General features: G+C 45.5%; 2 protein-coding genes across 5 annotated transcripts; one reads left to right on the top strand and one right to left on the bottom strand.

The window, feature by feature from the left end:
• Positions 1-33769: 33769 nt before the first annotated feature.
• LOC144763312 (uncharacterized) lies at positions 33770-374101 on the bottom strand. 2 transcript variants are annotated; one of them, XM_078648791.1, is made up of 13 exons: positions 373896-374101; positions 303432-303558; positions 292445-292552; positions 289496-289609; positions 269715-269825; positions 244221-244310; positions 233147-233254; positions 231496-231603; positions 230139-230249; positions 203737-203826; positions 176748-176849; positions 73730-74127; positions 33770-35205 (listed from the first exon to the last, which is right to left on the bottom strand). In XM_078648791.1, exons 1-13 carry the CDS (start codon positions 373917-373919, stop codon positions 33787-33789), a joined length of 2910 nt encoding a protein of 969 aa, XP_078504917.1. In that variant the 5' UTR covers positions 373920-374101; the 3' UTR covers positions 33770-33786. The 2 variants fall into 2 exon arrangements, with proteins under 2 accessions (XP_078504917.1, XP_078504918.1); XM_078648792.1 differs by having other exon boundaries at positions 73730-74124.
• Positions 374102-374489: 388 nt separating this feature from the next.
• On the top strand, positions 374490-452266 carry LOC144763311 (uncharacterized). Of its 3 annotated transcripts, none has more exons than XM_078648789.1 (7): positions 374490-374530; positions 380908-381034; positions 382973-383086; positions 388542-388658; positions 405360-405473; positions 423792-423890; positions 450606-452266. In XM_078648789.1, the coding sequence occupies exons 1-7, from the start codon at positions 374522-374524 to the stop codon at positions 451307-451309; spliced, it is 1284 nt and encodes a 427-aa protein (XP_078504915.1). In that variant the 5' UTR covers positions 374490-374521; the 3' UTR covers positions 451310-452266. The 3 variants fall into 3 exon arrangements, with proteins under 3 accessions (XP_078504915.1, XP_078504916.1, XP_078504914.1); XM_078648790.1 differs by lacking the exon at positions 374490-374530 and adding an exon at positions 375038-375232 and having other exon boundaries at positions 423810-423890; XM_078648788.1 differs by lacking the exon at positions 374490-374530 and adding an exon at positions 375041-375232.
• The last annotated feature ends 39384 nt before the right edge of the window (positions 452267-491650 follow it).

Here is a 491650-nt window from a genome sequence, read left to right as displayed (position 1 = left end):
GGGAATAGTTTTGTCACACAAATTGTTGGTGTTAGTTCCCCATGCAGTAGATGCTTTGCTGAACCAAACGAAAATGCAACATCTAACCAGTGCCCGGTTAACGGGATACGAATTAACACTGTTGGCGCCACACATTACATTGAAGAGGTGCGCCACTTTGAATCCCGCTACTTTATTGCCATATCCGGTTACTGAGACCCAGGAGGAAGAACAACATGATTGTGTTTTTCTGACTGACGAACAAACAAAGGGTCGTGTCGATTTACAGGACACGCCACTTCCTGATGTAGATGGGGAACTGTGGGTTGATGGATCGTGTGTGAGATTGCCAGATGGTACGGCTTCCGCAGCCTATGCGATCACGACACTTAAGACAGTGGTAGAAACAGCACGAATACCACAAAAATCTGCTCAAGCAGCTGAATTGATAGCCTTAACGAAAGCATGTGAGTTAAGCGCTGGTCTATGTGTGAATATCTATACTGATAGTCGTTACGCCTTTGGAGTAGCGCACGATTTTGGCCTACTCTGGAGGGAACGAGGGTTTATGACCTCACACGGAACACACATCATGTACGGAGAGTTGGTATGCGACCTCCTGAATGCACTATTATGTCCAAAGAAGGTGGCGATAATAAAATGTAGTGCGCATAAGAAAGTGTCAGACAAAATAGGGCAAGGAAATGCTTTTGCAGACCGCATAGCGAGAGAGACTGCTATGTTGCAAAATGACTCCCCTATGTATGTGGTGAGATCACAAGCTGAGCGATGGCATGATGCTAGAGAAGAAATTCTAGACATACAAAAGTCAGCATCTAAAGTAGAACTTGCAACATGGGCAACAGAGGGAGTATTGGATGATGAGGGTTGTTGGAGAAGCAAAGACATGGAGAAATGGAAATTGCCTGCTGCTTACTTGCAAGCAATGGTTCAAATGACGCATGGGCTGGCACATATTGGAGCTCTTGCAATTACGAAATTGCTTACACGAGTTTGGGAGCATCCTGAGATTGCCAGCACGGCTAGGAGAGTAGTGCAGACCTGTCTGATATGCCTACAGTACAATCCTGCTAAAGGGACCTCTACTCCTAAAGGAGGGTTTGTTCCACCTACTGCACCATTCGAAGTACTGCAAATGGACTATATCCAACTGGAGCGCTGTAATAACCTCAAGTATGTCCTAGTGGTGGTGTGTGCTTTTAGTAAATGGGTTGAAGCCTACCCCACAAAGGACAATACAGCATTAACAACAGCTAAGGTATTACTAAAAGAGTACTTCCCACGTTATGGTGTTTGTAAATTTTTGTGGAATGATAATGGTCCTCATTTTGTTGGGAAGATAGTGGAGCATGTCCTGAAAGGATTGGGAATCAGACAAAAATTTCGCGCTGTATTCCACCCGCAGTCAGCAGGTCTAGTAGAAAGGTATAATGCGACTCTGAAGCTGAAGCTAGCAAAGATCGTGGCATCCACGTCTTTGAAATGGCCGGATGCTTTGCCATTGGCATTATTGTCTATTAGATCAGTGCCACACTCTCGAACTGGCCTCACACCCTATGAAGTGGTGTTTGGAAGGCCCATGAATATCTGGGGAGTTCCAAAGCCTCGTTTGATACATGATGTGCCTTGTATAATGATGAACGATTATTTGGCACGATTAACAAATGATTTACTTTCTATTCATCAACAGGTTCGAGAAGCGCTCCCCGACATTTCCATTGGAGAGGCTCACAATCTTCGTCCTGGCGACCATGTCATGATCCAGGTGTTTGAGAGATCCAGCAGTTTAGAGCCAAGGTGGCGTGGCCCTGAACAAGTGCTGCTGGCAACGCGAACGGCTGTGCGAGTCACGAATAAGAAGCGGTGGATACATTCAACGCACTGCCGACGTGTCTCTCCGGATCTGGTGAACCCTGAAGTGCTGTCCGATTACAGAGACATCTTGAATGCGGAGAAAAGCCCGGCTGTTATGCCCAACGAGTCGGAGGGAGCCTTCCCGGACCACGCTATTTCTGGCGGAGTGAAGTACAATCTACGGCCAAGGAAATAATAAATTTTTGTATTTTTGTGACTGGTTGGTAACCGTTCCGAGGTTTGTGAAAACGGAAGCCGGGAATATCAAGGGGGGGGATCAGTTCTGTCCAGTGTAGCGACACCCGTCTTGAATCTCGGAGAAGACACCAGCGGCAGCCTCGGTTCTCAGCACCACATTCTTATTTTTTGTTTGGTTTTTTAAACTTTCGTTCTTTGTACTATGGCGCCTATGACATTGAGAAATAGAAACATTTTGGGTGCAGTTCTTTTTGCTACAACTATGGTGGTAATAGCAGTAATAGCTTGGACTATAGAAAGACTGTTTCCTGCACGGGACTATTTACTGCCTACCACTCCAATTCCATCAGAACATTTCCATTTTACTTTGCCCTATCATGAGGAGAGACATAGACAGACTTACTTGAATAACAGTTTCATTCAAATTCTACATCACACACACAATATGACAAATACATCCAACTGTTGGGTTTGTGGGATGTTACCGGGACATCAAAAGAAAGGAAGAACACCTCTTATTCCTCTTCCATTTTCCCACAATGGTTCATGTAATGCTTGGTACACACTTCTTTTTACATTGAGATGGCCAACAAAGGGTGGACTACTTTTTCGATTGAACAAGGTTTGCTATAACGATCGAGATGGCTATCCACAAGCAGAAGGAACTAAATTCGAGTGGGAAGAATATCGACCGGACAATGTATCTACGCCTCGGATCTTCACCAATCAGAGACTTACAAATATGACCAGTTTACATGTAATTACAGTTATTGATACAAAAGCAGACCTCTGTATTAGGAATAAGGGAACAATTCCGGTGGGAAAAAGTGAATGCAATGTTACTCTTGCTTTTGATACACCCAATGGTGTTTCATTTGTGTCCTCACGAAACACTTACTTTATTTGCGGTAATAAAGGTTATCATCGTCTTCCTCTTGGATGGTTAGGTACATGTTATATATCTTTTGTATTACCCCCTGTGTTTATTGCCCCACCTATGTACCATAATGATTTTGTATTGTATCACGATTTTATATTGAATAGAGTTAAGAGAACATTGGGTATTGATGATGTCGATCAAACCGACACCTCACTACAACAATATGTGGATTTTAATTTAGGGTTATTCTCTTTTGTAGGTGCTGCCCTAAACAGCAGGAAAATTAGACGGTTAACACGTGTTGTGGAGGCAGTTGCTAATGAAACTGCTTCCGCTTTAGGGAATATAACTGAAGAGCTTCAGATTACAAGAATCGTTACGCTTCAGAACCGGATGGTTCTGGACGTAGTGTTAGCTGATCGTGGGGGTGCATGCCGCATCATCGGAAGTAGTTGTTGTGTTTATGTGCCAGATAATTCACCATCTGTGTATGATGCTATCTCTAGGTTGCACAAAATTGCCTCTGAAATTCACACTGACAATGGTACTTGGACTTTTTCTAGCTGGTTTTGGGCTCTGCTTAGTACCTGGGGTTGGAAACTGCTAACTGTTCTATGTGTGATTATTGGTATATTTTTCTTCTGTTGCCTATGTATTCAATGTGGTCCTACTTTATGTACTGTATGTATTACAGCCTGTATCCCATCCAAACGAGCTATTGCTAAAAATGTACAGATGAGTAATGCTGAAGTTAAGCAAATTATGCTGATCGATATTAATGATGAACATTCGGATTACTTCCATTATGAGGTAGCTTCAGCTAAACGCTAAAAGGGTCGTCTGTCGTAATTTGGCAGTACCTGAGTTAGCGTTAAGCTCAGCTACACTTAGGAATGTTCCTCCCAACTGACCAGTGGTATTAAACCCCTCCCACATGTTGGCTGTGTTCCAAAAATGCCCTTATATGTACCTAAAACTGTTCTAATGTATACCACCTACCTTTTTATTGCTGTTAAACTGTATAAAAGAGGTCGCGCACCGATGTTCGGGGTGATACTTCTTACATTGCCGAAGGGTGCTGTAGGAGTGTACCACCACCCCATGGGGTCCTAATAAACTTGTCTCTTTGCATTTTCAGTTTCCGTGCCAACTTCTGTTTTATGGTATCCGAGTGTTTCTGCAAGTATGTAGACCTGATAGAACCCGATACCACACCGGGGGCTTAAATTCGATCCCCGGCACCAGCAGCAGATCAGCTCAGCACCATGTGACTGGGCAATAGCTTGCTTAATCTTCCTGATGGCTCCCAGCGCCTTCACGCCCTCGGGTAATTGTTTGCGCTTTAAAAATACTGGACATTTACATTTACTTTCTAAGCATCCCAAGGCAATCGCGGCCACTTCTTTGCAATGAAATAGGTCTCGCATTTATAAGTGTTTAAGCTATTGGCTTTATAAATTACAACAGCTTAAACTCTTGCAAATGTGAGACCTATTACATTGCAAATATTTTTTACGTTTATTGGCATTCCTGCTGTTGTTTTAGTGAGCATCGATCCTTATATTTTACATTCTATTTTTTATTGCCGAAGTTTTACTGATACAGAGACTCGAACCCTGTTCCCGAAGTTGCAGCTGTGGAGATTCCTCTCCTGCTGGTTTCCCTTCCCAGCCACCCCTTCTCCCTTTTGCTGTCCCCCAGCCCTCCCACCCATCCCCACAGCTTTGTCATTGGTGTGCATATTATCTTGTGCCCTCTCTTTCTCGCATGCCTGTTGTCTTTCAGGCACGCATAGAAATTCACACCTTTGAATAAATGGCGGCCATACTATTGGAGCATAGGCATAAACTTACAAATTAGCAAGTTGACTGAAAGAAGCGCCAGACACCTTTCAAACGCTCTGTCAGATAGCCTTAGAAGACTTAGTAGAGGGCATGTCTTCTGTCACTGAATGCTCTTTAAAGTTGTAGCTGCTTCTCCTTTTCGCTCTGCACCAGCAAGCCTGACTTTATAATCCTCCATTTGTCTTACCAGCCCCCTCATCTGTCCACACAAAACAACGCCCAGCAAAACCTTATCAGGATCTGGAGCCAGCAAAGCAAAAGCCTACTCAAAATCCACGCACAAATATATGGACACATTGTTTCACGGATACAATGAATCACCTTTGAGTGACGCTGCACAAGCTGAAAGTGGCTATCCAATAAAAGTTAAAAAGGTTGCCATCTTAAATCATCAACAATTTCCAGCACTGTAGGTTCGGATTATGTATTAAATGACATGTTGCTGTGTTGTAAAATATATGGTGATGACATTCCCTAGATATTCTCCATTAAACAAGAGTCACCTCTCACTTCTGTCTCTACCTCTCTATGCCCCACTCTGTTTCTTTCCACTGTGTCTGTCTCTGCCTTTTTCAAATGTCGGTCTGCCTCTCCACAAACCACAGTCTCTGGCTCTCTGTTTTCCAGGGCTTCTTTCTGTGCCTGTTTGTTTCTTCTGCTGTCTGTCTATCTTCTCCCCTGAGACTGCGTCTCTTATCTTTTCACAACTTGCCTCTGCCGCTCTCTGTGCCCCCGTTTCTCTGACTTTAACGCTTCACCTGTCTGTCTGACTCTTGTCTGCTTTTTCACTCTCTCTCTTCCACTGACCTTTTCTGCCTCTCTCTCATGCCCTAGTCTCTGCCTCTCCTTTTATCTTTCATTTATGGCAGTGGCGTAGCCCGCCAGAGACCTATTTCCGAGCAGCTGGCCTGGACTCCCAAGCAACAACTTTACTTCTCACAAACACGAACCTGTGCTGGGGTTAGCACCCCCAAACAGGAAGAATACCCTCTTCTCAAAATCAGGGGCTATTTATATTTCTTGATTTGTCGAATTGGCACTTTAGTTTGAAAACAATTAGGAAAGCAGCGATTCAATACAAATGCAATAAAAGCAAGGGCTGCAAAGTCAGATTTGCTTGTTATTAGGGTTGACACAGGAAGAACACGTTGGCATTTGAACACGGTTCCTTAGTGCATAATTTGCCTGCTCAAGGGCAGGAGCGCCTCCTCCACTAGGGCGGACAAGCGTTGCCCCACTGCTTTCTCGCAGTGCGAGAAAGCCAAAACATAAACTGGTAATAACTAACAGTTATAACATTTTATTTTCATTTGCACATGGCGGGCGGGTGGGCGGGGCGGCTCTGCTCTTTGAGCAGGGCAGGGGAGTAGTGGTTTGCCCACTCCTGACTGCGCAAAGACTGTTTGGTTGTCCCACTCAGGCCGCCCAAACCAGTCATGCACACTCCGCCCATCTCCATGCAGGCTGCATAGCAGCCTGCATGGTGAACATGGCCACCCCATTAGCCCCTGGCAGGGCGGCGTCCCGACCAATCCCAACGCTGCTTGCAGCATTGTGATTGGCTTAAGCGAGGGAGCCTTGTTGCCTCCTTACTGATCCTGTTGGAGGCAGGAGAGCAGGAACCGAGAAGACGCGGGACATGGTGGAAAGGAAGGTACGTTTAATTTATTTATTTTTATTTCCCCGCAATCCCCCGTGACCATTTGGACCCACCCGACCCCACCCTCCCCCCCTCCCCCCCCCACACCCACGAGTAATGTTGGCTGCTACTGCTCAGGGGGTTAAGTTACATCCTTTCCCCAAACAAAAGAACATTTTGACATTTAAACACGGATACCTCAGAAACATTAGCATATGTAACAAATGACTGCTTCCTTCCCACCCCTCCCAGCTTTTCGAAAGCATATTTAATGTTTAGTTTGAATTTAGCGGTACAAAAGGGGGTGGTGATGGACGGAGCATCTGAACCAATCAAACACTCACACCCAGTCAAAAGATCTGGGTTTAATCCATCACCGTTCTTTAGCCCACTCTGCCACCCCAGTTCAGACATGGCTATATGCAAATCAGTCTGACCCTGTGCCTCATGGGAACAGTCCAGCCCGAACTGCCAAGCCATGTCTTCCCTGGACCGGAATCAAGCTTCCGAGGACCGGTTTCTGGCATTGCAGCCTTCTTCAGCCCGGCTTGCTTGAATCCAGTGGCAAAGTGAGCAAGGGACTCACGTCTGAGCATACCCTGCCACACTTATGGCGGCCAAAAGCGGTACAAGAGGGGGTGGTGATGGACGGAGCATCTGAACCAATCAAACACTCACACCCAGTCAAAAGATCTGGGTTTAATCCATCACCGTTCTTTAGCCCACTCTGCCACCCCAGTTCAGACATGGTGGTGTGGAGTGCAAAAAAAACCCGATGGATTTAGGCCCAGATCCTTGTACTGGGGTGAATGTATGACATTGTTCTACATTCTGTCCATCAACTGTGTTTTTTGCAATTTTCACCCCGAGTGGGCTGGGTATGCTCAGACGTGAGTCCCAGGCTCTCCACACCACTGGAGTCAAGCTATCCAGGCTGAATGAAGGCTGATAGCCAGAAACCGGTCCTTGGATGCTTGATTCCGGTCTGGGAAAGACATGGCTTGGTAGTTCGGACTGGACTGTTCCCATGAGGCACAGGGTCAGAGCTGATTTGCATATAGCCAGTGTCTAACCCAGGGTGGTGTGGAGTGGAGTGCAAAAAAAACGATGGATTTAGGCCCAGATCCTTGTACTGGGGTGAATGTATGACATTGTTCTACATTCTGTCCATCAACTGTGTTTTTTGTAGTTTCAATTTAGGCATCTCTCTGCACCAGCACAACACCACCTCTGCACCAGTGCAACACCACCTCACTAACAGTGCAGCACTACCTCACTATCAGTGCAGCACCATCACTTCCGCATCAGCACAGCACCAGCACATCATCACTCAACACCACCTCCGTACCAGCGCAGTATCTCCTCGGCACCAATCAGCACCAGCACAGCACCATCTCATCATCAGCACCGCACTGCCTCCAAGTCAGCACCAGCGCAGCCCCACCACAGCAGCAACTCCAAATCAATGCAGCACTACTACAGCAGTAGCACAGCATCACCTCTGCACCAGTGCAGCATCACCTCTGCATCAGTACAACACTACCTCAGCATCAGGACAAGACTGTCACAGCACCACCACCTCATCAGTGGACTACCACCAGTGCAGCGCCACCTCAACAAAAACACAGCAACACCTCAAAAACAGCAGCACCCCACCATCTTAGCATCAGCACAGGAACTCCAGCCCACCACCAACTAAGCACCCGTGCAGCATCAGCATTAGTGCAACACCAATGCAGCACCACTTCAGGATTAGCACAGCACCAGTACAGCATCACTTCAGCACCAGTGCAGCATCACTCTGCACCACCTGAGCACCACCAAAGCATTATTCAGCACCACCTCAATATCACTCAGCACCACCTCTGCACAAGCACACCACCACCTAAGCACAACCTCAGCTCCAGAACAGTATCAGCACAGCACCACCTTAGCATCAGTGCAGCATCACTTCAGCATCAGCACAGCACCATCTGAGCACCACCTCGGCATCATCTCAGCATCAACACGTCACCACCTACCTCCTCATCATCAGTGCACCACTAGCAGTGCAGCATCGACTCAGCATCAGCGCAGCACCACCTCAAAAATAGCACAGCACCACCTCAACTACAGCAGCACAGCACCACCAACCCATCAGTGCACCGCCATCAGCGCACCAGCAACTCAGCACCAGCGCAGCCTAACCACAGCATCAGCACAGCACCACCTCAGCAGCAACTCAGCACCAACACAGTACCGCTCGAGCATTAGCTCAGCACCAGCCCAGTACCAACTCAGCTCCACTTAAGCACCAGCACAGCATCATCTGAGCACTACCAACGCATCATTCAGCACCACCTCAGTATCATTCAGCACCACCTAAGCCCCACCTCAGGTCCAGCATAGCAACAGCACAGCACCACCTCAGCATCAGTGCAGCACCACCTAAAAAAAGAAACCAGCACCTCCTCAACAACAGCAGCACAGCACCACCTTGGTATCAGTGCACTAACGCACCACCAACACAGCACCAGAGCAGCTCAACCACAGCATCAGCGCAGCATCACCTCAGCACCAGCATATCACCACCTCTGCAGCAACTCAGCACCACCTCATCATTAGCACAGCAACACCTCAGCACAAGTGCAGCATCACCTCAGCACCAGCTCAGCATCACTCAGCACTACTTAAGCACCAACACAGCACAATTCCACCACACACTTCCACAACAAACAATTTCAATCCAATTAAAACATTTCCAGTCCACACCACATACATCCACTCGACTCCAAAATAAAACACATAAGTAAAAAACATTGTCATGTACAACGCCAGTAGCTCTAACTCTTGCAAATGTGAGACCTATTGCATTTCTAATGCTTGTATTTACTCACACTGGCCAGTATAGAACACCACTCCCCTTGGTAGGTGCTTGTGCATTATACACCCAGCACATGCGCACTATTGCTGGTTGCAGTCCTATAACAAAATAAAAGTTTGGCTATGCATGAAGCAGGGGCAATACAGTAAACGGATTGCAGATCAGCTCCTATTTTAGCAGACCATGCACAAGCAACACTTCAGAAAGTACGGCTTAGACCTATTGCATTGCAAAGGCTTGTTAATTGGATGTAACTGAAGGCATCTGTTACACCAAGGGGTGCATCTAGACCCGACTTCAGGGGGGGGGGGGCAAGCATTGAAAGCAATGTAGGTCGATATATCTTTATAAGCAATATGAGGGAAAGAAGTGCCAAACTGCAGTTTAAACATATTAGACAAACACAATCTTATTATGAGTGACAGACTGGAGTCCATATTTATCCCTAGATTCCTCACTTAGGCTTAGTTGGTGGTGGGCTTACTTGCTGAGGCCACATTGTTGATGGAAAGTGTTTGATCCATTTATTGCATATGGATATTTCTATGTGTGATGTGTTTATTTTGCTGTGGTTAGATATCATCCATCATTTGACTTTGAGATATTGTCTGAGTCAGTCAGATGAGTTTTCATACTTAAGTATGACTTATTTATTATCGACTTAACAGTAACACTTTAAATTGAAGGGGCAGATTGGGTGCATTATAAACCTACGGTAAATGTGAAAGGGGACAAAGATGTTTGGTACATTAGTTGTGAATTAAGGGAACTGACATGAAGGGAGGAGTGAGGTGATGATCTGTCTGGTAGAATAGAAGCAATCTGCTTCAGTTATGCGCCCTTCACTCTGATGTCAAGTCTCTGTAGAAGCTGGTGATGGTGAACAGTTTAAAAAGCAAGGGAGAGTTCAAGTAAAAGGCGTGCCAGTATTCCAGTTTTAAACCACTGGTGTTTTAAAATCATCCCATGTGAAATAACAGCTGCTTCTGTGCCTCAGCCGTACTAGAATCTGTTTTGGTAATCTTAAAGCAGGTTATTTTCTTTGAACGTAGGTATGTGTTTTGAGGCAGACCTTTCTATCTTTTTTACTACAAACAGTCTTGTACTGGCCAGCGGTTAGAATGATCTCTTGGCTAAAAGCCTGTTTGGTTTGGGAAAGGTTTTATGTGAGGCATTTAGAGTTTCTTTGGGAAAATACCTATGTTCAATGAGTTGTTGACTGTTCTGACTGGATTGGCGGCAGAGCTTGTCAATGATATGGGTCAGGCATTTGCAACATTGATGAAGGAATGATGAAGCCTTGATGAGATGAAAGGTGAGTGACTGTAGCTGTTTTTTCCTGTTTTGTTATCTGGTAAACTGTATTGAGCTTCTGGAATTGTGGTTAAGCAGGGGGAAGGGGTGCAGGAAGAGTGAAATTAGTGGGAGAGACGTCATTCAGGTTTTCCCTCCAAACAGCAAAGGCCAGTGGCGAGGCGGCCTTCAGCATTACGGGCAATGAATCAGGGTGTTCTACGGTATTACCACTTCAGGTTTTATGGCTGGCGGACCCGTATTCCTCTGAAATCTTCTAGCTGAGCTGTCATTTATCTCTCATCGGGTCTGAAGGCCCATCACCAGCTTTCCTTAATCATATCTACTGCCCTGTGTTAAGGGTGTGTGGCTACTTTCAGCTCTACTGCCTTTAGGTAAGCTCTCCAGGACATAGGGCAGATCTCCCTTGAGCAATGCAGCTGCCAGGTCACAAGGAGTGTTAACTTTACTGGCTCCAGTGAGCTTTCCTTGCTACCAACTCATCGTTCTTGTGAAGAAAAGAAAACAAAACATTCAAGCTACTCACCATTTAGAGGGTGAGGAGCAGCTATTCCTGCATGCATGCAATGTGTAGAGGTGGACAATGGAAATAATGTATATTTACATCAATGGTTATACATTGAGACATAAATCTGTACTTATTTAGTATCCACAAAAAGCATATTTATAGGAGTCAAGTAAACATATATGTAGTGAAAATACCATAAGATAAGCCATATTAATTTAAGAAAAACATAATATTTCCTGAACATGCTGTTGGACTGAGAATGTCCCTGCAGGGTGTGCAGTCATGTTGCCATGTTCTAATTGCTTGACTGTGACTCACTTATATCCCAGTTTTTAGGTCAAGCCTAGTGCAGCGAGCATGCGCTGCTTTATGGGAGGCTTCATGTGAGCACTTCAAACTTCTCTGTGTGGGTCGGACTCCTCCCACACACTCGATTGGCCTTTGCGTGTGTCTTTCAATAATGAAAGTACGCAAATGGCCAAAGGCGGGTGCATGTCCCACCATTCCTCCCAAGGTTCACTCCCACAGCGTTTTGCTCTCAGGAGCCAGCAGCGGCGCGCAGGCTGCCAGCTGCATTCATCCCTTGTTGTGGATCTGGTTACTAAGCACAGCGCGTCTTTCACTTTAGCGGCCGTGCTTAAGTTTAAGTTTGCCTTGTTTAAGTTTGCCTTGCCTCAGGATTGTGGATTTTTGGGCTTCAGAAGTGGTGAAACAACTGCGCTTAAGCCAACACAATTGCATGCTTATCAGAAAACATTTTGGCTTCAGAAGTGGTGAAACGACTGCGCTTAAGCCGATGCAATTGTATGCTTATCAGACAACATTTTTATTTTGAAATCGCTTGCAATGCGTCCGCACAATGGGAGATACCGCGCCCCTCGTGTTTTTGTACATAAAAAAATTACAATATTGCAAACTCACCCCAAGGTATCAGAGCTCCTTATACATAGCCTCCCGCCGATACTCGACTCCCTCTAGTGCTAGTTTCAATTCCGCCCTCAGAACGCAAGTGAAAAACAAGAGCTAGAAGTGGGCAGTATTAAAATGGTAAGTGCAGGGTTGGAAGATGGCGACTGCGATCCCATTGCCCTGTTGTGGCTGAGGGGGTGGGGGTCCTCGTTGTTCATGAAGCAGTGCTAGGCAGCACTTTCCCAGGACGAAAGCAGCTTTCTTGTTTCTCTTGTTGCCTGCAGTAAGTCTGCTGCTGTCTGAAGCCGGGGTAAAGTGCCTGCCTGCAGGGCCTCTAAAGTACATAGTGCAGGTGAGATGGTGACTCGTGCCTGTTGTCTGCCTTATTTCTGCAGGTGTGTCACTGTATGCAAAGCGCACATACATGAAAAGAAACGCTTCTAGGTGCTCTGGTTGAGCAGTATGTCAATGTTAATCTCGCAGAGGATACCAAATTTATTTTCCTGAATGCCCAACTCCAGAAATGCGGACTGCACTTTTTCGTAACAGCATTCTATGTGAAAGGAAGTGGTAGCAATTTCCGACAGGCAGCTTCTCTTGGCTTTCAGCCATCCACGTGGGAGATAGTTTTAACTGCTGGCCTCAAACGTTTCAGAGTTAAGCTCTGTTTTTTGTTAACTTTTTATTGTCTAGCACGCCTCTGATTTATTGAATAGAGCAAATGGGACCGCTGCTTTATATACTTTACTCGCCGTCTGCTGGGGGAAGTGATATTGTAGTTCAGCCAGGATAGGGATGAGGCGTAATAATAACAGAGGTGTGTGGTGTTTTATGATTATTATTAAATATCAGCAGTGCCCTCTATCAGGCCTTTCCACGTGGACAATTGCACACATCTTGTATCCCACTACTGCAGGCCCTCTTTCTTGCGGTACTTTATAAATTAAGGTTTATTTTCCCTATTTTTTAAATGCTAAGTCAGTTTATTTATTTTTTCTCTTGTAGCACAAACATTAACCCATGGGATGTTAGTGCTTTACTGTAAAAAAGGTTGGCAGATTGGATCAAATGTTTTGTTAAATTTGCAAAGAAAAACCAAAGGTGGTGATGGACGGAGCGTTGACAATACAAACACTCACCCCCAGTCAACTGATCTAGGTTTAAACCATCACCGTTCTTTAGCTCACTCCACCACCCCAGTTCAGTCATGGCCATATGCAAATCAGTCTGACTCTGTGCCTCATGGGAACAGTCCAGCCCGAACTGCCAAGCCCTTCCCTGGACCGGAATCAAGCTTCCCAGGACCGGTTTCTGGCATTACAGCCGTCTTCAGCCGGGCTTGCTTGACTCCAGTGGCAAAGTGAGCAAGGGACTTACGTCTGAGCATACCCTGCCAACTTAGGGCGAACAAAGAAAAACCAAAGGTGGTGATGGACGGAGCGTTGACAATACAAACACTCACCCCCAGTCAACTGATCTGGGTTTAATCCATCACCGTTCTTTAGCTCACTCCGCCACCCCAGTTCAGACATGGCCATATGTAAATCAGTCTGACCCTGTGCCTCATGGGAACAGTTCAGCCCGAACTGCCAAGCCATGTCTTCCCTGGACCGGAATCAAGCTTCCCAGGACCGGTTTCTGGCATTACAGCCGTCTTCAGCCGGGCTTGCTTGACTCCAGTGGCAAAGTGAGCAAGGGACTCACGTCTGAGCATACCCTGCCAACTTAGGGCGAACAAAGAAAAACCAAAGGTGGTGATGGACGGAGCGTTGACAATACAAACACTCACCCCCAGTCAACTGATCTGGGTTTAATCCATCACCGTTCTTTAGCTCACTCCGCCACCCCAGTTTAGAGAAGGCCATATGCAAATCAGTCTGACGCTGCTCCTCATGCGAACAGTCCAGCCCGAACTGCCAAGACATGTCTTCCCTGGACCGGAATCAAGCTTCCCAGGACCGGTTTCAGGCATTACAGCCGTCTTCATCCGGGCATGCTTGACATGATTCTTGATGACTGCAAAAGACTGGCTGATGTGGTGGGTCTGTGTCACACCAGGTTGGACAGGCTACAGCCCTTACTCAACGGGAGCAATGCCATGACCTTGGTCTCAGCATCTGGGTAGTTGTAAAGGAGCATCTGCATAAGTTGTGCTTGGAGCATCGGTGGCGTGGGCCATACCAAGTGATTGTGGTTACCACAATTGCTGTGAAGTGCAGAGATCTCCCTAATTGGGTACACGCTGCCCAAACTCTCAGAGTCCCTGTCCCATTGATGATATAACAGCACCTGTTCTGGGTGTGTCGGTGGTTACAGTGAGACAGAAGGAGCATGTTAGTCCGCGCGGTCGACACTCCTGTACCTGAAAGCGTTCATTTAGTTCTGTTAGTATGGTCGCCGGGTCGCACTCTTGCTCCTGCGCCGCCGGTTCTCCACCTCGATCTTGCGTCCCAAAGCCTCCGGAGAGACAGCTATCCAGCCAGTCTGACGCCACTTCGGGATTGTCAAAAAACCACGCCCTTCCTTCAACCTCTACCCGCAAAAGTACCAGGAACATCATGGCGTACTTAATTCCTTTGTCCCTGAGTTTTTTCTTGACTGCGAGGAAGTTCCTGTGTTGTCTCTGCACCAGCTGCGTGAAGTCAGGAAAGAAAGAAAGAGAGGGTGGCATTCTCATAGCCCAAGGGGGGTCCTGTTCGGGCCGCCTGCAGGATAGCATCTCTGTCTCTAAAGTTTAGGACCCATGCAATCATCGGGCGCGGGGGGGGGCTTTGGGATCCTGTGTGCACGTTCGATAGTGAAGAATTTACCAAGACCCTACGGCTTAAGGTGTGCCAGAATGAGTACTTCTGCAAATAGGTCAGGGGAAGGACCCTCCGATGTTTCCGGCACTCCCAGAATGCGGATATTGTTGCGCCTGGACCTCCCTTCATAGTCGTTCATCTTATGTTCGGCCGTTTCATAGAAAGACTTGAGATTGCGTACTTCCTGTTGGAGCTGTGACACATCGTCCGTCAAACTGGCCGTTTTAATGTCTAGGGATTTGACTTGTTCATTGACCTTGGTAAGATCTGCTCTAATGAGGTTCACTTCTATGGAGACCGTGTCCAGTTTGTGTTCTAGTGACTCCATTTTTTGCCCTAGGGATGACTTAACCACATCTATGGCCGCCATAACATCATGTAAGGTCAAATCAGAGGATGGGCTCATGGAATCTCCTCCCACCATCGGGGTGTGCCGCGGCTCTGTTGGTGAGCCCTTGGGGAGGGTGTAGCGATCTAGTTTGTTAGTCTGGACTTGCCTCATCCCCTTGGTCGTCCGGTTTAGTCGCCATTTAGTCGCCGATTCACAAGTCACTCCAGTGGCGCCTTCCCCTGGATCCCTGGTGCAGAGGGCAGACTCCGGCGTGCGCCCCGAGGGCCGTCCACACGAGCGCAGTCCGGTGGGAGCAGTCTGTTCGATACCCCCAGGGCGTCTACAGTCGGCTGCAATCTCAGTTCGGGCGGGGGCCACTCCCAACCTTTCCGGCCTGCCCCTCAGCGCCCGGGGCTGAGGCGGTCGTTGCTTCAACCCCTTTCCTCAGACACTAACCCCGACGTCAATGGTGAACAATCAGTCGGGGGAGGGGGGCAGCTCTTCCCGGGTCTTGACCAGCTCCCGCCCGTGTGGACAATCTCCAAGTACCTTTCTTTGCCCCCTTCCTGGAGCTGCTGCCCTCCGGTTTATATGCTCTCCCTCCGCGGCCTTAAATCGGTCTTAAAGGGGGTCCACTCCTCCACTGGATCCCAATATCTGCCTTTGGCTGCTAGAGAGTCAGTCCATTGATTGCCAGTCTGCCTGTCCAATTCTGCAATGAGTGCGAGCCACTGATTCCTGTCTATTCTGCACCCCGCTTCGCAGTCAAAGGAGGGGGGGCTCAGTTTCACTCAACCCCGCTCTCTCCCCGAGGTCGCCGAGTTCCGGCCCCTGTCAGTCAGGCTCCATTGTCGCTGCGTCACTAGGGCCTTTCACACTCCAGGTCTCGGAATGGAGCGGGCACAAGGGGGGGGGGGGAGTTTATCAAGGACTCTCCCCACTCCGATCTCCGTTTTGAGCCGCACCGGGGATTGGGGGCAAGACAGCGCAGCACTTTCAGCCGACCGGCGCTTCTGGTTTCGGACGCCGGCCTCACTTCACTCAGCGACGGCCACTAATCCACCACAGTCCCCGGCTTCACCTCCGTGAGTAGGCCTCAACTTGCGGCACTTACAACTCCGGCCTCCGATGTCATTGGGAGACTGGAGTGCCCGCTAGCGACACCGCTAGTTCCCCTCTCTTCGTTGCCGTGCTTCAAAGGCAGGATAATATGCAGGATGTCGGGTTCAGGGCTTGAGGTCGGCGGAGCTGAGGTCTCACGTGGCCATCTTGGACCAGTGTGTGGCTCCTTCCTCCCAGTATCTAATTTTGAGGGACATTTCTTGGTCTCCTTTTGACCACTTTTTATATAAGACCTAGTTATCGAGTCATTCTGCTTGGGTGCATCTGCCCCCGATTGCACAGTTGGGGGAATGGAGATGGCGGCATTTCTTAGTCTGATGCTTTGTTTTAGGTCTGTTATAAGGCCGCCCAGCATATTTGGAAGTGTAACTATTCTGTCCAATATTGGAGCACAAATACAGTCTATTTGTGCAAGTGGAGCTGCTTAGGCGGCTGCCTGCTTCCGTTTTATCAGCCCGTTTAGGTCTGCCAGCTTGTCATCGATCCTGGATACAAAGTCTGCTAGGGAGTGGAAGTTTATTAGTTGTAAATCCATCTTATCTGACTGGTATTGTAGGGCAGTCACTGAGTGCTGCATGGTGCTTAGGAGGGTTGCCAGAATGGTGTCAGATTCTGGATTTTCATCGGTAATGCCCCGGTCTTTGGATGCTTGGTAAATTGTGAGAGCAGTGAGGTTCATGTCTGAATTGTTTTTTGTATGTAAGAGGCTACCAATTCCTCCCACTCCTTCGATGCAAGGTATGATATATCCCATTCCGAACCAAGGGATTCTTCATTTATCTGGTGGGTTGGGGGGGTTGTCCACAGTCCTATGAGCTGAGGAAAGTTGTATCGATGACGTAATGCGTGCTGATATTGATGCACTTGCAGCTGGGTGAATTAGTTGTTGTGAGGGGCTAATTTCGATGCAGGACTTACAAAGTTCATGCTGCCCGAACAGCAGTGCGTGTTTCGGGGTGCTGCCTGCACTCGGGTTGGTTTGTCCATGTCTTCTCCTATAGCCTACCATGAGGTGATGCTGAATGTGGGGGCCAGAGGCTCCTTAATGTTTTCCTCCCTGTACTGTTCTTGCCCTAGGTTTTCCCCACTGATCGGAGATAAGCTCAATAAACTTTTTCCATCCCCTTCAGTTTTGCCAACCACACAAGCAAATTTGATGTTTCCGACTAGTACTACTTTCTCCTCCCGCGGGGATTTAGTTGTCATGCTTTGATCGTTGGTATAGATGTTTAGTTGGTAGGTGCAGGAAACCAACCTTCTGTATCACTCTATCTATACTAAGGAGTTCTCCTATGCCTTTCCTTCCCTGCTCCTTATGATCCATGCTCTGATTTGCAACCCGCTTGGTGTTGCTGTTGCTGTTACTATTGCTGTTACAGGTACTGCTATGACTACTTTTTTACCTTTTTCGCTTTTATTGCAGGCATTGTCCTTGCCTTTTTGGCCTCCTCTGTCCTATTTTTGACCTTGGGATAGGCCCCCTCACTTTGTCTGACCTCATATTCGAGTTCAGCTGTTATTAGAGTTGGTTGGATGATGTTGTGGTAGCAATCAAGTGGATGAAGACCTAAAGCAGGCTGGGGGCAGTGGCATTGTGATTCCGCATACCATTACTCGGCAAGTCAGAACAACGACTTGGGGAGGGGGGGAGGTGTTGGATTTAAATTCCAACACCTTCCCTAGTGTCCGCACACACTGGAGTTGGAATAGTAAATTATACTATTCCAACATCCAGCGCCCCCCCTCCACAAGTTGTTGTTCCGGCTTGCGGAGTAATGGTATGCGGAATCACAACACGGTCGTTGTAACGACCGCATTGTGATTCCCTGCGGGGAAAAAGACTGCGGGATAACGACATACATTCCTCATAAGATGTCCATGACCCACGCAACGAGAAAGGAGGAAACAGCTGATAGCCTTGAGATAAGGGCCCCTTTGCATCCACGTTCTTCAGGCCACTGAGCAAAAATCTTTCACTGCTCCCATATAACTGGGTTATTGATTTGACCAAGTATTTTTCTTACCAAACTAACTAGAAATTACCGATCATGCAATGACTACTGAGAGCTGAATACTGTCACCATCCGAAACCAGTACCTTCTCCTCCATATACCCTTGCTGTAGATCAAAGTGGCTCATATCTTTTCAAAACTAGATCTCCAAGGAGCTTACAACTTGGTGCATATTCATGAGCATGATGAATGCAAGACAGCATATAATATTGCATTATAAATACTTAAGTTACATCCTTTGGTTTGTACAATGTCCCTGCAGCATTCCATAATCTCATTAACAATATATTTAGGGGGGGTGTGGCTTGCAGCCTTGGAAGATGGCCACAGGTTGCTAGGGCTCCGTTTGCGGTCAGTGCACTGACCCGCCATTCGGCATCATCCGTAGTCACACAAGCAAATTCACCTGGTACTTTGTAACTGCTGAGCCGGGAGACCCGGTGGGGACGTTGAGAGCAGCAGTTTCTGACCCCTGGAGGCGATATGCCCGAGCTCCGAAGTCCTGCCTTTCCTGTGCTGCTTGCGGTCCGGGGCTGACAGGCGGAGTGGAGCTCTGCGGGAGGCGGACCGTTGACACCCCCCGCCCCCCCCCCCCCGGTTAGTGAGGAGGACTGGAGCAGGGGGACGGCGGAGAAGGCCGCGAGCTGCAGGTGGCCAGAGATATCGTGCCCGGCAGAGGGGACTGTCTTTGTTTAATAGACGGCCCGGGTCGGGCCCTGTGGGGGACTATTTATCAGGCGGCTCTCCCGGCCGGGACTTGAGCTCCGGCGCCGGCAGGGGCTGCCTGGAGGCCTGCACCAGGCAGAAGAGGAGGGCCACAAGTGCAGAGGGTGCGGCCTGGAAATCCCTTGGAGGTGGGAGGAGAGAGGAGACCCACGCCTGTATTGGAGCTGAGCCTGGGTTTAGGCCTGGCACTCCGCCGCAACCGCCGCCTTTGCCAACAGTATCCAGGAGTGGCTGCTGATCAGCGGGGAGAGGTGAAGGCCCTCCCTACATCTTCTATAGACTTGCAGTTTCATGAGGCCCGGAGGTGGGGCAAGTGCGCACAGGGCCCATTCTTGTTTCACTGGGGGCTCGGGGCACCCGAGGCAGCGCCTATCTAGCCGGGGACGTGCAACAGTTGCCCTGTGGATTGGACTGGAGGAGTGGTGGGCGACCTGGTTCTGCCTCCCGTCGCTGCTTGCTGGGGAGTTTGCCCAGGCCCAGCCAGAGACATGGGCCTCAACAGACCACCGGGCAAAGGGCAGATCAATCAGATAGACCGGTATATGGTGGCTCTAGGAGGGAGCCAAACGGAGGATTCTGACACCACTGGCCCTGACCCATCTCTGAGGGACATTATGGCGTCCCTCCGCGATTTTAGGGGCACGATGGAGCCCAAACTAGGTTTGGTCACTGAGCAAGTCAACCTCCTTAGAGCGGACTCCAGGAAAATGGCCCACAAGGTAGCGGTGGCGGAGACGGGAATTGGGAGCCTCCAGTCTAAAACCCAGAAGCTTGAGGATAAGGTGGCGGCGCTTACCAGAAACCAGGCTGACATCTTCGCCAGGCTCGAGGAACAAGAAGGGCGGGCCCGGCGCAACAACATCCGTGTGGTGGAGGTGCCGGAGGGCCTGGAGGGGCCCGCCGTGGACTGGTTCATAGAAGATCTGATACTGAACCAGCTGAAACCTAAACGCCTGTCAAATTTCTTCTCCGTTGAGCGTGCTCACCGCACGCCGGGAGGTAGGCCCAAGCCGGGGGCCCCAACATGAACCATCATTGCCCGCATCCTGATTTTTCGGGACCGGGACGCCATTCTGCAGGCTGCGAGGTCGACAGGTGACCTTAGGCTGGAGAATGCCACGGTCAGATTCTTCCCCGATTTCACCTTGCATGTCCAGCGCCAGCGGCGATCCTTCGAGGGGGTGAAGAGAGCCCTCAGGGAGCAGGGGGCGAAATACATGGTGCTCTTCCCTGTGCGACTGAAGATCATGAACGGTCGATAGGCCTATATCTTCGACTCACTGGAGCAGGCGAGTGACTGGCTGGAGGGCTTGCGAACCGTCGGAAAGAAAGGGATTCCGCCGAGGTTAAATCAGCAAGCGAGGGAGCAGGCATCACCGAATCCTGCGGGACCCCGGGATGGCGCCCAGGGTCCTGGGAGGAGAGGCACGCACTTATCTAATCTGCTGAAGTGGCGTCACTGCGACTTACTGACTTTCCCCCCTCAAGCTAAGGGTTTCTGACTGTGAGTGTTGGGGCAGACGGGAGGGGGTGGCGGGCCACATGTGTTACCATTGTGGGTTTGACCTATGGGACCCTCAAAGCCCCTCCTCGGGGCCTGGAAGCCAGGGGAGGACCCGGCCCTGGCATGGTCCGTCCTCCACTGGGGACTTTTTACTCCACGGACTCACTGAACTGCCCGAACATTATACCGTTCATAGTGATGGGACTTTCGTCAGTTTTGTATTCTTCTTCAGGCTGACTGCAAGTTCATGTTTCTTCTTGCATGTTGTGTGGGACAGGTTTGGGGCGACAGGCACTCTGCATGTTCACAAGGTGGGAGGTTGGGGACCCATCTGGCAGGGAGGCAGCGTGGGGGTGTTGTTGGTGGGGGGGGTTTGTTTGGGGGGTTGATACGTTATGCTCTAGTCCAATATAGTTACGCACTCCATAGTTCTGACTCCAAAGGCACGAGAGGTCCCCTTGAATGTCCGCAGCTGTTAATCTTTCCTGATCTGATATGGGTTCCCAAACTAAGTGCACCACATAGATGTGGAATATAAATGGGTTGGGCAACAAAATTAAAAGGACCCTCTTCCTGCAGCACCTTAAACGACATGCTCTGGATGTGGTCCTAGTGCAAGAGACACAGTTGGCGGGCAACAGATGCAAAGCCCTTGACCGCTTTGGCTATAAATTGGTTGTCCATTCGGGCTTTACGTCAGGGTCCAGGGGGGTGGGCATTCTGGTACGGAACGCCATGCCGGCAGTATCACTGGGTTATTGGTCTGATGATGCGAGCTGCTTTGCTGCAGTTGCGGTGAGGTGGGAAGGCCACACAGTGGTCTTCTGCTCTTGCTATATTCGGCCGGGCCTGCATTTCTCTATGCTGGGTTCTTTCTTGGCGGAGCTTCCTCAGGGGCTTCTCCTGGTAGGGGGTGACATGAACGCGGTGATGACGGCTGACCTGGACAGATCGGGGGTAGGGACTGGTTGTAGGGGTGAGAGCGGCCTGGGAGACTTTGCCATGGCAATGGGGCTTAGCGACCTGTGGCGCGCACATAACCCGAATAGGAGACCGTATACCTTTTACTCCGCACGGCACACATCATCATCTCGGCTGGACTATTTCTTTGCCCATTCCAATCAACTGGGAGCCTTTACTGATCGCCATATCTTGGCACGTGGCATCTCGGGCCACGCGCCTGTTGGGGTCACGATCCTGGGCCCGCTTGTTAACATGGAGGGTTTGGAGCTCTAATTCGAAGAAAATCGGGGTTCGGTGGACTCCCATGTCATAATGTGGGAGACCTACAAAGCTTTATTAAGGGGGCAGGCGCAGGCACTTATTGGGGCCCAAAGGAAGGAGGAACGCTTGCGGATTAGCCAAATCAATCAAGACATTGAAAAATTGGAGGGGGAGGCAGGTACTGCCCCCTCGGATGACCTACGGCATAGGCTGCTGCTCAAATAACGGGAGCTTTGCTCCCTGGCAGAAGAGGAGGCACAGCCGTATGCACTGGCCACGCAACGTCGGCTGTACGATGTGGGTGACAAATCCCTGAAGCTACTAGCCTGGCTAGAGCGGCGGGACAGGGATCGATCCTGGGTAGCACAGGTAAAAGATGAATCGGGGTCTTTAGTGTCCAACAACATGGAAATCGCAGTAGCGTTCGCGTCCTATTTTGAGAAGGTGTACTCCCCGGTGTGCACTCGTACTGAGGGAGATTGCGCTGAGTTCCTGCAGGTCCTTCAGTTACCGCAACTGTCTAGAGAACAGAGTGTCCGCCTCGACGCGCACCTCACAGCAGAAGAAATTGGTAACGCCCTTAACTCCCTACAGTCGGGAAAGGTGCCTGGGCCCAATGGGCTACCAATAGAAATCTATAAGTGACAGGCGAGCGTCGTCATCCAACCCCTAGTTCGGATGTTTGAGGAGGCCAGGGAATGGGGCACGCTCCTGCCGGATCAACACGAGGCCACTATGGTTATTCACAAGGCTGGGAAGCCACTGGACCTTTGCTCATCGTACCACCCATCTCACTGATCAACGCGGAGTCCAAGGTTCTGGCCAAGGCCCTAGCGGACTGAAAGCTGTCGGTTCTGCCTGACCTGGTGCACGTGGATCAGTCAGGATTCATGCCCCTTCGTAATACTCGCCATAACTTGCGACGTCTCTATGGCATGCTATACATGACGGAGGACGTAGGGGACAACCAGACAGCATTGATGTCTCTGGATGAGTCGATGGCCTGCGACAGAATCGATTGGCCCTACCTCTTCATGGTGCTCCAGAAATTCGGCTTCGGCCCCAACTTTTGTGAATTGGTGCTACTTTTGTATGAGCAGCCAATGGCTAGGGTTAGGGTGAATGGGGCGGTGTCCAGATGGTTCTCCCTCATGTCCAGATGGTTCTCCCTCAGGAGGGGCACCAGGCAGGGCTGACCCTGTCTCCCCTCCTGTTTGCCCTGGCATTGGAGCCGTTGGCACACTGGATCAGGAGAGACAGGTCCTTTTGGCGCCTGGCCCAGATGACTGGGAGGAGCGTATTTCGTTATATGCCGATGACGTCCTTCTCTACATATCTCGACCCTATCACTCGATGGCGCAGGCTCTCCACCTCTTCGAACTGTTCGGCAACTACTCCGGGTACAAAATTAACTGGGGGAAGTCCGTGATCTTTCCCCTGTCGGGGCCCCCTCCGTGGGTCCCCTCTTGTTGCCCTGCCACCATTGGATGGCTTTAAATACCTAGGGGTCCACATCACCAGGGATGTGAGGGACTTCTTCACTAAAAACCTTGAACCCCAATTGGCGTGCCTAGGGACCGATGTCAATCATTGGAGGTTCCTCTCGCTTTCTTTTATGGGTCGGGCAGCACTCTTCAAAATGCTCGCCTTGCCGAGACTGCTGTACATACTGCAAAACACACCATACCCAGTCTCCCAGGGCGTGTTCACAAGGATTTCTCAGGCAGTGCGGGCGCTGCTCTGGAATGGGGGGACTCCCCGAATAGCGCTTAACAAACTTACCAGGGTGTGTACAATGGGGGGGTGGCTCTTCTGGATGTGCGCATGTACTACTGGGCCTCACAGCTGCAGGTAGTAAACGAGAGGGTGTATACAGACAACTCAGAACCGGCTTACAGGGTGGATAGACTGGCCATGCCCAAGAGAAATTGTGAGCACTTGCTCTACGCTCGGAGAGTGGGGAAAGACTGGCCTGCGCATACTAGGGCAGTGGTACAGTGTTGGAAGGAAGCAAACAGATTCCTGGGTTGGACGGATAAATTAACTGGTCGCACTCCCCTGTGGCTGGGTTCCCAATTGTGGGAAGTGAAGCAACTGGCGGGCTTTGGAGGGTGGAAATTGATAGGTATTGATTATCTGGGGGACGTCTGGAAGGGTTCGGCTCCCCGTTCTGTGGCCTACGTACAGAAGGAATACGACCTTCACAAGTCACAACACTACCACTACCTACGTCTTATACATGCTATTCGTTCCCACCTGGTCAGAGACACTTCCATCCCGGAGTACTCCCCTATGGAGGACAGGCTGCTACTGGACCCCATTTTGGAGAAACCCTCATCCACCATTTATCGGAAACTTATCAATAACATGCCCGACCCGCTGGAAAAACTTAGAGAGACGTGGACTCGAGACTTAGGTGATATTGACGATACCGACTGGCAAGACGCCATACACAGCCTACGGGAGGTAGCAATCCACCCAAGGTTCCGGCTGATCCAGCTGAAAATACTCCATCGCACATACTACCCTTGCACACACCTGTACAAGTAGGGCAGGAGCACCTCGGCTCAATGCGTGAGGGGCCGCGAGGGGGAGGGTACCTTTTACCACATTGTGGGAGTGCCCCACCATAGTCCCCTTCTGGACTAGGGTGGTTGCCACAATGTCAGAGGTGGTGGGCACACCGGTCCCACGGGAGCCACAATGGCGGCTATTGATGATACGGTGGACAAGGACTGGACAAGGCATATGGAGGTATGGCTTGCACTAGCGGCGGCCGTGGCCAAGAGAAACATTGCCAGGGGGTGGTGATCTCAGACACCCCCCGTCATGGGAACATTGGAGAAGGGACCTAGACTGGTGCCAGTGGGCGGAGGAGACCATCTATAAGAGCAGGGGATGCCCAAAGAAGTGGAAAAGATCTGGGGACCATGGAGAAAGTACAGGGAGGAGGGTGGAGGCTGGAGGAGTAACCTGGCCATTGGTCATCCTGAGAGTGCCGTATGGTAGTGATGGGATTGAAAACCACGGTGCTAGCTACTGCTCTGATCAGTGTTCATTGATTGCCGTGACTATATACTATGAGCATTGTTCAAAAAGTTAAAAAAACAAACAATATATTTAGAGGTCTTTTGGATACATTCTTGATTAAATGTCTAGATGACATCTTTATATATTCTATGTTCTATATATTCAAAAGCTGAGCATATTGGAAGCAGGTCAAGTTACTTGTCTGGGATTCCAAATCTCGGGGAAAAGTATAAGCATGAATTGAATTGAATTGAATTGAATTGAATGAATTGATGATTTGTAAAGCGCGTTGGCTACCCAGGGGCGTCCCAGCGCTATAGAAAAGAGTGAGTTGGGCTGGAGAGGCTGGAGTAAGAGAAGCTGAGTGAAAAGTTAGATTGGAATTTTGCTGAAGAGCCAAGTTTTTAATAGTTTACGGAAGGTGAGAAGGTTAGGTTCTGATCTGATAGGGAGGGGAAGGGAGTTCCAGATCCTAGCCAGGTTGTAAGAAAGCGAGCGGCCTCCACATCTGGCCTTCCTAATGCGTGGTACTGAGGCGAGGTGGGAGGTTGTAGACCTGAGTGGGCGGGAGGGTAGATAGGCTTTCATCAGGGGGGAGTTAATAGAGGGGCCTGTACCCCAGTATCCCATGGACATGGAAAGTGAAAGCCATATTATACTGCTCAGTACCTACACCATTCAAGAAATACAGAGGTCGGCAATTTTTATAGACTTTTTATCACGGATTCTTCGGCAACTGTTACCTATAACTGGGCTCACTCAGAAAGGACAATCCATCATCTGGGGAAAAGAATGAGAGGAAGCTTTTCAGACACTTAATACAGCATTTACAATTGTCCCAATTCTTAGGCATGCAAATATGGATCTTCCTTCATTGTAGAGACTGAAGCTTCAGCTTTTTCTATTGGGACCATTTTATCACAGGAAGCAATACAACAAGTAGCTTACTACTCTAGAACACTAACATGTTCTGAGCACAACTACTCTATTTATGTTCACAAACTAATTCTGATTAAAGAAGCTGTTGCACACTGGATACATTATATCGAAGGGACAATGCATGAAATCACAGTCTAGACCAACCATAAAAATATCCTTTACCTATGTTTGATGAAATGTCTAATCACAAAACATGCACGATCATCCTTACTCTTCTTCAGGTTCCAGTATCATGTCTAGACAACAATAAGACAAACAAGAAACATTACTAGCTCCCAACATCTTGTCCTGTGCCACTCACATATCCAAAAATATAGGCAGTTTTTTTGGAACAAGTGACATTCAGAAAAGTCAGTTGAATGAAGAACCGTGGGTCCAGTAAGAACCTATAAACAAGAACAAAATAGGTAACTTGCTATACGTGAAAGTAGCCCTGTGTTGTTCACATAAAGATTTACTACTAAAGGCTATATGGTGGTGTCACCATTTGAACATAGGACACCTAGGACAAAGGAATATACAGGATGTGTTAAAGAGACATTTCTGATTGCCCTACATGTTGGCCAAAGTAAAGAAATGTGAAAAACAATGCTCTATTTGTGTCCAAGACAAATACTGCCCAAACTCTCAGGTCTACTACAACTGCTTCCAGTACCCACTCATCTTTAGTCAGTGGTTTGTTGCAGATCTGTCACTATCCTTGGGACATTTCTCGTGGTTGTGGATTATTTTACAAAGTTGGGATCTTTTGTTCAGTTGAAAGAATCACCTGCAGCACTACAACTGGCTCATGGATTTACAGTCATGTGTTCAAGACTTCCTGGGGTGCCTGAAGTGGTGTCAAACACTTTCCTTCTGCTAGTTTTTTTCAAAAGGACAGGGTAAATCAAGTTATTGAACAATGTCTCTGAAACTTCCTAATGATTCATCAGATAGACTAGAGCAAATGGATTTCCATATCGAACTCTGCGTATAGCAATTCACTATATACATCCTTAGGAACCTCCACTTATACTGCTCTTATGGCATACATGCACACATACCGTTCCTGTGTGTTTCTCTACTACCTCAGTTCCCTTAGTTTCTCATCTCTTGAGAGACATAAGGAAAATGAGAAAGATAGTATACTAACAGCAAGGCAGACCATAAAAGACAGGAAGATTCTCCAACATACACAGTGAGTGAAAAGTCTGGCTAGCCACAAAGTACTTCCGTCTGCTAGAGGTCAGTCTGCAGTCCAGCTCCTATTACCTAGGAGACGTAAATACATGCAGTTTTCCATGTGTCTCGTTGTAACCCAACAGTATATAAGGGAGAACCACCAATTCCTCTTGTATTGGTTGATGGCTCCCAAAAATATGAGGTAGGGGCTATTCTTGATTCACATATATGATACAGACAACTACAGTATGTAATATCCTGTATAGCATACAATGCTGCTGAGAGATCATGGGAACGTACACTGGTAAGCCGGGGGCTAGTGATGGAACCTCTCAGCAGGGCAGGAGGTAAGGTGATACCACAATGTATCTTGTGCTAGGTGTTAATACTTGTTGGCTCACAAAAATCTAATAGTTCTTTTCTTTTTTCCCCTTCTTTTTATTGGAAGAGTTCACACAGATTCACATATGGCAACAGAAAGAGAAAGAAAATTATGAAGGAGAGCCACCACACACTGGCACCCCTATATGTCCTTACCTACATAGTCCTTTATAAAACATAAGGTGCAGTATTCATTCCACCCAAGAAAACACATTTCACTTATAAACAAAATCTCTGTGCTCATAAACCTTTCCACAGACTGAGAAATTAAGTGTATGAGCCTGACTGCAACGCATAGCAGTGTTCCAAGCCCTTTATCTTTGACATTTTATTCAGCCAGTTTTCGAAGGTGGGGAGTGCTTCGGACTTCCAATTTTGTTGGATTAAGGACCTAGCAATCAAAGTAACCAAAGAAAGCTCCTTCTTATCTTCCATCATGATAAATATCCCAAAAGGATTGCTTGAACATCCTACCAAAAATGTATGTTCAATGTTCCAAGATGATATGCTACCAGTTACCCTCACCCTACACATCTGAAGCATTTCGACTGTATCTGGGGGTTAATCTGATGCAAAAAATGTGGTGTTCTGTATAGCAGCCACTTGGTGTAAAATTGTATCCGGGGGAGGTTTTAGCACCCTTCAGTAAAGAGAAATTGAACAAATTAATCTTGTTCCAGACGGTATACAACAGTTACAACGCAACTATTACAACGGACTACTTTTACAACGCAATTTTCACAACGCAGGATACATTACAACGAAATACCATTACAACGCATTTTTTTACAACGCAATACCTTTACAACGCATACCATTACAACGTAAGTATTGGTAAGTATATAATTATAGTAAAAATGTTTTATTTATGGGTTTTTGGGTAAAGGGGTATTTTTAGGGTTCAGGGCAAGGTTTGGGTTTTTGGGTAAAGGGGTATTTTTAGGGTTCAGGGCTAGGTTTGGGTTTTTGGGTAAAGGGGTATTTTTAGGGTTCAGGGCCAGGTTTGGGTTTTTGGGTAAAGGGGTATTTTTAGGGTTCAGGGCTAGGTTTGGGTTTTTGGGTAAAGGGGTATTTTTAGGGTTCAAGGCCAGGTTTGGGTTTTTGGGTAAAGGGGTATTTTTAGGGTTCAGGGCTAGGTTTGTTTTTTTGGGTAAAGGGGTATTTTTAGGGTTCAGGGCCAGGTTTGGGTTTTTGGGTAAAGGGGTATTTTTAGGGTTCAGGGCCAGGTTTGGGTTTTTGGGTAAAGGGGTATTTTTAGGGTTCAGGGCTAGGTTTGGGTTTTTGGGTAAAGGGGTATTTTTAGGGTTCAGGGCCAGGTTTGGGTTTTTGGGTAAAGGGGTATTTTTAGGGTTCAGGGCCAGGTTTGGGTTTTTGGGTAAAGGGGTATTTTTAGGGTTCAGGGCCAGGTTTGGGTTTTTGGGTAAAGGGGTATTTTTAGGGTTCAGGGCCAGGTTTGGGTTTTTGGGTAAAGGGGTATTTTTAGGGTTCAGGGCTAGGTTTGGGTTTTGGGGTACAGGGGTACAGGGTAAAAATAAATTAAAAATAATATTAAAGTAAAATAAATTAAATTAATTTTAATTAATTAAATTAAAAAAATTATTATATACTTACCATTTTGGGGTACAGGGGTACAGGGTAAAAATAAATTAAAAATAATATTAAATTAAAATAAATTAAATTATTTTAATTAATTACATTTTAAAAAATACTATATACTTACCAATACTTACGTTGTAATGGTATGCGTTGTAAAAGTATTGCGTTGTAAAAAAATGCGTTGTAATGGTAGTTCGTTGTAATGGTTCCTGCGTTGTAATAATTGCGTTGTAAAGGTAGGCGTTGTAAATGTATGCGTTATAACGTCATACATCCGTTCCAGACCTATGCCGAAATTAGCACTTCCTCCCTTGAAAGCCATTTCTGTCTGGCTTTACTACACAGATAAGTCTCCTTATTTTTTCGAAATATGGCTATCCAATGCCTAACTGGTCTGCGAGTACTTGACTCAATCAGTTCTTCTGCTAATTCAAGACTGGCCTTTTTGTTTATAAGATCTAGTTCTTCAAAACAAATCTAATATGAATAAAGGACGATTGGATGGAAGGTTTCCAGTATCTAATGTCAGGCTTGATATCAAGCCACTCTTTCCAAGTATCAAGTGCAGTTATGAGTAACATTCCTGCCTAGAATGGAATGTGATCATTTAAAGATATCAGTAAATTGTGTTAAGCCTTTAATATCTGTGATATTAAAATATTTAAATAGTTGCTCTTTGCGTTATAAAGGTAATTGCAGAAGTTTGTAGCCAACTTTTTTCGGTGATTTAGTTAGGCGGAAAAAAACATTAATTATATATTCCTGCATGATTAAATAAAAAAAAATACATATATCAATTGGTTTACCAGAACCTTGAGGGGTTAAAGAAACTGTGTGAAAAATGTGCAGAACTCCCTCGAAGATCTTGCCTGTCACCTTTTTAACCAGGCACACCACTTTCTGAAGATTGTGATGCATGAATGGTACTTCTGTTCCACATTAGGGCCTTTAAGGCTTTGCTAGTTTCTATAATTGCCGCGAGAATTTTTGCTGCATTCGCATAATTTTCCACATCATTTCATTTGACCTGTGTTGCTTCTTTGTTAGACTTATGCATTGTGTTTCATTCAGACTCCTTTTTTTTAGCGATATCGCTTGTCACACACCATAATACTCAAATATTAGGGGCTCAATTATGAGTGCAGCAGTCTATGGACAGTCAGACTTATGGGGGTGTGGCGGTCTCCTGACTGCCCTATTACGATTAGGGTGTTCTGACCGCCAATGCCCCTCTGCAGCTGTCAGGCATCAATATATTAGAAGTTTCCTCTCCACCATGGTTTTCATGGTGTGCATGCACCCCAGTTCCTGCAAGGCATGGACTTTACAGTCCATGCCGTGCAGGAACTGTCTTTGGCATTCCATTGCGATGCCCATTTTTACAGGTCCTGCCGTGGAAACGCCGAAAAAAGCCTGCCATACAGGAGGAAACTCCTAATCTGGTGGGCGGCCCGACCATGGGTTTGGCGGTGAAGCAGGGCAGACCCGGCGCCGCACTGCCAAACTCGTTATCAGACGCAAAGTGTACACAATGCGTAATCATCTCTTAGTTTCCTTTGCCGTGCTCACCACGTCACTGGAGTCAAGCTATCCTGGCTGAAGATGGCTGATAGCCAGAAACCGGTCGTAGGATGCTTGATTCCGGTCCAGGGAACACATGACTTGGCAGTTCGGGCTGGACTGTTCCCATGAGGCACAGGGTCAAGACTGATTTGCATATGGCCATGTCTGAACTGGGGTGGCTTGGTGAGCAAAATAACGATGGATTAAACCCAGATCTGTGACTGGGGGATGAATGTTTTGCCATTGTGCAACATTCCGTCCATCATCTTGTGTGTTTTGCTGTTCACCCTATGTGGGAAGGGTATGCCCAGACGTGGGTCCCGTGCTCACCACATCACTGGAGTCAAGCTATCTTGGCTGAAGACGGCTGATAGCCAGAAACCGGTCCTAGGATGTTTGATTCCGGTCCAAGGAAGACATGGCTTGGCAGTTCGGGCTGGACTGTTCCCATGAGGCACAGGGTCAAGACTGATGTGCATATGGTCATGTCTGAACTGGGGTGGCTTGGTGAGCAAAATAACAATGGATTAAACCCAGATCTGTGACTGGGGGTGAATGTTTTGCCATTGTGCAACATTCCGTCTATCATCTTGTGTGTTTTGCTGTTCACCCTATGTGGGAAGGGTATACCCAGACGTGGGTCCCGTGCTCACCACGTCACTGGAGTCAAGCTATCCTGGCTGAAGACGGCTGATAGCCAGAAACCTGTCCTAGGATGCTTGATTCTGGTCCAGGGAAGACATGGCTTGTCGAGTTCGGGCTGGACTGTTCCCATGAGGCACAGGGTCAAAACTGATTTGCATATGGCCATGTCTGAACTGGGGTGGCTTGGTGAGCAAAATAACGATGGATTAAACCCAGATCAGTGACTGGGGTGAATGTTTTGCCATTGTGCAACATTCCATCCATCATCTTGTGTGTTTTTCAGTTTCCTTTGTGTCAATTATATTTAGTGCAGTTATGCTCCTTTTACAAGTTCCGCTGATCCACATGCCTAATATCAAGGACTGGATGCTAAAAAGGTGTGTTGAGTGCCCTTCAAGACTGCCCGAGGAAATGGCAACTCCTCCCAGTAGCCATGGCGCCACCCTTTATCGAATAATATACACTAGGGGAAACAAGCAGCTACTTTTAGAGGGTCACAGCTAGGAGGAAAAAAACACAAAAGGAAAAAATCTCCTTTGTTAGCCTAAGTAAATCTTTATTAAAGATAAAGAGAAAACTGGTGATAACAGCAAATTCCTCCTCAACATCACGAAAGAAAAAAGAGGGAAGAAGAGTCAAGGAATGATCCAAAAAGATGATCCAACTCAAGAAGAAAAAATCAGAGACAAGGATAAATAGCAAGGGGGCATTAGCATGAAGAAAGATCAGGGTAGTTAATGTGCTATCATTGATCATTCCCTTCCAAGTACTGCCTAATATATGCTTGAAACAGGTACTGATATCACAGGCAGAAACTGTGCAACATCTTGAACTGAGAAACTACAGTAACTTGCAAAGCATTTGCCACCTTCTTTAAAATAGCATTTTGTAATTCTAAGCTCTGCTCACCTTCAGAACATTCATGAAGTTAGTTGCATATTAGAGGTGAGGTGAGTTCTCCGTCACGAATGTGACACTTCCGGCAATGCTGACCCACTATATTACAAATACCTTGACCATACTGCTTGGTTTGATACAGGGAGGCTGTAATGTGTTATGACTGAAGGTCTCCTATATTACTATCGTATGAGACCGCTGTAGAGATTTGAGTCTGTATTTTTCCTATAGCCCACTGTGGATGTTTTAATTTATTTGTAACTGCTTTTCACTTGGGGTCTGCATCGTGGGTGCAAGTGCAGTGTATGTTTGTAGAATTTACTGGGATAAATTGCATATTTTCACTGTTGGCCCTGCGCCCAACTCACCTTGCGCCTGTCGATCAGCATCTTACTGTTTGTTAAAAAAAAAATCCAGCAATTCACTGAAAAAAAACAAATGTTAAAGTGAAGTTATACTTAGGAATTGTCATAAAATGTTACTTTACATTTAAAAAAAGACCTTCGACGTTTACTGAAAAAACAACAGAGCTTAAGGGGACGATATAGTTTGGTAAAAAATGTCAGTTAAAACATACCATTTTAAATAAACAAAACCAATTAAATCCACCATTATGGTTCTCAAGTAACTATAACTCGTGCCTTCGCCGTGCATGATTAATTACCTTACATATTGCATCACTCATGACATGTTCAATCACATCATAGATAACATCACTGCAACATCACTAATGACATCATTGATTACAAGACTGTGCTCTGTTCAAAATAGGAAGATGCTCAGACCCAACTGAACCCCACTGGAAATCTAAGATCTGTTCTTCTGATCTGCAGTAGCTCATGTTTTTGTGGTTGGCCAGTATAAGTGCCCTACATTATGGGAGGGCAACAAATCTGTGTTGTTGGAACAAATGGGAATACAAATTTCGAAGCCACTATAGAGAAAGGAATTCTTTTTTGCACTTGATGACATTCAGCAAGGCAACAAAAAAAGTCTTGAATCAAGCTGGTTAGTAAAGAAGGAGGACACAAGCTTTGTTGAGCTGGAAGAGAAAGATGGGTGCATCATGTCTGATCCTACTTAATTTACCAACCTATAAGTGAACGTTTATACCGCATAATATGAGAATCCAGTACCATGCTACTGCGCAATATCACTATTTTTCATTCACATTTGAAAAGATATGTATTGAGGATATGTTTACTCAGATTTAAAATAATTATAATAACTCATTTGAGCGCAAACATTAAACAAAATGTGTTTTTGAAAACTATGTGAAACACTGCCTGAATTACTAAAATTATCAAGAAAAATGAATTATTAGCATCATTATAAACCACTGTAGAATTTCTTCATAACATAAAAATGTAACACTAATACAATTTTCTTTAACCATGTACTGGCTTAACAGCAATGGAGTGGATGGTGGGACTTACAGTCGTGGAAAAAAACATTTATTTTTCATTCTTTTTCAATGGTCCTCAGGATATAATTTTCCGTTGGATTGCTTTCCTGATGCATATCCTTTCCAAGGTTATTCCGATATCTCCAGTAGTTTAAATATTGGTGAAGGAGGATTGAAACATATTTTTCTTCTTTCGTGGGAAGTGTATTGGACTCCTTCAGATTTCAGAGGGGAGTTGTCATAAGAAAAAGTAGAAGGCATTGGGGGGGGATCTGTTTTTTAGAGAGGTAGGCAAGAGGAAAGCGGTATTTGGTCACAGGAGAATAATTTTCTTTGTTCTCCTGAAAGGTTTTTAATGGACAAATTGGTCATTATTAGATTATCAGAGGAGTTCATATATTCCTACAAAAAAGGCAAGATTTTTTTTAATTTCTTTATTACATTTGGAAAGCAATTACAAGTGCAATGTTGTGTAAATATTCTATCTGACTAAGTTTTCCATAGTCTGCCACTGCTTGTTTTAGTCTACTTCTTAGATCTTTGATTCTTTTGCAACTTGTTGCTTGCATTTCACCTGACAGGCACTGTGCAATTTTGGATTCTTGAAAAGACTGTTCTTTTTGGATTGTAGATAAACATTTCCACAAAGAGCAATGTTTTATGCTAATTGTCTGGGAGAAGGCATTGTGCCATTCCTCTATTTTACTATTCATTTGTGGTGTGTCTTCTTGTACTGACTGCATGCAATTCCACAGTTCTATCGCAAACTCTGGTGTTCTTCTACCAGTTCTGGAAAACCGTCCAACCCAGTTGTCCTCAAAATAGTTTAACATTTGTGCAAGTATTTCTTGATTTTCACAATAAAAATGTGTGGTTTGTAATTCCTCATAGGTTGAGATAACATCCTGTGGCGGAACAAATGCAAGGCTGCATAGTAGCTTCAAATTGTGGGCCAAAAGGCTGTCTGTACTGTACTTCAGTTGTAGGTCATGTCTTTGAATGCTCCTCCAAATAGCTTGCATGAAATGGTAGTAGCAACCTTGAATCTGGATCTCTGGGAAAACACTTTTTACTGCATTCATTGCATTGACATCAAAATCCATAATACAAGTTTTTGGTGGATTTTCGGTCAGTTCTTTGATTCTTTGAAACATAACTTTGTAAGTGCTTAGTATTGTATCAGGTAGTAAGGCATAGACCAGTGGAAATGTTTCTGTTTTAATATAACCATGTACAGTATAGAGTTGTTTGAATGGCTCAGGGCATGTCTTGAATGTCCCGTCAACTTGCCAAATTTCACTTGCTCGTAAGTAAGCAAGGTTCCTTTCGGTTGCAAATAATAAAATATGTTCATTCTCACTGCTGCATTCCAACTGAAGGAATCTGTCACCATTAATAGTAACCCTGAATTTTTCAGGAATTACAAAATCAGACAGGTTGTGTGGTATTTTTGGCAAATAGCCTTCGATTACTTTCCTTTTCTTAATTCTGCGTTTTAGCAAGGAAGGCCGAGGTAATTCTCCAGCAATGTGAAAAGGGACATTTGAACAGGCGTCTGTTATAATTGAACTTGTAGCTTCTTCCTTTTCTTGGGCTTTTTGTTTAATTTCATTTATTTTCTGTTTCACTATAATTTTGCCTGGAGAGGGAACATGATTATGTTCGGTTTTGTGCACAACTGCATCATCTCTTGTGTTAACCCGTGCTCTGCATTTTGTTGTATGGTATTCACTGCACTTCCACAGTATTTTGCTGCCATATTCCTTCTCTCTATTGTATATATAACCTCCATAGATTAACTGTTTGTTTCCCCTTTGCGATGTAATATATTTTAGAGGCATATTTTTAGTTTTTTCCTGAAAAAACAAAAATCACAAATCTCTGTTTTAGTATTGCTTTTTTATTAATTAAAATTGTTTGAATAAAGAAGTTAGTAAACATATATGAACAGGGTATTAATTTCCATGACAAATTAAAAAGCTTAAACAAACTATGAAATCCACATTTGTGTGTGGCTTCTTCACAGTTATCCCGCACTATAATGTAAACAATTTGCACATCAGCATAAGCAGAGTTTCACAAAACTCCCTCCTATGCTACCACCATCAATCCTTGCAGCATCTTATTCAAATAAGAAAGGTGGGTGAATAAAATCAGTGGACCAATGAAAACAGTAAAAGGTGGAGACATCCATTACACTTTGTTATTCATGCTCAGCTGATAAAAAAGGACTTGTCATACCCTTTATTTTCAACTCCCCACTCTCTGATCTCATTTACCCTGCCTATATAGCAACTCTAATGCCTCCGGATGAATGGCCTAAACAATGTCAATATCTCCACCATGCTAAGAAGACATGCAAGTCACAAATAACTGGACAGTCCTTGGATAGATTGTTTAGCGACAGACCAACTTTTCCACAGCAACCAGATTGACAATTCATACACACCAAAGAGCAAGCAAAGGTGTCAGCTCTAGTGATAGAAAACAATAATAGTCAACTTTCCCACATTTGGGATATATTGTGAAATAAATCTCATTCGGATGTCCTCAATGATTCTACCTCAGGCTTCCTAGCTGGAGAGGCTATGTCTATATAGTTGCCCAGCTTTGGACAGCTCATTAATATGTGCAACTATGTAGCTGAATCTACACATCTGCTCATAGAATTCCCAGGTTATTTTTGTGATCATCTTTTCACTTTCTAGAGCACTAAATACCACACATACATTCTGAATTGTTAGGCATAGATGTTAATCGCAAAGAGAGTAATGTCAAACCTTTTCTAGTACACACAGATTCCAAACCTTCATTACACAGGACTATTATAAGTTAATGTGGGTGGTGCATTCCATTTAAGTCATAATACAAGCCTTTTTCAGCCACAAACAAAAAATGCAGAGCAGTGCTACATAACTCTGTCCACCTCCCCCCCCCAAAAAAGGTTCAGTTAAGAAGCTTACTAATGCCATTGGCTGTTTGCCTGTCTAGCCAAATTGCATTAACACTCATGAAAGTCTAGTCAAATGCCTGCTTCTGGGCCAGCACTGGAGGTATCTAGAGAAGATATAAATTCTTCAGGAGGCCAGTTACGGTCATATTAAGTGTGGAAATATTTCTCAGTCAATTCAGAAATGTATTACGCTTTACTGACAAGTCATTACTGGAGCTCTCAAACATGCAAGAGTAGCTAAAAAGTCAATCTAATTTTTCCTGTTAGTAATTCTGACATATCCCATCGGATCACTGACACATTACTGAACACGTTTCAACAGAACAAGGGAACCCTTAAGGTATATTTATAGGGACCTTGGGCATTACATATTTTGAAGAACAGTGGTCCCTATATGGAATTAATACACACAGAAAAATAATCATATACTTGATAAGTAATATGTCTTCTGCCCGTTTGGACAGGGTTTATTTATCAATAAGTGCAGAGATAAGGTTTTTTTGGAAGAATGTCAAGCGGGCACAGCCGTGACCCTCAACATACAAGACAAAAACAACAAGGAAGAAATGTGAACAAGGCAAGAAAATAAGTCTGCATACTTGTACATCAGTAAAGCAGGCACAAAATATAATGAAACCTCTCCATTGCAAATTTGTACAGAAATAGCTCGCATATGGGGTTTTTTAAAAAGGTCGACGACGTTTCGATGCCTATAGAAATGAGGGCATCATCATCAGGACAAGGGTTAACATTATTGTTGTCTTGGGCGAAAGCAATATATAATGCCTTTAAGTTACATTTACTTTTACAACCATATTTACAATTGGGAGAAAAGAGAGAGAGAAAAACACAACAAGAATTAAGATAAGTAAAGGCATGTATTAATGATCCTATTATTTACAATAAGTGAACTGCTTCTTGGTGAAGCCCAGTGGTGCGTGAGTTAAAAACAAGGTTTTCGACGCAGTGACTATTAACGGCGTAGTGACTCTAAAATTTGGGATTTGTGTGTGAAGCAAAAGTGATTTCGGCCACTTCAAGGAATTCCTACGGATCCAGAAACTGCGGCACCTTAGTCATAACATTAATCAGATACTAATAGTCTAGGGTGCAGTTGAGGCGGAAGTTCAATTTTACATGCATGGCAGTATTTAGGAAAGTGAGGCAGAAGTGCACATTGGCGCAAGAGTGGAGGGACGCATGTTGACGTGCTAGTGATAGAAGAATAGTGTACATACTTCGTCATACAATGACGCTGGCCGTTTAGGAATAAAACGCCGAAATCGGAGGATCGTTTGATCTGAAAATTGAAAACGGGACGTTAAAACATTCAAGGGTGCGCATGCTGGGCATCTAAATTACGAAGTGCGGGTGTTGTTTACCTAATCCTTCCGATGGTTTTTCTGCAAAAGTAGTAGTTTTAGCAGAATGGTAGCGAGCCGGGACTCAGTAGCTTCAATGGCACAGAAGCGCGATGGCTTCCTAACACGGGCAAAAAACGAGGGTCTCAGTAAAGTACCTCAATTCTGAGTCTAAGAAATAAGGGTTTATGTCGGCTATTTTACTTACTAGAAGAGTGCGGCGGCACTGCTGCGGGTGTAGCATCCAGTGAACAGTGAGCCTAGGTTCCCGGGCTTTCGATGAAACTGCGGTGAGGTAAACAGTGTTAAAGGACTGGCTGACGAATACTATTTGTTAAGGGGGTGTTTTTGGCGGCCATCTTAGAGTGGTGATATTAAGCTAGCGTGAGCATGCAAATTTATTAAAAAAGCAGACATGAAAATAACATCCGTACATTTCAGTATTATGGGCATATGACAGGAGTTTGCAACAAGGACTTCCCGTCCTTAATTCGATTTAAAAACATGACAGACAATAACGTATGTGCATTTCAGTATAAATGACATAAAGGAGGATTTTACAGCAGGGATGTCCAGTCCTCAATCCGATTTAACCCCTTCCGAATGCTGTTGGTCCGTAGGATCCACTGTAGTTCCTCTTTGTTTAGTAATTGGGCCATGTCTGCCCCTCTGGGGGGGGTTTGATAACCGTGATCACTGTCCATTGTAGGTCATTCTCGTTGTGTCCATTTGCAGAGTAATGTTCCACGAGGGGTGCATTTGCTGTCTTGCATTTGATCCTGCTTCGATGTTGGCCAATACGCAGTTTAATTTTCTGGCTGGTTTGTCCAATGTAGATTAGACCACAGGGGCAAAAGATGGCATAGACTAAATTTGCAGAATTACAATTGGAGAAGGACTTTCGCTCAAATTTGATATTGTCATATGTGAACATTTTCCCTTCAATAGTGGTATCGCAGTACATACACCCACCACATTTATTGTGACCAGTAACAGGTGGGAGCCCCCACACATCATTTATGGTTGTTTTCAGTGTTGGTGATGGGAGTGCTGCCCTTACTAGGTGATCTTTGATATTTTTTGCACGTTTAAAGGCAAACATTGGCTTATCTAAAGTTAGTTGTCCAGCATTGAGAACCGGCCAATGCTTTAGAACACTTTTTCTTATGGCGTTGGACACTGGAGAGAACGTAGTGACACATATGAGTTTGTCCTGTTCATTTTTTGGTTTAGGCTCAAGAAGGGTTTCCCTGGGGCAGTACCAGGCTCTTTTAAGGGACTTTCGCACCAGTTTTCGTGGGTAACCTCTGCTTCTTAATTTTTTGCTAAGGGTCTTTGCTTCAGAGAAGTAGTCTTCCCTAAAATAGCAGTTACGCCTAATCCGGAGAAACTGGGAAAAGGGTAAAGAGTCGCGTAAGGCCCTAGGATGATGGCTGGTATACTCGAGCAGTGTATTCCGCTCAGTGGGCTTGCGGTGTAGTGTGGTAGTTAAACGGCCTTCATTATGTTTTATTTGCAAGTCAAGAAATGGAATTGAATCTTTACTGGTGGTTATAGTAAAGCGGAGGCCTCCGCTATTATTGTCAAGCCAATGTTGAAATGCTAGGAGGTTCTCAGGGGACTCATTCCATAGCAGGAAGATATCGTCTATATATCTTTTCCACAGAGAAATTCCTCCGTGGAAAGGATTAGACGTATGCAGAATGGTACTGGTTTCCAGATGGTCCATGTACAGAATGGCTAGGTTTGGAGCAAAAATAGCTCCCATGGACGTACCCTTTACTTGACCATAGAATTGTCCCTCAAACAGGAAAAAGTTCCTGGTGAGGCAGATTTCAAGTAATTCAAGGATAAATAGTGAGGGTACATTGTGTGGACGTGCTCTTGATTCAAGAACCTTCTCAATCACCCTTAGGGATTCAAATTGTGGAATATTAGTATACAATGATTCCACATCCAGCGTGCACATAGTGCTGGATGTGGGGTCAAAGGGATACTCTTCAATGAAGGTTATCATGGCCATACTATCCCTGATGTAACAGATGGTTTCAGGGACGAAGGGCTTGATAAAATAATCTATGTAATGACCTAAAGGCTCAAGGATTGACCCACAGCCCGAAACAATCGGGCGGCCCGGTGGTGATTGAGGGTTTTTGTGAATCTTGGGCAGACAGTATATCACAGGGGTACGTGGGGATTTAGTATTCAGAAAGTCATGTTCTTTTTTAGAAAGGAATCCTGAGTCAAGTGCCCTTGTAGTGACAGTTAAGATAAGGTCTTGAATATCATTGGTGGGGTTCCGAGGGAGTTTACAGTAGTGCTCGGTGTTATTAAGTTGTCGTAGTACTTCAGATTTGTAGGCTTCAATGTCCTGAATAACTATTCCACCCCCTTTGTCTGCGGGTTTTATAATCAAAGACTGGTTATTTTTCAAGTTTGAGATCGCTTTTTTCTCATCTAGAGTAATGTTATATGGGATGTAGGACCTTTTATTTTCAAGGTGTGATAGGTCCTTGAGTACCAGTTTTTCAAACGTTGGAATCTCAGCTGGGATCATGTTGGCTGTGGGGGAGAATTTTGAGGGAGGTCTGAACGGAGTGTTAAAGTTCTTAGGTATAGATGGATTAAGACTGAAAAAGCTTTTTAGACGTACTTTTCTGAAGAACCTTAATAGTTCAGTTTGAGCTGGTCTCTTGCCGATCTTTAATCTTACAGATCATATGCTATCCAGCAATGAAATATCACTCCTCAGCAAAGGCTTGTCATTCGTACCCACAGTACGTCCTAACTTTCAGGAAGCTCAAACTGAACTATTAAGGTTCTTTAGAAAAGTACGTCTAAAAAGCTTTTTCAGTCTTAATCCATCTATACCTAAGAACTTTAACACTCCGTTCAGACCTCCCTCAAAATTCTCCCCCACAGCCAACATGATCCCAGCTGAGATTCCAACGTTTGAAAAACTGGTACTCAAGGACCTATCACACCTTGAAAATAAAAGGTCCTACATCCCATATAACATTACTCTAGATGAGAAAAAAGCGATCTCAAACTTGAAAAATAACCAGTCTTTGATTATAAAACCCGCAGACAAAGGGGGTGGAATAGTTATTCAGGACATTGAAGCCTACAAATCTGAAGTACTACGACAACTTAATAACACCGAGCACTACTGTAAACTCCCTCGGAACCCCACCAATGATATTCAAGACCTTATCTTAACTGTCACTACAAGGGCACTTGACTCAGGATTCCTTTCTAAAAAAGAACATGACTTTCTGAATACTAAATCCCCACGTACCCCTGTGATATACTGTCTGCCCAAGATTCACAAAAACCCTCAATCACCACCGGGCCGCCCGATTGTTTCGGGCTGTGGGTCAATCCTTGAGCCTTTAGGTCATTACATAGATTATTTTATCAAGCCCTTCGTCCCTGAAACCATCTGTTACATCAGGGATAGTATGGCCATGATAACCTTCATTGAAGAGTATCCCTTTGACCCCACATCCAGCACTATGTGCACGCTGGATGTGGAATCATTGTATACTAATATTCCACAATTTGAATCCCTAAGGGTGATTGAGAAGGTTCTTGAATCAAGAGCACGTCCACACAATGTACCCTCACTATTTATCCTTGAATTACTTGAAATCTGCCTCACCAGGAACTTTTTCCTGTTTGAGGGACAATTCTATGGTCAAGTAAAGGGTACGTCCATGGGAGCTATTTTTGCTCCAAACCTAGCCATTCTGTACATGGACCATCTGGAAACCAGTACCATTCTGCATACGTCTAATCCTTTCCACGGAGGAATTTCTCTGTGGAAAAGATATATAGACGATATCTTCCTGCTATGGAATGAGTCCCCTGAGAACCTCCTAGCATTTCAACATTGGCTTGACAATAATAGCGGAGGCCTCCGCTTTACTATAACCACCAGTAAAGATTCAATTCCATTTCTTGACTTGCAAATAAAACATAATGAAGGCCGTTTAACTACCACACTACACCGCAAGCCCACTGAGTGGAATACACTGCTCGAGTATACCAGCCATCATCCTAGGGCCTTACGCGACTCTTTACCCTTTTCCCAGTTTCTCCGGATTGGGCGTAACTGCTATTTTAGGGAAGACTACATCTCTGAAGCAAAGACCCTTAGCAAAAAATTAAGAAGCAGAGGTTACCCACGAAAACTGGTGCGAAAGTCCCTTAAAAGAGCCTGGTACTGCCCCAGGGAAACCCTTCTTGAGCCTAAACCAAAAAATGAACAGGACAAACTCATATGTGTCACTACGTTCTCGCCAGTGTCCAACGTCATAAGAAAAAGTGTTCTAAAGCATTGGCCGGTTCTCAATGCTGGACAACTAACTTTAGATAAGCCAATGTTTGCCTTTAAACGTGCAAAAAATATCAAAGATCACCTAGTAAGGGCAGCACTCCCATCACCAACACTGAAAACAACCATAAATGATGTGTGGGGGCTCCCACCTGTTACTGGTCACAATAAATGTGGTGGGTGTATGTACTGCGATACCACTATTGAAGGGAAAATGTTCACATATGACAATATCAAATTTGAGCGAAAGTCCTTCTCCAATTGTAATTCTGCAAATTTAGTCTATGCCATCTTTTGCCCCTGTGGTCTAATCTACATTGGACAAACCAGCCAGAAAATTAAACTGCGTATTGGCCAACATCGAAGCAGGATCAAATGCAAGACAGCAAATGCACCCCTCGTGGAACATTACTCTGCAAATGGACACAACGAGAATGACCTACAATGGACAGTGATCACGGTTATCAAACCCCCCCCCCAGAGGGGCAGACATGGCCCAATTACTAAACAAAGAGGAACTACAGTGGATCCTACGGACCAACAGCATTCGGAAGGGGTTAAATCGGATTGAGGACTGGACATCCCTGCTGTAAAATCCTCCTTTATGTCATTTATACTGAAATGCACATACGTTATTGTCTGTCATGTTTTTAAATCGAATTAAGGACGGGAAGTCCTTGTTGCAAACTCCTGTCATATGCCCATAATACTGAAATGTACGGATGTTATTTTCATGTCTGCTTTTTTAATAAATTTGCATGCTCACGCTAGCTTAATATCACCACTCTAAGATGGCCGCCAAAAACACCCCCTTCACAAATAGTATTCGTCAGCCAGTCCTTTAACACTGTTTACCTCACCGCAGTTTCATCGAAAGCCCAGGAACCTAGGCTCACTGTTCACTGGATGCTACACCCGCAGCAGTGCCGCCGCACTCTTCTAGTAAGTAAAATAGCCGACATAAACCCTTATTTCTTAGACTCAGAATTGAGGTACTTTACTGAGACCCTCGTTTTTTGCCCGTGTTAGGAAGCCATCGCGCTCCTTTGCCATTGAAGCTACTGAGTCCCGGCTCGCTACCATTCTGCTAAAACTACTACTTTTGCAGAAAAACCATCGGAAGAATTAGGTAAACAACACCCGCACTTCGTAATTTAGATGCCCAGCATGCGCACCCTTGAATGTTTTAACGTCCCGTTTTCAATTTTCAGATCAAACGATCCTCCGATTTCGGCGTTTTATTCCTAAACGGCCAGCGTCATTGTATGACGAAGTATGTACACTATTCTTCTATCACTAGCACGTCAACATGCGTCCCTCCACTCTTGCGCCAATGTGCACTTCTGCCTCACTTTCCTAAATACTGCCATGCATGTAAAATTGAACTTCCGCCTCAACTGCACCCTAGACTATTAGTATCTGATTAATGTTATGACTAAGGTGCCGCAGTTTCTGGATCCGTAGGAATTCCTTGAAGTGGCCGAAATCACTTTTGCTTCACACACAAATCCCAAATTTTAGAGTCACTACGCCGTTAATAGTCACTGCGTCGAAAACCTTGTTTTTAACTCACGCACCACTGGGCTTCACCAAGAAGCAGTTCACTTATTGTAAATAATAGGATCATTAATACATGCCTTTACTTATCTTAATTCTTGTTGTGTTTTTCTCTCTCTCTTTTCTCCCAATTGTAAATATGGTTGTAAAAGTAAATGTAACTTAAAGGCATTATATATTGCTTTCGCCCAAGACAACAATAATGTTAACCCTTGTCCTGATGATGATGCCCTCATTTCTATAGGCATCGAAACGTCGTCGACCTTTTTAAAAAACCCCATATGCGAGCTATTTCTGTACAAATTTGCAATGGAGAGGTTTCATTATATTTTGTGCCTGCTTTACTGATGTACAAGTATGCAGACTTATTTTCTTGCCTTGTTCACATTTCTTCCTTGTTGTTTTTGTCTTGTATGTTGAGGGTCACGGCTGTGCCCGCTTGACATTCTTCCAAAAAAACCTTATCTCTGCACTTATTGATAAATAAACCCTGTCCAAACGGGCAGAAGACATATTACTTATCAAGTATATGATTATTTTTCTGTGTGTATTAATTCCATATAGGGACCACTGTTCTTCGAAATACATTACTGAACACAGCAGTATCATGAAACGAAAATATTGTGCAAAAATATAATTTACTAAAATATTGTGTTCATATTCTTCTAATGGTAAATACAAATATACCTCCCCAAAAATCTCGTTCCACACTAACATTGTTAAAAAACAAACAAAATATTTGTTTTTCAATATACATAATTTAAAATAGTAAATCTAAAATATTTTAATATATAACAATAATATAATGTAAATTAAATAAATGTAAAAAATATTTAATTCTATATATAAAGACATACTTATATAAACACATACATATATATGTGTGTGTATGTTTATATATTATGCTCAAATCCCAATTGCACTTCACGTACACAAGGAAAACCGCACTCCGGGCAGCTTGAAATGCAAGTTCTATTTATTAGTTACAGCAACAGACGCGTTTCGGCGGAAGTGCCTTTCTCGATGTCGTATGTTTATATATATACACATATACATAATGTTAGACTATTATTAAACATATTGTACATTATATTAAAATGTTTTATTTACTACTACAAAAAGCATATATATATTCAATAAAAAACCATAGGTTTCAGGCATGTTATAGTTAGAAATTAGCATTTGAAAAACCTTAGAAATTCACTGAAAAAAACCATAGGTTTCAGGGGCGTTATAGTTAGTTGGACATTTCACTCGTACAAAACCATAGAAATTGCCCCGTTATAGTTAGTTCAGCTAACTATAACTCGCGCGACCGCAATGCACTGCTGATGACCTCACATATTACATTACTCATGAGATGGTCCGTGACATCACTCATGACAACACTGATGACATCATGCAGTGAAAGTGTGTTTTTCTGAAAATTAAATATGTTTTATATATGTATATCTCAAGGTCAATGGAAGACTAAATAGGTATATAAGTGTCTAAATGGATGATTTTTTTTGTAAAATTGATTGTATAACTGACTGATTAAGTGTATCTTAGTGAATACATGGGTTAGTGAGTAATGTTTAAATATGTAAATATCTGTATCAGTCTCTCACTTTGTGTATAAGTGGCTGCATGGGTTGGTGAGTAGCTACATGAGTGTCTATATGGGTTATTAGTTAGATTTTTGAGTATCAGTATGAGTGTCTGTGTGGTTCAGTGGGGGTTATTACTTAGTGCATAGATGCATGAATGAGTGACTCACTGTTTGTATGAATTGAAGAAAGCATGTGTGCAGGACTGTATAGGTGGATGAATGTGTTTTTAAGAGAGTAAGTATGTGTAAGTTTCTGTAGAAGTTAGTGTGGTGGTGTGTGTATAACGGTATATACAAGTAAATGGATGTTCGATACTTTGTTTGCATGTGTGACTATGTGTGTGAGTAACTATGGATGAGTGGTGGTGTGTAACAGGATGTATAGATGTATGAGTACATATGATGAGTGAGTACATGTATGAGTGACTGTATAGGACTGTTGGTGAATGAGTGGATGTGGGTGTAGATCTTGGAATTACTGAATAGGTGTGTTGTAACTGGTATTGGTATGTCCATTGTTTTGAAAATGTTAGTTTCTATGTTTGAGTGTGTGTATCAAAGGTTATATTAAGGTGAGAGGAGCTCTGCCATTCTATCACAAGGATGATGTAATCAGTGATGACATTTGAGATGTCATCAGTGATGTCATGAGTGATATCACTGACCATGTCATGAGTGATGTAATATGTGACATCATCAGCAGTTCATTGCGGGCGCGCGAGCTATAGTTAGCTGAACTAACTATAACGGGGGAATTTCTATGGTTTTGTACGAGTGAAATGTCCAACTAACTATAACATCCCTGAAACCTATGGTTTTTTTCAGTGAATTTCAAAGGTTTTTTAAATGCTAATTTCGAACTATAACATGCCTGAAACCTATGGCTTTTTAAGTGAACTTCTAAGGTTTTTTAAATGCTAGTTTCCAACTATGCCTACAGATGTAGGACATGTGAAGAAAGAAGAAACAATGCACAGAAAGAAGCAAAATAAATGCAGAAAGAAGCAACAGAAGTCCTCAAAGACGAAGAAAAGTGCAAGAAGAAGCAAAACGCGCAGAAAGAACAAAGAGAGGAGCAGAAAGAGGCCTTGTTGCAAAATCATCCTGTGCACTCAACTTTTTCGGATGGGTACTGGTGGGAGCTGACTCTGACTAACCCGGCATAGAGCCAGTGCTATGCTAAAAGACACTTAGAATACAGTGAAACACCTACATACAATGGGGAACACTATGTGTTGGGGTACCCCCGTGATTAAGGCCCTAGTACATAATAGGGCAGTGACATTAAAACTACCTCTAAGTCAGAGGTGCAGAAAAGCCCCGCCCCTCCCTTCACCACTGTGCAAACGCGCCCCGTGGTGCGTTTTAAGTTGAGGTATTAAGTCCCCTTGAATCCTGAGTGTCCCTGGGGTCCAACTAGCCCACAAGGTACCTCCAGTAAGCGCCACAGAGCGGCATTGCAGAGGGGTGTAGAAAGGTGTGGCCTGGACCTCCTCTCTGCAACGCAGGTCTCTGGCAGTTACTGGAGGTACCTGGTGGGCTAGTTGGCCCCCTGGGGCCCTCAGGATTGAAGGGGAACTTATTCCCCAACTTAAAATGTGTCACAGAGCGTGTTTGTACACATGTCAGCTCAGGCCCTGCCCCCTCCCTTTACCAGTGTGCACACGTGCCTCGTGGCGCATTTTAGGTTGGAAGATTAAGTCCCCCTTGAATCCTGAGGGTCCCTGGGGTCCAACTAGCCCACTAGGTACCTCCAGTAAGCGCCACAGAGCTGCATTGCAGAGAGGTGTAAAAAGGGGCGTGGTCTGGACCACCTCTCTGCAACGCAGGCCTCTGGCACTTTTTGGAGGTACCTGGTGGGCTAGTTGGCCCCCGGGCGCTCAGGATTGAAGGGGAATTAATTCCCCAACTTAAAACGTGCCACAGGGCATGTTTGCACACGTCACCTTAGAGCCCCGCCCCCTGCCTTTACCACTGTGGCGCATTTTAAGTTAGGGGATTAAGTCCCCTTGAAACCTGAGGGTCCCTGGGGTCCAACTAGCCCACCAAGTACCACCAGTAAGCACCACAGAGCTGCGTTGCAGAGAGGTGTAAAAACGGGCAAGGCCTCTGAACACCTCTCTGCAATGCAGCTCCCTGGCGCATACTAGAGGTACCTGGTGGGCTAGTTGGCCCCCAGGGACCCCCAGTATTCAAGGGGATACTTACGACACGCCAGGGGGCACGTTTGCAGAGTGCTGCCGGGAGGGGGTGGAGCCTCCGGCACGATCCAGAGATTTAAAATCCCCCAGGGCCTGAACCCCATTTAGAAAATATATATATATATATATATTAACAGGAAGGGGGCCGTGTGGGCTTCCCTCCCCAGGCCAATTCCGGGCCACGGGGACCCCATCCCCCAGGGCATGGCCACATTCTTTTTTTTATTATTATGGAGGGGAGCTGCGTGGCCCCCCTCCTCAGGCCATTTATGGCCCCGGGGACCCCACCACCCGGGGCTGGCCTTTGCGTGATTTAAAAAAAATATATTATTGGGGAGGAGGGCCACCTGGCCCGCCTCTCTGGCCATGTCTGGCCCTGGGGACCCCATCCCTCGGGCCTGGCCACCTCATTGGGGACCGTGGGGGCCGCCCCAATGCCCCCAGGGTCCTGCCGGCTCCCCGGGTCCTGCGGGAGCCGGCATTGCTTTTCCACATGGGGAGCTGCTGACATGCAGCTCCCCGTGTGGATAGCAATCTGGTTTGGATTTTGGAAGAGAGAGCAGGTTTCCTGCTCCCTCTTCCAAAATCCAAACCAAGTTTGCTATGACAGGGCGGGAGCCCTGAGGCTCCCACCCTGCTATTGCAAACAGCAGTGTCCCAGGGGTGGGCACCTCAGGGCACTGCAGGAGCCAGCCCTGGGGGGCGGCGGTCCCAGGACCATCACAGGCTCCAGGAGGGGGGCTGCGCGAATTTCAGTAAGTAGAGCCCCGGGGAGCTGGCGGCCCCCGGGGCGTGTGGGGGGGGCTCGAGCACCCCCCCCACAGGTTTGTTATTTTTAGGTCTCGTCCTACTCAACGCGCATGCGTTGCATAGGAGGAGACCTAATGCCATCGGCAATGCATTTGCAGCAAAGAAGTGCACGCGTTGTATTGCTTGCAATGCAACGCGTGCACATCTTGGCGATTTCCTTTCGGGAGCACACGCGCTATATGGTGGCGCCATATGGTCGCACGCTCCTGAAAGGAAATTGCCCATGCCCCCTCCCCCTGCTGCTAGCCTGCCACTTTCGCTGCTGCGCGGCCAATGTCTGCCGTGCAAGGTGCGCACCGGCCTCCTCCTGCTGCCGGCAGACCTGCCGTGCTTGTTTAAATTAGCATGCAAACTTTATTTTCCATCGTATTGTAGGTCTGCCATTTGCTAGTTCAGAGTAATGTTGAGAAAGGTTGTTCATTTACTTTAAAACAATCTTTTGGTTTACTTGCCACGTCAGACCATGGGAGAGAGTTGAGTGATGAATTGTTTATTTTGTGAGAGTGTTTTGGCCTAACTTCTTTCGTGTGTATGTGTCTTTGGCTTCATGGCAAAAGCACCTGCCTCGGAAAAGAAATTGTGTGCGAATGGGGATTAGTGCCGATAAAATCTGACCTGTAGGTCCGGGTGCTTTCTGAACAAGCCAGGGTCTCTGAAAGGCCAGGAGAGCTGGGGCTGGGTGGGCCAAAGGCCAAGGACAGAAAGTGATATATAACGAGGGCAATCAGCCCTCCTGCAGGCTTATAGGTACTTGACAAGGTTGGCAACAGACCTGTGTCAACGTCTTGTTTTCCCACCTGAGCATACTGGTCTAACTACAAGCACCACAGACTTGAGGGTAAAAATGAAGAATTCTGTGTAGATAGCAAACACAGCAATATGATGGACAGAGAGGTGAATCCACTCACCCCCAGTCAAGAGATCTATGTTTAATCCATGTGTTCTTTTGCTCATTATGACACCACAGTTTGGAACCAGCCATATGCACATCAGTCTAGACCCTGCTCCTCATGGGAACCTTCCAGCCAGAACTGCCAGGCCAGGTCCTCTGTGGACCGCAAACAAGCCTCCTGGGACCGGTTGCTGGATATCACTCCATGTGAGCCAGGCTAGCTTGAATCCAGTGGCACAGCAAGCAAGGGACCCACGTCTGGGATTACCCTTGGCCACTGAGGGCAAACATAGCTAATGCAACAAAATGATGGGGTAAGTGATTGAAAAGTTTCAGCACTTTGTCCAAGTCAAAAGATCTGGATTTAATCAATTTTTCTTTTGCTCACTATGGCACCCCAGTTTGGACCTAGCCATATGCAAATCAGTCTTTTTTGTTAAACCTCTTTTTATTGAAAAGGAAAAAAGGAACATAAGGACACATGACGGCTGTAGTTCTCAGCCACTGTCACATCACAATAGCATGTTTCTTAACAGGACATTAAACTCCAACGTCATATGCAAATCAGTCTTGCCCCTGCTCCTCATGTGAACAGTCCAGCCTGAACTGCAGGCTAGGTCCTCTCTGGACTGGAAACTAGCATCCTGGGACCAGTTTTAGGGTCTTTTTGTAATTCATTCTGTGTAGATGTCTAGTTCTTGTATGCTGAGTGCAAGACGTCATTCAGTATATTTTGAAGCATTCCCAATTGTTGGAGGTTAGATGTACAAATAAAAGTGGTTTGTCGAGGATCACGTATGGTCAACTTCGGAAGTCTGGAATTGAAACCTTACCGTCTTGTACCAGTGCCAACACTTTAGTCATTGCACCCTAGACCACAAATCTGCTTAGTAGAATAATTTATGATCAATGCCTATCCTTTGAACAACCCTTAACCTCTGGAGTCAATGGACGTTGCAAATGATGAAAGCAAACTTTTCATCACCTCCTACAAAACCAGATCTTTCACAATGATATGCCCTCCCCACAATTATGCTGGATGCTCAAAACCACCATGCTTACATCTAGGCCATCAAAGTGACCCCATACACATTGGGATTTCCGACAAACATCTGTTAGTGCAAACTCCCTCTGTAAAGTTATTGGTGTAACAGTGAGAGGACAGAGGCTCATTGGGCCCCTGGAAAAGGTACAGTAAAGAACAACCTGCCTAGCCCCATCAGGGAGTATACACATTTTATCAAACAAAAGTCAAACAAGCATTGGCATAGCCAATAGGTCTCGCCTTTGGGACCTTATAAGTGTTTAACCATGCAACAGTTAATGTTGTTGCACCAAAATGTGCTGCATAACTAAAAAATAAGGTTCTAAAAGCGAGACCTATTGGCTATGCAAATACTTGTTTAAAAATAGAAGCCCCTGGTGGGTGGCAGTCCCCGGGGCTGCAGAGGAGCCATGTGGCCCCCGCAAATATTTTTAAAAAGCCCCGGGGGTAGCGTTCCCCGGGGCTTGGGGGAGCCTTGGAGACCCCCCTAGATTAAAAAAGAAGCCCCAGGGGGTGGCGGTCCCCGGGCTGCGTTCCCCCTGCAACTCAATGATTTTGCCCCGGGGAGGTGGCAGTCCCCGGGGCAGTGTGGGGGGTATTGGGACCCCCTCCCTCTTTTTTCTTTTTTTATTCACTGCCCCCGGGACCTAGCTCATCCGGGGGCTAAATATTAACGAAGCGTGGGAGCCGGCGCTTTGTATTTTTTATTTTCTCGGCCGGATCTGCAGTTCCCCTGCAGATGTTGCTGATTTTTTTTATTAAAAAAAGAAGCTTTTTTTGGCCCTGGGGGTCCTTGTGGGATCCCCTGAGCAGGCCTAGGGGGTCAGGGTGTTTTTACCCTCCCCCTTTTCTTGTCTTACGTCTTTTTTTTAATGTTTACTTGTGCCTCGTTTACCGAGGCACAAGATGGCTGCCAACACTTCCTGGTTTGGAGTGTTGACAGCCAATTAGAATGCAGCTCGTGATAGGCAGGGTGCGCAGATCCACCGCGCCTCTATATATTGATATTTTAATGTTCTCAGCAAGTATTGAATGGATTTACAACATTTAAGAAAAAGAGTTCTTTCTGAGGCAAGGGCTACCTTTATACCAAATTTGGTGTAATTCTGTCCAGCAGTTCGAGCTGTAACCGTGTCTAAAGTTTGCTATGGGAAATACATTTTTTTACCTTTTTTTTTATTTCTCAGGAACTACTGAATGGATTAACACCATTTAACAAAAAGAGTACTTTCTGAACCAAGGGCTACCTTTTTGCCAAATTTGTTGTAATTCCGTTCAGCATTTCGGGCTGTAGCCGTGTTTAAAGTTTCCTATGGGAATTAACATTGAGAAAACCCGTTATGGGACACCCCTTTTTTCTCGGCCCCAGCTTGCCGAATCACCCCGAAATGTTCAAGGTAGGAGCAGACCGGAGCACCCCACTAGTTTTGAAAATTTCGCGAAGATTCGTCAACCGGCGCCAAAGTTATTGGGAAAAGAAAAAATGCTTTTTAAATAGAAACAAGGTCCTAACTATAACTACCTACTGGTGACCGCCAGTAGGATATATATATATATATATATATATATATATATATATATTCACTGGAAAAAACCATAGGTTTCACACACGTTATAATTAGGAATTAGCATTTAAAAAACCTTGCAAATTCATTGAAAAAACCATAGCTACTCACCAACCCATGCAGCCACTTATACACAAAGTGAGGAGTGAGACACTGATACATATATTTATATATTTAAACATTACTCGCTAATATATGTATTCACTAAGATACACTTAATAAGTCAGTTAATCAATCAATTTTACGGAAAAAAAATCCATTTAAACACTTATTTACCCATTTATTCTTTAGATATACATATATAAAAAATGTTTATTTTTCAGAAAGACACACATTCACTGGATGATGTCATCAGTGATGTCATCAGTGATGTCATTTGAGATGTCATCAGTGATGTCATGAGTGATGTCACTGACCATGTCATGAATGATGTAATATGTGACGTCATCAGCAGTGCATTGCGGGAGCGCGAGTTATAGTTAGCTGAACTAACTATAACGGGGGAATTTCAAAGGTTTTGTATGAGTGAAATGTCCAGCTAACTATAACATGTGTGAAACCTATGGTTTTTTTCAATGAATTTGCAAGGTTTTTTAAATGCTAATTCCTAACCATAACGTGTGTGAAACCTATGGTTTTTTCAGTGAATTTGCAAGGTTTTTTAAATGCTAATTCCTAACTATAACATGTGTGAAACCTATGGTTTTTTCAGTGAATTTGCAAGGTTTTTTAAATGCTAATTCCTAACTATAACGTGTGTGAAACCTATGTTTTTTTCAGTGAATTTCAATGGTTTTGTAAATGATAATTATTAAATGTATTAATTGTTATATTTTTTTAAGTCCCCTTACATACTGGGGGTCCCCTGGGGGCCAACTAGCCCAACGGGAAACCTCCAGTATACGTCAGTAGGCTACATTGCAGAGAGGTGTAATGAGGCCACGCCCCTTTTTAGACCTCTCTGCAACGCAGCCCCCGAGCGCGTTTGCAGAGGGGGAACTACTTCCCCTTGCATACTGGGGGTCCCTGGGGGCCAACTAGCCCACCAGGAATCTCCAGTATGCGCCAGGGGACTGCATTGCAGAGAGGTGTAATGAGGCCACGCCCCTTTTTACACCTCTCTGCAACGCAACCCCTTGGCGCGTTTGCAGAGGGGGAACCAATTCCCCTTGGAAGCTCCAGTATGCGCCAGGGGGCTGCGTTGCTTTGCCCCGGGGGGTGGCGGTCCCCGGGGCAGTGTGGTGGGGGTTGGGCCCCCCCCACACTTCTTTTTCACTATGCCCCCGGGATTTGGTCCCCCCGGGGGGTAATTTGAAAAAAAGCAGACCGGGGTTTTTGAAAAATTGTTTGGGGGACTTGGGTGTCCGTGTGGGACCACCTGAGCAGGCCTAAGGGGTCAGGGTGTTTCTACCCTGCCCTCTTTTTGCGTTCTACATGTTTGTTTTTCTGCTTTCTTGTGTCTTGGTCTACCGAGCACAAGATGGCTGCCAACACTTCCTGGTTTGGAGTGTTGAAAGCCAATGAGCATGCAGCTTGTGCTCAAAAAGGGGGCAGGGTAGAAGCACCCTGACCCCCTAGGCCTGCTCAGGGGGTCCCACAAGGACCCCTAAGGCCCCCCCCCCCAATTTTTTTTTAAAGGAAAACGCGGGGGTACGTACGTACGGTGCGCGCACCCCCCGTTTTTTGAGAAAAAAATGAAAATTGGGCCTTGGGGGTCCTTGTGGGACCCCCTGAGCAGGTCTAGGGGATCAGGGTGCTTCGACCCTGCCCCCTTTTTGAGTTCTAAATGTTTGTTTTTCTGCTTTCTTGTGCCTCAGTCTACCGAGGCACAAGATGGCTGCCAACAATTTCTGGTTAGGACTGTTGACAGACAGTTGACAGCCAATATGTATGCAGCTCGTGCACGGGAAGGTGCGCGCACCGTACGTGTACGGTGCGCGCTTATAGATATATATATATTTTTTCTTATGATTTTCTCAGGAACTACTGGAGGGATTTACACCATTTGAGCAAAAGCGTGATCTGCAAATCAGACTCTACCATTTTGCCAAATTTCTTGTAATTCCGTTCAGCCGCTCGGGCTGTATCCGTGTCTAAACGTCCTATGGAAAATAACATGGGGAAAACACGTTTTGGGACCCCCCTTTTTTCTCAGCCCCCACTTGACGAATCCCCCCAAAACTTTCAGGGAAGGAGCGGAGCGGGCCATCTTCTTTGAGAAATTCGCGAAGATTCATCAACCGGCGCCAAAGTTATTCCCAATAGAATGTTGCGGATTTCCTATGGAAACTAGGCGGATTTCCTATGGAAACTAGGTCCTAACTATAACTACCTACTGGCGACCGCCAGTAGGTAATATATATATATATTGGACATTGGTATTTGTTGAAGGGGGTACCAGGGGTTGGTCACCTACTCCAACAAAACCCAAGCATCGTCTACAGAAGATGCAGGACCATTATTGAGCTTGTGGGCCCCAGTTATACACGTCCAAACAAGAAGGCCCAGAATACTTGGCTGGCTCGCCTCTTGGATTTTTCCTGTGTGGGGGTTGTAACATTTGCCATTTGGGACAGAAAACTAATACTTTTGAGTACAATGTGAAAAGAACTTACAACATTAGACATTACATAAACTGCTTAACATGCTATGTAATTTAGATGATCATATGTGTGTGTGGTAAAATATATGTAGGCAGTACGTCCGTCTTCTCAAAACATGCATTCAGGAACATAGGAGTGTGTGCCTAAATGCGGATGTGTCATTTGCATTGGTTTCTCATATTGCAGTTCAACAAGCAATAGATTTAACATCAAATTCCATGCAATTGATCTACAAACCCATACAAAAAAAAGGGGGAAATAGAGAACTTCTTCTGCAACAAATAGGAGAGAAGTGGCTTTGTAGATTGAGATCAGTAAGCGAAGGGCTTAACCTTGACAGCGAGCTACATTACTTCCTATGAGCCCTTGCTATTTTCGCAGTTGTGTCTAAACCATTGGCATTTTTAATTAGCCACTCAATGGGGCGGCATTACTGACTATTGTGTAAATGTTGAATATATAGATATATTCTGTATAAGCTATTCCGTATTTTTGCGTGACTTTGCGAGTGTTACATTACACTGAAATAGAATATTTGCGCCTTGTCAATGGTCCTCATGAAATAGGACTTCTATATCACATCAATGTACATATCCTGTGAGCTGTTCATGTATGAAGTAAAATAAAATAAAAAATTGTGGGGTATCAGTCCAAGATTTTGGCATGTCTCTGCTGGCCTTTTAATAAGGTGAGATTATTGAATACTGGGTTGGTTTGGAAAACACAGGCATGATGACTGTTCTGAATTGATATATCTTGCATGAGCGACTCTGCGACTTCGCGTGACATTTTATGTGTTCTACATTACACAGTAACTGAATTGGTGCACTATATGAATAATTTGTTTCATATACGATCTTCATATGTTATCAAAGTACACATCTGTTCTTTCTTTTGTGCTGTATATTTGTTTTTCAGCAGGAGTGTACCTACTTTCTTTGGCCTAGTAAATGATGTACAGTGAAAATGAGTATTTCAGTGCGCTTTCATTTATTATAGATAGATGAGGCACTGGACGTATTTGCCTACACACATGTTGCTTTTTTATTGAGTCGTTTTAGCTGTTTACGAGGTACGCAATCCGTCATCGGGGCATGCTGGTCTCCGCAGTGAATATGGTGGTGTGACGTTACAAGGTATTACACGTACGTCTTGTTCACACACGGATGCTTTCTAGTTTTTCTTGAATTGCGTCAATTGTATTTGGTTACTTAAGGTCTCCGCAATGTACATGAAGGTTTGACGCAACAGGGCAATGGTAGAATCCTCGATGGCCGTACATGAGTGAGTAACAAAGCCTGCTCCATTAAATGGCTGAGCGTTGTAGGTAGAGGCTATCAAGTAAAAGGTATTACGAGTATCTCCGTGGAGTTTCTTTTGTTCTGTTGTTTGCGTGTAAGGGTTTTTTTTTTGGAGTTTGAATGCACACTGAACAGGGTGTAATTGTGTTGTTGACGATATAAAATAGCTATCTCGATTTAAGGCAGACAACATGTAACATACCGATGCACGTATTAAGTGTCTGATGATATGGGATTATACAATTACAAATATATGCGTGTTTGTTGGGAACTGTCTGTCTTTGCGATGTGCATTGTGCAGCCCATTCTGGAAACTCTTTGCTTGTTTCCATCTTTCAACTGTCCGGTGGAACACCAGTCTAATGGGGCATGCTCATGTTTCCCTTAAATCACACTGTCCGGTGAGATACCGGTTGAACTAGACACACTTTGTTCCCTAACACGTCTTATCTGAAACAGAATATCTACGTGTGTGGTATTCAGTATGTTTGTCGTTATGGATGCACAAGCCTATATGGCACGTTATTAAAGGTGCATCCTATACACGATCATATAAGTCAAAATGTACTGTGTGCTGCAAAATATTATCTTTAATGAAGGCATATGTGTCACTTCTATAATTGAACTAACTTTGAAGTGGAATTTTACACCAGCACTAGGATACCGCCAGAGTGGGGACTATCCAGCCATACCACAGTGGGTACTAATTACAGAATTACACCATGTGAGTTCAGATGTCATCTCTCTTTAGCCATACTCTCCTTCCCCAAGGGCTCTTGCATATTCATCTTGCATTCATTGTTGCAGAACAACGTCTCTATCTCATACCCTTTATGATAATAAGGGTCTCCTTTTTCCCTGGTTTTCTTGGCTCTAATTGTTACAAGCTGAGGGTGTAGGATGGCCTTGGTTACAGTCTGCCATCTGACCTGAATTCTAAACTAGTGACACAATGAAGTATTCATTAGAATTATATCTAGACTTTTGTGGCTTGAAACCATTGACATCTAAACATAAAGTTAATACTTGCACCGTATGTGATAACTTACGTGTGGAGAGTGTACGTAAATGTGTTTTATCATTCAATAGAAGGACAGACCAATAAGAATTGTAAGGATACATGTCTTTCTGTAAACTGGAAATGTTCTTCCTCTGTCATGTCAAGTATAAGCAGAGACCTATCTTTGTTGTGTCAAATTGTTGAAGGAAACAAATCTGTTTTAATACAATGATGAAACAGGATTTGAGACCACAATATGAATGTATACATGTTATTATGTGTTTCTTTTGTGTGTATCATATGTCTATGTGGACATGTTGTCCTTTTATCAGTGTACTATGTCAAATGTGTTGATAGTGTTGTTTTGTTACGTGTACAGCCCTGAGGAAGCCAGACGTGTTGGCGAAACGCATTGGCTGTACAGAAAAATGTGCACGTGTAGTGCCAAGAAATGAACAAAAGAAACTAAGAATACAAAAAGAACAAATGCCTCTGTCGACATGATTACGCTGTCTTGTGGGCTATCCCAAAGATACTGTTTGAATATCTCTATGTATGTGCTTCTCTTATCTGTGGTCACATGGGATTAAATTTACTATTACCACTCCAGCATGTGCAACAGTAGTGAAACGGTTTGTCTTTGAAGGGGTTAAATTTACCATTTCCACTCCAGTCTGTGTAACAGTAGGGAAAGTGTTGGACTTCAGAGGGGTAAAATGTACCATTCCTACTCCAGTGTTTGCAACAGTAGGGAAAGCGTTCGACTTTGGAGGGATTACATTTACTATTCCCACTCAAGTCTGTGGAACAGTAGGGAAAACACTGGACTTGGGGGGGAGGGGGGGTTGGTTAAATTTACAATTCCCACTCCTGTCTGTGCAACAGTAGGGAAAGTACTATGCTTCTAACACATTACATACTTGAATAACCCTATTAATTTAGATAAATATAAAACTCTTAATATGAACATTATTAATTAACCCATTTTTTTATATATCAAAAAAAAAATTAAACAATTAACATGAATATTAAACAATTTAATAATTGTTAATCTTAAAAATGTTTTATGTATTTAGTGTTAAATTAACGTCCCACACTAAACCCCTACAAACCTAGCAGCCCACCCTTAAAATATAACTAAATTAAATAAGTATAACACAACTTACATAACTGATAATTATTACTTAATTAACATCCCACCCTATACCCGTACAAACCTATCAACCCGCAACTATTATATAACTAAAATAAATTAATATTACATAATGTACATAATTCTCAATTAAATAACTAATAAATACATAATTAATTGTTAATTATTACTTAACTTCCCATCCTATATCCGTATAAACCCAACAGCCCACACCTAAACTATAACTAAAATATAACGTTATTACACAATTAAAATAATTAATAATCAATTAAATCATTAATACATTAATAAATAATTAGCACTTAATCAACTTCCCACTCTATACCCCTACAATCCCAGCAGACCGCACTGAAAATATAACTATAAATGTAATTATTACACAATTTACATAATTGATAATCAATTAAATAATGAATAATCAATAGTTAATTATTACTTAATTAACTTCCAACCCTATACCCCTATAAACCCAGCACCCCGCACATAAAATATAACAAAAAGTATTATTATTACACAATTTACATAATTCATAACCAATTAAATGAGTCAGAATAAACTGTGAATTGTAAAATATTGATTAATTATCTTGCCACCCTCTACCCGTACAAGCCTAGCAAACTGCTAAACTATAAATTAATATTAGTAATTACATATTTTGCCCAAATGCATCCCATCTTTAACCCTCTTAAATATGTTACCTCTTCAGAATACAGGTAATAACATATACTTTTATCTTAAATGCTGACTTTTTTTTATAATAAACTAGCTTCTGTACTAACAAAGGGACAAAGGAGATCAATCGCTTTACCAAAATGTAATTAATTTTATCCTGATTCCTTGATACTCCCGCTATGTGGATCGTACAGTCTGAGAGAAAAATTCACTAACAGGCAAATAGAAAGGGAGACACTGGGAATTGTTGTGGGTTTCGTCAATTTAACCACATTGGTCCTGTTGGATAATGTATGAACAGCTACTCTGGTACCCATGTCATGGCAGCTAGCAAACCCTAAATGTCAGAAAGCACGGGTAAAGGTAATCCTGGACCTAGATCGGAGGTAGTTCCATTCTACCTAGTGAAAGGCCTTCTTCCTTCTTAGCGTAGTGACCACATATGGTATCTTCCTTCAGCCAGAAACATTAACATCACGCACAATCTTCATGATACTGATTGAAGCTTACCTGATCAGAACAACCCCAGCTAGGGTTGCATTACTAAATGCAGCTAGCTACTTCTCCTTTCCATTGGTCAGTATCCAGGTGTACAAATCCTTTATGGGCTCTGGGCAACAGCATAAAGTCTGTTGCCTTGCTCACTGTGAGGAAAACTGCTTTCAGCCATGCACAATGCCCAATCAATGGATTTCCAGTGGCCAGCAGCAGGGAAAATGTTATGCTTAAAGCCATTCAGGTACAATGATTTCATTAATTTGAAAGGGCTATGTCATTTTTAACCGCTTCCTTTTGACAAGGGCTTTCTCGAGCACCTCAAAAATTCTGATAAAAGACATTTTTTCCAAATATTCCATAATCTGCCCTAAATTCAAAGGATAACGTTATATAGACATGAGTTTTCAATAGGGATAACATTTTACTATTTGGTGCTGCAGCCCTATTTTCTATCCCATTTACCTTGCCAGAGATGTTGGGTCTCGCGATACACATATTCCCACCAGTATAGAATCCAGATATTTATTGAAACTACATCCCTGCTATGAGGAAACCTACTTACAGTAATGGCCAAAAGTTTCAAAATCTTACTAAAACTGGTGAAGAACATCCTTCGCATCTGATTAAAACCACAACAGCAGTGATCAGGTCAAGATTAGAAGAAGTCAAATAGACTGGCTTGACATCAGAGCTCCAAGCTTGCTCTGTTCAAAAACTGTAAAGAAGCCATTTGCATGCAACAAGAGCCACTTTACACTCACTCCAGGTTTGATTACGCTGCACTGGCTGTCGGTAGTATACAGGATAGATAAGAGTTCCTGGCCAGACTCACTGGACTCTCGGGGACAAGAGTGAAGGAACCTAAATGCAAGAAAGCTATCTCTGTTGGTCAGACTATATTAGCATGCCAGAGAGCCAAGATGTGAAACTGGTTCTCAGAACACATTCAACTGACATATGGTCACTATAGGTACAGGAAGTTGCTTATGACAGAATTCTCCAAAGCTGTTTATGGTTAAGATGCATCTGGGTCAAGTATGTAATGTTTACCATTACTGTGGCCCAAGGGATAGGCCTCAAACTTGGAGGATTTAAGCAACGTCTGTGAAGCCGAAGTAAATAGTAAACAAGTCATTCTTCCATTACATAAGGAAAAGGGACAGATACAACCTATACAATGCAGTCTGTTTTTGCTCATCTCCTACTTGTTTATTATTCTGTGGAGAGTTTGTGGCACATGCATCAATCATTTTACCGTTTGCGACTGGAAAAATGCCTTTTGCGATGCATAGACCTTTTTGTATTAGAAAAATAGGTAATCACAATTTTTTGTGATCACCTAAATTGCGAATGTATTTAGGGAATCACAAATTGCGATTCCCTATTTGAGATACATGTAGCATTTCCTAAACTTCAAGTTGATGGTATTTGTGCATGCATTGAAAAATGCACAAAGAAAAATGCTTTTTTTCAATGCGCTATGTAGCACACACATGCCCTTAGGGCATGTGTGTGCTACACATGTGTATACTTACCTTTTTTGGGGGGGTACCTCAGGGGGGCCTTACGCCCCCAGGCACCCTTGAATTTGCATTTGCAAATTACGATTACCAATTTGGTAATTGCAAATTGCGAAGGCATTCCCATTCATGCATGTAGGCCCATCGGAATGAATGGGAATGCATTCCCTAATAGCAATTCACAATTTGCGAATCGCTATTAGGTAATGTTAAGGATTCACAAGATTAATTTCAAATTCTTCATGCATAGGCATTTGCGATTACCAAATTGCGAATCCTTAAAATGTGCTATTTGGTAATCGCAAATGATTACCTTGATGCATGTGCCCCTTTATCTCCTGCATTTAATTCCGTATAGTTTTGGCTTTATGCCTCTGTGGCAAATAACATACTCTTTTTATATGCATCACAAGACTGGAATACTCGTGCGTTCATCATTATTAATCTGGAAGAATTATTTTTCAAGACTTTTCCTTTCCAAAATAACAACTGTGTCTTTCAGGAGGTACGCACCTACAAAGTTTCTTAAATTGCTGTGCTATTAATGCTTCCAATGGTGCATATTTAGAGATGATTAGGCCGCCTGCTGTCATTATATAATAATTACATGGCACACAGATTCACGCATATCTACCAATTTCGAAACTGGTGCAGTGCCAAGAGGTAGGGCAGTCTCTGACCCCAAGATTCTTATTTATATAAGATTATTAGTTCGCAATGCCTCTATGTGTCTAATCGGACTTATTGTATTTTATAGGATATTAGATAGATAGGATCCATGTATAGTTAAATTCAAGGGAGACTGCAATCTATGTATAAAGGCATGACTCTAATTTCCTTATTGCTATCAAGTTGTTACACATCAAATCACCTTTGATAAATGACATGTGAATGTTCTTATGTCACATTAACAGACTTTTATTTTTAAGGGCAGATTTTTACATCCTTCTGTGCCACTGAAATCAGAGTTTGTCATTGGAGGTGATCCAATTGAACACAGACATCCCAGGAGGCTCTTTGAATACTGTTTTTGACATGAGTAGGTCTTGAGGGGTATCAGTATGCCCACGCTTTTGTTTAGAGCCAGAGGTAATATTGTTTAATTGCTGATATTTATTTATTTATTTATTTAAAAGGTTTTATATAGTGCTGGCTATCTGTTGCGGAGGGAAGAAGCGAACAGTAATGAAACTGAGCTTGCTCCAAAGTCTCTAAATGGTCTTGTTAATCTTTGTTTATCCTCATAGTGGTACTGGTAATCACATGAGGTAGTGATCATTTCACAAGATGAGATTTCCTATGATCATCATATATTTCTGTAGGGAGAAGACTGTGTCAGAGCAGAGGCAACTTGAAAAAGTTGAGAGCCTCTAGGTTTGACAAACAGGAGCTCGTTAAGGTAAGTTTTGGGTGGTCAAACTAGATATTCAAGTCTCACAGGATTAGGGGTTATTATGAATTATGTTGACATATTTTAATTTTTATTCATTTGAAAGGTTTTATATAGTGCTGGCTAGACCCGGAGGTATCAGAGCGCTTTACATATACAGAAGCAATCAAGAAAAGAAGTAGTTCAGGGTAAACAAAAACAGGCGATTACATCTCACCATAGGTTAAAAGGGGGGTACAAAAAAATAAGTAAATTTTTCCGGATAACAAAACACGCAGGAACATCTATAATGAAGAAAAAAGGGGGGCAACAATTCAGGGTGCTTAGCAGGAAAATAAACATATAAATAATATGGAGAGTTAAGAATTTGGGGCAGAGAAGAGAGGAAGATATGTAGGGGGGAGATTGAAGTGAGGGTTAGGAAGGAAAACCAATGCAGGGGAAACAGAAAGCAAAGTCGTAGGAGAAGATTAAGGAACCCAGTATATTTTGAGAAGGTGATATTTAAGGTCTTTTTTAAAGCTGAGGTAGGAGGGGTTACAATGCAGGCCCTTCAGGAGGGCATTCCAGATGTTCAGGTCATTACTGGAGAAGGAGCGAGATTGGATGCATTTCTTTTTTAAAAGCGGGGGGACGAGAAGTAGCACATTGGTACTTCTCATCATTCTGGTGCTGCACGCTATATTGAATTTGCTAGTTAGGTACAACGGGGTTTGTTAGTGAAGAGTTTTGTGTGTGATGCATGCATTATTATAAAAGCATCTACCTTCATCGGGTAGCCATTTGAGGGCTTTAAGGGACGGGGAGATGTGGTAAAATCGTTTACATTCAGTGATGAGCCTGGCCGCCAAGTTGAGCACAGCTTTAAGGGGGGCTAGGTGTACTTTGGGGGTTCCGGTGAGAATCGTGTTGCCATAGTCAAGTTTAGATAGGACTAGTGATTGGACAACCCATTTGAAGTCATCTGAGGGAATGAAAGGTTTAATTTTTAAGGCGTCGGAGAGTAAAAAAAAAGGGCTCCTTTGGCCGAGTTTTTTATGCAGTCCTTAAGAGTCAGGTTTTTGTCAAGAGTGAAACCTAGTGATTTCGCCGAGTCAGATAAGAAGAGCAAACAATTGAGGGCATTGAGTTCTGTGATCCAGCCTTGGATGGGTAGCCAATTATTTTTTGGAGAGAAGAGAATAATCTTAGTTTTTTTAGGGTTCAGTTTAAGGTGATTGGAGTAGAACCAGGATTTGATCTTACTCAGGGTATTGTTTAAATGAAGTATATCATAGTGGGATTTAATCTTATAGTAGAGTTGGGTGTCATCAGCATAGAGGTGATAGTTGATTCCAGCTTGTTTTAGAATGAGGGTGAGGGGTTCCATGAAGAGGATAAAGAGAGAGGGGGAGAGAATAGAGCCCTAGGGGACACGCAGAGAAACAGGTGTAGGATTAGAGAGGCAGGCGTTGATTTTGATGTGTTGTGTTCTGTGTTGGAGGTAAGAAGAGAACCATTTGAGGACCACACCATTAAGGCCGAAGCGAGCTTTAAGCAAATTAAGTAAGGAAGAATGGTTAACTGTATCAAACGCTGCAGAGAGGTCGAGGAGTATAAGAAGGCAAATCTCACCATTATCTAGGACACTGTGGATGTCATCCACAAAATTCAGCATGGCGGTTTCTGTACTGCAGCCTTTCCTGAAACTGGATTGGAGTCGAGTAAGTTAAAATTGCCTATGTGTTTGTCCAGTTGATGTAATACACATTTTTCAAGGGCTTTAGCAAGAAGTGGGAGGTTAGAGATAGGGCAGAGATTGTTAGGATTGTTGGGGTCAGCAGTGAGGTTTTTAAGAATGGGAGTGATTTGTCCGAGTTGGAGGGAGTCGGGGACACATCCAGTGGTAAGGGAGGTATTGATGATTTTAGTCCAGTAAGGGGAAACAATCTGGTTAAGATTGTGAACTAGGGTAGAAGGGAGGGGGTCTTTGGTATGCGAAGTTCGCTTAAGTTTAGCAGTAATATTAAAGACTTCGAGCTCAGTCATGAGACGGAAATTTTGCCAGGAGGCATTATTTTTCAGTTGTCAGTTGGGAAGGATGTCAAAGGGCGAAGTTGGGGTGGGTAGGCAGGTTGTAGTATTAGGTGATAGGAGTGTTGCTGACCAGGGAGGTATGTCTAAGGTAACATCAATGGTATAATGGGGGTTAGGAGGGTCATTGATTAGAGGGAAGGATTGGTCAATTTTGGCAATTTTATCCACAAAGAAGTTGGAGTTTTCCTCACATCTCACAATTGAAGCCATCAGCTCTAGGGGGGGGCAGTTGATGTTTGTTTTCTAACAATGTTAAACAGTTTTCTGGGCTGGTTTTTGGCACGATCAAGTTGAGCTCGGAAGGAGGATGCCTTTCCATTGAAAATGTGCTTCTTATAAGTTGATCTAGCAGATATGAGGAAGGCAAGATGTGAGGGTGAAGGGTGTTGTCTCCAATTTCTTTCTGCCAGTTTAAGTTGTCGTCTTTCGTTATTGAGTTCAGGATTGAACCAAGATTTGGATAGGTTTTTTACTTGTTGTTTTAGTTTAAGAGAGGCAACTTGGTCCAGGATGTCAATAATGGTCTTATTGAAATGTTCAGTGAGCTTGTTAGTGTTTTGGGAGCGAGGTGGGGATGAAGTTGAGCATGGAGTTTGGACTTCAGTTCACCAGGGGGGATTAGTTTGAGGTTTCTGGTCCACTCATGGGTTTATTATTTGTTGTAGGAGGGAGTAGGGCGCTGGTTGCGATCTCAAACAGAATGAGGTGATGGTCAGACCAATCAACGGGGGTGATGTTGGAAAGGGAGGCCAAGCTGGTGTTGGAGATGATAGCTTCAAGTGTGGCCCTTTGATATGGGTTGGATTGTTGCATAGTTGCTTAAGGTTGTTCATCTCTAGAAGGTTGATGAGGCGCATGACAATGGGATCCACTACATTGTTCCAGTGAATGTTAAAGTCTCCTAAAAAGAGATTATTCGAGTCAGAAAGGGAGCAGTGTGTGAGAAGATCGGATTGTTATTCGGCAAAGAGCAGAGGTTCGCCAGGCGGGTGGTAGATGTTATGTAATCTAATCGGAGAGGAGCCCTTAACAGTGAGTTCAACACCAAGGTATTCATAAGTTAAGTGACCCGTGTTCTTTAAAAGGGAGAGTTGAAGTTCCTTTTTATGGATTATAGCTAGTCCACCCCCTTTTTTGTCGTGTCTGTCCTGCCTAATGATGGCGTAGCCGGGGGGAGTGAGTAAGTAAAAAATAGGCATTGAATGGTCATTTAGCCATGTTTCAGTAAGGAAGGCGATGTCAATAGCATCACTCAGGATGGTTTCAGATATTTTGGTTGCATGTCGGACTGCCGATCTGCAGTTAACAAGCATGCAAGAAAGGGGGTTAGGGTTATCATTGACAGGCTTAACAGACTGAATGGTGGCAAGTGGAGTTTGAGGTCTAGGTGAGGAAGGGATTCTGGTAATGCCCATAATAACTGGGATGTTTGGAGTAAGGGAGGGGGGATCAGTATCAGAGGCTTAGGTAGGTAGGAGTTACATAGGTTTATTAAGTCAGAAGTGGAGAGGTAGCTAACAATACAGATTGGTCTATGTGTTCTATTGGAAGAGTAGTAGTCTGCCATAGGGTGTGTAGGGAGGAGTTATAGGGGGCAAGAGCAAAAGGTAAGTGTGATTGGGGAAGATTTTGGAGTTGAGGGAGTTAATATCCATTCTATGTTGTGTTAGTTCAATAGACATAGCTGATAGTTTGGATTCTATGTAGATAAGTGTCTGAGTTAAAAGATTATTAACACATACAGCAAAAGAAAAAGAAACATTGGGTGGCATCCAAGCATACAGTGACTGTTGTTACATCTTCCAATTTACAGAATACTATACAGAAAGTATTAAAGGGTTCAGGGCTCTTCCAACACAACATTGACCTCCCTTGTAACGGGGGAAACACAGATAACTCCTCTGTAGCAGTTCCGAGCCCCCCAGATTTCCCCCCGTTTCCCGGGCCTCCCCCTGGCAACATATACTGAGCGCTCTCTAAACATGCACCAGTCTAAGTCCTCCATCCATTTCCCGATTTGAGGTGACTGGCTGGCCCCCCACAGCTGGGCGATATTGCGCCTGGCTATAGCACACGCCAGCGTAACCCATATCTTCCCGTGTGACGTGAGATCGGTGGGTTCCCAAACAATCAGGAGACAACGGCGTGCCTCCAACCCCAGGTCTACACCCCACACCTCGTGCATCTTGTCATGGACTGTGAACCAGTAACTCCGGACAACAGTACAATCCCACAGCACATGCATGAACGTTCCAGCCTCACCACATCCCCTTCGACACTCTCCACTCACAGCCAAGCCCATTCGCACCAGGTGCGGACCCATAATATAACAGCGATGAAGGACCTTCAGCTGCACCAACCGGAGTCTCATTTGTATAGCAATCACCCTTGGGGAAGACACGGCCTCCCTCCGGACTTCATCATCCAAAACCAGGCCATCCGCACTCCACTGTTCCCTAAGAGTCAAAAGCGGATCCTCCGTGTGATTAATAAGCTTTTTATAAATCAGGGAGATTGTTTTAGCCGGAAAATGGCCGTCCAACAACCGATCCTCCAGTGGGGAGGCCTCTGGGGGCGTGACTCCCCACGGGATATTAGCCAACAACGCATGCCTGATCTGCATGTACCGAAACCGCTCTCTCTCCTGCAATTGATGCCGTTCCTGCAGAGCCTCGAATGTAAGGATCCTGTCCTTCCCCCACATATCCCCGACCTGCGATATCCCGATAAGGTCCCACTTGTCAAAACCTTTCGTCTTCCATAAGCCTCCCAAACATTCAGCGTTCCATAATGGCGTGGCCAGAGTTATTTTCCCATCCCATTTAAGAGAACGATTAGCCTCATGCCACACCTGAACAGCAACCGCCGTGGGCCCAACCAAGGGGAAGCGCCCTTTTCTGGCATACAAAGCCCTAGAGTATTCACCGCCTGGTATGTGACCGCGGTCCATTGCGTATCCGGGGTCAATCGGTGATCCGTAAATTGCTTGATTGATCGCCGCCAACTGGGACGCTCAATAATACTTCCGGATATTTGGCAGGCCGATCCCCCCGTCATACCACGGCAGCACAAGCTTGGAAAACGCAATCCGCGGCCTACCATCCCAGAGAAGCTGCCGCTGGAGAGACTCAATTTCCTTAAAATATGACAAGGGTACTGGGTCCAAGGAGTTTTGGAGTGCGTATAGGAAGCGGGGAAGGGCCATCATTTTGAACAGGGCAGCATGTCCCAGTAGGGAGGGGATGGGGATTGTTGGTGTTAAAAGGGGAAGGCAATCCAACCAGCGGAGTTCCAGGAGGAGGTGTGTGAGTATGGGTGAGATTTGTGGGAGATTATGGGAATATGGAAAGGTCAGGGAGTTGGACGAAGGTGAGAGGAGAGGTCGGAGTATAAGACTTATCGGAGAGTGCAGAGGATGTTCATAGAGGGGGCAAGACAGCAGGAAGAGTGTTGTGGGGAGAGTCACGGTAGGTGGTAGGGGTAGGAGGGGAAGGTTTGATGATAGGAGTAGGAGGGGGAGATGAAGGGTTAGATAAAGAGGAGAGTACCAGAAGGGTCCCAGGAAGGGGCAGGTGAGTCAGGGAAGGGTGAGGGGGAGAGTCGGGAAAGAAGGAAGGGGCAGGAGGGTAGCAATCAATGGTATGAGTGGGGGAAGAGATCCAGAGTTCTTGGAAGGGTAGAGGGGAGGTCTTACGCGAAGGATTGGGGCCTCGTCAGAGATGGTGAGAGAGGTTGCGATGGGTAGGGGTGGGAGGGCGGGATCCAGGGTGACGGGGTACGGCTTATGGGTGTCAGGAAGTTAGGTTGATGAAGGGTTAGGACTAGTTAGGAGGGTTGATAGGATAGGGAGCTGAAATGGTTATCGAAAATGTTGGTGGTATTCAGATGCTTGAATAAAATTTTTACCAGTGTTAAATATGGAAATGTCAACTTCACCGCGAAAGGCTGGGGATGGTGTTGCTGACAGTTTGAAACCATACGGAATTTTGCTTGATTTAGTGATTGGAAGGTGGAGAAGGAAAGTGTTTTTCCATTTTGAGGGGCGTTTGAAGAAGAAAATAAAGTTTTTCATAGGAGAGGACAAGCTGTGGTAGGTATCAACTATTAGTGTCTCAGGGTGACGTATCAATAATTTATGTTTGACATTTTTCTTGGTGTTTTAACATCAGTGGTGGTATTGAGGAAGGGGTCTGCGAATGCTGAGTTGTTGGCTGAGGGCTTTATATCCACACAAATGAGCACAAGAAGATGGAAGTCGGAGTGATTTGTAGTCTCAGTGAATATGGTTTTGAAATGTTTTAGTTGGTAAGGATTTCTCGAGATCAGCTCTTAGATGTTTGGATGATTCTAATTCATTGATCTTGCACTGATAAGGATGCAGCTTAGGCGCGGAGGCAGGAAGAGATCTCTGAGGGTCGGTGTGAAAGAGAAGCAGTTAGCAAAGCCAGATGTTAGTTGAGTAAAAGGAGGAAGAGAGAGGGAGCAAGTTTGTTTTTATAGTTCAATGAGCTAGGCAGGCAATCAAGGAGGGAGTTAAAAGTCCAGCCTAAAAGCAGGAGAGAAAGAGAAAGGGAGTAAGAATGAAAATAGGGATGAGACGAGGTGGGATTTTGAGGAGGAGGAGATGTAGCTTTCCAAAACTACCATTTATTTAAGTTGCAATGATTACCGCCTAGGAGTAGTGGCGATGCAAACACACTGGAAGATGCTGCTTCCTAAAAAGACTGTTAAGCAATTTATGGGTTCATCCTGTGGAGGCAGGACTTTTCAGTCTTGGGTGACAGGCAGGTACCAGACGTTACTGTTAATAAGAGTCAGTCTGAGCTACCAAGAGTTTGTAGTTGCAGAAGCCTTTTAGTGAACTCTTCAGTGACCTGCTGGAGTCCAGTAGCAAGAGAGAGGTTGAGTGGGAAAGTAAAGAGGGACTAGCCCAAGGTCCTGCTTGTCCAAAAAGGGAAGAAACGTGCCTTTTACCTCTTTGCCATTTAACTGGATGCCTGTGACGTACGACCGCCGAGAGTTAATCTATGTTTGAGGGCAGAGTAGGGACCAAGGGGTAGCATAACTGTGGGTGGGTTACGGGGTTGGGGCAATGATAGAAGCCTAGTAGTCGAGTGAGAGGAACTGGCCTAGGTAGGCCTGGGATATAAAGCTCTAGAAGGCAGGGGACAAGGAGTAAAGGTGAAAGGTCCTTCGCTGTAAATCACAGCATCAGGATCAAGGGGTCTCTGTGAAGAGAATGTTGCAGGGTGGGCGAATCAGCCCTACAGTAGTAAAAACGCAATACAAGGCAAAACAGAAGGCACATTCCAACCAAGCATAGCTTTCAAAGGTACTCTGGTTGGGGCACTGGCACTTACTGCTCAGTTATGGAAAAACTGAACAAGCTTCACCAGATTCCCATTGGTTCAGTAAGTCGGGACAACTTTGCAGGAGGAGGATCTTTTCCCAAGTGGAGAAGGACACAGCTCCAGCAGGGTACGGCTAAAGAGAAATCAAAAAAGTTTAATGGGGTTCTTGGCCCAGGGCAAACCATGCAACTGCATGAAAGGTCCCTTGTGCAGGCAACAAAAGGTGATAGGAGCTCTGTCGAAAGAAGTAGGGTACATACAGCTGTGGCACGCAGGTCAACCCGGAACACTAGGGGGACAAATATGCCTGGGTAGGGTATGGTTAGCCGCAGGAAACTTTAGATGAGTCAAGAGTCCTACATGCAGGCAGTGCTCCTCGATGGGTGTTATATCCACAGTAACTCCACAAAACAGGAGTGTTAATAAGAGGCAAAAGACAACAAAACACTGCTTTCAGATGAACAGTGGTGCACCACAACTACACTGAACACTTATCAGGATAAATCAACAAGGAGCTCCTCCACATATTCTCTCCAATTGATGCCCAAAGTATAGTTCTATTTGGGTAGTGTGTAACCTTAGGAAGCTCTGAAATTAGGTACAAAATAAATTACCAAATTCATATGGTCTCTAGTTGGGATGTGCAACATGGTATTTGTAAGTGGCTTACTTGTATCACCCTCTGATCAGGAGATATCAGCCATGATTGTGGACAAATTAGTCCTCAAACAACAGTGAAAATATTTTGCGGCAATATACGCTTGCTCTTTATAGATAGTCCTGTAGTATTGAGGAATAGGTTAAATATAGACCCACTCACATGTGTTGCCATTTCCCTGAACCTGTGTATTAAGAGGCATGTTTGACTAGGGCGAAGAAAAACTTAGCATTAAACTGATCTTGAACAGCACTTGCAAAGAGTCTTGGAATGCTTGAATTATAGTCTTCTATTATGAACAGTGTGATTTTAAGTGGATCTCCCTTGGTATGGAATCTCAATTTTTTATAGATGTATGCTCACTCTTCACTCTGTCTAGTATGATTAGCTATTCATATTTATCTTCTTGACAATGGCAAAAAAGATCTATTAGCTGTATCTGAACCGCAATTGCCCTAAGTATCTCTGAGGTTGTTCCTTTCTCTCAGGTTTTTGAAAACCCTCCTCTTCAAGGGGTATTCTTTGGAAGCAGTTCTGCTCCTTTAGAACTCGACATAACTTCAAGCCTTCTGAGAGACGATAAGTCAATTGTTCATAGGTATAAACTCTATCACCAAACTCTGCCAGATCAGATCCACTATCCAATCAGCAGCTTAGATGACCTTATCTCTGGTCTAATTTATTATTTTACCCTTTTGCCCAACATTGTTGGCTTGTTGTATCACTACTCTGTGTTTGTTTTGAGATATTAAGAATCACTTCACACTTCGCCGTCCTCTTTTCTGATTGTCTAGCATGTAAAGGCTGTGGGTCCAATTAAGGAGCTTGTCAGATTAACAAGATCCCAGTGCCAAACGTCACAAGGGATTGGTATATTGTTTTTGATAACACTTTTTATTATTTTGCAAATGAGAAAACCATAAGGCACCAACATACATTAGCACATCAGTCAGATTGATAAATACAATATTGGTAGTATACACAATTTAGTCATATATTCCCCAGTATTCAACCACCTGCCCACACCTTCATATGCTTTGTGTACAGCCTCTGTATTTATAAAGGTACTCTTCTGACTTAGAATACCATTCCATACCATGTTTACATTAGTTTTTCGAGGGGGCCTTGTCAGATTACCAGTGGCAGGCAATGTCCCATGTCATCATAAATAGTCCCTTTTCCACCAGAAGTCTGGTAGTCCTCGGGCCTCCCCACTCACCCATCAAACCTAAAAATGCCATTTTAGGATCGGGAATCACCTGTCTATCCACGACCTTGGTGACAATTTTATGTATTTACTCTCAGGAGGGCTGTATGACTGAACACGTTCACAACGTGTGGTAGAAGGTACCAGGCTCAGTTCTGCATCTGAGAGCTGGAATTAAGGCCCTTTTTCATGCTACTAAGTGTGGTAGGGCTATAGTGTACCCTGTGCAGGTATTTCAATTGGATAAGTCAGAGTCTCATTAATATCGCCAAGACCTGAGGGGCCATTTTTGCTGCAACACAGTCGGCCTCTTCCAGAGGGCTCACATCTTAAGGGCATCTGTTGCAGAGTGTCAAAAGTGGTCAGGAGTGTTAGTTACCAATGTACGATAGAGCCTAGATATGTCCACCACCCCCCAGAGCTGATAGGGTGATCTGAGCCTCCAGGTGATAATAGTCTGAGAGGTTGGTTATTTCCTCATGGTGCGCCTTCGGTGCATGGTGGAGTTGACAGTATCGATAAAATTGTGAGTTAGGCAACTGTAAGTCTCTACCAGGGGATATAATGGTCAGATATGATCTCCCTCCCAGATGTCTCTGAGTTAGTAAATTACTAAGAGACCCCACTGACAGAACCCCTTTAATGACACCATATGTTTGATCTAGTTCCCATACCATAGGGGGAGGACAGGGTGCCTGGGTAGGTCAGCACTTCAAACTTGATCCCATTTAATTTATCTGAGTGCATGGCGCCAACAGGTCTGTATTGTGTTAGTGGTAGGTCTAATTGAAAATGTGTAGCAATAAGTAGAATATGCCGTAACGCTCTATACATTCAAGTTCATAAGAGGCTGTGGTGTTGTCTTGGTCTGCAAACAGCCACTCATTAATTGGGGCACTGGGACTTGCCCAATAATATAACTTGACATTGGCCAGCCCCATGCCTCTAGCAACACAAAAAGATGATGGACGGAATGCTGAACATGGTCAAACATTCACCCCCAGTAACAGATCTGGGTTAAATCCAGCTCATTATGCCACCCCAGTTTGGACCATATGAAAATCAGTCTTGACCCTGCTCCTCATGGGAACAGTTCAGCCCGAACTACCAGGTAAGGTCCTCCCTGGACCGGAAAACTAGCATCCTGCTACAGATTTTGGGGTATTACCCCTTATCAGCCAGGCTAGCTTGAATCTAGTGTGTTTGCTATGTTCAGCCCCATGCCTCTGTCATACAGGGGTAACCCATTTCCGAAATGCAATCTGGACCTGTTTCCGCCCTCAAAGGTATCTCAGAATCACAGACTGCAGCGTCTAAAAAAAGAAGTGGTATTTCATATGGGAAAATTTGAAAAGTATAAGTCAAACTTGGGAGCGGAGATAATTTTGAATGACAATGCCCCATTGACTCTAACGCGCATCAACGGTTTAGTGTATAGTATTTTAATACTTGAGAAATACAGGGCCAAAGTTCAACCACTCGTGGCGGCGTAACATGAAAGGAAAGTGTACGGAATCAAAGGCCTTTTCTAAGTCTGGGATGCGTATATTGTTAAAAGAAACCTGCGAGTCAGAAACCAGGTTCACCCCTGTCCCTACTGGGTCACCAACTGTGAGCAATGCTAGAGGGTGTCACAAGATAATGAAGCTCAGGTTGAGTTATCTCCTAATTCCATTTTTCATACCATATCTCACTATGTTTGGGAGGCACTCACAAGAGAAAATCAAGCCTATTACAAGTTGGACCTAGAGGGTCTACTAGGAAATGAGGAATTACCAGGGGATCGGAAATTCTGGGTCACATTTCCTCATAGTCTTAATTTTCCCAAAATAAGATGGTAAATCCGCATCAAGGATCATCGTATCATGTCGCTCAAACACAGTACACCACCTACTAGTTCAAACGTGACCTGTAAGTGCCACATATTGGGTGTGAGAGCCCAGAGTTTCAGCCTGCCATTTTCAATGATGGTTGTCTATGGCACTATAAGATATAACCTAGAAGCTTAGCCATCTTCAGAAGCACCAGATGAGATTTGGAGAGGCTTGGAAGAAGCTGTAAGCTAGGTTGGTTGCTACACCATTCTCTTTACATCTAACTCTAAGAAGGTCACTGGGCATGGAGCTCACATTTGATCTATAAATACTACAATAATTGTTGAGGTTTCAAATCGATAGGCAGAGCAACATAACTATACACAGTTATTTACTATGCAAAGGAATTTTAAGGGAAAAAGAAAGGAGACTTGGAATTCTTGCCTTGCTGGTTCTTTTGTCTTAGGCACAATGTCTTTTGGTCGTACTATATTTTCTGTAAACACTCAGCATGTTTTCTTTGGTGTTGAATAAGATTACCTTTTCTACTGAAGCTTTTATGGCACTGAGCACATGTATAGTTTTCACCTGCATGTGTTCTTTGGTGCACAGTAAGATCGCCCTTCTGAGTAAAACTTTTCTCACATTCAGTGCATGCATATCGGACACCTGCATGTGCCTTCTGGTGCCTTAGAAGACTCCCCTTAAAGCTGAAAGTCTTTTCGCATTCAGTACAGACATATGGTCTGTCTGTACAGTGTTTCTCTTGGTCCCCTGAATATCTTCTCTGTGTTGTAGTTAGTAATTGTTTTAGGTTAGCACTTACGTGTGTTTGCTGGTGTCTTCTCAGATCTTCTTTCACATTGAATTGTTGCTCACATTCATTACATGGATACTCCTTCCAGTTTTGTAATGAGTCTAGTTCACATACAACACGATTTTCAAAGCTAAGATTACTCTCTTGCTCATTATGTTGCTCTGATCTCTCTACTCTCAGCTGCCCCTGATAAACATTTGGAAGTGGTAGACTACTGAAACTGCTTTTATGTTGCGCATCTTTTTCTTCTTGGAATTCCATATAATTTTCTGTCCATGGCTGGCTTCTACAGTGTTTACCCTTTTCAGTGTTTTGGAGCAAATTTGATTTGATTTTCTCTGTGCCACTTGCTTTTTGTTCTATTATTTCGTGGTTATTCTTTTTTCTGTTGATGGTCTGGTCACCTGCTGAAATCAACATATGAGGGACAGCCAATTAGCATTCTGAACTATTAGATTTCAAAAAGATAAACTGGTTATTTGCATGCATGTTTTATAGGATTACTGAATACAAGACATACATGAGCTTTGCACTTTTATTAAAAAAAGCATATGCTACTTTTGTTAATTGTCATACACTTGTCGTCATTCATCATTTGGAAATACAAGAATCTAGAAAAAAATAGATAACAGTTGGAATGCAAGCCAGCTCACATTAAATCACTATGAAGACATGGTTTTACGTATTTATTATGTTTAATACAATAACATTTTACAGACCCTCCTTTTAATAGCCAAATACAAAGACATGGAACTGTGTAACCAAATTGTTTCCGGTTTCAGTTGCACTCGATTTAATTTTGTGCTGTTTGTATAGTTTCAAAAAGACACAAGGTTGCCTGTTCTGGCAAGCACTGCAGCAGACACAGGGCCTGTTTTAAGAGTTTGGCAGGCCGGTTACGCTGTTACAAACGTAACAGATATCCTGTCTGCCTTTTTACAAGTGCCATAAGATATAATGTAATTTTAATGTGGTGGACAGGATATCCGTCATATTGTGATGGAATAACCCACCCACCAAACTATGAATTTAGCCAGTAGTTTCTTCCTGCTCCAGCTCTAGCCCACTAAGATCCTCCATATAATCCTTTGATGCAAAAAAACTGGCTATAAATCTGTGTGTGGTGGTACCATGATCCTTTGCAGGTGGACAAAATAATATGGCCTTCAATGCTTTCGAGAGATCTCACTTAACATTTGGCTGGTTTTCAAGAGATCTCACTTAACATTAGGCTGCCTCCCTACATCTCAGATCATTGTTGCAGCGCTATGAGGAACCTGTGTAGGTGGTGAAAGAATGTGGGAATCTCACCTTCCAATGATTTGATTGGGAGGGAGATGCTGTCTTTGTCACTGTGTTGATCTCTTCAGGCACATGAATTTGTGATGCTTTGATAAAATGGGGAGGAGCAGAGTGGGGTCTGCCGAGGACATTGAGACAAGAGGGGTGGTGAGACTCACAACAGGGGAGATGGTTTTGCAGTGCTGTTGGCAGCCTGAGAAAAGCTGCTGTCATAGTTGACAGGCCTCTTGGGGACAGAGGAAGCGTAGTACAGAGGCTACACTGAGATAAGTGTCCCATGGTACTGTCATGTATTCCTATAGGTTCTGAATCGATCCCCCTATTCCTGACCCTATTCTGGTTAAACTAACTATCAAGTTAACTAACAGTCAGCCCATGAGGCAAGAACAGCCCCCATGATGCAGATACCGTTATCTGACGCAGTCACACTACGGCACAGGAACGTGTTATCTGATTAGGTCATAACGCTTGAGATCTAATTAGACAAGCGACATTCCTCCAGCCCCTGATAAGGCATACGACGTTCTCATAACAAATCAAACCTATGACAACCTGGAAAATCCGTGCGGCCATTGTTTTGATTTCACAGAGAACTTTAGTAAAGAATGTGCTAACGAGCAAGTCGTATGACATCTTTATTGACGTATCTATGTCCATCCTTACGTCAATCTCGGCACCTTTAAGGTATAAATATTGCCTATCTTGCCCTATGCAAACACACGCGTGGTGACAAGACGGAGCAGCCATACTTGCCGAAGCCGAGAGCAGAAGCAGACCCCGCTGGCGCAGCCCCGCCTTCCTGACGCGCTGAGAGACGCGCTGCTATCTCAAGCCGAGAGACCCAGCACCAGCGTTTCTGGGCAGCCCTCGCAGGCAGCCTGGAATATCGAGAGCAGAGAAAGAGATACCATTCCTCATTCATCCTAACTTCCAGGTACAGAACTGAATAACCCCTCACAGAGAATTCTTTAGTTATTCACTTGGCAAAAACAAACTTAACTTAAACTGTAACTTTCTATTCCCGCCCACGCATTAGACTTAGGTCAGGTACACGGGGTAGGCGTATTTAGAAACACCAGTTGAGTACGTTTAGTCAAATGTATATGTGTATGTAAATATATTTTAATCATTTCAAACATCATATGGCTCAGAAACCATATCAATGTTTTTACAGTATTATTTTATACTATTGCTTTTAATGTATGCACTTTACTTAACTATAAGTATTGCAATAATATCGATCCATTTCTCTTGTACGAGAAAAGAGACTGATCAATAAATAACATCTTTTATTGAACACGCCCGTCTCTTCCTTTTCTCTACAATCTGATGAGACTAAGAATGCACGTACTGACTGAGTAAAATAATTGCCTTGTGCTCACACGACTCTCGAGATTGACTCTTGATTAGGGGAGAGCAAAGTTGTCATGTTCTATGGTTGTCAGAAACTAAATCCCTTCTTGTCTAATCAGGGAAGTTAATTCCTCCTTGAACATTCAAGAAAGTTTCAAGCGAACTCTGAGCTACGCTGGCAAACCCAAAAATTAAGTCTAGTATCGACAGTAGTAGACCTAGTTAACGTCTGGTCTAGGCCTTTACTGCTGTAGGTATTATTCCAATGCGCAGAGCCTATTGGGAAAATAGGAGCTACACTACATGGCGCCCAACGCGTTTGGAAAGGGCGATAAAACTAACGTAAGACATTTAGAGTAACTCAGTCGTGCTTTCTCACTCAGAACCCTTTTTCCATTATACTCCAAAGACGTCTGGAGTGGGTGAAAGGTAATATCCTCCAAAACCTCGCAGGAGGGAACTCCTATGTATGGTTCTTGGTATAGTCAACGTTGAAGGATAAAAACATTCCCAAAATATTGTGCATCTAATCTCTGTTTCCATAAAGAAACCTGATCTGCAAACAAACATAATACCATCCTGTCTGTAAAATGGCAGAGAGTGATGATGAAAGAGAGGCAGTTAGATTAGCAACTGAACTCGCAGATGCTGATGCTACCATGCAAGCAGCAGACCCGAATATAACACTCATTCCGGTCATTAAAAGGAGATCTATAACCTTAAAACTTATAGAAAATGGACTGACACCTAGAGGTGGCACAGTCATATTCGTAATCGAGGCACACGAATATCGGCAGACAGAGGTATACTATTCATGGATACATTTTCCAGCAGCAAATGCTGTAACAAAGTACTTCCACTATTACAAAATAGAGGAACCTCCTGAAACGTACACTCCTTTCGAGGAGGTGGAAGTACCACTCAAATTCCAAGAGCATTTGCTCTTATTTGATGGCGCCCTAATACATAACAATCACATTACAAGGCTCGGTCCTCTAGGTAGACCAGGAGCAACGTGGCCGGTCTTAGCCGGATACACACCACATCCAGACATCGATAGGATGCCTGCAGCTGAGCTGTTAATACAGCTAAAACAACTACTAAAAATTCATAGACAATTAGTTCAGTATGTAATGCGGACTTCAACAATTCAGCCAGCGATTAAACTTCCACAGCTGACCCCTCACCAGGGGAACACAAATAAAATTACACCACAGAACATCCAATCCTGCCTAGGTAAAGTTCCAGCTAAACGGGAACAGATACCATTCTGGTTGGCACAGAAAATTACCCAAATAGAGGCGGTGTTTCCTGACACCACCCCATTAGAAAAACACAGGATTCTGACTATATGTCTCCCAATGGGAATCGCACCACACATTGAGGACTGTGACACTTGGGGTACAGTCTTTGCTTCCATCTACACAAAAACGCACGGTGTTCCATCCATTTCGGTAATACCAGATGTGCTAAAACAAATTCAAGATGAATACGGTCCAGAACCTGCTTTAACTCTTGGTATGAAATTACTAAAAGACTTCAAGCAGGTCTCGGCTATATTATTAGCCAACATAAAAGGTGAGGCAGCAAACGTGGCGATCCGCCAGAGGTTAAAAGAGACAGATATAGCAGACCAACCAGCTGAAATTGCCAGAATCATAGAAAAATCCTATGAAGAACTAGGCAGAGATAGTCTAGGTGGAATACCAGTAAAATCGCAACTGACTACAAGTCCAGAAAAAATATTTTTTAATAATAATTCACCAAAAAAGAACTGGGATGGAAACAAACAATCCAATCCTAAAGAAAAGAAATTCCAGTCCCGAGGGAGGTCTCCCAGGCGAAGAGAGAAATCTCCAAACCAAAGACAGAGGTCACCGCAGAGTGACCCCTCTGGGAATAGATATAACCTTAGAAATAGGGATAATATTAAAAAAACCTGATAGATATCAAGACATTGATACACGTCCCTCTCAATCTTTTCAGACTTCCTCGCAGAAATCGGAAAGAAGAGGACGATCAGAAGAGCACGCCAAGTCCAAAGACAAGGAACCTGCTCAGCAAAAAAAGAAATTACAATTTCCAAAAAAGAAGGTAGCCAGTATCAAGGTAGTTAAAAATGCCGAGAATACTGAGGACACAACTGAAAAACGGAGAATGGGCTCAGACAATGCTAGACAGCGCAGCAGAGGTGAGCATAGCTCGCAAAGTCCTTATGAATCATCTGGAGACAGTGGACACGAATGAATACCTTCAAGTGGAAACTGCAGACACCAGAGTTAGCAAGCCCCACAAGATATACGAGATAACATTACGTATAGAGGGAGATAAGACTAGGAAAATAAGGGGACTATTTTGGGATAACCTCTCAAAGGGTTATGACATCCTTCTAGCTGAAAAAGACTGGCCACCAGAGTTTGTCAGGGAGTGCCCTCATGGCGAAGAAGTAATTATGCCTGGCTTCTCGAATCAAATCCCGATTCATAAAAAATACACACTTGCTAGAAAGTGGGCAGTGGCCTTAGCACCTGCTTTATATAAAAATCATGTAGGATGGGATGAGGACTCCCCTCCTCACAAAATCCAGTTAAAATCACAACCTACTGCACAAAGGCAGTACCCAATTAAGCAAGAAGCTAAAAAACAGGTAAATGAAATACTAGATCATCTAGAATACCAGGGGGTGATTGAAACTTGCACCTCACAAATGAACAATCCTTTGTTTCCGGTCTCCAAACCAGACAATTCATATCGTCTAGTTTTGGATTACCGACACCTTAACACATGTTGCAAAACCTTTGCAGTGCAAAACTCACACAGTGCTGCACTAATGAATAACATAGTGCGCAAAAAATACAAAACAACCTTGGACATCTCCAATGGATTCTTTTGTCAAAACATAGCACCAGAGAGCAGATATTTAACTGCATTCTCAGTAAATGGCACTCAAAAGCAATTCTGTCGGTTAGCCCAGGGGTACAAGAACAGCCCGGGGGTATTCTCAGCGAGAGTAACAGAATTACTACAACTATATGATGATGAAGCATTATCTTATGTCGATGACATTTACTTAACAGATGATGACTTGGAGACTCACTTGAAAAGGGTGAACACCATAATACTTGGGTTCGCAGCAGAGGGTTACAAATTCAACTTTAAAAAGTCCAGAATTGCCCATCTGACGGTCCTATTCTTAGGATATGAGTTATCAAGTGAAGGCAAAAGCTTGGCTGACAATTTCCTAGAGAAATGTGCCGTAATCCAAGCTCCTAAAACACTAAAAAACCTACAGTCAATTCTAGGTTTCCTAAATTTCGGAAGAACATACATTGCAAATTGCGCAGAAAGGGTCAAACCCCTTTATGATCTAATTAAACCAGACTTTAAAAGATCCAATTGGACTCAAACACACACAGAAATTTTGAGATCCTTACAAACAGACATGCTAATTAAAACAAAATTAGAAACACGTGATAAAACACGCAATCTTGTGATTCGAGTCATCCCAGGGAGATGCGGATTCACATACCTGACTTCTAATGAAGGAGAAAAGGTACCAATTGCATTCAAATCACACTTGTACACAGAAGCTGAACAGAAATTCAGTAATACAGAAAAAATCATTCGTGCAGTTCAAACCGCAATAGCTAGAGAAAAAGACATAGCTGACGGTAGACATATCACAGTCAGAACAGCAGAATCAGCCTTTGAGGCATTAACAACACCGTGTAATTTACCAACAACAACATTGAATCCGGAATGGATACAATGGGTGAATTCAATCACAACGGACAAAGTATACTACTACTTTGATCCAGAACTAGAAGAATTAAAAAATCTAAAATATGAAAAGACGTATCCTCTGCCAATCGACATTCTGCCTCTACGACATTACGCCTGTGTAATCTATACAGACGGACATGCTCAACCCTCCGTTTGGGGAGAACAAGCATACAACCCCACATGTGAGATTACAAAAGAAGTGTGGCGGGGAGGTAAACTAAGACCTCTATTAACAAAATCACACTCAGTAGAAACAAATTCAGAACTACAAACTGAAATAATAGCTTTGAAAATGGCGCTAGATAATGCGGATCGCGAATTCCCAACACTTATAGTGTCAGATTCATATTACTGCGTCAAAGCATATAACAAGGATTTGCAGACATGGATTCAGAACGGTTACAAAGATGACACAGATGCACCAATAAAGCAGAAACTGCTCTGGGAACAAGTAGCTCTTTTGAAAAAAGAACTACCAAAGACTCACGTGACACACTCACTGAGTCATCAGCGTGATGGCGTTCACGTTGTGGGGAATTCATTGGCTGAAGCAGCCGCAGCGGCAGCCACTAAACCGGCTCCCGTAGATCGAAAAAAGCGTACATTAAAATACATTGACGGTGAAACGATGCTGGCGGTGAAAACGTCATCAAAAGGCGACTGCTCAGCGTTACCGATCAACTATCCACTCAATTATACATACATAATCGATGCGAACTCCGTCCCTTTTGCTCGAATCCCTGGAGTGGGGGATAGAGTAATGCCAAACATGGACAGGAGAAACTTGTTAATCGCAGACGCACACATGGGCGAGGGTCTCAGACACCTTAAAATAAAAGATTCTCTGGAAGAATTACAATCACGGTACTGGTGGCCAGGCATGAGCCTGCACTACACCATGTTTGTAAAAAACTGCCCAAACTGCAACAGAGATCGCAGTGGGGAGAGAAACAGTTTAATACCTCGTCGTATCAAGGCAGATAATATTACCAGCAAAAAGAATGGCTTGCGATTAACATATACAGGCTAGTTTCCACTTATAATGTAGATCACCAGCACTCGGCTGACGTCCGGACTATTATGCAAGATTTGCGAGTCTAAATGGCATATACGCTAAGAGCATGTTACGTTCGACCATTGTTTTCACTCTGGCACACCAGCCTGGGGGGAAACATGGCCAAATGAGCACAGCCCAGCGGGAATCTTCTCACTTCCTTCCTGAGGGTACTGGATGGTGTAAAGAAAAAACCAAGGCAGAAAGCAATCTATAATGGAAAGGATATTAGGTTCGGGAGCTGGGTGGGTCAAACATCTAATAAGTGTCCAACGTAGTCTAAATAACTTGCCAAGAAATTCTCTGAAGGGATTCAGTCCGTACGAATTATTATTTGGAACTAGGATGTTGATCTCTGACCTTGATAGTCAGACTTCAGTGGTTAAAGAAAAAAGCTTTGATGTCAAAGACCGTTTGGCTATTTTGCAGGACTTAAACAAAACAAGAAAAGACCTGAGCAACATACAGTTGAAACAACAGCCAACGACCACTGAAGAATCACCACCTGTCCCAGCAAGACCTGTCTGGATTCCAAAAGTCGGGGATCTAGTCAGGGAAAAGATCGCAGTAAAGAAGGAATTTGGGCCTTCCTACAGAAAAGCAGTTCCTGTCTTGTCTGTCAACGGGACAAGATCAGTTCTACTACCGCCACTTGCTGGTAAAAAGGAGAACCGAGTTGTATCCATCAACCTGGTAAAACCACAACATGTGGCCGATAACAAACAGTAGGCCAAGTGGACTCCCAATAAGTAGCAGAACACCAAGGTTTGCTACCAGCACAGAGGTCCTAACAAAAGGCTCATCACATTCGAAACGCCTAAAGAAGAACAAGAAGGACTATGCAACAATGCAATAGAACTCAGACCTCTTAAAACCCAAATAAAGACATTTAGCAGAGACACACCAATCTATACTGAAGTACCAAGTGAAAATGCAAAAAACAGAAATCCTGAACCAATTGGAACAATTGACAGAACTGCATCCGGTTACTTCATCAACTTCGATGATTCCTCTGACGGCTTCAGTGAATCAAAGACACAGCCATCATCAAAATCCTTTAAAGACAAAGCTAAGGAACTTTTGAAACATCTGAAAGAAACATATCTGGTTTCTCCATGGATTGAATTTTGGGTGGGTTTTGGTGCATTTATCCTCATACTTTGGCTCATCATGGTATTTACTTTGGGACGCTTCATTGAGGGAAAATATGCTAAAATGGACACAGCAAGTCAGAACATCAACTTGGTCCTCAAACCACACACATCTTCACACGTCGAGAAAAGAGAACTTTCTTCAGCCAACTTCACAGCCAATCCTATACCTGGTGGGGTAGCCTGGGACAACACTGACTATGACATTTATGGTCCGGTCGAGATCCTGAAATATCCACACCAAATCAAGATCTCCTTGAGTGACTTTGGAAAACCAAACTCATTTGCTGATGATTGGGACTTCGAAAGTATTAACAACATGATGTCTGACTTAGTAATGTCTGCTAAATTTACAAAACATGATTATTTGCAAGGTTCTACAAATTATGATAGTATGTATTGCTATAACCATTATGGTAACCATTTTTTACATAAATCTGCACAACCTAGAAATGTTTTAAGTTATAATCAATGGGAACATTGTGCTACACCTCCAAAAGGAAGCTCTAGAACCGTATATGACAAATATTCATATTTTTCAGGTTTTAACATAAGTAATGCTGAAACATTTTATTTTAAATTGTCAAACAAGACAGGGATGAAAACCATGATAACCAACACAAAATTGATATATTCAGATTCATTCTTTGAAAAAATGAATACATTTGGATTTGATTATTGGGACAAAAATGTTGATTTGAAAAGTGTTTGGGGTACAAAAGAATGGCAAGTACAGGGTATAGAAGCTTTGTTTAGAGCCTGCATGATCCCAGAACAAATGATATTTTTAAATGACACTGTTCAACAAACCACCTGTCTTGGCTTAGCCAAAATCAAAGATTTAATTAAACCGTCTATTCCAAAGCCAACAATGTTTAGCAATAGCTCTGATACAGATGAAGAGATAGACGTAAACCATATACTAAACCAAAACAGAACACATCCTGATTGGAAACAATGGTTGATCTGGCCCACAGATACAAATAACTGTCAAGATAGATTCCTGAATAAAACACAGGGTTTCAAAATGACCAGGCCAGACCCTAGATATCCCCAAAGACATCACCCAGGGATAATAACAACCTACAGTGTGGGCAAATTATGCCTTCAATGGCTACAAACTTCCACACTGCCTGAAATTAAGCAACACCTAACTTTACTTACTGATGGTGCTGACTTGCGTGATTTCATAATGGGACCACGCAAACAGCGTCAAAAGCGTTTCATAGCAGCCTCTGTATATGCAGCATACAATGAGGCCTGGAAGGTTACTCAAATTGAGACAGCAGAGAGAATACGGGAAATTGACCGTATTAATTTGGAAAAATCACTTTCTGTAGTGGACAATGGGTTAATGACTCTGTCCTCCAGAATTTTTTCTTTGGACAGCATTGTGTCGTCAGCAATCGATATATTATCGCAAGACTTACTGTTATTACAACATGGTCAGTCACAATTGCGTTCTATTGTACAGCTTGGCTGGACGTTACAAAATCTGCGTTCAGGCTATGTGCCTTGGCGTTTAATCAACACAACGTCACTATTCCAAATCTTTAACCTTACTGATAGACAAATTGGTATGGCGCAAAAGGGTGCTGATTATACAATCTTGAGCATTGAAAAACTAGAAAGATTACCAATGACAATGTCAGAACGACCTGTCAGTGAATGGATAATCCACGGAATCATAAATATTCCAATCTCAACCTTCAGGTTTCAATACTGCCAAAAATATATACAGGCTGGCATGTACGAGAAATTGGGAAAGGGGTACCTTAAAACAACTTGGAACCTGCCCTATTCACATGCATGTGTCAGTAATAAAGGACAGAAAGTGTTTCTTAGTGGCAGCAATTGTGCTATGTCACTAAGCGGCACGCTTCTGTGTAACGGAATTAGTTTGCATGGAGCCTGTGAAGGGAATTCATAAACCTTTCATGTCACCAGCAAGGCGCACCTGCAACTGAAATAGAACCATTCTTTCAAAGACTCTATAATGGGAGTTACATTCTTATTGTAGACCGCAGATGTTGTAGTCTTATGCCCGGGACTCCTTATCTAGTCACTACGACGGCGAAGGTCAAGTGCTGTGGACGTTCTTTATTCCCCAGCTCCTTTCCAGACAGGGAGGCAAGGGCATGGCCCAGTTTGAAAATTACTTCTATTCGAATAGATACTTTAAGCAGAATGAAAACAGTGCTTCTTCAGACGCCTACAAGGCTCACGTCATCAAAAGAAACGTATGATCTACAAGTCGCAAGGACGACTGCAGAGATACATACATTATTATCAACTAATTCCCCCGTACATTTCGCGGAAATCCTGAGCGAAATCTTAAATATTTCTGATACCAATGGGATCTCAGGGGTATTTAAGACAGTATTTTCGATGGCATTAACACCATTCAAAGCCATACTGGGTATTTTTCCAGATTTCGTCCATTCGATTTTTGGCGGACTTCCCCTGATCCTGGGACTAATTGCAGGAATCCTATTCTTGTCCTTATTTTTCGTTATGGCAACCCATGTCACAGATCAAACTCTCGCGACAATGGAAGATACGATCCTAGCCATTGGATACCGGGACCGGATATCAAAAATCCTGGGACTATCCCGGCTTAGAGACCTAAACATGACTTGGTTTCTATCATTTCGACCAATGTGGCAAAGGTGTGTTTTACCTGTACTAAGGTGTCTGCTATGCGGAGAAGAATGCGTGTTAGACACCTGTCTGACGCTACAATCGGATGCGCCAGTGGATGCAGATACACTGTTGGTTCCTACCAAGGTTCACGCTTTGTGCTGCCCTCAAAGGCTGCCAATCCTGATGACGGCATTCCTGGAATCTTCACCACTGCGATTGAAGAGTAGTGAAGTTCAAGATGAAAGCAGCATCGAACAGGTACGACCTTCTGTCAGCAATGCGAATCAGAATGTCAATGCAGACAATCATGCGCACGAATGCATGGTTACCCCTATTTCCGACTTAGTGGAACTTTCCCATGAAGCTGTTGACAGTTTTTTCGAAAGCCTGAATGATATGATGTTCTCTCCAGAACAGAAATAGAGACTTTTGAGCAAGCTCGCACACGGCGTTCCCTGAATTCGGCCTTCAACTTTAAAAATAAAGTCACATGAACAATTCTTCCCACCAGTTCACGGACAACAATTTTTTAGCAGCCCCAAATTATTTTTCACAAATTTTTCGGGACACTTATCTTCTGCTTAAAGTAAGAAACTATTCCTAGAGAACTAAGATTTCTATTTTTAGATACTTTATAAACTTTAGTTGCCCGCTGGGATGTTCACAAATATTTTATTATGTGATGAGATGGTCTCGAACTTCCTTTCTGTATAGCTATATTAAGAGCCATTTCATGTGTATTTTTCAAATACCAAATTAGCAATAATGCATACAAATGCGTGTTTACTTTTGCATTTAATTCATAGCATAAGTGCATACAATATATATGACTGCAATTTTTCAGTATATTTGAAAATTTCAAAATGCATTTATGTATTTTGGGGTGGTAAGGTATACACTATACTCTATAGTATGTTGTACTATGTTATACTATGCATAGATTAGTAAATATGTCCATAGTTAGCGTGGAGTGGGTGTCATGTATTCCTATAGGTTCTGAATCGATCCCCCTATTCCTGACCCTATTCTGGTTAAACTAACTATCAAGTTAACTAACAGTCAGCCCATGAGGCAAGAACAGCCCCCATGATGCAGATACCGTTATCTGACGCAGTCACACTACGGCACAGGAACGTGTTATCTGATTAGGTCATAACGCTTGAGATCTAATTAGACAAGCGACATTCCTCCAGCCCCTGATAAGGCATACGACGTTCTCATAACAAATCAAACCTATGACAACCTGGAAAATCCGTGCGGCCATTGTTTTGATTTCACAGAGAACTTTAGTAAAGAATGTGCTAACGAGCAAGTCGTATGACATCTTTATTGACGTATCTATGTCCATCCTTACGTCAATCTCGGCACCTTTAAGGTATAAATATTGCCGATCTTGCCCTATGCAAACACACGCGTGGTGACAAGACGGAGCAGCCATACTTGCCGAAGCCGAGAGCAGAAGCAGACCCCGCTGGCGCAGCCCCGCCTTCCTGACGCGCTGAGAGACGCGCTGCTATCTCAAGCCGAGAGACCCAGCACCGGCGTTTCTGGGCAGCCCTCGCAGGCAGCCTGGAATATCGAGAGCAGAGAAAGAGATACCATTCCTCATTCATCCTAACTTCCAGGTACAGAACTGAATAACCCCTCACAGAGAATTCTTTAGTTATTCACTTGGCAAAAACAAACTTAACTTAAACTGTAACTTTCTATTCCCGCCCACGCATTAGACTTAGGTCAGGTACACGGGGTAGGCGTATTTAGAAACACCAGTTGAGTACGTTTAGTCAAATGTATATGTGTATGTAAATATATTTTAATCATTTCAAACATCATATGGCTCAGAAACCATATCAATGTTTTTACAGTATTATTTTATACTATTGCTTTTAATGTATGCACTTTACTTAACTATAAGTATTGCAATAATATCGATCCATTTCTCTTGTACGAGAAAAGAGACTGATCAATAAATAACATCTTTTATTGAACACGCCCGTCTCTTCCTTTTCTCTACAATCTGATGAGACTAAGAATGCACGTACTGACTGAGTAAAATAATTGCCTTGTGCTCACACGACTCTCGAGATTGACTCTTGATTAGGGGAGAGCAAAGTTGTCATGTTCTATGGTTGTCAGAAACTAAATCCCTTCTTGTCTAATCAGGGAAGTTAATTCCTCCTTGAACATTCGAGAAAGTTTCTAGCGAACTCTGAGCTACGCTGGCAAACCCAAAAATTAAGTCTAGTATCGACAGTAGTAGACCTAGTTAACGTCTGGTCTAGGCCTTTACTGCTGTAGGTATTATTCCAATGCGCAGAGCCTATTGGGAAAATAGGAGCTACACTACAGTACTGTAACTATCAGTGGTCTGGCGGCAAGGAAATGTGGATGTCCCTACTTCCTTCAAATGTAGATAGACATGAACAAGAAAAACCCTTTTCCAACCATGATTAATGAGGTGGGAAAGTATTAGAGGCTGGACCAAGGAGCGACAGAAATTCTGCTGTGGGCCTCATTCAGGGTTGCTGGCCACTGGTATGCCTCCACAGGTAGTCTAACACCTGAACACGAATATGAGCTGCTAAATCACAGGGCTGGTTGCTGAGAGCGTGACATGTGTGTGCTGATGGCCTAAGCTGATGGTTACAGCGACCCTAAAATGGATGTGATGACTCAAAAGAGGTAGCCCTTGGCATGGTGGTCCGCTTGTTAGACTGAGAAAAGAGCTAGCATGTTTGATGATCAGCAGGGATGCCCTATGGAGACCAGTACTTGGAGGAAGACGTGACAGGCAGTGGAGCTAGGTCAGTGAGATAATTCTCTTCTGTGACATTGGGATCTGTAGTGAGTGGGCACCCAACCTCTTTGAAACAAAACCAACACGAGGTCAGTTAAATATGTTATAAAGTACAGAACATCAGGAGGAGGCTGCCTTCCAGCTCCGCAACTGTCCCCCCAACTCCCTCCTGACCTCGCCCTGCACATTCTATTGGAATGCCACTACGATACGAGGAGGCACCGATGTAACACAGCTCCCTCCTTATTTAGAAAAAAAAAGCTGACGAAAATACACACAAAATGAAGCAACGGATTGCACTCTGCATGGAGTACACTTTTACAGAGTAATGACAGCATATCACATAGTTACACATAACATAATAATCTTAGTGCACATGGGAAAAAGATTAGCACTGCCAATGAAATGAGCACAAAACTCATAGCCATTACTCTTTAATGCTCCATGATGAAATCTTCAAAGTGCTTTGGCAAGCAATACATTCTTCTCTTTCTCACCTTTACCTGTTTAGGCACACCACGGGTCCCCATACTTGCAATATCACTCTCGAACCCCAAACTCCTCTTGGACGCCTTTCCATACATCTAACAATCAGGCCCTGATCACCTTCTTGTTGTTCCACACATTCCCATCACTCAACTGACAGTGTAACGGTTCACTTTCTTTATCTGAAGGGGTTTAGAAAACTTAGACAAACCCTTACATTCTTTCCCCCCTTTCTTTACGCACACCCAATCACCAACAACCAGCTGTCCCTTGACCTCACTCTTGGAATCCACAGGTAACTCTTCACACCTCATTTATCTCAGCACACCCTATGCCAGCAATGCTCTAAATTTCCTTCCCATCATGACCTCAAACGGTAGCTTGCCTGTGGCGCTGTTGGGAGAAGTCCAATAAGCCCACACCAGCTTATGCACAGCAACTCTCCACAGTTCAACCTGACCTATGGCCAACTGAATACCGTCCTTTAACATCCTATTCCACCTTTCCACCAGGCCATTGCTCTGTGGATAATATACTGATGACCTGATGAGCTCCACACCATCTAACAGCAACCATCCTCTCGTGACATGAGATACAATTTGCCTACCGTTGTCGTTTACAATAATTTCTGGAAGAAATTCTCTTTTCGACACCTTTTCCAAAAATGTAATCAGATCCTGAGTTGTTACATGATTCACAAATTCCACTTCAGACAACCTTGATTAATAATTGACAATGACCAAAGCATACACTGGACAAGAACCCAGGACATTGTACGGCCCAGAGTTGTCCAAACCAGTTTTTTCCATGGGCCATCCTTCTTCACCACTTCCACTAGAGGATAAGTCACAGTACTCCGAGACTTATTGCTCCATGCACACAATAAATGTTCTCTAACCACCCTTTTCACATCTTTGACCAATCCCAGGCATCAATATTCTGCTCTGATGCTATGCTAAGATGCACCATGACCTTCATGGGCCAGACTCATAATGCGTGATCTCAATACTACTGGCACCACCCTCTTAACATAATAGCACCCTCCATCGACAACTCCATGCTAACATTCCGGAATGATTCCACCTCTTCCGAAACGTTCTCTTTAGCAGGCCACCCAACAGACATGCAATTCACGGCTTCCTGCAAAATCTCATCATGCTTTAGAGCCTGCAACCACTCCTCATGCTCAATGAGACCCTATGTAACTGCAAAAACACTAGCCACCAATTTTCCACTATCATCAGTCTCTTCAGTACTCGTGCACTCCACCAGCAATGTTGATAAACTGTCGCCATAACGTTTTTCCACCCGGGCATATATTCCATGGTATACGAGAATTCCAATATTCTCAGGACCCACCACACAATTCTAGATGAAGGCAGACTCGTCCCTTTGTTGGTAAAACATCAACCAAGGGGCGGTGATCGGTACGAATCACAAGCTCCGTACCCCACAAAAATATATTTAATATTTGATGTTAATGCTTCTTTACTGTGCTTTGTTTTATAGGAGCGTTGTGAGTGTATTTTTGGGTGGACCTATATGTTTTTTCTTTATAGGTTTTTTATCGACCTTGGGCTTTATTTTTATACTGCATACTTTTTTTTCCAAGGAAAATTAGTTGATTATTTTTTAAACAAAATTATTTTTTCTTTTTCCATGATTTTGGGGTTTTTTCTGAAACATTTATTATTATTTTTTTCTCATTTATTTGCTTTGGCTGGATTCCCTTGTTTCTTGGATTTGTGCAGGATGTTCTATTTTTCTCTGGTTGCTTTTTGAAATTTTAGCCTTTTATATTTATGTTATTGGGTGTTAAGTGTTAATTTTTTTACGTTATGTCTTTATTAGGTATATAAAGGATTTTATATGGTGTTAGCATATTGTATATATATATAAATTATTGGTGATAGAAAGTAGTCTGGTGGTTAAATACATATTTAAAATTACGTTAGTTATTTTGCATTGTACATGTATTTATTTTAAATATTTATTATAGTAACATTTAACTAACAATATGAATTTTTCGTGTGCTACTGGTGCTTTGGTGGCAGTTTTAAGCGTTCTGGAAATTACTGTTTTGAGGGTTGGTATGTCAGGAGCTCGTCTGTTGCTTGTTCAGGAACATAATATTTTCAAGAATCGTTGGCTCTTATGAGCTCATTCAGGCCTCTTTCAGGTCGTGTAAAATCTTGCTGACGTTTATTTCAGCAATAGTAGAAGGATGGTTATGTACCCTAATGCTTGCAATATTTCATTTTCAGTGGTATAGTACGTATTTGAATAACATCTGGAGCATTTCCAGTGTGTTCTTGCTCTCCTTACTATAAGTATATCCTCTATAATTAAAAAAAAAAATTTAACTTGTTTTTGTTAAATATTTTGCAAACAGTGCCATCATCTCAACAGTGCATGGAATGGATTTGTGATAATGACAAAAAAAAATGACAATCACGAAGCAACAGTGCACAGTATGTACACCCTCTATAATTTAACAACAGCTTCCTTTTAGAGGTCTGATATATTTAGCTGTTTCTGACATTTTATCTGTGGGGGTTCAAGTGTAAAAATATATATTATTTTTTTAACATGTTTACGTTACAGCTTTACATAGTCATTTTCATTCTCGGTGTTGTCATTACTTCGTTTTAGATGAACTTTTAGCTTTCCAGGAATGTTTGCAGCTCTTTTGGCACAGTTTTCTATTGCTCAAGTGTGTTGAAAGGGAGAAATATGCTACTTGATGTTAACTTTTTTTTTCTTCAAAAAATAATTTTATTGTTGACACCCAGGACAATATAAGTGCCACAGCGAGCACCCAATAGAAATATACATGGAGACAAAAATATGGGTCAACATTTTCAGAAAAAATAAAGAATTGGTTCCACAAAAGATACATTGCAATATAAACTGAAAATACAAAAGGCCAAAAAAAAGAGGAAAAAATCAACTGTGCCACATTTCTTACCTTTGACAAATATATAAGTCCTGAATAGCGAGAAAGGTGCTGCCATCCGCAATCAAATAGATTACTAGTACGACATTCATGCCACATAGCCACGGTCATTAGATATGTTCACCATCATCGGGGGGAGGAGGCTCCAGATATATTCCCCTATAGTTAGCCCACCGCTTCCAGATTTTGTAATGTTTATGCGGGCATCCACTTGCCTCGAAGACCTGGAGCTCCAGGCCCATACAAAAATCTAGGTCCCTCTTCCACAACCTAAGTGACAGCAAGGATTCATCCTTCCTGGCCCGAGCGTTATCTCTCTTGGCCAGTGTTACACCCAGAAAGAGAAGATGTTGCTTGTACCTATTCCCACCTATGTCCTCCATAATGTGCAACATAGCCTGTCCTGATGAGGGAGCAACAACCCATCCCAGAACCTCCGAAAGGTACGTGAACACCCCCTTCCAGAATTTCAATAGTGCTGGGCAGGCCCACAGCATATGTAAAAAGGTTTCCCATCATAAATTTGCAGCGTAAGCAGTGCGGGGATGCGATGAGTCCAGCAGGCCATAGCCTGTGCCTGGTATAGTAGGCTCTGTGTAAATATTTTAACTGGATAAAGAGTAGGCGAGCCGCAATGCTGGGCCGCGAGGGGACTCCGAGGCCTCCGCCCAGTCATCCTCCTCCAAGGGACCCAGTTCTTGTTGCCACGCCTTGCTTGTTTTATGGAGTGTAGTGAGAGTGTTGGTAATAAGTGTTCAATAGATTTTGATGATTTTATGATCCCCCAAGTCTCCCATTTAGACCTTTGCCTCAATGGGATTAAATTCAGGAATAATGGATAAATGAGATATGTATGGGGTGAAGGCATGACGGAAATGGAGGTAGCAGTAAAATTGTGTGTGGGGCATATTGTATTAATCTTGGAGATCCATAAACAACTTGAGGGTACATCCACGTACAACTGCCCCCCCCCCTACCCCCCCATTTCTATTCCAATGGCATCCCAGTCTCGGAAGCCGGAGAGACATGTCAGCTGCGGCAAATGTCCATTATTCCACAATGAAGTCTCCATAGTGAGCCTCCCCCACCAGCCCATCTGATGGAGTGCCATCCTCCAGATTCCTGTCCCATGACATGGCTTGAGACGAAGAAAGATGTACACCTAGATACTTGAAGCCTTCTGGAGTCACAACCACCTCCCGCGACCAAGCACCCAGCCGAACGCCACCCCGCAATGAGAACAAGAAGGATTTTCCCCGATTCATGTAGAGGCCGGTGGTCTCGCCAAAGATCTGCATGATGCGTAAAAGGCGCGGGCATGTCCGGTCAAGATAAGTAAGAAACAACAATACATCGTCCTCATAAAGCGCTATGCGATCGGAGATACCTGGTGTCCACTCAAACCCACGGATTTGTGCATCTATCCATACCCAAGCCGCAAGCGATGCCATAGCTAATGCAAACAGATAAGGGGAGCGCGGGCAGCCCTGGCGTGTCCCCCGCCCAACAGCAAAGCGTTTAGAGACCGAGTCAGCCACACAAACTGAGGTGGTGATGTCAGTATATAGCAGGCTAATGAGGCGAAGCAACCGGGGGCTGATACTGAGGCTACTTAGCAAGGCAAAGCAATAGGTCCAGCTGAGGGAGTCAAAGGCTTTGTTCATATCCGCCAGAAGAAGCGCGGCAGGGGTGCCCAACTTATCAACCATAGCGATAGCATTATGGGCACATCTAATATTGTGTTGTATGGCGCGGTTCGGCATAAACACTGCCTGATCTGGGTGGATCAGCTCCGTGATATATAGGACCAGGTGTTTGGCAATTACCTTGGCCAAAAGCTTAGTCTCTACATTGAGTAGGAAGATCGGGCGCTAGGACGAGAAGTGCTCTGGTGGACGGCCTGGCTTCAAAAACACGACGATCTCGGCGTGACGCCAATCTGGCGGAAGGCTACCATGCTCCCAGGAGGCCCCCAGGGCCGCAAAGTAGGGTTTTAACAGTTGTGGGTGGTATTTTTGAAAGAACTCGCAAGGGTAACCATTCGGGCCTGGTGCTTTATCCACATGCACATCTAATAGTGCATTCAAAAGCTCATCTACCGACAGAGGAGCATCTAGCTCCTCACAAGCCGTGTCCGACAAAGCGCGGGGAGGAAAGTCATCAATAAAGTTCCGTATAAGGGCAGCAGGCAATACTTCCTGGGGGGGCATAGAGGTCTGCAAAAAATGAAGCAAAGCTATCCGCAAGGGGTCTGCAAGTGTGGTTCTGTGGGGCCACGTATACATGGAATTGCTTGAGGCTGCAGCGTCTGCTGATAGAGACGATGCAACAGAGCACTGGATTTGTCCATTGGTAGATACAGTTACGAGTAGCAAGCCAATAAAGACGGGCTTCATTGAGAAGCTCACTAGCGTACATCCAATGTGTCATCACTAGTTGTCTGCGCCCAGCCTGTCCCACTGTGTCCCTACCTGCGCGCTCTGAATTAAGGAGTTGAGCCCCAATTCTGAGTAGGTTGATGCGCGGCGTTTGCGCAAGGCAGTACGAGTGGCTATATCCGCTCCCCTACGAGTGGGTTTTATAGCCTCCCACAAGGTGACCGGTGACTCCACTGATCCCGTATTAGGCAGTAGATAGTCCGCTAAGGAGGTATGCATATGCGCCGGATATTTCTAGTCTTTTAACAACCATGCTGACAAACGCCACCGAAATTGAGAATTTCTGGGGTCTAGGGAGAAGAGGATGGACACCGGGGAGTGGTCAGACAGCGACCTGGGAAAGATTGCGGCATCGGCCGGTCTATGGGTGTGCAGTGCTGTGAGGAAAATATCATCTAAAAGGGAAAAGGAATCATGCGGCCTAGAGAAATAGGTATATGCATGTGTGTCAGGATGAAGAGTCCTCCATGTGACAACCACCCCAAGCCCTGAACCAGGATTTGGTCATGGGTCCCTGCAACTTGGGCCACGGCACACCGTCTATCCTGGGACGGGGGACATAACATCATTCCAGTCTCCCCCAACTATATTTAATACAGATGGAAGGTAGGTCCAAAATGTCGTCAGCCTTTCTACCAAGGACCACGAGAGAGGGGAAGGGGCGTAGACACTGCCAAAAACAATGGGCTCACCATAGATCGTCCCATACATCACTATAAACTTAGCCTGCGGGTCCAGCCATGTGCAATTGTGAACAAATGGGACACTGCGATGTATGAGTTTTGCAACTCCCCGGGAACCTCTGGTGAAGCCAGCATGGTAGGTGTGTACGAAGCCGAACCGTCCCAAACATGGTGCCTTGGTGCCCGCTAAGTGGGTATCCTGTAGGAAGAGAACACCTGCCCTATTTCGCTTTGCCTGACGCAATACAGCACCCTGTTTAATTTTATCCAATAGGCCATTAACGTTCCAACTGAGCATTCGGAGCTCTCTACTCCCGACCTTGGCAAAATCCTGTGACGTAGTCTGTGGTGACATATATTGCAGCTCTGAGCATTCGGAGCTCTCTACTCCCGACCTTGGCTAAATCCTGTGACGTAGTCTGTGGTGACATATATTGCAGCTTCTGATAATATGGACGACAGAAGCAATCTCAAACTATAAAGAATGAAAGACATGGTGGCAAAAATAATGAACATCAACCAGAAAAAAAACAAATACCCCAAAAACCCTCCCCCTCCCCACCCACCCACCCCACACAATACCTCATGAACAGCAAAAGTACCTGTCGCGGTGAGCATCATACCCACTACCCCAGCAGGGGCAAGGCACTGTCTCATACCAATGGTTCCCCATAATACAGTCCCCAAAGAAACGTGAAGTTCTCAAATGCTGAGAGGAAAAGTAAGGGGAGAAGGCCACTCGCAGGCCCATGTTACGTACCATCAGCATTTTAGACAAACCCATCTGATTACTAAAGTTCCAGCTCTAGGATAGTAGGACCAGATGAAAAATATAAACAAAGGAAATTAGTTAGAAATCACCAGCCTGTCCGGGCCGCACCAGGACCTGTCATGCCGACCTAAGTCTCCGCTGTGCACTGGCGATGAGTCACGTAAACCCCCATCATTTCGGGATCTGGAGGCACCTTGAGACTTCGAAAAACAAGGCCTCGAGCGTGATAGTCTATTTATTTTCCCTTTAGTCTGAGGGAGCAACAACGTGACCTTACTGGATGACGACTCTGAATCTAAGCGTGGCGGAGTATATGGCTTGAGCTTCTGTGGTTAATCTGTCCAGGGAAAGACGTCCTCTGGAGTGTCAAAGAAGAGTGTAAGGGACTCCTATATGACCTTCAGCCGAGCTGGGAAAAGCAAAGCGTATTGCAGCTAGAGGTCTCGCAGTCGAGCTTTGGCAGCCGTAAAAGACTGCCGATGCTGTTGCAACAGTCTTGTATAGTCCAGAAAGATGAGAGTAGTGTGAGAATCATGCTGAAGCCGGCCCGCCAATCTAGCCTGTGCGAGAACCGCGTCTCGTCATGGAAGTTAGTTAAGGAATGTCTATATAATGGGCAGAGGCCTGGCCCCTGGTGGGGGCTTTTGCATCAGGGCACGGTGGGCACGTTCGATAATGAAACATGGAGACAAAGACGTCCCACATTATTATCCTCACACCACTCCGGAAAACCTACAAAGAGGAGATTGTTCCACCGGGCCCTGCCCTCGCCATCCTCAGCCCTAAGAGCTAGCCCCTTAGTGATGGATTCCAAAGAGGACACCTTTTTTTGCAGGGAAGCGACTGTATCCTCTGTAGTGGAGATCCGAGTTTCGGCATCAGTTATTCTGTCGATCACTTTACGGAGGTACTGACGGATCAGCAGAACGTCTGAGCCCACCGCCCCAACCTTGGCCTCCAGCGCATCCCGGGACTGTGTGATTGCCGCCATCAAAGCGGCGTTATCGGGGCCAGCAGGGCCCTGACTCGGTGGATCTGGCGATTGCGGCATATCGATCAAGCGTGCTCTGTTTAGCGCCATGTGGCTTGTCATGAGTCATGTTGAGTGACAGCAGATAGGTCCCCTCAAGCCAGTGAAGTTCTGTATGATTGATGCGTGTGACACCCGCACCCCAGCACCACAGCCACGCCAGTGGAAGTACCCTGGGGGTGAGAGATTGGGTGTGCCCCTCCGCTACAAGCGGCAAGTCTGAAGCAGGCAGGAAGGCAGGTGGAGAGGCAACCCGCACACAAGCCGCACCAGGACTTAGCCCGGCCGTTTCCACACATAGGCGACTCCCCACCCCCCTATTGGGTGCCACTGGCAAGTGATGGTCACTTTGAATAGCGTAGTATGGTGGCGGGGAATATTCCGCAGATGTAGAGGCGACGGCACCAGCGTGCTCCAAAGGCGATGTACACAAAAGGCGTCACCCGATGTAGAAGGGGGAGGGGCCGGTCCCCCGCCGGATCCATGCAGACTGGCAGCCGTTAGGGGGGCCAAGTGCGAGCCAACAGTTAGGCCCCCGGCCCCCACCACGCCGCAACGTTGTGTGAGGGGGCTCTAAATCCAAGATGGAGTCCTTGGCACGCAGGGGGCCCTCAAGGGCAGACCAGGCTATATAACGGGCCACATGCCAGATCTTGTGCGCCAGGGCCACACCACTACCTCCACAGCCACCAGGAATACATATGGGAACCACCAAAGAATCAAGGGAATCCCACAGAGAGCAGAATAGGGAGGCCCGGCAGGATCACAGTGCTTCTATTTTACTCCTTCGGCGGGACGAGCATCGGCTGGATCCTGCACTCTCAGGCTCTGCATTTGTCACGGACGTACCCGCCCGTTTGACTATTTTTAAGCCAGACGGTCATTCCACGGCTGTCTTGATACCCGCACTCCGGGTTGGAAGTATCACCGGATTTTCGATACCGCTTCTACGCTTCTTAAGCCCTGAAGAGTCACAGGTATTGACCTGTTGACGAAACACGTGCCGGCTGGCGTTGTTTTTCTCATGAACATCTCCACATAAACAACCAATAAGAAGACCACCGGTGTCGTCTGTATCATATTTGCAATATTGTATCAACTGTTGAATGTAATACGTGTGCTGTGGTTCTGAAAATCCTGGACTCGTGTAATAATTCTGGACTCGAGAATAAAAATTCATCGCAACAGGACGAATTTAGTATCAAAAGACCGAGAATGACGAGTACACCATGTACTAGCATTTTCGTCCTACTCGAGTGACGATTTCACCTCGAAATCGTCATTTTCGTTCTGAACCCTTGGCTTCCATTTTGTATACGGCAGCCATTTTATAAGTTGCCCTTTACATAGGCTTATAATACAGCTAAATTCGATTCCAAAGGACACGTACACCTTGATTGACTTTTCTCTGACCTAGGCAGGCTGGGCAAGCTGAAACCATTGTCCCAGGCCGAACCGGTTTGGTCAGTTCCTCTCCCAGTGGCCGAATGAGATAGCATCAAGGCTCAACAGGCCATAAAACCTTTTCAGCACACACACACCCTGCCGAATCTTGCGCACACCTGTCCCTGCTCTTTTCTCTCACTTGCTTTATGATGGGGAGGTGCCCGTTTTTATTGGGGGTCCACCGATATCTGATGAAATGTTGGGCCTTGCCGGGTGATTTGTTGTGGGCTGGACGAACTGAAATATGGACATGTCAGCATGACTCTGCTTTTCCTTTGTAACAAAGAATGTGAATAGTGTACTGTAAATTCGAAGAATGTTTGCCTAAAGCACAATATTTCGTATAAAAAGAGAAGCCTGACTTTGTACGTTTGAGCAGTCTCCTGAGAATATACTTCCAGTGTGTTGTACTTCTAGGACGCTTGTTTCTTGGTTGCAGCCAATAAAATCGATCCTTGACTTCACCTAGAAGACTCTGAGTTTCTGTGGTCTGAATCAGGAAAGAACCCGAGGTCTTTGGGTGTACCCTGGCACCGCTGGGTTACCGGTTCAGTACCGGTTCTGAAAAACCCAGTACCTCAGTTGGCACCCAACGTTTGGGTCGATACCAACGGTACCAGTCCAGCCAGAGGTTCGTGAGGAGCTTCTTGTGAAAATTCTGGAGGAAGGCCATCCACTTCATCGACCCCTGCATGTCGACGTGGTCCGAAAGTCTTTGCTGCGAGGTTCCCCGCTTCCCGACGGCTACAAAGGACTGCTGCCCTGGCTATCGCCCTGATTTGGACCCTTGAAGTTTGGTAGAGCGAAACGATAAGACGAGTCTTCTGGTGACGTCATCGATATCTCAGTTAAGTATAAGTGGAGCGTCTCCCAGTCCTTAGTTGGTTTTGATTTGGAACTTGCAAGTGCCAAAGCCGAAGGACTCGTGTATTCACGAGAAATATCGTAATCGATAATCCTTTGAAGTTTGGAGCTAGACTAGAGAGCGAAGATGCCTGGTCTTAGACTTGGAAATTTGTTTTGTCTTGGTTGTAATAATAGGGAATCCCGATTGGAGGACTCGTGTCCGGTTCCTCCGGTTGCAACTCCAACTTATGAATTATATGTAAAACATGGCGTGGGTCCCATCACATATAATGAAGTGTGGATCAAATACACCAGAAAAGATGGTGTTTTAAAATGGCCCCAATATGGTAGCTTTGATACAGAAATCTTAGATAACCTCGAAGTTAAACTTTTCAAGAAGAAAGCCAGGCCGGCGATGTTTGACTCTTTCCGCCTATGGCGTAAAGAAGCCAAACAGAAGGAAATTAAATTAGCGAAGAAAAATAAGAGAGAAGGGGGAATTTCGATAATGCAAGCTGCTATGCAGTTTAAAGACAATGAAGAAGAACAGATGAGTGAGCAGTTGCACAGGCAATGTAAAATGGTAATAGATAAATGCTATCCAGTTTTACCGTCTCTTCAGCAAGATGCAGCAAAAGAGCGTGAAAAAGATCCCTTAATGTCGCATTTACTAAGTTCGCCACCCCCCCTATGCTCAAAATGCCACGGCACCTCCGCAACCTTTAGTTGTGCAACCTGTGCCTCCTGTTCCTCCAAAGCACCCACCAGCTGTTCTTCAGCTGGCTCCTGCTCCTTTGGTGCAGCCACCTCAAGGCCCACCGATCACATCTGTTTCACCTGTGCTTTCTACCACTTTGCCTAGTACACCTTCTGTTTCTCCTGATCCTCCCTCTGCTATTGTTTCTGCTCCTGCCTTATCTCACCTTGTTTTTCCACCCGTTCTTCCTTCAGTTTCTCCTTCCGTTCGGCAGAGAGTGGCCAACACTGTTACTAATCTTTTCTCACCTCTTTTCAGGTCGCCTACTACGACCCCTAACATGGAACGAAGACAGTTGCGAAGTCAACTGCCTGACTATCAAGAGAGAGATTCACTGAATTGTTTAGCACATAAATGGGTTATGGACACTGTAAGGTATGATGTAGAGTCTGTCATGGAAGTCTTCCGTCAATGGGAAGCACCGACGCAGAGACATGTTTTTGAACAAATGTGTGTTTTCCTCTGTGAGGATTTGGAAGACAATGATCTGGAATACAACCCGCCCAAGTTGTGTCGTGTACGGTTCGAGTTTGGAGAGGGCATGATCGTAGGTCCAGATGTCGAGAGAGCGGTTGAGACATTGTTGTCATTTCGGAGTAAGGGGGGCAGTTCTCAGTCGCTACTTGAGCATGGCACATCCGGTAGGAAAAAGGCGCAACAGTACCCCATGAGAGAGGTTCCCCCACAATGGAGAGAGGGTGACGCAAATGCTCACCCATCTATTCTGCCACACTTTCAGCGGGTGTGGGTACATGTCCCATGGAGGCGAGCTGAAGTTTTAGCCCTTAAACAGACATTACCTGATCCCCGTAAAAGTCCCGCAGGGTATTACAAAGAGTTGTCACAAACTGCAGGGTCATGTATCATGAATTTAGCCGATATTGATATGTTATTTGGGAATGCTGTTCCACAGCCTTTATGGGGTAAGATTCGTCATACAGATCATGATCAGGAGTTAGGTGACTCATGGGCTAATATTGCTGCTGCAGATGCGCGACAAGTTGGTGGTGCTAAGCCTGAGCCTTTAGTAGCTGAACTTCCTGGTAAAATAATTGATTACATGAAAACGATAATGCCTGCAATACGTGTAAATTGGGATAAGTTGTCTGCATGTAAGCAGAAGAAAGATGAAACAGTGTCAGATTTCTTCACCAGGTTTGAAGAGACTTTTGTCGACCACAGTGGTCAAGATATGAGCACAGAAGGTGGTCAGCGTTTGTTCGTCGATAAATTCATGCACAATCTGCTTCACGAGTTGTGTAAAAAGTTAAAAGATTCAGAGAGTTCATGGGCAGTTTCCTCCTCAGCACAGATATTGGCTACTGCACAGTATTACGAAAATCGAGACAAAGACGAGAAAGATAGAGCAGAAAAGAAAACTAAAGAGTTGAAAACTAAGGTTTTGTTACAGGAAGCATATCCGCCACGTGGTGGTGGTGGCCAGAATAGTGGTGGTCAAAATAATAGTGGTCAGAGTAACTATCAGAATAATTATCAGCAGCCTCAACAGTATCAGAGGAACTCGCAAAGAGTCGAGTATACTCAACCACGTGTCCCTGTAGGCCCCAATCAGTGTTCATATTGCAAGGAAGAGGGTCATTTCACGTATAGTTGTCCTATTTTATTACAGCGTGCAAATGGTGCTTCTGGTGTAAGAGGTTGAGGTGTTCAACAAGCGTCTAGAGGTAGAGGACGTGGAAATTTTCCCCAGAACACACAGTCTTTTCCACCTCAGAATTCGATGAATAGGTTTGATCAGCAGAATAACGCATCTGGTAGGAAAGCTCAGTACTATGCTGATGATTACTATACAGAAGATGAGCATTGGGAAGGTAATGATTGCTAGGACAGCCATAGACAAAGAGAGGGAGTTGTTTCAGTTCCAGTAGATCAGAGTGGACCTTACGTTGAGGTGATTACATCAGGTGTGTCAGAGCCTTTTCTGTTGGATACTGGTGCTACAAAGAGTTCTATTATGCACTCCAAACTCCCTGGCGCACCTTTGTCTGGCGAAATGAATGTATCTGTAGGTTTTTCTGGCGCCCCAGTTAGAAATCCGATTTCTGACCCTTTGTCCCTTTCTGTTGGACCATGCGAATTCGAAGCACCCCTTATTCTGACAACAGGTTGTGGTGAAAACTTGCTAGGATTAGATTTGCTAAAAAGATTGCATGCAACTTTGTACTGTTCTCCTTCTGGAGTACAACTTACACTGGGTAAGAAAGTGGTTTCTCCAATGTATTTGTCGAGAGACAAACTTCCAACAGAATTGTCATCTCTCCCTAATATTCTTTGGGCTACTGGTCCTAATGAGGTAGGTCTTTTGGAAATACCACCATATGTTGTAACATTGAAAGCCAATGTTAGAATGCCACGAATTCCCCAATATAGAATTTCTAGTGAAGGTGAAAAAGCTTTGCTAGCGATCGTTTACGAACTGATTGAAAAAGATGTGATTGAAGAGACAAGAGGCAACGTTTGCAATAGCCCTGTTCTGCCCGTTTTAAAACGAACTGATCCCTCTCAGCCACCTGTGTACAGATTTGTGATTGATCTTAGAGAGGTGAATAAAATAGTTGTGCCACAATTTCCAGTTGTCCCCGACATTACTGCCCTCTTGACCATTATTCCAGTTTCTGCCACCTGGTTTTCGGTGATTGACTTGAAGAATGCTTTCTTCAGCATCCCGATTGCTGAGGAGAGCAGGGATATTTTTTCCTTCAGTTTAGGAGGACGCAGTTTCCGCTTTAAACGCGCTCCTCAGGGCTACTGTGAAAGTCCATCAATATATAGTCAAGCTCTAAAGACACAGCTTGATACGATTGTTTTACCTGAAGGTGCTACTCTTGTACAGTACGTTGATGATTTGCTTGTTGCTGCAGATACTGAGGAAATATGTAAGAAAGCCACGTTGTCTTTGTTGCGTCATCTGTGTGATTTGCATCACAAGGTGTCACTTTCCAAATTGCAATATTGTCGACAAGAAGTGACCTACTTAGGTCACCTCTTATCGAAGGAGGGAAGGAAACTGACCCCAGAAAGAATTCAGGCAATAGCGAAATTGAGTGGACCAATACTTACCGGTGCTGGGGGGACGAGGGGAGTCCTCTTCCGCTGCCGCCACCGCCAGGAGTAACTTCACTGTAGAGACAGCGCCGCCGCTCCGGGACTGCAACTCCCGGCTGCCTCAGCGGCGGCGCTGCATTGCCACGCATCGCAAGCGCCAGGAGGCGCCTACAAACAGCGCTCTGCTTGACGGAGCAGCGGGGACCAATACTTACCGGTGCTGGGGGGGCGAGGGGAGTCCTCTTCCGCTGCCGCCACCGCCAGGAGTCACTTCACTGTTGAGACAGCGCCGCCGCCCCGGGACTGCAACTCCCGGCTGCCTCAGCGGCGGCGCTGCTTTGCCAAGCATCGCAAGCGCCAGGAGGCGCCTACAAACAGCGCTCTGCTTCACTTCGCGGTACGCGAGCGGGACGCCGAGCGAAGCCCGGGCAAAGGACGGGACGGGCCATGCCATTTGGTTGTTACATTGTTGGCCCTCCATCAAGAAGGTAATCCCCCCCTTCCCCCAATTGATTTGATCCCCTACCTGTGCACCTGTTTATATTTCGTTTCCCTATTCCCCCATTCACCATGTCCTCCTTCTTAGATGAGTTAAATCTTTTATGTAAAACCAACTATGCCCCTTTTGAAACTCCCCCTCCGCTCATTAACGCTAGTAGATTTTCTGACATTCTTACACCTCTAGATGCTCACAAAACTTGCTGCACGAACACCGCAAGTGCTGAACCATCCCAGGTTCTATCGGCGAAACGGAACCAAGGCGGAAGCCACCCCATAACACCAAAATTGTACTTAAACACACCCTCCACCAATATTTTAATTATCCCCCCAAATGCTGAGAATTCAGAGGCTTTAACACCCCCTCCCCACTCCTCCCTATTGCCACTAATCGAAGGAATGGTAACCGCTATGCTAGCACCACTGCTTGAAAAAATTAATATGCTAGGGGATAGACTCTCTAGAATAGAGGAATCCATTAAATCAAACGCGCAGGCTGATATGCGTAGCGACACACCTAACCTCCTTAGGTCACCTCCCACTCACCCAGCCCCCAAACCCCTTGCCCAGGAAAAAAGGCGGCTAAAACAACCTGCTGGCCCTAGTGTTTCAGGGCAAAAAATAGCTAAATGCCCTGCAAAAGTTTCCCTCCTCCAGACGACCGCACCAGGAACAGGCAACAACAAAGCCAATTCTATACAGTTACCTCCGGAAGCGGCCCCATTTGTGTGCATCCTTGCGGGTGTACCAGTTCTTCAACCTGGAAAAACTGAGAGACAATCTGACTTACTTAACAAAACTACATTCTGGCTGTCTAAAAATAGGCCACTGCCTCGTGACTTATTCGGAGCAATAAGGAGTGTCAGAAGGGTGGGATGGTTGGGCTCCCTTCACAAAGATGTTGCTGGGGATTTGATACTCGTGAGATTCAGAGACAGAAACATTGTCCCTTACTTGAAAACTTGGCCGCCTCAAGTAAGAGACGGCCCAATATCCTTATGGGACTTACACGACTTCTACCCCAAATTCCCCAGTTTTCCTCCTTTTCCGAAATCTTTTTCCATGTGGTAGGATTCATATAACTGCTTATGATCGCTGTTTAATCTCGGAGTGGGATATTCATTTATGATTGAGTCCCTGTTTTATTGCCTTTCGGTCACTTAAAATGTTTTATATCCACGGATTGTTAATCATATGATTTGTTAAATTTTTACTTTTCATTTTCTAGCGACCAACTGAATTGAAAATGATACGATTATGCCCTGTTACTAAGCTGCTAGGGTTTGTTTTTGACTAGTATAATGAACTGTTGATAACTTTGTTAGCTTTGTATATATAGTGTCCTTGAAATGAATATGATTGATGTCTGTTTTTATTGTGTCTTTTTATCTTGTACGCTTTTATGAATTTTTTACTGAATTCGAATAAAGCCTTTTGACTTTGACTTTGAGTGTGCCAAAAACACAGAGAGAAGTGCGTGCTTTCTTGGGCATTACATCATACTGTAGACAGCGGATTCCAAATTTTTCGTTATTGGCCAAACCTTTGGTGGCATTAATGTGTAAAGATACACCCAATCCCGTTCCTTGGTCTGAAGAGTGTCAGAAAAGTTTTTCTGAATTGCGCAAGCATTATGTTCGGCTCCTGTGTTAGGTACCCCCAACTACAGTAAGCCCTTTACATTATATGTCCATGAGAAGGAAGGTTGTGCATTGTCAGTTTTGACTCAGTTGTTGGGGGACAAACAGCGTCCATGTGCATATTTTTTGTCGACTTTGGATCCAGTAGCTAGAGCGTTGCCAAGTTGTTTAAGAGCCACAGCGGCAGCAGCTGTTTCTATCCGACAGTCTGCTGGTCTAGTAATGAACAATACACTAGTCGTGATGGTCCCACATGCAGTAGACACGTTGTTAAATAGAACCAAGACACAGCACTTAACTAGTGCTCGATTGTCAGGTTACGAATTAACATTGTTAGCTAGTCATGTGCACATAAAAAGGTGCAACACTTTAAACCCAGCTACGTTGTTGCCAATTGTAGAGGAACTAGATGTTTCTGAACAGCATGACTGTTATCTTAGAACAGAAGAAGAAACGAGAGGGAGAATAGATCTCTTAGACACTCCTCTTGCTGAATGTGATGGTACATTGTGGGTGGATGGTTCATGCTTCAAGCTCCCGAATGGTGACACGACTGCAGCATATGCTGTCACGACTTTGCATACAATTGTTGAAGCTGCACGTATTCCACATAATTCAGCTCAAGCAGCAGAATTGATTGCACTTACCAGAGCATGTGTGTTGTCAAAAGGAATGAAAGTGACTGTCTATACCGACAGTCAGTATGCATTTGGTGTGGCTCACAGTTTTGGACGATTGTGGAAAGAACGTGGGTTCCTGACTTCGCATGGAGCTAAGATTCAGCATGGTCAGTTGGTGAATGAGCTTCTTGAATCACTGACCGTGCCTCTGCAAGTGGCGATTGTGAAATGTAGTGCTCACAAGAAGGTGACTGATGATGTTGGTCGTGGAAATGCATTTGCTGACGAAATCGCGAAAGAAACTGCAAGGAACGTGATGAGCCGAATGTATGTTGCAGGCCCTGCAAGATGGGTTGGTGATGTTGGAATGTGTGAAGACACGATAGAGAGTGTGAAATCCATTCAAGCTGAAGCCACAGAGAAAGAATTGAGCATGTGGAGAGAAAGTACGGGTAGAATGGATGCAAATGGTTGTTGGGTTGAATTGTTGGAGCATCAGAGATGGTTGTTACCCGATGCATATGTGCTTGCAGTGGTTACAATGGCTCATGGAATGGCTCACATCAGCGTGAAAGGGATTTGCAAGTTGTTGGCTCCAGTATGGCAAAATGCAGGAATTCCCAAGTGGGCAGAGAATGTCGTCAAGAATTGCATGGTGTGTCTGAATCACAATCCTGGTAGGGGAACCCCAACTCCAGCTGGTCATTTTGCACCTCTTACGTACCCGTTCGAGGTTTTGCAGCTAGATTTCATTCACATGGAGAGGTGCAACAATTTAAAATACGTACTCGTTATTGTTTGTGCCTTCTCAAGATGGGTAGAAGCATACCCCCTAAAAGACAATACTGCCTTATCCACAGCCAAAGCCCTTGTGAAAGAGTACTTCCCCAGATTTGGAATGCCTAGAATGGTCTGGAGTGATAATGGGAGTGAATTTGTGGGTCGAGTGATGAAGAGAGTGTGTGAAGGGCTAGGCATTCAACAAAGGTTCCACGCTGCAAATCACCCCCAATCAGCTGGATTAGTAGAATGTTATAATGGCACGCTTAAGTTAAAACTGGCCAAAATTCAAGCGAGCACGGGTCTTAAATGGCCTGACGCTCTACCCTTAGCACTCCTGTCCACCAGAATGACTGTGCATTCGCGAGTGAAACTTAGTCCCTATGAGATAGTTTTTGGCCGCCCGGCCAATATATGGGGAGTGCCATCCGCTGCTAGGGCCGCGATTGCCCAAAGTCTTTGGGGTGCAGCTGACGACGTTAGGTCGGCAGTTCTGGTTGGTCTAAGGGAGTTGCCCTGGACTGACAGAAGCATTCCTTAGCAGAATCAACCTCCCATCGCGGGCAGCACTTTAGAGAGGATGGAGTTTCTCGAGATGGAGAGACCTGCCAAGGAAATGAACTTTAAACACAGAATCTGTAGAATAATGACAAGGAAAAGCTTTTTGATATTGTGCATTGTCATGCTATTCAGTGTGATGATATTTTTAATAAGTTATGTGTTATTCTCTTTTCGAGTAACATTTGCACCCACTACATCGCCCATACCTCCTCCTTCTACTGTTTCCCCACACTCTTTTCAACCCCTTCCTGAACACGAATCAGCTAGGAGATTAGAGTTGATTAATAACTCCTTTGTTCAGCTCTTGCACCAACACCAACTTGTAATGAACACAACTAACTGTTGGGTGTGTGGTCTTATGCCTCACACAACGGATAAAAGGTATTCCTTATCTGGTCCTGCCTTTCAGCCACAATGGTTCTGTGTGGGCATACAGAACAATGTTCATATACGCACATGAAGTTTACCCCCTACGTTCTGTAACAGACAATCCTAAAAATAGTGCTCTAGTTAAGGGTATAGTAGACATGATTAAGGAAGGTATTTCTTATGAGACTATCCCGAGAGATGAGACACTAGTATACATAGGATGGAACGTAACCGGATATGGAGCTACTCTGAGTGAGAAACAGCAAGCTAAGAGATCTTCCCAGATTTGGATTGTACCCCATCAGGGTCATCTGTGTCTGCAAGGTAATGGCACGAATCCCAGAGCTCAGTTAGGGAAAAGTATCTGCACTAAAACGTACGTTTTTGCAGCCCAGACTTCCCCTTCGTTTTTAGCAGCTAAGGGTACCTATTTCATCTGCCATGATAGAGCCTATACATGGTTGCCCCCTGACTTTTCGGGCTCATGTTTTGTTTCATTCCTGTTGCCTCCCACCTACACAGCAGCGGCAGATTACCACAAGACAAGGGTAGTTAGAGGTGTCTTGAGTGAAGAAGACACTGCAGGTCAAGAATATGGGGACTTTGCAAAGGGTTTTCTGCCGTTCTGGGGATCCATGGCTAACAGCAGGAACATGAGGCAATTGACAAGGGTGGTTGAGTCCACCGTAATAGAAACTGCTGGTGCCCTTAGTAACTTGACTGCTGAGCTCCAGTCGGATCGACTTATGACCCTTCAGAACAGGGTCGCATTAGATGTCATACTTGCAGACCGAGGTGGGGTATGTAGATTGATCCAATCGAGTTGCTGTGTTTTCATCCCAGATAACGCTCCCACAGTGTACCAGGCCATCTCTAAACTGCATAAGATTTCCGAATCTATTCATGTGGATAAAGGAGATTGGTCTTTAATGGGATGGTTCTGGGAACTGATATCCGCCTGGGGATGGAAAATTCTGATGGTCATTGGGATGGTCTTAGCCATTCTTTTCCTGTTCTGTCTGTGCGTGCAGTGTGCTCCTGCAATATGTGGCCTCTGTGTCACATCATGTGTAAGGAAACCTGTATCAAGAGACGAACTAAGTACTAGAATGATGTTACAGCAACATCTCAATGACTTTAGGAATATAGATCTGGACTCAGATTAGCATGAGGATAGATTAATTGCCTATGTAAGGGCAAAAGGAGGGATTGTGGTTCTGAAAATCCTGGACTCGTGTAATAATTCTGGACTCGAGAATAAAAATTCATCGCAACAGGACGAATTTAGTATTAAAAGACCGAGAATGACGAGTACACCATGAACAAGCATTTTCGTCCTACTCGAGTGACGATTTCACCTCGAAATCGTCATTTTCGTTCTGAATCCTTGGCTTCCATTTTGTATACGGCAGCCATTTTATAAATTGCCCTTTACATAGGCTTATAATACAGCTAAATTCGATTCCAAAGGACACGTACACCTTGATTGACTTTTCTCTGACCTAGGCAGGCTGGGCAAGCTGAAACCATTGCCCCAGGCCGAACCTGTTTGGTCAGTTCCTCTCCCAGTGGCCGAATGAGATAGCATCAAGGCTCAACAGGCCATAAAACCTTTTCAGCACCCACACACCCTGCCGAATCTTGCTCACACCTGTCCCTGCTCTTTTCTCTCACTTGCTTTATGATGGGGAGGTGCCCGTTTTTATTGGGGGTCCACCGATATCTGATGAAATGTTGGGCCTTGCCGGGTGATTTGTTGTGGGCTGGACGAACTGAAATATGGACATGTCAGCATGACTCTGCTTTTCCTTTGTAACAAAGAATGTGAATAGTGTACTGTAAATTCGAAGAATGTTTGCCTAAAGCACAATATTTCGTATAAAAAGAGAAGCCTGACTTTGTAAGTTTGAGCAGTCTCCTGAGAATATACTTCCCGTGTGTTGTACTTCTAGGACGCTTGTTTCTTGGTTGCAGCCAATAAAATCGATCCTTGACTTCACCTAGAAGACTGAGTTTCTGTGGTCTGAATCAGGAAAGAACCCGAGGACTTTGGGTGTACCCTGGCACCGCTGGGTTACCGGTTCAGTACCCGTTCTGAAAAACCCAGTACCTCAGTGCCCAGGTTTTCTTCATATCTGCTAGGCGATGGGCTTTTAGCTCCTCGCTCATTCAGGGGTTTCGGGTCTTCCCCTGTCCTGGCGGCACCACAAGCTTTTGTTCTCCATTTTTAGTTAGTTCCTGTTAAGGTTACCTGCCTGAGCGCCACTTACCTGCTATCCCAAAACCCTGTGCAGAATCCATGCTTCTATGGGGCAACCAGGGGCCTCCAAGGCAAGACCAGGGCAAGGGTAGGGGATGCACACTGACCTTAAGATAGTCCCATGACCACTATAGAGAGCCGCGCCCCAGGGGTCCAGATCTCGGCGATCCCCAACAGCGAGGTCCAGCCCGGCAGGCGTCACACCTGTCAGTGATGGTGGCCCACAAAGGCAATGCAGTAGAGCCGTAATGCCGACCCAGCGCGGGTCACCACGAGCACAGCAGGAGACAAGTAGCTGCCTGGGGGAAGCAGGCAAAGACCGCCACCACTTCTCTGACCCCAGGAAGAGAAGACGTATCGGGTCTGCGGCAGGACGTACATGTCCATCAGCCCCCAGGCCGCCGCTCATGTGCCATTTCGCACGGCCCACTGGATGACGCAGCTACCGCAATGCGTCCACCCCGCAGTGAGGATATGGAGGTGCGCCCCCAGCGCTATGCAGGCTGGCCCCCCGGACTCTTCACTTGGATGACAGCAGGACGTGGATACACTCCGGCCACCAGGAGCAGCCTAAGACAGGGCATAGCAAGGCAAAGGCCCGAGCATCAGGGCCCTGCCCGGAGACGGTCCCGTAATCAGACTCCACTGCCGGCGATTGATACCCCTGGCACCACCATGGCATGCCGGACACAGGCAGGTACAGGGCGGTAAGGGCTGGAGCAGAAGAAAAGCTGATGGGGCAGGATATTAGGAGGATACGTTGGTGGGTCTTCAGAGCAAGTCCTCCCTGCTGGACCGCTCGGCCATGCCCCCGATGTTAACTTATTTTTTAATGTAAAATTTAGTTAGGAGTTTCTTTATTTTACTCTATTTTTCCAATGTGTTAATACTTACAGGCAGTCCTTTTTATTTTGAGTAATTTGGTGTCTGTGATTTAATTTTATTTTCCTTTTAGCATTTTTCCCTTCTTCTACAGGATGCACTGTATATTGGGAAAATAAATATGTAGTGTAGTATTCATTATTTTTATCTTATCATAGTTATTTGTATTACTTTTGTTAACTTCTAATTATAGTCAAACTTACTTTTTGTAGTATATTAGATGTTTGTTAAAATGCTGAAGTCCTTTTTTGAAGGTTTGCAAGCTTGCAGAGCACCACTATCCTGCTGCGACTGTTCTCTGGGAAGCCTTTCGTAGTGTGGTTTTGCAGCCGTTTTTAAGTTTAATTTGGTTGTTTGGATACTAGTTTGAAGTTTGTCCTTGCACCAATTATAGTAAAACATAATTGTGTTATATATTTAATGTATATTCATTTTTGTTGGCCTATTTGTATAAGTCTATATATATTTCATGTAGTATTGTTTGTTGTGCTTAGAATTATGCTGATTTCATTGCATTCTACATTTGGGGCTTTCTTGATTGTTATTATGTTTCCTTACTTTTAATGTGTAAGCAAGATTTGTTATTTCATTATTATTTTCTGCAGTAATTATGTCATCTATATTTATGTCTTTACCGTCAAAGTATAGGGTCATAATGTTTTAGTTTTTTATATTTCTTTGCTAATATTTCTGTATGTCAATATTGTTTTCCTCAATATAGTATCATACAATGCTTAGGCACACTTGTCATGAACCCCCCGAAACCAGTCATCACAAAGTTTCCCAACTACAACTATTATGATAATATCTTGCGGGCAGCTAAGGAAAAATGTCAGGTATGAGTTTGCTCTGGTCTTGATTTTCTCTAATTACCCCGGTTGAGTCCAGAAGCATTGAAAATCATTTGAGAAGAGCAAGAAATTTACAATTAGTGGAGCTAATCTTTGGCACGTAATTAGCCCAAGGAGATTTGGAAGTTGGCTTCGCAATATGATGCCCTTATTTGGACGTTATGCAGGGATCAGTAGAGCTGGGGTCCTTTCCTGATACTGTTCTTGGGCTGTATAGTCTTACTTAAGATGGTCCACATTTTAAAGATGCTTCAAACGTTAAGAAATTTCTGTTTATGAGATACTGGAGTACTTTTAGTGGAAAGGTGAAGGAACTGTGCATATGTTCCTCTGGGTGGGGATGGTGCTGCGGATCACCCTGGATCCATATGATGGCTAATATTCAGTTCTGCTAATGGTCTGCCCGCCTTCTAATTGTGAAAGATTGTCTTTTTGAACAAGATAGTAAACTTTCATGAGATGCGCTACTTTGGAGTGGGATATGGTTGCATCAGGAAGCAACACTGCAGATTTTAGGAGGTGGGATCTGATTTGTATTTTGAAAGTGAGGGGAGTGTTGGCAAGTGACAACGTTAAACCATTTTCAGAGGTTACTGCAGAGTTTGACCTCCACAAGTGTTAAGGAGTAGATGGCTTATAGGTCTCCTACAGGTTTCCTCCATAATTACTGGAAGAAAGGATGATTGCTAAATTTAAAATACATGTTTAGGCCCAAGAGAGCAAAAACACACTGCTGGTATGTTACCACCAGTCCTCTCAGTGCATTATGATATATGATGTTCATTATACTATTTATACTTACAGTTAAAGGTATTCAATATCCATTTAGGCAGAACCAGTGTCGTACATCTCTGGACATTTTTCAAACGATTTGGCTTTCATCCTCAGAAAGCAGTTCTTAATTTTGGGGATGCTTAACATGCTGCTTTCAGTCCTCAAGCCATGTACCTCTCTAAACTGGTGCATCTCAAAGAGTTTGAGAGCCACAATAGCTCCCACTGGGAGGAGCTACAATCTAAAGTTAGTAGAGCACACTGCTGGCATGTTAGTGTCAGTTCTTCCCAGTGCATTAGGGTATATAAAGTTCATTAAAGTATTTGTACGTACAGGTATTTTTAAAATATTTGTATTAGCATTTTCATATTATTCATCAAGTTTTCAAGAACATATACTACATCTCTTACCTACGTAACCAGTGTCAGCAACCTATTCTTCATTTAATTTCTATAACATATCCAGAGTGACAAACTATAAGTCATATAGTCATTAATATACACCAATACTAATCTTTCAAGACATTTAACCAAACAAATAACTCCTGGTGGGTCGAGACATCACACATATGTCATTCATGATTTCTTTACACACTGTGTAGGTAAGAGAGTTCATACTGCAAGGGATCCTATTATTATACGCTACTTCAGGGTGAAGGGGGGTTGCCAACTTGTGTATTCCCTCCACTATCCTTTCCTACGGCCCCCAACTGATGTCCACATTATTGCCAGTGCTAACCACTTCGTACTTCTGCCTGTTCCTTTTTATATCTTCTGAGTCGCACCATGATGTGAATGGAACGAATGTGAGATTGGGCACCTTTTCAGGCTTCTACTTTCCTCTCCTAGCCAGCAACAGTACCAGGTGCAGGAATCTTTTCACCATCTTTTGTTTCTGTGGTCGTGTGAACAGATCGAGCAAGCAACATTCGAGAGTGTCTAATCCAGTCCTATCCAGCGTGCTCAAAAGCTGTTCTGTCACCACCTTCCACAATCAAGCCACCATGGGGCACTCCCACTCTATTTGATAAAACCCTGCATCTTCTCTCCCACATCTAGAGATCTTGGCAGAGATGTCATTATAAATGTAATTGATCTTACTCAGAGTTGTAGGCCCATTGTAAATAATTAAATTGAGTTATTTAAATTGTGCATTCCTAACAACTTTATTGTCATAGTCAAGTATTGCCCTCGATGTACTGTATTCACAGTTTAAGGTATTCGTCTTAAAATAAAATAGGAACAACCAGAAATTGACCTCTCTGGACTTGTGTTTCAAGACATTTGGGTGTCTTCAGCAGTGGGCAGTCCTCAGTTTCAGGGGTGTTTATCATGTTGCTTACAATTCTTCGGGTCAAGTACCGCTCCAAGCTGAGGTGCATTCTAAATGGTACATCAGCAACAATTGCTACGCTAGGAGGAGCCACCATTTCAAGGGGGAGGGAGCACACAGCTGGCATGTTATTACCAGCCTTCTCCACTGTGTTATAGTATATCGAGGTCATTGTAGTATTTGTACTCACAGTTGAAGGTTTTCGCCACCAAAAATAGGTGGAGCCAGTGCAGAACATTTCTGGACACAAAATTCAAGATATATGTATTTTATCTGCAGAAAGAGTGCTCCTGACCTTTGGGGGAGCTCAACATGTGGCTTATAATTCCTCAGGTAAAGTACCTCGTCAAGCTGAAGTGCATTCCAAATTGCTCGTCTGTCACAACAGCGACCTTCGGGGGGAGTCACAGTTTCAAAGAGGGTATGAGGGCACACTACTGGTGTCTTAGCGGGCCTGGGCTTCTCCCACGTGCATTATGGTATATGCAATTCATTGCAGTTAGTGTACTCACAGTTTAAGGTATTTCCTATGTAAAATGGGTGATGTGTCCAAAAATGTCGGTCAGTGGCTGTGCCCATATTGGATGGCAAATACCTCAAACTGTGAGTACAAGTACTACAATGAACTGCATATACCATAAAGCACTTGGAGAGCTGATGCTAACATGCCAGCAAAATGACACCACCGCCATGATACATGTTGAAAGTGACAAGCATCTTACTTTAGTGAGTTCCAACAGAAGTCTCAACAGAAGAAAGAAGACACAAAGGCAGAAAAAAACCTTCTTGGCAATCTTGCTATTTCTTGATCGAAGATGATGAATAATGCAAGCGAAGATAAGCAAGTCACCTAACCCTCCCTGAATCGTGGTAGCGTAAAGACCCCAGCAAAGAGCTTCCAAAATTAAGAAATCTGAATGGAATCTAGCAGCAGAAAAAGTGGAGCAAAACTCCGGGATTAAAATGGCATTACGTGGACAATGAACCCGATGAAGAATACGTGAACAAATATGTTTTGAAGAACCCATCTTATATTATTGCCTCCTTTAATATCACCTAAACATGAAATAAAATCACAGGAAAAAGATGAACTCCACCTTGGTTTGTGAACATAGGTCAACAATCTGTGGAAAAGACATCATTTTGGAAAAGACCATATTTAAGGCTGGCCAGGCCTACATTTTCAGGAGAATGGCAGTGTTTAGCAATGAGAAGAAGAATCCCAAGTCTGACATCAAACTTTGTTTGTCATCTTTACAGCTCTGAATGCAGTACTTCAATGTTGCTGTGGGCGTCACAGTGGAGTTACTCACTAGATCCACTCAGTTGACTCACATTAAGAAGTGATTTTCTTCACACCATTTGGGGCTGAGAAGTGATTCAGACCTTTTCAAAATAAGTGGTCAGTATTCTGTCCAAGGTGGTGGGCAGGTGAATTAAACTTCTCTCAAAGGTGGCACTCCTTGTGAAGGATTTGAAGCAAGCTGGAAGTATGAAAATACTAATACACCTGGAAACACTGGTTTAAAGGTAGATATTATGAAGTATTTGTGAAATAAAGAAGCAAAGGACGGTTGGCTCCTGGCATGAACAGGCTACTACTGCTGGAGGCATCATTATATCTGGCTAGCCGGTGTCCTCTCCCACGCAAAGATTTGGGGGCCTGGGATAGACTTATTCAAGCATCTCTACTTAGGAAGCATACTGGCTCAGACTGAGTTCTGTTGCCAGACCTACATCCCAGTATCTGAATACTCAATAGACCAAATGAGTAAAGATTGTCACTTGAACTTGACAAATTTCCTTAGAAGAAAGTATGCAAAGAAGTGTTGAGTTTGCACTGTCGCTGTCTCCTCTTTTAGAAAATGCTGATAAAATGTTCAACAAAACATAAGATCATAAGGTATATCAACTACATATCCTCAAGCAATTCAGGGGATCCTCAACTAATCTTTCAAAGAAAGTGAGGACTTTTGCTGTGGCCAACATATCAATTTCAGAACGAATATTGAGTGATACCCACTGATTTTCTTTGAAACTCAGTATTCACCAAACACCAGAAACCAAATGAATGCTTATTTGCTTATATATACATAAATACATATTTTCCTATTGATAGGTCCTATCACATGTTCCCACTCGAACAAGTTAAGCAGGTATGCAGAGTCATCAAATTCCTTTTCAGACTTCTATTGTCCATGTCCCCTTTGGAACAGTCATGGAATTTTTGCACCCTTTCAGACGTGCAGAAAACAATAACTTCAGTCATTCTTATTACAAATGTGCTATCATGCTGAAATGCCTGTATACTACATTTAAGATTTGCTGTCAATTTTTACTTATGCGGGACACTGTAGAACACATTAAAACTATATATGGAACAGAAGTGTGCTTTGGTAAATGCTAGGCCCAGGTTGAAAATCAAAACCAGTCCTGGCAAAAATGTTGAAACCAGCCCCAGACTAGTAGGCCAAGATTAGAATGGGGCCGTAGGTGCTTGGTTGGGTCATAGCAGCTCATCCTGCTCTGAAAACAGCCCCCTCGGTGCACCTTAAGGGGGAAAATAGCATAGTAGCAGAATGCAAATAATTTTTCAATCAATAGTAAATAGTGTTATTTAAAACAAAGCTGGCACTGTCAGCTTACTGCTTGGAACCTAGCCTAGAGCCACTATCCACCAACAAAATCTTCCACTAATGAAGTCCAGGAGATGTTGCTGCCCCTCCCTGCTTACTTCAGTAGTCAGTTCACTTGCCAGTAAATTAGTTCACCAGCATTCTCTTCCCAAGAACAGTTGCAAAATAGTTGCATATCTTCTTTTCACATACTACTCAATTCACCAATTCTGCTCCTTGTTTTAGATTATGCATTGTGTTTGTGATGGCCTAGACAACAGCAATGTTTAATCAGCCTACAATTAATCAGCCTACAGATACAGTGGTAGATAGTAACTCGTTCAGAAAACGTTCACTTAGAAAATAACAACTCCAAGGTCATTGTAGAACAGATAACTAAGGATAGATCCAAAAAGAGTTTTCTCTGGTTAGATATGACCTATTCTAGGCTTACTCCTGAATTTCCAGTAGTAAGTAACACCTACTAAGAACGTTTTGTGAATTTGGCCCCAAGCCCACATCCTACACTTAAAAATTGTTTTACAAAGGCTTCTTTGTGTTTGAGGTGCGAAACAAAGGTGATACCCATTGGACAGCTGTCATGATCTGAGTGCATACAAATTGATCTTACCCCCACATGTTCTTTTACACCTCTTGGATTAAGTCCACTTAATATGATATCATCCATGAGTTTGAGCAGGTTAATGAATAAACCAAGATTGCAAGATTATACCGGCATTGACCAGGTTCTTTAGTAGAAATTTTCCTATTTCAGTCAGTGCTGTCATTGCCGTAGGTATTTCCTACATAGGAAGTTAGGATGCAGGTAAAGTCACAAATGCTTTTCAGCTTGCTGATTTTTTTGTCTCGTCATTACAGGGGCATTTTAAAAAGACAGTTACATATATAAAAGAACAATTAAAAAAACATCTGTACAAAAATACATTAATTTAGTTATTACGATTAGAAGGACAAGTAAACAAAGGTATACTTTTAAATACTAACACATGAAGGAAAATCAATCAAATAGTCACAGAGTGTAACAATGTCCAAAATCTTTCACAGCTCCGCTGCCTATATATATTCAGTTAAATGTTTATTCTGTGTCATTATTCACCTGTATTTGCTCTTTCTTTATAGGCTCAAATAACGTTTCAAAATGGCAGATAATGTTTCAAAAGCTCATCTCGATTAAACTGTATACAAAAGTACAACCAATACTTGTTTCGCTGTGATCCTGTTTCTTCAAGGCAAACAGATGCCTAAATGTACAATGACTTCAGAGAGTTTCTTCATTTTGTTTAAAGTTATAAGAATCTTTCTGTCTGGGTTTTATATTTGCATTGGAATTTTAGAGATTCAATGTTAAGGACCCCATTTTCCAAAGTGGCAGCACACTCGCATTACACAAACTTGATATTGTGCGGGATGTCAGCACTGGGCTTTGGTTCGCCAATACCCAGTTTACATGTTTTAAATTATATTTTTATTCCTGGGAATGGTCTCAATTTTCTTATTTGTATGTTAACCTTTAGACAACAGCAGCCTCACCTCTACATACAACTCTTTATAAATGTATGTAGGCAACCGGAAGCATATATATAAATCGTATAGAATAACAATGGTACCAGAAAGAACAAATAAAAATAATCATTTGAAGAACGAGTCGGAACAGCAATTTTAACCTAGTAACTAAGTTTTAAAGGGGAAATAACTATCGGAATTAAGTAAAGTAAGAGTGGACAAACTATCAGAAAAATTGTTTAAGAAACTGTTGATTGTGAATCTAAACATGACGGATCGACAAGCTAAGAGGGAATTAAAAGCTAAATAACTTTTTCACCAAGACCAAACAGCAAGTGGTGAGGATCGACCGAAAATGGATACATCTCCCTTAAAACTGGTTAGAGAATTGGAACTAAGCAGGATTACATGGTGGGCTAAATGGTGGGAAATTACCACATTAAAGAATTATTTATAGTGTGAAAGGATCCCAAGAGGCCTAAGAATCTTCGTACTACCTACCTTAAGTGGCCTAGACCCTGATTTATCAAAGCAATGGCAGGAAGATATTACAGAGTGCTCCAACAAATTAATGCTGACATTAATTACACAACAAGGGGTGGTGATGGACAGAGTCTCTGAATTAAGCAGAGTACTCTCACCCAGTCAAGAGATCAGGGCTAGATCCAACACCGTTTTTTAGCTCATTGCACCATCCCAGTTTCAGAACCTGGCTGTATGCAAATTAGTCTGTCCCTGGCCCAGTGCATCATGGGAACAGGGCAGACCAGACTACAAAAGCCAATTCTTACACTGGGAAGGAAACAAGCTTCCGGGGACCGGTTTCTGGCATTACAGCCGTCTTCGGCCCGGCTTGCTTGAATCCTGATGGTGCAATGAGCAAGGGACTCACATCTGAGTATACCCTTCCACGCTTAGGGTGGACAAAATTATTTACAACAAGGGGTGGTGATGGACAGAGTCTCTGAATTAAGCAGAGTACTCTCACCCAGTCAAGAGATCAGGGCTAGATCCAACACCGTTTTTTAGCTCATTGCACCATCCCAGTTTCAGAACCTGGCTGTATGCAAATTAGTCTGTCCCTGGCCCAGTGCATCATGGGAACAGGGCAGACCAGACTACAAAAGCCAATTCTTACACTGGGAAGGAAACAAGCTTCCGGGGACCGGTTTCTGGCATTACAGCCGTCTTCGGCCCGGCTTGCTTGAATCCTGATGGTGCAATGAGCAAGGGACTCACATCTGAGTATACCCTTCCACGCTTAGGGTGGACAAAATTATTTACAACAAGGGGTGGTGATGGACAGAGTCTCTGAATTAAGCAGAGTACTCTCACCCAGTCAAGAGATCAGGGCTAGATCCAACACCGTTTTTTAGCTCATTGCACCATCCCAGTTTCAGAACCTGGCTGTATGCAAATTAGTCTGTCCCTGGCCCAGTGCATCATGGGAACAGGGCAGACCAGACTACAAAAGCCAATTCTTACACTGGGAAGGAAACAAGCTTCCGGGGACCGGTTTCTGGCATTACAGCCGTCTTCGGCCCGGCTTGCTTGAATCCTGATGGTGCAATGAGCAAGGGACTCACATCTGAGTATACCCTTCCACGCTTAGGGTGGACAAAATTATTTACAACAAGGGGTGGTGATGGACAGAGTCTCTGAATTAAGCAGAGTACTCTCACCCAGTCAAGAGATCAGGGCTAGATCCAACACCGTTTTTTAGCTCATTGCACCATCCCAGTTTCAGAACCTGGCTGTATGCAAATTAGTCTGTCCCTGGCCCAGTGCATCATGGGAACAGGGCAGACCAGACTACAAAAGCCAATTCTTACACTGGGAAGGAAACAAGCTTCCGGGGACCGGTTTCTGGCATTACAGCCGTCTTCGGCCCGGCTTGCTTGAATCCTGATGGTGCAATGAGCAAGGGACTCACATCTGAGTATACCCTTCCACGCTTAGGGTGGACAAAATTATTTACAACAAGGGGTGGTGATGGACAGAGTCTCTGAATTAAGCAGAGTACTCTCACCCAGTCAAGAGATCAGGGCTAGATCCAACACCGTTTTTTAGCTCATTGCACCATCCCAGTTTCAGAACCTGGCTGTATGCAAATTAGTCTGTCCCTGGCCCAGTGCATCATGGGAACAGGGCAGACCAGACTACAAAAGCCAATTCTTACACTGGGAAGGAAACAAGCTTCCGGGGACCGGTTTCTGGCATTACAGCCGTCTTCGGCCCGGCTTGCTTGAATCCTGATGGTGCAATGAGCAAGGGACTCACATCTGAGTATACCCTTCCACGCTTAGGGTGGACAAAATTATTTACAACAAGGGGTGGTGATGGACAGAGTCTCTGAATTAAGCAGAGTACTCTCACCCAGTCAAGAGATCAGGGCTAGATCCAACACCGTTTTTTAGCTCATTGCACCATCCCAGTTTCAGAACCTGGCTGTATGCAAATTAGTCTGTCCCTGGCCCAGTGCATCATGGGAACAGGGCAGACCAGACTACAAAAGCCAATTCTTACACTGGGAAGGAAACAAGCTTCCGGGGACCGGTTTCTGGCATTACAGCCGTCTTCGGCCCGGCTTGCTTGAATCCTGATGGTGCAATGAGCAAGGGACTCATAAATAACGGTGATGGATCAAGCCCTGATCTTTGGACTGGGTAAGAGTGGTCTGCTTAATTCAGACACTCTGTTCATCACCACCCCCTTTTCTGTATCGTTTTTGGCCACTATAGGTGTGGCAGGGTATACTCAGACATGAGTCCCTTTCTCACTGCTCCATCAGGATTCAAGCAAGCCGGGCCGAAGAGGCTGAAATGCCAGAAACCGGTCCCCGGTAGCTTGTCTCCTTTCTGGTGAAGAATTGGCTTGGTAGTTTGGTCTGCCCTGTTCCCATGATGCACTGGGCCAGGGACAGACTAATTTGCATATAGCCAGGTTCTGAGCTGGGATGGGGCAGTGAGATAAATAACGGTGATGGATCAAGCCCTGATCTTTGGACTGGGTAAGAGTGGTCTGCTTAATTCAGACACTCTGTTCATCACCACCCCCTTTTCTGTATCGTTTTTGGCCACTATAGGTGTGGCAGGGTATACTCAGACATGAGTCCCTTTCTCACTGCTCCATCAGGATTCAAGCAAGCCGGGCCGAAGAGGCTGAAATGCCAGAAACCGGTCCCCGGTAGCTTGTCTCCTTTCTGGTGAAGAATTGGCTTGGTAGTTTGGTCTGCCCTGTTCCCATGATGCACTGGGCCAGGGACAGACTAATTTGCATATAGCCAGGTTCTGAGCTGGGATGGGGCAGTGAGATAAATAACGGTGATGGATCAAGCCCTGATCTTTGGACTGGGTAAGAGTGGTCTGCTTAATTCAGACACTCTGTTCATCACCACCCCCTTTTCTGTATCGTTTTTGGCCACTATAGGTGTGGCAGGGTATACTCAGACATGAGTCCCTTTCTCACTGCTCCATCAGGATTCAAGCAAGCCGGGCCGAAGAGGCTGAAATGCCAGAAACCGGTCCCCGGTAGCTTGTCTCCTTTCTGGTGAAGAATTGGCTTGGTAGTTTGGTCTGCCCTGTTCCCATGATGCACTGGGCCAGGGACAGACTAATTTGCATATAGCCAGGTTCTGAGCTGGGATGGGGCAGTGAGATAAATAACGGTGATGGATCAAGCCCTGATCTTTGGACTGGGTAAGAGTGGTCTGCTTAATTCAGACACTCTGTTCATCACCACCCCCTTTTCTGTATCGTTTTTGGCCACTATAGGTGTGGCAGGGTATACTCAGACATGAGTCCCTTTCTCACTGCTCCATCAGGATTCAAGCAAGCCGGGCCGAAGAGGCTGAAATGCCAGAAACCGGTCCCCGGTAGCTTGTCTCCTTTCTGGTGAAGAATTGGCTTGGTAGTTTGGTCTGCCCTGTTCCCATGATGCACTGGGCCAGGGACAGACTAATTTGCATATAGCCAGGTTCTGAGCTGGGATGGGGCAGTGAGATAAATAACGGTGATGGATCAAGCCCTGATCTTTGGACTGGGTAAGAGTGGTCTGCTTAATTCAGACACTCTGTTCATCACCACCCCCTTTTCTGTATCGTTTTTGGCCACTATAGGTGTGGCAGGGTATACTCAGACATGAGTCCCTTTCTCACTGCTCCATCAGGATTCAAGCAAGCCGGGCCGAAGAGGCTGAAATGCCAGAAACCGGTCCCCGGTAGCTTGTCTCCTTTCTGGTGAAGAATTGGCTTGGTAGTTTGGTCTGCCCTGTTCCCATGATGCACTGGGCCAGGGACAGACTAATTTGCATATAGCCAGGTTCTGAGCTGGGATGGGGCAGTGAGATAAATAACGGTGATGGATCAAGCCCTGATCTTTGGACTGGGTAAGAGTGGTCTGCTTAATTCAGACACTCTGTTCATCACCACCCCCTTTTCTGTATCGTTTTTGGCCACTATAGGTGTGGCAGGGTATACTCAGACATGAGTCCCTTTCTCACTGCTCCATCAGGATTCAAGCAAGCCGGGCCGAAGAGGCTGAAATGCCAGAAACCGGTCCCCGGTAGCTTGTCTCCTTTCTGGTGAAGAATTGGCTTGGTAGTTTGGTCTGCCCTGTTCCCATGATGCACTGGGCCAGGGACAGACTAATTTGCATATAGCCAGGTTCTGAGCTGGGATGGGGCAGTGAGATAAATAACGGTGATGGATCAAGCCCTGATCTTTGGACTGGGTAAGAGTGGTCTGCTTAATTCAGACACTCTGTTCATCACCACCCCCTTTTCTGTATCGTTTTTGGCCACTATAGGTGTGGCAGGGTATACTCAGACATGAGTCCCTTTCTCACTGCTCCATCAGGATTCAAGCAAGCCGGGCCGAAGAGGCTGAAATGCCAGAAACCGGTCCCCGGTAGCTTGTCTCCTTTCTGGTGAAGAATTGGCTTGGTAGTTTGGTCTGCCCTGTTCCCATGATGCACTGGGCCAGGGACAGACTAATTTGCATATAGCCAGGTTCTGAGCTGGGATGGGGCAGTGAGATAAATAACGGTGATGGATCAAGCCCTGATCTTTGGACTGGGTAAGAGTGGTCTGCTTAATTCAGACACTCTGTTCATCACCACCCCCTTTTCTGTATCGTTTTTGGCCACTATAGGTGTGGCAGGGTATACTCAGACATGAGTCCCTTTCTCACTGCTCCATCAGGATTCAAGCAAGCCGGGCCGAAGAGGCTGAAATGCCAGAAACCGGTCCCCGGTAGCTTGTCTCCTTTCTGGTGAAGAATTGGCTTGGTAGTTTGGTCTGCCCTGTTCCCATGATGCACTGGGCCAGGGACAGACTAATTTGCATATAGCCAGGTTCTGAGCTGGGATGGGGCAGTGAGATAAATAACGGTGATGGATCAAGCCCTGATCTTTGGACTGGGTAAGAGTGGTCTGCTTAATTCAGACACTCTGTTCATCACCACCCCCTTTTCTGTATCGTTTTTGGCCACTATAGGTGTGGCAGGGTATACTCAGACATGAGTCCCTTTCTCACTGCTCCATCAGGATTCAAGCAAGCCGGGCCGAAGAGGCTGAAATGCCAGAAACCGGTCCCCGGTAGCTTGTCTCCTTTCTGGTGAAGAATTGGCTTGGTAGTTTGGTCTGCCCTGTTCCCATGATGCACTGGGCCAGGGACAGACTAATTTGCATATAGCCAGGTTCTGAGCTGGGATGGGGCAGTGAGATAAATAACGGTGATGGATCAAGCCCTGATCTTTGGACTGGGTAAGAGTGGTCTGCTTAATTCAGACACTCTGTTCATCACCACCCCCTTTTCTGTATCGTTTTTGGCCACTATAGGTGTGGCAGGGTATACTCAGACATGAGTCCCTTTCTCACTGCTCCATCAGGATTCAAGCAAGCCGGGCCGAAGAGGCTGAAATGCCAGAAACCGGTCCCCGGTAGCTTGTCTCCTTTCTGGTGAAGAATTGGCTTGGTAGTTTGGTCTGCCCTGTTCCCATGATGCACTGGGCCAGGGACAGACTAATTTGCATATAGCCAGGTTCTGAGCTGGGATGGGGCAGTGAGATAAATAACGGTGATGGATCAAGCCCTGATCTTTGGACTGGGTAAGAGTGGTCTGCTTAATTCAGACACTCTGTTCATCACCACCCCCTTTTCTGTATCGTTTTTGGCCACTATAGGTGTGGCAGGGTATACTCAGACATGAGTCCCTTTCTCACTGCTCCATCAGGATTCAAGCAAGCCGGGCCGAAGAGGCTGAAATGCCAGAAACCGGTCCCCGGTAGCTTGTCTCCTTTCTGGTGAAGAATTGGCTTGGTAGTTTGGTCTGCCCTGTTCCCATGATGCACTGGGCCAGGGACAGACTAATTTGCATATAGCCAGGTTCTGAGCTGGGATGGGGCAGTGAGATAAATAACGGTGATGGATCAAGCCCTGATCTTTGGACTGGGTAAGAGTGGTCTGCTTAATTCAGACACTCTGTTCATCACCACCCCCTTTTCTGTATCGTTTTTGGCCACTATAGGTGTGGCAGGGTATACTCAGACATGAGTCCCTTTCTCACTGCTCCATCAGGATTCAAGCAAGCCGGGCCGAAGAGGCTGAAATGCCAGAAACCGGTCCCCGGTAGCTTGTCTCCTTTCTGGTGAAGAATTGGCTTGGTAGTTTGGTCTGCCCTGTTCCCATGATGCACTGGGCCAGGGACAGACTAATTTGCATATAGCCAGGTTCTGAGCTGGGATGGGGCAGTGAGATAAATAACGGTGATGGATCAAGCCCTGATCTTTGGACTGGGTAAGAGTGGTCTGCTTAATTCAGACACTCTGTTCATCACCACCCCCTTTTCTGTATCGTTTTTGGCCACTATAGGTGTGGCAGGGTATACTCAGACATGAGTCCCTTTCTCACTGCTCCATCAGGATTCAAGCAAGCCGGGCCGAAGAGGCTGAAATGCCAGAAACCGGTCCCCGGTAGCTTGTCTCCTTTCTGGTGAAGAATTGGCTTGGTAGTTTGGTCTGCCCTGTTCCCATGATGCACTGGGCCAGGGACAGACTAATTTGCATATAGCCAGGTTCTGAGCTGGGATGGGGCAGTGAGATAAATAACGGTGATGGATCAAGCCCTGATCTTTGGACTGGGTAAGAGTGGTCTGCTTAATTCAGACACTCTGTTCATCACCACCCCCTTTTCTGTATCGTTTTTGGCCACTATAGGTGTGGCAGGGTATACTCAGACATGAGTCCCTTTCTCACTGCTCCATCAGGATTCAAGCAAGCCGGGCCGAAGAGGCTGAAATGCCAGAAACCGGTCCCCGGTAGCTTGTCTCCTTTCTGGTGAAGAATTGGCTTGGTAGTTTGGTCTGCCCTGTTCCCATGATGCACTGGGCCAGGGACAGACTAATTTGCATATAGCCAGGTTCTGAGCTGGGATGGGGCAGTGAGATAAATAACGGTGATGGATCAAGCCCTGATCTTTGGACTGGGTAAGAGTGGTCTGCTTAATTCAGACACTCTGTTCATCACCACCCCCTTTTCTGTATCGTTTTTGGCCACTATAGGTGTGGCAGGGTATACTCAGACATGAGTCCCTTTCTCACTGCTCCATCAGGATTCAAGCAAGCCGGGCCGAAGAGGCTGAAATGCCAGAAACCGGTCCCCGGTAGCTTGTCTCCTTTCTGGTGAAGAATTGGCTTGGTAGTTTGGTCTGCCCTGTTCCCATGATGCACTGGGCCAGGGACAGACTAATTTGCATATAGCCAGGTTCTGAGCTGGGATGGGGCAGTGAGATAAATAACGGTGATGGATCAAGCCCTGATCTTTGGACTGGGTAAGAGTGGTCTGCTTAATTCAGACACTCTGTTCATCACCACCCCCTTTTCTGTATCGTTTTTGGCCACTATAGGTGTGGCAGGGTATACTCAGACATGAGTCCCTTTCTCACTGCTCCATCAGGATTCAAGCAAGCCGGGCCGAAGAGGCTGAAATGCCAGAAACCGGTCCCCGGTAGCTTGTCTCCTTTCTGGTGAAGAATTGGCTTGGTAGTTTGGTCTGCCCTGTTCCCATGATGCACTGGGCCAGGGACAGACTAATTTGCATATAGCCAGGTTCTGAGCTGGGATGGGGCAGTGAGATAAATAACGGTGATGGATCAAGCCCTGATCTTTGGACTGGGTAAGAGTGGTCTGCTTAATTCAGACACTCTGTTCATCACCACCCCCTTTTCTGTATCGTTTTTGGCCACTATAGGTGTGGCAGGGTATACTCAGACATGAGTCCCTTTCTCACTGCTCCATCAGGATTCAAGCAAGCCGGGCCGAAGAGGCTGAAATGCCAGAAACCGGTCCCCGGTAGCTTGTCTCCTTTCTGGTGAAGAATTGGCTTGGTAGTTTGGTCTGCCCTGTTCCCATGATGCACTGGGCCAGGGACAGACTAATTTGCATATAGCCAGGTTCTGAGCTGGGATGGGGCAGTGAGATAAATAACGGTGATGGATCAAGCCCTGATCTTTGGACTGGGTAAGAGTGGTCTGCTTAATTCAGACACTCTGTTCATCACCACCCCCTTTTCTGTATCGTTTTTGGCCACTATAGGTGTGGCAGGGTATACTCAGACATGAGTCCCTTTCTCACTGCTCCATCAGGATTCAAGCAAGCCGGGCCGAAGAGGCTGAAATGCCAGAAACCGGTCCCCGGTAGCTTGTCTCCTTTCTGGTGAAGAATTGGCTTGGTAGTTTGGTCTGCCCTGTTCCCATGATGCACTGGGCCAGGGACAGACTAATTTGCATATAGCCAGGTTCTGAGCTGGGATGGGGCAGTGAGATAAATAACGGTGATGGATCAAGCCCTGATCTTTGGACTGGGTAAGAGTGGTCTGCTTAATTCAGACACTCTGTTCATCACCACCCCCTTTTCTGTATCGTTTTTGGCCACTATAGGTGTGGCAGGGTATACTCAGACATGAGTCCCTTTCTCACTGCTCCATCAGGATTCAAGCAAGCCGGGCCGAAGAGGCTGAAATGCCAGAAACCGGTCCCCGGTAGCTTGTCTCCTTTCTGGTGAAGAATTGGCTTGGTAGTTTGGTCTGCCCTGTTCCCATGATGCACTGGGCCAGGGACAGACTAATTTGCATATAGCCAGGTTCTGAGCTGGGATGGGGCAGTGAGATAAATAACGGTGATGGATCAAGCCCTGATCTTTGGACTGGGTAAGAGTGGTCTGCTTAATTCAGACACTCTGTTCATCACCACCCCCTTTTCTGTATCGTTTTTGGCCACTATAGGTGTGGCAGGGTATACTCAGACATGAGTCCCTTTCTCACTGCTCCATCAGGATTCAAGCAAGCCGGGCCGAAGAGGCTGAAATGCCAGAAACCGGTCCCCGGTAGCTTGTCTCCTTTCTGGTGAAGAATTGGCTTGGTAGTTTGGTCTGCCCTGTTCCCATGATGCACTGGGCCAGGGACAGACTAATTTGCATATAGCCAGGTTCTGAGCTGGGATGGGGCAGTGAGATAAATAACGGTGATGGATCAAGCCCTGATCTTTGGACTGGGTAAGAGTGGTCTGCTTAATTCAGACACTCTGTTCATCACCACCCCCTTTTCTGTATCGTTTTTGGCCACTATAGGTGTGGCAGGGTATACTCAGACATGAGTCCCTTTCTCACTGCTCCATCAGGATTCAAGCAAGCCGGGCCGAAGAGGCTGAAATGCCAGAAACCGGTCCCCGGTAGCTTGTCTCCTTTCTGGTGAAGAATTGGCTTGGTAGTTTGGTCTGCCCTGTTCCCATGATGCACTGGGCCAGGGACAGACTAATTTGCATATAGCCAGGTTCTGAGCTGGGATGGGGCAGTGAGATAAATAACGGTGATGGATCAAGCCCTGATCTTTGGACTGGGTAAGAGTGGTCTGCTTAATTCAGACACTCTGTTCATCACCACCCCCTTTTCTGTATCGTTTTTGGCCACTATAGGTGTGGCAGGGTATACTCAGACATGAGTCCCTTTCTCACTGCTCCATCAGGATTCAAGCAAGCCGGGCCGAAGAGGCTGAAATGCCAGAAACCGGTCCCCGGTAGCTTGTCTCCTTTCTGGTGAAGAATTGGCTTGGTAGTTTGGTCTGCCCTGTTCCCATGATGCACTGGGCCAGGGACAGACTAATTTGCATATAGCCAGGTTCTGAGCTGGGATGGGGCAGTGAGATAAATAACGGTGATGGATCAAGCCCTGATCTTTGGACTGGGTAAGAGTGGTCTGCTTAATTCAGACACTCTGTTCATCACCACCCCCTTTTCTGTATCGTTTTTGGCCACTATAGGTGTGGCAGGGTATACTCAGACATGAGTCCCTTTCTCACTGCTCCATCAGGATTCAAGCAAGCCGGGCCGAAGAGGCTGAAATGCCAGAAACCGGTCCCCGGTAGCTTGTCTCCTTTCTGGTGAAGAATTGGCTTGGTAGTTTGGTCTGCCCTGTTCCCATGATGCACTGGGCCAGGGACAGACTAATTTGCATATAGCCAGGTTCTGAGCTGGGATGGGGCAGTGAGATAAATAACGGTGATGGATCAAGCCCTGATCTTTGGACTGGGTAAGAGTGGTCTGCTTAATTCAGACACTCTGTTCATCACCACCCCCTTTTCTGTATCGTTTTTGGCCACTATAGGTGTGGCAGGGTATACTCAGACATGAGTCCCTTTCTCACTGCTCCATCAGGATTCAAGCAAGCCGGGCCGAAGAGGCTGAAATGCCAGAAACCGGTCCCCGGTAGCTTGTCTCCTTTCTGGTGAAGAATTGGCTTGGTAGTTTGGTCTGCCCTGTTCCCATGATGCACTGGGCCAGGGACAGACTAATTTGCATATAGCCAGGTTCTGAGCTGGGATGGGGCAGTGAGATAAATAACGGTGATGGATCAAGCCCTGATCTTTGGACTGGGTAAGAGTGGTCTGCTTAATTCAGACACTCTGTTCATCACCACCCCCTTTTCTGTATCGTTTTTGGCCACTATAGGTGTGGCAGGGTATACTCAGACATGAGTCCCTTTCTCACTGCTCCATCAGGATTCAAGCAAGCCGGGCCGAAGAGGCTGAAATGCCAGAAACCGGTCCCCGGTAGCTTGTCTCCTTTCTGGTGAAGAATTGGCTTGGTAGTTTGGTCTGCCCTGTTCCCATGATGCACTGGGCCAGGGACAGACTAATTTGCATATAGCCAGGTTCTGAGCTGGGATGGGGCAGTGAGATAAATAACGGTGATGGATCAAGCCCTGATCTTTGGACTGGGTAAGAGTGGTCTGCTTAATTCAGACACTCTGTTCATCACCACCCCCTTTTCTGTATCGTTTTTGGCCACTATAGGTGTGGCAGGGTATACTCAGACATGAGTCCCTTTCTCACTGCTCCATCAGGATTCAAGCAAGCCGGGCCGAAGAGGCTGAAATGCCAGAAACCGGTCCCCGGTAGCTTGTCTCCTTTCTGGTGAAGAATTGGCTTGGTAGTTTGGTCTGCCCTGTTCCCATGATGCACTGGGCCAGGGACAGACTAATTTGCATATAGCCAGGTTCTGAGCTGGGATGGGGCAGTGAGATAAATAACGGTGATGGATCAAGCCCTGATCTTTGGACTGGGTAAGAGTGGTCTGCTTAATTCAGACACTCTGTTCATCACCACCCCCTTTTCTGTATCGTTTTTGGCCACTATAGGTGTGGCAGGGTATACTCAGACATGAGTCCCTTTCTCACTGCTCCATCAGGATTCAAGCAAGCCGGGCCGAAGAGGCTGAAATGCCAGAAACCGGTCCCCGGTAGCTTGTCTCCTTTCTGGTGAAGAATTGGCTTGGTAGTTTGGTCTGCCCTGTTCCCATGATGCACTGGGCCAGGGACAGACTAATTTGCATATAGCCAGGTTCTGAGCTGGGATGGGGCAGTGAGATAAATAACGGTGATGGATCAAGCCCTGATCTTTGGACTGGGTAAGAGTGGTCTGCTTAATTCAGACACTCTGTTCATCACCACCCCCTTTTCTGTATCGTTTTTGGCCACTATAGGTGTGGCAGGGTATACTCAGACATGAGTCCCTTTCTCACTGCTCCATCAGGATTCAAGCAAGCCGGGCCGAAGAGGCTGAAATGCCAGAAACCGGTCCCCGGTAGCTTGTCTCCTTTCTGGTGAAGAATTGGCTTGGTAGTTTGGTCTGCCCTGTTCCCATGATGCACTGGGCCAGGGACAGACTAATTTGCATATAGCCAGGTTCTGAGCTGGGATGGGGCAGTGAGATAAATAACGGTGATGGATCAAGCCCTGATCTTTGGACTGGGTAAGAGTGGTCTGCTTAATTCAGACACTCTGTTCATCACCACCCCCTTTTCTGTATCGTTTTTGGCCACTATAGGTGTGGCAGGGTATACTCAGACATGAGTCCCTTTCTCACTGCTCCATCAGGATTCAAGCAAGCCGGGCCGAAGAGGCTGAAATGCCAGAAACCGGTCCCCGGTAGCTTGTCTCCTTTCTGGTGAAGAATTGGCTTGGTAGTTTGGTCTGCCCTGTTCCCATGATGCACTGGGCCAGGGACAGACTAATTTGCATATAGCCAGGTTCTGAGCTGGGATGGGGCAGTGAGATAAATAACGGTGATGGATCAAGCCCTGATCTTTGGACTGGGTAAGAGTGGTCTGCTTAATTCAGACACTCTGTTCATCACCACCCCCTTTTCTGTATCGTTTTTGGCCACTATAGGTGTGGCAGGGTATACTCAGACATGAGTCCCTTTCTCACTGCTCCATCAGGATTCAAGCAAGCCGGGCCGAAGAGGCTGAAATGCCAGAAACCGGTCCCCGGTAGCTTGTCTCCTTTCTGGTGAAGAATTGGCTTGGTAGTTTGGTCTGCCCTGTTCCCATGATGCACTGGGCCAGGGACAGACTAATTTGCATATAGCCAGGTTCTGAGCTGGGATGGGGCAGTGAGATAAATAACGGTGATGGATCAAGCCCTGATCTTTGGACTGGGTAAGAGTGGTCTGCTTAATTCAGACACTCTGTTCATCACCACCCCCTTTTCTGTATCGTTTTTGGCCACTATAGGTGTGGCAGGGTATACTCAGACATGAGTCCCTTTCTCACTGCTCCATCAGGATTCAAGCAAGCCGGGCCGAAGAGGCTGAAATGCCAGAAACCGGTCCCCGGTAGCTTGTCTCCTTTCTGGTGAAGAATTGGCTTGGTAGTTTGGTCTGCCCTGTTCCCATGATGCACTGGGCCAGGGACAGACTAATTTGCATATAGCCAGGTTCTGAGCTGGGATGGGGCAGTGAGATAAATAACGGTGATGGATCAAGCCCTGATCTTTGGACTGGGTAAGAGTGGTCTGCTTAATTCAGACACTCTGTTCATCACCACCCCCTTTTCTGTATCGTTTTTGGCCACTATAGGTGTGGCAGGGTATACTCAGACATGAGTCCCTTTCTCACTGCTCCATCAGGATTCAAGCAAGCCGGGCCGAAGAGGCTGAAATGCCAGAAACCGGTCCCCGGTAGCTTGTCTCCTTTCTGGTGAAGAATTGGCTTGGTAGTTTGGTCTGCCCTGTTCCCATGATGCACTGGGCCAGGGACAGACTAATTTGCATATAGCCAGGTTCTGAGCTGGGATGGGGCAGTGAGATAAATAACGGTGATGGATCAAGCCCTGATCTTTGGACTGGGTAAGAGTGGTCTGCTTAATTCAGACACTCTGTTCATCACCACCCCCTTTTCTGTATCGTTTTTGGCCACTATAGGTGTGGCAGGGTATACTCAGACATGAGTCCCTTTCTCACTGCTCCATCAGGATTCAAGCAAGCCGGGCCGAAGAGGCTGAAATGCCAGAAACCGGTCCCCGGTAGCTTGTCTCCTTTCTGGTGAAGAATTGGCTTGGTAGTTTGGTCTGCCCTGTTCCCATGATGCACTGGGCCAGGGACAGACTAATTTGCATATAGCCAGGTTCTGAGCTGGGATGGGGCAGTGAGATAAATAACGGTGATGGATCAAGCCCTGATCTTTGGACTGGGTAAGAGTGGTCTGCTTAATTCAGACACTCTGTTCATCACCACCCCCTTTTCTGTATCGTTTTTGGCCACTATAGGTGTGGCAGGGTATACTCAGACATGAGTCCCTTTCTCACTGCTCCATCAGGATTCAAGCAAGCCGGGCCGAAGAGGCTGAAATGCCAGAAACCGGTCCCCGGTAGCTTGTCTCCTTTCTGGTGAAGAATTGGCTTGGTAGTTTGGTCTGCCCTGTTCCCATGATGCACTGGGCCAGGGACAGACTAATTTGCATATAGCCAGGTTCTGAGCTGGGATGGGGCAGTGAGATAAATAACGGTGATGGATCAAGCCCTGATCTTTGGACTGGGTAAGAGTGGTCTGCTTAATTCAGACACTCTGTTCATCACCACCCCCTTTTCTGTATCGTTTTTGGCCACTATAGGTGTGGCAGGGTATACTCAGACATGAGTCCCTTTCTCACTGCTCCATCAGGATTCAAGCAAGCCGGGCCGAAGAGGCTGAAATGCCAGAAACCGGTCCCCGGTAGCTTGTCTCCTTTCTGGTGAAGAATTGGCTTGGTAGTTTGGTCTGCCCTGTTCCCATGATGCACTGGGCCAGGGACAGACTAATTTGCATATAGCCAGGTTCTGAGCTGGGATGGGGCAGTGAGATAAATAACGGTGATGGATCAAGCCCTGATCTTTGGACTGGGTAAGAGTGGTCTGCTTAATTCAGACACTCTGTTCATCACCACCCCCTTTTCTGTATCGTTTTTGGCCACTATAGGTGTGGCAGGGTATACTCAGACATGAGTCCCTTTCTCACTGCTCCATCAGGATTCAAGCAAGCCGGGCCGAAGAGGCTGAAATGCCAGAAACCGGTCCCCGGTAGCTTGTCTCCTTTCTGGTGAAGAATTGGCTTGGTAGTTTGGTCTGCCCTGTTCCCATGATGCACTGGGCCAGGGACAGACTAATTTGCATATAGCCAGGTTCTGAGCTGGGATGGGGCAGTGAGATAAATAACGGTGATGGATCAAGCCCTGATCTTTGGACTGGGTAAGAGTGGTCTGCTTAATTCAGACACTCTGTTCATCACCACCCCCTTTTCTGTATCGTTTTTGGCCACTATAGGTGTGGCAGGGTATACTCAGACATGAGTCCCTTTCTCACTGCTCCATCAGGATTCAAGCAAGCCGGGCCGAAGAGGCTGAAATGCCAGAAACCGGTCCCCGGTAGCTTGTCTCCTTTCTGGTGAAGAATTGGCTTGGTAGTTTGGTCTGCCCTGTTCCCATGATGCACTGGGCCAGGGACAGACTAATTTGCATATAGCCAGGTTCTGAGCTGGGATGGGGCAGTGAGATAAATAACGGTGATGGATCAAGCCCTGATCTTTGGACTGGGTAAGAGTGGTCTGCTTAATTCAGACACTCTGTTCATCACCACCCCCTTTTCTGTATCGTTTTTGGCCACTATAGGTGTGGCAGGGTATACTCAGACATGAGTCCCTTTCTCACTGCTCCATCAGGATTCAAGCAAGCCGGGCCGAAGAGGCTGAAATGCCAGAAACCGGTCCCCGGTAGCTTGTCTCCTTTCTGGTGAAGAATTGGCTTGGTAGTTTGGTCTGCCCTGTTCCCATGATGCACTGGGCCAGGGACAGACTAATTTGCATATAGCCAGGTTCTGAGCTGGGATGGGGCAGTGAGATAAATAACGGTGATGGATCAAGCCCTGATCTTTGGACTGGGTAAGAGTGGTCTGCTTAATTCAGACACTCTGTTCATCACCACCCCCTTTTCTGTATCGTTTTTGGCCACTATAGGTGTGGCAGGGTATACTCAGACATGAGTCCCTTTCTCACTGCTCCATCAGGATTCAAGCAAGCCGGGCCGAAGAGGCTGAAATGCCAGAAACCGGTCCCCGGTAGCTTGTCTCCTTTCTGGTGAAGAATTGGCTTGGTAGTTTGGTCTGCCCTGTTCCCATGATGCACTGGGCCAGGGACAGACTAATTTGCATATAGCCAGGTTCTGAGCTGGGATGGGGCAGTGAGATAAATAACGGTGATGGATCAAGCCCTGATCTTTGGACTGGGTAAGAGTGGTCTGCTTAATTCAGACACTCTGTTCATCACCACCCCCTTTTCTGTATCGTTTTTGGCCACTATAGGTGTGGCAGGGTATACTCAGACATGAGTCCCTTTCTCACTGCTCCATCAGGATTCAAGCAAGCCGGGCCGAAGAGGCTGAAATGCCAGAAACCGGTCCCCGGTAGCTTGTCTCCTTTCTGGTGAAGAATTGGCTTGGTAGTTTGGTCTGCCCTGTTCCCATGATGCACTGGGCCAGGGACAGACTAATTTGCATATAGCCAGGTTCTGAGCTGGGATGGGGCAGTGAGATAAATAACGGTGATGGATCAAGCCCTGATCTTTGGACTGGGTAAGAGTGGTCTGCTTAATTCAGACACTCTGTTCATCACCACCCCCTTTTCTGTGACATTAATTACACATGCAGATAGGAAATTAACAACAGCAGTAGCGAAAATAAAGGAACTTGAGGATGTGCTGGAAACTATGCAGGACAGGGAAGTTGTAAAGAGCGCATTAGTAAAAATGGAAAAAAACCTGGAGAAACATGTAGAACCGGTAGAACAAAAAAAAGCAAAACAGTTCAATAGAGATAAAAGAGACTATGCTGCAGGACAAATATATACATTTGCAAGAAAATGTGATTATTTATATGCTTACCAAACTGCAGCAATAAACACTACCAGCATCATACCAGCTACCTCAAGTGTGGAGAGCTCCGAAGCAATTTTGGGGGACGGGGAGCCACAACCTCTTTCCCCAGGCTGGATTTTTTAGGGCAAATGAGGCTCTACCATATAACAACAAGACAAAGAGGAAGGGAAAAAATGAACGTGACCATGGAAAACCCCGCAAAACCAGAAGGTCCAAAGGGAGGTACAAAAAGAGGAAGAGGAATGCCAAACAAGAGACCCTAATGAAATCTAAAGCATAAGACAACAATCTGGTCACCAATCTCTCCAAGAAGATAATCAATGAAAACAATAGGACCATCTTAAATAAGTGATTGGGGTTTTGCCCCAATGCGGGATTTTGACTTTGTAGGTACAAGGATAGACTATTATAAATTCAGGAGGAAGGTGAAATTCCCAAAACATTTCCTACAGATAAATAACAAATGGAAAATCAAGAAAGGTCAATCTAGTTTGAAACCGTCGACTATCACAGTTAATGATCTCAGCGCACTACAATCTCTAACATGTTTGGAGAGCGAAGCGTTGGGACTACAAAGCACCTCCATTGAAGGGTTACCGGAGACTGATCTTTCTGAATACTTTGAAATTCCTACTGATATGGCATCCAAAAGTGGGTGCAAACCTAAATCTATATTATGCCCCCAACTACCTGTTGGCCATAAAATTGATCTGTTCTATGAAATCGTCTCAGGTGAATTAAAAAATATGGTATTCACAGAGGTCATAAAATCAGAAAAGAGGAAACAATGGGCCAAACAGAATGTAACGAAAAAGGAATGGGAAGCTTTAAAAGATCTACAGAATGATAACGATATCATTATAAAACCAAGTGACAAAGGGGGAAATATTGTAATTATGAGTCTACAACAATATCTAACCGAAGCATACAGACAACTTAAGAACAAAAAATATTACAGAATTCTCTCTGATAACCCCATCCTAATGTACATGGCCCAATTCTCCTCTAAATTAGAAGATTGGCAAGAAAGAGGGCTTTTGGATGAAGAAGAATACAACTATTTGAACACATCTCATCCAATAACTCCCACCATCTATTTTTTACCAAAAGGTGCACAAGGATCTAATTAACCCGCCAGGCAGACCGATAGTCAGCTCAATTGGAGCACTATTGGAGAACATGTCCATATTTATAGACATATTTCTTTTCCCTTATGTGAAAAACTCACCATCTTATCTACGCGAGTCGCAAGAATTCCGCAATAGGATTAAGTGTCTCTGTACACTTCAATCCAATTTCATGAAGGCATGGAGGCCTACAGATACTTTTTGAGAACACGTTCAGTCTCCTTACAAGAACACTCGGACATTTTGATGCAAAGGATAGAATTTTGTCTAAATCATAACGTTTTCATTTTTAACAACAAGTACTCTCTCCAAACCCAAGGGACAGCCATGGGGACATCATTTCCCCAAATCTATGCCAACCTATTCATGGGGCTTTGGGAAGCGGAGGAAGTATGGAGGAATCAAATAAGGAGAAGATGGAACAGATAATACTGTGGGTCCGATTCATTGATTACCTCTTCCTAATATGGGAAGGGGAAAGAGAAGATCTGGAACATTTTCTAAAATCATTGAACCAGAATACATTTAATCTTCAATTCACCTTTAATATACAAGGTCTGGAAATTAATTATCTGGACACCACAGTATACATCAATGGGAACAACAAAATCTGCAGTAAAATGTATAGAAAGCCTACCAGTACAAACAGTATCTTTCATGCAAACAGTGGGCACCCCTTACAGTTGAAATGGAGTGTCCCATATGGGGAGTTTTTAAGAGTCAGGCGGTGCTGTTCGGAGGAGGAGAATTTTAAACATCAAGCAAAGGAAATGAACAAAACATTCTTAAATAGAGGATACCCGGAGGAAATTCTGAAGGATGCTCTGAGGAGAGCTAGTGCAAAGGAAAGAAAAATGTTATTAACACCTAACACAGAGTTGAATCAGACCAAAAGAAAAAGTGAACAAGAAGTGAGATTTATAACCAATTTTAACACATCAAGCACAAAAGTCAGAGACATACTCAAGAACAACTGGAAAATCTTACTCTTGGATGAAGATCTAAAGGAGGTGGTATCCTTAAAACCAAATATTACGTACAGTAAATCACCCTCTTTTGCCAAGCTCCTACATGAAACCAATAGAGATCCAGATTAATATAGCAACATGGATACCGACCACTACACAAGGATTTTTCAAATGTACGACACACAAAGCCTGTAGAAATGGCAAGAACAAGCAAAATACATGAGAAAATCAACTGTGAGACAGTCTGCAGTGTATGTCTTGGAATGCCAATGTGGGATCCAATATGTAGGCAGTACTATCAATAAGCTCAAGTTACGTATATTGCAACATTTAAGAGCAATTTACAAATAAAGAATAACAATATGCCATGGCAAACCACATATGGGAGAAACATGATGGCAAACCTGAAAACATGACCTACTATGGCATCAAACTTGTGCAGAAAAAAACAAGAGGAGGAAACACGGAATTAGAGCTAATACGTGAGGCGTCAAAAAAAGATTCTCCTACTGGGCACGGAGAGCCCAAATGGGTGAAATGCTGATGCGGAATTATATATTCATATTTAACTGATGACTGAGAACTGTTGGAATGCTAACAAACAGCGAAGAAGGTTTTACTCCATGGACAACTCTACTTTGATATAATCTGAATTGTGCTAACATGATGAATTTTTACCATTGTTTATATCTTACAAATCTTTGATGAATTGGTTTTTAGAATGACATTAATGGACTTGGGGTAGTGGAATTATATTATAAAACATTAGGGAAACATGTACTCTTCTGTAGAGATTGCTAACTTGTGTATAGTATCTCATTAACTAGGCATGTCCTTATACATTTCTGTTGGTTCTTACAATATTTATAGCCTTTTGCACTTTATGAAGTTGCAGTGCACAACTTGTAACGTTTACAGCACTATGCACTTTAAGTAAATAGGCTGCTATGTTGTCAATTACAATATCTATAGCACTCTGCACTTTATAAAGTCGCAATCTATAACTTGTGAAAGTTTACAGCACTATGCACTTTAAAAGAAAAAAAAAAAAGCTGCTATGTTTCTAGGATTAAAACATCATCCAGGACTAAATATAACTCATCTCATTCTTTAAGTATAGTTTTTTTTTTTTTTTTTTAAACCTTTATTAAGTCAAACAGAGCAATACAGGCGCAGGCCTACAACCACAGGGGCCGGCCGCAAAATCAGGAGATAAAGACAGGAGCATTGTAAATGTGTACGATAAAAGGAGGAATCACGTTATATTCATAGTACGTGGTCGCAGCAAGCGAAACACAAGGATAAGAGAGTTTTTTTTTTTTTATAAGATTGAGAAGGAGGCAGCGGCTATAGCAACAGAGGCATCACACTACACAATAAACAAGAAGAGACGGGAGGGGTGTACGCCTCCAGGCAATCAGAAATCGATGATAAACAATAAGGCCGAAAACACCCTACGCCCGCCAAAGACAGGCCAGGAGTAAAGGTCAAACAATGGCTAGCAATTTAGCAAGAACATCGTGTGGAAAACCCACCCGTACAAGACAGAGAGAAGAGACAAGTGCAGATGCCTAACAGAACAAGCATTTACAATGCAATGGTTTTGCCTTTGTTAAAGTTAGAGCTATTGGCATTGCTCTTGACACTCTGAAGCTCCACTCTGCACTCTGAAGCTCCACTCTGCACTCTGAAGCTCCACTCTGCACTCTGAAGCTCCACTCTGCACTCTGAAGCTCCACTCTGCACTCTGAAGCTGCACTCTGAAGCTCCACTCTGCACTCTGAAGCTGCACTCTGAAGCTCCACTCTGCACTCTGAAGCTCCACTCTGAAGCTCCACTCTGAAGCTCCACTCTGAAGCTCCACTCTGAAGCTCCACTCTGAAGCTCCACTCTGAAGCTCCACTCTGAAGCTCCACTCTGAAGCTCCACTCTGCACTCTGAAGCTCCACTCTGAAGCTCCACTCTGCACTCTGAAGCTCCACTCTGAAGCTCCACTCTGCACTCTGAAGCTCCACTCTGAAGCTCCACTCTGCACTCTGAAGCTCCACTCTGAATCTGCACTCTGAAGCTCCACTCTGAATCTGCACTCTGAAGCTCCACTCTGAATCTGCACTCTGAAGCTCCACTCTGCACTCTGAAGCTCCACTCTGAAGCTCCACTCTGAAGCTCCACTCTGAAGCTCCACTCTGAAGCTCCACTCTGAAGCTCCACTCTGATGCTCCACTCTGATGCTCCACTCTGATGCTCCACTCTGATGCTCCACTCTGATGCTCCACTCTGATGCTCCACTCTGAAGCTCCACTCTGATGCTCCACTCTGAAGCTCCACTCTGATGCTCCACTCTGAAGCTCCACTCTGAAGCTCCACTCTGAAGCTCCACTCTGCACTCTGAAGCTCCACTCTGCACTCTGAAGCTCCACTCTGAAGCTCCACTCTGCACTCTGAAGCTCCACTCTGAATCTGCACTCTGAAGCTCCACTCTGCACTCTGAAGCTCCACTCTGAATCTGCACTCTGAAGCTCCACTCTGAATCTGCACTCTGAAGCTCCACTCTGCACTCTGAAGCTCCACTCTGAATCTGCACTCTGATGCTCCACTCTGAATCTGCACTCTGCAGCTCCACTCTGAATCTGCAGCTCCACTCTGCACTCTGAAGCTCCACTCTGAATCTCCACTCTGAATCTGCACTCTGAATCTCCACTCTGAATCTGCACTCTGAATCTCCACTCTGAATCTGCACTCTGAAGCTCCACTCTGAAGCTCCACTCTGAATCTGCACTCTGAAGCTCCACTCTGAATCTGCACTCTGAAGCTCCACTCTGAATCTGCACTCTGAAGCTCCACTCTGAATCTGCACTCTGAAGCTCCACTCTGAATCTGCACTCTGAAGCTCCACTCTGAATCTGCACTCTGAAGCTCCACTCTGCACTCTGAATCTGCACTCTGAAGCTCCACTCTGAAGCTCCACTCTGAAGCTCCACTCTGAAGCTCCACTCTGAAGCTCCACTCTGAAGCTCCACTCTGAAGCTCCACTCTGAAGCTCCACTCTGCACTCTGAAGCTCCACTCTGCACTCTGAAGCTCCACTCTGCACTCTGAAGCTCCACTCTGCACTCTGAAGCTGCACTCTGAAGCTCCACTCTGCACTCTGAAGCTCCACTCTGCACTCTGAAGCTCCACTCTGAAGCTCCACTCTGAAGCTCCACTCTGAAGCTCCACTCTGAAGCTCCACTCTGAAGCTCCACTCTGAAGCTCCACTCTGAAGCTCCACTCTGAAGCTCCACTCTGAAGCTCCACTCTGCACTCTGAATCTGCACTCTGAAGCTCCACTCTGCACTCTGAAGCTCCACTCTGCACTCTGAAGCTCCACTCTGAATCTGCACTCTGAAGCTCCACTCTGCACTCTGAAGCTCCACTCTGCACTCTGAATCTGCACTCTGAAGCTCCACTCTGAAGCTCCACTCTGAAGCTCCACTCTGAAGCTCCACTCTGAAGCTCCACTCTGAAGCTCCACTCTGAAGCTCCACTCTGAAGCTCCACTCTGAAGCTCCACTCTGAAGCTCCACTCTGAAGCTCCACTCTGCACTCTGAAGCTCCACTCTGCACTCTGAAGCTCCACTCTGAAGCTCCACTCTGCACTCTGAAGCTCCACTCTGAATCTGCACTCTGAAGCTCCACTCTGCACTCTGAAGCTCCACTCTGCACTCTGAAGCTCCACTCTGAATCTGCACTCTGAAGCTCCACTCTGAATCTGCACTCTGAAGCTCCACTCTGAATCTGCACTCTGAAGCTCCACTCTGAAGCTCCACTCTGAAGCTCCACTCTGAAGCTCCACTCTGAAGCTCCACTCTGAAGCTCCACTCTGAAGCTCCACTCTGATGCTCCACTCTGATGCTCCACTCTGATGCTCCACTCTGAAGCTCCACTCTGAAGCTCCACTCTGAAGCTCCACTCTGAAGCTCCACTCTGAAGCTCCACTCTGAAGCTCCACTCTGCACTCTGAAGCTCCACTCTGAAGCTCCACTCTGCACTCTGAAGCTCCACTCTGAAGCTCCACTCTGCACTCTGAAGCTCCACTCTGCACTCTGAAGCTCCACTCTGCACTCTGAAGCTCCACTCTGAATCTGCACTCTGAAGCTCCACTCTGCACTCTGAAGCTCCACTCTGAAGCTCCACTCTGAAGCTCCACTCTGAAGCTCCACTCTGAAGCTCCACTCTGAAGCTCCACTCTGAAGCTCCACTCTCCACTCTGAAGCTCCACTCTGAAGCTCCACTCTGAAGCTCCACTCTGCACTCTGAAGCTCCACTCTGAAGCTCCACTCTGAAGCTCCACTCTGAAGCTCCACTCTGAAGCTCCACTCTGAAGCTCCACTCTGAAGCTCCACTCTGAAGCTCCACTGAAGCTACACACCGCGCAGGGCAGCTCTGGATGCTGATGCGAGAGGCCAGCTGGGAGGCGCGCTGCTCGTCTTCCTGCTCGTGCTGACTCGGAGAGAAAACTTGTTTTCATTGGGAGAGCGGCCTTCAAAGACCCGGTCACTGCGCCTCTTCGAGTGTTTAGCTTGGGATAAAATGGGCGCAGTGTTGTGGTGATGACAGTAGAGCAAGGGAGGTGCCGGCAATGCCGGACCAGACTCGGGGGCGTTCCCGGCGTCGCGTGACGTCGGCAAAAGCCAAAGAATGTCGGGAACGCCCCCGTGTCTGGTCCGGCATTGACGGACAGGCCCCTCGTCCAATGGCAAGGCTCCATTTACGGAGCCAGCCAATGAATGAGGAGGGCCGACCCAAAGCACACTACAATTCTCATCAGGTTTTCGCCTGCGCGAAAAAGATGCGCAGAGCGCATCTTTTTGGCGAGGCAAAACCTAAAAAGGATGTAAGAAGAAGATATAGCCAACCCCCTTGGGAAGAAAGAGAGAAAAGGACCATAGAACAAAACAAACTAAAATAACAAAACCCCTCCAACACTCGCCACCCCACATCACCGTAATGGCTATGGCCTACCCCCACTAACAGCGTGCCTGTCGCCCCAGAGTCACCCTAAAGAAAGGAAATAAAGAGAGAAAGAAGTAAGACAATAAAGAAAAAGAACGAGGAGAGGAGCCGGCGATGCAAATACCCGGTCCCCCCCACCCCCGCAACTAAAATCGTAGAGACAGAGGCCATAGAAAGTACAAAGGTCAGCGAGCGCACAAAACACAATCAGTAACAGCCCCACAAGTCCTTGAATCACCATTAACCAGCAAGAAGTCCCTCCAAGACCCAAGCGAGGTCACCCCTGGCCACTTCTGTGAATAGTGGAACTGCTAAACAGCCTTGCAGTCAGGAGACAGGTCGATACAAAAAGTTCAATCCTTCCAGGTGGACCAGCAGTGCCGCCGCACAACAGCGTCCCAGCCACCAAGAAACAACCGACGATGCACGGCGGCGGCCAGAATGCAACAATACCCCGACCACCAACAAGTCCAAGTCCAAAAACAGGTCTGCCAAGCACGGAAAGGAGAGCACAGGATGCGGGAAGCACCGCAGCACAGGGGCCAGAGCCATTCGCACCCTCAAAACTGTAGATTCATCCGGGGAACCAGGCACAGCGACCGAAGGAGATTCAGCGGCACCAACTCGGGGGAAAGCCACTACACCACAAAATGGCGGATCAGCAATGGCAGCGATCCGTACCTCCAAGTCCCGGGAGTTCCAGAGCAGAGCAATCCGCAGGGCAACCAGTGCAACCAGCACGTGACTACGCGTATGCGTCTCACCATGTAGCCGAAGTCCGGGGGTCTCAAATTCAGCGGTGTCTCCGTCCCCAGGAGGGGTGCACTCCAAGGCGCCATCCGCCATCTTAGCCACTTCGTTCTCTGCCACTTCCCCTCCACCTCCGAGTCCAGTCCGACCACCAGAGGCAACAGGTCTCACGGCTGATCGTCGGCAGTCGACGCCTGGTGCGGAAAGGAGAGTCACCGAAAGGCCGGGTGCGCTCCCCGCAGCTCTCCGGGAGCCAACCGCCGGTTCCCAGACGGGACTATTAACATGGGCGGGCGTCACACCCAAGGGGAACCAGGCGACACGGCTTCTCTCCGGCTCGTCGACAGCTCGGGCATACGGGGCAACCCACTATTGGGAGTGGGTCAGCACCAACTCTCCCGGCTCGTGGCTCTCAGGCTCCCACTGACCGGTTGCTCATCCAAACCAGGGCCGCCAACACCACGAACACTGCCGGGCAACCTCTGCACTCGAGGCCCCGGCGTCAGCGCCACGAAGGCCGGCAAGCAGACGAGGGCAGCTCTTCGGATCTACTGCACGGTGGAGCCCCAAAAATAGATGGTAAGTGAGCGCTTCTCTCTAACAACGTAAATCAAAAAGCCTCGCTCAGGATTATCAACAGGATAGGCGTGCGGGGAGGAAGGGACCTCAGAGCGAAGCGTTCATGCGACTGTTCCGATCGCCATCTTGGCTCCGCCCCGCCTTTAAGTATAGTTGAGATCAGTTTTAAATATGAAAACATGATCCTGTGTACAGCACAATTACACTTTAAAAAATAAAAAATGAAGGTACTCTTTATTAGAACAAGAAGCACTTTAAGTATCAGAGTGCTGTTTACGATCATGACAGCACCTTATACATAATTAGACTACTAGACTACTGCTTGATACAATTGATTGAATCTTATTTATTTTATCTCTCTGATTATTTATTGGGAGGTATCCTCAACAAATAGATGGAAGGACAGTGCCCTTAGATTGAAGGACAGTGCCCATAGACATGTACTAACTTAATTGAATAGATAACATTTGACAATTGTTGGGAGAGTTTCTGATTTCTAGATTTTTAAATCATTAGATTTTTAAATTGTACATTTTTCTTTACATTTTTTAAATTCTAAGGTATTCCCAACTATTATTATTCTGAATACTCCCTCATATCTTTTTACATTCGCCTATACTATATGGTCTGAATGTGTACTTGAACTTTTGCACACCTCCTCATCCCCTGCCCTAATCTAAATTAAGTAAAAATAACATGTTTCAATTTCATTAAATATTAAAAATTAAACCTGGATTTTCCTCGCTTTTTGGAAACATCTTACCAAACTTATCTTGGAGGTAATTGTCAAACGGTATGCGACCCACATATTGGTGGTTAGTTAAGTTGTGGACAAATCAGTACTTTACCGTGACTGAACAACAATCTCAACTTAAACTAAGGAAATGACATGTAATGATTAAGGGGACTTAACCGTAATTGGGAAACGATCATAACATAAAAAATCAATGACATATCACAACCAAACACTAGAAGACAGAAGAAATGAAACTACGGTAAGGGGGTCTATCATACACATTTGTAGTACCTCCAATGTATAAAAAGTGCATAAAAGTGAAAAAACATAAAAAACAAAAAAAATTAAAAATACATGAGCAAAATTACCATGTATGTACACACTAACCCCCACCCCTGCTCAGGGGGTCCCACAAGGACCCCCAGGGCCAAAAAGCAATTTTTCTTTAAATTTCGGTGAAATTTGCGCAGGGTCTACGAATTCCGCTGAAATGTAAAAAACATAAATAAAAATGAAGCACATGCTTCATTTAATTGAGGCCCCCGTGTGGGCCAGGTCCCGGGGGCAGTGAACAAAATGTGTGTGGGGCCCCAATCCCCCCCACACTGTCCCAGGGACCGCCACCTCCCCAGGGCTTGAATAAATAGTTGCGGGGGCACGCAGCTCCCCCAGCCCCAGGGACCGCCACCCCGGGGCTAATTTTAAAATGTGGGGGGGGGCCCTGAAAGGCCCCTCCAAACCTCGGGGACCACCCCCCCGGGAATATCATTATTATTTGTGGGGGGCACACGGCACCCCGCAGCCTGCGCTTCTATTAATTGAGACCCGGGGTGGGCCAGGTCCCGGGGGCAGTGAACTAAATCCCCCCCACACTGCCCCGGGGACCGCCACCTCCCCGGGGCTTGAATAAATAGTTGCAGGGGCACGCAGCCCCCTCCAGCCACGGGGACCAACACCCCCGGGGCTATCATTAATTATTTGAGGGGGCACACGGCACCCCGCACTTCATTTAATTGAGGCCCGGGGTGGGCCAGGTCCTGGGGGCAGTGAACAAAATGTGTGGGGGGGCCCAATTCCACCCACATTGCCCTGGGGACCGCCACCTCCCCGAGGCTTGAATAAATAGCTGCAGGGACACCGAGCCCCCCCAGCCCTAGGGCTAATTTTAAAATGTGGGGGGGGGCCTCAAAGGCCCCTCCAAGCTCCGGGGACCGCCACCCCCGGGGCTATCATTAATTTGGGGGGAGCACACGGCCCCCCGCAGCCCGCTCTTCATTTAATTTAGGCCCCCGGGTGGGCCAGGTCCCGGGGGCAGTGAACACATTTTGTGGGGGGAGCCCAATCCCCCCCACACTGCCCCGGGTACCGCCACCTCCCCGGGGCTTGAATAAATAGTTGAGGGGGCACGCAGCCCTCCCCGGCAACCGCCACCACCCAGGGGCCAAATTTTAAAATGTGTGGGGGGTCTCAAAGGCCCCCCCAAACTCAAGGGACAACCACCTCCCGGGACTCGCATTAATTATTTGCGGGGGCACACGGCCGCAGCCCCGGAGACGCCACTGCCCGGGGCTTTAAAAAAAAAAACCTGTGTGGGGGGCTCGAGCCCCCCCCCCACGCCCTGGGGACAGCCACCTCCCCAGGGCACTAAAATGCTAATTTGGGGGTCCGTTACAGACCCCCGAGCCCCGGGGACCACCACCTCCCCGGGGCTTTGCCAATGTTGCATGTATAAGATATTCTGTGGGTGAATGGGTGGTTCTGTGTGTAGACTTCCGAATCAGTGAGTGGGCATGTAGTAACTGGTATTGGTGTGTCAATGGTTTCAAATATGGTACTCTGTGTTTTACAGTGAGTGATGAAAGGTTATACTAGTGTGTGATGAGATATATCAGATTGTCACATGGATAATGTCATCAGTGATGTCATTTGAGAAGTCATCAGTGATGTCACTGACCATGTCATGAATGATGTAATATGTGACATCATCAGCAGTGGATTGCAGGCGTGCGAGTTGTAATTAGCAGAACTAACTATAACTGAGGAATTTCTATGGTTTTGTACGAGTGAAATGTCCAGCTAACTATAACACCCCTGAAACCTATGGTTTTTTCAGTGAATCTATATATAAATGTTGAAAATATCTAGAAATATTAAAAACATTCATGTTGGATAATGAGACATGGCATTGATATGTCAGATTTTTACGTATGACATGGCTTAATGATATCTGTATAATACAGTGTGAATCCACTTCAACCAATTATCCTAGGCTACTTTATATGCACCTGGAATTGGGTCTTTTATACTAAATATTTGTGGATCCATTTACTGTTTATGACACAATACAATTTATGAATATATTACTGGCCCCTGTGGGCCTGCATTGCATCTTATCCTGTCCATTAAAGTGCTAAGTGATTCTAAAGTGCATATTATGTAAAGTTTTGAACATCTAGATCAAAAGAGTGCAACTTGTGCACTAGGATTAAAATCATTACAAATGTCTGTATATTACAGCATAGTGCTGAATAAAGCATGTATCAGATATTTATAGGGATAGTTTATACAAGAATTCATATATCCAGATTGGGATTTTTATCATGTTTCTATCTGGATGGACCAATTTATAGACGTGAAAAAATCCTCACTGGAATTTTGTCCATTGGGTGTCTTGGTGTCTAGTTCCAGAATATATTTTGTTTCTAGACGTCGGAGTTTTGCCTCATGGTTGCCCCCTCGACTTAATACTGGGCTAAAGTCAATCAAAAAGTATTTGAGGTGTTTGTTCTAGGTTGTTTTCATGTATCTGCTTAAAGTGTCTTGCAACCGGGTAGGTTTGGTCAGAATATATATATATATATATATATATATATATATATATATATATCAAGAAAGTATGCAGGAAGCCCTTTTGGAGAAAGACCATACACGAAATGGATTCAACTCCTTCTTTATTTTCGTCAGCTTGCCAGCAGGTTACCAGCATCAGTGTCCTCAGACCAATATTCGCCAGACGCGTTTCGAGAGCGAAGCTCTCTTTCTCAATGGCTAAGGTTCCAGTCACTAGAGAATGCTTTAAATTGCGCACAAATTAAACAGTCCCCGCCCACTGGGCGTGTCTCATCACAGCAGCGTTTATGGGATTTGTAGTGCCGGTATTTTCCAAGTGGGTGCATTCTCAGTTCAATTGAACCCCATAAAATCCAAGTGGATAGGACACACATATGCTGGACCCCTGCCCCGCTTTGCAGCTGACGAAGAAGTGACACGGAGGCCCCCCTGCAGGGCCCCCGGTTCGTTCGTGTCCTTGTTGACCCTAGGTAGGTGTCAGCTCTGGCTCTGCATACGCAGCAGGTCGCTTCTCCCCGACCGGGACGGCCGGATTAACATCAAGAAAGTATGCAGGAAGCCCTTTTGGAGAAAGACCATACACGAAATGGATTCAACTCCTTCTTTATTTTCGTCAGCTTGCCAGCAGGTTACCAGCATCAGTGTCCTCAGACCAATATTTGCCAGACGCGTTTCGAGAGCAAAGCTCTCTTTCTCAATGGCTAAGGTTCCAGTCACTAGAGAATGCTTTAAATTGCGCACAAATTAAACAGTCCCCGCCCACTGGGCGTGTCTCATCACAGCAGCGTTTATGGGATTTGTAGTGCCGGTATTTTCCAAGTGGGTGCATTCTCAGTTCAATTGAACCCCATAAAATCCAAGTGGATAGGACACACATATGCTGGACCCCTGCCCCGCTTTGCAGCTGACGAAGAAGTGACACGGAGGACCCCCTGCAGGGCCCCCGGTTCGTTCGTGTCCTTGTTGACCCTAGGTAGGTGTCAGCTCTGGCTCTGCATACGCAGCAGGTCGCTTCTCCCCGACCGGGGCGGCCGGATTAACATCAAGAAAGTATGCAGGAAGCCCTTTTGGAGAAAGACCATACACGAAATGGATTCAACTCCTTCTTTATTTTCGTCAGCTTGCCAGCAGGTTACCAGCATCAGTGTCCTCAGACCAATATTCGCCAGACGCGTTTCGAGAGCGAAGCTCTCTTTCTCAATGGCTAAGGTTCCAGTCACTAGAGAATGCTTTAAATTGCGCACAAATTAAACAGTCCCCGCCCACTGGGCATGTCTCATCACAGCAGCGTTTATGGGATTTGTAGTGCCGGTATTTTCCAAGTGGGTGCATTCTCAGTTCAATTGAACCCCATAAAATCCAAGTGGATAGGACACACATATGCTGGACCCCTGCCCCGCTTTGCAGCTGACGAAGAAGTGACACGGAGGCCCCCCTGCAGGGCACCCGGTTCGTTCGTGTTCTTGTTGACCCTAGGTAGGTGTCAGCTCTGGCTCTGCATACGCAGCAGGTCGCTTCTCCCCGACCGGGACGGCCGGATTAACATCAAGAAAGTATGCAGGAAGCCCTTTTGGAGAAAGACCATACACGAAATGGATTCAACTCCTTCTTTATTTTCGTCAGCTTGCCAGCAGGTTACCAGCATCAGTGTCCTCAGACCAATATTCGCCAGACGCGTTTCGAGAGCGAAGCTCTCTTTCTGAATGGCTAAGGTTCCAGTCACTAAAGAATGCTTTAAATTGCGCACAAATTAAACAGTCCCCGCCCACTGGGCGTGTCTCATCACAGCAGCGTTTATGGGATTTGTAGTGCCGGTACTTTCCAAGTGGGTGCATTCTCAGTTCAATTGAACCCCATAAAATCCAAGTGGATAGGACACACATATGCTGGACCCCTGCCCCGCTTTGCAGCTGACGAAGAAGTGACACGGAGGCCCCCCTGCAGGGCCCCCGGTTCGTTCGTGTCCTTGTTGACCCTAGGTAGGTGTCAGCTCTGGCTCTGCATACGCAGCAGGTCGCTTCTCCCCGACCGGGACGGCCGGATTAACATCAAGAAAGTATGCAGGAAGCCCTTTTGGAGAAAGACCATACACGAAATGGATTCAACTCCTTCTTTATTTTCGTCAGCTTGCCAGCAGGTTACCAGCATCAGTGTCCTCAGACCAATATTCGCCAGACGCGTTTCGAGAGCGAAGCTCTCTTTCTCAATGGCTAAGGTTCCAGTCACTAGAGAATGCTTTAAATTGCGCACAAATTAAACAGTCCCCGCCCACTGGGCGTGTCTCATCACAGCAGCGTTTATGGGATTTGTAGTGCCGGTATTTTCCAAGTGGGTGCATTCTCAGTTCAATTGAACCCCATAAAATCCAAGTGGATAGGACACACATATGCTCTCGAAACGCGTCTGGCGAATATTGGTCTGAGGACACTGATGCTGGTAACCTGCTGGCAAGCTGACGAAAATAAAGAAGGAGTTGAATCCATTTCGTGTATGGTCTTTCTCCAAAAGGGCTTCCTGCATACTTTCTTGATGTTAATCCGGCCGTCCCGGTCGGGGAGAAGCGACCTGCTGCGTATGCAGAGCCAGAGCTGACACCTACCTAGGGTCAACAAGGACACGAACGAACCGGGGGCCCTGCAGGGGGGCCTCCGTGTCACTTCTTCGTCAGCTGCAAAGCGGGGCAGGGGTCCAGCATATGTGTGTCCTATCCACTTGGATTTTATGGGGTTCAATTGAACTGAGAATGCACCCACTTGGAAAATACCGGCACTACAAATCCCATAAACGCTGCTGTGATGAGACACGCCCAGTGGGCGGGGACTGTTTAATTTGTGCGCAATTTAAAGCATTCTCTAGTGACTGGAACCTTAGCCATTGAGAAAGAGAGCTTCGCTCTCGAAACGCGTCTGGCGATTATTGGTCTGAGGACACTGATGCTGGTAACCTGCTGGCAAGCTGACGAAAATAAAGAAGGAGTTGAATCCATTTCGTGTATGGTCTTTCTCCAAAAGGGCTTCCTGCATACTTTCTTGATATATATATATATATATATATTACCTACTGGCGGTCGCCAGTAGGTATATATAGTTAGGATTTTTTCTCTATGGGATTTTTGAAAATTCTATGTCTAATAACTTTCGCGTTTGTGGACGGAATTGGCTGAAATTTTCAGGAAAATGGAACATTTTGTTTCTGAGCAGCCCCTGAAAATTTGGGGGGGTTTCGTCAAGGGGGGGCCGAGAAAAAAGGGGGGTCCCAAAACGTGTTTTTAACATTGAGTTTCCCATAGGGCGGTTGGCCTCACTTTTAGCCCGAACGGCTGAATGGATTTGCACGAAACTTGGCAAAATTGTAGGGACTGGTAGCCCGATGTGCCTTTGCTAGGTCTCAATATATGTGCTTCAGTGGATTTTGAGAAATTAACGTTCAAAAAAAGATATATATCTGTAACAGCGGACCGGGCAGCGCTCCGGTTCGCGGACTTTTCGCGGTACGGAGCTTTGTGAAGCGAAGCTGATTGGTTCTCCGGCGTCTGTGAACATTCCAAACAGTCCGTAGCGGCCGCCATCTTGTCTCTCGGTAGGATCGAGAGACAAGAGGAGGCCAAAGCGAAGGGGCAAATGACCATAAGGGGGCATAGTAGATCCTCGCTGACCCCCTAGGTTTGATGTGGAGGTTTTAAAAGGGCCCCGCGGGGCAAAAAAAAACAAAAATAATAATAATAATAATCGAACGGCTGAATGGATTTGCACGAAACTTGGCAAAATATTAGGGACTGGTAGCCCGATGTGCCTTTGCTAGGTCTCAATATATGTGCTCCAGTGGATTTTGAGAAATTAACGTTCAAAAAAAGATATATATCTGTAACAGCGCTCCGCGTACTTTTCGCGTTACGGAGCTTTGCGAAGCTGATTGGTTCTCCGGCGTCTGTAAACATTCCAAACAGTCCGTAGCGGCCGCCATCTTGTCTCTCGGTAGGATCGAGAGACAAGAGGAGGCCAAAGCGAAGGGGCAAATGACCAGAAGGGGGCATAGTAGATCCTTCCTGACCTCTTAGGTTTGATGTACCATTTTGCCAAGTTTGGTGTAATTCCGTTCAGCCATTCAGGCTGTAGACGTATGTAAATGTCCTATGGAAAATTGCATGGGGAAAACACATTTGAAAGTGTTGAAATTTAGAACCAATTAAAATGTTACTTTGGTTTTGTATTTGTGTGTGATGAAAGTTAATTGGTTATGTATATATCTCAAATGAGAGGAAACCACAGCCATTTTGTGATACTACTGTCTGAGGTACATTTGTGAGGAATTTTTGGTGGTGAATTTCTGGTGTTTGATTTACACAGTACTAACACTTCTCCTACTTTTAAAAAGGTGAGTTTTTAATTTGTAAGGGGAACTATGTTGTACACTTGAAGATAATTTGAAAAATGTTTTCTGTTATTTATTTGCAGTCCTTCTGTTATACTAAATACTTGATAAAGTTAGTTTTATATTATGTATTACTAAAAACGATAAATGAAAGTGATTATTTTTTTCTGCAATTTACAGCAAGCAATTTCAAAATAAAATGGCTCACAATGAAGAGACCGTGGCAATTTCTTTTGAATTGTCCACTACATTGATTGAAATTGACAGCAGCAATAATGAAATATTGTCACAAGGAGGAGATGACTTGAATGATTCCACTACATTGATTGAAATTGACAGCACCAATAATGAAATATTGTCACAAGGAGGAGATGACTTGAATGATTTTTTTGATCAATCTGTTGATGGCGAATTTATCGAATGTTTGGAGACCATAGAGTTACAAGAATCATCATTGCAGACTTTTAATGAGGAGATTCCAGATGAGATGATTGAAGAAGAAATTCCTGATGAGGACATGTTACTAGTTCTTTCAAATTTAGAAAATTCAGAAGAATAAATTTATATTTAGAAATCAAAAATTGTTTGAGACATTATTCATTTTTATTTTTAATTTATGAGGTTGTAGCGAAGTGATTGTAGTATAAAATGAGACTTATAGTATAGAGTGCAACATTTTTATGTTACATGGTAAGTTTACTCATATTTACTTCCCTTCTCCCACTATATTATCTCCAATGTGTATTTGACATCTCTTCTTCATCTCCGGCCTCCTTTCTCTCACTGTGTGTCTCTGATGCATCTTATCGCTGCTATTTTGTGTAATTACAGAAGAGAGTAAAATAAAATAGTTCGGAACGTGAAAAGGGGGCAAAGTAGAGTACCCCTCACCCCCTAGGCCTTCTCAGGCGGTCCCAAAAGGATCAGTTTCTGCTTTCCTGAGAGATTATGGTATGAGTTCCATATACCACAATAATTTGCATTACAACATGCAAGATATATATCTCCTATTACCAACTTTTGGAGATATTCGCGCTAAGCGCGAATATCTCCAAAAACTAACACCTGCCCTGAGCAGTTCTTAGCCATGTTATCCAATGGGAGGTGGATAACATGGCTAAGAGCATTAGCTCGGTAATGCATGAATATCGCGGAGTTTTCAGCGATATTAATGCATTGCGGTCGTTTTTTATCGCATTTGCGATAAACCTTGATAATAGCAAGGTTTATCTTCGATAATTTCTGACGATGCTTAGCGGTAAAAAATTCGTTGGTAAGCATCGTTAGCGATAAATATCGCTTAACTTTGGTAATATGCACCAACGTCTGTTAACGTTCGATTCGAAGGAAATGAGGAAGTGTTGAAAAACATTGTTTGCGCCATCTTGCCTTTTTTGAAATGCCACACTTTTGTCGTGCACGGCAGCCATTTTAGATGCCTTGACCAGACCCACTCTCTGCACGCTGTCGATTCGTAGCATGGCTCCCCCTCGCAAGCATCTTCCCCAGGCACTGCTCACCCCCGCTCTCTGTGTTATGCATGGGCAATAAACCTCTCCCCATCTGCGCTGCTCTTCCCTGAGAATCACACTCTGTGCCCGCCCGACACCTCCCTTTCGCCCTATTCACTACCGCACCCTCTGACACTCCTCTTCCTCTGTGTCCGATTGTCCAGGCTATCAGCTAGCCCTGCAGATGTAGTTTATGGCCCCAGCTGTAAAGAATCACCCCTCTTCAAAGGAGTTATAGTAGATCAAGGCCCACACCCGATGAGATCCGTCACACCACACGTGTTCCTACTATCTGAAAACCATCCTGTATTGTGATTGGGGAGGGGACCGAGCCTGAAGCGGAAGATTCCAGGGATGACTCTTTGTACATCAAAGTTTTTACATTTATGTGTCACATTAAAAATATATAGCACTCCAACAAAGTAGTAGGATTATAAAACTTTAATAACTTATAAATATATACAACAAAACAAAAACAGTAAAAACATTTAAACAACGAAGAGACCGTGGCAATTTCTTTTGAATTATCCAATACATTTATTGAAATTGACAGCACCAATAATGAAATATTCTCACAAGGAGGAGATGACTTGAATGATTTTTTTGATCAATCTCTTGATGGCGAATTTATCGAATGTTTGGAGACCATAGAGTTACAAGAATCATCATTGCAGACTTTTCATGAGGAAATTCCTGATGAGGACATGTTACTAGTTCTTTCAAATTATGAAAATTCAGAAGATGTTGCCTGGGGGTGGGTCGTCAGTAGCAGTCTGTTGTGCGAATAGTTCGAAGGCAGCAGAACGCGCTGAAATCTAGATGGCACGAAGGTGATGTCTAGTAAGTTGCCGCCCAGCAAATAACGGCGTGGGGCGCCGCGGGGGTGAGTGAGTCCAGTAGGCACCACAGCTATTCTTACCGGCATTGCAGAATTACTGCTGGGGACAATGCCTGTGCTGTAGCAGGGTCACAGCAGAAACAAAAAGGATTCTGTTGAAGATGTTGTTGGTTTTCAATTTGAAAACAGTTCTGGTGTCAACTGCTATGCTAATGTAGTGGTTAATGTTTTGTTTCCTCTAGAAAATGTAAAAGAGGGGGAGGCAGTCCAAAGTTCTGGTAAAAGGGCAAAGGAAAGGATCGGTGGTTTGAACTATCAGTCAAAAAGGGGAGGGGGTGCAACAATTTTTCCTACCGGGTCACAGTGTGCTTTCACCGGAACTGAGGTTTGCAGGATTCTAGTAATTCAAAGTGAGGCTGGCGCCAGCATGGGAGCGCCGACGTCCCGCGGATACAGTTTCGTCACTCCACGGGCGATCATGGCAGTCATTCCCCATCGGGGGTGTCTGCGGGGGTCGGAGACTCCCGCGACTCCTCTAGAATCTTCAAGGTCGTGGAGGACTACGGTGGTGGAGTCAACCAGTGACCGGGCCATTTCTTTATGCTGGGCCCGCTCTTGCCAGGTCGATCGCCATTTTGAGAGTTCGGTAGCTACTGGCGATCGCGGGGTCAAATGAGCGGACGGGCTCCACCCTACCGGGCGAGACGTTGCAGCATCGCCACAGTGGAAGAACCCTTTTCCGGGCGCCTGGAGCGCTGAGGGTGCAGGTGGGAAGCCTCCACTGGGGAGGCGGGAGAGGCCTGTTCGCACCGTCTCTCCCTCCCAGTGCACCCCACGGCGTCTCGCTTGAGATTTGTTATGGCCGGACCAGGCGATGTGGACGAGGGGGGGGGGGGGGTCGGAGGCATGTGCAAGACATCCCCCCCAGTGTTGTCAAAGCCATTATTGAAGAAAGAAGAAATGTCCCGTCCGTCTTCGGGCCGGGCTTCCGGTGGATGTCGGCCGGACGCCCCTTGCTCTGGCCCCATGAACGGGTTCCTTGGTTTATCGGCTGCAGCCGGATCCCATCGGCCCCGGCCGTTGGTGGCCGGACCGGTAGAGAATGTGGCGGGACTACCTGCAACTGTCAAGGGCCACCGCGGCCGGACTGGGAGAGAGAGGGGAGGGTCGAGGACACGGACATTCCCCCCCCTGCAACTCTCCAGCGTTGTCAATCCCCCTGGCCGGGTCCCGCTGGCCTCGGCCTCTCCTCCGGCTACACCCTACGTGATGATCTCCTGGCCGAGGCGTGGCAGCAGGACCCGCCTTATATGTGTTGCTTCCGGCTGGGCGTAGCCGCCTTTGGAAGTTTCTAGAATGGGGCGGATGTCTGCTGACTTCTATCTTTCCCAGTTTGCCGTTATTTGGCCGTGGCAGGCGGTGGGACAGACACGTTTTGGGGCAGTGAGGGGCGATGTTTTCAGGTTTCTTATTACGGGCTTACTTCTAACGTTTCTTGTTTCTAGGACAATAATAGGTTTTATCATTACGTATTGTTATCGTTTCTTTGTTTGTTATTTAATAAAAAGTTAATCAGTGGCCTACTGATTTTCGTTTTCCTATTCTTTTCTTTCCAGGTTGTTTCATGCTAAAGTTTCTGTTAACAGGATACAGTGATCACTTCGTTATTATTGCATATGTCCTTTTCACTAGGGGTGCTCTCTTGTTGGGCCAGATGACCTATCTCTAGTAAATGGTCCGGGTGAAACAGGTGCATCAATCAGTGGGGAGTAGATAGGCATGACAGATTACAACGGGGGAGAAAGGTCCGCATTACCTACACTTTCACTACTTGCAAAGATTTTCCTACGTTTATTTGCAAACAGGGAATACCTCCAAAAAGAACTAATTCCCAAACAGTCAATGTTCGGACAATCAATCAATCAATGAGGAATGAAATAGGTACGACGTGTTAAAGGCTTGCGTTACCTACCCTTCACTATCTGCAAAGGGAGAGAGAATATTCCTATTCTTCCTCGTTTGCAGGCAGAGAAGATCCTTAAGAGAACCAACTTCGAACAATTCAATGCTCGATTCAAACAATCAACAAGGGGTACTGTGAACACAAATGAACGCCGCTTATGTACATACACATTGCTATTTTCAACAGGTTGTTCCTAATGTTTCTATTTTAGCGAGGTCAAAAAGAGATCCCATTAGTGGCCTACTGATTTTGCTCGATTCCTTTTGTTTTTTTACACGATTTTTCGCTATCTGCAAAGACTAAACAGAGTATTGCGACTCTGTGCTTGTTTGTAAATAGAGAATGAACCAAAGAGAACAATCAATCAAATGGAGAGAGAAGCAGGCACGACGGATTACAACGGGGGCAAAGGCCTGCGTTAACTACCCTTCACTATCTGCAAAGAGAGAGTACTCCTAATAGAAATGAGGGGTGGGGGGCAGCATTCAAAGCAGATCAGTGTGCATAAACACGAAAATGTTTTTACTTACCACGTACTTGACATTCGACAGCTTATGATATTTGCTATTAAAAAACCATTGAAATTCACTGAAAAAACCATAGGTTATAGACCATATATAGTTAGGAATTAGCATTTACAAAACCTTGAAAATTCACTGAAAAAACCATAGGTTATAGACCATATATAGTTAGGAATTAGCATTTACAAAACCTTGAAAATTCACTGAAAAAACCATAGGTTAGAGACCATATATAGTTAGCTGGACATTTTATTGACATAAAACCAATGAAATTCCATATATAGTTAGTTGCACTAACTATATATCGCGCACCCGCAATCCACTGCTGATGATGTCACATATTACATCATTCATGACATGGTCAGTGACATCACTGATGACATCACTGATGACATCTCAAATGACATCACTGATGACATCACTGATGACATATCATTTGACATCAATGACCACATCACTGATGATATCATTCATGTGACAATACAATGCATCTCCTCACATTTTAATATAACCTCTGTTTCACCCAGTGTTAAATACAGAGTATAATTTTTGAAACCATTGACACACCAATACTAGTTACTACATACGCACTCACTGATTCCTACGTCTACACACACCTTCACTCATTCACCCATACAATCATTCATACATACAATCACTCATCTTTACAACACTATCATATGCACTCATACACCTATACAGACACTCACAGTCTGCCACTCATCCATGGAGTTACTCACACACCTAGTCAGTCCTGTAAAGAATCAATGACACTTCCATTTTCTTGTCTATACAGTTAAACATAGAGCACCTTACATTTTCAAACATATACTAACACATACTTACCTTCTTATACAATCATTGATACAAGTACATATTGATCTGCACAGAGTCACACACCTCCCAGCCAGCCACACACACACTCAGTCTCTCATACAAATACTTGGGCAATCAATCAATAACCCATATAGTTACTCATATAGCTACTGATCAACACATGCAGCAGTTTACAGAACAACAGACATAATGATGCACAAATTAAGACAGTTTAGTCACTAACCCATGCACTCAGTGAGACACATTTAATCACTCAGTCATACAGTCAGTCATGCACCTACTAAATCCTTCGTCCAGACACTTACACATCCACTCATTCTTCAATATGTAAGACATATTTAAACTTTACAGAAACAAAAAATCACTGGATGTTGTTATCAGTCATGTCATCAGTGATGTCATTTGAGATGTCATCAGTGATGTCATCAGTGATGTCACTGACCATGTCATGAATGATGTAATATGTGACATCATCAGCAGTGGATTGCGGGTGCGCGATATATAGTTAGTGCAACTAACTATATATGGAATTTCATTGGTTTTATGTCAATAAAATGTCCAGCTAACTATATATGGTCTCTAACCTATGGTTTTTTCAGTGAATTTTCAAGGTTTTGTAAATGCTAATTCCTAACTATATATGGTCTATAACCTATGGTTTTTTCAGTGAATATATATATATATATATATATATATATATATATATATATATATATATATATATATATATATATATATATATATATATATATATATATATATATATATATATATATATATATATTACCTACTGGCGGTCGCCAGTAGGTAGTTATAGTTAGGATCGTTTTCCATAGGAAATCCGCAACATTCTATTGGGAATAACTTTGGCGCCGAATGAGGGATCTGCCTGTAATTTACCCTAACTTTGCCTCGCTGCGCTCCGCTCCTTCCCTGAAAGTTTCGGGGGGATCCGTCAAGCGGGGGCCGAGATAAAAGGGGGGTCCCAAAACGTGTTTTCCCCATGTTAATTTCCATAGGGCGGTTGGACTCACTTTTAGCCCGAACGGCTGAATGGATTTCCACCAAACTTGGCAAAATTGTAGGGACTGGTACCCTGATGTGCCTTTGCTACGTCTCAAGATATATGCTCAAGTGGTTTTTACGAAAATTAACTTTGAAAAAATATATATTGGGCCACATTGGGCTATATATATGTTAGAGCCCAAATGTAGCCCACTGTAGCCCAATGTAGCCCAAAGATGGCCACCAGAGACAAAAAAAGACAAATGTAGCCCAAATATCAGCCAGATGTAGCCCAACTATAGCCCAATGACAGAATGTCCCAGAGTGTTCTAAAGAACTAGAGCGCTAACAGTCTTACTTATGACAAAAGTATGGCACACCTGAAGTCATCTTGATTGGAATAAAGTGTTAACACTTAAAACATTTAATTTGCAAAGGAACAAAATGAGGGGGTTCATTTTGCCATAGAAATTATGATTAGTGCTGAAGAAAGAAAAATGAGGGCACATTTTGAGTGACTTCTCAAATCCTCTTATATTTCATTAAAAAAATTCTGATATGCAGTCTCCCAAGATGGCCACCAGAGACAAAAGAGCCCAAATGTAGCCCCAATATCAGCCAGATGTAGGCCAACTATAGCCCAATGACAGAATGTCCCAGAATGTCTAAAGAACAACTAGAACGCTAACAGCCTTACTTATGACAAAAGTATGGCACACCTGAAGTCATCTTGATTGGAATAAAGTGGTAACACTTAATACATTTAATTTGAAAAGGAACAAAATGAGGGGTTTCATTTTGCCATAGAAATTTTATATATATATATATATATATATATATATATATTACCTACTGGCGATAGCCAGTAGGTATATATAGTTAGGATTTTTGAAAATTCTATGTCGAATAACTTTGGCGTTTGAGGACAGAATTGGCTGAAATTTTCAGGAAAATGGAACATTTTGTTTCTGAGCAGCCCCTGAAAATTTGGGGGGGTTTCGTCAAGGGGGGGCCGAGAAAAAAGGGGGGTCCCAAATATATATATATATATATATATATATATATATATATATATATATATATATATATATTCACTGAAAAAACATAGGTTTCACACCAGTTATAGTTAGGAATTAGCATTTAAAAAACCTATTAAATTCACTGAAAAAACCATAGGTTTCACACCAGTTATAGTTAGGTGGAAATTTTACTCGCATAAAACCATTGAAATTCCCACGTTATAGTTAGTTGGACTCACTATAACTTGCGCGTGCAATGCACTGCTGATGACGTCACATATTACATCACTCATGACATGGTCAGTGACATCACTCATGACATCACTGATGACATCTCAAATGACATCACTGATGACATCATCCAGTGAATGTGTATCTTTCTGAAAAATAAATATTTTTATATATGTATAGCTAAAGGTTGATGGAAGAATAAATGGGTAAATAAATGTCTAAATGGATGTTTTTTTGTGTAAAATTGATTGGTTAACTGACTTATTAAATGTATCTTAGTGAATACATATATTAGCGAGTAATGTTTAAATATTTAAATATCTGTATCTGTGTCTCACTTTGTGTATAAGTGGCTGCATGGGTTGGTGAGTAGCTACATGAGTGTGTATATGGGTTATTAGTTGTTTTTTTGAGTATCAGTATCAGTGTCTGTATGGTTCGGTAGTGGATATTACTTAGAGCACAGATGCATGAATGAGTGACTCACTATTTGTATGTATTTTGAAGACAGCATGTGTGCAAGACTGTATGGGTGGATGATTGTGTGTATGGGTGGGTTAGTGAGTATGTGTTTTTATAATTGATTGTTTAAGAGAGTAAATATGTTTCCGTTTCTGTCGAAGTATGTGTAGTGGTGTGTATATAGCAGTATATTCAAGTAAATGTTTTTTTGATAGTTTATTTGCATGTGTGAATTTGTGTGTGAGTAACTATATGGATGAGTATTAGTGTGTAACAGGATGTATAGGTGTATGAGTACATATGATGAGTAAGTACATGCATGAGTGACTATATAGAACTGTTGGTGAATGAGTGGATGTGTATGTAGATGTTGGAATTACCTAATAAGATGTTGTAATTGGTATTGTTTTCTCCTTTTTTAAGAAAATGTTAGTTTCTATTTTTGAATGTGTGTGTCAAAGGTTATTTTATGCTGATAGGAGGTCTGCCACTTTGTCACAAGGATGTTGTCATCAGTGATGTCATTTGAGATGTCATCAGTGATGTCATGAGTGATGTCACTGACCATGTCATGAGTGATGTAATATGTGACGTCATCAGCAGTGCATTGCACGCGCAAGTTATAGTGAGTCCAACTAACTATAACGTGGGAATTTCAATGGTTTTATGCGAGTAAAATTTCCACCTAATTATAACTGGTGTGAAACCTATGTTTTTTTCAGTGACTATATATATATATATATATATATATATATATATATATATATATATATATATATATATATTCCAAGCATACCCCTCTCAGTCGGAAAGGAGAAGAGGCCACTCAGGGGAACTTTCAGGAGCCGTTTATTAGAGGACAGCGAGGCAAGATGCATTTCGGCAAATAGCCTTCTTCAGTTGCCGTAGCTATCACGTTAGAGCTCCACCTGCACCTTGTAAGTGTCCTGTACCACCCTCATTGGAAGGTAAGTAAGCCCCGCCCCAAAGTCACATGTTGATTACTCCATAGTGGCTCAAAACGAGACTTCAACTCCCAGAAGCCATCACGTCTGGTGAGTCAACCTCGGGGAAGGAAACAAATAGTTCAGGGTAAAGGTGCAGAAGTAAAATGGAGTGTTCACGCTAAAAAATGAAATCCAACAAACTCCATCAGGTCCCCTATACGTTTCAAACCTCAAGTAGAATGCAGCTGGATGTAGAGCGTGGTGCAGAGCCGAACATGCAGTGACTTCGACTTCTCGTCACATAACGAGCTGCCGCTGGCAGTGGTCCGTGGCTGACATGAAACTTGAGGCGGGCAGAAGTCAATCCGAAAACACGGAGAAACAGTCGGAAGCCTGAACAGCTGGTGCCAGCGTCACTCCTGCCACTTGTAGACACGGGGCCTCCAGCGCACCTCTGGCTAGTGCGCAAATTGTATTCCAAGCATACCCCTCTCAGTCGGAAAGGAGAAGAGGCCACTCAGGGGAACTTTCAGGAGCCGTTTATTAGAGGACAGCGAGGCAAGATGCATTTCGGCAAATAGCCTTCTTCAGTTGCCGTAGCTATCACGTTAGAGCTCCACCTGCACCTTGTAAGTGTCCTGTACCACCCTCATTGGAAGGTAAGTAAGCCCCGCCCCAAAGTCACATGTTGATTACTCCATAGTGGCTCAAAATGAGACTTCAACTCCCAGAAGCCATCACGTCTGGTGAGTCAACCTCGGGGAAGGAAACAAATAGTTCAGGGTACCTAATAAGATGTTGTAATTGGTATTGTTTTCTCCTTTTTTAAGAAAATGTTAGTTTCTATTTTTGAATGTGTGTGTCAAAGGTTATTTTATGCTGATAGGAGGTCTGCCACTTTGTCACAAGGATGTTGTCATCAGTGATGTCATTTGAGATGTCATCAGTGATGTCATGAGTGATGTCACTGACCATGTCATGAGTGATGTAATATGTGACGTCATCAGCAGTGCATTGCACGCGCAAGTTATAGTGAGTCCAACTAACTATAACGTGGGAATTTCAATGGCTTTATGCGAGTAAAATTTCCACCTAACTATAACTGGTGTGAAACCTATGGTTTTTTCAGTGACTATATATATATATATATATAGTCATCCATTAACATGATTTGATCCAAAAGATTCCCCACCGTTTTACATTATAAATTGGGATTAATGAAGTACTTCGAAAAAAAGTTCCAAATATTTGAAAACTTGGGTAGTTTGGGTTTGCTCTGAGGCATATCTGCACATTTTTAGCTTTACTGTTCCTAGAGCAGTATTGCATTACATGTTATCTTATTTTATATTACCAGTTACCAATTTTGTACATAACCTCAGTGCATCAATAGGGTTATTCAAATATTTTATTAAAAACACACAACGTTTAGGAATATGGTCCAAAAACAACTTGCTATGTTGGGAAAAAATCCATATTGTTGAGCAGGTCATTCTTGCTCATTTTATTATATACATGAAAAATGTTGATAGGTAGCCCTGTACTATCTTAAAAATAATTGTATGTGAATTGTGTATTAAGAACTAAATAGCTTTAAAAAATATGGACAGTGGCAGTTTTTAATTTGATTCTGCCCTTAAAAGAGAGGGATTTGTATGTTTTGTGAATTTGTCAATATTATATTTTCCAATTTTTAAGATGTGTTCTGCTAACTGCACACTTGGATATCTGAACTTTCTTTAGTCAACTCGATTTTTATTTAGCTGAATGTTGCAATTCCAAGCTTATAATGAGCAAGCGGGATGCGCGCGGGCTCGCCCGGGCAAAGCCCGCGCCAAGGGCCGGCCCGTTTGGGCCCGTTCGAGGCTGGGCTGGGCTCCCCCTCTTATTCTGCAACTCTCTAAGGTCAGTTCTCTTTGCCTGTCGTGCCTATTGTTGGGTTTGAATCATTGGGACCCCTCAAGCTATCGTGCCTAACTTATGATGAACTCTCAGGAGGGAAGAAGGAGGAACGCTCCTACGGGCGGAAGTGTGGCCGGGACTCTGGATCAATTTTTAATTAGAGCCAGTTCTGTCTTAGCCCATGAAATTGCCCTGACTGAGCGTCGTCTATCTCTCGATCCCCTGTGAAGTAAACGCTCGTCATTGGGCGGCTTGATGTCCGCATGTTCGCCCGAACGTTGTCTGGCCACAGGCTCAGCTTCCCCCAATTCGGCAGGAGCCTCTAGCCATTTTCCATCTACTCCGTTGGATATTTCCACAATAAACGAGCTACCAACTAGCCCTGTCGGTCCTGATCCGGTACAAGAGGGCTCAGTGTGCACTATCCTTCAACGTATTAACACAAGGTCTGTGCTCAAACCCAAGTCACAAGTCCTGGAAATACATCCGGAGCCAGCAACTAAGAGGAAACGAGGAGGGGGCCCTCAAAGGCAAAAAAACGCAAAGATGCCCAAAACGAACAAGAAGGGAGTGCCGGCTAATGCTATACCACAAACGTCGACCAAGGCTCAGTCTACTCCTCCCTCTTCTGGTACCCAAAATATGGATCCAGCTGGTGCATTCGTGTTTGAATCCGTAGAAAGGTTATGGGCTAGAATGGGGGACCTTATTTCGGCATCCTTATCTCCAATACTTGAGAGATTGTCTTTAATTGAGGAGAAACTAACTAATTTTGAACTTCTTGCCATGGCTAATCATGGTTCCATCATGACATCAATGGGGAAAAACAACGGTCTTCTGAAACGGCACCCAAAGTGACAAGTAATCCCCAAAATTCTAATTTGCCATCAGCCACCCCTTTGACAACTAACCCATTGCCTTTGTTATCTAGTAGGAATGGAGGGGTGGTTGTTACTTCGGGTGTTGGTGGAATGGCCCAGGGAGGTGGCGTGAGCGAGGTGGGGAACACATCGAGTACATTTTCCCAGGGTATTTTGAGTACCCCCAGGGAGGAGGGAGATAGAGCTTGTGCAAGGTCAACTAGTGATACCTTACAAAATAATATTGTGACTGGCTTAGATAACCACCCATTTACTGCCCCGGGGGGTACTGGTTGTGACTTTTCAGCAATGAACTCCGGATTGGTCAACAATCTGACCAGAAATGATTCTAGTGTATTACATCTCCCTCCAGACGCCGCCCCATTGGTGGTGGTTTTGAGGAATGTACCTACCTTACATGCTGGCCAGATCGAATCTACAGACCAGTTAATGGCAAAAACTATGCACTGGCTTAGTTCTTAATTGAAGGAAGCGGGCGTATGGGGTTGAGATATCTGTAACCAATTGATAATGGCAAGACGTTCGTCATGGATTGGATATTCCACTAAGGACGGGGGGGTGACTGTGTAGTTGCCAACTTCAATATCGAGCATGTAGTCAGACTCCTATTGGAGTGTTTAGGGAGTAGGAATATAGGGCATTGTCCCCGGAAAATATCACTCCTTCCCTTAGGGTTTTTCTACAGACCCCACTACAATTCCCTGCCAGGAGGGAGGGTTCGCAATGACCATCTTATTGCCCATCTTAGGGTCATAGGCTATCCCTTTCATCTAAACCTAGCCAACCTTTTTACCCCATTGTCTGGTCTAGATGGCTGCGATTGACTGTCACCTGCAGATCCAACTAGGACAGAGAATATCCCAACTCATCCCGATACTTCCGATGCAATGGACCGGGATCACCTGTTAGCAATAGGTTGTGAGTTACAGGTTCCTGAGGACCTGGCACCGTCAGAACAAGGTAAAGGTCCATCTCCCAGGTCATTATGTATTCTATCTTGGAACATCGCTGGGTTGCTATCGAAGACTAGATCCTCTGACTGGTCCAATTTTAAAGAGTCATATGACATTGCTGCCTTTCAGGAGACTTGGTCCCTGGATATGATCTTCCGGCCAGGGGTTTTTGGCATTTGGTAAGCCTGCAATTGCTAGCACCAAAGGGCGCCCATCGGGCGGTTTAATTATTTGGGTCAAACAACAGGCGGGTTTTCTGGTAGAAAATCTAGTGATTGACAATCCAGATATTCAGGCCATTAAAAAAATCCCTGTGTGCGAACCTGAGTTTATATTGATAAATGTCTATGCCAGGGGGCTGGTGGGTGGAAAGGCATCACCGACCATCTCTAGCCTGGACGTATTTATTAAATCACTCGAAGGGTCTTGTAACTGGATTATTGTGGGGGACTTTAACTGCATGTTCGAGCCACTTGGCATAGCAGACGGGAACTTAACTAGCGATGAGGATGCTATTTGGGGTGTCCCGTTTTTAATGCTGGCACCAATTAAGAAATTAACTGAAGCTGCGCTTCAGTTAAAAAGCCTAACAATGGAGAGGGGGCTTCGTGCAGCTAATGGGAGAACTAAATCGGATAATAACGGCAACCCCACTTATACTAGCAGGATAAGAGGTAGTAGGATTGATTACTTTCTTAATAATTTAGAGTTTTGGCAAAAGGTGAGTGACATGGAGGTCGTGAAAAGACCAGAGAGTGACCATGATCCATTGTCATTGACATTAGATGTGAAATGTTGCACGATCATGAGTGGCAACATGGATATAGTAACAGCAGATGTGATTATGTCTCATGATTGCCGTAGGTTAAAGTGGGCACAGGTGTCTGAGGATGAGGGCCCCGTGAGTCAAATCAAGGTAACGCTTGCAGACTCCCTTACTGCGCTCTCTCTACTTGAGCCTTGCGAGGACACTTTTTTAGCCTTTACGGCAGTTCATGAAGCCCTGTTTGCCAAGCTGAGATCCTTCTTTATAAAAGTCAAAACAAGAATTAATAGGCCTCTTGTGCATAAATCAGCACAATGGTACGATGGGCTATGTAGGAATGCCTACAGGGCCTTATCTAAAGCAATAAGGGCAGGTTCAATGCAGGAGGCAAGGAAACTGAGACTGGAATAGAAGCCCACCCAACAACGGGCCAAGAAGGCCTACGATGAAAGTAGATGGAGGGACTTGTTTGATGCAAGTATTGGGAAAAACTGGTGTCGATTCTGGCAACTAATTAAGTGGGGTGGTGATAATGCTTGTCCGGCACCAGTTAATAATGTCTCCCCTGAAGCTTGGGTCGCACATTATCAGACCCAATTTTCCTCGCCTGCAAATAATCTTGGGCAGTACCAGTGTGTAGTCCCAGACTTATTTTTAACATTCACTTTAGTGGAAATAGAACAAGCTTTGGTTGAGGTAGCTGCAGGTAGAGCCCCGGGTCCGAATGGTATCCCGGCGGATTTATTTAAATCTGACCGGGAGAATTGGCTTAAATACATTCTTACTTTTGCCAATGGCTTGGCAAGAGTAGCCCCAATTCCGGAATCCTGGCACGGGGCTGAAATTATCCCCATATTAAAAAAAGGGGATTGTGCTAGTCCAACTAATTACCGGCCTATAAGCCTTATAAACTCTATGCAAAAGCTGGTGGCTAGATTAGTGCTAAACAGGGTAAATAGGTGGATTGATGATAACGAAATTCTATCCACCTATCAAGCAGGATTTCGTTCCCATGTTAGCACTATTGACCAAGTGTTTAGATTTATGATGATATACTGGAATACAGTGGTCTTAGCTGGGGGAACCCTTTATGCAGCGTTCATAGATCTTAAATCTGCATTTGATTTAGTGCCCCGTATTAGATTATGGGACACCCTTAAGGATGCAGGGTTGCCTGCTGAGATCTTATCATTCATCATAAAACTACATGAATCTACCTATGCCGATGTCCGGTGGGGTCAACAGGGCGAGGTAACAGAACGTTTTCCTGTGAACAAGGGAGTACAGCAGGGGTGTGTCCGAGCCCCTACCCTTTTCTCTCTGTTCATCAATAATGTTATCCCATATTATACTGAATACCCTACGAACACTCCTACTCTCGCTGGTTCGAGGGTCCCTCTTTTAATGTTTGCAGACAATACTTTAATTTTGTCTAAAACTCAAGTTGGTCTGCAAAGAGCCCTTGATAGATTTTGTCTTTTTTGTAATGACCATGATCTTGTAGTCAATGTTAACAAAACGAAGTTCATGGTATTGCATAAGTATAAATCTGTTAAAACCAGAGTAGAAATGAACACAGCGTCACTTGAGCAAACGGACTCATTTACATATTTAGGTGTCACAATGGGCAAAAGGCTGAACTGGAAGCCACAGATGGATCTGCTAGTCTTAAGGTACAATCAACTGGCAGGGGCCCTCCTAAAAGAACATCGTCTATCCCAAACCAAACCAGTTTTAACCATATACTAAGGGAAGGTTAGAGCCTCAATAATTTATGGAGCTGAACTTTGGGGCTTCGAAAATTTAGCTTCTTTAGTCCAAGCGCAGAATAAGTTTTTGAGGGCATTGACCGGCCTTCCCCAGTCAACCCCACTCAGACCTTTATATCTAGATCTGGGGTGTATTCCGTTTGAAGAAGCTGTGGGTTTTAGACCTCTTGCCTATTGGCGAAGGCTTTGGACTCCCCCAAGTTAGCCCCTTATGCGCAAGCAGTTAAGCACATAAGAGAAGCTGACAAAACTAACAGAATTTCATGGTTAAAAGTGATTAAGGCTACCTTATCGGACATGGGCCTTATCCATTTGTGGTTGGACCCAGAGGGAATTTGTTCTCCTCAAAAACAGATTTTAAAGCCTTGTATAGGGACATGGTCCACTTGAAGTCGCTCTCCCAGGTGAATGGCGCTTCCCTAACAGGTCTCTTTTTGGATCACATAATTGACTATAGGCTGGAAGCCTATTGGGATACCATTATGAGCCCTAGTGATAGGAAGCTCTACCACCAATTTAGAGTGGGTACCCTCCCCTTAAAATCTTTTACAAATAAGTGGGGGATGGTACAAGACTCAAAATGTCACTCTTGCCCAGGGGAGGAAGAGACTTTACCGCATGTTTTGTTTGTGTGCCCTGCATATAAGGGCCCTCGCCACAAATGGCTCAAGCCAGTTTGTGCCAAAATAGGACCAAGATCTTGCCAAAAGGCTATGCGTATCTTAAGAACTGATACTAGTGATGTCATAGGTATTGCTATGGCTAAATTCTGGAGCTGGGCGTGGGTCCTTAGAAGGAATAGGCTGCATGGTACTATGTAACCGATGCTTTTGAGATATGGCGCATTTTTGTCTTTTTTTAATCCAACTCGCTTTTAAAATTCCAACTCGCTTTTAAAATTGAGGTGTCTATCCAAAACCTTTGTAGTGATATTTTTTCCTTTTTTCTAGGAATTCTTACTTGGTCTCAAGAGAAAAATAATCCATGATATGTTTAACTTTTAGTCTGACATGTTTTTAAGGGATTTTATCATGAATTTTACCATGTGATTGTCTTAAAAAGTTATTTTTTTGCTTTTAATATTGTTTGTTTATATGTGTCTTTTATGATTGTCTATAATCGAATAAAGATTAATTGAACAAAGAGCAAGCTTAGTTTCAGATATCAATTTGCTCATATTTGGATAGCTATAACAAAATCTACAGCACTCTGGGGTCAAAGTAAAACCAGATTGCGGACGAACAAAAGGATTTTGGAACCTTGAACACAGGATGCTGAGCATATATGTTTTTTTTTTGCCGGTTTAGGAAAAGCTGGGGTGTGCATGGAGTGAGTCACCCAGCCACTGAGCCTGAACGAGGTTTGAAGAGACTGTGGTCTGACCAATTGAGATTTGACTTACTGTGAAGCTGGGGTCTTTTCCAAGTCCTTGTTGAAATACTTGGGACCATTCTATTTGTGTTATGCTGTCTTCACAAAATAACATATCAAATACTGAGCATTAGAAATGCAATTGGTCTCGCATGTGTTTGAGTTAGAGCTATTGGCATTGTATATGGCAATGTCTTTTACCTATGTGTCATGGGGTGTATGTGTGTGGTGTGTAGTGTAATTAAGAGGGTTGTATTGGATTAGTTAGTTGTGTAATTGTGTGGTGTGGTGGGTTTGTGTAGTGGAATTGTGTTGCGTGGTGTGGTGGGTTTGTGTAGTGGAATTGTGTTGCATGGTGTGCTGTGGAATTATGTGACTAGTAATTATGTGGTATTGAGTGTACTGGAATTATGTGGAGTGGGATTGTGTGTTATGGAGTGTAATTATGTGAAACTGTATTTTGTGTTGTTTAGTTAAAAATCTGAACTCTAATGGTCACACGTGCTATGAATACCTTTCAATGAGAAACTAAGAAAGTTCTTTGATTCAAGTGAAGACACCCTTTCTCTTTGCTTGACAAAGTGGAAGTCTATTTGGAAGCCATATAGGAAGGAGAAGGAGAATTTCCTGATTAGGAAGAATGACTGACGCTGAACAGCTCTGACACCCTCTTATGGAGTGTTACAGAAATGTTAAAAACATACTGTAGGGGGGCATGGTCTGGCCAGCGATGAGATATGACGTGTGCTCGGGGAGCTACGGCTGACCGCTGCTGTTTTAAGCAATTTTAGCGGAGCTGGGGGCCCTTAGCTGACACCCCAGGAGTGGAAGTTACCTGCGGTTGCTCTGGGGTGCTGTTTGACCCGTTCGGCGGAGCCTGGAGGTGGATCGTGGAGCTGAAGCGGTCTGGGTGCCGGGGGCCGAGCGGAGCCTCCCGCCATTTCCGGAGGGCCTGCGGCGGGGCTCTTGACACGTCCTGACGGCTTCCCACAGACCTGCTGGGCAGAGGATCGGAAGATACGGCGGCGGCGGCCGCGGATCCTGCTGATCGGTGCCGAGGTGACGGCTGCCATTGGCGAGGCAGCGGCGGCCGCGGATCCTGCTGATTGGTGGTGAGGTGACGGCTGTCATTGGCACGGCGGCGGTGTGCTGCGGGCCGCGCTAGGGGAGACTCTTTTGAAGGCAGGAGGCATCCATCGGCCCTGGCAGAGCCTGCTCTGAGAGACGCGGCCAGGGATGCTGAAGGTGAGAGCCCAGAAGCGGCCGTGACCTGGTTGGGCCAGGGACGCTAGCTGTTGCCTGACCCGGACTTGGTGGAGCGGAGGCTGGGGAGCGAGGGAGGGGTGCTCTACCCGGCGGAGAAGCCCCGCTATCTTGAGCCCCAAAGCGGGGCGGCCTGGAGGTCGGGGGCTGCCCGTGGCAGTGCACGGGAGGCCTGTAACAGAGGTGTGCGCCACATTCCGGCGGCCAGACGAGGTGGGAGAGGCAACGCAGCGGGGACGCCTGGACCGGAAAAGAAGTCCACCATTTTGTTTTCCCCACGAGGGGCGGCCTAGAGGAGCAGGGCCGCTCGCTGTCGCACCCGGTAGGTTGGTGGTGTTCTCCATGCTGGCGGGAAGAGTGTAAGCAGCCCAATACTCGACGGCTGTGTGCTGGCAGGTGGGAGAGGTGCGAGGAGAGCTATGGAGGGGGTACCTGGTCTTGTGTAGCTGCCCCGTCATCTTGAGCTCCTGGTGCGGGGCGGCCAAGAGACACGGGCCGCCCACCCGGGGGGCCCGCGACCTGCCCCGCGCTGGTGGGGAGCGCGCGAGGGCCTGATCATCGTACGGCGGCTGTGCATCACCGGGTGGGAGCACTGTTGGCCCCCTCCTGAGCAGACGGTGTTGGACCTCCCGCCCACAAACACTGCAGGTAGTGGAGATGGTGAACTAGTGGCTGGTGAGGGCTGCAGTTTCCCCCTGCCGGTAAGTGCACATGCCTGGATGCAAGGGACCTGGAGACTGCATGGCGCCGGCGGCCTGGGGGTTTGCATCTTGAGCTGACTTTCCTGACACCACAGGGGCTTACACAGTGGTTGCACGGACCCCACCCCGTCACGACTGGCTGCTGCGTTAACTTCTGTGTTGCAGGTGTGTGGCCCCTGGACCTGGCTGTGGGACGAGTGGAACGGCAGCGGCCGTTAGCAGGGCCCGAGGTTTCCCTTGACGAGCTGGGGCTGGTGTTGTGAGGCCAGCGCATTGGACTCCCCCGGTGGCGTCGCCGGGTCTCACGGGCCCCAGTTGATTGTTTACAAGATTGTTTGCCTCCCTGCAGGCTGAGGTGGGGTGGGGGGCCGGGTCTGACGCAAACAGCATTCTGAGCGCTGGAGACTGAACACTTGTCCTCTAGGGGTTGCTGAAGGCTTTGCGGGGCCCCGCAGACTCGGCCGGTGGTGCGGGGGTGCCCCATTGACTGTCAACGACTGCTGAAGCGGCTGGGCCTGCGATATTGGCTTTCTTTCCTCTACTGCGGAGCCTGCTAACTGGCTTACGCCTTGCGAAGTGGGTCGGGTCTTCGAGGCCAGCTGAAGCAGGGACTTGCTCTGTAACCACGCATAGTACCTCCGCCTAGGAGGTAGGCTCCTTTGAGTACCCCATTGCTGGCTTACCCGGACCGTGTCTCCTGACCCACTGTGGGACGCCAAAGACCTGGCGATGACGTGCTCCAAAGGGGGCAAGGACATCCCGGCGGGGGCCCCCAGAGACAATCCGGTAGCGGCAAAGTGGGGCAAGGCGGGAACATCTGCCCCTACTGAGGTGGTGCCACAGGCGGGCGGGGACACACCACCGGTTTCTCAGGCATTTATGCCTTCCTTCATGTCTGAGCTCAAGACGGAAATAGGCTCCCTGCGCGGAGGTACACTTCTGTGTTTGGGAACTCAGAAAAGAGGTTGTGGACCTGGGAGAGCGAGTGGATGGATTGGAGAAAACAGTCGATGCCCGCACTGAGGACCAGGAACAACTATGGCAACGCTTGGCAGCACTAGAAGAACAGCACATCGAGTTGCAGGTGAAGCAGGAAGACCTGGAGAATCAAAGCCGCCGGAACAACCTCCGTATCAGGGGGCTCCCGCTTGGTGCAGAGGGGAAGGACACCCTGACATATGTGGCGCAGCTCCTTCATGAGGTCTGGGGGGACGAGGATGCCTCTCAGTCGGCCTTGGACCGAGCACTTTGGGTGGCCGGGCTCACGGGGAGGCCGGGTCTCCTTCCAGACATTTTAACCAGGGTCCACTTCTTCACTGAGAAGGAGGCCATTCTCAGGGCGGCGCGAGCTAAACTGGACCTCAGCTACGATAGGAGCTAGGTCTTGAAAAATCTGTATCTTGTGCCCAACACCTTGCGTCGTCGTGGTGCTTTCAAGCCTATAACGGACAAGCTGCGCAGTATGGACATATCGTATCAGTGGGGGCACCCATTCGCCCTCATCTTCCAGTGGGATTCCAAGCGCAGGGTGGTGCGCTCTTACACGGAGGCATCGCAATTGCTCCGATTGACGTCCTCGCCGCCGGCCAGCCCTACTCGTCCGCAGCCTCTGACGCGGGAGCCGGCAAAGCCGTCCTGGTCCACTGCTCGTCGCCATCGCCGCTCGCCGCCCATGGACGAGCAATCGGCCTAGCAGGCCAAGCAGGACATCATAGCGCACATAAAGTCCCTCGAGGGGGATAAATCGGAAACAGCCTCACACCCGTCGACTCCATGATCCACAAAGTGCACGCCCACAATGACCTGCGTGTTCTGACCCTGCAAACGTACATTCTCCTCTATGAGATTGATGGATGCACCACTGACTGGTAGGACTCCCCAGTTCCCTGATGGCAGTGGAAGGGAATGGCAGCTTCCCCCTGGGTGAACCTGTGAGAGGCCTCACAACTTACCCCCACCTGCTCTTGAGGGAGTGACGTCCCTGGGATCATCCAAACCGGCAGGTGTAGGATGCCCCGCGACTGGAGCAGAATAATATGGCCCGGTTGGCCATTGTTGGTTTACCGCTCTTTGCTATTGTGCTTTTTTCCTCTGTCCTTTCTACTCTTCCTCTCTACTCTTCCTAGGTGTGGCGGGCGGGGAACATTGTGGCTGCGGCGCACTCTTACTGGTGGGTCAGCACAGACTTCGCGCGCTCACTCCCTCATTCTGCGCTACTTCCCGGGGTGGCTTAAGGGGCTAATTTTTGGTACAAAACACCTATGGCACTCCCTTGCCCATTGAAGGTCCTATCCCTTAATGTCAAGGGGCTTAATCCCCCCAACAAGAGGCGACAGACATGGCGATACCTCCTGCAACACAACCACAACATTATCTTCCTCCAAGAAACTCACCTTTTGCAAGTAGATGTCCAGCGTATGGCACATCCTAAATACCCCTTACAATTCTGGGCTGCAGCGGGCACTAAAACAGCTGGGGTGGCAATCTTGTGTCGGAGTGGCATCAGGCAGGGGGAACTTAAAACTTTCCGAAGCCCAGACGGGTGCTTCATTAAGGTGGCCATTGGAATTGGGAGGTGCTCTTTTACATTGTGCAATATCTATGCGCCTAACCAGATGCAGGACTCCTACCTCCGAACACTTTTGAGGGACCATGTCCCGCAGGACGACCCCTCGCTGATCCTTGGGGGGGATTTTAACCTGGTGTGGGACCCTGGGATGGATCGCAGAGAAGCAACTTTGAATGGGTCCGGGGCTATGTCCTCTACACTTCGTGCGCAGATCTCTGACCTTGGCTTGATCGACTTGTGGCGATACCACTCGCCTGAGATGCGGGATTTTACATATTACTCCCACGTCCATCGCTCGTATTCACGCATCGACTATCTGTTTATCTATCATGCCCTGATACAGGACATGTTAGAGGCCTCAATGTCTGCCATATCGCTCTCCGACCATGCCCATGACGAACTTCTCCTGTAGGATCTGGCCGCTTGTCCCTCTCGTACCCTGCAGTGGCACCTGCCGCCAAGCATTTTGCGGGACCTCGATGATGTGGAGAGCATTCGAACCGCCATTGACTCTTATTTCGCGAACAACGATATCCCTGAGACGCCATTCCTGTGATGTGGGACGCTTTGAAGGCCACGATCCGAGGTCACATCACACCGCTCTCGATCGCGCGGGCGGGCGAGTCCCGACTTTTAGAGGATACTCTCTCTGCTGACATTAAAACTGAAGAAACAAGACCAGTCCCGCTCTTCTCTAGCATCTCGACGCGGCTGGCGAATCTCTGGGGGCAACTCCGCACTTTGCGCACTAACAAGGCGGAAAGATCCCTGCTAGCCCTGAAACAGCGGTACTATGAAGGGGGGGACAAGGTGGGCAGGTTGCTGGCAAGGCGATTGAGGGCGTGAGCAGCAAAGGCCCAATTAGCCAATATTTGGCTGCCAGATGGCGCCCGGGTCACCTCAGAGCGAGCTAAGTGCGAGGCCTTTAGGGCTTACTATGCTGCCCTCTACACGGCAGAAGCACCCCCCCGGAACTTATCGAGGATGCTCTGAACCAGCGTGCTTGGACTCCGATTCATCCCCACCATGCCCAAGTGCTAGAGTGGCCTCTTACTGCTGAGGAAATGACGGCGGCACTAAAATACCTCCCCCGCTGGAAAGACCCCGGGCCCGGATGGTCTCCCGCTGACCTTCTACCGCATGTTTCAGGCACAGCTTACGCCCTACCTCCTGCGACTGTATAATTCCTTTTCAGACAAGGATGGGCCAACACCCTCTATGGGTATGGAAGAAATCGCGCTCATACCCAAGCCTGGGAAAGACCCAGTGCTATGCGCCTCCTACCGCCCCATAGCACTATTGAATGCAGACCTTGAAATTTACACCAAAATTCTTGCCAAGCGTCTGGATCCCTACATGCCGGGTTTGGTGGAGCCGGACCAAGTTGGCTTTATTCGCAACCGCCAAGGGGCGGACAATGTACGTAGAATCGCGCACTTGGTAGGGAAGGTGCATCATTGGAACATTCGGCTTTCCTTTGGGCGGTGCTGCAGAGAGCCGGACTTTGCCGGAACATGGTATCCAGAATTATGGCACCATACCTTGCCCCGCAGGCTAGGGTTCGGGTCAACGGGCAGCTCACAGAGCTCTTCCCCATTAGCAGAGGCACCCGACAGGACTTCCCCCTGTTGCCTCTGCGGTTCGCACTTGTGGTAGAACCTCTAGCGGAGATGATTAGACAGAGGGCGGACATACATGGCATCTCTATGGGGGGTAGACAGAAAAAGGTGGCGCTTTTCGCGGATGACCTTATCCTCACGCTTTTGCGCCCGCATATATCTCTTCCAGCACTACACTCCCTGTTACAATCCTTTGAACGGGCACCGGACCTCAAAATTAACCACGGCAAAACTTGGGCCCTGAGTCTCACAATTCCTAAGGAGGAGATACCGACTCTGGAGAGGCTTGTGCCGTACCAGTGGGCCACTGACCACATTCAGTACCTTGGCCTCAAGTTAACTCCCTCCCTGGACACCTGGACTCAAATCAACTGACGGGAGTGTAGAAGGGCTATACTGGAGGACCTGAGAAGGTGGAAGCCTTTGACTATGTCATGCCTGGGCAGACTCAACGCCATCAAAATGTCCATCTTACCCAAAATATTGTATTTATTTCAATGCCTCCCCACTCCAATCCCGCAACACCAGATTCAAGGCCTTCAGCGTGACCTGACTACATTTATATGGGGCGGCGTAGGCCGCGATTTTCTCAGAAGATCCTCATGTTGCCGCGAGATAGGGGAGGGCTAGCCTGTCCCAATCTTCTAGATTATTATTGGGCCTCTCATCTCTGTTTCACCTCAGAATGGATGACCACTGAGAGTGAATGAATTTCACCTCCCATTGGGAGCTGGACTACAGTATGCGCAATTGCGTCACTGGGTCACCTCCTTGGAGATGCAGCAGGCGGCCACCCGCCCATTCACCCCTTTCGAACGGCTGGTCTGCTCCTTTGACGAGTCAAAGGGTCTCATCTCTCACACATATCGGATCCTACAACACCCCCCGGTGATACCTACCCATCCATATCAGCAAAAATGGCAACGGATATCTGCCACGGAAATTACACCCTCGCAATGGAATCGTTTATGGGGCGACATACCCAAGGTCTACCGCAGTATCTCGCAAAGGGAGAATGCATATAAAATCATGACTCAATGGTATTATACGCCTGACCGGCTGCATAATATGTTCCCTGTCTCCTCTCCTTTGTGCTGGGTATCAAACCAGTTAATCTAAAGGGACTCACCCGTAGCGATTGGATTCTGGCACTGCATATGCTTGGAGCAGCCAAGCAACTTATTGCGCTGCACTGGAAGAAAGCAGAAGCCCCTCCAATTGCTGCTTGGTATGTGTGCCTCTGGCATGTCATAACCATGAAACTACTTTCAGCGTGTTTACAAGCCTGAGCTAATCGCTTCTCCACTGTCTGACAACCCCAAATTAAGTATCTTTGCAAACTAGAGCATACACGCTTTCTACCCGCCAAACTTAGAGCGCTGCGACACTTTGAAGACGCTATCCTCCCCTCGGACCCTGATAGGTTGCTCTCACACCCGGGTTAACACAGTGCGCAGCTTCTTCTACTAACTAATGGGGCTCCCATGGGCACGTACTATTGGCTCTGTCTCCTATCCGCCCGCCCACACACTCCTTTTTCCTATGACCACCTATTTTTTCTCTCCACCATTCGCTCTCTTACTGGCTCCTTCATGTTTCTTCTCCTCTGGGCCCTTTGCCCATGTTCTGATGTTAATGTTCTTAACGGGTTTTGTGAACCATTGCAACAAACCAACACGGTTTTACATGTTATACCACACGGCCGGCCAAATATGGGTTGTAGGTGACATGCTGTGTTTAAGATGCCCTGCTACCGCCTTTCCATACTTGTAGAGACTCGCCTATACGACGCGGCCGACCCTGCATAGGATTGTTGGCACAACGCTGTGTATACCTGGCCCGGTGTTCTCACTTTGTTTTGAAAATAAAACAGATTTCTAACAAAAACATACTGTAATAAACTTAGCAAAAGCCTGATATTAACACCATGCAAAATAAGTGCAGTAACTTTATAGTTTCCAGTTATTCCTTGTTTATGGACAACAAACTCTATATCCCAGGGTAATACTGAAAAAGCTAATTAACTGATTAAGAAATGTACTTGACATAATTTTCAATTACTAACAGTCAACCTTTAAAACGTCCTGACAAATCAATGTGCATGGGGTTCTCTCTCTGTATACCCAAAAAAAAAATGATGTGAATTAATTTTCTAATGATGGTCTGCTCGTCTTTGCATCTTTTTCTCAGCTAACAAGATGCAGTTTTTCAACGCTAAAACTCTGTGGCCGGGTAGACAGGAGTGAAAGTTTTCCATTCTCTATTATGAGGACCAAATCTCCATGTTATGTGCAGGACGAAATGATGTGCAAAGACATGAATTTATGCAGTGTCAACATTGTGATTCTAGAGAAAAGAATACATTAATAATGAATGTTTGTGGATTAACAAGAACATGTAACTGGTCAAAAAGCAAAAAAAAATGTTTAATTTGAAGTAACAATTCTAGTTTCATAAATCTATTGATAATGAATGTAAGTATTTTGAATTGTCACAATATTTTTCTGTATAACATGCATTGCTTGATTGTTTATAAAAAAAGAGCTTGATTTTTGGCAGTAGTTCTCTTTTTATCAATTTCATTTTGCACAGATCTCCGCTGGTCGGCACTGCAATTTTTTGCTAGACGTATTTCATTTGTGCATTTATTATATATTTGCACACTGGTACATTTTGCACTGCTGGTTTATTCAACATTGAAGCAAACTTCTTCGACAAGTGTCTGGTTGTTTCTATGAGCACACAGTTTATTTTTTCATGCAGTACATGTTACTTATTTAATTGGATCGTGATTTGTTTTCTTTTGAGGATTTATGTGCTGAGAGCATACTGTTGATTTTCTGCAATGCATTATTTTTTGGCAGGCTACATTTCTGAGTTAACTTTAATTAAATTATCTGAATATATAATGACAATAAGACAAGCAGAGCCTTTTTGGTAAATTTGGTAAATTATTTTTTACACTGTTTTTGTAGTCACTAGTTTTTCCCCGGGTCCTGCGGATCTACCTTTTCTCAATGGAAAGTGTCACCGATACTACCACATCCCAAGATTGGAGTTATTTGGTTACATATTTAGGGTATTATTCCTTGCTCTAGTACAACGTGTGACCACACAGAGTGACTTAAAACACGTTTTTTAAGCTGCAGGCAAGAAAAACAATGCTTTAAAAAAAAAAGGGGTGCACTTTTTTAGAACTAACTATAGTTGACAGGCTTGCATAACATTCTGTTTAAACTTTAGGTCCTGCTGCAAATACTTGGACATACCCAGAAGAAGACTACTGCAGATAACAAAATACAATTCATTTAGCTAGCAGGTGAACTCATAGCACGTTCCATATAATGGCAGTTCTGCAGGATTTAGGTAATATTTCTAGAGCTCTGAAGGTATTGCTTGGTGGTATGCAGCAATTTACAAAAAGCCCATATAAGGTAAAATAAATAAACAATGTACTCCACTGTAATCAGAGATCTATTCTACAAACACTCCATATTTTGTCCCAAATGCATTTAATTTTCACTCACCAGTGGTTCTCATCTCAGGTATGATTTCTCCTTGGAAATATGCTTCTTCTTCAGGATCAAGATTTAAGGAAAACACAGCTGTCACAACTGGCCCACCTGTTTCTAAAAATGAAATCCACATATGTCACAATGTGATAATAACCAAGAACTTCTCACCAATCATTTGCAAAACTATTTGCAATTTTGTAGAATGCTTGCACAAGTGATGGATAAAATACATCTAGATTATACAACTCTTCATGCAAACATGAATTACAGAAAGAGGGTGGATCAATGGCTTAGTTAGAAGTTATTGATACTTCAACTTTCAGTCTCTGGTCAATATCTGGGGTGCCCAGAATTAATAAAAAGGTAAATTCTCAAAAGAAAATCATATTCTCAATCTTTCTGCAGCCTTTGATAAGGATGACATTGGCACACTTTCCATTTTTTTTCACTCGCATGGCTTTTGACGGCAAGATTCTGCTGCAGTTTAAAAGCTACATCTTTGGGTGCATCCAGTTTTATACAGGTGGATGCCTCCGCGTTCACCCCTTTCCTGTATTGTGAACTGGACCAGATTTCGAAACAGTCCCAAAGAGGAATTTGGCTAGGTTCACACTACAGAAATACCACATACATACGTACATATTCTGCTATAGGACATAGTTCAACAGCATCACTGAGACACAAAACAACTATACATACATATGCACGTATGCATGTGTATATATGGGATACAGACAGAAATGTCCAGTTTTCAGTGAGCTTATGTGTGCCACTTAAAGTGGCACTTTATGGCAAGAAAAATAATGCATGATATCCATGTTATACGATACCTTTACAAATCACTCCCTTTTGTGCAATTTAATGATCTTGAATAGGCTTTTAACGACTGCACTGCTCCTGATGTTTATGCAGTGTCCCAAACATACACCCATCATATAACATGGACACATTACTACATGGGTAGATGAGGTTGTGGGCTCCCATCAGAAACTGATAGCTTGGCCTAGGCAAACGCGCCACCCTTTTACTGCAAGATGGAGTATCCCTGCTCACATCTCTTCTGTGCTCCTGCTGCTACAACTATCATAGGCAGTTGTTCTTCGGTGCTGGTAGGACAGGGCCCTGGTCTTTATCAGGTAAAGGCCTACTTGACTGAGGCCTTAGGTTGCTACCCAATGACCTTTGAAAGCTCTGCATATATAGGAGAGCTGCCTTCTTACCGTAGGAACCGAAAAGTCCACTCATCTTGAAAGACACAGAGAATCAATATCTCAAAATAATATACGCCGGACGTCAGAGAAAGGGGTGAGGTGCTCACACCCACCAGAGACAATAAGACACTCAAACAGCCCATGAAGGCAGCAGAGGTTCTCTCTGACCACCACAAGGCCAACTAGCAAATATAAAGTGTACTTCATTGCTGCCAAGTTAACATGTAAGACACTATAAGCCAGTCTAGAGGATTTTGCCAATTTTAATTTCCGTAATAGGACAACTCTTTAAAGGTCTCAGTATGCAGGATGCTCTTGACTTTAAAGGACTGGCCAAATGTGACATTCCAAAATTATGCTAGTTCACCTAGCAACTATGGTACCTAAAAGTTGTTTTATTGTGCACTCTCAGCCTCGGTTGTTAGAAACTTCAGACTTAGACAGATGGTGCGTGGCAATCACAACACCTGTCCAAAATAAATGTGCACAGTCAGCTGGCGGTCTAACTGTTGCAGGTGGCACAATGGTGTACAACAAACGTGCTACAGCCAACTCTACAGGAGAGCCCAGAGTGCAAGGAAATTTAACAAATAACATCTTGAGCAGCGTAATTTTGTCTTCATCCTCATTATTATTGATTAGACCACATATATGTTTACTAGGGACCTTATGTACTCATGTGGTATGGTGTAACTAATGGAGTGAAGTGCTCTTAAAGCAAGATAGAACGTGCTGTTACATCTCTTCTACTGCCTGGTGAAACTTATTATGTCATCATCACAGACTTGATCGTGCGCATGCTACGACTACCTCTCTCTTAATTAAAAGAGATTTGTTATGGTTACCCCTAACTGATTTTCTTTCCAGACGCCTACCCTGATCTGCCTCCTCTTTCCTCTTTCTCTTTCTTTCCTTTCTCCCTCCTTTCTGTCCCCCTCTCTTCTAGCCTTTCTTCCCCTCTTTTATGTTCCTTTTCCTTTTCCCTCTTTCTTTCCTTTCCTCACCCCCTAAAATCTTAAAAAAGCATTTTCCCTCAGTACATTTTTTATATTTCCCCCTCGGGGTTTCTGTTTTTTATATTCCACATTCAGATTGTATTATCTCACTTTTTCCTTTTCTATTTTTTACTGATTGTGTTTCTGTATTGATGTTTTATTTGGCTTATTTGATTCAATAAAGCTTTCTAAACTCAAGAAAGTGGTGTTACCATGTAATCTCAACATTTAATATACGCGTGTACAGTGATGTATCTTTTGCAATAACAACAAATTGTAGTTCTCATGCATATTTACACGGGTATTAATTTTAAAAGAATCTTGCATTTACCGTATAATGGAACACGTATCTATTAGAATTGCATTTTACACGTATAATGTGATTGTCTATGTATCTGTGTTCACGCGGTCACAATGTGTATTGAATTTTAGCTTTGCTAACTTGACAAAAGGCCTTAAGCATTTGGGGCTCACAATGTTTAACACCTTAACCGCGGTGGTAATTCCGCCGCAGTGCAGGCGTTCTGATGAGTGGATGGGGCCACGTCGGCCAACGAACGTGGGCAGCACTACGGAGGTAGTACTTACGGCGGTCGTTGGCCGACAGCCGCAATGAAAGGGTTAACCTTTAACGTGAATGTTTTCTTTCGGTGCAGTGTTTCTTTTTCCTCTGCAGGTGCCTGGTGTATGATCTAATGAATCGAATATGTGAATTAAGGAAGAAGAATTACAAGTGTTTCTCCCAAGAAACATCCTTTGAAGGTGGTCACTAATTGGACCCTCTCATAACGTTTCTAGGAGCTTTTTTCAGTGGGTTTAACTAGGTTATGCTATTTAGCGTTGGGCAGATTTTCTTTCAGAGTAGGAGAGGTACAGACCTTTGTGCATTATTCTCATTACGTGGCTTCATGCTGTGAAATACTCTTGCTTTAGAGGACTTCTACAGCAGTTCTCTTATGTTGACACCATTATATTTCATGGATCTACTCAGGGGTTCATTTAGCATTCTGTGATGTAAGTTAGTTGCAGGAAGTAGAATTCCTCATGCATTATAGGCACCAGGCCAAAACTTCTAATCTTAGCATCAGATTGTCTTTCTTACACTTTGTACTATTGATCCAGAGATCCTCATCTGTTTCCGACAATTTTATTTTTTTCAATGCATTTTATTTGGAGAAAGTTCATAATTCCTTAGTACATAAATATGAAAAGGAAGAAATTCATTAGTAACAAAAACAGCATACCTACATAATTGCAACCAATGTCTAAAAACCATACACAGTAAAAAACCTAGGAGGTTTATAAAGTGCAATAATTCACAACGTTGATTATACAATCTAATTTAACAATATTATGAAAGCATATCCAATCCGAGAGTATAACAAACCCACGTTAAATTTTAACCCGAATTTTCCCATAAGGCCTTAAACTTCTTATAGAAGCCTGCTCTTAAAGCGTACTTTCTTTCATGCTCCTTAATCCTGCTTAATTTACTAAATAGCTGTGTGGAAGTAGGAATGTCATTCGATCTCCACCTTTGTAGGATCAGCGACCGAGCACGAAGGACCAGAATAAATATCTGTTTTCACTTTAATTGTTAATTGTTTGTCAATTGTTGATAGATCTGTTTTTTTATCTCAGTCTTGTGAAAATTCTTTTAGGAAAATTATATAATTGTTCAATATTGCTGCACTTTAACTGCATTGTCACTTTATATCTAATATGTCTTAAATTACATCATTGTTCATAATCCAATGAAAAGATTTAGGAATAAGCAGGTGCAAATTTTGCAAGTGATTAGTAAAGGCTTTCACAACACACAAGGTCAAAGGCCTTTTCAGCTTCTAAAAACATGATCTGAGATGGGATTTTATTTTGTATAAAATAATCCAGTGCTTCAATGAAGATAGTGGTGTTAAAATAGTTGTCGTCCTGCAACAAAGTCACATTGGTCTTTATGAATTATTGACCCTATACAGTTCCTTATTCTATTGGCCATTATTTTGGCTATAATCTTACAATCTGAGTTCAGCAAACTGATGGGTCTATATGAGTTTATATACTCTTCATCTTTATCCTTTTTTTTAAAAACGGACGACCACAGCAGTTCGGAAAGAGGATGGTATTTCCCCACCATGTAAAATATGATTGACCAATATCAAAGGTTTGTTGGTCAGACTTGCACTAAATTGTTAAGAGAACTCAATCAGGATACCATTTTCCCTGCAGGTTTTGCCATTAGCCATTGATTGGACCACTTCTTCCATTTCTTCTGTTGAAGCATCTGCCATTAAATGTATACGTTGGTCTAAAGTTAGTTCTGGGATTTGTAATCCATTAAAAAAAGAATGTAATTTCCTACTATCCACCTCTTCTCTAATGGAGTAAATGGATTCGTAGATCCTAACAAACTCATTTTGTATTGTAATTTCATTTATGGTACGGCTCTTAGTGAGCTTGCTGGTCAGTGCATGCACCCTGTTCTGACCTTATTTGTCTTTTATTTGCCAGGCTACAAATCTACCTGTGAACTCCTTCTCTTCGTACACTTTCTAAAGATAAGCAGAATTAGCAGTACTTCCTAAAAATCTCACTAGATTGTTATAGATAAACAGTAGTCCAAATAAATTGGCCATAAAGTGCAAATTAGTGCCAAAAGGGCATCAAAAATTAAAGTACTACCTAAAACTCTCACTCAATTGTTATAGATATTATAGATTTCTTTCCATTCCATCTTATAAAGGTCTCTAGATTTTTCATCCTCTAAATTTAAAAGAGCTATCTCCTTTTTCACCATTTGCTTCCCCTTCACACCCTGTGCACCTCCCACGCCCTTCATACGTTCCCCTCCCTGTGCGCATGGAAGAGTAGCCCACTTCTCCTCCCGTCCCCTTCCCTCCTTGTGATTGCTGGGTGCCATGTAGCTGTACCCCTTCCCTTGTGCACTTATGCTACTTGAGGCTGGATAGCCTCGGCCACCCTGGTGACTACCGACCCTCTTTATACCTTATTTTGAAAGCATTATTATTACTAAAGTTCCTACTCTACCTGGTATTTCTAACTTCCCTTACTTATATCTTGCTCTTTTATAACAGCCCTGTCTTAATTAGAAATCTGCTGAAGTAATTCTTGCACATTCACAACATTATCAAATATGTGGAAATTTCCTTTTGCAAGAACCTTCATTTTTTATTGCTGGAAATTGGATTCCTGCGCACCCTTTGATTTGAACATGTCAATCATTCTTACGAATTCCCAACGCTTCTTTACTGACATGGCTGACATGTCCGAGAAGATAAAAAAATGTGGAACTTCTTGCGTAGACAATGTCCTTTTCGCGATAGCTTTAGTAAGAATCTTCTCCTTTATTCGAAAATCCGCAAAGTTCAATAGGATAGTATGGAGAAATCTCGCATTAGGGGATCTCTGGAAGGGAACTCTGTGGGCTCTAGTAATAGTCAAGTCTCCCTTGAGTTCAGGAATTGCCATCTTCAGAAGGGTATTGACCCACTGACGTACCTGGGGACCTTCAATGGCTCTGGAACACCTACAAATTAGATCTTCTATTGAAGTTTTCCATGTCCTGTAGTTTGGATTCAAGAATTAGGCTAATTCCTGATCGCAGGTTGAAACTTTATCTTCTAGATTCGAAACCCGCTCTACTACCTCATCCAGACGTTCCGGGATTTTGCCTATTGATTCTTCTATCTGGGAGAGCCTGGCATGCAATGAAGCAAATTCCACCGCCTGCGAGATCCGGACCTCCTTGATCTCTGAAAGGATTACTTCGAACATACTCTGAATAGCAGAGTTTGTTTCTTTCGAGTTCCGAGAGGCTTTGTTATCGCTCTGAGAGTTTGAATTTGCGAATTGGTGTTGAGCTGTAGGTCCCTCTGCGTCTTCCAATTGTAGAGTGCGGTGAAGTGTAGGGGCAGAAGCCTGTTGTGTCGAATTCTGCAATAGCGGTGTGGCTGAAGGCTGGCTGATGGGAGTTAAAGCTGTTGTCGAAAAGTGAGACTTAAAAAAAGCTTAAACTGCTTACCGCAAGCAGGTGTAGAGAAGGACTCTGTCAATGGCGTTTTCTGGGAGGGGGCAGTGTAGTAAATACTTCTGTCCTCAGCTCAGGGGAGCCCTGCCCCTGAAATTAGAAAGTTACTGGTGCTGCCTGATGAGCAATCTGCCTACTGTCTTTTCCGTGCTCGGTGTGGCACGCAGCTTTCTACGTGTTTCTTGCAGCTGATTCCTGGTCTTAGTGCCCGCTATAGGGTTTGTGGTTGCATTCCTTTGTTTTACTGGGTGCATACTTCTATGCCCCCCCACCTTCACAGCTTCCTTTAACCACTTTCTCCTATGCCTGTGTTCCTGACTTCAGCCCAGTTAGCTTCTGCCCACTTTAAAATGTGCCAATTGGTTGCTGCTGACTGTGTTTTTAAGTTAGTGGTGCGAGGCCTTCTGTTTCCTCAGCTCCTGCCCCTTCCTTCAATTAATCCTTATTTTGCTTTAATTCTAATGTCTCTGTATGCAAGGGGCTGTAATTCACGCCTGCTTCGCTTTTTCCCCCCACGAGGAAAGGTCCCTGTAAAACTGAGCCCTGGATCCCTTTCTCGTGGCTCAAAGCCCCAACCAGGCCTTCGATGATCATGAAAGTTGCAGTCCCCATTCGAGCCCATGACAACACTTCCAGCCCCAATTGGGTCTCTGTTGATTCAGCCAGTTGCCACCCCTCTACGGGCCTAATAGGATCAAGCAGTTACAGCCTATGCCGGTCCTTCAACGATCATGCAGGTATAGCCCCAACTGGGCTTATGATGATCATGGCAGTTGTGGTTCCCACCAGGATTCAGGATGAGAGACCAAGGGAGGTACACTTGACACATAGCTCCTCCCAAGCACACTTTCGTGAAGTCAGCTCTCTCCTGATGTCCCACAGTCACTGGGGACGCTGTGGGCTTCTTTGCTCTAGGACAGTCCCTCCTCCTACCAGGTCAGTTAGACTTCTCCCCTCTCTCAGTAGGAAGACCAGCTTCTAGGTGCTTCAGGCCAGATCCAGAGTTCCTCTGGCAGATAGCACAGGCTTCAGGTGAAGTCCCCTCATACTTAGGAGACACGGCCTCTCTGCACCTGAAGCAGTTAGACAGCAAATGAAGTGGAGGGGGCAGCTGTTCGCCACAACATATTCAGGGTTTGCTTGAGAGAAGGCCATTTAGATCCGAGCTTGGGTCCCGTTCCAAGTATAGACACTGGACCATTATGCCTTTGTACAGGATCTATTGGAAAGGGGTAGTGTGGTTTTGGAAAGTGTATACTCTCCCAATGCTGAACAAGATGTATTCCTACAGCGGCTAGCTATTGTATTGGCAGATTGAGCACATATCCCCTGGTTCATAGGTGGGGACTTTAATGCCATGTTGGATATTGCCTTGGACCGATCTAACCGCCCATTACCTAACACTAACTTAGCTAAGCAAGCGCAGGCTCTTACGAACTGGCTTTCCCATTGGGCCCTGGAAGATGTGTGGAGAGCTCACAATGCAGCTTTGCAGGAGTACCACCAGATCGCCTCCATGCACGACTGGACCCTATACTTTGTCCTGCCCATAAGGCTTTTAATCGATATGACCTAGAAGACTTTTTCCGACAATAAAATCCTTGAAACAGCCCTAACGGACGACCGAATCACTGTGCCGGCACCAACATGGTGAATGTAGCCATCCCTTTTGGAAGATGCAGCCTTTAGGGACACACTAGGCACTGCCATTGATGGTTACTTTACTACCAACGAAGGTACAGCCTTGATGCCGTTGATGGATTGGGAGGCATTCAAGATGGTCACCAGAGGAGGGTCCATAGCGGCAGCAACTAGACACACTAACCTAGCAAGCCTTCTCCGAATCAAGGCCTGCATGGGCATCCTGGAGCAGGAAGCAGTTTATGATCTTGCATGCCTGATAGACTTACAGGAAGCTAGAATACAACATGAAGAAGCATTAGAGCAATTGCAGCTGTTTGATTGCACCACTTACATGCAGAGTTCTATTCAATGTTTGCAGCACCTTTGAAACCAAGACTTGAGAAATTATACTGAGCTGCCCTTGACATCGGTGAGTTGCTGGCCACGCCCTAGTCACCTCCCTATTGAAGCCTGGCCAGGCTCCTCAATCTTTATTCTCTTATAGACCACTGTCTCTTCTGACCACGTATTACAAAATCCTCAGTAAATTCTAGCACAGAGGTTGTTTCCTCTCCTCCTGGATTTGATAAATACTGACCAATGTGGATTTATACCCAGTAGAAGCACCTCCTTGAATATTAGGCACCTCCATCTCCATCATGTAATGTAGATGGCGCGTGCTCCCTTTCCTGATGCAAGCTGTTTTTCATTCACTTGCAGCAATCCTTTGACTCACTAGAATGGGAATACCTATTCTCAGTATTATGGACATTTAATCTCCCAGCTGCCTTTATTAAGTGGGTCAGGGTCCTTTGTGCCCATCCTACAGCCAGAGCTAAGACAGGAGCACACTTCTCTCCACCTTATCCAGTATCCCGGGCATGCACCAGGGTTGCCCACTGTCACCCCTACTATTTGTCCAGGCTATGGAACAGCGATTGCACCAAGATGGGACAGAACGAGGCATAACATGTGGACGTCAATTACTTGCAGTCTCACTCTACCCGAATGACATATATATGCACTTAGTAATCAAAAGGGTAGGGAGGAGGAATGAATGTCCACTTATTTCCCCAGGGTAAGTATGAAAGTAATCAGGTGCAGAAAATGGACACTAGTTACAATTCTAAACCTTTGGATAGAAAAACTATAGTACCCTCAAAAACTCAATGTATTTCGGTCTTGCGGTATATGTCTTTCATCCGCCCCACATTGTAGTTGTGGCAATTATCATTGGGTACTATAGATCGTGTTTGGTGCCCGCCTCATCCAGAGGCTCCTCTGGTCTAGATTTGCAGTGTCCAGAGATTTGTAAGATGCCCCCACTGAGTAAGGGTAAGTGAATCAAAGTGAGTTAAAAAATAGATCAACAACTTAGGTATTTAATGAATGGTGTGAATCTATTATCAATAAAACATAAGCGGTACTTATAATAGATCGTGTAACTAGATCTATAAGTATATCATTAGAAGTTGTGTCGACATGTTTCAGCCCCCCTTGGCTTAAAGGAGTCTATGGGGCTTTCGTCAGGACTAACAGACAGACAAACATTTAAATCGTATCTTTTACTTACACAACTTGTGTAGTATATTAAGATAGCTTACTTATTAGGTATTCACTGGCCATTTGTGCTCTTTTAACCTGTAAAAAGAGAAAGACAAACATGCATACAATACTCATGAATATAGTATAAGGTATCGTGGGGGCACCAGAGTTAGCGTTAGTCTAATCTTCTGGGTCTCTTGTTTTAAGATTATGTCTGGTATCAGATGGTGGAAGGACTATTTTGGGTAGAGGACTAAGAGAGGTTAGAAAGCGACTTTCGGCAAAACTCTGATGGGGCCCGTAGATGTACTTGGACCCACAGTACAGAAAATATGGCTTATATATGGCTTTTACCAAGGATAAAGTATGCTTGGTCATTATGTATCTCGATATTTATACTAAGGCACCTAATGTTTTCACAGCTGGTGCTCGTCATTCTAGGTGCAAAAGTGGGCATGCTGTAATGGAGGTAACCCACTGGTTGATAGGAGTTGTATGGCTACTGTTGAGAGTGTGCATAGAAACACCTTAGTGCGGTCAAAATATCGTAAAGGCAGTTTTTCGGTATTTACACTGGGTAGTTGTAACACGGGCATGTACTTGTTGGTATTAGTAAATGTGCACACACACTGTCTTTTACAGACCTCGGGTTAAGGTCGTCTTTGATATAGTCCCAAACTCTATTGGATGTTAACTTTTAAAACCTGTTAAGGCACAGGGTGCTATTTCTTGTCAGGAAGAATTAACAAAGGAAATGGAAGAAACAAAAGAGTTCATAATGCAAAGTAAGCTACAGAAACTTGGAAAAGATCTGAAAAGTTTCAGCCAAGAAAAGATGCACCCCTATTCAAAAGAAGATTACAACACTACTGATCTGGGCTCAGATAATGAATCTTTGGGAAGAAATTCTTCCAACAACTCAGTAAGCAGTTCTGATGATTACACCCCTAACAGGGGCAGGAATACCAACCGATACCAACGACCAAGAAGGGGCAATAGATGGCAAAGACCATACTATCCAAACATGAATATGCCATACTACCAACCATACATGCCACAATATGGCGGCTGGATGGACCCCTACAACCATGGAATGCAACATATGCCTCAAATGGGAAACCCACAACTATCTGGACAACAAATCCAACAGCAACAACAACCGCCTTTTTTAGCCAGGGGCCAAAACCAACCCAGAGGAAGAAAAAAGTCTCTAGCATGGCAAGATCAACAGAGGAACATACTGACAAGGAGCATGTCATCAGCCCAACCGAACACGAGCAAGAACAGTCACTAGTAGTAAATCTAGCAAACATTGAACTCTCGGAAGACCAGATGAAAGTCCTTAATAGAGGACTAGGATTCGTACCAACACCCCCAATGGACAGCTTTAAACTCAAGAGTGAACTCGCAGAATTCTGCTGAGTACTTAAACTCAAAGCATTCTTTGCTGGCACCCCTACTCTCCCACAAGAAGGAGACACCAGATTAAAGAGAAAATCCACCTTTAATCCCCCAACAGGTAGTGTCCCACCTTAAATTCAAACTTTCGAACAAGCTTTACTAAAAGGTGTGGACGCCATGGAACAGAAGAAGAAGACTCCCTTCCAAAATCTAAGTAACAGGGAACGCCAAGCACTAAAGACCCTGGAGTCCAATGAGGACATTGTAATCAAACCTGCTGACAAGGGGGGAGGGATCGTCATCCTAAGCAAAGAAGGCTATAACCAACAATGCCTAACCCTCTTGTCAGACACCAAGTTCTACAAGAAAATTACCGAGGATCCAACCGAGATTCTTCTCAATACCATCTCAATGATGATTTATGAGGCGGAAACCAACATGTGGATAACGGGAAAAGAGGCGGACTACCTACTAGCAAAAGAACCTAAGACCCCCTACTTTTATTCACTACCAAAGATACACAAGAATAAATCTCCACCCCCTGGACGACCTATAGTCTCTGGCATAGGATCGCTGCTGGAACCCCTCTCAAAATTTGCTGATTAATATCTAAAACCCCTTGTCCAGAAGACGCCAACCTACCTAAAAGATACTAGAGACTTATTGATACAGATCTCTGAAAAATCATTTGACCAGAACACAATGCTCCTAGTGGGACTAGACGTAGAGTCACTGTACACTAGTCTCCCGCAAGACGATACTCTTCAGATGCTCGAAGATGTCCTCTTCAATGAGGATTGGAATTACCACACCCCAAGACATTTCGTCCTACAATGCTGCAAACTAGCTTTGAAAGAAAACTTTTTCGAATATGAAGGCGACCTATATCTACAAAACCATGGCACTTCCATGGGCAGTGCCTTTGCTCCTTCGGTGGCTGGACTATACGTGAGCCATTTTGAGGACCAACAAGTGCTCAACGAATCAAATCCGTACTCTTCCAGTATTTTATACTGGAAGAGATACATTGACGATATTCTCCTCATATGGGACATAAAACATGATCTGAAACTCTTCATCGACTGGCTAAATGGACGCGATCCATGGCTCAAATTTACCTACACGGCCAACAACTCAACAATTGACTTTTTAGATCTCACCATCTTTGTTGAAAATAACATCCTACAAACAAGAACTTACACAAAGCCCACTGCCAAAAACAGTTTACTGTCGTACAAGAGCTATCACCCAAAACCACTGAGAGACAATCTTCCTTATAGCCAGTTTTTAAGAATTAAAAGAAACTGTACAAAAAATGAGGATTATAAGATACAAGCACTGGAACTCAGCAAAAAACTGAAACTGAGAGACTATACACCTGCCACAATCCACAAATGTAGGAAACGTGCAAATAATCAACCCAGGGAATGTCTCTTGCAGATCCATCTAAAAGATCCTACACCTGATTTAGCCACGTGTGTTACTACCTTCTGTCCCTCCACATATGAGGTCCAAAAACTAGTGAATAAAAACTGGAATATCCTGAATACCGGAAAATTCGACTGGCCAAAACCCCGGTTCGCAAATAAAAGAACCAAAAATTTGCGAGATACTTTGGTACACACCCGTCCCAGAAACAAAAAACTGCCGGTTTTAACAAGAGACATAACGATGACACCCATAACAGGCCATTACCCCTGTGGTAACTGTATAGCCTGTAAATACACGACAACATCAAAACAGTTACAACTATCGGAAACTCTCCTATGGACCCAGAGGCAGCACACGAACTGCAATTCCACTCATGTTATATACATGGCGAGCTGTCCCTGCCAAAAGAAATATATAGGTATCCGAGAGGCCCGGAGCAACTGCCGCGATGGCCGAGGAACTAACGCCAGGGGTGGTGAGACCCAGACATTGGTTTGTCTCAGGTGGGGCGCTGTTGGTGAGGCCTGATTGCCTCGCCCTGACCGTGTTACAGGTCACTAGTGGTTCATTGGGGCTCGGGGTGTTGACATATGGGCAGCCTTGTCCTCTCACGTTGGGAGGCGGCCCCGAAGGGTAGTTCCCGTTAGTTTGGGGGGTGTAGTGGGATCCATTGGTATGGGTGGTTTTGGGCACTATGTTTTGGGCCCGAAGCTCCCCATGCCGCGACAGGTACTTCAAGGTTTCATGAGGTATAGGGGTGGGGGGAGGCGGAGTATTGGGTGTTGGGTGGTTTGTGGGGTTGTGTCAGTTGGGGGAGCTGGGAGGGCTGGGGGGGTGTTGGATGGGATGCACGTGATTTTGGCTACAGTGATTTGCATGCTACAGGGTGCCTGGGCCGGGTCCTGGGGCTTTCTGAGACTTTTTCGTCAGGACAATGGCTGATCCCGCACAATTGACACCTACTAGTGGATCTATGAGAATTTTAAGCTGGAATGTGAGGGGGATGTTGGACAAAATTAAGCGTGGGGCAGTGTTGCGCTGGGGCAAGAGAGACTCAGCTGATGTCATGCTATTGCAGGAGACACATATGTTGGGAACAAAGGTGCTAAGCTTACAGCGCTTTGGCTACACTCAAGTGTTTCATGCGGGATTTTCTAGAGGTTCGAGAGGGGTGGCCATCCTTATACACAGGAGACTGTCCTATACCCACGAGCGTCATTGGCTGGATCCCCAGGGTCGATATGTCTTTGTCAAAGGGGTGATAGGCGCGGAGCCGGTGGTGTTTGGCTGTGTGTATGCCCCTCCTCCTCTACAATGGTCCCTGGCTGAGCGCCTCTTTGCGTTGTGGGCTGAGATTCCGGACTCTTTGGCTGTGATAGGTGGTGACTGGAACGATGTGGTAGATGTGTGCCTGGATCGGCGAAGGCTGCAGGAAACTGCGGTGGCCACCTCCCCTACTCGCTTGAAGGCGATGGTTGATGGGCTGGGCTGGGTGGATGTCTGGAGGCATTTGCATGCCAGGTCGCGTGAGTACACATATGTCTCTGCTGTGCATGGCTCCTTCTCCCGACTAGACTGTGTGTTTGTGCCGGGGGCCTTTCTTGACAGAGTGAAGCAGGCCGTGATTCAGCCTCGTGGGCTGTCGGACCACTCCCCAGTCGTAGTACAGATCACGCTGCACAGGTCGCCCCAGCCGTTTCGGTGGCGGATGTCCTCGTGGCATCTCCAGCAACCAGACTATACTACTCACATGCGCGGAGCGATTGCCCACTACTGGCACGAGAACCTGACTGAGGAGATTGATGGGGTGATGGTCTGGGAGGCCATGAAGCCCACGTTGCGAGGCGTCGACATAGCTTGGTGTGCTGCAGCCCGTCGACGTCGTCGTGAGGCTATAGTGGCGGCGTCAGATAGAGTAGGGGTGTTGGAAGCTCGGTGTCGGACTGACGGTAATGGGGTAGCTCTCAGGCTGCTCCTGCAAGCGCAGCAATCTTACGCCTCAGTTTTACTTGACGAGGCGCGACTGGCCTGGCTGGCTACGAGGAGCAGGGTCTACCAATGGGGCGACAAATCTTGCACCATGCTCCATAGATTGTGCCAACAAACACTGCAGCCGGTTACTGTGCCGGGCCTCGTGGACGAAGACGGGTTGGCCATGACGGATCCGGCTGCCATTGCGGCGAGCTTCGCTCGCTATTATGCGATACAATATGCCCCTCGGGACAGTCTCCCGCCGGAGGCTATTGACAAGTTCATCGCTGACCTTCCCCCTCGCGCGATTACAGACGAAGCCAAGACCGCCCTTGATCTCCCCTTGACGGCGGAGGAACTAGGCGATGCATTGGGTCAACTCAACACTGGCAAGGCGCCCGGACCGAGCGGATTTCCCAGCGAATTTTATAAGAAATTCCACTTGCAGCTGGGGCCGCATTATAGGCGGGCACTAGAGGCAGCGCGGGAATGTGGTAGCCTGCCGATTGACTGGCGTCAGGCAGAAATTGTGGTTTTTCAGAAACCAGGCAGACCACCCGACAGACACGAGTCATATCGTCCCATATCCTTGATCAACTTTGAGGCCAAATTGTTGGCCAAGGCGTTGGCGAACCGCCTCCTCCCGTATATGGCGGATTTAGTCCACCCGGATCAAGCGGGCTTTATGCCCGGTAGGGCGACGCGTCACAATATCAGGCGCGCGCAGGTGGCCGTCGATGCGATGGGAGCGACGGGAGAACAAGCGGCGCTTCTACTAGCGGACATCGATAGGGCATTCGATTCAGTCAGTTGGACTTATCTCTTCGCTCTTTTGCCGCGACTCAACCTCGGTCCAATTTTTGTCTCGTATGTCCGGCTTCTATACACAGACATCACCGCCTCGGTGCGTGTTTCGGGGGCTGTGTCGGAGAAGTTCCCAGTTGCCAGGGGGACTCGCCAGGGGTGCCCCCTCTCCCCGTACCTTTTTGCCTTGGTCATGGAACCTTTGGCCGCGTGGGTGCGCATTGATGCACAACTTCGGGGCTTTGTGTGGGGAGCTGGACTCTCGGACAGGATTGCGTTATACGCAGACGATGTCCTCTTCTTTCTGACAGACCTTCACCGTTCTGGCCCGCGGATCCTAGACATAATGCGTATTTTTGGTGAAGTGTCGGGACTCTTCCTTAACCCGCGTAAATCGACTTTATGGGTGCTGGGCGGGAGATCGGAGGTGTTCCCCTGGGCCTCGGCCTTGCAAGTCGCGGTTGGTGGTCTAAAATACCTGGGAGTTTTCCTGTCTGAATCTGCCGCGGTTGCATGGGAGCGCAATGTGTTGCCGGTGTGGGACAGAGTTCAGTCGGACGTCAAGACCTGGTCTCGCATGCCCCTTAACATCTATGGCAGGTCGGCGATTTTTAAGATGGTCGCCCTCCCTAGACTCCTTTACCAGCTTCAGAACTTCCCATATAGGGTTGACCCACAATGGTTCCGTCGCGTGAATTCGGTACTGGGACGTTTCCTGTGGGCAGGGGGTGCCTCCAGAGTGGCACTGCGGACTTGTTTCCTGTCCACGTACTGTGGCGGTCTCGCTACATCAGACATACTATCCTACTACCAAGCCTCTCATCTGCTGGTTCTGAATGAGTGGTGGTACGGTGGGCGTGATGACCCGGCATACGCCCTGGAACGCTTTCTTATGGGGGATGCCACGCTCCACACGCTGTTATACTCGGCCAGCCGGCGGCGGAAGCTGCCGCAGGCTACTCAGGTGGTTTTCATGCTTTGGAGACAGGTGCTACGTCGTATGGGCTGGTGGGGTCGCCTAACAGCGGAAACGCCACTCTGGAACAATGGCCGGCTCCCTGCACTTGCCTCACTGTCGGGGTTTAGTGGATGGGACTCTATTGGGATCTCGACGCTAGGCCATGTCCTTACTGGGACTACTCTTAAAACCTTTCAAGCCCTTAGCGCCGAATTCGACATGCCCAAGACCCAATTTTTTAAATACTTACAACTGCGTCACGCTCTCGCGCCGAGTCTAGTGGGGTTAGACCAACTCCCAGAATTTAGCCCCGTTGAAGCCAAGCTCTTCATGGGGGATCTGGGGGATAAAAAAGTCTCCAAAATTTATCAAACCTTAATTACTCACTGCTCCTCTTCCCTCTTGTCGTTGAAGGCCTCCTGGGAAGTAGATGTTGGCCCCTTGGATGAGGATGATTGGAGGGAGGCACTGGAGTCCCCCCGTGGGGCAGCCATCGCTGTGAGACTCCGATTTATACAGTTCAAGTACCTGCATCGGGCCTATTACACCAGAGAGAGACTGTGGAAGGCTGGCCTCATTGCCACCCCTGTATGCCTGCGTTGTGGGACGGAGAGCGGTACGCTGCTGCATACTGTGTGGTCGTGTGTGGGTCTGACTCGATTCTGGAGTGGGGTTTGGTCTTGCTTGTCAGAGGTGCTGCACTGGGACCTTCCTCGCACGCCCAGACTAGGTCTTTTACATATCATGGATCAAGTAGGGGGTAACATCTATAAGCGTCACCTCCTTCTGTTGGGCCTGACGGTCGCCAAACGGGATTTGGCAAAGGCGTGGAAGAGTGACCGCGCCCCCCCACTCAGCGCATGGAGGGCGGGACTAGATTTTCTTATGGGACTGGAATTGCCTGTGTTTGAGGCCAGGGGCTGCCCCCGCAAACATTACAAGATCTGGAAGCAGTGGGCAGAATACAGAGACTTGCCATTGGATCCTCCCGTTGACCTGGATGATGGACTGCCTACCGGCAGTGACCTCGGGGCCTAGGTGGCTCCAGGACGCCTATTGTGCTTTACACTATATGCTGCAGCTGATGGTGATCACGTGCACTGGGTTAGGGTGGGATAAGGGGAGGGTAGTCGGGGTTTTTTTTTTTTTTTTTTTCTTTTCTTTTTGGGGTTGTTGGCTGGGGGCGGGACGGTGGGTGGGGGGTTAGTTGAATGTCTAGGCTGTTCATGCATTCTATTATGTGTTTTCCACTGGCAGTGTCCTCCTGGCTATGGAGTACTGTATGTATGATTTGCCTGAAACCCTTAATAAACACAGTTGTGAAAAAAGAAATATATAGGGATGACCTGCAGGAAAGTGAAGACACGAATAGGAGAACACAGAAGCAACATCAGGCTCAAAAAGACAACCACTAAATTATGTGCACACTTTGTCGAGGTAAGACATTCCTGTGAAGATATACGTTGGACAGTGCTAGAAATGCTTGTGGATAAAACTCGAAATGCAGAAAAAAGGCTCTATGAGAAGGAACAAAGATGGGTGAATCGCCTTAAAACCCATGTTTGGGGACTTAACGACAATGTGCCTTGGCACCAATTTGCTGTACATTGACTTTATTTGCTCAACAGTACGATGCTATAGACACTACTGTACACAAAGATGTCTCAGGTCACTAACTTTTTAACACTACTTCGTTTCAGTGAGTTAAGAAATGTAAACAGAATCTGTATTTAGCACAAGACCATATCAACAGGGTCACAATGTATTTGTATGAACAAAACAGTGCCATGCAACCGCAAAGAATAGAAGCTTGCACTGGCAACTCCACGAGTGCCTAAGACACGATTAACATTATACGACTCAATTAAGGAACACTCTACTCAAAAACAAGGGCGTATTTATATGGACAAGTTATTGGCAAATAAGCGCTATACATCGAACAAAGGGACTCCAATCTAATGCATGAGCACGAACAATGCTACGCACCATCACCTTTAAATCCCAACATTAATCAATAATTTTCTAGAACTAACTCATTCGTGTCGATACAAGAATAATATGATGAGCCTAAACCAGTAAACTTAGTGCTAGTCACAACCCCTACCCAGGGGTACGTCAACATGACAACTATTAAAGTTTTAGAAATCAGCAAAAAAATTGCACCCATGACCCCTTTAAATATGTGCCTCTGACGTCTGCTCCTAGTCCAGGGGCAGAGTCAGCACAAGTGGCAGGATCCTTGCACATGCGGGTAATGGCGGCGGACTGTTTGCTGTTCTCCTTTTCAAAATCTAGCGGTAAGGTTATTGGGTAAGCCTAACACCACACTGTGTCGCTTACCTCTAGCTCTGAGGCTACAAGGAAGCTTGAATCCCCTGACGAGGCCCGAAATGAACAGCTTTTAGGTAAGAGGGTGCCTGCGGTCTTTTAGCGAATACGCGCTTAATGATTAGAGTGACGAAAACTTTTTAAAATAACTTTTCAAGCCGCATTCATGTAATTGCAAACTTGACGCCACAGCTAATGGTGCAACGCGTAGCCCCTGTAAGCACGTCTTTCAACTTTCCAATAAGCGCAAGCATGACTTTCTATTAAGTGTTAGGACTACTCATTAAATAATTGCCGACTTTACCGAACTATGTAAGTTCGAACATTGAGTATGTTATACACATTTTTGCTGACAAGAAATAGCACCCTGTGCCTTAACAGGTTTTAAAAGTTAACATCCAATAGAGTTTGGGACTATATCAAAGACGACCTTAACCCGAGGTCTGTAAAAGACAGTGTACGTGCACATTTACTAATACCAACAAGTACATGCCCGTGTTACAACTACCCAGTGTAAATACCGAAAAACTGCCTTTACGATATTTTGACCGCACTAAGGTGTTTCTATGCGCACTCTCAACAGTAGCCATACAACTCCTATCAACCAGTGGGTTACCTCCATTACAGCATGCCCACTTTTGCACCTAGAATGACGAGCACCCGCTGTGAAAACATTAGGTGCCTTAGTATAAATATCGAGATACATAATGACCAAGCATACTTTATCCTTGGTAAAAGCCATATATAAGCCATATTTTCTGTACTGTGGATCCAAGTACATCTACGGGCCCCATCAGAGTTTTGCCGAAAGTCGCTTTCGAACCTCTCTCAGTCCTCTACTCAAAATAGTCCTTCCACCATCTGATACCAGACATAATCTTAAAACAAGAGACCCAGAAGATTAGACTAACGCTAACTCTGGTGCCCCCACGATACCTTATACTACATTTATGAGTATTGTATGCATGTTTGTCTTTCTCTTTTTACAGGTTAAAAGAGCACAAATGGCCAGTGAATACCTAATAAGTAAGCTATCTTAATATACTACACAAGTTGTGTAAGTAAAAGATACGATTTAAATGTTTGTCTGTCTGTTAGTCCTGACGAAAGCCCCATAGACTCCTTTGAGCCAAGGGGGGCTGAAACATGTCGACACAACTTCTAATGATATACTTATAGATCTAGTAACATTATCTATTATAAGTACCGCTTATGTTTTATTGATAATAGATTCACACCATTCATTAAATACCTAAGTTGTTGATCTATTTTTTAACTCACTTTCATTCACTTACCCTTACTCAGTGGGGGCATCTTACAAATCTCTGGACACTGCAAATCTAGACCAGAGGAGCCTCTGGATGAGGCGGGCACCAAGCACGATCTATAGTACCCAATGATAATTGCCACAACTACAATGTGGGGCACTGGGCCGTACGGATTTGCCACGGAATTCTATAAAAAGTACGCTGATACCCTAGCACCATATTTGGTGCGGTTATACGGGGCGGCTCATGAAGCTCAGAAGCTACCAGCCTCCATGAGAGAAGCACTGCTCGTGACGTTGCTGAAACCGGGTAAAGAAGCCGATAAATGCGACTCATATCGCCCTCTTTCTTTATTGAATGTGGACACTAAAATCATAGCCAGTCTATTGGCGGACCGGTTGAAGCCCCTTATGCCGTTGCTGGTCAGGCCAGACCAATCAGGTTTTATCCCCGACAGAGCGACTACACATAACACTCGTACATTGTTCGCACTGGCCCATTATTTAACACCGGAATCGAAGGCGGTTGCTGTGTTATTGGACGCAGCAAAAGCTTTCGACACAATTGGCTGGCCATTTATCCACGCAGTACTGGTGCGTATGGGATTCCCGCAGATCTTTCTGGGTTGGATAACTATGTTGTACTCCGACCTGACAGCACGCATCAGAGTAAACAAATATGTATCAGAGCCCATTCCAATATGCAGAGGCACTCGGCAGGGGTGCCCGCTCTCGCCGATGCTATTTGCGTTGGTGCTGGAGCCGCTGGCATGTAAGATCCGGCAGCATCACCACTATTCAGCGATACAAATGCCCTCAAGACCCATACATATCTCACTATACGCAGACGACATGGTGCTATATGTGAAGAATCCTGAGCAATACCTTAATCCACTCCTGAGAGAGTACATAAGATTTGGCCTACAATCCGGGTTGCAGATTAACTGGGATAAATCCCTAGTTCTGCCCTTAACGGACAGCACTCACCCGACAAATCTAGACTATCCTTTAAATTGGCAGGAAGAACCTACGAAATATCTGGGGGTATGGTTCCACAGAGACCCGGAATTGGTGGTAAGGACGAACTACGGGCGGACCATATCGTCACTGGAGGACAAGGTTAAGAGATGGAACAGACTTCCCCTTTCGTTGGCAGACAGGGCGGCCATTGTAAAAATGGTGCTCCTTCCGAAGTTCCTGTACTTGTTTAACAATATCCCAATCAAACCACCCGCTGCCGTATTCCGTAATATTAACGCACTGGTCCTTAACTTATTGTGGGCGGGGAAACAAGCGAGGATGCAATTGCGTACCATGACGCTGCCATATGCTAGGGGGGGCTTTAGGGTGCCAGACTTTTATTTATATTACTTATGCGCGCAAGCGCAATATGCGCACCACTGGTACCATGAGGTGCCCTTCTTGTCACATGTGGCCGTAGAGGCAGGTGACGCTGACCCTATCCCACTAGCCAGCATATTGACACATACCCGCGCTAAACGGCATGAACGAGACATAAATCCAGTTAATACCACGATTGAGGCGTGGCGACTGATAGGCAAGACGACACGCAATTTACCACTGTATGCCCCAGCACTTCCTCTGGCACATCACCCAGCTCTTTCGGTTACGCAGGAGAGGGTAGGCATGGACTTGTTCAAGCGAGCGGGCCTAGACACTCTTGGGGATCTCTACGATGGCGGGGTCTTTCTAGAGCTGGAAAAGCTACAATACATCACAAACCCGACGCCACTATTCACTTTCAATTACTATAGACTGCAAAGAGCACTCAGGGAACACTTTCCAACACACCCGGAGGAGCCTCCAACACTAGCACCTCTACAACTGCTACTCACTACACCGACTGCGTCACATCTGGTGTCCAAACTATATGCCGCTGTACAAGAGGCGGCGGGGGCGAATACTCACAAGGCTAGGGACAGATGGAGTGCAGGACTAGCAGAACCGCTCACTGATTTGGAATGGGATTCATCCTGTGCGCTCACTGGTATGTTAACCCCTAACGGGAACTTGAAAATAATACATTACAAGTATTTGCATCAGGTATACCACACACCTCAGAGATTACATGGATATGGTTTGCGAGATGATTCGCAATGTTGTAGATGTAAGCAAGAAGAAGCGGACTTCATGCATCTAGCGTGGCACTGCCGAAAAGTGGCGGGGTTTTGGGAAGGCGTAATGCAGATCCTGAACGAGATGCTGGGGACCACTATGTTGTGCGATGCGAAAATCTGCTTGTTGGGCATTATCCCGCATTTGAGAGCACTGAAACGTAAATTTTGTGCGATAGCACTTTTACTGGCTAAGAGAAGAGTGTCTATGTACTGGAATGGCAGAAGGGCACCTGAGGTGAAGCAATGGATAAATGATATGGTGTATTGTCGAGACACGCTTGCAACATACGAAGAAGAGCTGCCAGGTGGCTCTAGGCCCAAGGATTATTGGGGATACTTGCAAGTGTATTTACAGGCGCATGTTGGTTCTGGATCAGAGACGGAAGTGTAGAAGAATCTACGGATGGGACACTGACGACTCACTATGTAAAAGTTTAGTAGTGATGACACTGAGGAGGGAGAATGCTGTGACACAGAATGATGATTGCAGGATGTGAACTGAAGTTGGGGACTACGTTGCTAAGTTTAGTTTAAGTTAAGGTACAAGATGAGAAGCAAAAGCAATTTGAAAATGTAAGATTGTTGATTTATAAGTGTGCGAATTTAGCACTGCCAAACACAGGGAGACTATCGATCATTACGCCGCCGGTCCGCTGGATGTCGGCTGATGGGCTGTGTAACACTAATGCACTTAAGTTTGATTTTAAAGTACGGGTGGCCGGCCATTTATGGATGTAGGTGCCGGCACTGTGAATGTTTACCCTATAGTTTATGTTTGTATGCATCGTGCAGTGCATCGATCCTCTTACCTCAATAAACAAATAAAAAAAAAAAAGAAAAAACAAAAAAAAAAAAAAAAAAAAAAAAAACTACAATGTGGGGCAGATGAAAGACATATACCGCAAGACCGAAATACATTGAGTTTTTTAGGGTACTATATTTTTTTCATCCAAAGGTTTAGAATTGTAACTAGTGTCCATTTTCTGCACCTGATTACTTTCTGACATATATATGCAACATGACAAAGGACCTCGCACATATAGATGGAACCCTCCAACGTTCTGGAGATTTATCTGGCCTATGGATTAACCATGCTAAGTCACAGGCATTCTCCTTCCACAATGCCTTACTTAATGCTGATACAGTCCCCTTGGGGACAGAGGCAGTCCCAGTGGCCCAGCACACCTTCAAGTATCTTTGCATCCACATGTATTAGATACTACACTGATTTGCTAGATGGAAACCAACTGAGAGCCATAGCAGCACTGAGAGCCCAGGTGAAATTCTGGGTCATCCTCCCACTGTCAGTGTCTGGCTGCTTAGCCCTAGCTAAGATGGTGATGCTGTTGTGAATCACCCCATGATTATCCCACAGGTGATATTTAAAACACTAAATTCGTTGTTGATATACCTTATCTGGACCACGGGTCGACGCCGTATTATTCTCCAAAAACTACCTCCTGACGATAGGGGTATGGGAGAACCTGATGTTCGCGCATACTGTTTTGTGGCACAATTTCAGTGGCTTTCCCACTGGCTAGCGGGTTTACATCTCCTAGAAATTGGCTACACGTAGTGGGGAACTTCACACACTGCTGTTGCTGGGGAAGATTCGCCAGCTACACCCACTGAAGTTATTACTAAACAATGCCCTAATATACTGGTGCACTGTGCTTCGTCTGACCCACACTACAACTCCATATGCCCCTAACATCCCCTTGTGTGGTCTCCCCATACCCTCCGATATACTCTCCCTAGCAAAACAGATACACTGGGAGGAGCAGGGAATGTCTACAGGGGAAGATCTTTTTGAGGAGAGAACGCTGATTCCACACTGGGAATTCATACAGTCACATGCCCTGCCCAGGACCATTTTCCTTATGCACGCTTTTATACTGCAGTACCTGGATCAACACTAGACACGAACCAGAGAAGAACCACAGACACACACCCTAGTGAGAGCACTCTATGAAATGGACTTGATTAGGCATCTAGAGAGGTGGCTTTATAAAGCCCTACATTCCCACCAGCAGATATCATTGACCCCTCTAAGCAATAAATGGGAAACAGACTTGGATCGCCCACTCCTTGATAAGGAATGGCGATTCCTCTTGGAATACACAATCCATATCCCCTGCAACAAACAGTTCAAATGTATTACATTTTTGATTTTCCATAGGGCGGATTTAACCCCCTTGAAAGTTCACACACTGTTTCCATCTGCATCGTATTTGTGCTCCTAGTGTCACACAGAGTACGCAAACCTACTCAATATGATGTGGGAAGGTCACCCTCTGTCATCCTACTGGGGAAGCATATGTGATTTACTTAGGTTAGTGACAGAGCTTACATATTGGGATATGTTGGAGCACTGCATACTTGGGCTTTACCTGAGGTCAAAGGGTTTGCGTGCCATGGCACTTTTTGCAGACCTGGCATTACTTACTGTGTAGCGGAAAATAACACACCACTGGAAGAAGTCAGTTCCTTCATTGGTGTCCACATGGCGGGCTGAAGTGTGCAGATGGGGAGATGCAGAGAGTATAGGAGGTTACGTAAACAACCCATCTCTATGGTGTGGGATACACTGCTGGAACAGTTTTGGCTACAGGGAATGGGGGATGGATAACTGACTAACACGCTATCTGTAGCTTGGTGGATGAGCCTGGAGGCCTAGTTAGATCCCATTATCACTAATACTCCGCGGAAGACCCTACATATGTATTATATCCACTGCCAAGGGCATACCCCTCCCCCTTATGTCCCTTCAAGTTGTGTATTTTGGACATAGCAGTGCAGACTATTGCATGGTGCTACATTGGGGGCGGGGGGGGGGGGTGAATTTACATTGATATCGCATGTTGGAATAATGTGGAAAACGGATGTAAATTATCCAGTATATCGGTACCATAAATTGTAATAGCCTACTTGCAGACATTAATTGATCACTGTATTTTTGCATGTTTACAGTAAAACCACTAACAATTTGATACAACAAAATTTTAAAAAAAACATAGGAGGCTGCCAATCAGACAGACACCAGCCCTGGTTTCGCAGCAGTCCTTTCATTACTCTGCTGAGCAGTCCCTTCCCTGTTCATAAAGGTCTTGAAACTGGAACAAAATGCGGAAGTTTGAGTCCCATGTCAATACACAAATTCTAGTCAGGGCAATTGGATCACATGTTTTGGGTCAACTGTCTCAAACTGTAGAATCAGCCTGGGGTGGTTCTTCTTTCAAGTGTCCTCCTAAGGCTGCTCTACAGGCACTCCCTATGTACAGAGTGATACTTCTCACAACAGGTAGCTCTGGGGCTGATTTCAACCTAGAGCACTCCCAGGAGAGGCACAATTAGGTGTGAAGCTTCTGCTCCTGGCTATCAGTAGCCCGGATGAAGGAGAATCAGGGACAGACAAAAGGAGAGGCCTCGCCTAGAAATGTTTTTACTTCTCACAACAGAACCTGCTGTCCCACCCTTCACCCCACCATTCACCAAATGGTAGTTCCTAGGAAGAATCAGCAGCTCCTGCGAACCAGAGGCCTCATGGAAATGCTATAGGTAGACAAGTTTCAAACCCTCACAATTCAGTGTCTACATCTCCTCTCTTTAGATGCAGGAATACAGCCAATACACTTTCACTGTCTGGGAGCACAGTCCTTACCCCTCCATCGTGTGCTATACTAGGCATGGGATAGCCAAAACGGATTCCGCTGACCTGTGATACTCGGTTCACTCACACACAGAGTTCAGAAACACACACAAGGGATGCCAGCAGAAGGGTCTGGGCTTACACTGGACACACACATGATCGTGGAACTTTACACAAGTGGGCCAATAGGATTCAGCCTATTGATCTCTTCTTCAAACACAGTAAAGCTAGTACCATGATTTATACGCTGTAAACAGGACTGGGAAATTATCCCTCTGCTCATACTAAGGACACTTGGTGTACTTCTCTAGGTCACAGGACAGGTCCAGGACCTCACACATTCAGGGACAAGCCTAGGACTAGAGTTTCAAAAAGAAAGCGGTACTTACTCTGAAGGAGGTGTTGTTTGACTTTGTATGTGGTATCGGAGTGGTTCCTAAAAACACAGCTTTATGCAAGGTACTTTAAAAATACTCCTCATGCCTACTGAGAGCTAATGCAAAGGGGTTAGAATAGCTGAGAAGTAGCTGACACTTCAGTTGCCCCGAGCTCTGCCTATCATTGCATGTAGCGCTGCCTTGAGTTGAACTGGATGAAGTCTGGAAATATCTGCGAGAAGGGAGTTGCCATAGTCTAACCTCAAGAGAACAAGAGACTACATAACTGGCTTAAAAGTTTGAATCTAAAAGGTTTAATTCCACAAAGGAGTTAAAGTTGGAAATTGAGCTCACATTCGCCATTGCAACAATACATGCGTGTAGGTTAACATTTTTGTCTGGAGGAACCCAAGGGATTTCGAAGACACCACAACTAAAAGGCTACAGTTTAACACAAACTTTAGCCATACTTCATAGCAGTGCAATGGAACTTTAACTATCAGTGTGTCCCATTCCTAAATGATTATTTAAGTGATTTAATCATTCCGGACTTTGCTTTATATACCCACTTTAGTAATTGCCCTAATAATTATTGTTCCATTGCACTTGTCAACCTGTGACTAAAATAACTTGTATGTCCTTGGCATTTTAGATAGAAACATTACTTTTGTAATTTATAAGCAATGAAAAAACGTCTTTAAATTTGGTAAAGGATTCAATTGTATCTGCCCCAAAAAATACTATTGGGGATGCACCCAATACTATGAATGGGATTGGAACTCCTAAATATTTATAGTCATTTAAGTTAGAGTCAAGTATATATCACTTTGGTTCAATGTTACCACCTCATTTCAAGTTGGGTGCAAAGTCGTTTTTTTGGTATCTGGTTTTCAAAATTGTGCCCTTTTAAAAATGAGTATAAATCGTGGCCACTCCTAGTTTCTGTGCAGGCAATTTCAACTAGCTGCCATCTGGAGGAATTTAGTTATGGAAAACTATGTGGTAAGAGTAAATACATTGCAAAATCTGGAACTAAAACCATTTTGCAAGTTATTGGTATCCATTGTTTATCACAAAAGTTGTATTCGGGTTCAAAAGCATGCTCAATATCGTGTGTACTGTCGGTATCTATACCATTTTCTGCACTCGATCTAAATCAAAAACAAGAGTACAGCTAAAGATAAAAAGTACAGTAAGGATGAAATTTAAAAACATGATGCCTGTGGTTCAAAAGGACAACTCCTTATCCACTTACCAGTGGGCTTACTGATGCTTTCTTTCCTCTGAGGTTCAGGAGAGTCCACACAATATACCTCTTCGTCATCACTAACGTGGACTGATACACCTTTGTGGATAAAAGCACAAGCTGTCATTATATGAGTCATTTATAGTATACAACATGCAAGGTTTGAGGAAAGACTGTGAAAGAAAGATGTTATTCCCTGTACAAGAAGATGACAGATAATCAGAGAATAAATAATACTTTACTTGTCTAACAATAATTTGTGAAAAACAAAATACCTGAAAGGTATTTAATTAAACATTAGACCTCAATTAACGCTTGATTCACAGAGGTTTTTGTACATCTAACTTATACTTTTGTGTGAAGAGGTAAAAAGTAATTGTAAATTCCAATCTTGACCCACAGGATCGGAACTAGTGGGATACTCGTAACTCTGCTTTTCAAATTTGACAGCTAAGTGAAAATTCTACAGTCACACATTTAAAGTTAGGGAAAAGGTCTGTGAGTGTTCCTGGGTACTTTAACAGGATGTAAATCACACACACATAGTCATATTTAATATCTATTCACATTCTCTTTGCTTGTAGTTTACCACCCTAGAAATGCACACAAATGTACCCTAGGAAGGAGTAAAGTAAATTCCAGATACAGAAGGGAACACTCCTATATTTAAAGGAAATGTTGTAGAATGACTTTCTCCATATGGAAAAATATTACCTTCAAAGGGAATAGAAATTTAAATGTGCTCATGCAGACTGATGTCAGAGTTCGACATGCTAACATGTACACATTTGGGGAAATTCTGCATACTTAAATGTTACATGTAAATAATCTTGAAATGTACAACTTGGTTAGACTATCAGAAGTACTTTCTTCGCAATCCCATGAATGCTTGAAATTTGCTCCAAGCGCAAAGCAAAGCTACGTGAACACATCTACAACTTTTTCCGCCTGCCCCTGGTGATTTAGGCTTTGCCTGGCCTTATCAAAGCATGTAAAAAAAAATCTAATGACTACAGAAAAGTATATTGAAAGAGATTTGTACGGTGTCTATAATGCATCTATGGAAGATTCTGTGGATTTCAATGTATACAAATCTTAGGTTGTTTACTCATATTTTAATGCTGCAAAATGTGAAAAGAATATTTTCTTTTATTAAAAATATTTATTGTGGGGGAACGGGCAGATGGCACGCAAGATAACCACATTCACTAAAGCTTCCAGTCGGCTCCGGCAGTCAGATGGAGAAATTCCTCCTTTTGTCAATGTTTTTTTACTAACTCAAATTGGATTCTTCCGTTGGAAGGTGGGTGCAACATTTATAGAGTAGCTTCGAGCTTTCGCCGTCATTTCTGAGGCTTTTTTTTTTGCAAAGAGCCTCTAGCGTCGAAGCAATTTTTCAGTGACCACAATTTTGTCTAAATTCCATTTGCCTCTTATGAAGCAGTTTTCCAGGCTCCAGGAGTAATATCTTTGGCAGCGGTGAGAGAGACTTCTTCCATTATCATTTCCTTCAGAGATGAAGGAGTATATATTCATAGATGTCCAGGGAGTACTTTTGTTGTCTACAGCTTTAGCACCCCTCCTTGGAGGAGGGGATTGGGCTCTGTGGGGACACGTAGGCGCTGCTCAAGATCACTGGATGTCCGCTTACACTTCAGGCATGTGGGAGCCGGGATGGTTCACATGGAGGTTCGACATAGCAGCAGTTGATGTCCTGCATGATGCCCACTCACTCATAAAGAGGTAATTTTCACACTGTCTACAAACTTTACCAATGTTTTCTTTTTTCCTCTAAAACATAATTTGTTTTTTAAGTAGAGCTCTCATTTGTCCATGCTTTAATGGCTAGCTCAACTGGGTGTTTCATTCTAATGACAAGATCACTAGGATTTGTCTTATTTCCATTTCTGGATGGCGAAATACAATCAGATGGACTACATGTGGCTTCCTATTTTGGATTTAATTGAATAAACTTACCGTTCTCATCCTGTTCTTATTGGCTTTTGATGAGATTCCTGGTCCTACATATTTTTTCCTCATCTTTTTCATAACTGTCAATTTTTGCACTCATTCAACTACTGATGAAGTCATTCTATTGTTTGTAGTGATAATGTTTCACAACCTGTCCTCTACAGCCAAGCCTGTTTCAGGAAATCTCATCATCAAAAAGAACTTGTACTAGAATAATGTGTAGCCAACATGGAGGGGGAATGTGACTAGAATTGGTCTTCTCCTGCCTGTGCATCAGGAGCTATCTAAAAAAACTCTGGACCGGTCAAGCGGGTAAAAAAAAAGACTTAGAATCTCTCTCTAAGTCACCTTCCCCCTTCACTTTAGAGGATATTATGACGGACATTATGGCCTTAAAGCCCTAGTCATTAAGACTAGTGGTTCGCTGCAGCGTATTGAAGAAAAATGGTCTTATCATGTCATACACATTTCTACAATTGAACAGCAGGTCAGGGATGTTAAAGTTTCCAACCCAAATTTTCTCACTTGGTAAAAGAAATTCCACAACTTAAAAAAAACACAGAAGATTTGGGAAAAAGAAGACAGAGGAATAACCTCAGGCTCTATAGCATACCCGAAATCCCAGAAGTATCTAATATGATTGCTCTCCTGCAAATGGCCATTCCCTCAATTGTTCATCTGCATGAGGAAGGATGTATTAGCATTCAAAGGGCACATTGTATAGCCCCCATCCCAACACTTTCCTCACATTCATGACCTAGGGGGATCATCATTCTTTGTCTACAGTTTACAGACTTGATGCCAATTTTGACAGCAGCCAAACAACTTGGTACCTTACATTGGTCAGGAAGCAAAGCCTTCTTTACGCAAACTGTCTCCAATGCCACTGCAGCTAGAAGGAAACCTTTCCTTGCATTCTCAGATGAAGCTCATGAACATTAGATAGGGGTTCGTTCATCCCTATTTTTTCAAAATTACTTATAAAGACCAACCATATACTTTAAGGACCCAGATTGTTTGCAAGATTTACTTCATCAACAAAGTCAAGAAGATATGGAGACTATCACAAATGCTAAAAAACTATTATATTCTATCTTCCTCTGTCTCCATATTGTTTAATTAACCAACTGCCTTATTCCCTTAGGTTGCATTCTCTGGGCTTTCATTATTGACCCTTGTGTTCTTTTCCCATTCTGTTTTAGCATTGGACCGCATGGGGTATCCGCACACCTGTCTTTTTTATTCCTGCTTCAGTCTTGCCTATTATCGCCAATTTTCTTTGTCAATATTGAAAATTCATAGTTCAATTCTCTTTATTGTCATATTCCTGTCTAAGATGATCCAATGTTGCTTCTTTATTTCTGCTCTTCCCCCACGTTTTATTGCCTCTCTTTTATTACATTCTTATAATAGCTGTGTCTTTGTTCATATCTGTTCTGAGCTAGTTTTGGCATATCTTCATTAGGTGTCCTGTGCCCCCTTTATCCTACGGCATGCTCTTTGCTGTCAATTCTATTTCAGTCTTAATTAAGGATAATTTTCCTATATTGCCTCTTCTAGCACTTATTACCTTTTTGTGTCTTTTACCCCATCACTTCATCTCTCCTTTGCTCTTCTCTCTTATCTCTTTGTTATTTGTTTCTTTTTTTCTACTCCCCTGCTCTAATGTCTACTCTGTATACCTTCACGTACGTGGTTATGATTTTGTCACGTCTGTTCCAAGAGTGAATCTTACAATTATAAGGGCTTAAAAAACCTGATTAAATATCAACAGGTCTTGTCACATCTAACCTGAAATGGCAAGTGGCCCTGCATCAAATAACCCATCTTACTGCAAAATAAATGGGTATGTTAAAAAAATATTGGGTGTACGAACTGTTATTTTCTCAATCTATTCTTCACAACAATAAGGTGATTAGAATCTGTTATAAACACCTCAATATTTATATCTCAGGAATGTGACACTGATGGCCGTTGATAATTAGTACAGGTCAAGATTGACAACATCCCTTTTACGCTTCTAAATGTATATAGCCCCACAAACCCAGATCCTCAATTTTGGAAATTGATTCCCAAAAAGATCACACAACATTACTCTGAGAATTTATATTAGATGGAGATTGCAATCATGTTTTGGACACCTTTCTAGACCATTCCCCTTCTACTAAGTTTTTTTCCTCACTAGGATCATAAGGCCTTTGAACGCAATATATCTCAACACTACCTGTTGATTCCTGGAGCTTTTTCAATCTAGATCTTAAGGAATATTGCTTTGACTCTTATCATTCTAAATCTGTAATAACAGAGAGGGATCCCACTTTCCAGAGGGACAGGGCATCATAAATAGACCATCCAGTTAAGTAAAAAGCTCCCTTTAGGTATATTTCATTAAGGTTCACATCCAATTCATACTTTACTCATCATTTCATGAATTTCCTAGGGAACATCAAGATAGGACCCCACAATCATACTAAAACGAAATACTTGATTTATAGAAGAAAAAATGGCCGATCACGATGCCGTAGCAAACGGCTCCAAGTTTCGGTCTGAGCCTTTCCTACGGCATCGTAATCAGCAGTCGGATTAATTTCCGACTGACCCATTTGGATTTCAGAATGGTTTCCGATGGGCTCGGAGAGCTTGTCTGCCATTCGGAAAGCCTCCAGTAATCCCAAGGTCGGCTCTTTCCACTGGAGGGATTACAATGTTGTATTCAGACAGCCTTTCTGACACAGAAAGGCTGTCGTAAGTCGACTTTGGGGGCCCCAGCAGGGCCCCCATGGGTGCATGGCCTCCGGTCTAAGGCCCCAGTTGATCCCTGCACCCAGTGGCAGGCACCTTGGCAGGCATTCCAGTAGGAATGCATGCTCCCATTGTAAAGGATAGGAGTGCAACCGAACATTGTTCAGTCGCATCCTACTTTCTGGGTTTGATCCGCCGACAGGAGGTAGGTCCCATTACCGAATCTGTGTCGGACGGACTCTGGTTCGTCCGACATTGAAGTCGGGCCCAAAGTGGCGGTACTGGGCAAAAGAATGAGATTACAATCATATTAAAACATTAACCTCATCACTGTGGCGCGAATTCCGCGAATTACGCCGCAGTGCTGAACATTCCAATCGCGGGCGTGGTCACACCTCCACCGTGACTCATGACGGCCGGGAGCCGTCATGAGCATGGAAGAGGCTAAGAGGAACACTGATGTTCGAACAATACCGTCACATACTGCTTAGTTTATTGAAAATGTAGGAGAAAAGTATTTAATCCTAGAGAAGGTGGCTCTAAATATTGGGATTCCACCAAAACGCCTCGATGCACACTTTAACACTGAATCTAAAAGGTATTGACTGATACAGTTGATATCAATGAATTAAGGATACTCTTCACTATAGACAATGACCAAGTAGATCAGTGGCTTTAAGGCAAAAGTTATTGTCTATTGTATTCTTCTTTTTCCTTTTTGTGTCTGTGTAGCTATAGAACTACTCGTTTCCTTTTCCAGTTGTGAACTTGAATAGGAATGTGATGTCCTACTGTTTCTGTCTTTGTTTATAAATTTATAGAATTAATTGTTTTTTTAACTGTATGCAAATAGTATTTTTATATTATTACAACCTGTTTTTTAAAAATATTTTAATAGGATTGTAATCTCATTCTTTTGCCCAGTACAGACACTATGTCTTCTATAAATAAGGTATTTCGTTTTTATATAATTGCCGGGTCCTACCTTGATGTTCCCAAGGAAATACATGAACTGATGAGTGAGACTGCAAGTAAAGTATGAATTAGACCGTGAGTAAAGTATGAATTGGACGTGAAACTTAATGAAATATACCTAGAGGGAGCTTTTTACTTGACTGGATATCATTTATCATTCTAAAACCAGGATTGATTATGTTTTCTTAAGTAAGAATTTGCTTCAACACTTGACCAATTCAGAGATTGGGACAAATTTGACATCAGACCATGCTCCAGTTTTGACAGATCTTGAAATTCTCAGTGATCACAATGGTAAATCGCGGTGGAGGTTTAATAATTCATTACTCTCAGATAAATGTTTCTTACATCATAGGAATCTTTTGTATCTGAATTATTCTAACAGAATGATACGGGAGGCACTCACTTTAATTTTGTATGGGAGGTTTTAAAGCTGTCTCTAGGAGTTTTATAAAAAAAACTAGGGGCCCGATTCACAAAGGTAAACTGAGATGAAGTCTAACGTTACTACTTTCAGTTTTAACAAAGGGCGTTTACGAGTAGTTAAGTTAGACTTTTGTCTGTTAAACTTTAGTTTTGGTCTTAAGTTTAACTGAGACCAAAAGTCTAACTTTACTACTCGTAAATGCCCTTTGTGAATACGAAAAGTCATAAAGTTAGACTTTCATCTCAGTTTACCTTTGTGAATCGGGCCCACTGTCTCCTCCAGAAGGAAACTTAAGGAAAAAAATCCACAGCTATTTTATCTAATTTCAAGCACCTCAAGTATTCTGACTTTACATCTAAAAATAGTAATGCGAATCTCGAAGCGCTGATTGCGGGTAAGATACAATTTAATAAATTATCTATTGAAAACGTTTGTGGCACGCTCCTTAAAGTTTATGCTCAATTCTATGACAGAAGAAACAGAGCGGGTGCTCTGCTGACCAACTGCTTAAAATGTATAAAAGGAAAAAAACAACTATTAAACCAATTACCAATACCTCAGGAATCCAACTGCTCCGTAACTCTGATATAGCAGCTTGCTTTTCAGAATATTATCAACAATAATACACTCCTGAAACCAGACCTCTGATGACTTACTCGGAATCCCATTACTACGGATACTTCTTTGCTTGAATCTGCCTTCACAATAGATGTACCACAAGCGGCAGTCAAATGTTTGCCAAAAGGTAAGGCGCATGGTACCGATGGCTTCACTATCAAATTTTATCTCCAATTCTCCAATTCTTTCATTTACTCTTTCCTAAGCTAATAAAGCTTACCAATTATTTATGTTCTCTAAACTCCTCCCTTGGTTCTCTCTCAGGGGCGATATGCTTTATTCCGAAAAAAGACTGCGCACAAACCTATGTAAAAATGACTGTCCTTTCTCTTTATTTAACACCGATTGCAAGATTTTTGCTAAGGTCATTGCTCTCCGACTATTTGATCTTATTCCTGATCTCATTGCCCTCGAACAGACCCAGACTGTTAGTGGAGAAGCGTGGCTCAATGGTTAGAGCGGCAGACCCTGATGCAGAGGTCTGGCTCGGGACCAGGGTTTAATTCCAGCCTCGGCGGCTCTTGGACTCAATTTCCCCGGACCTGATAATTCTCGCCTCGGTGCCTAGTCTAATCATGGGTCCCACTCTGTGACTCTGGGCAATAGCTTGCTTAATCTCCACAACGGCCCCAGCGGCGCTTGGATGCCTGGCTTCACCTTGGGGGTGCCCAGGAGTGGACATTTCACAGGAAAGCCAGGATGGGTTCCACAGCGGTATGAATACAGCGCTACGAGGCCTCCCGGTAGAAGTGCGCTATATAAATACTATACATTTACATTTACTGTTAGACACAGGAACACTGCAGATAACTTGTGTACCTTTTATAATATTATCAGTAAAGTAAATAAGCTCACTTCCACTCTTGTCATGCTAACCCTTGATGTTGAGAAAGCTTTTGATACAGTCAACTGCCAGTTTCTCATGAAGGCTCTGGAATGGCATGGTTTCGGTCCCCAAATTGCATTAGAACCCTTTTTACAGCAACTGAAACCTCAGACACTCTTTCAGAATTTTTAGCTTATTAAAGACATACATATAATATACTGCATATGCCAACAACATTCTTCTGATGCGTTACAATTGTATTCTGAACTGTCAGAATATAAGCTCAATTTGGATAAATCTGAAGTTTTGCCCTTCAATGAATACGGTATAAAAGACCCCTGTTTCGGGCAGGCCTATCTTGGAATCCTATTAAGATTAAGGGGTCCATTAGGATGACGGGCAGACATCCCATCGGGGGAAGGGACCGCCCGCCGTAAGGGCGGGGGCCCGTGGGGGGTATTATGATGCGCACGCCACAGTGGCGGGCGCATCATGCATGTTTAACATTGTGGCGGGTGTTGCTCTCAGCACCGCCCGCCAAATTGCTAAAAATGCTTTTGATGCATTTGCATACACAAAGCGGCAGGCACCGCATGGTGCCTGCCACATTGTGCATGCAAATGCAGGGGGGTACCATAGTTACCGCCATGTGCACCCCTCAGCCCCCCTTCCGCCGGTTGCAAATGCGACCTGCGGAAAAGCGGCGGACGGTCTTTCCTTCCGCCGCGGACCCCCCAGCCATCCTAATGTGGCGGGGGGTCATTTCAGTGAGGATGGCAGGCGGATTGGCCCCGCCGGGCCGGCGGTGGCTATCGCCAGCCCGGCGGGGGCAATCGGCCCGCCATCCTAATGGCGCCCTAAGTGTTTAGGGATTTTTTATACCAATAATACTAGAGACACATTAAAAAGCAATATAGGGGGGCGTGTCCAAGATGGCGTCGGAGTAGGACGTTCCTCTAGGTCCCTCCGGCGCCACGAAACTTAAAGCATTGCCTAGCACCCTCTAGGGGCTTGTACTCACCGGCGGGACGACTGGGGGGAGCTCCGCGCTGCTGCGTGGGTTCGACTGGTGCCCTTCCGGTGTCTCCCGGTGCCCGGAGCGTGGAGATAGTGTTTGCGGCCTGCTTGCCGAGCATTCAGCGCGGCTGCGCCGGAGCGTGGAGTGTGGCGGAGGAGCCGCGGTTCTGTCCTTGCCGCCTACGATCTCCGGCTCACAGCCTGGCGGTGAGGTTGCGCCCCGAGCACCCGGTGACTGTGGTGCGGTGTGGGTCCCGTGACGTCCACGGCTGCGGTGCCCTGCTCGCGGCTTAGCCTGCGGCCAGAGGCGAGAGGGCCGGCAGAAGGAGCAACTTGAGGCCGGGGATGTGAGGCCTGGGTAGCACGGAGGTTGCCGAGTCGGGCGCCGCTGGGACCCCCCGCGGAGGCTAGCCACTCACACTTGGCTGCAACGGGTGAGCGGGGCCTGTGGCTGGGGCACCCCCCTGGAGCGCTGCCGCCTCGCTTTGCCGCCTGAGACCTGTGCCCTGCCTGGGGCGGGCCTCCGTGAGCGTCGTAGCTTACGTGCTGCCTAGAGTGCCTGACCCCGGTATTGTCGCTGATTACTGGCCCTGTGATATGGGGATGATTATGCACTAGGACTCTCTGCCCCCTGCACGCGCCCTTGAGAGAGTGGACTGAGTTTGCCGCCTGGGGAGGCCTGCCCTATTCAGAATTCGGGGCCTACAGAGTGCGACGACAACTGCGGAGCTCCGGAGAGGCTTCTGGTGGACCCCCTCTGACGGCAGGGACAATAACTATAACACTCCTTCTGGTGGGGTGGGTCGGATGAAGTCGGAGCGATGACCACCAAGTCCCGTAAGGAGAAGCCGTGCAAGGACGCCCCGCCGAGAGAGTCTCAGCAGACGGCATCGCCGGGTCCCAGCACCTCACCCAAGCTGAGAGACGATGAAGCACCCGCCACTAAGGCTTTCATGTTGGAGCTATTCTCTGCCATTAAGGAGGACATTTCAGAGCTCCGCTCCCAACTAGCTTCGGACCTCCGTGAGGTGAGGAGGGATGTGGACGGCATTGGAGAGCGAGTGGACACGCTGGAAGACCATGATCTGGGTATGGCAGAAGAGGTGCACCAACTCCAGCAGGATGTGATCCGCCTCACGGAGCAGAATTTAGACCTCCAGGCCCACGCGGAGGACTTGGAAAAACAGGTCCAGCCGGAATAACATCCGCATCCGAGCGGTGCCCTGGGACGGGGAAGCTGGAGACCTGCGGGGCTACGCGGAGGCCCTTTTCCTGCAGATCTTAGGAGAGGAAGATCTTCACGAAATCCGTATGGACAGAGTTCATAGAGTCGGTCTGCCGAGGGGCGGGGGGGGCTCCCCCGCCTGATATTCTGGTTTGCGTCCACGAGTTCCAACTGAAGGAACGCATTCTTCGGAAAGCACGAGGGATTCCATCATTGAACTTTCGGGATCACCGTCCTCAGCTGTTCCAAGACCTGGCGGCCTCGACGCTTCAGAAGAGACGCAAATTTCGGCCTGTGACCGCCTTCTTGCGCGAACAAAATGTGGCCTACTCTTGGGGCCATCCCTTTCGCCTTATTTTCCGATGGCAAAATAGGTTGGTTCAGGTCCGATCCCTGCAGGCTGCCAAGGACCTCCTGGGTTTGGATGCCGCTGCTCCGTCCCCGAGAGGGGAGAGCTCCCCATCGAGATGGAGACGACGCTCCCCGTCCTGGCAGAGAGTGGGCAACGCGAATGCACTGAGGAGACCGGACCCCACGATCAGCCTGCAGGAGAGAGGTGCAGCAGTTGCATCGGTGGCTACTGTGACTGAGGCACCATCACAGAACAGCTCCGGAGCGGCCTGAGTCCTGAGAGGCCGCACTGGTGACGTCGAAGGGACACCCCCCTTTCAGGTACCGTGGGTCCTTATGTATTTTTGGGAAGACACCCCGGACCGGACCACGGGGGGGACATTGACTGTTGCCCGGACCCCCACTCCGTGAGGGTACCTACAGACGTCCACACTCTGGGACTGTCAAACCCTCTGGTATTTTTTGTGAGACTTTCTCTCGAGTTTCTTCATTGCTTTTCTCTGTTCTGTTGGTATTTGGTGGGGCTTAAGGGGTTTGATGGGGAGGGGGTGTGTGGGTGGGCTACTGGGGAGGTTGGGGGAGTTGGGTACTGGGGGGGCAGTGGTGGTGACCGAGTTATGTTTGTGTGGGCTGATTCCGGCTGGTGGAGTGCGGTAACTTTGCCTTCTGGTCCATCGGGCCTGGGTCCATAGATAGATGCGTGGCTGGGGACGGAAAAGGAGAATCAGCGGAGTATTGGGTGGTGGGCGTCCTCCCGGACTGTGCTTCCTGTGGGTGTACTGGTTTTGGTGCGCCAGCGCGACTTGACTTTTGGCAGCCTCGAGTGGGGGGGCTGAGGAGCTCCTTGAACGTGTGCAGGTAGCGGGGGGAAGGGTCTTTACTGTGTAATGCCACTCAATATAGGAACATGGAATGTGAAAGGCTTGAATTCCCCGCAAAAACGCCAGAAAGTCTGGAAGTATGTGAATGATCACCAGCTGGATGTGGTGGGCCTCCAGGAGACCCATTTGGCGCGCAAGGATGAGCTCCGTCTTAAGCATAAACACTTCCCCCTTATTTACAGATCATCAGCCTCTACGAAGCACAGGGGGGTAGCCCTTCTCTTCCGTTCTGCCCTTCACTTTCAGCCCATGGGTGTGCGCAGCGATAAGGAAGGTCGGTGGCTGATGGTCAAGGGTCTGCTGCATGATAAACTGTGCACTTTTGTGGTGGTGTATGCTCCGAATGAAGGCCAAAATAACTTTCTCCAGGACCTGCTGCGGAAAGCGGATGACTTTGTTGAGGGAGTTCTGTTTTTGATGGGGGACTTTAACCTGGTGTGGTACAGGGAAATGGATAGCTCTCACAGTCAACGATCCGACACTGGTTTGTTCTCCACTGAGACGCAGCGGCTGATAGGTGACTTGGGTCTGGTGGATGGATGGCGCTCTCCATCCCCACTCTCGGGATTACACCTTCTTCTCACATGTCCATCACTCCTATTCCCGTCTGGATCAAATTTTTTTAAGTCAGGTCCTTAGGGGAGATGTCCGCGAAGCTCGTATGTTCCCGCTCTCTGTCTCTGATCATAGCCTACTCGTGCTCTGCCTACACTGGTCGGCGGGGAGTAACGGGCAGCGCAAGTGGTACTTCCCGGCCTCGCTCGTCCGGGATGAGCCCTCCTGTAAGGAACTGCGTAAGGTCATCCGGGAATTTTTCGCTCTTAACCCCGTGTCCGATACCTCGGTGTTCACCACCTGGGACGCCTTTAAGGCGTCGGTGAGGGGCACCTGCTTGGCCCTCAATGCTAAGCTTAACAGACTGCGGCGCAAGGAGCGGGAGGACCTGGAGGGGGAACTCACTGCTCTTGAACAAGCGCATAAACTGAACCCTTCCAGACTGACCCTGCGCCCATTGACAGCGGTTAGGGGGAAGCTTAGGGCCTACTATAACAACAGAGCAGAGTTTACCCTGCTGAAACTGCGGCACCTTTCCTACTCCCAGGGGAACAAGGTGGGGAGACACCTGGCTCGCCAGCTCCGGGATAAGCGAGGAAGGGACTACATAGGGGGTATCCAAGATGCGGCGGGGACTCTACAACTTCGGGACGAGGTCAAAGCTGATCTCTTCGGAAGCTTCTACGCGGCACTCTATACGGGGGAGGCCTCTGACCCTGAGGCCCAGCGGAACTACCTGGGTGGTCTTCCTCTGCCCCGGGTCTCCGAGGAGTGGAATGGGTTACTTACGGCCCCGTTCACCAGAGCGGATGTTCTGGATGCTATTAAAGCCCTGAAGCCCCATAAGGCACCTGGGCCAGATGGCTATACTGCTCTTTTCTACCAGACCTTCGCAACGGAGGTGAGCGATTTTCTAGCCTCCCTTTTTAATGCCATGGCTGAGTCCGGGGAAACGTTGGGCTCAATGGCCGAGGCCTTGATCTCGGTCATCCCCAAATCGGGGAAGGACCCGTCCAAATGCTCCTCATACCGACCGATAGCCCTCCTCAATATTGACGCCAAGTTGTACTCCTCGATCATTGCGGGTAGGCTCCAAGACCTGATGCCGGCGCTCATTCCACCGGATCAATCTGGATTCATTAAGGGACGCCAGACCCATGACAATACCAGGAGAATCATCCATTTGATAGAGAAGGCTGACAGATTTAGAATCCCGGCGGTCCTGGTGGGCCTTGACGCAGAAAAGGCCTTCGATCGGGTGGACTGGGGCTTCCTATTTCACACCTTGTCCGCCTTCGGCTTCTCGGCCCAGTTCCTATCCATGATTAGAGCGAACTACAGCAGCCCCCGATCTAGAGTAGCGGTAAACGGCCACCTGTCAGCATTTTTATTCGCACTCTCGAGGCACCAGGCAGGGCTGCCCCCTCTCTCCCCTGCTCTTCGCCCTGAGTATCGAGCCATTGGCTCTGGCGGTGCGGGAGCACGAGGAGATACGGGGTCTCCCCTTTACGGGAGAGCAGCACAAGATTACCCTATTTGCTGATGACGTTATCCTATCTATTAAGGACCCAGTTCATTCTCTCCCGCATGTTCAGCAGGTTCTGCTGCACTTCGAGGAGGTGGCCGGCTTCAAGGTAAATTACGATAAATCTTATGTTCTCAACCTTACGCTTTCTTCGGCAGAGGTGGACCGATTGCGGCCGCTCACGCAGCTGCCGTGGGCCTCCACCTCCATCCTGTACTTGGGGATCCGGCTGACTCCATCGATAGGGAAATTGTACTCTGCAAATTTTCCCCCCTTGCTGGCACAGATCCGAGCAGACCTGGAGCGCTGGAAGCCGAAGTATATATCGTGGCTGGGTAGGATTCACGCGCTTAAAATGGTTATTCTTCCCAAATTCTTATATCTCTTCCAGGCGCTCCCTATACCACTGGAGATGGACTTCTTCCGGCGCCTCAAAACCCAGATGCTTCGGTTTATCTGGCAGGGGGGATGGGCACGGTTTTCCTTTGCTACTCTCCGTCGGCCGCGGAAGGAGGGGGGGGGGTGGGCCTCCCCGACATGCATCTATACTACAAAGCCGCGCAGTTACGAGTCTTGGTGGAGTGGTCCCAACAACTCTCGGAGAAACACTTGCTGCACATGGACAGAAGTGTAGCGGGGAGATCGTTCTGGGATTTGGTTTGGAAGCCCAAAGGTGATAGGCCCAAGAATGCCTACATTAGTACTCCCACCGGCACTACCATGAAGGTCTGGGACACAGTATCTGGTGATGAACGCTGGACTACGTTCCCATTTCCATTTACGCCAATACACTTTAACCCGGCCTTTCCGCCGGCACAACGGGAGGGCCCCTTCGATGTCTGGAGGGAGGGGGATGTCGCGCTCTCACACACCTGTTTCATGGCTCTACTCCGCTTACCTTTGAAAACTGTATGCGAGATTACGGAGTCCCTTTGTTCGAACGCTTCCATCACGTTCAGCTGCTCCATTGGCCCACGTCGTCTGCGGTCAGCGACGCGGCCACGAGGCCCCCCTCCCCGTTTGAGGCCTTCCTCTTGTGGACCTCCTCCATGAAGGGCATTGTCTCCTTCCTCTATGACCTTCTGCTTACCTCCGCCGTATCACCTCGTCCCCGATATATGGGCATGTGGGAGGAACTTCTCGGACGAGACATTTCAGATGGGGAGTGGTCACGCCTGTGGCGGGACATCACCGCGGACAATCACTCGGTGGAACTCAGAGAGGCCCATCTTAAGACCCTCATGGACTGGTACTTGTACCCTGCCAAGTTGCATCGCATTTTCCCATCCTCCTCTGACAGATGCTGGAGGGGCTGTGGTTTGCTTGGGGACTTCCGCCACATCTGGTGGGACTGCCTGACCATCCGCCCGTACTGGGACGAGATCCTATCCCATATCAAAGAAATGTTTGGATACCCTGTGGCTAACTCGATGGCCCATGTATTGCTGGGTCTTCGAGACCCGGAGCTCGAACACCAGACTCGAGCGGACAAAAAGATACTGTGGCTGTGTCTCGGAGCTGCTAAACTCACGCTAGCTGCAGCCTGGAAGAAACCGGAGGCCCCAGCGATCTCCCTGTGGCATGCGAGGTTGTGGAAACTGCTGAGCATGGAACGAGTGGCGGACATCTTCCTAGGCAACTTCAAAAACGTTATGTTTCGCTGGGGCCCCTTGGTCCGCTTTCTATCCAGGGGACTACCATCTGCGGTTTGCCCATCCACAGTGCAGGCTCTCCACTTGTTTCAAGTCTGAATGTTGGGTTCGGAATGATTGACTGAGTGAATGTTGTCACCACCACTGGGAAAGGGTGGGGGAGGGGGTATGATCTTTGTTAATTCGTATTCTTGCGACACTCTAAACGATAATTGAGGCATGGGAAGGACCTATGCAACAGGCGAGGTGTCTCAGCGTCGCTATCTCTACCTCACTGAGCTTCCACCCCACCGAGACTCTTGATCTGCGGCTCACTTATACCATTGCCTGGCCTATCCTACCGCTTCATGGGACTGCCTTCCACGCTGGATTGTGGTTGCTCTCTAGCCTTAACTATCTTTGTTTTCTGCCTCTATGATTGCCCCCTGTGTGGGAAGTTGTGCGGGATTGTCGCTTTTCTTCTTCTGTCCACTTTAATAAAACAAAATAGAGCTTTAAAAAAAAACAAGCAATATAGAAAGGATCCTCTAAGGATCACTCACCCAGTACTGGTCACCTCTATTTCTGTCTTGGTGGGGTAGTTTGGATCAAGATGACGCTACTTCCAATTGAGAATTTTTTCCTTCTGATGTTACTCATAATGCTCCCAAAGAAATACGTTAACTTTGGACAAAATTTTATCTCAGTTCCTATGGAATGGGAAAGCATCTCAGATTTCATTAAACAGACTAAAAACTCCCCAAATCAGCCAGCCGTGTTAATTTTCCGGACTTATTTATCTAATATAAAGCTTTTGGTACTAAGCAAGTTCAACATTCCTTAATCGGCCCTAGTAATACAAACTCTAAACTGGGGTTCTTATTGGAACCCTGCATGATATTCCCTCTCTCTTATACACATATTGTTTTATGCCCCCCCTGTTTTGGGTATCATCAGTAATGTATTCTTTTTCCTTATTAAACCATTTATTATTTCCAATAAATCTACATGTCATCAATTTCTCCAAAACCCTATCAAGTATAATGAACAGCTCATATTAAAAAGAAAGCCTCTCATGTGGAGAAGTAGGATTGATTAATGTCTTTTTACTGTCTCACAACTTATTTTAAATAATTCAGTTTTTTCTTTTGAATTTCTTTCTCATTCATATAATCTGCCATCTACATTCCTTAGACAGTACAAGTTATTGAAAAATATTTTTCTAACTGCTCTTAAGCTCTTCTTCCTTTGTTTGGGTCGAACTGAGGATATGGAGTCTCCTCCTTAGTCACCAAAGTGAGCAGCTACAGCTTCACTTATCAACAAAAAACTCATTACACCCATTCATGATAGACCCAAGTCCAAGTGGGAAACCTTGGGGAAGCTGATTTGCAATACAGTTGGCCTCTCGTTATTTGGGACAAGCTCTGGACAAAACCTCACTCCACTGGTCGTTAAGCAAGCTTAACACAAACATTATACTACTTCTACAATATATTATGTTACACTACAGCTCGTATGTTTAAACTCAAGTTTCTCAAGCAAGATAACTGTTGGCACTGCAACTCCCAATCTGGCGCCTATGTTTTTTTATTGCCATAATGTATCTATTTTCTGGACTCAGGTATGGGACAGAATTGTAGCTATTACAGGAATTTTTGCACCCTTTTCTTTAGATAAAATATTTCTTGGTGGATTACATTTCATATGGTAAATTAGTAGATCTTTTTTATCAGCAATGGGGTTTACAGGTAATTACGTCCAACTGGAAATCTACAGACAACCTCAACATTCAACAATGGTAGAATTTAGTATGTCATGTTCATCGAATTGATAGATATCATTAACATTCTTTTCCATTGTCTGTTAAACAAGATATTCTATGGGCAACTCTCACTACTCATCTTTCTAATACTGCAAATCCTCATGCCTCTTGACCTCTACTAATGATTTTCAAGCCTCTCTTATTATAGTGAAACCACAGTTTTTGCTTGTCTAGGATATTGTTATAATAATCTATTTGATTTTCATAGCTATTGATATATGAAGGGTATTCTCGGATGTTCCTCCTTCTCTATCTGTCTGTCTTTTTTCTTTCTTCTTCTTCTTCTTCTTATGTGCTCATCGTAGAATGCCTTTCCAGCACTACATTCTTCTAAATTTAAGGGGCCATTATGCTTTCTAAACAATATAACCAAAAGACCAAAAGCAGCAAACAAGGTCAAGCACAACGGATCTTAAAGTCCTCAGAGGTTAGAGTGGTGCAATCTCTCCCAACACCCGCTGCTATAGGATGTATTATCTACCACAATGCAGAAACACAGAATGGAAGGTGCACTCAAATGAAGTCAGTAACAAAAGTGATTTATAAATATCTTCTTCTTTATTCAAAGGTTATTCGTGTAGCAAAGGCACAGCCAACGCGTTTTGTTCCCATTTGCCTTGAGGAACTTCGTCAGGGCTGTAAAAATTACAAACATATATATATATACATGAAAATACAAAAAGTATATTACATGTAAAAAAATGTGCTCACAATACTAAACTGAATTAGACTAACCCAACAAACAACACATCACAAAAAATATATAATACAACAGTCAGTATGGCCCATTTAAAAAGAAACGTCTAATTACATGTCTCACTGATGCTATAGTGATGATCCTAATGGTTTAGGAAGATGGATTTAAATAATTGTATTTACAAATGCTTGTAGCCTGGGAGGACTGTTCCAGGCTGTTCTATTTACAACATAAAAAGAGGACTGACCAATGTCCGTATCCAAGTGTTTAATTCAGTTTAGTATTGTGAGCACATTTTTTTACATGTAATATACTTTTTGTATTTTCATGTATATATATATATATGTTTGTAATTTTTACAGCCCTGACGAAGTTCCTCAAGGCAAATGGGAACGAAACGCGTTGGCTGTGCCTTTGCTACACGAATAACCTTTGAATAAAGAAGAAGATATTTATAAATCACTTTTGTTACTGACTTCATTTGAGTGCACCTTCCATTCGGTGTTTATGCTTTCTAAACACTTCAGAGGTAAATTTGTGAGCACTGTGGCAGAGATTAAGGGGCGTCTGTTGGCCTTGAGGGTGCAAGAGGGCTCTTTCCATTATACGGTAGCTTCTATTTATTCCTCTAATGAACACCAGGAAGAGTTTCTGATTGATGCCATTGCCAAAGTTCTCCATACACCTGATTCTGCCGTTGTAGTGGGCGAAGATTTAAATTTGGTGATGGACCTGAGATCGGACCGGTCTGCCTCTAGGACAGGGGGAGCGGGAGCTTTGTCCACGACAGGTAGGGAGTGGCTGGAGGATTGTGGGCTCAGGGATGCTTGGAGAGATTTACATCCTAATGACTGGGATTACACTCATTACTCTGCAGCTCACAAATCTTATGCTCAGTGGGACCATTTTCTTGTCACCTCCGCGGTTTGGGATCGTATTCGAGCCTCTACTGTTGAGGCGCGATCACTCTCGGACCACGCACACATCACATTAACCATACGGCTATGCTCCACGGCCTCTTCCTTGCCTCAATGGCGTTTGAAAGATTCCCTATTGTCATCTCCAACAGTGGTCGCTACGATTCAAACCATTCTGATGGACTATTTAGCACTTAATGATGATGGTTCCACTGCACTGTCCTTAGTTTGGGAAGCGCTCTAAATGGTAGTACGTGGGGCTTTACTTTGCTAAAGCTGCCTACGAAAACAAAATCCGAAAAGAAAAAAGAGAAGAGCTAGAATCGAAAGTGAGGGAACTAAAGGCAATTCACAAACGCTCCGGATCTGGCGGAGGCTTGAAACGGAGCGATTATATCTCCGGCGTTTAGATCTTGACATGGCTGAACACGAGGTGTTGAGACTGAAACATAAGTATTTTGTGGGGACGAATAGAGGGGGGGGCGTATGCTTGCGCATTGCTTATGTAGCAAACAACATGCGCAGGCATTGAAAACGGTTTGCAATGCCCAAGGGACGGAGGTCTCTGAGGACTTGGGTATTGCAGATGTCTTCCGGACATATTATTCAGAACTATACTCAGCGGAGATCTTGCTTCCTTCAGACCCACAGGCCTATGTGGAGGGGGCAATGATATCCCCCCTGCTGTCCACCGACACTGAAACCCTAGACGCCCCTATACGTACAGAGGAAGTGATAGCCACCATTTCCCGCTTGAAGCCCCTGAAAGCCCCCTGCCCGACGGATTTAGCGCAATTGTTTATAAGACCTTTTGCACCGAGCTAGCTCCCCTGCTCACCAGTTTGTTCAATTAGTTCACCAATACAGGCTCTCTTACTGCATCAATGCTGCAGGCCTCGATCACAGTTATACTCAAGCCCGGCAAGGGTCCCACGTATTGTAGCTCCTTCCGCCCGATCTACCAATTAAATGTTGACGCAAAGTTATTTTCTAGTATTCTGCCCAGCGTTTGATGCCTGGTCTGGTAGATCTAGACCAGGCGGGCTTTATCCCCGGTTAACAATGCGGAGACAACACTAAGCGGATCTGCCATTTGACTGACAAAGTCCATCAGTCGTGGGAACAGGCTTTGCTATTGGCTGTCGGTGCCGAAAAGGCTTTCGACAGGGTACATTGGCCGTACCTGTTCGCTACTCTGGAACGTTTTGAGATTGGCAACCGTTTCCGAAATTGGATTGCCAGTATTTATAGCTCCCCTAGCGCTTCAGTTAAGGTGAACAGTGTTCGATTGGGTGGGTTTGCAATTAGGAGAGGCACAAGACGAGGCTGCCCACTCTCACCTCTGCTTTTTGCCTTTTATATGGCTCCCTTTGCACAGAAGCTCCAGGACAACCCCAATGCACAGGGTATTCCATTTGGTACTGATTGGCACTTGATCAGCCTTTACCCCGATGACGTCCTTTTCTCTATCATACATCCCCCGACTTCCCTTTCAGCTACAGTTGTGGGCTTGCATGCCTTTGGCCGGGCTTCTGGTTTTAAAATTAATCTGCAAAAGTCACACATTTTGAATCTAACCTCTACACAGCTTACGGTTGATGCTCTTAGGGCCCGGTTTGATTTCGACCGCGTGTCGGAGTAAGTGACTTAGCTGGAACGGTCCTTAATAAAAATTTAGCAAAACCGTCAGAAGTTAACTATTCTAATTTGCTTATGCCTATACAGAATGACCTGGCACAGTGGCGTAGGCTGCCGTTGTCGTGGTTAGGTAGGCTTGCAGCAGTCAAAATTAATGTTCTTCTAGGGGGGCTGTACGTATTTCAGACTCTCCCTCTTCTCCCGCTCTCGGAGGTGCTGCCCACCATTCAAAAAGAAATCAAGCGCTTCATCTGGGGTTCAGTTGCCCTAAGGTTGTAGAAGACTTTGTTGCAGCGCCCTAAAAAGGAAGGCGGCCTCGCTCTGCTGAATTGTAACAGATATTTTTTGGCCTCTATGATGCAATACCTGGTGGAATGGAACCGTCCGATGACGGAGAAACATTGGGGTTTTATGGACCAGACAGTTGCAGGTCGGCATATTTGGAGGAAGGTATGGCTGCTCAGGACCACTCGTGCCTGGGGGCTATACTCATCTCTTATCATGAGGCCAACATTGCAGGCTTGGGACAAAGTATCCCGATCAGCGAAACTAACCACTTTACTGTTGCCTATAGCTCCAATATTCTCCAACCTTGATTTCCCACCTGGTATGGCCAAGGGGGTGGGCTCGAGCTAGGTGCAAGGGGGCTGTAAGCATTTAGGCTGTTTTTTTTATCACGAAGGCCATATCCTATTTGCGCAACTTGCAGAAGACTATGACCTTTCCCAGTCTGACCACTTTCTTCATACACAAATGATGCATTGGGTTCTGGATGCGTCCAACCGCCCATTGGTTGGCAGATCAATGCTTCCATTTTAAAAATGGTTATACCTTAAAAATGACGACCACAAACTTATATCTGAACTGTACTCGCTTCTCTCTCAGGGCCTGGGCAAGAGTAGATCCACTGGTCGGAGGCGGTGGGAAGCAGAAATCGGGCAGACACTTTCAGACAAAGAATGGGAAGACATCTATTATAGGGCTCACCACACCGCTCACTCTATGGGACCTATTGAAACAGCATATAAGATTATTACCTATTGGTTCTACACCCCTTCTCTGATGACGAAGTGGAATTCTGGGTGTGACAGCATTTGTTGGAGGGGTTGCGGGGGACCAGGACTCTTCTCCACCTCATGTGGAACTGTCCGAAGCTTCTAGGTATTGGGAGGGAATCCTGGATGACGTGGACAGGGCTTTCGACACAGCTATCCTGAGGTTCCCTGCCTATACAATATTAGGACTACCCAATGCACTGACCTTCCCTTTGCGCTCCATCAGAGGTAGACAGATGGCCCTCGCACTTAATGCCGTGTTCCGAACACTCTTGGTTTGCTGGAAGACGGGTAGAATCCTGGAGCATACACAGTAGCTTCATCAATTGTGGTCTCTCCAGGGGATGGAACGACTGTCCATGGGCACCTTTGGGGAGAAATCCGAGTATGCTAAGATCTCTTCCCCCTTTATAACCATTCTCTCCTCAGAGTTTTGGGAACTAACTTGTCCTAATTATTTGCGTTTTTAAAATTAATATCGGACAAGCAAGAAGGGCAGGGAAACGATGTTTCGGATTAAGTCATATGGAAGGAGGGATACCTTACGGGCCCCCGGCTGGGGGTTGTCTAAGTTTTCGATTCTGTTCCTGGATCATCTGGAGAGGTCAGGGGTGGGAGGTGGGGGGGGGGGAAATAGGAGAATCCCTCTATTGAGGACCCTTACATGTTTCTTCAGTTGTATTTTTGTTTGTAGTTTATGAAAACCCAGACTCTTTGATTCATCCCCTGAGTCTATCGCTTTAGATCTCCTTAAGCGGTACGCTTGAATAATGAAGTCTAATTTGATTTGGTTTCCTTCTAACTGTTTTATCTTTTTTGATGCGGCCAGCCCTGGATGGGTTGTAGGCGACTTGCTGTGTATTTAACCTGCCACAGTGATTTATTTTATTTATTTATTTTAAAGGTTTTATATAGCGCTGGCTGGACCCAGGAGTATCAGAGCGCTTTACAAGTTATAGATCATACTCAGTTGAAATAAAGCATTGGTAAATTTGAAATAATAAGATAAACAATTAGCACATGTGGCGTATAATTTAAATGGTGCAGAACATGGAAGATCTAGGTCTAACAACAGATCGAAGATAATAGAGTAGGAGAAATAATATGGGATAAAGCAGCGTAAGGCAGAGTGGGGGTTGAGGGCCAGTGTCTAAGTAATTAAGAGCCCCAGTATTTGTTGAGAAGGAGCAGCTTTAGCTCTTTTTTGAAGCGGGGGAAGGAGGGGTTACAGCGTAGCTCTTTAGGGAGAGCATTCCAGACAGAGGGCGCATTTCCAGAGAAAGAGCCAGATTCTGTAGATTTCTTTTTTACTAGAGGGGGGACAAGGATAAGAGCGTTAGTGCTCCTCTGTGATCTGGTGTAGCCCGCTTTGTGGAGTTTTTCGGTGAGGTAAGATGGGGTATTTTGATGGCGGGCTTTGCGGGTGATGCAAGCAGTTTTATAGGTGGTTCTGCCTTCAATCGGGCGCCATTTGAGGTCTTTGAGAATGGGGGAGATGCAGTCAAATCGTTTGCAGCCAGTGATAAGCCTGGCAGCAAGGTTGAGAACTGATTGATAGGGGCAAGGTGGACTTTAGGAGTTCCTGCGAGAGTGGCATTACCGTAGTCAATTCTTGATAGGGCCAATGATTGCACAACCGAAGTCATCGGTTGAGATGCTGGATTATGAAGAGAGCACCTTTGGCCGAGTTTTTTATGTGGGGGTGAGACTGAGGTTCTGATCAATGCTGATGCCGAGGGATTTGACAGAGTTAGAGATGGAGAGAGAACAGTTGAGGGCTTTGATGTCAGAGATCCAGTGATGAATGGGGAGCGGGCTGTTTTTGGGAGAGAATAGAATGATTTCTGTTTTTTTAGGGTTAAGTTTGAGGTGGTTTTGATGGAACCATAGTTGGATCTTAGTCAAGGCATTGTTGAGATGTAGGACGTCCGCATGGGATTTGATCCTTTAGTAAAGTTGGGTGTCATCGGCATAGAGGTGGTAACCAATTTTCGCTTGTTTGAGGATGAGGGTGAGGGGTTCCATGAAGAGGTTGAATAGGGTGGGAGAGAGAATGGAGCCCTGTGGGACGCCCATGGTGACAGGTAGAGGTTTGGAAAGGCAATTGCTGATTTTAGTTTGTTGTGTTCTATGTTGGAAAAAGGAAGTGAACCACTTAAGAACAGCTCCGTCAAAGCCAAAATGGTCTTTGAGTATGTTGAGTAGGGCAGCATGGTTAACAGTATCAAAGACAGCGGAGAGATCAAAAAGAATGAGAAAGGAGGCTTCACCTTTGTCATGGGAGCGATGGATGTCGTCAGTGATGTTGAGCATGGCTGTTTCAGTGCTACAGCCCTTTCGAAAACCTGATTGGGAGGCATCTAAGAGGTTGAATGAGTTGATGTGATTGTCCAGCTGGCGCAGGGCGCATTTTTCCAGGGCCTTAGATAAGAAAGGAAGGTTAGAGATAGGGCGTAGGTTATTTAAGTCATTTGCAGGAACCATACCGGTGGCAAGGGAGGAGATGCTGATGGAGGTCCAATAAGGGGCGATGATGTGTTTTAGATCTTGAACTAGATGGGTCGGGATAGGATCTCTGGCATGTGAGGATGGTTTCAACTTGGAGATGATGCTAAGGATATCACTTTCTGAGACAGGACTAAAGTTATTCCAGGAAGCATTGTTCTTTCGCTGGAGGACAGTGTGGTGGGGTACCGAGGGGTGACAGCAATGGCGAGTTGACCAGAGTCCGAGGGGGGGAATGGAATGGCAGGAGATACGGAGAGAAAGTTAGGGAGGGGAGGTAGGTTATGTGGGGGGTGGTACAGCGAAGGATAAGTCAATCTTGGTGATTTTATCTAAGAAGAAGCTAACGATTTTCTTCACATCTTTCAACCGTAGCCGGAAGATTAGGGGGGTCTGAAGTAGTTTGGTTTTTAACAATGTTAAATAGTTCTCTCGGTCGATTTTTTGCCCGGTCAAGTTGTGAACGGAAGAAGAATGCTTTTTCATTAAAGATATGTTTTTTATAGTTGTCCCTAGCGGCTCTGAGGAGGGCAAGATTTGAGGAGGAAGGCTGTTGCCTCCAAGTGCGTTAGGTCTGTTTGAGGGCTCGCCTCTCATTGTTAAGGCCAGCATTGAACCAGGATTTGGGTGTTTTTTTTTTTTGTAGTTTTAGTTTGGCTGGGGCGATTTGGTCAATGACCTCAGCGATGGATCCGTTGTAATGTTCAGTAAGGTCCTTAGTTCTGTGGGGGAGAGGAGTGAGTCGTAGGAGGGCTTTTATTTTAGTCTCCAGCTCGCCTAGGGGGATAAGGTGAAGAGTTCTAGTTAGTTTAATTTGTTTAGTTGAGTTAGAGGAGGGGGGCAGGGAGCTGTTGATCGTGAAGAGGATGAGGTGGTGATCGGACCAATCAATGGGGATAATGTTGGAGAGAACAGCCAGGTTCTTGCTGGTGATGACAGCATCAAGGGTGGCACCTTTGTTATGTGTTGGAGATTTGCAAAGTTGTTTCAAGTTGCTGATATCAAGTAGGTCATTAATAAGGTTGATCGAGGGGTCGTCAGTTTTATTCCAGTGAACGTTGATGTCCCCAGGGAAGAGGTTACTAGAGTTGGTGACCGCTGATTGGATAAGAAGATTGGACAATTCTTCGACAAAATAGAGAGGGTCACCAGGAGGATGGTAAATTTTATGTAGACGAATCGGGGGGAGCCCTGAACAGTGAGTTCAGCACTCAGATATTCAAAAGTAGTCAGGTCAGGGAGCGGGACAGGTGTGAGTAGAAGTTCATCTTTATAAATTATGGCGAGGCCCCCACCAATTTTAATAAGCCTGTCTTTTCTGAGGATGGAGTAACCTGGGGATGCGAGCAGGTCCAGGATTGATGCGGAGTGGTCATTGAGCCATGTTTCCGTCAGAAAGGCGATGTCAATGCTTTCACTGAGGATGGTCTCAGCGATTTCAGTAGCATGGCAGGATGCTGAATGGCAGTTGACCAGCATGCAGTTGAGAGGTAGGGGGTCAGTCATTTTAGTGGGGGAACACGAGTGGATAGTGGAGAGTTGCTGCGGAGGTCTGGGCGATGTATGGGAGGACGGGGTCCTACTAGTTCCTAGGATCACAGGGATAGATGAATGAGGTGGGAGAGAATTTGTGGTCGGCGTGGAGGCGAGGTGGTTTAAATTGAGGTCAGGCAGAACAGGGGGGGAGATGGTTCGAAAAGTGTGGTGGTATGCTAAGGCATTTACTGCAGGGCGACTCGGGTGAGGAGTTTTCGATAGGGGGAGTAGCCCCTTGGATGTGGAGTGCGAGGTTCGTAGGTATGATGTCCTGGGGATAGGTGTGACTGGAAGGATTCTTTGTGGCGAGGGAGTTTAAATCATTTTTGAGGGAGGCGAGTTCTAACACGAGGGTTGAGAGGTGGAGTTCTATATTTAGGAGAGACTGAGTAAGAAGAGTGATGGGGAGGGAGGAAAGGAGATTATGTGGGGGGAGGGAATGGTCCCAGTTGGTCAGAAGTGGTGGATTGGGGTGTGTGATCGGTGAGAAACCAGGTGGAGGGAAGAGAGGGGTATTAAGGTTGCAAGGAGGCAGTGGTGTAGGAGGGTGTGTGATGGTACTACCAGGAGTCAGTTGAGAGAAATGAGAGGAGAGTGGGGCGTGCTGGGGGCTGTTAGCTAGATAATGGGTGGGATGGGTGACGGGAGAAAGCATTGGAGTTATTAATGGAAATATGATTGAGTGATGCCTGATCCTTTACCTTATTGATTTTCATTTGCTGATCCTTAAAGCTGCCGGCCCATTGGGTTGTAGGCAAGGAAGTGGTGTGTTGTTTTACTATATATTCAGCCAATAAAAACTGATTTAATCCTAAATTCAATCATATTTCTATTCCTACTGGGGGGTTTTTAATTGATTTTTCATAAGATAATTTTTCTTCTGAGGATTGGCATGATTAGCGCATATTTTCTTGTATTCTCAAATAAACATATTAAACTTAAAAAAGCATATATATTTAAAACAAATCTTGTGAAGCAGGTTGTGAAGTGCTACACAGCAGGTATTATGAACACAAAGCAATACCATGATACATCTTTTATTTAAGAACATAAAAAAATACCAAATAGGTGCTGAATCTAGAAAGGCCACTTGTCCAAAATGTAGCTCCAAATTTCTTTTTTTTTCATTTTACTTGAACACAAATGCATTCACTCACTGTAAATGTTTAGCAAGACAACAATACGGGTCATTTATTACTGGGCTGAGATGAATTCACAGGCTATCTAATTAATGTAAAAACTAAGGGCCAGAAGTACAAATTGTGCCTTTGTACATGCAAAATAGCATTTTTGCGGTCGGAAAAGGACCGATTTCTACCTATGCCCCGAAGTATCTTCTTTTTGCACATGAGCCGAAACACAATGCATTTTATCCAGACCTACCATAGTGAAAATTGAGACATGCTTATAAACATTCCTTAACTACAAGGTGGTAGACGGCACAATCCTTCTAATTAGAACATCCCAACCTACTTTGGATCATTAGTAACTTACCAGGGCTGGGGTTAATGCATCTTTTGCCTCGGTCTATACTATGATGATCAGACAAATTCATAGCTGGCTCTTTATTTCTCATACAACAGTCAGTAGTAGGGAATGGCATTCCTATGTGGACAAGATAATAATTGCAAATATTTAAAACTCTGAGACATTCAGATTAAAACCTATTTTACTGTTCACAAGATAGCACATAAAATGAATAGTGTTTTAATGTCAGTGTCATAGATATTTTGTTGTTGATGAAAACATAGGGCTCAACTATTTCGGAAGGTAACTTGAATTCAAAATGTGTTCAATCGTTTCACATTCGCTTTTATGGAAGAACTCTCAGTTATGACTTTAAGTTGATTTAAGGCGGGAAGGAAGAAAAATAGCACACAGCGCGGGGCATGTTCCTCTTTCATCATTCATACAATGACCTCCTCTCCCACCTTATCTGAGATGGTGTTGGCCTGCAACTGAGGGTCTGGTCCGTGGCACTTACCTATACTTCAAGCCTTGGCAAAGAGCTAGCATCCTAAACGTGTGAAGAGAGGTGAAGATGGTGCAAGACAAAGCTTTGGTCTCCAGTGATGATGAGTAGAAGACCTGGAAGGAAAAGGTGACCTGGAGTGGCTTTATGAGAACAGTGGCAGACTGGGCTAAGTCTGTCACTTCATTCCAGAACTTAAGATGACAGAAAAAAGGACACAGAAGGAGGAGTCAATCGAGAGAAATCTTTTTTTCTTTGAAACGGAGACCGTTTTCCTTAAAGGAAAATGGGAAGAGTTTAAAAAGAAAAAAATTAAACGTTTTAGTTTAATTTTTTAAGAATAGACAGTGGTCCGTGGTACCATTGCCTGCATTTAAAAATGTATTCCAATGGGAGCCCCTTCCTAATTGCAAATAGTTACCACTACTAAGTGTTACTGAAATTTTTGCAGTCGGAAACGGGACAATTTATACATATATTCCCTAGTATCTTCTTTTCGCAAATGAGCCAAAACACAATGCATTTTCTCCAGACGTACCATAGTGAAAATTGAGCCATGCTTTATAAACGTTCCTTAACTACATGCTGGAGGGACATCACAATCCTAATGAAAACATTGCAACGTACTTCGGATCATTAGTATACAAACAACTAGGAGGTTTTTAGGTGTTCCAGAATTACAAGGCGCACAGCCAGAGTATCCGTAAAGTTAGGGTAGAAACAAAGGTTATTCAATGGTTGGTACAGGCAATAGGGCGAACGGACGTACCATAGTGAAAATTGAGCCATGCTTTATAAACGTTCCTTAACTACATGCTGGAGGGACATCACAATCCTAATGAAAACATTGCAACGTACTTCGGATCATTAGTAACTTACCAGGGCTGGGGTTAATGCTACTTTTGCCTCTGTCTATACCATGATCAGACAAATTCACAGTTGGCTCTTTATTCCTCATACAAAAGTCAGCAGGAGGGAAGGGCAGTCCTAGGGGGCAGGAAAATAATTAAAAACATATTCAAACTCTGAAATTTACTGTTCACATGATGGCACATAAAATTCTTAGTGTTTTAATGTTAGTGTCATAGATATTTTGTTGTTGTTGAAAACAGAGGGCTAAACTATTTCACAAGGTAACTAGAATTCAAAATATGTTGAATCATTTCAGATTTGCGTCTATGCAAGATGTCTCAGTTGTGACTTTCACTTGGTATGAGGCAGGAAGGGGGAAATATAGCAGACAAAGCGGGGCATGTTCCTGTTTCACTGTTCCTAAAATGGCCTCCTCTTTGACTGTTCTATTAGATGGCGTTGGCCTGCAACTGGAAATTTGACTTGTGGCACGTACCTATACTTCAAGCCTTGGTAAAGAGATAGCATTCTAAACGTGTGAGGAGAGGCGAGGATGGTGTAAGATCAGGCTTGCCTGTGGTCTCCAGTGCTGATGAGTAGAAGTTCTGGATAGAAATGGTGACCAAGAGAGGCTTTGAGAAAACAGTGGTGGACTAGGGTAAGTCTGTACCTTCATCCCAAATTTAAGAGGACAGAAAAAAGGACAAAGAAAGAGGGGTCAATCTAGAGAAATTCACTTGATCCTAAATAGCGGTTTTGGAGCTGGAAAATAACAAAGCAAAGGGTTTTAAGAGTCATGTGCATTCAACACAAACAGGACCTGCTATTCCTCGTCTCTTTTGTGCCCGGAAACATAGACCACAAACAGAGAATAAATGGAGTAGGACAGAAGGACCACAGTGGACTACAGTGCACTAGCCTGAGGATAATCTTTCTTAACAATGGCCCTTACAGATTATTAAAAGGCATCACTGATCACAGAGGCTAAAGTCACATTCAAAGAGGACATGCTGCTACCAAAGTCATCTAGAATTACAGCTGTGGTACTATCAGCAAAGAGAAATCCATAGAAATAAGAGTAAGGGACATGGAAGAGACAAACTGAACTTTCTCCGGTTTTCGACAATGGTTTTTAAAAACGTGTTGTGGACCCTATCAAGGATAGATAAGGCAGCTCTACAAAATGAATTTTAGAACCCTTCCTAATTGCAAATAGTTACCACTACTAAGTGTTACTGAAATTTTTGCAGTCGGAAACGGGACAATTTATACATATATTCCCTAGTATCTTCTTTTCGCAAATGAGCCAAAACACAATGCATTTTCTCCAGACGTACCATAGTGAAAATTGAGCCATGCTTTATAAACGTTCCTTAACTACATGCTGGAGGGACATCACAATCCTAATGAAAACATTGCAACGTACTTCGGATCATTAGTATACAAACAACTAGGAGGTTTTTAGGTGTTCCAGAATTACAAGGCGCACAGCCAGAGTATCCGTAAAGTTAGGGTAGAAACAAAGGTTATTCAATGGTTGGTACAGGCAATAGGGCGAACGGACGTACCATAGTGAAAATTGAGCCATGCTTTATAAACGTTCCTTAACTACATGCTGGAGGGACATCACAATCCTAATGAAAACATTGCAACGTACTTCGGATCATTAGTAACTTACCAGGGCTGGGGTTAATGCTACTTTTGCCTCTGTCTATACCATGATCAGACAAATTCACAGTTGGCTCTTTATTCCTCATACAAAAGTCAGCAGGAGGGAAGGGCAGTCCTAGGGGGCAGGAAAATAATTAAAAACATATTCAAACTCTGAAATTTACTGTTCACATGATGGCACATAAAATTCTTAGTGTTTTAATGTTAGTGTCATAGATATTTTGTTGTTGTTGAAAACAGAGGGCTAAACTATTTCACAAGGTAACTAGAATTCAAAATATGTTGAATCATTTCAGATTTGCGTCTATGCAAGATGTCTCAGTTGTGACTTTCACTTGGTATGAGGCAGGAAGGGGGAAATATAGCAGACAAAGCGGGGCATGTTCCTGTTTCACTGTTCCTAAAATGGCCTCCTCTTTGACTGTTCTATTAGATGGCGTTGGCCTGCAACTGGAAATTTGACTTGTGGCACGTACCTATACTTCAAGCCTTGGTAAAGAGATAGCATTCTAAACGTGTGAGGAGAGGCGAGGATGGTGTAAGATCAGGCTTGCCTGTGGTCTCCAGTGCTGATGAGTAGAAGTTCTGGATAGAAATGGTGACCAAGAGAGGCTTTGAGAAAACAGTGGTGGACTAGGGTAAGTCTGTACCTTCATCCCAAATTTAAGAGGACAGAAAAAAGGACAAAGAAAGAGGGGTCAATCTAGAGAAATTCACTTGATCCTAAATAGCGGTTTTGGAGCTGGAAAATAACAAAGCAAAGGGTTTTAAGAGTCATGTGCATTCAACACAAACAGGACCTGCTATTCCTCGTCTCTTTTGTGCCCGGAAACATAGACCACAAACAGAGAATAAATGGAGTAGGACAGAAGGACCACAGTGGACTACAGTGCACTAGCCTGAGGATAATCTTTCTTAACAATGGCCCTTACAGATTATTAAAAGGCATCACTGATCACAGAGGCTAAAGTCACATTCAAAGAGGACATGCTGCTACCAAAGTCATCTAGAATTACAGCTGTGGTACTATCAGCAAAGAGAAATCCATAGAAATAAGAGTAAGGGACATGGAAGAGACAAACTGAACTTTCTCCGGTTTTCGACAATGGTTTTTAAAAACGTGTTGTGGACCCTATCAAGGATAGATAAGGCAGCTCTACAAAATGAATTTTAGAATCTTTGGCTTCCTGTCTAGGTAAGTGGGAGAGGATCTATTAGATGCTGTTGATGTTTCTCAGATTTCATCTGGAGTCAGGCATTGCTTTATTTTTGTGCTTCAGACAGACTGCATTTAAAATTACGCAGATTTTGGTGCAAGTGAAAAACACATGGCACATGAAACATGAAATGAGGCCTAATCAGTCTGAAATTCTTCTGCTGAATTAACATGTGTTTTTGCAGTGTAGAGAAAACATGTGATTTAAGTGGCCTCTTTAGCTCTGAAAATAATCATGGAATGTGTTCTCTCTTCCCAGCTCCTTTTCCTTGTAATCTCCACTCCCTGTTCCGGTCTTAAGAGACTTTGGCTTTGTTGCATATTTAGACAATGCATATTCATTTCATAACACATCTTCTTATAATGTGTATTAATTAACCATGCACCAACACTACACGGGGGCAAACGCATTTTGCATGAAAAGCTATCTAAAACATTAGAGCATATTGCTATGAGTATGTATAAACTGTGTGCGCTTTGAACATTTACAGTAGTGCATATTTGTGTTATTTTGTACATTGCACTTTTTTGCATGTTGTGCACAAATAATAGAAAAGCTGCTTTCAACTAATAGGGTTTGCTAGGTAATCACTAATACAGGGTACTAGTATGGGGAGGTAAAACATAATGGGTTTTATTTAATAAATTAATACTCTTTGTGTTTGTTTTTGTTTATGTTTATGTGCCCACCATAAAATGGCTGCCTAAGAATCCAGCATGGCTGAGAATTGGGCTGAAATGAGAGACGCATGCGCAGATTATCCCAGCTGCCTCAAGTAAAGAGACAATAAGTCAAGGCCACAATGAACTGTACATTCTTGTTATCGTGCCAATGTGGAAAGTATCATTCCTGCATGCGATGTGAAAGGAAGGAGGAAATGGACTGATACATTTTTCTGCCTTAATGTTGCATATTGTATAATTATTGATGGTGAAACATAAGATTGTATTAAGTATTAACACTTCCTTTGTTAAAACTGGTATGAGTTGGATTTGCCAATGAGAGAAGGATGGTGAGACCCTCATGTCATCAATGCTAACCAATCACAGTATGAGTTCTACTGAAAACTGCAACATTATTAGTATAGTCAGTCAAGAATCAGAGTATAAATAATGACCTCTTAGGGGGTGTGTTTGCTTTTTGCTTTTTAGAGCCTTAAACCTTAGAGCCTTAGTCTGAGAGGGAGGAGAGGAGAAGAGAAGAAGCAGATGAGATCAGATATCATATGGGTTAGGTGCGCGAACGTCGCAGGGGCAGTCTGGGAGGAGAATGCTTCCGATGAGAGATAGAGGGAGGTGGGGGCATAGGCTAGCCTTGCACGTCATATTTTTGGCAAGGCAGATCACATTCCTCTGCGGTCTTGTGAAGGGAGGGCTATCTCTCTCCTTGTGAAGCATAGACAGTCAGATGAAACAGACCAGGGCAGAGAATGCAGCTGATGGGAACAGGTTTAGATTTAGATGATAAAACTCTAATTTATGCTTTGACTAACTAACTACGTTTGAAAAGATTTATTTGTCTTATGCATTTATTTCTCTTTATGGGAGATGTTTGCCAATTATTAATTATTAATTATTGATTAGCCTTGCATAAATCACTCTTGAATTATATTTTCCTGAACTCTTTAAAGAATTCTGACTGACATTTGATGCCTCATTCCCTTCCTTTGTGGAATGCTTTGTATGCAACCTATAATATGTTCTGTATTAAGTCTAATTTTCCTGGTTTCCAAATTCTGTAACCTGATTGATATTTGACTAATGAATAAAGGGTCAGAGCACCTTAACTTTTAACTAGAAAATAAAACCCTTTAAAATACTCACAACTCTCTTTATTTGCTTAAATAGTAATTGCATTTATGATTTTTCATGTTTATGTAAAGTCTCCTGAAGGTAATACACGGTGTCAAGGTTCCAACACCTTTTCAGCTGTAAAATAGAGGTAAATGAGGTTTTGCATTGAGAAATTACGGCTGGATCACTGTGCATGTCATCATAGAATATCCAGTAACTGGGCAGGAGTCGCCCTGGTGCCAGAAAACTCCAGGTAGTGCACGGCAGGGCCTGCAGCACGCTCTGTGGGTGGAGTGCGGGAGCGGGCCTAGAAGCATGAGGTTGGAAGGGGAAAGCCAATGACCGATTCGACTTCTTGTGCTTTTGCTTACCCGACTTCGATGAGGAGGTCTTCGAAGATGACCTTCAGCTGAAATGACTCCTGGAGTCACCTCGAAAGAGTCCACGGGAACAAGATCAGGAATGACGTGCAGCCTTCTTCTGCCGCGCTGCAAGGAACTTCATCACCCACCCTTGAATCGCCTTCAGGTTTATAAGTGTACACTCGGCCTAGGCCTTGGGCGTGTCCCGACACCAGAGACAAACCAAGTGACAATCTGACATCACCATCTGATGGTGACAATCCCCACAAGGCTTGAGGCAAGAGGGTTTCACAGGGGGAATATTTCTAGCACACTGGGAACAAGCTCAAAAATTAACTTTTGATAAAAAGTCAAAAACAGTTGGCCAAAAATCGGCTGAAGTAGCTCTCCGGATCCGGGCTTATGAAGGCACCACGACGTCACTTCCGTTGAGGGAGGCATTGACGCAGAGCCGATCAATGCCACCTACCGGTGCGCAGGGGTACTGCTCAAGATTCTCCTGATCTAATCTGAAGCCTGGGGAATATTCTAAGGTGCGAAATTTGAAGTTACAAGTCTCTATCAGATAATCCTTTATTTGCCAAAGACTTTGACAAAATGACCCCATAATAAGAGGTTAGGAACAACAGGCTATTATGTAGCTGAAAAGATTAAATGAATCGGACATGACTTAAAGGCTTTGTGCCTAAATCAGCCACCTGAGACCTGACGGCCTACCTAACACACGTGGCCTGGAGCTGAGAGGCGATATCTTCTCATTCCCAAGCCGAAGACAGTGAAGATGTGAAATGATGGACGGGTGCTGGGTGGCAGCTGCCCTCTTTGAAATGAACTTCCCTGGAGCAGCCCCTGGCCTAACGGCTAAGGCGCTCGACCTCGGACCTGGGGATCTGGGTTCGAGTCTCGGTAACGACGCCAAAAACCCCCTGTGATTCTGGGCAAATCACTTAATCTCCCCGTGCCTAAAAAAAAAAAAAAAATGTAACGTAACTTGTACTATGTAAAGCACTCTGATAACTGATTCGGTTCGGTTCTAGTTCGCGCTATGTAAAACTCTGCAAAAAAATAAAAATAAAAATATTAAAAAAAAATGATGGGAACAAAGAAGCACCAGGACCTGGAATCAGAGTTGAGACAATAGATTGGGTTGGCTCTCTGTAAACACATAAGTGGGGTTGAATGTGGCCCTAGTCACTTCTTACATTCATGAACTATACTGACTTGAGGCACAAAGAAACAGATTGTGGTAGTAAACTTCATCCATCACTTTTTTGTATACTTTAGTGTGTCATCCTAAGTGGGACGGGTATGCCCAGAACAGGGTCCAGTGCACACTGTGCCACAGGAACCAAGCTATATCTGGCTGATGAGCCCTAACTAGGGCAAAACAAGTCCTGGGTTGATTGTGTTCCAGTTCATGGAGGACATGGACATCCATTTTGGGCATGGTGTGCACAATAATGATGGATTGGGATGCGGCCCGAGTATTTACCAGTGGCTGAGATCAATTGAAGCATTCCATCCACCACTTTTTTGTATACTTTAGTGTATATGCTGTCTCCAGAACAAAAATACAAAAGTATTTGAAGCATTTGTGTCTAAAGTAAAAATTGCCATAAAATGGTCAAATGGCAAATTTATCTTATAATGGCTCCTCATCAGCACTAGGAAAACGGTGGCGCAGGCCCTCATCACCAGCCAGATGGACTACGGCAATGCACTTTATGCAGGTACCTCCACTGAACTCATGAAAAGACTCCAGACGATCCAGAACGCAGCAGCTAGACTGATACTCAACCTGCCTAACAGAACCTACATCACTAAGCACCTGAAAGACCTCCAATGACTCCCCATCCAGAAAAGATTCCATCAAACTTCTGACTACAAAGACCTCCATGACCAAGGATCCGCCAACATGAACCACTGGCTGAATCTCTGCCGACCTCCCAGAAAACTTTACTCCGCTCGCCTCACACTTGGACAGATAACATGCATCCGCTGTTGCTGCTCCAGAGAACGCTCCTTCTCCCACCTTGCTGCCCAGTCCTGGAACATCCTTCCCCTCCACCTCCCTACTTCACCCACACTGACGAATCACTTCAGGCAGGACTCAAGACCTGGCTTTTTGACCGACAACTGCAGCACAGTGCCTGGATACCCTCTCGGGTGATAAGCCGCACTACACAAGTACCAATTGATTGATCTTAGCATCCAAAACCCCCCTCTCTCTGGTTGTGGACTTTTACTTTGGTCTTAGGTATGCTACACTATTGGGAATCCTCAACTGATTTTAGTGAACTGATCCATTCTATGTTGTAAAAGTAGCGGAATTCCTGTACTAATTTTTGTCTATAATCTCCTTTACCAGAAATATCAGGAAATTATGGATGTCACGTTCCAAGTCCTGAACTGCTTGGCCAATGAAACACTGAGCTACTGAAGAAAATGAAAAACTGAAAGGTAGACCTTAGAAAAGGTGTAGCATAAACCACTATTCAATAGCTCTTTACTATTTCTATCTGATGCTATTTAGGTTCAATTTCTAGTAAAATTGGCTACTGTGCCAAGCTAACCATTTGGGGATACACTATTACGTGATATTGCTTCCAGCTAGCCAGATTTTACATGAGTCATTCTTCACACATTTCGTTTGTGAGATCTTGTTCTTTGGAGAAGAATTTAGGGACTTGTTGAAATATCTGTGGCCAGAAACCACAAAAGAAAACCTTTCTAGGAATGTCTTAGAAATGCCCAACCAGAAAAATGGTGCCATACTCTCCTAGTCTTTCAACTACATGTATTCCAAAAATACTGCATATTTCTTTCTGGGTCTTTTAAACTGTGGTCCCGCAGGAGAAGTCTGAGGTGGGTGGCAAGAGCTCCGTCACTGATTCGCACCCTGCACAGAAAAGGCAAGGAAAACAGGTGGGGAAAAAGAGGCGTCAAACCTCTAAATAAATGAACTCGATCCCGAAGAGGTCGATTGATGGCAATAGCGCTAGGCTCCTCAGTGCAAAACATACTAACACATTGGCACACCTCCCAAATCCCAACCCTCATAGGTTGGCTATACCGTCTGTGGCACGTCCTGGGGATGGAGAAATTGACCTTGACAATAGCAGGGAAGGGATCCATGTTTAATGAGCTCTGGCAACCATTTTTGTCCCTTCTTTCCTCCAATTTTAGGGAAATCCCCTGTTCCAGGTATCTCCGCCTGTTATGGCTCTCTGACCCACAACTGGCAGGGAAGTAATGCCCACGTTCAAATAGCGGGACTCGGGCAGCGCCTATGATCATTTATTTGGGGACAAGGAACGGGGTGGGGGGTAGAGGGAGGGGTTATAATAGGTTTCCTTTTCACTGTATGTTATGTTATGTTTTGACTTTATTCTGATATGTTCTCTATAGGCTCCGATCGCTTAGCTATGCCATATGTCAAACATGTACCCATAGCAATGATACAGCTTTTGTAATACCAAACATATTGAATGTTGATAAATTTCAATAAAAAGTTTTAAATCATAAATAAATGAACTCAGTAGTGAGGAAATTATTCAAGTAAAAAAAGTCAGACAATGTAATTTAAAAAGAATCTAATACATCAAATATTTATGAATTGCCATTGAGTGTTAGTACTGAGGTTAAGCCTATTGTCAAAACTCACACCTTTAATTCTACCTTTATCCTTTTAGAGCCAATGGAGACAGAAGAGATTGGAATACCATCAGACATTTTACTCTACAACAGATCTAACTTTCTGGCATACTGAAATGAAAGTTTGCTGGACGATTAGTATTTTTGCTTGATGAAGGGCCATTGAACTGTAGCCTATCAAAAAAGTAATAAAACTAATGACATTACAAAGCAGTAAAAGTTTAGGCCTAAAGAAATATAGCTACTAAGAAGAGACCTTTGTGCCACCAGATGTTGAACAAGCATTTACAATGCAATGGTTTCGCCTTTGGTAAAGTTAGAGCTATTGGCATTGTAAATGACAAAATTTGTATTTATGTGTTGGTTTTGAAAACAGATAAATAAATGGCATTGTCATTTACATTGCCATTAGCTTAATGTCTCGCAAATGTGAGACCTATTGTATTTGCACCCACACATACACACAGAGACACACACACAGAGCCAGCCGCACACACAGAGCCAGCCGCACACACACAGACACACAGAGCCAGCCACACACACACACACACAGAGCCAGCCGCGCACACACACAGAGCCAGCCGCACACACAAACACACACAGAGCCAGCCGCACACACACACACACACAGAGCCAGCCGCACACACACACACAGAGCCAGCTGCACACACACACACACACAGAGCCAGCCGCGCACACACACACACAAAGCCAGCCGCACACACACACACACACACACAGAGCCAGCCGCACACACACACACACACACACACACACAGAGCCAGCCGCACACACACACACACACACACAGCCAGCCGCACACACACACACACACACACACACACACACACACACACAGAGCCAGCCGCACACACACACACACACAGAGCCAGCCGCACACACACACACACACACACAGAGCCAGCCGCACACACACAGAGCCAGCCGCACACACACAGAGCCAGCCGCACACACACAGAGCCAGCCAAGGCTGCAAAGAAGATAAAAAGTAACTAGGTAATATAAAGGAGGTACAGGAATATGAGTAGTAGAGATTGAAAAGGTGTGTGGTCAATAAAGAGGTCTGGCAACAGGTTATGAGGTAAAAAGGCTGAGTGGGTGTTAAGGAATGGGTGGGATCTGCAGAGTGGGAATTAAAGTTGTCAGGGGTGGAAGAAAGGAGCCCAGGCTGGGGTTCAGGATGAAGGGAAGAATAGCAAGCGACACAGAAGGCAAGGAGCAGCATTAGCACTCCATGTGACCTCACACTGGACAACCGGACAGAAACCGCAAGATTTCCAACCCACAGATTTACATATTCTGCGCACTAATGCACCCATCACTGGAGAAACTAAATTGCATGCATCCTAGCATCAGAGAGCAGACAGCAATGGGGAGGGGCAAATGGAGCAAATAGGCGGGAGATATTACCTGTAGCAATGGAGGAGGGGCACAACTGGGTGCCCTGGGCCATTACCTAGAGCAAAATGCTTGATCTCAAAGAAAGTCCTGTGCACCAATTAAGCATTATGGCTAGTTTAATCTGATTTAAAACAAATCAGCTTAGTCCGTTCCTCCTACCTCCTGGCTCCACCCTCAGGTCTGCCACCCTTCACCTCTTGCCTCTCCGACCTCTGCAGTCTGTAACCTCTGTTAAAGCTCCAGGCAGTTTCCCGGTAGCTTCACTCCAGGAGGTTTCAATGCGCCGTTTGTACTTCAATTGCCGGTACCTCACCAGCACCTCCAGCTGTTAGGATGCCGGTCCAAAGAAAGAACGGCCAGTGGTGAGATTCGGACACAACGCTGCGTATCAACGCATCAGCCGGACATCAAAGCCCGTGCTTGATGTGTTTGAATGATATATTTAAAGAACCGTCCAGTAGTGTTTGTAATTTGAGACAGACTCCGACTACCTGTAGCGCTTTCTTGAAAACAGTAAATTGGTTCTTACAGCCCATAACCTTGAAGGCTTCGAGTATATTTTCATAATTCAATAACACAGATGGTCGCGCTTCCACACAAAAATGCTATATTTTTTTTTACTCTACCAGTTTTCTCAAAATGTGGGGCTCTCGTTGTGTGCATAATAAGTTCATCACCTTTTCATGAGGGGGAGCTAACCTCCCGATAGTGTTTAACTTAAAGGCACGCAGGCGAAGGCAAGTGGCTGGTGCAGTATTGCATCAAGGTGGTTGCGGTTAACTTTTTAATGTAATTGTAAACCCTTAGGCATGGAAGCTCTTCACTAACAGCTATTGTTGTACACAGCTCGGTGCTGCTCACTTTTCGCCATCTTTTATTTTATTATATTTATAGAGTTTTATATAGCGCTAGCTAGACCCGTAGGTATCAGGGTGCTTTACATACACAAAGGAAAGGAAAAGAACGCTTGCAGGACATGAGGATGCATAAAGGTATAAGCAAAGACCTAATACTTGTTTATCTAGTGAGGGGAGAGAGACGCAGGGGGTTGACCAAGTCAGATAACCACCATCCTTGAAGGTCAAAGAGAGAGAGGGGGGGGGGGGTCCATTATGTTATTCATGACCAGGCTGGGTGATAGATAAAGGTGTAAGTTTGCCTCGCTGTAGTGCTTAATTTGAGCCGGTGCTTGGGAACGGACATCCCGCTTTTTGTGTCACTAAAAATACACAACAGTTGATTATTGTTTCAATATACATTAAAAACAACTAATACCTGTTCTAATACCCAAACTATACTTATACTTATAGCTGTGGGCTTCGAACAGTCGGAATTGTCGCACTTGTAGGAGTGTCACGGGTAGTAGTTGTGTTGGCACTTTTATTGGCAGTGGCAATGGGTGGTGCACGCTGGAGTGTCCTCCTGAGGTTGGCCCTGGCGCTTTTTGTCTTACAAATTAAGCACTGGTCTTTTACAAATTAAACACTGGTCTAAAGCAGGCGCTTAACCTTCCAGTGTGTCATGACCACTAACATACATACCTAGAGACCCGATGCAGTGAGGAGAGTCACGATTTTTTTTTTTTATACAAATGGCTTTATTTTAGTTGTTTCCCGCCTTAATGTGCCTCTGCTTCAATAGAAGTCGATGGAGAAAACACATTGCCATGTATTTTTTTTCAAGCTTTCCCACTTTCCTGTTCTGAATGTTGTTGCCATGTATATAATTAAAGTAAGAGACATCAGAACGGTCCAGATTCGCTAATCTACTTCCTGGCGTTGTCATTATGTCAAAGAATATCTGGGAGACTGCGGGGAGCCCCGTTAGATCGCGGGGGGGTGGGGTGCGGGCGGGGCAGGGCAGCAGTCTTCGTTGTTTTCTGGTTGCTGCCGTAGTACCGACGTGTCACCTTTCGGCCTCTTCAGAGCTTTTGAAGGTGGGGAGGCGTGACTGGGTATAGCGCCCTGAGCTGTAAAGCTGCAGAGGGCTGAAAATTGAGACATGGCAGATTGATGGAAAATAAGATGGGGTGGATTTTTGTTAAATATATTGCTTATAGGATCTCGGGATCTGCTACCAAGAGCTGTGACCGCTGCCCACAAGCAGCAGAAACGTGGCGGGCAGACACACGGACAGCGGGAGGGGGGCGGGCAAAGCAGCAGAAACGTGGCGGGCAGACACACGGACAGCGGGGGGGGGCGGGCAAGCACACGGGCAGCGGGAGGGGGGCGAGCAGGCACACGGACAGCGGGAGGGGGGAGGGAATGGAAAGAAAGGCACTCACCTTGACTTCCTCCGGCGGCGGAATGACCAAATGAAACCTTGACGTCGGAAAAAATAAGCCCCGCCCACCGCCGCACTGACGTGACAAAAGGGGCCGGATGAGAAAAATTCTCCAGAAACGCCCACGAGTGGCCTCGCAGGATGACTGACGCCTCTGTTTGCCAATGGCTAGCGTCCATTTATGGAGCTAGCCAATGGGAAACAGAGGCGGGACGAACATCCATACTGTTGACAAAAGTTTTTCGCCTGGGCGGAGCACTGCCTGCTCTCGCCAGGTCGAAACCTAAAAAGGAGAAGTTATTCAAAGCATCATGCATGCAGGTATAAGTAGTTACGTATTCATGTCTTACTTGTTGACCTACTGAAGCTTTCTGTTTGGTCACCGTCCTCATGGTGCATGGGATCGATTTCTTCCTCTGCTTTTATACACACTGAAACAACTAATAGGAAACCCAGTCAGATTAGAAAACTAAACATACAAGCACAATATCTTAGCATAGAGAAACATATAATATTTGACATAAGGTATTCTTTACGGGAAGTGGGAGACCGCTGAAAACGTTCTTGTTTGCTTCCAAGACATTTAAGCATGAATTATTTTAGCTTCCTAAATTCTGCTTTTCAAAATGTATGTGTTTACATGAAGCCCTGGTATTTTCCTGCCCCTTTAAAAGGGTCGGAGATCTAAGCAAAAGCCACAAGGCTGGTGCAACGTATTCCAGGTAAGTTTAGTACACCATTTTTCTGTTTTTATTGTTTGACAGTCACTTGACTTTGCATTGTAAATGTTGATGTTTTACGACTGAATTATCATTGAAACATTACTCAGTAACCTGTATTACCCGGACAATGAAAAGGTTAGGCAGTTTCTGTGTCCCCAACAATTAACCTCTAAAGCAGTCTTGACCTCCACATAACTTTTCTTCTACATAAGAGCAGAGAATTTTACTATCTATTGTAGGAGTTTTTCAGACATGAGGTGTGTACATCAAAACACATGGTGTACGGGGTCTTATGGACTCTGGATTCTAGAAGCTAGTGTGATTGGGATAAGAACATGAAAAAGTATCTGGCACAGTATCATAAAGCACATTGTACAGTTGGCATTTGACATATTTGCAAAACACATATATACAATAACTGTCACAGCCAAAGTGATTTTTGTAGAATGGTACAATTTTTGACAGTTGCTGAAGTCAAAACTCAAACCCTAGTGAGTCATTTCAGAGTTCAGGGAGATATGATCTACACCACACCCTTGTCACATGGCAGAACACAGGATTCTTTAAAGTTATTATGCTGCTTGGAATGTGGTACAAGCTTGGGCATAAATCGGCTGTACAGTAGAACGATGAATACTGTGGAAAAAGCAAGCACCACTTGAAGGAACTCTGGTCATTGCCCTGTTGCCTTCACGCCACTGAAGGGTATATAAATATAGTAGTGTGAGATAAGGTTTGCATGGCTGTTGTGCAAGTTATAAATTGGAGTCCTAACAATCACTTGAGAATTTCAGTGTTTTTTCGGTTTTAATTTGTAACCACGACTATTTAACAGTGTTTTTTACAGTTCAAATCTGTTTTTATTATAATTTCAGTGTATCGGATACCAACATACAGACTGGGACATGTCCCTTACTTGGTGCCCTGCATAGCAATAAGAGAAACAGAAATGATCAATACATTGTCCCAACTTCCCTTACCACCTTTCATCCCCCTGTACTCACTCTGGCATTATGCATTCAAGTATCAGTCGACCCTTCCACATCCCGCACCCCATCTTCTGCCCATCCCGGACACGTCCCATCCCCTGGCTCAGTCAATTGCAACAAGCATAGATACTTAGGGCATGTTAATTCATAGAATTCTGCAGAAAGCAGTGAGATGTACGGTAGCAACAACTCTCGGTAAACAGCTAGCTGATGCGTTAATGGAAGGGTCAGATGATACATTCCCAGTATGTGCCATATTCTATGGAGCCAAGCAATATGTGTCTGGGATTTCTCTGTGCCCCAAAGCAAGAGGATTGCTTGCAGCACCGCTCCCAGGGCCAAACCAACGTGCCATCCCCTCCTGGAATTAAGGGTACAGGTCAAGAGATTGGGATTGGGTAGCCCCAGGATAATCTATGCAGGGAAGCAGGGCATCTATGTGCCAAAATATGTGTCTATGTCAGTCAGAACTGCATCCCAGTACCGTGTGAGTTTTGGTCAAGACCAAAGTAGATGGAGTAAGATCCCCAGAGCCCCTCCAGCAGTCCGCACCATGATTGGGGTCCCCCATGATATCTAACTGGTGTTAATTACCAATACTTTGCAATTTTAATGGTGGTTTCTAAACTCACAGTGTTGCGTGATGTATGACGTGCCATGCAGTAGATGTCCCCCATTCCTTTTGTGTCATGGTCCACCCCAACTCAAGCTCCGATCGTCTCTGATTCGATGCTTTCTTCAATATAATTGTTGCAGCAGGAGGGCATATAATTCGGTGATAACGAGTTGCTCGCTCTCTTTGGACAAGAGACATTTTTCAAAGGGTGTAAGAGCACGTTGCGGTCCCCTCTGATGTCACAATGGGTGACCCAGTGGCGGATCTGAAGGTAATGCATCCATTCTGCCATATTCGGCTTGAAGTCATATAAAGGGAATAAGCATTTCAGAGTTAAACATGTGACCAGTTGATCTACAGCCAGCCGCCTGCCAGGATTGGCATCAATGGTGAGGGGAACGAGGTCAAAGCCCTCTGAGTGGCAACTTGGTCCTGTGAGAAGTTGGCCTGATATATGATGCTCACTAGTTCTAGTGATCACCTTGTATCAGTCCAAACAACCCTTATGGTGATTGGTTGTAAGTCAACCTTATAGACCAGCTATCCTAATGGTAGCATGGACAAAGCAGTCTTAGGCTAAACTCTTTTGGCATGTGAAGCCAGCTGTTTTATCACAATATATCCCCTTGAATACCAGATGAAAGGACACCACACAGGTTGTTATGAAAATAAACAGTATATTTATTAATAACAAACACCTCTGAACTCTTTATGAGGTCAGAGGGCTAAGCACATGACAATCTCTTAAGAAAAACACGATAAGTTGCACAAAATTACAATGGTGCCCTAGGGGCACGACAAACCATATACTAAGTAAGTGGAATGTGAGAGTCGATAGAAGGAATGGAGCTGTCCAGAGGCTGTAGGATCGATGGGACCACGCTACACTAACTCTAGGTAAGTAATAGGAGGCCCACGGAACGCGTGTGCAGAGTGTGAACTCACACGCGAGATGCGTAACAACGTCTATGGACAGTACAGTTCAAGTTAAAGGTGAGTACGGACAATCCTGACTAGGTAGGACTAAAACGACTGTGGAACTGGACACTTGGACAGTTAAACTACCCTTGAGCACCGAAATGCTCTCGTTACCTCACCCACGGGCTGCGGGTGCATAGGTGCGAAGTCGTGTCGGGTTCTCGCGTTGAAGTCTATGGAGCCTGAAAGAAAAGATGCTGCAGGCGACCAGGAAGAAGATGTCCGGTGCGATCCAAGGGTGGATCGGTGAAGAAGAGGACCTGAAAGCAGAGGGGACAATGTTCAAAGTCACTAGCCAGTGACCGGTGTGGAACCAGGAAGGAACCAGATGTCGTCGTCGCGATCAGGTGAAGAGTGGACGATTGACTCTGCAGCCACGTGGACCAGGAGGTGTCTTCGACGACCAGAATGGAGGCACGAGCTGTCCCACGCAGGCTCTCGCTGTCGGCGGAGTTGGATCCGGAATCGGCGTCAACAGGCCTTGGCAAAGGCAACCCACGCGGTGAGTGGAGAAAGCGTCTGGTGCGGACTAGGAGAGTCCGGGGTGCCCCTCTTTTGGAAGGGAGCAAGGGCCAGTCTGGAGCAACCAGACCAGCAGCAAAGATTTCAAAGTTCGTCGTCTAGGAGGCCACTAGCCAGCCGGCAAGTGACCAGACAACGCGTCGAGCAGCAAACAAGCAGAAGGGCCCCACGCAAATCTCGTGGATGCTGGAGGGCTGATCTTCGGTGCAGGGGCTGCTCGAGGCTGGGGCTTCTCAGTCCCCAAAGCACTTGGTCGAGTTTACCTCGGGAGTCGTGCTGGAAGCGAAGTGCAGTTTCTTTCAAGATGGCCGGTCCCACGTGTCTCGTCGCACCCACGGGTCTCAGCTTTGCTGCAGATGTGAGTTGAGGTCGGAGAGGTCTGGGAATCCGGGTCTCGTCGGACTCTGAAGTCTGGATCCTCGAGGGAAGACGACAAAGTGAAGCCGCTGGACGCTTGATGGTGCCTGCTTGTGCAGGGTGGACACTCCTTGCCCACAAGGGAGATTTCTTCAGTCTTCTGTGGAGCAGAACGTCGAAGTCCAGAGTTTCTTCTTGTAGAGTAGTTCAGGATTAATCTAATTTGGAATGGGACCAGCTCCTACCTTTATCCTGCTAAAGGGGGCTGCACTACTGACTAGGTCCCTCCCCTGGGTGGGGCCAGGAAGGGGGGTAGCTACACCCCCTATCCTTTGTCCGGTTTCCCGCCAGAGCTGGGGCAGGGATGCCCCAGCAACTGGTTTGAACCGGTGTATGCACAGGGCACCTTGTGTGCCCCAGGCATGTCTCATTCCTTTCAGGCCTATCCTCCCCAATACACAAAATCCTGTCTGGGGTGGTGCTAGCACCTCCCAAGGCAGGAAACCCTTTGTCCAAGCCTCCCTCGCTGGAAGGACTCCCAGCAGCAGGAGGTCAGACTTGTGTCTGTGGTGGCAGCATCCATTTTGTGATGCCAAGGCTCGAGTTAACTTTAACCGGGGTTCACAGTTACATACATGTTGTGTCCCTCTAGAAGGGTGGAATGCTACCCCCGTCGCCAGAATTGGCGAGGGGGTAGTATTCCAATTCGTATGACACCTTACTCGACATGTTTTGATAATGTTATACCAGAGTTAGCATTTAACCGCAAGGATTATAATGCACTTAAGAGTATATGGTATAGCGTTATCATGGAACAGCTATTAGGACTTGGTTCCGCAAGCTGCAAACGGGCTCAGCTCATGCCAGAGCACCATCTCACATAATTCCAAGCACTCTGCCTTCAGGATTGATAAGGCCTGCCATAGGAGTGACTGATAGGAATATATGTGTCCATTTTAGGGTTAGATATAGGTATACTATATCTACAGCAAAGAGTGATTACTCCACCTTGCCCCAGCTGTCGTGCAGCCAGTTGTGTCTATTTTAGATGGCCAGCCAGGGGTGGCATAATACATGCTTCAGCCCCTGGTAGGCCCTGGGTACACCTAGGCCCTGGATACCTAAGGTATGCTGCACAGGGACTGATAAGGTGGCCCAGTACCAATTGGTAAATGCACCTAAGGTACATGGTTGTCAATTTAGAGAGAGAACAGCTAGGCTGTGGGTCTGATTAGCAGGCTCACAGCCAGGGAAAGTCGTAAACCAGTGAAGCAAAAAGCAAAAATCTGGGGTGACCATAGGATTGCAGACCCCACTCTCCTACAGGTCCCACACCCCAAATGTGGCACTCGTACAGGGAATGAGTACAGCCCCCAGGCTCGCTGGTTCTTTCATAGCCAAGTGATTTTTCAGAGATGTTCTCCTGCTTTAGCCCTATCCATAAAGCACCAGCGCTTTTCAGACTCCTTACAACTCCATTTCACTAGGAACTGAAGTAGCGCTGCTTGGTAGTAGTGGTAAAGGTTAGAGCCCCCAAACCACTCTGTCAGGCTGAGTGAAAAAGCCAGATGCGGTTTATGAATGGCCTCTGTCCCTCTCAGGCAAAGCGGTAGATTTCAGCTTCGGGAGATATAAGTATACTCGCCGGGGGTGTCAGTGAGGGGCCTGGATTCAGGAATAGAGCCTTCAGTAGGACTGTCATTTTCAAAGCTGCCATCCTCCCAAGCCATGAGAGACAGTAGTGTTTCGACTGAATGAGGATTGTAAGGACCTGCCAAAATAAGGCTCAATCATTGCTGGCCACTGTCTCTCCTACGGCTACCTGTATTCCGAGATATGTCACCGAGGAGTCCGCCCACACTAGTGAATATCAAGCAACCAGCTGATGTTGTAAAGAAGGCGTGACTAAGGGTTTGAGTGCCTTAGCTTTCTGTAAGTTGATGCAGAAGCCCAAGGTCCTTCCGAACAGCCCCAGCTCCAATAAGGCCGGCAGGGCACACAATCGGTCTTAAGCACCACAATAACATTGTCTGCTTACAGCCTGACGGTGTGGACTTCTACATCACCGTACAGCACTTCCAAACTAGGACAGTTAGACTCATTTATCAGAGTGGAAATCACTTTGGGGGGGGGGGGGGGCAGGGAAACTTTGTCTTTCTTCCAAGCCACTGAGGTTATAAGCTAATGGCGCAGTCACACTCCTGTGATGTGTGGTAAATAAATAATTAATTACCGGTTCTATTTTTGACTATAATCAATAAACGGGTAGCTCAATAAATAAGAGTCAAGATACGAGGTAGCTAGAGTTGACAGGCTTTAATTAAGCATAAAGGACAGGAACAGGACAGCCTGCATGGGAATGGGATGGCAGCTGCCGGGGGCAGGATCTGGGAATTGGCTAACTTTTAATAACAGTGCATTAATATATATACTAAAAACAATTACATTGCATTCAGTACAGTAGGCGTAGCAGTAGGCGGAGTTTGTAGCAGTCGCGAAAGATAAGGCATAAAGTGGGTGTAACAAGAGGTGTGTACAGGGCGTATACATAGACATGTGATGCAAACGTAACAGAATATGTCATAAAAAGGGGCGGAAACATGGAGGGGGCTACCTGAGCAGCTGGGACCTCTAACCTAGTGGTGCGCGCAAACTGACAATGACGTGTTACTAGGGAGAACTGGGGGCTATGACTTCTGCACTAGAAGAGGAGACGAAAGTCTGGAGGGTCAGAGCGACATGTACCCAGGCATATCTAGTATCTGGTGTTTAGAGTACATGTTGATAGAATCCAAAAGTTATCAGGGCAAAGGCTAACAGACACTAAGACTGGTGCATGCATAATTCTACATGTATTGCGTGTGCGAGGAATATTCTATGAATATTAATACAGTATTTCTCTTACATGGAGACATAAAGGCTAGACCATGACGGAAACTATTGATGTGATTCAGTAGCTTAGGAATGCAGAGAAGGAGGGCTGGACTGATAACTAGAAACATAACATACTCTTGGCAGACTGGGAGGCAGAGCCAGGCCGGGCCGGGCACTGCGAGGCATGAAGTAAGTGAAGGGTCAGGGATACAGGTGGGGGCTGTATCGCTCCTCGGAGAGGGTTCAGGAGACAGGAGCTGAATCTGAGTCCGGGCCCTTTTGAGGCCTAGAAACGGGGACAATTCAATGAATTAACGTGCACACTGTAAAACGTGGCAACGTAGGTTTACATAGGCCTAATATTCGTTGTTTTCACGAGGACTGGAAACTGGCATACTAGAGATGGACACAACTGTAATTGCGTCTTTAATCGATCAGAAAGGGGATACATGCATATCGATCATGCACATATGACATAACATGGGGAACACGTAGGCACATATGACATGGTAAAATTTACTTTTCCACATTCCCTCCTTGTGCCCTACGTTTCCATCAGGAAACATCAATATTCATGATACCATCTATTATTTCATATAGCATCATTTGCTCGTCTCGAATTGTCTTGGAACGGGACTTAGGACTAGAAATACAAGAGGTAGCACAAATGCCGCAAATCGCAGGGCCACATTGTATACAGAGGCAGCAACTGAATAGGATCATTACTGCAATACCTAGGAATGACAATACTTTCCATCCCCAGGCAGATATAATACTCCAGAGCCAACCGGACCATGTCCAGGTGCCTGGATTCTGGTGTAACTGATGGGCAATTTTATGAAGTCTGGTTATAGCTGAATAAACAGACGGCGCGTTATTAGGAATGAAAATGCAGCAACTAGATCCGATGACTCTACATGCTCCTCCTCTATCGGCCAGTATGACGTCAAGAACGAGACGATTTTGGAGCACGACAAATCTCATAGCAGATTGCTCTTCGGTTAAGTTACCTAGAGCAGAAGTAGTCTCATTCACTACTGCTTCGAGGGTTCTGGTTAACCTACGTATTAACTTACTATTCTGGACAGGGCCTATAAAGAAGAAGAAACCTTTATTGAAGTCTTGATATTGTTCTAGAGTAGTTTCAGTTTGATCGACAATCGGGGACTCAATCTCCCTTCTATGTCTGACGTGTACTAGATGTGTGTTTCTATGATAATCAGATGGGGCTAGAAAAACTGGTGGCAGTAGGAAGGCAATGTAACATGTTCCATCCCAATCGAGGGGCAGACGAATATATGCGGTCTGACCACAAACAAAATAAGAATGACGTGAGGCTTTGAAAATAGATTTCCCACTGTCACTATACTCGACAGTAATAGTACAATCACTATGTCCTACATGTGCGGAACCATTCTTTCTGACACATAATTCGCCTTTGACTGGTAGTACTGAAATAGCAGGCAAATCTGGAGTAGAATCAGACTGAACATTCAGGACCATAAAATTCGAAGAATAATTACCTAAATTATAAACTTCATTTTCTAGATCTAACCCTGTTCTATGGGGGAGACCTTGCTTGTCTGGAAAACATGTTCTATTCAGAAGAGACATATCATTGGAGGATGACGTTAACGTGGACCATGCTCCACACGAACCATTATGTGAAAACGGATAGGGAAAGAGTGGCAGAACTCCCTTCGGAGTCTGGAAAGGGGGGAGTCGACCACACACCCAACAATTAGTGGCATTGCTGGTCTGGTGTGAATAGTGTAACATTCTAATGAATGTATTGTTTCGCATAGCAAGACGATAGGATAACTCGTGAGGAGGCAGATCACTAAATGTGTGCTCTACTGTAGCATTACAAAACTTATTTACATGAGAAATTGGAAAACATAAATGCAATGCATAACTTGTGCAGGTAACCATCAAACTTAGAAACAATAAGAAACTTAGAAAAACGATACATCGTATAGAGTTTTGACTAACTCTCTCACTATGGGGGTCTATCTCATACATGTCAGATACCTGTCTAACCGTTTCACCCGAGAGGGACTTAGACAATTAAACTGGCTGACTTATTTTGCTAGACCGGAGTTTCTTTTTATACTCCTGTTGCGGAGTTTTCTCTAACAGAGGAACTTTCAGTTCGGGATTAGGATCAATATCTGGTTTCAGGCAGTCTTTAGAAATGGAACAGTCTTTGGAAATGTTCTTGGCAAAAGTTTTGTCACGGAGTCCATGGAATTTCTTGATATGCGACAGATGGACCCATCCCTTGCGGCCTTCCAACTTCACGGCAGTCCTTGTTGTAAGTAATACCATCCGAGGCTCCTTCCAACGGGGCTCCAGCGGACTTGAACGATCAAAGTTCCTTACGAGAACAAGGTCCCCTGGAATGACCTCGTGCGGTTTCACTTCAGTATTGTCTGGGAATGCAGCGGCAACCTGTGAACGACAAGAGTGTAGGGCAGACATCAAGGAAGCTAGGTAATCTGTCAGCATATTACTGGAAACATCTGTAATACTGCGGGGTCTAGGTGTACCCCACATATTTGGGGGGCGGCCGAATACGACCTCATAAGGGGACAGACCTGATCTGGAATGTGCAACCATTCGCATGTAGAATAGAGCAACTGGCAGGGCTACTAGCCAGTCTACACCTTTCTCTTTACATGTCTTGGCAATACGGATTTTCAGGGTTTGATTATGTCTCTCTACGAGACCGGCTGCTTCAGGATGGCGCACACAATGGAACTTCCACTGGTACCCTAACAGAAGGGAAACATGTTTCATTAGCTCGGATGAGAATGGTTGGCCGTTGTCAGAATACACGACCCTAGGGAGTCCATAACGGGGGAAGAATTCACGAACCAACTGCTTGGCAGTGGTCGCTGCTGTATAATCTGGAACTGGATATGCTTCTGTCCACCTGGACAAAGCGCATACAACTACGAGGACATACTTGAAACCTCGACATCGCTCCATCTGAATATAATCCATCTGGAGGACTTCAAAAGGGTGGTCAGGGGGTTGGAATCCACCTTGTTCCACCGGGACACTTTTACCTGGATTGAATTGACAACATATCATACAAGTACGGACTTTCTGCTTGGCTGCAGCTCGTAAGTGCTTGTTGAACCAAAGGTTCTGTATACTGTCTAACATAGCTTTTTCTCCTAGATGTGCTGGACTATGTGCGGTGTTAATAATGACTTGAACCATAGAGTCGGGGAGAAACTGTTAGACGGGGACCTGGAGGGTCGGCCGAGCACAGTGATCGCACAGACAGGTAACTTCCCCCCCACAGATGGACACCACACAAAGATCAGGGTAACACCTTTTATAGGCACTTCTGGTAGTAGAGTGGTACGATACAAGGCGATTAGGACACGATGATCCTCTCAATTCTAGTCTCTAGTAAGGGAAGGGGGTAGCGGGACAGTCTTGGTACCCACGGGTACGGAGGTGTAACGGTGATAGCTCACAATCCTCGAGCTCGGTGTTCGGATGGGTCAGACCGCGGCAGCGCCGGCAGGTCCCGACGAGGTCGTAGGTGGCAACGGGCCGCGGCAGCGCCAGCAGGTCCCAACGAGGATGAAGGTTACAACGGGCCGCGGCAGCGCCAGCAGGTCCCACGAGAATGCAGGTTGCAACGGGCCGCGGCAGCGCCAGCAGGTCCCACGAGGATGGAGGTTACTACGGGCCGCGGCAGCGCCAGCAGGTCCCAACGAGGACGAAGGTTGCAGAGGGCCGCGGCAGCGCCAGCAGGTCCCACGAGGATGAAGGTTGCAGAGGGCCGCGGCAGCGCCAGCAGGCAGGACAATAGTTCACAAGGCAGGGCTGTGGCAGCGCCAGCAGTCCGTCAAGGGTGAGTTCTTCTCGGTGTCTCTCGACTCCAGGATACAACTGCCTTCCTGTCCTGGGGCGGCCTCAGTTATAGGTCTGGCGCCCTTTGATGTCCGGACCCTCGCTCTTGGAGGTCGGGAGGCCTGGGATGAGGGAGTCCAGACACCCAGCAGGGGGGTGGAGCCAGCGCCCGAGGAGGCTGGGGGTGCTCGGCACCTGGCGGGGGAGAGCCATCGACACTTCTTACTCCCATTGACCTGCCAAGTGGTCCGTTCACCTCCTGGGTGGAGGGTGGTGCCGGGATGTCGGGGCCTGGCCAGGCCCAGGGTTGGGGTCGGGCTGAGGCCGCGCGGCCGCGTGGTGCCGTGTCCAAGATGGCGGCTGGGCCGGGCAATGGTGCTGACGGTGGCCCGGGCCCTGTCCTGCGGAGAGGGAGCGAGCCCTTCATGTGGCCTGTCCAACATGCGTCCCCCCCAGCTGAAGGCGGGGAGAGTCACCCATTTTCTTGGGGACTTTCCTCGTCGAGGCGGAAAAAGCGGGACAGGCCATCCGCGTTGGCGTGGTCTTGGCCAGGACGATGCTCCACAGTGAAGTCCATCCCCTGCAGGGAGATGGACCATCGCAATAGTTTGGGGTTCTCCCCCCGCATCTGCATGAGCCATTGCAGGGGCCGATGATCTGTCTGTACCCGGAAATGCGTTCCGAAGAGGTACGGCCGGAGCTTCTTGAGGGCCCATACCACTGCGAAGGCCTCTCGCTCAATGGTGCTCCAGCGCTGTTCTCGGGGCAGTAGGCGTCTGCTGATGAAGGCCACGGGTTGGTCCACTCCTTCGGGGTTCAGTTGGGAGAGGACGGCCCCAATACCATGGTCGGAGGCATCTGTCTGCACAATGAACTCGCGGCTGTAGTCGGGGGCCTGGAGCACCGGAGCGGTGCACATGGCGGCCTTCAGCGTCTCGAAGGCCGCGTGACAGTCGGGAGTCCAGTTGACTCGTTTTGGGTTGTTCTTAGACGTGAGTTCCGTGAGGGGCCCCACAATGCTGCCATAGTCCCTCACAAACCGCCGGTAGTATCCGGTGAGCCCCAGGAAGGCTCGGACCTCTGTTTGTGTTTCGGGGGGTTGCCAGGACTGGATGGCAGCTACCTTGAGTTGGAGGGGGGCCACCAGACCGCTCCCCACTTGGTGTCCGAGGTAGGTCACGGACCCCTGGCCGATTTGGCACTTGCTGGCCTTTATGGTGAGGCCGGCCTGTTGGAGGGCCTGCAGGACCGCTCTGAGGTGGTGGAGGTGGTCGGCCCAGTGGCGGCTGTATACCGCGATGTCGTCCAGGTAGGCGGCGCTGAATTCTTCGAGGCCCGCCAATACCTGGTTCACCAGTCTTTGAAAGGTGGCTGGAGCGTTCTTCATGCCGAAGGGCATCACTCTGAAATGGTAGTGTCCGTCCGGGGTGGAGAAAGCGGAACGTTCTTGGGCCCTGGGGGTGAGGCCGATCTGCCAGTAGCCCGCTGTCAGGTCAAAGATGCTTAGGTAGCGGGCTGCCCCCATGCGGTCGACTAGTTCATCTGCTCGGGGGATAGGGTGAGCGTCGGTTCGGGTGACCGCGTTCAGCCCCCGATAGTCGATGCAGAATCGGAGCTCCGGCGTGGTGCCCGGTGCCGCGGCCTTGGGGACCAGGACGACCGGGCTGGCCCAGGGACTGTCCGAAGGCTCGATGACCCCGAGGGCGAGCATCTTGGAGACTTCTTCTTGGATGCATGTACGTACCCGATCCGGTACCCGGTATGCCCGGTGTCGGACAGGAGGACTGTCCCCCGTGTTCACGTCGTGCAGGCACCAGGAGGTGACTCCGGGTGCGAGGGAGAACAGGTTTGCGAACGGCAGCAGGAGGGCCCGGCAATCTTGACGCTGCTCTGGGGTCAGGGCCTCGGAGAGTCGGACCCCGTCCACCGAGCCATCTCTTTCCCGAGTCCTCAGTAGGTCAGGGAGGGGCTCGGAGTCTCCTTCTGTGCCACTGTCGGTCGCCATCAGCAGGCTGAGTTCTGAGCGCATGAAGTGGGGTTTGAGCCTGTTGGCGTGGAGGACCCGGAGGGGGTTCCGGGGGGACTCCAGGTCGATGAGATAGGTGACGGGACTCCTGCGCTCGATCACCTTGAAGGGCCCCGTCCATTTGTCTTGCAAGGCACACGGTTCGATGGGGGACATCACCCATACCTGCTGACCCGGTTCAAACTCGATGGAGGAGGCATGTTGGTCGTACCACTTATTCATGTCCTCTTGACTGGCCTCCAGATTGGCTTTAGCGATCTCCCTGAATTTCCGGGTCTGATTGCGGAGGGTCAGGAGGTACTTGTAGACGTCCGGAGGGGTCTTTAGGGGGGCCATTTCCCATTCCTCCTTCACTAGGCTGAGAGGCCCGCGAACGGGGTGTCCGTACAGGAGTTCGAAGGGGCTGAAGCCGAGGGACTTCTGGGGGACTTCTCGGTAGGCGAAGAGGAGGCACGGTAGTAGCACGTCCCACTGGCGGCGTAGGGGTTCTTCCAGCCCCATGATCATCCCCTTGAGGGTGCGGTTGAACCGCTCGACTAGTCCGTTCCCCTGGGGGTGATAGGGGGTGGTGAAGCGGTAAGTGACTCCGCACTGCTGCCAGAGGGATTTCATATACTTTGAAATAAAGTTCGTACCCCTGTCGCTGACGACTTCCCGGGGGAAGCCCACTCGAGAGAAGATCCCCATCAAGGCTCGACCCACTACTGGGGCTGTTATCGTACGAAGGGGGACCGCCTCAGGATATCGGGTAGCGTGGTCCACCAGGACCAGGATGAAGCGATGCCCCTGTGCTGTTCGGGGGTCCAGGGGCCCCACAATGTCTATTCCCACCCTTTCGAACGGGGTGGTCACCACGGGGAATGGTTGTAGGGGTGCCTTGAGTTTGCGGCCGCTCTTCCCGCTGGCCTGGCAGGTCGGGCAGGACCGGCAATGGTTGGAGACGTCATTTCTCATTTTGGGCCAAAAAAAGTGAGTCACCAGGCGGTGGTAGGTCTTGTCTTGGCCCAGGTGCCCGGCCAGGGGGACATCATGGGCTAGGTTCAACAGGAAGTCTCTGAAGTGGAGGGGCACCACCAGCACTCGCCCGGCCCCCAGTTCTGCGATTTTCTGTTCGCTGTACAAGAGATCATTGTCCCAATAAACCCAGTGGGCCCCGGTGGTGTCTCCTTGGCTCTGGGTGAGCGCTTGCTGTCGCAATCCCTCGAGGGAGGGGCAGGTCTTTTGCGCCTGCCGAAATTGTTCCTGGGTGGGCCCCCCTTCTTGACGCCACTGAGCCAAGTCGGGAAGCTCGGGGGGCTGTGGGGACCCCTCTGGGGCGGGGTCCGGGTGGTCGGTCTGGAGGAAGTCGTCTTCTGGAGTGATCGAGGGCGGAGGTGCTGCCCATTCTGGTTCTTCTGGTCTAGGGATGGTGCGGGTGGCCATGGACCGGGTGGTTACGCACGCCCAGTCCGGGAGACCCAACATCCCCAGATGCTCTCTTCTTTCCACAGCGGCCCACGGGGAGCTCTCGAGATCGTTCCCCAGGAGGCAGTCTACGGGGGCATCGTCACGGACAGTTACTTTCAGCATGCCGGACACTCCTCCCCATTCGAAGGGGACGCAGGCCATCCGACACAGGCTCTCCGAGTTATCTGCCGATCGGACGGGGCAAAGTACGTTTGGTAGGATTTGTTCTGGGGTCACCAGGTGACAGCGGACGGCCGTCACACTGGCCCCGGTGTCACGCAGGGCCTCGGCCTTGCGCCCATTGATGCTCACCCATTGGCTGTACTTCCGAGTGTTGGCGGGCAGGGGAGTCCGCGGGACCATGTCTCTTCCTCCCAGGCATGCCAGGGTCATGGCGGCGGGTTCCCACTCGAACTGCTCCGACTCATAGGTCTCCGTGTCTTCGGAGACTTGTTCTTCTCCCAGGGCGGCGGCCGCCATCTGGCGGGGCCCGGGGACCTGGTTCTTCGGGCAGGTCGGGTCACTGGCATAGTGGCCGACTCGCTGGCATCGATGACACGTCACGTTAGCTCGGAACCCCGGGCGCATCTGGGGGTTTCCCCGGCCTACTGGGGCCGGGGTGGCGTTAGTGGGTGCGGCCGGGACGGCGTCTCTGCCCCGGCCCGGGCCTCCTCCTCCTCCTCGGGGACGATGATGACCTTGGTTGGTTCTGTTCTGCTCATTCGGCCCACTCCGGGCCACTCGGGTGCTCTCCCACCGGTCAGCCTCGGTGGCGAGCTGCCGGGGTTCAGTCAATTTACTGTCGAGGAGGTGCTGCCGGAGCTCGACGAAGCAGTTGTTGGAGAGGTGCTCCCACACAATGAGATTGAAGAGTTGTTCGTAAGTGGTTACGTTGTTACCCTTGATCCACCCCTCGAAGGCTCGGCTGAAATAGTTCACGTATTCCAACCACGTCGTACCTGGGATCCGGGTGCAGTTGCGGAACCTCTGGCGGTACATTTCGGGTGTAAGTCCATATCGACTGAGGAGGGTGGCCTTCATGTGGTCATAGGACGTCATTTGATGGTCCGGAAGCTGCAGCAGGGCATCACGACCCTCGTTGACGAATCTCCCCCATAGGCCGGCTCCCCAGTCACTTCGAGCGACCCGGTGGGCGGTCATGGCAATCTCATAGGCCTTGAACCACTGCTGTATGTCGTCGTTCCGGTGATATTCTCGGACCACATCCTTGGGGATGTGGACCTTCTGCTCGGTAGGACCCGGGGAGTGCGGTTGCTCGGGCACCCCTAGGTTTTTGTTCAGTTTGCGTATTTCTATCTCCGCTAGTTTGCACTCGTGCTCGTATGCCAGTCTTTTTTCTTCGAGGTCTCTCTGTCTCTGTTTTTCCTCTCGCTCTTCTCTGAGCCGTAAGTGTTCTAAGTTTATTTTTTGTTCCGCCAGTTTTAATTCACCGTCTAATCTGAGTCGTGCCAAGTCTAACTCGTGTAATCTATTTTTTTCCCGCTCTTGGATCTCTTCACGGGACGGGCCTGTTCTCCGTTCCTCCGTCCGGGTGGTGTTGACTTCCGGGGCTGCGGGGTCCCGGGGGGTTGCGGTATTTGTCTCTCTCCAGGCCTCTAGGGCGTTTTTGAAGTCTTCTTTTGTGCTTAGCCCGGTGGTAGCAATGCCTAAGTCCATGCAAAATTGTTTGAGCTCTCGGTGGTTGTATTCCTCCAGCTTTTCCATCTGGAACTTCTCCGCCGATCCGCTCTCTTTGGTCGTCATTGTGGTTTTAGTCGTAGGGTGAGTTACTGTCTGTACGGTACGCGTTGGTTCGGATCGCGCCGCTAGCCACCAATGTTAGACGGCGACCTGGAGGGTCGGCCGAGCACAGTGATCGCACAGACAGGTAACTTCCCCCCCACAGATGGACACCACACAAAGATCAGGGTAACACCTTTTATAGGCACTTCTGGTAGTAGAGTGGTACGATACAAGGCGATTAGGACACGATGATCCTCTCAATTCTAGTCTCTAGTAAGGGAAGGGGGTAGCGGGACAGTCTTGGTACCCACGGGTACGGAGGTGTAACGGTGATAGCTCACAATCCTCGAGCTCGGTGTTCGGATGGGTCAGACCGCGGCAGCGCCGGCAGGTCCCGACGAGGTCGTAGGTGGCAACGGGCCGCGGCAGCGCCAGCAGGTCCCAACGAGGATGAAGGTTACAACGGGCCGCGGCAGCGCCAGCAGGTCCCACGAGAATGCAGGTTGCAACGGGCCGCGGCAGCGCCAGCAGGTCCCACGAGGATGAAGGTTGCAGAGGGCCGCGGCAGCGCCAGCAGGCAGGACAATAGTTCACAAGGCAGGGCTGTGGCAGCGCCAGCAGTCCGTCAAGGATGAGTTCTTCTCGGTGTCTCTCGACTCCAGGATACAACTGCCTTCCTGTCCTGGGGCGGCCTCAGTTATAGGTCTGGCGCCCTTTGATGTCCGGACCCTCGCTCTTGGAGGTCGGGAGGCCTGGGATGAGGGAGTCCAGACACCCAGCAGGGGGGTGGAGCCAGCGCCCGAGGAGGCTGGGGGTGCTCGGCACCTGGCGGGGGAGAGCCATCGACACTTCTTACTCCCATTGACCTGCCAAGTGGTCCGTTCACCTCCTGGGTGGAGGGTGGTGCCGGGATGTCGGGGCCTGGCCAGGCCCAGGGTTGGGGTCGGGCTGAGGCCGCGCGGCCGCGTGGTGCCGTGTCCAAGATGGCGGCTGGGCCGGGCAATGGTGCTGACGGTGGCCCGGGCCCTGTCCTGCGGGGAGGGAGCGAGCCCTTCATGTGGCCTGTCCAACAGAAACCATGTGGCTTTTCCCTTCGTCACCCATCCTTGATCTGTCTGGACCCCTCCTTGTTCGGACCATTTCTTGATTTCTTCGGGAGTAGCATGTAACTGTATGTCTATGACATCTTGTGTAGGGTCCTTAACTGTCATACAAGTAGTCGGATCTAGAGTGAGTGTCCGTGTCGTGTTAACTGGAATGTCTGGGGTCTGAGCTGTAAGCTTGGCTGTTCGATCTGCTAGATCATTACCTTGGGAAATGATGTCTGTAACTTTCGTATGTGCTTTGCACTTCATGATAGCGATAGCTGTCGGTAAATGTATTGCATCTAACAGAGCTTGAATGAGGAGACCATGCTGAATCTTGGTTCCATGAGAAGTCATGAAACCTCTCTCCTGCCAGAGCACTCCGAAGTCGTGTACAACTCCGAATGCGTAACGTGAATCTGTATATATGTTTACTTTCAGGTCCTTGGCACGTATGCAGGCTTGGGTCAGAGCAACTAGCTCTGCTGCTTGAGCAGACAGGGTGTCAATACGGTGTGTTTCAATAACTTCGGTGTCAGTAGTCACTGCATACGCGGCTACTAGTTCTCCTGTACTAGTTCTCATACATGAACCATCCACATAAAGTGTAAGGTCGGGATTAGGTAATGCAATGTCTGTCAGGTCTTGTCTTGGCTTAGTCATAGTGTTAATGACTTCCACACAGTCATGTGTGGCAGGACTTGAAGTAACTGACGGTAACAGTGTAGCAGGATTTAGAACGTTGCAGCGTCTGATTTCTATGTGTGGCTGGAACAGTGTCAGTTCATAACCTGTTAAACGTGCAATTGTCAAGTGCTGAGTCTGTGTTCGGTTTAAAAGAACTTCCACGGAATGTGGAACTTGTACTGTCAGGGAGTGTCCTAATACTATGGAATCACTTTGTCTGATAGCTAGAGCTGTAGCTGCAACTGACTTGAGGCACGCAGGCAAAGCCTGGGCTACTGGATCTAGTGTGCTCGAAAAATAAGCACAGGGCTTGTACTGTCCGGCTTGATCTTGTGTGAGAACATATAATGCAGTACCATCACGTTCTGTGACAAAAAGTGTAAAAGGCTTACTGTAGTTCGGTGTAGCTAGAACAGGTGCTTGGCATAAGGCTTTCTTTAATTCATTAAAAACAAGTGTATGTTCCTGGGTCCAAGGGAGGACAGTCGATACGGCTGCCTCCTGTGTCGTTAACTGTATCAGTGGCTTAGCTAGAAATGCATACTGAGGAATCCATTGTCTGCAGTAAGAAGTGAGGCCAATAAAAGCTCGTACCTCCTTCTGTGTCTTGGGCTGTGGAAGACTCGCTATTAACTGGATACGATCTGGTGTCAACTGCCTACCCCACTTGGACAGTAAGTGGCCTAAGTAGATCACTTGCTGGACACAGAATTGAAGCTTCGAAGGGGACACCTTGTGCCCCTGCTCGGCCAGAAAATACAGGACTGTAAGTGACGCATGCTCGCAGTCACGTTCAGAACGGGCTGTGATCAATAGATCATCGACATACTGGAGCAGGGCAGTGTCAGTTGGCATGTGAATATTGTCTAGCTGTCTTTTAAGTGCTTGACTGTAAATACTAGGACTTTCTGTGAAACCTTGAGGAGCTCGTGTGAATTTATAGCTCCTTCCATTTAAACAAAAACCGAAAAGGTACTGGCTGTCTGGATGAATCGGAACACTGAAAAATGCATTCTTGAGGTCTATTACAGTAAAAAATGTAGCTTCAGAATCAATAGCTGTCAATAGGGATGAAATATCTGGGACTACTGGGTACTGGGGTATGATACATTTATTAAGTTCTCGAAGGTCAATCACTAATCGATATACTGGAGGTGCATTTGGATCAGTACGTTTCATGACTGGAATGATAGGAGAATTACATACATTGGAGTCAGTTTCTACAACCACTCCTTGAGCAATGAGCTCGTCAATAATTTTGGATAAGGCTGCTACAGCCTCCGGTGGCAATCTGTACTGTCTGATTCGTGGCAAGACTATACCTTGCTTGAGGGTCACACGATGGGGTGTGATTCGCATAAAACCTACATCAGTTGGACCTTGCGCCCATAAATGCTGCGGAACATTTGACAATCTTGGATCAAAATCTCGTAATACATAGTGACCTTTAAAGTCTCTTAAAAACAATCGGATTCCTTCTGGGGAACAGCAAATTACTGCACCTAATTCTTTCAATGTTTTAATGCCTAACAGATTTTCTGGACATGACTTCGTAAGTAACAAATCAGTAGTTCGGGACAATGGACCAACTTCTAGAGAAACTGGTTTTGAAATCTCGTTCACAATAGGCTTTCCTGAAAATTCAAGGGAAACATTTCTAGAGCCTGAGAGCGGAGCCCCTGGAACCTCGTCATGACTGATAGTAGTCCTACTTGCCCCTGTAGCAATCAAAAACTTTCTGTCTTTCCCTAATACTTGACTGTGTACATAGGGACCCTCTTGATCTACAGGTATCTCGATGAGAGGCAAGCCTACCTCCCTCTCTAGGCTGTTTCATGAATACTGTTGATACTCTGGATACTCTGACTGAGCATACTGGTACATCTGCTGTGTAACATGCTGTGTTGCAGCGATAGGCTGCGGTGCTGGAACTGTCTGTTGTGCATTCTGTGGTGACTGAGAAGTCTGTGAAACTTGTTCTTGTCTAGGCGGACGTGGTCTTTCTTTGGTCTTACCAGTTGCTATATTGTGTTTCAGAACTGCACACTCGTTTATAAAATGACCTGGCTGTTTACAATAATTGCATGTCCCTTTAACGGGAGCTGCAGGATGACTGGCTTGATTCGGACCACTCTTCTGACTGTCTTGTGGAACAGATTGTGCAACTAATACTTTCATTTTCGTGTCTTTCATACGTCTCTTTTCGTGTTCTTGCTCTTCCCTGATTCTATTCTGGTGATACTGGAGCATCTGAAGCATTTGTGACGGGGTACTAGCTTGCCAGGTACTTTCGACTTTCAAAACTCGATTCTTAACTTGTGGGCTTGAATTCTCGACTAGTTTAGTAACAAAAAGATGAGGGTATGACTCGCTACCTGTCTTCAAACCACTGTTGATAATAAAACATTTTTCGAATCTAGAATAAAAATCACTAGTGTCTTCATCCTGTTTCTGTTTACATGCTGAGATTGCATCCCAATCTTCCTTTTTCGTGGCTAGTAACCTTGGCAAAACTTGAATCAATAACTCTGGCAATTCTTTACATTTGTCCCCAAGACCGGTACCTGGTACTCGTATATTATCTTCAGCTTCTAGAGCTGTCCAATCTATCTTTTTCTCTCCCACCTCCCATTCTTTTTCCTTGAGTTTTTCATATACCCCTGCGGGCAACGGGACTTTTAGCATTTTAATGATATCTGGATACGTGTATTCTCCCATACGGAGCATGTCTTTTAATTCTCGATGGAACCCTGCTGGGTCTTTGTCGTGACAGGGAATTAACTTTTTCATCTCTAAGAGTTCCATCTTTGTGATAGGGGTGTAAACAAATACTCGTTGCATTTCACCACCCGCTGTCCTAACTGGGTGTACTTCTCGTAACGGATGCTGTCTATCTATGTAAAATCGTTTACTTTCTGGGGGTGAGACGTGAACAAAATGCGGGTTCAGGAACGTTCTATATTTCTGGCGCTGTTCTAGAATGACACTAATTAAATCGGTACCTAAACCTCTCCATTTATACTGGAGTAACTCGTTCAGAACATCGTGTAACGGACCTGGGTCAGAATGTTGTCCCTCATACAGTGTAATGAGGTGCTGGATCATATACATACCCACCAGTCGCTGCTCGGCTGGGGGCAGTTTCAGAAACATTTGTGCCACTATTTCGTCTGGAAAAGTGGTAGAATCAGTAGTCCATCGGACTGCTGATCGGGCTAGTTCTTGTTCATGCATAGTACTAAGTTCACTATAACCGATTCGTGATTTCAGAATGTGATCGGTAGCTTGAAATACTTGTTCAAGAGAACCTTGTTCTGGTGCTGGAGGAGGAAAAACTTTCTTGTGTTCTAGGCGTGAATGTCGGTCTGGAAATCTAGATTTACCTACATACGCTATTCTGGCTGTATTCTCGTCTTCTACTTCTTCCGCATCAGTGTTATCTTCTTTCTCGCTTACTTGTGCTGCTTTGCGTTTCTCGTGCAACCTTATTATTTCCTTACGAATTTTCTTGTACATACTTTCTATACAACTTAATGTCCTGTGTCTTCCCTCGGCTATATTATCACTCCACTTTGTCAGGACTCTCATTTCGGTCGGATCTTTAGTCGGACAATCTTGTTCCCTTACTAAACAATTGATTAGAAATTTTAATAGCATGAGCTGGGTCTCAGCTTTCCTTAGAGACATGATTTCGCCAATACTTTCTGGATCTACTCCTGTACGGATGAAACGATATATTCTGTCTAGATCTTCTTTCATATTCGGTAGGGTGTCCAAATACTCGGTCACCCGTCTTACGCGCAATGAATATATAACCATATTATCATCGCCTGGGACTGGATCATAACGGCATTCGGTAAGAGCTCGCTTGATATCTGCAACGGACTGATGTTTGGGCGTACGCTGTAACGCACGTTCATGTAACTCGACTAACGTTACACGTTTGTGTGGCGGCGGGGTACCAGGAGGACCTCCCCCCGCGGCCCCTAAACTGGAATCGTCGACTGATACTCTTCGTGCTGGCAGAGTGACTGATGTAGCGGGTACTTGTACTGTGGGCTGGACCGGGGGTACCGTAACAGGTGCTGTAACAGGTGCCCCGGTGGCTGGAGGAACAGGAATTACATTATTTACAGGAGCGGGCGGAACAGGATTTGCATATTCTGGGACCGTGTCGTCCAAATAGGACGAGAGAAAAATATCAGCTGCGGTCGGTTTGTGACGTAGCTTAATCGGAACTAATGGCGGCGGGAAATTACATGGTGCTTCCGGGGTTGCTTTCGACAAGCCCTCGGCAAGAAGAGGATACATACCCTTAATAAGGGCATTTCTCTGTCTGTCTGACTGTTCGGCTTTTACTCGTTCACCTACTTCGATTAATTCCCTTTCTTGGGCTCTTTCTGAGGATTCCCTACTTAATTCTAACTTTCTGATTTCTTTTTCGGTTCTTTTATGAGATTCTTTGCGCCATAACTCGATGGCATCTTTCTGGGACTGTCTGGATTTCTTTTTCCATAATGCTTCTTCTACTCGCATGATGCACTCGGCATCCCATGTACCTGATACAGGCCATCTATATTTCTCTTCTAGATCTTTAGTATACTCGACCCATAAGTCTAGATATAATATGGCACTTATGCCATGTTTATGATACATAAAATGACCTGGACTGTCCCTAGGCGGGACAGGAACTGCTTCTTCGAGCAGACCTTTTCTGGTTTTTAACTGACGTAATTTCGAGAACAGAGGCATGACTTAGACTGGAATCTGGACACAATACAATACACAATAAACACAATAATAACTTGAAAAACAGATCACTCATACCACGACACTGAAAACACATGAAATAACATTTAAAATAACAGTTCGGACAGAATATTACCTGGAATACTGAAAACAGAAACACATGAATTTCTTGAGAACAGAACAGAACTTACTGGAATGACTAGATGCACTGCTAAAACAGTACGAAACTTACCGGTCTCATAAAGAGACACGTCAGGACCCGCATCCACCTAGGTGGACACTTCGTGTTGGATCTGTGTACCCAAACCCACGGACCAGAGACAAATTAATTGACCCTGTCTAGATACTACCCCAGCAATGGTACTCACCGGGCAGCAAGAACGGAAGGCCTCGGACTGGACTGGACTGCTACGACGACGGACGGACGAACTTCGGACTTCAGTTACAGGTGGGCCTCCGGATACCTCGGACCTTGGACTCTCGGCTTGGGCTCTGGTCGGGACTCGCCGCGTTCCTCCACCGCCTCGTCTGGACGCTGGACCGCAACCTCCGTCTCCTCCGTGGGCCTGAGGGATACTTGAAGCAGAAATATCTGCACGTGGCCGGTATGGTTCCGTCACGGCTGCAGAGGATCAGGGGGCCTGCGTGGCTTCTCCGGTGCGTGGGGAAAGGGCAAGTCCCTATTCGGGCGCCATTATGTGGTAAATAAATAATTAATTACCGGTTCTATTTTTGACTATAATCAATAAACGGGTAGCTCAATAAATAAGAGTCAAGATACGAGGTAGCTAGAGTTGACAGGCTTTAATTAAGCATAAAGGACAGGAACAGGACAGCCTGCATGGGAATGGGATGGCAGCTGCCGGGGGCAGGATCTGGGAATTGGCTAACTTTTAATAACAGTGCATTAATATATATACTAAAAACAATTACATTGCATTCAATACAGTAGGCGTAGCAGTAGGCGGAGTTTGTAGCAGTCGCGAAAGATAAGGCATAAAGTGGGTGTAACAAGAGGTGTGTACAGGGCGTATACATAGACATGTGATGCAAACGTAACAGAATATGTCATAAAAAGGGGCGGAAACATGGAGGGGGCTACCTGAGCAGCTGGGACCTCTAACCTAGTGGTGCGCGCAAACTGACAATGACGTGTTACTAGGGAGAACTGGGGGCTATGACTTCTGCACTAGAAGAGGAGACGAAAGTCTGGAGGGTCAGAGCGACATGTACCCAGGCATATCTAGTATCTGGTGTTTAGAGTACATGTTGATAGAATCCAAAAGTTATCAGGGCAAAGGCTAACAGACACTAAGACTGGTGCATGCATAATTCTACATGTATTGCGTGTGCGAGGAATATTCTATGAATATTAATACAGTATTTCTCTTACATGGAGACATAAAGGCTAGACCATGACGGAAACTATTGATGTGATTCAGTAGCTTAGGAATGCAGAGAAGGAGGGCTGGATTGATAACTAGAAACATAACATACTCTTGGCAGACTGGGAGGCAGAGCCAGGCCGGGCCGGGCACTGCGAGGCATGAAGTAAGTGAAGGGTCAGGGATACAGGTGGGGGCTGTATCGCTCCTCGGAGAGGGTTCAGGAGACAGGAGCTGAATCTGAGTCCGGGCCCTTTTGAGGCCTAGAAACGGGGACAATTCAATGAATTAACGTGCACACTGTAAAACGTGGCAACGTAGGTTTACATAGGCCTAATATTCGTTGTTTTCACGAGGACTGGAAACTGGCATACTAGAGATGGACACAACTGTAATTGCGTCTTTAATCGATCAGAAAGGGGATACATGCATATCGATCATGCACATATGACATAACATGGGGAACACGTAGGCACATATGACATGGTAAAATTTACTTTTCCACAGATGTTTCCCCAGTACATGGTGGGGCTGAGGGGCTGTCTTTCCTGCGCATGCACCCATGGTGACAACTAATGTGGGGAGCTGTGAGCAGGTGCCCAAGCACGACAGCCTATTTGCTGTAGGGCTGCTGTGTCGTTCCTGCTTACCCCGGCCATCGCCACTCTTCTCAAGTCTGGGGATCAGGGTCTCTCGCCAGCACCAGCTCCCTTTTGCCTCTCCCTCGCCCCTTACCACCTCCAGTGGTCTGCGGCAGGGTCTGGCCCTCCGGGGTCACTCCTCTCCACAGGGTTTTGATCTGTGGCTCGGCTGGCCTGCTCTAGGGTGCCACTCAGGCATCCAAGCCCTCGCCCACGCAGCTCAAGGCCCGGGTGGTCCACCAGTACTGCCTTTAGTCTACGGGGTCCCTCTCGGTCCCCAATGCTTCAGGACTAGCTCGCCGCACACCCACCAAGTCTCCAGTGTGGCAACCAACTACGGGAGGCTAACACCCGCTGTGCACAACCTTTGGCAGCTTACTCATCACTGGCGACCTACCCACATTATATACAATCTTTGGCTTGTAGACCTATGCTGGACCCTTGACCTTGATTTGCAAATGTCATAGGGAGGGAAGCGCTAACCAAGCCTGAGAGTCTGAGAGCCTTGCAGCTAAATCTGCATTTTTTTTTTAATGTTTCACATGGGGGAGGGGTCCTTTTGGCCTACAACCACCACACCTGAGCCAGGGGATGGATGGATTATCCCCCCTGCCTCCAATTTCGTTATTTTTTCAGCAACGAGGGAACTAGTCCTCTAATGGCAGTGCAAGATTTTTCTGAAGTTGCAACCAGCCAAATCAAAGACCTTCCAGTCTGCGAACCTATTTTGGAGTTTGCAGTACTGAAAGTCTGACAGGAGATAAAGCTTGCTCGACCAGTCAGATTGAAATATTTTTTAATTGCGGGATGTTCCAGAAATCGCTATAATTTATCCTTTTAATGCCCAGAACAATTTAATACTTGAGATAAAGTGCTTCATTACGATAAGCTTTAATAAGTTATTCAGGTGAATGTGCCTAAAAAATAATGTAACTGATGCTGATGTAAAGCCCTGCATTCCCTGTGGGTTGGGTTTGCACAATATAAAACTGCAAAAAATAAAAGACAAAAAAATTAATCCGACACATATTCAAATTCGTCCTCAATAGAAGATATATATAATGGTGAAGTTACACCGCAATCACATTTAGAAGGAGCCCGTCTCAAATCAATCTAAAAAATATAAGGGAGAACGTAAATTTGCATATTACCTGAGCTGGGGCTTGGACTGAGGCTGCATTCTTCACCTTCAGTACCATGATGTTCGAGGAAATCTGGCTCTTCTTTCCTCAAACGTGTGTCAGAACTAGAGCACCGAAATCCTGTGAAATAATTTAAAAGTGTGTCTTTAAGAGGAAGAAATGCAGACTTTCAAGCTTTGCAAAATACCATTTGAAGCCATAAATGTTTGCAAATTTGACAGTAGCTGTTGATCTTTATACTCTCAGTGATGAAAATACACTACTATTTTGCAGCACATGCATTTTTACCTTCTCGGACATGATGGTGCTACAATCGATGGAGGAAGCAAATAGTTTAAAAAATTGTACGGCAGCTTTATGTGCATGTTACTTATCTGGATCAAACAGTGGTGATGCAATATTTCCAGTGTTTTGTAATACCTCAGTCGAACAATGTGCATTAACATTAATTTACACTTTATGTTTCAGAATGCAATCTCTTTGGAAGACAGACAGTTTGACGTTTCATATTAACTAATCAAAATAGGAAGTGGGGGAAGCACCAAAAAAGTGAAAAAGGTAAATTTTTTCCACATTGTTATTCTTGGCTACTGCATCCCTACTCTGGTTCGATTTCTTCTTCAGTTCCGATACAATACAATGTAATGCAATGTTTATGAAAAATTGAAACATATGTGGATCCAGAATAATACTTTCAATATAAATCTTGACCGACAATAGATATGGTGCTCTGACTTTGAGATGGTGGAAGATATCATTACAGCTCAAAAAGGAAGGGGGCGGCACAAGAGAGCCACAAAAGGCAAAAATAAATTGCATGTAACACTCGCAGCATTTTCCTTTTGGCTGAACAGTGCTTTAACAAATTTCCTGATCTTAGACAAGAAACTCGTTGAAGCGTTTGTTAAGTCCCTGCTTCATATGGACCAGTAAATGTACAACCAGAATACTGGTACCGTTGAGAAGTTGATATGAACCCTATGAGACAAGTGAGATTCCGAATCCTAGCAGGAGAATCCCTGGAGAGTCACAAAAAGAACTCTGGATCTATATGAAAAGAAACAGTCAGTGATGGCCAACCAATAGGAGACAAACACCCAACAGTTCAAGAACAACAATTCTATCTATTGCAGACAAATAAATAGCCTTCTGTCTGAATTGCTGAAATATTCTTAGAGGCACTCTTACCAAATATGTTCATAGTCTGCATTATAAAAACAGCATATCAGACATCATAGAGTTAATTGTTCTTTACAATAGTCTAGAGCTCTCCAAGGGTGACCATAGATATTAAGGCTAAAAAAGAAAATCGGTAGTGGTGTATCCAAAAGGAAAAGACAGCACATACACTATTGATAGTTAGATTGTAACAAGTACTGGAATAGTAATAGATCTTCAGTTTCAAAGACGGAGTGCTACATAGACCACTGTCCCCCACTACCAAGAGAGATTAATGACAATCAGAGATTGGCAAAATACAATTGAAACAAAATGGTCAAATCGAGCACAATCCTAGCAGGCATATGTACATGAACAGACTAATAGGTCTCCTAGTTATTTCACAATATATGAAGATTCTCCAATAATGACAGCAGTTGAACATCACAAACAAACGGAAAAATTCAAATGATCATGTTCTTTATTTAGGAAATCCATGGGAGTAGACTTGACAAGAAACAGCCGACACGTGTTTCGTCAGTACTGCAGATCAGTACTAAGACTTTTTCAAGGCTAAGCAAAACGAAATAGTAGCGTCGTATTTCAAATAGGAGCTTGTCCAGATAGAAAACGTTAAAAGTCAGGAACCATAGTCAAGAGGATTCAGGACGATCATATAACATCAAGAAGCAACAGTCCAAGAGTTTGAAGTCAGATCGTTCCGGGTACTAATTTTCTGGTCAATGCACCTAAGGTATTCTTAATACACCAACCGAAGGACTCCCCCACTCGGGTATCGTGGCTACATGAACTCAATATATATGTTATGAGTCATACAAAATGTCTGATGAAAAATCCCAAGTGTCGGGAGGGCAGAATTCTGTAGGTTCAATTCAGTGAAGACATACTTGTATATAAACTCAAGTAACAAAGGCCCCTCGTAATGGGTAACAGTGTGCTGTCAACGAAAGAATAAAGTTACATATTCAATAATCAAGTTTTGGCGACATCAGAACAGAGTAGTCGATCCAAAGTACACCCTGCTTACCTACTACAGGTTTTGTATGACTCATAACATATATATTGAGTTCATGTAGCCACGATACCCGAGTGGGGGAGTCCTTCGGTTGGTGTATTAAGAATACCTTAGGTGCATTGACCAGAAAATTATTACCCGGAACGATCTGACTTCAAACTCTTGGACTGTTGCTTCTTGATGTTATATGATCGTCCTGAATCCTCTTGACTATATTTCCTGACTTTTAACGTTTTCTATCTGGACAAGCTCCTATTTGAAATACGACGCTACTATTTCGTTTTGCTTAGCCTTGAAAAAGTCTTAGTACTGATCTGCAGTACTGACGAAACACGTGTCGGCTGTTTCTTGGCAAGTCTACTCCCATGGATTTCCTAAATAAAGAACATGATCATTTGAATTTTTCCGTTTGTTTGTGATGTTCAACTGCTGTCATTATTGGAGAATCTTCATATATTGTGAAATAACTAGGAGACCTATTAGTCTGTTCATGTACATATGCCTGCTAGGATTGTGCTCGATTTGACCCTTTTGTTTCAATAGATATTAAGGCTGTTCATCTCAATAGACACATAAACAAACATTTTGTCTAAAATTGTAATTCCTTGACAGCAATTTAGTAAACTTCACATTGCTGTACTTCAGGAAATTATGGAGTTCTTCAAAAAAATTGAATAAAGATTTAGTTTGTCCAAATAAAAACCAGGTGAATTGAACACGTTTTTACTTTCTAAAAAACAACTATTTGGACTGTATTTTTAGCAAAATAATTTCAAAAGCAGTTATGTATATTTCATCTATTTGACTAATGCAAAAGGTAAATTTGAAGATTCTATTTTCACCTGCAAATGTTTTTGCAGGTGTTTTCTCTTGCCGTTGTTTGAAAAACTGTTTCACAAATTTTATGAAATTTTGTACAAATTGCAACATTCTTCCCACAAATTACTGATGTTTGAAGAAGCAACATTTCACAATGTTGCACACCATCAATAGTAGCCATAATGTAAGACTGGCCAGAGTAAGATTAAATATAGATACTGTACTAAGACTGTTTTCACTGAGGGCCATCCACAGCAGTTAAAGATTTAATTCAAAATCATGCTATGTACACATACTGAAGAAAAAAGGTAGCTACTTGCAACTTTCTTCAATAACACTTCTGCCTTTTACCTAACAGATGGGGAAAAACTCAGTAAAAAGTGATGACAAACATCTCCCAAGGTTATTCAAAGAGCTGTATTGAAATACAGCACGGCAAGTGTGCTACGAATTTGGAGGTAGTTCCACTAAAGTTTTCAACTGCACAGTGGCGTCTCCTGGCTCCCTTACTGTGTAGGTCTCAATAGAGGTAAGATTCCAAAATTCAAACTGGTGGAGAATTAAGTCATGCCAAACAAATGGTTATTGATACAAAGCTATTAGGTGCCAAAGATTAGGTGACAGTTTCTCCTCTGACAATCTCTCCACAGGTTCCCAGGTGAACCACAGCAAAGAGTATTTCTTCACAGATCTTTCTGACAAAAATACACACATAGCTTGTAGCAGGAAAACCACAAATGGTGTCCAGTGGCACAGAGTTTAAAATAACAAGTGTTTCGCTTAGGCCATGTACCTGGTGATGGTAAGATGACAGAAAAACCAGTGTTCTATCTCTTTCTGATCTTTGGGCATCATTGTGCTGGTTTTCTACTCATGTTTATTCAATACTTACTAACCAGTGGCGTAACGAAACTTGAGGGGGCCCCCAGCAAAGAACACAAGGGGGGGGGCCCCCATTCTCCGTGCCAGTCAAGAGCTCTCAGGGCAGTGACCCGTCATACTGCAGGGGATCACCCCAGCCAAAAAAAAGGATTCTGGTTCCTCCATTGGTCACATCCGCCCTCTCATCGGGTGATTTACATACATCAGTAAATACTGCTGCTGCACCCACCAGCAAAGTTACATAACAGTGCCTCTAGCTGGCCCACCAAACACATCCTCCTACTTGATGACCCACCTTCAAGCAAAGCCCGCTCAGTTAACCACCTCCAAACACAGACCACTGCCTTTGTGCCTGCTACTAACGCATCCATTACACACTACTCTCACCCCTACAAAACCCGCAGTTATGCTTTTCCGCCCACCTTTAAAACCACCCCTAGGATGTCACTGCGAACCTGTGACTGCCACCCACTGCTTCCCTGTCCACCACCGACAGAAAGACTGATGGCCAGTCCCCATCTAACCACTGCCTACCAGTTAAGAGAGCCTTTCAGCTGCTGCCCTCCCCAATGCCACTGTGGTAGTTCAAAACATGTTAAACAATCTCTTCAACTGACCACCCCAAAACAGTTCTTCCTGCGAGCCTCTACTGTGTCAAAGCCGTTCCTGCTACTTTCATCCTCTGCATGATGCACACAATAATATTAAATGGTCCCGATTGTTGTTTCCTCGCGCCAACATCAATTTACACTATGTACCCCACTAAACCATACCTCCTGTCAAAGGCAAACCTGATCGCATATGTAGTACCAGTCAGCAAGTACCCCAAGGACAAACACCAGAGAGTATGCGCTATTCATGTAATAAACCTATAGTGACAACGTAGCATTTCCCAACCCACTGTCAGCCCAGCGAAATCTGTAACCGCACAGTAGCCATCAATACCGACAACGTCTAAAGCGCATTTCCACTTCCTTTTATTGGCAGCTCCTTATACATATACCTATGCCTTCTGGGCGGCATCGACCACAGACCACAGCATTCTTTGTCTCCCTAAGACTAACCGAATGCTGTTGGTGAACGCTTCTCTTCCCCCTTTCTTACTAATAACTAATGGAGGATAATGAAAAAAATATATAGTATTTTCTTATGCAAATAGCGTATCAAGCTTTTGCTGCCCGCAGTCCTCACCAGATCCACATGCATGAATATTCTGCTATCTCACCATCCTGTCAACCCTATCATTATCTAGAGATGTTTTTTAACCCTTCCGTAAACTAGGAAAAGCAATACCTTGCACGAAAAAAAGTCCCTTTAAAACCTTTGCTACTTACACAGGCTGGCAAAGCACTTACTTGATTTACTGTCGTTGTAAAGCAAACGGGTAACTCATTCTAGGACTGGAATTACTGCTTAGAATTGCGAAAGTTAATACTGAGACGTAGGATGATTTTTTGCATCTCTGCCAGACACTCGTTCTTCCCTGCATGCTCACACAATGCAACAATACAATTTAGCTTAACAAATTGTTCAGAAATGTACCGGAAGGTAAAGAAACAGACCATAATATTTTTACAAAGAAAAATAGACAACCGTCAACTTAATACCCCATGACATAAAAGCCTTAGCGTGCACAGCTTGCCCAATTCCACGCCACCTAATTCTACCACACACAGCACATTTGAACATCTCAAAATTCTATGCCGCACAGTTCAACTATAACTAATTTAACCCTACAACATTCCATACCACATAATTATAATCTTAAAAATTAAAAAACACATATTTCTAATTCACTCCATACCACATAATTCCACATCACATAATAACATTCCACACAACTTAATACCACTCCAAATCACATAATTACACTCCACACAACACAATTTAACCACACATAATTACACTTCAACCTATATAATTATACTTCACACAACATATTTACACTCAACTCCAAAACACATAATTACACTCCACATAATACCACTCAGCACCACATAATTAACCTCCACATAATTATTCTCTACTCCATATTGCATAAGTACACTCCACATAAATCCAATCTATGCCACGTAGCAACATTCCACATAACTACACTTCACACCATGCCTCATAATGCCACTCAACATAATTTTCACTCAACAGCGCACACTTCCACGTCACACAATTCAACTCTACCCATTTCCATTCCACACCACATAATTCAACAACAAACTGCATAATTGAAACCAACACCACACCACATAGCTCCAATCTACACCACAACATTCCACATCATGCTACAATATTTAACATCACACCACATAAGTATACTCCACTACATACCACTCCACAACACAAAATACCATTCCAGATAATCTCACTCCAAGACACACGATCCCACTCCATGACACACAATCCAACTCCACATAATTCCAGTACACTCAATACCACATAATTTCTTTCCACATAATTACACTGCACACTATGCCACATTATTTCACTACACAGATCCAATTCCACAACAAACAATTCCAATCCAAACCACATATGTCCACTTGGCACCAGACACATTCACTCCACTCCAAACAGAAAATGCATAAGTAAAATACATTGAGCCACATGCACCAAAGTTAGGAAATGCGATTCCTAAATTGTGATTTTTAAGAAATCGCCATTTAGAAATCGCAATTCCCTATGCATGTAGGAATCGCAAAAGAAATTTGAGATTCCTACACATTCCTCATTTGTGACTCACAAATTGCGAATCGCAAATAAGGAATTGCTTCCAATTCATTGCTATGGGCCTAGAGGCCCATAGGAATCAATGGGAATTGCATGCACAATATGCGAGTACCAAATAGGTAGTCGCAAATTGTGCATGCAATTTCAAGGGTACAAGTGTGCCAAAAGGACACCGTGATGCACCCCTGAAATTAAAATGTAAAAACATGTTGCACACACAAATGCCCCAAAGGCATGTATGTGTACAACATAGTACTTTGAAAAATGCACTTTTGGGCATTTTTTGAAGTAATCGCAAATTACCATCAACTTTGAGTTGATGGTAATTTGCATTTCTTAAATGAGAAATCACAATTTTTTTTGTTGCATAGCATTTAGGGAATCGCAATTTGCGATTCCCTAATTGCAATTGCAATTTAAGTAATCTCAAATTTAGCGATTACTTAAATAGCGATTTTTGGATTTGGGATGATGCATCCCAAATGCAAAAATTGCGGACGCAAAGGGGCAGATTCTGCTAATCTCCCCTTTTGTGACTGCAATTTGCAATGATGCATTTTCCCCATAGTCCTTTACAACATCAATAGCTCTAACTCTCACAAATGTGAGACCAATTGCATTGCAAATGCTTGTTTACCTTCCAATGAGTCCAAGCAAAATCATGTTCCAGGAGCTGCAAACCTTTTCCTGCCCCAGTCAGCTCTGTGCTGCCTCGGCCCTTTTCAGATGAGCAGTACACTTTGGAGCAGGGGTCTCCAACCTTTTCTGTAGTGAAAGCTACTTCTGATCAGAGCAAATTGTTGTGAACTACTAAAGCTTTGTAACTCGCACAATTTTCAGAGAAACCTACCACACCCAGCTTCACTGACTATAAGCCTAATAAGCTCATACGTTTATGTTTTGTATATATTTGGCATTGTTTTCACTTAGCATTGCCACTTGACCGGTTTGCCACCTGTATTTTAATGTCCAAGTAGGGTACAAAAATAAAGTAAGATCACCTAAAGCCGGTATTTTTAGTGAGCCCTTTGTACATATTTCAAACAGCAAATATAAACAGAAAGCACTTTTAAATGTGTTCTAGTTAATACATTTACATGACTCTATTGGCTTATCTGATTGCTTATTTTGGCTTCCAGAAGTGCTCAGGCATGTGGTTTCCTATAAATGGTTGACACTGCAGTGTTCAGGGCCTGTGATACCTTACTAGTACCTCACACCCTGCTGGGTGACCTATTTGGAGGTCTGCAAAAATGGAGCACTGTAACACTCATCAGATTTGCAGGCACCCAAAGGGCAAAGGTGAGGTGTAATGACATAACTATGTACTGCAAATGCTTCCAAAACCCCATGAACCGAACGTAGCGTCTGTGAGACTGCATGACTCGCACATGAATGTAGGTGTCCTGCAATTCCAAAGACTCCAGTCAATCGCCCAGATACATGGCAGAGAGGATCTGGGTTAAAGTCAACATTTTTAATCTTTTCTCAAATAAGAAGGCGTTAAGAAGATGAAGCGCTACACCCTTTTTGGGGTCCAACAAATAGTAGGAGTAGCAGTAACAGCCCTTGCCTTTTTCCATCTCTGTGACCCCCTCTATGGCTCCGTTTGCCAAAAAGGATTGACGCTCCTGCAGAAGAAAGGTGGCATGGCGTAAATACAGTATGAACGCAGGTGGGGCATTTTGAAGGTTGGAGGGCACTGGTGACAGAATGTGAAGAATAGAGTGTAACCTTTGAAAAATTTCTGCAACATGTAATTGCCTTTCAGACAGGTAGGGAAAAAATGGATCCACCTCCCCACAGTGTGAGTATGATCATGAAGGAAGAAGTCAAAGGTGCTTATATGCACTTGAGGTAGATAAGAAGCAATATTGTTGCTCTTGGTAATGTGTGAGACCTTCATCACCATTGCGCCTCCTTGGGCTGCGAAAGGGCTGAGCTGGGTGTTACACAAGTTGCAAGGGCTTTCTTTGATGGTAAGTGAGACCCAGCTAATAATTTCTGCATTTCCAGTACTGCTGGTGGAACTACCGAGCTGCAAAAGCCAGACGCAAGAAGCTAAGTCTACTGGCTCAAGTTTACGTAAACTTGTAAAGCTGCTTACAAGCGTTACAAAATAGAATCAGCCTTTTTCACACCCTGCTGAGCCCGTGTCTGTGGTTCTTTACTGGCGTTTCACACTGCCTGAGAGGCTCAGGTCTTCGTGTACCTTAGGGGTGCTGGTTACTTGGTTCACTGCGGACCACCTCTCCTGGCTAAAAGCTACTAGGCCTCAGGGGCTGCCAAGCCACAGGCCTGCATTTAAGTAGGGGCTGGTGTCCCTCTGAATCTTTCTTCTCAGCCCAGTAGCGGTCTTCTCATCCACCTCCTTAGCCTCCCCAGCCCGCAGGCCGCACCAAACATCAAAGCCACCAGCAAGATGCACTGGCCTTTGCCATAAGTCCTATCACCAGCTCCTTACTTACAGGGGGGGCACAGGATTGCTCTGAATTACTCCCAGGCCCTATAAGGAGCCAGCAGCTGCACCGGGCGCGGTGCATCTCACCTCTGCTCGGCCCCTCTCATGCAGACCGGGCAGAGTGATGCCTTCTCCACAGTGCGGGCGGGAGGAGGGAAGAGGGCGATTTGTCCCAACAATAAGTGGAACAAGGGTGAGGGAGGGTCAGTAGTGGCAGGTAAGGTTGGAGGAGAAAACACTTTTTGAAGCCTTGGCAAGCATGATTTGGCCCCAATTCAGCTGATGCTTACAGCAGCTAAATGAGCCCTCAGCCTCCGCGGCCTCGCAGGCTTCAGCTAACACCACAGCCACCAGCAGGATACACGGGCCTCTGCCATAGGTGCTATCGCCAGCTCCTCGCTTCCAGGTGGGAACAGGATGGCTATAAATTATAGGCAGGCCTTGAGAGGAGCCAGCAGCTGCACCGGTACGGAGTCTCTCACCTCTGCTTGGCTTCTCTTACACAAACCGGGCAGAACAATTACTTTTCCACAGTGTGAGCGAGAGGGGGGGGGGGGAAGAGAGAGAACGAGTTGTTCCAACAATAAGTGGAAGAAGGACGAGGGAGGGACAGGTGTGGCAGGTGGGGGTTTGAGGGAGAAAAAAAACTTTTTGTAGCCCTGGCAAAAGTAACATTAATGAAGAACATAAATAATTGGCCCCAATGACGCTGATGCTTACAGAAGATAAATTAGCCGCCTCGCCCAAACAACTATCAGGGCAGGGGCTCACTATGGGTGTGGAGCTGATCTGTCTAGCACCGGCTAGCACCGGGCTCCCTATGCTAGGCTTACCTTCTGCTCTGGCAGAGCTACCAGCAGCTCGCAATCCACCAGTTGGAGACCCCTGCGTTTGGAGAATGCTATCTCTGGGGGGGCCACACGCACCGCAGGGACTATGTGGGCCTTTGTTATGCCCCTGCTTCCAATACCTCCCAGCAGATCCCGTTTCTGGAGCTGCAAATTTTCTTTGGCCCAAGTCAGCTCTGTGCTGCCTCAGAGGAGCAGTACCCTGCCTAAATGCGCTCTCTGGGGTCCCCACCCCCATCCTCTTTCCGGGCTCGGCTGGTGGCTCTAACTGAAGAGAAACAATGTAAGTTGTTACTTTGTTTCTCTTCAGTCCTGGGTCAGCATAAGGAGCTCAGAGCAGGCTGCACACTGCTGCTGCTTTTGAGCACACACCTCTCTCTCACAGCTCTCTCCCGAAGAGCTGAGGGGGCCCTCTTCAACTACTGAAGACTGGGCCCCCCATGCTGCTGGGGTGTTTGTTACGCCCCAGTCACTATCTTTGACCCTTGAGAAAGCTCAGATGCAAAACTGCCTGAGTGAAACAAGTGTAAGCTGAACTATGTAAATATAAGAAGCTGGCACTTTGAAATTATACCATTAAAAATGTGAACACCATCTATTGTTTATAGATTCAATTCTCTAATCTAATCTTGTTTATAGCGTGCTGAGCAATACCAATACAATTTGAGCAGTAGGGTTCTACCCGGAGGTTTTTAATCCAGAAATCTCATGCAAAGAATCTACATTGTCACTTGGACTATAAGTAGTAACTAATCTATACAGCTAGTGTGATGATCAGGTTCCTCGGGCACCAAAGTAGTCAGGGGTTACTGGGCTCCAGTTGCATCGATTGGAGCTCTTCACCGCTGGTGTCCTGGGGCCATAGTACTACTGGACCCCTAACTGGATGATCAAACACTCCTCTCCAGCACATCACTCTCTCTCAGGGTAGCGAGAGAGAGAAGTCCAAGGCTTACTCAAGGAGGTGAGGTGGGTTAGAAATTCAGAAACAGTTTACATCGTAATACCAGCTAATAAGATTAATGACCAGTCAGTGCTCTACTTTATACTTTAATACACACAAGAAAAATATACAATACATAAAACTAAGATACACAGTGAAAACCAAAAGTCTCTACATTCCTTAGGCCCATTGTTCTGACCTCAAACAGTAATAGTGCCCAAACACTAAGCACTATAAAAACACAGACAACATTGCATTAAACAGATCCCGTTGCACAGAGTTACTCTTCAAACCTAGAGCAATGGTACCAATACTTGTACACAGAGTTTCAGTAGTTGCTGTCCCACCACCCAAGGCAACAGAAGTGCCCACCCTTCCTTGGCGAGGACACTGCTCTGGTGGGGTAAGGGGTCTGGGTAGGGATGTCTGGTGTCTTCGTGCAGTTACTATAGTCCTACTAGTTCAGTAGCCACTGGGCTAGCAGTATTAGTGTAGTGGCTAGCCAGGATGCCAGTCCGTCCTGATGGCCTCAGATAAGAAAAACAAGATGGGGCCTTTACCACAGAGCCCACGGGTCACAGTCTAGATTTCCTAATAGCAGGGCAACTTCAGGGATAGTGCTACTTGCTACCAGTGCAGGACAAGCAAAGACAAATCTGGAGAGTATGCAAGTATTGGGGAAGGGACCAATGGTACAGATGGTATGTTCTTCAACAGGACACTCTTCCCTCAGCTACAGATAGTACTTGGAAGCATCCACCGCACAAGGGAGGAGTCAGGGGCAAATCTGTTTCACCTTCAATGGCAACATAGAGCTTCCTGCATCTCCCTCGATGTTGAGGCACAGCACGTTTCCTTATCTTGAGCAGCTGTCTGAAGTCTCCTTGTGTTCCAAAGAACCAAAAAGCCTCCATAGGACTCAAGCACTATATTCTCTGTTCCGATGCCGCTTTAAAAAGCTTCAGCCCAGCTTCTTCCATCAGACTGGCAAATTCCTTTTACCAGTAATTTGTCACAGAGACACCGTCTCAAGTTCAAACCTCAGGAATGATAGGAGCAAGACAATCCAATCCTGAATCTCTGAAGGGGCCCACACTATGAAAAAAATGCTGTTTTTCAATAGGAGACCAGTTCTGCTCCCTGGGGAGTAGTCTGCAGCTGATAAAGACCGCTCAATGCCCTTTCCTTCTCATTGAGCTGTGCAGGAACGGCTCCAAATCTCTAATCTCAAGCATATGTCTGCATAATGAAGTTCTGACTGTAATGAGGGGTCTTCAACACAGGTGCTTTGCATAGTGCTGCCTCCAAGTCATCAAATGCCTTCTGACACTCTTTAGTCCAGATCACCTTCCTGGGCTGTTTCTTATAGGTCAGAGCTATCAAAAAGGCAACGATGGTCCCATAGTTTGCCACAAAGTTCTGACAGAAGCCAGTAAGGCCCAAAATGGCCCTGGGTCTAGGTAGAACGAACCTCTTAGCCGAGCACCACCTGGACATTAGCCTCCAGGGGTTGAATCTTCCCATCGTCCCCCAGCAGATGTCCAAGATAAACAACAGCGAACTGACTGACTTGGCACTTGATTGCCTTGATGGTATGTTTGGTCCCCTGCATCCTCCTCAGCACCTGCTCCAGGTGCTGCGTGTGGTCCTTCCTTGAGTTGCTGAATACAGCAATGTCATCCAGGTAAACCAGTTGGACCTCTTTCAAGCCAGACAACGCTTGGTTGATCTGGCGCTAGAAAGTAGCAGGAGCATTCTTCAGTCCAAAAGGCATACCCTTAAAGGGTCAAGGCCCTCTGGGGTTATGAATGCAGGGCTTAAGACAATTTGCCAGTAGCCCCATGTCATATCAAAAGCACTAAGGTACTTTGCTGCACCCAATTTAACCATCCTAACCCCGAGACGAGCTGAAGAGCTGGTGGATATCAGTTTTTGTCACAGTATTTAGGCCATGATGGTCTACATAGACGCGCAGGTCAAATGACCCTTGCTTAGGCTCGAGCATCACTAGGCTGGCCCAAGGACTACGAGAAGGCTCAATAACACCCAGGTCTCGCTTCTTGGCCACTTCAGTCTTGATGCGCTCATGGACCCAGTCTGACATTCTATATGTTTTTCTGTTAACAGGCAGAGTGTCTTCAGTGTCTATGTCATGGACAAAGACAGGGTTCAGCCCTGGAGCAAGCAAGAAAAGATCAGAAAATCACCCTAGCAATTCTTTACACTCCATTTGCTGTTTAGGTGTCAGTTCAGAGGAGAGCTTAATTCTCTCACCTGGACTATCTTTTTGATCACTTTGCAATAAGTCAAGGAGCGGTTGACTCTCCTTCTCTACTTCTTCAGCCATTGCAAATATGGAAACCGTGTAATCCCTGCAAAGACACCACTTCAACCAATTAACATTGAACACCCTCCGTGGCTTCCATGCACCACTTGTGTATAACTAAATGGTTTACATCAGAAATCTTCCTGACATCTTTGTAAGGGCCACACCACTTGTCCTCCAGGGCCCTTGGACGGATTGGCATCAGGTCCCAAATTTCTTGGCCCTCCTGATACGCAGTCAGCATAGCCACTCCTTCATCATCTCCTGGATGGCTTAAGGATTGTCCTTTGCTTCATTCGTGAACTGGGACATCAGCCTCTGGAAGGCCAACAAATAGTCCGCCATATCATATTTAGGGGACATAGGGTTGTCCTCCAAACCCTCTTTGACCAAAGTCAGGAGATCTTGGACAGGATCCCCAAAAAGAAGTTCAAAGGGACTGAGCCGTTCTCCTTTCTGTGATATCTCCCTGTAAGCAAACAAAAGACATGGCAAGAGGAGGTACCACTTTCTCTTGAGGGAATCAGAGAGTCCCCATCACACTCTTTAGAGTCTTACTGAAGCGCTCCACCAATCCATTATTTTTGGGGTGGAACGTGGTGGAGAAATGGTAAGTTACACCTACGTCTTCCCATATTGCCTTAATATAAGAGGAGATGTTGTCCATTCCTCTGTCCAAAACCACAGCCTGTGGGAATCCAACGTTGGAAAAGATCCCTAGGAGAGCCCTAGCTACAACCTTGACAGTAACGCTACTCAAGGTCACTGCCTTAGGATACCTGGTGGAATAATCAACCATGAGAAGTATGTACTTGTTAACTGGGGATGATGGAGGATCAAAGGGATTAACTATGCCAATCCCCACAAGCTCAAAGGGCACTACCCACCACAGGAAGGGGCATCGAAGGTGCCTTGGTCTGCCCAACAGATTTGCCACTGGTCTGACAGGCCAGGCAGGTTTGGCAAAATCTCTCCACATCCTGACCAATTCCTTGCCAGTAGAACAGATGTGCTAACCTGTCTTTTTGATGCCCAGATGACCCCCCTCCCCAAGGTGTACTTCATGGGCTAACTGTAACAGGAAATTCCTATGCACTTTAAGGAACCACCAGCGTTTTGCCGGCTCCTGGTTCAGAGTCAGCGGGCTCACTGTACAGAAGTCCATTTTCCCAAGCCACCTTGTGCTTTCCAACTACTCCAGTACAGACCTGGTCAAACTTCAGCAGGACAAACAAAAGGAGATGATGTACAGAGTGCTGAAACTTTTCAGACACTCACCCCCAGTCACAGATCCCCCAGTCACAGATCTGGGTTGAATCCATCATCGTTCTTTAGCTCACTTCGCCACCCCAGTTCAGACACAGCTATATGCAAATCAGTCTTGCCCTGTGCCTCATGGGAACAGTCCAGTCCGAACTGCCAAGCCATGTCTTCCCTGGACCGGAAACAAGCATCCTGGGACCGGTTTCGGGCTAAACAGCCCTCATCAGTCAGGTTACCTTGAATCCAGTGGCAAAGTGAGCAAGGGACCCACGTCTGGGCATACCGTGCCAACTTAGGGCGAACAAAGCAAACACAAGGAGATGATGGATGGAGAGCTGAAACTTTCAGACACTCACCCCCAGTCACAGATCTGGGTTGAATCCATCATCGTTCTTTAGCTCACTGCGCCACCCCAGTTCAGACACAGCTATAGGCAAATCAATCTTGACCCTGTGCCTCATGGGAACAGTCCAGTCCGAACTGCCAAGCCTCGTCTTTCCTGGACCGGAAACAAGCATCCTGGCACCGGTTTCGGGCTAACAGCCCTCATCAGCCAGGCTAGCTTGAATCCAGTGGCAAAGTGAGCAAGGGACCCACGTCTGGGCATACCTTGCCAACTTAGGACGAACAAAGCTAACACAAGGAGATGATGGACGGATCGCTGAAACTTTTCAGACACTCACCCCCAGTCACAGATCCGGGTTGAATCCATCATCATTCTTTAGCTCACTTTGCCACCCCAGTTCAGACACAGCTATATGAAAATCAGTCTTTACCCTGTGCCTCATGGGAACCGTCCAGCACGAACTGCCAAGCCATGTTTTCCTTGGACCGGAAACAAGCATCCTGGGACCAGTTTCGGTCCAACAGTCCTTATCAGCTAGGCTTGCATGAATCCAGTGGCAAAGTGAGCAAGAGACCCATGTCTGGGCATACCCTGCCAACTTAGGAAGAACAAAGCAAACACAAGGAGATGGTGGATGGAGCTCTGAAACTTTTCAGACACTTATCCCCAGTCAAAGATCTGGGTTGAATCCATCATCGTTCTGTAGCTCACTTCACCACAAGTGTAGGACACTCAGTCTGTGCCTTACAAAACTCCTACCAGGACTGTTCTTCTCCCACAAACAGCTCTTGCAGTTTGGCAGGAACTCAGAATCCAACACCATATATGTCTCTGGATGTTCGCCCTCCTCTCCAACTGGAACAAGAGGTATCAACACAAGGACAGGTGCCTTCTCAGAGCCTGACCTTGGTTCTGGTCTACTCCCCTATGGCCTCTCTCCCTCTAGAGACGTCTACTCTTCACTAGGAAGCTGGTTTACAGGACGTGCGTTGGTGAGTATAGCTGATGAAGTCTAGGCCATATAGGCCTCTGGCTCTGGTACTAGCCCAGGTTCAACAAGATCACTCCCAAGAAAGCATCCAGCTTCTATTGCACCTCCACATCGAAAAAAGCTTTTTACCATTCACCTCTACCTCCACTCTGGCAAGAGAGTACTCCATGTCATCCCCGCAAGCAACCAGACCATTACCCTTGGAACCAGAGATGATCTCCTCAGGTATTTGATATTTTTGCTCATTCATAGTTCTGTGGGCACCAGTATCCCTTATGGCAGGAACCTACCTCCCATTGATACCTGCCACACTCATATACCCTCCTCGAATTTTGGTGAATATGCTTACGAGCCTTTGGGTCTAGGTTCAAGATATCCCAGATGACTAAGTTAAATTCAATTGAGCCTACCTTTATGTCTGGCCCCAGTGAAAGTACACTTGCAAGCATGGGCACCACTAGCACTACATTCTTCACTTGGCAGTCTGTCTTTATGTGCCCCTCTTAGTTATACCCAAAGCATTTCTCTGCCTTGAGAGTGAAAGTAAACGTCTGTCCACTCCCCTTCTGGTGCGTACTAGGGACCTGTTCCCCTTGGACTTTTGACTTGCTGAGAACTTTGGAACCATTCTGGCCCTTCTCCTGTGGTATAGGGCCAGGCTGCTAGGAGTTCTTCTCTCTCTTGGGCTTGGAACTGTAGTGCTCCTGCCCCTTGTTCACTCTGTTGGCAAACGACTTGCCAGCCGACACTGCAACTTTTTCTGGATCCCTCTCAGTAAGGTCAGACAAATAGTGTCTGAGAGGGTCCGAGCACTCTTCCCTGAGATGCTCTGCTATTATTACCTGAGTCAGATACTGGCAAACACTCGCTTACATCCCTCTCACCCACTCATTCCAGTCATGCACTATGTTATGGATCCAATTCTCAAACGAAATGCCATCCGCCTTCTTGTTCTCATGGAACCTCTGTAAGTACTGGGCTGGCTTTAACCCAAACCATCTAATCAGAGCATCCTTCATACACTCATAGGTCAGAGTGTCCTCCTCAGGCATCCTTTCAATGACCTCAGTTCCTTCCTGAGGAAGGTGAATCAGTAGAAATTTTGCCCTGGATTAATCGTTTAGACATCGAGCCGCACAAGCGAGTTCAAAAATACGGATCCAGCCAAAATTATCCATGACTGGGATATACAATTGTATAAATTCTTTTGGTACTTTGGGGGGTTTTCCTTGGACTTGGAGGGGGGCTCACTATCACCAGAGCTGACCCCTTTCCCTCCTGTCAACCCGAGCTTCACTTTCTCCAGGGCTATCTGCTCTTTCTCCAATTCCCTATCTCTCATCCTTCTCCTGCCGCTCCCTTTCTTCTTCCAAACCCACTTTTCAAGTCTGTCTCTTTGCTATTCCTCATCTGCCTGGTGGGCCATCCTCAGCTTCTCTCTCTCAAATTCCCTTACCTTATCCTCTTCTAAAGCCTGTGGTTTCAGCTGGAGTTTCAGGGCCTCTGCTGGGTAAGTCCCTCCAATGGAGGTGAATCCAAGGGCAGGGGAAAAATTAACTCTAGAGATAGGGGGTGTAAAAATTCTAGGGGAAGGCGTAGGGGAAATCCAAGGTGCAGGTATACGGGAAGTATGAACTATAGGACTTTGAAGGTAGGTGACTTTAGTGCTCTCCTGTAAGTTTTCCACCTCCTCCTCACTCTTCGCTGCAATGGCCTCTGCCTCCAAGTATGTTCCTATGCGGAAAACTAAGTATTCCCTGTCCTTAAACCTCAGGACCCTCCAACCCTTGCCAGAACACATTTGCTTTATTTAATCTACAGACAGGTCCTGCATTTCAGATTCCTTTCCAATGTTATCTGCAATTTTACATATATCTAATGGATATCTCCTTTACTTTTTAGCTGGTATCAGTGTACACCGAGTTTGAAGTCTAGTGATCCAACCGCTGCTATCAATGTGAAGCCTGGGTTCCTGGGGCACCATGGCAGCCAGGGGTTCCAGAGTCTCAATCCATTTAGAGAGGAAGGCTCTCAGTGGACATGCATAATTTTCATGATCACTGAAGTAGAGATTCAAAAGACCTACAATACTTTCAAGCAACGTGCCTGGAGATCAAAATAGGGCAGGGAAGCACGCTCTCCAGAGCTATTCAGAAGACTACCAGTCCCAACAACCAGCAACCCTTCAAGTATCACAAACATAAGAAGATTTGGGGGAAATGCTTAAAGTGAACTGTGCTGAATTAAATTAATCTAAAAACAGAATGAAACCAAGCTGCACTGACCAGAATTCAATGGGCAGACTACAAGGAACTGTTAACATTTACTATAATGAAAGCCAGGAAGATGACTAAACATTTTATATGTAATCAAGACTATGTCTGAGTGAAACGTTTGGAGAACTTGAAAGTATTTAACATGATTATACAATTAAATGAATTACACTGACTTGTGGAACTAGGTTGAGCAATGGAACAAAGAACTGATCTCGATAGACTCTTTCATTCCACTTTTAAATCAGCAACTTCATCTAAGAATACCTTCCTTAGATCCATGCATATAACTCTCCTAAGTCTTGTCCAATAGCCTAGCTTTGTCTCCTTACCAAGAACCTGAAAAGTATTGTGCAGCTCCTTATTTCTACATGCCATCTTCTGTCTCCAGCTCTGTCCGGTTTTGTCCTGACCGTTCTATGAAATCTGATCTACGGCCTCTTTTAATTTTGTATAGCAAGCATGGTACCAACCACTTTCCTCTTTCTAAGTTAATACTACTCGATTAATAAACAGCTTTTTACTCTAAGATTATCTCACTTTGTTTTCTACATTGTTTTCTTTTGGCATTTCAATAACTGCTTGTGAGTGGTATTCTTCATATTTTTCAGTGTCAGAAAAGATTTTTACTCTTTTTAGGTCTTGCCTAGGCAGCACTTGCGCGGTCTCTTCGAGACATGCTGTATTCACACAAGCAGGCCCTCACCCCCAGTCACAGATCTGGGTTGAATCCATCATCGTTTTTTAGCTCACTTCGCACCACAGTTCAGACCAAGCCGTATGCAAATCAGCACAACTTTATTTTCTATTTCTTTACTTGTGTTACAATCACAGCACCCGCGCTTTAGCTTTAAACATCTTAGGCTAGAGCCCAGATGCCGCAATTGCTTCAAAAGTAAAGAAATAGCAAAAAATGTATCCCCACGCCTTTTTTCTCTTTCTTTACTTTTGAAGCAATCGCAGCACACGTGCTTTAGCTGAAGATATTTAAAGCGAAAGCGCGGGTGTCGCCATTGTAACAAAAGTAAATAAATAGAAAAAAATTCATCCGCACGCCTTTGTTTTCTATTTTTTACAATCATTGAACTCGTGCTTTAGCTAAAGCGTGGGTGCCGCGATTACTTAATAAATAAATAAATAAAAACATTTGCAATGCAGTAGCTCATGCATTACTGAAAGTTTGAGCTATTGCAGTTGTATTATTTTTAGAAATGCCAATAGCTCAAACGTTCAGTAATGCAAGACCTATTGCATTGCAAATGCTTCTTTCTATCTTACATCTTGTCTCAATGAACAGTTCACCACCCATAATTAACTTTGCCCTATTTCATTATATTTTCTTGTCCATCCACTTTTGCTACTGGCTATAAATGTTGAAGAAAACTATGCTGTGTTTCTCAGTCATTCATAAAGGCACTGTTCTGATTGGTTGATCCTTTTGGTTACTTCTGTTGCATTATATTTCACTCTTTTTTTATCGGACTGCACTCAAACAATTGAGTACGCTTTTTGTTGTGTATTTTTAACATCTCTAGCTTTGATTAAAAAGAGACAGAAGATGAGCTATTATTTATGGTATTTTTAACCTGACTAACTTGTGTGTGCTGTGATAATTGTGGTTATTCTTTTTGTGCACCATATATTTCATTGCAAACCGCTTAGGACAAAATCATTATATAAATGTCAGAAACAAAAATTCCTAGTTTTTTTTCTTCTTCACCTTTGTGGAGACGATCATTCTTTTGTTGAACCTCTGTGTCTTCGGGGCATTTCAGATCAAGGGTTTCTTTTATGTTCATCTCATATAGTACACTGGGATTGTCAATCGGCTCACCTGTAATGTAAAGAAGGGTAACACACTCAGATTGATATCAAGTAAACTTTGTAACATCATATTCATTTAGGCTGTATCGCTGTACTAGTTTCTGTATGATTATCTTCAATAGATTTTGGGTTTTCAATTATTTAAACACTGTTAGCACGTTATCAAACTTGGGGAAAATAAACCACTACGAGACACCAAGAACCACCTTTCATCTGACAAAGTATATGTTTAGCTCTGCGACTTCGCTCCTAATGTCAACAAGCCAAACAATAATATATGGCCCATGGGCAGAAGCCCAAAGCATCTACTGTGTGCCTGTAATCCTGCAATGAGCTGGATTTACTTCAAGCTTTCTAATAAGTGTAATAATTCAAAACTGACATTTCTACATTGCAGGAAGAGGCAGTTAATCACTTTGTGAATATGGGAATAGAAAGTTCTACCTGGAAATGATTCTGTTTCAAGCATGGAGGCCATCGTCTATAACAGTATTTATAACAAGAACCATTGAATGTTCGTTCAAGTATGTTACAGGTGTATTTTATGTTTAAACATTTATTTCTATTGCTATGTTTAGCACTTCCGTTTCCATTTGCTTCTTTCTTATTGCTCTATATTGTTGTTATATCTTATGATTGTGTTTCTTTTACGTCCCATCTCATTCTTTCCATTGTACCATCATGTTCTGTCTATTTACAACCTAGTTATCTTTCTTGGTTCATTTGTATAATGTTTTTCTATTTCTCTTTATTGGTCTGGCTTTGTCTTTCTCTTTCTCAACTCTATACATGCACACATATGCCATGTTCATGACTTTGGCATAATTCTTTCTTTTTCTGCTTTCCATCTGCCCTAATCAACATACCAGGGTGCCTTTTATGCTCTCCCCAAGAATAATCATTGTTATAAGAGTAATCAACCGGCACCACCTTGATATTGTGCCTTTAAACAGCTGCTAATAGCCTGGTAATGTGCCAAACATCACCATCTGGCTCAATAGGTAGTGCTCTACAATTCTTATCCAAGTGAGTAAGCAGGGACACCCCCGTTCTCTTTGGATTGCAATGAGGAATAACATTGCTTTCCAGCAGTGCTCTGCACAGCAGTACCTAAAGAGCAGTGTTGGCTGCCGACTTCCGCGAGTGAAGGGGCGTACAAATAGGTGGTGGGTGGTTGTTTTTTTAAAATGAAAGCAATTAAGTAAATACAATTTTAAATTACATACCATGGTTGCTGCTGCATTGTTCTCACTGTGTCTTCTTCCCTTGTAACTCCCAGGCCCCAGCTAACTCTCTTAACCAATCCTGGTGCAGCTGTCACAGTGTCAGAGTAGCACCAGGATTGGTTAAGAGAGTTAGCTGGGGCCTGGGAGTTACAAGAGCACTGGAGGCTTTTGCAATCTTAAAACAGCTGGGTTAGAGAGGTGTAAAGTGAGCTTGTGTGGCTGACTGTTGCAAGAAGGCCAGCCAAAGAGACATGCGCACTATAAACAACTGCAAAGGGAGCCCACACTCCTCCCAGCTGCTGGTACCATTCAGCAGTGGCCCGCCCCATCCTGACACTCCGTTCGGGACGGGGTGATGAAAAATAAAATGGTAATGAATTAAGTTCATTACCATTTTATTTTTCCAACTCTGGGGGCATTTCAATGGGGTGACGCACCTCCGTTCAAACGGATAAGCCGCCCCTCTTAAAGAGGTTGCTTCCAGCTCACTTTCCAAATTTAAGATGTTGATGTAAGGCAAGTGGCCCACGACGAAAGACGCTGCAGTTGTCATATGTAAACATTATATATAATTGACTAAACTGGGAACTTCAGCTAGCGACCGCCACCTCTACCTAGCCACACTTGCTTCCTGTGTGATGCGTGAAGGAGTCTCAGAACTGATGCAAGTGGCTGTAGTGTTTATTGACAAGACCTCTTAGAGATGAGTAGGTTATCCAAAGTATTAGTTATGTCGAAAATCAAATAGGCTAATCCTCAGATTGTCAACTAGTTTATTCTTTGATTAAGAATTAATATTCTTTTCCATATTCACTGACATCAATTAACCCTCTGTCCGAGCAGCAAACTAGAACACTGCCCTGCAGTCCGAATTATTTTGTATGCTTTTCACATGGAAATCTAGAGGAAAGGCAGGAGACCTCTAACTGCATTAATAGGAATTTTTAGAGTTCTTACCATATTTATGTTTTTTGTGTGGTTTACCTTTCAAGACATTGAAGGATTTGGCAGTTACATCACACACCAAACACTATATAAATACGGCTAGGACTCTAAAAACTATTTAAAAAAAAAAAAACTCCTGACCCAAATATGACCTGCCTCTGATAGAATTAAAGAAAAGTGTTTTTCCTCCGTCCTTTACACTAACAATTTCATGATTGAAGAAATGCAAACTAAACGAGATATTCTACATATTTATCATATAAACTATCCGATAAATTAGGAATTGCAACTATGTGGGGGCAACTTATGATGTGATGCCCCTTGTAATAACCACACGGATGCTAAAGCAGATCTCAACTACAGCATTTCTCCCCTGTTGCCCCAATATTTTCCCCTAGTTTTGACAGAAAACTAAAGGTATATCTGGTGTACCTATTCTAACTCCTATATGTGACTCCCCCACCTCACACATACGTATTCTAAGACACATTGGAAATTAAAGTTTGTATGATATGAGGGGACCACACTTAACATTACTTTTCTGGTGGCTACTGATGTGCGTGGTGTCAGTTTCAGTATTAAGGCGTTTAAAAGTCTGTGTGTCCGCAGATGACTGTCCGTACATGCTCTGGTCTGTGCGAGCCCTCTGAAACCCTCCTGCAAACCACACTTACATTTGGAGTGAGCAATACGTCTTCTCTTGGGTGCCTCATGGCCCACTGGAGGAAGAGTGTCCTTTTCTTTAGCTTTCAGGGAAAAGACCGAGTCAGCAATAAGTGGACCTGTTATGAAACGGAAACAGACATTTGTAAATGATTCTGCCTGCAGCTACTGACAGAATGACAAGAACTGCCAAATGTACAGCCATGAGACAAAATGTGGCATGACAGTACTAAACTCACTCACAGCTCAAAAAGGAATGGATTGAATCAATAACATTATTAATTTGCGACGACATTTGGATTGGAGAGGAGAGTGTTAATAGCACCTATAAAGTGCTGTATGTCCATAGGATAGTGAAACCACATTGAACAATGTATGCTGGACCCAAAGGTAGAGATAAACCTATATTGATGAATAGAATTGTAAGGCCATAACTGTAAAAGTGATGCACTTTGCGTAAATTAGACAGGACAGGTACAGGTCAAATCTTCCCCAGCGTCAGACAAAACTGCACTGCCGTTTGCACCAAATGACCGTAGAAAAATACGACCGGTCACGAGTTCAGTTTTGACACGTTTATCTTTCTAGAATTGCTCTAAATCCTTCTACAACCACCAAATAGCCCTAGATGAAGCACAACAGTAACGGGAGACGCAATCCACCATTAAACACTTGGAAAGCAGGGAGGGTCTTTTAAATAATTTGGGTAGAGCTGCAAATATTTGGGTTCTTTGAGTCCCCAGCTTGCCAGTAGATAAAGATCTAATGCATGTAATGGAAAACTTTTCACCACAGTTCACAAAGCCAGAGAATGAGGTGATTGGTAGTCTTACTACAAAGAAGTTACAAGATGAACTAGGGGGAAAAAAACTGTCAACAATGAAAGCGCCAGTACAGGGGGTGTTACTTAACGAGGAGCCAGCCTAAGGGAGGATATCTTGAAAGAGCAGGGTTTCAAAAGCAACCCAATAAACAATTAAATAAATGAAACAATAGCTAAATGGATCTTTAGGCTTAGGACATTAAGTCTACCCTTCAGGTTGTATGGGTCAAAGTATGCTAAGGTCTGAGAGGGAAGAATGATGAAACTGGCTACATAGATCTCACAGGCCCATGCTCCAAACAGCAAAGATATCCTTCGGCTTACACTTATGTTACAAGCGCAGGTATTTGTCCCTCAGATTGTAGAGACCTTATAGGCTGAGGCCTCAAAACTGTCACTCATGTTATATTTATTGCATTGGCACAGACCTCAAACAGCAAAGGTATCCCACAAGTTGAATATGACATACAGGTGGTGGGCTGCACAGTTATCCCTAAACTTACACAGATCACTTGATGATCAGGCCTCTCACTAGGGTTACAGAGATTTTGAAGGCTCCGGCCATCTGACAGCAAGCTACCTTACAGACTCAGGCCTCTGGTGTCAAAGCTATTCTTCAAGTTACAGACAATTGCTAGCTCAGAGAACACTCAGGTTATGCAGCTCCTACATGTACAAGGCAGTGCAGACAGCTCATTCATTAAATATGGATCTTATTGGCTTAAGCAGCTCCTCGGATTACAAAACTCTTATAGGCTCATGCATCTGACAAAGCTATCCTACACAATACACTGATTCTGCACATTCAGGCTTCTTATATGCACACCAACTTTACAGTTTCAGGGCTAGGTCAGAAGAGCTATTCCTGATATCTCCCAGGTTCAGGTCTCAGACAGTAATCTTTAGGTTATACAGGCATCACAGGTTCATAATTCCTAAAACCATCCACCCCTTAGTGAGCAGAGCCAATATAGAGTAAATACACCTCCATCAAGTTAAACAGGCCTCACATGTTAAGGGTTCAGACAGCAAAGCTATCCCTGAGGTTACACATATATTAACTGTAAAGGAGGCAATATCCTGGGCCATATATATATATATATATATATATATATATATATATATATATATATATATATATATATATATATATATATATATATATATATATATATATATATTAATGCTCCAACACCCCCTCTCCCAGCCGAGAGAGAGGAAGAAAAGCAGCACTCGCGGGGTGAGTTTCAGAGTTTTCTTTTAATTTCTTTGTAGCGCAGACGCGTTTCGGGCAAAGCCCTTTGTCAATGTATTTGCAAAAACGCTAACAGGAAGACATTATATGCAGTGCGCAATCACTGATGGAAACTAAAAATGGACTACCCGGCTTGAAAACACGGGCGCCATATTGAAATGTGCAATGTAACTTTGTTACCATGATCAAAGGGCAACAGATTATCTTTACTCAGTATCATTCATACAGTTATTAAGCTGTAAATCAGCATACAATCAACATTCAGTTAAAAGTTATAATGACGGAAATATATACATGAGCTAAAACCGGTACATTTTAGGCATGCTAAAATTTACATATGAAATTCGTGTTTCATCCTCTTGTTTACTGTACAGGATTGCTCATATCATCACAAAAAATGAATATAAATGCCCATTCAATCAAACATTTCATTATTATCTTGCCGTGGATCGGCTTAGGCGGTTCCTATTGCTAGAAACCGCTGAACGGCCAGGGGTGAAAATCCCCCGGTCAACACAGATTCCATCAGATTAGAGTGAGACAGCAGACTGTCGGCTAGTGCAATTTATTTTCCCAGATGGATGGCTAATTCCTCGCCACTATTCAGACCATTTGGAATTTTGGTCTGTAGGTCAATAATGAAACGAGACTCCAAACGTCTTAACTTTAGGAGTCTGTTCCCACCCCTTTCACTCTCTGGAACTTGGTCAACCCCAAAGTATTGTAACAAATCTCTGTTGCTGCGATGTTTAATGGCGAAGTGTTTGGCAACAGGAGAAGTCAGGTCCTTGTTGGCTATCGCCCTCATATGTTCTAGGACTCTTAACTTCACACTTTTTATGGTGCTCCCTATATACTTGAGGTTGCAGGGGCATACTAGACAATACACCACATACGGTGTCTGACATGTGATGAAAGACCCAATGTTTTTCTTCCTTGCGACCCCAGGGATATCATAGCCCAAGACCCTTTTGCTGTAAGCACAGGCCTTGCATTTACCACAAGGATAAAATCCTTTCATTTCAGCCAAAGTGTTCGTCCTAGCAACAGGGGTCTCTAGGTGGCTGTGCACCAGTAAGTCCTTGATGGACTTCGTTTTTCTGAAAGTTACTAGTGGGTTGTTGGGAATGTCTACCCCAATTATGGGGTCAGTCTTCAAGATATGCCAACTATGGCGTAAGATTCCTTTGAGTTGATTGGAATTGTTGCTATAGGATGTTATTAAACGGAATTTGCCCTCTTCTGTTTTGTTCAAATTAGTTTTATCTTTCAGTAGTTCTGCTCTATCTATCCCAGACACTCTTTTCAGAGTGTCGGTCAGGAGAGCTTGGTTGTAACCTCGTTGTTTGAACCTAAACAAGCTGTTTTTTGCTGCTTTCTGGAAGTCTTCATCACGTGAGCAGTTTCGTTTGAGACGCAAGAGCTCCCCGTAAGGAATACTTCGTTTCAGGTTCGTTGGGTGAGCACTATCAGCGTGTAAAACGCTGTTGCCAGCAGTAGGCTTGCGATACAGGGATGTTGTTACCTGGTTGTCAATAATAGATACACGAAGGTCAAGGTAGCTCACTGCCACTGAGCTGACCTCGCCCGTGAACCTAAGATTGACAAGGTTGTTATTTAAATGAGAGATATACTCTCTGGCACTCTGTTCCGACCCCCTCCATACCAGGAAGAGGTCGTCGATGTATCTGTGCCACTTGACCACATTAGTGGTCCAAGTAGTGTTACCCTCTGACCAGGCCACCTGCTCCTCCCACCAGCCTACGAACGAGGATGAAACACGAATTTCATATGTAAATTTTAGCATGCCTAAAATGTACCGGTTTTAGCTCATGTATATATTTCCGTCATTATAACTTTTAACTGAATGTTGATTGTATGCTGATTTACAGCTTAATAACTGTATGAATGATACTGAGTAAAGATAATCTGTTGCCCTTTGATCATGGTAACAAAGTTACATTGCACATTTCAATATGGCGCCCGTGTTTTCAAGCCGGGTAGTCCATTTTTAGTTTCCATCAGTGATTGCGCACTGCATATAATGTCTTCCTGTTAGCGTTTTTGCAAATACATTGACAAAGGGCTTTGCCCGAAACGCGTCTGCGCTACAAAGAAATTAAAAGAAAACTCTGAAACTCACCCCGCGAGTGCTGCTTTTCTTCCTCTCTCTCGGCTGGGAGAGGGGGTGTTGGAGCATTAATATTTACACGGTGCGCCGACCGTGCAGCGGCACCCACCGCCTGAGCCCCGTTGTTTTGGCGCAATTGGAGCATTCATTTACTTGACGGAGGCACCGCCCGGAGACAAGGACTACCTTGAGGACGCATTTCCGTGAACGGAAGACCGACATTTGAAGAACTTAAACAACTGCCGGCGCCTTCGGATTTGCACAAGAGAAAACCGCGACTATAGCAGTTTGGGGTAAGTCCGCACCCACCCATATCAATTTGAATTGGACAGTGTGTTGTGGAACGCCGTGGCGTTGGTGAGGGGTGGAGTTTCAGAGGATTTTTCAGCGAACGCTTGGGACGGAGACCGGGACCGGTTCTCCATCGTATAATCAGGCACAGATGTTCAGCAATGCAGCACGAGAGGAGGCAGCAGCAGGCATGTTCAATAAAAAAACCGGCGGGCAAACACGTACCATGACAGCTACGGGTGCAAAAAACTCAGACCCCTTGGCCCTAAAGTACATTAAGCTCGAGAGACTATTCGAGAGAGAGACACGAAAATGGTGGGAGGCCACCTCGCTTGAGAACTACATCAAGGTGGAGAGGGTCCCACGGGGTCTACGTGTATATACTATACCCGCGTATGAAAACCCAGATCCCCAACTGTTGGAGGAATGGCATGTACACACCGCGGAATTTTGTAAAGGAAGCTTGACATTACTTGTCAAATTCGCATGGAGTGATAGGGAGAAGGCCATTAATGAGATCAAATTACTTGAAGATGAATTGGAAAAATCACCTGAAAATTCAAAACATCAAGAAATGATGGTAGAAATGAAAAAACGGTTAACCAGGTACGAAACGAAAATCAGATTGCGGAAGGAAGAAAAATTCGACAGGGACGAACGGGACTATGCGATGGGGAGAGTACTCACTTTCGCTAAGAAATTTGATGGCCCAAGGAAAGATCTATTTAAACAAAAGCAGAACTCCGCACAGCCACCCGAGAGAGTCGAAACCTCGGAATCCGAAGTTACCGGATCGGATGAGGAAGGACTGGCTGGACCATCCAAACCAACCAAAACTCCTTTTCACGAGGAATTCGACGTAATCCGCCATGCCTGGCTCAGGGGGGGGAAAGTAAAACCCCCGGAACCAGACGCAGAAAAACAAGGAGGGGCGGTCGGAAGAGGACGCGGAAGAGGCAGAGGCAACAATCTGGCTCGCGGGAAAGCAAAGAAGGGGGGAACCCGCTAGACACCTCTGAATCCCTAACCATTGTGAACCTTAGTCCTAAACAACTGACTAAGGATGAAGAAACTGTGCTACAATTGGGCCTCTCGTTCTGTCCGCAAAAAAACCTGGAATTTACCCAAACTAGGATCGATCTCTTTAGATTCACCAGGAAACTAAAGTTGCATAAATACTACAAAACTAAACCAACAACACACGAAAGACGACAAAACAGAATTTTGGAGACTGACACCATCCAATTGGGTGATCTGGAAACTTTAGAAATCCTGGAAGAGATAAGATCGGAAACTACAGAGACTGATTCTGAAAAATTGAGTTTAACTCAAAGAAGTAGGAAGGTAGGCATAGATCAGGAAGCCCCACAGAGTCCTTTTAAACCTACCTCACACTTTCTACCACAAATGGCCCAAGATGCGATCGATATTTTTTCAGAGACTGTGATAAAGGATTTAATAAAACTACGCATGTCCAAGAAGAACCCAAAAGAGAATGTCACTAATCCATTAACTGTGGGACAAAGGAAAGCTCTAATAAGTCTCCAGGATGACACCTCTGTGATCTACAAACCTTCTGATAAAGGAGGAAATGTAGTTATAATGACTAAGGACATGTATATAGGAGAAGCGAAACGACAACTTTCGAATAAAGAACATTATGAACTCACTACTATGAAGAAATATCAGGAAAGCATCCAAGAATATGACAAGCTCATACAGAAATGGCACAATAAAGATATGTTAAGCACTGAGGAATATCTTTTTTTACGTTCAAATCATCCTGTAATTCCTACTTTTTATCATCTGCCCAAAGTGCATAAGGATCTAAAAACACCGCCTGGCCGCCCAATAGTTTCATCAATGGGCAGCCTTACAGAGAATCTTTCGGTGTTTATTGACCATTTCTTGTTTCAGTCAGTACTCCAATTGTCCTCATACATTAGGGATACAAAGGAATTTATTGTACAATTACAAGATCTAGTGTGGGATCCCATGTATGTTATGATTGTGATGGACATAACGAGCCTTTATACGTGTATTGATCATGCGCAAGGCTTGCAAGCGGTGGAGTATTTTATGAAAAAGAGGCCACTTAAATACGCAGGACATAGTACCATGTTGCTAGAGTTAACAGAATTTTGCCTGTTAAATAACATTTTTCTCTTTCAGGGAGAACTCTTTAAACAGATCTCTGGGACCGCGATGGGAACCTGCTTCGCCCCCAGCTATGCGAATTTATTCGTAGGCTGGTGGGAGGAGCAGGTGGCCTGGTCAGAGGGTAACACTACTTGGACCACTAATGTGGTCAAGTGGCACAGATACATCGACGACCTCTTCCTGGTATGGAGGGGGTCGGAACAGAGTGCCAGAGAGTATATCTCTCATTTAAATAACAACCTTGTCAATCTTAGGTTCACGGGCGAGGTCAGCTCAGTGGCAGTGAGCTACCTTGACCTTCGTGTATCTATTATTGACAACCAGGTAACAACATCCCTGTATCGCAAGCCTACTGCTGGCAACAGCGTTTTACACGCTGATAGTGCTCACCCAACGAACCTGAAACGAAGTATTCCTTACGGGGAGCTCTTGCGTCTCAAACGAAACTGCTCACGTGATGAAGACTTCCAGAAAGCAGCAAAAAACAGCTTGTTTAGGTTCAAACAACGAGGTTACAACCAAGCTCTCCTGACCGACACTCTGAAAAGAGTGTCTGGGATAGATAGAGCAGAACTACTGAAAGATAAAACTAATTTGAACAAAACAGAAGAGGGCAAATTCCGTTTAATAACATCCTATAGCAACAATTCCAATCAACTCAAAGGAATCTTACGCCATAGTTGGCATATCTTGAAGACTGACCCCATAATTGGGGTAGACATTCCCAACAACCCACTAGTAACTTTCAGAAAAACGAAGTCCATCAAGGACTTACTGGTGCACAGCCACCTAGAGACCCCTGTTGCTAGGACGAACACTTTGGCTGAAATGAAAGGATTTTATCCTTGTGGTAAATGCAAGGCCTGTGCTTACAGCAAAAGGGTCTTGGGCTATGATATCCCTGGGGTCGCAAGGAAGAAAAACATTGGGTCTTTCATCACATGTCAGACACCGTATGTGGTGTATTGTCTAGTATGCCCCTGCAACCTCAAGTATATAGGGAGCACCATAAAAAGTGTGAAGTTAAGAGTCCTAGAACATATGAGGGCGATAGCCAACAAGGACCTGACTTCTCCTGTTGCCAAACACTTCGCCATTAAACATCGCAGCAACAGAGATTTGTTACAATACTTTGGGGTTGACCAAGTTCCAGAGAGTGAAAGGGGTGGGAACAGACTCCTAAAGTTAAGACGTTTGGAGTCTCGTTTCATTATTGACCTACAGACCAAAATTCCAAATGGTCTGAATAGTGGCGAGGAATTAGCCATCCATCTGGGAAAATAAATTGCACTAGCCGACAGTCTGCTGTCTCACTCTAATCTGATGGAATCTGTGTTGACCGGGGGATTTTCACCCCTGGCCGTTCAGCGGTTTCTAGCAATAGGAACCGCCTAAGCCGATCCACGGCAAGATAATAATGAAATGTTTGATTGAATGGGCATTTATATTCATTTTTTGTGATGATATGAGCAATCCTGTACAGTAAACAAGAGGATGAAACACGAATTTCATATGTAAATTTTAGCATGCCTAAAATGTACCGGTTTTAGCTCATGTATATATTTCCGTCATTATAACTTTTAACTGAATGTTGATTGTATGCTGATTTACAGCTTAATAACTGTATGAATGATACTGAGTAAAGATAATCTGTTGCCCTTTGATCATGGTAACAAAGTTACATTGCACATTTCAATATGGCGCCCGTGTTTTCAAGCCGGGTAGTCCATTTTTAGTTTCCATCAGTGATTGCGCACTGCATATAATGTCTTCCTGTTAGCGTTTTTGCAAATACATTGACAAAGGGCTTTGCCCGAAACGCGTCTGCGCTACAAAGAAATTAAAAGAAAACTCTGAAACTCACCCCGCGAGTGCTGCTTTTCTTCCTCTCTCTCGGCTGGGAGAGGGGGTGTTGGAGCATTAATATTTACACGGTGCGCCGACCGTGCAGCGGCACCCACCGCCTGAGCCCCGTTGTTTTGGCGCAATTGGAGCATTCATATATATATATATATATATATATATATATATATATATATATATATATATATATATATATATATATATATATATATATATATATAGCAATATCCTGGGTTATATATATATTTATATATATATATATATATATATATATATATATATATATATATATATATATATATACGCCCTGGCCTTGGGGATGTTCCACAGGATAAAGAATCTATGCAGCATCTAACATTGGACACAGACATTTGAGGCTTCCTACAGCATCTTAGAACTTAAGGTATAGAGAGAATTGATCTTACTGCAAGTATGAAACACTGCTAAAAATCGTCCAGGTCCTTCCAACACAAATGGAAGCTTCCAAGACTAGGAATGTACAGAACAATGTATCCATTAGAAAATATTTTATTTTAACTGCAGAATGGGCACACAACCTCTGAGGCTTTGATTTCTTCGAATAGTTTCCTTAATTGGAGAGGATGTCCCAGCATGGCAGGATATGTGATCTATCAAATGGCGACTGACCAATCAAGCAGCTTAAGATTACATTGAGGAGGGCTCCTTCAATATAAGGTGCTAGCAAGACTGGTGCCAAGTCAAGACACAGGCTAGCCTCCGAGTGCTTCTTCCGTCATGCTTATTTGAAATTATTTATTGTGTTTGTCTATATTAACACCATTGCAAGAGAACCTAACAGATACTGCTCTAATCTTGCCTTAAGAGAAACAAAACATTTCCAAAAATCTACAATTCATGTAGGAAAAAAAGAGAATGTGGTAGACATGAATAAAGTCAAAATATGACTTTTAAAATGTTTTAATCAAATATTATTTTTTAACAAGAACATAAATACACGATTTGACATGACATCCACATTGGAAGGCAGCAGTATATAACTGTAATGCAACTGTAATGTAGGGTTTTGAAATGCTATATTAAGAGGCACAACTTGCTAGAATGTGTTTGCTCACCCCAAAATGTAATGCAGTTCTGAAACAATAAGGTAACCTAATCTTTACGATTTCTTCTTAAGAAATGTATTTATTTAATACAAAAATGTGGCCATTGCTTTTTTCTTTTTTTTATAAACATATTTTATTGAGTTTTTTATAGTACCACTGGGCCGATTGCCCAACATAATCCAATTCGAGACAAGATACTGACAAGTTACCAAACATAGTAATATCATCTGGTACAATTTGTATAAATAACGAAAATGAAACTCAAAACTGTACGCAGACGTTCCCACCCCACCCACATTGGCAAGCAAATTTAGATACAAATGCATATTCAAAGAAAGAATACTATATATCATACATTATGGCCCATGACATCCAATGGAAACTGTTTTTCATGGGGTTTGCGAATGAAGAGGAGGAAGGTCTATGCCCCAGTATGTAGTCCATCAAGACCATATTTTTCTGTGTTTTTGAGGGCAACCCGCACCAGAAATACTGCTATCTCTGCACCCATGCATGTGTCTAGTTCCTTTCGCCACTTCCCTATTGTCGGTGGGGAGGTTCCCTTGCATAGCTGAGCAATATCGCATTTGGCGATTGTAAGAGCAAGGAAGAGTAAGTGTTGTGTTTGTATCGATTCCCTCATTACTTCTTTCTTAACATATGAATGTGATCCTATGAATCTGGCATCAAACAATTTATAAAAATGATTACAGGCTCAATTTACATGTCTTTTTTTGTGAAATGGGTGCAAATTGGCACAGGTAGATTTTATTTATAGAAATTATGTGGTTTACCATAGCTCTTCACTTCTGTGCACCACTTTTTTACAGCTTCACCAATCCTTACTGTGTTTATCTTAACACATTTTGTGACCATTGCTTTTTTTTGGCAACATCATTACCGAATGAAAGTGTGGTATAAGGAAAGAAAGTTTGTTCTTACCTTTTGGAGTCCTCGGGGACCTGGGCATTTGAGTTCTGTAAACTCTCTATTCTCCTATTCTGTTTTTGGCATAAAAACCAAAATTCTCATTCCACCATATTTAATGTAGAATTACAACACAACCAACTGTGCAAAGTCAACCAAGCCAGGAGAATTATACACATTTCTTGTGCCCATTAGTTAACAGTGTATTACTGCAGCCTATGATGTGTAAGTTTAATGTATTTCTGGTCTTAAATAAGACTTTTATGTTCATATATTTTCAAATGAAATTCAAACAGTTTTAAAAGTTTCAAATAGTTTGTGTCTGAGGAAATATTGTGCAAATACAAATATAATGAATTAAATCAAAACACATTTTCTTACTTCTGAAACAGTAGTCAGGAAGCGTTGCTCCTTAAGTGACACAATGATTTAAATAAAAAAAAAAAAGACAAGACAGGTTTACCGAGGGCACTCAGGGCTTGGTGAATTTCCTTCATCACGTTCTGATAAAGTTCCTTTTGCCATTCATGTAAAAGCTTCCACTCCTCTTCAGAGAAACAAGCTGCAACATCATAGAATGTAACTGGGCCCTGAAACAGCAATTTGTACACAACATGCTCAGTATCTCCTCCTAGTGAAATATATTTGTACAAACGTTAATATTCTTCACAATTTTAAAGCCCTTGATCTGCAAGCCACTGCAGGTCGAGATTTGTGTTGAAGCATCTTAATGGGTTTTGTTCAGGGTGTGTCTAAGCATTTGTTGGCAGGAGGATAGTCCATCTATGCAGGAGTTTCTGTTCTATTCAATATTTACTGATTGTCTCATTTTATCTCATAGGCATCATGTGTTATCCTCGTGGCCACATAAACAAATAATAATAATCATTTCAATAAAGTTTATTTTATTTATCCATTTTATTCATTCAGTCAAAAAAAGAGAGAACAGGACGACGAGAAGCTCAGATGTATGTGCAGTTGAATCTGCATCGAGTTGATGACGTCTAACAAGGTATTTACATGTTGGAATAAGTTGTCACACGTAGAAGTGAGTGGGGACTACCAGGAGCTTATTCGCTTCCTTTTTATAAGGCACATTTATCCAAAGACCCAGTGCTAAAGTAAACATTCAAAATGTGGTAGTAAAAATAACACATCATGCCTCACAGCAGCAACAAGATGTAGAAGATTAGAAATGTTACTACTTGCTTACAATAGGAAAGCCAAAGAAAGAGGATGGATTTTAAGACTTTTCTAAATGTTACATTAATAGAGATTAATACAGTCAATAAAGAAGTAATACTAGGACTCTCCAAAAACTGAGATAGAACTAGATTTTGACAGACTTTTGCGGCAAAACAATTTAAATTATGAAGTCAACCGACACACCACAAATGCAAGACTGTAGCAATTCACAAATCATTATAGATAAGTAACATGTCAATGTTGAGTCAAATCACAAATCACAGACGCAAGTCTCTGTAACAATTTACAAACTGTTATGAACAAGGTACATGGATAATTCTAAGTGACTCCTAGATATAATGAAATATCCGTTCCGAGAGAAGCATTAGAAAAATGCTATAAAGGTGATTTAAAAAACCCAGTCAGGTGAAACTTGTGGCTATTCAAGAAAGAGTAGGAAAGCGGCACCCTACTCTTCATTTTGTGTAGGTACGAAGCCAATACATGAGAAAATACTTTCTACAAATAAAAATAAAATATACATGTATTTTAATTTTGTTATGTCCATAACCCAACCAATCCAGAATCTCTACAATAACAGCTCACATAAATCATACATTACCATGGTGTACGCCTAAAGATTTTGTGAAGCACAGGAATAGGCAATCTGTAGGCACACACCTAAGCCATCCTAGAATTTTTTCAATAAGGTTCCTGTCGTGATTGCAGACAAACCTTGTCAAGAGTGTTGTTTGTGATCACGCTATCAAAGGAATAATTGTTTATTTGGAATACCCTAATTAACTCAACAAAAGAAGTAAAACAAGCATTAGCAAAGCCATTAGGTCTCGCCTTTGGGACCTTATAAGTCTTTACCTCTCAGCACATTATCCTGGGTGCTGTACAGGGACGAGTGCATTAAACCCTTACGCCCCACACACCACCGCAAATTGATGAGGCAGCCGCAAGAATGGACTTAATTTGTAATTGTTTCTTATGTAGCCCTACAACAGCTGGTGCTCTGATTACAAATTAAAAAGTAAATGATAAATAAATGTGCTCAGAAGAAATAACAAAACGAGTCAAAATGCTATTAATAATCAAATGATAAGATATGTGCAATGTGGAAGCCAGTCGACTACTCAATAATCTTAAATGTACGCAGACGAAATGTAGTAGAAGACCCATGCAGTGTCTAAAGTACACCATTTGGACAAAACATAACAAAGGATTCGACTTGAAAAGGAGTTGGTGGCGAGATTAGTAGCAGACCGAACCCCGAATGTAAAGCGTTTCACTGTTGTACTACCAATGGTAGCAAGGTATGGTGTTAACTGTCATACAAATTAAAAAAGTGGGTGAAAGCCATAAGTACGACAAATGTAACTTAACAAAACAGTTATTTAAATAAAGAACACAGGTAAATTACAAGCAGCCGTTGTGGTGTCTTCGAGAAAAATGGTTATGATCTGTTAGCATGTTCCAATTAATCAAAGAACATGTTCAGTATATGTGAGAAGTTGGCATGGTATATGCTGACCACTAATTATAGTGGGCACCTTGTACCAGTCCAAACAACCCTTATTGATGATTAGGTTGAAGACATCCTTTATTGAAAGCTATCCTAATGGTAGCTATGGAGAGCAGCCTTCAGGTTAAGTCTCCAAGGAATGTAAAGCAGCTTGTTTTACCAGATCAGGACCTCCTGAATGACCAAATGAAAGGAGAACAACACATGGAATATATGAAATATATGTATTTATTGCTAAACACTCTATACTAACATCTTTATGAGATTAGAGAACAAAGCACACAATATTAAATCACTAGAACAACAGTAATAAAAAGCACAATACACAGTGGGCTCCAGGGAGGAGACCAAACCATATACTAAGAACGTGGTATAACAACCACGACTTGACTAGACACAGTGCCTAGAGCACGTAGAATCGCCGGGACCCCAAGGAACCACCGAAGGTAGTGACACAGGGGACCCACGGAGGATGGGTGCAGTGTGAGACACAGGCGCAAGCTCCATACAACTCTATGGGAAAGTCGCGGTTGGAATTTTAAAGATTAAGGACACTTCGGAGAGGACTTTGAGCAAACCCTATCAAACATAGAAGGTACTAAGCCCAGCACCCTTGTGAGCACCGGAGTACTCATGTTACCTAACCCAGGGAGCTGATTGCATAGGTGTCAAGTGATGTCAGGAATCTTCGTAGTTTTCAATGGCGTGATGCTGAAAAGTGCTGCTGCTGGGAAGGTGAAAAGTGTCCGGTGGAATCCAAGCCTGGATTCGAGTTGAGAAGAACCTGAAAGCAGAGGGGACAGAGTCTGGGTCACTTCAGGGTGACCAGGGGCTCAGTAGACAAATGCCCACCGATGTTGGGTGCTTCAGGTGAGTTGGCGAGATGCTGAACTCTGCAGCCACAAGGACCCGAAGACGTCGACGATGACCAAAGTTCGGAGGTGAGCTGTCCCACAAAGGATGTCGAGTGCTGGGGGGTCAGTGTGCGGATGGAACACCAACAAGCCTTGGCAACTGCAACCCACGTGGTCAGAGGAAATCAGCTTCGGTGAGGACCAGCAAGGTCCTGGGGACTCTCCAAGCAATGGAGAGTCAGGGCACATCTGGAGCAACCAGGAAAGCCCACGGTAAAGTTAAAGTTACCTTTACAGGGACCCACAGGCCAACGGGCCAGATATCACGAAGGGACCTCAAGATGAATCACGAAATACCAGCCCACGGAGCATTCGTGGAGGGTAGGCCGGAAATCTTCAGTGGAAACACTGCTCGGGGTAAGGACTACAAGTAGCCCAAAGCACAGCTTCGGGGGTCGCCGAAAAGCATATGTTGCTACAATAGAGCATGGTGCACAGGGGTTCGGGTTGCATAGTCCCCACGAGGGATACGGGCCTCAGAATTGCTGAGAGCGCAGATCACCCTCAGAGACCTCAGGAACCCACCTCCTGTGTTGCAAAAATCTTCGAAGTCCTCAGAAGCTTTGTAGATGCAAACCGGTCAGATGCGTTTCGGTGCCTGCTTTGCAGGGGAGTAAATCCTTTACTCCAAGGGAGATTCTTCAGTCGTCCAGCACGTGCATTTCGTCAAAGTACTTGGTTTCTGTAGCAGAGTTTAGTCCAGGTAAAATCTAAAGTCCTGTAGTCAGGGGTTCCTACTTTACACCCAAGGAAGGGGTGGGACAAACTCTGGGGACCCACCTATGGGAGGGTCAGGAGAGTGGGGTGGTTACACCCATGTCTTTTGTCCAGTTTTGTGCCAGAGCAGGAGCCAATGGCTCCTGCAACCAGTTTGAACTGGACTATGCACAGGGACACCAAATGTGCCCCCATTGCAGACATCAAAGTACTCTCAGAGTGCCCCCACCCAGCCCCAATACACTAAAGCCTCTCTGGGAGGTGGTTACACCTCCCTGCGACCTGAAGCCTATTGTCCAACCTCCCCTGCTTGAGCTCAGCTCAGCAGCAGAAGGGCAGGCTGGCAGCATCCATTTTGTGATGCCTGGGTCGAGAAAGCTGGTACCGGGTGTACCGGTGTGTCGCATATGTCCCTTTAGGAGGGTGGAATCATACCTCCCCTGCCAGTTACTGGCGGGGAGGTATGATTCCAAGGTGTTTGACACCAAACACAACACGTTTCTAAGCAGCCGTTTTAAAGTTAGCATTTTTCGCAAGGTTATAATACACTTAAAAGTATATGATTGGCTGCATCACAAACAACCCCAGAAAATAGGTTCCGAAGGCTGCAGAGGGGCTCTGCTCATGAATGGGCACCCTCTCACATAAAACCCAGCACCCTGCCTTCAGGATTGATAAGGCCTGCCATAGGGGTGACTGATAGGTTTTTATGTGCAGTGATATAAGGTAGATATAGTGAACCTATATCTAAGTAAGGGGTGCATGCACCACCTTGCACAGGCTGCAGTAGCAGACCTGTGGTGTCAGTTTGAGTGGTCTCTCAGGGGTGGCACAATACATGCTGCAGCCCATGGGAGGCCTCTGGGGTCCTATGCCCTGGGTACATAGTATACCATGTACTAGGGACTTATGAGGGTACCTCAGAATCCAATCTGGAGTGTACCTAAAGTACATGCATTCAATTTAAGAGGAGAAAGCAGCTAGGCTGAGGTCCTGGATAGCAGGATACCAGCCAGTCTAAGTCGAAAACAGTGAAACATCAGCAAAAAGTGGGGATAACTATAAGAAGCAGATCCTACTCTCCTACAGTATAGAACACCGTTGGTACGACACATGAAATTTGTTAAGGCATTTATTTTATTTTATATTTATTCAAAGTTTTATATAGCGCGAACAAGATCTTTACAGATATCAGAGCGCTTCACAATGACAGGGTAGGGGCAGTAGGAATGAACAGAGGTAGTGGGAGCAATGTAGTAGTCACTAACATGAAAGGATAATAACATACATAAAACATATCAATATACAGTCAGGTAAACAAGTAATATGAGACGGCACAAGTCATTGATCCCACTACAGAGGTGTTCAGGTACACCTTGGGTGTGTGGAAGGCTTATACCAGTGTTTTAGTATAGTCATCAAGTAGAGGTATAGTGCCAAAGGACAAGGTGAGCATTGACACAAGGCAATGCAGAGTCTCTGATCCAGCACCTATAAGGTTCAGGAGATCTTGGCCAGAAGGATGGTTTTCACCTCTTTCTTGAAGAGTGCAGTGGAGGTGATACGCCTTGTTTCAGGAGGGAGCGCATTCCAGATCGTGGGTGCCATTCCTGAGAAGGAGCGCTTGTAGGTTTTCTCTTTCCGGAATCTACGGGGTTTCAGGAGTAGATTTTTGAGCTTCTATTGGATCTCGAACCTCCTGATATAGACAACTTTTGAGCGAGGTAGTTGGGTGCATTGTGGTGCACGGCCGCGTGTGTCATAACTGCAATTTTTAGTTGTATTCTGGCTTCAAAAGGCAGCCATTTTAGGGACTTTAAGTCTGGGGAAATATGCGAATGTTTTCTTGAGCCAGTAATGAGTCTTGCGGCAGCGTTCAGGGAGGCTCTTAAGGGTGCTGTTGTGGATAGAGGGAGTCCGCTAAGGGCCACAATTCCGTAGTCTATTCGAGGGATGACTAACGCTTGTACAGCAGTTTGGAAGTCTTCAGCAGGGAGGAAGGGTTTGATTTTCCTCAGTGTGTTGATTTGGAAATTAGCTGCTTTTGTGGCTTTGCTAACGTGCTGCTGCATGTTGAGCTTGGCGTCCAGTGTGATGCCCAGGGATTTCGCTGAGTCCACGATGGTGGGTTGGACATTGAGTGCTGTTAGGTTGTTGAGCCATGTTTGGGTGGTGGAAATTTTCGCCGGGGGTGAGATGAGAAGGAACTCAGTTTTCAGAGCATTTAGTTTGAGGTGATTATCAGCTAGCCAAGATTGAGTGTTAATAAGCGTGGAATTCAGATGTTTGATATCTTCCGGGGATTGAAGCTTTAGGTACAGTTGTGTGTCGTCGGCGTACATATGGAATTGGACATTAGAAGCTTGGAGCAAGGTGGCGAGCGGTTCCATGACGAGGTTGAACAATGTGGGGGAGAGGGAGGATCCTTGTGGAACCCCTAGATCTGCAGGCACAGGTGAAGATAGCACATTGTTGATCTTGAACTTCTGAGACCGGTTGTGAAGGAAGGACGAAAACCATTTGAGAACCGTTCCCGATAGACCCATTCTAATGCTTAGCAGCTCCAGCAAGTTCTCATGTTTGACCGTGTCAAATGCTGACGAGAGGTCAAGAAGGATGAGGAGGCAGGACTCATTCCGATCAAGAATTTGGAGGGCGTCATCAATTATGTGTGTCATAGCTGTTTCCGTGCTATGTTTCGCTCGGAAGCCTGATTGATGAGAGTTGAGGAGGTCAAATTGGTCAATGTGTCTTGTTAGTTGGAGTTGGACACATTTCTCCAGCAGTTTGGCCAGGGTGGGGATATTGGTGATGGGCCGGTAATTGTTTAGGTCAGACGGATCAGCTGTAGGTTTCTTGAGTATAGGCGTGACTTGCCCCACCTTGAGGGCGTCTGGAATGAGGCCTTGTTGCAGGGAGCAGTTGGTTATTTTGGTCCAGAGAGGGAGGAGCAAGGGGATGAAGTCTTTTACAGCATTAGCAGGTAGAGGGTCTGTGAGGTGATTAGAGGGCTTCAAGGTGCCGAGCAGTTTGTGTATTGTTTCTTCCGAGTAGGTATCGAAGTACAGCCAAGATGCCATGTTTTTAGGTTGAGCGTTAGCCATTCTGGTGTGGTTGGGGAATCGGCTTACATCCATGATGAGGTCATTTCTTATGTTGTCAGTCTTTAGCTTAAAGAAAGCAGAGAAGTCTTCACAGTGTGGGGTGTCGCTTGTTGTGCTATTTGATTGTAAGGGTTGTGCCTTTGTTTGGGTCTTGATTAGTTCGAACAGTTTTCTTGGCCTGTTTTTTGCTTGGTCCAACTGGCGGCTGAAGAATTCCAACTTTGTGCGCTTTATTTTCCTGAAGTAGGCATTTCTCTTGTTTTTAAGCCTTTTGAGGTACAGTGCTGAAGGGTCCGCTCTCCAGGTGCGCTCTGCCATTCGCATCGAACGCCTGTCGTCGTTGAGTCTGTCGTCATACCAGGGGTTAGAAGTTTTGGTGGAGACTCTCTTCAGTTGCAGTGGGGCGACTTCATTGACTAATGTATTCATAGATTCAAGGTAGTGGTCAGTCAGTGATTGAACATCCGAGGCACCTGAAGGGGGAAGGAGGAGATTGCCGATGTGGGGAGGCAGGGTAGAGGGGTTGAGATTCTTCATGTCCCTTTTCCATGTTTTGGCTTTGATTGGTTGAGCCGGGTTAGGTTTAACTTTTTCATTGATAAAGAAGGTGATAATGTGGTGATCTGACCAGTCGCAGGGTAGAATCGTCTCCAGTTGTGTAGAATTCTCTTTGGCAATGATGGGATCAAGTATCGAGCCTTTGTCGTGTGTTGGTCTATCGCATATTTGGGTGAGGTCAAGCGCATTAAGGAAAGTTTTGAGACTATTCACCACTGTGTCTTTTCGATCGTTCCAGTGGAGATTGAAGTCACCCAGGTAGACTTGGGTGGTCTGCCGACCGGCATTGGAAGTGATCATGTCCATGAGTTGTTGGGTGAATATGAGATTGTCACCAGGCGGGTGATAGATGAGATGTAAAGCACAAACTTGTTTGCCCTCGCTGGTGATGTCGAGGCAGAGGAGTTCACAGGAGGAGAGGGAGGGGGAGGGGATTTTAGTAACGGAGAGGTTGCTTCTAAAAATGCATGCAATTCCCCCGCCCGTCTTGTCCGAAGACCTGTCTAGCCTAATGATGTGATAGTTGGGGGGGACTAGTATGTCCATAATCGGGGTAGAGGCTTCAGTGAGCCAAGTTTCTGTTAGAATGGCTAGGTCCAGATCCCTAGCTGAGACGAGATCAGCGATGTCGGAGGAGTGTCTCTGGGCCGATCTGCAGTTGAGTAGGATGCATTTGAGTTTGGGGGAGAGAAGGGTGGTCGAGCTTTCTAGAGTGAGGGGAACTTTTCTGAGGTTGTTAGGGACGGAACCTCTGTTGTTGAGTGTTGGGAGCCTCAGAGGGTTTGTGAGAATTGTGGGTATGGGGATGTGTGTGCTGGATATGTGTTTTACCGGACCTGGGCCGTAAGAGCTTAGGAGAGAGCATAGGTCGCGGTCCGACAATGGGTTGGGGACACGGCGGGGGCGGTGGGAGTTGTTGCGAACGGGGATAGTCGGCCAGCGTGGATGTCGTTTGAGGCGAGGGTATGTAGGGCGGGTGCGTCCTTTGTAGGGTAGAGGGATGATGGGAGGTGGACTGGGCTGTGATGAGAGAAGGTCTTTGATTGCGTGGACATCTTTTTTGATTTGTAGAATATCCTCTTTCACTTGTTGGAGGGTGGGTAAAGTCAGGTCAGGGGGTGCATTGGGGATGGCATAGGTGGTGAGAGCCATTGGTGAATGGTTGTGTAGTGAGCTGGAAAGCGGGCAGGGAATCGAAGGGGGGGATATACTAGCGTTGTTGGAATGTTCTGCGGTGCAAATGGGTGGGATGGCATTCAAAGAATGGGCGTGTTTGTGGGCGGAAGTGGACGAGTGGAAGAGTGAGTGAAGGCTGAAGACAGTGGGGGAAACCGGAGGGTAGTGAGGGCTGAGAATAGGAGGTGGGAGAGAGGGGGATGCTAAGGTAGGGGAGGTGGTATGTTCTGTGTGTGTTGTTGGGAGGGTGTGAGTGTCGTGGGTGGGCGTGGGGAGGGAGCTGGGGGGGGGAAAGGTGTCCGCCGTGGGTGGTATGGGAGGGGGGGGTGGATAGACTCCGAGTGGTGATGTTGCCATATGGTGGCGTGATGTGGGTGAGAGTTGTTCTGTCAGGTGTGGGAGTGTCGTGGGTGAGAGTGGGGAGGGAGCTGGGGAGGGAGAGGCGTCTGTCGTGGGGGGGATGGGAGGGGGGGTGGATAAACTCCGAGCGGTGGTGTGTTCAGGTGACGTGTTGCGGGTGTTGCGGGCGGTATTCATTTTGAATAAAGAACAAGAGTAAATAAGAAACAGCCGATGTAGTGGCTTCAAGAGTATCGTTAATACTCTGTTAGAGTGTTTTAATTGATCGAAGAGGACGTTTAGAATAAATCTATTAAACCGAAAAAACACTGTCCGTCCTTAAGGTCGTAAAATGGTGCAATGGAGGCTATATTAAAGGCAATGCCAACATACAGGAAAAAACGTAAGTGAAAGACTTCCTTAATGCGTAATCTATTTCATATGCAGGCTAAATCTCACAGATCACCAAAACAATCACCAAGTGTCTACCCGTGTGGCACAAGTACAGGGGCGAGTTGATTAACCCCTTACACCCCTGGACATCTCCCAATCCGGCTTCCGAAGCAATCACAGCATTGAGACCACACTCCTCGCCAACACCGACGACATCCGATCCTTACTCAAACAAGGCGAAACCACAGCCCTCATCCTACTGGACTTCTCAGCCGCCTTCGATACCGTCGCCCACGGTACTCTAATCACAAGACTCCACGACGCTGACATCTGCAAATAGGCCCAGGACTGGATTCACTCCTTCCTAACCTGCCGAACAAAAGGAGTCAGACTACCTCCGTTCCTCTCAGAACCCACGGAGATCAGCTGTGAGTGCTCCAGGTCTCCTCCCTGAGCCCCACCCTTCTCAACGTCTACATGCCCCCCTCACGTCTCTTACGCCGACGACACGCAGCTGATCCTCTCCCTCACCAACAAACCCACAGTGGCCAGAATCAACTTTCAAATTGAGATGAAGGTCAATGCCACCTGGATGAAAGATAGCTGCCTCAAGTTCAAATCGGACAAGACCAAAGTACTCATTCTGTGACCAGCCCCCTCAGCCTGTGATGCCTCATGATGACCCGCAGCACTGGGTACCCACCCCACTCCCACAGACCACGCAGGTAACCTTGGCATCATACTTAACTCATCGCTCACAATGAACCGCCAGATCAACACAGTATCCTCATCCTGCTTCCACATGCTCCGCCTGCTTTGAAAAACATTCAGATGGATCCCTACAGAATCCAGAAAGACTGTCACCAACGCACTCATCGCCAGCAGACTCGCCTATGGCAAACGTCAGCCAGAAACTGCTCAGGAAACTACAGAATATTCAAAACGCCGCAGCCAGACTGGTCCTCAACATCCCCCTCCGGAGCCACATTACCAAACACCTTCGACAACTCCACTGGCTCCCAGTCAAGAACAGAATCACTTTCAAGCTCCTCACACATGCCTACAAATCTCTCCAAGACGTAGGACCAGCATATCTGAATCCTCGCCTCTCATTCCACATGCTTACCAGACAACTTTGTTCCATCCAACTTGCCCTGGTCACCGTCCCACGGATCCACAAGACCAGAACCAGAACCAGAGGGAGATCCTTCTCCTACCTCGGCGCAAACACCTGGAATACCATGCCCCTCCACCTCAGACAATCCCAGTCGCTGCCCCAATTCTGGAATGATCTCAAAACCTGGCTCTTCGACTGAACCTCCACGCCCAGATGGATCCGCCGCCCCCTCAGCGCCTTGAGACCCTCACAGGTGAGTAGCCGGGCTATATAGAACCCTGATTGATTGACTCACCCTCGCAAACGAATGAGGCAGTGGCAAGAGTGGACTTATTTTGCAATGGTTTCATTGTTACCATGAACAATTTGGCTTTTCATATTATTTAGAAAACAAGGGCTTAAGTGCACACAAGGGACGCTATTCCAACTAGACTCCAGAAGATGGACAAAAAGGCTGGAATACCTTCACTACACATACTAGAGAATAGCCCAGCCCCAAGAAGACTTCCAGTCGCAGGGAAAGGCAGCGTGACCTACCTGAAATGGCGACAATGTTACATGCATGAACTGTGATGGCTACCAGCAACTAGACTGTATAATCATGGCATCCATAATGGAACGAGAAGGCTAGCCATACATAACATTAACCATCACAGAGAAAGTTTACCGTCCAAAATAAGCAGTGTGTGTCCGTGCAATCTATCTACTGTTGGGCTAATCGGTTCAGAATATATATACACACAATGAGCAACAAGCGTTACGCATCTGCGCCATGCATTAGTAGTGGAAGGGCTAATACAATGAGTTACAGTTACAGCGGGCCTACTATGCAGTAAGCGTCCGTGCAAATCCTCGCAAATCCTTGCAACTACTGTTAGTGAATCTCATTATCAGCGGTGCGCGTTCACGCAGAAATAAGCAGTGAGTGTCTTTAAATTATGCCTAAAAGCGGTGCACGTCCTGCAACTTATCTGTAACCTGTTGTGTCAAATGAACAAGACTCCGATGAGCGGCTCACATGGGACTGCTCTGGCAAGTCAAGATGGGATTCAGAGTGTCAACTTCAGACAGACAACAGCCAAAGTTACATCAAAGTCTAAATACATTTTTTTAAAGTAGTGCGCCTAAACTAAACATATGGGCGATAGTGAAAGGATCTATGTAACAGGGGCAGTCTCCAGGGCGGGAACAAAACAGCCAAAAGGCGGGACAAATGTAAACTATTCACCAAAGGGACCAAAGAAATTTTGAAAGGCAAAGGAAGACACCAATGAAAATCGATTGAATGCTGAAAGCCCTCAGAAAAGAAGCAAGTCTCAAGATACAGCATGTCTCAAGAGACAGCGCATGAGCTGCCCATGTTCAACCTAAAAATGAGCTCATGCACAAGGTTTCGAGACAACATAGATCCTGTTACAGAAAAAGTTTCAAGTGAATAGCAAGGAGACATGACAAAATAAAACCAGGTACTGCATAAATAGTTTTTTTTTTTTTACTTTTTGAAAGATTTCCAATGGAAAGCTCTTTGAGAGTTAGCATTTTTGGATAAAGAATGGCAGGTGGTAGTCCGAAATTCTACATCATCAACATTTGAGCCTTAATTACAATGTAAACATGTTTTGCGTTAGGTATCTAGAAATGTTACAACCTTAATTTGACTTAACCTTTAATATTAGCAGTGCCTTTTGAAGAATACTTTTCTACAAACCATGTGTTATAGTTAATTTCTGATTATAATTATGTTTGCCTAGGAACATTTTGACATTGAAATAATATTGCGGTGTTGTACAGACCTATGCTTTCCTGGTATAAGCCATACTAGGGCTCAACTAGACCTCGACCACCATTTTGTATTTGTATGGCTGCATTCATGATATTCATTGTGTGTTTAGATTTCTCACGACACCGCACGCAGCAAAATGTGCTTTGGTTACTTTTCAAGACTATTCCTGCTAGCTTAGCTCGCTGTAGGCTATTCATTTATGAGTATTTTCATTGTTAATGTAACCAGATTTGTTCTGACCCTAAAATGGCATTAAATCAGTGAGGGTTATATTAATATGGATTTCTGGGATAGTGCATGGATAGTGGTATTATATGACGTTCTATAATGCGGTTTTATGATATGACAATGTATTGTTTTCACTCACCTCATTGCCACTTTCCCTTTTTCCGATTGGACTCTAAAAACTCGGAGTACATTAGGTTTACAGAAGATCTGCCCCCAAATCCCTCTATAGCAAATTGATCTCTAAATTGTATTTGATGTGACGTACACTACCTTAAGAGGCTCAACTCTGATACTTTCCTTTTACTTGGCGAGAGTTTGAAAAACCTAAGGAGTGTAAATAACTAGCGGTGTTGACACAGGCAGTGTCAAAACATGTCCAAATGAAATGCGGACCAAACACTTATTTGCATCCAACATAGATGCTCCATCTATGATAATCCACTTCTATGAAATGTTTGAATTGCTTGAGGACAATGAAATTGACATTCTAATGGTAGAAGAGAAAGACCATTTGTGGTATTCTAGACATGTGAACAGGAACACACATATAAAACGTTATGATGTGAATGGGTGTTGCAAGATTCCTGGAAAATGGAGCCAGTACCTCTGATGGTGGGAACTTGTAGGTGGATGAGGCGCTTGATGGAAATAAACCCACAGCAGCGATATCGAGCAATACAGAGACAAAACAATTAATAACACTCTTCTCCACTCCGCAGGTGGCACCACCTCTGCCATGCCTAAGTCTCATTATGAGTCTAACATCTTGCTTGCGTCTCGATCCTACTGGTTAATGGCCCGTTTCAGGTATCCCATTTCTGGAGAAAATGGTCACATCTCCGATCACCAGCTAAATAATATAACATAACTTGTTAGGATTAGGATTGGCTTTAGGAACTGGAGGCAATATGAATGCTTAGCGTAATAGTCAATGAGCTTTGAAAATATGGAAAGATACAGAAGAAGTATACATGGAGATGACTCTTTCCTAGGAGGCTATCCCAGGTACTTTAATACAGGCCATTCCACATATCCTCTCTAGTTTCTTAGACCCACCATATTCCCCTCCCTTCTTAATAATTTCTCCACCCTGGTGCTCCAACCATCCATTTTTATGTTGAATATTCCTCCGTAGCACAGCAAGTATTGTGGTTCTTCCTTTGTGAAAGGGGTGGTGGGCATGGAGTATTATCACCAACATTTTATAGATGTCTTTGCGTTGCACGTTCTGAAAATCAAATAAAGTTATTAATAAAGAACCAGGTACTCCCTAACTAAATGAAGTAAATAGCACTGCAAAAAATGTGAAGGCTTATAATTGGATGTCACTGGCTAAAGAAACAAGCATTTGCAATGCAATAGGTCTCACATTATTAAAGTTTGAGCTATTGACATTGCTAAAAAATGCAACACCAATAGCTCAAACTTTAATAATGTGAGACCTATTGCATTGCAAATGCTTGTCTTGTTTTTAGCTTGGAGATTGATATTGGCGATTTAGCAGCTGTTATTCATTCAGCATGACTCAATGTGATCAAATGAGGGTGCCACTCCTAGGATTAGAATTCAGCTCTTCAAAGTGGCAACAATGGGCATTCGTTATGAGACAGTAGAAGAAAAGAGGTTGTGCGAGAAAAAAGGGGGGGATGCCGGGAGAGAGAAAGGCCGGCAGTACTCGTTTTTAGGTTTCGCCTCGTCGAAAGCTGCCGCGCAGCTTTTCGGCGCAGGCGAAATCTAATGTTTACAGTATGTGGCCTGGGAATCCGCCCTCTGTTCCATTGGCTAGCTCCATAAATGGAGGCTAGCCATTGGAACAGAGATCTGTCCGTCAATTGCGGAGCAGATTCGGGGGTGTTCCCGAGAATTTTAGGCTTTCTGGTCACGTCATGCGGCGGTGGGCGGGGTTTATTTTTTTGGTCGTCCATGTTTCTTTTGGTCATTCCGCGGCCGACCGCCGCCGGAGGAAGTCCACGTCCAGGTGAGTGCTTTTGATTGTGGCCATTCCCGCCGCCCCCTCCTGCTGTCCGTGCCTTTCCCGCCCCCCCTCCCGCTGTCCGTGCCTTTCCTGCCCTCCCTCCCGCTGTCCGTGCCTTTCCCGCCCCCCTCCCGCTGTCCGTGCCTTTCCTGCCCTCCCTCCCGCTGTCTCAGGACAGCTCTTGTTCATTAAAGTCGTATGACATGCATGAAAGCTCAAATTGGCAGCCCACTCTGGATTAATTACCATTCAAGCTGTGGCTAGTTGTTACTAGACCTACTTTAATTTTTGGGCCTATCTATTCCTCCTTTTGTGTCGATCTAGGGGTCACAGTAGCCCCCGGGCCGGTGGAGCTGTGCCCCTCACCTGCAGAATCAGCGGGTCACCGGTGTGGACGGAGTGCCCTTGTTTCCTGCAACCCATCTCTCTGTTCAGGGCCCAGTCCCCCACGCCACCCCCCCTCCCCGTACATGCTTCTCCTCTGTCATTTCAAACTCCTCCTTCCCTATTCCACCCCTCTTCTTCTGGACCGTCTCCCGATTTAAGACTGCATCCCTCTCTGCTCACTTCCCCTCCCTCTCTGCTCTCTTCCCCTCCCTCATATATTCTCGATCGTGGTGGTAATATGTCCTTCACTGGGACCACGCTTAAACTATTGTCTGTCAATGCTTGATTTTTTTTTTTCGGTATATGGAATGTTTCCGGATGCCATAATTTGAATGTTTCCGGCAAACATCTTGGGCTTTATCCACTTTACTGAGTTACTTGAGGCTTCCTTCAAAACATGCATACTCCACCCACTGCCCCAGGGAAAATGGTGGTAAATATTTTTGTTTACTAAATGACACTGACGTATTTCCCAAGAAAACGGCTCACATCAGTTAGACGCTGCCGAAAAGAATTATTATGAAATAAGACGGGTATGAAGCCTTCTGTACTTAAATTTAAAATAAATGAATAATGTGAGTTGGATGTATCCATGCAGCGACTGTAAAATGAATACTTCATTTCCCTCTCCCTATTAGAGCTCTAACTCTATGGTTGGATTAATGTGGGCGATTTATATTTAAGGCTCCAGCTTCAACACTGAAGCCATGGGAGAACTTAATGGCCGTAAACACTTAATGTTTGTGCAATGTATGGCCACACTGTTGTCTTTTCTTACAAGAAGGGAATAGAGACATTTAAACACAGTGATGTCAAGAATGTTGTTCCATAGCCCAGCAGGAAATTAGCTTGTCTCAAAGTTGAGCGTGCTACCTTTAAGGTCACAGGTTAAAATCCTTTTGAAGTCAGTTCATGTTTGCAAAGTATAAGAAGTAAGTGCATGGAGTGCGGTAGTAGAAGTTGTGTGTTTTTTCGACATGAGGGGTTGATCGGATTATGGATTAATGCGTAGGCCAGATGTCCCCTCTCCCCCCCCCGCTCCTATGACTATATGAAAGGAATCGGTAACCAGAGCAATTAATATATAGAAATCAGTAGCTCTTGCAGCCTATTGGGTTTGACTAAAGGTTTCATAATCAATACGCCACTTACTTTAGGCTTTCACAATGGGTTGACACAATCGTTAAACTTCTGCCTATGTGCTTCAACAACAGGATTTTTAATAAACACTCCCTGCCTTCAGACTCTGAAATAGAGGATTTCACAAGCAATAAGCTTCTGCCTACTGGCTTTATCAAGATGTTCTCCACTGGCTATGTGCATTGACAACAGTTGTTTATATGACAGCAGGCAATTACAGAGTTAGTATTTACAATTCTTAAACGCTACTCGCGCACAAGGGCTAGAAGCACAGGTCTTAGTTACCAGACAGCTGGGCAAGTATGCATAAGGACAAGGGTGCACAAAGGGTGACTTGTGCAAGACAACAGACAATTTTAGGGCACAGTTTTTTAAAAAGTTTTGGAAAAAGGCATAGTATCCAGTGTGTCGTGGGCCCTAGTGCAAGGAAGGAATGGACCCCGCTGGCAGCAGTTTCAACGGTGAAAGATAGGGTTAATCAGGGTTGAATGCACCCTCTCCCCCCACCCACCCCCCGGTCCAGGTGCCACTGCACCTGGTACACAATTGGAAGCTACGTCCTTGGCTTTGGATAAAAGCCACCTTTTTCCCACCGTGTCTGGAGACAAACTTTCCGTGGCCGCAGGATCTGGCACCGTCCAATGCATCGCAAAATATTTGCACTTATAAGAACATTGGGTGCTGCTCGCTGTCAGCTGGAGAGTCACACAAACAAGACCCCAGGGGTTCATCTTTTATTTCCCTGCACACTAAATTCACTAAGGAGCTGTGCTTGCTTCCCTGCCCCCTGGCTGTGCTTGCTTCCCTGCCCCCTGGCTGTGCATGCTTCCCTGCCCCCTGGCTGTGCTTGCTCTCCTGAGTGTGTGTGTGGCTTTGGGTGGGTGTGTGTGGCTTTGGGTGGGTGTGTGTGGCTTTGGGTGGGTGGGTGTGGCTCTGGGTGGGTGGGTGTGGCTCTGGGTGGGTGTGTGTGGCTCTGGGTGGGTGGGTGTGGCTCTGGGTGGGTGGGTGTGGCTCTGGGTGGTGGGTGTGGCTCTGGGTGTGTGTGTGTGTGTGTGGCTCTGGGTGTGTGTGTGTGGCTCTGGGTGTGGCTGTGTGTGTGTGTGTGGGTCTGTGTGTGTGGGTCTGTGTGTGTGGCTCTGTGTGTGTGGCTCTGTGTGTGTGGCTCTGTGTGTGTGGCTCTGTGTGTGTGGCTGTTTGTGTGTGTGTGGCTCTGTGTGTGGGTGGGGCTCTGTTGGTGTGTGTGGGTCTGTGTGTGGGTCTGTGTGTGTGTGTGGGGGTCTGTGTGTTTTTGTGTGGCATTTGCCAGAGATTAAACTATTGGCATTGTAAATGACAATGCCATTTATTTATCTGTTTTCAAAACCAACACATTATTACAAATGTTGTCATTTACAATGCCAACAGCTCAAACTTTTCAAAAGGCGAAACCATTGCATTGTAAATGCTTGTTTATATAACATTTAATGACAGAATGGTACAGTTGTAAATGATTGGCAATAACAGGTCATACTGTTATCTGGTGACATTCATGTTATCCACAGCAGAAGGATGAATGGCTGAGTCTACACATGCAGGATTTAAATGGGTCACTTGTGGGTTACACACCTATTTGTACAGCAATAAGCAACTTGGTGTAAGACTAGCTAGAAAACGAAGATTACTGGGGAAGATTTGAAGAGGACAGGAGACAGAGCTTAGGTCGGCAGGAAGGAGAGGAAAAGTAAAAGAAGAGAGGAGCGACCAGAAAAGTGAAAGAAGATTGAATGGGCAGATGCAGACAAGAGTCAGACAAATGCGACAGACGCATGGGCACTCGAAAGAGAGATTCAGAAAACAGGCAAGTAGAGGACACAGGAAGTATTACTGGGGAAATGGTATGGAGTCAAGGAGAGCTGGAGAGGAAAGAACTAGAACAAGCACTGGCAAATCCAAAGTGGCTGTGAGATACTAAGGGAGAGAGGAGATGGTGGCAGGACACACGTTATTTTTCTTGCAAATACTGTTTATTGACATTTACAATTCGACAGTCTTTACAATCTACTTCAGACACAATTGTGATATGTCTTTCTCCACAGTACTTTTCCAATGTATCAAATTTAGTATCATGTTAACTAACGTACAAAGCTAGTAAACCGTGTCGTTAACCCCCTCTCCCACCCTCCGGAGAGCAGTCATTTATTCAATACCTTATCTCAAGATAGGTAATTCCAAAGAAGTCATCGCTCTCTTTTGGGAGCGATCTTATTATGCAAGGATGTCTCTGGGTGGCTATAACATCAATCAAAATATTTCAGTGCACACAGCCTGGGTGGGTAGCTAACCCCTCTACAATATTGCCCCATAACATCTAGCATGGTTCAAGAGCTGCTCCACTGTCATTGTTTCCCAGTGTTTGACGTACCAGGTGTATACGATTGACAACTAGGGTTGTTTCCGAAAACACAATAACTATCTTGGCTCTCACAAACAGATGGAATATACATTTCTATTCTCTTTCTTGATAGTAGCTTTAGGGCTAGCACTGCGTTCAACGGGTCAGCGAGCATCAGTGATACAGTGATGCACTCTACGGCTGCAGTACTTCCTCCAATAACATCTGGCAGTCCCCCTGCATACCAGCTCCTCCTGCAATCATGTGCGCTCCTGGGAACGTCTTATGTATTTTGTCTGGCGCCATGTAATATCCTACCATTATTTTCACTGAAGATTCCAATCCAATCCAAAAATTCTTTATTTCGGCCATTTGAGACCATAAAAGATACAATAAAACATTTAAAACACAGTGAAGCATACAATGTAAAAACAAGGCAAGGAAGCGAAGGACTAATTAATTCAGAGCCTATAAGAGTCTGAAAAACTGGGGACCCATTTAGCTACAATCCATTTACAAAGTATTAAAAAGTTATCCTTTCAGTACTTTTCCCCTTAACTGCCACATGGCCATTAAATACTTGGCTACCGCAAAAACAATATAGTGCAGGGTACTTGTCTTCAGGATTCTGTATGATTGTAGATAATTTCTAAAGCCCAAATTCCTACACAGTGGCGCTAGCCAGTACTTTCTCGGTCTGTTGTAGGCAGGGCAAAAGAACAGGACATGTAGTTCGTCCACCTCATTCGTACTGCACCCAGGACAGATTTTATCATCCAACATTGCCCATTTACTTGTGAAGGCTTTAAGGGGCAGTTTACCAAACCTCCATTGGATAATAAGTTTTCTTGCGCTGATAGGAAATATAATATCCATATAACCTTCAAAATAAAAAGAACTTTTGGTGGCCAAAAATTGTTCGGTGAGGGTGCCGACTTTCGGTGCACACAGGAGGGAGGTTAGGCTTTTGTCCTTAAAAGTCTTACTAAGCATTTTGCGGGACACCCCTAGACAACCTCTTTCGGGATCATCCCACAGCTGAGCCAGTCCCAGACGATGCAATTCTCGTTTAACATATGCCACCCATGGAATTCTGTCGCAATAATTAAGGCTCAGGACATGCTTAAGATCCTGCCTATAATGGGAAAGTTCACCAGTAGACCCAAGCCTGTGCCAGAATTTCAATGGTTTTAGAGCCAATTCATCCCCTAATAAAGGGAGCCCCAGATCTAATCTCAAAGGTAACAAAGGTGTACCTTGAGGGAGAGACAACAAGCGTCTTGAGGAAGTTATTTTCCACCTTGACTAGTTCTAACCCAGCATTGTGGCCCCACAGCTCACCTCCATAGGATGAGGCTGCTCTGGCTTGGATTTTATACATCTCTAAGGCTGGCCTAACGGGTTTAAAAGTTGATGAGTTAGAAACCTTCAAAATTGCCCCCGTCATTTGGGATAACTTTAAACGGGATTTTGCTATCTGTGGACCCCAGGATAGATTTTCGTGTAAAGTTACCCCCAAATACTGGAACGTTCTAACCCTTTCCAGCCTATCGGATCCCAGGGTTGGGTTAGGCCTAGTTGTTGTGGAGGGATTGAATACCATGAATTTGCTTTTTTCTGCGTTGATCTCGAGGCCATGCGTCCTGCAGAAATCCCCAAACCCATCCAGTATCCGTTGGATCCCCATCGGGGATTTTGAGAGCAGGAGGGTATCATCGGAAAACATAATTGCCGGAACCCTCCTTCCTGCCAACCTAGGGGCATCGTTGTCCCTGACATTATCAAGGTGGGATATTACACCGTTAACAAAGAGGCAAAACAGGGTCGGCACAAGGACGCAACCCTGTCTTACTCCCCTGAGAACTGGAAATCGAGATGACAGCGCTCCATCCCTCCCGCACCTACCTGGGCAAAATTTCCATCGTGGAGCCTAATTATTGCCTGTAGCAGCTGTGGAGGAACACCTAGCTCCCTGAGCACCGCCCATAGTTTCTTACGAGGTACCAAATCAAATGTGGACCGCAGGTCCACAAACACCATGTACAGACTCCCCCCCTCGATCTCCACTGTTTTCCAGTAGAGAAGAACGAGGCGAAAAATCTGGTCCATGGTGGACGTGTTTTTCCTGAAGCCCGCCTGGAGCGGACTCAGGATCGAATTGTCCTCCATCCAGTCCAGGAGATGGTCCAACAAAAGGCGGGCAAAGAGTTTCTGAGGTACATCTATAAGGCTGATCGGCCTGTAGTTGGTCGGGAGCAGAGGAGAGCCCTTCTTGAAAATTGGTACTATCTCTGCCCCAAGCCAAGTACAGGGGATCTCCATCCCTCCTAGAATAGAGTTAAAAATAATTAGGAAGTAGGGACCCCAGATCTCTGGATGGTGTCTAAACAGATCTCCAGGTAGTTTGTCGAGACCCGGAGCCTTCCCTAGCGCTAATCTCCCCATAGCATTTAATACCTCACCCAGTGTCAGTTCTAATTTTTCTTTGGGGTCAGGGGGGCTATCAACAACTGCCTCTACGGGAGTTACAGGGGTGTCTTGATACAATTTACTAAAATGTGATTCCCATACCGAGGCCGCGATGTTTGGCTCCACAGCTGATTTTGGTTCACCTGCACCTGTATGGACTAGTGACCAGAATTTTCTTGAGTCCCTGGTCTCCAGTGCCGAAGATAAGTCATGCCATCTATCCCAATCCCATTCTGACTTTGCATGGGCTATGGCTTCCCTATATTTTCTTCTCAGCTCAGATACTTTGGCTCTATTGGTACCGGACTTGATCGTAAAGATCAGCTCTGTTTTTAACTTCTTACATGTAGTATTGTACCAAGCTGAGGTTAATGTCCTCTTCTTTCTGCTCACTGTCTCTGGATAGAAGACCTCTCCTAAGCTTCCCACTAGGTCAGCATGGATTTGAGCTAGTTTCTCATTAAAATCATTAGGTCTGGGTTTATTATTCAGTTCGTCCATTTCAATTAACTTTGGGAGTGCCAAATCATAAATTTTCGTGATTGACTCGGTTGAACTGACTAAATTCCCCCATCTTACCCTACGTCTGTTATTCGACAAAACTAGGTTCCCTGTGTCTTGATTTAGGTCAGTAAGTGGCATCCCTTCTTTGGGCACAGGGTGCTCCATATCCAAGCAGAGCGCATTGTGGTCGCTATCTGCTCTTTCAATTACCCTGAAGTCCAGAACCTTGCACCACATACCTGTATCTACAAAGATGTAGTCCAGACGCGACTCGTGGTCCTTCCTACTGAAGGTACACATTGAGGGGGTATCAGATGGAGTGCGCCCATTACAGGCCCTTCGAGTCACTGATTTATTTTGTAATGTCACATCTCTTCCAAGACGTTCTCTTTCTCCATTTCCTTATTTATTTAAGCTTATTTGTTAAGTGCAAACAGGGGGGACGGGCTCACGGACAGCGGGAGGGCGGACGGGCTCACGGACAGCGGGAGGGGGACGGGCTCACGGACAGCGGGAGGGGTTCGGGCACACAGACAGCGGGAGGGGGACGGGCACACAGACAGCGGGAGGGGGACGGGCACACAGACAGCGGTAGGGGGACGGGCACACAGACAGCGGGAGGGGGACGGGCACACAGACAGCGGGAGGGGGACGGGCACACAGACAGCGGGAGGGGGACGGGCACACAGACAGCAGGAGGGGGAGGGGCACACAGACAGCGGGAGGGGGACGGGCACACAGACAGCGGGAGGGGGGACGGACACACGGACAGCGGGAGGGGGGACAGGCTCACGGACAGCTTTGAGCAAAATGACAATTGTGAGCAAACAAAATACACGAACGAAAGTTTAAAGACGGCACTGCGGAGCTTATAACCGCCGTCTACCCAGTGCACACTATAGACCATGCCCCGCCGCCCCCGCAGCAGGGACGGGGGGGACCCGGATCGGAATCACCACAGGTGAACGACGGTGCAAGGCAGGCCCTCGGTGAGAAGTAGTGTGGGTGAAGCCACGCGGAGCCATTTGGCCCGAGACTCCGACCCCCCTCTCGGACAGCCAGCATTAGGACCTGCACGCAATCGGGCGGAACACTGCTAAACACAGATAATGCGTGCTGTGTTACAAGCTGCAAAGTGATCTGCGAGGGGGGGGGCAGGAACAAAGACAAGGATAGCGGGAGGGGGGACGGACAGCGGGAAGGTGGTCAGGAAACAGCCAGCGGGACAGGGACAAGGTTAACAATGAACACAAACATCGGTGTAAAAAAAAAAAAGTACATGCCCACAGTGGCCACGTCTTCATGACATTGCGGAGAGGGAAAGAATCGGCGGAACGCCCACCAATCGCCTCGGGAAATGACGGACAGTTCTCTCTTCCAATGGCTAGCCTCCATTTATGGAGCTAGCCAATGGAAGAGAGAGGCGGAACGAAGGCCACACTGTTCTAACATAAGATTTCGCCTGCGCGAAAGGCTGCGCAGTGCGCAGCTTTTGACAGGCGAAACCTAAAAAGGTAGAAACTGAAAAAGCAAGCAGTGGACATAGCAATACATACATGCTCCAAGGCTGGAACACAAGAGAAGGAAGGAGAGCCTACAACGCTAACAATTAAAAAGCAAGTACATGAGAGCGAAAATGAAGTGGGCCTTATGTCCACTGTAAGCATAAAAATATGCCTCGCAAGAGAGAGCACATGCGCTGTCTAAAACAAGGACTAACAGGTACATGTTTTATTGTTGCAAACAGGAGAGTTGGGGAAACTTTTTGACAACCTGAAATAGTCAAAACTAAAATGCCAGTTGTAAGATTTTTTTTTTTTACCGAATTCAAGATAAATATTCTGTAAATTTCCGTGGCAAACCAATCTGCCATGAACAGAGAGATTTCTTCTCTGGTGCACAATTCATTTTGCTATGTTTACCAGAGGTTGATATTACACCAAGGCGAAATTTAAAGAACAAGAGCATAATCCATGAAGTTTCAGGGAATTTGTGCTAGGCTTGTTATGCACAATTATCAAAATTACGCCACGCCGCAAAGGAACACAGTGTTAACATTGCTTAATGCTTTCACCATTGTCGAGATTAGAAATGTAACATTCAATGACATAATTAATGGAAAAAAATATATGACCAACCATGACATAAGTGATGACATCACGGAAATACTAGGGATAATCTAAAATGTGATAATTTATGAGAAATCGCCTTCTCATGGAGGGCCAGGCATTATGGTGACAAAGCGTGACAAAGCGTTCGTTCAAATTCTCACTAATGATGCTGTGTACAGTTTCATTCAATGGTCAATACACATGATTTAGCGCCATTTCAAACAGTTTTAGTTAGCATTTTTACAAAAATTGCTTTTTGCTCATGGATTTTTTTCGGGATCTATATATGTTTCTTTCTCTCACGCTTGCTTTTATAAAGTACCTTACTTAGTGCAGTCGCAATACACCCACTTACAGCTCCTGAATGAGACAGTATGTACTCCGCATCTTCTAATTCATTAAACATATCACAATCATGTTTTACACGCGTAAAACTTGTAACGCAGTTAAAACAAGCACTGGCAAAGTATAAGGGCTGACGTGAATTTTTGCTTCATGACTAAATCAATAAAAAGCTTGCTTTGGTGAAAAAAAGACTGCTGCTTTACTTATATAAAACATCAATGAAAAAGAATTTAATAAGCGACAACTTTGTCTACTTCTGAGATGCAAAATAGTCTTTCAAACATTGCAAAATTAGAGTATCCTTACATAACGAGTGACATAGTTTGTGTTTCTTTAAATGAAAAAATATTTATGCATCAATCACATAACAATGCATTGTCTTTGAAAATAAGAAATATATCAATATAAGGCATAAACGAAGGTTCATTTTTACACTTGCTGAATGTACGTCCACATGCGTGAGACTCCGTCAGCGTTAAGTACATTTGCATGTGTCTCACATCTGGAAGGAAGCATTTACCAGTGTGTCTGAATTGGACATTTCTAAATGCCAGACGATGCAATACATCAATCGGAGTTGTTACAGTTTGGCAGCTTTGGTAATAAACTTGGCCATAGTTTTATATTCCACACTGAAACCCACATTAATTTCTAAATGTCGAACCAGCAGATGGGAGCAAAGTCCCAAACAAGAGCAAGGATATGTATTGCTACTACCAAACAATGGTATTACAGAACAGAATTGTTAACTGCTACATCAAGAGACTCCTAAAAACGTATCTGTAGGCTGGGTGCTTGGATATCCATAGCTGTAAAAGCAATACAGGTACATGAAAATAGTCAGTCTGAAAAGGTGCATTTTTACAGTAACCATGAATTCCTACATACCACAGACTACTGTCGATTACTGTGCACAGTGCAGTCTGAAACAAACGTCGCCTTGTTTTCGTTTGTGGCGTGGCCTCCGGTTAAAATCAGGTGGCTCTATATGAAAAATCCTGAACAGCTCTTATATGAATCTATATTCATACTCCAATTTGAAAGGAGTACGTGTTTCACACTAAATGCTAATCTATGACTGCCCATGTTGTTAATTCTGTTGGCGATTTAACCGATACCGTTTCTCAGTTATAAGTATATTTCTCCAGCTATCCTCCTTCGAAGAAAGGCTTCAGAAAGGCTCCATCATGAATATGGCTGCTGTGCAGCTAACGTCCTGCATAACATTCTGTTTTATCAAAACTCCCAACTCTGTGGCTAGAATTACACAAGCAGAGGCTGACTACAAACCCTGCGCCATCTCTCCCTTGTGGTGAATGACCCAAAGCAGGCCTCTGCACATTTAACATCTAGAAGCATGGATGTGTCCCATAAACCTTATCAGGATAGTTCGGTAATCCGTGCTCCAGATCTGAACTGCACACATTTAATAAAAGAACTAGCAGGAGGCGCATGCGTTGGGGTCAAGAATGTCAGCCCCAGGTGAAGTTTTCAATCTTCGGATTTGGCGAGGACAGGATTCACACACACGATCATGTCATCAGCAACCTGACTGACACCGGTTACAAACTGATTCAAGGGGGACAGTGGCAGTCTTATCCCCCAGACTTCGGTAAAAGGGACAGTTAGGGTCAGGTTGTAAGTGATACGGACATCAACATCAGGCCGTCCTTTATAAAACATAAATCATTTTCTCTCTTAAGATGTCGTTTCTTGACAACTTGGGCCGCCGGCATTGTCACCGGGGAAATGACTGATTGATATGGCGTGCGGCAGTTCAAAGTCTAAATTCACTCGTGCTGCAAACCACTAACTGTATCGATGGGGGGGCCTGGTAGGAATTTCACCACAGTAAGAGGAACTTGGCTGCCACTCTAGATTTTGTATTTTTGTTTGGGTTTCCCAAAAGATCCGTGTTGCTGCTTAGCACGCAAAAACGGAAGGGCACACATGAAAAGGACGGCATGCTTTGCGCACTTTATGTTCTTAACATTTTGCTAAATACGGTAGGCATTTTAAAAATTTAGTTTTTAAATCATTTTAATTGCCTCGCAGAAACCATATCATAATTCTGAACAAGGCAGGATGCAAAGTCGTAGATGCAAGCAAAGCTTCACTATGGTTAGCACAGAAGGAAGTAATTTATGAGGTTTTCTGCTGTAACCTTCATTAAGTATGTTTTAAATATCCACACAGGAACACTCCACGTTAATTTGTGGTGAAAGCCCATTCCCATTACGCATCTTAGCAGTTGAAGAATTGAAAGCTTATACAACTAGTGGTGAGCGTGCACCACAGTGGAGCAGGGGGGAGGGAGCGCGGCAGGAGGCGAACGCACGCTGCTGCGCGTGCTGGCCACCAGTGGGAATGGGCGGAGCAAAGGGGGTACATTGTTACTCCTTTTCCCAATTGCATGCTGTATTTATTGAAAAAAAGCATACGAAAGCCAATTACAGCAGCCAAAAGCAAAACCACACGCACAAGCGTGTGGTTAGCTTTCTAAAGCCCTTTCAAGAGGTGTCGCGCAGCGCGTGCAGTGCTGCGCACGGCAACGCTAGGCACGAGACCTGAAAACAGAACTACTGCTTACGAGCTATGGTCTCTAAACTAAAAGCATCTGATCAGAACATCTCTGTGGGGAAAGCACGTATTCCGCTATTCTGAAAGGTAAAAATTAACTGTTTTCGGTTTGGTTCTACCTTAAGTATGAAGTCCATTTTGAGAGGAACCGGTGCTAGAGCTATTGTGAGATATTGCGTTCATTATTCTCTTTTTAGGTCGAGCCTCGGCAGTGCAAGCGCTGCTCTGCAAGGCATGCTGTATTCCGGTATGGACTTGAAGCTCTGTCCATTTTTCGCCCATCTTTTTAGTTGGCTTTCACTATCCTTTTCAAACTGTGGCTTTCCATTGATCAATAGGCTCAGTAGTCACTCCTTAGTACTGCCTTGTCTCATCTTATAACCTCCCATTAGGACTGGCCCTCCTATGTGCGGTTACTCGGTAGGCTTTAATTACAGCCGCAAAGCATTATTTTCTTTAATGACTTTCTCCTGCCTACCATTACAGGAAGGACATGCTCTCAACTGCTTTTACTTTTGTTAACCCACGCGCCTTTCATAATGCATCCCTCGCCATATTAATGGTTTGTTTGTAAAGCATGGCGACATCACGCTTTAACCTTAAATATTATTAGTGAAAGAGCAATATGGGGCGCTTGTACAAAAAAAAACATTTGTTTGTCAACTTGACAAACAAATGTTTTTTTTGTAAAAGCGCCACATACCGCGCTTTCACTTTAATGGTGGCCGTGCACCTTTTAGACGAGCCGCATCTAAAAAAAGGGGCGTGGCTGCCATTAAAGTGAAAGCGCGGCATGGGATGCTTTTACAACAATTTGCAATGCAATAGTTCTCACATTTGCGAGAGTTTAAGCTATTGGCATTGTAAATGACAATGCCTTTATTATGTTTTAAACACCAACACATAAATAAAAGGTATTGTCATTTACAATGCCAAAAGCTCAAACTTTCGTAAATGCAAGACCTTATTGCATTGCAAATGCTTGTTTCTTTGAGGCTACTGAGAAGATTTTACTTAGATTCCGAAAACTATGGAGTAATGTCTCCAAACAGTGGTCGTGGTTCTTGATGCTACTGTATCACTGCAAAATTAACTTCATATATTAACACAAATACAGCACTCACAGTAGCACCTTAAAGGGCAGACAGATTCAAATGGCAAGCAGTCGTCTTTGGAATCAAAGCTCCATAGACATCAAGTATTTTCAATGCCAGAAAACTGTAGACTTTTTGTCCAGGGCTCTCAGAGCAGGCGTCAATAGCAACGGCGTGATCTACAAAAGGGTAACTTCTGTATAAATCTGTTAAAGCATGAAAGGGAACCTCTGCTTCACTCACATAAGACCTCAGCAGCCACCATATTCTGCTTACTTCTAGCACAAAAGAACCCTGCATAGCCAGTCCCTGGAGCGTGACTCATCTCTCTCACCACTTGTATAGAGAATATGCACTGCATCTCATGCTGATCCATTGCAGACAGGTCACAAAACACGGTTTAAATGCACTCTTCATCATACCACATTGTTGACTTGCAAATTCCCCACAACAAGAGTTAATTAGTACTATTACCTGCCGTCCAAGCCATTCTTATAGCTTAGGGGGCCTGAAATAGTCTCGAACTGTCACACTTGTAGGAATGGGATGCTTAGTAGTGGTGTTACTATCATTGGCAGCGCTTGCAGGGAAAATGTGTGGTGCACGCTGTCGTAGCCTCCTGACAAGAGCCCTGGCACTTATTCTTTTTTTTTTTTACAAATTAAACACTTAGTAAGACAGAAGGAGGTATCAGAGTCATCCACAGATTTATGGTGTAGTGCACTTCAATAGTAAGCCATCAACTCATTCAAGGTCCTTACTTTCCACTTTCTGATACTTGCAGATTGGACTGTCACATTTGGTGTCACCAACATGCCTTCGGGACACAGCATAATCTTCATCTACAAAATATTTGTCCTCTCAGTACAGCCTCCACCAGCTAGCTATTCAAACAATATCCTTCCAGACAGCTTAAGTATTGCAAAAGACACTACCACCAAATTCCCGCTAAACACCATGGATATCAAATAATGTCATGCTGTCTTATTATCATCCAAGACAATGTCATCGGCCTAATGATCTTGGGATTGAACTGACCACATCACCATCCCATTTTACCTCCTACATACCAGTTTATCCCATAGAGAACAGTCAAACTCTAAACGAACACTAATTCTAATGTTTCAAGATCTTCCCTATTAATGTTACTAGCCTGACCTGAGCAGCATTTCAGCCACCGCCCCATCCCATCCCTATGCATCTGAAAACCTCAACCGAAAATTCTTAGCTGTTCTCTAATACACCAATGAAGGCCCTCATACCACAATCCAAGCCTTCACCTTCCTGGTATTATCAAGAGATCACTTTCATGAAGGCTAGAGTAAAAGTGCTGTTGATCAAATCTCTGGGAAAACTTTGAGGAGCCGAAGACAAGGTCAGCAAGAAAACCATTGATATTAAGACCGATGCCCAGTGGAGGACTGCCAGTTGGGATTTAGGCCAAAATGAGGCACAAAGGCTGCAATCATCTAGGTGACCACAGACGCCCTACAGATCACGGACAACAGTGAACCAAGTCTCCTCATCCACCTACAGCTGGCAGCAACATTGCCATCACGTGCCATCAAGCCTTTCTCTATACCTTTTCCACACGAATGTGCGCCTAGGACAATCTTGCACAACAGTTTGCCTCCTACCTGAACAAAAGAGCCAAACTTGCCCAGCTAAACACTTAAAGTTCAATTTTTAGAATTCTTTTTATTTTCATCATCTTCAAGGGCAATTTTATACAAAATACATTGATTTAAACGTAATGATCATTTTTGAACATCATACACAAAATCACATTGATAAACATTCCATCTGATTAATTTGCTACTCTGTGTGGGGTGACAAAATATATATATGATAAACAAAGTGGAAAAAAAAACCCAAAAAAAAACCTTAAGGTAGCATGATGTGTAAAAAGAAGCTTTTCCCATTTTTTTTCTTTCCCTTTTCCCCTTCCTTCCCTTCTTCCTCTCTATCCTTTTCCTTTTTATTTTAAATAGGAGGGCATATTACTACATTTTTGAATAAATCATATTACATTCCATCCATCGACAGTGGTCCCAATAGCCTCTCAAACTTGACCATTGATCCAATTCCCCTTGCCTTCGCCAGAGCCGCTTCTAGACCATAAATATCCATAATAATTCTCCACCAATCTCCTGCAACAGAGCGTGTATCAGAGATCCATACCCTGGCAACAGCCAACTTGGCCGCGGCCATCAGAATGGTAAAAAGATGCGCTATTGTTGGGGCATTATCTTTATATCCCAGCATAATTTCAAGAACTGTGAGCGGTTGACCCAATCCTAATTTAAGATGTAATATTTTTTCGATGTTGTTCCAATATCCCCTTAATTTTGGGCATTCCTTGAACATATGTTTCAAATTGGCCGCATATAGCCCACATTTTGGACAGTTTGCCTTAGCCCCCGTATTATTTCCCTTGGCCCACTTAACTATTCTTGCCGGCGTGTAATATAACCCACATGTGATGCGTAACTGCTGTAACTGCAAACTAACAGAATGAACTGAATCCTTGACATTGCGTAAAACCTGTTCGACCATTCTCGGTGTTACATTAATTCCCAATGTTTGTGTCCACTATCCTGCCAGTTTTTCGCTGCCCTCTGTCCTAAAGCTGTGAAAATGAGCATACATTAAACCAATAACTGATTTAGTCTTCCCTCCATAAATGCAATCCCAAATGTCTGATTGTTTAATTTCATTAGCTCCCACATTTGGCGTAAGATAGTTTTTGATCTGCATATATTTGAACAAAAAATTATCCTGGAGTTTATAAACTAGTTGTAAATCTTTGAATAGCTTTAGCCATTTATCATTATACTAGCAGCCCGTCCCGACGTTGTCCGGGGCAGAAGAGGGCTGGGGGCAGCACCGCAGCAGGAGACGTGCAGCAGAGCGGCCAGCAGCGGGAGCAGCATAGCGTAGTCACAGCAGAGCGTGCTCACAGCACAGCGTACTCACCAGCATCACGTGCGCAGGGTGTTGTTTCCTTGCACCCGTTTTCTTGCTCCTGGCCGCTTCTGCCCACGCTCCTGTCCGATTTTACTCCACGCTCCCCTGGGCATGTCGATGTCGACGGTCCTCCCCGCGCTCCTGGCCACTCCTACGCGCTCCGGACCTCACAGGGTGTCGCTTTCTTTCTCCTGGGCGCTCCTCGCAGGGTGTGTCTTCCGCGCTCCGAACCTTGCAGGGTGTTGCTTCGGCGCTCCTGTCCGCTCCTCGCAGGGTGTCACTTCCGCGCTCCGGCCCTCGCAGGGTGTTGCTTCCGGTTTCCGCGCTCCTGGCCGCTGACCCGTGATATCAGCATGCACATCGTTAGCTGGCGCTACTTCGAAGGGACTACTTTTTCTTAAAAATTACTTTTCCCTTCTAACATATATATTTTTTTCTTATATAGCCTATGTCCATCTGCTTGCCCTGACGTTTTCAAAGATGTATTGGGTGTTTGGATTGGTGGTGTACTTTTCGAGTTTACCTGCCTCAAAGGACACAGTTCTCTCTTTCTAATAGTAGTATAGATAGATCACCCAAGTTAGTTATTCCATAAGTCGCCCAAAATTTGCCTGCTTGATACTGAAACACTTTAAGTTTCAAAGGAAATCCCCACGATCTATGGTCCTCCGCTGCTCCATCTTGAAAGCTGCTTTCTTATTTAACATCTGCAGGTATTCATATCTGGCTGTCAAGAACATTAAAAATCATAAATGCCTGGAAAACACTCAGCTCATCCAGCAATTACATTAACCCTCTGGATATTTACCCATCTGCCATTGGAGGCTGTTGTCAAGCATTTAGTTGAGTCGCACCTGTCTGAAAACAGAATTTTCACTGATTACCAACGACAGCAGACAGGCACATCACTAAGAAGGATCAGAGAGCATGGCGCCAACTCTCCATGCTTTACAGAAACAACTTAACTTCAGAACAGCCTTACGTTCTATTCCTATCAAACCTAGGAAGAGGCAACTCCATGCTCACGTGCATCCTAGATACGCATGTAGCTCCACTGATTATCAAGGCCTGATGTAAACATCTCCGTGTTTGAGCAACTTCATTAACTACACAGCCAGTATTGTCTTTAAAGTCTCCAACATGCCACAATATTAGGCAAGCAAAGTCAGGATTCCTTCTGTGGATCACTGATCATCACATTTTTGGAAAATTATTTTCCTCCCCGCATCCTCAAATTGTATACATGCTTTATGTAAATATAGTAAAACGAAGGGTTTGTAACTGCAGCAAAACGTGATTAAGACATCATGGGGCATAATATATCCCAGAAACTCTATTATATTGTTTATTTAAAGTTAACATCACATTGAGCAAAAATGGCTGGCCATTATAAAGAGACAATCTCTGCCAAAACAAGGGTCAGTGTTCAGCGTCTGATATTGCATGTTAGCCATTTCAAAACATTATTATTTTTGGTGAAGGCAGATATATTAAAAAGACAAACATAAGAGATAACAAAAGAAGATAACACAAAGATTAACATAAGGCCGTGTGGATGAACACTATAAACAGTTATCAGTGAACTAACAGTGAGCACTAGCCCAGCTGGACCAACATAGTAACTTTACAAGTACTCGGAAACATCCACAAAGTGATTTACAAAGAAAATTAACAATATCATGCTCAAACATCTGGAAAGGCTAAGGTTTTCTTGTTGCAAATAATACATCTCTACATGGGTAGAAAATCATTTACAAACAAGTGCTTACTATCAACCAACAAGAACAGAGCATCAAAACTCATCTCAACTAAGTTTTTACATTTGTCTGCACAGTTGGTGGACTGAGTGAATATGTAAGAAATTGGATTATTAGTTGCAAAGGATGAGAGTCCTTCTCATGTAATAAATTTGCAAGTGTCTTTTATTGGGAACATGTACCCCATTGTAGCACTTGACTACCTCAGGATAGAGAAGCAGAACAGTACTAGGCCTACACGGGGAGGTGGTGTGGGCTAATAACCCAAGCTTGCTGGTATGCAACAACAACACTCAAATTATTGTTGCCATTGCTTTTTATTTAAAAAAAGGAAAAGTACTTTTATTACACACACTACTAAATGCTACATATTAAATTACAAATATGTACATCAGGTGATTGGAAATACTTTTGGTTACACCCTCTTATCATATTACACCCCCAGTGGGTCCTAAACACTATAACCACAATACCATCCACCTATACCAGATGCAACATCACAATATAACAATCATTATCAATGCGGCATGCCTACAGGCTTTGTCAAGGTGTCACCAAATCAATAAAAGCAACCACATGTAACAATACAACATTGTACCACTATTAAAACCAAAAGGGACAGAAACCAAATTCAAATGCATTCATTATAACAGTAAATATAAACATTGTATTGTTCCCTTTTACTATTTTTGGAAAGTTAAGACAGTCATGGGACGAAACCCAATGGCTTATCACAATCCACACCTCAAAAGCAAAAGCTCCTACTCTGTGGGTGACCTATAAATACCTTTCCCATGGCCAGAGATTCAAACCACCTAGGTAGGGCTACTTTTTAAAAAAACATTCCTGGGGGGCTGCTGTACCTCCTGCAACCCCTCCCATCCCCCACACCACATTAGGAAAAAGCTGTTCATTCCCCGCCTTTTTTTGGGACCACCACAGAAATAAACAAATTTTATGCCGTCATTGGGCATTATGGTGCAATTCCTGCCCGAGGCATGAATAATCGATAATTGGGTTTGCCCCGCTCTGTTTCTTATGGATTCGGCCTTGTGCTGCATTATTTCTTTTTAGGTTTTTTCCTTTCTGATTGTCTTGGACCCACCCGGGACACCCATATGCCTTTCTTCTTCATTTCTGTTTGATGGCCAAGAAGGGGGGCTTCTCCTGTGCTGCTAAGCAGGCTCCCCAGCCCAAGCCCTCCCCAGGGGTATTTCTTGCACAGCAGCAAAGCACCATATGCTTCATTTGCTGCTTGGTCCGCCTGGGAGACATGGTTGTATCTTGGGCCCTGTAGGGCCTATTTCCACAAGGGAGGTGTTTTGCTCCTGTAGTTACCAGTAGAATCCTCTTTTAGACCATCTGCCCTCTAAAGGTGTACCATTCATGGGGAGCTGGCTTTTCAGGCTCCCTGGGCCGGACCAGCCCTATGTCTGTCTCCTGGTGCCCTTCTCCTGCTGGTGCGGGCATCTTGCACAGCCCCTTTGCAACCAGCCAGCAAAACACCATTCCTGCCACTCTCCCAAAGTCCACGAGCCTCCAAGCTTCTTAAAGGGCACTGGTGGGTCACCGGAGTCAAGGGCCAGTCCACAGAAGGTCTAGGATAACCATTCAGGATTCCCCATTGGATCCATTCCCCAACTGTTCCTCGGGGAATGCGGGAGCCTGCTCCACATATTGTACATATGGTACAAATTTCCACAAACATGAGACTTGTACAGCTATGAAGAACAGGGACCAATAATGACCATTTGTAAAGCGCAGACACCGCAAATCACATTGTGCCTGGGCATCTGAATAATACGTTATTGCTATCCACAAACAGTACTCATTATCTCCCACAAAATTATAAAAGACTGTATCAATTGCACCACTGCTGAAACATGAGAAAATAGGTTATTTTCTCAGGCAAACAGACCACGGAGTCATCTCAGCAGCTTAACAGGTTAGCTACTACCCAACCATGCTCATTATCAGCTACAGAAAGATGAATTGCTGAATTGGTCCGAAATTCAAATAGAATGATCAGGATGAGCACACGGATTTCTGCACCAAGAATGTGCATTAGCCTGCAGACTTTTCATCTTGGTTTAATGAGCCAACAACAACCAATAAGCAATTGAATAGGCAGAGAAAACACATTGAACAGCTACCTGGGCACAGAGGGGAAGAAACACAGCTTTGGCAAAGCCAATAGGCCTCGTCTATGTGAGCTATTGGCTTTGCCAATGCTTTTTGCCGACGGTGTGCAGAGCCGGCTAAAAGCAAAATGATGTTTCAGAAAAATGTTTTTTGCCAATGCTGTACAGCATTGGCAAAAAAAAAACATGACGACGCGAAACTCTTATGAGCACCTATGCACCATGCAGCCACATCATTCAGCAGGCAAGCACACACTTACTGAATGACGCAGGTGCCATTTAATTTTTTATTTTTTATTTACTGGTTCAAAATAATGGACGACGCTTGGAATGCTAAATTAAAAAAAATATATATTTTAACTTGCATAAAATCACATTTGTAAAAGTGGAGTGCCCAGCAGCAACTAGGAGCTCTTGGTCTCTCAAAATGTTTTTAAAAATGTATTTTAAGGACCAGGTGGTGTGTGGGAGTAATGAAGGGGCGAGTAGGGGAGGGGGGGAAGGATAAACTGGGAGTTGTTGGGAGGAGCAAATACAAAACGTTGGGTTGAAGGGAGAAGGAAACAACAGAGTGCATAGGGTGAGGCCGGGTATTCAACAGGAAAAGCCGCACATGAGGAGAGGGCAAGGGTGAGGGAGTGAAACGGAGATCGAAGCGGTATTTGGATGTTACGCAGCATACAAAGGTGAAAAATGAAAAACATGGGCTGCTTAAAGCAAAAAGTATTTCCCTAAATGTTAGCAGTGGAAAAATACTATTAATCCGATCAAAAGGATGCTGAAGATGCTATGCTCCAGGCAATGGACAGGAAAAAGGCAAGCAATCAATTACAAAACAAGCAAATAAATGACAATAGAGCCAACCAGTGGTAAGCAATGGCAGAATGCAAGCCCATTGTAAGTGGTTGGTATGTTACACAAGAGGCTTTTAGCTTTCGACCTCAAACAGCTAAAAGCTCTCTGATAGGCCAGACCTAACAAGCATTTACAATGCAATGGTCTCGTCTTTGTTAAAGTGAGAGCTATTGGCATTGCAAATGGCATTTTTTTCATTTTTCATTTTTTTTAAACATAAATAAATTGTATTTTCATTTACAATGGCAATAGGTGAGCATTAGAGAGTAGTAGAGTATTAGCAGACACAGAGCCCCACAAACACAGAGCCCCCCCCCCACACACACAGAGCCCCCCACACACACAGAGCCACACACACACACACACACACAGAGCCACACACACACACACACAGAGCCACACACACACACACAGCCACACACACACACACAGAGCCACACACACAGCCCCCCCAACACACACTGAGCCCCCCCCACACACACAGAGCCCCACACACACACACAGAGCCCCCCCACACACACAGAGCCACACACACACACACTGCCCCACACACACACACAGAGCCACACACACAGCCCCCCCCAACACACACAGAGCCCCCCCCACACACACAGAGCCCCACACACACACCCACAGACCCCCCCCACACACACACACAGAACCACACACACAGAGCCACACACAGAGAGTCACACACACACAGAGCCCCACACACACACACACAGAGCCACACACACACACACACGTTCACACACAGAGCCCCACACACACCCACAGACCCCCCCACACACACACACAGAACCACACACACAGAGCCACACACACACACACACACACAGAGTCACACACACACAGAGCCCCCCCCACACACACACAGAGCCACACACACACACACACACACAAACAGATCCCCCCAGACACAGAGCCCCCCCACACACAGAGTCACACACACAGAGTCCCATACACACAGAGCCCCACACACACAGAGCCCCACACACACACTGAGCCACACACAAACACAGAGCCACACACACACACACAGCCACACACACACACACAGAGCCACACACAGAGACACACACACACACACACACACACACACAGACACAGGGAACAGAGGCCAGAAAAAACGATCACAACGAGGGAACAGGGGGCAGAAAAGCAAGCACAACGAGGGAACGGGGGCAGGAAAGCAAGCACAACGAGGGAACGGGGGGCAGGAAAGCAAGCACAACGAGGGAACAGGGGGGAGGAAAGCAAGCACAACGAGGGGCAGGAAAGCAAGCGCAACGAGGGAACGGGAGCAGGAAAGCAAGAACAACGAGGGAACAGGGGGCAGGAAAGCAAGCACAACGAGGGAACAGGGGGCAGAAAAGCAAGCACAGCGAGGGAACGGGGGCAGAAAAGCAAGCACAACGAGGGAACAGGGGGCAGGAAAGCAAGCACAATGAGGGAACAGGGGGCAGACAAGCAAGCACAACGAGGGAACAGGGGGCAGAAAAGCAAGCACAACGAGGGAACAGGGGGCAGGAAAACAAAGAAAACACGAGCACAACCAGGGAACAGAGGCAAGAAAACTTACCGGCTCAGGGGGGTCTCTCTCTGTTGCGCGGCCGGTCTCCCTTCCTCGTGGTAGGCTCCCTCTTCAGAAGCGGCGGGGGCAGGCACCGGCAGTGTGCCTCGCGCCCCCTCCGCAGCAATAGGCGGCTGGGCTCTCTCTTCTTCCGGGGCTCCCTCCAGCGCATGAGAGCCCCCTGAACAATCACGCTGCTTCCCTGCCTTCACCCGGGCCCCCTCCTGGGACCCAGGACTTTTACTAGCGGCACTCGAGGAGGCGGGGTGGGCTCCCGACCCCCTCCCTCGAAAACGTTGTGATTGTCGCGTGAACACGGGTGAGCCGCTGGGGAACAGAACCATAATAAAAAGCGTTCCCAAACTACCGGGGGCGAGGGGGAGGCAAACTTGTGCCACAACCGGGGGCAACCTCAGTCCAGGGATGGGGGCGTCAACCTGCCGCCTCCAGGGGAGGGCAGTGGGCATCCCCCAGGCCCCAGCAGAGACCCCGCCGGACCGGAGGAGCAGCACCCGCTCCAGGGACAGCACCCCGGAGCTCGCGGCCAGCACAGCTCGGGCTCCAGCAGCCGCCCCCATCCTGCAGGAGCCTCTCCCCTGCCCCTGCGCCGGCACTGCCTCCTCCGAGCACTCGGTGCCATCCTCACCCCGGCGGATGTTCCAGGCACAGGCGGCAGCGCTGAGCCTGCGCCCCCGCGCCCGGTGCAGGGAGAGCCCGGGAGGGGCCGGGCCTCGCAGCCACGCTGCGCAGAGGGAGCCTCTCCTACCTTGGGCCGCAGATCCAGACAGACGGGGTCCCTCAGCTCGGGCACAGCGCTGATTCCAGGTGTCCCGCAGGCGCCATCTTTCAGGGTGTTTTTTTTTCAGCTCTCAGTCAATTTGCATTAAAAACAGAGGAGGGAAACGAGCTGCGAACAGCTGCCATCTGGAGGGAGGAGGAGGAGTGGTGAGGAGCAGGCTCGCACAACCAGGGGTAGGAGGGAGGCTTCCGAGGCAGCGCGGCGGCGGCTGCTGCTGCAGTGTCCCCAGCGGAGGCTCCGGTGCTGACTCAGGGGCCGCAGCACGCCGCTGTGTACCTCGCACACACACATCCAGTTTAAAAATTGTCACATGGAGGTCGTTCTACTCGCGCTAATGCCACACACACATCAACTTGGAGGTACAACTCAAACTGTCAAACACAGCAGTTAATCTCTATCAACAAGACAGCTGCGTATTTTACGCCCTTATTCGTGCACATCGCCACACCAGACAGAACCAATCTACACGTACCTACCAAAATGAATGTGTTCTTGTGTATTACAACTGGTGCTCATGAAAAGCGCTGCAATGCTGAATTTCAAAGCTAAATAAGCGCTCGCCATCTCCGGAAGGCAAGAGAGGAGCGCTCGGCACCACCATGTTTCTCCGAGGCATGCAGAAATGCCTCGGAGAAACGCACCATCATTTTCGGATTCGGGGGAGTGTTTTTCTTTCTTCTCCTCTTCCCATTGACTGGAATGTAAAATTCCAGCCAATGGGAAGAGGAGAGAAAGAACAAGAAAAAAATACTCCCCCGAATCCCAAAATGACGGGGCTTAAACGGACAGACGCGCCTCTTCTCCAATGGCTGGCCTCCATTTAGGAAGCCAGCCAATGGAGAAGAGGGGCCGGTTCAAGCCCCACACTCAAAAACATAAGATCTCGCCGGCGAGACTGCGCAAGCGTAGCCTACGCAGGCCGAGACCTAAAAAGGAGAGATGCACAAAGTACAGACAAGTGGGAAAGGATGAGGAAGGAGAGTTTCTGCAAGACATGCCAGATAACCTCCATCTTTTCCACTGGATTTCGCATTAACCACAAATAATATGTCTTGGTTGACAGTGCTATAAAAAGAAAATCCACACTCCTGAATGTAGAAGGTCAACTAAAAATGCTTTGAAACTCCAACAACCTTGATTACTTTTGTTTGTATGACTTGATTACTTTTGTTTGTATGATTTTTTTCTCGATAGAATAGCTAGACTGATGCTAGATTTCGGTACTGGAGCGTATACAATGACGAATCAGGAAAGATGTGCTTTGGTTTGATGCCTACTATGTATAGTGTAGTAATAGTTTATTTATTCAAGGTCATACTGCTGGACATTATTGCAAGTCTCAGATTATATAGGATTATTAGGTAAGGGACATACGTTAGATACACTGTGAAAGCAACTACAATTTATTTTCATAGATGATTGTGATATGAAAATCAATAAGAAAATAATTTTCGAAAAATAAAAGTTACTAGCATTATAGAAGTACATAAAAACACATCATGTGCCCTACATAGTGAAACGAAATTCACCAAAACCAAAATTGCTTCAGGCCCTTTGATTTGAATCGGTCTTTGGGAAGTGAAGACCAGCAATTTTGATCTGAAGGACTGCTCAAAGGAAGCAGGGCCGGACTCAGAACCAAAACCGGCCCTGGCAAAGTGCTCGGCCGGCCCCCTGGGGGTGCGACGGAACTCTTTGCAGAGCTGGTTTTCGGCCGATTTTGTTACAGAGCCGATTTTGCAGCTATGCTGCAAAAACGGCCCTGTAACAAAAACGGCCCCCAGGGCCCAAAACCAGCCCCCACCCTTGCGGCGCACCGGGGGATTGCCCAGTGCCCGCAACGGCCAGTCCGGGCCTGAAAGGAAGTGGATAATCTCTAAAAGGAGTTCTATACATACACCCGAAAGCATCTTATCTGGGCTTCAAAAATGGCATTTAAGTAAAGTTTACAAGCAATCATGTCATCAAATTGGTTGCTTTGTCTACTCAAGAAAGTGCTTTTCTGGACAGAAATCACACACTGGAAAGAGAACTTCTTACCTGCTAAACCATTGTTAATGATACTAGCTATATTCTGTTTAAATAAATCATAACTTTAGAGACTGACCAATTCTCTGCGAATATGTGTTGAACTTTTCTGTAATAAAGGAAGATTAATGGAAGTTACAAGTATGTCTAATTTCGTATACAATTTTACTTGTTTTGCACATTATTCATTAAGGGCCACATGTACGAAGCTTTTTGAGGTTGCTAGCGGCCGGATTCGCAGAATTGGGCCGTTTGAGACGTAAAAAATGCTTTTCTTGGGGTACAAACAACAAACTGCGATGCTACAGAACAGCAGTATGAGTTTAAGAATCGTATTTGGTAGAGGTGTCTTTAGGGCATCCCTTCCAAATACTGATTCACACTAGTATGTATTAATGTTTTGCAACAAATGATCATTGTAAAACATGAATGATATATATATATATATATATATATTCTTTATTGTTTGGTTAAAAACCATTACAAATTAAAACTTGATCATTTCATCGTAAAAAGGACCGCTGAGTAGAAACCCACTAGAGCATTGTCAGTAAATGATAATCAGCATATATAGTAGTAAAAATAGTAGTTTTGCGGACTACTGAAAGAATTTGGTAATTATTTGCAAATGGGAATAGGTCCCCATTAAACCCCTTTCCCCTTGAGAATGTAAAAAAAATCCTTAAGTTCTGGGATGAAGGTAAAGATTTACCCCAGTCCACCACTGTTTTCTCAAAGCCACCATTTCCTTCCAGCTCTTCTACTTATCACCATTGGAGACTGCAGGCAGCCTTGTCTTGCACCATCCTCACTTCTCTTCGAATTTTCAGAATTCTGTTTGCCAAGGCATGAAGTATAGGTAAGTGCTGTGGGCCTCAATCACCATCCTCAGGCCAACACCATCTCATAGAACTGTGGGAGCGGAGGCCGTTTTATGAATGGTAAAAGAGTAACATGCCCCACACTGTCTGCTATATATCACCTTTCCGGTCTAATATCAAGTGAAAGTCACAACTGAGGGTTTATTTATTTATTTATTTATTTATTCAAAGTTTTATATAGCGCGAACAAGATCTTTACAGATATCAGAGCGCTTCACAATGACAAGGTAGGGGCAGTAGGAATGAACAGAGGTAGTGGGAGCAATGTAGTAGTCACTAACATGAAAGGATAATAATAACATACATAAAACATATCAATATACAGTCAGGTAAACAAGTAATATGAGACGGCACAAGTCATTGATCCCACTACAGAGGTGTTCAGGTACAACTTGGGTGTGTGGAAGGCTTATACCAGTGTTTTAGTATAGTCATCAAGTAGAGGTATAGTGCCAAAGGACAAGGTGAGCAATGACACAAGGCAATGCAGAGTCTCTGATCCAGCACCTATAAGGTTCAGGAGATCTTGGCCAGAAGGATGGTTTTCACCTCTTTCTTGAAGAGTGCAGTGGAGGAGATACGCCTTGTTTCAGGAGGGAGCGCATTCCAGATCCTGGGTGCCATTCCTGAGAAGGAGCGCTTGTAGGTTTTCTCTTTCCGGAATCTACGGGGTTTCAGGAGTAGATTTTATGAGCTTCTATTGGATCTCGAACCTCCTGATATAGACAACTTTTGAGCGAGGTAGTTGGGTGCATTGTGGTGCACGGCCACGTGTGTCATAACTGCAATTTTTAGTTGTATTCTGGCTTCAAAAGGCAACCATTTTAGGGACTTTAAGTCTGGGGAAATATGCGAATGTTTTCTTGAGCCAGTAATGAGTCTTGCGGCAGCGTTCAGGGAGGCTCTTAAGGGTGCTGTTGTGGATAGCGGGAGTCCGCTGAGGGCCACAATTCCGTAGTCTATTCGAGGGATGACTAACGCTTGTACAGCAGTTTGGAAGTCTTCAGCAGGGAGGAAGGGTTTGATTTTCCTCAGTGTGTTGATTTGGAAATTAGCTGCTTTTGTGGCTTTGCTGACGTGCTGCTGCATGTTGAGCTTGGCGTCCAGTGTGATGCCCAGGGATTTCGCTGAGTCCACGATGGTGGGTTGGACATTGAGTGCTGTTAGGTTGTTGAGCCATGTTTGGGTGGTGGAAATTTTCGCCGGGGGTGAGATGAGAAGGAACTCAGTTTTCAGAGCATTTAGTTTGAGGTGATTATCGGCTAGCCAAGATTGAGTGTTAATAAGCGTGGAATTCAGATGTTTGATATCTTCCGGGGATTGAAGCTTTAGGTACAGTTGTGTGTCGTCGGCGTACATATGGAATTGGACATTAGAAGCTTGGAGCAAGGTGGCGAGCGGTTCCATGACGAGGTTGAACAATGTGGGGGAGAGGGAGGATCCTTGTGGAACACCTAGATCTGCAGGCACAGGTGCAGATAGCACATTGTCGATCTTGAACTTCTGAGACCGGTTGTGAAGGAAGGACGAAAACCATTTGAGAACCGTTCCCGATAGACCCATTCTAGTGCTTAGCAGCTCCAGCAAGTTCTCATGTTTGACCGTGTCAAATGCTGACGAGAGGTCAAGAAGAATGAGGAGGCAGGACTCATTGCGATCAAGAATTTGGAGGGTGTCATCAATTATGTGTGTCATAGCTGTTTCCGTGCTATGTTTCGCTCGGAAGCCTGATTGATGAGAGTTGAGGAGGTCAAATTGGTCAATGTGTCTTGTTAGTTGGAGTTGGACACATTTCTCCAGCAGTTTGGCCAGGGTGGGGATATTGGTGATGGGCCGGTAATTGTTTAGGTCAGACGGATCAGCTGTAGGTTTCTTGAGTATAGGTGTGACTTGCCCCACCTTGAGGGCGTCTGGAATGAGGCCTTGTTGCAGGGAGCAGTTGATTATTTTGGTCCAGAGAGGGAGGAGCAAGGGGATGAAGTCTTTTACAGCATTAGCAGGTAGAGGGTCTGTGAGGGGATTAGAGGGCTTCAAGGTGCAGAGCAGTTTGTGTATTGTTTCTTCCGAGTAGGTATCGAAGTACAGCCAAGATGCCATGTTTTTAGGTTGAGTGTTAGCCATTCTGGTGTGGTTGGGGAATCGGCCTACATCCACGATGAGGTCATTTCTTATGTTGTCAGTCTTTAGCTTAAAGAAAGCAGAGAAGTCTTCACAGTGTGGGGTGTCGCTTGTTGTGCTATTTGATTGTAAGGGTTGTGCCTTTGTTTGGGTCTTGATTAGTTCGAACAGTTTTCTTGGCCTGTTTTTTGCTTGGTCCAACTGGCGGCTGAAGAAGTCCAACTTTGTGCGCTTTATTTTCCTGAAGTAGGCATTTCTCTTGTTTTTAAGCCTTTTGAGGTGCAATGCTGAAGGGTCCGCTCTCCAGGTGCGCTCTGCCATTCGCATCGAACGCCTGTCGTCATTGAGTCTGTCGTCATACCAGGGGTTAGAAGTTTTGGTGGATACTCTCTTCAGTTGCAGTGGGGCGACTTCATTGACTAATGTATTCATAGATTCAAGGTAGTGGTCAGTCAGTGATTGAACATCCGAGGCACCTGAAGGGGGAAGGAGGAGATTGCCGAGGCAGGGTAGAGGGGTTGAGATTCTTCATGTCCCTTTTCCATGTTTTGGCTTTGATTGGTTGAGCCGGGTTAGGTTTAACTTTTTCATTGATAAAGAAGGTGATAATGTGGTGATCTGACCAGTCGCAGGGTAGAATCGTCTCCAGTTGTGTAGAATTCTCTTTGGCAATGATGAGATCAAGTATCGAGCCTTTGTCGTGTGTTGGTCTATCGCATATTTGGGTGAGGTCAAGCGCATTAAGGAAAGTTTTGAGACTATTCACCACTGTGTCTTTCTGATCGTTCCAGTGGAGATTGAAGTCACCCAGGTAGACTTGGGTGGTCTGCCGACCGGCATTGGAAGTGATCATGTCCATGAGTTGTTGGGTGAATATGAGATTGTCACCAGGCGGGTGATAGATGAGATGTAAAGCACAAACTTGTTTGCCCTCGCTGGTGACGTCGAGGCAGAGTAGTTCACAGGAGGAGAGGGAGGGGGAGGGGATTTTAGTAACGGAGAGGTTGCTTCTAAAAATGCATGCAATTCCCCAGCCCGTCTTGTCCGAAGACCTGTCTAGCCTAATGATGTGATAGTTGGGGGGGACTAGTATGTCCATAATCGGGGTAGAGGCTTCAGTGAGCCAAGTTTCTGTTAGAATGGCTAGGTCCAGATCCCTAGCTGAGACGAGATCAGCGATGTCGGAGGAGTGTCTCTGGGCCGATCTGCAGTTGAGTAGGATGCATTTGACTTTGGGGGAGAGAAGGGTGGTCGAGCTTTCTAGAGTGAGGGGAACTTTTCTGAGGTTGTTAGGGACGGAACCTCTGTTGTTGAGTGTTGGGAGCCTCAGAGGGTTTGTGAGAATTGTGGGTATGGGGATGTGCGTGCTGGATATGTGTTTTACCGGACCTGGGCCGTAAGAGCTTAGGAGAGAGCATAGGTCGCGATCCGACAATGGGTTGGGGACACGGCCGGGGCGGTGGGAGTTGTTGCGAACGGGGATAGTCGGCCAGCGTGGATGTCGTTTGAGGCGAGGGTATGTAGGGCGGGTGCGTCCTTTGTAGGGTAGAGGGAAGATGGGAGGTGGACTGGGCTGTGATGAGAGAAGGTCTTTGATTGCGTGGACATCTTTTTTGATTTGTAGAATATCCTCTTTCACTTGTTGGAGGGTGGGTAAAGTCAGGTCAGGGGGTGCATTGGGGATGGCGTAGGTGGTGAGAGCCATTGGTGAATGGCTGTGTAGTGAGCTGGAAAGCGGGCAGGGGATCGATGGGGGGGATATACTAGCGATGTTGGAATGTTCTGCGGTGCAAGTGGGTGAGATGGCATTCAAAGAGTGGGCGTGTTTGTGGGCGGGGGGTGTGGGTGAAGTAGGCGGTGAAGGCGGTGGGTGGGAGGCATAGGTAGTGCCGTCAGTGGGAGACGGTGCCGGCGAGTGGAAGAGTGAGTGAAGGCTGAAGACAGTGGGGGAGACCGGAGGGTAGTGAGGGCTGAGAATAGGAGGTGGGAGAGAGGGGGATGCTAAGGTAGGGGAGGTGGTATGTTCTGTGTGTGTTGTTGGGAGGGTGTGAGTGTCGTGGGTGGGAGTGGGGATGGAGCTGGGGGGGGAAAGGTGTCCGCCGTGGGGGGTATGGGAGGGGGGGGTGGGTAGACTCCGAGTGGTGATGTTGTCATACGGTGGCGTGATGTGGGTGAGAGTTGTTCTGTCAGGTGTGGGAGTGTCGTGGGCGAGAGTGGGGAGGGAGCTGGGGGGGGAGAGGCGTCTGTCGTGGGGGGGATGGGAGGGGGGGTGGATAAACTCCGAGCGGTGGTGTGTTCAGGTGACGTGTTGCGGGTGGGGGTTGTTATGTCAGGGAGGAGAGGGATAGGGGGGATGTGAGTGGGGGTAAAAGGGGTCATGTTAGAGGGGCAGTTAGTATAAGAGGTGGCGACATTTGTGTCTGTCCTTGGGGAATGTAGGGCGTTGACGGCAAGTGGGCCATTTACTGGGGTGCTGGGGGTGTCTGTCCTTGGGGAGTGTGGGGTGTTAACAGCAGGAGGGCCATTTACTGGGGTGCTGGGGGTAGAGGTGTAGGGTTCTTGCATAAAAGCGAATGTGAAACGATTCAACACATTTTGAAATCTAGTTACCTTCAGAAATAACTGAGCTGATTTCACCAACCACAAAATATCTATGACACTGACATGAAAACACTTCATTTTATGTGCCAGCATGTGAGTAGTAAAATAGTTTTTAATCTAAATGTTTCAGAGTTTTAAAAAATTTACACTTATTATCTTGTCCCCCCTAGGACTGCCATTCCCTACTAATGAGTTTTGTATGAGGAATAAAGAGTAAGCTCTGAATTTATTTGAGCATCTTGATATAGACAGAGGCAAAAGCAGCATTAACTCCAGTCCTGGGAAGTTATTAATGATCCAAAGTAGGTTGCAATGATTTAATTAGAAGGATTGTGATGTCTCCCAACCTGTAGTTATGGAAAGTTTATAAGCATGTCTCAATTTTCATTATGGTAGGTCTGGAGAAAATCCATTGTGATTTGGCTCATGTTTAATAAGAAGATACTTAGGGGCATATGTACAGATCTGCCTATTCCCGACTGCAAAAAGTCTATTTTACATGTACAAAAACACAAATCGCGATTCAGTAGCACTTTACCGATTCACAATTTGTGTTAGCGATTTTGTATTTGAAAGGGCCGTCCTTTCCAAATACCGTTTAGTAGAGGTATGTGTTAATGTCTTACGACCGAATTCCGGTCACAAAACTTTAATATTTTACTGACACCTCGAAGGTGGTAACCCATTTGCAAATGGGAAGGGGTATAGGGACCCCTTCCCTTCTGAGAATCTTTTTTTTTTTAAACTTTATTTCAAGTTTCACATAGGACGAAAAGCAAATCCAAAATCAAAATAATGCCAAAACATGATAAAGTCAAGATACCAGTTCAACAGATGCATAATAAAACAAAAGCAGTGCAGTGATATATCGAATAATGACAGTGATCATAGCGTAACGAAACATATCCGGGCAATAGGAACAGAAATTACAAACGTCAAGGGAAGGTCTACGAGGGGAAAACCCTGGCAGCATAGTGTTGCTTTATATCGGAAGCATCCTATTGATCGGTAAACATTGTAATAACCAATTATGTATATGAAATGGAAGTAAACGCAAAAATGACCATGAATGTAATATGTCAATCCTGGGAGTACACCGTACAGATACTAAGATCGAGGGGGTCAGCCCACCCCAGCCAGGGTGGTGCCGGATTGTGTCAGCGACTCCTGGGCATCTCGTTGTCGGGAGATGTAAACGCGATAGGGTTCCCATATGTCAATAGGTCTGGAAGTGGGTGGGAGCAGAGTACTGAACTCCTCGCAGTTAGTGTTGCACATTGCTAAGCTGACCATGAACGGAGAGTAGGGGCCTTCCCACTACCCCAGAGCAATGCTATTTCCCTTTTGGCCAACATGAAGCCAAGCGCTGCTAATTTTCTAACGGTTCGGGGGAAGTTTGCAACATATCCCAGCAGCGCAATCTCCGGGGTGGGAAGGAGTGGTATAGAGAGTATATCCCCCATTGCAGAGTGGACATCTGACCAGTATTGATGTATCTTAGGGCATGTCCATGTTAAGTGTGCAAAGTCTGCAAAAGGGGAGCGGCACTTCGGGCAATTGTGGGGTCGGGAGTTGTCTATTCTATGCGCACGCGCTGGGGTAAAATACATCCGCCTGAGGAATTTAAACTGTAACAATTTGTGCCGACTGTTCAAGGAGACATTCGACGTCTCCGCACAGCAGTACGTCCATTGCTCATCTGAGATAGGGCCACCCAGGTCTGTCTCCCATTCGGTTCTGAGTTTGGAGTCATCGAGAGGTTTAAGGGTAGCGCATAGTTTATATAATTTGGAGATTAGATGTGCGCTGGATGGACTTTGTATGAGCAACGTCAGATGGGGGATTTCATCAGGGGCCAGAGGAAATGAGGGGAAGCGTGCCCTTAGCGCTGAGCGCAGCCGGGTGAGGATAAATGCGTCCATGAAAGAGCGGTCAGAGAAACGGGAGTCCTCCGTTACCGAAAATACGTGGCCTTCGGGGAAAAAATCTCCAAGGGTGACGATGGAAAAGTGCTGCAAGGTGTGAGTTACTAATCTTTCCCCTGTGATGGGGAGAAGGGAGGCATTGGGAACCCTTCTGAGAATCTTAAGAAATATTTTAAAGAGCAGGCAATGATCCCACGGACGTTAATAAAGAACAAGGGGTAAAAAGGTCCCAATCCCTTACTGGCCGGGAAATGAGCGTAGAGTCTTCTGTTTTTGGTTCTTGCCCTTGACAGGGGGAAAAACCCCTATCCCCCTAATTTAAGCAAAGTTCAACAGGTTTGTCTTGGCAAGATTTGTTTCATCCGTATTTTCCGGAAAAAAATTCCAATTGAGCATTAATTTGTTTTGAGGTATTTATAGTATAGTTTGCACTCTATTTGTAATAGAAAAAATCACTGCCTACTCTTAAAAAATGAAACTCAAATTTTAAATGTTTTTCTTTTGAAACACTTCCTGTTTTCCTTTAAGGAAAATGGGGTGCATTTCAAAGAAAAAAAGATTTCTTTATTTCAAAGCAATCACAGACATGGTGGCATGCTGACCCCAGAAGGGTCCCTGTCTTTGTGTTGGTTAGCATTCCTAATAGGTCACAAACTGTGAACTTCCTTATTAATATTCAATAAGTAGGTTGACTCCTGACCATGCCCATTTCCACCTCGGTCTCTCTGGGCAGACCACATGGTCAGAGAAGAGTGGTGAATTGTGGTGCTGAAACATTAAATAACTACTACCTCACAGATCAGGAGGACAGCGCTGAAGCCCCACATAGGTGAATCCGGCTGTGCCATGCCTTGAGTTGTTCTCTGGCAAGGCACTCTGTCACTACAGGAGGTCACTGGCCCAGAGGCGATAGCTACTTTATTTCTTTCTGTGCAGCCAACTGCGCACCGGCCAGGCAAGTGGTCCCATCGTACGCGACCCTCACAGTGCTCCTTATTGAGGAGGAGGTTGTGCTGGCAGGCAGAGCGTAGCTTGGTCAGTAAGACTGGAGGGGAGGGTGTGAGCTTCCGATTTCCTGAAAATCAGGCTGGCAGATAATGTTTCAATACATTATACAACAAGCAGGGTGCATGAGAGGAGCCTAAGGGGCAATGGAAAGGGAGAGGATAGTGTTTTTTTTCCTTTTTTTAAAGTGCTCATTTCACCATTGGCAAGTGCAAATAACCCTGACAGCCCCATTCCGTCCTGGGCGCCCAGGGCTGAAGAACTTGCTTACGCCTGGAGCCAACCCGGCCTGCCCCTTTATTCCGAGGCATGGTGTAATCATAGGACCTTTCGGGGCTTTAGACCAACCTCATTTCTATTCCCCATTCTATCAGAGGTTCCCAAACCGTGCTATTTACATTATGTGCCCTACCAGATTCTAGACGTGCAATTCTCAATGCTGCCCGAAGCCAATTTTCATACAGAGGGGGGCTAGCATCCTTTAAAGCTTACAGGTCTCTCTTCGAGCAATTAGGATAAGACAAAAAAATAAGGCCACTTGTGTCCCCCTTAGCCCACTAATAAGATCGGTGTCCAAACCAAACAAAACTCTAACTATGTTCAAACTTAGTTTAACTTTGAAAATACTCTCCATTGCCTTCTCCACTGTGACCCAGAAAGGACTCAATACAGGACAGTCATAAAAAACATGGATATCATTTGCCTCAGCTAGTCCGCATCTAGGGCAAAGAGGGGACGGGCTCACAAACTTTGCAACTTTTTTGGGCGTATAATATAACCTGTTTATGGCAAAAAAATGATTTTTCTTAAGAGAGACAGAGCTAACGTACTTATACAAGAATTGAAGAGATGTGTCGTAAAGAGTAACTGAGGCAGCCTCGAGCATAGAAGAGCTCCAGACATGATAAAATGGGGGAGACTGTATTTCCTCTGCCTCCAGCATTTTTCTGTACCAGAATTCAACTTCTCTCTTCCTAGGACAGGGGGATTGGAGAGCGAACTCAATATCTAAATTACCACCGATGTTCTCCTTCTCAGCCGAAAACCAGGAACAGAGTTGAATGTATTTAAATCTGGAGAAGGAGTCCCCAATCTTAGATCTCAGAGCCTCCCAAGGGAGAACCCCTTCTGATGTTACTAGGTCCAACCAAATTGTTCTTTCCGCTCTCCTAATAGGAAGGGACAAACTGTCCCTAAGGCATGGTGGCAGGCCCGGAGACTCCCAAATTGGGGCAAAATCAGAGTAGTATTTTATGCCCCACCTTCCTTTAACTCTATTCCATACTGAAAGAGCAAGTTTTAATACCTTGAGGCGTACCTTTTTGTAGAACTTTGTCGCACCGAATTTATACAAAAAGCTGGACCCTCCCCCCTCTTGATCAACCATTATGTTTAGAATCCGCCCCCAGTTAGAATCATCGGGGTTAGTAAGAAGACTTCGAATGTTTTTCAGCTGAAAGGAAAAAGCATACCAAAGAACGTCCGGAAGAGCAAGTCCCCCTTTTAACAGTCTTCTTTTCAACTTTTTCCATGAGAGCCTAGAGGTTTTATTTGCCCAAATGAAGCTGCCTATTTTCCCCTGAATTTTTCCCAGAATATTATCGGGAAAGATCAGGGGTATCGAATTAAACAAGTATGTTAATTTAGGCAAAATTACCATCTTGACCAAGTTGAAACGGCCATATATTGTCAGGGGGAGGTTCTGCCATCTCGAAAAGAGGTGATCGATATCCTTGCCTACCTTCTTTATGTTGGTATGTACTATACTGTTAAGATCTGATGTTATTATTATGCCGAGATACCTAAACTGGCTACTCCGAACTCCCTCCCAGTTGTCAACTCCCCAGCACATTATTTCGGTTTTCGAGTTATTGATCAAATAGCCAGAGTAGAGGCCAAAATCAGTCATTATCTCCTCAACTCTAGGGAGCACCTCGGCCGGATTGTCAGTGTAAACCAGCAGATCGTCAGCGTATAAAGCCAGCTTGCAGCTGTAATCCTTGACTCTAAAAGGTGTGATCGAGTCGTCAGTCCGCAATGCCTGCGCCAAAGGCTTGATGTAGAGATCAAACAGGAGGGGCGAGATGGGACACCCCTGCCTGGTTCCCCTCTTTATGCTGAAGCGTGGTGTCAAGAGAGCATTCAATAGTATCGCAGCAGAGGCACCCTCATAACACCCTCTCAATGCTTGGATAAAGATTTTACCGAAGCCCATAGTACTCAGTACATCCCACAGGAATCCCCAGTTGACACGGTCGAAGGCCTTCGCAGCGTCATAGGCAGCAACTGCCAAGGGCTCCGACCGTGCCACCGCTAAATCTATACTGCCAATCAATTGCAGGGTCAACTCATGAATATACCTTCCAGGTACAAAGCCTTTCTGGTCAGAATTAATAAGCTGCGGGGCTAGTTTAGCCAATCTCCCTGCCAAAACACTAGTGAAGATTTTATAGTCAGCGTTTAGCAGGGAGATAGGCCTAAAGGAATCTGCCTTGAGGGGGTCCTTCCCTGGTTTTAATAGAAGAACAATTATGGACTCTGTTAAAATCTAGATTGTGACGTAAACATTATCGGCGCCATCTTGTCCCTTTTAGGCTCATATGCGCGCGTAAGTAGCAGCCATTTTGAATGCCATGGCCTCTCTACCCACTGCCGATAGCCAGCGCATCTCTCTCTCTCTCTTTCCCTCTCTGACCCCGCAAGCACCCCCCCCACACGCTGACAGCCCACGTTCTTACAAGCTTGGGCCATAAACCACCCCTTCAGCACGGCCCCGCCTCGGAGCCACATCCCGTACCCGGCTAACACCTCCCTCCATCCCTTTAATGATCACACATCCTTTGATGAACCCCCTTCCTCTGTGCCCGATTGTCCGGCCCGATCCCAGGCCATCACCTAGCCCTGCGGATACGGTTTATTGCCCCTTACAGTAGGAAGCTGTCCCTCTTCAAAGAATCTATGACTGATCAAAGCCCCCACCCCATGAGATCCGATCAGCCGCACACATTCCGGGAATCGACGGAATGTCATGGTGTGCGATAGTCATCACCCACTGTGACCGGGGTGGGGACTTCTACTGTAAATGTGTGTGGGAACAGGCCCAAAGTGAGGATTCCGAGGATGTCTTTCCGTTCATCAAAGTATTGACAAGAATGTGTTTCATGTAATAAAGCAATAAACCTGTGTATAAGAGGCCAGGCCTCAAGGATGCGTTTAGAGCACCTCGAGAAGATACCCTGTTGTCTGATTTGACGTGTTCTGCTCCGTCGGAATAAACTCCTGTTTCCTGCCTTCCTGTCTCCAGCGCCTGCCTCTTTATTTGGTAACCGTGAGTTGGGTGAGAGGCGGCTAATGCCGGGCAAACCTTGAAAAGGGGTAATCGACCTGATCTGCCCTACCCTTATTCTACAATTGGCGTCCCAAACATGGGGCCCATCAGCGACACGTGGATCCAGTGGGAGAGGTCCCGACGACAGTGTGAACGACTGCAACGATCGGGAAGAGCTCCTGCCCGATAGACCCTCGTCTGGCAGCCGATCATCCGAACTTCACCGGTTCTGAGCAGACCTCTCTCGAGTGATCTACGGTCCTGACTGGGAACCATCAGGAGTGCCACAGCAATTACGGAGAATAGAGGACGATCGGGCGCTGGAAGCGGAAGACGAGAAACCGTCCATGCGGTCCGGGTAAGGTCATGTAACACGACGAATTGCGAATTGATTGTTTGATTGTTTGAAAATACTAGTATTACTCATTTGATTGTTTCTGAGAGATTCTCTATTTGCAAACAAGCACAGAATCGCCATACTCTGTTTAGTCTTTGCAGATAGTGAAGGGTAGGTAACGCAGGCTTTTGCCCCCGTTGTAATCCGTTGTGCCTACTTCCCTCTCCATTTGATTGATTGTTATCCAAGCATTTACTGTTTTGGAATTGGTTCTCTTTGGATCATTCTCTATTTACAAAAAAGCACAGAGTCGCAATACACTGTTTAGTCCTTGTGAATAGTGAAGGATAGGTAACGCAGCCTTTTGCCCCCGTTGTAATCCGTCGTGCCTATTTTTATCCCTCATTTGATTGATTGTTTGACCGAACATTGATCGTTCGGAATTGGTTCTCTTTGGGTTATTCCCTATTCACAAATAAGCACAGAGTCGCAATACTCTGTTTAGTCTTTGCGGCTAGTGAAGGATAGGTAGTGCAGACTTTTGTCCCCTTTGTAACCCGTCATGCCCGTTTGTTGGTAGTTGGTTCAGCCCGGACCGCTTATTAGAGGTGAACCATCCGGCTCCACTGGAGGGCACCTCTAATAAGGACATGTTTACTAAATATGGACTAGTCGCCGTGGCTTACAGTAAGCTGTGGCATAAATACACGAGAAAGGATCGGGAAAGTCAGTGGCCACTGATAGGATCCTTTGATAACGACAAAATAAACGCACTGGAAACAGCCCTTTATAACAATAAGACAACACCCACTATGCTCGATAGCTTCGGCATGTGGCGCAAAGAAACAGAACAGCGGAAGAAGAGAAATGAGGTCAGGTTAGAAAAGGAATTACGCAAAGCAGCTCACCTGGCCGCTAACAAATTAAAGGAAGAAATAAAAGAAAGAGAGGAAACCAAGCTGAAACAAGACTCCGAATTATCGGGCCAGTGTCCCGTCAGGACACCCTCTACACTTTACCCCGAGCTACCTTCGAAACAGCGAACGAACGATGATTTACTATTAGGTCCCCCGATCATCTACATGCCCCCTCCATATGCCCCTTCCCAACCCTTAGCGCAGCACCCGCAACCCCCAACGACAGGCGAGAGTAGTGCCGGAGCCTCGGTCCTCATGGCCTCTGCGCCGACCGAACCCCTCGTACTCAGCGTAGCACGAGCAGCGACTTCAAATGATCCCGAAGCTGGGAGGAAAGACCCTGCTAGATCAAATAGATTAAGTAAGGATGAACGAGCTGGGATCGATAAGATTGTAAAGACACTGGTGGTGCGAAAGAAAAGTGAGGATTATATAACGGATATGTACCATACATATGCCAATAGCCACAGACGACAAAATGTCGTACGCCTTTGTTACCATACCCTTAATGCCTATGAAGACCGATAACAAGGAAAAGGCCCTGAAAACCTAACGACTCTGTATAGGAAAGTTGATGTCGGAGATGGGGATGAGTGTGATGTGACGAACCTCTTCACGCGTACGCTTGAAGTTTTCCGCCACCTCACGGAACAGAAACCAGAGACTAACACCACGACTCCTGCGGCAACTGAAGCCGGAGTAGAAAAAATTGACACGATGATGCCCATAAAGGAGGCCGCTCCCTATTGGGTTCCCCCACGAGGACAGGGAACACACGACGATATTAACCATCAAGATGCGAGAGGGAGGGTAGTTTACAACTGGGTTTACCAACCATGGGATCGGCAAGACATCCTGACTTTCCGAAAGTCCTTGCCTGATCTGCGAAAGAACCCCACAGCCTTCTATACAGAATTAGCCACCGCTTTGGGTTCGACGATTATGACCCTAGCGGATATCGATTTGTTTTTCGGGCTATGTCTGCCAGCTGATGTGTGGAAGCAAATCCGGAAAGTCGACCACCTTGAGCTGTTCGGACATACCTGGATACAACTCGGTGATGTAGACAAACAGCGAGAGCCGGGACAGAAACCTTTGAAAGCCATTCTAGACCTACCAGATAAAATCGTGCAGAAATTAAAAACCCTAGTCCCAGAAAGGAAGGTGGACTGGTCGATAGTAACGGCCTGTCGCCAGAAACCCCAGGAAGACGTATCAGAATACTTCTCCCGGTTTGAAACAGTGTTCTCCGATTACAGCGGCCAGGACATGACCACTGCAACCGGACATCACTTGTTTGTCCAGAACTATGTGAAAGGCCTGACACCAGAAGTCTCGCAGAAACTACAGACTAGCGAGAGTAGTTGGGCGGCCTCCAAGCCCGCAGCTATCCTTCAGATGGCTCAATACTATGAGCGACAAAAGAACGAGAACGATCAAGCGACTGAGAAAAAGAAAAAGGACTTGAAAGAGAGGGTGATGATTGCTCAGTTGCAAGGGGTGACTATAGGAAGGGAACAGTATAGAGGACACTACCAGTCGAATGCTCCTAGAAATCCACCTCCTAGAGACCGCACACCCGCACCCGGCGCTCCACGAACAGACCTCGATGAGAACCAGTGTGCGTTTTGCAAAGGATTTGGCCATTGGAAGTCTCAATGTCCAGCTCTGCAAGAAGCACTCAGAAATAAAGACACGAGAGACGTAGCGGGCGGGACGAGAAATAGAGGACAGGGATGAGGGCACACTAACGACACCAACAATGACAGACCTGGCAGACCGAACACGTTTGACCGTCCCCGACAGAATCAGTGCCAACAGTCCGACTGTGACAATGCCCACGACTTTGCATAGGACTGCCAAGGGCAAGGAAGGGATCCAGTCGAACTCCATGTTGACCAGCAAGGTCCTTATGTCACCGCTAAGGTCCTAGGTACGAAGTCTCCATTTCTGGTAGACACTGGTGCAACACGTAGTGCGTTGTCTAAACGATTGATTCCCAGGGCACCCTTGTCTGGCTCACATGTGACATCAATAGGTTTTGATGGAACGCCCTCCACTAATCCCTTGTCCACACAGATCTCTTTTAACTTGGACAATAACACCACTGACACAACGTTTTTGCTCTCCTCCAACACCCCCGACGCCATTATGGGACTTGACTTATTGAAACATTTTCGAGCTACTATTAGGTGTTCACAAGACGGAGTTCGAGTCATTCTGTACGACAACCCAACACTGCTCAGATCTTGTCGCACACAACGCATGTTTTCCATCACCGACGCTGACTTGTACTTACTCGACACCCTACCTCTGTACCTATGGGCAAAGACTGACTCGGACGTAGGACGTATGATGATAGACCCTGTACACATAACCGTTCGACAGGACGCAGTGCTCCCAAAACTCCCACAGTATCGGATATCGCCCGAAGGCGAGAAGGCATTGGTAGAAATCATCCAGTCCCTGGTAGATGCAGGAGTGGTAGAAGAAGTAGTTAGCAATGTTTGCAACAGCCCTATCCTACCCATTGTGAAGAAGCAGGGTGAGGGAGATGAAAAAGCGTACCGCTTCATCATCGACCTACGAGAAGTCAACAAAGTGGTTGTACCCCAGTACCCTGTAGTCTCAGACATCACCACCATTCTGACCCTGATTCCTTCCACTGCCACCACCTTCACGGTAATCGATCTCAAGAACGCATTTTTCTCCATCCCCATTCACTCAGACAGCCGCTACCTTTTCGGCTTCACTTTAAAATCCCGCTCATATAGATTTTGCAGAGCACCCCAGGGCTACACAGAAAGTCCAAGCATCTACAGCCAGGCCCTCAAGAGACAGCTGGACGCAGTCCAGTTACCGGATGGAGTGGTGTTGATACAGTACGTCGATATCCTTTTGGCGGCCGACACCACTCCACTTGCAGTCACAGCCACCATCCAACTCCTGCACTTCCTCGCGGAAAATGGCCACAAGGTCTCCAAGAAGAAGTTGCAATTCTGGCAACCTCAAGTCACTTACCTAGGCCACCTCTTGTCCAAAGACGGGAGAAAGCTCACACCCGATCGAATACAGGCTATTCTAGAGACCCCTATCCCTAAAACCCCGAAGCAAGTCCGCTCTTTGGTAGGCCTCACCTCCTTCTGCCGACAATGGTTGCCAAATTTCAGCCTCATTGTGAAACCACTACTTTCCCTACTGGCTAAAGATGTCCCCTTCCCGCTCCCTTGGACCCCTGAATGTCAATCCTCCTTCAAGGAACTACGAGACGCCCTTTGTTCAGCACCCGTCCTAGGAACCCCTGATTATACAAAGCCCTTCTCTCTCTACACTCACGAAAGGGAGGGATGCGCTTTGTCTGTCCTGACTCAGACCATTGGCCCCAAACAACGACCATGTGCCTATTTTTCTGCCACTCTTGACCCTGTAGCAAGAGCTTTCCCTGCCTGTCTTCGAGCAGTAGCCGCTGCTGCTGTCTCTATCTGACCAAGTGAGGGAATCGTACTCTCGAATTCCCTCACGGTACTAGTGCCTCATGCTGTTGACACCCTCCTAAACCAGACCAAGACACAACACCTGACCAGCGCACGACTGACTGGGTACGAACTGACACTGCTCGCACCTCACATGTTGAAACGATGCACCACACTGAACCCAGCCACCTTGCTGCCCCTGCCTGAAAATGATCCCGATGTGCCCCCAATAGATGACTGTGTGACCCTCACGGACGAACAGACTAGGAGTAGAGTTGACCTCCGAGACACTGCCTTCCCAAACCCTGACGGAGAGCTATGGTTAGACGGCTGTTGCATAAAACTCCTCGACGGCACCACCTCAGCTGCCTATGCAGTTACCACAGCCCGAACTGTAGTTGAAACCGCTCGCATCACGCAACGATCCGCCCAGGCGGCAGAACTGATTGCCCTCACCCGAGCATGCATCTTAGCAGCAGGAACCACAGCAAACATTTACACCGACAGCCAGTATGCCTTTGGGGTGGTTCACCATTTTGGGCTCCTTTGGAGGGAGAGGGGATTCCTGACTTCGCATGGTACACCCATCTTACACGGAGATCTGGTCTCCGCCCTGATCGAAGCCGTCCTCCTTCCCAAACGACTTGCAGTCATCAAATGCCAGGCACACAAGAAGGTGACAGACATCATTGGACAGGGAAATGCACTAGCCGACATCACTGCTCGAACCACAGCTGAGAATAGGACGACGACCGCATGTACGTGACTAGGTCACAAGCAGAGAAATGGACAGACGCTAGGGACACTATTAGGGACATTCAAACGGCTAGCTCACAACATGAATTGACTGAATGGGCACGGGTGGGACTGAAGGATGATGAAGGCTGCTGGCGGACACAAGACTCGAACAAATGGTTACTACCCGATTCATACTTGATTCCCATTCTGTCTATGGCACACTCCCCTGCTCACATAGGACCAGCCCCCATGACCGAACTTGTCTCCAAAGTCTGGCACAATGATAAAATCGCAGACTCCGCCAAACGACTGGTCCAGCAATGTTTGATATGCCTACAACACAACCCTGGGAAAGGAACTGTAGTACCCCGGGGAGGGTTTGGTGTTCCCAATCACCCGTTTGAAGTCCTGCAGATGGACTACATCCAGCTAGATAGATGCCAAGGCCTGAAGTACGTACTAGTTGTGGTGTGCGCATTTAGCAAATGGGTGGAAGCCTATCCAACCCGTGACAACACTGCCATGGCTACCGCAAAGATACTACTAAAGGAATTCTTCCCTCGTTACGGCCTCTGTCGAATTTTGTGGAGCGACAATGGCCCCCACTTCGTAGCCGAAGTTATCCAACTCATCTTGAAGGGGTTGGGTGTAAAACAAAAGTTCCACGCAGTCTTCCATCCCCAATCTGCTGGACTGGTTGAACGACATAATGCCACACTGAAACTCAAATTGGCCAAAATAGTGGCTACCACAGGACTGAAATGGCCAGACGCACTCCCACTGGCATTGCTCTCAATGCGTTCTACCCCCACCAAACACCACTTGACACCTTACGAGGTTGTATTTGGCCGGCCTATGAATATCTGGTCTGCACCAAAACCGACATCCATTCATGACGTCCCGGACGTCCTAATGTCTGATTACTTATGCCAGTTGACTAAAACACTGTCTGTTATCCACCAACAGGTGCTGCATGCCATCCCTGATGCTTCCAGGGGTCCCGGACACACCATCCAACCTGGGGATTTTGTTCTGATCCGGAATTTCCAGCGTGCTAAGAGTCTGGAACCCCGGTGGACGGGCCCCTGGCAAGTCCTCATCACCACCCGAACAGCACTTCGAGTGGAGGGAAAACGCAACTGGGTACATGCGCACCACTGCAAGCGGATCTCCTCGACTCTGACGACGATCGAAGACGTGGCCACCCAGGAGGAGCTCCTGAACAAAGACCGACCATCACTGAACTGCTATCCAGACACAGAGACACTTGAACTGGCAAAGACTCCCGATCCCACTGTACCATCCAGAGAAGGGTATAACCTGCGACGAAAGGAGGGAGCTTCGGCTAAGCAGACCACTGACTAAGTCATAATTCTCAGAACGGTGGCCTAACACTTCTAAGGCCGTCAGGAGAGAAAGCCTGACGAAGTTGTGGTTCTGCCCACTACCGAGCACCTTGAAGATGATGGAAGCGCCCGATACGAAGATGATGGAAGCAACCGGACATCCGAAGACCCACTACAGGAACCCGAAAACTGACAGGTTGCACAGCTCAAAGACTATTGCTCTTCTTATCTCTCTTCTCTTTTGCCTCCTCCTCATGACTACCTTCTGGATCGTGGAAGAGAATGCACCGGCTCATAAGACATTTCTAACGACTGCACAGCCTACCACCATGAAAGAACACTACCTGGTCTCTCTTTCACCTCAAATCCAAGAAAGGCGTAAGGAGTTCTGGAACAACTCCTTCGTACAGTTGCTGCACCAACACAACCTTGCTGCAAATGCCACGAATTGCTGGATCTGTGGGTTGATACCACATGCCACCGGACATTCCATCCCCTTCATCCCTTCACCTTTCTCTGTTCATGGCTCCTGCCTTGCTTGGCTGATCCTCTTGCAAGAGAGCTACAGAGACAATGCCACTTCCAGCGAAACTATGTCACACTTTTATCATGGAGTCTGGCTGAACAAAACCGGGAGAACTGCTGCTCCTTTTTGCCCTCTATCCTCCAATGCCTCTGTTCACATGGACATCCCTGCCAAAGAAATGGTGGAGATGCAAATATTCAACAATCCAGCCAGGCCCACCTTCTTCTACCTCCGGAAACGAACAGCTGCCACCCTGACCGTGGCCCTATCTGTCGTCAATGTCTCGGGCCTTGTATGCATCACAGGCCATGGGACACAAATGGTGGGCCACAGCACTTGCCGCATCACCAGAACTTTGGACTCAACCGACCCACCCTCTTTTGTCACCTCCCCAAACATGTACTTCGTCTGTGGTACAAAAGCCTACACCTGGCTCCCAAAGGGCTGGGGAGGTACCTGCTACATAGCCTTCATCCTTCCCCCAACCTATGTGGCTCCGGCAAACCATCACCGGCAGAGACGAGCGAAGGACATCGAGCAGGCCGACTCCACTGGAGCACAATTCTTGGATGCGATGAAAGGACTTGTTCCACTTTGGGGTCCGATGGCGAACAGTCGCGCCATTCGACATTTATCCCAGGCAGTCGAGACAACGATGAACATTACAGCTGGTATCCTCACAAACAATACAGCCGAGCTTCAGGCGGTCCGTCTGGTGGCTCTTCAAAACCGCCTTGTTCTAGATGTGGTTCTGGCGGACCGTGGAGGAGCATGTCGTATCATCGGGTCCAGCTGTTGTACCTACATACCAGACAATTCACCCTCTGTTTACAAGGCCATTGAACACCTCCACAGACTCTCCTCAGAAGTTCATCAGGAACAAGAAGGATGGTCGCTTGGGAGTTGGTTCTGGAGTGCTGTAAAGGACTGGGGATGGAGGTTGCTCATGATTGTACTAATACCAATCGTCGTAATATGCGGATCCTGCCTGGGTATTCAATGCTTGCCACCTCTGTGTTCGCTATTTGCTAACTGTGTTTGCCCTAAGACTCCGAACTTTGAAGCTGAACGCATGAAAGCTTTGTATGATGTGGAAATCCGTAATATGATGGGGATAGACATAGATTGCTAGAAGCTGGCTAGATATGTTGAAAAGGGAGGACTGTTAAAATCTAGATTGCGACGTAAACATTATCGGCGCCATCTTGTCCCTTTTAGGCTCATATGCGCGCGTAAGTAGCAGCCATTTTGAATGCCATGGCCTCTCTACCCACTGCCGATAGCCAGCGCATCTCTCTCTCTCTCTTTCCCTCTCTGACCCCGCAAGCACCCCCCCCCCCGCACGCTGACAGCCCACGTTCTTCCATGCTTGGGCCATAAACCACCCCTTCAGCACGGCCCTGCCTCGGAGCCACATCCCGTACCCGGCTAACACCTCCCTCCATCCCTTTAATGATCACACATCCTTTGATGAACCCCCTTCCTCTGTGCCAGATCACCTAGCCCTGCGGATACGGTTTATTGCCCCTTACAGTAGGAAGCTGTCCCTCTTCAAAGAATCTATGACTGATCAAAGCCCCCACCCCATGAGATCCGATCAGCCGCACACATTCCGGGAATCGACGGAATGTCCTGGTGTGCGATAGTCATCACCCACTGTGACCGGGGTGGGGACTTCTACTGTAAATGTGTGTGGGAACAGGCCCAAAGTGAGGATTCCGAGGATGTCTTTCCGTACATCAAAGTATTGACAAGAATGTGTTTCATGTAATAAAGCAATAAACCTGTGTATAAGAGGCCAGGCCTCAAGGATGCGTTTAGAGCACCTCGAGAAGATACCCTGTTGTCTGATTTGACGTGTTCTGCTCCGTCGGAATAAACTCCTGTTTCCTGCCTTCCTGTCTCCAGCGCCTGCCTCTTTATTTGGTAACCGTGAGTTGGGTGAGAGGTGGCTAACGCCGGGCAAACCTTGAAAAGGGGTAATCGACCTGATCTGCCCTACCCTTATTCTACAACTCCTTCCACGATGGTGGGGCCCTACCCTCTGGGCTATAGACATAGTTAAAGAGTTCACATAACCATGGCACCAAGACATCTTGAAAGACCTTATACACTTCGCCAGGAAGAGCGTCCGGCCCCGCCGCTTTGTTATTTGTTATTTTTGTAATATGAATTCTGATTTCTTCCTCCGTAAAGGGGCTATTGAGCATATCTCGACCTTCGTCTGTCAGACTGGGTAGAGCCTTACTCTCCAGCCACCGTAAGGTGTTCACAGAGCTTGGGGACGGTTCTTCCTCATATAGTTTAGAGAACAGGGAGAGGAGGTGCTCTTCCATATCCTCCTGATGACAGGATATGATTCCCTGGTCCTCAATAATTAGGGAAAGGGAGAGGATAGTAGACAGGTAAGATTACTAAGAGAGAAAATACAAACTTTTATAAAATAAACAATATTTTGAGGACTTTCAAAACAGAGAGGGAGAGAGTGTATGTGTGTTTTTGTCTGTGTCTATGTAAACATTCCTGAAATCCAACTGCCATTTCGAAATCCCCAACTAAAAGCAGCTACACCCAACTATTTGAGTCCTGTATTGAGAGCCCCATAGGTAGCCTGCCAGACTTAATTTCAGCTGCTCAGGCTGGATTAATTTGTTGATATGAATGACTACTAGTAAGGCGCCCTGCAATCAGCACCGTACAGTGCACCACAGACTGCACCTCCATAAGTGGCTATCAAGGTGAGAAACTAGAGGAAATGGTAACAAGGAGAACAGGACTGATTAAAACACCCCAAAACCAGTACCCAGAATTGCTCAATTCACAGTCTAATGTTTTCAGAGTTAAAACATTTTCAATTCGGATTACCATAATAATTTTGTATCTGATCCTACTAATTAGTATAGGTGATGCCGATAGGTCTAGATTCTTTTGTGCACATGTTCATTGCTGTGTGATATGTCTAGATACAGTGGCTGAAACCTCACAGAGAGACATACAAATACTGGTCATTGCTTTGATTCACTTTCGAGAAAGTGTCACTCAGTTTCACCCATTTCACAGTTAAAAGTAAAACCATTCTCATAAATAAAGCATTTGTCATAAGATAACTCCTTTGCAAATTAACAGTGGCCCTGTGTTATATTCTATCTTATTGTTTTGTACCTTCTTCTTTGACTTCAATGTACAGCGTATCATAAGAGGATTCATTGGAGACAGATGTGGGACCCTGTATTGCTTTTTGGGTTTCGCCTGCCGAAGGCTGCTGCGCAGCCTTTCAGCGCAGGTGAAATCCTATGTCGACAGTAAGCACTTCGGGAACGTCCCCCGGCTCTCATTGGCTAGCTCCATAAATGGAGGCTAGCCATTGAGTGCCGGATCTGTCCGTCAAGGCCGGACCAGATTCGGGGGCGTTCCCGAGATTTTTTTCCCAGGGCGGAGTTACGTTTTTTCCTGTTCCCTCCCCTTTCCCGCCGTCCGTGTCCTCTCCCGCCCCCCTCCCGTCGTCCGTGTCCTCTCCCGCCGTCCGTGTCCTCTCCCGCCCCCCTCCCGCCGTCCGTGTCCTCTCCCGCCCCCCTCCCGTCGTCCGTGTCCCCTCCCGTCGTCCGTGTCCTCTCCCGCCCCCCTCCCGTCGTCCGTGTCCTCTCCCGCCCCCCTCCCGTTCGTGCAACTCGAGTCAGCTGTGCCCATCAGCGAAAAGAGGCAAGAGAGAGACTCTGAAGGGTACACGCCCTCACTGCTCTCCCCTCTGCTCAGGAGAAGGCGCCGCTTCTGGATTGGCGAAGAGGGGTTGCTGTTGTCACCAGCCACTAAACGGAAGGCGCCAACGCGGACCCTGTCCCAGGAGGGGACAGCAGATGCGGCGCGGTCGGACCCAAGTCGGCAGTCAGGTAAGTTTTCTTTTTTTTTTTAACTTTTCTTTTTAATGCCCCCGGCCTCTCATTCGTTCCTCTGGTGTTTCCACAATGTTTTTCTACCTTCCGCTTAACCGAACTCCGGAGTAGACTGGACTTAACTTTTGGAGAAGCTCCTCTTCCTGGGAGCACCACACGCTCGGCCGGCTGCAGCCCCTGCACTGCTGGTGCCCCCCTGGGGCCGAGGTCTGACACACCTCCCTGAGTCGGAGCCCCGGACCCTCAAAAACTTCCCTGGGCTGGATTACTTAACCTAATCTCAGTGCCACACAACTGGATTCCTGGAGAGTCGCACTGCTGGACCCTACACCCAGTCTGGATTCCACATCTGGGTTCCCGGGGCAGCTTTAGAACAGCCAGAGCTGGACCCTTGAGTCTCGACCTAGCGCCCTGACTGGACCCCTGAGCCTCGTCCTAGCGCCCTGACTGAACCTCCGAGCCTTGTCACAGCGCCCTGAGTTTTTTTTGTTTCTGTTAGTTGGACCCGTGGAGCATCACCACAGTGGACCTAGACAGCATCTTCCGTGCACCTCGAGCTGGACCCCTGAGCCTCATCACAGCGCCGATTGGACCCCTGAGCCTCGTCCTAGCGCCCTGACTGGACCCCGGAGCCTTGTCCAAGCGCCCCGAGACCGTTTTGTATCTTTTAGCTGGACCCGTGGAGCATCACCACAGTGGACCTAGACAGCATCTTCCGAGCACCTCGAGCTGGACTCCTGAGCCGTGTCACAGCGCCCAGAGCTCCTGCAGCAGGTAAGCTTGCCTTATTCGCACTCCTACTGTCTGCATGTGTCCCGTGAGCGTCCTCCCCGCGAGTTTGGTTTGGGGAAGGTATTTTCTCTGGGATCAGTTCTACTGTGACTGGTAACCAGAACCGTTCTTCCACTGCGCCGGGCATGCTCGACACACCTGATTCCAGGTCCTGGCTGTCACCAGATCCCAGTGATGGCGGGACCTTACCGGGAGGGACCTGGCGATTCTCACGGGATCTGTAGTGAGCGAGGGCTTCAGTGGAGGGAAACATTAAGCTGAAAGTTTTGCAGAGTTTTTGTCTGCCTCGATTCACGGGTTCATTTCTAGGATTGGGGAGGCGGGAACCCTCCTGGCCCAGTAGCTGTCACTCAGTCCATTCATCGCTGGAGTCATTTGAAGCATGTCCATGGCCATGGTGCTCTGTCCACGCCGAGCTTTCTATGTCAGTTAAGATAGCTGAGCTAACGGGTGGTAGCTGCCTTTAGAGGCACCGGAGTCTAAGCGAGACCCCCACCCAATGCCTGTCAGGAATTGATACACCTCTCTGGGATGGGGCAAGGGGCAGAGTTTTAGAGCCGCTTCAGTACCCGCTTGTGTATTTTACGGACTTCTCTGTCGCAGATGGGCTTTTACCCCTGTTCTACGCCGGGGTCTCTCTCGGTGTCACCATTTGTTGGGAACGGTGCCGAATCTCCTAGGTACAAGTGCACTTCTGCCCGCCAGCCGCCAGGTGGCGCTGACAGAGAAGATTCAACGGCAGGATAGGGAGGAAGAAGGCACTTAGCACTCAATCCACAGATCCACCCGCCGGGTTTGGGGTCTCCAGGGTCACAATGGGGAAAGAGCGAACATTTAGTAGATTTGGGGGCGTGGGTTAGCTTTCTGTCATTTCCAGGAAACAAACCCTTCAGAGACCCCTGCCCATTTTACACAAAGCTCTGGAAGAACGAACCCCCCCCCCCCCGAGGCGTAAAGTGCTTGGGAAAGACCCCCCCCCCTCCCTCCAGAAGCCTTCATTGGCATGGGCCCACCGGTAGAAGGACAACATACTATCACTAAGTGATCCCGTCATAACACGTGTGCATGGTGTTTAGACTTTATAGGTTTTAGAACTTGGTGTGGGTGTTTTCCTCAGATTTTTGGAGGGCGCTCCGCCTCCCTCTCTGTGAACCTGAACTGGGTTATTGCTATATGTATTTCAGATTTGTGGCTTGTGGATGGCAGCGCAGAATCGAAGCCCTTCTATCTTTTCTACCCACGACCCTATCTTCTGAACACTATAATGCGATGCAGAATGTCGTTTTGTTTTTGGGTTTCGCCTGCCGAAGGCTGCTGCGCAGCCTTTCAGCGCAGGTGAAATCCTATGTCGACAGTAAGCACTTCGGGAACGTCCCCCGGCTCTCATTGGCTAGCTCCATAAATGGAGGCTAGCCATTGAGTGCCGGATCTGTCCGTCAAGGCCGGACCAGATTCGGGGGCGTTCCCGAGATTTTTTCCCAGGGCGGAGTTACGTTTTTTCCTGTTCCCTCCCCTTTCCCGCCGTCCGTGTCCTCTCCCGCCCCCCTCCCGTCGTCCGTGTCCTCTCCCGCCGTCCGTGTCCTCTCCCGCCCCCCTCCCGCCGTCCGTGTCCTCTCCCGCCCCCCTCCCGTCGTCCGTGTCCCCTCCCGTCGTCCGTGTTCTCTCCCGCCCCCCTCCCGTCGTCCGTGTTCTCTCCCGCCCCCCTCCCGTTCGTGCAACTCGAGTCAGCTGTGCCCATCAGCGAAAACAGGCAAGAGAGAGACTCTGAAGGGTACACGCCCTCACTGCTCTCCCCTCTGCTCAGGAGAAGGCGCCGCTTCTGGATTGGCGAAGAGGGGTTGCTGTTGTCAGCAGCCACTAAACGGAAGGCGCCAACGTGGACCCTGTCCCAGGAGGGGACAGCAGATGCGGCGCGGTCGGACCCAAGTCGGCAGTCAGGTAAGTTTTCTTTTTTTTTTAAACGTTTCTTTTTAATGCCCCCGGCCTCTCATTCCAGCGCTTCCCCACCAAATCCCCCCCAACCCCTCCCCCGCGAGTATTGCAAGCTGTGACTGTTTATGTCGTCTGCCTTTCTCAGCTCCTGTATTTCTTATCCGAGGCAGCACATTTCGCGTCCCGATTTCCCTTTCCTAACAGTGCTTCAGTTTATTGGCATTTTCAACAGTTGTCTACGGGGGAAAGAAAGCTACGTACTTTGTATAATTGTATTATATTCTTTTCCATAACATACCGGCAGTTTGACAGCAGACTCCAGTTTTCATTGAGAACCTGCCTTTTTTCCTCTAGCTTAAATTGACCTCAGCCGCTGATTAAAGACAGCTTAGTTATTTAGTTCTAAACTGTTGCAGGTTGGCCCTGCACTGCTTGCAATTAGACAGGCTTGCTGTGATTGCTGAACTGTGCCAATATGTGCAAAGGCTGGTTATTCTAAAAACCGCGGTGTAATTTCTCTTCAGATTCCCCCAGCGCTCATGTGGCAGCTATGGTAGAACAGTCTTCTGCACTCTTGCCCGTCACTCCCTTCCGTTATTCTCCTTGTTCCTGTCTCTTTTCTTAGTGATCTCCCCTGTTGACTCGTGCCTGCTCCTCGCTCTCAAATCCCCCATATTGCCTGTTGTGTTTCCTGGTGATTTTTCCCTGAGCCCTCCTTTCTTCTCCTCCCTCTAGGCTTCATCCACTATTCTTGTGGTGTTTTCTGGTGAACTGCCCACTGCTCCCTGTAGGGTCCCGCTGGTTTTTCTTAGAGAACTCTCCCCTGCAGTTTAACCCCATGCCCTCTCCCTTTCTCCTTAATAAATGCTCCCTCCCACGGTCCTTGAAAAGTTTCCTGGTCCTTGAAAAGTTTCCTGTTGCTCTGTCGTCTGAAGCTGTCTCTCCTGCACTCTCTTCTGCGTGTGTGTATGTGTGTGGGTCGATGCCTTTAGGAAGCGCCTCTGTACCCGAGTGCAAGACAAATCATGCTTTAGAAAACCGTATTGAGACACAGCCAGGTCTGCTAAGAACGTCAAACGGTCATTAATTTCTACTTTTCCCACGCAGCGAGGTATTTTATTTAGGCATAAACATTATTCAAATATTAATATGCGCCAAATCCTGCTGCATGCAGAGAGAGTACGCAAATTCGAAACGAGTGTATGATTATATAATAATGTACTGCTTTTATTAAGTGACTTCTTCAGAGGCCACAGAGGTTTAGGGGGGCACCAATGTTGAAATGTGTGTCACCCAAGGTTTGGGGTCTGACAAGCCTCTGGCTCATGTTTGGGGGAGCTCCAATGTTAAAATGTGTGTCACCCGAGGTTTTGGGTCTGACAGGCCCCCTGCTGCTCGGATTCATTTAACACATTTAATACATCTGTGCATTGTATGTTGCAATATATAAGGCTGCTTGCGCCAGGTTCAGTGCTGCACTTGGCGTCCTTCAGGCCGACACACTGCCCTTCTGTTACTTTTTAGCTTGACCCGTAATTTTCTGTTTTAGGGTCTCTGAATACAGAGGACGGGTGAGAGAACTGTGGGGAAGTGTTAGGCTGAGGTCGAATTGCAGTGATTACGAAATATAGTTTAACACCAACCGCATTTGAGCAATTAAACACATTGTACTGATACGGTTGACGTGGGTGCTTTTTTTTTTTTTTAGCTAGAACTGTCATCGAGGTGAAGTCTGTTATAAGGGTGGTGTGCATGTATTGGATGGATGAAAAGATCATAAAATTCATCTATGAAGACAGCCCTGTGTGCCTCCCAAAGTAAAATATATTATGTGAAACAATCATCTATATAGACGTTTCTTGTAATAAAGGATGTACCGCACATATTTACAGCATCCTATTTACATTCTAAAGTATGTTGAGTTTTCCTTTTCCTATCTGTTCCCAGTACAGAGCCTAAGGAAGCACATGAGTACACTAAAAAAACAGACCTGCAGAGCAGCATTTTATGTTTGTCTCACTTTTTTTGATTTGATTGTAATGTTTTCTTCACAGTTGTGCTTTAAAAATGCTATATTTGAATCCCCCTTTTTTCAACAATTTGCAGTAAATATGTGGTGTAAAACCCACCATTTGAATCCATTTTTTCTCAATTTCCCCCCACACCCTCCTTTTTCAGTTTGGCATGCTCGCTTCGCTTGCTCGCTTATTACATTAAGGTACAACATTTTTCACCCCACCACTTTCAAAATCCACCAGCCGCCACTGGTGTTACTACCACCGCTCCCCGGCTCAGGCGCTGTGAAGAAAACAATTTCACCAGTTGCACGGAGCTGTTGGTGCGCAGAGGGTTAAATCTGCCTCCCACCCCCGGGCCGCGGGGAGGTTGCGCCGTGTAATGCGTGCACGCCCCCTCACCCGCCTTCTCCCCCTCTTGCCTTCTTGCTCTATTGCAGGAATTGAATGGCCGGTCCCTGAGCTTCTCCACGCTTTCCAGGGCCTGGGTGGCGCGGGCCTGTGGGCTGCTGGCGGAGGCTTGAGGCACAGAAGCGCCCCGGTGGCCGAAGGGGCGGGCGCGTGAACAGGAGACGTGAGCGGCCCGCTGCAAGGGGTCGACTGAGTCAGAGCCACCCGCCGACACCCGAGGGAAGAATGAACACAACAACAGGTAATGCGCTGGCTCTGAGGAGGGGTGGCGGAACTGGGGTGATGTGGCGGCATCCCTGCACGCTGTGCACTGGATTGTGCACTGTTCCCACGACCGGACTCGCCTCTGTGTGATAGAACGCCACCTAGGCCTGTCGAAGCCTCGGGCTCGAGTCGGAGCGCAGACGGAGCACTCGGAATGGGGCGGGCAGGTACAGAGGGCCTCGGGCGGGGAAGGAGGAGACGTAAGTTTTGCAGGCCGTGTTAGGGGATAAAAAGCAACCTAAATGCATTGTGGGAGCCACTGAGCCACACACTAGGGTCTGAAGCACCCATGGCTGCAGGGAAACTCAAGAGAAGGAGACAGTGCACCCAATGAGAGCTCTGGGGGCCACACAACTGCTCCAGTGTGTGTGTGTGACTGCTCCAAGCTGTGTGTGTATGTGTGTATGTTACTGCTCCAGTGTGTGTGTGTGTATGTGCCTGCTCCAGTGTGTGTGTGTGTATGTGACTGCTCCAGTGTGTGTGTGTGTATGTGACTGCTCCAGTGTGTGTGTGTGTGTATGTGACTGCTCCAGTGTGTGTGTGTGTGTGTATATGTGACTGCTCCAGTGTGTGTGCGTGTGACTGCTCCACTGTGTGTGCGTGTGACTGCTCCAGTGTGTGTGCGTGTGACTGCTCCAGAGTGTGTGCGTGTGACTGCTCCAGAGTGTGTGCGTGTGACTGCTCCAGTGTGTGCGTGTGACTGCTCCAGTGTGTGCGTGTGACTGCTCCAGTGTGTGTACAATTATTCTACAAAGCGCTACAAATATCCAAAGCACAATTCAGTAAAGCGCTAGAAGTATTCAGAGCACAAACGTATGGCTAAGAGCAACACAGCGAGCGCAGAGAATATGAATATTAAATCAATTTGGCAGGGCTTATCGCAAAATAGCGCGATTGTACACAGCAATCAGCCCAACAATACTTATCTGATGAGGGCAATGCACGCAGCCTAACGATATCAGGAGTGAATCAGGGAGCCAAACGATGCCAGGATTAGAGCAGGGAGGTTGGGGAGCGACCGCTACTGAGAGCGTCAGTGTGTGTGTGACTGCTCCAGAGTGTGTGTGTGACTGCTCCAGAGTGTGTGTGTGACTGCTCCAGAGTGTGTGTGTGACTGCTCCAGAGTGTGTGTGTGACTGCTCCAGAGTGTGTGTGTGACTGCTCCAGAGTGTGTGTGTGACTGCTCCAGAGTGTGTGTGTGACTGCTCCAGTGGGTGTGTGTGACTGCTCCAGTGGGTGTGTGTGACTGCTCCAGTGGGTGTGTGTGACTGCTCCAGTGGGTGTGTGTGACTGCTCCAGTGGGTGTGTGTGTGGGGCTCTGGATGTGTGTGTGTGTGTGTGTGTGGGGCTCTGGATGTGTGTGTGTGTGTGTGTGTGGGGCTCTGGGTGTGTGTGTGTGTGGGGGGCTCTGGGTGTGTGTGTGGGGGGGCTCTGGGTGTGTGTGCGGCTGGCTCTGGGTGTGTGTGGCTGGCTCTGGGTGTGTGTGGCTGGCTCTGGGTGTGTGTATGTGGTAGTAATTGCTGTCTGCTGAGCTCGTCCGTAGGGTACAATAGGTCTCACATTTACGAGAGATTAAGCTATTGGCAATTTAAATGACAATGCCATTTATTTATCTGTTTTCAAAACCAACACATAAAAACAAATTTTGTCATTTACAATGCCAATAGCTCTAACTTTTCCAAAGGCGAAACCGTTGCATTGTAAATGCTTGTTTGTTTGTTCCTATTATACTGTAACCCTCATCAGTGATCTCTTTGAAGCGGCGCTGTGATACCCTGGTGGTCATGTTCGCGCTTTATAAAACACTATAAATAAAATAAATACAAAAGAATGTCACACGTAGCCAGTCAAACCACAGAAATGTCACACATAAGCGATATCTTTGTACAGCGCTCTGATACCCTGGTGGTCACGTTTGTGCTTTATACAATACTATAAATAAAATAAACACAATAGAATGTTACACAAAGCCAGTAGAACCGTAGAAATGTAACAGAAGCAATCCAATTACTTGGCAGCTATGCATAACTGTCAACTCGCTCACATTTTACAGGTGTCACCTACTTTGTACTTCTATTCACACACCTGACAAACAAAACGCCTCCCTAGACTTGTAACACCCACCAAAAAGATGTCCAATCCCAATCCTTAATGGGGTTACCGTCTTAATCGCGTGACTTCAGTCGCATATTTGAGGCAACAGACTGACAAGCATGCAGATGGGAGCTATAGAGTTCTAACTGCATTCCTACAGCACGTCCCAGGTCCTGCACAAAACACTACTCACCTTATCTGAATTCTGCCACGACATCCCTCTTCCTCGGTTGTATGATTCAGGAAAAAGGTGTGCTATCTGAGGCTGAGCTACTAAAGAACAGATGACTGTTGTTCATCAGATCCAACCACAAACACACAGCCTCCGTAGTAAACAGAACTGGTACATAGACAGCCTAAATGGTCCAACAGACGTCTTCAACTGCGCATGCCCTGTAGACCAGGTAACTAACAAGAAACCATGCGCAGGAGCAAAGAAGCAGAGACACTGATCACCGAGGCACTTTAACCCAAGAAGGCAGAATCCCTACCAATAGAACACATCGCATTATGAATTTTGTCTGACGTTTACCTTTTAAGCGTCTTGGAAGTTGGTTAAAAAAAACTAAAAAAAAAACGTCTTTAGGCAAAATGGCATTAAATAAAAAAATCAGAATTTTTGTGCTTCTTAATGATTCCAGTGAATGTAAATAAAACATAAGCATAATCAACAACACATGCAAGAGCTCCTTGTTTTCAGAATACATTACTCCAAAATGTGCAGCCAGTTTATTTAGCAACAGATACTATTTTGTCTTTCGTTTGTTTCTATGCCGTTTCTAGAATGAAGAAGAAAGACGCAGGACTTCCAAAAAGAGCATGAAAACTGTAAGCTCGCCTTATAAATTTCAAGTGTTTATTACATTGTATCAATGTTTTCTGTCATGACATTGTTTCACTGCCTCTTGTTGATCACATAACTAGCATCTACCTTGAAATTCAGATCATTACGGTTTGTTACAGCTGTTGATAAACCAATGCCTACACGCCTAGGGTTTTTAACATTCGAGTTTACTTTTTGCCACAGTTTTAGCAATTTAATTCTTAAACTGGTAAAGTTTATTGTATATTTCGGAATGTAACTAACCCACCAGACCGCGGCGAAATTGTAATTTGCATTTATATAGCTCTTACTACCCCTGAGGAGGCATTGAAGCGCTTTGCGGCGAGTAGCACGTTACTCCTGAACTAAAGATTATTGTTCAATATGAGATTAGTAGTAAATGTATTTTTCTTTATCCCCCTTCGTGTTCATTAGTTCTGCAATAGTGCGGTTTTGTACAGCCCGCCTGCAGGGTAGTGTCTTGTCCCTGGGCTGCCTCTGTACCTATGCTCTTTTTGAGGATGTACCGGTGAACAGTATCTCAGGCTCCAGTCATGTGCAGTGGAGCCGACATGGGTCGCCCTAAACCGGATTATGTTTGCTTCTGTTCATTGAACCTTCTGTCAGATGCATAGGTACGGAAACTAATAAACTCTGAAGTGGAAAGAACCCGGCTGAGAGAAATGCCCCGGCAGGAATCAGAAAAGGTTAGTAATTTCTTTTTCGGGCCTGGGTCTAGTTTGGAATATGGCTAGACATAGGATTTAAACTTCTGCACTACGAGATTTGCTGTTGCAATCGCAGCAGATTCATGATATAATCTGAGTGAGATGTTGTTTAAAGTCTTTGAAGGCGCGGCTTGCCAACTGGAATAAAGTGTAATTTATTTTACGTATCTGAATGTAGTAAAACTTTGAAAGCATGTTGTCCTCTCTTATATTCCCTCAGTTTTTTTTTTTTATTAATCTTGACGGAGCCGCTTTGATGACTTTAACGCACTAGTCTCCCCAGTGATCCCTGCCTTCCCTTTGTCGTAGTGCCCTATGTTACTGGGGTGTTTCATGCCCCGTCTCTTGTTTCGTTTTTAGAATTAATTGCGATTATGTGTTTTGCTACCTTTGTTTAATTTCAAATTAACAAATCGACAATTTCGAGAATGTACCGGCCTCTTTTAAACAAAAAAAGACTGGAAACTTTGTGCCCCGGTGGGCAAGAAATCTACTGTTGCCCTTTTACTCTGCTAAAAAGTTCAGTTGAACAGTTTACAAATTATTTCTGTTTGACTCGGGTAGAGTATATAGGTTTCTGGACCTTCTACTAGATAGGACAAGTGCAGGATAACAAACAAGAACTTCTAAACAAGCACTGGCAAAGCCAAGAAACCGGTCTGTCATATGGCAAAGTCAGCAAACTCCGATGCAGGCACACGTGACGTAAATTGGGCGGGGAGTGATGCAGACAGGAAGGGTGCTGGTGGTGGTAGAACGCCCTCAAGTCCTGACAAAAAACATAAAAAAGCCCACTGCAGTAAAAAATAATCAAGCATTGGCGTGGTAATTGGGTCTGGAGTTGGTTATTGTAAAATGTAATTGTTGGGAGATCTGTGCGACTCTCAACGATATAAAAAAAATCATTAGTTGAAGGCAAAAGTATCTTTTGGTCTTAAAAAGCATACATTGACAAAGTAGTCCCTGGAACTGAAGGAAACTCCTTTGTGTGTTGATGTGCTCCTTGTGAAACGACAGCATGGCATCACTCGCAGTGAAGTCCCAGTACCCCACTAACCATGCTGTGGGGGGCAGTAAAAGATGGACGGGTGCTACAACCGTGGCAGTGCCCCCACGTACTATTGCAGCTCAGACTCTTTCAATCACTCTTAAAAACAAGCATTGGAAATGCAATAGGTCTCGCAGCATTAGAGTTAGTGCTTTTAGAATTGTTTATGGGTTTTTTTTGTAAATCTTTAGCATTTTTGTTTCCTGTAGCCAATGCTAAAGAATAAAAAAAAAAGCCATAAACATTTCTAAAAGCTCTAACTCAAATGCTCCGAGACCTATTGCACTGTGTGAGGGTGAGGGGTTGAGGGTGAGTGAGGGTGAGGGTGGGTGAGGGTGGGTGAGGGTGAGTGAGGGTGAGTGAGGGGTTGAGGGTGAGTGAGGGTGAGGGGTTGAGGGTGAGTGAGAGTGAGGGAGGGTGAGAGTGAGGGTGAGTGAGGGTGAGGGTGAGTGAGGGTGAGGGTGAGTGAGGGTGAGGGTGAGTGAGGGTGAGGGTGAGTGAGGGTGAGTAAGGGTGAGGGTGAGTGAGGGTGAGGGTGAGTGAGGGTGAGGTATTGAGGGTGAGTGAGGGTAGAGGGTGAGAGAGGGTGAGGGTGAGTGAGTGTGAGGTGTTGAGGGTGAGTGAGGGTGAGGCGTTGAGGGTGAGTGTGGGTGAGGGTGAGTGAGGGTGAGGTGTTGAAGGTGAGGGACGGACCCATATCATATTGTTTAGTACCTTGTGTATTTCCGGAAGCCATTCATATGCCCTATGTGTTTATTGAATGATCTGAAAAACCCACTGATGTCTTATGCATTCTTTCTTGTCAGTGAGTATCGTGCACCTAAATAGTGGTGTTAGGTTATCTTAAGAGGAAGTTGATTCCTAGGACACAGTAATATAACATAGCTTAACTCAATGGCACACATAAATGTTTGTATTGTCAATGAATTAGAGGCTTTTCACATTAATAAGCGCAATGGGAATCCATCTTTCTCTGTTCTTCCGTGCAGCTGTTCTACCCCATCCTATGAGTATTAAATAATGCGCCATTTTGTAACAATGGCTCACAGGAGGTTCAGTTTCTCTCTTAAATTGAAGCACATGGCACTTTGAGCCAACGAAAATCAGAACGTTCGGGGACTCGTGATTGCTTTGAACTTGAAACACCTGTTGAGTTTGTCATCACGTATGTTTGAATAAAAACAATTTCACAGCTTAGATAGCAAATAAACATCTTTGTATATTAGTTGCTCTTGTCATCATCACTACATACTTGTAAGTAGCGGATGCTGTACGCAGAGGTTAGCGAGTTTGGGAACTTCACGAGGACAGAGCTGTGCAACCTGCAAGAGCGCGCGGATGAAGGAAGAGAGAAAGAACAAAAGACGCAAGGCGTCGGAGCATTAATCATGCTCAGCTGCGAGAGCTCGAGTATGCACCGGCATGCATATATCGTAATTAAAGCGAGGCTTCCCCTGTACACCAATAAATAGAGTCAGCCCGGTAGCACACTTTAGATGAAGCTTCCTTCTGAGAATAGCGAAGAAATATTGCCGGGTGGCATGCGCGAGGCAGGAGGTCAAGCAGAGCTCCCTGTTCCCCGCAGTGAATCCTATATCAAAAGTAAACTCGACCTACTTGCAGCGTCCCTGTTTATTTTTAAATGAGGTCGCAGTATTGATCCGGCAGCAGACGGAGAGCAATGGATGTGTGCCGGGCTCGCGGGGCGATCGGCATTCGTTTAGTGCTTTTGTCTCTAAGGTTGTCTTTTTAGGCAGTGGCGTTTTGACAAGCCTCCCTTTTGCATTACTGTCTTACACTTAGGAGGCGGAGGCACCGTGCCAGCTAGGTACTCATCCGGGAGACTAAATCATCTTGAAAGTGTTCTGTATGTGTGTGCTCGCGCCACGGTTGGGTCTGTCGTTGTTAAACTGTTGTTTCCTGCTGCGCGTGTGATGAACGGAGGGAAGAGAGGGGAGGGGGGAGGAGAAATGCGACACGGCGGGAAGGGGAGGGGGCGGAGCGGGTAAAATCAACAAACAAGACGGAGGGAAGAGAGGGGAGGGGGGAGGAGAAATGCGACACGGCGGGAAGGGGAGGGGGCGGAGCGGGTAAAATAAACAAACAAGACGGAGGGAAGAGAGGGGAGGGGGGAGGAGAAATGCGACACGGCGGGAAGGGGAGGGGGCGGAGCGGGTAAAACAAGACGCACGTGCAGGCAGGATGACTCAGGGGAGGGGGCGGAGCGGGGCAGAGCGGCATGTGGGTGTGAAGAAGCCGGGCCTTTGAAGTGAAGCTAAGCTTCACTTCAAAGGTGTCGGAGGAATGCGGGCGGCTGTGCACGCGCTTTTAAGCTCAATGCACATGCGCATTGAGCTTAAAAGTCACGGGCACTGCAAGGAATCGCCACGATTCCTTGCAAGTTAGATAAAGAGTCGATGAGCCCCTATAGTCTCGCTTGCTCGATGCGCATGCGCATCGACAGGCGAGACCTAAAAAGAGTACAGCACTCACAGAAAACGTTACGCTGGTAGTGTTTATTCCGGCACCACAACATATATGTATATATATATATATATATAACCCTAGACCTAAAAATTGCAATGCACATAGTAGATAAATAATTGAATGTGTGATGATTGAGTGTATTTTTCAGATATACAGTAGTCCTCATGCAATTTCCTTAGGAGGCATAATGCTAACTAAAGTAGCCAATAGCAAGAAGTGAGGGAGTAACACTCTGGACAGTGCCAAAGTCTACTATTTATATTTTAAAGAACCTGCAACAATAAGCATACAGCTGTGCTATCAAGCCAGTCTAAACACGTGTGTTGTGACCACCTTTCATCACACCAGCATTAGTGTCCAATAGGTGTCTACCTTGATTTTAATGCCTCTTTCTCTCTTTCTGGTCTCTCTAATAGTTGTACATTTCGCAAATCGTCAGACAGTTGCAGTGCTCTTAATTTTCCCAATTTCACTTGCGAGTCAGGAAGTACAGTTATTTTCTTTGCATTCTTGCACTTGTAGTTTTGAGTTTAAATACATAGCCCAAACTATAAATAATGGAATGGTGCATCTCAGAGTTTTGCATGCAATAGGCCCTGCCCTTCTTTCTTTGCTGTCGAATTTCCTGATCATTTAAAACAAAAACAGATATTTATACATCTCGGGTGAGAGCCGGTCCACAACTATGCTGTAGGTTATTTGATATCCTGACATTTTTGGGCAGTTCACACTATAACTCTACATGTGCCCTGATACCCAGACCTTGTAACTGATCATGAGACCTAGGCTTGGCTTTGAGGTCTGGAGTGGTGCACCATTGCAAAAACTCTATCTCCAAATATGGCTAGCATCCATTTCCTGGCACATTTGCATTGAGCAGTGCTGGCAGTCTACTGTTTTTCTGATTGATATTGCTAAACAGACCTTTTTTTCCTATTTAGGTATGAGTGTGGTGCTTACAGCCCCCACTCAAGGAAAGCTCCACTCGAATATAATGCCCAGACCCTGTACTGACCTTTTTGTGTGCATGTCATGCAGACGGAATATACAGGGGCTGGTTGCAGGGCTTCATGTTTATTGTTTGTGTTTCAAGGGATTAGTTGGATCCACTTTAGATGCACTCATGGAGGTTACGGTACAGCCTCCCACAGGCAGCCATATTGTATTGCTTATATTTCAGTTGAAGTATGTAACCTAAGACGCTTAAGTGTGAGAGGATGGAGTCAGGGCTGCTTTAGAAATGCAAAACACTGTGGGGGTTGGGCCAGTTTAGTGTGAGCAAGGCTAGGCCACTATCAACGTTTTACAAACAAAGAAAAGCCAGGACTGACATTACTTTCCAAACTACTATTTACATCTAGGAAGACAGCACTCAAAATTCGTGTTCTCTTTTACTTTTAATCATGATGCCTGGAGCCTCATTTCCTTCCTTGCACTAGGGCACATGACACACTATCAGTGCCTCTTCATAACAGATTATGTATTAGGACATCTGTGGGAAAAGGCCATATTCCCCATGGTTGAGGCCTAGTAACCCCAGCTGGTCAAGTGGCCCTGAATACATTCTGAAAATATACAGTAAGAAAGTACAAACAAATGCACGGCAAATACCAGCACAACCTATGAAGAATCATCGACTTAAGGCTGGTCAAACAAACTCTCCACGTGAGCTTTTAGTCGCCAAACATTATGCTTTGCTTCCTCCTAGAGCCATGCTGCTGATGAATGTCCCTTCCATAAGCATCCTTAGCCTTTATCCATCCAACCCAGGATACCCTGTTACCCCTTTGCACCATTTGCCTAACCACCTGTGACCATACTCGTTCTTGTGGTTTGTAGCACTTTTTGAAAAAAGTGTACTAAAACAAAAAACAAAATAAATTGTAGGAAAGCTCCTCCGCCCAAGGGCCACATTTTACTTGGCTGTATGTAGATTGACAATGGCTCAAGTTCCTGTTGCTATGACACTAATTTCGCCTCCTTTTCTGCCCTGCTTTGAGGATATAGAGGAGTATGGATTGGGAAAAAATGCCTTCTTTACAATCTGTGCATCTACACATTACACTGTATTGTCTCTGAAAAGGTTACTGATTTGTTGATATCAAAATTGTTATTTTAGGTCCCGGTCACGTTCCGCGATGTTGCTGCCTGTTTTTCTGAAGAAGAGTGGGAGGTTTTACACGAATGGCAAAAGGAACTTTACCGGCACGTCATGATGGAGGTTCATCAGGTTTTAAACTCCCTGGGTAAATATACATTATTTGTCTTTATCTAAAAAACATTGAATCAGTGATTTGCTGGGCTTGGTACTAAAATTAGGATTTTCTCGACGTGATACATTGATTATATTTGCATGTTACTTAATCATTAGACCCACAAATTCAAAGAAAACTGGAGTGAGAAAAGGGGCACTGTTTCTACTTTGAGATAGATTAATCAATCATTCAATCAATATTCTTATAGAGCGCAGCTAATCACCCGTAAGGGTCTCAAGGCGATACCTGGGATACATTTGTAATGCATCCAATGCAACCAAAACCTGTATAAAACATTATATAAAAGGTCTGTTAGATTCTAGTTATGAAATCAGAACTTACCAGTAAGAGAAAAACAGCATCACTGCTCTCCTGTAATAAAAGTACTACTCTTGAGTACTTATCACACAAAGCCTCTTGTTAATGTGAGCTGAATGCTGAAAGCAACTCTCTGAGCACATTAACAGCGGCTTAAACACACAGAGATACCAATGACTCCTATGGAATCCTTTTATGTGATCTTTGGTACTCTTGCAAGTCCTAGTCATTAGCTACTAAAGCAAAACGTATGGGGCTCTGGTTGTTTATTGGGCTACTTGAGTTTATAACAGGAGACCAAAAATCTATCAATTTGTTTTATTTCCATAGTACAGATTGAACGATTAGTTGCACTAGGCGAATCTCTTGCATCAGAGGGAATATGACACCAAGTACTGAAAGATGGGAGGACTATCAGCACGTACAATAAAGAATAAACTATGATAAATGGCTTTTTCAAGTCGCTTTGCGGGTCCATTTACTTGCAAGGTTTCCTATCGCATTCCATTATGTGGTAAATTAATTCCACAGTGTCTTACATTACTCTTCAGATATGCAGAAGAGGCGTGTTTATCTTAGACATTTGACACCTCACCTTTAGCACCGATATTTTACACAAAATCTTGATGGAGTGAGAACTCTTCTGCCTCATTTACAAACTTACTCCAGTCTCTTCTTTGGTTTATACTTATTTACCTGAATGGGCTTAGAAAAAACACTGGAAAGTTATGTGAACTCCCACAAAACGAAGACTTTGGGGTTGTTGATTACATTCCGATGGTAATCCACTGCCCCTCCTCTATGTCCACATATACTGATTCTGTGAATCAGAATGTGCATTTTATGTATGTGGATGGTGTTCCTGCATTTATTTTAAATCTACGTGCCTATAAAATAGCAAATCTGGGCCTAAATAGATGTAGTGACCAAACACTTGGTTGACAGGGTAGCAGTCATTACTCTAAGTGAGGAGCAAGAGTGGTTTTGTACGAACTTTGGTACTACCGTGTGTCGGTGGTAGCAGACTGTGTGAATACTTCCCTTGTGGTGATCTTTGGCGACAAATTGTGAACTGTCCTATAGATTAGTGGGTCAAATTTCCAAGGCAAGTTAATACATTCCAGTAAGGGGGTAGGGCCAGAGCATGTTAAGTTTTGAACGTATAACCTTTATACCTGTATAACCCTTAAGTCATGTAATGATGGAATTGTCGCTCTCTAAATGATAATGATAGCTATATATGTATAGCACCCACCTCAAATCCAAGGGGGCCTTAATAAACAAATGATGGCATTGCCTACCTCAGTGATACTCATTATATCAACCTCTGAAGAATGATAGAAATCTCTTCTCCCTTGCTTGGGCTCAAGCTTGTGATCTGCCAGTATTCCGGCAGGTACTCTGCCCTAGAGACCACTTTCCACTGTACCATCAAAGTTGATATTAGTAGCCAGGGCTTTGGGGGGCAGCTTTAACTCAGGTCGTATGGCCCTTCCTCTCTTTAGATGAAGTATAGCAGAGAATTAATATCAACCACCCATGTACTTTTCTTTCTGCAGTAAAAGTCGCATTGTGGTGGCTCATTGTTTTATCCTCTAATTGTAAAACCAGGCTATGTCATCATCAACCCTACTACTTTGCTCCGGATTTATAAAGGAGAAGATGTATATGTACGAGATGCCGTTGATCCAGTTGGAAAAGCAATTGCTAATATCCCCAGCTCATGTAAGTAACTTTATTTGATAGTAGCTTGAAAAGTATCTTTTTTCACGTAATAATACATTTTTAAGATGTAATAATTGCAGTTTGATGTCATGCTAAATTGCATTTGCCTTGTAGCACGACTGTCCAACATAAATTATAATGATAAGATGTTCTACTATAGCATACTCAATCTTTGAATTTCCAGGATAGAAGATATGCTTTTGCTAGTTTTGTAAATAAGTAATTTTATGTCCTCTGCTTGCTTGCTTGAAAGACTCATATTTCGTGTCCGTCAATCACAGTTGTTGATTGACTTATAGTCTTCTTAACTCTTCACCCTGGTTTGCATGCAGTCCAGATCTACGCATTTCTCTGTGATATCCTGGATTAAGGTGAAAAAAGATTTGAATGTTACTGAAAGAACAATCGGATTTACTTTATGGGTGCTCTGGATCCAGAGAACTAGGAATATTTATAGCCTCTCAGACGTTTCAAAACACAAAATAATGAATCAATTTATCCTTATTATTAGAACATTGAAATGTTGGAAGCTCCACTGAAGACAATGAAGTGGCTCTGGGCCAATAATGGGTGGCATAGATGTTTTGCTCCAGCATTAAAATACTTTCCTTTTTCTTCCTGTTTATTTAAAAAAAAATCTACCCTCAGTGGGTTGAATGTTCTAATAGCATTATAGTTTCCTGCCTCGAGTTATACTGGTTAATAAAGGCTTCTCTCCCTTGTTATAGTCAATCGGCTGCTGCTCTAGCCTGCACCTCTGTTTTAACAACCGTGATAGCCCTCCACATATTAATTATCATTATTACTGTTGTTATCAATAACAATAATATAGGTATTAATATTAACAATAATCATTTTTCATATTGTAAATAATGACTACGTTGCACATAATATTTGTTAAGAACAGGTTTCTCGCAAGTTTCTCACTGGGAACTTTTCTCACCATCGATTATGAGCAGTAGATTTGCAGAAGAAAGCTACTTATGGACAGACATTTGGTCTTTTGAGAAGGATATTTTGTTTCTTGCAAAACCTATCTTTAGCCACTTGGTGAAGAGAGAGGAATCTGAAAATGCATGCCACCTACTCGAAAAGCGAAGTTTTCTTTTTGGTGAGACTTTAGATAAAATAGCTGAATGTTAGAGCCTAGCACCTCACAGCAGAATAGCCTGGCTCAAATCCTGGCACATATTTGTTTTTCATGGCAGGTCTTGTGCAGTGGGATTTTATAGTATTACTGAAGGGACATAAAGCTGCCACTGTAAATGCACCAGTCAAAATATATCAACATGAGGCATAGACGAAAGTAAATATGTTACCATCCTTATGCCTACCATTTTTTGTAATATACTTGAATTACATGAAATGCACTATCTGTCGCAGGAGAGCAGTTGCAACAATAGATACACTGTGGTGTATCACTGACCAGGCTGTTCATAGGGTAGAGCCTGATAGTGGGTGATTAACTAGCCACTGGAAAAAAATGTGGTTATCACCAAAAAAGGAACCCCACCTTCTCCTTCCTTTGCTATTCTTAAGGTCATGGTTGTCTACTTCTGCAGAGGCCTTTCCTTCCTATAAAAACGGACTAATTTTTGATAATGGCTCATCCTTACCTCACCAACGTCTCCCAACTAAGACAAGCTACAAAGAGTTATATTTCTAGGTAAACTAATTGAAACATAAGTCATAGTCTAACTCCAAAATGACAACTTCCTTGCTACTGTAAATCAGGCACCAGTTCAGATCAGTAATGGAGTGGGTCTCCGCTTTCACAGATTGTCTAAATAAGAACATCAAGATCCTCCTCCATACACATGATCCTTGTTAGTCAAGCTAGGTAATTGGTTTGTGTAGCACCAAGAAGCATTATGGGCCAGATAAACAACGGATTTTTGCATGCGCAAATGGGTTTCAGAGCCATTTGCATATGCAAAAATCCGGTGGGCCATGTATTAACACTATTTTGCGGTTCGCAAATAATTAATGACTCGCAAAATAGTGTTTAGCGACTCGCTATTAGGAAGGGGCATTCCCTTCCTAATAGCCACCCAACAAGCCATGTAAAAATGTTTTGCGACCGCAACTGCGGTTGCAAAACACTTACAGTTTACCACCATCTTCACGAGGGTGGGAAAGCACTCGCAAATGGGAAGGGGTCCCCAGGGGACCCCTTCCCCTTTGGGAATGCAGCGCAAACATTTTTTAAGGGCCGGCAGTGGTCCAAGAGGCCACTGCCTACCCTTGAAGAATGAAAATGGAAAGTTTTTTTTTTTTTAATGCAACCTGTTTTCCTGTAAGGAAAACGGTATGCATTAAAATAAAAAACTACATTATTTAAAAGCAGTCCCAGACATGGAGGTCTATGACCCCAGCAGGCCACCATCCCAGGGAATGCCCGCCATTCCCAATGGGGTCACACATTGTGTCATCCTCATTAATATTCATATTCATTGTCTCAAACACTGTTGTACATGCAAAAATCCGGTGGGCCATGTATTAACACTATTTTGCGGTTCGCAAATAATTAATGACTCGCAAAATAGTGTTTAGCGACTCGCTATTAGGAAGGGGCATTCCCTTCCTAATAGCCACCCAACAAGCCATGTAAAAATGTTTTGCGACCGCAACTGCGGTTGCAAAACACTTACAGTTTACCACCATCTTCACGAGGGTGGGAAAGCACTCGCAAATGGGAAGGGGTCCCCAGGGGACCCCTTCCCCTTTGGGAATGCAGCGCAAACATTTTTTAAGGGCAGGCAGTGGTCCAAGAGGCCACTGCCTACCCTTGAAGAATGAAAATGGAAAGATTTTTTTTTTTTAATGCAACCTGTTTTCCTGTAAGGAAAACGGTATGCATTAAAATAAAAAACTACATTATTTAAAAGCAGTCCCAGACATGGAGGTCTATGACCCCAGCAGGCCACCATCCCAGGGAATGCCCGCCATTCCCAATGGGGTCACACATTGTGGTATCCTCATTAATATTCATATTCATTGTCTCAAACACTGTTGTACATTGGAAATTGCGACTTGCAATTTGCGACTCGCAATCTGTCGCAATTGGCGAATCACAATTTCCAATGGTAGTACATTTGGCCCCAAATCTTTTGTGCTCTCAAAAATGCTTCTATATAAAATACCAAGCAGATATCCATATGTGGTGATTGGGAGTCACACTATTGGATCTGGATGTTGCTTTACAGCTGTCAGCTGATGAGACGCTCCTTTATTTGAAGGTCTATTTTACTGACAATATGGACAATCCTAAGTCTTCTCTTATCAAAATGGAATGTGAGGTGTCCTCGCCCTTCCAGACCTGATTCAAGTCCTCAAATATGTACACTGCCTGGTCCACTGTGTCTATGTTCCTTAGTTCCCTTATAAACTCCCTCTCAAACTCTTCATCTGGCTGTCATTGTTATCAGTGCCGCAACCTCCATGTGCTTCATTTTTTATTTTTATATTTTTGTTATTTGTCCTTGTTGCACAAAAACTGTGGAATGTGTTCACATTTCAGATCAGGTGTTCTCCAACTCCAACCACATAAAACATGTTTTAAAAACTCATCTCCTTGATGTAGCTTACCAATGTTGACCTTGTCTTTGAAAGTCGTTTTTAGTTTCTGTTGTTGACTTCATTAATCTCTTGTACTGCATTTATGTGACACATACATGTTTTTGATAAAACACTATAATATATACTATACATAGAAACAGGACAGATCCGAGGCCACCGAAGTCATCTGCGGCGTACCACAAGGATCATCACTCAGCCCCACCCTCTTCAACGTCTACATGAGCCCCCTCGCAGCCATCGCACGCCAACACAACCTCAACATCATCTCCTACGCCGACGACACCCAGCTGATCCTCTCCCTCACCAACGACCCTGCCACCGCCAGAACCAACCTACACGAAGGGATGAAAGAAGTAGCCGAGTGGATGAAGAACAACCGCCTGAAACTGAACTCGGACAAGACAGAAGTCCTCATCCTTGGATCATCACCCTCTGCCTGAGACGACTCCTGGTGGCCCCCGGCCCTAGGCAGCGCACCCAAACCAACGGACCATGCACGCAACCTGGGCTTCATCCTGGACTCCTCCCTCTCGATGACCAGACAAGTCAACGCCGTCTCATCATCGTGTTTCAACATCCTACGCATGCTCCGAAAGATTTTCCAATGGATCCCCACCGAAACCAGGAAGTCGGTCACCCAAGCACTCGTCACCAGTCGACTGGACTACGGAAACACCCTCTACACCGGAACCACAACCAAACTGCAGAAAAGACTCCAACGCATCCAGAACGCCTCCGCACGACTCATCCTGGACATCCCCCGACACAGCCACATCTCCGGACACCTGAGAGACCTGCACTGGCTCCCCGTCAGCAAGAGAATCACGTTCCGTCTCCTCACCCACGCACACAAGGCCCTCCACGACCTGGGCCCCAGATACCTCAACAACCGCCTGACCTTCTACACTCCCACCCGCCAACTGCGATCGACCAACCTCGCCCTCGCCGCGGTTCCGCGCATCCGAAGAGCCACCATGGGAGGAAGATCCTTCTCCTACCTGGCAGCCAAGACTTGGAACTCCCTCCCCATCAACCTCCGTCGTACCCAAGACCACCTCTCCTTCAGGAAGCAACTCAAGACCTGGCTGTTCGAGCAGTAGCGGACCCCTCTCCCCCAAGCGCCTTGAGACCCTCTGGGTGAGTAGCGCGCTATACAAATTTCTTGATTGATTGATTGACAGTCTATATATTGTAGTCTTTCTCTACTTCGTCCACAGGGTACAGAGAATTAAGCACAAAGCTGTCGGGCAAACCCTTAACAGATATATCCATACTCCAGCAGTCTTTACATTAAATTCCTGTGGCAAAACGCATCACTTTTAAAGCAGCGTGCTTCACTCTTCGAGCTATCCATCACAGAGGAATCTCTTTTCTTTCCATATAAACATTGCAATGGCTGTCAAAGTGGATTACATTGATCTAGGTTGGCCCCAATCTTGATTATTTCTTTCTTCAAAAAGTCTGATTCATGTTCTTTCTCAGTCCAGACAATCAAGTTGTGGAACTAGACCGCTTGAAGAATAAGGTTGATTGACAGACGCCTTGAATTCTTAAAGAGCGAATGGCCTGGCTCTATAAATATGGGATTAAGTAGCTCTTGACATACATTATAAGGATATTGCAAGTCACATATGAGTTCTGTGACCATATAGAGGAACGAATCCTAAGACCCAGTTTCTTTATGAGCTGTTTTACAATTGTTGATATGGAAACCAAGCTCAAATATACCCTTTTCCCAACATAGAAGGTTGAAGCTAATGTATTGGAATTTGAGCAGGATTGTTTTGAGATATTCTTTTTAAATTATAAGTCTTCCACTATGCTCTCTTTCTACTGAGATTAATCTTGTTGGATGTCTACATTCATTTCTGTACAGCCTGCCATTTATCCAACAGTCCTGACATCATTCTAAGGATCAAACAAGAAGAAGAGCTTTATTGCAGCGAGCCACAGATCTTGGATGAGAAAGGACTCAACAACAGGTCCAGTAATTGTGAGTTTAATGTTCTAAAAATATATAAAATTCCTGAGTTGGTAAGAATGATACAACATATTTGATTGAACCTCCACTCAAAACAAATTCAGGTGAACCTCAAAATTATGTTATACAGAGAGACCTGGTTCCCAGCCTCTATGTATTTCAGTGTCAGGTATTTGTAATGGCTGAGTGGTTTTGCTTTTTTGAGAGACTCAGACAACACCAAATTTCTAAAACTGTGTATGCTTACAAAGAAGAGAACTTTCTTTAAATGTGTATGGGAAGTACGCTGCATGAGACATGTAGGCAGATAATTGTTGGTTACTCGCCTTTAGCTAGGAAACATTATATGCATAAAATTAATGTTTATAAGCATAGAAATGTCTTACTGTATGATTGGCATAAATAATTATCAAAGTTCAATGTTCTGAACAAAATGTTTTAAATTTCAGGTTAAGTAGCCAGTTCTCAAACATAATTGAGTTACTGATCAATTCGATATGTCATGTTTACATTTATGCTTCCAGGCTTGTTTTTTTTCTTTTACAGAAAGCCATTTATTACCCAGAAATTCAAGCGTAAAATTAATAAGTGAAACTGAAAATTCTTTAAACCAAATAGAACACCAAATTCCCAAATGAATTTCTTCCTCATGAGTTTAGCATACAATATGACAGTTCATATCTATCTGCATTGCCAGAGCATGGACTCGTCATACTTTTCCTCCACTTCACAATATTGTTTACCTGTCATTATGCGTCTGTGACTCACAGTCCTTCCCTAATAACCATGATGTCCACAATTTTTGTAGATTAAAAAATGGGTCCTCAAGAGTTCTTTGTGTGGTTTATTGCTTGAGAAAACCATGTAAAGGACTCTAGTAAAAGAACGATATTTGATTTTAAAAACCAAACATAACTCACTTTTATATTATATATTACTACTCCTCTATTATCCTTGGTGACAAATCCGTCTAGTGAACTCCGATTTTCCTTGCTGTCTAACAACTCAATGACGGATTGATGAATCAGAGAAAGTGTTAAACCTGAATTTCTTGGGGCAATGTATCCCCGGGGTAAGGCACCTCCCAATACATTAGAAATACTGTAAATCAAGAAAGGGCCCATTCAATAATTGAGTTCTGGACAAGCATAATAGATGCAAACCATTTATTTAAAAATGTAAAAAGATACAGCATACAGTCAGCATTAAGTCTTTGCCATGAAAGTTCTCAGCAAATAGAGCATTATAGAGGAGAGTAATTTATTTATTTTATTTATTTGGGATTTTTACCGCGCAACGTAGCCCAAGGGCATCAAGGCGCCGAAATTTAAAGAGGCCATCTCAAATTCACCGGATACACATCTAAGAATACGCCCGACAGAAAAAACAAGTTTTAAGTTCTTTGCGAAAACGCGCCAAAGAGGGTAATCCCACCAGCTCAGGAGGAAGAGATTTCCAAAGCTTAGGAACTATGGTGACAAACGCTTTCCCTCCCCATCTTTCTTTGGTAAATCTAAGGACTAATAGGAGATTTTTTGAAGAAGACAGAAGGGTCCTGCAGGGAGAATAGGTATGAAGGAGAGACCTAATACTCTCTGAGCCAGAGCCATAAACTGCCCCATGAGCGAGACAGAGAAGCTTAAATGTAATCCTGGACTCGACAGGGAGCCAGTGAAGAGATTTCCTAGCCAGCGATGCAGAGGAGAGCCTAGGAAGATTGAGCACCATCCTGGCCGCAGCATTCTGCACCATCTGTAAACGATTAATAAGGCTCTTATTCATGCCCCCATACAGAGCATTACAGTAGTCCAGTCTCGAACAGACTAGAGCCACTGCAGCCTGTTTTCGGGCATCCAGGGAGAGGTAGGCAGCGATCTTTCTGAGGATCCTGATGATACCACAGCAGGTGGAGACCGTCCTGCGGACCTGACGGTCAAAGGAGAGAGAGAGGTATCAATCAGGACCCCCAGATTCTTGGCAGAATGTGAGGGAGTAGGACAAACACCCAAGGAGTCCGGCCACCAGTCATTAGACCAGATGTCTTGCTGGCCCCCAAAAATCAAGACCTCGGTCTTCTCCCCATTAAGTTTTAGAAAATTTCGTATCATCCACTGGGAAACTGCCTCCATGCAGGTTCTGAAATTGAGGGCAGATTCACTCACAGACTGTGTGAGGGATACCATGATTTGAGTGTCGTCGGCGTACGACAACACCTCAAAACCATACGACCTCACTACCCTGGCAAGTGGGGCGACGTAAATATTAAAAAGGGTAGGACTTAAGGAAGATCCCTGGGGCACCCCACACTGCACTGGCTTGGGGGAGGACAGAAAGTCACCCAACTTCACTCTTTGTTCCCTCTGATGTAGGAAGGAAGAAAGAAGGCTAAGGGCTGAGCCTCCCACTCCTATCTCCCTGAGCCTGGCGACCAGGACCAGGGGAGACAGGGTGTCGACAGCTGCCGTAAGATCGAGAAAGACCAGCAGAGCGATCTGGCCCCTGTCGACCCTCGAGCGGATGTTGTTGACAACCACCGTAAGGGCAGACTCAGTACTATGGGACTTTCGAAAGCCATGCTGCGAAATGTCCAGCAGGCCTGAGTCCTCCAAAAAGGTGGTAAGGTGGCGATTAAGATGGGCCTCAAGAATCTTAGCAGGGGCCGGAAGTAAAGAAATCGGTCGAACGTTTTTCAGTACTGCGGGGTCAAGACAGGCTTTCTTCAAGAGAGGCTTGACGACCGCCTGTTTCCAGGAGCAGGGAAAAGTTCCCTCCATAATTGCCAGGTTCATCACCTCAAGACGAGGAGGAATAACCACCTCCCTGCAGGCCTTCAAGATTTTAAGCGGACAAGAGTCCAAAGGGGAGCCTGATTGGATGTTATCAAGGAGGCTGTTTGTCTCATTGAGGGTGAGAAGCCGAAAGGCAGACAGACTCTGCCCAGTTTCCGAAGCCTGGGTCCCTGCTACAAGAGCAGGGGAGTGGAAAAGGAGCAGACTAGGCTCAGGTACAAGATCCAGCTGAAGATTGAGAACTTCCAGAGCATTATAAATGTCAGCAATTTTGGTCTGGAAGAAGGTGGAAATTTTGTCACAGAGCTCCTGTGTTTCGACGATAGGATCGATAGTCTTGGGGGCAGAGAGGGAGTCAATAATCTTAAAAAGATCTTTGGAGGATTTCAGGGAGGTAGTCAGATTGACATAGAATGCCTTTTTTTCCTCAATAACTGCTAATTTATATTCTTTTAGAAGATGTTTATGTTTTACCTTCTCAGTGAGATCGAGATTACCGCGCGGGATCCTCTCTTGTCTTCTGCATCCCTGTCTCAGCTGTCTAAGCTTGTCGGAGAACCAGGGCGCAGAAGGGCTCTTTCTAGCAGAGTAGTGGAGTATAGCGGGAGCTAGAATATCTACAGCCTCCGTTATGATATTGGAGAACTCCCCTGCCGCGGAGTTAGTCTCCTTATTTAGAGAAGAACCAAGTCTAGACAGAAATGGGGCTAGGGCTTCATTATTGATCTCTGTGAAATTTCTTTTAAGTCCCCATTTCTTGGAGTCCGATTGAGTAGAGGCTGTACTACGTACCATAAGCTCAATGGGCACAGCCCGATGATCTGACCAGGCCAAGGTGATCGGGGTACCTGTCTTTAATCTGGAATCATTAGAGAACACCCCACCCAACGTATGGCCTGCTGAATGAGTAGGACGTTCCACAAGTTGGATCATGCCACATGCATCCAGGGTTTCCACTAAGTATAGTGTATCTCTGGAGCTAGAGTTTTCTAAATGGAAATTAAAGTCCCCTAGGAGAGTGAGATTGGGTCTATCAAGGAAAGGTTCCACTAACTTCATCAGGTCGTGACAGAAGAAAGTTCTAGGGCCGGGGGGCCTGTAGAATAGGATACCCGAGAAGGAAACTGTAGGAGTGGAGTTGATAGTAAAATCAACATTCTCAAATGAGCAGCAAAATCAATGTAGAAATGGAAAGCATTCCTAGTCGCATCGGAAAGTCTTTTGGTTTACCCTCAAAATCAGGGGTTTATATAGGAAATCTTCTCAAAGAACTGAATAGAAAATGCAGATTCATCATCGTGTGAACAAATGCATTACATTATTTAAAAATCAGAGCACAGTTTTATTAAATGTCATATTGCCTTAGCACTGTCAGGAGGAGACTGCAGCTTTCATCACCCATTGTTCCTGCTATCACAGCCAATTACAGTAGAAACACACCTACTAACCATCACATTTTTGCACGTGTGACACTTCAGGATTATTCCAGGCCCTCAAAGCTATAAGAAGTGCTTGGGTGGCAGATATTTGTCATTTTTAATGTATATTAAATTATTAAACAACTGTACTTGTGCTCTTCTCTAAATAAGACCGAGAGCACCAGCATGTGGCAGACTGCCATAAGAGCCAGTGTTGGCAATTAAGTCCCGATGCAGAGCACTGGAAAGCCCGACTCAAAATAAACACTTTTCTGTCCCACTACATGAATATTGATTCTGCCCACTCCGTGCTAATGTCATCCAGAAATGGCAGGACAAAGTAATTACATGAAGGGCAGCAAACTATTATGAATGAACAGGACACAGTAAGCTAGCAGAAGGTCCTTGAGAAAGATATAGTATTGGGATCAAGCTAGGAAAGTTAATTGAGAACAGCAATAACAGTGTCAAGGGAAATAAAAACTGCTCTACTTGACTGTGCACTGCAGAAATAGTGAACTGTGAAATGTGCAGGGGAAAACACCAGAGACATCCATTTTGAAAAAATGGCGCCTGGGCCTAAATTGTGGCCTAGTTAATAAAAGCTTAAAAACACACTTCTAGATGTCATAGAAAATGTGTTTCAAAGACAACAACACTATATTGATGTATACATGTATAATCTTTCTTTCAGTAATCTTTATTTCGGCAATCTGCCATAAAAGATACAATAAAATGGTACAGAAGAGCAACAATACTTTTAACTCAATGACTAGCCAGGAAAAGATGCAAAAAAGAAAACCATCACATATTCTGGAAAGCAATACAAAAATCACTGCTTGTTGCCACAATCAATCTAAAATGGTACTAAATGCAATTAAACAGTCTATCATGAATACTAAAATGATGCTGAATACATTAAAACAATATATCATAGGGCTAAAATCACACATATAGTGCCATAGTTTGAAACTTAAATAGCACCAACAGGGGCTAAAAGTACAGTGCCCTAGAAATTAGGAGCAGTCTCTTGTGCCAAGCTGCCTCTAAAGATTTAGCCATTGCAAACACAGTTACTTTGGACAGGTCAGTTTTGAGGATTCTAAAGGCCTCAGAGCATTTACGGAACCCTAGGTTCTTGCATAAGGGGATTACCCAAGATCTTCTGGCAGCAGTGTAGGCAGGACAAAAGAAGACTAGATGAAGTTCCTCTTCCAGCCTACAATTGCAGCCTGGGCAGTTCTCCAGGGTTGGCTGCTTCCATTTGCTCGTGAATGCTCTTAACGGAAGAGTACTGTAGCGCCATTGAAGAAATAGCTTCTGGGCCAGATTTGGGAAGATGTCATCAAGGACTGGCTCAAACCTGTAGGAATCTTTCACCGCAAGGTATGTATTAGCCAATGAGTCTGGGCGTATGCCCTGTGTGTGAGATGCCAAATTGCATGTATAGTAGGTTGCCACAAGATGTTTCCGGGGCATACCCTGGCAGGCGACTAGAGGGTCACTCCACAGGGACGGAAGGCCCAGCCGGTCAAATTCAGATTTGATGTATTTGAACCATGGAATATTCTCTGCAGCAGGTAGTGCAAGGATTCCCTGCAATTCCTGCCTATAGTTGGCTAACTCAGGGGTGGACCATAGTCTTCTCCAAAAGGTTAAAGGTTTCACACCCACCAATTGATCCAAGGGCTTTAGACCCAAATCCAGCCTTACAGGCAGGAGCGGTGTGCTTGTCGGTAGCTTTAGTAATTGCCTGAGGAATTTATTTTCTAAGGTAACCAGTTTACAAGCATACCCCCAGAGTTCGCTACCATAGAGGATCGCTCCTCTGGCCTGGAGTCTATAGATCTCCAGGGGAGGGGCTAGCGGCCTAATGGATGATCTGTTGGAATTTGCTAGCCTGATTATACCCCCTGTTAATTGCGCCAGTCTGAGCTGTGACTTGACCTGGTGATCACCCCATTCCAGTTTGTCATTAATAGTCACGCCCAGGTACTCAAAAGTATAGACTCTTTCTAGTTTATTGGGGCCTATAGACGGATTGGGACGTGTCTTTTTGGGGGGGTTGAAAATCATAAACTTGGTTTTCATGGCGTTTATTTCAAGACCATGCTCTCGGCAGAATGCCTCAAACCCCTCCAAAATGCGCTGAATCCCCATAGGGGATTTTGAAAGCAATAGGGTGTCATCCGCAAACATAATCGCGGGCACCCTAGTGCCACCAAGTCTGGGTGCATCTGTGTTGATGATATTATTTAAAAAGTCGATTACCCCATTGACAAAGAGGCAAAACAGGGTCGGTGCAAGAACACAGCCCTGCCTTACCCCTCTGCCAACGGGGAATCTATTGGGCAGACAGCCCAACCTCCCGCACCTTACCTGTGCATAATTTTGGGTGTGTAAACGAATGATGACATTTAGGAGAGCGTGGGGGAGGCCAAGTTTAGCCAGTACCGTCTAGAGTTTACTCCGCGGGACGAGATCAAAGGCCGCGCAGAGATCGACAAAGGCGGTATATAAGGTGCCCCCCTCCACCCTCACAGTCTTCCAAAAAAGAAGGGCCAACCGGAAAAGTTGGTCCGTGGTTGACACCTTACTCCTGAAGCCCGCCTGGAATGTACTTAAGACTGAGTGGTCTGTCATCCAATCCTGGAGGCGGTCAAGAATCAGCATTGCAAAAAGTTTTTGCGAGACATTAATGAGGCTGATTGGCCTATAGTTGGCTGGGAGCAGAGGAGAGCCCTTCTTGAAGATTGGTACAATCTCTGCACCCAGCCAAGTATTAGGAACCGCCATTCCTGCAAGAACTGCATTAAAAACCATTAACAAATATGGAGCCCAGACCATGGGTTGGTGTTTAAATAAATCACCCGGGATTTTGTCTATTCCGGGGGCTTTCCCTGACGGTAGTTTGGATATTGCAATAATAACCTCGCCCAAAGAGAACTGCAAAGGCTCAGCGCCTTCCATGTTTGAGGATTGAACAATTGGCCCACCCGGCGAGAAGGGGTGTTCCAGTGATACACTGGCTTGCGAGTTGGGCCGACCCGGGGCAGCCTCTTCGTAAAGGCAACGGAAATGGTCCTCCCAGACCGCAGCCGCGATGTTGGCCTCGACTGCTTGAATCGGCTCAGCTGAACCTGTTTTCACAATCTGCCAAAACTTGCGAGTGTCTCTTGTCTGGAGGGAGGTCGGCATATTTTCCCAATTTGTGTGGTCCCAAGCCACTTTCCCGTTATGGATGGCTTGCTTTAACTCCACCCTCCTTGACCTAATTACCCCTGCATCCCTGGAATGCTTCAGTGCGGCGAGCAGTTTACCCTTTGCCTCCCTACAAGCTGAGTACCATGACTGTCTTTGTGCCCTGCGGGGCCCTTTCCTCACAACTGGATTCAAGAGCTCCACAAGGGTGCCCACCAGGTCCATGTGAAGAGTGCCCAACTTCAGAAAAAATTCTTCTGAGGGAGGACAATATATAATTGTCCCCACAGATTCTAGTGTGGGGAGTAGCCTCCCGTAGAGCTCCGAGATGTGGGCAGGATTATCTAGGAGTTTGGTCCAGCGAACTCTGCGCCTGTCGTTAGTTAAGGTTAAGTTATTAACTGATGTTGTCTGGTCCAACTGGTCATCCGTGGATCCGGATGGCAGGGCCAACGAGAGAGTCAGCGCGTTGTGGTCGCTCTCACTTCTTTGGACCACATCGAAGGCCAAGACCCTATTCCAGTCCAGGGTCTGGACCAAGATGTAGTCCAAGTGGGACTCCTGGCCGGGCCTATTAAAGGTCGGCTTAGAAGGGATATCCCTCCCAGATCTGCCATTACAGGCCCTCAAAGAGTTGCTAAGGGTGAATGCCAACATTTGTGTCGCTAGGGGCGTCCATGGTTTTGCTGGGGGACCCACCAATTGCGGTATTCTACACTGACCATCCTCTTCCCCGAGTGCTCCCTCCATTGTCAAGGTGAGCGGCTCAAACTGACAGTTGAAATCTCCCCCTACCAAAATCCTAGCACCCTTCGGGAGGTGTGGGAAGAATACAGAGAGCTCCTCAAAGGTGGGTGATGGCATTGTTAAGCCCACCGGTCTGGAATAAACATTAATCAGTGCGAGTTTTGTATGGTTCGACCATTCCAATAATACGCACTGAACATCCAGGAAGTTGGTTTTGAGGGCCCTAGCCTTGCATCCCAAATGAGATGCCACCCAGATAGAAAGGCCCCCCGAGGGAAATAAAAACTGCTCTACTTGACTGTGTACTGCAGAAATAGTGAACTGTGAAATGTGCAGGGGAAAACGCCAGAGACATCCATTTTGAAAAAATGGCGCCTGGGCCTAAATTGTGGCCTAGTTAATAAAAGCTTAAAAACACACTTCTAGATGTCATAGAAAATGTGTTTCAAAGACAACAATACTATATTGATGTATACATGTATAATCAAGAGTAAATCCACATTCTCCACTTTAGACCTGGCTCTATTGGCGTGGGTCTCCCTTCCATTTTTGCTGTTGCCTCATGCGTTTTGGCTGGTGTTAGATGCTTTGGGCACTGTGTCACTTCTGTCCAGTGCCACAGTGCAAGTGCTCCCTATTGTAAATTGATGTATTAATTAGTGGTTCCATGTTTGGCTATTTGGTTTACTTGTCAGACCCTAGTCTAGTGCACGGAGTGTGCCCAGGGCATGTAAATCCAAATGCTGCTGGTGGGCCTGCAGCACTGGTTGTGCCACCCACAGAAGCAGCCTTGTAAAATGTCTCTAAGGTCTGCCATTGCAGAGCCTACGTGCAGTCTGGTACTGTCATGCTGACTGGGCAAGTGTACCTACTTGCCAGTCCCTAAACCTTCCCTTTTCTTCATATCAGTCACCCCTATGGTAGGCCCAAGGGCAGGGTGCATTGTAAGTATAAGGTAGGACAAGCCCTGATGTGTGTGGCGTGTCCTAGTAGTGAATTACAGCCATTTTCGTTTTTTACTTTTGCAAGGCTACCTGTTCCCCATATGCCAGAATGGGCTGTTAGAATTATTACACTTTATAATCCTAACTGACTCAGAGAACATGGTAGAAATTCGAGTTTAGTATTTCTGAACTCAGAATGATAAAATACATCTTTTAGTGAAATTGGTTTTAACATTGTGTTTGCAAATACCACTTTTAGAAAGTAGGTATTTGCTCTCCTAACCGTTCAAGCCTGCCTCTGCTAGGTTGTGTATTCCTTTGTCTGGTTTTGTGAGTGACGGGCTGAGGGATTCCAAGAGACAGGATGAGTCAGCCCAGTGGTGAATAGAGAGATCTGCATTTGGATGGGAGGGAGGAGTTGCACCTGAACCTTGAATAGGGCTGTGCCTGCCTTCCACAATGCTGGCTCCACCTCCGGGGGAGCGTCTGATGTCTCTGCCCTGCACACTGAAAGAAGAGAAGGAGTCCTGTCAACAAAGTGCTCCAGGGCTGTACTTGCCTTCCACAATGCTGGCTTCACCTCCTGTGGGGCGCCTGATGTTTCTGCCCGGCACTGTGAAAGGAGAGGAGAAGCCTGGTAAACAGAGTGCTTAAGAACTGGTTTGGACTGGGCAAAGGCCCCTTTCCCCTCAGAGAACAAAGGATTTGGGGGTATAATCCCATGAAATTAGATCAGTTTTGGACTACAAGAAGAAACCTTTACTGAGGAGAGGAACCTGAAGAAACTGAGGAGAGACTATTCCCAAGCTGCAGTGCCTCTTGGGGATTGGCCTGCAGTGGTTGCCTTACTGCCAAAGGAAGGAGAAAGGAACTTTGTGTACTTTGCTTTCAACTTGTGAAGGATCTCCAAGGGCTTGGAAAAGAGCTTGCCTCCTGCTGAAGTCTCAGGGACAACAGACTTCAACCGCCAGCTCCCCAGAGTCCTTTTGGAAGTGCCTGCTGCTGTTTTGGGCCTTCTGAGGGACTGCGTGTCGCAAGGAGCTGCTGCTGCCGTTGCACTTCTGAACAAGGGTGTTGCCGCTGGAGTTGTCATACAGCACCGCATCGAGAGAAGCGTGCTGCAACGAAGAGGAAGCGTGTCGCCGTCGCTGCTGCCTGCCGACGCACTTCTGAACAAGGGTGTCACCGCTGGAGTTGTCGCACTGCACGCATCGAGAGAAGAATCTCGCATTGAGGAAGAAGCATGTCGCTGTTGCCTGCCGTCGCACTTCTGAACAAGGGTGTCGCCGCTGGAACTGTCGCATTGCACCGCATAGAGGAAAGCGCCTCGCATCCCCGAGAAGCGCGCCGCCGTCGGAGCTGCTGCCATCGGATTTCTGAACAAGGATGTCGCCGCTGTAGTTGTCACATCGTTCGGAAGCTTCACGCAATCGTGGGAGAAGCGTGCCGCATCTGGGAGATCTTCACATCTTTATTTCTTTGCACCTGAACTTTGCCGCATTTCCCTCGCTGCGACATTGCTTGTCGTAGAAGCACAACACAACATAAGGTACATTGGCGCAAAGTGTCGCATCTTAAGAACTGAACTGAACTAAGCTAAATCTACCATCTTAAAGTACCAGTATTGTGTATTTTTGTCGTTTATGGTCTTGTGGTAAAGCCATGTAAAGTATACTTATTTTTGATATAAAACCTTGTGTGGTGGGGGGCGCTAGAGGGAGCCAATCAAGATGGCTGCACCTCTGTGAGGCTCTTGCCGCTTGGGGGAAAATTCTGCCTTTTATCCTGGTCATCCGGAGTTTATGAGCCCCTGAAAGACATCCTTTATGCAGCTGTAATTTACAAGACTATTTAACAATGGAAAAATTGCTGGGACCTGCCTGTGTGGTGACGATTGATGCTTCTGGCCTGCAGGGCGGTCTGCAACTAAAATGGCGGCGCTGAAATATTTGCTGGCGGCGTAGGAGCATATCCACGAAGCTTGCTCAGTTTCACCACCGGCGGTGACTGGAGGTGTGGCGGATCCCCCGGTGGTGGCGGGATAGCTGACTAGGATCGCCCCTGATTGGTGCCGATAGACTGCTCAGGAGGTGAAGCAGCCGCGCTCCTGCAGCCTGATACAGCGCCGAAGGGACTGCGGTAGAGCTGCGAGGGTGGCCTGGATCTATTGCCGGAGCGCTGTGGGGTGCTCAGTTGCCCTCCCCCGCATTCGAACTGGCCTGAGGTGCGGGATTGACAGCTTGTGCCTGCTGCCGCGGATCAGACGGAGCGGGAGTGAGCGGCTTCTGCCTGCGGGATTTGGTGCCTGCTGAGTCCGGTGACGCGCTGTAGCTCTGCGGGCCGGGTCGTCGGGGGTGCAGTTGGAGCTGGTGAGGGACGTGACGAGGCTGCAGGGCGCCGCAAGGGGCTATGCAGGCCTCGTCTCGTGGAGAGGTGAGGAGGCGCTGACGAAGACCCACAGGCGGGCAGAGCCTCCTTCGTGTTTGCTGGGCCTACGAGAGCGCGGTGGAGGTGGTGCGAGCTGGGCTGTGCTTAAGGCCCCCCCGGCGGCGTTTCAAGCGGAGCTCCTGAGGTGAGGATTGAGCTTTGGCTGTATTAGGGGAACGTGGCTGGCCCTATATCCCTGGCCTGCTTGAATAACGGGTGAGGCCCATGCTGAGCTGAAGTCCTGTAACAACTGCCATTACACAGACATTTGGTGGAGGTTGCTCAGCAGCTCCTACAAGGTGTATAATTACAGGCTGAGTTAAATGCGCAGTTGGGGGCATAATAGACCACACCTTGGGGACGGGTGCAAGTAAATCTGTAATACGAGGACAGTTGAAGAAGCAGGGGATGCATTGATACTGCCAGGCTTTGTGTTTTTTTGCGGGAGGACTCTGAGAGGAGGGACCCCCTGGCCTGGGGAGCCACCTGGAGGTACAGCTGGGACGCCTGTAGGCTGTTGGTGTGTGTGGATACGTGTAAGAACTGGCCAGGAAATAAGGGCCCTACAGCTAATTTTGAGGGCTAACCATGGACCCTCCGTTGCCCATATTGAAGTACAGAGCGTGACGGCTTCGGCTTTTTTCTTTCCAGTGGACGTCCTGTGGTGGGCCCCTTGCGAGGAAAGCAGTTGAGGTGTGGAGGTGCTCCTTATCGTGACTAGGCCTGGGCACTACATCGACAGTGGTGGACCGCTATTGGGAGCAGGCCTATACTGATTGCCACCATGGGGAAATTAGATGGCCGCCAACCGAAGCTTAACTTTGAGGCGAGGAAGGGAACACGATCGCACGTGGACCCAGAGGAGGAACAAGCGGAGGCTCAGGCACCCTCGACTGCTGACCTGAGGGACCTGCTGTTGACCATGCAATCTAGTCTGACTTCTATTGAATCCAAGATGGACTCTATGTCTTAGATGGCGTATCGCATAGAGTGGACAAACATGAAGAGCGGCTGGCGAGACTGAGCGGCGCATCTCTGATCTAGAAGACACATCCACAACAACTACGCCCGCACGCTGGAAATGGAGAGGGTCCTCCGGGTAATTGCGGCCAAAAACGAGGACCTTGAGTCCCGTTCTCGGAGGAACAACCTCCGCATTTTAGGAGGGTCGGAATCAACCTCGACAGGGAGAATGGAGGACTATGTGGAGCGTCTTCTCATTGCTCTCTTTGGAAGGGAGGCCATCTCACCAGTGTTGGTGGTAGAGAGGGCTCACCAATCGCTGATGGCTCGCCCGGTGCCTGGGGCTACACCTCACCCAATAATCGCCCGCCTGCTCAATTACCGGGACCGAGATGTGGCTCTTCGCCTGTCCAGGGAGAAAGGACCGATCCGCCACGAGGGGATGGACATCTCGATATATCCGGATTTCACCATGGCTGTCCAGGAACAGAGAAGGAAATTTCTACCGGTAAAAAAGAAACGACAGCAACTGAAAATACCATACCATACGCAATGCTCTTCTCCGCAAAATTGAAAGTGACTTATCAACACAAGCAACATTTCTTTAACACTCCGCAACTGGCACAGGACTTCCTGAAGACCTTACCGGGGCCGGTGGCGGGTCGGGCCTTGCCGCCCCATTGCCCTGCAGATGGCGGCGGCACTTCGGATGTGGAATAGTTGCAAGTTAGCTGTCCTTCGCTCTATGCTGTGCACACACGCCATGTGTTTCTGACCTGGATGATGTAGGTGAGAGGGGCTTTTCTATATCGGGGGTGGGGTTGGGGAGGAAGGAGACCCCTCCCCCCTCACAGAGGGGATGGGGCCTGTTGTGTATGCACTAGTTTGCTGAATGATGTTGTGGTGGCCTCTGCAGTGACGACCGCTCTTAGTAATAACTGGGAGGTCCCTCCACCCCGCTGCCCCCCTGAGATGCTATAGACAGGTACATTTCATCCCTGTTGCTGCCTACAGGACAGATATGTATGGCACTGTTCTTATTAAACATTGGAATTTCTTGATGACCATATACACGACTACCTGAGCACCCTCGCTTTAGCGAGGAAGACTCCTGGACGCCCTCTGAACTCCACCTCACAGGTGACCCCTTTTTGATATGACCTTGGGTTTCTTTCCGCGAGTTGCGGTATTGGTTCAGATGTTTTTCCCTGTTGGGAACCAGCAATGGTGAGAAGGGGGGAGGGGAGGGAGGGATGTGGACCACGGCAGGTTTGAGCTGCAGATGTGGGAGGAGGGTGGGGTTGGGGGTATGGGATTGCATATATTGTAAGAGATTGTAGCATGTCACAGGCCACTGACTTTCTTGACAGGTTTCCATCGCAATGCCTTTATCGAGTTGCCTTCACTCAATTAGGGAGAATGAGTTATCCTAGGTGTCGCAATGGGTGACCGATCAGCTCCCTCTGTTTACCGTTTTCTCACCTGGAATGTACGTGGGATGGGAGAAGCCCGTAAACGTAGGCATATTCTATCCTATTTAGATAGGCACAATATCCACTGTGCTGTGTTGCAAGAGACGCAGTTTAGTCCCACTGTTCCCCTCGTATGCTCGCGGCACGTGTATACTGGTGAGAAAGTCCATCCCATACACCCCGCTGGGGAATATTACGGATGGGCAGGGCCGGTACTCTATTCTTTGGAGCAGGATAGCTAATCAGACCTTCACCCTTGTGTCCTGCTGTGGACCCAACACAGATGATCCAGACTTTTTCCGTGTGCTTTGGGGAAAGATACTAGAGATTGGGTCCATGCATCTATTATGGGGGGGTGACTTCAAAATGACTGTTGCTCCTGGTCTGGACCGCTCCCACCCGCAACCACACCACTACTCTCGATCCCAAGCCCCTCTCAAAGCGCTACTTGAAGACTACGACCTAGTTGATATTTGGTGACACGTGCACTCGACAAGGCGGGAGGGTACCTGCTACACTACGGCTCGAGCATCCTGGTCGAGAATAGATGCATGGATTATTAGTAAGGGCCTTGCCACATGGGTGACACACTCTTCCCATCTCCCTAGGACCTATTCGGACCACTCTCCGGGTTTGGTCACAGTGACACTTCCACAGACTGATTCAGTTTTGGCGCTTTAATCCACTCTCCTTGTTGGACCCAGTATTCAAGCAAGAACTAGAGCAGGTGGAGTGCTATTCCACGCTGTGGGACGCCTTCAAGGCTACTGTGAGGGGCATATGCATTGCAAAGAGTGGTGGGGTCTTGCGGGATATACGTTCTACCTTACGTCGGCTGGAAGGGGAGCTCCGGCATATAGAGGTGGAAATGCTGCAGACTCCCACTCCTGCACTGCAGGCTAAGCTACGCAGCGTCCTTCATGAATATCAAGAGACGGCGGAGAGAGAATGCCATCACAGGGGAATATACTTTAGGGCATGGCAATACGGAGAGGGAGATCGACCCGGGAAGATGCGGGTGGCCTTGGTTCGGCCCTCACGCTTCTCGAATACGGTACTGGAAATTGAGGGGGAGGATGGACAAATGCATACTGATGCGACTGAGATTGTGGAGACTTTTAGGGGGTTTTACAAACGGTTGTATAAAACTCATAGAGCACAGCCAGTGGACTTGTTGCTGGGGGTGCGGGGGCGCCCCTAAATTTAAAGATTTGCTTAATGACCTTACATACTGCCAGGAACAGCTGCATACATATGCTGACCTTATGCCACCTTCTTTGCTGAGAGTGAATGATTGAGATCTGACTGGTAACGGATATGAATGATTAGGCGACAGTCGTGGCTTTATTGTGACTCATAGATTTGTAAGGGGGGGGTTGGGGGGGTTAGGTTCTTTTTTTTCTGGCGACCTGAAGTCACCACTGCCTGATATGATTGCTTCCTTGACGCGGCCGGCCCACTGGGTTGTAGGCGGATCGCTGTGTTTACATTTTCCCAACATCCTTTGTATTGCAGATTGAATAATGCTGTGCCGGCCCGATGGGATGTAGGCACCCGGCTGTGTTCTGATGTATGAGGTCAATAAAGGTTGTCTTGCCAAAAAAAAAAAAAAACCTTGTGTGGTGTCCATCTGTAGTGTTGTCACTGGGTTACTGTATGTGGTCGCAAATGCCTTACACACTGCCCCTGAGATAAGCCTGTCTGCTCGTGCCAAGCTACCAAGGGGGTGAGTCAGGGTTATTTTAGGAGTGTACCCTCTTACCCTGACTAGAGGCAAGGGCCCCTATTTGTCACAAGTACCTACCTGTTCCAACTAGAGACCCCTAAATCTAACACTCCACATTCTTAATGATGCACAAATCTATAACACACAAAACTCAGAAAATAGTTTGTTATAATTAGTCTTACATTCATATTGATTTAGTATTTTAATCATTATACATGTTTTTTGGGGGAATCTGAACTTCAGATACCCCTGTTAGCTACAGTCTTTATAAAACCAATGTCACCCTAAATCTTAAACACCTTTAAGTTGAACGAGATAGGGGACCTTCGTTTCCCCAACTATCAGTAAAATTTCAACTTTCAAATCCAACTTTAACTGATCAGCCAACATAGATCTTCATCTCCTCTTTGCCAGCAGCACATACTAAACTTTAAGGTGGAAAGGTGTTGCATACCTATGATCCATTTTATCTATCAATATTCAAACATTCTTCACAGTCCAGTTTCAACATTGTTTTTGTTCTGCTTTTATGACTCCCCACCACTTGGTAAACAATAACTTATGCCTGAACTTTACCTAGGAAAAAAGGACAGTCTCCAGTCTCATTCATATAGAGGAAGCATGGCAAATCATGCCATTCATCTAAGTCCATTGGACAACAATATCAAATAGATTATAAAAGCCCTTTCTTATATGCACCATCTCTTGGCAATGGCTTCACCATTTAAACAATTAAAAAAAAAATGTAATAGTTGGTGATGCTTTTCAGTAAAATATTTAGCGCCCACTTAACAGCGTTCCTTGGTCCTTCTAATAAATGTATGCTAATTTCTCCATTTTGTGGCCTTGGAAACTGTTAAGCTTACTTACAGAAGCCCACTACGGCCCCGCTTGTATAAATGACCCCTTTGCGCTTAGAGTTCTTTTGATTCCCCCACTCAATTTGTTTTAACATATGGTTTATTCTAAAATAGAAACTAAGATTGTTGCATGTGACTACAAATAAAAGATTTTCTGTTTTCCCAGGTGAGATGAAGGCAAATTCAGATTTATTATTTAAGCTAAAACAAGAAGAAAGTCTTTATCTGTCGGATACTCAGGACCTGAGCGAAAATGAAAGCAAAGACAATCACAGGGCAGGTCAGAAATATAGTATTTTTTTATTGTTACTTGCCCTTTTGATCTTTCCTACCACAGTTAAATCCATCTAAATTTGTTTTTATTAAAACCTTAGCTAGTGTGTCTGGCTGGTGTTTTCCTCTTGGGGTTTCCTTTTCTGTTCTGTGAGCCCCTACTAAACTCTGCATGGATGCTGGGGTGTCAAGTATTCTGCTTACTTGCTCTCTCATTTCTCTTACCTGATGCTTTCCAAGCAAGCCTTAAGTATCATGCCACAGCAAGCAGGACATTAAAAACTACCCATCTGGAAGATATGTGACCATCTTTTGTAATCTCTTAAATGTTTACCATTTCCCCTTCCTTCTTATGCCTAATACAAAACACTAGAATTTGATATACTATGTTGTAAACTATCACTTGGTAGTTCAGCTTGTGGGGAGCTTCTGGTGTCTTTTCCTTTCCTTAGTTGTGAAAACTTCATGCATGTTGGTATTGCCAGATGTCTCTCTTGGGAATTTCTCAGGTTTGACAGAAATGATTTCCCACACCTTTGGGGCATAGATTTTGTCACTACAGGGATTGGTATTTTTGATTTGTAAAGAGCAGTGCGGATTTCATCTATGTGGTCATCGTCAGCATAGTCATTGAAGTCTTGAGACGTTGTTAATGAGGAAAGTGATTCACAACAGAAGCATCCTCGAACAACGAGAAACGGACACACTAATCCTTGAACTCTGCACAGCTTTCGATATAGTCTCCCACAAGCCACTCATTAGCATGGACCAGCCCTCAAGGTAATATCCTCCACCTCACGGGAAGAACTTAACAAGTTAGATTTGCCCCCTACGTTTCAGAACCCAAGAAACACATCTGCGGAGTCCCTCAAGGATCGTTGCTCAGCCCAACACCCTTCAATGTCTACATGACACCCCTTGTGGAGATCACCAGAACCCACTGCATCAACATAGTATCCTATGCCAATGACACACAGCTTATCCTCTCTCTTACTGGCTCAACCAACACTGCCAAAGAAAACTTCAACAACTGCACGAGCAGCGTCACTGCTGGGATGATAAACAACTGCCTCCAGCTCAACACAGACAAAACCAAAGTCCTGATATTTGGCAACAACCACTCCTTGTGGGACGCCTCTTGGTGACCCTCCAAACATGCCCCCCCCCCCGCCGACCAACCCAAGTACCTTGGAATCATCCTGGACACCTACCTCTCCATGAGCAGACAGATCAACACCATCTCCTTATCATGCTTCCTCATTCTACTATTGCTATGCAAGAATCTCGAGTGGATCCCACTGAACACCAGTCGAAGGGTCACCCAGGCTGTTATCACAAGTATACTTGATTACGAAAACGCCGTCTACATCGGAATCCCAATCCATGTCCTATGTCGGCATCAAACCACCCAGATCGCCGTCACCAGACTCATCCTGAAGATCGTGCAAATTAACAACATCTCTCCACTCCTCAATAATCTCTACTGGCTCCCAGTCCAGGAAAGATGTCAGTTAAAGCTACCCATACACGCCTATCAAGCTCTCCGGTACACCTTTCCTCAACCACCGCCTCAACTTCTACCAATTCACCAGACACCTTCGATCTGCGCCTCAGTCAGGAGCACACCTCCTTCGCATCAAGAAGACCAGAAGCAGAGGACGCTCCTTCTCATACCTCTCAGCCAAGACCTGGAATGACCTCCCAAAACACCTCAGAACAACTCCCTCCACAATGGACTGCCAAAGGACATGGGTTTTTCCAGACGAAACAGGCATGATCTTTTCCTCACCCCTCAGGCCTGCCCTACTCAGCGCCTGGATACCCTCACGGGAGATTAGCCACACTCTACAAAGTCACATAACCTTCCAGGGTATAATTTGCATTTTGCCATATAAGGAGTCTCTTCGCTTCTCAGTTGTACATTTTTTCTATGTGTTGTTCATCAAATTATTGTTCTGCTGTCACTTATCTGCGTTTCTTACTAGTGCTGGAAGAGCAGGCATTTCTTGTATTCATCCACTTCAGTTCCCAGTTTGACATCAGCTAGATGGAACTTACGTTATTGTTTTATAATCTGTTCAAAGTTCTCCAAATTGGATCAACATAAACTTAGTTGACAGTATTAGCCTAAAGGCATTATTGCAAAGGTGGTTTCTCCAAATTAGCTTTATAGCAGGTTGAATGGTTGCTTCTCCACAAGAGTTTCCAGTAACAAGTTGATATACAGAAATCCACTAACTTTCATTGAACTAAAGTAGTATCTAAGATCATGAAAAGGGCCAAGACTATTTTAGGCCTGTGACAACCCACGCAGTGACCCCCAAGCACAGAATGAAGAGGAGCCAACTGCACTGTCTGTTGCGTTTCTACTTGTCCCATCCCTAGCCTGATTTACCACAAGATGTCGTCAAAAACAGCCCTGCCTGATATTCACGTAGGCCTCATGGGGCCCTGTCGTCGGCTCATTAACCCCTCCACCTCCCCCCATCAAACCTCACCTCATCCCAATTGCTACTCGCAGATCTCTTAGCATGTGTTTCAGATAAGAGGCTTTTCGAGAAATTCAGTGTTCAGCAAAAACATAATTATTAGCAATTTCCACTCTTTGATAAGAGTAATTCACATTATTTACTTTAAGTTAACAGTCCTGAGTAGACCAAACACCTTTAAGAAGTGTGTACGGAAGCAGTAATGGCCTTGTTACTTTTTCAGCCTTTCTATGTAGATCTCAGAAGACAGAATATATGTGATATAGTACCCTCTGTTGTACATTAAAAGGATATTGCCAGTCACCGAGGAGTTCCAGGTCCCTTTAGAGGAACAGGGGGAATGCCGAGTTCCTTTATAAGGTTATAGGACTCAAAGGTGACTTGTAATATCCTTATTATGTACAGTAAGGGGTACTTTATTCCCTATAATAAATGGTCACATAATCACTTTTACCACAAACCACTTAAATCCTTAGTGTGTAGCTCTTTCATATGAAAGAGACAGCTTGTTTGCAACCATGAAGAATACAAATTAAAACTCTAGTGCAAAATTAAACACAAAAAAAGCTGTTCGATATTTGTTGGAAAAGATATTAGAATCAGTTTAATACAAGTAGTTTTTTTTTTTTTTTTTTTACAAAAAGGCGTAGTAGCTCGGAATGTGCAGAAACAGGCAGGAATGCAAACATATCTCTTTTCTGCTTACCACTTTGCAGCTAGAAGAACAGAGCGGAAGAAAGAAAAGCAACATTTTGTTTTTGTTCTTTAAACAGCTGCTTTAATTATGCTTGATGACCTAACCTACCTTTCCCCTCACTGCGGGCTCTAGCAGCAGGCTTTCTGGCGTCAGAACACAACTGTAATAAGTTATTACAGTCGAATTCTGACATCATTTCTTTATAATAGGAGACTATGTGTCTCACAAGTCACCCCCTATTACAAAGTTAAAGAAATTAGAAACAGGTTTTTATAGAGGGATTGTAGACTCCTTTTGTCTTTTCTTAAATAATGAGAAGTAAACTTTTAATTTTTCTTCAAGGAAAACGGGCTGCATTAAAAAAAAAAAGATTGCTTTATTTAACAGCACTCCTTGACATGGTGGTCTGTTGACTCCAGCAGGCTACCATCCATGTGATTTTTGCGATTTTCAATGGGTCTCGAATTACAAATTGCCTCATTAATATTAATAAAGTAGGTCGATTTATGACCCATTTGGAAACGCTAAATGAAACTCATGGGTTTCATTCATTTAAATAGAATCGCAATTAGGTAATCCCTATTTGAAATTATGATACATGTGCCCATAGCTTTTAAACCTTGACTTTGTTTTTAACCCCTTCCATGCTGCCGTCGGCCACTACCTCCCTGGTGCTGCCATAGGCCATTGGCCGACGCGGCCCCGCCCGTTTTGCGGAAGTGCCGCACTTCCGCAAAATCGGCGGCACAGCAGAGGGGTTAAACTCCGTCAATCTAGTCTCATGGCAACAGTCCTCACATGGACTACATTTCCCATGTTTCCTGGCCCAAGTGGTCCGTTACTAGGCAGCGCTACCCTATACTTACGGGCACTCCTTTAGAAAGATGTATCTGGCTTCACACTCCTCCTCTCACCGGGCATGCCACATTCGGGAAGCGTGGACAGCAACAAGGTATTCATTCTGCAACTGTGACCACATATCAGTCTTCAACTTTATGTTGAACTGCTTTTCTGTCGCACAGAGAAGAGCAGCACTTGTAGACCGTATCTCAGTCATGCGTCCGACGCTCGCTCTCAGTCCTAGCAAAACAATGAGATCTATGCTTTTACATGCTGGCTCACTTGACTATTTCCCTCTCTGCAAAAATACCCACACATTGATCTCTGTCTCCGCACCTTTTCTGACCATGCAGCAGTAACTTAGATAAGAAGCAGCTATATGCGCTTCAATTACAACTGTATTTTGTCTACATTACTTACCTAGATCACACAACAGTTTTTAACCCCGAATGCCTTGTTGTATGCCCCTAACTGAGGCATAAACAGCTAGACGAGCTTGGAGTAGGACCGCATATCAGTCCATACCACTTACAGGATTGCATTTAACAGTTTTTACCTATACAGGCTTTGTTTTGCTTTGGGTTATGCCACATGAAACTGAGTTAAGAGGACTTAGTTTCGCCGCGCACATAGTATTTGTATACCCCGCATTGAGCACTTGTAGCACCAGTCACTTAGCGTCTAGTATATAAACAAACACTGCTTGCTTGTGGAATGCATTGGGGGCAGACATTTATTCATTCACCGTGGTCACTGAGGGGCGTGCATTTGAAGGAGTAGCTACGGGTGAGACCACTCATAGTGTCAAATGTCGACTATTACTGTGCGAAAGGGGTTATTTTGAGTCTTCCCCTTGCTACTTTTTAAACAAATTGGAGGTTTAGAAGTGTTACTGCACTTCTCTAACAGTGCACACAGATTGAACAACGTGTGTGTTTCATTATTGCCCCAAACATGCCCGCTATGTGCAATAGTGATACCAACTATGGTTGTGTATGCATAATCAATGCAAATACATCCCCAAGTGAGGCACACCAGGTTGAGAAATGATTCACAAGTTAGTCATCCAAATGTTGACATTTATTGAAACAAAGTTCATCACGAGAGTTATGTTGATATTGTTTTCATATCAATCCAATGTCTGTCATATGTATATTCAAACAAGGAACAATCAAAATAGACAACTCCGATGCATTTCGGGCTGAGCCCTTTCTCAAGGAGTGCTGTAAAGAAGACAGAAGGGGGTGAGGATCGGGATATGGAGGTGCAATGGGAGAATAAATTAAGTGCCGATCAATGAGTGTATAGTGCTGTTTAAAAAAACGGTAGGGGTGTGTATATGACGGTGTCTATTAGTGGGCTAAAAAAGTATGTGCACATAATGGTAAACGGGCGTGAGTAGATGGGGGGGTTAGGTGAACGCGGGTACGAAAAATGACTTACTTCTATTTCATGGTAACGCAGCGCGTTACTAACAGGTTCTGGGACATTGCAGGAACGCTGCAGTGAAGTGAGCGGGGAGCGGGTAATGGAAGCTGGGAATCAAAAAATAAAAGAAGGACTAAAAAACTGAAAGGGCTGTGTGCCAGCGGAGTGGGGGCCATCTTGGAGTGGTGAAGCGGAGGATGAAACTAGTTGGGATAAATCAAGAAAAGGAGGTTAAAAGAAAGAAAGTGATGGGACAAAAAGAGGCAATGTAAACCGATACAGTTAGTTATAGATAGCAACTATATTCCGTCCGATCATTAAGACCGAAAGGTTTCTGTGTCTGTAAACGGAACATCCATTCCAATTCTCTTTTTAGAAGCAGTTTGTTGTCAATTCCTTCTTTCTTGATAACGATTTCCAGGATAATGAATTGCAATTGTGCGATGGTATGGCGAGATTCAAGAAAATGTATCGCGATGTTGGATTTCTCATTTTTGAGCCTTATGTTGGATTTGTGCTCGTTCAAGCGTGTCTTAATTTTTCTTTCTGTTTTCCCAACATATAGTTTGCCGCAGGGACATTTCAAAGCATAGATCAAATTTGCGGAGTCACATGTGGCATTGACTTGGAGTTTAATTGCATTGCCCTTCATAGGGTGGCGGATAATGTTGCCTTTTATGATGCAGTTGCAGTGACTACAATTTAGACAGGGTTGGGTTCCTTTGTAGTGTTTCCCAATGGTGGTGGGTTTAGACAGTATTTCTTTGATGTTCTTACTTCTGGTGTGGGCAAACAAGGGGGGATTCACAAACATGTCCCGAAAATCGGGTTCCATTTGGAGAATTGGCCAATGTTTCAGTATGATCTTTTTGTAGGTCGGGCTTACTGTGGAATATTTAGAAACAAGAACGATACGTTGTTGTTCTTTAGTAGGATTTTTGGTGAGAGCCTCCTGTCTGGTGATTTGTGCCACTCTGGTTTGTGCCTCAGTGAGGATCTGTGCTGGGTAGCCTCTATCAAGGAAGCGGTCGTGCATTTCCTTGGTGCGGGTGCTTCTGGTTTGTTCATCAGACACTATGCGTTTAACACGCAGCATTTGGGAGAACGGTAGATGTCTTTTAAGTGACGCTTGATGGAAACTACTATAATGTAGTGTGTTGTTGCGGTCAGTAGTTTTTCTGTGGAGATCAGTGATGAGACCATTTTGGGTGATTTTAATATTGACATCAAGAAATGTGAATTCGGTGTTGCTGATCTGCCATGTGAGTTTAATGCGTTCGTCCTTGGAGTTGAGTTCATGAAGGGACTGGTTTAGAGATTCTTTGGAGTCCGTCCAGACTATGAATAAGTCGTCGATGTATCTGACGTACATTTTTATTTTTTCATAGAAGTTGGTGTTGCCATATATGTTCACTTTCTCAAAATTTTCCATATAGATGTTGGCATACGTTGGGGCAGCGCAGTTTCCCATCGCCATTCCAGATAGCTGGAGGTACCATTCGTTGTCAACTTGGAAATAACTGTGGTATAGAGTGTATACCATAAGTTCCATAAGGAAAGATTGCATGGGTCCATCAATGTTGCTGTTAAGAAGGGCTTGCTCAATGGCTTCGATGCCTCCCTGGTGGGGGATGGATGTATATAAGGAGTTGACATCAGCTGTGCACAATATGTATTGGTTGTTGTCATCAATCTGGACGTTCGCCAATTTCAGCAAAAATTCGGTGGTGTCCTTAATGTAGCTGGCAGCTTTGGTGACGATTGGTTGCAAATACCTGTCTATGAATTTCCCTGAGGACTCGTGGATAGATCCTTCGGTGGAAACTATTGGCCTAAAAGGCGGATTTTGAAGGTCCTTGTGTATTTTAGGACTCATGTGTATGGTGGGGCTCCGGGGATGTTCCTGCAATAGAAATGTTTTTGTGCGTTCTTGAATGATGCCGTTTTGGAAGGCTTTCATGACTAAATCTTTAAGGATGCTCTGGAACTCCCTCGTAGGGTTGTTGTCAAGTTGCATATAGATGGTGGTGTCTCGTATATGTTCTTGGAGCCGTTGTGTGTACATGGTGGTGTCTAAGATTACTAATGCGCCGCCCTTGTCGGCTTTAACACATCTGATTTTCTCATTGTTAGCTAAAGATTTAAGGGTGTCACGATCCTTGGTTGTGAGGTTTTGATGCCTGGAGCTTCTGTTGAAGTTGATTTTGGACACATCATTGCGAACCAAGTTCTCAAATAGGTCAATAGACTTATGGCTACTGGGAGCCTGATATGTACTCGGTGGTCTAAGGCCTTTGAGTTCATCAAGTTTAGTCACTGTGGTAGGTGGCAAGACGTTTTCGAAAAAATGACGTAGCTTTAATTTCCTTATGAACTTAAAGGTACTCACTTCAAGTTCCAATAAGTTTGTGTGAGCCGTAGGTATAAAAGACGTGCCCTTCTCAAGTAGGTTTATTTGGTGTGGAGTGATAGTGGTGTTTGAGATATTAAGGACTAGGTGGTCTTTTTTGGTTTGGGATCCTTCTTGGTGACTGTGCTCCGTGTGTTTGGGACGGTTGTTTCTTTTTCTTTTGTTCTGGCTCCTCCTGAGTCTTCGATGGTTTCCGTGCCTAACTCTAAAAAATGAACCGCAGCGGGTTGATTTGGTACCGTTGTAGACGTGCTTGCTTGGTCATTTGTGGATCTCGAAGCTGTACTTTTTCGGGGTGGTCGAGTTGAGTTGTCGCTGCCGGAGGATGATGTGTCGGTCTGCATGCTGGTAGGTCTATTACGTCGTCGTTGGGCATAGACATCTGCCCAGGAGTAGACTTCGTCTAGCTTGTAATCAAGCGTGTCTCTGCGAAATTTCCTGATTTTTCTCTCATTTATTTCTCTTTGATGTTTATCAAGTGTGGTTTTCAAATCCTCCAATGCGTTCGAGAGTTCCTCTGGTGTTAGCATGTCTTTTAATTCTTTATCAATCTCTTTGATTTCCTGTTCTAATTCTTTTAGGATGCCAGATAATTCTTCGACGATTAAAAGAATGAGGTCAAGGCTACATTTGTTAAGTATCCCGTCCCATTTATCTTTAAATGTTTTCAAATTTTTACACAGGGAGGGTTTCAAAGCGATCCGCAATCTATGCCCAACGACGACGTAATAGACCTACCAGCATGCAGACCGACACATCATCCTCCGGCAGCGACAACTCAACTCGACCACCCCGAAAAAGTACAGCTTCGAGATCCACAAATGACCAAGCAAGCACGTCTACAACGGTACCAAATCAACCCGCTGCAGTTCATTTTTTAGAGTTAGGCACGGAAACCATCGAAGACTCAGGAGGAGCCAGAACAAAAGAAAAAGAAACAACCGTCCCAAACACACGGAGCACAGTCACCAAGAAGGATCCCAAACCAAAAAAGACCACCTAGTCATTAATATCTCATACACCACTATCACTCCACACCAAATAAACCTACTTGAGAAGGGCACGTCTTTTATACCTACGGCTCACACAAACTTATTGGAACTTAAAGTGAGTACCTTTAAGTTCATAAGAAAATTAAAGCTACGTCATTTTTTCGAAAACGTCTTGCCACCTACCACAGTGACTAAACTTGATGAACTCAAAGGCCTTGGACCACCGAGTACATATCAGGCTCCCAGTAGCCATAAGTCTATTGACCTATTTGAGAACTTGGTTCGCAATGATGTGTCCAAAATCAACTTCAACAGAAGCTCCAGGCATCAAAACCTCACAACCAAGGATCGTGACACCCTTAAATCTTTAGCTAACAATGAGAAAATCAGATGTGTTAAAGCCGACAAGGGCGGCGCATTAGTAATCTTAGACACCATCATGTACACACAACGGCTCCAAGAACATATACGAGACACCACCATCTATATGCAACTTGACAACAACCCTACGAGGGAGTTCCAGAGCATCCTTAAAGATTTAGTCATGAAAGCCTTCCAAAATGGCATCATTCAAGAACGCACAAAAAATTTCTATTGCAGGAACATCCCCGGAGCCCCACCATACACATGAGTCCTAAAATACACAAGGACCTTCAAAATCCGCCTTTTAGGCCAATAGTTTCCACAAAAGGATCTATCCACGAGTCCTCAGGGAAATTCATAGACAGGTATTTGCAACCAATCGTCACCAAAGCTGCCAGCTACATTAAGGACACCACCGAATTTTTGCTGAAATTGGCGAACGTCCAGATTGATGACAACAACCAATACATATTGTGCACAGCTGATGTCAACTCCTTATATACATCCATCCCCCACCAGGGAGGCATCGAAGCCATTGAGCAAGCCCTTCTTAACAGCAACATTGATGGACCCATGCAATCTTTCCTTATGGAACTTATGGTATACACTCTATACCACAGTTATTTCCAAGTTGACAACGAATGGTACCTCCAGCTATCTGGAATGGCGATGGGAAACTGCGCTGCCCCAACGTATGCCAACATCTATATGGAAAATTTTGAGAAAGTGAACATATATGGCGACACCAACTTCTATGAAAAAATAAAAATGTACGTCAGATACATCGACGACTTATTCACAGTCTGGACGGACTCCAAAGAATCTCTAAACCAGTCCCTTCATGAACTCAACTCCAAGGACGAACGCATTAAACTCACATGGCAGATCAGCAACACCGAAATCACATTTCTTGATGTCCATATTAAAATCACCCAAAATGGTCTCATCACTGATCTCCACAGAAAAACTACTGACCGCAACAACACACTACATTATAGTAGTTTCCATCAAGCGTCACTTAAAAGACATCTACCGTTCTCCCAAATGCTGCGTGTTAAACGCATAGTGTCTGATGAACAAACCAGAAGCACCCGCACCAAGGAAATGCACGACCGCTTCCTTGATAGAGGCTACCCAGCACAGATCCTCACTGAGGCACAAACCCGAGTGGCACAAATCACCAGACAGGAGGCTCTCACCAAAAAACCTACTAAAGAACAACAACGTATCGTTCTTGTTTCTAAATATTCCACAGTAAGCCCGACCTACAAAAAGATCATACTGAAACATTGGCCAATTCTCCAAATGGAACCCGATTTTCGGGACATGTTTGTGAATCCCCCCTTGTTTGCCCACACCAGAAGTAAGAACATCAAAGAAATACTGTCTAAACCCACCACCATTGGGAAACACTACAAAGGAACCCAACCCTGTCTAAATTGTAGTCACTGCAACTGCATCATAAAAGGCAACATTATCCGCCACCCTATGAAGGGCAATGCAATTAAACTCCAAGTCAATGCCACATGTGACTCCGCAAATTTGATCTATGCTTTGAAATGTCCCTGCGGCAAACTATATGTTGGGAAAACAGAAAGAAAAATTAAGACACGCTTGAACGAGCACAAATCCAACATAAGGCTCAAAAATGAGAAATCCAACATCGCGATACATTTTCTTGAATCTCGCCATACCATCGCACAATTGCAATTCATTATCCTGGAAATCGTTATCAAGAAAGAAGGAATTGACAACAACAAACTGCTTCTAAAAAGAGAATTGGAATGGATGTTCCGTTTACAGACACAGAAACCTTTCGGTCTTAATGATCGGACGGAATATAGTTGCTATCTATAACTAACTGTATCTCTTTACATTGCCTCTTTTTGTCCCATCACTTTCTTTCTTTTAACCTCCTTTTCTTGATTTATCCCAACTAGTTTCATCCTCCGCTTCACCACTCCAAGATGGCCCCCACTCCGCTGGCACACAGCCCTTTCAGTTTTTTAGTCCTTCTTTTATTTTTTGATTCCCAGCTTCCATTACCCGCTCCCCGCTCACTTCACTGCAGCGTTCCCGCAATGTCCCAGAACCTGTTAGTAACGCGCTGCGTTACCATGAAATAGAAGTAATTAATTTTTCGTACCCGCGTTCACCTCACCCCGCCATCTACTCACGCCCGTTTACCATTATGTGCACATACTTTTTTAGCCCACTAATAGACACCGTCATATACACACCCCTACCGTTTTTTTAAACAGCACTATACACTCATTGATCGGCACTTAATTTATTCTCCCATTGCACCTCCATATCCCGATCCTCACCCCCTTCTGTCTTCTTTACAGCACTCCTTGAGAAAGGGCTCCGCCCGAAATGCATCGGAGTCGTCTATTTTGATTGTTCCTTGTTTGAATATACATATGACAGACATTGGATTGATATGAAAACAATATCAACATAACTCTCGTGATGAACTTTGTTTCAATAAATGTCAACATTTGGATGACTAACTTGTGAATCATTTCTGAACCTGGTGTGCCTCACTTGGGGATGTATTTGCATTGATTATGCAAACACAACCATAGATGATCATCTCTCGTGTTTTGGACGGAAACACTACCCACGAGTGCACCCAAAACGTTTTCTAACACAGCCCCTAAGCTGTTCTATACTCGCTGTGCACCACCCTCTACCCTTTAGCAATAGTGATACCAAAACATTCATAATTGTGTTGTACAGCTTCGGGTTCTAGGCTTCCTATTTAGGCTTGAGAGTGAGCAAAATTCCCATGTTATGGGTAAAATTGTGCATAACTCCACCTGAATCTCTAGTTTTTATATTGGTGGCCACTGTCTCACTCAGGTTTTCGCACAATACTTTGTCAGTGGACTTTTGTTTATTGTTATGTTCCTAAACTTACGTTTTGTCTTTTTACAATTTAGTATGACGGTAGACTCCATAACAAAGAAATGATGGGCCTTCTTCTATATCACCTGGCCTACTCCTTATAGACCAGCACCATGTTTTATAGTTATGTTTGTTATTTCAGAGTGACTATACTAACTGGTCCTGACACATGCCCTGAGCTGGATCACTCTAGCGCAGAAACATGTTGACCTTGTAAAGGAAGCATTTTTTCGAAACTCCCTGTCACTTCTCTTTTTAATCATATCCACTGGGGGCACCAGAATGAAACTAACATTCAGCCCACCGCACTCTCTCTATATATAGCACTCTGCCACTCACCCATACGTAGCACTCATCTGAAACTGAAAACACCTCAGCTCCTCTCTGTTGGAGAGTTGGAGCCCACAACAGGCACCATTTGGTGCAGGTGTGAGGAGTGAACCAAATAATGAAGCTTGCCACCCTCGGGTGGGTAAGGGTTCATGTCCTAAAGAAAGTATCTTCCCACATATGATAATAACATCCAGGGCTGGACTGGCCATAGCAGGCACCGGGCAATCCCCCCGCAAAATCGTCCAGTACCAAAATCGGCCAAAAACAGGCTGCGGCAAACAGCTTGATATGGGGTGGGAGACAGTGTCAAAAGCTGCGCTGAGGTCTAACAGTATGAGGGCAACAGTATCTCCAACATCCAGATAGTGACGCAGCCTTTCCGTGACACCCAACAGTGTTGTTTCTGTGGATAAACAGCTCGAAAGCCAGATTGTGATGGGTGGAGGATTTTGTTGGTTTGAACGAACTGGGAAAGATGGGAATGAATGTGTTTCTCCAGAATTTTAGAGAAGGTCAGTAGAAGGGAAATAGGTCGGTAGTTGGAAAGTATGTCCGGGTCCGCGGCAGGGTTCTTTAGAAGAGGGGTCACCATGGCGTGTTTCCAGTGAGGAGGGACCGTGGATTCTAGTAGTGAGGTATTAAGGACGTTCAGTATCACGTGCAAATGGGGAGGATCAAGTTGCCTGAGTATGGAGATTTGTATAGAATCCTTTAGGGGAGCCGGATTTCACATTATCTAAACAGAGTTTTAGGGAATCTTCATTGAGAAGAGGCCAGGAATCCAGATGGTGGGTGCGGATCACAGGCTCAATGTAAGGTTCGGTGCAGGTTGAGTCTAACGTGTGGGGAGGGGGTGCAGACTGGGAGGTGATTATGGACTGTGACTGAGGGAGACTACTCGGGTTTTAGTTTGCGATATCCAGATAGATGTTCTCAATTTTGTGAGTAAAGAAGAGAGCAAGGTCATTGCACTGGCGTTTGTTAAGGGGCGGAGGACACGCTAGGGTCTCTGAGCCAGCAAGCTCCTTGAGAAGGCCAAAAAGTGTTTTTGAACAATTCACAGCTTCGGAGATGGTGGTAGAGACAAATTTGGCACGTGCGGCATTACAGAGGTTATGGTATAATTTTAGTGCCTTTTTATAATCATTCTTGGATTCAGGGGTGTAGTCTCTTGCCATTTCTGTTCTAACGATTTACATTTAGATTTCTCTTTTTTAAGGTTTCAGTGTACTATGGCACAGAAGGACAATGATTGTTGAATTTTTTGTGTGTGAGGGGAAGGCAGGAATCAACAGCATTCGAAAGCCACGTATGTATGCTGTCAGAGAGCACCTTAGTCCTTAGGTCAAGTGTGGGTGTATTGGAGCATAGGAGACTGTTAAAGCCTTTTAAGTCAAGTTTTTCCAGTCCCTTTGTGGAACCTTAAGAGAGGGGAACGATGACCAGGTATTGTCAAAGGGAGTGAGGCTGAATTTGGACAGGAAGTGGTCTGACCAGCATATGGGTAATACAGGGGAGCAGTGAATGAAAGATAGGCTTGAGAAAATGGGTGGCCTGCTTTGTGTGTGGGGCCTGAGTTGAATAAATTGATGTTCATCTGATAGACATGGGGCTAGCACATTTCATAATGGCCACAGTGCTAGCAGCATAGAATATATACTGATTAACTTGCAGCTATGGCATGCTCTTAGGGACATGGTTGTAAGACAGCGGTTAGAGAGTGACCACAACCCGCTGTGTGCGACCCTTGATCTACTGCTACAGAGAGAATTCTCTCAGCCAGGTAGCAAATTGCTTACCCAAGATGTGGTTCCCTTAAACTACCTGAGATTACTTAAATGGGTCAGCATACTTGCGAAACCTGATATTCTAGCTTACATCTCTTTAGACATTAATGGTGCAATAGCAAAGCTAGAGGTGTGCACAGCTAATCCAGTGATCTTGGAGTCCGTAATTGGTATCCATGATACATTTTTGGTCCACTTACGCACTCACTTTGTTAAGCAAAGCAAAACTAGGGGTGCTTAACCAAAGAAAGCTTGTCAGTGATTTAATAATGACTGTAAAGTGGCACGCAGATCCCTAGGGGATGCAATTAGAGAAGGTGACCCTGGCAAAGTTCGGTCCTTGAGGCAAACCTATACGAGATCCCAGGAAAAGGCCAAGAATGCTTGGGATGAGAATAGATGGCAGGATCTCAGACGGGCATGTGCAAGCAAGAGGTCCAAATTGTTTTGGAACATAGTAAAGTGGGATAGGGGTGGTCAGCCATCACTGCTGCAAAATCATGTAAGTCCGGACCAATGGGTTACCCATTTAAACCCCGATATGCCTGTAGTTTAGATGAAACTGAGGTGGAGGAGCCCTCACATTCGTACTATCATGGCTCAGTTTTTGCCGAGGCTGATGTCAGCCTCGCCCTGGGAGCCGTTAATGGGGGGAAAAGCACCAGGCCCGATGGCATCCCAGCTGGCATATTCCTTTATGACAAGACCAAATCGTGTCGGTACATAGTGTTACTGGCTAATGCAATTGCCAAGGGTGCACCGGTCCCAGATTCCTGGAAAGGGGCTAAGATTATCCCCTTTTTTTATAAATCACCCTGGAAACTATAGGCCTATTAGCCTAATAGATTCCCTGCAAAAGATAATGGGACGATTAGTTTTAAGCAAGGTGCAGGATTGGATTGATGAGCAGGGCATTTTATCCCCACTGCAGGCTGGTTTTCGGGCTCGTACCAGTACAATCGATCAGGTATTTCAATTCATTTTGCTACATTGGAAGACGGTGGTCCTGGACAAGGGCAGCTTGTATGCTGCCTTTGTGGACCTTAAGTCATCTTTCGACCTCTTCTCCCGTAGCAAGTTATGGGTAGTACTGCAAGAGATGGGAATGTCCACTGAATTGTTATCTCTTTTTGCTAGACGCCATGAGGGCAATTATGCCCAAATTCGATGGGGCATACAGGGTAAACTTACGATGCCTTTCCCTATGGAGAAAGGCGTGCGCCAAGGTTGCATTATGGCACCTACACTATTTTCCTTGTTTATTACCAGGATTGCAAAATTCCTGGAGTCTTCTCCAACTGATGCCTCAACCCTTGCCGGTGTTAAAATCCCCATTTTAATGTTCGCGGATTACACGTTAATTATCTCAAAAAAGCAGAGCGGTCTCCAACTAGCTCTCCTACTTTTTGACAAGTTCTGCCACTTACGGGGCTTGGAAATTAATATTTCAAAAATGAAATTCATGTCCTTTAACCCCCACAGAGCATTTAGAGAATGCATAGTGCTAAACAAGCGGCCCTTAGAAGAAGTCACCGGTCATTATGCAGAGGGATATGAGGTGGAACCGTCAGCTTGCTATGGCTTCATTGAAGCAACAACAACTTGCTGGAACACTCCAAAATGAGTTTAACACCTCTCTCACTAAACCAGTCAGTCCAGTGCTCCAAATATATAACATGAAAGTTGTCAATTCCGCCATATAGGGGACTGAGCTTTGGGGGTAAGATCACTAGCCTGCCGCAAAGCAACCCAGTACACCCACTGCTTTATGATCTAGGCAGGAAGGCACTGGCCGATGTAGCAAGACTGCATCCCTACTGTATTGGCAGAGAATCTGGTCTACACCAGAACTAGCTTCCTACGCGGCAGGCCTTAAGGACTTAATTAGGGTAGACCGTTTTAACAAAATAAAATGGCTGCAGGAGGTTAGAGTCTCCCTAACAAGTATTGGTATGGCAGCACTTTGGGAGAATCCAAGAAGCACACAGTTCCCCTCTAAGACGATGCTAAAAGAAAAGTACTGGGATTGGGTGATCCAAAACACGTATAGGAATAGGGACAGCACTTTACTTATGGGAAGCTTTCTAGAAGCTAAATCATCCCCTAGGTTGGAACAATACTGGGATATCATAACCAAGACGAATGATCGGAAGTTATACTTCCAATTCAAGGTAGGCTCACTACCAGTAAGATTGTTTACAGCAAGATGGGGTATTCTAGGTGATGAATCTTGTCCCATATGTCATGCCCAATCAGAGTCATTGGCCCACCTGTTGTTTGTTTGTCCAGCTTATGCTGCCCCCTGTTGAGTGTGGCTATCACCAATTTGCAGAACATTGGGCAGAAGGAATGATATTGCGCTGAAATTGTTGCGCTCGGAAACTTTAACTCCTATCGTCATTGCATTGGCAACATTTTTGGGCTGGTCATGGGATATTGGATCACAGGCACTTCCTGTAGGTTAAATGCTTGTATCTGTACTATTCTTTTTATTTTATTTATTTGTTTGCATACTTGTACCGCGCTGGGAATCGACTCCCTAAGGAGTATCTCCGCGCCATTGGCAGCATCTCAGAGCACAAAAGCCCTTTTGAATATGAATTTATGGCTTTGGCCACTCGCATGCTACACGCAGTGGTATACTTCTTGTATGATCGTGCACGTTAGTGATGTAACGATTTGTGACCGTGTATTAGGAAAAATTATGAATTGTATAGTAGCTATGATTTTAAAGTATTAACTTCTTTGGAAGTTTTAAAGCGTTTTATTGTATTTTTATAATCTTGAGGATAGGTTTTTAAATTAGAATTCATTTTATTTCTAAAATGTGTATTGGACATGAGTTTTAAGAACTATCTCTTGTAATATGCTTTGATGATATATTTATTGAATAAAGCTTATTTGATTTGATTTGACCACCCTAAGGTTGACGGATCTAACAATGATCCATCCCATCCAAGTTTCATCTAGGTAATAGTCCTCCTCAGGATGTATAGCTTGGTTTTTTTTTTGTGTGGGGGGGGTGCTTTGCAGGGAGGAGAACATTTTTACAGGAACTTCATGGAGCTCCTTGTGGAGTTCTGGATAAAGCTCCTCACCATTATAACCCACAGGCCCCATTTCTGCTCTAGAAGGCATTTCCTGGGGTAATGCTGGGGTAATGCTGAAGGTGTTTAGTGACATGGCACCCCCCAGCCCAGGTGCTGTCATTTCCCTTTGAACTGCTTTTTTGCATGATCTTTTCAGTCATAGGTTCACGAAGCTGTATGAATAAAGAGATAAACATCATGAAAGTTTTGTACAAAGTGTACCCCTTTTCAAATGTGACATGTTTGAAACTCATTCTTGACCATGGTGGGGACGTTGCAAAGATTTAATGATCTCCCGTTGATTGAGGAAAGGTTGAAATAAAATTTTTCCAAGATTTAGAATAGATTTAATGACATGGAAACTTGTCATTTGTCAGAAATGCATATATACTTTGAATGTAAGCCATTATAATTCATAATAATCCCGGAAATCTGCTTGTTCCCACTAAGGTTAAGGCATACATTTAAATCATTGTATTGACTTCCATCCACATACCTGATTTTATGAAATTTCATAAAGTGTCCTATTTAGAATAATGTATTTCATCATCATCCAAATAATATATTGCTGGCTACAGTCGCACAGGTGAACAACCATTACAACGCAACTATTACAACGACATACCATTACCACGCAACTATTATAACGCAAGTCATTACAACGACGGGCGCTCTAGGATAGGGAATAGTTTAATTTACTATCCAACACCTTCACTACTATCCTCGGGGACTGGAGTTGGAATAGTAAATTAAACTACTCACTATCCAGCACCCCCCGACGCAAGTCGTTGTAACGACTTGCGTTGTAAAACTTGCGTGGTAAAGGCATGCGTTGTGAAAGCATGCGTTGTAATGACATACATGCTTCGCACATTATATATCAATAATTAGTCTGAGAATGACATTGACAATGGAAATACCTAAAAGGCATACTAATAATTTATATTGCTGCATGACATATTATCATTTTTTTTCATTTAATAACAGAAAATGTTGTTACTTCAGTGATCATTAAAGAAGAAGAGGACAACTGTTCTGTGGGTCGCCAAGGCTGTGTGGGGAACAAATTGGTAAAAATGCCTACAGGTAAATACACCATAGATCTTCATTTAGCAAAATATGGTTTTGTTGTGTCATCCTAACAGTAACTGTCCATGGATTCATTTTAATTCTTTGCAAAGAAGGGACTCCATCGCAACGACGACAAAGTTCCATTCACGAAAAATACAGCTGTCCGCCCACTGGATTTAAATGTGGGCAGACTATAGCTTGACAGCAGCAGAGACTGGTCTGTCTCTGCCGTGGTCAAACTTCTTTGATGGAGGAAGGGCCGTTGAAGAATTGGCTATATGTCCGCCCACCTAATTTAGATGAGCGGACATAGAAGCATTTTTCAATGCCCGTCACCGCCAGGAAAAACATGGCAGTAAAGGGCACAGAAAAGTGCTCAATGCCACCCTCACCATCGGAGGAGACTCGAGGGTGGCATTGCTTTTTTTATTTTCAAAAAGAAAATCCTCTTTTTAAAAAAAAATAGTTTTATAAGCCAATACAAAAAACACAAGCACAATACATTATAGGTGGAGCAGGACTGATCATACCAGTAAATCACTTAGCGTAAAATGGGCATAACATACTGACAATTACATAAAAATCCAGAGAAAGAAAAGGAGATACAGCATTGCATTACAATTTAATTCATAAAGCTTTCAAGATTACAATAATTCATTAATACATACATAAATAAATAGCGTAAGAATAATATACATAATAATATTACGTCTCATACATCATAACAAAAACCGCTATTGCTGCGTCCCAATTATAACTCAATAAGCCAAACCCATCAGATAGACCTAAAGTGCAACATGCAAAATTAAGATACTTAACAGGAACCTATGCCACCCAATCTGGTTTCATAATCAACAGTTCTTATTTTATATTTTGAGGATATAGGTCAAGTCCAAGCATAAGACTTAAGAATTCATCCAATCGGACATCTTGCCCCAGATTCTTTCTCCTAATCGACTTTTCGTAGAACTCTTAAGAATATAGAGACTAGACTGCAGGTTATACATTTCCAGAAGTCTATCTCTCCACATTTCATAGGACGGGGGCTCTGTTTTCAACCAAGGCAATACATATCGAGCTACTGAAGTTGCCCCAAAAATCAAATACCCACCTTTTCTTAAAGTCCGATTGATTTGTGTCCCATCGATCAGTCCTAGCAGCATCATTGGGGTTGAAAGGGTAACCGATGTACCAATAATATCGGTCAGGAATTGCTCCATCCCCCTTATTAGCTGACTTAATTTGGGACACATGAAGAACATATGGAGTATTTCCGCCTGTTCAGCTCCTCACTGAGTACATTTACCATCAGCTGCCTCTTCCCATGTATATATTTTTGATGGGGTATAATATAGGTTAAAATTAGTTTTATAGTGTTGTGCACTCAAATTGGATGACAGTAAAATCTTCTCTCCTATTTCGATAGATTCCTGTAATAGTTCTCATTCCTGATTAAGTCTTAAATTACACTTACGATTCTGGACCTCCAAATCATTCGTTTGGGATTCTAAAAGCCAGGCATATCAAATGGCAATTCTGTTTCTCCTTTTAATTGCCTCAATTAGGGAGTTCTTAGTCATCATACTAAAGACATTTTTCTTTCTACTCAAAAAGTCTTGAATCTTAAAAACGTTAAAAAATCTGTCCTTAACAATGAATAATTTTCTTGTAATTCTGAAAATCAAGTAATCTGAGAGTCTGTGTAAAAATCTATTTTACTTACCCTATTGTCTTCATCTTTCCATAACTATCCCAAACAATTGAGGGTAATAATATTGAAGCAGACGTAGGGGTATAAAAACATATCCTACCAAGCTGAAGGCGTCGTCTAACCTGCTTTTAGACTTTATAGATGGTTGTCAAAACCTTTAATCAAGTTTTTAGGTCTCGCTGAGCCAGCGCATGCACTGCTCTACGAGAAATTAGTGAGTGGCTTTTGAAAGTGCCACGACAGGCTTTTCCTGGCCTCAAGCTTGCGTGCACGAGCGTGTACAAGTGCGTGTGCATGCGCGCAGCCGCCAGGTGGGTTTCTGTCAAGGCTCATTAAGCCTTGTGTGCCTCTCTCCGCGCTTCAATTCCCTCCTCCACCACAGATCGAGTCACTCTGCTTTCATGGGCGCGTTACTTTTACGGCTGCCCGGCCAATGCTTGTTTACAGTTACAAGCCGGCATGGCTCATGGCAGATGTCTAAACGTGCTCAGAAACAGAAGCAAAAAATCTGTACTTGCCCAGCCTCTGCTTTCAAGAGCATGGTGCACCCGTTATACAGTTGCAAGTTCAAATATATTTTGCGAGATTGTTGCTTACTGTTCATAGTGCCAAGCGTGGGCAGCAGGAGGTATTTTCATCCTGTCCGCGATTTCACCGCTTTTATTTGACTTCAATAATAACCTCTCAGGACACCTATTTCGCACAGGCTGTGGCCAAAAACCGCTGCGGTGTATTCTGAAAAAAGTGGCGTTCCCCAGATCCATGGTTAGCATTGGCATGCCTCCAATGTCACTATTCTGGCCAGTCACATAGCGAAGGGGATGCCTTGCAGAAGCTACAGACTGGGGCAACAGAAGCAGTTAACACAGTCTTCAGTGTGCTTCATTACGAATCCACATTTAACGAGATGTTTCTTCTCACAAGCGAGCACACTGCGTATTTGCCCAACACATTTACAGAAATGCAGGTACTGCCTCTCAGAGTACCTGTCCCTCACTGTAAAGTGTCGGTACTCGACCATTAAAGGTACTGCATATCGGGTGAGAAGCGGCTATACCATCCCTTTCAAATTAAGGAACTGCAGATAACCAGTACTTGACCATTTCAAGCGATGGCCCGGAACAGGGATGTCTCACTGAGTGGCCAAGGACCAGTAAGAGAAAGCATGGCTTTTAATGTTATGTTACCAAATTTTGCATAGCGTCTTCATCCAGTGCTGATTACCTACTATTAGTTAGAGGCGCCTCTCACCTCGCACATCATGGACTATGACAAATGCTCTTATTAAAGAGATTCCCTCATGACCTATGTGCTTTGAATTATCAACATAATTTGCTTATTTCATTTTAGTTAAAATTAACAATAACCTCAAAACTAATGAGTAACATTTCTTTAGTATTTTATTTCATCATTCTTTGTTAATCATTTTCATTTCTTGTGAATTCATCATTATTTGTTTTTCATTTTCATTTCTTATAACATCTTTTTGTCTTCTTGTATATACTTATGTGCAAAATACATATTCCAACAAATACAAAAAAGATTATATAATTATATATTATATATATAATGTAGTATCTAAATAATTCTTGATGTCATATGGCAAAAACAAGGGAATATTTTTTGCCTAATGTAAAGCCACCAGTTGACTTTGCGTGGAAGCTATCTTTAACAACTGGTGGCTTTACATTAGGCAAAAAATCTTCCCTTGTTTTTGCCATATGACATCAAGAATTAATTAGATACTACATTTGTATGGAGTGTGTGGATGGTAATAAGTTAGAATGAGTGTATCTGTATTTATATTGTTGTGTTTTTATAGCCAAGGGGCTATTTATTATATAATCTTTTTTGTATTTGTTGGAATATGTATTTTGCACATAAGTATATACAAAAAGACAAAAAGATGTTATAAGAAATGAAAATGAAAAACAAATAATGGTGAATTGACAAGAAATGAAAATGATTAACAAAGAATGATGAAATAAAATACTAAAGAAATGTTACTCATTAGTTTTGAGGTTATTGTTGTGAGTTATTAAAATGAAATAAGCGAACTATGTTGATAATTCAAAGCATATAGGTCATGAGGGAATCTCTTTAATAACTGTTATTCTTTCTCCCCTCTCTTCCCTGACCTCAAAGTAACATTAGAGGGGTCCCCTCCTTTATGTGGTTGCTATGACAAATGCTCTGCCTCCTGATCCAGACACATCTCAGTCCAGCCTTCCCCTCTTCTAGCCCTCTACAACTCTTCTACCCCTCTACCCCCCTCTAACCCTCTACTACCCCTCTACCCCCCTCTACCCTTCTTCTACCCCTCCACTACCCATCTTCCCCTCCACTACCCCTCTACCCCTCTTCTACCCCTCTACTCGTCTTCTACCCCTCTACGACCCTTCTACCCCTTTTCTACCCCTCTACCCCACCTCTATACTACCCCTCTTTTACCCCTCTAACCCTCTTCTACCCCTCTACCCCTCTACTACCCTTGTTCCCCTCTTCTACCCCTCTACTACCTATCTTCCCCTCTACTACCCCTCTACCACCCCTCTACCCCTCTACCTATTTTCTACCCCTCTTTTACCCCTCTGTCCGCTACCACGCTTCTACCCCTCTTCTACCCCCTTCTACACCTCTTCTACACCTCTACCCCTCTTCTGCCCCTCTATCCCCCTTCTACCCTTCTACTCCTCTTCTACCCCTGTTCTACCCCTCTAACCCTTTCTACCCTTCTACCCCCCTTCTACCCTTTTCCGGTCTTCTACCCCTCTTCTACCTCTCTACTACCCCTCTACCCCTATTCTACCCTTCTACCCCTCTACCCCCCTCTATCCCTCTTATACCCCTATCAGTCTTCTACCCCTCTTCTACTCTTTGACCCCTGTTCTACCCCTCTACCACCCCTCTACCCATTTTCTACCCCTCTTTTACCCCTCTGTCCGCTACCCCGCTTCTACCCCTCTACCACCCTCTTCTACACCTCTACCCCTCTTTTACCCCTCTACCCCTCTATCCCCCTTATACCCTTCTACTCCTCTTCTACCCCTGTTCTACCCCTCTAACCCTGTTCTACCCTTCTACCCCCTTCTACCCTTTTCCCCTCTTCTACCCCTCTTCTACCTCTCTACTACCCCTCTACCCCTCTTCTACCCCTCTTCTACCCCTCTTCTACCCCTCTTCTACCCCTCTTCTGCCCCTCTTCTACCCCTCTTCTGCCCCTCTTCTACCCCTCTTCTACCCCTCTTCTACCCTATTCTACCCTTCTACCCCTCTTCTCCCCCTCTACCCCTCTTATACCCCTCTATCCCTCTCCTACCCCTTTACCCCTCTTCTACCCCCTATAACTAGCAAAGACACTGTGTCACGGCACCATCACTCAGCAGCACCACAACATCACTCAGCGCAACAGCAGCATCACTCAGCACAGCAGCAGCATCACTCAGCACAGCAGCAGCATCACTCAGCACAACAGCAGCATCACTCAGCGCAACAGCAGCATCACAGAGCCACCACAGCATCATCACTCAGCGCCACGACAGCATCGTTCAGCGCCACCATAGCATCACTCAGCGCCACCACAGCATCACTCAGCGTCACCACAGCATCACTGTGCGCCACCACAGCATCACTCTGCGTCACCACAGCAACTCTCAGCACCACGACAGCATCACTAAGCACCACCACAGCATCCCCCAGCGACACAACAGCATCACTCAGGGCCAACACAGCATCATTCAACACTACCACAGCATCACTCAGCACCACCACAGCATCAGTCAGCGCCACCACAGCATCAGTCATCACCACCACAGCATCACTCAGCGCCACCACAGCATCACTCAGCGCCACCACAGCATCACTCGGGGCCACCACAGCATCACTGGGGGCCACCACAGTATCACTCAGCACCACCACAGCATTACTCAGCACCACCACAGCATCAGTCAGCACCACCACAGCATCAGTCAGCACCACCACAGCATCAGTCAGGGCAACACAGCATCACTCAGCACCACCACAGCATCACTCAGCACTACCACAGCATAACCCAGCACCACCATAGCATCACTCAGGGCCACCACAGCATCACTCAGGGCCACCACAGCATCACTCAGGGCCACCACAGCATCACTCAGGGCCACCACAGCATCACTCAGGGCCACCACAGCATCACTCAGGGCCACCACAGCATCACTCAGGGCCACCACAGCATCACTCAGGGCCACCACAGCATCACTCAGGGCCACCACAGCATCACTCCGGGCCACCACAGCATCACTCAGCGCCACCACAGCATCACTCAGCGCCACCACAGCATCACTCAGCGCCACCACAGCATCACTCAGCGCCACCACAGCATCACTCAGCGCCACCACAGCATCACTCAGCGCCACCACAGCATCACTCAGCGCCACCACAGCATCACTCAGCGCCACCACAGCATCACTCAGCGCCACCACAGCATCACTCAGCGCCACCACAGCATCACTCAGCGCCACCACTGCATCACTCAGCGCCACCACTGCATCACTCAGCACCACCACTGCATCACTCAGCACCACCAAAGCATCACTCACGGCCAACACAGCATTACTCAACACCAACACATTATCGCTCAGCACAACCACAGCATCACTCAGCACAACCACAGCATCACTCAGCACCACCACAGCATCACTCAGCACCACCACAGCATCACTCAGCACCACCACAGCATCACTCAGCACCACCACAGCATCACTCAGCACCACCACAGCATCACTCAGCACCACCACAGCATCACTCAGCACCACCACATCATCACTCAGCACCACCACAACATCATCACTCAGCACCACCACAACATCATCACTCAGCATCGCCTTTGCAATAGTACACCAGCACATCATCATCACTCAGCAAGACCTAAGTATCATTCTGCATCACCTCAGCATCGTCTCAGCACCAGTCACCACCACCACCACTACCACCTCAACATCACTCAACACCGCCTCAGCCTGCTCTCGGAATCTGCCATCTGTTGATTCTCCCCTAGCGTCTGGGTGCTGCTAGTGTTATATTACAGGTACTAGTTCATAACCTTCAACCTCCAATTGTTTATGCCCCCTCAAAAAAAAACTTTAACAAACAACCATTGGAATAGGCAAAAACAAGTTGCCAGCATTGCAAGAACAAAAGAAAAATGAGGAAATGTATAATTGTACATACATTTATTAATATAGTTGTTCTTTTGGACATAATGCCTTCTTGGTCATATATAAGGTAACAAAAATGCTAATGGCACTTTTTTATTAAAACTTTTCAGCATGCTGCATAGCAGCCACACTTCTCTACAGCACAGCTTAAACACATTGGCAAAGTCAATAGCTCTGCCTAAACACTTATAAGGCCCCAAAGGCGAGACCTATTGGCTATGCCAATGCTTGTTTTTATAATAACTAGGTTCCAAATTCTTCAGCAAACACCCCTTTGCTTCCGTACCCATTAACATTTGATATAAAGACGGAGCTTCTGCAGCATCCATATTGTCCTCCCCTGTTAATAAGAGTCTCATATTTTGTAGAAGACAGGCCCAGTAATAAAATGTAAAATTACGTATTGCCCATCCCCCTCGAGTTCTAGGGAGGGTCATACATTTCATTGCCCTTTGGGGTTTCCTCTGACTCCAAATGAAGCTAGTACGGAGCGCTTGTAGTTTTTGTAGATGGATTTTCGTGAGCTCCAAAGGTACAGCCCAAAAGAAATACACTTTAGGCAAGCTACTAATTTTTAAAACATTGCACCTTCCAACTAGTGAAAGATGCAATCATTCAGCTTTATTGCGCTCACTTTTAATCTTCCAAAGGAGAGGGAGCCAGTTTGCCACCATCAATTGATTCAAACAAGGTCTGATTTTTATCCCTAAATATACGACTTCCTCGACAATCCGTGGGCCATTAAAGAAGGCCTGCTTAGTGCAGATAATCTGGGTTTAGCTGCATTTAATTTATAACCCGAGAATAATCTAAACTGTTTAACCACCTTCTCAATTTCCATCACTGCCATTGCCAGTTCTGCAGTCACAACGGCTACATTGTCTGCATATGCAAACACCCTGTATTCCTCCTGTCTCTGGAAAATAAATTTGATAACTGTATTACATACAAGCATAGTTAAAAATGGATCTATATGTAAAGCAAATTGTAAGGGCGAGCAGGGACACCCCTGTCTTTTGCCTCTAAAAATACCGAATCTTATTCTAGCCCATTGCACAGATTTTTGCAAAAGGTGATCTATACATGGCCCTTATTGCCGCTATAAAGCCAATTCCAAATCCCTTGCCAACACATAACGGCCTAAAGAAATCCCAAGAGACGCAGTCAAGCGCTTTTTCGGTATCAAGTGAAATCAAGCCAAGCGCGGCTTGTTGTACGTTAGCAAGATCGAATAGTGTAACAACCCTCCTTATATGATTGAACGTACCTCTTCCACGAATCAAACCATGTTACCTATGAGATACTAAGGGAGTAATGACCCTGGCCAGATGGCTTGCCAACATCTTTGCATAGATTTTACCATCGCAAGTCAGTAAAGATATGGGTCCATAGGATCCTGGCAGTGTGGGTGGTTTATCCCTTTTTTAAAGATGACAAAGTAAGCCGATTCCCAAGAAGGAAGAATCTGGCCCTGCTGTGCTCTTTGGAAAACTATCAACATATCCTTACAGACTTCTGAACAAAAAGTTTTTTCAAACTCCAGGGGAAGATTATCAGGGCCAGCGGCCTTGTCAATCGCTATTGAACTTAGAGCTTCTAATAGCTCCTCCGAGATAACGGGGGCATCGAGGAGAGCTTGACCTTCTCTATGAAGCTTCTATCTATCCAGATCTTATAGCAATCCCTCATACCCCCTATTAGAACTTACCAGCTTCTCTGTATATAATTCTTGCTAAAACTCCTTGAACACTGTTCAAATGTCAGATGGTGTCTCCACTAATCTGCCTGAAGGATCCTTGATAGCAGTTATGCCCCTTTCAACCTATATTACCCAATTTTTCTTGCTAGAAGTTTGCCTGTAGCATCACCATACTCATAGCATTCCCTTTTATACAAAAAATATTTCCTGGTGACCTCCTTGCTCAAGTACTGATTTATTTTGGTTTTACAAACAGTGACCACTTCCTGTAGCTCACTTGTACCCTGATTACTTTGTAATTTCTGTGTGAGTTTTCCCTCGTCCTCCCTAAGGTCCTCATATAATCTCTGGGTCTCATTCTATTTCTGTTTCTGTAAAAATAATCCAAAACTAAGAACCTCCCCCCTGATTCCTGTTTTTAAAGTGTCCCATAGCATCTCACTAGCGGCTGAGTTCCGATTAATCTGCAAGAATTGTTCCAACCAGCATCTGATATGGCTAATAAATATTGGATCTAATAAGAGATTTCTCTATCCTAACTTCAACCACATGGATCAAAGATATACAAACAATAGTCTCATCTAACCATCTTATAATAAGGGAAATTATAGAAGGTAAAGTCAGGGTCTGGAAACATACATTTCTCCCATTCATCCATTAACCTGTGATCGAGAGTAAATAAGCGAAGACCTCTGAAAACCTTGGGTTTCCGCCCTGTATAAATGCCCCCCTTCATCTGTATATGTGAGACCTCTAAGTGAATATTAAAGTCCCCACAAAGGACCAGGGGCATCGGCCAAAATGAAAGTTCAACATTAAGAAAATCCAAAATCTGTGCCTCATCAATATTTTCAGCCAAAACCGAACATAATGTGAACTTAGTTGAGCCTATGCAATATTCAACAACTACCCAACGACCATACTTATCTATTAGTATCCTACCAGCAGTACAGATAGCAACTCCTCGATTTAACGTGGTTTGTTGTATACAAGCTAGCAAAGTATACCCTAATTCAGTTAATCCTCTTCCCCATGGGATATGAGTTTCTTGTGTACAAGCAATATCAGGCTGCATTGTCCTGAACTCCAGAGCTACTCTATGCCCTTTATCCCTATCATTAAGACCACATATATTAATAGTGCATATACCAAGTCATTGTGGGGTCATCCCATATCTGCATTTTTACTGCAAAGACAACTCCTCCCTTCTAGAATTAAAATGAAAAACTCAAAGTTGATCCAACTTAAATACATCAGCATGTCTGCAGTTTGTAGCAAACATCAGTGTAATATTGTCTTGCTTACTCCTTTTGACAACATGGCTTATTTTTCCCCGCATCCCCCAACACCTTGTGCCCCCTCCGCCCACCCTGACCCAACCCCTGACTGCATCCCTTAACCTTCCCTCCCGTGAGGCCACACCCATCCTTCAAGGCTTTAGGACCCACAAGATCCATTGTGACGGATTGCGCCCCTCCCCCTTCAGACCCCAATTACCTATTACCCACAGTGTTTGTCCAAAAAGAAAGACCAGGAGAGAAAGTACGATGAAAAATAAATACACTACTGACCCTTTTTTCCAGGCAAATATATAATTATTTCGCTTTTATTTCAGAAGTAAAAAAATTAGCTTTATCCTTATATATGACTGAGTTTCGCGGGATTGAGTAAGAAAACCTGAGTCCCCTTATTCTGAAACAATGGGATTAGCTTTCCGAATTGCCATCTTTTCTTTACTGTCATTTTGGCAGTAATCTGACCTGACAAAGAATTCATATTCCTTCCCAGACCTTTTCCTGTCTAGATGTGCCAAATCATACAAGGCTTGATATGACAGAAAATTCTTCAAACAGATTAGCACTGCCCTTGGTCCTACAACCTCTTGGCCTGAGGGAGCGTACAGTTTAAATGGAAAACTGTGAGCTCTCTGCACTTTGCGATCCCAGCACCATTGGGTTAGCTCAGAGAAGGCTTCTGTAAAGAGTTCCATGACAAATTTATGAACATCTAGGCCTGCGACACCCTCTGGAATCCAGCGCTTCCTAAGATTATTTTGTCGCAGACGATTCTCCAAGTCAGCCAATTTCCATTGAGTATTATCTTTCTGAGCTCTAAGTATATCTGTTGCTGCTTTTTGGGCTGTTAGTTCATCTTACAGTGTTGAAATTCGGTTCTCTGAATCCCCAATCTGTTCAGCGAATTCTGAGCATCATCTGGCCACACGACGAATAGCATTCTGCGTTTTGCGGCAGGCAATTAGTGTTCTTTGCTTCTGCCCTGGTGTCTTCCCTGTGTTCCATTATACTTTGATAAATAACACTGAGTGATACCTCTTCCGACCTGTCTTGAACTGCCGGGCCTGCCTGAATTTTCTCTGGTGTATTCTCCCACAGAACGCCAAGTGCCGGAGAAAACAAATAATCCCAGAGACCGCATGTTATGTTATGTTCTATCCACTTGTAACGCGCACGGATACTCATGAGTGTCCCGGCGCGATGCAAGGCAGGTGCCTTCATTCTCCTGCATGCCAGAAGGACCCTTCTTCTAAACCGTGCCAGGGGCAATGCCATCAACTGAGATCTTTTCATCCTCCATGCATAAGCGGCTTAACTTGCTCCATCCACTCCCCAATGAGTCTTTTCCCGAACTCTGTTGGAGCACATTACTGGACGAGTTTGATGGGTCAGATAGAATGAAGAATTTATGTCCAGAATGTACCTCGTTCCCTCCTCTCAAACTGCCGACTTGTTCATTCCAGCTCTGACCCTGGCCACCCCCATCCTTAGGCGTCTTCAGCACCTTATTCACCTTTGTCGTCAGAGCCGAAGCCTCCACTGTGCCTGAGTCAAAGTTGTCCCCCTCAGTAATCACATTCTTTTCTAGAGCTATTTGGGGGTCAGGGGTCCAATGTATCTCGGGCAGTGTTTACTCGTCGGAAGGAGGCGGCATCAGAGCGCTGCTTGCATCCAATGATACTGGTTTCTTGGCAGAAAATCTTGCGACAAAGAGGGTTTTTTATAAACACGTTTTTATTGAAATTTACAAGAGAGACAAGAAAAGGTGGCTGACATTCTGCAGAGAAGCATCTTAGGAAAACACTGTTGCAGGAACTGAGTCAGTCACTATCTGCAAACTATCATCACGCCCCCTGTCCCCTCCTCCAGCAACCAAACTTCCCTTGACCAAAACAGTAGTGCCACTCTGTGTAGCACATTGCAAGGCTTCTTCCCGCTAATCCTGTTGCACCACAATAAGAGTGATGATATCAGCTACATTTCCCTATATTTTATAGAAAAAGGGATTTTTTAGATTCTTGTAGACTCTTTGATAATAACTCCCAAATAGACAAACATGTTCATAGCCCTAAGCCTAGGTAAACCAGAGAGAGTTTTAAGTTCTCCGCTAAGTAAGTCAGCAACATACTCCACATCCACTCAAAACCCAAATAGTAATCAATAGTAATCAATCATAACCTTGGAACGCCTCTCCATGGTCATCATGTTCCAGAGCTTCAAATGCAAAAGACATAAAAAAGGGCTTCCCCTTTCTACACTGGGTTGCCAGTGCAATTTCCGCAGCACTAAGCATCTCCACAATCAACAGATAACAATGGTCAATCAGAATATAAGCAATGTCCGTAGATATGGTAAAACGCACCATCGTTTGCATAGCTGCCAAGGTTTCCATCCAAAATAAATCAAAACAACAAAGGAGCGTCACCAAGCTTTAATGAAAGAAGCGAGCATGAAGCAAACTTTATAGTCACACAATGGCTGTGAAAAGACACCTCGGCGTCCGGCCATTGTGGGATCAAGCAGGTACCGAGCGGGTGCCTAGCGCAGAGGGCGGTGTGCCAAAGTGCTTGCACCCCCCTACCGAGACCCATGATGCTTAATGCGATTAGCATACTTCAATAAACTCGGTTCCACTCTAATACTTTGGGAATCCTGAGACAGTGTTTTTTATATTTTCTTTTTACACTGACACCCCAGGATAGGGTGGGCCTTAGCGCGACCATACCACCGGGGTTTATAAATAATTTTGTTCACTGGTCCTGACGAACGCCCGATATATTTCTATCGTTGTGGCAGAAACATGTTGACCAACCTGCACAGGGTAAACCTGGACTTTTAATTTGGTCCTTTACCCTTCACTTTTGCTATTTTTTAACCATGTACAATTGGCAAAACTATTAAAATTGCTTTTTGACACAATTGATACATTTTTAATAATCACTCACAATTAATTTCACTCACGTAAAATCCAGCTCCGCAGTAACCTGGCGTTGAAGCACACTAGGGTGGCACTCGGCCACTCCTGGTGGGGCCCAATGATGAAGCATGTCACCAACCAGGTTGGTGAGTGAGGGCCTTCTAAATAACCATAAGAGGTGTCTTTTCACAGCCATTGTGTGACTGTGAAGTTTGCTTCATGCTCGCTTCTTTCATTAAAGCTTGGTGACGCTCCTTTGTTGTTTTGATTGATTTCCTTGAGGGGGACAGGAGCGCCTGTATTCCCTTCCTCTCTTGTTGCAATTCCATCCAAAATAGGCTGATAATGATATGGGGAAAATCCTACCATGTATCATGGAAGACCCCCAAAAGCTCACAACCCCCTTCCAGCAGAGTCTGCTAGCCATTGGGTAGAACCTGTGTAATTTAGTGGAATATATATACTAATCAAAAGTCACTTTATAGTGTGCTTCCTTCCCAAGGTCACTCCATAGAAGTCTCCTTTAGTCCTACCCATTGCCCGACCCAATACTCAATTCCATTTCTCCATGTAAACAGGAGTTTGGGATAGCTTCTATCTGGAGTTTGTACATGTTTGATATAATGATCTTTGATCTAGAGGTGGTGGATATATACTTTTCAAAATGAGTATACTCTCTAGTAGAAGCATTTTTAACTTCATGGTTCATCACCCAGTGTCACCACTGAGTGAAGTGGATGTGTTCACATTCATTCAACCTATAGCGTTGCTTACAATTTTAAAAAGTCTGAATAGAACCGTTATCTAACATGTCAGCTGTTAAAGCACATCCTCCCTTGTTTCACATATAAAAAGGATCTGGTTTTGTTGCTGGGATCAGGGTGGTATTGCAATGAATAGGTGTGTTGGGATGGAAATGTTATGTCTATTTGCCCACATATTGTATCCCCAACCCTAAGATTAGTGTTAGTGGTAGTGCATTAGTAGACCTATCAAGCTTTGGCTTCCATACTACATCCCCTAGGTGGCAGAGGATTGAATTGGCTACAGCCAGTTCCATATAAGGGCATTTCTTGGCTTTTGCCCTGAGGAACCAATTACCTAGAACTCCTAAATGGGTGGCACTTTTGTATATCCATCAATCTGGAATGCCCAATCCCTCTCCAGATTTCAGACAACATGAGATTTTATGAGTTAGTTGGGGTCTGCCTCTTCTCCAAACAAAGCCCTCGACCCTATTTTAAAAGTCATCAACACACTTGTTGTCACTAGATTACTGAGGTCCTGAAAAAGATACAGTACCCTGAGGCGTACTTTCATTTTAATAGCATGTATCCTTCCGATCAATGAGTGTAAAAGGGGCATCCATCACTGGAGGTCGTTAAGGAGTGCATTAAAATAGCCAGAGCACTTGGCTCCATAGAGATCTGAAACATTTGGAGTAATGTTAGCACTTATGTTTGTAATAGAATGAGCCCTTTTGACTACTGTGTTCTTCGGTGTGGTCAAATTTCAAAGTTCAGATTTCACCAAATTAACTTTAAACCCAGAAGCACTCTCCAACTCCTTCAGCAGAACTTGCAGGCACAGAATACAGATTTCCTGTAAGGGATAATATCAGCTAGACATTGTCTGCAAACAATGATGCACCGCGCTGAGCACATGGAGCCCCAGACCCTGGTTCCCAAGGGCAACCCAGAACAGTTGTATATGCTGATATCTTTCCAGCCTAATCCAGCCTGAAGTAGAATTATGGTGCAGTGCACAAGCAGCTGGGAGGTTCTTGATTCCCTCTAACTTCTCACCACCAACCCCGGTGGGTGGGGGCAACAAGAAGCAAGTGGCTAAGAGGTTGCATATGCTCTCCACCAGCTCACCTCCAGTCCAGGTAATCTCGCTAGGCAGGGCAATTGAGGAAACCCGTAAGACAGGCACGTCGTGAGTTGGCCCATACTCTCTCCACCGGCCTTCCAGCGCAGGGACCTTTGCAAATCAGACAAGGCAATCAGGCTGAGCTTGCCAGAGCCACAGTATCTGGGCCTCATCCTTAGTATCTCACCATCCCTGCCTCAGCCTAAGCCACATACTCAAGACTGGGCTGCAAGTCAGGCATAAGAAGCTAAGATCACTTTGGATCTCACCAGTATGACCCGTCCAGTCTTTCATGAGTGGGAGAGGCACCACAGGTTGGTAGAGTGGTTGCACCATGCCTCTCTCCAAGCCATCCGATTTGGAGCATAGGGGTCATTCTTCTGTCCAGCCTGTCACAGGCTTAGACCACTCACAAAAGGTCGGGCTTTACAGACCATCCAGGCAGTCATTAGCATCCCAGAAGGTTGTCAACTTGTCGGTAATGGTACTGTAGCATGAGTGGGCAGCTGTTGTGTCTGTAGAGGGTGAGGAGGTTTCATGATTAGGGAGCATGGGTCCGGATGACTGATGGAGCACAACTGCCATCTTAAGTGGGCAGCCCACACCAACCTCAATTTGAATCTTTTTTTTTTTTTTTTTTAAACCTTTATTATTGTAAAATGAAGACAGATACAGACCTACAACCATCAAGGCCGGTCAGTAATGCAAATCAACAAGAATAAATCAGTACATAGCTCATCAGCCGACAACCCGAGGGTCCGGCAGCATAGAAGCAGGATGAAATTAGGAGCATCTGGCAAAGGAGGATAAATAATAGGTTTTATATTTTTATACATACAAACAACAAAAGGAAAACCCACAAGAAAAAGTCGAGTCAAAATTATCAGTATCAGGGCTGCTACGTGCGGCATGGGGGAGACAATGAAAAGCAAGCATCAGGAAATCACGGAGGTGGGGAACGGGGACCCGGAGCGAACAATACTATACTAAGAACCGAAAAGCAAAATGCTGGAATGTCAAATTCAAGGAGATCCCGTAGTATCAGGGGGTTCAGCAAGGGGAGGGTCACAAATCTCTCCACGATACGAGTTCCACTGACCCCAGATCCTAACCCACTTCCTGGGCCTACCTCGGGAGATGTACACGAATTTTTCTCGAAACATGCACCAATCCATGTTCTCCTCCCAGGCCGAGACCAGTGGTGCACTATTAGAGCCCCAGAGTTGAGCAATGTCCCTTTTTGCAATGATATTGCCCAGCGTGACCCATTGAACCTGAGCAACGGTGCAATCATTCGGTTCCCAGACATTCAGCAAGCAGCGTCGGGCCTCAGGAAGTAGCCCGACGCCCGTCACTTCTCTCATCACCGCATGTACACGATTCCAGAAAACCACTACCGCCGGGCATTCCCATATAATATGAAGGAAGGTAGCAAGCAAGCCACAGCCACGCCGACATAACCCATCCACAGAATAGCCCATATGCATCAAACGTGGATCCGTGACATAGATGCGATGAAGAATCTTTAGCTGCACCAGTCAGAGACGCGCCGGAATAGCGACTTCCTTAGGGGAGGATATTGCAGCCTGCCAGTCCTCATCGTCTAATTCCAGCCCGTCATTAGTCCACACCTCACGCAGCCGTATAAGAAGGTCGGAACGGGTATTAATACGTTTTTTTATATATGAGGGAAATAGTGCTGTCAGGGACCTGCCCATCCAGCACTCTATCCTCCAAGGGAGATGACTCAGGGATCGAGGTACCGGCGGGGAAGACCGAGTCGAGCGCGTGGCGGAGCTGAAGGTATCGGAAGTGCTCTCTGTCACTCAGCTTGTATTCCCGTTTCAGCTCGTCAAAAGTTTTGACTCTATTGGTGGCCCAGAGATCCCCCACTTTGCTAATACCGATAAGGTCCCATCTTTCGAATCCCTTTGAAGACCACAATCCACCCAATCTCTCAGAGGCATATAGAGGAGTCGCCTTAGTAAGTTTACCAGTCCAGCCCGTAGCCGATGTTGCACTATCCCATACACGTATCGCCACCGCAGTGGGGCCCGTCAAACACCTCCTGTCGATCTTGGAATAAAGCGCTCTATTATAATCACCTCCCGGCAGCTGCCACCTATCCATATTGTAAGCGGGATTAGGAACAGGACCATACATGGCGTGGTTGATAGCACTCAACTGGGACGCCCAATAATAGCGTTTGACGTCAGGCAATGCTATACCACCGTCATACCAGGGCAAAGTCAATTTCGCCAGCGCTATGCGTGGCCGCCCGCCCCAGACCAATTTCCGCTGGAGGCCCTCGATTTCACAGAAGTAACCAGCTGGAACCAGATCTAGCGTATTCTGAATGGCATATAAGAATCGGGGAAGAGACATCATTTTAAACAAGGCCGCCCTCCCCAGGGGGGAAAGAGGCAATCTACACCATGCCGCTACATCCGACCGAAGTCTAGCAAGCGGAGGCAATAGATTCCGCTCAAATCGGACCTTGGGGTCCATAGAAATATATATCCCCAAGTACTTGAAACCAACGCTGGAAACAGGTATAGGGCAAAAGCGGGGCAAAGAAGGCTGACCACCCGCAAGTGGGTAAATACAGGATTTAGTCCAGTTGATAACCAAACCCGAATTCTTCCCGAAAGAGCTCAGGACATCAAACAGGACACCCAACGACTTACGGGGAGAAGTAAGGTATAATAGTATATCATCGGCATAAAGTGACACCCGATATTCGAAGGTAGGCGACCACCATATTCCCTTGAGCGAGGGCTCCCAGCGGAGCCACGCGGCAAGGGGTTCAAGAGCAAGCGCAAAAAGGAGGGGCGACAAAGGGCAGCCCTGTCTCGTGCCACGTCCGAAAACAAAAGGATCCGAGGCCCGTCCCTTAACCACTACCTGTGCGAGCGGTTGTTCATATAAAAGTTTAACCCATCCGATAAACTTAGGACCAAAGCCAAATTTAGCGAGGGCAGCCCACAAATAAGACCATTCCACCGTGTCGAAGGCCATCGAGGCGTCAAGGGAAACCAAAATGGCTGGTTCAGCAAGAGACTCCGCCCTCGCCAAGACACCATGGAGACGTCGAAGATTGAGTGCAGTATTACGGTGGGGGATAAACCCAGACTGATCAGGGTGCACCAGATCGCCAATCACCGTGATCACGCGGCTTGCCAAAATTTTTGCAAGAACCTTAGGCTCAACATTCAAAAGCGAGATCGGCCGATAAGACGAACAGTGTTCCCGGGGCTTTCCGTCCTTATGGATGACCACAATGGACGCCAGTCTCTGATCTCAGGGAAGAAGCCCGAGATCACGTGACGCCAAAAACGTCTGACGAAGGTACGGCGCCATTTTGTCGGGACACAACCTATACAGCTCGACTGGCAAACCGTTCGGGCCCGAAGCCTTACCACTGCGAAGTGCACGGATAGCGAGCGCTACTTCATCGGTAGAAAAATCCGCCTCCATAAGCTCCCTATCCGAATCCGACAGACTAGGCAGCGTGATATTGTGGAGCAACAGATGCGAGTCCTCCTCAGATCTGTCCGAGACCGGCGAGTACACCGTCCGAAAGTGCTGGGCAAAGACCTCAACTATCTCGACCGGGTCCACCACCCGCACACCATCCATACGCTCAATAACAGGCACCACACGATTCACTCTGTCCCGTTTATCAAGCCAAGCTAGCAATTTGCCTGCCTTATCACCCACATCATACATAGGTCCCTGTTGTTCACGATGCATCGCCTTAGTCGCATCGGTCACCAGAGCCCTATATTCAAACTGTTTAAGCGCCAAGGAGTGCAGACTATCAGGCGTAATTACAGATTCCATCCGTTCCTCCAACTCAGAAATATCGTTTTCAAGTCGCACCACTTCTGCATTTTTGCGCCCCCTTTCGCGGGCAATCAAAGAGAGAGTCTGGCCCCGAATCACAGTTTTACACGCCTCCCAGAGGGTCACAGGAGAGGATACAGACCCTTCATTCTCGGCGAAGAAATAATCTATACACTTAACCACTTCCTTACTAATGGTGGGGTTACGAAGATGCCAAGGATTAATAGGAGCGACACGACCCCGGACTCCAGCCGCACATCAATAATGAGCCACAGTGGGGAGTGATCTGAAATCCCCCTAGCCAAATGCCTAATTTCTCTCACGGAGACCATCTGCGCCGCTGGTATAAGAATGTAATCAAGTCTCGAGAGACTACCATGGGCCCCCGAATGAAAGGTGTACTGGAGCTGTCCAGGGTGAAGTCGTCTCCAACAATCCGCTAATCCCAGCGTATCAATGAAACTGCCCAACCATAGTTGCGACGCGGGGAGGGTCCTACGAGGGCTACGATCCTCCTCTCCACTAACAACCGAATTAAAATCTCCACCCACCACCAGTAAGCCATCGGGGAGCCCCAGGACCACCCCCCCAAATCGGAAAACGTGGTAGACTGTAGACCAGGGGGGACATACACAGACAAAATGGAGATCGTTTTCCCCTCCCATCGACCCACGATAGCAGCATACCGTCCCCTATCATCCAGCACCACGTCATCTACTTCTAGGGGGAGGGAGTTCCTAACCAAGATACCCGCCCCCCTCGACCCAGTGGTAAATCCAGAGTGGGCCACCAAACGGTAGCCTCTTCTATTCAGCGCTCGGCATGTATTTCCTACCAGATGTGTTTCCTGTAGTAGAACAATATCAGGGGAATGCCGCTTTAAATACTGTAAAACAATCCCCCGTTTTAACCTATCTCCGAGTCCATTAACATTCCAGCTCAGCACCCTCAGCCCCCTACCCCCCATCCCAGACAAAACCCAACAGTCTCCCCGCCACAAAGCAGGCACAAAGGATAAAATAGCGACCAGATCAGAGCCTCGAAACAAACAAACGAGGAAAGACCCCCCCCCACCGCCCTCCAATGAACCCTCAACACACAACACCCCTCCCTGCACCCCTGCGGTAGACTAGAAAGCCACCCCAACTTGCAGTGTGCCTGTCGCCCCATTAAACTAACCTACAAGAAGAGAGAGAAAAAACGTCCCCTGGGAGGAAGAGTCCCGAATCCCCCCACCCCTGGGTATCCACAACGTATAAAACATCACTATCACAGAGCCACTGCAAAGCGTCCAATAATGGCTCATCGGCACCGACTCACTACTCCTGCTCTTCCGGGCCGCCTTCGGCACCTTTCGAACTCTCCGGATCGGCGTGCTGTGTCGGCAAAGTGTCCAGCCAGTCACTGGCTACCCCAGGGCGGTCAAAGAAAAAAGTACGTTCATTATGCACAATCCTCAGGCGAGCCGGAAATAGCATGGCGTACTTCAGTTCCATGTCCCTGAGGCGACGTTTCACCCCCGTAAAGGCCATACGTTGCTTCTGTACCTCTTGAGTGAAATCCGGATAGAAACTGACCGATACGTTTTCAAACTGGACGGGACCATGAGTGCGGGAGGCCTGCAGGATAGCGTCTCGGTCACGGAAGTTAAAAATCCTGGCTATGATAGGCCTTGGGGCGGCCCCAAGCTTGGGCTTCCCACCTGGAATCCTATGAGCACGCTCCACCGAAAAAAGTTTACTAAGGCCCTTCGGAGTCAAATAGTTCTGGATAAGGTCCTCCACCAAGAGATCCGTTGGCACGTCCGTAGAAGTCTCCGGGACACCTATAATGCAAACGTTATTCCGTCTGGCTCGGCTCTCAAAATCATCCAGCCGACGGGCAAACGAGTCTCTGGCCAAGCGAAGATCGCAGACCTCGGTCTGAAGATCCGAAACATCCGTAATCAGGCTTGCTGTTTTAACGTCCAGGGATTTGACCCGTTCATTAGTTTTCCCCAGGCCCGTCCTGATAAGGTTGACCTCAATCGCAAACGTATTCAATTTGGTGGCAAGCGTTTCATATTGTTGACCCATAGAAGTCTGGACACTGGCAATGGCGCCCATGACGTCCGTCAGAGTCGGCTCCTCAGTCTCAGGAGAACCGTCGCCAGCTTCTCCGAGGGTCTTGCCCGGACCACCCGGGGATACCTTAGGGTGAGTGAAGCGTTCAATAGTCTGGGTCTGAGCGGCTCCCCCTCGATTCGGGCCTCTGGTGGTGCGTCTCTCAGCGTCCGACCTGCCCGCCATGATGATCAGTGAGCACCAAAGGGTCCTCCGAAAACTAGTCAAAATTAATCACACCACGGCAAGCGCAGCAAGTCGAGAGGTCGAGAAACAACAGCCAGAGTTGAGTCAGCGACTAAACCAGGGCAGCAGCATCCGTCAACAATGAGTCAGCACCCACGATGACCAAAACCGAAAGTACACACAGGGGCAGCGGAGGCGTCACTCCAGCCGTTGTTGTTCAATTGCCACCTGGGCACCTCGGGAACTCAAGCCCCCGGATGGTCGTCACCGTAGGCCTCAAATTGCGGGGAGCAGCAAGTCCAGTTCCCGGCAGCCAAATCAAATTCCGAAAAATGCTTTTAATATCAGCAGGGCATCAGCAAGAAATACCCGTCGACCAATTCAGGAATAATGTCAGGATAGACGAGGGTGGTGGAAGGGGTCTCGGGAGCCCTCTGCTCACGCGTCCATCTTGGATCCGTGCGTAGCTCCTCCCTCAATTTGAATCTTGAGTGGGCTTCAATTCAGCAGGGACATAGCAGAGGTTAAATTATCAGGAGATCCCCTGCTGTGCCTTTTTAGATACAGTTTAAGAGCCTTGGGGAGACAATGCAAAGAGGCTGCATTACCAGGTAATAAACCTTCCAGGTAGCCTGTGGAAAATGCCTTTGAGATTGGTTCAGAAGTGGTTGGAAACCAGGGATAAGTCAGAATGCATGTCAGCGTGTGGTATGTCAGATGTGGTAAGACTGTGAGGTATCTTTGAAGCCAGTGGCACTGTACATTTAATGCCTGAATGGAACAAGGCAAACAATTGTCCAGCTTTTGTCAGGTCTTCCAGAGAGAATAGCATGTATAGTATTCTTGTGGCATTTTTAAATTGCTACTCAAAGTGGTCTATCCTCAATTCCAATGTGTGTACTCAGTCAGCAATGTTTTAGGGTTGCTGACCTCCATTCTGGCTAACGCATGCCATAGTCCGAAATCCAGGATCAGAGGCAAAAATCCAGAGAGAATGGAAAGGAGTTCCAGGAGCATGCCGTTCCCTCCCTGGATTCCATGTGCACACCTATGTGCAAAGTCTTTTCTCCGCAAATCTCTCCACCAAAATTGATCCCCAATTTACTGGGTGCCTCTGTAATTTATGGCTCAACCTCCTCTAGCCAAGAAGACCTAGTCCACCGGTTCAGTGCTCTGTGCCCCCCAGCAGTCAGGTGTGGCTCCCATACAAGGGGGCCGTTCTCACAGCAATCATAGAGTCTTTTATTAACTGCGCGATTACTTAAAATCTTTACAGTGTAAAACACATGAACAGCGCCCCCCTCCCAACCACCCTTCCCCCAGAAACGACCCAGTATTCAGCTTTAAAATAGCACCATGGCTACATGGGCTCTATTTACTGCTTTGTACAGACACAGCAACAATAGTGTCTAGTCAGGTCAGGTCTCCTCCCAGGGGCACCACATCCAGATACTTATCTTCAGAGATGCAACACTGATTGAGCTGTGGGTGCCCCATCATGGAAGGCTGCCTCGTGTAGATGGGTCCAGCCTGCATCTATATCCGGTTGGCACGTACCCACTGTCCAGTATTTGCAGTGGTTGTCACAGCAACTGTTGAACCTCCACATCCTCTGGATGCTAGCGAGAAGGGATCTGTAACAGGAAACCCTATTGTAGCTCTCTCTGTGTGCAGCCAATTGCTCCTGAGCAGGGCAATGTCTCTGAAAAGCTCTTCAAATTGTTCAGATACGTTTACCAAGATGTGTCGATAGAGAACCAAGAAACAGTTAAGTTTGGCGGTGGATATTTTACAGCAAAACAAGCATAAATATAAGTAAACATAACTGTATTCAACCATTGTCCCTACCAAGCACCATATTATTTAAATGATAGCCATAACTAGGGATACTCAATCAATATCAATAAAAAGCTTTATTTAGTTACTTATAAATAACCATAAAAGCACACAATAAAAACATATTAAAAATATACAGGGCAGATATCAATATTTACACCAATTAAAACCATTCTTAATACACAGCAAAAATGTCATTGTCATAATTGTCACCTCACAATCGATTTCCTATACCTAAAAACATTTTTTTAAAAGGCGGAATCAGAGACTACAACAAATATTGTGTCTAATTGTTGGAGAGCCACTAAAGCTGGGCGACAGCACCTCATACCAAGTGTTTTTATGACTGGAACAATCCACCTTTTCCTCTGTATAGAGTAGAATTTACAGAAAAATAAAACATGTATGGTGGACTGATCAGAAATATCGTCACACGGGCATTTACATAGCTGTTTTGACCAGTCATTAATAGTTGGGAAACTTAAGGATCTGTACAGAGTCCCAATGCGGAAACGCATCAATAAAAATGTATCATAATCATTAGTTACAAGGCATAAGTATGGCTGGATTTTAAAAGTTGTTAATTTAAGGTTGGGTGCTTGTACCATAACCCTACTCAATTCAGCATTCATTCTTTGTTCACTCAGATAGCGCAAACAATCGTTCTTAAGATCTTTCCTGGAGTGCCTTGCCATGGTGGGCGGATCATCATAAATCTAAATCAGAGTTTAAACTGGATATGTATTATCGTTAAAAACAGTGGTTCATCCTGAAAATACATTTTAAAAATAAAAACATCTAATTGGTATGCATGTAATGGCTCATTCTATACTTTATCTGCATGCCTTAATTAGTCAAGAAAAAACACATGCATAAGATTGGGGCATTATATTGTGTATTGTATCCTTACTAACAAAGCCAATATAATGGTTTGTCATAATGATCAAGTTCTCTTGCTTTGCAGTGCACAAGCTTAAACTTAAAGCATATTGTAATGTATACAATTGCATAAGTGGTGAGGTGACATTGTTTCACCAAAAGTGAATCAATAGTTTCTTGTTTATATTCCTTAAACTCTGAATGGTTTCACTGCTTAAATGTGCGCTTGAAACTAGTCAATGTTTTTCCCCTGTTGGCACTAAGCATTATGTCCATGGGATTTCAGTAGAACCATTGTTACTTGACAAGTATCTTAAAATAAAATTCTCAAAAACGTTGTCATTAAGAGGAGCAAATGGAATTAATTTCTTGACACAGCCTCTGGGCAAACTAGAGATAAAAAAAAGCTGCCAAAGGCAAATCAATTGCTCAACAATGCAGTGGTATATCTGAAAATAGTTCAAAAGTAAGGATAGGAGTCACTTATTGTATTGTATTGTAATTGCATTTGTGTAGCGGTTACTATCCCTGATGAGGCGTCAAAGCGCTTTTTCGGCGAGTAGCACGCTACTCCGGGACCCATAGACCCACTTATCATTTCTCCCCATCACAAAGGATCAAGACGGAACTCATCAGATCGAAATATACAGGTAGAAACCCAAAAAAGGTCATGCATCAAACTGAAAGATGACCCGTTTCCAGAAAGATAGAATGCATTTTACAGTTATTATCAACCATATTTTTAACACTAGAACGTTTGCTCACATCAGAAGCATATACAATATATCATCCAAGATGCTTCCCCTGTAGAAAATGTACTTTACTTTCCCAGAACGCACTATGAGTAGACAACGTAACTGGTGCTCATGTAAAGCGCTCTGATACCTGATAACTGCGGGTCTAGTTCGCACTATATAAAACTTAAAAAAAAAAAAAAAAATAGACATTGCAACCAGAAGAATGCTTTCTCTATTACTGCTATGAGCAAACATCACATTTTCAGAATCTTTTTCTGTTTCAAAAATAGAAATAATATCCCAACCAGAAACTAGCAGGGGGACAGCACCACTGCTGACCACAGATGCTTACAATTAGCCTTTTTATGGATTGGACAGAAAGGAGGCAGAGAGAGGAAAAGGACAATATGTGTTATGCGAGCAGCAGACACTGCACTACGTTTAGCAGAAGCAGTATTCACAGCAATAATGGCACCATTAACCTCTTCCGTGCTCATGACTGCTCCCGGCCGTCATGAGTCACGGTGGGCGTGTGCGCACGACGGCCGGGGGGCATCGAGCCGCGCCCAAGATTGGAATGCCCCAGCACTGCGGCGGAATTCATGCCCCAGCGAAGAGGTAAATAAATATTTCTAGACATACCCTTTCAACAGAGAAGATTCGTCTTCTCAGCATAGACCTATCCTTTGTTCTAAAAGTAAAGACTGACATCTAAAAAACTACTATAAAACAGGCATATTGCCCTATTTAAAGAAAGATTATACTTCCGTGTTTTTTTTCAAGGGAATCCCTGTAAATGCACTATAAATGCCATTGGCTTAAAACCACTATCACATTTTATTCCTACTCTTCCTACAATTACTGGGGTTTTCCTCATACATAATGAAATCAGTAAGCTGAAAACGCAAGACCAATAAATACCATATAATATGATTAGGCAGAAAAGAGCAACCCCCAAATGATCCCAACATAACAACATTGCCCCCATCAAGAGTGAAGACAAAGGAGATGGAACTGGGATACAGGATACTGATACACCTTTTAGAAAAGTACCTCATCAACTTGCAAAGCTAAAACATTATAAGAAACTTACAGCACAGGTTTCATGTAAGATGAAGCTGCTACTTTGGCTCATAAACGAGAATGCCCACAAATATCCAAACAATAACAGTTCCAGAAGCCCTGCAGTATACACATTGACCGAAATATGTGAGGATAGCACCAATCATGCTGGATACCCAATCATGTCCGGGCATGGCTGTATATGTCAGCCCTTGCGAAGCACATGAATAGTATTATCATTAATTTTGTGCGAGGGATAGTTCTAACCTCATAAGTATGATGGAGGACATTGCTTTTGAATCCAAAAATTAATTACTTGTAATTCTTGGACATTCAATATTATATTTAAAAACGCAAATATACTTCAAACAGAAGCATTTCAGATTATCTAGGATATTCTTGACGGGCCCCCCTGCCCTAACTAAGTAAGTTCATACAGATGTTATTGTCTTTCTAACACAGAAATATTTTAAATTACTTGGAGAGTATTATTCTGAGACAAGAGGTACCTCAATGGGAGTGTGCTTTCGCTTTCAGTCTAGTGAACTTCTTTGTAATTAATTTTAAAAACAAGCATATTTATCCTGAGACTAACCTATTCATCTCGTACATAAGGATGTGGAAATGCAATATACAATAAATTTGATATAACAGGACACAGAAAATCATCTTGAGTACCAGAAGAGAAGACAACATGATGTCTTGCCATGTCACTAGCTGTACACAGTGCAGGTGCCTGAGTTTAGTATGTAATGCCAAGTAAAGCTTATTTCCTTTCAGCCACTATGGCAATCGCATGCCAAGTCATCTGACGTGCCACCCTGTCTGCGGTTCTGTGTGTCTGGCAGGTAGTGAGTCTGGGGCAAAAATGAATTGGACAGCATGTACGTGTTGTTATATGTGCATCTCGGTTCCTAGGACTTAAAGCATTTTCATCAAGCTTCATTGTTCTATAGACCAATCATACATTGTTGCAAGTATTTGTATTAAAGTGATCAGTACACATCCATAACATAATATGTTTAAATATAGTTTGACAGTATTCTAATCTAATGATGTCTAAAAAGGTAAAATCTATGTGCTTAGTTTGGTGAAATTCATGGTTCTAGCTTTAATATTTCAAGCTGGAGCATTTTCTTTGAGTTTGGTGACCAGCACACTTGTATTAATCGAAAGTTTACAGATAGCATTTGAGACCCAGTATATAAAATAGAGCATGTTGGATTATTTAATGTGTTCATTTCTTCTGATGGTGCCAACAGAGTATTTAATTGGTGCCAGTTTTCTGTTGTGTTATTATTTTGAATATAACTTTATGAGTATCATTTCAAAATAATTACATTTTAATCTGAGTTAAATAACAATATATTTTGTGTTTTAATATTAACAGTTGATGGAACAGTTGGTTATGGAAAAAGAAAAAGAAAAAAGAAAGAGGGATATTCTCTTAAATGTACTGAAAAAACATCTTACCAACATTCACCAGGAAACACCAAAATTAAAGTCCTTCAGATTGCTGAAACAGGAAAGTACTCTACGTGCCAGCTGTGGTCAGAAACTAAGCAAGAGCAAATGCTAGAGAAAACAACGCCTTGTGAAAGTGTTTACAATAACCTATCAAATGTTAATTTACACCCTGGAACCTCCAAACTGAGGAAGTTGGCAATATACGAGTCGGAGAATAGTCTGAAAAACACACTGCTTCCTATAAGTCAACAAAACCCACAGCGGAGTGGGAAAGTATACACTTGCACCGAATGTCAGAAAGTCTTTTATCAGAAGGGACATTATACTGCACATAAGAGGACACATACTGGTGAGAGACCTTATCAATGTACTGAATGTGGAAAAAGATTTTGTCAAAAAAACAACCTTACTCGACACTATAGAATTCACACAGGTTTCAGGCCTCATCAATGTCCTGAATGTGAGAAAAGCTTCAGTCGCAGAGGAACTCTTATTATACACCAAAGAAAACACACAGGGGAGAGGCCTTATCAATGTGCGGAGTGCAACAAAACCTTCTGTCAAAGAATCACCCTGATTAGACACCAGAGAACTCATGCTTTCGAACAGGATTACATAAATATGTGACCTAACTTGGTGATACTACTCTTCTGAAATAATTGTAAATTAAATGGCGAACTGATGGTAGAATGGGAATAATATATTTCTGCTCCCAATAATGGACATCATTGTGACATGCATTGCCTCCAGGAATGGCTTCATGCCCTTCATAACACATATGGATATAGTAAATTCACCTAGGAGGTGAAACCCTTGAGATCATACACATTCAGTTAATGCACTAAATGCAACACTTCATTGGGAATCAGTATTGTGTTAAACATGAGAGAATGTAGTAAATAAGTATGTTGTCTTCAAAGGATAGACATGCAAAAAGGAGCTGCCTTGGGCAAAATGCATCAACTAAAACAGTGCTTGCTTTAAGTATCTGAATATGGTAATGGTAACTATTATAATGCTGGTTGTATACAGTAATATCAAGGGCAGAAATATTCACTTTGATAAAAATCGATTCCACAATACGACTATCACTATATCGTCACAGTAAGTATAGATCCAGAAGAAGAGATAAACCACTCTAACCCAACATCTACATACCTTAGTAACCTAGTGGCAGCTGATATTGTGGAATTGATAGTGCAGGTCAATAGTAATAACTCAGTATTGTGACTCCGCATTCCTAATTTCTTATGATTAAAAATGGTAGTACATTACTCTTGCAGCATGTGTGCAAAAGAAGAAGTGAACATTTAAGAGACAAACAGCAAGCAAGATACCATATTGGTATCCTTTTTGCATATGGAAGGTGAACAAGAGAAAAGCAATACTTTCACCAGTTGGTATATACACTCTGGGCCACTACCTGTTGTCTCCCTTTGTGCCAGTACAATGCATTACTTCTCATAGCCACTAAGGTGCCTAGGAGGTCAAACTAAAGTTTTGGAAAACATAATGGTATTATTTGTTGTTTGCTTCCTATTACATGGATGTATTAATACATTTTATTAAAGTGTTTATCCGCTACAGTAGTTATCATCACAATTTTTGCATATCTCTTTTTTCTTAGACAATATGCTCCACTTTTAAAGCATTTCTTAGAAGGCTGCGGAACAATTGCCTTTCCTAAGAAAAATAAAACCAAGAATCAGACATACCATTAATCTGCAAAAACTGGTTGCCACCAATTGTAGACACAGGAGACTGGTAAAAGAGGACAAAATGTAGTTTCCGTTACTAGCCAGAGAAATGATAATAGACAAAATATAGAAGGATATACTGCTCTTGAGTAGCACAGTTATCCTAGTCCATCCTAATCTAGACCTATAAACAACGCAGACAGGAAGATGGTTAATTTAGTGGTGAACTGTTGGAAAGTGCACTGACAGGTACGTAGTGTTTTGAAGAGACAGAGCATCATATAATGGTTGTCTTCCCTCTTCAGCCTTCACAGTAATATTGAAGCTGGTGTTTACAACATTATCAAATCTTCAACATTATTAATAAGTGTCCGTATCAAGTAATTGTTAATGGGGCCCCATTCATTTCCAGTGTAGCCCTGTAAACTTTAATGCCTATTTTCAAATCACATAAGCAGAAATTCTCCAATCAATGTTGCTGACCAATTTGTCCGTAGTACTGGAATTGATATAGTGTTGTATTTTCATAGATGAGAAGCAAACACAGTTGGTATCAGAGAGTTTTGCGATGAAAAATGAATGAAACCCTTAATATAAAAACTTTGCAACATAGCGGTATTAAAGAAACTTACTTGTACTGTACAGGGTACCGAAGTCAAAATAAACATTTCTGGGTAGACAATTAAAACAACTAGGCTTGAGGTGGGACAACTAAGAATGGCTGATGATTCCAAACTGTTTGTGGAAATAATTGAAAATGACTGGTTCAAGATTCTTCATGTCATGAAGCCTTTGTGAAGTCTTCAGTGATTTAGTATTCTTTGGTTAAATTTGAGAATATTTCAACAAGCTAGACAATCCATTCTTTGGCAGGGTCAACTATGAAAGCATGGATTAATTGCAAGATTATCATTGTAGGCGTGCAAATCAACTTGCAGCAGCTATGGCTAGTTGAAAGAAAGCATCACATGCATGTATAGAAAAAACGACACGTTTCCTCTTAAGCACTGCTTCAGGTACTGCGAGGAGTCTCCACTCACTCAATATTAATCTATATTACCAACATTTCATTCCATTTTTCTTAATAACTAAAAACTTCCAATTTTCATGAATCTTTCATTCAATTAGTTTTGCATTTCCAAAGTGTGACCAACTTCCAGGTGTGTAACCACTTCATTCCTTAATTTCCATCATTAATAGGTGGCTTTCTAATCCCGTGCTCCCCTGATCCCTAATGCATTTGTCTATGTCTATGTAGGGTTATTTGCAGAGCATGCTAAAGGCTGAAAAGAGAGCAGCGGGGAGGATAAGATTGTTGGCAAGAATAGAGCCAGGTCTTCAGTTTCTTTCGAAACAGAGGAGTCGATTCAATGTTTCTTAAGAGAAAGGGCATTTTGTTCCAGAGGACAGGACCAAGTTAAGAGAGAACCGCTCCCTCCATGCTCAACTTTATAACTTGGGGGTGTTTGCTAGCAGCAGGTCAGATGAATGGAGAGTTCTACGTGGGGTATAGAATGCGATTTTCCGTTTGAGGTACTCTGGTCCGGTCCCATACAGGGCCTTCTGGGTAACGAGTAAGGTCTTAAAGATTACTCTTTTCCTTACTGGGAGCCAATGAAGGCTCCTCAGAAGGTGAGACACATGCACATTCCGGGGAAGCTCAAAGATGGTACGGGCAGCTGAGTTCTGGAAAAGCTGAAGTCTGTCCAGCAGATAGCTAGGCATGCCAAGATAGAGATCATTCCCGTAGTCCAACCAGGATATAATCAGGACTTGAGCCACCTGTTGTCTGGCCGCTCTCGAAAGAAAAAATAAAGATTTCCACAAGAGACGTAGCAGGAAAAAAACAGGTGCTCACCCCCGCATTGACTTGGGTGCGGAAAAGCAGCTGGTTGTCCATTAAGAAACCCAGATTTTTCCGCGCCAATTTGTTGTTCGCCATGGGGGCTGCTGCGTCAGCTGGCCAAAAGACTTGCAGCTGTGTCTCAGCACCCTTGCCAAAGAAGAGTAACTCTGGCTTCCCTGCATTACATTTTAGCTGATTCGCAGCCAGCCACCCAAAAACTGCCGAAAGGCAGGCACTGATAGACAACCCAGGACATGGCTTGTTGTTCTTCTGTGTAGCCCCCAGCGTGGCTAGGGGTGTGAGGGAGATGTTTAACATGGTTGGACTCAAAGCCGAACCCTGCGGGACTCCTATCTTCAACTGGCATGAGGCGGCAAAGTAAGGATGGCGCCAGACCTCTTGCCCCCTCCCCTCAAGGAAAGATGCCATCCATTTCCAGGCCTGATCCCTGATGCCAATTAAGTGGAGCCGAGACAGAAGCATATGGTGTGAGACCATATTGAAAGTGGCCGGTAGGTCTAACAAGACCAACAGCGCTCTTTCACCTGCCTCCAGACTCAGCTGAATGGAGTCGGCTACCTCCAAAAGGGCAGTTTCCATACTATGATTAGGTCAGAAACCAGACTGATTTGGATAAAGTAGGCAGTTCATTTCAAGAAAGGAGGATAGCTGCTGATTAACATGTTTCTCCAAGATTTTAAAAAAGGCCGGGAGAAGGGAGATGGGTCTATAGTTGGCAGGATCCGAAGGATTAGCCTGCGCCTTTTTTTAACAATGGAATGACCTTTGCTTGTTTCCATTTTAAAGGAACCGTGGCAGATGTAAGGGAGTAATTCAATAGCTGGTTCATAGATGGATTTATAGCTTCCGCTCCCAGGACTAGAATAGAAGCAGGGGCAGGGTCCAACGGAGAACCCGACTTAAGGCCTTTTAAGGCCCCAAGAGAATCTTCCAGGGAGATAGGGTGCAGCAGGTTCAAGGAACAGGTCACTGAGAGGGGGGTATGCAATGGTGAGGTGTGCCCTGATCATTGCCCCCTTCTAAGACAGGACCTGAAGTAATATCTCCCAACATAGGTGGAGGGAGGCTGGTCTGGATGGAAACTATTTTTTTCTTGGAAGAATGAGGAAAGCGTCTCGCACCTTTCCTCAGAAGGCGGTATCTCGATGCAGCCTGCTTCAGGCCCGGAAAATAGTGGTAACAAATAATCAAAATCTGTATTTTGCATCAAAAGCATCGCTTATTTCTTGCTGTGACAGCTCTCAACAAGCAAACAATTCAGTTTCAACGGGCGGAAGCTGTCAAAGTACTCCTGCTTGCTGGAAGCAGACGTTTCATCTCTTTCCCTGCCCTCAGACATGCGAGCAGGGACAGAGAAAATGTTGCTCCTGCACACAGGGAGATACATTTCAAGCAGCTCCCTGTGTGAAGCAGCAATGCCAGCTCCCACAGGAGGCGAGGAAATGGCTGGGACCGCAGGGGCATTGAGGGTCCCCCTACAGTCCTTGGGGATGGACAGAAAGGAGCAGAAAAAGGCAGAATTATGGTCGGAAACAAGCAGAATGAGGCAAGGTAAAGCTGATAAACGAGTAGAAAGAAACAATAAAGGTCAGCAACGAGCAGAAAGAGGAAAGATAAAGGTGAGAAATTAGCAGAAAGAGGCAGAATAAAGATCAGAAGGAAGCAGAAATAGAGGTAAATGAGCATCAAGAGGCAGAAATAAGGTCAGAAAAGAGCAGAAAGAGGCAGAATAAAGTACAGAAACAAGCAGAAAGAGGCAAGATAAAGGTTAGAAAATAGCAGAAAGTGGCAGAATAAAGGTCAGAAGGGAGAGACATAGGCAGAATAAAGTTCAGAAACAAGCAGAAATAAAATATAGCAAAATAAAGGTCAGAAATAAGCAGCAAGAGGCAGAATAAAGGTCAGAAAGTAGCAGAAAAAGGCAAAATAAAGGTCATGAGCAAGCAGAAAGTGACAAAATAATGGGCAGAATGAGCAGAAAGAGGCAAAATGTAGGGGTCAGAAACAACACCAAGAGGCAAAATAGAGGTAAGAAACAACACCAAGCGGCAAAATAGAGGTCCGAACTGAGTAACAATAGGCAGAATAAAGGTCAGGAACAAGCAGAAAGAGGCAAAATAACAGACAGAAAGAAGCAAAATAGAAGGCAGGAGCGAGGAGAGAAGAGGCAGAAAAATAAGTAGTAAACGAGTGGATTAGGCACAAAACCAAAGGAAGCAGAGGATAGCGGACTGCAGGCAACCTGGACTGGAGGATCTTCAAAGGGGAAGCTAGCATGAGGAGCTGCTCCCAGTGTGCCCTCCTACTTTATTTACCGTGCACCCACTGACAGACCCATTCACTCACCCACTGTGAGGCTCATGCACCCACTCACAGACACACTCAGACACTCATGTACCCACTCACAGATCCATTCAAGCACTCATTCGCCCACTCACAGACCCACTGAGAGACTCTCAGACACGCTCAGAGATTCACAAACCCATTCACACACTCATGCACCCACTCACAGACCCACACACCCACTCACAGACCCACTCCGAGACTCACAGGCCCAATCAGACACTCAAGCAACCACTCACAGATCCACTCAGACACGCATGCACCCACTCACAGATCCACTCAGACACTCATGCAACCATTAAAAGACCCACTCAGAGACTCACATGTTCTCACAGACCCAGGCACTCATCCACCCACTCAGACCCACTCATACTCCTGTTTCTATTCACAGATCCACTCAAGAGTCTCACACAACCACTCACAGACCCACTCAACCACCCACAGACCCACTCAACCACCCACAGACCCACTCAGACACTCACACACCCACTCACTGACCCACTCAGAGACTCATCCATCCACAGACCTTCAAAGACACTAATGCACCCACTCACAGACCCTCTCAGACTCACACCCACTCACTGACCCACTAAGACACTCATGCATCCAGTCACAGACCCACTCAGACACTGATGCGCCCTCTCACAGACCCACTCAGACAATCATGCACCCACTCAGAGATCCACAAAGGCACTCCTACACCCACTTACACAGCCATGTTCACTCCCACATACCCACTCACAGACCCATACAGCCATTTACACACCCACAGATCCACTCACATTCTTCTGAGACCCATACAGCCATGAATGCCCCCACTCACCTACTGTTAGAAAAGGGAGATACACTACTGAAATAACCCCTGCTCATCCCCTTGATAGCTCGGCACAAGCAGTCAGGCTTATCTCAGAGGCAGTGTGTAAAGCATTCGCACATCACCAAGAGCGATATAGTGAAAACACTACAAAAGGACATCACACCAGTTTAGAAAAATATCCAATATTTTTATATATTTAAAACAAAACCAAAATGATTAAAAAAACACCATACAGTATATGCACTTTGCAAGATTGATCTTAAAAGGCAGTTTCTTGAAGTCAATAGCTCTCTTGCACTACAGTGGTGCTGAGAACAACAGAAACCAACAGGTCCGTCTGACTGCGTCGGTCAGAGCATTGGCAGACTCGTAAAAGGTACCTTTTCATTGCGGCCAATCACGTTGGTGTGGGCCAGTCGTGGCAACGGTTGCGATGCGAAGCGTAGTGGTGAGGCATGCGGTGCCCTCAAGTTGCGGTGCAGGCAGCGGCTTGGTCACAGTCGTCCAGCGGCATCTGTGAGACCAGCGCTGCAGTGCAGAGTGAAGGCGGTTCTTGTTGCAGTGCAAACAGATCACGCTGCAGATGACAGAGCCGGGTGCGGGGAGCTGGCGTCAGGTGGGCCGGACTGCGGCGTGGGACAAGGTGGTGCATCATGAGACTTACAAGTGGTGCCCCCAAGCCACGGTGCGGTCACAGGTGTCAGAGTCCGCAGGCATCGACAGCGTCAATGAGACCAGGGCGGTCAAGTGAGGCGGTGCTCAGTGAGGTGCCTACAGGTCACGTTGCATGCAGTGACTCGGCGGTCGTCATCATCGGTGAGACCAGGGTTGCGATGCGAGATGAGGTGGTGCCCTCTGCCGTACCTTCAGGACACTGAGGCAGCAACGGAGTTGGTTGCATTCCCATCCTCTGTGACAACTGAAACCATGGTTCCAGAGGCGGCACCCAGAGGTCGGTGAAGTCTTTGTGGTCCCTGAGACATCGGACCAGGAGGCAAACTCTACTTCAAGCCCTTGTAGATACTCAGCACAAGCAAATAAAGTTCAGTCCAGTCCTTTCACTGCCTACGGCAGAAGCAGCAACTGTGGGCCAACCCAACAAAGCAACAACACAGCAAAGGGGCAGTACTCCTCCTAGCAGTTCTTCCAGCTCTGCTTCTTGGCAGGTTCCTTTATTTCAAGCGAGTTCTAAACTTCTGGGGTATGGCCCCAAATATTCATACTCCATTTCTCTGTGTTCTCTTGGGCAGAGAGTGTCTGTGCCCAGCTGAAACCAGTTCTGTCCTCTGTGGCCCGGCTTCCTGGCAGGAGGTGGAAACAGCATTGTCCAAGGCAGGCCAGGCCCATTCAGGTGCAAGGAAATCCCCTCCCACTACTCTAAATATGGCCCAGGTCTATTCAGCCCAGCCCTGACTCACCCAGGAAAGGCACCTCGACACCTCGACTCCCCCTCCCCTCCCCTCCCTGTGGCTGCCAGAGGAGAATGCACGTCCCCAGCTCCTGTCAATCCAAAGCCAGCCAGTCACTCCACAACCCCAGCAGAGGCACACAGGATGGCTAAGCAAGAAAATGCCTACTTACTAAAAGATGCATTTTTATATTCTGAGTTCAGGCATACTAAACTCTGTTTCTACATCTTGTCCCAGTGTTATATGTAAGATGTTATCAGTAAACTCCCATTTATCCTATTGGACAGATAGACATTCCATAGTGAAAAATGAAATACACTGTAATTCACTACCAGGACATGATCCACACACCAGTTCATGTCCTACCTTTACTATACATGGCACCCTCCCACAGGGGTACCTTGGGCCTACCTTAGGGGTGACTTACATGTAAGAAAAGGGAAGATTAGGACCTGGAAAGTGGGTGCACTTGCCAGGTTGACATGGCAGTTACAAACTGCACTCAGACACTGCAGTGGCAGGTCTGAGAACCCTTTACAGGGCTGCTTGTGTGGGTGGCACAACCAGTGCTGCATGCCCACTAGCAGCATTTGATTTACAGGCCTTGGCACCCTCCATTCACTTTACTAGGGACTTACTAGTGAATCAAATATGCCAATCATGGAAACACCAATCCATAATACAATTTGCAATAGGAGCACTTACACTTTAACAAAGAACTGCAGTGATAAAGTGCGCAGAGACACTAAATCAGCAAAAAAAAGAGTCAAAACCAGGAGGTCGGAAAGCAAAAAGCCAGGGGTAACATGCCTAAAGATGCCATGTCTAACACCTACCTATACACCCACTAACACACCCCCTCTCAAAGGTTTCAGTTAGGAAATATATATTTTTTTAACATTGAAATTCATTGGAAAAAAACAAAGGTTACAGGGATGTTATATTTAGATAATAGATTTTTCAAAATAGTAGAAATTCACTGAAATAACACTCATACATAAACATTGAAATTCAGCAGTTCTAGTTACCTGAGCTAACTATAACATATGCCTCTGCAATGCACTGCTTATCACTTCACTTATTCTATCATATTATAGCCTTATAGCCCGCCGTAGAGGGCTATACCGGCTATTAAAGGCCCTCTCCAGCATTAAAGGCCCCGAGCCGAAGGCGAGGGCCTTTAACAAGGGAGAGGGACTTTAATAGCGGTATAGCCCATCTACGAAGGGCTATAAGGCTATTGGAACATTCTGCCACTAGAGGACAGAATGTTCCAACAAAAAAAACAAAGCCTTTTGGGAGCGTGAGGAGTTTGGAATCCCCTCAGGTTCCCTGAAGCCTTTGTTCACAGCCAGAGCTGTGAACAAAGACGCATTAGAATGTTGGTGCTCCAGGCTTATACCAGCCATTATAAGCCCAGAGCACTCCATTGTTTTCAATGGGGCTCCCAACATTCCAATGTTCTAATACATGGTAGCATGCATGGTCAGTGGTTGGTGATCCTACCATAGACGATGTAATGAAATCAGCCAAGGCTATAGAACAATCGTGTCATGGGTTAAGGAAGTTAATGAAGAAAAAAAAGCCCGAAACTAGGCAAAGTCTGCTTCACAAAGGACAAGTCAAAAAAGGTAAGTGAGGAACACCAAAGAAAAAGAGTAAACCAATATGTGCACTACAGATGTGGAAGTGCTTCCCTATTGCAAATTACAGAGGTTGTCCAGCTATTAAAAAAGAATGCAGCATATCCAAGCATCATGGGTGTTTTGCAAAAATGTGAAGGGAAAGAAACAAAGTGGGAAAAATTCAAGTTGCTCAAATAACAAGAGATGACAGCTGTGATGAAGAAAGCATTTAAGCAATTGTGTCAGATGTTAGACCCATGGTGCTTATGGTATGTGAGGAATCTACAGCCTTAAACGAGAAACTGAATAAACCATCCATGGCACAGTTACAGTTAATGATGCACCAATTACATTTCTCGCAGATTCTATATCACCATTTACTATCATGTCATGCAATGTTTTTGTGGCTTTGTTATCCAAAAAGATTACAAATCTGGAGGAGGCAGATGGGAGAGCTGTGACAAATGATGAAAACTTAATCCACTTTTATGCTTATTTCACAGCAACTGTGACTTTCAAAGACAGGTCTGCAAAAATCTAAATCTATATAGCTAAAAAAAGAGTTTGTATTCTGGGATGGAACGACCAAAGTTCATTACAAATAATCCATGTGCTTCAGCACCAGTGATGGTGGTCACTGAAGAGAACTTGGAAGGGAAGATTAAGTCAATGTTCCCTGATGTATTCAACAACAGAATAGGTAAATGGAAAGGATATGCTCACTGCAGCAAGTTAAAGGGAGGCGGAAACCAATTAAACCGAAATTAAGAAATGTCCGTTTCAGCATCTGGAGTGTACTCCAAAAACTTCTAAACAATCTACAGAAAGGGCATTATTGAGGAGACAGCCATCAGACTGGTTTTCTACTGTTACAAATGGGGGTGGGGTCGCACACTACTTACACACCGGCGGTGTCGCCCCTAAGGACTCTGGTCAATGTAGTAAAGTGTTCGCGATGCATCATCTTCCGATCTTCTGCTATCTTCGCTGTCTTCGCCATCCCTGGACACGTGTTTCGGGGTATTACCCCTCATCAGCAGGGATAGGCCGTGTACTGGGGTTGCCGATGGCTGCCAATATCTGCCAGGTATAGTACCACTCAGGCGCGTAGGTGCGGGATCCCAGGCTCGTCAGCCCGCTGCTCAAGGGAGCTTTAAAGTTACAAATGGGGTGGGGTCGCACACTACTCACACACCGGCGGTGTCGCCCCTAAGGACTCTGGTCAATGTAGTAAAGTGTTCGCGATGCATCATCTTTCGATCTTCTGCTATCTTCACTGTCTTCGCCATCCCTGGACATGTGTTTCGGGGTATTACCCCTCATCAGCAGGGATAGGCCGTGTACTGGGGTTGCCGATGGCTGCCAATATCTGCCAGGTATAGTACCACTCAGGCGCGTAGGTGCGGGATCCCAGGCTCGTCAGCCCGCTGCTCAAGGGAGCTTTAAAGTTACAAATGGGGGTGGGGTCGCACACTACTCACACACCGGCGGTGTCGCCCCTAAGGACTCTGGTCAATGTAGTAAAGTGTTCGCGATGCATCATCTTTCGATCTTCTGCTATCTTCGCTGTCTTCGCCATCCCTGGACACGTGTTTCGGGGTATTACCCCTCATCAGCAGGGATAGGCCATGTACTGGGGTTGCTGATGGCTGCCAATATCTGCCAGGTATAGTACCACTCAGGCGCGTAGGTGCGGGATCCCAGGCTCGTCAGCCCGCTGCTCAAGGGAGCTTTAAAGTTACAAATGGGGGTGGGGTCGCACACTACTCACACACCGGCGGTGTCGCCCCTAAGGACTCTGGTCAATGTAGTAAAGTGTTCGCGATGCATCATCTTTCGATCTTCTGCTATCTTCGCTGTCTTCGCCATCCCTGGACACGTGTTTCGGGGTATTACCCCTCATCAGCAGGGATAGGCCATGTACTGGGGTTGCCGATGGCTGCCAATATCTGCCAGGTATAGTACCACTCAGGCGCGTAGGTGCGGGATCCCAGGCTCGTCAGCCCGCTGCTCAAGGGAGCTTTAAAGTTACAAATGGGGGTGGGGTCGCACACTACTCACACACCAGCGGTGTCGCCCCTAAGGACTCTGGTCAATGTAGTAAAGTGTTCGCGATGCATCATCTTTCGATCTTCTGCTATCTTCGCTGTCTTCGCCATCCCTGGACACGTGTTTCAGGGTATTACCCCTCATCAGCAGGGATAGGCCGTGTACTGGGGTTGCCGATGGCTGCCAATATCTGCCAGGTATAGTACCACTCAGGCGCGTAGGTGCGGGATCCCAGGCTCGTCAGCCCGCTGCTCAAGGGAGCTTTAAAGTTACAAATGGGGGTGGGGTCGCACACTACTCACACACCGGCGGTGTCGCCCCTAAGGACTCTGGTCAATGTAGTAAAGTGTTCGCGATGCATCATCTTTCGATCTTCTGCTATCTTCGCTGTCTTCGCCATCCCTGGACACGTGTTTCGGGGTATTACCCCTCATCAGCAGGGATAGGCCGTGTACTGGGGTTGCCGATGGCTGCCAATATCTGCCAGGTATAGTACCACTCAGGCGCGTAGGTGCGGGATCCCAGGCTCGTCAGCCCGCTGCTCAAGGGAGCTTTAAAGTTACAAATGGGGTGGGGTCGCACACTACTCACACACCGGCGGTGTCTCCCCTAAGGACTCTGGTCAATGTAGTAAAGTGTTCGCGATGCATCATCTTTCGATCTTCTGCTATCTTCGCTGTCTTCGCCATCCCTGGACACGTGTTTCGGGGTATTACCCCTCATCAGCAGGGATAGGCCGTGTACTGGGGTTGCCGATGGCTGCCAATATCTGCCAGGTATAGTACCACTCAGGCGCGTAGGTGCGGGATCCCAGGCTCGTCAGCCCGCTGCTCAAGGGAGCTTTAAAGTTACAAATGGGGGTGGGGTCGCACACTACTCACACACCGGCGGTGTCGCCCCTAAGGACTCTGGTCAATGTAGTAATGTGTTCGCGATGCATCATCTTTCGATCTTCTGCTATCTTCGCTGTCTTCGCCATCCCTGGACACGTGTTTCGGGGTATTACCCCTCATCAGCAGGGATAGGCCGTGTACTGGGGTTGCCGATGGCTGCCAATATCTGCCAGGTATAGTACCACTCAGGCGCGTAGGTGCGGGATCCCAGGCTCGTCAGCCCGCTGCTCAAGGGAGCTTTAAAGTTACAAATGGGGGTGGGGTCGCACACTACTCACACACCGGCGGTGTCGCCCCTAAGGACTCTGGTCAATGTAGTAAAGTGTTCGCGATGCATCATCTTTCGATCTTCTGCTATCTTCGCTGTCTTCGCCATCCCTGGACAAGTGTTTCGGGGTTATTACCCCTCATCAGCAGGGATAGGCCGTGTACTGGGGTTGCCGATGGCTGCCAATATCTGCCAGGTATAGTACCACTCAGGCGCGTAGGTGCGGGATCCCAGGCTCGTCAGCCCGCTGCTCGAGGGAGCTTTAAAGTTACAAATGGGGGTGGGGTCGCACACTACTCACACACCGGCGGTGTCGCCCCTAAGGACTCTGGTCAATGTAGTAAAGTGTTCGCGATGCATCATCTTTCGATCTTCTGCTATCTTCGCTGTCTTCGCCATCCCTGGACACGTGTTTCGGGGTATTACCCCTCATCAGCAGGGATAGGCCGTGTACTGGGGTTGCCGATGGCTGCCAATATCTGCCAGGTATAGTACCACTCTGGCGCGTAGGTGCGGGATCCCAGGCTCGTCAGCCCGCTGCTCAAGGGAGCTTTAAAGTTACAAATGGGGGTGGGGTCGCACACTACTCACACACCGGCGGTGTCGCCCCTAAGGACTCTGGTCAATGTAGTAAAGTGTTTGCGATGCATCATCTTTCGATCTTCTGCTATCTTCGCTGTCTTCGCCATCCCTGGACACGTGTTTCGGGGTATTACCCCTCATCAGCAGGGATAGGCCGTGTACTGGGGTTGCCGATGGCTGCCAATATCTGCCAGGTATAGTACCACTCAGGTGCGTAGGTGCGGGATCCCAGGCTGACGAAACACGTGTCCAGGGATGGCGAAGACAGCGAAGATAGCAGAAGATCGAAAGATGATGCATCGCGAACACTTTATTACATTGACCAGAGTCCTTAGGGGCGACACCGCCGGTGTGTGAGTAGTGTGCGACCCCACCCCCATTTGTAACTTTAAAGCTCCCTTGAGCAGCGGGCTGACGAGCCTGGGATCCCGCACCTACGCGCCTGAGTGGTACTATACCTGGCAGATATTGGCAGCCATCGGCAACCCCAGTACACGGCCTATCCCTGCTGATGAGGGGTAATACCCCGAAACACGTGTCCAGGGATGGCGAAGACAGCGAAGATAGCAGAAGATCGAAAGATGATGCATCGCGAACACTTTACTACATTGACCAGAGTCCTTAGGGGCGACACCGCCGGTGTGTGAGTAGTGTGCGACCCCACCCCCATTTGTAACTTTAAAGCTCCCTTGAGCAGCGGGCTGACGAGCCTTGGATCCCGCACCTACGCGCCTGAGTGGTACTATACCTGGCAGATATTGGCAGCCATCGGCAACCCCAGTACACGGCCTATCCCTGCTGATGAGGGGTAATACCCCGAAACACGTGTCCAGGGATGGCGAAGACAGCAAAGATAGCAGAAGATCGAAAGATGATGCATCGCGAACACTTTACTACATTGACCAGAGTCCTTAGGGCCGACACCGCCGGTGTGTGAGTAGTGTGCGACCCCACCCCCATTTGTAACTTTAAAGCTCCCTTGAGCAGCGAGCTGACGAGCCTGGGATCCCGCACCTACGCGCCTGAGTGGTACTATACCTGGCAGATATTGGCAGCCATCGGCAACCCCAGTACACGGCCTATTCCTGCTGATGAGGGGTAATACCCCGAAACACGTGTCCAGGGATGGCGAAGACAGCGAAGATAGCAGAAGATCGAAAGATGATGCATCGCAAACACTTTACTACATTGACCAGAGTCCTTAGGGGCGACACCGCCGGTGTGTGAGTAGTGTGCGACCCCACCCCCATTTATAACTTTAAAGCTCCCTTGAGCAGCGGGCTGACGAGCCTGGGATCCCGCACCTACGCGCCTGAGTGGTACTATACCTGGCAGATATTGGCAGCCATCGGCAACCCCAGTACACGGCCTATCCCTGCTGATGAGGGGTAATACCCCGAAACACGTGTCCAGGGATGGCGAAGACAGCGAAGAAAGCAGAAGATCGAAAGATGATGCATCGCGAACACTTTACTACATTGACCAGAGTCCTTAGGGGCGACACCGCCGGTGTGTGAGTAGTGTGCGACCCCACCCCCATTTGTAACTTTAAAGCTCCCTTGAGCAGCGGGCTGACGAGCCTGGGATCCCGCACCTACGCGCCTGAGTGGTACTATACCTGGCAGATATTGGCAGCCATTGGCAACCCCAGTACACGGCCTATCCCTGCTGATGAGGGGTAATACCCCGAAACGCGTGTCCAGGGATGGCGAAGACAGCGAAGATAGCAGAAGATCGAAAGATGATGCATCGCGAACACTTTACTACATTGACCAGAGTCCTTAGGGGCGACACCACCGGTGTGTGATTAGTGTGCGACCCCACCCCCATTTGTAACTTTAAAGCTCCCTTGAGCAGCGGGCTGACGAGCCTGGGATCCCGCACCTACGCGCCTGAGTGGTACTATACCTGGCAGATATTGGCAGCCATCGGCAACCCCAGTACACGGCCTATCCCTGCTGATGAGGGGTAATACCCCGAAACACGTGTCCAGGGATGGCGAAGACAGCGAAGATAGCAGAAGATCGAAACATGATGCATCACGAACACTTTACTACATTGACCAGAGTCCTTAGGGGAGACACCGCCGGTGTGTGAGTAGTGTGCGACCCCACCCCCATTTGTAACTTTAAAGCTCCCTTGAGCAGCGGGCTGACGAGCCTGGGATCCCGCACCTACGCACCTGAGTGGTACTATACCTGGCAGATATTGGCAGCCATGGGCAACCCCAGTACACGGCCTATCCCTGCTGATGAGGGGTAATACCCCGAAACACGTGTCCAGGGATGGCGAAGACAGCGAAGATAGCAGAAGATCGAAAGATGATGCATCGCGAACACTTTACTACATTGACCAGAGTCCTCAGGGGCGACACCGCCGGTGTGTGAGTAGTGTGCGACCCCACCCCCATTTGTAACTTTAAAGCTCCCTTGAGCAGCGGGCTGACGAGCCTGGGATCCCGCACCTACGCGCCTGAGTGGTACTATACCTGGCAGATATTGGCAGCCATCGGCAACCCCAGTACACGGCCTATCCCTGCTGATGAGGGGTAATACCCCGAAACACGTGTCCAGGGATGGCGAAGACAGCGAAGATAGCAGAAGATCGAAAGATGATGCATCGCAAACACTTTACTACATTGACCAGAGTCCTTAGGGGCGACACCGCCGGTGTGTGAGTAGTGTGCGACCCCACCCCCATTTGTAACTTTAAAGCTCCCTAGAGCAGCGGGCTGACGAGCCTGGGATCCCGCACCTACGCGCCTGAGTGGTACTATACCTGGCAGATATTGGCAGCCATCGGCAACCCCAGTACACGGCCTATCCCTGCTGATGAGGGGTAATACCCCGAAACACGTGTCCAGGGATGGCGAAGACAGCGAAGATAGCAGAAGATCGAAAGATGATGCATCTTGAACACTTTACTACATTGACCAGAGTCCTTAGGGGCGACACCGCCGGTGTGTGAGTAGTGTGCGACCCCACCCCCATTTGTAACTTTAAAGCTCCCTTGAGCAGCGGGCTGACGAGCCTGGGATCCCGCACCTACGCGCCTGAGTGGTACTATACCTGGCAGATATTGGCAGCCATCGGCAACCCCAGTACACGGCCTATCCCTGCTGATGAGGTACCCCGAAACACGTGTCCAGGGATGGCGAAGACAGCGAAGATAGCAGAAGATCGAAAGATGATGCATCGCGGACACTTTACTACATTGACCAGAGTCCTTAGGGGCGACACCGCCGGTGTGTGAGTAGTGTGCGACCCCACCCCCATTTGTAACTTTAAAGCTCCCTTGAGCAGCGGGCTGACGAGCCTGGGATCCCGCACCTACGCGCCTGAGTGGTACTATACCTGGCAGATATTGGCAGCCATCAGCAACCCCAGTACACGGCCTATCCCTGCTGATGAGGGGTAATACCCCGAAACACGTGTCCAGGGATGGCGAAGACAGCGAAGATAGCAGAAGATCGAAAGATGATGCATCGCGAACACTTTACTACATTGACCAGAGTCCTTAGGGGCGACACCGCCGGTGTGTGAGTAGTGTGCGACCCCACCCCCATTTGTAACTTTAAAGCTCCCTTGAGCAGCGGGCTGACGAGCCTGGGATCCCGCACCTACGCGCCTGAGTGGTACTATACCTGGCAGATATTGGCAGCCATCGGCAACCCCAGTACAAGGCCTATCCCTGCTGATGAGGGGTAATACCCCGAAACACGTGTCCAGGGATGGCGAAGACAGCGAAGATAGCAGAAGATCGAAAGATGATGCATCGCGAACATTTTACTACATTGACCAGAGTCCTTAGGGGCGACACCGCCGGTGTGTGAGTAGTGTGCGACCCCACCCCCATTTGTAACTTTAAAGCTCCCTTGAGCAGCGGGCTGACGAGCCTGGGATCCCGCACCTACGCGCCTGAGTGGTACTATACCTGGCAGATATTGGCAGCCATCGGCAACCCCAGTACACGGCCTATCCCTGCTGATGAGGGGTAATACCCCGAAACACGTGTCCAGGGATGGCGAAGACAGCGAAGATAGCAGAAGATCGGAAGATGATGCATTGCGAACACTTTACTACATTGACCAGAGTCCTTAGGGGCGACACCGCCGGTGTGTGAGTAGTGTGCGACCCCACCCCCATTGGTTTTCTACTGTTGTTCTAACCAAGAAAAGCATTGGAAGTTTGAGGTGCGTATAAAACTCTGTGTACTGACCTCAACATCACAATAGATAACCATCCTCTACCAAAGTTTAACAAACTTCTCAGCATATTCGTCCTTTCACAAATGGAATCTAATGTGTCTTCACAGTTGATTTGAGTGCCTAATGCCTCGGAGCAGTCTTGACACAGAAGTCAGGAAAAAATCAGTGGACAGCTGCTTATGCCTCAAAAACATTGAATGTCACCGAAAGACAATATACTGTCATCAAACACGAACTACTTGCTTGTATTTGGGCAGTCAACAATTTTAGACATTTTGTTTGGGACTAGATTCTTCTTCAAAATTACCACAAACCATTAGTGCACATCATCTCACCAGGACGGGGCATGAACAGTACTGCCCGTATAGCAAGGTTGTGTTCCATGCTCCAAGAGTATAATTTTGAAATTATGCATGTGCTTGGTATTGTAAAGCAACCAGCTTATTATCTTTCTAGATTTCCAAAAGTCAAAGTCTGATGAGGATGATGGTCTGCAAGTGGTCGCATGTGTGGGTGGCGTATGTTCTGAGAGTGGATGAAGACATTTGGTTCAATGAAGATGAAAAGGATTAATAGCTATCCGTAGTAAAGGCTTATGTACAGGGAGGATGGCCAGCTCTTAACAGTTTGAGGTAATCATTTTGACCGCAGAGGTTATTAGAAGGTCAATCAAGAGGCTATTGGCATGGGATTTAATGTTGAGGTCCAGGAAGCTCTTGATAAGGAATGAGAATTCTCTTTTGGGTTTGAAGTTAAAAAGTTTGGAGATGAACGAGAAGACCTTATCCTAGAATGGTCTCATTGATTTACGGTGTGAGATTAGGTGCGCTAGGTCCCCGGTTTCCTCTCTACAGTTCTAGCAGATGGGACTCTAGGATGTTTAGGGTGTGTAAGCGGGAGGGGGTCCCGAATATTTTATGAATGAACCAATATTTAGTTTGAGGGAGCACTTGTGAGCCCGGAGCAAGATGGCCGCACATTAGTGCAGTTCTGCTGGTCAGGACCAAAATCCTTTCATTATACTGCCTCTTTCAGATGAATCCCGCAGTATGCTCCGGTGGCATCGTTTCCCCTGACTGTGAGCGGTAAATAGCTGTGCTGATATCGGAGATTCGAGCACCCTACGTGCTGTTATCGGCCTTGTGAGAATTGGGCCTGGGCCTCTAGTGGAAAAGAACAATGGCGGCGTGAACCCTGGGCCTACAGCGGTGAGACAGCGAGTCGCGCTTCTGCCTGGCAGACGGCGGTGCGCTTACCTTTGGCTTGCTGTGTGAGGCGCCGGGGAGAGCGTGTGAACCTGCGGTGTGTGCGGCCCCAAATTGTGGAGAAGCTGGCGACTTCGGCGCTCCTGTAGCAGCCTTGGCTCACCGGGTGAGTGCGCGGCGGCTCTGGTGCTGGCGTCTCCCACTGCTGTGGTCGGTGCTGGGTGCTGTGTTGCCGCACAACCCTGAATACCAAGCGGCGGTGCCTGTCATTGGCGCCACTCATAGGAACACCCTCCCTGCATTTGAAGATCCATGCCTGGCTGGTGGAGGGACACAGATTCACACAGCGCGGCAGACGGGTCTCACAGCACTGACTGTTGGCGACGCTGCTGTAAGCCCGCCATTTTGTGCCCTGAGCTTGCGAGTGGTGCCTGATGCAGATGCTGGCCTTCCCTCTTCTTTAATGAACTGCTGATGTGCGAGGGGCATTATTCTGCGATCCTGAGTCTGGGACCAAGTGCTGCCCAGTGAGAATGTTTTATTTGCTGCCAAGTTTGGGGCACTGATGAAGTGGCCGCCATTTTGCCTCCAGGGGCAGGCCTATTGAAACAGGATACAGTGCGCACTTGTCTCGTAGTCTGGTGGTGGACTCAGGAGCTGTACTGAGAAGGGGCCCGCTCCTTCATTAACTGGCAGGCATCACAACCCCTTGAATATCCACAGCTAGTGGGTCACCCCTTCCTACTTGTTTTTCTACTGCAAATAGCGCCTCTGCACATCTCATTCACATCCCACCGCTGTGGGTAGTTTGTCAAAGACTCTGTCCTAGTGTGCTGACGTGGACATTAACTCTTAACTGCTACCTACACTATATCCAGTTGCACAAATGGTAAGCCTGATTAGCAGGTACAACCCAAGCTGACATTTGAATCAAAATGCCTCAAAAAAACAACCCCACAAGTCATGTCGGACACTGAGACTGATTTGGAGGCCAATGGCACCAGTAAACTTAAGCGGATGATGCTGTCAATGCAGCAAAGTTTACAAACCATTGATGGCAAAATCAACACGCTCAATCTGTGCATGGAAGTATGGCGGCCAAACTAGATAAACATGTGGCGCACCTAGCTGAAGCAGAATAATGCATCTATAACGCCGAGGACAAGGTGGAGGACATCACAAATTCATGCGCGCAGATGGAGAAGCGAATTGCAGTGATTAATGCAAAGAATGAGGACCTTGAAGCCAGGTCTAGACGCAATAATCTGCGCATTATTGGGGTACCTGAGTCCACAAATATTGTGAAAATGGAACTGTATGTCGAGGACATGCTCAAGGCGCTGTTTGGTGTGGAAAATTTCTCAAACATGCTGGTGGTGGAACGGCGTCTCGGTCACTTGCGCCCCGCCCGATCCTGGGGGCCCCTCCCCGCCCGATAATAGCCAAACTCCTCAATTATAGAGATCGGGATGTGGCGCTCCGGATGGCGAGGGAAATGAACACTACAAAATATCAGGGTACGGAGGTACAGCTCTTTCCGGATTTTATGACAGCGGTACAGCAGGCCAGGCGGGAGTTTCAGCCGGTTAAAAAGAAACTGCAGGCGCTTGAAGTTCAATATGTGATGCTCTACCCGGCCCGGCTCAAGATTCAGCAAGGCAGCAAACCAAGAATCTTCACGACTCCAAAGGAGGCTATGCACTTTGTCAAACAACTCGAGCGCAAAGTCTCGGAAATGGCAAAGGGTGGAGAAGCGGACAATGAGGATTGATAAATCTGCAATGACTTGTGGACTACATTGGTAGCTTGGATTTACTGTACTCTGGAGTAAGAGCCAGCAAATATAATATGCAAATCTTCTCTGTTGTTATCTATTGTAGTTGTATAACAGGGGTATGGGCCTGCATCATGCAACGACCACTTGGCTAAGGTCGGAACTCAGGGCTCGGGATCGTAAGTCAAAACAAAAACTGTTCCTTCATTCTTTTTCTTTTTTCTGTTGAAGCTGTGCTACGATATTGATTATGCACTTCGCTCCTTGATACACAGATTCTTGCTGTGATCGCAATGCTGCAATTGACATATTCCCTGATGATGTTATGCATGCTATAGTCTGGAGTCATTGGGTGTACTTGGACATTTTGCACTGGCTGTAGGACGCAGATGGAAAACGTTGCATCTTTTGGGTGTAATAATGTTTCGCTATAGTAGATTACAATCTGATGAACCGAAGGGGACTATAGATATGGCCTTGACCCCCCCACATACCAAAGCGGGGGCATTTGGGCTACTGGTGACCTCCGTAAGGGCACTCCCCAAGCAGTTTTATGTTTGTTCCTAGGGTATGAGCAGGTTGGCTGCTTATGGTGGGGGGGGTTTCCTTTCATTGAGTTTTCTATAATGGGATGGCTGGGCATAATTGGGATGCCTGAGTGGGTGGGGGGTTGAATGGGTGCTTGTTTAAAGGCATTACTATGTGACTCAGAATACATGATACTAGGCAGAATGTGATATACAGATTGCATGCAATGACACAATGTGCTATCCCAACGGTGAATGGTGTGTAAGATGTCTGAGGTAGGCAAGCTTACGTGGATAACATGGAACGTCAGTGTCCTTAACAGTCTGAGGAAAATGAGGGAGGTGCTCGCCTACCTGAATAGGCATATGTACAAGTGGCGTTCCTTCAAGAGACCCATCTGATTAAGCAGACAGCTGAGAAGGTGGCCACAAAATGGGCTGAAGTTAAGTGGGCTTCCACCTATTCATCCTATGCAAGGGGCTGATTTTAATAAGAAAACGCTATCCCTTCCTGACGACGCTTGTGGATATACATGATAATGGCAGATATATCACGGTGCAGGGGAAGCTAAGTGGCATGCTGTTGACTCTGCTTAACTTATACGGTCCTAATGTTGATGACCCTGGTTTTTATGAGGAGGTCTGGAACAGGGTCTACCGATTGCCGCCAGCTCCCATTGTCTGTGGCGGGGATCTTAATGTGGTTTTAGATCAGCACTTGGATCGTCAATCCACGGCGGAACCTGTAGTCAAGAAGGCCGCACAGGCCGTAAAAAATGGTATGCAGACATTGTCTCTAATACATGTTTGGAGGCTGAGACATCCAGGGCAGAGGGAGGGCATGTGTCATTCTTATGCGCATCACTCCTGGTCACGACTGGACCATTGGTTAGTTACAGATGAGGTGAACTCACTAATCACTAATGCCCACCACTTACCTAGAACGCTTTCTGATCATTCCCGATCCCTGTTTCAAATGATTATACCTACTTACTCGCCGCCCCAATTTCAGTGGAGGCTTCAGGCCTCGGCCTTGCAGGATTAGGTATTCCGGGAGGGGTTGCGTGATGCCATTGTTAAATATTTTGATGAAAACACTGGCTCAGTCGATAGTTTGGGTACGCTCTGGGAAGAGTTCAAAGTTACGCTCCGGGGTTGAGTATAGGATTACAGGCAGGAGTACTGAAATCGATACGGGTATCTATAAAGCGTTTAGAGCAGGAACTGATAGCTCTAGAGTGTCAGTATGATGCAACATCGGATACTCAGACATTGGCGTCAATCAGGTCAAAAGTAACTGAATACAACGACCTAGCAGACTCAGAAGTTAAACATTTATTACAACGCTGTACAGCCAGATACTATGGTGAGGGCGGAAGGCCAGGCAGGGCTCTAGCGGATAAAATCAAGGGGCCTTGGAAAAAAATAGGGTGGCATAATCTATTGTGGATGGGGACGATAGGCATTGCAATAGTGCGGGTATCCTTAAAACCTTTGTACAACATTATACAGATATGTATACAGCTAGGCAGACAGCAGGGGAAGACGAGATAGCTCAGTATCTTGAAGACATTGCCTTGGTATGGCTTTCCAAAGGGCAACATGACTTTTTAATGCACCCTATAACGATTGATGAACTCCGGGACGCGATCCATGCTTTACCCAATGGAAAAGCTACGAGCATAGACGGGCTCCCTGCGGAGTTTTATAAGGAGTATGCGGATCTACTGGTGCCGCAGCTACATGCCATATTTGAAGATGCCTATGAACAGCAGACATTTGCCAGGCACATTACGGGAGGCACTGATTGTAGCCTTGTTGAAACCAGGTAAGGAGTCTGACAAGTGTGAGTCCTATCGATCACTATCCTTAATGAATACGGATGTCAAAATACTTGCAAAGGTCCTGGCCACAAGGTTGCAGTTATTATTACGAAAATTAGTAATGGGAGAGGCACTCCAATTTTTTCAAAATTAATTAATTGCTAAGCTTATCATAACATGTTTATCTAAGCGTGCTGCAGAGGAAGACGCAATGCCCATACTGCGCCGGGGAGACAAGACATGAGAAAATCAAGCTAAACAGCTTGCCCTCTGCACACTGTGGCTGTTCCCCTTTGGGTTTCTGTATTGTTACACTAAACAATTTACTTTCAAGATTCAAAAGAAAACAACACAAACTGTGATTTCAGTCACATTCAATTGTATTATTGATCCATAATCACAAATTTATATGTAACACATATATCGGTCGAACGAATAAATTCATTGAGTCTTGATGTTATAATCACATCTATATGAATTTCATCTTACAAATAATTATGGCCACAAGTTGTCATGCCCAATGCATTTCGGGCCCCGCGGCCCTTCGTCGGGGGCAATACCTGAAAAGAGACATAAATCTTATTGTTGCTTCATATACTGGTCTAACATCGTACAGTTGTGCAATGTGCCACGATTACTTTTTAGCATGTAGAAATATACATTGATACCAAATTCATCAAGAAATAGGAAATGCGTTTAAGAAAACTCTAATGAACCATGGTCATAAGTATAAATGTGCAAAATAAAAATATACATGATGCCACATTGAGATAACACGTTAAAAATACATCCAAAAACATGTAGTTGGTTAAATGACCCTTTTATATGAAATGACTCACTTGTGCCACCTAAAGCCAATGACGGAAAAATGGGGGTTCTGTGAGGTGTCTAATTTGGGAGCGTGGTAAATCAGGTCTGTATGTTTCAGTTTGCTGAAAAAAATGATAAAAGGACTAGTATGAATGCACCCACTCAAGTGCAGGTGAAATAAACGTGCCAACTTAAACCCTAAAAAGTCACACTCACATGAGGCTTTACTGTGATGTCAGAATGTAGCAAACACAAATTTGTCAATGGTCATGTGAAAAAAAAAAAAAAAACTGGTACGCCAGACCTAAAGGAAACAGAATGAAACTCGATTTAAAAAAACTCGTTCTTTATCAATTCAATCGAGCACCGCTTTGAGCCATTTTCAATGCACTAAGAAACACACTCTTCACCCAGTTAAACCATTGCCATGATCCAAACCGACATAATCTAGGACTAACCTTTCTGTTTGTCCAAAAGTAACGCACGGACTCTAATCAGCAATCACTTTTCCAGTTACGACTCAACACGACTGTCTAGAAAAAATGAAACGGCAAAACTGAGGGAACACTTTCGTATAATTGCGCGATTAGTCTTACGCAAACCCAGTGCAAAAGTACCTGAAATCATCAGCGATAAACTTCAACCAAGCCGGGCTGTTACCAACATGCAATCTTTCTGCCCTGACATAGCGCGACGCCGTTAAATGACGTGGCTCTTGAGAAAATAAAAATGAAAATAAATGACGGACCAAACGATAAAACGGAAAAGACGTGGGACCATGGACAAGCCTTAAAGGTCAATGACTGCAAACCCCAGGAGGCGCCATTTTGTAATGGGAAAGTATATGTATGAGCGGGGTCATGTTTGAAATATTGCAAATGGTTTTCTAAAACAGCATTTCCACATAGTAACATAACAAAATCGTAAAAATACATAAATACAGTTCTACAATACAATATCAACAGTCCTTCTGCGTGCAACGATTGTGCAGTTCTCATAGAAAGCAAGTAAGGTCCACTCGGTCATTGATCCCTTTGGGATCTTGTGTCTGTAGTCTCCGAATCCAAAATATTTCCCTCTGCAAAAGAGTCTTGGTGAGACATTTACCCGGTGATGGGGTAACCACTTCAAGGATCTGGAATTTCACCTGGGCTATAGCAGATAAGGGCGGCGCCATTGTCGTCATGGACCAAACATTCTATGATTCTAAAGTTCTGGAACATGTATCTGACACCAACACTTATCTCAAATTGGACCAAGATCCAATCAAGGAATTACAGATCACTTTGGAAAGTATCTTAGAACAAGCAGAGAATATGAAATGGATCAGTAAGAAAACCCGTCAATTCCTGACAGTCTCTTTTCCCAAACAACCGGGAATCTACATGTTACTAAAAGTCCATAAGGATCTTTCGAACCCACCATTCCGTCCCATTGTCACCGGGTGCGGCACCATCTTTGAGCCTCTGGGTCAATACATTGACCAGTTTTTACAACCATTTGTCCAAGGCTGGTACTCTTATACTAAAGACACAACTCACTTTTTGAAAAAACTTATGGATGTACAGGTAAAACCAGGTTTGTGGATTTGCACGCTAGACGTCAAGGCCCTCTACACCTCTATCCCACACACCGAGGGAATAGAGGCTGTGGAATGGGCCTTGTTGAAACAAGAAGAGATACCTGCAGAAAAAATCTTTTTGTTAGAACTTTTGCATTTTTGTTTACACCACAGTTATTTCAGGTGGAACTGTGATTTTTATTTACAGAATAAGGGTACCTCTATGGGTTTTTCTGGAGCACCGGCATATGCCAATACATATATGGCGAGGTATGAAGACATGTTCTTAAGGAATGATGAAGAATGGACAGACAATGTAATTTTATATTGTCGTTATATCGATGACATTTTCTTGATATGGCAAGATACCAAAGAAAGATTGGAACATAAAATTGCCCAAATGAATCTGTATGATGAGAACATTCAATTCACTTGTAACATACAACAAAAAGAGATTGCATTTCTGGATGTACTTGTGAAAATAGAGGACAATGCCATACAAACTGAAGTATACCACAAGGTGACTGATAAAAATACGGCCCTTATGTACAACAGCTTCCATTCCAGGAATCTCATTAATAATTTACCTTATTCCATGATGTTACGAGCCAAAAGAATTTGTTCACAAGCAGAAACGTTTCAAACTAATTTGAACACTATCATAACCAAGTACGCATCTAAGAGGTATCCTCCTACTGTGCTAGAAATAGCAAAGGATAAGACTGCAAAACTACCGCGGGAATCTCTACTCATCACGAAAACGAAAAAGCAACAACAGCGTCAGGTATTTGTCTCTAAATACTCTACCAGTTCAAATGAGATCAAAAAGAGCATTAATTCACATTGGGAATTACTGAGTCATGAGACTGATTTCAAAGGGTTGTTTTGTGATAAGCCTATTTTTGCTTATAAACGTTCAAGAAACATAAAAGAAATGTTGAAACGTCATCCTACGATTACACCTGAGACCTATAAGGGCATGAAAAAATGTCAAAATTGTGTTCACTGCAATAATGTTATCGTGACTGACAGTGTAAAGCATCCCCATACAGGAGAGACAATCCCAGTAAGGATCAGTGCAGATTGCAATACAGCCAATGTAATATATGCCATCAAGTGTCCATGCGGACTTTTGTACATAGGCAAGACCGAAAGAAAGATTAAAATCCGTATTTCGGAACACAAGAGTACTATCAGAAATAAGAACACTAAGAGTAGTCTGGCCACACACTGGGAGAACCATAGACATACTATAGCCCAGGTGAAATTCCAGATCCTTGAAGTGGTTACCCCATCACCGGGTAAATGTCTCACCAAGACTCTTTTGCATAGGGAAATATTTTGGATTCGGAGACTACAGACACAAGATCCCAAAGGGATCAATGACCGAGTGGACCTTACTTGCTTTCTATGAGAACTGCACAATCGTTGCACGCAGAAGGACTGTTGATATTGTATTGTAGAACTGTATTTATGTATTTTTACGATTTTGTTATGTTACTATGTGGAAATGCTGTTTTAGAAAACCATTTGCAATATTTCAAACATGACCCCGCTCATACATATACTTTCCCATTAGAAAATGGCGCCTCCTGGGTTTTGCAGTCATTGACCTTTAAGGCTTGTCCATGGTCCCACGTCTTTTCCGTTTTATCGTTTGGTCCGTCATTTATTTTTATTTTTATTTTCTCAAGAGCCACGTCATTTAACGGCGTCGCGCTATGTCAGGGCAGAAAGATTGGATGTTGGTAACAGCCCGGCTTGGTTGAAGTTCATCGCTGATGATTTCAGGTACTTTTGCACTGGGTTTGCGTAGGACTAATCGCGCAATTATACGAAAGTGTTCCCTCAGTTTTGCCGTTTCATTTTTTCTAGACAGTCGTGTTGAGTCGTAACTGGAAAAGTGATGGCTGATTAGAGTCCATGCGTTACTTTTGGACAAACAGAAAGGTTAGTCCTAGATTATGTCGGTTTGGATCATGGCAATGGTTTAACTGGGTGAAGAGTGTGTTTCTTAGTGCATTGAAAATGGCTCAAAGCGGTGCTCGATTGAATTGATAAAGAACGAGTTTTTTTAAATCGAGTTTCATTCTGTTTCCTTTAGGTCTGGCGTACCAGTTTTTTTTTTTTTTTTTTTCACATGACCATTGACAAATTTGTGTTTGCTACATTCTGACATCACAGTAAAGCCTCATGTGAGTGTGACTTTTTAGGGTTTAAGTTGGCACGTTTATTTCACCTGCACTTGAGTGGGTGCATTCATACTAGTCCTTTTATCATTTTTTCCAGCAAACTGAAACATACAGACCTGATTTACCACGCTCCCAAATTAGACACCTCACAGAACCCCCATTTTTCCGTCATTGGCTTTAGGTGGCACAAGTGAGTCATTTCATATAAAAGGGTCATTTAACCAACTACATGTTTTTGGATGTATTTTTAACGTGTTATCTCAATGTGGCATCATGTATATTTTTATTTTGCACATTTATACTTATGACCATGGTTCATTAGAGTTTTCTTAAACGCATTTCCTATTTCTTGATGAATTTGGTATTGATGTATATTTCTACATGCTAAAAAGTAATCGTGGCACATTGCACAACTGTACGATGTTAGACCAGTATATGAAGCAACAATAAGATTTATGTCTCTTTTCAGGTATTGCCCCCGACGAAGGGCCGCGGGGCCCGAAATGCATTGGACATGACAACTTGTGGCCATAATTATTTGTAAGATGAAATTCATATAGATGTGATTATACCATCAAGACTCAATGAATTTATTCGTTCGACCGATATATGTGTTACATATAAATTTGTGATTATGGATCAATAATACAATTGAATGTGACTGAAATCACAGTTTGTGTTGTTTTCTTTTGAATCTTGAAAGTAAATTGTTTAGTGTAACAATACAGAAACCCAAAGGGGAACAGCCACAGTGCGCAGAGGGCAAGCAGTTATTATTACCCATAATGGTACTGCCGGATCAGTCAGGTTTTGTCCCGGTGCGATCCACAGCTCGCAACCTGCATACGCTGTTTGCGGTCCTGCATCTTCTAGAACCGACCCTGACTGCTGCGGCGGTCCTCTTAGACGCCGAGAAGGCTTTCGATTCCATCTCCTGGTGGTATATGATAGCGCTATTACATCATATGGGGGTCCCCTATATTTACATTAATTGGATTAAATTACTGTATGAAAACCCCGCGGCTCGGGTGAGAGTGAATGGTAGGACATATGAACTGTTCCCAATTCGGCGTGGGACAAGACAGGGCTGTCAGTTATCGCCTATACTTTTCGCAATAGTGCTGGAACCCTTGGCTTGTATATTGCGACATCGTCATGCCAGGGCGCCGTTGCGCTTTCACCAGAGACTGTTAGCAGTTTCCATGTATGCAGATGACATGGTTTTATATGTGCGGGAACTAGCGGTGTACTTGGAGCAGCTTATCAGGGAATATCTAAGATTTGAATGGCACTCCGGTTTGGGGATCAATTGGAATAAATCAGTGGTGTTTTCTTTGACAACATCCACACAGCAATTTGAGTTAGGATTCCCTCTACTGTGGAGCGATGATCCTGTTAAATATTTAGGTGTGTGGATACGCAGGGACCCGCAATGCGTACTTACTGAAAACTATGGCACTGCGATTACCCGGCTTGAGGAACAGGTAGCTCGTTGGATACGTCTGCCACTGAACTTTGCGGACCGGGTAGCCTTGCTTAAAATGGTAGTCTTACCCAAATTTTTATATTTATTCACCACTATACCCATAGTATTGAAGCCCCATTTTTTACCACACTTCGCGGATTGTTGATCACGCTGGTTTGGGGGGGGGGTGTAAAAACCGCGTGTTAAATGGGATGTCCTGACATGCCCTTATGAGATGGGAGGCTTTAGGGTGCCTGACGTGAACTTATATTACTTATGTGCACAAGCGCAGTATGCTTTTTATTGGCAGAGTTCGCCTCCCTACACGCCACATGTAGCGGTTGAAGCTGGGGCAGTGAGGCCAGTACCATTGCAGGCGATGATTGTTAATGGCGCATCAGTTTTTTAAAAAGGCGAAATAGATACAGTGTAATGTACAGGTACAACGCATGCTTGTAGGGAACTTGGGAAACGGGCCGCGAGACTGCCATTTTCATGCACCGCCCATGCCGCTTCTGCACAATGAGGGGATATCAGTGTCTAGTGAACCGGGCTCACTCACAGTATTACATGGGGCAGGGATACATACTGTGGGTGATGTTTACACTGCTGGCAAATTTATTGACCTTCAAACATTTGTGGGTGTGGATGCTAGGCCTGCTATGGCGACGTTCGTATACAGTCGATTGAGAGCTGCATTTGGGCATTGTATCCTGGGTTTCCTGATGAGCCCCCCACTCTGACAGCGTTACAGATAATGTATTCCTCACCCCTTAGAACTAAACTGATTACCAGGCTGATGAGGCGACTGCCGCTTTGGGGCATATGGGAAGATGGAATGAGGTAGTGCCACAGCCGCTCACAGAAGATCAATGGGAGTAATGCTGTAGACTAACAGGTCAATATGTATCTAATGGAAATTTAAGGTTAATTCACTATAAGTATCTTCATCAAATGTATTATACGCCGTTGCAGCTCCATAAATATGGGCTTAGAGCCTCGCCCTACTGTAGACGCTGTGGGGCGGATAGTGCTGCTTTCTGTCACCTGGCCTGGAATTGTCTGAAAGTGTCGGACTTCTGGGGAAAAGTTACGGAAGCTCTGGGGTAAATGGTTGGTGAGCCTGTATCTTGTGATATGACTGTATGCCTCCTGGGAAACGTGTTAAAGCTTAAATCTTCTAATCGGAAGCTGGCTGCAATGGGGCTACTATTGGCGTGACGGAGGGTCTCAATTCACTGGGATGGTAGACCTGCACCCCAGATGCCACAATGGCTTAAAGACGTCGCCTATTGTCATGACCAATTGCTATGTTATGGGGAAGAACTGCCACAATCTTCTAGACCACGGGACATTTGGGGCCCTTTCACTGCATATGTATTGGCACACTCACCAGCTGAATAATGTTTTTATCTACCTCTTCCGACATTGCTGTATGAATTACCATCTCACTGTGCGATACTGGGATATACCTGAATGCCATATTGTTGTCATGCATTGCCGCTATGTATTCTGTCCTATGTACTAAAGAATGCATTTTCGTTCTTGCTGTTCTTAACTGGAAATTTTATAAATAAAGAAAAAAACAATATTTAGCTTGAGAGAGAACAGGTGTTATTTTGTGTACTGTTACGAAATATCAGATGATGCGTATATCTGAACTACTGTTCCAGGGTCCCACGTCTCAACTTTCATTCACCCTTGTTAAAATGTTGAATTGATGATTTACTAAAATGTATCTGAGTTGTCCTAAAAACATAGTAATCCCAATAATGGAGTGCATATCTACACACTAATCTTGCTCCAAGCTGGGATAGAGGCTCTGTATCGTTGCATCATCTCTTTCAATGGTATTGGGAATGGGGATGGGAGAGAGGGTCAGGGGTATAACGGAGGGGGGGTTCTTTTTTTCATTTCTTTTTTTCTCTTTCTTTTCTTCTTTCTCTCCTCTTTACATTTGGTACTTGCATACTTAACTCGCTCAGCAAGATCTCTTTATTAATGATGCTTTTCCCTGCCAGTGGTACAAAATCTGAAGAGCATTCCGTCATGGTCTCCTTAACCACTGTCCTAACAGCACATTTAGGACACTCTTATGCACTAGGTTCTCTGACATATTGTTAGACCTGGCATTTTTTGGTGTGTTGCCCTTGTCTTTTTACTTCTCACCTCCTGATTGTTATGGTACTCTGGGTCTTGTTTTTGGTGGTTTAGGGTTTCTACGCACTTTACTACTGCGGATCAGTACTAAAGTGCAAGTGTTCCTACTGTAAATTGTGTTTACGGATTGGTGTTTCCGTGATTGGCTTATTTGATTTACTCCTAGGTCCCTAGTACAGTGCACTGTGTGTGCCCATGGCATTTTAACCAAATGCTGCTAGTGGGCCTGCAGCACTGATTGTGCCACCCACCCCAGCAGCCTTTCAAAGGGTTCTCAGACCAGCCACTGCAGTGTCTGCATGCAGTTTTCACTGCCATGTCGACCTGGCAAATGTACCCACTTATGAATGTGTGGTTAGTGATGCTTTATCACAACCAAACCGAGCGCACAGCAAAACAATATTTCAACTACTATTCTTGTTTTAGTGTCCAATTACTCCAACTCTAAAAATATAGTTCGACATGAAACTCTTGTTTATTTGAGTGTTCCTTTGACATTATTTTCTTTCCTTTTTTTTGTTTGTAGTGATTTTACACTTGAAAACATTACAATCAATCATTACTGCATATGTTTGCACTATCTCATACATTGTATTACAATTCATACATGTATACTTTGATTTTTACGGTGATTGATGCAGTGGTTGGCCCAATGCATTTCGGGACCGTTGTCCCTTCTTCAGGGGCCTCTGTGGAAAAAATGATGAACAACGTTTTATAATACTACACATCAATCTTATGTTCGTGCTTGTACAGTTATATGTTTACACCACTTCAAGGTTTTGAGTACACCACCTTAAATGCTTAGTGATCGAGTGCGGAATCAAATGCATTCAATATTGTCAAAATTGTCAGCTGCATTCAATATTATCAACATTATAAACTTTATAATCAACGCTGCAAATGCTCAATTTTCTATTTTGATTTATGACATGCTGCATCGATTTACAGTGAGCTTGTGCTCAGTGGGGAACTTCACCTGTTTGAACCAAACCGGGTAAATCTAAGAGCTCAGGGGATGCGTCCTTACGCATGGTATTGCAGCCTGTGAAAGGGGAATGGGCCCCCAGGGGTACTTGGCAAAGCCAATGTCCCCCTGGGGCATTTCGCGCGAGGGGACGACCTCAAGCGATCTGATTGGGTGGCGGGAGGGCATAGGTCCAAAGGAAGGGAGGGGAGGGCGGGCTGACGTCACTCAGAGCGAGTGAGAAGAACGGTGGTGTCGCGTTTGAGGCGGCGCTCGTGAGGCAATTTTCTGTCAGTGCTGACAGGAGATTTGGTGGTGATTTCGACGTGTTTTTTCATCGATTAATTTTAGAATGACGGCGGAGAATATTGCCATAGAGGCAGTGCGAGCATTGGTGGCGGTGTTACGGAGCGACCTGCTGAGGCCCGGCGCTGTGCTCGATACTTCAGTGGCTGTCAAGCGTCCGCGTCGCTTGGCGGCAGAAGGAGTTTCTAGAGCGGTGGCTGCCTGTCAGCCGGTTCAGCATACTCTCCATGAGGATGAAGGTGGAGCGAGGTTGACAACGGCAAGAGCCAGGAGAGCGAGGTCCACGAGCAGAGGAGGTCGGGGTAAGAAGCTGCCACCCCCGCGCTCGTCTTCGGCCCCCAGTGAGTTACAAAGGGGTTGTCATTTAATGAAGGCACCAGCAAGACGTAGGGCGGGTAGGCGCGGCGTCAGCGCTGGTGGTGTATTTGACACGCGCGTGTCTATGATTCAGCTGTCGGAAGGAGTGGCAGACAGGGAATTTGAGGAGCAGATGGCCAGCACGTCTCAGGAGCAGGGCAGTATAGCGCCACGACCCAGTAAGAATGTGTCAGGATTGCAAATGAGGTCAGAAGGGCAGCTGGTGAGCAGCAAGAGAATTGACATAGCACCAGAAGTGGATGCTGACAGGAGGAGTCAGATTTTAGTGAACTACTCCAGTGACAGTGATTCTGAGGAGTATGACCAGTCAGGAGTTGAGGAAGGCGAGGATGTCAGGGGCGGTGCAATATTACTTGAGGAGCAACCCCAGCAGGATGACTTTATGGACTGCCAGAACATTCTTGTCCCTCAGTCTAGAGGCCCCCCACAACAATTTGTGGAGGAGGAGGCTAATGTGGGTTTAACACATGATTGTCAATTTTTACAGGATGAACAGCAGCTGTGGGGTGTTATGTGTACACCTCGTGATAAGCATTTCAGGAGTGGGAGGTGGGGGGAAGTGGGTAGTAGGTGTGGGGGCCGACAGGTGAAGGTTTCTAGTGCGATGTTTCCAGAAGAAAGGCCTCCGCCTGGGCGTCCTGAGGTAGTTTCTAACATGGGGTCTGTGATTCCGCAAGGCCAATGGGTGTGGGTGGAGCACACGGAGTTGCCAATGGCACAAAGGGCTGGTACCTCAGCTTCGAAATTATCGGGTAAGTATGGTAGGGGTCCTCGCTCGAGCGGTGAGTACCTTCAGGATGCTGCTGGTCTGGTACCAGATGAGCAGTTCATTTTCTCTCAGACGGCGCCGCAGATGGTGGTGCTTGGGAGGGGGGCGAGTTCAAGACGTGGATCTGGTGCGGATTTCACAAAAGCGACTGGGTGCTTTTCGCGGAGGCCTGAGTCAGAGTTTCAAAATACACTTCTTAACTTGGCGCCTGGCTCTAGGCCAGGTATGTGTTTTTCTATGTCAGGCAATGAACAACAGTTTGTTAGTAATGTTGATGAAGCTGATAAAGAAAATGATTATTCTGCTAGACGTGGTCTGTCGCATGGTGGGAGGCCAGGGGCTGGGAGGGGTGGGAGTCGTATAACTTCTGCCAGTGTATTTCAGACTTCAGGAGCGGTTCTCTCACCGGCACGTATGACTCCGAGCGGACATCATCTGCGTGATGGTCTGGAGGACTTTCGGCGACGGGCTGCGCAGCTACCAGCAGGTAAGCCAGACTGGTGGGCTGCTTGGACACGGCCGTTGGCTGGGGGTTCAGGTGGGGCGCCTGCGGAGGGTGGTCAAGGGAGGGGGGAGGCGGGGGACGGATTGGGGTCAAAACAAGGTGAAAGTGTGAAAGCAGTGGCAGGGCTTGGGGGGAGGTCGGGGACTGACAGTCCATGTTCATCGGTTACTAGTTTAGACCAGAATGAGGTGAATACAGTGAGAGGTACGAAACTGCCTTTTATGGGGGTGTCCATGCCATTAGGAATACATTTGTCAAATAGAACTAGGCAGCGGATTTGGGACCATGAGTATGTGGATGTGTTCAGGCTCCTTCATAGGGAAGTGCAAGCTAAGGAAGGTTCTAAGGAGGAGGAGGTTGAATTGTCCCGCCGTCCACAAGTCCCAAAAACAATAGAGAACTGGACAGCAGCCTTTTTGATCTATGCCAGTGTCTATTGTGAACGCTACCCAGAGAGGGCAGTTTCGCTTTTTAAGTATGTAGATGTCATTAGGAGGGCTCATTTGCAAGCAGGGGGTTATGCGTGGCTGAACTACGATGAAGAGTTTCGGGCGAGAATGAGTTTATTCCACGATAAGCCATGGGGTGAGGTTGATCAGGAGCTGTGGTTACAGTGGATGTCGGGTCACTCTGCTGCTAACACGATACATACAGCAAGTGGGTTGCCGATTCCTTACCGGCCCTTTTCTCAGCGTCCTGCCACACAGGGGGCGGGTGAAGTTGGACGGGGTCAGTTGCCCACAACTGGAGCATGTTGGAGCTTTAACCGAGGTTCCTGTGTGCGCCAGTATTGTAAATTTAAGCATGAATGCTCCCAATGCGGGGGCAGGCATGCTGTCTTTCAGTGCTTTCCCAACCAATACCCGGGAGAGCATGTCCGGGGGCAGAGGGGAGGGAGAGGATCTGTACCACCTCTTATGCCAAAGGGCGCCTACTCCAATTAAGTTACAGGCCATGTTGAGCGCATTGGAGGTGTATCCTGATGTGGGAGGAGCGGCTAAGTTGTTTTGGGGTTTTCGACTAGGATTTCGGATTGGTTACCAAGGGCCCAGGGTTTCACGCTGGGCTGATAACTTAAAGTCAGCAAAGGAGATGGCGTCAGTGGTAAGGGCGAAATTGCAAAAGGAAGTGGATTTGGGCAGAGTGGTTGGCCCTTTTGAATGTTGCCCCTTGCCAAACCTCATTGTATCGCCACTTGGTGTCATCCCAAAGAAGGCAAAGGGTGAGTTTCGGCTGATACACCACCTGTCTTGGCCGGAAGGGCATTCAGTCAATGACTTCATTTCTACTTATGATTCAGCAGTGACTTATGCGTCCGTGGACGACGCTTTGGAATTGGTGCGCAAGGCAGGGACGGGAGCTGAACTGGCTAAATGTGACATACAGGCTGCTTTTCGCCTGTTACCTATTCACCCGGCTGACTTTGGCTTGCTAGGCATGTACTTTGAAGGAGAATTTTATGTGGATCGGGTATTACCCATGGGCTGTGCTATCTCTTGCTCACTTTTCGAAACTTTTAGTACATTCGTGGAGTGGTGTGTGGTCCAGCGGTCAAATCATGTGGCTGTATGCCATTACCTGGATGATTTTTTGTTTGTGGGCAAAGCAGGGACGGAGCAATGTGCTAAAGTTTTGGCCTGCTTTCAGGACATGGCGGAAGAGTTTGGTGTGCCCTTGGCGGAGGACAAAACAGAAGGTCCAACGAACAGTTTGACGTTTTTAGGCATAGAAATAGACTCTAAAGAGATGGTGGCCCGTTTGCCCGAGCAGAAAGTGCAAGAGATCAGGTCTTTTTTGCAGGAAATTTTGAGTGCTAAACGGGTGCAGCTGAAGCAAGTCCAGAGGCTTTTGGGCTATTTGAATTTTGCTTGTCGAGTTGTCAGGGCAGGCAGGACTTTTTGCAGGCGGCTGGGCTTTGCTATGGCTGGAGCGTGCTTGCCGCACCATCACATACGGATGACAGCAAAAATTAAGGAGGATTTGAACATTTGGTTGCGATTTTTGGATGAGTTCAATGGAGTGTCCATCAATTTTGTGTCGGAAGACACGGTCTGGCCAGTACAGATCTTCTCTGATGCGGCTGGGGCTTTAGGTTTCGGCTTATTTTGGGATGGACGGTGGTGCGCGGAGCGGTGGCCAGCTCAGTGGTTACATCAGGGTCGCAGCATTGCTTTCTTAGAATTTTTTCCCTTGTTGGTGGCGCTGCAGATTTGGGGTGAAGAGTTCAGAGACCGCCGTGTGTTGTTCCATATCGATAACATGGCGGTGGTTTATCTGGTGAATGGACAACGGGCAAAGGACCAAAAAGTATTGAAGTTGTTGCGGGCTTACATGTTGCGGGTTCTACAGCTGAATATTGTATTTAAAGCGCAACACATCCCTGGTGTCAACAATTCAATTGCCGACGCTTTGTCTCGTTGTCAGTGGCAGAGGTTTCGGGAGTTGGCACCGGGAGCAGACCATTGCAAGACAACGATTCCGCCGAACATATGGGACCTGGGGAACTGAGAATGGCTGAGTTGGTCGAGCAATCCTTATCAGAATCCACACGACGCAGCTATCAGTTGGCATGGTCTGTTTTTTTGGGTTATACAGCTCAACACGGCAAGGGGGGTACAGCGGTGAGGGATGAAAAGTTTATGTTGGGTTTTGTGCTGAGTTTAATAGACAAAGGTTTGTCACCATCCACCATTTTAGGCAAGTTAGCTGGCATTTCCTTTTATAGCCAATTGGAGTTGGGGTGTGAGGTTCAGAAGGGTTTTCGTTTACAGAAAATGTTGAAGGGTTTTGGGAGGTTATTTGGTCAAGCAACACGGTTGAGGGACCCTATTACTTTCGAATTATTGCAGAAATTGTTGGGTGTGTTGCCTGCCTGCTGTTATGACAAGTGGGAATGTTATAGGTTCCAGTTATGTATGATATGGTTGTTTTTCGGTGCCTTTCGGATATCAGAATTACTGGGATTACGAAATCAGGGTGGGATACGTTCGTCTGATATTTTGCTGCTGGATAATGACGTACTACAGATCACATTGAGACGCTCAAAGACGGATCAGGCAGGTAAAGGGTTGTTGGTGCGACTTGGTAGGAGCGGGGTGAAGGGTTGCTGCCCAGTGGGGGAATGGGAAGCATTTCTGGGTTCAAGGGTCTTTCGGGAGGGTGATATATTCTGCCATGAAAATAAAATGCATTTAACTTGTTTCCAATTCTTAGCAGTGTTACGGAAGGCATTAACGTTGGTGGGGGAAAATCCACACTGTTTTGGGACACATTCATTCAGAATAGGTGCGGCTACTGAAGCTGCGAGGTTGGGTTGGGGGACAGAGGAGTTACAACGTATTGGCCGATGGAAATCCAATTGTTGTTATAAATATGTTAGGTTTAAAAAAAAAAAAAAAAACGCACACCAATGTTATACCCTTTATATGGCCAGTTAGTTAATGTTGCTTTTCCATCACAGGTCGAGTGGCGGATTTTCCTCGGAAAAAGAGGACGTGGATTGTCGGCCATTCCATAGTGAAGTGGGCGGCGAACTTTGCCGAACAACAGCTATGTGGTAGAGGTTTGGGACTGTATGGTAATGACCATGAGGTGATTTGGAGGGGTTTAGGAGGGATGAAATGGGGGGAGTTGTTTTCGGTCTTAAACAAAATGGAGGAAGTGTGGGGCATTCCAGACTTGTTGATCTTGCATTTAGGGGAAAATGACTTGGTGGAGTGTTCAGGGCTGTCTTTAATCAAGCAGATGAAGCTGGATTTGGCTGTAATCAAGGACAGATGGGAAGGGACCAGGGTAGTGTGGACCGAATTTCTTTACAGGAGCCAATGGAAGGGAGCCAGAGTTCATACAGCCGTTGAGAGGGCCCGCAAAAAGGTTAATAAAGCACTGAAGTCATACTGCGTGGCAATGGGCATTACGGTCATTGCACACGAGCATTTTAACGGTGACATGCTGCATTTGTTACGAAGCGATGGGGTTCATTTGTCACAAATGGGTCAGTCCTATTATTTAATGGAACTGAGAGATACTTTGGCAAACCTTTGGTGTGTAGACTTGTGGTGCTCCAAACCAACGAAATGAGATACATATGAGCAGTTTTTTCCTTCACAGTTATTCTGCACTGACTTGAGCAGTCTGTTTCTCTATTTGGGAGGGTTTGTTGGGTGGGGCAGGAAAACTCAAGGGTTTTCCTGGGTGGCGTGTGTGATGGGGATTGGATAATCTAGAGCGGATTCATCCTTTCTCTAAGGGGGAGGGCTTGGGAGGGTAGGTGGGGAAGAGATGGAAAGAAGAAGGAAAACACAAGGATGGTATTAAAACAAGTTATGGTTATTGGGAAAAAGAAAGAATTGGAAAACGTTATGGTTTATATGAAAAACGGTTTGGAGAAGAAATAAAGATAAGTTTGGTTAGAAAAGTTATGTTGCGGGTCTGTCTCTGGCTGTCCTGTAATAAAGGTGACCTTTTATACTATATTCAGAGTTGTGTGAGAGTCCTTATTTGCGCGATGGGCCCCCAGGGGTACTTGGCAAAGCCAATGTCCCCCTGGGGCATTTCGCGCGAGGGGACGACCTCAAGCGATCTGATTGGGTGGCGGGAGGGCATAGGTCCAAAGGAAGGGAGGGGAGGGCGGGCTGACGTCACTCAGAGCGAGTGAGAAGAACGGTGGTGTCGCGTTTGACCCACCCACCCACCCTGGTTGCAAAATCAAAGGTGAGGTGTTGTTTGTCGATTGTCAAGTTGTTATGTTGTTAAAAAAAACAAAAAAAAAAAACAGAATATGCAAGCATGTATACCTCTTGATACATGTCGAAATGTCAAGATGTCACCTCAGGACTACTCAGGCAGACTCTTTTGTTGTCTCTGTTGGCGTGTGTGATGGGGATTGGATAATCTAGAGCGGATTCATCCTTTCTCTAAGGGGGAGGGCTTGGGAGGGTAGGTGGGGAAGAGATGGAAAGAAGAAGGAAAACACAAGGATGGTATTAAAACAAGTTATGGTTATTGGGAAAAAGAAAGAATTGGAAAACGTTATGGTTTATATGAAAAAAGGTTTGGAGAAGAAATAAAGATAAGTTTGGTTAGAAAAGTTATGTTGCGGGTCTGTCTCTGGCTGTCCTGTAATAAAGGTGACCTTTTATACTATATTCAGAGTTGTGTGAGAGTCCTTATTTGCGCGATGTGTAGCGGGAACCTCACTATGACATAAAACGGTGTAAACACGATAATGTGTTCAAAAATTCACTAGGTGTTCCTTGACAGTTCCGCTCGTTTTTCGTAACGTCTGGGTGATTGCCACTTTCGTACCTATAAAATGAAAGTTAGGAGGCTCTTTGAGAAACTGTCGGAAAGACGCCATAATACATCATGCAGTGCCATACGAAATGCGAATATAAATGCCGATAGAAATACCTTGAATGAGGTGTTCGTTCGTGATCTAAACCAAAGTGAGATAAAAAAGAATTACTCAAAAAGAAACCTAAAATAGACTGGACCTATTGTCGCTGGTACTTGCGAGTGGAAACGCTCACCTTTTGACCAAGCGAACGAGCATATCATACACCGCGTTTCACTGCTGTTCAAATTCCGGGTTTACGCTTACGGAAGACCTGAGTTCTCGGGAGTTTTTAAGGCTTAGAGTGAAGCGAAAAGCTGAAGGGTGGTGGCTAAAGATGGAAAGAATAATGCATCGCCCATTTTGGAATATCTGGTTTTCTTGTGTTTATAAAGGAATTAAGAAGCTACGTACTGGGATTATAACGTATTCACTATGAAAAAGATTAGAGAAATTAGACGAATTAAAGAAACTGATAATGAACACCTTCATATTAAAAGCAACCGCAAAAAGATCGCATATTGTAAAAGAACCAATATAATTGGACGAATGAATATGTGTGTATGGGTAAAGGTTAACCAAGATATAACCATGCAGTTAAGATGTATATTTATCCACCGGGAACCGCGATAAGGTGCTTTGAAATGAAAATGCCAAGGGTGTTGTGTTTCAATATTTCAACTTCCCTGTATTTCATGGTGCATATATGGTGTGTTATTTTGATCATGTTTAGTTCGAAGGTACCTACATAGACATCACAATTGTACCTAAAAGCTGTCATAGGTTCACAACTGGTGTAATTCATCCCCTCATTATTAGATTTACAAAAAAAAGCCTAGATCTAGTTTGTCTTTAAACCTAAGGGTTCCATTGTTTGGAATTTTTTGATTAACATAACTTCCCGTTGGGATAAGAGCTTGCGACTGTCTGTCCCTTCTCTTGTTTCAACCTTTTCAATTGCCATGAACCGGACTTGGGATATGTTGTGTTTTTGCTTGATCCAATGGGCCGCCAGATTGGATTTGATATTTCGGTTGCGAATCATGCTTTTATGTTCTCCTATTCTTACTTTCAGTTTTCTTTCTGTTTTCCCTATGTACATGAGTCCGCATGGACATTTTATACACTATATCACAAAGCTGGAATTGCAATCAGCTGTGAATTTCAATGAAAATTTGTCTCCAGTTCTAGGGTGGGTCACAAAGTTCTGTTGCATTACATTGTTGCAGTGAATGCAGTTGTTGCATTTCCTCATTCCTTTATGCTGAAGGTTATCACTCAATATCTTTTGTTTTAGTAGTTCTTGTAGATTGCGGCTCCGTGTGTAAGCAAAAATGGGTTTAGTTTGAAAAATGTTATTGAAATCTTCATCATTTTGGAGTAGTTCCCATCTTTTTAGGTCTCGCCTGTCGATGCGCATGCGCATCGAGCTTG

Source organism: Lissotriton helveticus, chromosome 6, assembly GCF_964261635.1.
Source record: "Lissotriton helveticus chromosome 6, aLisHel1.1, whole genome shotgun sequence".
Classification (NCBI taxonomy): Eukaryota; Metazoa; Chordata; class Amphibia; order Caudata; family Salamandridae; genus Lissotriton; species Lissotriton helveticus.
Note: the sequence above shows the minus strand (reverse complement) of the source record. Positions and strands in the feature narration are given on the sequence as shown.

What these genes read in the sequence shown, in the direction of transcription:
- LOC144763312 (XM_078648791.1), bottom strand. Translation starts at nt 373,919, where the DNA reads ATGTCGTGGCAGAATTCAGATAAG. An exon ending in AAGCATCAGTAAGCCCACTG is followed by an intron (nt 176,850 to 203,736) that starts GTAAGTGGATAA and finishes TTTCATTTTTAG; the next exon opens with AAACAGGTGGGCCAGTTGTG. An exon ending in GAAGACACCAGCAAACACAC is followed by an intron (nt 35,206 to 73,729) that starts GTAAGTGCTAAC and finishes TTGTTTTTTCAG; the next exon opens with GAAAAAACTAAAAATATGCC.
- LOC144763311 (XM_078648788.1), top strand. Translation starts at nt 375,209, where the DNA reads ATGCCCCGGCAGGAATCAGAAAAG. An exon ending in CCCGGCAGGAATCAGAAAAG is followed by an intron (nt 375,233 to 380,907) that starts GTTAGTAATTTC and finishes TTGTTATTTTAG; the next exon opens with GTCCCGGTCACGTTCCGCGA. An exon ending in CAAAGACAATCACAGGGCAG is followed by an intron (nt 405,474 to 423,791) that starts GTCAGAAATATA and finishes ATTTAATAACAG; the next exon opens with AAAATGTTGTTACTTCAGTG.